Source organism: Cetorhinus maximus, chromosome 5, assembly GCF_964194155.1.
Source record: "Cetorhinus maximus chromosome 5, sCetMax3.hap1.1, whole genome shotgun sequence".
Classification (NCBI taxonomy): Eukaryota; Metazoa; Chordata; class Chondrichthyes; order Lamniformes; family Cetorhinidae; genus Cetorhinus; species Cetorhinus maximus.
Window position 1 is genome coordinate 44,034,857 of NC_135883.1, and position 576,716 is coordinate 44,611,572.

Genomic DNA, 576,716 nt, shown 5'->3' on the forward strand with positions numbered 1-576,716 from the left:
TGATATCTTAAAGGACTGAAATGAGTTTCACTTTTATAAGTATCTTTTATCCCTACATGCATTTAATCTTTGCATGTATTCAGTTAGTAACTTTATTACAGTTACTTAAGTAATTTACAGCAGTAGTTTGGTAAGAAACAAACCTTAATCTTGTTTAAGACTAAAACTTTTGCCACTGGTTATTTTTCAGTTGAATCACTTGCAAATTTAAAAGGGGGCTACGCACACATTCACACATGCACGCACAAATTCCTAGCTCACAGATCACTTTGAGGAAATGCCTCTCACATGGTTGTGGCAATATATATATATATCTACATAAAGTGTACATAAAGAGTTTAGTGCAATAAAAGCTTTGTTCTTTCACTGCTCATTCACTGTTGCAGAGACTATCTTCCCATACCCCTCTTAGCCACTATTATGACCAACAAGTTGTCTCATTGATGCACAGCGGGATGTGTGTGATCTTCAGAATAATCCCAAGCCTCCTAAATAACAGGCTCAACTGGCAGGAAGAGAGACTTTTCTTGAAGATGGAATCCGTAGATTTACACCAGTAAAGAAGATGCCTGGCTGAATGGGTTTGAGGATGACTCAGATGTGAAACAAGTTTCTATTAATGATTACATTCATCAAATGTCCTCGGGATAATGTTCAATTATTGTTGCTCTATTTTCTCATTTGTTAATTATGTCTAGGACATAAGCAATGTCCAATTCTGATGCAGAGTTTTGCTCTCTTACACTGGCATATTTTATCAAAAATGAATGAAAAATATCTATGGAAAGCAGTTCACAGAATCATAGAATGGCTACAACACAGAAGGAGGCCAGTTAACTCATCAGGTGGAATCATCCATGCCCGCTGGCGTCGGGCGTGTTCGGTAGCATGAGCAGACAATATGGCGAGAAGACCAAAAATCAGTTTCACAACATCATGAAGCCAGTTTGCAATTGCCCGCTCAGCCCGTCGTTGGCTGGCCGCGTTTCCCGCCATAGGATATTGGGACCTCATTGTACTGCATCAGCACATCATTATAAGGCCGGCCCGCAGGACTCATCACCCCCCCACCCCCACTGGATCATACACCCATGTCGGCGTGATTGCACACCGATGTGTTTCACATCAGATTATAAAAGTCGTGCACTTGGCGGGCTGCACTTTGAGGGGAATTCAGAGGTGAGTGAACAGTAATGTTGCAGAGCACTCACGAGGGATGCCTGTTGGACTTCAAGGTTGAGGCATGTTGTGGGGGTCGGTGGGGGAGGTGGGCAAAGGCTGCCCTACGGTTAGGGTGACTTTGGGGGGGGGGGTTCAAACGCATGGCAGCCTTTGAGGCAGCTTTGGGGGAAGGGCCAAAGGCTGCCCTGCAGTTGAAGGTAGCGCACAAGCACATGGGTGGTGGGGGTGGGTGGGTGGGTGGGTGAGGGAAGCGGCCACGCAATAGGGACACCTTGTATAAAAAGTGACCATTCCTCCGCCGCTGAGACAGTTCAGACACAGCCACATTGATATACATGGAGCTGGGCCTCAAGCTTTCTGCCCACTCAAGCAATGCAGAGGCATGAAAGTGCCACCAAATGCTCCAGAACTTTTCACCCCTCGGGCACAGACTGCAAATTAATGAGCATTTTAGTGGATTACAGAACAGTTAGTCGACTGGGCATATTGTACAATCTCCTTGCTAAACCTGGCCATGGAGCAGTCACTGGTGGAGGCGCTCACAGCCCCTTGCAATGTCATCATCCCGGCCTGGACCAGTCTCCCCCATGGTTCAAGCTAACAGTGCAGCCTTGCAGTGCGGGTTAGGAGAATGCCTGTGCCTGAGCTGAGAGCACAGCATGCAGTCCAGTGGGCAAAGCTGTCGCCAATTGGTCAGGTGGAGTGGGGCAGAGGTGGGTGGGGTTTCGGGCAGCCATGCAGCGGGCAAAACTCTGGCCATCCACGTGGCGGCCAGCACTCCCCGGGATGCGTTAAGGGGCCTTCAGACTTAACCAAGAGAGGTTCTTAGTACACCCATGCTAAGCCACATGTCTCTCTCTTTCACCCTGCAGGAGGAGAACATCAGGATCATGGAGCCTTGTGACCTAGCTGTATGCCTCGTGGTGTACAGAGAGTGAAGGTGACTGAGAAGAGAGTGGCGGAGGCACCTGGCTGTGCAGAGGGAGCAGCAGCAGCCTCAGGAAGAAGGGGCAGTTGAGGATCTTGCACATGCTGCCGAAGAGCCAAAGCGAGCTGTCCGAGGGTCTATAGACGCCATCTTTCATTCCTGCAGAGATCCAAGAACCAGTGTCACCAAAGACTGTGCATGTGTAGGGAACTGTTCGGTCACATCTGCAACCTGCTGCAGGATTTGGCACCTTGGGGACATGGAGGGTGTCCACCGCCAGTGGCTGTGAAAGTGACCGCGGTGCCAGTGACTCCTTTCAGGGTTCCACAGGCAACCTCTGTGGCATATCACAAGCCACCACCCACAAATACATCCATGTGGTCACGGATGCCATCTTTGTGAGGGCACACAACTTTGTGCATTTCACCCAGGACCAGGATGCCAAGATGCAAGAGCGATTGGATTTGCCAAGATCTCAGGTTTCCCACAGGCGCAGGGTGCCATTGACTGTACTCACACGGCGCTCAGATCTCCGTCACAACATGCGGTCACCCGCAAGGGATTCTATTTGCTAAATGTGCAGCTGGTGTGTGACAACCACAAACACATCCTGTAGGTGTGCGCACAGTTTCCAGGGACTGTGCACAACTCCCACATAATCAGTTGGTCACAGATCCCTAACATCTTCCAGGGTCCGCAGAAGCTGCAGGGGTGGCTCCTCGGGGACAAGGGCTACCCACAGAGGCCGTGGCTGATGACACCCGTGCGGTGGCCTCAGACTGCAGCAGAGCAACGGTAGAATGGGGCTCATGCTGCAACTCATACCTTGCTGGAGCAAACCATCAGGATGCTGAAGATGAGGTTCCGGTGCCTGGACCGGTCTGATGGAGCCCTACAATACAGTCTGCAGAGGGTGTCACACATTGTCGTCGTCTGTTGTGCCCTTTACAGTCTGGCACTGCAATGGGGAGACAAGCTAGCTGAGGAGGAGATGGTGGAGCTAGAGGTCTCCTCCGATGAGGAGAATGCTGACGGGGATGAGGGTGAGCAGATCCTAAAAGACGGGGATGATGGAGATGAGGCCATTGCACTGGCCAGACGAGGCAGGTGCTCTCGGGAGGCCCTCACAGCTGCTACATTTGTGGAGGATGGTGACGATATGAAGTGACCCCATAGATCCTCACATTGCATCTGTGAATGTTTGACTCCAGTCTGGTTTGTGGCAGCGCCAATACCCTCTGTGATAAGGCTCCTACCATGGAGATGCAGTGGAGGCTCTAATAGTCACTCGACTGCAGGGGGATGATGACGACATGCAGTGAGGATACTCCATAGATCTTCACATAGCTTCTAAGAATGTCTGTCTCCTTCTGGCCAAGGGCAGCTCCCTTGCGCTGTGTGATCAGGTCATATCATAGAGACACAGCCATGAAACTTTAAATGCATTTGATCCTTTGTGCGCCCTCAGCCCCTAACTCCTTCAGGAGCACAGCGTCACTGGTCACAGATGTTGAAGTGATGGGGCCAGGTCCACCTTAAAGATGCTGGCTTCCTGACAACTTTACCTGCACTTCCCTCATTTGCATTTATTAATAAGGCTACCACAGGTCTGGTGGGACTGCCATTCAATGTCATCACCAGTGGCATTAAGACAGTGGGAAGTGGCATAAATGGAGAAGGAAATGGAGGCACAACATTCTAACTGTTCCCCCACTTCTACGTCACTGATTGGGGAATGTGCAAATTCTTGCTAAGACTTCTTGTGTCACTATTATTTTATGACAAGCAGGAGACTACCATATCTTGCAGAGATTTTTAATCAATCTTAGCAAAAAAAAAGGTAAATCCTAAAGGAAGGTATTGCAATATGTATTTAAGGAATTGCAGCATGACATCACTAGAAAGGAAGTGTGTCATACAATCCAATGTTAGTTTTGCTTTTGCTTTCAGAAGAACACACACAGTTCTACAACTCTAATGACTTCAAGCTTTATACCTTTGTATATCTGTTCTCATGTGTCTAGTCTCAATAAATGAATCCACAAAATGTTGACCCAATCCCTTGCAAGTGATTGGTGCCTTTATATCATTATAATAACATGACAGGAGGGAGTCTGAAATAAGATTGCTCACTCACATCCGCCCCTAACAGCTTATTGCATTGCCCAGCCCTGCTTTAGAACTCATCTGTTAAACCTGTACATGAGAAAATATTAGCTTGCAAAATCACTTACTAGGGAATAACAAAGAGGGCTAGAATATTTCCCTAGCCACTATCGTTTGATATATATATATGATTTTTGCTTTAATGAACAGCATTTAAAGCAACATTAGGACATTCTTTTTGATTTCTGATATTACCTAGATCAGTGTATGCACAGAATTAAAAAGCTTTATCCAAAAAATAATGTCCAGTGAAAGACTAGTGATACGCCAGATTGCTCCAATACATTGATTTGCTAAGCAACATTTGACAAACCTCAAGAATGCCTTTAGAAATCAAATTGTAAAATGAAATAGGCTGCACATTTTGAGCCACAAAATTCTTTCCTTTGGATCATATCTAACTTGCAATTGAACACTTTACGCTGTATCTATTTTTTTAATAGGATTTAAACATCTATGATCTTAGTGGATGCTTCCTCACATCTGACAGGATAGAGTTCCATCTGACACTTAAATGGTCATAGTCCACATGGCTTACAATAATTTCACACACAGATACGTACACACATGTAAACACATGTATATGCACACATACACATGTGCATACATGCACACTTACACATATACGCACATGTACATATAAACACACACATAAACATACACATGCAGATAGACACACACTCGCATACACAGACACACATAACACACAGATAAATCTAACTAGTCTATATTGCGCTATATAAGGTATGAATATTAGCAATAAATTTTGTTGAATAGGTAAATAATCCAACCAGTTCCTCCAGGATTATTACATTTCGATGTCTCTGTGATATACATGAATAGCCTGAAAGGCAAACAACCTTCAGTGCATTAAATATAAGCAAAATTAAGCAATCATTTATGAAACAATGGTACTGTAATTGTAAAATGAGGGGTCACTTTAACTGTTTTCTGGAGAGGTATTCATGTGGCCTCCAACAATCTGTAAATGAAAATTGTCAGCTCCTGGTGATAGTGTAGGTGGAGTGTATTAATATCAAATAGAAGGCTAGGCGTGACTTAATAGAGGTCTTTAAAGTTATGAAGGAGTTTGATAGGGTAGATGTACAGATGATGTTTTCACTAGTGGAGAGTCCAAATTCAGGGGCAGGATTTTCACCGCAGGCTTCTGGGTCACGACATCAGAGTCAAATGGGGGTCAGAAGCGCGCACGGTGTGGTAAACAGCGCATTCACATTGCATAGCAGAGGATTTTTATCTTTGCTTTTAGCCTTGCTTCTATCACACTGTGCCATCCATCCATGATCAATTAACCATTCCCACTGAATTTTCGTCCTGTGGCTTCCATCTGCAGGGATTGATAACTAAACAGAACAGAGATGGACTTAGTTCCTTTTACAAAGGAATAATTCACCTTGTAGATAGGACAAGGTTATAAAAATGACCCCAGCTGAACAAGAAGTATTCTGCTTTCAAGCTCTCCATATTTGTGCTGTTAGGTAACAGATTACAGATGTGGCTGTACACTTTCATTTGATTTCTATTTTGCTGTCAATGTAATAGGATCACGATGAATGCAACATTCACACTAGAATTGTAATAACAATAGTTTGCACTCTCCTCTCAGCAGTGTCCTATTGAGAGGAAGGTGCAAGAAGAGGACCCTGGGACAGGCAGTCAGCAGCACCTAGAGGAGAGTGTGAGAGGAGGACCTGTTTCTACCTGTCAGAGCCTAAGTGTGACTTCAAAGGAGAACAGGTAGGTGATTGATGGGTAGATCGCTTCTCGGCCTCTTGGCTAAGATCAAGTGTAGTGTTGCAGGGGCGACACCATGGTCCTGCCATGGCAAGGTCGGGATGGAAGGGCGAAAACCAATCGCAATCCGAATTCATACCGTGGGTTACCTATCACCGTCCGAGTCACGGTGAACCACAGCGACGAAGGAGGATCACCTATGGATCGGGGCTTCTTCACCAGGAGGATCCTGTTGAAGGCGTGCGGCTTCCAAGCTACGGAGATCTTCACCCTGCACGACTCCCGCAAAGGTGGTTATTTTGACGTCACGTTCAAGCAAGTGGCAGACTGCGTCCGGCTCCTGAGGGTGTTCGAGGAGAAGAGAGACCTGCCGGAGATGAAGATCCTGACGGCGGAGCCGCACTTTTCTCTGCCGTTGCAACGGGAACGTGAGGTGATGGTGCATGTGTACAACCCCTTCGTCCCTGTCGCCGACGTGGTCACCTTCCTCACCAGGTACTTCGATAAGGTGGGGAGCGGCACTGAGATTCGAGACGACTTGGGGATCTGGACAGGCAAACGCCTGTTTAAGGTCACGCTAAAGACCGATGGTAAGGGAGCCATTTTCCACCCTCCTTCCAGTTTCGCAATCGGGGGAAACCGTGGCTACCTGGTCTACGCTGGGCAACCCAAGCATTGCCGCTCATGCGGCAAGGCTGGTCATGTGGCGGCCAACTGCAGCGCCTCCCTCTGCAAGATCTGCAAACAGGAAGGGCACCAGACAAAAGACTGCAAACAGGCCAAGTGCTGCAACCTGTGTGGCGAGGCAAGTCACCTCTACAGGACCTGCCCCAAACGCTGCCGTACTTACGCACAGGCAGCCAAAGCCGACCACGGGGAAGCAGAAGAAATGTTCCGTGTCACTCCAACCACCAAGGCCCCCAGGGAGCTCAACGGGACAAAGGAGGACACAGAGAGAGACAAGGTGGAGAAAGAGATTGAGGCAACAGAGAGCCAATCAACAGCACCACCCCCTGAACCTTCCAGTCCTCAGGACAGCGAATCAATGGAGGAGGAGGCAGCAGTGGAAAAGCAGCAGGGGGAGTGGCGGACGGTGAAGAACAAGAAAAGTAAGAGGGAGCGAAGAAGAAGCAAAGGCGTTTCCCAGAGAAGCGGCAAGAGGCGTCTCCCATCCGACACGGATGACAAGGGCAGCAGCTCTTCGGATGAGGAAGTGCCAGAGCGGCACCGACAGAAGAGGCGGCAAAGCTCCAGGGCGTTGGAGGACGAGACACCCGAGCTCCAGAAAATTGGAGACAACAAGGAGACCAACGCACCCCAACTTTGCCTGCAACCTGAGGAGGCCAGTGCACCACAGCCCCTGGAATCTGGGAGCAGTGAGGCAATCATCGCACCCCAGCTCCAGGAAGCCGGGAACAGCAACCCCCCAGAGGGGGTGAGTTTTGGAGAAGCTTCTCCAGCAAAGGTCATCTCAAAATCCGCTCACTACGTGAACCTCCAGATGCCACTGGAGCAGAACACGGCCAAGGAGATCTACCTCAGCCCATCCAAAGTGAAGGAATTTGAGCTCACTACGGGTATGAAGGAGCAGACTAAAGGTCTGGGACTCTCAGAGACAGTGGTTTTGGTAGGAGAATAAATGCTTTAATATGGGTTTAAAGATTGTATCCATAAATGTGCGTAGCATTAAATCTACTACGCGATGTGTTGCGACCTTGGACTACCTTGCCAAGGTCAAAGCTGACCTGTTGTTTCTGCAGGAGTGTGCGATACCGCACCTCAGCTCCTACAGGCAATGGTCACGATGGTGGTCCCACGGGCCATCGATCTGGTCGGGCGGAAACGACTCTCGTTCCTCCGGCCTGGGTATTCTGCTGCGGGGAGGCAACTTCACCGTCTCCGAGGTCAAGGAGGTGGTGGGCGGGCGACTCCTGGTAGCAGACGTAATGTACAAGAACGCTCCACTCCGGTTAATTAACGTGTACGGCCCGGCACAAGGGGCTGAGCGGCTGGAGGTTTTTCAGCAGCTCCCACTGCTGCTGGCGACCTCCAGGCCGGTCATTCTGGGCGGGGACTTCAACTGCATCATCGATGCGGCTGGACGATCCGGCAGGGCCGGAAGCAGATTGGACGCTACGTCCAGATCCCTGATGGAAACAGTTAAGGATGCCAAGCTGCACGACGTCTTCAGCAACCCTGCAGACGGAGCGCAGCGTAGATACACCTGGTCGCGGCCAGACGGGTCCATTCGTTCCAGGATAGACTTCCTGTTTGTGTCCCGTGCATTCACAGTCAGATCCACCGAGGTCAAGCCGGTGTTCTTCTCTGACCACTGCCTCCTACTGGCGGACTGCCACTTGGAGGAAGACCTGAGGGTGGGCAGGGGGGCATGGAAGCTAAATGTGCAACTGCTGACCCCAGAGAACATTGAGGAGCTCAAGAGGGATTACAAAGGTTGGAGAACCGTGAAACCCCTCTTTGAGTCCCTGACACACTGGTGGGAAGTGATCAAGGGAAGCATCAAGAGGTTTTTCATCCTCAAAGGCACCCAGAAAGCTAGAAAGGAACAGAGGGAAATGTCCCGACTCCAGGAAAAGATGCAGAATCTGCTCCGGCTGCGGTCGATGGGGGTCGATGTCAAGGAGGAGCTCCAAGAGGTGAAGGGCCAGCAAGCCTCGCACTTTGCCTCGGAGGCCTCCAAGATCATCTTCCGTTCCAGAGTCCGCTCCGTGGAGCAGGATGAGACGTGCTCACGTTTCTTCTTCCAAAAGGTACACAGAGAGCGCTCTGTGATCAGCAGCCTGAAGGAAGAAGACGGCTCAGTAAAGTCATCACGGTCCGACATTCTGAGGATCAGCAAATCCTTTTATGCCGGACTGTATGACGTGAAGCCCACGGACAGCACGGCCTCCCAGTCCTTCCTGTCCTCTATCACGGAGGTCCTAGACCACAGTACTCGGGAGAGCCTAGACAAACCGCTAACCCCTGACGAACTGACTAAGGCCCTCGAGTCCTTCGAGAAGAGTAAAACCCCCGGAAGCGACGGCCTGCCGGCGGAGTTGTATTCGGCTCTGTGGGACTTGATCGGCCCAGACCTGCTAGAAGTGTACGAGAGTATGCTCCTGGCCGGCAGCATGTCAGAATCCATGAGGAAAGGCATCATCACCCTCATCTACAAGCACAAGGGGGAAAGGGAGGAAATTAGAAATTGGCGACCCATTTCACTGTTGAATATGGACTATAAGATTCTGTCCAAGGTCATCGCCAACCGGGTCAAATCCGCTCTGGAATTGGTGATTCACCCTGACCAGACCTGCTCTGTGCCAGGCAGGAAGATCTCTGACAGCCTGGCGCTGCTCAGGGATACGATTGCCTATGTACAGGACAGGGGTGTGGATACCTGCCTCATCAGCTTGGATCAGGAGAAGGCCTTTGACAGAATATCGCACACCTACATGGGGGATGTGCTCTCCAAAATGGGCTTTGGGGAGGGAATTCGAAATTGGATCCAACTGCTCTACACTAACATCAGTAGCGCAGTCTCAATCAATGGGTGGGAAACAGATAGCTTTCCGATTAAATCTGGAGTCAGGCAGGGCTGCCCTCTCTCGACTGTCCTTTTTGTGTGCTGCATAGAACCCTTTGCCGAGTCCATCAGGAAGGATCCGGGCATAAGAGGAGTGACGATCCCAGGCAGTGGAGGCACTCAGGTAAAAGCCTCCCTGTACATGGACGACGTCGTCGTCTTCTGCTCGGATCCGCTGTCGGTGCGCAGACTGATGCACGTCTGCGACCAGTTCGAACTGGCCTCGGGAGCCAAGGTAAATCGTGGGAAGAGCGAGGCCATGTTCTTTGGGAACTGGGCTGACCGATCCTTTGTCCCCTTCACTGTCAGGGCTGACGGCCTGAAGGTGCTGGGGATATGGTTCGGAGGGACCGGGGCATGCGTTAGAAACTGGAAGGAGCGAGTGGCTATGGTGAAAAGGAAACTGGGCATGTGGGAGCGACGCTCCCTCTCCATTGCGGGTAAGAACCTGGTCATCAGGTGTGAGGTACTCTCGCTGTTGCTGTACGTGGCGCAGGTCTGGCCCATTCCACACTCCTGCGCGACGGCGATCACTCGAGCCATCTTCCGCTTTATCTGGAGGTCGAAAATGGATCGTGTCTGCAGGGACGCGATGTACAAGCCTCTAGATAAAGGGGGAAAAAACGTGCCCAACATCGCCCTCATACTGATGGCCACCTTTGTGTGCGGCTGCATCAAGCGGTGCGTAGACCCTCAGTACGCAAACACCAAGTGTCACTACGTGCTGAGGTTCTACCTGTCCCCGGTGTTGCGAAGGATGGGTCTGGCCACGCTGCCGCGGAACGCTCCAAGTAGTTGGACCGTGCCGTACCACCTGTCCCTGGTGGAAAAATTTATGCAGAAAAACACCTTTGACCACAAGTCCATCAGGCAGTGGTCAGCACGTAACGTCCTAGAGGCCCTGAGGGATAAGGAGAGGGTGGACCCTGTGGGATGGTTCCCCGAGCAGACTGTCAAAGTCATTTGGCAGAATGCCTCATCGCCAGAACTTTCCAACAAGCACCAAGACGTAGCTTGGCTGGTGGTGAGAAAGGCCCTCCCCGTCAGATCCTTCCTACACGCCAGGAGTCTCACCCCCTCTGCACGATGCCCTCGAGGTGGCTGTGGTGGGGAAGAGACCGTTGTTCACCTCCTTGTGGATTGTGCCTTTGCAAAGAAAGTCTGGAGAGAGATGCAGTGGTTGCTGTCGAGGTTCATCCCGAGCAGTTCTGTGACACAGGACTCTGTGCTCTACGGGCTGTTCCCAGGGACACACACCGAGACAAACATCAACTGCAGCTGGAGGATCATCAACTCGGTGAAAGACGCGCTTTGGTCTGCCCGAAACTTGTTGGTCTTCCAGCACAAAGAGTTGTCCCCGACCGATTGTTGCGGACTGGCACAATCCAAAGTCCAGGACTACGTGCTGAGGGACGCACTAAAGCTTGGGGCAGCTGCCGCAAAGGCGCAATGGGGAAGGGTCGCTGTCTAAGACCTTTCTACCACAGCGCACCGAGAGACTGGGAACTGTTTAGAGCCCCTCGGGCTGTACAGATCAAAATGAAAGGCTGTAAATGACTGTAATATTGTTTGTACTGATGCACCTGGTGATACATTTTGTAAAAGTTTAACCTGGATTGTACCCTTGTAATGTTGTTTTTGAAATGGTTTTGAATGTGATTGAAGATTTTTATGAATAAAGTATATTTTCACAAAAAAAAAAAAATCTCTTCTTTTCTCTGCCGTTGCAACGGGAACGTGAGGTGATGGTGCATGTGTACAACCCCTTCGTCCCTGTCGCCGACGTGGTCACCTTCCTCACCAGGTACTTCGATAAGGTGGGGAGCGGCACCGAGATTCGAGACGACTTGGGGATCTGGACAGGCAAACGCCTGTTTAAGGTCACGCTAAAGACCGATGGTAAGGGAGCCATTTTCCACCCTCCTTCCAGTTTCGCAATCGGGGGAAACCGTGGCTACCTGGTCTACGCTGGGCAACCCAAGCATTGTCGCTCATGCGGCAAGGCTGGTCATGTGGCGGCCAACTGCAGCGCCTCCCTCTGCAAGATCTGCAAACAGGAAGGGCACCAGACAAAAGACTGCAAACAGGCCAAGTGCTGCAACCTGTGTGGCGAGGCAAGTCACCTCTACAGGACCTGCCCCAAACGCTGCCGTACTTACGCACAGGCAGCCAAAGCCGACCACGGGGAAGCAGAAGAAATGTTCCGTGTCACTCCAACCACCAAGGCCCCCAGGGAGCTCAACGGGACAAAGGAGGACACAGAGAGAGACAAGGTGGAGAAAGAGATTGAGGCAACAGAGAGCCAATCAACAGCACCACCCCCTGAACCTTCCAGTCCTCAGGACAGCGAATCAATGGAGGAGGAGGCAGCAGTGGAAAAGCAGCAGGGGGAGTGGCGGACGGTGAAGAACAAGAAAAGTAAGAGGGAGCGAAGAAGAAGCAAAGGCGTTTCCCAGAGAAGCGGCAAGAGGCGTCTCCCATCCGACACGGATGACAAGGGCAGCAGCTCTTCGGATGAGGAAGTGCCAGAGCGGCACCGACAGAAGAGGCGGCAAAGCTCCAGGGCGTTGGAGGACGAGACACCCGAGCTCCAGAAAATTGGAGACAACAAGGAGACCAACGCACCCCAACTTTGCCTGCAACCTGAGGAGGCCAGTGCACCACAGCCCCTGGAATCTGGGAGCAGTGAGGCAATCATCGCACCCCAGCTCCAGGAAGCCGGGAACAGCAACCCCCCAGAGGGGGTGAGTTTTGGAGAAGCTTCTCCAGCAAAGGTCATCTCAAAATCCGCTCACTACGTGAACCCCCAGATGCCACTGGAGCAGAACACGGCCAAGGAGATCTACCTCAGCCCATCCAAAGTGAAGGAATTTGAGCTCACTACGGGTATGAAGGAGCAGACTAAAGGTCTGGGACTCTCAGAGACAGTGGGTTTGGTAGGAGAATAAATGCTTTAATATGGGTTTAAAGATTGTATCCATAAATGTGCGTAGCATTAAATCTACTACGCGATGTGTTGCGACCTTGGACTACCTAGCCAAGGTCAAAGCTGACCTGTTGTTTCTGCAGGAGTGTGCGATACCGCACCTCAGCTCCTACAGGCAATGGTCACGATGGTGGTCCCACGGGCCATCGATCTGGTCGGGCGGAAACGACTCTCGTTCCTCCGGCCTGGGTATTCTGCTGCGGGGAGGCAACTTCACCGTCTCCGAGGTCAAGGAGGTGGTGGGCGGGCGACTCCTGGTAGCAGACGTAATGTACAAGAACGCTCCACTCCGGTTAATTAACGTGTACGGCCCGGCACAAGGGGCTGAGCGGCTGGAGGTTTTTCAGCAGCTCCCACTGCTGCTGGCGACCTCCAGGCCGGTCATTCTGGGCGGGGACTTCAACTGCATCATCGATGCGGCTGGACGATCCGGCAGGGCCGGAAGCAGATTGGACGCTACGTCCAGATCCCTGATGGAAACAGTTAAGGATGCCAAGCTGCACGACGTCTTCAGCAACCCTGCAGACGGAGCGCAGCGTAGATACACCTGGTCGCGGCCAGACGGGTCCATTCGTTCCAGGATAGACTTCCTGTTTGTGTCCCGTGCATTCACAGTCAGATCCACCGAGGTCAAGCCGGTGTTCTTCTCTGACCACTGCCTCCTACTGGCGGACTGCCACTTGGAGGAAGACCTGAGGGTGGGCAGGGGGGCATGGAAGCTAAATGTGCAACTGCTGACCCCAGAGAACATTGAGGAGCTCAAGAGGGATTACAAAGGTTGGAGAACCGTGAAACCCCTCTTTGAGTCCCTGACACACTGGTGGGAAGTGATCAAGGGAAGCATCAAGAGGTTTTTCATCCTCAAAGGCACCCAGAAAGCTAGAAAGGAACAGAGGGAAATGTCCCGACTCCAGGAAAAGATGCAGAATCTGCTCCGGCTGCGGTCGATGGGGGTCGATGTCAAGGAGGAGCTCCAAGAGGTGAAGGGCCAGCAAGCCTCGCACTTTGCCTCGGAGGCCTCCAAGATCATCTTCCGTTCCAGAGTCCGCTCCGTGGAGCAGGATGAGACGTGCTCACGTTTCTTCTTCCAAAAGGTACACAGAGAGCGCTCTGTGATCAGCAGCCTGAAGGAAGAAGACGGCTCAGTAAAGTCATCACGGTCCGACATTCTGAGGATCAGCAAATCCTTTTATGCCGGACTGTATGACGTGAAGCCCACGGACAGCACGGCCTCCCAGTCCTTCCTGTCCTCTATCACGGAGGTCCTAGACCACAGTACGCGGGAGAGCCTAGACAAACCGCTAACTCCTGACGAACTGACTAAGGCCCTCGAGTCCTTCGAGAAGAGTAAAACCCCCGGAAGCGACGGCCTGCCGGCGGAGTTGTATTCGGCTCTGTGGGACTTGATCGGCCCAGACCTGCTAGAAGTGTACGAGAGTATGCTCCTGGCCGGCAGCATGTCAGAATCCATGAGGAAAGGCATCATCACCCTCATCTACAAGCACAAGGGGGAAAGGGAGGAAATTAGAAATTGGCGACCCATTTCACTGTTGAATGTGGACTATAAGATTCTGTCCAAGGTCATCGCCAACCGGGTCAAATCCGCTCTGGAATTGGTGATTCACCCTGACCAGACCTGCTCTGTGCCAGGCAGGAAGATCTCTGACAGCCTGGCGCTGCTCAGGGATACGATTGCCTATGTACAGGACAGGGGTGTGGATACCTGCCTCATCAGCTTGGATCAGGAGAAGGCCTTTGACAGAATATCGCACACCTACATGGGGGATGTGCTCTCCAAAATGGGGTTTGGGGAGGGAATTCGAAATTGGATCCAACTGCTCTACACTAACATCAGTAGCGCAGTCTCAATCAATGGGTGGGAAACAGATAGCTTTCCGATTAAATCTGGAGTCAGGCAGGGCTGCCCTCTCTCGCCTGTCCTTTTTGTGTGCTGCATAGAACCCTTTGCCGAGTCCATCAGGAAGGATCCGGGCATAAGAGGAGTGACGATCCCAGGCAGTGGAGGCACTCAGGTAAAAGCCTCCCTGTACATGGACGACGTCGCCGTCTTCTGCTCGGATCCGCTGTCGGTGCGCAGACTGATGCACGTCTGCGACCAGTTCGAACTGGCCTCGGGAGCCAAGGTAAATCGTGGGAAGAGCGAGGCCATGTTCTTTGGGAAGTGGGCTGACCGATCCTTTGTCCCCTTCACTGTCAGGGCTGACGGCCTGAAGGTGCTGGGGATATGGTTCGGAGGGACCGGGGCATGCGTTAGAAACTGGAAGGAGCGAGTGGCTATGGTGAAAAGGAAACTGGGCATGTGGGAGCGACGCTCCCTCTCCATTGCGGGTAAGAACCTGGTCATCAGGTGTGAGGTACTCTCGCTGTTGCTGTACGTGGCGCAGGTCTGGCCCATTCCACACTCCTGCGCGACGGCGATCACTCGAGCCATCTTCCGCTTTATCTGGAGGTCGAAAATGGATCGTGTCTGCAGGGACGCGATGTACAAGCCTCTAGATAAAGGGGGAAAAAACGTGCCCAACATCGCCCTCATACTGATGGCCACCTTTGTGTGCGGCTGCATCAAGCGGTGCGTAGACCCTCAGTACGCAAACACCAAGTGTCACTACGTGCTGAGGTTCTACCTGTCCCCGGTGTTGCGAAGGATGGGTCTGGCCACGCTGCCGCGGAACGCTCCAAGTAGTTGGACCGTGCCGTACCACCTGTCCCTGGTGGAAAAATTTATGCAGAAAAACACCTTTGACCACAAGTCCATCAGGCAGTGGTCAGCACGTAACGTCCTAGAGGCCCTGAGGGATAAGGAGAGGGTGGACCCTGTGGGATGGTTCCCCGAGCAGACTGTCAAAGTCATTTGGCAGAATGCCTCATCGCCAGAACTTTCCAACAAGCACCAAGACGTAGCTTGGCTGGTGGTGAGAAAGGCCCTCCCCGTCAGATCCTTCCTACACGCCAGGAGTCTCACCCCCTCTGCACGATGCCCTCGAGGTGGCTGTGGTGGGGAAGAGACCGTTGTTCACCTCCTTGTGGATTGTGCCTTTGCAAAGAAAGTCTGGAGAGAGATGCAGTGGTTGCTGTCGAGGTTCATCCCGAGCAGTTCTGTGACACAGGACTCTGTGCTCTACGGGCTGTTCCCAGGGACACACACCGAGACAAACATCAACTGCAGCTGGAGGATCATCAACTCGGTGAAAGACGCGCTTTGGTCTGCCCGAAACTTGTTGGTCTTCCAGCACAAAGATTTGTCCCCGACCGATTGTTGCGGACTGGCACAATCCAAAGTCCAGGACTACGTGCTGAGGGACGCACTAAAGCTTGGGGCAGCTGCCGCAAAGGCGCAATGGGGAAGGGTCGCTGTCTAAGACCTTTCTACCACAGCGCACCGAGAGACTGGGAACTGTTTAGAGCCCCTCGGGCTGTACAGATCAAAATGAAAGGCTGTAAATGACTGTAATATTGTTTGTACTGATGCACCTGGTGATACATTTTGTAAAAGTTTAACCTGGATTGTACCCTTGTAATGTTGTTTTTGAAATGGTTTTGAATGTGATTGAAGATTTTTATGAATAAAGTATATTTTTACAAAAAAAAAAAAAAAAAAATCTCTTCTGTCCTCAGGACAGCGAATCAATGGAGGAGGAGGCAGCAGTGGAAAAGCAGCAGGGGGAGTGGCGGACGGTGAAGAACAAGAAAAGTAAGAGGGAGCGAAGAAGAAGCAAAGGCGTTTCCCAGAGAAGCGGCAAGAGGCGTCTCCCATCCGACACGGATGACAAGGGCAGCAGCTCTTCGGATGATGAAGTGCCAGAGCGGCACCGACAGAAGAGGCGGCAAAGCTCCAGGGCGTTGGAGGACGAGACACCCGAGCTCCAGAAAATTGGAGACAACAAGGAGACCAGCGCACCCCAACTTTGCCTGCAACCTGAGGAGGCCAGTGCACCACAGCCCCTGGAATCTGGGAGCAGTGAGGCAATCATCGCACCCCAGCTCCAGGAAGCCGGGAACAGCAACACCCCAGAGGGGGTGAGTTTTGGAGAAGCTTCTCCAGCAAAGGTCATCTCAAAACCCGCTCTCTACGTGAACCTCCAGATGCCACTGGAGCAGAACACGGCCAAGGAGATCTACCTCAGCCCATCCAAAGTGAAGGAATTTGAGCTCACTACGGGTATGAAGGAGCAGACTAAAGGTCTGGGACTCTCAGAGACAGTGGGTTTGGTAGGAGAATAAATGCTTTAAAATGGGTTTAAAGATTGTATCCATAAATGTGCGTAGCATTAAATCTACTACGCGATGTGTTGCGACCTTGGACTACCTAGCCAAGGTCAAAGCTGACCTGTTGTTTCTGCAGGAGTGTGCGATACCGCACCTCAGCTCCTACAGGCAATGGTCACGATGGTGGTCCCACGGGCCATCGATCTGGTCGGGCGGAAACGACTCTCGTTCCTCCGGCCTGGGTATTCTGCTGCGGGGAGGCAACTTCACCGTCTCCGAGGTCAAGGAGGTGGTGGGCGGGCGACTCCTCGTAGCAGACGTAATGTACAAGAACGCTCCACTCCGGTTAATTAACGTGTATGGCCCGGCACAAGGGGCTGAGCGGCTGGAGGTTTTTCAGCAGCTCCCACTGCTGCTGGCGACCTCCAGGCCGGTCATTCTGGGCGGGGACTTCAACTGCATCATCGATGCGGCTGGACGATCCGGCAGGGCCGGAAGCAGATTGGACGCTACGTCCAGATCCCTGATGGAAACAGTTAAGGATGCCAAGCCGCACGACGTCTTCAGCAACCCTGCAGACGGAGCGCAGCGTAGATACACCTGGTCGCGGCCAGACGGGTCCATTCGTTCCAGGATAGACTTCCTGTTTGTGTCCCGTGCATACACAGTCAGATCCACCGACGTCAAGCCGGTGTTCTTCTCTGACCACTGCCTCCTACTGGCGGACTGCCACTTGGAGGAAGACCTGAGGGTGGGCAGGGGGGCATGGAAGCTAAATGTGCAACTGCTGACCCCAGAGGACATTGAGGAGCTCAAGAGGGATTACAAAGGTTGGAGAACCGTGAAACCCCTCTTTGAGTCCCTGACACACTGGTGGGAAGTGATCAAGGGAAGCATCAAGAGGTTTTTCATCCGCAAAGGCACCCAGAAAGCTAGAAAGGAACAGAGGGAAATGTCCCGACTCCAGGAAAAGATGCAGAATCTGCTCCGGCTGCGGTCGATGGGGGTCGATGTCAAGGAGGAGCTCCAAGAGGTGAAGGGCCAGCAAGCCTCGCACTTTGCCTCGGAGGCCTCCAAGATCATCTTCCGTTCCAGAGTCCGCTCCGTGGAGCAGGATGAGACGTGCTCACGTTTCTTCTTCCAAAAGGTACACAGAGAGCGCTCTGTGATCAGCAGCCTGAAGGAAGAAGACGGCTCAGTAAAGTCATCACGGTCCGACATTCTGAGGATCAGCAAATCCTTTTATGCCGGACTGTATGACGTGAAGCCCACGGACAGCACGGCCTCCCAGTCCTTCCTGTCCTCTATCACGGAGGTCTTAGACCACAGTACGCGGGAGAGCCTAGACAAACCGCTAACTCCTGACGAACTGACTAAGGCCCTCGAGTCCTTCGAGAAGAGTAAAACCCCCGGAAGCGACGGCCTGCCGGCGGAGTTGTATTCGGCTCTGTGGGACTTGATCGGCCCAGACCTGCTAGAAGTGTACGAGAGTATGCTCCTGGCCGGCAGCATGTCAGAATCCATGAGGAAAGGCATCATCACCCTCATCTACAAGCACAAGGGGGAAAGGGAGGAAATTAGAAATTGGCGACCCATTTCACTGTTGAATGTGGACTATAAGATTCTGTCCAAGGTCATCGCCAACCGGGTCAAATCCGCTCTGGAATTGGTGATTCACCCTGACCAGACCTGCTCTGTGCCAGGCAGGAAGATCTCTGACAGCCTGGCGCTGCTCAGGGATACGATTGCCTATGTACAGGACAGGGGTGTGGATACCTGCCTCATCAGCTTGGATCAGGAGAAGGCCTTTGACAGAATATCGCACACCTACATGGGGGATGTGCTCTCCAAAATGGGCTTTGGGGAGGGAATTCGAAATTGGATCCAACTGCTCTACACTAACATCAGTAGCGCAGTCTCAATCAATGGGTGGGAAACAGATAGCTTTCCGATTAAATCTGGAGTCAGGCAGGGCTGTCCTCTCTCGCCTGTCCTTTTCGTGTGCTGCATAGAACCCTTTGCCGAGTCCATCAGGAAGGATCCGGGCATAAGAGGAGTGACGATCCCAGGCAGTGGAGGCACTCAGGTAAAAGCCTCCCTGTACATGGACGACGTCGCCGTTTTCTGCTCGGATCCGCTGTCGGTGCGCAGACTGATGCACATCTGCGACCAGTTCGAACTGGCCTCGGGAGCCAAGGTAAATCGTGGGAAGAGCGAGGCCATGTTCTTTGGGAACTGGGCTGACCGATCCTTTGTCCCCTTCACTGTCAGGGCTGACGGCCTGAAGGTGCTGGGGATATGGTTCGGAGGGACCGGGGCATGCGTTAGAAACTGGAAGGAGCGAGTGGCTATGGTGAAAAGGAAACTGGGCATGTGGGAGCGACGCTCCCTCTCCATTGCGGGTAAGAACCTGGTCATCAGGTGTGAGGTACTCTCGCTGTTGCTGTACGTGGCGCAGGTCTGGCCCATTCCACACTCCTGCGCGATGGCGATCACTCGAGCCATCTTCCGCTTTATCTGGAGGTCGAAAATGGATCGTGTCCGCAGGGACGCGATGTACAAGCCTCTAGATAAAGGGGGAAAAAACGTGCCCAACATCGCCCTCATACTGATGGCCACCTTTGTGTGTGGCTGCATCAAGCGGTGCGTAGACCCTCAGTACGCAAACACCAAGTGTCACTACGTGCTGAGGTTCTACCTGTCCCCGGTGTTGCGAAGGATGGGTCTGGCCACGCTGCCGCGGAACGCTCCAAGTAGTTGGACCGTGCCGTACCACCTGTCCCTGGTGGAAAAATTTATGCAGAAAAACACCTTTGACCACAAGTCCATCAGGCAGTGGTCAGCACGTAACGTCCTAGAGGCCCTGAGGGAAAAGGAGAGGGTGGACCCTGTGGGATGGTTCCCCGAGCAGACTGTCAAAGTCATTTGGCAGAATGCCTCATCGCCAGAACTTTCCAACAAGCACCAAGACGTAGCTTGGCTGGTGGTGAGAAAGGCCCTCCCCGTCAGATCCTTCCTACACGCCAGGAGTCTCACCCCCTCTGCACGTTGCCCTCGAGGTGGCTGTGGTGGGGAAGAGACCGTTGTTCACCTCCTTGTGGATTGTGCCTTTGCAAAGAAAGTCTGGAGAGAGACGCAGTGGTTGCTGTCGAGGTTCATCCCGAGCAGTTCTGTGACACAGGACTCTGTGCTCTACGGGCTGTTCCCAGGGACACACACCGAGACAAACATCGACTGCAGCTGGAGGATCATCAACTCGGTGAAAGACGCGCTTTGGTCTGCCCGAAACTTGTTGGTCTTCCAGCACAAAGAGTTGTCCCCGACCGATTGTTGCGGACTGGCACAATCCAAAGTCCAGGACTACGTGCTGAGGGACGCACTAAAGCTTGGGGTAGCTGCCGCCAAGGCGCAATGGGGAAGGGTCGCTGTCTAAGACCTTTCTACCACAGCGCACCGAGAGACTGGGAACTGTTTAGAGCCCCTCGGGCTGTACAGATCAAAATGAAAGGCTGTAAATGATTGTAATATTGTTTGTACTGATGCACCTGGTGATACATTTTGTAAAAGTTTAACCTGGATTGTACCCTTGTAATGTTGTTTTTGAAATGGTTTTGAATGTGATTGAAGATTTTTTATGAATAAAGTATATTTTTACAAAAAAAAAAAAAAAAATCTCTTCTGTGTCAACAAAAGTAAGAAGGAGCGAAGAAGCAGCAAAGCCATTTCCCAGAGAAGCGGCAAGAGGCGTCTCCCATCCAACATGGATGACAAGGGCAGCAGCTCTTCGGATGATGAAGTGCCAGGGCGGCACCGACAGAAGAGGCGGCAAAGCTCCAGGGCGTTGGAGGACGAGACACCCGAGCTCCAGAACATTGGAGACAACAAGGAGACCAGCGCACCCCAACTTTGCCTGCAACCTGAGGAGGCCAGTGCACCACAGCCCCTGGAATCTGGGAGCAGTGAGGAAATCATCGCACCCCAGCTCCAGGAAGCCGGGAACAGCAACCCCCCAGAGGGGGTGAGTTTTGGAGAAGCTTCTCCAGCAAAGGTCATCTCAAAACCCGCTCTGTACGTGAACCTCCAGATGCCACCTGAGCAGAACACTGCCAAGGAGATCTACCTCAGCCCATCCAAAGTGAAGGAATTTGAGCTCACTACGGGTATGAAGGAGCAGACTAAAGGTCTGGGACTCTCAGAGACAGGGGGTTTGGTAGGAGAATAAATGCTTTAAAATGGGTTTAAAGATTGTATCCATAAATGTGCGTAGCATTAAATCTACTACGCGATGTGTTGCGACCTTGGACTACCTAGCCAAGGTCAAAGCTGACCTGTTGTTTCTGCAGGAGTGTGCGATACCGCACCTCAGCTCCTACAGGCAATGGTCACGATGGTGGTCCCATGGGCCATCGATCTGGTCGGGCGGAAACGATTCTCGTTCCTCCGGCCTGGGTATTCTGCTGCGGGGAGGCAACTTCACCGTCTCCGAGGTCAAGGAGGTGGTGGGCGGGCGACTCCTCGTAGCAGACGTAATGTACAAGAACGTTCCACTCCGGTTAATTAACGTGTATGGCCCGGCACAAGGGGCTGAGCGGCTGGAGGTTTTTCAGCAGCTCCCACTGCTGCTGGCGACCTCCAGGCCGGTCATTCTGGGCGGTGACTTCAACTGCATCATCGATGCGGCTGGACGATCCAGCAGGGCCGGAAGCAGATTGGACGCTACGTCCAGATCCCTGATGGAAACAGTTAAGGATGCCAAGCTGCGCGACGTCTTCAGCAACCCTGCAGACGGAGCGCAGCGTAGATACACCTGGCCGCGGCCAGACGGGTCCATTCGTTCCAGGATAGACTTCCTGTTTGTGTCCCGTGCATTCACAGTCAGATCCACCGACGTCAAGCCGGTGTTCTTCTCTGACCACTGCCTCCTACTGGCGGACTGCCACTTGGAGAAGGACCTGAGGGTGGGCAGGGGGGCATGGAAGCTAAATGTGCAACTGCTGACCCCAGAGAACATTGAGGAGCTCAAGAGGGATTACAAAGGTTGGAGAACCGTGAAACCCCTCTTTGAGTCCCTGACACACTGGTGGGAAGCGATCAAGGGAAGCATCAAGAGGTTTTTCATCCTCAAAGGCACCCAGAAAGCTAGAAAGGAACAGAGGGAAATGTCCCGACTCCAGAAAAAGATGCAGAATCTGCTCCGGCTGCAGTCGATGGGGGTCGATGTCAAGGAGGAGCTCCAAGAGGTGAAGAGCCAGCAAGCCTCGCACTTTGCCTCGGAGGCCTCCAAGATCATCTTCCGTTCCAGAGTCCGCTCCGTGGAGCAGGATGAGACGTGCTCACGTTTCTTCTTCCAAAAGGTACACAGAGAGAGCTCTGTGATCAGCAGCCTGAAGGAAGAAGACGGCTCAGTAAAGTCATCACGGTCCGACATTCTGAGGATCAGCAAATCCTTTTATGCCGGATTGTATGACGTGAAGCCCACGGACAGCACGGCCTCCCAGTCCTTCCTGTCCTCTATCACGGAGGTCTTAGACCACAGTACGCGGGAGAGCCTGGACAAACCGCTAACTCCTGACGAACTGACTAAGGCCCTTGAGTCCTTCAAGAAGAGTAAAACTCCCGGAAGCGACGGCTTGCCGGCGGAGTTGTATTCGGCTCTGTGGGACTTGATCGGCCCAGACCTGCTAGGAGTGTACGAGAGTATGCTCCTGGCCGGTAGTATGTCAGAATCCATGAGGAAAGGCATCATCACCCTCATCTACAAGCACAAGTGGGAAAGGGAGGAAATTAGAAATTGGCGACCCATTTCACTGTTGAATGTGGACTATAAGATTCTGTCCAAGGTCATCGCCAATCGGGTCAAATCCGCTCTGGAATTGGTGATTCACCCTGACCAGACCTGCTCTGTGCCAGGCAGGAAGATCTCTGACAGCCTCGCGCTGCTCAGGGATACGATTGCCTATGTACAGGACAGGGGTGTGGACACCTGCCTCATCAGCTTGGATCAGGAGAAGGCCTTTGACAGAATATCGCACACCTACATGGGGGATGTGCTCTCCAAAATGGGCTTTGGGGAGGGAATTCGAAATTGGATCCAACTGCTCTACACTAACATCAGTAGCGCAGTCTCAATCAATGGGTGGGAAACAGATAGCTTTCCGATTAAATCTGGAGTCAGGCAGGGCTGTCCTCTCTCGCCTGTCCTTTTCGTGTGTTGCATAGAACCCTTTGCCGAGTCCATCAGGAAGGATCCGGGCATAAGAGGAGTGACGATCCCAGGCAGTGGAGGCACTCAGGTAAAAGCCTCCCTGTACATGGACGACGTCGCCGTCTTCTGCTCGGATCCGCTGTCGGTGCGCAGACTGATGCACATCTGCGACCAGTTCGAACTGGCCTCGGGAGCCAAGGTAAATCGTGGGAAGAGCGAGGCCATGTTCTTTGGGAACTGGGCTGACCGATCCTTTGTCCCCTTCACTGTCAGGGCTGACGGCCTGAAGGTGCTGGGGATATGGTTCGGAGGGACCGGGGCATGCGTTAGAAACTGGAAGGAGCGAGTGGCTATGGTGAAAAGGAAACTGGGCATGTGGGAGCGACGCTCCCTCTCCATTGCGGGTAAGAACCTGGTCATCAGGTGTGAGGTACTCTCGCTGTTGCTGTACGTGGCGCAGGTCTGGCCCATTCCACACTCCTGCGCGATGGCGATCACTCGAGCCATCTTCCGCTTTATCTGGAGGTCGAAAATGGATCGTGTCCGCAGGGACGCGATGTACAAGCCTCTAGATAAAGGGGGAAAAAACGTGCCCAACATCGCCCTCATACTGATGGCCACCTTTGTGTGTGGCTGCATCAAGCGGTGCGTAGACCCTCAGTACGCAAACACCAAGTGTCACTACGTGCTGAGGTTCTACCTGTCCCCGGTGTTGCGAAGGATGGGTCTGGCCACGCTGCCGCGGAACGCTCCAAGTAGTTGGACCGTGCCGTACCACCTGTCCCTGGTGGAAAAATTTATGCAGAAAAACACCTTTGACCACAAGTCCATCAGGCAGTGGTCAGCACGTAACGTCCTAGAGGCCCTGAGGGAAAAGGAGAGGGTGGACCCTGTGGGATGGTTCCCCGAGCAGACTGTCAAAGTCATTTGGCAGAATGCCTCATCGCCAGAACTTTCCAACAAGCACCAAGACGTAGCTTGGCTGGTGGTGAGAAAGGCCCTCCCCGTCAGATCCTTCCTACACGCCAGGAGTCTCACCCCCTCTGCACGTTGCCCTCGAGGTGGCTGTGGTGGGGAAGAGACCGTTGTTCACCTCCTTGTGGATTGTGCCTTTGCAAAGAAAGTCTGGAGAGAGACGCAGTGGTTGCTGTCGAGGTTCATCCCGAGCAGTTCTGTGACACAGGACTCTGTGCTCTACGGGCTGTTCCCAGGGACACACACCGAGACAAACATCGACTGCAGCTGGAGGATCATCAACTCGGTGAAAGACGCGCTTTGGTCTGCCCGAAACTTGTTGGTCTTCCAGCACAAAGAGTTGTCCCCGACCGATTGTTGCGGACTGGCACAATCCAAAGTCCAGGACTACGTGCTGAGGGACGCACTAAAGCTTGGGGCAGCTGCCGCAAAGGCGCAATGGGGAAGGGTCGCTGTCTAAGACCTTTCTGCCACAGCGCACCGAGAGACTGGGAACTGTTTAGAGCCCCTCGGGCTGTACAGCTCAAAATGAAAGGCTGTAAATGATTGTAATATTGTTTGTACTGATGCACCTGGTGATACAGTTTGTAAAAGTTTAACCTGGATTGTACCCTTGTAATGGTGTTTTTGAAATGGTTTGGAATGTGATTGAAGATATTTTATGAATAAAGTATATTTTTGCAAAAAAAAAAAATCTCTTCTGTGTCTCTGCCTGAAACTTGTTGGTCTTCCAGTGCAAGGAGTTGTCCCCAACTGAGTGTTGCAGACTGGCGCACTCCCAGGTCCAGGACTATGTGCCGAGGATCGCACTAAAGCTTGGGGTAGCCGCCGCAAAGGCGCAATGGGGAAAGGTCGCTGTCTAAGACCTTCCTGCCATAGTGCACCGAGGGGCTGGGAAAGGGCTGTATGGCTCACAATGAACGTATACATTGAATACTAATGGAATTATAATTGTATTGAAGCATGATGTATGTTGATAACTCCAATACCATTGCACTGTCTGACTGTCTGTGATGACCATATTGAAATGATTGTAATATTCATTGATTGTATTAAAGCACCTCGTGATCCATGTGTAAAAGTTGAATCTAATTGCTCCTTTTGTGATGGCGATTTAGAAATGTGTTGTAATGTTCTTCCAGATATTTTATGAGTAAAGTATATTTTTCAAAAAAAAATCTTCTGTGTCTCTTTTGATTGGCAAGTGGTTTAAATCAGGAGACGTTATTACAGCTGAAGAATAGAGTTAAGAAATTCACTTTTAAAACATTTAACATCCAAATTAATTAATTAATTAATTAAATAGCATAGAGATGACGGGGAAGGCAATGTGTTGCAGCTATAGGTGGGAGCTAGTGAATGTCAGTGCGATCCACAGTGACCACATCCGCAGCAAGTGTTGGCTGCTCAGGGAATTTCGGCTCAGAGTTGATGAGCTGGAGTCTGAGCTGCAGGCACTGTGACCCATTAGGGAGGGGGAGAGTTACCTGGACACTGTTTCAGGAGACAGTCACACCCCTTAGATTAATTGCATCAAATTTGGACCGTGGTCAGGGACAGGAGGGTGTGACTGCGAGTGAGGCAGGAATGAGGATCCAGAATTTAGCTTTGGAGGAGCCTCAGCCAACCAGTGCCCTTGTCCAATAGGTACGAGGTTCTTGCTCCCAGTGTGGGCGAGTGCACAGACTGCAGGGAGGATGAGCGAACTGACCACAGCATCATGATACAGAGCACCATTCAAGTGGGGGGAGAAAGAGAAATGTAGTAGTAATAGAGGATAGCATAGTTGGGGGAATAGATGCTGTTCTCTGCAACAAAGACAGAGAGACCCAAAGGCTGTGTTGCTTACTTGGTGCCAAGGTTAAGGACATCTCTTCCAGGCTGGAGAGGAACTTGGAGTGGGAGGGGAAGGATCCAGTTGTTGTGGTCCAAGTAGGTACCAACGACATAGGTAGGACTAGGAAAGAGGTTCTGCTGAGGGACTATGAGCAGCTTGGGGCTAAATTAAAAAGCAGAAGCACAAAGGTAATAATCTCCGGCTTACTACCTGAGCCACATGCAAATTGGCGTAGGGTAAATAAAATTAGAGGGATAAATGCATGGCTCAAAGATTTGTGTGGGAGAAATGGGTTCCAATTCATGGGGCACTGGCACCAGTACTGGGGAAAGAGAGCTGTTCCAATGGGATGGGCTTCATTTGAACCATGCTAGGACCAGTGTCCTAGCGAACTGTATAAGTAGGGTTGTAGGTAGGACTTTAAACTAATTAGTGGGGGGGGAGGGTTCAATTGAAGGGAGTTTAAACAATCAAGAAGGAAGAAGTGAGCGGAGGTGCAGGGTAGTGAAGAGGCGAATGATAATCAAAGTGTGACAGGAAGAAAATATAAGAAGAATGCAGCAGAAATTAGAACCAGAATGAGTAATAATGGTAAAAGATCAAAGCTTGAGGCACTTCATCTAAATGCACACAGCATTTGTAACAAGATAGATGAGTTGACGGCACAAATAGAAATAAATGAATATGACTTGATAGCTATTACAGAGTTGTGGTTGCAGGGTGACCAAGACTGGGAACTCAATGTTCAAGGGTATTCGACCTTCTGGAAAAATAGGCAAAAAGGAAAAGGAGGTGGGGTAGCTTTGTTAAAAAGGGAAGGTATCGGTTCGGTGGTGAGTGGTGATGAAGGTGCAATAGATTGTGATGTGGAATCAGTTTGGGTGGAAATAAGGAATAGCAAGGGGAAGAAGTCACAGGTGGGAGTGGCCTATTGACCCCAAAGAGTTGCCTCACTGTAGGGCAATTCATAAATTGGGAAATAATGGAGGCATTTAAGAAGGGCGCTACAATTGTCATGGATGATTTTAATCTGCATATTGACTGGACAAATCAGATTGGCAGGGGTAGCATGGGAGACAAATTTGTAGAATGCATCAGGGGTTGTTTCTTAGGGCAATACATTGCAGAACCTACCCGGGAACAGGCTATTTCAGATCTAGTAATGTGTATTGAGGTGGATTAATAAGATGTATTGTAGTTAAGTATCCTCTAGGTGGTAGTGATCACAACATTGTAGAATTTTAAATTCAGTTTGAGGGCGAGCAACTCGGGTCCCAAGCCAGTGCCCTCAACTTAAATAAGGGCAACTACAGAGGTAAGAAGGAACAGTTGTCTAAAGTGATCTGGGAAAATAGACTAAGCGGAAGGTCAGCAGATGAGCTGTGGCAGACGTTTAAGCAGGCATTTCATAACACTCAGCAAAAATTTATCCCGGTCAAATAGAAGACTTGATGAGAAGGATGGACCACCTGTGGTTAACAAACATGGTCAAGGAGAGTATCCAATCAAAAGCTAAGGCATACAAAGTGGCGAAAACTAGTGGTAGGACAGAGGATTGGGAATGTTTTAGGAACCAGCTGCGGATAAATGAAAAGCTAATAACGAGGGAGAAAACTGATTATGAAAGTAAATTGGCAAGAAATATAAAAACAAACAGGAAGAACTTCCACGGGTATATAAAAAGAAAGAGAGAGTGGCTAAAGTGAGCATGGGACCCTTGGAGGATGTGACTGGAGAATTGATAATGGGGAACAGGGAAATGGCAGATAATTTAAATCAATATTTTGCATCAGTCTTCATGGTGGAGGACATTATAAACATCTGAAATATATCAGTAAACAAGGAGTTAATGGGAGATCTTGTAACAGTCTCTATCACGAGGGACAAAATATTTGACAAACTAATGGGACTAATGACAGACAAGTCACCAGGATCTGATGGCCTGCATCCAAGAGTTTTAAAGGAAGTAGCTGCAGAGATAGTGGAGGCATTGGTCAAAATATTCCAGAACTCACTGGATTCCAGGAGGGTCCCAGCGGATTGGAAAATGGCTAATATGATGCCCCTGTTCAAGAAGGGAGGGAGACAAAAAGCAGGAAACTATATGCCAGTCAGCCTAACATCTGACGTTGGGAAAATGCTAGAGTCCATTGTTAAGGAAGAAATAGCAGGACATTTGGAAAAGCTTAACACAATCAGAGTCAACATAGTTTTGTGAAAGGGAGATCAAGTTTGACAAGTTTGCTGGAGTTCTTTGAGGATATAACAAGCAGAGTTGATAAAGGGAAACAGTAGATGTAGTTTATTTGGATTTTCAGAAGGCATTCCATAAGATGCCACGTTAAAACTTATTGCACAAGGTAGGAGCTCACCGGATTGGAGTAATGTATTAGGATTGTTTAACACACAGAAGACAGAGAGTCGGGATTAATGGGTCTTTTTCAGGTTGGAAAGACATAACTAGTGGGGTGCCACAAAGTCCTAGGGCCTCAATTATTTACTATCTACATTAATTACTTGGAGGAGGGGGCAGAGTGTAATGTATCCAAATTTGCTGATGATACAAAAATAGGTGGGAGGGCATGTTGTGATGAGGACATAAGGAATCTGCAAGGGGATATAGACAGGTTGAGTGAGTGGGCAAAAACTTGGCAGATGGAGTTTAATGTAGGAAAGTGTGAGGTCATGCACTTTGGCCGGAAGAATCAAAAGGCAGACTATTATTTAAATGGAGAGAGACTCCAAAAAAAGTGCAGCACAGAGGGGTCTGGGTGTTCTTGTGCATGAAACACAAAAAGTTAGCATGCAAGTGCAGGAAGTAATTAAGAAGGCAAGTGGAATTTTGGCCTGTATTGCTCGGAGTTTAAAAATAGAGAAGTCTTGTTACAACTGTACAGGGTGTTGGTGAGGCCGCACCTGGAGTACGGTGTACAGTTTTGGTCCCCGTATTTAAGAAAGGATATACTGGCATTGGAGGCAGTTAAAAAAAAAAAATCACTCTGCTGATTCCTGGGATGGAGGGGTTGACTTATCAAGAACAGCTAAACAGGTTAAGTCGTCATTCATTAGAGTTTAGAAGAATGAGGGGTGTTCTTATTGAAACATACATGATTCTGAGGGGGCTTGACAGGGTAGATGTTGAGAAGATGTTTCCACTAATGGGGAATCTCGAACTAGGGGGTATAATTACAGAACAAGGGGACACTCATTTAAAACTGAGATGCGAAGGAATTTCTTCTCTCAGAGGGTCGTGAATGTCTGGAATTCTCTACCCCAGAGAGTTGTGGAGGCTAGATCACTGATTTAAAGAGGAGGTAGATAGATTTTTGAAATATCGGGGAGTTGAGGGCTATGAGGAGCTGGCACAAAATAGGAATTGAGCCTGGGGCAGATCAGCCATGATCTTACTGAATGACAGGGCAGGCTTGAGCAGCCGAATGGCCTACTCCTGCTTCTATTTCTTATTTTTCTATGTTCCTATGCATTAATATAGTGCCTCCAACACAGTAAAACATCCCAGGATGCCCCTCATTGGAGTGCTAGCAAGCAAAATCTGACACAGGTGATATCAGGACAGGTGTGGTAGGTTTTAAGGAGCGTTTTAAAGGAGGAAATACGGGTGAAAAGGTTTAGGGAGGGAATTTCAGTGTTTAGGGCCTAGGCAGCTGAAGGTATGGCCGTCAATGGTGGAGCAGTTAAAATCAATGATCCACCATGGGTCAAGATTCGAGGAATGCCGAGATCGAGGAGGATTGGAGGGCTGGTGGAGGTTACATGGATAGGGAGGGATAAAGTCAAGGAGGAGTTTGCAATCAAGCACAAGAGCTCTATAATTGAGGTGTTGCCAAACCAGATGGGGCATTGGTTTAACGTCTCATGTTAACATAAGACCCTTTCTTAAGACATGTCATAAGACATAAGGCTCTTTCGATTCCGGGATGTCATTCTTAAACTTTGAGAAGATTTAGGGTTAAGATTTGGAATTATACAGAGAAAATTATTAAACTGAGCTTCAAAACATACCTGCTAAACCAGAAAGTTCACATAAAATACAGTATCCAACTCCAAATTTTTATCTTTTATGGCAGTGGGCCGAAAGTTCTTGTTTGTATTTAATTGTACTTTAAATAGAGATGTGATGAATCAAGCAATATAAACATGAACTCAGTATCAAAACCTAATTTATTTTTGATTCTTATGCATACTTTTTTTGAAGTCACAACTTTGTATCTTTCAGAATTCATTTAGAATAATAGGTGTGAAATAATTATGGTTTCTTGCCTTATTTCCAGCAGCAATGATTTTTACATAGTCAAACATGGGTTTCTACATGAATTTTGCTGTAATCTCACAAGCGTAAATGCAGCCTCAGCCGCCTTGGCTTTCAACTCTGGAATTTCCTCCCTGGACCTCTCCTCCTTTCCAACCCCATCTCTTCCTTTAAGACCCTCCCTAATGCTTACCTCTTTAACCAAACACTCGTTTACGCCTCTTAATATTCCCATCTCTGGTTCAAAATCCATTTGGTTAACATATGTTTCTGTGAAATGCCCTGTGGCATTTTGTTACATTACACGTGCCTAATAAATGCAAGCTCTTGCTGTTGTTGTTTGAGCGGAATCTCCCGAACAACTTAAGCAGCTTACTTCCTTACTGGTCATAGACTGTCCACAAATATTCATTACAAACCCACGGACTCCCACAGCTACCTCAACTACAGCTCCTCACACCCTCAGTTCCTTCACCTCCATCACATCTGTTCCGATGATGCCACCTTCCAAAATGGTGCTCCTGACATGTCTTCCTTCTTCCTTACTGGACTTAACACTGAGTTCAACAACTTCAGACCATGGACTCTCTCCTCTATCTTCACTCCTTTTTTAATCCCCCTTTTTAAAATGTATTTTTATTTTTTATTTAGTTCTTTTTATTTTTATTTAGTCATTGTTTTATCTACTTTTTTATTAACTTTTTTGTCCCCTTTTCAACGCCTTTTCCCCAACCACCACCCTCTCCTCCCACCCCACCCCCAAAAGGGCCACCTGTTACTTATTCCATGATGTTCTTTCACACAGTGCTGACCCTTGTTCTGCTATTAACACATTCTGCTTTTTTATCTTCATGCCACTATCAACACCTTCTTTAGCCCCGACCACTACCATTAACACTCATTTTGTGATGTGTTCATGACATCTTTGTCAATCTCTCCTTAGCCCCCACCTATAGCCTACCTTCTATCCAGCTTCACCTGGTCCACCCCCCACCACCCCCCGGCCCTAAACAATATAAATTTAATCACATTTCTACCTCTCTTTAGCTCTGAAGAAGAGTCATATGTATTTGAAACGTTAACTCCGTTTCTCTCTCCACAGATGCTGCCAGGCCTGCTGAGTTTTCCAGCATTTTCTGTTTTAATTATTTAATTTGCAATACTTGTTCCAAGCCAGGTGGGGATGCAAGCTGTGAGGAGGACACAGAGAGGCTGCAAAGAGATATAGACAGGTTTCCTGACTGGGCAACAAGATGGCAGATGGCGTATAATGTGGGGAAGTGTGACATTATTCACTTTGGTCATAAGAATAGAAATTCATAATATTATTTAAAAGGTGTGAAACTTGTAGGTGTTAATGTCCAAAGAGACTTGGGTGTGCTCATACAAGGAATGCAGAAAGTTAGCATGCAGGTGCAGCAAACAATTAGGAAGACAAATGGTATGCCAGCCTTTATTGCAAGGGGATGGAGTACAAGAATAAAGAAGTCTTGCTGCAATTGCAATTGTACAGGGCTTTGGTGAGACCACATCTAGAATAATGTGTGCCGTTTTGGTCTCCACATTTAAGAAAGGATTTACTTACTTTGGTGATGGTACAGCGAAGGTTCACTAAATCGGTTCCTGGAATGAGGGGATTGTCCTATCATGAGAGGCTGGGTAAATTTTGCTTATATTTTCTGGAAATTAGAAGAATTAGAGGTGATCTCATCAAAACCTACAAGATTCTGAAGGGGCTTGGTAGGGTAGTTGCTGAGAGTTTGTTTCCCCTGGTCGGGGAATCTAAAACACGGGGGCACAGTCACAGGATAAGGGGCCGATCATTCAGGGCTGAGATGAAGGGAAATTACTTCATTCAGCATACAATATAAAGTTGTTGCTTCCCCTGACATTGATATTCTTGCAATTGTCCTGATGAGGGCAAGATGAAAAGCTTCGACAAAATGTTTTTTTTCAGCAATGCTTTACCTATCTTATCACGGTTGGATGTTAAAGGGCAATGGTGATGGTAGACAGTCTTGTCTCACCCCTTGCCATTGACACCAGGTTTACTTTCATCAAATATATGGTCCCCATTTTAGCAGTCTGTCCCATGTACAGAGCGACAATCATTCTTTTATTTCTCCAGACAACTCCAATTACCTCTAGCACTTTCAACAGCTTTTGCCAAGTCAACCTAACATCATATGAAGCTTGGACAAAGGACTCCAACACTCTCGCACTCACACCTCAGAAAGAGAAAAGACCTTGAGAAAAGGGAGGAAATTAAACTGCTATTGAAAAACCGTGAAGACATTTCCCCTTTTCAGTTGCCAGACGATTTCCTTAATTGTTTTGAACAGAGATAAGGGCAGGACTTTTGTTGAACTGATGGGAACGGGAATAGAGGCAGGTGTGCCAGTTTGCCAGCACCATCCCTGCCCCCAAGCTGTTTTCTCAGATGTCAGACTGGAGGCAGAATGGATACCCATTTGCAAGTGGCGCAAAGCCAATTGAGATAAGTTAAAGGCTAAATAAGGCCAATAGTCAAGGGCTGGCTGCAATGTCCCAGACATCTTGTGAACCCTGCAGGGCATCGGGAGCACAAAAACCTGTCTGAAGTTGGCCACCCAGCAGCAGGCATAGGAGACAGCATTCTGGGATGCCTTTGAAACCAGCCCACCCTGCTGCCCCACCTACCTGGTCACACACGCCAGCCTATGGTGGGGCTCCCACTCCACAATGGAGCCCAGAAGCTGTGGCCATTTTTTAACCTGAAAAGATTTAAAAGTGCTGAGGGGGTGCCTCATGATAGAAGTGCCCCCTCTCCCCCTTAGCTTCAACAGTAGGCTGCATCTCCTTCCATGCTGGACAGTTTCCTAATGTCCCTCCGGCTTTGAGAGCGCACCCACCGTCCTTGACTGGATGTTGTGCGCACTCTCTGACCACTAATTTGTCAATTTAAGCAAAATCACTGTTGGGTGACCCTTTAACATCATCACTACCATCCCATCCCAAAGCCCAAAATCCTGCCCAGAGGTTCAAACACAAATGGAGCACTATTTACAGCCAGTGTGCTACTGAAGCTGCTCAACCTGTTCTGCATGCAACAATTGCACATCTCATATTAGATTATAAATTGGAAAGGAATCTGAATATCCACTTTTTTAATTGGACAGGGTTCTGAGACCTTTAAAGGGGTTTAATTATTGCTGTGACCTGATAAGAACAACTTGTACACAATATTATTGTGCAAATGTCTCAATCAATGTGCAAATAACTAATTTGCTCACTTTGATTTGAACAAAAGCATATAGCACATAGATGTCAATATACATCATGACCGGATCTTTCCTCTGACCTCCTAGCCACTATGGGCTTGGCAAAAAGAATTGTCATTCTGTAGATGAATCCAGCCTCAGTATATTATATGACAAAGTTATTTGATGACAATGTGATTGAAAATGTGATTAATGCTGCCATTCATTTAAGCTTCTCCTGACTCTTGGTCAAAGGTTTTCAATTGGATTTTGCTTAATCAGGATTGTCTGCTAAATGGAAAAAATTCAGGGCATCTTATATTACAGAGTTCTACTTGATAACTTTCCCTCATCAAGTCTGTTCATTATTTTACATTGTAAGATCATGCTAGAAAAATGTGACTGCTTGCATGAGTCTCTCTCTCTCACATTCATGCTCACTTGAGTCTCACTCACTCACCCCTATCTCTCTCGTGCCTCTCTCACTCTTTCCTGTTCTTCTCCCTGACTCATGCACATAGGAACAGGAGACCATTCAATACCATGAGCCTTTCCCCCCATTCAATGGTTTATCTGTGTCTTAACTCCATTCAGTTGCTTCTGCTCCATATTCTTTGAATCCCTTACCAAACAAGAACCTATCAATATCAGTCTTAGATGTTTCAATTGACCAATATTACGATCCCCGTAGAGACTGATAACTTTTAAAAAAGAGATTTGAATTTACAGTGACCGACTTAAAGGTATCGCACGACAGCATTTCAAATTTTAAGGCTTTTACTCTAACAGTCAAACTAAACGCAACTTCGACTAAACACTACATAGTAGGCAACTAATATTTTCAATTATAGAACAGATCTACCTTATTAGTTCTTTAACATGACCAATAACCTCACGACATGTTTATATATTATGCCACAATCTCAGCAGAACTGTAGGCCAGAATTTCCCAGCTCCTCTCACTGGTGGGATTTTCCAGTCCCACCGATATGAACAGAGATTTCAATGGAGCCCATTGCAGGGGGGCTGGGAAATTCCAGCCGCAGTTTCATTTTAAAGTCTCAAATTCTTCCTGGCATTTTGACAGGCTCCCTTTTTCCTGTTACACTGGGGCAAGTATTCCAGAGTCCTTTTTAAAGTCCCTTCACTCAACCCTCCTGAGCACACCCAAATGGACTTCTAGCAGCAAGCCACTGTCTGGTGACTTCTCACTCTTTATATCTCTGTAAGGTTCATCATTTCAAATGGGAAATCTGCTCTCACAACAATAGCTTCCCTACATCTCTTGCTCTGTCTCCAGGGTTTCTGATTGAGTCTGTAGTCTGCACAAAGCAAGGCCAACTGCTTCTGCCTTTGTGTTCAGGTATTAATTTTGGCAATTGGGTTTTAATAGGACTTGGCCTGGGCCACTGTACCCTATGGTAACCTGGTCACATGGGCTTATCACAGACAGAACTAGTAGGAGATCACATTTTACCTTGAATTTTAAAAAAAAATCTTATAAAACCTTGCACATGTAACATATGGATTCCACCCTTTTCTGGGAAGAGTGTTCCAAATTTCTGCTCTCTTTTGTGGGAAGAAATGCTTCTTGATCCTGCCACTTAATGGGGCTAAAATGTATGATTTTGCCCCTATAATTTGCATGCTCCCACCACAGAAAGCTTCTTTTTGTCTACCATATGTAGCACGTAATCCATGCTGACACTTCAGTGCAGTGCCAAGGGAGTGCTGTGCTGCACTGTCAGAGGTACCATTTTTCTTAGCTATATTACAAATGCATCAATTGTATGTTTTCCTTGAACCAGTGAATTTCTCACCAGGATCATAATGGATGTCACTGAATCAACTTGCACTCTCACTCTGTACCAAACCTGCTGTTGTCCCCCATTTCCACTGCCTGAAACGTAAATGATCAGTGAGAAGCATATGCTTTAAGATGGCAAGACATTTTGCACGCATTCATCGACATTTGGTTGACACTGAAGTAAGTGCCACATAACCGTATGAAATACGTTCTTCATGTATGCTGTCCCTGGCCTTTTCATTTCTATGGTAGCCTCATGAACCATAGGGCTGAATCTTACGCCTTGTGGGCGTAAAATAGCAGGAGAAGGCATTGGGCGAGTGTCCCAACGTCATCCTGTTTGCGCGCAATCTTCAGGTGGGCGGGCACACGTGGTGTCGGAGCTGCACCCTCCATTAATTAAGAGGCCACTCAAGGCCATTGAAAACGCAACTGAAACTAATTTTATGTTGCCCGTGTGATTTTGTGCTCATCGCACGGGCAAAATGGGCAGGTGAGCAACCCACATTTTGCAAAACCTCATCCAAGGGCAGGATAAAAAAGGTCAGCGGCATTGCCAGTGTGAGTAGTGAAGGGTTTAGGAGATAGTTGGCTGCTGGTTGCTTATTTGAACTTGACAGCTTCATCTCTGTCATGAGCTTCATTCTTTATATTTCTAGACTTCATTTCAGGACCTATTGGTGGCTCTAAGGCCCCTGGAGGATTTTGACGATGTGGGCCCTTCCAGGTATCAGACAGCCTTCTTTTACCCTGGTAAGGGGGATTGTGGTCTCCACTGGTGGCAGCTTCTCGGAGGAGGAGAGGGGCAGAAGGGAGAGGAGGCCAGGTGTCTAAATGCAGCTTCCAGGGGAGCGACCTGTGGGAGGAGAGGTGCAGGCACAAGAGGTGCAGGGCCAGCATGAAGTCCAAGGCTGAAGGGGCAGCAGAAGACGCCACTATCCTGCTACCAGGTTTACTGGTGGTGATGCAGCTACCTCAATATACCCGAGGTGCAATGCCAAAGGAGGCTTTGTCTCTCCAGAGAGACTGTGACCTCCATTTGTCAGATGATTGGGCCTGAGGTCAGCTCCAATTATGTGGGTGGAAACCCCATGCCAGTGGCTCTGAAGGTCAAAGTGGCCCTCAATTTCTATGCCTCCGTCTCTTTCCAGGGCTCAGTGTGGGATCTTTGTGGAGTGTCCCAGTCAGCTGTCCACAAATGCATCAAGCTGGTGACAGAAACTCTGTTCAGGTGGGTAATGATATTTATTCGTTTCTGTATGGGTGAGGCCAGCCAGGTTGAACGAGCCAGAGGCTTTGCAGCGATTGCTGAGTTCCCCCGCATCCAGGGTGCCATTGACTGCACACATGTGACCATCAAGGCGGCAGCGGGTCAGCTGGGTGCTTTCGTCAACAGGAAGGGCTTCCACTCGATGAATGTACAGATAGTGCGTGACCACAGGACATAGATTCTGCCCTGGCAGCTCCCATGATGCTTACATCCTCAGACACTCTCAGGTGCCGAGGCTCTTCAGTGCTCCAGCTCGACTGGATGGATGGCTGCTGGGTGTCAAGGGCGATCTGTTGAAAAGCTGGCTCATGACGCCTCTCCACCACCCAAGAACAGAGGCAGAGCAGCGTTAGAATAGGAGTCGTGCCTCCACAAGGGCAGTGATAGGACCATAGATCTTCTGAAGCAGCACTTCCGATGCCTGGACCATTCAGGGGGAGCACTACAATACCCGCCAGAGAGGGCATCACTGATAGTGGTTACATGCTGTGCTCTCCACAATCTGGTACTGGCAAGGGGGGACCCACTGGAGGAAGAGGATCTTGAGGCAGCTGCGCAGGCCACAGATGATGAATCCAGTAGTGAATCAGAAGAGGAGCATAATGAGGAGAACGCTGAGGGTGTGGAGGCAGACCTCTGTAACCTCCAGGGATGCAGGGACACCAGGGTCATCTTGATCCAACACACTTTCAGGTAGGCTGCCAAAGATCAGCTTCTACATAATGCCAGGGCTGCTGCCTCCATCACGAATGTCTGAAATGACCCTTTCATTTGAACCCAAAATCCACTCAGCGCCTGCGCAACAAAGTTTAGGGCCACTCACGCCCAGCTTTACATACCAGCGTATCCTGCACCAAAAAAATAAAAAGGTGAAGCATACTCAGGCCATTGTAACAAAAACAAAATTTATCTCATTTTGACAATCCAAAAAAATTAATATCACCTTCTCTGATCTTCATTCCCAGACCAGTAAACACAAACAAAACATTACACAACAGGAGATCACTCATGACCTCTTGTGCTCTTGGTGCCTTAAACTTACGTTAGCAAGTGCTATGTCTTGGTGTGTTCCCCCCTGCCCCAACTGTCACCAGCATTGGAGAAAGCCTGCTAACTCCACTGACTTGTTGGCCTTGATGACCTTGGCATCGTCCTTTGGCCAGTGAAGCCTGTGCTGGCCCTGCCTGGGAGGGAACGGCCAGCGCCTTGGCTGGCATCTCCCCAGTCATTACAGCCTCATTGGATGCCACAGTCACTGGCAGAGGGGCAGAGGAGCTGCTGCTGTCATCCGGAGCGCCCTGAGAGGAGCCGACAGAGACGATAAGCAGCTCATGCGCCAACGTGAGGTCACTGTGGACCTCCTGCACACCATTGATGGATGGGCACCTAGCTGGGATACTGGGTGCCTCATCCATCTCCCACACTGGCACTGGCCACCTGAGGCCAATGCCTGTGTGAGGGCTTGAAGATCCGAGCGCAACCCAGGAACACCTGATTCTGTCCCTGGAGCTGCCCCTCCATGAGAGTTGGCACTCTCTCAATGGAGGAGGCAGTGTGCTCGGACATGAGGGTCAACACAGTGCTCGCGCTCTGCGTGGACTCCTCCATAACAGAGACCATGGCACGTATACCCGCATGGATCTCCTCCAGATCCTCCCGCACATCCTGCTGGACATCCAGCATCTGCTGCCTAATGGACGACTCCAGAGGCTCATCACCTGCCTTCGACTGAGCATCGTCTTGGTCTCCAGCAGTCCTCTGACTGTCGGCACCCTGGGCACTCTCTGCCTTTACCTGCTCCTCAAGCAAGTGTGAAGTGCTCTCACCACTGTGGTCTGACATTCTAGCCGAAGATCTAACACCCACCGAAGTGCTGGTATCTGCGCTGGTGTCTAGTTCAGAGAGCGGGTGTGATGCAGGTCCATGTGAAGCCAGGAGGTCCTCTGGCATCAGGGGCAGCTCTTCAGGGTCCTGAGAACAAATGCCTGCTGGTGAATCTAAGGGAGAACAACAACATGTCATTAGTTTAAGTCATTACACTGTGCATGCCAGGCATCAGTTTTGAGGCCCCCATCAATGATGAGACTACACAAGAATATCTGCACCATCTGAAACTCTCACCTCTGTGCACTGCACTCTTACCTTTGTCCGACACCCCAGCCTCTCCATAACTGGCTGAACGAGGTGCATGGTGCCTCTCCAGCTCCAAGGAACCCTGCTCAAATCTGGATAGGATTAGGAGATTTGAGGGGGGGTCTCTGCCTGTCTGCGACCTTTCAATGTTGTTATGGGCCGTCTTCTCCTAAAAGGACAGAGGAGCATGGATTAGTCCACTCTCTACCTGAGAGTGGCCAACCCGACCTGAGGGGGCACCTTGCAGGGCACATCCGAGTAGTGGCCCTCAAGCCGCATTACATTCAGTCCAAACAGCCAGGGCTCACCCCCTTGGCATTCAGACTCTAACACCGCTGAGCTCCACGGGGGGATGGCCAGACGCTTCAACATACTGATCCATGACAACACAGCACTCACCCTTTCTGAGCACAACAAGTCATTAAACCTTTTGTGGCTCTGCACCCATGTGCGCAGCACAACATCATGGCTGCTGTTAGTTGCGGTGGCCTCATTCTTCCATCTCTGGGGGTAAGGATGTCCTTCCTGGCAACCACCTCCTCCAGGAGGACCACAAGGCACACATCTGAAAACTGGGGGGCTGAGTGCCCACCCAACCTGCCCTTCTGCCTGGCGAGACCAGCTGCACTTAAGGCCATAACTTTGGTTTTCCGAACGCTGCAAATATGTTCTTCCCTGGCAGCCTTCAAGGAGCTGCCTGTGCTGTTTTTAAACCGGCCGCCGGGTCGCTTTTGGACCCGGAAGCCGACAGGCCCCTGCCCGGCCCTTCCTGACCATTAGGAAGACACGTTTCACGCTGGGTGGGCCTTAATTGGCCGGCCAACGTGAAGTCACAGTCGGGGGCCGATTGCAGGCAGCAGCCCGTTTCCGACCAGTCGAGCGCACCAGTCGCGTGCATCCGCCAAGGGTAAAATTCAGGTCATAGAATTTTGCAGGACAGAAGGAAACCATTCAAGTCCGTTGTGTCTGTGCTGGCACTTTGAAAGAGCTAACCAACTAGTCCCACTCCCTGCCTCTTGCTCAAGCCCTTCAATTTTTTCTATTTCAGGTCAATTCAATTTCTTTTTGAAAGTTACAATTCAATCTGCTTCCACTGCCCTTTCAGGCAGCGTATTCCAGATCATCACAACTCACTGTGTAAATAAATGTTCCTTGTGTTGCCGCTGGTTCTTCCGTCAATTGCCTAAAATCCGTTCCTTCTGGTTGCCAACCAGTCTGCCACTTGAAAAACAGTTTCTCCTTATTTATTCTATCAAAACATTTCAAGTATTGAGACTCCTCCATTATACGTCGCCGAGGCTCTGGAGTGCCATGATGAATTTAGGGGCCTGTTTCCTGAACAACAGTGCCCGAGATGCACTGGATCGAGGCATCAAGGCTGTGCTATTCGTAAAGACTGACAGCTCTGATGAGAAGGCAGCAGTCCACATCGTATCAAACAGCAGGGCGGAATCCATCTCTGATGATGAGGTGAATCGGAGAGTGCGTCACGCTATTGTAGTTGCTATAATACCATTTCTTCAGGGGACAAAGTGTTATGGCCCATGCAGTTGGTAAGCGGAGTTATTTAAAAATCCCAGAGGGAAACTTCAAACGACTGTCATAACCTATAATTTTAAGTGTTATGTTTGAGATGCGACTCTAAACTCAAGAATCAGACTACTAGTTCTCAAGGCTTTACATTACCTAATTGAAACATTTTATTAATTTACACAAGTTTAAATATATGTAAACCTGGCTACAAATTACTACTATCATAACTTTTAACAAATTCCCAAACTAATCTCCATTAAGGCAACAGCAACCCATAGGCTTAACCAAACACCAGGCAAAGCATTTTCACCTTACGAATTCAAAATGAGGTTCTTTCCACTGTGGAGCCAGTTGGAGGCTTATAGCTGCCTTTTGATCTTACATTGCCTCTGCCTGCACACCCGAAAACTACTGAAGTTATACCTACCAGCCCCATTGAATGTTAATTCTCATTGTATCAACAACCTCTTTGAACTTTACCTTTTAACAATGAAACCCCATTCATTGTGCCAATTTTATTAGAAATGTAAACATATTGCTTGGTAGCTGCTAGAAAAGCGTCAAGTTTTCACCTCGCTTCTTGAAGGCTTGATTCAAAAAATGCAAATGCATGCTATCTCTCGGTTTACGTCTCAAACTAGTACATCAAAGCACCCAGGCTAGCTGGCTTTAATCCAATTAAGACATACCCGCAGACTAAATCTCTATTTTAAAAGAAAAATATTTCCCAAAATATTATATACATTAATAGCTTCATAACACAGTCAATTGCTCCTTTGTATACACATAACTGAAGTCTCTCATCACAGGTACTAGACTAGTCAATCTCCTGTGCACTGTTTCTAAGACCTTGGCAGGCTGGAAGAAAACTGAGCTCCCAATATAAAGTACTACTGAAGGCTGATATGTTAAGATTGGAAAACTACGGAGAATAACTCACAGGAAAATTATCCTGCTGTTTGGCTATCAGAGACAGAGCAGAAGAAATCCTTTCAACAAAATCCAACTGAGGTAGCATCTTGTTGCTACAGTTCTGTATGCATTGAGCTTCTGTCCAAGCAAGGAAATCCTCCATCCTGTTCCTACTGACCTCCCTTCCCTTGGCCTCTTACCCAGTGCTAATGAAGCTGAACAGAAGTTTGAGGAACAGCCCCTCACCTTTTGAGTGAGCACATTAAACCTTCCAGAATCAGTATCAGGTTCAACAGTTTCAGAACATAATTACTGCTCCCATTTTTTTCAGACTGTATCTGTTGGTAATGGCTGTGCTGTCGCCTTGAGCTTTTTTGTCCCATTACTCCCTCCCCTTTTGTCTTACACCATCATCCCTTTTTGTCATTTAATCTTTTTGACCTTCCAGCTACCCCCCCCCGACTACCTCCCGAACCCCCAACTACCGTCCCACCACCCCCCCCACCGACTACCCTTCCGATCACCCAACTGCCCTCCCATCCCCGTGACTACCCTTCTGAGCACGCCTCCCCCCCTCCACCGCTGCTGGGTAGACCCCCACACCTCCGGTTACCCTCCCAACCCCCCCAAAGACCACTCCAAGAACCCCTACTGTTCACATCCATATCCCACTGGCTATCTGACCACCGTCACTGACCACTTTCCCCCTCCGTGACATATCCTATCCTCCGGATCCCCTCTGCTGACCACCTGACCTACCCTAACCCTTCACCCGCTTACCTTATATACTTACCTTCTCCCTGGTTTCTCAAAGTAGTTGGGACCTTTAAACCTACTTGTTTTATGGCAGCTAATCCCTTAACAATAGAGGCAGGTTTCCTTACCTCTGACTCTCCTGAAGGCCACAGGAACCTCCTGCACTGCACTATTCTCATCCGGCTGGAGTCGGAGAGTCGGGCAGGAAAGGTGCGGCTGCATTCCAGTATAAGTGAAAAGGAGTGGAGTGGCAATCCGACTGTGATTACCACTCCTCTGAAGTTCTGGCCCATTAATTCTGCTTCTCTCTCCACAGCTGCTGTCTGACTTGCTGCGTATTTTCAAAATTTTCTGCTATCATTAAGGGTTAAATTTTACGCTGGGGTGGGTGTCCCTACACCCCATGATGTGAAAGTCAGTGACAAGCCTGCTTACACTTTATCAGCTAATTCCCCAGCCGTATAATGGCCAACATCTCATGAAAATCTACACTTCCTTTTTTGATGAAAGTTTTCTTTATTGGTGCCTTTGTTGCAATTTTGAAAAAGAAAATAAATTCAACGAAAGAAAAAAAAGTGACTAGAAGTTGACTGGGCCTAACTGTAATTCATGAGATATTACGCGACCACGTAAAGAGGTTTCTGTATCTGGAAGAAAATGTCTCTGTAATGCTCAGTACTCATCAACGAATGCAGCAAAGATGGGAGGAACATAAGAAACATAGCAACCGGAATACGCCATTCAGTGTTTGAAGAATTAGATTTCTCACTTGTTTGTGAGAATCTCTCTCTCTCTCTCTTTCTCACTTGCACTCAGCTTCATGTGAGTCTCATTTACCTCTCGTGTTTGTCTCCCTCCCTTCCTACCTCTCTGTGTTAATCTGATGTGTAATATAACTTTAAGAAGAATGTTGTTAAGGAAGGTCACATGATCTTAGTATCCAATAGCAGTGTAGCGTGGGCTACCTCTGTAGTTAGTAGTCTGTAGTCAGTAGTTGGAGTAGTGTAGAGATAGAGTCTGAAGTGCAAGCACGTGTTTAGTTGCTGCTGAATAAATAAATTTAGAGTTTCTACCTATGAAGTGTCTGCTACTCAACTCTATTATTTGTACCAAATTGGCCACCACTTACAACAAGCGTGCGAACAGGATCCAACAAACTGGCGTCTAGGATCCAACACTTTCTCTGGTTCATGTACACAGCAACAGGAGTAGTCCATTCAGCTCCTTGAGCCTGTTCCACCATTCAGTTAGATCATGGCTGATTTGCATCTTAACTTGACTACTGGCCTCTGTTTGTAACCCTTGTCACTCCACAGATGCTGCCAAACCTGCCAAGGTTTTCCTACACTTTCTGCCTTTATTTCAGAATTCCAGCTTTTAAAAACCTATCAATTCTAGTTTTGACATTTTCAGCTGACCCCCCCAGCCTCAAAAGAGTTTCTTTGTTAGGGGGAGGAGATTTTCAGATTTCCATTAACCTATGTGTGAAGAAGTGCTTCCTGACATTGCCCCTGAATGGTCCAGCTCTAATTTTAAAATTATGCCCCCTTGTGCGAGGCTCCCACACCAGAGGAAACGGTTTCTGCCAAATATTTTAATCATCTTAAACAGCTCAATCAGCTCTTAATTTTCTGTACACAAGGGAATACAACGCAGCCTGTCCTCATAATTTCAATCTTAGACATGGTATTATTCTGCACTGCACTCTCTCCAAAGCCAACATATCCTTCCTGAGGTGCAGTAGCTATAACTATGCACAATACTCCAGGTATCATCTAACAAGCACTTTAGACAAGTGTAGTGTAATTTCCACCCCTTTGTCTGCCAGCCCCTTTGAGGTGAAGACTAAAGTCCTATTAGACTCTTTAAATTTTATTTTTGTACCTGTCCACTCATGATGCCTGGTGCTGGGCGTAGGATGTGGCCTCATTCAGGTTAGGTTAGATCTAGAAAATGATTTCGTTGATATGGGGCTGCTTGCAAAAGGTATTTGAGATTCATATTGTGCGCTGAGCTCAAATGGGACGGGCGAACCACACAGCATTCAAGTGGGATCTGAAACCCAGCCAAATCTCGATAGCTGAGGAGCTGCCAAGAAAGGGCTGAACACTGCCAATTATCTGTGTGAAAACAGCCAACTGCATTAGCACAGTTAGCTTGCTTGCCAGATGAGTTTGCAAATGCAATTCCATCACTTGAACTATGATGATGCACTGCATGTTAATCATGTCTTTGAACCACTCATTTCAAACTTCTGATTAAAATTGGGAGAGGTGAATTAGTGTTACGCCCTACAAGCAAAGGCAGATTTATACATTGTCAAATGCATGACCAAAGTACCTCATGAGGTCCAGTTAACTCCTTTATAATGCAGTTTTGGATGTGGGCAGATTTGCTGTCAAACTGGTTGCTGTGAAATCAGTGCTGCCTACCTGTGAATCCTGCATCACACCGACAAGAGAAGTGGCCAACTAAATCTGTGCAGGTAGCACCATTTTCACAAGGTGAGCTTTCACATTCATTGGTTTCCAGCTGACAATAGGGTCCTTCATATCCAATCGCACAGTGGCAGGTATAATTGTATTCCTGATCCCGACAGGTGCCATGTTCAGTGCACAAGTTTCCAATGCAATGGTCTATGTCGATGTCACAAAACTCTCCGGAAAAGCCAGGAGGGCATATGCACCTAGGGAAAAACAGAAGTATGCTTCAACACAACAGGACAAACAGATATGCGTAATAATCAATGCGTTCTTTCCCTTTAATTCAGACCCTGCCCTGAAGATGCTGACACATGTGGGGCGTAGCTCCATGGAAGTTACCTGCCACAGATGCATCTGCAACTGTGTGAACCCATCCAGTGAATGTAGATGAGCCATTAGAGAGTGAGGAAGCACAGAGTAACCCGAGAACAGAATGCTAAATTGGGAATTTAATGCAAGTGGGAACTCGGTGCAGAGGGGAAGGAAGTCCTCCTCTGCATCCTTCTTGTCTTTTACCTCCAGTGGCTGGTGAGTGTTCTTCAATTGTCTCCAAGCTTGGAGACTGTAACTTGTTATTGCTTTATCAAACTAAATTACTTTAGGGGTAAATAGGAATGTAGAAAGGAGCCTAAACCAGTAAAAGGGGCAGAGGTTTCAGGTTAATATGTCAGCTACTTAAAATGAGAATGAGAAAGGAAAAGAAGGAAAAAGGAGGTATGACCTGTAAGTTCGCGGGTGACACGAAAATTGGTGGTGTCATAAATAGTGAGGAGGAAATCCTTAGATTACAGGACAATATAGATTGGCTGGTAAGATGGGCAGAGCAGTGGCAAATGGAATTTAATCATGAGAAGTGTGAGGTGAAGCATTTTGGGAGGGCTAACATGGCAAGGAAATACACAATCAATGGTAGGACCCTAAGAAGTACAGAGGAACCTTGGTGTATATGTCCATAGATCCCTGAAGGCAGCAGCACAGGTAGATAACGTGGTAAGAAGGCATATGGAATACTTGCCTTTATTAGCCGAGGCATAGAATATAATGGCAAGGAGGTTATGTTGGAACTGTATAAAACGCTAGTTAGGCCACAGCTAGAGTATTGTGTGCAGTTCTGGTCACCACACTTTAGGAAGGATGTGTTTGCATTGGAGAGGGTGCAGAGGAGATTCTCCAAGATGTTGCCTGGGCTGGAACATTTCAGCTATGAAGAGAGACTGGATAGTCTAAGGTTGTTTTCCTTAGAGCATAGAAGGCGGAGGGGGGACCTGATAGAGTTATACAAAATTATGAGGAGCATAGGTAGAGTAGATAGGAAGAAACCTTTCCTCTTAGCAGAGGTGTCAATAACCAGGGGACATAGATTTAAGGTAAGGGGTAGGAGGTTTAGAGGGGATTTGAGGAAAAAATCTTTCACCCAGAGGGTGGGGGGTATCTGGAACTCATTGCCTGAGGGGGTGGTAGAGGCAGGAACCCTCACAACATTAAAGAAGTATTTAGATGAGCACTTGAAATGCCATAGCATACAGGTCTACAGGCCAAGTGCTGGAAAATGGGATTAGAATAGATAGGTGCTTGATGGCTGGCACAAACACGATGGGCTGAAGGACCTGTTTCTGTGCAGTATAACGCTATGACTCTATTACTCTAAAAACGAAAAGGAAAAAGAGTATACAAGGATGGCATTAATACTCCATGAGCAGAAAAGATCATAAGAAAGGGCTACTTAAAGACATGATGGAAATAAGGCAAGCGTAATGAAAAATAAAAGCATACTAAAATGTCTGAACAGCAATGCACAGAGCATCAGCCACAAAACAGGGGAATAGGAAGTAGCAAATTTGTCAGGAAATACATGCAGTGGGAAAACAGAACTATGGTTGTAGACCGAACATGATTGACAGTTAAATATTGCAGGCTATAATGTATCTGGAAATGATAGGGAAGGCAAAAAGGAGGATTGGGTAGCTGTGTCAGTCACATAATGGCTGTAAGCAAGAAAGAACTAGTAATGAGATAGTAACAGAATCTATAAAGATAGAGATAAAAAATATGAAGGGATCAGTCACACCTTGAGGCATGCTACAGACCACTAAATGGTGGAAAAGAAGTGGAGGCAGGAGCCCAATGGCAAATAAATGAAATAGTAAAAAAAAAAGCAGAATCATGAGCTACAGGGATTTTAACTACCACAAATAAACTGGCCAGAGAGAAGAGGATGGAGGTTTAACAGTGCGCTCAAGACTCCTATAAGAATTTAGAAGGATAAGGGTTGATATGGTTGAAGCTTTCAAGATATTAAGGAAGCAGATAGGGAAGATACAGAGAAACTATTTCCACTGGTTGGGGAGTCTGGGGCCAAAGTCTAAAAATTGGAGTTTTCAGGACTAAATTTAGGAAATATGAAGAGTGGCAAAAGTTTGGAACTCTCTTCCACAAATGGCAATTGATGCAAGATCAATCAGTCACTTTAAATCTGAGGTTGATATATTTTTATCAAGGAATATGGAGCAAAAGTGGGATCACATATCTGCCATGATCTCATTGAATGGGAGATCAGGCCTGAGGGGACAAACGACCTCCTCCTGCTCCTATGTTGCTTCTGAGACACTGGGCTGGATTTTCAAATGGGTCAGGGCTGAGATTGGAGGTGGGCAGTTGCCCAATTTTGTGCCGTTGGCCTTCGTGCCGGTTCCCCGCATGGTTCCCTCGATCCTGAGCTATTTTCAATGAGGACGGCTCAGGGTCGGATGGGCAGCCGCCAGGTTAGGATGGGCTTCACTCTAAGGTCTTGAAAGATGTGGCTAGTGAGATAGTTGATGCACTGGTTTTAATTTTCCAAAATTCCCTAGATTCGGGGAAGGTTCCACTAGATTGGAAAATAGCGAATGTAACTCCTTTATTCAAAAAGGGAGGGAGACAAAATGCAGGAAACTACAAGCCAGTTAGCTTAACATCTGTCATAGGGGAAATGTTAGAAGCTGTTATTAAAGATGTTACAACAGGGCACTTAGAACAATTCAAGGCAATCAGGCAGAGTCAACACAGTTTTGTAAAAGGGAATCATGTTTAACCAATTTACTGGAGTTCATGGAATAAAACTAATGAGTTAACAGCGCAAGTAGAGATAAATAGGTATTATTTGGTGGCGATTACTGAGAAATGGTTACAGGGAGAACAGGTTTGGGAGTTGAATATCCAAGGGTATTCAGTGTTTCAGAAGGGTAGGCAGGAAGGAAAAGGAGGCGGTGTAGCTTTGTTAGTAAAGGAAGAGATCAGTGCTAGAATGGGGAATAATATAGGCACTGGAGAGCAAGATGTAGAGTCAGTCTGGGTAGAAATAAGAAATAGCAAGGGAAAGTAGTCCCTGGTGGAAGTAATCTATAGGTCCCCAAACAGTAGTTCAGCAGTGGGGTACAGTATAAACCAGGAAATACTGGGAGCATGTAAGAAAGGCAAGGCAATAATCATGGGTGATTTTAATATGCATGTAGACTAGATTAATCAAATTGGCAAGGATAGTGTCGAGGGAGAGCTCATAGAGTGTATTAGAGATTGTTTCTTGGAGCAATATGTTGTGGAGCTAACCAGGGAGCAGGCTATTCTGGATTTGGTTTTGTGTAATGAGATGGGATTAATTAATGATCTCAGAGTAAAGGATCCTCTAGGGAAGAGTGATCATAGCATGCAAGAATTTCAAGTTCAGTTTGAGAGCGAGAAACTTGAGGCCCACACTATTGTTCTGGAGTTAAACAAAAGTAACTACATAGGCATGAGGGCAGATTTGGCCCTAGTGAACTGAGCAGAAAGGCTACAAGGTAGGACAGTGGATGAACAATGGCAGATATTTAAGGAGATATTCAATTCCTCCCAAGTCAAATATATTCCAAAGAGGAAGAAAGATGGTAAGAGGGGGAAAAAGCATCCATGGCTAAGCAAGGAAGTTAAAGTTAACATAAAGGCAAAAACTAAGGCACACCAAATTGCAAAGGTCGGTGATTGGGAAACCTTTAAAGATCAACAAAGGGTAACTAAAAAATAATAAAAAGAGCAAAGGTAAATTATGAAAGAAAGCTAGTGCAAAATGTAAAAACTGATAGCAAAAGCTTCTACAAGCATATAAAAGGAAAGAGATTTACTAAAGTGAATGTTGGTCCCTTGAAGGATGAGACTGGGGAGTTAATAGTGGGGAAAGCAGAAATGGCAGAGACGCTTAATCAATATTTTGCCTCAGTTTTCACGGTGGAGGACACTAGTACCACCCCAATAGTAACAGGTAGTGCAGAGGGTATAGAGAGGGAGGAAATTAGAACAATCACCATCACTAGAGAAAAAGTACTGAGCAAACTATTGGGGTTAAAGGGTGACAAGCCCTCAGGACCTAATGGCCAACATCCCAGGGTCTCAAAGGAAGTGGCAGAAGAGATAGTGGTTGCATTGGCTATAATATTCCAAAATTCCCTGGATTCTGGAAAGGTTCCAGTGGATTGGAAAAATGCTAATATAACGCCCTTATTCAAAAAAGATGGGGTGGGGGAGGCAGAAAGTAGGAAACTATAGACCAGTTAGTTTAATGTCTGTCATTGGGAAATTGTTGGAATCCATTATTAAGGAAGTAATACTGGGGCATTGGAAAGTCAAAATGCAATCCATCAGAGTCAGCATGGTTTTATGAAGAGTAAATCATGTTTGATTAATTTGTTAGAGTTCTTTGAAGATGTGACAAGCAAAGTGGATAATGGGCATCCTGTAGATGTAGTATAGCTGGACATCCAGAAGGCTTATGATAAGGTGCCGCACAAAAGATTAACACACAAGATAAGATCACATGGAGTTAGGGGTAATATATTAACTTGGAAAGAGGATTGGCTAACCAACAGAAAGCAGAGAGTCGGGATAAATGGGTCTTTTTCTGGATGGCAAGCTGTAACTAGTGGGGTGCCACAGGGTTCGGTCCTTGGGCCCCAATTATTTACAATCTACATTAATGATTTGGATTCAGGGATAGAAGGTACTATAGCTAAATTTGCAGATGACACCAAAATATGTGGGAAAGTAAGTTGCAATGAAGGAATAAGAAATTTACAAATGGATATGGGCAGGTTAGGTGAATGGGTCAAAATTTGGCAGGTGGAGTTTCACGTTGATAAGTGTGAGGTTATCCATTTTGGTCTGAAGAATAAAAAGGTGACTTATTATTTAAATGGAGAGAAGCTTTAGAATGCTTCAGTGCAGAGGGATCTGGGTGTTCTCGTCCATGAATCGCTGAAAGCTAGTATGTAGGTACAGCAGGTAATAAGGAAGGCAAATTGAATTTCGGCATTTATTGCTAAAGGAATAGAGTATAAAAATAGGGAAGTGTTGTTGCAACTGTACAAGGCATTGGTGAGACTGCACCTGGAGTACTGTGCACAGTTTTGGTCCCCTTACTTGAGGAAGGATGTAGTTGCATTGGAGGTGGTTCAGAGGAGGTTCACTAGATTGATTCCAGAGATGCGGGGCTTGTCTTATGAGGAGAGATTGAGCAGTTTAGGCCTATACTCGCTAGAGTTTAGAAGGATGAGAGGAGATCCAATTAAGGTATATAAGATGCTAGAGGGGATCAGGGTGACAAAGTAGATGTGGAGTGGATGTTACCTTGTGGGGCATTCTAGAACAAGAGGCCATAGTTTTAGGCTAAGGGGTGGTAGATTTAAATCAGAGATGAGGAGGAATTACTTTTCTCAAAGGGTCGTGAATCTGTGGAATTCACTACCTCAGAGTGCAGTGGATGCCGGAACGCTGATTAAATTTAAGGAGGAGATAGGCAGTTTTTTAATTAGTTACAGGTTGAAAGGTTATGTGGAGAGGGCAGGAAATTGGAGTTAAGGCCGAACTGAGATCAGCCATGGTCGTATTGAATGGTGGGGCAGGCTCGAGGGGCTGAATTGCCGACTCCTGCTCCTAGTTCTTATGTTCCTATGTTCTTATGTTCATTGAAGGAGTCACATATGAAGTTTTACCCGTCAGCCGTAATGGTGGCTTTTCACGCCGTATCATCCCAAACCTGCTGCATTAATTATGCATTCCCAGGAAACATGCCATTTTCCATGGCGGGCAGGCACTCATTCGCCTGCCATGCCATCACCTCGCCGTTTCATCACGCCAGGCACCATATTTAAAGTTCAGCTGTGCGCACACCTCTCAGTGCTTCCAACCCATGACTGCTGCACAGAAGACATGGCCCTGAAAGGCAAAAAGACTGCAGCCCCCAGGTTAAATAACACGTCCCTGTAACACCTTTTGGACGCACTGGAGGCTCGCTGTGATGTCCTCTAGCCCTGCGCTGGCTGCAGGATGGGCAGCAACATCACCAACCTGGCTTGGGAAGTGGTGGCAGTGGTAGTCAGCGCCAATGCCCTGCAAAAGAGGACTGCCACCAGTGACACTACAGAATGAATGGTCTCCTCCGTTCCACCAAGGTAATTCACTCTTCTCATCACTCTCAACTCACACACTCACAAGTTCATCACACATCCACAGGGATTTCACACCTCAAGGGACAACACCACTAACTCTCACACACACCCTCACATCTCCATCAGGCTCATACCTTCTGGAGCTCGCGTCCTCATCCTACCCATGGCTTAGCTCCCCACACAAACATTCCACGCAGTGCCGTGTGTCCTCTTCACGCTCTCTCCATTTGTTTTCATGCAGGAGAAACCTGCTCACATCAGCAGGGAGAGGTCCCAGACTGGGGATGGAGTGGCCCACATTAGGCCCCTCACTCACATTGGGGAGTTTGCCATCGCACTGACTGGTGAGGATGTGGACAGTGCTTTCGGTGACGGTGAGGTCGGCGGTGAACACCTTTGTGAGGATCCAGTACCACATCAACCCTCTCTCAACGCAAATATGAGTGCTCTCTCTCCTGCTTTTGACTCTGCTGCCATGCACTAATTATCTCTACTGTGGTTCACAAGGAGCTCTGCCAAGCGACCGACACCCTCAATCAGCCAGTTCCTTATCTCCATCCAGGTCTCACCTCCAGCCAAGAGGACACCTCCTCCATTGAAGAACTGGAAATAAGCAGCCTGAAAGACCTGTCGCAGCGCTTACCCACACCCTCCACCAGCGCAGAGACACACGGTGGGACCTAAATCTAGAGCAGGCTCGGGTTCACAATTTATTGGTCACCACACAGACACGTGTCTGCAGCAGGAGGAGGCAGGTTCATGCGAGCTCCCTGGCACTCGGAAGACTGCTGGGGAAGAGGCAACTGTGAGGTCTGGGTCAGATGATGAGCCTCTGGATTTGGCCTTGCAACTCATCCTGGAAAGTCAGCAGCAGGCGGGGGAACATCATCCAGAACTGTTGGAAGCCCTCAACAGAGTGGCACATGAGTTGGAGCGGTAAGTCCGCCTGCTCTCCGATGATGTGGCACCCACAGGTGCGTGTATAGAAGTCTCCATGTGGAGGATGGTGGACGCCATGGAGACCCTGGTCCAGCAGAATGCGGAGATGTGTACAGACCTGCATTCCATCGCGGGAGCCATGGGTAAGTTCCTGTAGTGGCAAAATGAGAGGGAAACAGGGCACCTCGACGTCCCTCCAGGTGCTCCTTCCCCTCAAGGAGTCAGGCTGGGGTCCCTGGACACCCAAAGGAGGAGGAGCACAGCTGGACACCCCTGGGTCATCCACTCAGGAATCTCAGAGGCTGTCCTCTCCCTCCGAGTCCCCTTGGCCTGTGACCCCCCTCAACCTCATCCTCCGTCACTGCAGAGGGAGCAGCTGGCCAGTGAGTAATTCTGGAGGGAGAAGTGTGTATGTGGCAGGGCCTTTCGGAGCCTCATGCAAGCACTCTTCCCACGCATGCAGATCCTTCCCGTGTCACACTCACCTCAATGTCCTAAGCATTTTGAATGTTGCCTGCTAGGGTTTGCTTTCAGTTGTCCATCTGAGCTGACCTGCATCTCTGCCCACCCACTGATCCCACTCCCATGCAGCACCTGATCTTGGCCAGCACGACTCTCGTTTCACTTTCGATTTGGACAGCATGTGCTAATTTGGTTTGATTTTTGCTCCCCTGTCCTTTACCCTCCCCCAGTCACCCTCTCACCCTCTCCTCCACCTCCCCCCCGCCCCCCCGACATCACCTTCCACCTCCCCTCCGTGACCTACCAGTCACAACCCTTTTCCTTCGGGGATGTCCTAGTGAATGTGCACATTCCCGTCCTTCCTGAAAATCGCACCCCTGTCCACATTCACCTCCCCAACCTCCTCCTTCCCACCCCCAGGGTCCATGTCTACCTCCGAATCCTCACCAATCACCCTAGCCGTCCCTTCTATCACTACCGTCAAACCCTCACCCTCCCACCCTACAGCCTCATTCTGCCCTTGGTCATTCTTACCCATCCTCCAAACCACACCCACCATCAGTTCACTCCCCAGGAGGGAGTCATGGACCCATCAGACTCCTCCCTTGCACATTCACCTGGACATCCCTCCTACTGACCCATTCGCCCCCTGCAACCCTTTCCCTCCTCCGGACCCCACCCCCCTCGGAACCCCTTCCCCCACTCAGTCCTCCCACTCCTCCAGTACTCCCCCCCTTCTTAGACCCTCCCCCTTCCTGACTCCCTTTGGCACCCCTACTTCTTCCACCACGCTTAGTCCTTTCCCCATCCCCCCAACTCCTTCCTCCAACCTTACCTCTTCCTCCAACCTCACTCCTTCCCCCTTCTTGACCCTCCCAGACACCCTTACTTCTTCCTCTAGCTTTACTCCTTCTGCCTTCCCCCTTCCCGAGTCCTTCCTTGACCCTTATTTCTTCCTCCACCCTTACTCCCTCCCCTTTCCGCAATCCTTCCTCCTTTGGACTCCCTCCCCTCTCCACAACCCTTCCTTCCCTGGACTCCCTCCCCTCTCCACACTCCTTCCTTCCTCTGAACTCCTTCCCTTCCACTTTTCACCTCCCTTACACCTATCTCCCAAGTTGCCATCTTCACCCCATTGCCCCCTCCTCCCCCCATACTCCCTCTCCTCCCGACACCTCCATTTGCACCTGGCCACCCTCACCCCACTGACACCATCATATTACCCCCATCTTCATCCCTCCCTCCCAACCTCGTACCCCCCCGACACCTCTTCCTCTCCCAGTCAACCCTAGACCTTCCTCTCCCATCCCCTTGACCATCATCCATTGTGAGCATCCAACTTTCCAATTTCCGTGAGCTGCTTTGCAGCAGAGCCATGTCCATGAGAATCCGCCCAACATGCCATGAACATTCCTCCAAGTGTGTTGTTGATGTCAGGCTCCAGCATCTTCTGCTCCTCGGATGTCCGCAATGTGAGCAAGGCCCTAGTGGGTAAGTCCCAACTTCTCCATGTCACAATTGTCAAGACGTATTCTGCACTGGCGTGCTTTCCTGCTGACATGGGCGGACGATCCAACAGTGGGGGATGAGTCCAGCAGGCTGGCCTTATAATGATATGCTGATGAGGTTCCTGATGTCTGATGGCGGGAAATGCGGCCCACCATCGACGGGCTGAGTAGACGATTGCAAACTGGTTTCATGATGTAATGAAACCGATTTTTGGCCTTCTCACCATATTGTCCCCTCATGTCACCAAACACACAGAAAAGGGCACAGAAAATCCCAGCCTATGTTTCATTGTAGTTTCATCAACTGGAAACCAGAAATACAATAAATGTCAGCCATTGTTTAGCGGGTTGCACTCCTGTTTCCGAGTTCAAGTCCCAACCCTAGAGCTTCAGCACAAAGTCTAGACTGATGCCTCAGTGCTGCACTGTTGGAAGTGCTGAATTTTGGATGAGTCGTTCAACTGAGGCCTTAGGTAGGTGTAAAAGATCATGTGGCACTGTTTGAAGAAGGGCAGAGGAGCTCTAGCCAATATTTATCTCTGACTCAACACCTGAAATGATTATCCGGCCACTTATTTCAATGCTGTTTGTGGGATCGTCCTGTGCACAAATTGGCTGCTTGTATTCTATGTTACAACAGTGATGACACTTCAGAAATATTTCATTTGCTCTGAAGTGTTTTGGAACAGCCCGAGGGAAACAAGAGGTGCTACGTAAATGCACACCCCTCATTCTTCAAATAGTTTGCCAGGATAACTTCAGCGGTGCTTAGCCACTGTGTACAGACAAGACATTTTGAATGCAATAAAATTAAAAATGAAGTGTTTGAAACAGGGAGCGTTGATGCTTCATGTATACCTTGAAGAGAATGAATAAAAAGATATGGGGGGCAGGGTGAGAAGCAGCAACTGGAATGTGGGGAGGTTTATGGGGAGCATAAACACTGACATGGATCAGCTGGGACTGTCTCTGTAGATGCCATCCAAATCTATTTTTTGAAAAGAGAAAATGCATTTAATGTGTCAAAGATCAGACCTTAAAGAAATGTATTTCAAACACTCCAAGCTCAAATTTCTATTGTGACATTGTCTGGATCAAAGGAGGATGGCCAATAAATGCTGTCCCAGCCAGCAAAGCCCACATCTCGTGAATGAATAAATAAAGAAATTCATTTTGGCAAGGAGAAAATTCTAACGCTCAGAAAGTGGGCAAATGGCCACAAAGGCAAAACTTTGGAAAGAACCGACAATAATCCTTTTTTCAATCTTGCTTCTTTTGGTTGGCACGGCAACTCATCAGGGGGCTGCCTGCAGAGCAATGTTGTTCTGATGAGCGTGAGCTGATCTCGCTATGAGCTATCAGGAAGCTGCATGAGATTGAAAGGAAGCACTGTTTGTAACGTGGTAAAGAAAAATCAAGAGTGGAGGGTCAGGCTCGTTACTCTAATGGCTAGAAATTATACATTGGTTGGAATTTTATCAGAATTTGGAACTACAACAAGTGAAGTAGAAAGGTGGAGAGATTTGGGGTGGGAGGGAATTCCAGATTAGGGTCTAGATAACTGAAGGCAGGACTACCATTGGTAATTAAAATGACAAAATTTTCCAGCCCAGTTGGTGTCAGGCCTCGTGGCGGGCAGACAATATGGCAAGAAGGCTAAAAATCAGTTTCACATCATCATGAAACAAGTTTGCGATCGTCCACTCCACACATCAATGGTGGACGGCGTTTCCCGCCGCTGCACGTCAGGAATCTAATTTCAATAATTTAGCATCTCATTATAAGCCCTACTCAACAGAATCATCCCCCCCACACTGGATCACAACTGTAAATAAGCAGCATGCACCTGCCAACTTGCACTTTGCTCAAGACTTCAAGGTTGGTTTGCCTGCCTTGCTTCGGGCAGCACTCGCAGTCAGCAGCGCCAGGCTTCACAGACAGCACCACGTCACTTTTAGGGGCTCTCACAGGTAGGTCTCTACCTACCAGATCAGCCATAAGGTGGGGGTGGCTTTTCAACAGCTGCAGGGCTGGGGTTTGCTTGTGGAAGAGGTACCTTCAGGTAAGGGGAGAGGCTGCGGGGCGAGGGCAGTACTCAGGAAAAGGGGTATCCCAGGGTGTGTGTGGGGACACATGTTGATCTGTGAAAGTGGCCTCACGATGGTGAGGGCTGAGGAGGCAGCCTTCAGAGGAGATGAGGCCAGATGGTGTTGTGAAGGGGTGTTTGAGAGAGTAAGTGGTGATGTCCTTTGAGTTGGCAGTGAGTGAAATGCCAGCAAATGTGTGATGGGCTTGTGAGTGTGTGAACTTGGAGTGATCAGATAGTTGCCTTATCCTGGTGGCACAGATGAGGTCATTCATCCGTTTTCTGCACTGGGTGGCCAACCTCTTGTGTGCAACATTGACATTGACCGCCTCTGCCATCACCTCCCAAGGCCGAGTGGTAAGACTGATAGGCCTCCTGTGGCCAGAACGGAGGTAGAGGACATTGTGGTGGGCCTCCACAGCATCCAGAAGGCATCCCAGTGATGCGTCACTGAATCAGGGGGCTGCCCTCTTCCTGGCTTTTGGGGCCATGTCATCACTGGGGCAGTACTGAGCTGCAAGCATTGAAAGCAGTGAGTGCGGCTGCAGCTTAAATATGGCACCCTTCGTGAGGATGGGTTGAGGTAACAGCATGGCAGGCAAATTGGAGGCTGCCCGCCAGTGAAACGCCGTGTTTCCTGTGGCTGAATAATTAATGAGGCGGGAATGGGATGATACTGCGCAAAAAGCCGCCATTGCTTCCAGTGGGTAAAACGCCCTTTTTCCCCACCCGTTACCGCACTTAGCGCAAATCTGGGATGATTCTGCCCATTCTTTCTTCCTTTTCATCTGCTTGCCTGAATGACATGCCCTTGCATACAAAGTACACCACAGGAAACAGATCATTCATCCCTATTGGTTCACACTGGTGTTTATGCTCTGCACAAGGCTCCTCCCAATTTACTTCATCTAACTCTATCAACATATTTTTCCTTTCCCCCTCACGTGTTTATCTAACTCCCTGTAAAATATATCTACGTTATTCACCTCAACTACATGTAGCAGCGAGTTTCACATTCTAACTTCCCTGGGTGAAGAAATTTCTCCTGAATTCTAGGCCATCCCTATACAACAGCAGATGAAGCAATGTTAAGTGTAAAAGTAAATAGTGAGAGGGCACAGAGAGGCTGCAGAGGGATATGGAGAGGTTGGGTGAATAGGCCAGGGCACGGCAGGTGCAGTGTGAAGAGATGCTGGCGTAATGGTCATGTCACTGAACCAGTGATCCAGAGTCTTGGGTTAATCCTCTGCGGGAAGTAAATTCAAGTCCCACCACAGCAGCTGTGGAATTTAAATTCAATGAATAAAAAGCTAGTTTCAGTAATGGTAACTATCATCGATTGTTATAAAAACCCATCCGGTTCACTAATGCCCTGTCAGGAAAGGAAATCTGCCATCCTTACCTGGTCTGGCTGACATATGGCTTCAGACCCACAGAAATGTGGTTGATTCTTAACTTCCCTCTGAAATGGCCCAGCAAGCCACTCAGTTCAAGGGCAATTAGGAATGGGCAATAAATGCGCCTTTTTACGTCGGCAGGCCAATTAAGGCCCTGCGTGACATCCGCCAGGGAGCGCTATGATGTCACATTTCCTACATTAAAACAGTGTCTACACTTTAAAAAGTAATTTGTTGGCTCTAAAGCACTTTGAAATGTCCCAAGGTCAAGAGAGGGCTTCAAAAATGCAAGTCTCTTTTTTCTTTGCATCTCATCCTACAAGATGAAAAATTAATGCAGGCCAGGTATGTTTGATTTCTGTTTTGACAAGTACAGTACTTCTTCCGATTTCGAAGCTGCAACAGCTGGACATTGTGCCCGGATTATATGCTTTGCGTAATGGAGCGCTTTTGAAGATTATGAAGGGGACTGACAAAGTTGGTACAGGCAAATTCTCATTGAAGTAAAAGGTTCAAATGGCAGGCAGACAAGGTAAATGCTAGGAAGCTACCAAAAAGTAAGATAACTTATTGGAACTTATGTAAAGGGTGATAGAGATCTGTGGAATAAGTTGCCAGGGAACACAGCTGAAGTGAATGACAGGGAGAAAAGAGAAAGAGCGAGAGAGAGAGAGCGAGAGAAAGAAACTGGAAACAGTGAATATCTGAAATACAAAGATAAAATGCTGCAAGCCTTAAATAGTGTAGCACATGGAGGACAAAAAGACAAGGTGCAAAATTTAGATTTATCTGTGCTTTAAGATTATCATCACAAGGGGATTTATTAGCTGTGAACGCTAGAATTTCATCTCTCTTTCAGTGCACGATACATCTCCAGAAATGAAGGGTTCATAAGAACAAGATGATAAGCATACTTCAGTGAAGTCCTTCATCGATGACCCAGGGTCTCTGCCTGAAATGCTGATCACGCGTTCTTTTTTGCATGCTTGTGACTATTGTGCCTCTTGTAGATTTGCAGTTTGTGCTGTGAATAGTGTAAATTGGTTCAGAAGGAATTTGATTGGTTCTGAAGAGAGAAGATCTGGGTCAGTCATGACTCAATTGCTCATACTCAGCCCCACTGCAGATGCTTGAGCATCTAGACCAGGCTTGGCGAATTTTTTTTTGGAGAGGCCACATTTCAATTTTTTTCTCATTCAAGGGGCTGATGTGCAAATTTTGGAAAGAGGCACAAAAATTAAGCAAGAATTTTTTCTAAAAAGCTGATTTGAAAAGAAATAACTTGCTGAGCAAATAAATGTCATGGCAATAAATTGATAATTTAAATAAATGAGTAATTAATAAAGATGACAATTAGAAGATGAGTGTGTGTCCAGCTTACTCCCAGTCTCAGGGTGCTCACTCATTCACTAGTGAGCCTAACAGCAGCAAATGCAGGGAGAAATCAGTCTATGATTAGTAGCTGCATTTTTCAAATCTAAGTCCATGCAATAGACTCTCTTGTATGCCAGACGTGGTTCAGTGGGTTGAGTCCTGAGGGGTTAGGGGCCACAATCCGGCCTGTGGACCACCGGTTGAACAAGCCTGATGTAAACAGACACTACAATGCAGTACTGAGGGAGTGCAGCACTGTCAGAGGGACTGCCTTTCAGATGGACCATTAAACCAAGGCTCCATGTGCCCTCTCAAGCTTATGTAAAAGACCCCAAAGCACTATTTTGTAGAAGGGCAGGAGAATTCAAGCCAGTGTCCTCACCAATATTGATTCCTCAACTAACATCATTAAAGCAGATTTATTAACTTATATTATTAAAGCAAATAAAGCAGGTCATTATCACATTCCTATTTGTGGGACCTTGTTGAGCTCAAATTGGTCACCATGTTTCCCTGCAATGATGACAATTTAAAGGTATTTTATTCACTGTAAAGTGATTTGCAATGTCTTAAAGTCATATGAGGTACTCTTGAAATGCAAGGCATTGAAGGATTGAAACATATTGCGAGAAGGACAGCTTGTGGAAGTGGGGAAGACAATAAAATAGCATCAGCTTTGGGACTGAATTTGCTTTCAGCTTTTCCTAACCATTTTTATATTCTCATTCTCACAAAGCATTCTCATCTGGATAATCTATTGTGGTGTGTACGGTTAACCAAAGGATTCATAATTACAGCCAATGATCACCAAACACAAGCACTCCAAATCTGGCACATGATGTATAAGAGTGCACATTTCTAACAACTCACCTCACCTCACCTTGATGAACATCAGCTCTCACTCTGTAAAAACACCTTTCCCCTGCTTACTAGAGCAAGGCACTATAACGCTAATGCGAATACAGTGTTTGGGCATCTGAATTATAATGAATGATACTTGAATATTTGCTCAGGGAAAAGTAATTTAGAACCATGGCAAAACATGATTTAGGTTAATATAGCCAATTTGTTATTTTGGCAGGTCGGGTTCCATTGGCTTTGATCACACTTATAAATAAATATGTGCAAAGGCAAGGAAGGCTTGGCTGGCAATTCATCAACATTCATAATGGACATCTGGTCAAATCTATCGCATGCCAGGTAAAGATATTATAATATTGCTATACTATAGTCTAGGTGGAGAAAAGAAAATTAACCTCTAATGTGCTCACATAAACCCTGCATGGTAAAATAATTTATTGCTCAAATGTGGTTGATTTATTTTCTGAGATGTCATTCGCATTTTTCATAAGAAATCATTGGTGAAAATCTGTCGATAAGCATATATCTTGCTATATCCTACCTTGCCGCATAATATTTTGGTGACATATCAAATCCAAATGCGCTCTCTGGTGTTGCAAGTTAACTCAAGTTTTTTTTAAATTCACTCTTGTGACGTGAGTGTCACTGGCAAGTCCATCACTAATTGCCCTTGAGAAGGTGGTGGTGAACTGTTGTAGTCCATGTGGTATAGGTACACCCACAGTGCTGTTAGAGAGGGAGTACCAGGATTTTTGCCCAAGAACAGTGAAGAGACAGTAATATAGTTCTAAGTCAGGATGGTGTGTGGCTTTTGAGGGAAATTTACAGTTGATGGTGTTCCCATGTATCTGCTGCCCTTGCCCTTCCAGATAATGGAGTTTACGGATTGGAAGGTGCTATAGAAGGAGCCTTGGCAACTTGCTGCAGTACATCATCTAGATGGTAAACACTGCTGCCACTGTGTGTCAGTAGTGTGGGGAGTGAATGTTTAATGTGGTAAATGGTGCACCAATTAAAGTGGGCTGCTTTATCCTGGATGGTATCAATCTTCTTGAGTGTTGTTGGAACTGCACTCATCTAGGCAAGTGGAGTGTATTCCATCACACTCCTGATTGTGCATTGTAGATGGTGGATAGGCTCTGGGGAGTCAGGAGGTGAGTTACTTGCCACAGGATTCCTAGCCTATGACCTGATCTTGTAGCCACAGTATTTATATGGCTAATCCAGATCAGTTCCTGGTTAATGGTACTCTCCAGGATGTTGATAGTGGGGTTGGGAGGGGAGGGGGGTGAGGGGGGGGGCTTCAGCAATGGTAATGTCATTGATGGGAAGGTGGTTAGATTCTCTTTTGCTGGAGATGGTCATTGCCTGGCACTAGTGTGATGTAAATGTTACTTGCCAGCTTGAGCCTGAATGTTGTCCAGGTCTTGCTGCATATGGACACGGACTGCTTCAGTATCTGGGGAGTCACAAATGGTATTGAACACTGTACAATCATCAGCGAACATTCCCACTTACGACCTGATAATGGAGGCAAGTTCTCAAAGTCATGCTGTGATACAGGTGTATCAAGCAAAACAGTTTACTTCATAATCACAGGAAGATTTTACTGATGTAGCGTTATCATAACGTGCAAACTTAATGAGAGACTTAAAGGTGCACCATCATCATTAATAATACAGGATTATGCCTAGGGACAATGGTAAAATGAACGAACTTTAATTTTTAAAACATTGCTACATTCATAAAAATGTGTTTCAGCAGTTGCTACCTTTGGTTGACATTCTGTGCAATCCTATCAGAAGTGAGCTAAATGGATTTAAACCCTTTTATTCTTTCATTGCATCTTAAACAGACTACAATATGCAATTTTACTATCCAGCTACAGGTGCAGTGCATCAGTGTTTTTAAATATACTAAGTATCTTGGATAGGAAACAAAGGTATGATTAATTAATATAAAACTTTTCTTTAAATTGTGGTGAACTATCAATAGTCTTAGTTACTTATGATTCAGAATTATCTAGAATCCACAACACAGAAACAGTATTCAACCTGACTGATATATGCCAGTGCTCATATTTCACATGAGTCTCTAATTACCCCTTCCTTTCCCGTTCCCTTTTGTATTCCTCTGTTCTCTACTTCCTCCAATATGCACTAAGATTCTCATTCAATGCATTAACGCTACTCATTCCCACTGTTCCATGCAGTGACAATTTCCACATTCTCACAACTCTCCGTAAATAAATTCCACCCAGGTACTTTATTTGCTCTGTTAGTGGCTATCTTATAGTCATGCCTCCTTGATCTGGGCTCATCCAGAAGTTTTATCACACCTACTGTAGTGGAAGGATCTGGCACATACAGGGATAATGTGGGACTGAGTACAGTACCACCCACACAGTGCAGTAAGAAAGCACATGACCTAGATCTCGGGTCAATGTGGTGTTGGCCAGGGACGTGTTAAGACCTAGGATGGAGATAGCTCCATACCTGTACCCTTTACTGTATAATTGTATATAAGTGTATAAGTAGTTAATAAAGACTTGATTAAATCAGGTTGGCAGATCGCTGACCACATACCCATTGTTGACAATTCTTCTTCCCGAAGTGCACCACCATCATTTTGTGCAGCTTGCCGGAACTGGCAAGTGAGGGAAATCCATTGTTCCGCAGTGAACGGTGACGCCATCCTAGAAACCTGTAAGCCCTTAAAGTTGTAGCCACACTTAAAATCTTCAACGGGGATCAAAAATCCAACTCACCGGATCTGTTTGGACCAACCCGAGGGCCAAATCCAACAGGGCATTTGGGATCCTTGAGAAACAATTTTTCACGTTACTTGAGTACATCAAGCCTCAGTAATAATTCAGAGGAAGGCCATATTAATGTTTTTTTTTTAAAACTAGTTTAGTGATCTTGCAAGTCACGTTTTTTGTGATGCAAGGCATTGATAAACCTCGGGGAACTGTTAACAGTCTTTGATGAATATTTAAATCTTCAAGCTGAGGAGGGTTCAGAGCTTAATAAGAGGCATAAAAAGCCCCCAACAAAAAGGCACACACTCAAGCAAAACACATGAGGGCACCAGAGAGGCACAGAACTCTCTTAAAGCCCCAGTAATATATCATGATGATAAGCCTGAGCCAGAAGTCCCAAATGATTTCCTTTGCGAAGACATGCATGGACGCGTTTCCAGAAATGTACCAGTAGCTGGCAGTGAATGACAATGGAAAAGCCCTGAGCCAGGTGGAGCAAGAAAGGCATAAATACAATCCAAAAATGTGTGCATCAATGCCGAGTTGGAAGAACTCAACCTGAACTCAGCCAGGCACGACAGAAGACAAGAAAGGCATTTACAGAGCTCATTGCCTTGAAAAACTCTTTGATGAACTGATATGTGCCCCTGGAAAAATATGAGGCGTTGGGAAAGGCGTTCAATACTACTTCAGAAAAAAACTGCATTGGAGCTATCAGCTATGACAAAGCTATACACAGATACCCAGTGTGAGAAGACAGGAGCTGAACAAGAAAACAGTTGAAAGAGCAGTTAATTGTCCTTTAGGATCAGAATCCAAAACAGTCTATTACTCTTCAGCAACATGATGGAATAAAGAATACCCTGAGCAGCAGAATGGCAGAACAAATTCAATGAGACTCTGTTAAATTACAAGAAAACTCAAGACAAAGTACTTGAACTTCATAAAAAGAAGGAAAGCCTGCACAAGAATCTCTCAAGTCCAAGTTCTCCATCACCAATACACAGTGACAGCAGTGTGTACCATCTACAAGATGCACTGCAGCAACTTACCATGGCTCCTTCAACAGCACCTTCCAAACCCATGACCTCTTATCACCTAGAAGGACAAGAGCAGCAGGTGGATGGGAACACCATCACTTGCAAGTTGCCCTCCAAGCCACACACCATCCTGACTTAGAACTATATTGCCATTCCTTCACTGTCACTGGTTCAAAATCCTGGAACTCCCTTCCTAGCAGCACTGTGGGTGTACCTACACAGTAGTTCAAGAAGGAGGCTCATCACCACCTTCTCAAGGACAATTAGGGATGAACAATAAATAATGCCTTAGCCAATGATGCCAACATCCCATGAACGAATATAAAAAAAGTTTTTAAATATGAAAAATAGTTAATTCATGCAATAAAACTATCATTGCCAATGATTAGGATTGGGTTACTGAAAGGTGGTGCATTGGTCACTTATTAAAAATGCTTCTTTCTGATAAACTGTATTCCCACCTGTATTAATAAAATACCACCTGGTTACCTCTCTTTAATGAATATCTTTTAAGGCAGAAAAAACAATTAATTGTATTATGCTGCTCAAATTGTGCTGGTTAATAGCAGAATTTACAATGTTAATTATGCAAGTGAATTGAGCGGAGGCATGAACCATAATGTCACTTCTGAAAACCAGTGCAATTTCAAGTGCAATTAGAGCCAAGATTGTTGAGTACACTCAAAACAGAAACAGCAGCCTGATGTTTCTGACTGGAAAAATCACCTGTTTCAGCTTTAGCTCTGTAATCTTCTCCAGGTCCATAAGCCTCTGAGATATTTCTGCTCCTCCAATTTTGGCATCCTGCTCATCCTTAATTTTCATCGCTCCACCATGGGCGACCAAGCCTTCTACTTCCAAAGCCCTAAGCTCTGAACTTCCCACTCAAAACTTCTCCAATTCACTCGCTCTTGCTCTTTCTTTAAGATGCTCCTTAAAACCAACCTCTTTGGTCAAATTTGCCCTATATCACCACAGGTGACTCATTGTCAATTTAGTTTTAGCATCTTGGGATGTCTTACTATGTCATAGGTGTTTAGAAAGTTATCATTATAGTTGTTGCTTGACTTGTGTCAGAAGCACTTTTATGGGAAGAATTTTTGGGTTGGCGAGTGGGGGTGGGGCCGTGTAAAATGACGCACGGTGACGTCGGGCGGGCGCCCTGACGTCACCGCGCGGCATTTAGATTTTCAATGCCCACCTATTAAGCCCATTTAAATATCACTTAAAACAATAACCTGAGCTGCCCGTCCAACCTTAAGGTTGGCGGGGGGCAGATGAAGAGCCCAGGCGGCCTTCATATTTTTCATGAAACCTCATCCACGGGCGGGATGAGGTTTCATGAAGGGTTTATTAATTAAATAAAGAATTTTAAAACATTTGAAAAACATGTCCCAGCTCATGTGATGCTGTCACATGAGGGGACATATCTAAATAATTTTTTTCTGACTTTAATAAAAACTTACATTCTGAACTTATTGCGTATGTGCAAAAGAGCGCAGGCCCCGACTCAGGGAATCCCGCCCCCCCAGCCCCCCAGCCCCCACCGCCTGCACGGGGAGCGCTCAGCGCTTCCAGGCATGCGTCACGCTAGTTGGGCCTTAATTGGCCCGCCCATGTAAAATGGCGGTGTGGCCCCGATTGGGTTCGTGCCCGCCCCCTCCCCGCCTCCCCCCACCTCCCCTCGACAGTGGGAGATTTCTGCCCTATATTCACCAGAAAATGTTCATTAGATCTTGTTTTACTTTTACATTCTGTCAGTGCTGCATTGAACTGTCAGCCTAGGTACAGGATCAATTCCTGAAGTGGGGTTTGAAGCCACAGCCTCTCAACCCACAGACAAATGTGCTGGCCCTTACGAAGCTGGACTTGGGAGATTAATGTATTCAAATGGACAAAAATGTCATCTGAGGATGATTGACCCCTGTGTACGAATTCATGCAAAACTGCACACTGTGAATGCAATGTCCTCACATTTGCCTGGATTGAAAACAATTGTTGTGAATTTATCAACAGCATTTTGTAATTTTATGCTTCCATCTATGTTGGGGGAAGAAGGTAGCATAGTGGTAATGTCACTGGGCTAATGTCCTGGGGACGTGGGTTCAAATCCCACCACAGCAGCTGGTGGAATTTAAATTCAATTAATAAAATCAGGAATTGAAAGCTAGTCTCAGTAATGGTGACCATGAAACTATCATTGATTGTCATAAAAACCCATCTGAGTCATGTTTTTTAGAGAAGGGAATCTGCCATCCTTACCTGGTTTGACCTACATGTGATTGCAGATCCACAAGAATGTGGCTGACTCTTAACTGCCCTCCGAAATGGCCTAGCAAGCCACTCAGTTCAAGGGCAATTAGGGATAGGTTACAAATGCTGACTTTGCCAGTGACACCCACATCCCATAAAAGAATAAAGTAAACATGCTTTAAATGTCACCTACATTTGTGTCATTGGCAAACTTAGACATGTGGCTTTCTGTTCCATCACTTAAGTTGTTAATGTGGGATCCTTGTGGGACACCAGTCACATGCTGCCAAATAGAGTACCTGCCCTTTAACCCTACCCTGTCTCCTTCTGCTCAGCCAATTTCCTAACCAAACCAACAATTTGCCTTTCCAAGAGTTACAACTTTAGCTAATGGTCTCTTGTAACGGGCTTTACCAAATGCCTTATGGGAGTCCAGGCGAATAACATCCATAGATTTTCCTCTGTCTACTAGTTCAATCACTTCTTCAAAGAATTCAATCAGGTTCCTCACAAAACTCTCTCCGATTAGCTGAAAATTTAAGGTGTTTAGTCACCCCATCCTTAATTGTAAACTATTACAATTTTCTAACAAATGTTAGGCTATAATTTCCAGGTTTTCCCCTCGCACCTTTCTTAAATAACAGAGTAACATGTACAATTTCCCAATCCAAGGGAGCAGTTCCCAAATTGAGAGAACTTTGCAGATGCCTTGCCTATAACCTTCAAATGTTCTCACCTACTTTTAAATCATTGGGATGAAAATCATTTGGTCCTGGGGATTTGTTGCTCTTTAGCAACATTAATTTCTGTATTACTATTATCTTGCTTGCATTAATTTTGTTGAGATTCTGCCCCTGACAGAAACACAAGCTATAGGAACAGGAACACAACATCTTCAGGCACCCTGTCTCTCACACTTTCTCTCTCTTACTTGGAAAGGTACCTTGCTGCATCTTCCTGTTGGCCCTCCAGTTTCAAGAGTCCACCTGCCCTCTTTATTCGGATGGTGAGCTAGGCCCCTGGTCACTAATTGGCCAATTTGAGGAATATTACTGCCAGCTGAATGTCTCCCCATATAGTACTGGACTCTGATCCCCAATTGAACCAGGCATCATTGTCCCAAAGCCTGTGAGGAAAATCCTGCCCTATGGTGTCTCATTTCATAAGTGAGCAGGAACAAATGCTGGCAGGTACAACAGTGGAGACAGTTGGAGAGTGCAAGTCTCTCCAAACTCTGCTCAGCTAGACGCAGATACGAAGTCTCAGGAGGACATCGATGAAGACGACAATTCTGGCGCAGTTGCAGAAAATGTGTTCAGTGCTGTCAGCCTTTACAACCAAACTGCATACAACTGGGGAGAGTTTGGAGGAGTCTGTAGCCAGCATGAGTGCCATGATATCTCCAGCCCTCCGTGGAAAGAGTGACCACCTACATGGAGGCCTCAACTTGGCCCTCAATGATCTGTATACTCAGAATTCCACATTAAACAGGACTAATGAAGACCTAGACCTCACTGAAGTGCAAATTTCTCCTCTAGGGAGGGCGGTCCATGAAAGGGAAAGACAGAGAAAGCGACCATGAAAACGAAGATTCTGCTCAAAGGACTTCTACTTCTGACTTGTTCACTCAGATTCCTCCTGCTGCCTCCTGTCCTAATGGCCACAGGTGAAGGTGGAGCAGTCTTTTTTTAAATTCCTTCATGGGCTGTCCAGCATTCATTGCCCACCCCTAACTGCCATTGTTCAGGGGGCATTTAAGAGTCCATCACATTGCTGTGGGTCTGGAGTCACATGTAGGCCAGACCAGGTATGGATAACAGATTTCCTTTAGGTTTTTACACTAACCAGCAGTGATTATCAGCATTGGTCATCGGCAGACTTTTAATTCCAGATTTTTATTGGATTAAAATGTTGCTATCTGCTGTGGTCAGATTTGAACCCTGGTCCCCAGAATATTACCCTGGGTTCTGGAATACTAGTCCAGTGACAATACCACTATGCCACACCTCATGGACTCCAAAATCCAGAAGACAATAACTAAGAGAATCCGAGCAGCCAGAACAGGGATTTGAGCTGCCTGTCTCTAGCTTTGCTGAAATCACAGGGGTTGCAGTAAGTAGCAGTTGAAAAATAAGATAAAGGATTTGTGGCTGCACAAGGGTGTATAACAGTTATACATTTCTGTTTTATGTTTATGCATCACAAGATTTATTTCACTGTTCCATTGTCCAGTCCTGCCCATTTTTGCCTGCCCCTTGCTAAGCGGCCTTTTGCCATGCAGAGAGCCAAAGGAAAGAAATGGGTCTACTGGAGGGTTTTGTGCTGGGGAATGGGTGAGCATATTGGGTTCAGATTTGTTGTGCCAGTTGGCTGCATTGCCTCAGTTTAACTGAAGCAGTGCCTGAATCAGTCCGTCTCATGTGGTTATCAGTCCCCTCAACATATCGGGCTCCTCCTCCTGCTGCTCCTTCTCCTCTGATCACATTCCTCCTCAAAACTGGTGCCAGGTGCAGCAGAGCACTATCATTCTTGGCACCCAGGCTGGCAAGTACTGAAGGGTGGCCCCAGATCTGTTGAGACACCTAGAATGCATCTTCAGCACCCACAATTGTTTGTTCTGCCACAGCTCTGGTATTTATGTGCCTTCTATTGTAACTTTCCCAGGCATCATTGCCTGGGCTCCTAATGGATGTCCTCAGGTGCGTCTTCAGAGTGTAGCCCTTGTCTCCAAGTGCTAACTTGAGATGTGAATATTTCAGGCAGGATGGAGTGGCCAGGGTGAAAGCATCGTGCCAGCCCATGAGAACCTTGCACAGACATTCATGATCGTTCTTGTAGTTACAGACATGATTGAACATTGGAGTGGAAGGTCTTTCGGTCATTCAGGGTGATTTGTGGGAGAGTCTTGGAAGTTGATGACTGCTTGGACCTGTGTGCAACCAGCCAAAGCCAAGTGCCCCCTTATTTTGACTGGCCTCATCAGTTGAGAAGTACCCATCATTCCTGGGGCTATAAACAAGAGATCAGTCACTCAGAGTTGCACTTGTGGGAAGCAGATTGCGAGATTCTACAAATATCACCTGACGATCCCTGGAAGGGACCAGTGGCGAAGCAGTTAAGTGCTGTGGTGACCTAGACCGCCATTGGCAATGAGCACTTTATCTACTTGGCAGGGACATTTTCCTCCAAGAGGCTGAAAATATCTGCAACCACCTAGCCAATACCCTGAGCCTCCTGAGGTTCTGGTGCTCAGTCCTGTCCAGGAAGCAGATTCTCCACCTGTATAGACCATGCTGGGGGCATTGCCTCTTGCAACACTAGCAGCAGCATCCCTCTCCTGTGGAGCAGCAGGTGGTCAAGGAGAAGGATGCTGCTGCTAATGTTGCTATTGCGGCTGCTGCTTTTATTCCTCACCTGAGGTCCGAAGTTAAGTTACATAAGCAGCTCACATGCTGATCTGAAGGTTGACAGCTGGGAATTGTAATCAAAGGCAATAAATTCTAAAGTAGTAGAATTGACCTAGAAAGGAGTAGAAATCACCTCTAAAGCAGTGAAAGCACATGCTCAGAACAACAAGTTCTCTGAGCAAAATAAAGCAACTTAATGGTGCATATTTGGTTTATTCTCAACACGTTTGAATCCATCCCTGAAAAGATGGGTTAAGCGCCAATGAAGACATGCATGAAAGACATGATAACTAGCTCAAATCGCATGAGGCAGGCATATTGTTGCACCCCCAGGGTTACACTTTTGTTTAATAGATAATGCCTGTGTGGGCACAAGTAATTTCGACCACTTACAGATGTGATGTGCAGAGCTGGACCTGAGAAACTATCCAAGACAAACCTAAAGCTTCTGACATACCCATACATTTTTGTTCACCTTATGGTGCACCATTATATTTGATCTCACAAATGCATTGTAGTCCAAGAAATGAGCTACTTAAAATCATATGAAAATGTTGACTTCACTGAGAACAGCTTTGAACATAAATAAAAATAAATCATTTAATAGAGCTTCAGGGCTGAGGGCATAAGATTCTCAATGTGTGCTGCTAGCAAGCATCCCTCTTAATTGACAAATGTTCCCAGAATCATAATGCTGAGAAGGCCATTGGGCCTATTGCCTCCGTGCTGACTCTTTGCTCAAATTATCCAATTGGTCCCACTCCCTTGCACTTCCCCCATAGTCCCACAAGTTTTTCCCATTTATGCATTTATCCAATTCTCTTTTGAAAGTTACTATAGAATCTGCTTCAGGCAGATCATAACTCACTTCATAAAATAAAAATTCTCCTCAGTTCCATTCTGGCTTTTTTGTCAATTATTTCAAATTTGTGTCATCTGGACTATTGTCTCTCCTCCTATTTACTCTATCAAAACACTTAGGTTAGATCGGTGTGAGGATTGATTCTAGTTTGTCCTGTGATTTTGCTTGTTATTATAAGTTGCTGATCCATCCATTTAAAACATCCAAAAGGGATAACAATTAAAATAATGTGTAAATATGCTAAGAACACTGCTTCTTTCACTGTAATGAGATTGATTCTCTATAGTTGGTCTGTCCTTGTAGAGCTATTCCATTACTTCTCTTTGAGGTGAATTGCCCAGTGGATGTGGTATCACTTTGGGATGTTGCATAGAAGATACTGAATTGCCATCAGCCCTGTGCTCAGTGATCTACTTTGGCCCCAGCCAGGTGGCAAGGCCTTGCTTTTAAAATTCTCATCCTAATTTCCAAATCCCTTCTGGGCCTCACTTCTCCCGACCTCCGTAACCTGCTCCAGCCCAAGAAATCTCCAAGCTCTCCGTGTCCTTCTAAGTCTGGTGTCTTGCACATTTTCGATTTCCTTTGCTCCAGTGCTGGTGGTTATGTCTTCAACTGCTTAGGCCCTAAACTTCTCTGCCTCACTATCTGTCTCCTTCATCCTTTAAGAGTCTCTCCAAAGTCTAGCTCTTTGGCTGAGCATTTGGTCACCCCTGCTAGTATTTCCTTACCTAGCTCAGTGTCAAATTTTTATGGATAATGCTCTTGTGAAGTGCTTTGAACATTTTATTGTCTTAAAAGCGCTATATCAATACAAGTTGTTGATATTTTTGTTTTAATTTGATGCTTGAAGCCTTTAATTATATTAGTGCAAATTTCACTCAGAATTTCACCATAGCGCAATCTTACAAAAATATGTTTTCTTGCTGGAAAAATACTACTGCAATTGATAATGCAATTTCTTACTGTGCATCACCCATTCTTTATTGAAGTACAGATTCAGTATCCTTCATCCGAACTCCTTGGGGCCAATTGCATTTCAGATTTCAGATAATTTGGTTTTCGGATACTGCATATAGGACTAGGCCTACTTACATTACAATAGCCTAAACCTAGGCTAGCTTTAGCCTAAAGCAAATAAAATGGCTAGAAAAGTAAGATGTACCACTGAATAATAAATACAGGGTACCTGTAATAAGTTTCCACCTGTGGCGCCCTTTGATATTCTGCTTGTAGGAGAGGGTTCGCAAAGAAACAATGCAGACAAGCAACTAGACTTCCCAAGCTAAAGGGCGGGTGCGGTTGGCAAGGTTGGTGTCAGTTTGCGATGTGTCGGCTCGGGTCAGAGACTTGCCGTGCTAAAGGTTGTGTGTGGTTGGCAAGGTTGGTGTCAGTTTGCGTTGTATAGGCTTGGGTCAGAGACTTCCTGTGCTAAAGGTCGGGTACTGTCGGTGAGGTTCGTGTTGGCTCTAGTTGTGTAGGCTCGGGTCAGGGACTTCCTGCACTGAAGGTCAATGAGGTTCAAAAAAGTGTGTTTTTTGCATCTGTTTGGTTTTATGGATAAAGGATACTCGACCCGTACCACATAACATAAAGTATCATGTCTTGTGATGTGGGAACTGGAAGGATCAAGGAATTTTGGACTGTCATAGTAAGTTATTTCGGAGTGTAGTAATATTCACTTCAAGCAATGTTACACTAAAGAGAGACCCTAACTTGACATATAGGCTGGAGCCATTGTGTTCAGTGTCTCCCTTTTCTCTTTCAGCATCAGTTATCCTGGAGAGGAACTGGACAGAAAGAAATGATAGGAAGCCTCCCTTAGTTGATCATCTTGAATGGCAAACCTGCTCCCAGCTTTATCTAGTCTAATGAGAATGATCTGAAAAAAGATCACTGATTGGTTAATAGAGGTTATCATAAGAACGTAAGAAATAGAGCAGGAGTAGACCCATTCAGCCCCTCAAGTTTGCTCCATCATTCATTATAACCATGGCTGATTTTCTGCCTCATTTCCACTTGCCCGCCCACTCCCCATATCCCTCGATTCCCTGAGATACCAAAAATCTGTCTATCCCAGCCTTAAATATAATCAATGATGGAGCATCTACAACCCTCTGGGTACAGGAATTCCAAATATTCATAACCCTGTGTGTGAAGAAATTTCTCCTCATCTAAGTCCTAAATGTTCAACCCCTTATACTGAAGCTGTGCCCCAGTGTTCTAGATTCCCAGCCTTCCTGTCCCATTCTTCTTGTCTCTACCCAAATCGCTATACTGCTCTATTGCATTTAGATTCTCTTTAGATTTCTACATTTCCCTTCACCTGACCCCTTCTCCCCACCCATTTTGTTTTAAATTTCTATCCAGCACTCTAGTTATAGGTTTTGCCAGGACACCAATCCCAGCCTAGTGTAAGTGGAGCCCCACAGTAGCTCTCTTTTTCCCCCCGTACTGATGTCAGTGCCCCATGAATCAAAACCCCTCCTTCACACAATGCTCTCAATCCTCTGGTTTGCTTGACCCTATGCCAATTGGCACATGGCTCAGGTAGCAATCCAGAGATTCATACATTTTGAAGTTCCTTAACTTAAACCCTAACTGCTCAAACTTCCTCAGCAGAACTCTGTCATTCTTAGTTCTACATATGTTGTTGGTTCCTAAATAGACCACAGCCATTGGACTCTCCCCACTCCACATTCTTCTCCAGCTTTGAGGAGATGTCCTTAACCCTGGCACCAGGCAGGCAACACAACCTTTGAAATTCCCAGTTGCAGCTGCAGAGAACAGTATCTACCCCCCAATTAAACATTCCCCATCATTAGCACATTCCTTTTCACTCCCTGCATTTGAATGGCATCCTGCACCATACTGTCATGGTCAGTCTGCTCATCTACCCTACAGTTGATGTCCTATCCACCAAGGTAGCAAGGACCATATACCTGTTGGTAAAAGTCAAGGGTTGAGGCTCCCCCATTACTACAAGCTAGAACTGTATACTTGGATGACTCACAGTCATACCCTCATGTCACTGACCATTGACCAACTCTAAAGTTCTACCTAATCCAAGGGGGTGTGACTGACTCCTGGAACAAAGTCCAGAGGACTCTCCCCATTCCTGATGCTCCACAATATCTGCAGCTCAGACTCCAGCTCAGCAACTCTGAGCCAAAGCTGCTGAAGCTGCAGACTTTCCCCTAAGATGTGTATTCCACAGATTCCCACATGTTGCAGTCAAGGCACACCACCATCCCTAGTCATGTTTGTCAAACCTTATTTATTTATCTGCTTAACTAGTTAATAAAGTAAATTAATAGCAATTTACAGTTCCCTAACTTAAGGACAAAAGTAAAAGACCCACCAGCTACTGGAGGTAGCTCTACATTGAATTCCCACTTGCACCAAATTCCTGACTTTAGCACTCAGTTCACAAAGCACTCTGTACTTCATACTCGGTGCAGCAGCAAACACTGTCTACTTTGCTAGAAAGCTTATGACTCACATCCAAGTTACAACTGGTCAGTCAGCTTCCTGCTACACTCACGATCACTTAATCAGTCAACCACCTTCATTGGTGGAAAGTTAACTGACAGGCAGTTTCTGTCTACTAGATATCTTAACTGGTTTGAAGTTTGTTTTGCAGTTTTATAGTTCAAAGTCAAATTCTAAATGTTAATCTAAATTACAGGTTGAGGAATACTTACAAGAAAGGTCCCACTCACAGCAAATTCCCGACTTTGTCTTAGGTTCACAGAGCCCTCTGTTCCTCGACTGCTCTGTGCTGTGCACAATCAATTCACTGACACCTAAATTTTAAATACATGGCTATGCTTGGGGGAAATTATAATCTAACTTGCTCATTGAGTAACTGACGAAATTGGTTCCAATGTTGGTTTGAAACTTTGCCTGATTTTGCTCACTGGGGCATTCAACAGTAGACAAGGTGTAAAACTGGCACTCCACCCTTTCTCAAGGGATTCCTGCCTGGAGCGTTAGGTGAAAATTACCTCCATAGTTTTCATTTCTATCAACTTGTTCTACACTTAAGAGATCAACCAGTCTTAACGCTGCTGTGATTTGAAGGAAAATTCCACGAATTTCAACCAAAATTTTGACCCTGAGTTTACAGGGCGGGGGGGGGGGGCGCGAAGTGGCTGGGAGAGGGACAATCTTTGGAGGGAAATTACAGGTTGGAAGGGGGATTGTGGAGTGATGATTGTGAGTTATGAGCAGATCACAGGTTGGGGGATATCATGGCGAAAATCACAGTGAGGGTGGGGGGAAGCAAGGATCAAGAGTCGTTGTGGAGATCACTTTGGTGGGGGAAACAGTGCATCATGGATGATATTGGATTATGGTGGGGGGAGGGGGTTTGGGATATAGAGGACTGATCGAGGCAGATAGGTTTGTATGGGGGAGGAAGGGTGCCAGGATGAAGCACTCATTCGCCTCCTGTTCTACAAGCAGTGCTGGAAAAACACTTAAATGCTAGAACTGACAGTTCAGAATTCCCTTCAGCTTCCTGTTTGCATGTAGCCAGAGGAAACCCAGCAGGCAGCCATTAAATCTAAAAGTCTGGTTATCACCTGACCCCCCCAACTCGCCCCTAGTTAAACAAAACAGTGGTGCATTCGCGATTTCAAATTAACCCCCTCCAAGAGAGAAAAATAAAATCTCAATTTTATGGTTTGAACATGTTATCTCTGAGAGAAAAAAATACTGTGTTGCATTCACCTGTTTACACCCCCTTGGAACAAGCAAGAAAAAAGAATTGATTAAAATCCAGGCTTGCTACTTTGCCAGCTGTGAGAATGAGACCTCCTAGAGACACACCGAGTCTCGAAGGCTGACAGCAGATGCAGTCTCTTCGAGCTCATCAATCACACACCTGCCCCTTGTCAACTGCCACCAGCTGATGTTCAACAAAGTCTGCTTCAAGATGCACCAAACTCCCCCACTAAAAACATGAACATCATAAAATTCAAGTGACGGTTTTAATACACGGACCCAGAGGGCAATGCTCATGAGTCTGTTCCTCCAGTGAGGAGTCTTACCTGCTGGGAGTATGTATGTGAAAAATGCACCAATCCTGCTGTATCCCATGGATTCTGAATTTAACACGCTCTCCAACGCAATGAAAAAGAGGCACTTGAAGTTAGTGGGATTCTAACTTTAAATATGCAGATTGAGCTGCGATTGGGCCCAAAAAGCAATATTAACCCAGGCCTGCACATTGAAGCTGTTGTGCTGTCCCCACGAGACAAGGGTACAGGGTCAGATGAGGGTCAAAAAGCTAAGTGGGTGGTCTTCGGTTTTTATTTTATTTCCTTGAGGGCCAAGAGCTAGCTTCTCCAACTCTCACGTTAAAAAAAAAATTGGCCTCCTATATCCTGGGGGTTCAACATTACCCAAGCTCCGGGTCCCTCACCACAGTGTAGCTGAGTTCCAGAGTCCATTCCTTCAGGCCCTTGGCAACTGCCTTTTGCCACTCAACATTGTGCACCACTGGATTTTATATTAGGTAAGAGCATCAAGGGTTGTGAAGCAATCGTGGGTAATTGGAATCCCCCAGGTACAGGTGAGCCATGATCTACTCACTAAAGTTTTCTAAATGTGATCCCATTTCAATGCCTTAGACTTTGTGAGACCCCAGAGTGCAAATTGGCTGGGGGGTGGGGGGGGGGGGGGGGGGGGGGTGGTTGGGGTGTAGTGGCGGGTGGGGGAGGGTGGTTGAGCAGGAGGGGTGTTGGCTACAGTTGTTGGAGAGAGGGGAGGTGATGGGTGGTTGAGAGGTGATCAGGTTGGGAGGTGATGGGTGGTTGACCACAGGTGGGGGGTAGTGGTGGAGAGAGTTGTTCAGCAGGTGGGGAAGATATTTGCTGATGGGGGGAGGGTGTTAAAACTGCTGGGTTTCCCCTGATAAAAATGAACACCCACCTTTGTACAAGTTGTGGCTATAGCAGCAATTGGGCATTAGAGAACAGATGATAAAACATTGCCCGCCGACAGAAAAGGACACTTAAAGGGGCCTTGCACCTGTCAAAAGTTAATCTGAGCTCCACAGCCGCAATCACTGCCTCGGAGCTCGTGACCAACCCCAAAATCTCATCCCACGACGCCGCTGGGGGTCGCAGCCCACAGTTTGGGAATCCTCAATCTACTTGAATGGTAGAGCTTGAAGGGCTGAATTACTCACTCCTGTTCCTATATTTCTACCTTCTCCCTATATTCTGCCAGTCAGTTGTTGCTTCATGCTTGCCAGGGGACAGACAGGGCCTACCCGGATGTGTGCTGGTAGTTAAAATTGACACCCTCCATGAGTCTCATCCCGAGTTGGGGGTGGGGGGCAGCAAGAGATGGGGGTTGGTGGGGTAAATGCATATGACAGTCAGGTGGTGAGTAACTGAGTGAGGGAGAGCGGGTGAGGGTGTAAGAATGAGTGAATGTGTGAAGGATGGGTGAGTGTGAAATTAAATGGGAATGAATGAGTGTGTGAGAGAGTAAGTGAAGATAAGAGTAAAGGGGTGATGACATCTGTTCTACACAGAACTTCCTTAATGTCCAGTGTCAAGAACAGAAAATGCAATTTGTAATGTCGACCATTTGATTGAAAAAGCTAAGTAGGTTGTCTTCTGTTTTTATTTTATTCCCTTGTGGGGCCAAGAGGAACAAGTTGGCACCTCCAATCCCACACACAAAAAAAATTGGCCTCCCATATCCTGGGTTTTAAACATTGCCCAGCCCCAGAGTCCCTCAGGGCCAAACAATACCTCAGAGGTTAAGATCCAATCTGATAGGCCCCCGTTCAATACATTGATGTCACTCACTGGAAAGCACCACAGACCAGACAAAGAAGTCTGACCGGCAGGAGGGTCAGTAACTAGAGTGCACAGGTTTAAAATAATTTGCAAAAAAAAAACCTCAAGGGTAGATGAGGATGCCTTTCTCATGTAGTGATTCGTTGTGATCTGGAATTCATTGCCTGAAAGGGTGGTGGAAGGCAAATGGCGTGTTGGTCTTTGTTGCAAGGGGGAAATTGTAGTAATTGTAGCTTTAAGGAGTGTAGTGACTGTAGCTTTAAGACTTTATTGTGTCGTATAGTATCATGTGACATCCGAGGATTCAACAGTAACTTTCAAAAGAGATCAATACTTGAAAAGGAGAAATTTGCAGGGTGGTAGAGAAAAGGTATGGTGGGGTACAGTGGGGGGGAGGGGGGAGGAGTGGAGGGAGTCTGGAACTAATTGGATAGTTCTTTCAAAGAGCTGGGACAGGCAGATGCTGTAAGATACCATGTTTCAATGAAATAGAAGAAGCTCAGCCAAACTCATTGGGCAGCACTCCCACTCTTGATTCAGCAAGGCCGTGGGTTCAAGTCTCACTCCAATGGCTTGAGCACAAAATCTGGAACATAAGAAATAGAAGCAGGTGGTGGCATAGTGGTAATGTCACTAGGAATTATGGTGTAATGGTAATATCACTGAAATCCAGAGGTCTAGGCTAATGCCTAGAGGACGTTGGTTCAAATCCCACCACAGTCGCTGGTGGAATTTAAATTCAATTAATAAAATCTGCAATGTAAAGCTAGTCTCACTAATGGTGACCAATAAACTATCATTGATTGGCATACAAACCTATCTGGTTCACTTGTGCCCTTTAGGGAAGGAAATCTGCCATCCTCACCTGGTCTAGCCCACATGTGACTCCAGACCCAAAGCAATGGGGTTTACTCTGAACTGCCCTCTGAAATGGCCTAGCAAACCATTCAGTTCAAGGGCAATTAGGGATGGGCAACAAGCGCTCACTTTTTCAGCAACGCCCAGATCCCATGAAAGATTTTAAAAAGAATTAGACCATTTGGCCCCTCAAGGCTGCTTCACAATGTAATAAAATCATGGCTGATCTTGAGCTTCACTGTACCATTTCCAATATGAGTATACCCTTTCTTAAATAATCAGGACCAAAACTTTGCACAGTACTGAAGCTGTGGTCTCACCAAAGCCCTGCACAATTGTATCAAGATATCTTTAGTCTTGTACTCCAATTATGTAATGAACTTGATTTTCCAGATAGGTTTCTCATTAGAAACATTGAACTTTATTTACAGGCTGCAGCAGCAGTTACATGCTTCCATCAAGCTCCACAACTAGAAGAAGAAATCCCACTCTAAGCTTCCCTGTGCTTAGAGCTGATTCATTCACACTGTCACATAGTACAATAAAACACAATAAAGTCTTAAAGCTACAGTCACTACATTCCTTAATGCTATAATTATTACAAATTCCCTTGCAATAAAGGCCAGCATGCCATTTGCCTTCCTCTTGCTTGCTGTACCTTTATGCAAAGTTTCTGTGTTCCTTGTAAGAGTATAGCCAAGTCTCTCCGAATATCAACATTAGCAAGTTCTCTGCCTTTTAAAAAAAAATCTGCTTTTCCATTCTTACTACCTATGTGAATAACCTCACATTTACCCACATTATATTTCGTCACCATGGGCAGGATTTTTAACTTGTTGGGTGGGCGCAATGGCGAAGCCGACCGCTGCTGCGATCGGGTCTCAACTTCAGTTTCACGTTGACTGGCCAACTAACGGCCAGCCAGCGTGAATCACATGCTGCAACGCTGAGCGCTGCCTGGGTGGGGAGGCGGGGGGGGAAGTAGGGCGAACGTGGAAATTTGCGCATGTGCCGGCATATGCACGTTGTAAGCTCCCTGAAGGCACAGAACTCCCTCAGGGAGCTGAAGATTTTTAAAAACTCAAATAAAGAATTTAAAAATATCAAAAACATGTCCCCTCTCTGTCACATGAGAAGGAAAATGTTATAAATGAGATTCCAACATTTTTATTGTATTTTTAATTGCTGTTGGAAACCTCATCCCACCCATGGATGAGGTTTCATAAAAAATCCAAAGGCTGGCTGGCCAATTCACCTGCCCGCCAACCGTAAGGTTGGACGGGTAGCGAAAATTTCCATTTAATTATTACTTTAATGGCCTTAATAGGCCTGTTAATTTTCGCAGGCACACTGCTGACTCACGCACGTGTCCTACTACCGAAATATCGCGTGAGTGCGCAATGACGTCAGTCACTCGCCCAACGTCATCACACATCATTTTACGCTAGAGCGCCCGCCCGCTCAGCTAAAAATTCTGCCTCATGTTTCCCACTCAACCTACTTATATCTCTTTGCAGCCTATGTGTGTCCTCTCACAGCTTACATTCGAATCTAGCTTTGTATTATCATCAGCAAACCTAGATACATTACCCTCTGTTTATTCAACTAAGTCATTATTATACATTGTAAATAGCTTAGGACTCGGTATTGATCCTTGAGGCACTCCACCGGTCACAGCCTAATGCAGTACTGAAGGGGAGCAGCACTCTTGGAGGTGGCATCTTTTGGATGAGACCTTAAGCCAAAGCCCTGTTTGACCTCTCAGATGGATATGAAAAATTTTGTGACACTGTTTCAAAGGTGACCGTGGGAGTATTCCCTTAGCCCTTGACCACATTGATCCCTTAGTTACTCCATTGTTGTCAGTGGGCTCTTGCTCTGCGCAGATTGGCTGCTGTGTTTCCTACATTATAACAGTAACTGCACTTCAAAGGCACCTCATTGGCTCTAAAGCGCTATGGGACATCCTGAGGTCACCAAAAAGAACTACATAAACGCAATCCTTGCTTTTCTTGCGAGACTGCAAAAAAACGAAAACTCATGACTAGCCAGATGAGAAGGTTGAATTGAAATCGTTGTTATTTTTGCTTCATCACGTATATGTGCTGCTCATCAGCTAGTCTGATTACATTGTCTCTGTTCTGTGCCCATCACCACTGACAACGCTGACAAGGATTGCTGTGCACTCCATGCCACAGTGGTGTTGACACAGAAGGATTGATGATGCTTCTGCAAGTTTTTCCAGCAACAACCATTCATGTTTGATGACTGAGATGCCCTATGGTGATGATATATCATCCTTTAATGTGTTATCACATCATTTTATTCAGTGGCTTTGATGAGTAACACAGACCACAGAATACCTCATTACAGCCATTTTTAGCAGGATTGCAAACTGTGTGCAGTCTTTAAATGCAGAAAACTTTTGAATTGGTGCGCTCTGCATGCAAAGTAACTCACGAAAGGGGTCCAGTTCGAATAAGAAACTGCGTATATCTGGGAAGCTATACCAATTTACTAAATGCAATCATTTAACCATTATATAGGCAGCAGGGGAGGGGAGGTGTAATTTGATTGAAGAGTAGCAATAAGTCTCAAACATTTCATACTTGACGCAGAATCATTGATGCAAAGAGAAAAACATCAGAGTTTTAATGGGAAAATGGGTATTGCTGCCACTGACAGACGTGTTGTCTTCAATTGTGATAAATATTAGCTCTTGTCTACATGAAACAACCGCGATTATGAAGTGCCTACCCTTTGATGGCTGTAAGATTTAGTGAAGTGAGCTTTGTTTGGTCTTTCTCAATTGAGATTCTACTAGGCACAATTTTACAACACAAATCTGGCCATCATTCAGTGCTACCTTTGCAGTCTTGCCTAGAAAAGCTTAAAGGAAAGATTATGTGGGGAAATGGAAATACCGGAGGAAGCATTCTTTCAAAACTGAGATTAAAGTGTACTTTAGAGGAACACTGACTCAAGTTAAGATCTGGTTTGAGAGTATACAATATTGAAGCTAAGATGCCCAAATTCCAACAAAGTGACATCCTTCAGCCTGACTTTTGATGATCAACACTGGTTTTCCTATCCAACCTCCATCATATAGTCAGAAGTGGGGATGTTCGCAGATGATTGCACAGAGTTGAGTATTGTTCACGACTCCTTGGATACTGAAGCAGTCCATGTCCATACGCAGCAAGACCTGGACAACATTCAGGCTTGGGCTGATAAGTGGCAAGTAACATTCACGCCACACAAGTGCCAGGCAATGATCATCTCCATCAAGAGGGAACCTAACCATCTTGCCTTGACATCGCTGAATCCCCCACCATCAAAATTCTGGGGATTACTATTGAACAGCAGCTTATCTGGAATAGCCACATTGGAACATAGGAAATAGGAGCAGGAGTAGGCCATTTAGTCCCACAAGACTGCCCTGCCATTCAATTAGATCATGGCTGATCTTCTATCTCAATGCCATTTTGCCACATTATCCCCATATCCGTTGATGTCTTAAATGTGTAGAATATTGATTTCTGCCTTGATCATGCTCAGTGACTGAGCCTCCACAGCCCCTGGGTGCAAAGATTCACCACACACTGAGAGAAAAAAATTCCTCCTCATCTCGGTCCTAAATGGCCTACCCCATATTCTGAGACTGTGTCCCTTGGTTCTAATCCCCCAGTCAGGGGAAACATCCTTCCTGCATCTACTCTGTCGAGAATTTTGAATGCTTCAATAAGATCACCTCTCATTCTTCTAAACCCTAGGGAATAAAGCCCCTGTCTCCTTGATCTCTCCTCATTGTACAATCCCGCCATCCCAGGAATCAGTCTGGTGAATCTTTGTTGCACTCCCTCCATGGCAAGTTTACCCTTCCTTAGGTAAGGAGATGAAAACTGTACACAATACTCAAGGTGTGGTCTCACCAAGGCTCTATACAATTGCAGCAAGAAATCTTTACTCCTGTACACAAATCGTTTTGCAATAAAGACCAACATACCATTTGCCTTCCTAATTCTTGTTGCACCTGCATGTTAGCTTTCAGTGGCTTATGAACAAGAACACCCAAGTCCCTTTGGACATCGACACTTGCCAATCTCTCATTATTCTTATTTTTCCTACCAAAATGGATAACATTACGTTTTCCAAATTCACATTTTTTGACATTATATTCCATCTGCCATGTTCTTGCCTGCTTAATTACCCCACCTCCTTTTCCTTTTTGTCTGTCCTTCCTAAATGTCAAATGCTCTTGAACATTCAGTTCCCAGCCTCAATCACCCTGCAGCCACGTCTCCTTCATTGTGAATAGATCATACCTGTTTATTTTCATTTGTGCTGTCAGTTCAGCTACCTTGCTATGAATGCTGCATGCATTCAGATGGATTGCCTTTACTTTTGCCTTTGTAACTTTTTCTGTATTTTGACACTACCTTTGTTTCCGCTGCCTTCCAATTTTGCTTGCTACTGCTCTTCCTACCATTACGAGTTCTGTTTCTCTTCTATCTGAGCTCCCTCTCAGGTTTCCATCCCCCTGCCAAGCTAGTTTACACCCTCCCCAACAGCACTGGCAAATCTCCCTGTGAGAATATTGGTCCTGGTCCTGTTGAGGTGTAACCCACCCCCCACCCTGTACAGGTGCCATCTGCCTCAGAACTGGTCCCAACATCTCAGAAATCTAAAGCACTTTCTCCTTCACCAATTCTCCAGCAAGTGTTCATTTGCTCTATCTTCCCAGTTCTGTACTCACTAGTACGTGGCACTGGGAGTAATCTGGAGACTACTGCCTTTAAAGTCCTGTTTTTTAATCTCTTTCCTGGCTCTCTGAAATCTGCTTTCAGGACCTCAACCCTCTTTCTGCCTATGTCGTTGGTACCAACTGGACCATGACCGCTGGCAGTTCACCGTCCCCCATATAGCTTGGCATTCATCCAATTCCGGTTGGACAACAAATGCTGGCCTTGCCAGCAATGCACAATCCCAAGAACGAATGAAGAAAAGAAAATAAGAATGTCCTGCGGCCGCACAGTGACATCCTTGATCCTGGCATCAAGCAGGCAACATACCATCCTGACATCACATCTATGGTGCAAAAACAGCTCTCTGTTCCCCTAACTATTGAATCCACTACCACTTTTGAAGTTGAGAGGGATGCTGGCTGTTGGCTTGGTAATAAGACTGGCAGGCATTACAGCAATAGGGTGGAGCAAGTGCACAAAACAATTTATACATGACAATGACAATTTTATATCGGAGACCAAGGGCCAAAATTTTGTTTGGGCTAAGGAAAACCCAAACTGTGCACTTTTGTGGCTTGAAAACTGTACACCCGATCCATGTGCAGCTTTGAGGGATTTTCATCTCTTCACACAGAGGTTGGGTTCACAGTGCATTTTGCGTGCCATGACGTAGTGTGTGAGAAGTGCGGGTAAGGAGGCATGCTAGTTATAAGGCCTGCCTTGGCGCTTCAACACAGCAGCACAGCTCCCAATATCATTTGAAGGTCCCTTAAACCTCATCCCTCACCCCCCCACCCCCCCCCCTCCCCGCCCCCCCCACACACACACACCAGCCCCATGACTTCCCATGTCACCTCACATTGTCCGATGCCATCCATGCCCTCTCACATTCCCCCATGCAACCACATTTCACCTCACATTCCTCCTTGCAAACCCATGCCCCCTCAGATTGTCCCAGTGGCACCCCGTGCTACCTCAGATTCCCACATTCCCCATGTACTTTCCAAAGCCACTCACCCAGTATTCACTGCATACAATCTCAGGTACAATGCAATAGCAATGGGAATTATTTTTAAATCATTGGAAAACCATTAAACCTCTAACAATCTAAGAAAACCCTGAATTCAAACTCACTGCTGTTGATACTGGACTAAAAAATCCAATGAGAAAAGAAAGTTGTAACCCTTTAAATGCCCATTAGGTTTGCAAACAAACAAGAAACATATCAAAGGCATAATCTATTATTGTAGGTTCATAGAAGTTTCAAAGGTTTTTGGTTCAATTAGACCACCTGCTTAGCCAAGCTTTTGAAATCCAGCCAAGCATTCATAATGGAATTGCTATCATAACAAAAACTTCCAGCTTCAATGACAGACAGATAATCATTTCCATTTCAAAGCAGAATGTGTGTCAATCAATGGAAGAGGAGCAGATGTAGACAATTTTTTATACCTTCAGAGGCAGGGTTTTTTTAGACAGCCAGAAATGCCAGCAATTAAATTAGAGCACAAAAACATGAGAGCAAAGGACATTTATAAACATTTTTTAATACACTATGGTAAGTACTGCATTGCATGTAAACAATTACACAATGCTGGTCAATGTAAGAGTCAAGTTACCTTTGCCAGACAAATCCCTATGATGAATCAATGCATTCAAAACACATCAACATAACTAATAGTGACATTGAAGGTGTCAATACAATTTACACTTACTTTCCAGAATGTTCCAGACTCTACAGCAGGCTTTCCATTTTCTTCATGAACTCTCAAACTTGGCCTGCTTTTAGTGTGCTTCCAAAACCCTGCATCACCAGGCAAAAATTTTCATCTCATTTAAAATAGGAAATCCGACCTCAACAGGGACAGTTGTGCGTTTTTGCACACTAGGCATTCCCGACCTGCTATAAGGCCAGAGGAAAATGCCACAGGGTTGGGAATGTGGAGGAAAGTGGGATTGCCTTCAAAAAAACTACGAGCGGAATTTGTCGTGTCCGCTGACGTCGGGCATGTTCAACAACATGAGCGGACAATATGGTGAGAAAACCAAAAAATCTGTTTCACGACATCATAAAACCAGTGTGCAATCATGCTCTCTGCCCGTCAGTGGCATGCCGCATTTCCCATCATCGGGAACCTCGTTGTAATACACCTGTGTATCATTATAAGCCCAGCCTGCTGGAATCATCCCCCATGCTGGATCATCCGCCCACGTTGGCGGGATAACACGCCGGTGCAGAACACGTCTTGACAAGTGTGAAGTGCAGAATTCAGGACTAACTGTCAGTTCCTTGCTCACATCGTGGACATCCGAGGAGCAGAAGATGTTGGAGTCCGGCATCAATGGGACCATGGAGGAATGTCCATCGGATGCTGGGAGGATTGTCATGGACATGGTTCTGCTGCAAAGCAGCTCACAGAAAGTGGAAAGTCACCGTTGAGAGTTTGCTCATAACAGATGATTGCCGTGGGGATGATGAGGAAGGTCCAGCTGTGCTTGTGAGAGGAAGATGTACCAGGGGATGGGAAGGAAGGTCAAGGATCAGCTGGGAGAGGAAGGTATGTTGGGGGCGGTGAGGTTGGGAGGGGAGGGAACAAAGGTATCGGTGGGGGTTTGAATTGGGCGGAATGAAGGTGTTGGGGGGTGAGGTTGGGAAGTGGGGAGGGACTATGGGGGGAGGAGGGGGTAACAGGGAGAAGATGGCAACTGGGCAGGTAGGTGTAAGGGTGGAGGAAGGTGTAAAGGAAGGAATTTGGAGGGGATAGAGTCCAGATAGGGAAAGGAGTCCAGGAGGAGGAAGGAGTCCGGCAGGAGGAAGGAGTCAGGAGAGGGGGAAGGAGTAAGGGTGGAGGAAGAAATAAGGGTGGAGAAAGGAGTCCAGAGAGTGGAAGGAGTATAAGGGTGGAGGAAGAAATAAGGGTGGAGAAAGGAGTCCAGAGAGTGGAAGGAGTAAGGGTGGAGGAAGAAGTAAGGGTGGAGGAAGGAGTCCAGAGGGTGGAAGGAGTAAGGGTGGAGGAAGGAGTAAGGGTGGAGGAAGAAGTAAGGCTGGAGGAAGGAGTCAGGAAGGGGGAAGGAGTAAGGGTTGGGGGGAGGGTTCCAAGATGGGAAGGAGTTCCAAGAGGGGAATGAGTTCCACAGGGGAAAGGAGTATGGAGGGGGGGATGTCCAGGTGAATGTGCAAGCGAGGGCTCTGTTGACTGCTTCCCAGGGAGTGATCTGAGGTTGGGTGTGGTAGGAGGGAATGGTGAGAATGATGAAAGGTAGAGTATGGCGGTAGGGTGAAGGTGCAACGGTGTCAGAAGAAGCGACTGCAAGGGTGGTTGGTGGGGAGTCATAGGCAAATTAGACCCTGGGGGTAGGAAGGTGGAGGTTGGGGAGGCTAATGCGGATGGGGGAGGGATTTTGGGAAGGAAGGAAACGTGCATATTCACCTGGACATCCCCGAATGAAAAGGGTTGTGGCAGGTAGATGATGGTGGGGAGCTGCAAAGTGATGCCAGGGGGGTCGACAGTGATGGGGGAAAGGACATGGGTGACTTGGGGAGGGGAAAGGATGGGGGAGCTGAAGAAGAACACTAAACGCACCAGGCTTGCAAATCCAAAAGTGAAATGAGTGTCGTGGTTGGCGAGAACAGGTGCTGCATGGGAGTGTGATCAGTGGGTGGGCGGAGATACAGGTCAGCTCAGATGGACAACTAAAAGTGAACCCCAGCAGGCAGCATTGAAAATACTCAGGACACTGAGATGAGTGTGATGCAAGAAGGATCTGCATGTGTGGGAGAGTGCTTGCGCGAGGATCTGAAAAGCTCTGCCGCATACACACACTTCTCCCTCCAGAATCAATCGTGGGCTGGCTGTGCACAGCTGAACTGTTAGTAGGGGTGGGGAATGCAGGGGGAGGACTCGCGATGCCTGTCAATGAAGTTGAAGCTGAAAGACTCCATTGTACGTTATTCAGTGAAAATGAATATATTTCCAGATTGTTAAGTGACAAAATGTGTTCATCCATGCAACCAACTGTGATCAGTATTTCTTAACTTTTGAATGCCTTAAAATTCTAGCTGCTGCCCTAACATCCGCAGCAGGGATGGAGACAGCCTGTTGTTAGGAAATAGAGACAGTTTAAGTAAGTTATATCGGTACTTATGGATGTTGGGAATGAGTTTTAGCTTTAACATTTAAGTCTGATTTGTATTTCTGTATTTGTGTGTTAAGAAAGGTCAAATTGAGTATTAGTTTCTCTTTAAAAGGTGCTTGCATTTCTAATTACGACTGACGAAAAGCAAACACAAGAGTAGAAAAAAAAAAGTGCTGTTTCCCAGTAACAGAGGTCCGGAGAGGTAGGTCCCTCACACACACACACACACACACACACACACAAACTAAAGAAACAGCAGTTTTGAGTTCAGTTTTGAAGACAACTACAAACAGAAGCCACCTAAAAGGGAGAGATAGCCATTCCCAAGCTAAAATTGGAAAAAAGTAGCTACCAGAGAGAGACTGGAGAAAAAGGGACATATAGCAAGTCCCAAGCTAAAGAAAAGTCCCCATAACCCAGGGGAGTGGAACAGGAGAAAGTCCCAAGCAGAGTTTCTAGTCAAAGGAAGGACAGGAACATGGAAAATTTACTGTTAAATTAAGTTAAGAGTGAGGGGCAGAGAAAAAGGCTCCAAGCTTCAGACTTAAAGAGACAAAAGCTGCAAAAAGCAGATTTAAAGTGATAACAGCTTGCAAGAGGCAAGAAGGTCGAAAGAGATGGCTGAAGGTCTGTAATTCTTTGCTTTGGGCATGTGAAGCAGTGGTGTACTGTTAGTGGCTGAGTCGGTGAGAGTGTGTGTGGAAGACAGCTCGAACGCATATGGTGACCCAGGGGAGAGGAACATTAGAAAAAGAGTTCGAAATCCTGGAGGTGAACTCTTACAGAAGGCGTCTGAAAGAAAACATCAATTTGGGAGAAGATTCCGGGGCGAGTTCTTGGAAAGTGGAGATTGGAAACCCTTGTGTGAGACGAGTGTAGTGATACCAGTGGCTCACAGTGTAACAAGCGTTTGGGGGAGTTGAGGAGAGATCCATAGCATCTGGCTGAGGTGGCATCTGTCACTTGGTTTCAGAGTGTGGTGTGTCTGACCACAGGGTGCCATAGGTTTACTTGGACTGTGTACTTACTGTGAACATTAAAGTATAAGATAGCTTTTTTAACTTGTGTTATCCTTACAAATCTGTATATACCAGCAAAGATACAGTTGTGGGTGAAGGAGTATTATAATATAGTTCATCTTTTCTTGTTTAATAAATGTTTTATTCTTTTGTTAAAAGTTCATTAGCTGACTCCGGTGACTCTGTTCAGTAGCTACTCTCCACATGTCTAAACAAACAAATACAAGTTAGGGTCTAATAAGCTGGGTTCCACCCTGGGATCAGGCATGTCCAGGGGTAACCTCAGCTAGGATCATAACACTGTGCAATGGTTGGCCCTGTTGCCTCTGATTCATTCAGCATGGATCCTTTGGAAGCTGAGGCCTTGGGGGTCCTGGTTTGCTTTGGCTCCTGTGGGCCAGCTGCTCCCTCTGCGATGGCAGAGGGTGAGGTTGATGGGATCACAGGCAAAGGGGACTGGAAGAAAGAGGACAGCCTCTGAGATTCCTGAGCGGATGACCGTGGTGTCCAGCTGCCGCTCCTCCTCCATTGGGGTGCCAGAGGGACCCGGCCTGACTCCTTGAGGGGAAGGAGCACCTGAGGGGACATCGAGGTGCCCCATTTCCCTCTCTCATCACCACTGCAGGAACTCACCCATGTCTACCACAATGGACTACAGGTCCGTGCACGTCTCCATGTTGTGCTGACCCAGGGTCTCCATCGTGTCTGCCATCATCCCCATGGAAAGCTCCATAAGTGCACATGTGGGCACCACTTCATCAGAAAGCATGGAGTGAATTCCCCTGACTCACATGCTGCTCTGCTGAAGGTTTCCAACAGCTCTGCGTGGTGTTCCCCCACCTTCTGTTAGCTCTTCAAGGTGAGTTGGAAGGCCAAATCCAGACGCTCATCATCTGACTCGGGCCTCAGAGATGCCTCTTCCCCAGCAGTCCTCCGAGTGCCGGGGAGCTCGGCTGAACCTGCCTCCTCCTGCTGCGGACTGGTGTCTGTGTGGTGACCACCAGATTGTGAACCGAAACCTGCTCTAGATCTAGGTCCCACTGAGGTGTGTGTCTCTGCACTGGTGGACGGTGTGGGTAAGTGCTGTGACGGGTCTACAAGGCTGTTTATTTCCAGCTCTTCAATGGAGGAGTCCTCTTGGCTGGCAGTGAGGAGGTGGATGGAGCTGAGGGACTGGCTGGTTGAGGGTGCCGGTCACTTGGCAGAGCTCCCTGTGACCAACAGTAGAGATAATTAGTGCATGACAGCAGAGTCAAAAGCAGGAGAGAGAGAGCACTCACAATTGTGTTGAGAGAGGGATGATGTGGTACTGGATCCTCATGAGGGTGTTTTCTGCTGACCTCACTGTCACCATAGGCACAATCCACATCCACACGAGCGTGATGGCACACTCCTCAAAGTGAGTGAGGGACCACTACACCCCCGGTCTGGGTCCTCTCCCTGCTGATGTGAGTCAGCTTCTCCTGCATGAAAACAGATGGACAGTGTGTGAGCAGGACACATGGCATTGCATGGAATGTTTGTGTGGTGAGCAGAGCCATGCATGGGATGAGGATGCGAGCTCCAGATGATATGAGCCAGATGGAGATGTGATGGTGTGTGTGAGAGTTAGTGGTGTTGTCCCTTGAGGTGTGAGACCCCTGTGGATGTGTGATAGGTTTGTGAGAGCGTGAGCTGAGAGTAATGAGATGAGTGACCTACCCTGGTGAAACGGATGAGACCATTCATCCTGTTGTGGAACTTTTGCAGGGCATTGGCGCTAATAACCACTGCCACCACCTCCCATGCTGGATTATCGATGTGGCTGGCCCTCCTGCAGCCAGAGAAGGGGTAGAGAACTTCATGGTGGGCCTCCGCTGTGTCCATAGTCACTCAAGGGACAAATCATTAAACTGGGGACCATACCTTCTTTGCGAGAGTCCTGAGCTGGAAGCACTGAGAGGTGTGCGCGCGACTGCACTTTAAGTATAGCGCCCTTGATGATGAAGCAGTGAGGTGATGGCATGGCAGCCGAATGAGAGCCCGCCCGCCATCGAAGTAGAATGTTTCCTGCAAATGCATAATTAATGAGGCGGGATTGGGATGGTACGGCGTGAAAACCTGCCATTGTGGCCAGCTGCTCAAAGTTCTCTTTGCTGCCCACTACCTCACTGAGCGCGAATCTGAGACGATTTCACCCAAAGTGTGACCATTCATGCATTGAAATGTGCCTATGCTCCCAGATGAAGAATCGGCCCTTGGTGTCAAATTTTGTTTGACAATGCTTCTGTGAAGCCCCATGGGGTGTTTTTACTAAGTGCTTTATGAATTCAAGTTGTTGCTGTTGTGTCCTTACATTTCTCTATAACCTACTTTAAATCAATTTTTCCATTACTTGCAGAGAGATTCCTTGTACTGACTGTTTATATGAGTAACCTGTATTCACCCCATGTACTGCACCTGCTAATGCCACGGTAATTTGCAGAACCAATAATGCTGCAAATAATTCCTCATTGCTCATGAGCTTAAAGGTTACCCAGTCTGACAAATAAAAATCTTGTGTCCATTTTCTGCTAAACTTACGATAATAATAATAATAAGCATCAGAAGGAGAAAATGGAACTAGCTGAAATTGTTTCACCGCAGGGAGGAACTGACAAAAGTGACGTCTAGAACATAATAAATGCCAAGCTATAAGTAACAATTCCAAAAGCAACAAAGAGCTCACATCTTCTTCTAGCCCATGTGTCTCCCTCTGAGGAACAGGATATCACACCTGTTTTGCAAAGCATTCATGGTATTCACTTTCCAAATCATGGCTAGCCCTCTGGTTCCAGCCAAGATCGAACAGCTGACTACAGGGATCCTTGCTGACTTCCAATCACACACTGTTGTGCAACACAGGATCCCTGGGTTTTAAATACACGCATGCCAAATAGCCCAGGGGCTGGATTTTCAGCTCGGGTGCGGGTGTGTGCCCGACATGCACGAGCATGAAATAGCGTGCGATGACATCGGGTGAGCATCCTGCCAACATCGCGCACTCGCACAATATTTTGGTCGGCAGGCATGTGCGGGAATCAGCAGCGTGCCAGCCGACAATTAAGAGGGCTGTTAAGCCCATCAACAAATTAATCAAACTGAATTTTTCCCTGCCCGTCCAACCTTACGGTTGACAGGCGGGGAAAAAGGCCAAGTGGCCTTTGGATTTTTGAGGAAACCTCAACCACGGGTGAGATGAGGTTTCCAATGTTAATTGAAAATAAAATAAAATTTTGTAAATCTAATTTTTAACATGTCCCTGCTCAGAGTCACATGAGGGGCCATGTTTACCTTAATTTTAAAATCTTATTTTGGGTGTTAGAGATCTTTAGCTCCCTGAGGCACCTCTCTCCATTAATTGGCCAGCTAGTGTGAAATCATGGTCGGTGCCCGATCGCGGGCGGCAGTCAGTTTCACGGCCATTCCCGGGCCCACCCGGCACACCCACCCGACAAGGTGAAAATCCTGCCCCAGATATTTCTTTGCTTGTTCTTTGATTTTTTTTTAAACATTCATAACCTGTGGGCAGGACTGACAAGGCATAATTTATTGCCCATTGTCAGGTGCCTTGAGGACATTAACTGTTTAAGGGTGGACTGGAGTAACATGTAACAACAGAGTAACAACGGGGAGAAGGTGGCGTAGTGGTAATGTCACTGGACTACTAATCCAGAGGCCCAGTTTAATTGTTTGGGGACATGGGTTCAAATCCCACCATGGCAGCTAGTGGAATTTCAATGAAAAAAGAAAATCTAGAATTGAAAGCTTGTCTCATGAATAATGACCATCATTGGTCATCATAAAAACCCACCTGATTCCCTAATGCCCTTTAGGGAAGGAAACCTGCCATCCTTACCCAGTTTGGCCTACATGTGACTTTAGACTCACAACAATGTGGCTGACACTTCACTGCCCTCTGAAATGGCCTGGCAAGCCACTCAGTTCAAAGCCAATTAGAGATGGACAACAAATGCTAGCCCTGCCAGTGATGCCCATATTCCATCAAAGAATAAAGAAAAAGGCCAGATCAAGTAGGGGTGAGTTATGTGCTTCACGAAAGGGTACAAAGCAACAATTGGGTTTTGTATAGTCATTTCTTCAGTGCCAGCTCACCAATGATCAGCTTCACTGAATTCAATTTGAGAATTCTGATTGTTGGGTTTTGAACTTCAACTGTTGCTATTTCAGTAACATTACAATGAGCTTACTGCACCCTCATCAAGCCAATACATCATAGCATCGTTTTATTTTTAGAATAAAGAACAGGAAAAAAATCATGTCCACTGACTATCTCTGATATATGTCCAAAAGAGAACAAAGCAGACCCAAATTCCACACTTCACCAGTACGACACCACCTGTTGTAATGCTGTTGGCTACAGAATGTGTCTGTTAAAGAAGACTTCATAGTCTTCATTACACTAACACCAAGTCTTTATTAATTACTTGTAATTATATACATATATACAATAAAGGGTGCAGGCAAGGAGCTATCTTCATGTTTAGATCTTAACATGGCTCAAAACCACACTGACCCTAGGTCTGGGTCATGTGTCTTCTTACATCACTGTATGAATGGTACTGTACTCAGTCCCACATTAATCCTGTATACCTCAGTCCTTTATACTACACTACCCACTCTAGTGACAGGCTGTTATATAGGGTAAGCTTAAAATCCAGCCGTCAGCTCACTAATGAGTACATTTTCATCTTCCGTTGACTAAAAAATCAGCAGGTTGTATAATGGGTGTCTAACCCATTTTACCAGATCAACCTTGATGCACTGATGAAAGAAATGGACTCCTAACATCTGCTAAACAATCATTTGAAAGGTGGGGTTGGTTGTTAAGGGCAATGACTGATGGCCCGGAATTTGCGGGTTTTTTGACAGAGAGCTATCTACGTTCACCATCATTGCCCTTCTGAAATGGTCTCAGCTTCAGGAGTTAACACAAGCACTGATCAATGCAGGAGTGCTAAAATTGCAGTCTATCATTCATTGCTCTGTGACAGGCTGCACTGTGCACCCATTCCCCCCAGAGCCGGCAATCAGAGAATCAACTGATCTTGCAAGAACTTCCCCTTTTCTGTTCTCTCATCAATGTTAGAAGCCCCATAATGGGGTAAGCTTTGTTCAATGAGGTACAACTGGGTTTGTTATTGTAATCTGAGTAATAGCTACTGCTAAACCACTGGCCATAAAAAAAAATATGGAGTTTAGCAAATGTCTCCAATTTGACTAAATACTAGATTTTCTAAACTGGAGTTTTAAGCTAATTTAATTTTTTAAAAACAGTTTGTTCAGCTTTACCTTCTGCCCATTTTAATGTGACAATCTTTATGTTGATCTGATTAGAACTCTTTAAAACATAATTTAATTATTAGTGGTTTTCATTTCCTGGTTGGCTGCCTATGCAAATCCTTTAATGTCATTTGCTGCTTGGTGAGTTTGTGGTGAGTTGACAGCAATGCAGCCCCCGGCTGGGAATCCCCATTAAAGAGTTATGCGATCAATTTCAAGGCAAACTAGTTGAATTTCTCTCCACAGAAATTGCTAGATCTATCAGCACAGCTTTCTTTGAGGTTCGCAGTGAGCATCCCTGCGTTGCTTTATGAGGGAGACCAAACTACAGGTAATAAATATAAGATCACCAATAATAAATCCAATAGAGAACTCAAGAGGAACTGAGAGGTCTATGGTTCAGTTGTATGGGGCACTAGTGAGACCACATTTGGAGTACTATGTACAGTATTGGTCACCTTATTTAAGAAAGGACGCAAACGCGTTGGAAGCAGTTCAGGGAAGGTTTACCAGACTAACACCTGGAATGGGTGGGTTGTCTTTTGAGGAAAGGTTAGACAGGCTAGGCTTGTATTTGCTGGAGTTTAGAAGGGTAAGAGGCGACTTGATTGAAACATATAAGATCCTGAGGGGTCTTGACAGGGTGGATGTGGGGAGGATGTTTCCTCTTGTGGGAGAATCTAGAACTAGGGGTCACTGTTTAAAAATAAAGGAGCATCCATTCAAAACAAAGATGAGGTGAAATATTTTCTCTCATTGCGTCGTGAGTCTTTAGAACTCTCTTCCTGAAAACATGGTGGAAGCAGAGTCTTTGAATATTTTTAAGGCAGAGGTGGATAGATTCTTGGTAAGCAAGGGGGCGATAGGTTATTGGGGGTAGTGGGGTGTAGATTTCAGGTTACTATCAGATTAGCCATGATCTTATTAAATGGCAGAGCAGGCTTGAGGGGCTGAATGGCCTACTCCTGCTCCTTGTTCGTATGTTAGTAAAACTGAATGCAATACTCTAAACAGGGACTGACCAAGGTTCTATTCAACTGAAGCATTACTGCTTCCCCTAGTATTGAAAGTATTCCCATTACCATTCCTGCAACAAAAAGTAAGGAACACAAATGGCAAGCTTTGGTTATGTGTTACCCACGACATTATTGAACACTTCACTATGAAGAACTTCCTTATCATTGATGCAAAGGTGTTTTAATCTTACACACGAGTAAGTGACAAAGTAATTTAGTTTTATATAGTTAGTGTGATATGTGCAACAGGTGGCAAAATAAATTGAACAGTGTTCCTTCTGCTGTTAAAATGCAAAATCAGCTCACAGCGGAATACATTTTTTCTAATCAGGATTTTTTTTTAAGCACAGGATGTGTTTGCAAAATGTTTTGCGTGCTGCTCTACCTTCTCCCCTCCATCTGTTCTCTTTGCTAGCTGTCCACCATGCTGCCTTTGCTCAATGCCATTTTGAAGTCCCATTAACACACCTGGGTTCACAGTTTAAGCACATTTTGAAATATCTGTGCCAATATGGACAGGAGCAGAGCTCTGCCTGGCTGAACTCACCTCCGTGTACAACAACATTCAACTGCGGGGAAATTTCCAAAGGGCAAAAATAGCTGGTTTCTCATAATCAGAAATAAAGGCGCTGCAGGTTTGAGTGGATTTGGAAATGCAGACTTACAAGAAGATGCTGTGCATTGGCTACACTTATATAGCCATCTATCCACTCAATCTTTATACATTGTTCCTACTCTTTGCACCTCTTGGCGGGATCCTACTATGGTCTGTCCCCTAATTTTCTCAATAGAAAATTGACTCTGTCACTGTAGGTTTCAGGGATAAGGAATTGACACACAATCAGGAACATTGCTGTGGTCTAAACAGTGGCAAAATGGCCCAGAGATGTTACTACAACAAAGCGGATCACACAGACTTTTTTCTATTTCTTCACTCATCGTCCTCTCACAAACCCTATTGATGAGAATTATAATGTAAAGTTTGGGGGATTCACCCAAGACAAAAACAACAGCAAGAACTTGCATTTATATAGTGCTTTTATTATTTATTTAAATCGTTCATGGGATGTGGGCGTCACTGGCTAGGCTAGCATTTATTGCCCATCCCTAATTGCCCTTGTTCAAAGGGTAGTTAAGAGTCAACCACATTGCTGTGGGTTTGGAGTCACATGTAGACCCGACCCTGTAAAGACAGGAGAATTCCTTCCCTGAAGGACATTAGTGAAACATGTGGGTTTTTAGGACAATGGTCTTCATTCAGGGCTCTGAAGAAGGGTCATACAGACTCAAAACGTTAACTCTGTTTCTCTCTCCACAGATGCTGTCAAACTTGCTGAGTTTTTCCAGTATTCTCTTTTTTTATTCCCAATTTTAATTGCTCCATTATTGGAGGCTGAGCCTTCAGCTGTCCAGGCCCGAAGCTCTGGAATACCCGCCATACACCTCTCCACCTCTACCTCCCTTTCCTCCATTAAGGCACTCCTTGAAACCTACCTTTTTGACCAAACTTTTAGCCATATGACCTAATATCTCCAGTGAAGCACCTTGGCATGCTTCATTACATTAAAAATGCTATATAAATATAAATTGTTGGTGTTGAAGGCATTGTCACCAATGGTGGAGTGATTAAAATTGGGGATTTCTCAAGAGGCCAGAATTACATGAGTGTAGATACTACAGAGAGTTAGTTGTAGAATGGAGTATATTACAGAGATAGGGAGGCGAAAGGCCATGGAGGAATATGAATGCAAGGATCAGAATTTTAGAATCAAGGTGTTGCTCTACTGGGAGCCATTGTAAGTCAGGGAGCACAAGGGTGACTTACCTTGAGTTGGCGTGAGTTGGGGCATGGACAGCAGAAATCTGGACAACCTCAGGTTTACAGAGGGTAGAACCCAGCCAGGAGTGGATTAGGGTGGATAGTCAACCCTGGAGGTAAGAAAGGCATGGACAAGGGTTTCAGCAGCAGTTCAGCTGAGGTAGGGGGTATCAGACAATGTTAAGGAGGTGGATAAAGGCGGTCTTAGTAATGATACTGATATGTGGTCAGAAGCTCAGCTAAGGTCAAATATGACACCAAGGTTGTGAACAGTCTGGTTCGGGCTCGGACAATTGCTAGGGAGAGTGATGGAATCAGTGGCTCAGGAATCAGAGTTTGTAGCAGGACTTTGACTTTTGGTCCTACCAATATTAGTTGGAAAAAATTTCTCCTCATCCTGTATTGAATGGCAGACAAGGAGTGTGACAATTTAGCAACAGTGGAAATGTGGAGGGAGATGGTAGTGAGGTAGACCTGGGATGAATTAAAAGAGTCATTGATATTCAAAAGGAAGAACACGCAGTGCCTTTCATGACCATTGGACATCTAATGAAATACATTTGAACCGTTGGAATGTAGGAATCACAGCAACCAATGTGCACACATCAAATTCTCACAAACATCAGTGAGATGATAACCAGATTATCTGATTTAAGTGGTGTTCGTTGAGGGATAACTAATAGCCCGGACACCAGGAGGAAACTTTTTCAAATTATGTTAGATAATCTTTTACATCCGCCTGGAAGGGAAGCCAAGGCATCAGTCCACCATCTCATCGAAAAGACACCACATGTGAGAGTGCAGCACACTTCTTCAATGCTCCAGTGTGCTGTCAGGCTAGATGATATGCTTAAGTCTCCTTTGTGGGGCTTGAACCTGGGACTTTCTGGTGCTGAGGCACTAAACCACAGCTAACACTTTAAATGCTAAATTACCACCTTGGTTCTGCAGTAGTTAAGTTAAAAAAAAGAGGAGAAACAGTGTGATGTAGGGAAGGATTTGCTGCAATGTGGTGGTAAATACAAGTCAGAAGTAATCACAAATATCCTTCGGTACCAGCATCTGGCTGGTGGCCCTGAATTTGACAACTGCACCGTGCCCCTGGACCATCCCTGATGGCAAATTTACAGTCATCAGATCATCTGCTGTGGCCCTATGACTCAGATAACAGCTGCATCAGTCATTTAAACAGGTCATCATACACTTCCTGGACACAGAACAACAGCAACAACAAAACATAGAAAGAAATTCTCGGACTGAGCCTGTATTCCTGGATGCAATAGACTGCACAAAATTGTGGAGCTTTGAGCACTTTGTATATAATCATTCAACACAATAGCAAGGGTTTAATTTTATGCCTGGACAAGGTGGTGATGAGCTACCTTCTTGCAACATCAACACTGTCATTGCACACGTGTCAACAGGAACCTGGATGAGAAACTATGGCACATTTATTTCAGGACAGTCCCCTCCCATTGTAAGAAATCCAGGACCTAAAACTGGATGGGCGGGTGAATAGGTCAAAGGTGACAGTGGATATGAACCCAAACTTGCTGATAACTTCCCTTTGAAACCACAAAAATACTTTCACGGTTACGCAAAATGAGGTGTCCTTCTCCAAACACAGGTTCTGAAAGATGTTTTTGTTTTAACTGATGTTTCTGGCATTGTTCTATGACGATATTAATAAGAAAAACTGCAGGAAGCACTGTCCAACTATCATTATTTAGCAATTCTGATCGATGGGCCATGTGTGAACCATGCTGAATTTTAACATATAAAAACCAATGGGTCAGATTCGGGGCAGAATTAACATTTTAAAAATCTGGAATTCAATTCACCTCCAACCCTCCAACTGCTAAGTTTTGTGGAGGTGGAACAAAGGGCAGCCAGGCAATCCACTACTTGATGGTTTTTCATTCATTTACAGGATGTGGGGGTCACAGGCGAGGACATTTGTTGCCCATCCCTAATTGCCCTGGAGAAGGTGGTGGTGAGCCACCTATTTGAACCGCTGAAGTCCATGTGATGTGGGTACACCCACAGTACTGTTAGGGAGGAAGTTCCAGGGTTTTGACAGTGAAGGAACAGCAATATTCTTCCAAATCAGGATGGTTTGTGGCTTGCAGGGGAACTTGCAGGTGGTGGTGCTCCCATGTTGTCCTTGTCCTTCTAGGTGTTAGACATCTCAGATTCGGAAGATGCTGTTGAAGGAGCCTTGGAGAGTTGCTGCAGTGCATCTTATAGATGATACAAACTGCTGCCACTGTGCGTCGGCAGTGGAGGGAGTGAATGTTTAAGGTGGTTGATGGGGTGCCAATCAAGCGGGCTGTTTTGTCCTGAATGGCATTGAGTTTCTTCAGTATTATTGGAACTGCACTTGTCCAGACAAGTGGGGAGTATTCCATCACACTCCTGACTTGTGACTTTTAGATGGTGGACATGCTTTGGAGAGACTGGAAGTGAGTTACTTGCTGCAGAATTCTAAGCCTTTCACCTGCTCTTGTAGCCACGGTATTTATATGGCTGGTCTACTTTAGTTTCCGATCAATGGTAACCCCCAGGATGTTGATAGTGGGAGATTCAGTGATGGTAATGCCATTGAATGTCAAGAGGTGATGGTTAGATTTTCTCTTGTCGGAGATGGTCATTGCCTGGCACTTGTGTGGCACCAATGTTACTTGGCACTTATTGGCCCAAGCCTGAATGCTGTCCAGGTCCCGCAGCATGCAGGTGCAGACTGCTTCATTATGTGAAGAGTTGTAAAATGGGCTAGGAGGGTCAGTGTCAGCTTGAGTAAAAAGATAGATCAAGGATGGAAAAGAGTGAGCCATGGTAAATGGTTGTTTTCAGACAGGAGAATGTTGGTGGTGTTCCGCAAGGTTCAGTGGACCAGTGCTTTACTGATATAGAGATAAGACTTGGATATAGAGAGTAACATTTTAAAATCTGCTGATGATATAAAACTTGGAGCTGTGGCAAACAGCGATGTAGAAACTGATCGACTGGACCAGGATACAAATAGACCAACAGAATGGTCAGAGAAGTGGCTGATGGAATTTAATACAGGAAAGTGTGAGGTGTTGCATTTTGGCAGAAGGGTATAGGGAGAGGCAAAATAGACTTCATGGCACAATTCTAAAGAGCGTGCAGGGAAAAAGGGACCTGGGGCGCATGTGCATAGATCTTTGAACGTGGCAGGACATATTGAGAGAGCAGTTAACAAAGCATAGGTGATTTTGGGCCACGTAAATTGAGGTATTGTGTACAAAATCAGGGAAGTTATACTAAACATTTACAAAGCTCTGGTTAGGCCACAACGAGAATATTGCATCCAGTTCTGGTCAGCACGCTTTCAGAAAGATGTGAGGGCCCTTGAGTGGGTGCAGTGGAATTTATTAGAATGGTTCCAGGGATGAGGTAGTTTAACTACAAGGTTAGGTTTGATAGGCTGGGGTTGTTCCCCTTGGAGCAAAGAGGATTGAGTGGAGATCTCATAGAGGCACACATGATTTGTCAGGTTTAGATTAGAAATACAGCGTGTTCTGTTTAAACTCAGAGCACTAGCCTTTTGCACTTGTTTCCCTTGGAGTATAGGCCATCTGCAATGGTCCAATTACAATTATTCATAGATAAACTAGAGGCAGGATTTTTCTGTTGGCATGTGGGGGTGGGCCCGACACGTCGACGTGTAAAATGATGCGTAATGACGTGAGTCCCGACGTCATTGCGCTGTTTTGTTCGGCGGGCTTGCGCCAGAGGCGGCTGCGCGCCTGCTGATATTTAAACGGCCTATTGAGGCCATGAAGGAAGTGATTAATGTAATTGTTTATGCTGCCTGTCCAACCTTAAGGTTGGCAGGCAGGCGAAAAGACCAAGCGGCCTTCACGGTTTTTAGGAAACCTCATCCACCAGCGGGATGAGGGTTCCTAAAGCTTTTACTAATAAAACAAAAATTCTTTCCTAACTATAAAAACATGTCCCATCTCATGTGGAACATGTTTAAATAAACTTTTAATCCATGTATTTAATAATTTCAATAGTGATTCAATCTCCCTGAGGCAGCCCCGTGCCTCAGGGAGATTGAAGCACTCTTTCGCGCTGGCTCCGACTGTCCCTCCTCGCCCCGCCCACACAGGTAGTGCTGAGCGCTACAGGTCGCGTCTTATGCTGGGTGGGCCTTAATTGGCTTGCCCACACAAAATGGAGGTGCGGAGCCAATCGTGGGCTGCGATCGGCTCCGTGACCTCCCCCGCCCGCTCCCGCCAAGCCTGCCTACTGCCTGAAAAATTCAGGCCTAGGATTTTAAGTTTGTGACAGCAAAGTTCAGACCAAAATGCTTGAAATGCGTACTGAGGATCTTAAAAACCATGATCATCCTGCAGAAGCTGCATGACCAAGACAGGAAGTAGCACTAGTGCACTGCCAAAAATTGGGGTCAAGGAAACATTTCCTGCAGAAACTGCAGAGATTCTTGGGAATTTGAGTTCTTTTATGCAAACCCTATTGTGCTTTGTCAATTGAACTGGCAGGGTTGAAAGGTGGAGGTGGGTCAAACTCTGCTGGAAAAAATTAAGGGGGACACTTTGTCAAGGGGATGCTGTTGACATGAGTGATTGGTGGGGTGGGGGGGGTTGGGGGGTGACCTTCGGAGATCCAGCCAGACCCCATGCACCCATGGGCCTGGCAGATCCCCCACACCTCTAGGCCTGGAGGAACACCCACACCTCCAGGCTTGCTGGGACCCCACACCCTTGGGCCTGGTGAAACTTGGAACCCCCCCCACACATATGGGCCTGCTGGACACCCACACTCCCACCCCCACGCCCCCACACACAACCTCCTATCCCACATGGTCTGTGACCTTCCACCCCCAGACCCCAACCCCGTCCACCTAGGCCTGTGCGATTATATCCACCCCTGCATTTGCTGCGTGAGACATGGGACAGCAATGCAAATTTAGGGACAATTGGGTAAAATACAGGATGGTTGGTTACCTGGGTGGAGGTTCAGGAAAGAGCCTGTGCAATCTGATAACAGAGAGAACTACCTGGCAAAATTTGACAACCAGCACGTGGGCAAGAGTATACCCAAGAACAGGGAACCCGAGTCTGATATTGGACATACAGACACACAGAATGCAGGGGACTAAACAGAGAAAAATACTGTCTAGATATTAGCAAATCGGTTCCCAATTAAGTTTCTAGCAAATCACAACCAGCCACAGCCAATGTTGACTGACAAAATTGGGTGCCAACTGATTTCCGGTTCGATTTCCCAGCTGTTCCGGGTGCTCCCAGTATGAACCAATTATTCCGGTTTAATGTGGTTGCAGTTTTCAATCAGTTTCACCCGATTTTTTTTCCCTTCTGGGAGATAAAAGCTGTTCCCATTAGCTGATGGTACAAGGACCAGGCGACAGACATTTAAGGTTTTGAGCAAGAGATTCAGGGGGAATATGAGGAAGAACTTTTTATTTTACTTAGTGAGTGGCAATGACCTGGAACTTGAGGACAGGGAAGCTGGGACAATCAAATATTTTGAAAGGAAATTGGATGGGCACTTGAAGGAATTAAAGTTGCAGGGTTACGGGGATAGAGTGGGGAATGGGATTGAATGGATTGCTCTACGGAGAACCGGCATAGACTCAATACACCAAATGGACCTCCTTCTGCACCTTCAACAATCTATGACTCAATGAGATTGATGATTTGGACTTGAAGGATCAGGGCAGAATTTCAAAATTTAGAGATGACACTAAACTTGAAATGTATAGTGAATACTCAGGTAGATAATCATAGGCTTCAAGAGGACATAGAAAAGCTGATACATACATACATACGAATTAGGAGCAGGAGTAGGCCACTTAGCCCCTCGAGTCTGCTCCACTATTCAATAAGATCTTGGCTGATCAGAATGTAACCTCAACCCCACATTCCTGCCTACCCCTGATAACTTTTCACCCCCTTGTTGATCAAGAATCTATCTAGCTCTGCCTTAAAAATATTCAAACGCTCTTCCTCAAAAGGCGGCGGAAGCAGAGTTCCAAAGACTCACAACCCTGTGAGTGAAAACATTTCTCCTCTTCTCTGTCTTAAATAAACGACCCCTTATTTTAAAACAGTGATGCCTAGTTCTAGATTCTCCCACAAGAGGAAACATTCTCTCCACATCCGCCCTGTCAAGACCTCTCAGGATCTTAAAGGTTTCAATTAAGTTGTCTCTTACTCTTCTAAATTTCAGTGGATACAAACCTAACCTGTTCAGCCTTTCCTCATAAGACAACCCACCCATTCCTGATATTAGTTTAGTAAACCTTCTCTGAACTGCTTCTTTAAATAAGGAGACCAGCACTGTACATAATACTCCAGATGTGGTCTCACCAATGCCCTGTACAACTGAAGCATAATCTCCCTACTTTTGCAATCAATTCCCCTCACAATAAGTGATAACATTTTAATAGCTTTCCCAATTACCTGCTGTACCTGCATACTAACCTTTTGTGAGTTATGCACTAGGACATCAAGATCCCTCTGAATCTCAGAGCTCTGCAATCTCTCACCATTTAGATAATAAGCTTCCTTTTTATTCTTCCTGCCAAAATAAATGGTTTCACAATTGCCCACATTTTACTCCATTTGCCAGAACTTTGCCCACTCACTTAATCTATCTACGTAGGCTTACTTTTTAGCCTCCATACCTCCTCTTCACAATTTACTTTCCTACCTATTTTGTGTTGTCAGCAAATTTAGCAAACATCCAAGTCATTTACATAAATTGTAAGTTGAGGCCCCAGCACTGATCCCTGTGGCACACCACTTGTCACATCCTGCTGACTAGGAAAAGACCCATTTATGCCAACTCTCTGCTTCCTGTTAGCTAGCCAATCTTCTAACCATGCCAATATGTTACCCCCTACACCATGAGCTTTTATTTTCTGCAATAACCTTTGATGTGGCACTTTATCAAATGCCTTCTGGAAATCTAAGTACAGTACATCCACTGGTTCCCTTTTATCCACAACATGTGACTCCTTCAAAGAACTCCAATAAATTGGTTAAACATGATTTCCTTTTTACAAAACCATGTTAATTCTGCCTGATTGCCTTGAATTTTTCTAAGTGCCCTGCTATAACATCTTTAGTAATAGCTTCTAACATTTTCCCTATGACAGATATTAGGCTAACTGACCTATAGTTTCCTGCTTTCTGCCTCCCTCTCTTTTTGAATAAAGGAGTTATATTTGCTATTTGCCAATCTAATGGAACCTTCCCAAATCTAGGGAATTTTGGAAATTAAAACCAGTGCAACAACTATCTCAGTAGCCACATCTTTCAAGATCTGGCTGAAGTCCAGCCAGAGCTGGAGATTTGTCAGCCCACAACCCCAACAATTTGCTCAATACCACTTCCCTGGTGATTGTAATTTTCCCAAGTTCCTCCCTCCCTTCCATTTCCTGATTTACAACTATTTCCAGGATGTTACTTGTGTCGTCTATAGTGAAGACTGAAGAAAAATACCTGTTTAATTCATCCGCTAACTCCCTACTTTCCAGAATCAATTCCCCAGACGCACTCTCTATAGGGCCGGCGCTCACTTTGTTAACTCTTTCCTTATTTAAATATCTATAGAAACTCTTACTATCCGTCTTTATATTACTCGCTAGCTTTCTCTCATACTCTAATTTTTTCCTCCTTAGTAATCTTTTTGTCATTATTTGTTGTTCTTCATATTCTTTCCAATCTTCTGGCCTGCCACCCATCTGGTGAAATGGGTAGATAGATGGAAGATAAAATTCAATGCAGAAAAGTGTGAGGTAATCAGATTTGGTACAAAGAATGATAAACTAATGCAAGTCAAATAGAATGATATTAAAGCTATCAAGAACAATACTTGGCTTGCTTGTGCAAAGATCATGGAAGGCAGCAGGACAGGTTAACATAGCAACTAATAATGCAGCAGGAATAATGGGCTTCATAAATAGAGGCGTAGGGTATAAAAGCCCAGGAAGTTATGCTAATCCTGTATAAAACATTACTTCAGCCACACCTGGAATATTGTGTCTAATTCTTGGCATCAAACTTTGGGAAAGATGTGAAAGGTTTGGACAGGGTACAGAAGATATTGACTCAGACAATTCAAGGATGAGGAATTACAGTAACACATAGATAGAATGGAGAAGCTGGGGTTGTGCTCCTTAAAGCAATGGGGGCTAAGTGGAGGTTTGATGGAGGTGTTTAAATTCGTGCTGGGGCTAGGTAGAGTGCATAGAGTGAAAGCGTTTCCAATCGATGAAAGGTTGATAACCAAAGGGCACAGATTTTCACAAAGGAGTTTGGAATAATGGGGCTGCAGGTATAGAAACAATAACAGCTTTCAAAAGGGGCCTGGATAAATACTTGAAAGAGAAAAATTGCAGGGACACGGGGAAAGAGCTGGGAGTGGGGCTAAATGGATTGCTCTTTGAAAGAGATAGCATAGGCTCAAAGGCCAAATGGCCTCCTTCTGTGCTTTCTGATTCTAATGTGCTATAATTCTGTGATATTAAAGGGTTTTTTCCATGGACTTTGGCATATGAAATGATTGACAGTGGAAATTCTCAGAATCCATTCTTGTTGTCAAATGCTACTATTAAACGACACCTGTCCATTAGCACTTCAATGTCCCTTTCATGTGCATACCCAATGATAGCAATTTTCTGTCATTTATATATTTGGAATGCCTAAGTGCTTTTCAAAATTGCACCAGCATTGTGCTTAACTTTTAATAGTCACCTTAACAGCAAGGGTACAAACACTGACACAAAAGCAAAATACAGCAAATGCTGGAAATCTGTAACAGAAACAGGAAAACAAGTACAGAAATAGGGAAAGGTGGGGGAGGAGGGGAGGGATAACACAAAAAAAAAATGGCCTGTGATAGGATGGGAGGCAGGAGTGATCAAATGCCAAAAGGGGTGATGGCAAAAAGCAAAAGGTGGTGGTAATGGGACACGTTTAGAAATAAAAGAGGTCTATCGATGCAAATGGGAAAAGCAGAATCATTGCTAACAGTTGCCATTCCGAAAAAAAATATAATGGGAGCAGGGGTTATGATCTGAAATTGTTGAATTCACTGCTGATTCAGGAAAGCTGTAAAGTGCCCAATTTGTAGATGTGGTGCTGCTCCACGAACTTAAGTGGAGCTTCACTGCAACAGTGTAGGAGGCCAAGGATTGGGATGTCAGAGTGGGATTGGGGTGGAGAATTAAAATGAAAGGCGAGCAGAAGCTTGGTCACCCTTGCGAACTGAACAAAGGTGTTCTGCAAGGTGGTCACTTAGACTCACCAATATTGTGGAGACCTATCATGAGTAGTGAGTACAGGATATTAAATTGAAGGAACATGTAAATTGCTAATATATAATAAAATCGAAAAATATTGGAAACGCTCAGCAGGCCAGGCAGCATCTGTGGAGAGGAACAGAGTTCACATTTCAGGTTGACGACCTTTCATCAGAACTGAAGAAATATAAAATGTAAGAGTTTTTAAGTCAGTGGGAGGGGGGAAGGGGCAGGAAGAACAAAGGAAAAGGTCTGTGATAGGGTTGAGGGTGCAGGAGATTAAATAACAAAATATTTCATGATGCAACAGCCAAAGAGCATGATCAGGGGTATGGTAAAGAAACAAAGGTTGTGCGCAAAGTAAATCGCTGCTTCTCATGGAAGGAATGTTTGGGGTCTTGGATGGTTAGAAAGGAAGAGGCAAAATGGCAGATGTTGCATCTCCTGCACTTGAATGGAAATGTGCTGGAATTGACTGAGGAATGAACAATGAACGAGGGAATAGTCTCTTTGGAATGCTGAAATGGGAGGGATGGGGTAGGGGGTTGGAGAAGATGTATTTGATGTTGGCATTATGCTGGATGTGGTGGAAATGGCAGAGGATGAACCACTAAAAATTGATGCTGGTGAGGTGGAAGGTGAGGAAAACCCTTTCATGGTTCTTAGAGGGACGGAAAGGGGTGAAAGCAGATGTGTAGGAAATGGGATGGACATGTTCACACAATGGGGCAGTGGGGAAGACATACCCAAAGCATTTATCTAGAGGGCAGTATTGCAGAGAGACTAAACAACTGAGGAAATGGAATAGTCCTTACAGGAAGCAGGGTGGCAGGAAGTGTAGTCAAGGTAGCTTTGGGAGTCCGTGGGCTGACAATGGACTTTGGTCAATAGCCTATCTCTAGAAATGAAGAAAGAAGGCTGGACCTTTCTTTAACCCTGCTGTCAGGCTCACATTGGGACCAGAAGGCCGCACTGTGTGGGAAACAGTCACACAATGTGATTTGCCCCCAGGTTGGCCAAGTAATGGGAAGAGGGCAGGCTTGGAGTCTGATTAAGAACAGTGGACAGGCTCGTGAGGCCGGAGGGCCAATAGAAGGTCTCCCAGCTTGAGAGTAGCACAAGATTCCATGGCAAGTAATTGAGGGAGAGCAACCACCAGCTCGCCCACACCCTCCTAACCCCCACTGCCACCAAAAATGAAAGTGGACTCTCTCCAACTTTTGAAAATTTGAAATTAAAAAAATTGCCTTTGTAGCCAGGCCACTGCTGTAGGGAGGAAACTCCACCACCAAATAGGCTGTGATGGCTGCAGAACCCAGGTAGGCAGGGATGGCTTCTAAGCCTGCTCACGGGTACCTGGAGGCTGACATTCCAGTCAGCCTCATTCAATAGGCCTCAATTGGCCCTTCCTTACTTCAACTGGTTATCCACAACTTGTACACGGGTAGCCCTGCTGTATCCCCTCTCCCATATACTGCCTCCGGGAAAATGGAACAGAAGTGAGATGGAGCCGGGGAACCATCACACTGGCCAGCAGCATGGTATTCCATGCTTGCCTGCTTCTGTTCCCTACCTCGGAATGTGGGAGGCGGGGTTGGGTGGGGGCTAATGTTCCTGCTCAGAAAAATCAGGGAGGCAAGGTAAGAGTTGGAGCTGGGCCATGAGAAGGTGAAGAGAGGGTGGAGATTGAAAGAAAAGTTTATGAAATTTTCCAGTTCAGGGGCAAGAGCTGAAAACGGCATCAATACAGTCACTGTCCTGGAGAAAGAGTTGAAGGAACTGAGTAGGACTGGAACAAAAAACGTTCCGCATAATCCCACAAAATGGCAGTCTTAGCTAGGCCCAACATGGATTTCCATGGCAACGCATTTTATTTGGAGGAACAGAGTGGAGGCTAAGGAAATCATAACTACCACCCCTCTTCTTTCTAAGGCCCCTTCACAGGCAAGTGCAGGAGATGCAACAACTGCATTTTTACCTTCTCCCTTCCCACCATCACTTCCAGGTGAAACAGTGATTTACGCGTACTTCTTTCCATTTGATATAACGGCCCGTATCTTCCGATTAGGATTGAATCCCTATTTCCAACCCTGATCTGACAAAAAAAGGCACACTTACTTTTATGTTTTTGGTTATCAGGTTCACTTTGTCTGGTGAACACGAGCTGCGCCCTTGATATTAACACATTAGTTGGTGCTTGAAACAATATAGGCAAAGAGACCAATTAACTGAACAAACACTGGAATGTTTATTGGAATTAAAAACAGGGCACTAGCACCATGTGTGCTTCTTCAATCACCTCCAGCTCTAGGCTTCCAGTTACCCAAGAAGTCCCTGCTGTGTAGCGATTGGTCAATACAGTCACATGGTCAATTAACCACATTCTCTTAAAGGTATATAGCACTCCACTTTACCACATTTTCCCTGAATATTCTGCGCGATCTTCCAATGGAGAATGATTCAAACCTGAGTGAGTGCAGCAAATCTCGCACAGTATTGGCACAGAAACCATATCCCCATTTTAGGCACCAGCGGCCATATTCTGGTAAGTAAAGAGTTTAAATGTCCCTGATCCTCTTAGAAAAGCTACAGAGAGAATGTAAGTGGGTAAGGTGAGTAGGGTGTATAAGGCAAGTGGGTAAGGTGGGTAGGGTCAGTAAGGTGGGTAGGATCAGTAAAGGGGTAGGGTGGCATGTGGGTGAGGTGGATAGACTGACAGGTGGGTGAGGTGGGTAAGGTGGCAGGGTGATAGGTAGGAGAGGTGGGTCAGGTCGGGAGGATTAAGGGCTAGTCAATTCAGGTCAGGGGGAGCCATGAGGTCAAGGGGGTAGTCAGGTGGTGGGGTTACATCAGGTCAGGTCAGAGGGTGTCAGGTTGGGGGGCTAGTCAGGTTGGATTGGCGGGGTGGAATTAGAGGTGATCTGGGAGTGGCTAAAGGGGAAGACGGGTGTTCAGTTGTATAATTACCCAGGAGCTAGACTAGGTATTTTTCCATCTAATGTTTCCTGGGTAACCATCCAGGTATGAGTTGGAACTCTCCAAAGTCTCTGACTCTAACTCAGAGTTGGAGACTTTTTTGGGGGGTTCCAGGGAGCAGGGGAATTGTCCATTGGAAGGTGACATTTCCCAGGCAATTCCCACCAATTCTTTCCATTGGGACTTCCAAGGGGTCCAGTGGTGTATCTTCTGAGGTACCTCCAGTCTCCAACCATCCAGAGACCAGAAGACCTGGGCCAATGTATGTGTTGCTCACGACGTGATCTCCTGTACTTTCAGGTGATGGGTTTGTGGGACACTTCTATTCAAGCCGCAAATGTGACCCCGAGCTTATTCTCCACCTTCCTCTCACTCTGACCTCTCTGTCCTCGGACAGTATTCTGAAGAAGCTCAATATAAACTTGAGGAACTGTGCCTCATATTTTGATTAGGCATTTTAAAGCCTTCTGGAATTAACATTGAGTTCAATTATTTCAGACCGTAACCTCTGATCCTTCTTATTTTTGGGTCAGCTGTTGTTGGTAATGATTCTGCTATTTCCCAATGACACCTCCTCTAGACCCATCTCTTGCTTGTTTCTTTGCTCCATTATCACTCTCTTCTGCCTTGCACCATCATCCCTTTTGGTCACTTATTCTTCCACCCTACCACAGACCTTTTTTTCTCCGCTCCCCCAACCCCACTCTTTTCCTGCCTCTGTGCTTGTTTAAAACCTCTTACATCTCTGACTTTTCCAAGTTCTGATGAAAGGTCATCAATCCAAAATATTGACTCTGTTTCTATCTCCACAGTTGTTGCCAGACCTGCTGAGTATTTCCAGCATTCTCTCACTTTATCACAGACTCTGGTGACTGTGCCTAATGACTATAAACTGCTAAACTGTGACCTTCTAGAGGAATTCGCACACCAGCACATAAGCAGCAACAGTGGCTTCATCAACAGATTATAACATCTGGAGTCTGATGTCTGGAATCTTAAGAGACTTGAGTCACCAACCATCAACCAGCTGCTGCTCAGCACAGTCAAAGTAAGGGCAGTGCAAGGAGAACAGTAAATCAAAAATAAATATGTGTGCAACAAGTACACACAAATTTCCCGTGTACTTTCAATCAATCATCCATATGATTTATTTAGGGCGAATTATGTTTTTGCTTGGCAAATGAAGTATTATTAAATTATGAAGGAAAAGCAAAAGGAATTATGAATGCAGCAACAATAAAAAAAACCTGCATTTCTATAGCATCTATCACAATTTCAGGATGTCCTGGAGCACTTTACAGCTAATGAATTACTCCTGAAATGAGACTCCCTCACCACAAACCCCGCCTCGTCTCATTCAACCAAAACACTGCAGACCATGTTAAAATTAGGAAACGTGGCAGCCAATTTGTGCACAGCAAGATCCCACAAATAGCAATGTATTAATGAGGATTAATATTGGCCAGGGCATCAGGCGAATTCCCCTGCCCTTCTTCGAATAGTGGCAGTGGGATCTTTTGACATCCACCTTAGATGGCAGAGTCTAGAACAGTGTAACTTCTCACCATATATACCAGAAAACCCAGATACTCTAATGGTCACATAACAGGTCCCGGACTGTGTGAAGATGCCAGTTGTTGAGCGAATCTGGGAATAACATAAAACAGAAGCACTCAGCAGGTAACACAGTATCTGTGGGGAGAGAAGAAAAGTTAACGTCTCAGGTCGATGACCTTTCATGATCTAGATGAACAGTTTTTGAGCAAGCAAACAACAAGGGAAAAGCGTGTGGGGCTGGCATGAAAAAGAAAAGGAAGAGGTCTGTGATTGTGTGAAAGGCAGGATCCATTAAGTGACACATGATGATTATGCAAGGAAAAGGGTGGTGATAGGGAGAGAAGTATATAAAGAAAACATGGATTCAAAGGCGCTGTAAATAATTACAGCAGAATAACAGTTGAAGGAAGAGTGAAAGATCTGGCAAAGAGGAGAGGACTGCAGGAATGTGAGGGAGAAAGATGGAGAGACCCCAGAGGTGCGGACAACACTAATGGCCGTGTACCAAGAGTAGATCCCCACCCTAAACACCAGCTTACATCTCTATGGCTGGTGTCTCCAGTGTAGCCATCCTCCATTATGGTATCAGCACATTAGGACACAGAGACAAGAAATAGGAGCAGGAGTAGACCAGCAGTGCTTACAGAGGATGGGGTGGTGAGAATGTGAGACATGTTGTGTCAGGAAACACATAGTCTGCAATGTTTTGGGTGAATGAGTTTTGAGATGAGGGGTCTCAGGTGAAAGAGGTATTAGAAAGATCAAGCGTTGAAGTGATGAACAGTATTACTGGTCTATGGATTACACGGGGGTAATTTTAACTCCCTTCCCCCAAAGAAAGGTGGGTTTGGGTCAGATGGGAGATTAACATGTTGAAAATCTGAAACATGGTCCCAATCCACTTTGAATCCAACGCACATCTGGTTTCAACAAAAGCAAGATAACGGATAGGCAACAAATCCACTCTCATGTTGTGCAGGTTTCCGAGGTCTCAGAAATCACGGCTGGTGAAAACAGATGAGAAGGGAAGGATTCATCAGCTAAGTGCCTTTATAGCACTGCTTGTGGGCCAAGAGAAGCAGGGGTGTTTCCTCCAGCCCCAACAAGAAAAAGCCGTAAACATTCTCATCCACTTTCAGGATCTCCCCGCAACCGATCCCCATCCCCTGTCACTCCCCCCACTACCAATCTCTGACAACTCCCATCAACAAACATAACACCAGCCCCCTCAACCCCATCATTCTGAAGCCCTGCCTCAGAATATTGGGGCCCGTGCATCTCTCAACTCATATAATTTTTTATATCAGGAGTGGAGGTATCATTTGAAGCAAGTTCTGAGTGAGCAGGGAATTTATAACAGCAATGCACAGTGCCAGATATTCAGCTGTCTTTAACAGCAGTGGGCAGCCCTCAGTAAGTGTTGGATTTAGAATGAGATTGCTCTGCATTCACTGAACAATGAAAATTGCATTCAACACTTTCACCGCACTGCCCTGCCACTAGGCTTGACTGAGGAAGATAAACAAGAGTAGGAACAGGAACAGGCGACCAGAGGCAGTGTTCAGACCAAACAATGTGCCGCTGGCTGAACGTAACATGCTGAGCACAGGGGTTTGACACTCTGACCATCTGGTCTGTGACCACCAGAATGGAACCATTCAGCTCCCTATGTTTGTTTCACAGTAACAATCTGTGACAGCCTCATTTCAGGGGAAGACCTTCTTCAGTACTGGTTGATGAGACATACCCCAGTGTTATCCATGGGCAGTAACAGAGCACTGATGCAACACCCATGCATGCCACCAATGAACTTACCACTGCCACATTAAAGCAATGCTTCAGCTCAGTAGCCTCGCTACAGTGCAGTCCTTGTGGTGTCCAGCATTCCGCCAGGAAATTGAAAGAAGTGGTGCAGAATCTAGGAATCAGAACGTAGGCAGCTGACAGGGAGGAATTAGCTCGAGCAATGCTGGTGAAGACTGATGTCCCTGGAACGACTGCAGGATGCTAAGTGCCCGAGCTGCTGCTTTAGTGAACCTACTGTTCACGTGTATCGAAGCAAGTGGCTCAAAAAACCAACAGTAACACAGTCTGCAGTACTTCCCCACCATAATCAATACCTCACCTTTCAGTGCTTTATTTTGCGCTATTAGAAATATATTCTTAGCAGAGAATATGCATCTAGAGGTAACATTTATTGAATAAATTGAATGATGCATCAGTGATATTGATGTTGGGACTTACATCAATTGTAGGATTTGCCTTTGAATCTCATTCAAATAGATGTTTAATGCAATGACCTTGAGCTCAAGGCTCTTTTTGATTTGATAGACTGGCAACATTTAATTTGAACACTGGTAGCTTGCAACTCTTAAGGAGAAAAGTCTTGTATTTGATGAACATCTGTGTGAGCTGGCTTTCCCTTTCATCATAAACACAGTTATTAAATATTTAAAAGTCATAATAATTAGCTCAATTGTGGATGTCAATTGCATTAGTAATTGACTGCTTCGCAAATGATCTATCATGTAGAATGATTTTTGAACATGCTCACAAGGCAAGGCAATGTATGGCTGTACACATAGAAATCTAAACTGGAAAACAAGCAGACTTGAAGGACTAACCTCTTGGGTACTGCATGGAATAACAGAATTTACAGTCCAACTTAACTATGTCAGTGTTTATGCTGTGCCCAGTCATCCTCCCATGCTAATTAACTCTCTCCACCCTGTTCCTAGTATTCCTCACATAGAGTCATTGAGTTATACAGCACAGAAACAGGCCCTTCGGCCCATCATGTCTGTGCCGGCCATCAGGCACCTATCTATTCTAATCCCATTTTCCAGCACTTGACCCATTGCCCTGTATGCTATGGTGTTTCAAGTGCTCATCTAAATACTTCTTAAATGTTTTTAGGGTTCCTGCCTCTACCACCCCCTCAGGCAGTGTGTTCTAGATTCCAACCACCCTCTGGGTGAAAAAAAAATCCTTAAATCCTCTCTAAACTTCCTGCCCCTTACCTTAAATCTATACTCCCTGGTTGTTAATACCTCCGCTAAGGGGAAAAGTTTCTTCTCATCTATTCTATAATGTTTATACCTTTATCAGGTCCCCCATCAGCCTTCTCTGCTCTAAGGAAAACAATCCTAGCCTATCCAGTCTCTCCTCATAGCTGAAACGCTCCAGCCCAGGCAACATCCTGGTTAATCTCCTCTGCACCCTCTCCAGTGCAATCACATCCTTCCTATCCTTCCTATGTGCCCTTCTCCTCATGGATACATCAAGCCTCCCTTTAAATGTATCAATGTTCTCTGCCCCAACTAGTCCATGTGGTAGCGCGCACCACATTCACACCACTCCCTTAGTAAAGAAATTCTTGCTCAGTTCTTTATTTCACTAGCGGTTATCTTGTATTGTCAAAGGTGAAAATGGTCCCTGAATGTTGCTGCATGATATATGAACAGAGTTTACCTTTGATTTTAACTTGCAGATGAGTTTACCGTGTATACTTGAGTAAAAGTTGAGTTTCTTAGACTAAATTTTTATACAAAAAGTAGGGGGTCGACTTTTACATGAGTAATATTTCCCAGCCTCTCCTCTCATCTTGATATGGCAGAGTTGCCAAGTCGGAGACTGTTCCTGCCAATTCTGCCCCCAAAATTAGTGCAAAAGAGTCAAAAGGTATTTTTATCATTGAATTTTTCTTTATGAATAAATAAATAATAACCTCCATGGAGATAGACATTAATTTGTGTACACTACATTAATCAAAAACAAAAGCCTTATATACCAGTTTGTATAATTTCATTCAGTTTTTTTCTTGGCCAGTTACCTTCACTAATTTTTGTTTTTGTTTTTGCCTTCACTAACACTGTTTTCTCTCCAACTTTGCTCACCATTTGACTGGCTGGCATGTTTAAATTAATGGGCATCTCACCCACGTTCCCAATATGGGGCAATCTGTATCCATTCTTTTGTCGATGTTTGATTATAAACTGCTGAAATGCGATAAATCTGTCATCGAGTTCTGCTGAGAGGTGTTGTGAAATCTTGGTCTTCTGTTGCAGTACAAAATTGTTTCTCTTCATAAACCAGGTACACCATCCAGGGCTGGTTTTGAAATCTGCAGTGTCCAATTTTCTTGCTTATTTCAGGGCGAAGATTCAGATAGACCCTCAAGAAACTGAGAGTCCATTCTGGCGGTTTTCATTGGCATAGTTTGCAACTTAATTTTCCAACTGTGGCCACATGCCAGGCTTTCCTCTGTTTGCACATTTATTCTTAGGCATCTGCCTGAGCTGTGTAGAGAGCTTCCTCCAGTTCTAACGTTCTTCTCCGATATCTTGAATTCTCTAGCTGTTGCACAATTATTGGTCTGCTCTGCAATCTCAATGACTTTAAGTTTGGACTGGGCTGTGTATCTGCCATTCCTTCTTGATATAATTGTTCCCATATGAGAGGGCAGGGTTGCAGGAATGCAGCACGCAGCAGTGAGATGGTAGCCTTGACACCGCACATTGACGTGTGTGCAGACATGAGGAGCTGAACAGCCGCCTTCGATGGTGTGCTATTCTATAATTCTATCAATGAATGGATTTGCACCAGGTCAAGTTTGACTTCAGTGGCAAGTGGATGGTAAGTACAAAGAGTTTGGATTTTTGGGGGTCAACTTTTACACAAGATCAATGGTGGCATGGCGGTAATTTCCTTGGAGTAGTAATCCAGAGGCCCAGGCTAATGCTCTGGGGACACAGGTTCAAATCCCACCACAGCAGCATACATGAATAGGATGGGAATAGAGGGATACAGACCTTGGAAGTGCAAAATGTTTTAGTTTGACAGGCAATATGATCGGCACAGGCTTGGAGGGCCGAAGGGCCTGTTCCTGTGCTGTACTTTACTTTGTTCTTGTTCTTGTTCAGATAACAAATCTGGAATTGAAAGCTAGTCCCAGTAATGGTGACTGAAACTCATCATTGATTGCCATAAGAAATCCATCTGGTTCACATTAGCAACCCTCTAGGGAAGGAAATCTGCCATTCTCACCTGGTCTGGCCTAGATGTGTCTCCAGACTCACAGCAATGTGGTTGACTCTTAACTGCCCTCTGAAATGGTCTATCAAATCACTCAGCTCAAGGGCAGTTAGGGATGGGCAACAAATGCTAGCCTTGCCTGTGATGCCCACATCCCATAAAAGAATAAAGGATTCAAATATTGTCTGGAGATTGTCAAAATACCAAACTAGCAGTGCCCCTGTGTTTTTCCACATAATCAAGCCCTTGGTTATGATTTACAAAGGCAGACAAAAATTAAATTAAAATAAAAGTGATGATGGCAGTAGTTTGCTTTTAATATTACAATAATTGAGCTATTTTGGATGTAGCCTCAATACTTCAATACTCTTATTAGTGAGATTTTCACTGTCGTAGGACTTAAGCTGCAAACTGATAAACTCAAACTGAGAGCTGGGAATATACAGCATGATAGCCAACTGTGAGGAGAAAAACAGTCTGTAGCTTTTTGTCAAATCAGAAAAGTAAAAGGCCGGCAGTACCTCAGTGAGGTTGGAAAAATGGAGAGAACTAAAAGGGGAGATAAAGGGAAAGTGGGTGCTTGACTGAAGAAGATATGGAACCCCTCAATCTCCTCAGTCTGCAGCCTTCCTTCTAATCTGTAAACCGGTACAACTCAGACTCGCTACCACTGACCACACTTTCTGATTTACTTTGTTTTCCCTCCTCCCTCTTTTCAATCTTGGTGAAGGTAGTCTAACAGTAAAACTCTCCTCCATCTTCAAACGTTACAGAGACACTGCACAATAGTTACTTATTATGCATATATTTATATGTCTCTTCCATGGAGATTTAGTGCCTTTTCCACATCCCAACCCCAGGTATTATTATTTCAAATCATTGAAAATACACAATGGGCTGAATTTTGAAGAGACAACACCCGGAGCTGAAAGTGGGAGGTGATCTCATGATGGCTGGGGTGGGTGGGGTGACCTAGGGTGGCCATTTTACCTGCCAAGTAAGAGGCTACCACCATGGCTGCCATCCTATTAGGGATGGTGACCCACCCCAAGAGCTCCTGGCACGAGCAGAGGGCCAGCAGCTCAGCAGTGCCATCAGGAGTGGTGACCATTGTTGAGACTCCAGCTGCAGGTAGAGGGCACCTCAATAGCCAGGCACCCTCCAGGCAGCCAGGCCTTGATGATCGGGGTCGGGGGCGGCAGTTGTTAAGTACTGACGGCGCAGTTTCCATGAGGGCGGCCACTGCCGCAGGGGCGTGGTCTGTTCGTGGGCCATGAAGTGCCCATAAAGGAGGAACCCCCCCCGACCACTGGAGCTCAGTGGGGGGCTGCCAGGTTTCACCGGCAGTCCCCCTATGTGTCCTCCTGGAGCAAGCAAAGTGCTAGCCCAGGGTCCACTGCCAATTGGCACAGGGGACAGCTGCTGCTTTCAGCCTCGACAGCCCAAACTCTGCTGTGGCAGAAAAATTCAGCCCATCTGTTTCAAAAATATTGCCTGCACCATACAACATGCCCAGCCACTGGTCTAGTTTGTGTTCCTTTTGGCTTCCTACACAACAGAGTTAATCGGAGATCTGTGATTAGAAAATGTCCCCTATCTTCATGAGTCTCGGCTTCTAAATTAGACTAGGCTCTGTCATTCTGCTCATCAATTCACTTGTTGGGTAGCCTCCTCTCAATAGCATTGAACCTAGATTATATGCTGAATCCCAACTGAGCCATAGTAAATGGGAACTCTGGATGAAGGAAATTCCCATTTTCAGCTCAGCCTGCTGATGACATTAGCTTACTGAGCAACTTGCTTAAGGAATTCTGCCTCACGCAAAGGAATATTAGAAGCTTCTGGAACCAGTACTCGATGGGCTGAATGGCCTCCTTCTGTGCTGTTAAAATTCTGTGATGATGTGATTCAGTAGAGACCCAGAACAACAGATCTTTTTCCAAGGGGACAGTGAAGGGTGGTGTGGGCAGGAGTGGCGGGTTGGGGGGGTTGGGGAGGGGGGGCGAGGAGGAGAAGGTGGTGGGAGGTAAGTGTCTACCCCCCACTGGAGTTAAGAAGAGGCCCAAGCAGAACCCTTGTAAATTTATGGGCTTTCAGTATCTGGGATACCCTGCAGGCAGATTAAACACGTTAACAAAATGCCTGTGTAAACCAGGCCACAGCAATTGCAAAGAATATGGAACTTGCTGCCACACGGGCTAGATGAGCAGATAGTGTTGAGGTCTTCAATGGGAAGTTTAATAACTACATGAGGGGGAAGAAATTAGAGAGATATAGGAGTAGAGGAGAAAGAGGTCATTAAATTGAGAGAAGCCTCATGTAGAGCATAACCACCTGCATAGACTAGTTGGTCCGTTTGGCTTGTTTCAGCACTGTAAATTCTATTTAATTATATTAATTCTTCATGGAACATACATACATACACGAAAAATCATTCTTCATGGAAACATATACAGCCAGGATTATGGTTTTGGAAATTATCAGATGAATGCATAACACCTGTCTCTTTAATTTATAAATTCCATTTAATTTTGAAGGGTCGAAACCTCCATTAAAATCACAGATAGAAGAATGCCAAACTTACACACTCCCATGTCAAATAGTCATTGTCATGCTGCATCTAGTTCCCCCAGTGGCCTAGTTGTTGGATTACCATACAGCGGGAATGGAACAAAATTAATAATAAAGGTCCCAGGCTGATCTTAGTTTGCACAAGCTACCTGGACTCACCAGCAATAGTAGAAGTGAATGCGATAAGTTGGTGCATCCTAAGGTAGGGGTGAAAAACCAGTCAGGGTTCCCACTTCTCATTGTTATCCAGTGATATCAGCTGGATACCACATTGGTCTGAACCTCTAGTGAGGAAAGAATGGGCTTCATTTTGCTCTTTTAGGGGTTAATAGGATATTCGGCCCCTTGAGTCTGTTCAGCTATTCAGTGAGGTTATAGTTGATCTGTTTCTTAACTCTATTTATCTTTCTTGGTTCCTCAATCCCTAGTACCCTTACCCAACAAAAATCTATCAATCTCAGTTTTGAAATTTTCAATTGACCCTCACCCTGATCAGCTTTTTGTGGGGAGAGAGTTCCAGATTTTCCACTGCACTTTGTGTGAAGAAATGCTTCCTAACATCACCCCTGGACAGCCTAGCTCTAATTTTAAGGTTATGCTCCTTGTTCTGGACTCCACCGCCATTTGTTTGTTCATTGTCACCACAGCCGTGGTGAGGCCATTGGCGTCATCTTGCTTCTTCTCTGGTTTTCTTCAGTCCACGTCTCAATGCTATCCACCCATCCAATTTTTATTCCGCTGTTTATATTCTGTTTATACCCTCAATTACTCCTTCAATTGTTGCCAGGCCAGTGCTGTCAGGTCTTTGTTTCCAATATCTGCACTTGGCTATCTTTCTCTCTCTAACTCTACTTAGCAACCCTTTTGATTGCTGAACTTCTACTCCTGATCTAACCCACTCATTTGTCTTTCTGTCCATCCAACTAATTCTGAGCATCCTCTGCCAAACTCACATTTCAAAAACTGTTATCCTCCTTTCTTTCTCTTTCTTCAGAGCTCAACTCTCGCAATCATAGAGTGTGACACTTCACACTAGTGACTTTACAAGGTATTTTTCAACTTATGCTGGTGCTTTCGGACTTCCACGTGCTACTTAAGTCACTGGTCAAGCCTCTTGTCATTGTTAATCTAGCCAGGATTGCATTCTTGGATGTAACTTCGGCGTTTATCATCATCCACCAGAGGAAATGATTTCTATATCTACCATATCAGCTCCTTTAATCATATTAAACACCTCAGTTAGATCATTGATAATCTTCTATACATAACAGAATACAGGTCTAATCTATGCAACAAAAACACAAAGCACTGGAAAATCTCTTTGGAACTAAGAAAGTTCATATTGGACCTGAAATTCTGTTTCTCTCTACATGGACGCTGCCAGACCTGTTTTTCGAGGTTTTCCAGCACTTTCTGTTTTTGTTTCAGATCTCCAGCATCCGCATATTTTGCTTCTATATTAGTGTCTAATCAATGCAACCTATCCTCATAATTTGACTGTTTTAACCCCGCTATCAGTCTGGTGAATCTGTACTGCAAACGTTCTAATCGCCCATGAGTGAATAATCTGACAATTATTGTCCGCAGTCACATGTTGTAGCATTGGCTCATTGGGCTGGGTAACGCAGGGCATCTGAAAATATGCCAACACCTCAAAGAGAGGAGGGAATGTACTTTGAGAAAGGATGACTATGCACATAAAACAAAAGGAGGAGTGGGGTGGAGGGGGGTGGTGGGTGGGGGGGTTGCTGGGGGAATATGAGCTAAGCTAAGTGTATGGCTGGTCTGAAAAAGAAATGTCGGTACCTGTAGGCATTGATTCCATCTTCACAGCTGCCTCTGTTTTGACACCAGTGGCCCATGCATTCATCTCTGTTAAGCGTGCACCTGCGTCCAGTCCAGCCAGGCGTACAGACGCACACTCTCCGCATGTCCTCGCTCAGGAAACAGCGACCACTATTCGCACACGGCTATAGGACATTACCAGGAAGGGGTGGGTGGGTTTGAGGGGAAAAGTGAAAAATACACACACAAATAAGGCTGGTTAATAAGATTAGACATTACATTTTAATTGTTCCATACCCTGACAGTGTTTTAATACAGACATGAGGAACAGTGAAACAGATGGCAGGATCTAGGATATGGGTACAGTCAACCACTTACTTATGCCACATGTAGCATGAGATCAGGAGCTGAAAAGATAAAAGTGACGGTGAGCAATGTGAATTATTAGGCAAGGAAGTGATTTCCCAGTTAGCTACAGGAGACAGTGCACAGAGTGAATCTGAAGCAGCAAATCAATACAAGTTGCCCTTCAGAAATATATTAATTTAGAGGCAGCATAATAAGATACCAGTCAAACATGGTCATATTTCATATCTCAAATGCTGCCAGGAAATGGTGCAAATATTTTCCTCATTCTTCCTTTTCAAATTGAAAGTCCTTGATGATTTGTTCTGAAAGTAGAATTACACACAACAGCTATTGTGCAGCAAGTTACTCAATAAGATTTTTTTATTTAGTACAATCCAATGGCGAGGCAGGGAGATGGGGTGTGGATCGGGTGTTACAATCGCGTCATATGCTGTTCATGGCCAGAATGTTGATATGTGGACCATGGGAAGCCAACATAATGGTCACACGACAGGGGGACAGTTTATGATGGAAAATGCTCTACTACTGACACTCTATAACTGACATTTTTTAGCCATTCTATAACTGACATTTTTTTGAATGGTCAGTAGTCAATTAATCAAAGAAAAGAAGAAGACCTCAAGGGAAGAGATCCTGGTTGAAAATAAGTGTAAAGGGGCTAATTTGCTATAGCTGCAAGATAAGATTTTGTCACTACAAAGGCTCAACCACAATTTAGGTTGAAACCAAAAACTTCCAAACTCCATTTGTCTTCAAGGAACCAGGACTGCAACACTTTCAACCACCATCTTAAGGACTGTAAAGAAGTGGCCTATTTTGGTTTTACCCTTCCAGTAACCTAAGTGCATGTTATATCCTTAGAAATCGTCTTTTCGTGTCTGTGTGTGAGTGTGCGCATGTGTGCGTGTGTGTGAGTGTGAGTATGTGGGTGTGTGTGAGTGTGTGCGTGTGTGTGAGTGTGTGCGTGTGTGTGTGTAAGTGTGTGCATGTGTGTGAGTGTGTGTGTGAGTGTGTGCGTGTGTATGAGTGTGTGCGTGTCTGTGAGTGTGTGTGTGAGTGTGTGCGTGAGTGTGTGCGTGTGTGTGTGTGTGTGTGTGAGTGTGTGCGTGTGTATGAGTGTGTGTGTGAGTATGTGTGTGTGTTTGGAGGGTAACTGTTTGTTGGGTTTACATTACGGGTGTTGTGATAAAATAAATGTTTATCCTTTCGTTTGATTATAAACTTACAAGAAAGCTTTTTCTGTGTCTGTTCTTAAAAGTCATTGCGCTAAATATATGATGTTATATCATATTATAAAATAGAATATATTCATTCATCCATTTTCACACTGCTCCTCCTGGTGAGGGTTGTGGTGGCAGGAAGCTGAGCAGGGCCAACCAGACTTCCCTTTCCTCAGCCACAGATTCCAGCTCCTCCTGGAGGCTTCCCAGGTGTTCCCAGGCCAGGCAAGAGATGTGATCCCTCCAGCGTGTCCTGGGTCGGCCTCGAGGTCTCCACCCAGTGGGCCGTGTCCGGTACAGCTCCAGCGGGAGACTATCTGGGGGCATTCTTATCAGATGCCCAAACCACCTCAATTGGCCCCTCTCGACCCAGAGGAGCAGTGACTCTGCTCCAAGGCTCTCCTGGATTGCCAAACTCCTCACCCTGTCCCGGAGAGTACGCCCAGAAACCCTGCGGAGAAACCTCATTTCCACCGCTTGTACCCGCAATCTTATCCTTTCAGTCATGACCCACAGTTCATGACCATAGGTGAGGATGAGGACATAAATTGACCAGTAAACTGAGAGCTTCATCCTAAAACTCGGCTTCCGCTTCACCATCACGGACCGAGCTCCCGGAAAACTGCAGCCGCCACACTGATCCTTACGTTCCCCACTGCCATCACTCGCAAACAAGATCCCAAGATACTTGAGCTCCTGCACTAAGGGAATCTGTTCTTCCCCCCTCACCTGGAGGGAGCAACACACTCTTTTCCAGGAGAGAACCATGATCTCAAATTTGGAGGTGCTGATCTGCATCCCAGCCGCGTCACACTCGGCAGTGAAACATTCGAGTGCGTGCTGGAGATCACAGTCGGATGAGGCAAGAAGCACGTCATCTGCAAACAGAAGAGATGCCCCCCTCAAACCCTCAAACCGGATACTCCCCGTACCTCGGCTGCGCCTTGAAATCCTGTCCATGAAAATCATGAACAGGGGAGTTATTATTATTATTATGGGGCATGTAGGTGACTCAAAGGGAGAAGGGGAGACAATTAGTTGAAGGGAGGAGGGGGTGGGTTGATTGGATGGGCTGTTCATTCTGGGGTGGATGTCAGGACCTGAGAGTTGGGAGGTCACAGGCATGAGGGATCAGTGCTTTCAGGTTGGGGATGGAGGAGGATTGGAGACCCGGTAGTGGAAATAGGATACCTCAGAGCCTCTTTGGAATGGTTGGTTACCCACCGAACATCTGGCCTCAATCACAAATGGGCGTGTTGGAAGTGGCTTGAAGTCAGGAATAGGTTTCTTAAACTTTAACCTCCACCAACCCCAGATTTAGGTTTAGAGAGGGCTTACCACCTCTAGAGATGCACAAGGCAGACACAGCACAAGCTTATGTCTGTTTCAGTAGCTTGCATTTCTTGGAACAGCTCACTAGCCTGAAGCTAGGGGCATGCCACTCGCATCGAATGTGGCTGAAACTGGAATCCCATCCTTACCACCTGCTGCAGGTGCATTGGAAGGGTTCGCAGGTTGATAATCATTCTGTTTGGCTGTGTTATGAATGTACCTTCTGTGACCATCAAGTCCTGAGGCAGAATCTTGCCCTTGTTGGGCGGTCTCGGCGGAGGTGGGGTGGGTGGGGACGGCCCGGGAAGCCGACAGCCGCCCACAATCCAGAAGGCGATTTCATGCTGGTGGGCCAAATGAGGCCAGCCCAGCATGAAACGTGAGCGGCAGCGCTCAGTGCTGCCCGTGGGGGTGGGGGAAGGGGGACGAGCCGGGCGAACACGAATTTCGCGCACGCGTGCAAGTGCACACTTGCAAACCTCCCTGCGGCAGAGAGCTGCCTCAGGGAGATGAACGGATTTTTAAAAAAAAATAAAGATCTTATAAATGTTACAAAACTTGTCCCCTCATGTGACTCTGTCACATGAGCAGGGACATGTTATTAATTAAATTTTAAAATTTTTATTTTATTTTTATTTGCTTTTGGAAATCTCATCCCACCCGTGGATGAGGTTTCCAAAAAAGTGCAAAGGCCGCTTGGCCTTTTCGCCTGCCCGCCAACTGTAAGTTTGGACAGGCAGCGGAAAATTTCTTTTGATTAGCTTTTTAGTGACCTTAATAGGCCTTCTAATTGTTGGCAGGTGTGCTGCTGACTCCGGCGTGCGCCCGCTGACCGAAACATTGTGCAGGTGCGCAATGACGTCGGGACACTCGCCTGACGTCATCACGTGTCATTTTACACTCGGTCAGGCCCAGCGTGCGATCGCCCGCCTAGATAAACATTTTGCCCCTGGAGTGGGACTTGAACCCAGATGTTCATGGCTCAGAAGCAGGGACATTACCCACTGTGCCACAGAAGCTCATTGCCCAACCAGCAGTCCATCAGGTTTAACATGGTTTAAAAACTGAAAAACTTCCTGCATTGCAGATTATTTAGCCTGGTTTGCAAGAACGATATTGAAATGAGTTGCTCATTGAATTTTAAGATGCAAAGAAGAAACATGCTGGTATCCAATTGTATAAACTGATTTATGCCCATTTTAAGTCTCCCAATGCATGTCTGAATACCATACTATACAGACTTGTTTGCCCTTACGTCTCATCTGAATTACACAGGAACATAGGAACAGGAGTAGGCCATTCAGCCCATCGAGCCTGCTCTGCCGATCAATTAAATCATGGGTGATCATCCACCTCAACACAACTTTCCTGCACTGCCTCCATATCCCTTGATGTCATTGGAGTCCTTAATCTATCAATTTCTGTTTTGAACATACTGAATGATTGAGCTTCTGGGGTATGGAATTCCAAAGATCCACCGCCTTCTGAGTGAAGAAACTCCTCCTCATTTCAGTCTTAAATGACTTACCCCTTATCTTGAGATTATATCCCCTGGTTTTAGACTCACCAGCTAGGGGAAACATCTTATCTATATCTACCCTGTCACGCCCTGTAAGAATTTTGTAAGTTTCCATGAGGTTACTCCTCATTCTTTGAAACTCTAGGGAATACAGACCCAGTCTCCCCAATCTCTCCTCATAAGACAATCCCACCATTAGAGGGATTACGTGGTGAATCTCCATTGCACTTCCTCTATGGCAAGTATATCCCTCCTTAGATAAGGAGACCAAAATTGTACACAATACCCCAGGTGAGGTCTCACCAAGGCTCTATACAACTGCAGCAAGACATCCTAAGTCCTGTGCTGAAATCCCTTTGCGAAGAAGGCCAACATATCATTTGTCTTCCTAATTGGTTGCTACACCTGCCTGCTAACTTTTAGTGACTCATGAATAAGGACATCTCATTCATTTAGCCCTTCCAAGTCCTCTTGAAGCCTCCTTGCACCCTTCTCACAACTTACATTCCCACTCTGTTTGGTGTCATCAGTAAATTTGGAAACATTATAATTAGTCCCCACATCCAAATCATTGATATAGATTGTGAACAACTGTGGACCTAGCACTAATGCTTGCAATACCCCACTCGTAACAGCCTGTCATCCTGAGAATGATCTGTTTATTCCTACTCTCTGTTTTCTGCATGTTAACCAATTCTCAATCCATACTAGCATATTTTCCCCAATCCCATGTGCTCTAATTTTATTTACTAACCTCTTGTTTGGGACTTCATCAAAAGCCTTCTGAAAATACCAGTACACTACATCCACTGGTTCTCCTTTATCAATGCTGCAAGTAATATCCTCAGAAACCTCCAACAATTTTGTCAAACATGATTTCCCTTTCATAAATCCATGTTGACTCTGTCCAATTTTACTATTCTTTTCTAAATGTCCACTTATCACATCTTTATTGTAGATTCTATCATTTTCCCTGTTACTGACATCAAATTAACAGGTCTGTAGTTCTCCATTCTCCCTCTTCCTCCCTTCTTAAATAACGTGGTTACATTTTCTAAGTTCCAGTCTGCAGGAACCTTTCCAGAATCTATTGAATTTTGAAAGAATAATTATAAGCATAAAAGAAATTTATAAATATGCCTGTCATTTAAAAATTGACCCTTCGTGCATGATTTTTTTGCATTGATTCTCCAAAAGCCTCTTTGGCAACTCCTGCATAGCATTGTGTGTGATGATAACCTATCTGAGTATTCTATAGGAAGAGTACGTTGTTGATGAGGCTGTTGGAAAGATTTCCAGTCTGAAGTTTTAAATATGTCTTCCTTCACTTGACAGATGTGTGAAAGCAGAATAAAAGTGAAATAATAGCAATATGCATTTACAGAGTGCCTTTAATTTTAAAAATGGTCCTAGGTGCTTTACAAATAGACAAGAAAATAAATAAAAGAATATATGTCAGGCTATGATAGGAGAGCGAGAAGATGATGAAAATGTTTGTCAATTTTAAAAAAACAGCTGCTGAGCAGGCTTTTAAGGAAGTGGAGATGGAAGATGGTTTCAGAGAATAGAGCTGAGGTGGGTGAATTGTGAATGGTGGATTGAAGGCAAAAAACAGCACAAGGAGGCAGGGTTGGAACATCAAAGGTTGCTGGAGGAGAAATGCTGAAAGGCTTAAAAATTTGCAATTAAAAGTGCCTCGAGAGGTATGATTTTCATTCTGGGGTGTGGGGGGATGGGGTGCGTGCTGGAGTCAGGCCCGTTGGTCCCATAAACAGTTTGGAGGTGGTCACAGGGGCTGCCAAGTGCTGAGGTGGGCTGGATAAAAGACCCACCTCGGTCCTTTGGGACTTTGTCTCAGTTGTAATGTTACATATTAGGCCCTCTATTCCTTACCCCTCATATCCCCTCAACCCCCATCCACTCCCCATTTCCCTTCCATACCAACTCATGCCAATATCCCCACCCATCCCAATGAACACTCATGCTCATCATACCAACCCATGCTCTCACCCACCCCCAAAGGTCCCTCATACCCTCCATGCCAACACATGCCCATTCACAACCACCTTTTTCCCTTACACCCTCCATGCCAACTCACCCAGTATCCACCATAGGCAGACCTCAGGAACCATACTAAGATGAAAGGCAGTTTTTTTCATAGTTTAAAGGGTAGAGGATTTAAATAACTTGACAGCCTAACAGTTCCATGTATCTTATCTGGCCATCAATAGCATTTACGTCTCCATCACGAAGTCATGGAACACACACTGATCAGTAAGGCTGCTCCAGGAAAGAAAAGCAGGTCTGCTTATCCTATGCACTGAGTTTAAATGCCCCAACTGAATTCAGGTTTCCCTCATGTGTGCCTCTGGCCCTGCCCCTCTTACCCCTACTGCCAAGACTGGGATTAGTCAGAAATGGGGGGAGACTTCCGGATCCAGGCTCCGCCTGCCATTTTTAACGGTCCCTGGAGTCTTCCCAACTCTGCGAAAATCCAGCCCCATATCCTGCCAATAAATTGTTGATGGCTGCTGTCGTATGTCATAGAAAAATCTGAACTTCTGTGATGATGATGGGTGCAGGTCAATGGGATTAGCGGAATAATATTTCGGCACAGACTAGAAGGGCCAAATGGCTAGTTTTCTGTGCTGTAGTGTTCTATGGTTCTATGGTTCTATGTGGATAAGCGTGTACTGATATTTACTCACACTTAAACAACAGTAAAATATAATACACCCATATATATACTATATGTATATATTTATAAGGTACTGCCAGGTCCAATTTGATAAAGTATTATAGGTATTTTCCCTTTGTTTCACAGACAGAGAGAGTGCATGCTTATGTGCAAGCATATAGTCTCTTTTAACAACACAACACTTTGTAAATTGTTTTTTTATGCTGGAGCTAAGAAATACTGAAATTGAATTTCCAACTGACTTTGTTAATACTCAAATGAACAACAAGAAGGTTGTTTTAATAACAATACATTAGTAGGAATTTGCACATGGGGCAGAATTTAAATAACAGGATGCTCACACAATTACTGTTACTATAGCGCTGGCTTTGAAAGCAGTCCAATTAATGGATGAAAGATACTTTGTGCAAATCGCTAGGCAGTGAAATCAGCTGAGAGCATCTCAACGCCAGCTCCACTTACCTCGGCTCATGGGATCCAACAAAAACAGGGTTGTCATTGGTCTGCATTTGAACTCAGCAACACAGTTTTTCAGTGGCCTATTCAAAAAATTCTACTGTGTAACTCAGGGATAAAAAGGTCCTTTTGTTACATGGAATTACAGAGAATGTTACAGCACAGAAACAGGCCATTAGGCCCAACGAGTCTATGTCGGTACTTATGCTCCACATGAACTTCCAACAACACTGCTTCATCTAGCCCTATCAACATATCAATGGGGAGAATTTTCAGCTCAGCGAGCGGGGGCGAGGCCCACTCGCCGAGGCAAAAAATGACGCAGGGTGACGTCAGGCGTTCATTCCGACGTCAGCATACATCATTTAGATTTTCAGTTCGGCGGGCGCACAGCCAACTCGGCTGCGCGCCCGCCGAACTGTTAAATGCCTATTAACACCATTTAAAAACTAATTAAACAAATAAACTGAGCTGCCGATCAACCTTAAGGTTGGCGGGCAGGCGAAGAGCCCAGGCGGCCTTTGCATTTTTCATGGAACTTCATCCACGGGCGGGATGAGGTTTCATGAAGGGTTTATAAATTGAATAAAATTTTTTATAAAAATTCATTGACATGTCCCAGCTCATGTGGCACTGTCACATGGGGGGACATGTCTTAAATTTTTTTCTTCTCTTAATTTAAATTTTTAAAACTTAAACTAAGTTTAAGTCTTTTGCACGCATGTGTAAAAGAGCATAGGCCCCGACTCAGGGAACACCCCTCCCCCTGCATAGGGACTGCTCAGTGCTTCCGGGCGCACGTCACGCTGAGCGGGCCTTAATTGGCCTGCCCACGTAAAATGGCGGCGCGGCCCTGATCGGGGGTGGCGATCAGGTTCGCGCCCACCCGCCCCTGCACAATCCCCCCGACAGGGGCAAAGTTCTCCCCAATGTGTGCCTTTCTCCCTCATGTAATTAAATAGGTTCCACTTTTACTTCTTATTTTGTCTTGGGATGTGGGTATTGCAGACAAGGCCAGCATTTATTCTTTATCCCTAATTGGCATTGAGAAGGTGGTGGTGAGCTGCCTTCTTGAACCACTACAGTCCATTAGGATTTTAACCCAGCAACAGTGAAGGAACAGTGCTATAGGTACAATTCAGGTTGATGTGTGACTTGGAGGGGAACTTGCAGGTGGTGGTGTTTCCTAGCGTCTGCTGTCCCTTGTCCTTCTAGATGGAAGAGGCAGTGGGGTTGGATGGTGCTGTCAAAGGTAGCCTGGTGAGTTGCTACAGTGAATCTTTGTATATGGTACACACTGCAGTCATGATGCACAGGTGGTGAAGCAAGTGAAAGTTTAATGAGGTGGATGGGGTGCCAATCAAATGGGCTGCTTTGTCCTGGATGGTGTCGAGCTTCTTGAGTGTTGTTGCAGCTACACTCATCCAGGCAAGTACAGAGTATTCCATCACACTCCTGACTTGTATCTTCTGCATGGTGGACAGAGTTTGGTGAGTCAGGTGGTGAGTCACTTGCCACAAAACTCCTAGCCTCTGACCTGCTCTTGTGGTCACTGTATTTATATGGTTGTTCCAGTTCAGTTTCTGGTCAATGGTAACCCCCAGGTTGTTGTTGGTGGGGGATTCAGTGAATGGAATGCCATTGAATGGCAAAAGGAGTTGTTAGATTCTCTCATTGGAGATGACCATTGTCTGACTCTTACGTGGCACTGATGTTACTTACCACTTCTCTGCCCAAGCCTGAATGTTGTTCAGGTTCTGCTGCACGTGGGCATGAACTACTTCAGTAATTGAGGGGTTGCGAATGGTATTTAACACTGTGCAACCATCAGCAAGTTTCCCTAATCCTGATCTTATGATGGAGGGAAAGTTATTGTTGAAGCAACTGAAGATGGTTGGGCCTAGGATGCTACCTTGAGGAACTACAGCAGTGATATCCTAGCATTGAGACAATTGACCTCCAGCGACCACAACCATTTTTCTTGCACTAGATATGACTCCAATCAATGTATAATTTTCCCCGATTCCCAATGACTTCAATTTTGCTAGGGCTGCTTGATGCCACACTCAGTCAAAAGCTGCTTTAATGTCAAGGGTAGCCACTCTCGCCTCACCTCTGAAATTCAGCTCTTCTGTCCATGTTTGGATCAAGGTTGTAATGAGGTCAGTAGCTGAGTGGTCCTAACGGAACCCAAACAGAGTGTCGGTGAGCAGGTTATTTCTGAGTAAGTGCCACTTGATAGCACTTTCGACGACACCTTCCATCACTTTTGCTCATATTGAGAGTAGGCTAACTGGGTAGTAATTAGCCGGGTTAGATTTGCCCTGATTTTGTGGACGGACATACCTGGGCAATTTTCCACATTGCCGGGTGGATGCCAGTGTTGTAGCTGTACTGGAACAGCTTGGCTAAGGCCACAGCTAGTTCCAGAGCACAAGTCTCCAGTGCTACCTATTGAATTTGTCTATGCTAATTGTACAAAATCATAAACATTTTTAAAAGGAGTAATCATTTTCTCAATCTATTTACTTCAGTGCCTTGCAACAACAATACGAAATATAACCTCAACATAATGAAACATCTCAAGGCGCTTCACGGGAGAATTATACAACAAAGTATGACACGGCCACATAAGGGAATATTAGGTCAGGTGACCAAAAACTTGATCAATGAGGTAGAAATTATGGAGTGTCTTAAAGGCAGAAAACCAGGTAGAGAGGCAGAGAGGTGTTGGCAGGGAATTCCAGAGCTTAGGGTCTAGATATCTGAACGCTCAATGGTGGAGCAATTATAATTGGGAATGCACTAGAGGCTGAATTAGAGGAATTGGGTGTCTTTAGGGGTTGTAGGTTTGGAGGAGACTACAGAGATAGGTAGGGACAAGGGCATGGGGAGATTTGAACACAAGGATGAGAATTTTGAAATCAAGATATTGCTTGACTGAGAGCCAATGTAGGTCAGTGAGCATGGAAGTGATACAGGAACAGAATTTGGTGCGAGTTAAGACATGGGCAGCACAGGTTTGGATGACCTAAAATTTATGGAGGGCAGAATGTGGGAGACCAACCAGGAGAGCTTTGGAATAGTCAAGTCTAGAGATAGCACAGGGATGGATGAGGGTTTCAGCAGCAGCAGATGAGCTGAGACATGGGTGAAGTTGAGAGATGTTATGGAAGTGGAAATATGCTGCCTTAGAAATGACTGTGAGTTTGGAAGCTCATCTCAGGATCAGATATGACACCAAGGCTGTGAACAGATTGGCTTAATCCCAGACTGTCGCCAGGGAGAGTGATGAAGTCAGTAGCTAGGGAATGGAGTTTGGAGTGGGGACCAAAAACAATGGTGTCAGTCTTTTATATGTTTAATTGCAGAAAAATTCTGCTCATCCTTTTTTCACCCCGCTTGTTGCATCTTCAAAGAGCTCGAATAAATTTAGCAAATATGATTTCTTTTTCATATTTGATGATATGCATGCACAATTTTAAAAATTCTCAACTCCCTATCATGATGAGTAACCCAATAAACGCATTATGGTCAAAATCTTAGACAATTTACACAGTTGTTACAAGTACTATGAAACAAATTTGGTTCATCATATATAGCATATATCATTTCAGCAGGCCTGATCTAAAGAAAAACTGTCATAACCTTATTGAAACATATAAGATCATGAGGAGGTTTGACAGAGTGGATGCTGAAAGGATGTTCCCCTTGTGGGAGAGACCAGAGCTAGGGAACACGGTTTAAGAGTAAGGAGTCTACCATTTAAGACGGAGATGAGGAGAAATTTTTTCTCTCAGTGTGTCATGAGTCTGGAGGACTCTCTTCCCCAGAGAGAGGTAGAGGGTCACTGGATATTTTTAAGGCAGAGATAGATAGATTCTTGAATAACCAGGGAGTCAAAGGTATCAGGGGTAGGTGGGAACATGGTGTTGAGGCCACAATCAGATTAGCCATCATTTTGTTGAATGGCAGAGCAGGTTTGAGGGGCTGAATGGCCTACTCCTGCTCCTAATTCATATGTCCATATGTAATGTAGGAAACGTGGCAGCCAATTTGCAGCCAGCAAGCTCCCACAAACAGCAATATGATAATGACCAGATCATCTACTTTGTTGATGATGTTGAAGAAAAAGAAAGAACAACATAGAAACATAGATAGAAGCATAGAAAATAGGAGCAGGAACAGGTCAATTCGGCCCTTCGAACCTGCTCCACCATTCAATATGATCATGGCTGATCCTCTATCTCAACACTGTACTCCTGCGCTCTCCCCAAACCCCTTGATGACTTTAGAGTCCAGAAATCTATCTACTTCCTTCTTAAATATATTCAGTGACTTGGCCTCCATAGCCTCTGTGGTAGAGAATTCCATAGGTTCGCCACACTTTGAGTGAAGCAGTTTCTCCTCAACTCTGTCCTAAATGGCCTACACTGTATCCTGAGACTGTGACCCCTTGTTCCAGACCCCCCAGCCAGAGGAAATATCATCCCTGCATCCAGTCTGTCCATCCCTGTCAGAATTTTATACGTTTCAATGAGACCCCCTCTCATTCTTCTAAACTCTAGTGAATACAGGCCTATTCGGCCAAATCTCTCCTCATACAATAATCCTGCCATCCCAAGAATCAGTCTGGTGAGCCTTCACTCCACTCCCTCTATGGCAAGTATATCCTTTCTTAGGAAAGGAAACCAAACTACACACAATACTCCAGGTGTGGTCTCACCAAGGCCCTGTACAGCTGCGGTTAGACATACTCAAGTCTGTACTCAAGTCCTCTCGCAATGAAGGCCAAAATACCATTTGCCTTCTTAACTTCTTGCTATATCTGCATGCTTGCTTTCAGGGATTGGTGTACAAGGACACCCAGGTCCCTATGTACATCAACATTTCCCAACCTATCACCATTTAAATAATACTGGCATTCTGATTTTTCTACTGAAGTGGATAACCTCGCACATATCCATGTTATAATGCATCTGCCATGTATTTGCCCACTCACTCAACCTGTCTAAATCACCCTGAAGCCTCTTAACACTCTCCTCATCACTCACATTCCCACCAAATTTTGTGTCGTCAGCAAACTTGGAAATATCTATTTGGTTCCCTCATCCAAATCAGTGATTTCTTTGTATAGCACCTTTCACAACCATGGGACATCCCAAAGTGTTTTCAAGGCAACCAACTGCTTTTGAAGTGCTATCACTGTTGTAATGTTGGAAGCAGGGCAGCCAATTTGCAAACAGTAAGTTCCCACTGACAGCAATGTGATAATGACCAGATATCATGTTTGTGAAGTTGATTGAGGGATGAATATTACCAGGACAACAGGATGGATACCCTGCTCTTCTTTGAAATAATGCAATGGGATCTACAATGTGCAACTGAGAAGGCAGGTTAATGTTGCATCTGAAAGATAGCACCTCTGACAGTGTAGCACTGCCTCAGTACTGCACTGGGGCATTAGCTTTTTGTTTTAATTATTTATTTGTAATCAAGTATGACAAGCTTCAGAATCAAAGGTCCAGCCACAACTGACACTCACTTTTCTGACTAAAATACTTAAGAGGAGGATAGATAAGAAGATTTCAAATCTTTTAAACCTTTTAAAACCTTCTTGGTCTCAAGGCATGTGCACATCTTTAGATTTGATAGAGATATTCAAAATCATTAGGGCTTTGGACAGAGTAGATAGGGAGAAACCATTCCAGCTCACAAAAAAATCAAAAATGAAAGGCCACAGATTTAAAGTAATTGGCAAAAGAAGCAAAGGCGATATAAGAAAAAAAACTTATTCACACAGTGAGTATTCAGGTCTGGAATGTCCTGTCTGAGCGTGTGGTGGAGGCAGGTTCAATCGAAGCATTCAAAAAGGAGTTAGACTGCTATCTGAAAACAAAGAACGCGCAGGATTCGGGGGAGAAGGCGGGAGAATGGTAGTGAATGAATTGATCATTTGTCGAGCCAATGCAGACCCGATGGGCCGCATGGCCTCCCTCTGTGATGGTACAATTCTATGATTTTGTGACTTCTTACAGCACACTTAATAAGCACAGTGGGCAGAAAAACCATTTTAGGAAGGGGTGGTATTTCAATATGGAGGTCATCTTTCCATAATAAAACTGTGGCGCAAAATGTTTATTTCTACACTAGGCTGTCTCACTCATGCTGTTTAGCCTTTGGGTCAAAAGATAATGAAACTTGCTTCATCAAATAACCAATGTCAATTTAGAAAATCAATGAGTCATTATACAAACATTATAAGATTACATTACCACAAATATGAGTAATGGCCATCATTCTGCACATCTGAGCCATATTTCACTCATGCAATAGCTTTTCTGTATAATTCTACATGACACAACTCCATTTAATAAAAGCATTAAAACCACAAGTTAACTCAAAAAGTGAAATGAATTAGACTAAATTTAATATAAAGCAAATGGAAGTGGAGATTGTTTTTGTCATTACTATGATAGCTGTTTCAAAGACCTTGTAAAACCTTATGGTCATTCATGAATAATGTGCTCTATTCTTTAGTTCAAGTCTGCATCCTTCCCAATGTTTATTATTTTGCTAATTTAACATGGCTCCTCAAGTACCTTTGTGTATTCACCCACACACTACAGTATTTTGCATGCAAGACAAAAAATAAAGAACATCCTTGCATTCCCTGTTTGCAGAGATTGGGGCAGTTCTGAAGTTTGTTGCATGTTTTGTCTCCCGTGACATTGACTGATGCTCCTGTATCGATGAGAGCATTAATGCCTGAATGGCCGATGGTCATTGTCACATGTTTGTTGCTGTGTTTGAAAGAGAGCACAAAAAAGTATTCAGGATCATGGGCTCTACCTTGGCAACACTCTCATCCTTTTGATGTGGTATTGGCCTTAGTAGTTGATTTTGCTGATGAGCAACAAACACAAGCAAAGTGCTTGAGTTTTCCATAAGCTTTACAGTTTTTACCAGTAGCAGAACATTCTGTTCTGTGTGAAAAAGCATCGCCACAATGGAAACATTGTTTGGACAAGTCACAATTCTGTTTGTGAGACTGCTGTTGTTGCTTTGCAAGCGGTTGCCTAGCACGTGAGCAATGAACAATGTTCACAGGAGTTGAACATGGAGCGTGGTAATTGCCATTGGCAGCCTCAACTTCAGTTCAGCTCTGGAGGTGATAACGATTTTGCCAACTGTAGCAGCTCTGACAGCTTTCTGTCTTTCCTGAGTGCTTTGCGGCGCTGTTGACTAGAGAGGCAACCTTTGGTTACTTGTGCTTTGATTTCCCATTCAACGTGTTCAATATCACTTAAGTCACAAATGGTTGCTAGTTGCCTCAATCATGTGCAATCATAATCAATTGTCTCATTTGCTTCTTGCTTAGTGAGTCAGAAGACCATTGTTTTGTATATTGTACTTTTCTTGGGTATGAAATAGGTTGTTGGTGCCTTTTTTGCTGAGTCATAGTCATTTTCATCTTGTGCAGGCTTGAGTGTCAAAGATATCTTCCAATTCTTCACTTCCACAGTGAATAAGTAAGGCCTTTTACCTTTTGGTATCTGTGATTGCAGAACCTACCATTGCACCTTTGAAACAGCACAGCCACATTTGCCAATGTGGGAACACAGATGATGGCTCCAAGTGCACGACTAAATGTAGTAGATAGGGCATAGGCAATGCCACTTGATTCTGCAGTGCAGTGATAGTGCGTGATCTTCAAAGAAAATCTCTCTGTAATGATTCAAGAAGGCTGTTTCTATTGGGCTTCCATAGGGCTTAGTACTAGGTCTCCTGCTTTTTGTGGTATATATTAACAATTTGGATGTAAATGTGGGGGGGCATGATCAAGAAGTCTGCAGACAACACAAACATTTGCCGCATGATTGATAGTGAGGGGGATAGCTGTAGACTGCAGGAAGATATCAATGGACTGGTCAGGTGGGCAGAAAAGTGACAAATGGAATTCAACCCAGAGAAGTGTAAGGTGATGCATTTTGGGACGTCAAACAAGTCAAAGGAATACACAATTAATGGGAAATATTGAGAGGTTTAGAAGAAGTGAAGGGCCTTGGAGTGAATGTCCACAGGTCCCTTTAGGTAGTAGTACAGTTCGATAAGGTTGTTAAGAAGGCATGTGGAGTTCTTTCCTTTATTAGCCGAGGTATAGAGTGTAAAAGCAGGGAGGTTGTGCTGGAACTGTATGTCATTAGTTAGGCCACAGCCTGAGTAGTGTGTGCAATTCTGGTCATCTCATTACAATAAGGATGTAATTGCACCAGAGAGGGTACAGGAGAGATTTACGGGGATGTTGCCAGGACTGAAAAAATGCAGATATGAGGGAAGATTGGATTGGCTGGGGTTGTTCTCTTTGAACAGTGGAGGCTGAGGGGAGAATTGATTGAGATGTACAAAATTGTGAGGGGCCTGGGTAGAGGGGATAGGAAGGGCCTATTTACCTTACCAGAGAGGTCCGTGACAGGGAGACATAGAATTAAAGTGATTGGAAGAACGATTGGTGGGGAGATGAAGATTTTTTTTTCACCCAGAAGGTAGTAGGGGTCTGGAGCTCATTGCCTGAAAGGATAGCAGAGGTAGAAACCCTCAACTCATTTAAAAGGTGTCTAGATAAGCACTTCAAGTATCATATCCTGCAGAGCTAGAGACCAAATGCTGGAGGGTGGGATTAGGCTGGAGGACTCATTTTTTGGCTGGCGCAGACACAATGGGCCAGGTGGCCTCTTTCAGTGCTGTAAACTTCCCAGGATTTCTATGATGATTAATTTGAGTATTGCTGAAAAAGAGACATGTCTAAGCTTTTCGTCTTGCACTCATCGGACCACTCGCAAGAACACCAATATAGGGGGAAGACAACAATTTATACTATACATGAAGAGAGTGCTAGTTAGTTGGCAAGTGGCATTGCCATGGAGAATGCACCATTGATGGTGACTGACAGTTAACTGCCAAACATTGTTTGAAATTTAAAACGCTGACTCATTCCTCAGGGCAACGCCTTCACCAATCAGGGTCAAGATGCCTGGTTTAACAGGAATCCCTGTATAGCAGTGACCACAACATGATTGAATTTTGCATTCCATTTGAGGGAGAGAAGAGTGGGTCTAAGACTCATGTTTTAAATGTGGGAAAAGCAACTATAAAGGTATGAAGACAGGGCTGGCTAAGGTGAGCTGGGAAATTAGGTTAAGAGATATCTCAGTAGAGATGCAGTGGCAGACACTTAAGGAAATATTTCATAATACTCAGGAAAGATACATTCAAGTGAGAAAGAAAGACTCTAGGAGAAGCATGCATCACCCGTGGCTAACTAAGGAAGTTAAAGATGTTATCAAAATGAAAGAAAAAGCATAAAATTCTGCGAAGATCAATGGCACGTCAAAAGATTGGATGGAATATAAAAAATAGGGAAAGAACAACGAGAAAATGAGAGAGAAATTAGAGTATGAGTGAAAGCTAGTTATAAATATAAAAACGGATATTAAGAGTTTCTACAGGTATTTAAAAAGGAAAAGAATAAGTAAAGTGAGTGTTGGTCCTCTAGAGAGTGAGTCTGGGGAATTAATAATGGAAGATAAGGAAATGGCAGATGAATTGAACAGATATTTTGCATTTCTCTTCACCGGAGAGGATACAAATAGCATCCCAGATATAATTATGAATCAGGTGGTGAAAGGAAGGGAGGAACCTATAACAATTACAATCACCAGAGAAAGGGTACTGAGAAAAAAATATTAGAACTAAAAGTTGACGGGTCCCTAGATCCTGATGCAGTTCATCCTAGTGTCTTGAAATAAGCGATTGCTGAGGTAGTAGATGCATTGGTTTTAATTTTCCAAAATTCCCTAGAGTCTGGAAAGGTCCCATCAGATTGGAAAATAGTGAATGTGGCTCCTCTATTCAAGAAAGGAGTGAGACAGAAAGCAGGAAACTACAGGCTATTTAGCTTAACATCTGCCATAGGGAAAATGCTAGAATCTATGATTAAGGAGGTTAAGGCATTTAAAAAATCTCAGTGTAGGGATATAGACATGGCAAAAAAGGTGTCATGAATGATTAAAGTGAGAAGAGACAACATAAAGCTATGAGATAAAGCTAACAAATTTGCAAAAATTGCACAGATCCTGGTGAATGGGAAAGATACAAAGAATAAAAAAGGGTAACAAAATGGTTAGTAAAAGCTAGAAAAAGGAAGATAAAAGAAACTTGCAAGGGCAATTAAAAATCACAACTCAAAATCTTTTACAATACACAACGGGGGATGAAAGGTGACTGGTCATACCTGCTTGTGATAAACTGGTCTCTCCACACTCTTTCTTAAGTTTTGAGCTCACAGACACTGAGTCTGGAGTGATCATTGAATTTGAGTTTCAGTACATATCAGACAATGTGGTGTAAGTTTACATGGTTTTGTAGCCAGCCTTTTCAATGGAAGGCACTTCACCCACAGTTATTTACATTCTAAGAACTTCCCAGAGATGTGAATTAATTCTTTACCTGTGCAGAAATCATTGTCCACTTTTTTAAAAAGGAAAAATCAATTGCAAATAGTCTACATTGATTAAAGCCTGTACCTTGAAAGTTAGAAATATGATATTATGTTACAATAAAGCATAACATTACAAAGAGATATTAATAGATTAAGTGAATGGCTAAAATTGTTACAAATGGGTTTCATTGTAGGAAAACATAAGGTCACCCACTTTTGAACCTAAAAAAGGATAGAATAATACTTTCTAAATGATGAAAAACTAGTAACAGTAGCGGCCTAAAGAAATCTTGGGATACAGGTATATAGATTGTTAAATGTCATGAAGAAGTACAGAAAATAATCAAAATGTAAATGGATTGCTGGCCTTTATATCTAGAGGAATAGCAGGGGGTAGAAGCCATGCTTTATCAATACAAAACACCAGTTAGTCCACATTTGGAGTACTATTCTGGTACCACAGCTTAAGAAGGATATATTAGCCTTGGAGGGGGCGCAACATAGATTTATCAGAATAGTGCCTGACACCTAGAAGTAAATTTTGAAAAATTACACAAACTATAGTTGTATTGCCTGATATTTAGAAGGTTAAGGGTGATTTGATTAAGGCCAGGATTTTTCCCTTGTCGGTGGGCTCAGCAGGGGTGGGCGGGGCAATCGCCACCTACGATTGGGGTTGGACTGCGATTTCATGCTGGCGGGCCAATTAAGGCCCACCCAGCGTGAAATGTGCGTGGCAGTGCTCAGCGCTGCCCGTGTGGGTGGGGAGGAAGGCGAGCGGGGAACTTTGCTCATGTGCGCGGGTGCACCCTGGAAAAGCTCCCTGAGGCACAGAGCTGCTTCATGGAGATGAAGAGTTTAAGAATTAAAAATAAACTATCTTAAATTGTTAAAAAAAAAACATGCCTCCTTGTGTGACTCTGTTACATGAGCAGGGACATGTTCTTAATGAAATGTTAAAATTTATATTTTATTTTTAGTTGCTGTTGGAAACCTTATCCTGCCTGTGGATGAGGTTTCCTAAGAAGTGCAAAGGCTGCTTGGCCTTTTCGCCTGTCTGCCAACCGTAAGGTTGGACGGGTAGCAAAAAATTTCATTTAATTAGGACTTTAATGGCCTTAATAGGCCTTTTAATTGTTGGTGGGCGTGCTGCCGACTCCCGCGCATGCCTGCTAGCCGTCACGTGAGTGCGCAATCACACCAGGACGCTCGCCCGATGTCATCGCGCATAATTTTACACTCGAGCAGGTTAGGCGTGCTCGCCTGCCCGCTCAGCGAAAAATCCTGCCCTAAGTTTCCAAGATATTAAGGCAAACCAATAGGAAAGTTAAGAAGAAACCTGGTTGGAGAGTCTAGGACTTGAAGGTATCATGTTAAAATTAGAGCCAGGCTTTTCAGGAATGAAATTGGGAACCATTTCTACACACAAAGGGGGATACGAGTTTGGAACTCTCTTTCACAAATGGCAACTGTATCAAGGAATAATGGGGCAATAAAAACGGAAAATGCTGGAAAAACCCAGCAGGTCTGGCAGCCCCTGTGGAGAGAGAGACAGAGTGAATGTTTTGAGTCCAATTTGACTCTTCTTTGGAGTTCGTGAGGCAATAATGGGGCAATGGCGGCCACACCGAGTTAAGTCACAAAGCAGCCATGATCTCATTGAATGGCAGAACAGGCTCAAGGGGCTAAATGGCTTAGTCTTTTTATGCTCCTGGAACACAGTTCAGTTCCCTGCAATTAAACTTGCTTCAGATCCTCACAATTGAAATGTTCCAAGTCATTTCGACTAACACCATTCAGGCCCCAGCAAACTGCCCTGTGCAACTGGCAACTGGAAAGTGCACAAGAACAGCCCAGAGTAATGCTCGCTCTCATTTACTTCCCTACTATAGAGAAGTACCTGCCATCTACTCTGAAGGTACCAACTACAAAGCTGAGACTGCGCTCTCTGGGATAAAACAGCATGATTTTTATTTAAATTCATTCACGGGATATGGGCATCACTGGCAAGGCCAGAATTCATTGCCCATCCCTAGCTGCCCTCGAGAAGGCGGGCCACCTTCTTGAATCGCTGCAATCTGTGTGGCGAAATTATTCGCACAATAAAGAAACAGGGAGATATTTCCAAATCAGGATCATGGATAGCTCAGATGGGAACTTTCAGGTGGTGGCTTTCCCATGCACCTGCTACAGTTTTTCTAGGTGGTAGAGATCATGGCTATGGGAGTCATCACTGTGCAGTGAGAAAATATGACCTTTAATTATCTTCTCATACTATTTTTTTAAAGCTCAGCAGATTTTGTCATTAATTATCCATGATATCATGATATGAGGAGGAAGGGAAACAAAAGCTGGTTCTTTGAGTATCAGGACAGATTTGGGTTGTAAAATATCATCTGTAAGTTATCACGTGTAAAGAAGTATGAAGCAGATTTTTCCTGCTAATTTCCCCTGTGTTTTACATTGCTTAATTTTCACTGTGTTACTACCTGACAGGAACTAACACTTCTATATGCCAGATCACCTGTTATGTTTCATGATTGAAGTAGAATATTGGGCCAAATTTTGCTTAAAAATAACAGAGTCTGCACAATGCACACTGTTATCAATCCACAAAACAGCCAGTGACATTTGGCCTGGAAAAGGGACTCCCAAATAGCAAATTACCACAGGTTGCTTGGAGGAGGTCTTGCACTTTTCCTCCTCCCTGTGATTTTCACAAAGTTGCAGTATTTGCACATTAATTTGCTCATTAAATGTGCCACAGGCATTTATGGCTACCAACGGACAGTGTAAGCGCCCTTTTAATGATATGTCAATTGTGAATAGCTGCCAATCACCCTCTTTTGCCCAGAAAAAAAATCAATTATAAGTATGGAGTGTCATTCCTTCAGGTTGTGAAAAGGTTCAGGAAGCCTTAATAATACCAATTTTTTAACCTTTAATAAGACATTATTTCCATCTCTTTTTTTCCTCCCTCTCTTCATCGAATCTTTGGTACTGCCTACCCAGATGAGAACCAACAGCTCCTTGATTCTATTGAACAGAGTGGCAGAGGAGAAATAGAACATACTTCAAGACACCATCTACAACACCGCACTCTTAACAGGTAGAAAGAAAGAGCAGAAAAGTGGTTTGAGGCTAACATCAATGTAATGAAACCTGTCATTGAAGCAAAGCAATCCACTCTGATTAATTACAAGTGAGATCCAAGTGAGAAGACCCTGAATGCACTAGGCCCTGCCCGAAGTTAAGTCCAAAAGATTGCTGTGCAATGCGCCAATGAATACAAGTTACAACTTTGCTCGAATATCCAGTTATCTTTTGACACAGGGAATGTGAGAAGCATTTATGAAGGGATCAAAAATGCAACAGTAAAGAAAACAGCTCCATTGAAAACAAAGGCAGGGGGGATCATCATTGACTGCAATAAACAGGTGGAGAGATTGGTGGAAGACTACCTTGAGTAGTACTCTAGGGGGAACAGGGTCACCGAGGAAGCTCTGGATGCTATAAAAAGCCTGCCTGTCATGGTAGAGCTGGATATTGAAGCCACAGCAGAGGAGCTGAGCAAAGTTATTGACCCAAAAAAAATCCAGAAAATGCTGGAAAAACTTAGCAGGTCTGAGAGCATCTGTGGAGAGAGAAACAGGGTTAACATTTCAAGTCCGTATGACTCTTCTTCAGAGTTCTGCCTATGAGATAAGTGTGGTGTGGCACTCCTTTACATTGTGAAAGAAGTTTTAACAATACCAATTTTTTTAACTTTGAAGAAGAAATTTTTTCTCTCTTTATTTTCTCTCTCAATCCAATCATTCATTCCCATTCTTTATTTCACTTTGTCAGATTCCCTTTTGACCTTACCCTTCCATTATCATTGTAAGTCTAACTAACTGGGCTAACTAACTAATGAGATGTCCTGCTCCAGTGAAATGAGTCCTTTTGTGTAGATATTAAAATGTTGACTTTAACTTAAGTGCTCTACAGTTTTATGGGAGTACAGCATGTTGGAATTTCAAAGCACTTTCCAAGATTATAATACAGGCACGACTTCCCGCAAAGTTGAGTTCCCTGACCCTTAGGGTAGAATTGTCTGGTGTCGGGTATCATGGTGGGCAGGGGGGTCAATTCAGCATGAGGGGCATAGATCAGTTTCACGCCAGCGTGAAAGCACAGCAGAAGTCCATGCTGCATGAGTCCACTTTACATCCCACTAATGGGATTCAAATAAGGCTCAACCAGAATTGCCCCCCATGCCAAATTTACCGTTACGGGAGAACACGCTGGCCAAGAACACGTCTGGGCAAGTGTGACAAGCAGAATTAGGGACTTACTGTTAAGGCCTTGCTCAGATGGCAGACATCTGAGAAGAAGATGCTGGAGCCCTACAGCAACTGGACCCTGGAGCAATGCATCCATCACAGAGGCTCATCATCTGACTCGAACCTCACAGGTGCCTCTTCTCCTATAAACCTCCAGATGCCGGGGAGCTTGGCTGAACCTTCTTCCTCCTGCTGCTGGCACGTTTCCGTGTGGTGACTACCAGATTGTGAACACAAGCCTGCACTCGATCTAGATCCCATCAAATTGTGTGTCTTTGCGCTGGTAGAGGGTATGGGTAAGCACTGTGATGGGTTTTCCAGGCTGCTCATTGCCAGCTCTTCAATGAGGAGGTGTCCTCTTGGCTGGAGGAGAGGACCTGAATGGAGCTGAGATACTGGCTGGCTGGGAGTGTTGCTCGTTTGGCAGAGCTCCCTGTGAACCAAAGTAGAGATAGCTAATGCATAGCAGCAGAGTCAAAAGCAGGGAGAGAGATCACTAAGGTGCGGTGAGAGAGGGATGAGCTGGTGCAGGATCTTCACGTGGGTGTTTGCTGCCAACCTCACTGTCGCTGTAGGCATGGTCCAGGTCCTCACCAGCCAGTACGATGGCACTCTCCTCAGAGTGAGTGAGGATCCTAATGTGGGCCACTCCACCCCTGGTCTGGGACCTCTCCTTGCTGCTGTGAGCCAGCTTCTCCTGCATGAAAACAGATGGAGAGAATGTGAACAGGACACATGCTGCTGCATGTGGTGAGCGGAGTCATGGACAAGATGAGGACACGAGCTCGAGAGGATATGAGCCTGATGGAGATGTGAGGGTGTGTGTGAGAGTTAGTGGTGTTGTCCCTTGAGGTGTGAGATCCCTGTGGATGTGTGATGCGTTTTTGTGTGTGTGTGAGTTGAGAGATGAGAAGAGTGACTTACTCTGGTGGAACGGATGAGACCATTCATCCTGTAGCGGCACTGGGTGGCTGTCCTCTTTTGCAGGGCATTGGCACTGACCACCGTCTCCCATGTTTGTTTGGTGAGCTTGCTTGCTGGATTTCACCCCGAGCTGGGGTAGAGGACATCACAGTAGGCCTCCATGACATCCAAAAGGGGTTTCAGGGACGCATCACTAAATTGGGGGGCTGCAGTCTTCTTGCCTTTCAGGGCCATGTCTTCTGTGTAGCTGTTCTGGCCTGGAAGCACTGAGGGGTGTGTGTGCGGCTGCACTTTAAATATGGCACCCGGCATGAGGAAGCGGCAAGGTGACGGTGTGGTGGGCGAATGAGAGCCCACCCACTATCAAAACAGCGTGTTTCCTGGGAATTCATGATTAATAAGGCAGGATTGGGATGACACGGTATGAAAAGCCACCATGACAGCCGACAGTAAAACGTTCTTTTTCCCACCTGCTACCGCACTTAGAGCAAATCTGGGATGATTCCACCCTCGGTCTAAAATTTTGCTGAACTATACACTGTGCTAATGTCCTCATGGAGACTCTGCTTTCCTCTTTGAATCGCGAGAACGACGCAGGGCTTCGATTGTGCTTGTTATGAGAGATGAATGACAGAGGGTCCAAACTGTCAGCCACACAGTGTGTTTGCTCAGTAAACTGACCCGTGCTGACAGCCACACGTCCCTGTCTAGTCAGTTAGCTTGTTCGTGTTGACAGCCACATCATGCCTATTCAGTCAGCCAACCGACTGAGCTATAATTATCAGCTCCCTCTGTGCATCCGGTCTATCATCCTCAGTTTTCAAGTAGCCTTGTCAGAAATTGCTTCCCATTGGCTACATAGCATGCAGCCAGTAACCATGATTATAAAACAATAGGTAAATTGGCTTTTTCTGCATTCTGGCGGTTCTCTGGTCCAATAGATGGATCTAAACACTTTATACCACAGGGCATTGGCTTTGATCATCTATTGACCCTACATAAATTTAGATCTGTTTACCCTACAGAGCATGGAATAAGACTCACAGGCCTCTCTGTGATCCTACCACAGTGAGGCACAGCCTGGTGACTGGACACTGAGAATTTTAAAGATCCTCTCTGGACCCCATAAAGCCTGATGGATCCAAATATGTTCAAGGAAATCTCATGCTGATTATTACATGCTGCCCTCTCTCAGCTGATGATCAGCTGATCAATAATTCCCACTGTTCAAGACCACTTGCAGGTAGTGCTGAGTGCTGGGAGGGGGAACTTCAAATGTCCATTACCATGAGTGGCTTGTTAACACAATTACTGAACAAGTTGGCCAAGTTCTAAAAGATATGTCTGAAAGATTGTGGTTTTCTAATTCGTTCATGGGATGTGGGCATTGTTGGCAAGGCCAGCATTTGTTGTCCATTCCTGTTTGGGAACATAGTAATATAGGAGCAGGAGTAGGCCATATGGCCCCTTGAGTCTTCTCCACCATTTAACTAGATCTTGGCAGATCTTCTACCTCAGTGTCATCTTCCCAAACTAACTCCGTATCCCTTGATGTCATTGGTACCTAGAAATCGATCAACCTCTGTTTTGAACATACTTAATGACTGAGCTTCCACACCTCTCTGCAGTAGAGAATTCCAAAGATTCACCACCCTCTGAGTGAAGAAATTCCTCCTCATCTCATAGAAACATAGAAAATAGGAGCAGGAGTAGGCCATTCGGCCCTTCGAGCCTGCTCCACCATTCATCGTGATCATGGCTGATCAGCTCGGTCCGAAAGGCCTACCACTTATTCTGAGTCTGTCCTTCAGTTCTAGACCCCCCAGCCAGGTGAAGCAGCCTTCCTGCATCTACTCTGTCGAGCCCCATAAGAAATATTGGGGAGTTGAGGGCTATGAGGCCCTCCAACCTTTTCCTTTTTACATACTTATAGAAGCTTTAACAGTCCGTTTTTATGTTCTTCACTAGTTTACTTTCATATTCTATTTTCTCTTTATCAATTTCTTGATTTGCCACTGAGAAAGTGATGGCGAGTCAGCACCTTGAGCTGCTGCAGTCCACGTGGTGCAGGTACACCCACGTTGTTTTTAGGGAGGGAGTTCCAGGATTTTGACCTAACGACAGCAAAGGAATGATGATATAGTTCCAACTCAGGGTGCTGTGTGACTTAAAGGGTAACTTGCTGGTGGTGGTGTTCCCTTGTGCCTGCTGCTCTTGTCCTTCTAGGTTGGAGAAGTCAAGGGTTTGGAAAGTGCTGTTAAAGGAAGCTTGGTGAATTGCTGCAGTGCATCTGGTAGATATTACATACTGTTGCCAATGATGGAAGAGAGTGAATGTTTAATGTGGTGGATGGGGTATCGATCAAGCAGACAGCTTTGTCCTGGATGGTATCGAGCTTCTTGTGTGTTGTTGGAGCTGCACTTATCAAGGCAAGTGAAGAGTATTCTGTTGCCTTCCTGATTTGTGTCTTGTAGATGGTGGACAGGCTTTGGGAAGTCAGGAGGTGAGTTACTCTCTGCAGAATTCCCAGCCTCTGGTCTGAACTTGCAGCCACAGTACTTATGTGGCTGGTCCAATTCAGTTTCTGGTCAATGGTTGATAGTGGGGAAATTCATAGGAACATGGAGCAGGAGTAGGCCATTCGGCCTGTCGAGCCTGCTCAGCCATTCGATAAGATCATGGTTGATTTATCTGTGGTCTCAATTCCAATTTTCTATCTGCTCCCTTCCACCTCACCCATAATCCTTGAGTCCCTTGTCTATCAATAATCTATCTGACTCAGCCTTAATAAATTCAATGACGCTGTCTCCACTGTTTTCTGGGTAAGAGAATTTCACAAACGAACGACCTTCTGAAGAGAAAAACAATTGGTCTTAAAAGGGTGAGTTCTTATTCTTAAACTGTGTCTGCCAATTCTAGTCTCCACCATCAGAAGACACATCCACCATGGTTTCTACCCAATCAAGTCCCCTCAGGATCTTACATGTTTCAATAAGATGTTGTTTTTTGAAAAAGGATGATAATGCCATTGAATGTCAAGGGGAGTTGGTTAGATGCCCTCTTGCTGGAGATGGTCATTAACTAGAACTTGTATGACACAGGGCAGAATTTTGCCCTTGGTGGGCGTATGGCACCCACTGGCTCGGCGGTGGGCGGACAGCCAACCCCCGCCACCGAAACAGGGCCCGCCGCCATTTTGAGTGGGTGGGCCAATTAAGGCCGGCCCAGCGGGCTGCCTGACAGTAAGCGCTATGCGCTTCCTGTGCAGGGGGGTGGATTCCCCATCTGTCAAAGTGTGCTCTTTCGTGCATGCGCGTGAAAGAACGCATTGCTCTCTGAGACCAAGTGCTGTCTCAGGGAAGTTACTGACAGGTAAAAAAACATCAAAATAGAAAAATATTAAAATTATTAACATGTCCCCCTCATGTGACAATGTCACATGAGATGGGGCATGTTAATAAGAAACACATTAACTTTATGAAATTTTTAAAAAACGGATATGAAACCTCATCCTGCCAGTGGATGAGGTTTCATGTATTATCAGGAGCCCACTGGGGCTCTTGACCTGCCCACCAACTTTAAGGTTGGACGGGCTGGTCTTTAACAATCTTAATTAGCCTGTCAATGGCCTTTTTTGGAGTCTCTCTCCATTTAAATAATAGTTTGCCTTTTGATTCTTCCTACCAAAGTGCATGACCTCACACTGTCCTACATTAAACTCCATCTGCCAAGTTTTTGCCCACTCACTCAATCTATCCATATACCCTTGCAGATCCTTATGTCCTCATCACAACATGCCCTCCCACCTATTTTTGTATCATTAGCAAATTTGGATACATTACACTCTGCCCCCTCCTCCAAGTCATTAATGTAGATAGTAAATAATTGAGGCCCTAGGACTCTGTGGCACCCCACTAGTTATGTCTTTCCAACCTGAAAAAGACCCATTAATCCCGACTCTCTGTCTTCTGTGTGTTAAACAATCCTTAATACATTACCCCAATACCGTGAGCTCCTATCTTGTGCAATAACCTTTTATGTGGCACCTTATGGAATGCCTTCTGGAAATCCAAATACACTACATCTACTGTTCCCCTTTATCAACTCTGCTTGTTACATCCTCAAAGAACTCTAGCACACTTGTCAAACATGATTTCCCTTTCACAAAATCATGTTGACTCTGATTGCATTAAACTTTTCTAAATGCCCTGCTATTTCTTCCTTAATAATGGATTCTAGCATTTTCCCAAAGACAGATGTTAGGCTGACAGGCCTATAGTTTTCTGTTTTTTGTCTCCCTCCCTTCTTGAACAGGGTCATCACATTAGTGGAGTAATTTCTCTAAGTTCTCTGGAAACAACCTGTGTTTTCTATGTTGCTTGTGTCAACTTTACTTTCATCTATGCTGAAGCTATTTTGAGTGTTGAAAGAGAGGGCAATCTGTGATGACACTTCTCTCCTTCAGACCATCCCTTGTTATTGTCACACCACTTAAAACATTTTAGATGTTTTTCTATAAAAGTAGTTTGTTCAATTTTCGACACTGCATCCCAAAATACATCAAGTATTTCAACATTGCACAGGCCTTCATCTCATTTTTTGGTTTCTAAGTCTGTCAAATGAATCAACTCTTCTTTGTTACTAATCATTGTAATTAACATGTGTTGACAATTGTTGTGCTTAAATGTGCGTCAACAATCTTTGTGGTCACGTGATCGATAGGTTCCACTCATTACGTCAGTACAAATGTCTCCTTGCCCTCCTCTTAGACAACAAAGCATTCATTATCTGGAGCCAAACATCATCCTCTGCGTCTTTTGGGTGACCTTAATTGGACAATTTTTCAAATCAACTTCAAATGATTTGTAAGCTTTCCACAGCAATTTACTTTGCAAGTAAAGTACTCTTCGAACTTCTCCCGGTCCAAGATGATGCCAAAGGGCTCTTTCTCCCTCTGAGCATAATTTATCTTTGTTCTCAGTTGGAGCTTTTAAGGTGTAATCTATAGCTTAGCCTTCTTACATAAAACAAGTGTTCAATCCGATTTCCAATTTGTCATATTCTTGAAGTAGATCCAAATTAATTTCAAATTGGAGTACTGTGTTTGAGAGCTTATCATCTTGACCTCATCCTTCTTCTCTTAGGCAGTCCCTCAGGATCGAGGGTGACTTGCTTCCCCTCCAATCCGGTGGGTTCTAAGATGGCTGATTTGTCCAATGTGCAATCTGCAGACTGTCGCATGCAGGGAGGATGGTGCTTGAAGGGTTGGGTAGATGGGCTGAATGGAGGTTTATGCGCTCCCTCTGATGCCTCGATTTCATCCCTGTACATTCCCAGCAAAGTCTCTCAGTGTGTTTGGTGCTTTCCCGAATGAGCCTTCTCCATTTTGGTTGGTCACAAGCCAGGGACTCCCATGAGTCAGTAGGTATGATTGACCTTTTCAGGGATGCTTTGAGCACATCCCTAAAGCCTTCCCACTGGGAGTTTCCTGCTGTGACCAAGTTCCAAATAGAATGGTTGCTTCAGGAGTCTAGTGTCAGGCAATACTGTCACAAGTTATCTTTGTCTCTGTTATCTTTGAAAATATGCTTTTGCAACTTTCCACTGACTGGAAATTTTGCAATTTGAACTGAAATATAGCAAATTGCTTAAAAATGCAAGGCCACATTCCAAGGTGAAGGTGAGAAACAAACTAATCACCCTCAGGGGAGTATGAAGGGAGGGACATTTTCCATAATCCAGACACCCATCCAAACTTGTTACTGTCCAAGGAAGAGACATTAAAAATGCAGAGTACCGGATATTGAAGTAATGGCTGCCACAGACAGACAGACCCAAAACCTCTCAGAAATACATAATGGGTGAAATATTTCAAGGTGAGGCTGCCCAGCCACTTGAGGAAGATTACAAGTGACACAGGCGGTGTGTCAAGGAAGTCTTCAGCAGGGGAAACAGGCTATGGCTGCCCTATCTCCCTCTTTCTCTTTGGAATAAGTGTGTCGCCTGGTTTGAGAAGCCTACTAGAAATCTACCAACAGACAGAGATCTCATAATAATTGCAACATCTTCTACATCTAACCACATCTAAGAAACCAGTTAACCCAAATTGGCTGCAGTGTATAAAATCTATGCTTCAAGAGCATTCAAAGGATATTTAACTGTATATTGTTTTACCTTTTTATACTGGACTCTAGCTCCTCTTACTTCTGATAGGTGTGTGTGTGTGTTTGTGAGTGTGTGAGTGTGTGTGTGCACGTTTGTGTGCGTGTGAGTGTTTGTGAATGTGTTTGTGTGTGCTTGTGTGCATGTGTTTGTGTGTGTGTTTTGTGTGCGTGTGTGTTTTGTATGCTTGGGCTGAATTTTCAGCTCGGTGGATGGGGGGCACGATCGGTGGGCCTGGGAGTGGCCAGGAAAGAGGCCCCCGATCGCGATCGGCTCACGACCTTAATTTCACACTGGCTGGCCAATTAAGGCCCGCCCAGCGTGAAACGCAGCTTCCCAATGGTCGAGGTAAGATCAGGCGGGAGCAGGAGCCTGTCGGCCGCCGGGTTCAATGACGAGCCGGTGGCCAGTTTAAAAACAGCGCAGGCAGCCCCTTGAAGGCTGCCGGTGAAGAAGCAGACAGCCTGTGTTGCAGAGTCGGTACTTATGGCCTCGGCAGCGGCTGGAGACGCCAAGTGGGAGGGCAGGTTGGGTGGGCACTCGGCCCCCTGCTTTTTGGACGAGTGCCTCATGGTCCTTCTGGAGGAGGTGGCTGCCAGGAGGGACACCCTTGTACCAAGGGATGGAAGGAGGAGGCTACCACACCTGACGAAGAAAGCTTGGGGGAGGGGGGGTGCAGCACAGCTCAGCAGCCATGACGTGGTGCGGCGCACATGGGTACAGTGCCACAAGAGATTCAGTGACCTGCTGCGCTCAGGAAGGGTGAGTACCAGGTTAGCATGAATTAGTGTAGTGAAGTGTTAAGGTGTGGCTGTCACCCCATGGAGCTCAGGGGTGTTAGAATCTGAGTGCCAACTGTCAGTGATGCCGGAGTTGGCCAAGGGGGTGAACCCTGGCAGCTTGGACTGAATGCTTGTGGCTTGAAGGCCAAGACTCGGATGTGCCCCGTGAGCTGTTGCTCAGGTGGGTTTGGCCAGGCTGCAATGGCGCTACAGGTAGAGATTGGACTAATCAATGCTCCTCTGTCCTTTCAGGAGAAGATAAGCCATAACCAATTGGAGAGGTCACGGGCAGTTGAAGCCCCACCCAACCTGTTGCTGCTCACCAAGTTCGAGCAGGACACCCTGGAGCTGGAGATCCGGCACACTCCCAGTGCAACCGGGCTTGGAGAGGCTGGGGTGTCAGAAGAAGATAAGAGCGTAGTGCACAGAGGTGAGAGTTTCGGATGGTGCAAACATTCTTGTGTAGTCTCATCATTGATGGGAGCATCAAAATTGGATTCCCCATTGATCATTGAAAGACGATGGCACCGTGATGCAGATCTCCATTGTCTCATGCACATTGCATGCACAGTGACAGTGTGATGACTTTAACTAATGACATGTCCTTGTTCTCCCTTAGATTCGCCAGCACGCACTCATTCTCAGGGCACAGAAGGGCCACCCCTGATGCCAGAGGACCGCCAGGCTTCATCTGCACCTGCGTCACACCCGCACTCTGAACCAGGCACCAGCACAGATACCAGCACCTCGGTGGGCATTAGATCATCGGCTACATTGTTGGTGCACATTGGTGAGGGCACTTCACACACGCCTGAGGTGCAGGCGGAGGCAGAGAATTTCCAGGGCACTGGCAGTCAGAGGACTGTTGGAGGCCAGGATGATGCTGGGTTGAAGGCTGATGATGAGCCTCAGGAGTCATCCATCAGGCGGTAGATGCTGGATGTCCAGGGGAATGTGCAGGAGGATCTGGCCGAGATCCATGAGGGTATGCGTGTCATGGTCTCTGTTGTGGAAGAGTCCATGTGGAGCACAAGCCCTGCATTGACCCCCTTGGGCGAGTGCACTGCTTCCTTCACTGAGAGAGTGGAGATTTTCATGGAGGGACAGTTCAGGGACACAACCAGGGTTCCTGGGGTTGCGCTCAGACCTGCAAGCCCTCACTCAGGCACTGACCTCAGGTGGTCAGTGCCAGTGTGGGAGATGGATGAGTCACCCAGTATCCCAGCTAGGCGCCCGTCCATCAATGGCAAGCAGGGAAGTCCAGAGCAACCTCACATTGGCGCACAAGCTGCCTGTCATTTCTGCAGGCTCCTTTCAGGGCACTCCAGATGAAGGCAGCAGCTCCTCCACCCCTCTGCCAGTGACCTTAGCATCTGATGAGGCTGCAGTGACTGGGGAGATGCCAGCCATGGCACTGGCTGCACCCTCCCAGGCAGGGCCAACACAGGCTCCACTCGCCAGAGGACGTTCGCCAAAGTCATCAAGGCCAACAAGATAGCAGAGTCAGCAGGCTGCCTCCAATGCTAACGAGGGGGTGGGTACCAAGACATAGCACTCATAAACTTAAGTTTAAGGCACCATAAGCACAAGAGGGACTGTTCACGGGTGATTTTCTATTCAGTTATGTTTGGTTTATAGGTCTACTGGTGTGGACGTCAACACCAGTAATGGTCATGTCAATGTGATTTGAGTGTGACATTAACATTAAATTTGCTTTTGTTGTGATGGCCTGAGTATGCTTCACCTTTTATTTTTGGTGCAGGGTACGCCAGTATGTAATGCTGGATGTGAATGACTCTAAACTTTATTGCACAGACACTGAGTGGACTTTTGGTTCACATGACAGGGGCATTTTGGACATTCTGGATGGAGGCGGCAGCCCTGGCATGAGGTGGTAGCGCTTATTTGGGAGCCTAGCTGAAAGAGCATTGGATTAAGGCATCCCTGGTGTCCCTGCCTCCCTGCAGGTTACCAAGGTCTGCCTCCACACCCTCAGCATTCTTCTCACCATGTTCCTCTTCTGACTCACTACTGAATTAATCCTCTATGGCCTGTGCAGCTGCTTCAAGATCCTCTTCCTTCAGTGGGTCCTCCCTTGCCAGTGCCAGATTGTGGAGAGCGCAGCATGCAACCACTATCAGTGACACCCGCTCTGGGGGCTATTGTAGTGCACCCCCTGAACAGTCCAGGCATCGGAAGTGCATCTTCAGAAGACCTATGATCCTCTCTATCACCGCCCTTGTGGAGGCATGACTCCTGTTATAACGCTGCTCTGCCTCTGTTCTTGAGTGGTGGAGAGGCGTCGTGAGCCACCTTTTCAATGGATAGCCCCTGTCACCCAGTAGCCATCCATCCAGTCAGGCTGAAGCACTGAGGAGCCTCGGCACCTGGGAGTGTCTGAGGATGTAAGCGTCATGGGAGCTGCCAGGGTACCTTGCACAGGCTTGCAGAATCCACATCCTGTGGTCACACACTATCTGCACGTTCATGGAGTGGAATCCCTTCCTGTTGACAAAGGCACCCGACTGACCCACTGGCGCCTTGATGGCCACATGTGTGCAGCCAATGGTACCCTAGATGCTAGGGATCCCAGTAATCGCTGCAAAGTCTCTGGTTCACTCAGCCCGACTGGCTTCATCCATACAGAAATGAATAAATGTCATGGCCCGCTGGCACAGAGCTTCTGTCATCAGCTTGATGCAACTGTGTCAGCTGATTGGGAGACTCCCACTGACCCCTGGAAAGAGCCAGAGGAATAGAAGTTGAGAGCCACTGTGACCTTCAGAGCCACTGGCATAGGGTGTCCACCCATACAGTCGGAGGTGATCTCAGGCCCAATCATATGACAAATGGAGGTCACTGTCTCCCTTGAGAGGTGGATCCTCCTTCAGCATTGCACCTCGGACATGTTGAGGTAGCTGCATCGCCACCTGTAAACCCTGGCAGCAGGATAAATGTGAACTCTGTGATGTGATGACTGTCCCAAATTCTCTTAAAAGTTTTTCAAATACTGCTCTTGTTTTTCCAGCAAATGGTACATTTTGAAACAATTCATTCCCAGAATTGTATACTAGAAATATTCCCGGGGCTTAACGTTTTTAAGTTCCCATTTCAAATAACTTTCAGCCGAAACAGTCACACAAAGGAGGATAATGCCAAACAGAAGTATATAAGTTTAAAAGACTGAAATAATTGCATTTATATAGCGCCTTACATGACCTCAGGACTTTCTAAAATGTTTTACAACCCATGTAGTACAGTTGAGGTGTGGTCACTGGTGCAATGCAGGAAACATGGCAGTCAATTTGCGCACACCAATCTCCCACAAATAGCAGTATGATAATGATCAGATCATCTGCTTCAGTGATGTTGGTTGAGGGATAAATAATGGCCAGGACATAGGGGAGAACTCCCCTCCTCTTCTTCAAAGTGGTTCCATAGGATCTCTTACATCCAGCTGAGACGGTAGACAGGGCTTGCTAGGATTGAATTGGGATCAAGAGGTGAATTCTCAGACATTACGAGAAACAGTTGTAGCTCATCATTTTTTTTCCCCACCACCATAAGCCCCCCCACCCCCTTACCCCATCCTTCCGAGCCACCATGACGGCATTTGCCTACTTGTGCAAACTACACTCAGTAGGTGTGTGGGTTGGTGAAGGATTAGTTCGAGAATGCCAGTTGGAGTTAAGTCGGATGCCTGAGACATATTGCAGTGGGTAACATTAGTCAGGCAGGTGAGGGATCCTGTATGACTCATTAGAGTTGATGTGTAGGGAGCAGGAGTGAAGGCTGAGGTTATAGCTGAAGATGATACGAAAGCTGAAGAAAATTCCTGTATTGATGGCACAAGCAAGTGGTAGACACCATCCATCCTTGAACAGACAAAGCTAGGTCCAGAGCATGTGTGAGAGTGGGGGAGTGGTGGCAATATGCTCTAGCCCATAGGTTGGTATGCTGAAGAGCCAGGGAGTTGTTAAGATTGGCCTCTAATAATGATGCTCTTCTCGACTCCCTGACTCTCATAATGATGTGGTCAATAATTCAACAGGAATGGCACCTCGAAGACTGAACAAAAAAATAACTGAACAGGCATTGAATTGGTTCCCAATAATGACACGAGAGTGACAACACATGATTATCATGGATCCATGAAGCTGCACAAAATGAATGGACATACCATGGACTGACAACATGTGTCTCCAATTTAAATAAACATGTAACAGAGTAGGGAACTCTTAAAAAAAAAGAGCAACTGGTTCACTAACTGTAGGAGGAATTAACAGCAGTGATTTTTTTCACTGGCCTGAATCTTGTGCTCATCAGGCGCATGCAATCAGTAGGCCCGGAAGCAGACACGAGATGCGCTTCCGGCCACAATTGACCCCAAATATAATTTCATGCTGGCTGGCCAAATAATGGGCAACTAGCATGAAACACGCACTGAAAAAGGCTCGGCGCTGCCGAGGGGGGCGGGAAGAGGGCGTGCGCCGACAAAAGTGAGGGTGTGGGTGGGTGCTTCGAGCGAGCTCCCTGATGGCAGACAGCTGCTGCAGAGCTGCCTCAGGGAGCTGCAGACCTGTACCGATTAAATGACAAGAAAAAAATGCACCAAACTGTGTCTATGCAGCACATTCAAGCACCTGGCAGCAAAACTCAAAAAAACTCAGTCACCAGACATCTTTTTTTATTATATTTCACCCCAGATATTTCATCCCGCCTTGGATCGAGGTTGTAGCAAAAATGTGAAGCCCGCCAGGCCAATTGGCCCATCTGCCAACCGTAAAAGTGGACGGGCCATGTAAAATCACTTTCAATTGACTCCTTTGCACTTAATTGCCCGCTTGATGTCGGCGTACATGCTTTTGACTACTGAGCACGCCTGCTGAGCGAAATATCGCATTAGTACGCAATGACGTTGGAACACGTTGGTGGTTTCTTGCGTGATTTCATGCTCTGTCGGGTTGGGCGCGCACCCGCTCAAATGATGTAAAATTCTGGCCACCTTTTCTTTATGTTAAAGGTGCTGGATGAATGCAAGTTGTTGTTGTTGTTGTAATGGATGCTAACTCTCCCTGGTGTAACATCTGCCTAAGTGACAGTATCTTGCAGACAAAGTCATGGAGGAATTTCACCCCTTTAATCTTTTGACTTGCTAACTTTGCAATTCTGCGCAATGTTTGAAGGAGGAAGGCCAGTTTCTCTTTAGTGGAAACAACAAAGTATAAGGTTGAAGTAGAGGAAAGTGGATCTGTGGGAAAGGCTGGCAGTTTGTGTGCTGGACAAGGATGTGTCAAATTCTTTGCAGCTAGAGATGAATCTGATTCTAGCTGGGGTGGAGATCACCCTGTACAAGTGATAGTTACCTGGTAACATCAATAAGGGCAGGGATAGTCTCCTGGACTAGTTCTGATCTCCTAAGAGGATTGGAGAGGAATTTTCAAGATTTTTTCTTTCCTAATTGGCCTGAGGTTTTATTTGATTTCTCATGCTGTTAATAATATATTAATTATATTATTAGGATACAGAGGTGAAGGGTGTTGTTTAATGAAGTACTTTGAGCACATATAAATAGGGGACAGCTGGGACACTGGGTGTGTGAGAGGAGAGCTATGAGAACTGAACAAAGTCAATAAACTCTCTTAGTAAAGAAAAGCTCTGTGTCTTGGTGTTGACTTCACCAACCAGCTTGGATTCAATTAACAGTGCCTTGCAGGAAATCGCAAAACTTATGATAGGGTGGGAAATGTATATACTGTGATGCACAAGGTGTTGCAGCTCTGTGTGTCAGGCATTGATTTTGTGTTCATCATTTTTCAATAGTACTGGTCCACCGAGTCTACACTTTCACACAGTATGGACCATTTACCCTATCATGAACTCAACCCAATTAAATCTGTTGCGCAAAAGTTCTACGTAAATACGTCCGAATATCCAAGATATGCATCCCTCTCCTTCCCCCTCCGCCCTCACACTATTCAATCATGTTTAATGTATTTACAATTTCACTCGAAACAGAGATTGGGGAAATCTTCTCAGGGGAGGTGGAAGGAGAGATCCTGTAGATTTCCATTCGCAGCGCAGAGCTTGACAGAGAAGTGGGCAACAGGAATTCAGGCACGTGCAGTCAAAAGAGCTTGACAAAATTCCCGTGATATCAGCTGTGCTTTGCTCCTGAATTACCAGTTTGGGGCATGCAAAGCTCTCAATTGCACATACTCTACAATTGATAACATTGGCCTGCTGCCTTGATCTCTTTTCGCTTCACTGAATTAAACTAGCTTACATTTCTGGAGCACGGTGTGAGGCAGGCATACTCCAAGGCAGCCGGACGATCCACACACTGTAATCCCCTCGGGCAGGTGACGTTTAGTATTGTGCACGCGTCCGAATCTACTTCGCAATTCTTGCCTTCAAATCCTGCAAGAAATTAAATGTCAAGGAACATGAAAGTACAGTGGAAAGGCAATTCACTGAGGAGTGTTCAACTGCAGTAACTGGGATTTAATGTGCCCAATAGAGATTAATTACATCATTTCACAAATCAATGTTAGTACTCATGCAAAATTTAACCTTTGCTGACATTTGAATAGATTTTGAGTGCACTTACATGCTGCTGCTGTGTTTTTTTTTTGTATCACTGTGAAGGCTAAGTTACAGTCCAAGTGCAAGAGGTGGAGAAGGCATGAGGAAAGCCAAGGACAATTCCAAATAATGGGACTGCCTGATTAGTGCTTCCTGTTTCCAATGCAACCCCCAAAATGTAATTGCCAGGCGCAAAAAAAAAATCAAAAAGGTGGAGGCAATGTCAGCCTTTATAACTAGGTTTTTTTATTCGTTCATGGGATATGGGCGTCGCTGGCTCAGAATTATGATTGCCCATCCCTATCTTGAGAAGGTGGTGGTGAGCTGCCTTCTTGAACTGCTGCAGTACCTGTGGTGTAGGTACACCCACAGTGCTGATAGGGAGGGAGTTCCAGGATTTTGACCCAGCGACAGTGAAGAAACGGTGATATATTTCCAAGTCAGGATGGTGAGTGTCTTGGAGGGGAACTTGCAGATGGTGATGTTCCCATGTATCTGCTGCCTTTGTCCTTCCAGTGGTAGAAGTCATGGGTTTGGAAGGTGGGGTCGAAGGAGCTTTGTTGAGTTGGTGTAGTACATTTTGTAAATGGTACACACTGCTACCACTGTGTGTTAGTGGTGGAGGGACTGGGTGTTGAAGGTGGTGGATGGGGTGCTCATCATGCAAGCTGCTTTGTCCTGGATAGTGTCAAGCATCTTGCATGTTGTTGGAGCTGCATTCACCCAGGCAATATAATGGGAACAATATTTCTCAACGCCCATACAAATCCCTGGTTTGACCATATCTAGAGTACAGAAAGTAACCCAGGCTGGACCAATTAAACCTAAATTTGATAGATTGTTGTGGGACAAGGGTAAGAAAGAATATGGAACTAAGGATGGAGTCATGATGCAGATCATTGAATGGCAGAAGGGGTTTAACAGGCTGTTGCTGAGTGGCCTACCCCTGTTCCTATGTTCCTGCTCTATGCTGCAGGGATATAAAGTGGAGTATTATATTCAGTTCAGGGAACCACACCTCAGGAAGGATATATTGGCTTTGAAGGGGGCTAAGTGCAGATTCAGCAGAATGCTACCAAGATTAATAGGTTAAATTATGCAGACAGGTGACGAGGATTGTATTCCCTTGAGTGTAGAATGTTAAGGGGCAATCTTATTGAAGTGTTTAAGATGATTAACAAAGCTGATCGGGTACATAGAGAGAAACTATTTCCTCTGATTGTGGAGTCCAGAACAAGGGAGCATTTGGTCTCCTTACCTAAGGAAAGATATACTTGTCATAGAGGGAGTGTAACAAGGTTCACTAAATTAATCACTAAGATAAAAGCAAAAAACTGCGGATGCTGGAAATCCAAAACAAAAACAAAAATACTTGGAAAAACTCAGCAGGTCTGGCAGCATCTGCGGAGAGGAACACAGTTAACGTTTCGAGTCTGAATGACCCTTCAACAGAACTAAGTAAAAATAGAAGAGAGGTGAAATATAAGCTGGTTTAAGGGGGGTGGGACAAGTAGAGCTGGATAGAGGACCAGTGATAGGTGGAGATAACCAAAAGATGTCAGAGACTAAAGGACAAAGAGGTGTTGAAGGTGATGATATTATCTAAGGAATGTGCTAATTAAGGGTAGAAAGCAGGACAAGCAAGGTACAGATAGCCCTAGTGGGGTTGGAGGGGGGGCGGGGGTGGGTGGTGAAGGAATCGAAAAAGGCTAAAAGGTAGAGATAAAACAATGGACGGAAATACATTTAAAAATAATGTAAATAGGTGGGAAAAGAAAAATCTATATAAATTATTGGAAAAAAAGGGGGGGATCGGAAAGGGAGTGGGGATGGAGGACAGAGTTCATGATCTAAAATTGTTGATCTCAATATTCAGTCCGGAAGGCTGTAAAGTGCCTAGTTGGAAGATAAGGTGCTGTTCCTCCAGTTTGCGTTGAGCTTTACTGGAACAATGTGCAGCAGGCCAAGGACGGACATGTGGGCATGAGAGCAGGGCGGAGTCTTGAAATGGCAAACGACAGGAGGACAGACCGAAGGTGTTCTGCAAAGCGGTCACCCAGTCTGCGTATATTTCACCTCTCTTCTATTTTTACTTAGTTCTGTTGAAGGGTCATTCGGACTCAAAACGTTAACTGTGTTCCTCTCCGCAGATGCTGCCAGACCTGCTGAGTTTTTTCAGGTATTTTTGTTTTTGTCCACTAAATTAATACCTGGGATGGAGGGAATGTCCTATGAGAAAAGATTAAATAGTCTGGGCCTGTATTCTCTCGAGTTTAGAAGAATGAGAAGTGACCTCATTGAAGCACACAGAATTCTTCCAGGGTTCGACAGGATAGATGCAGGAAGGATGTTTCCCCTGGCTAGGGGCTCATTAAGTATGCTCAATATTGAGATCAATAGATTTCTACTTACTAAAAACATCAAGGGATATGGGGGTAATGCAGGAAAATGGTGCTGAAGTAGAAGATTAGCCATGATATCATTGAATGGTGGAGCGGGCTCCAAGGGCTGAATAACCTACTCCTGCTCCTATTTCTTATGTTCTTGTATTCTTATCTTAAAATGAGAACTCGATCATTCATGGGTGATGTCAGGAAGAACTTCTCGATGCAAAGGGCATTTAAAATCTGGTACTTTCTCTCTCCCAAAAAGCTGTTGAGGCTGGGGATCAATCAAAAAGCTCCTAAATGAGACTGATAGATTTTTACTAGGTGAGGGTTTTAAGGGTTATGGAACCAATGCAGGCACATGGAGTTAAGATACAAATTATTCATGATCTAAACGAATGGTGGATCAGGCTCGAGAGGCTGAATGTTCTCTTCATGTTCCTATGTTACTATCATATCTAAAAGATATTCCCTGGGTGATGCTCTGTATTTCAAAGGCTTAATGATTATTGTTGGTTTATATTGAGGGAGAAACGCTTCGCACATCGCTGTGATATTCTCTTCACTTTAAATTGGTTACGACCTCAATGAAAACCATGGACAAACACGTGTGACCATATTTCATGTGGTAACATTTAGGCTACAGTTTGTAACATCAAGGCCAGAATTTTTACCTCACTGGACGGGTGTGCGCCCGACCCAAACAAGCGTAAAATGATGTATGATTACATTGGGTAAGCATCCCGAAGTCATCGCGCACTCGCGCAACATTTCGGTTGGCAGGCACATGCGGGAGTCAGCAGCACGCACGCAGACAATTAACAGGCCTATTAAGGCCATTAAAGTATCAATTAAATGTAACTTTTCACTGTCCGTCCAATCTTGCGGTTAGCTCCCCGACTGCTCCCGCTCGCCCCTTCTGAGCCCGCCCGATTATGGCAAAATTCTGCCCCAGGAAATTTTAGAAATTGGGATAAAATGCCATATAAATGGAGAGAAAATGCAACAAGGTTCCAAACTTTTGCAAGGGATTTTAATTTATATATAGGATTACGTGGGACATACAGCATAGAAACAGGCCATTTTCAGCCCAACCAGTCCATGCTTCACCCGAGCCTCCTCTAAATCCTTCCTCCTCTAAATCTATCAGCATAACTCTTTATTCCTTTCGCCCTCATGTACCCCTTAAAGGCATCCATGCCATTTGCCTCAACTGCTCACTGTGGCAGAGTAGGCACCACAGATTCCCTCTGAACATTGGATTTCTTGGTGAATATCTTATATTGATGGCCTCTAGTTTTGCTCTTCCCCATAAGTGGAAACATGCTCTCTGTAATTCTGCACCAAAAATCACTCATAATTTTAAACATAACTATTATGTCACCTCTTGGCATTCGTTTTTCAGGAGAAAAGACACTCATGTCGTTTATCAATTCCTGTTAGGTTTGACCTTGCAGCTCTGGTATCATATGTTTGGAAAGGAAACATGTACAGGGATAGTAGTGAGAAGAACTCAATTGCACTTTCAAAGAGCCAGTGCAGGCATGATGGGCTGAATGGCCTCCTTCTAGGCTGTATAAGTCATTAATCTAAGTCACCACCCAACAGAAGGTGATCAAGCTGAAACTCTTAAAACAACTACCTTAAAAATAATAGCCCATGGCATGCTGCTAATTTTATGTGCCCACTCCTCTTTCCTTCCAAAAGAGATCAGGGATTTTTTTTAATCCTTTCATGGGATGTGGGTGTCACTAGCAAGGCCAGCATCTGTTGCCCATCCCTGATTGCCCTTGAACTGAGTGGCTTGCTGGTCCATTTCGGAGGGAAGTTAAGAGTCAACCACTGTGGGTCTGGTGTCACATGTAGGCCAGACCAGGTAAGGATGGCAGGTTCCCTTCCCGAAGGACGTTAGTGAACCAGATGGGTTTTTACAACAGTCAAGGATAGTTTTATGGTCACCATTACTGAGACTAACTTTATATTCCAGGGGCAGAATTTTGCCCTCGTCAGACAGGCACGGCAGAAGTGAGGTGCAGGGGGAGGGAAGCTGACCGCCGCCCGTCATCGGGCTGCGACCATGATTTCACGCTGGTGGGCCAATTATGACCCGCCCAGCGTGAAACGCGTGCTGCAGTGCTCAGCGCTGCCTATGGGCAAAATTTTATGTCCCTGTTTCGATGGGGCTGAAAAATGAGGTGGGCCGTTATAAATGCCATTGACGACAGTGGGAATGTAAAATCCCGCTGTCGTAAAATTCTGCCCTATGTGTGGGGAAGGAAGGTGAACGGGGAACTTTGCGCATGTGCGCAGGTGTGCGTACTGGAAAAGCTCCCTGAGGCACAGAGCTGCCTCAGGGCGATGAAGATATGAAAAAAAACAAAAATTTAAAAATGTTAAAAAACATGTCCCTTCATGTGACTCTGTCACATCAGCAGGGACATGTTATGAATGAAAAGTTAAACTTTTTATTTTATTTTTAATTGCTGTTGGAAACCTCATCCCGCCCGCGGATGAGATTTTCTAAAAGATGCAAAGGCCGCTTGGCCTTTTCGCATGTCCCCCAACCGTAAGGTTGGACAGGTAGCGAAAAATTACATTTAATTGATACTTTAATGGCCTTAATAGGCCTGTTAATTGTTGACAGGCCTTAATAGGCCTGTTAATTGCTGACTCTCGCATGCGCCTGCCGCCTGAAATATCGCACGAGTGCGCGATGACATCAGGACGCTCGCCCAACGCAATCATGAATCATTTTACGCTTGTTTGGGTCGGGCTCACACCCGCCCGATGAGGTAAAAATTCTGGCCCAGGTTTATTAATTGAATTGAATTTGCATCCATTACTGCCATAGGACTTGAACCCATGCCCCCAGAAAATTAGCTTGGGCCTCTAGATTACTCGTCCAGTCACATTACCGTTGCCTTAAGGTGCATTATACAGCACTTGGGTTTACAGGGGATGGTGCTCAGGGGAAAATCAGGTGATGATTAGAAACCCTACTGCGTTTTTTTGATGTTCTGTCATTCATTAATGGAGCAAAAATGGTACAAACATTGTTTGTGCCCGATTTCCCATCTTCTCCACCGATGCTGCCAGACCTGCTGAGTTTTTCCAGGTAATTCTGTTTTTGTTTTGGATTTCCAGCATCCGCAGTAGTTTTTTGTTTTTAGCTCCATTGAAACAATCATTTGCACCCCTGAACATTAAGAGGGAAATATCCCATCTCCATCCCACAGTGCTAACAAATGGAAATAAAACTGAATCCTCCTTTTATGTGCTGACTGACTTGTCTTTGCACTGCAAGCTTAGATTGTGAAAGGGATATTTTGCAAATGGACTTCCTTTGTTTTCTTTTCTCCCTGGGTGATCCCAGTAGTGAACAGGCAAAACATTAGAGAAAAATGGGGATCACAACATTGTTGTGGCATTTTGTTAAACGGTAAACAAGTAGAATACTACTCTAAATAGAGATCTCACACCTCATTAATCTACAAATGTCACTTCCACAGTGCCTTAGAAAATTGCTCATTTGGTGAATATTGGTTACATCTCTCAAGAGAATACCCACATATCCTGCCTGTTCTCTTTCGTACAGCCTTTATTGTCCCACTTTGAAAATCACTACAATCTCTTAATGAGATGTCTGAGAACACCTTCTTGCTTTCTTAGATCCCTGCGGATTACTAGCTTTGCATACTTTCCTTCCCACCTATTCACGCAGGTCATCCTCCTACTATGTACAAGGAATTCTTGCAGTTAAGCATTTGTTTAGCTCTCTTGAAGTGGTGGTTTGGCACAGTTAGATGCACTAAGATGTGGGCAGAATTTTATGTCCCATGGGTGGGCATGTGCCCGACCTGATCAGGTGTAAAATTGTGTGAGAAGATGTCGGGCTTGCGCCCCAATGTCATCGCGCACTCGTGCCATATTTCGCCCAGCAGGCACATGCAAAAATCAGAAGGGCGAAATATGGCACGAGTGCGCGATGACATTGGGGCACAAGCCCGACATCTTCTCACACAATTTTACGCCTAATCGGGTCGGGCACATGCCCACTAACTAACTCAGCGAGATCACTGTTAACACATTCAGCAAAAAAAACCAATAATGTTCATGTTGCTCCTGAATGTGTCAGATGCTACTTGTTTCTGACTGCAGGATAGGTTAAGCCATCAGGTACAAAAAATAATTTAATTGACTAACGAAATGGCACAATTGACTCCAATTTTTTGTTGCCCATCCAACCTTCTGGTTGGCGGATGGGTGAATCAGCCAGGTGGCTTTTGCATTTTTAGTTAAACTTCATCCACGAATGGGATGAAATTTCCGTGATGAAATAAAATAAAAATAAGTTTCTGTGGACAGCATTTTTATCAGCTATATATTCAGTTCATTGACTATGATGCATGGACACTTATTTTCAGTTTTTAAAACCTTTATTTTAGTTTTTTCAGGTCTCCAGTTCCCTGAGGCAGTTGTCTGCCTTCAGGGAGCTTTCTCGCAGCGCTCACCCGCGCCCACGGAAACGTCATCACCTGCTCTCTCCCTGCCCCTACCCTGGTAGCGCCAAGCTTTTCAGCGCACGTTTCACGCTGGCTGGCCGTTAATTGGCCAGACAGTGTGAAATCGCAGTCAGGGGCCGACAGCAATCGGTGGTCCGTTTCCAGGCCTGCCGATGAGGGGCGCCTGCCAAAGGTAAAGTTCAGGCCATGGGTTGCGCTGATTTGCCACTGATGGCAGTGGCAGCCACCTGAAGTGGTGAATTTTCCTCACATAGGAACAGGAGGAGACCCTTCAGGCCCTCAAACCTGCTCCACCATTCCAATGGAACATGGATGATCTATACCTCAACTCCTTTTAACCCTTAGCTCCATATCCCTGATTCCTTCCCATAGCAACAACCTATCAATCTCAATCTTAAAAGAACCAATTGTCCTGGAATCCACAACATTTTGAGGGGAGAGAATTCCAGATTTCATCTTTATGTGGGAAAGTTATTCCCTCCTAAATAACCAAGATCCAATTTTACGATTATGTCCCTGCTTACCTGACCCTCCATGCAGAAGGGAATTGTTTCTCTGTATTGACCCAACTGAATCCTTTTAATATTTTAACTAGCTCAGCGAGATCACTGTTAACACATTCAGCAAAAAAAAAACAATAATGTTCATGTTGCTCCTGAAGGTGTCAGATGCTGCTTGTTTCTGACTGCAGGATAGGTTAAGCCATCAGGTACAAAAAATAATTTAATTGACTAATGGAATGTTGACTCTTGTCTCAAGGAGGCTTGGATATAAATTGGTGGAAACCATGCTACAATTGTTTAAAGCTCTAGTTCAACCCTATCTGGAGCAATGTATTTAATTCTGGGGACTGCACCTCAGGAAGAATGTATTGTATTACAATCTTAACTTCTAACCCCAGAACTGTGCTTCACGGTGAGAGTATTAGAGGAGGTCCTCCCCCTAGAGCAAGCCAGGTGAATCTTCCAGGTTCCTTTCAACTCCTCATGAATTTGTTCTTCTCAATCTAAGCTTGAGATTCCACCTGCATTCCTGCACAGTGAACCGCAGAGACTTATCGTCTCAGGCTGTTCTCTCTCTCCCAGGCCCTGGCAGACTAACTGTGTCTATATATTCAATGACATTTTAAGAAAATCTTAAACCCGATGTCACAATGGCTTCCTCTGTGCACTTCCCATCGCAAAGCCCATCACTGTGACAATGTGAATCACATGGGCCTTGTATCCATTTAGGGATGCTGATTAGCTATTCTTTAGATGCCATCTCTATTTTATTGTGGAATTAAATGGACAGTATAAAACACAGCTGTTTGCAACACAACATTCTCAACACTTTTCTGGGAGACTCACAGCCTCCACTGAAAGCACACAGGCTGCAACAGACTTCAAAACTGCTGACATGACCATCCCCCCCCACCTCATTTTACTTTAAATTAAAGACACAGTCCCAAAACATAAGCATTTTTTAACCTCTGCCAGCCAGAAATTAAGCTACAAATCTTGACTGCTTAAACAGCAATGGATGTACAATAGTGCAGAAGCAACTTTTTAGCTTTTCTGTTTTACTGATGATATGGAATCTGCCCTGGTGTTTAAAATGTTAAAAGGATTTGAAACATCAATATGAAAAAAACTATTTATGCTGCTGGGGGAATTAAGAACAAGTTCTTAGTTAAAGGGAGGATATTTAGGAGCCGAAGGACATTTTCACACAAAGGATAGAGAACTCTGGAACTCTCTCTACCGAAAAGCTGTGGATTCTGGGACTTGGATTTTGACCCTGCCATACAAACAGGTCAACTGCACAATTTCAAGTATCACAGGAAATAAGGGATTGTTTCCAGGGAAAGACATTATGGGCAGGATTTTTAGTTTGGCGGGTTCGTGTGATCGGCGGGCCCGGAAGCAGCTGGGGAATGGACCGCCTCCCGTGATTGGCCCCTGACGGTGATTTCACACTGGCTGGCCAGTTGACGGCCAGCCAGCGTCAAACACGCGATGAAATGCTCAGCGTTGCCAGGGTGGGGTCAGGAGGAGGGCAGGTGCTGACACAAGCTTGGGAGTACGGAATGATAGCTCCCTGAAGGCAGAGAGCTGCCTCAGGGAGCCGAAGAATTTAAAAGCAATCAATAAAGATTTTAAAAACCAGAAAAAAATGTCCACACATCAGAATCAGTCACCTGAACATATAGATGATGAAAATTCTGTCCAAACATTTTTACTTTTAAAAAATTTAATAACGGAAGTCTCATCCCGCCCTTGGTTGAGGTTTCATCAAAAATGCAAAGTCCGCCTGGCAGATTCGCCCGTCCGTCAACCATAAGGTTGATCTGACCACGAAAAATCGGGGACAATTGGAACTTTAATAGGCTTATTTGTCCTCTTAATTGTCGGTGGGTGTACATCCGACTTTTGCATGTGCCCGCTGACCGAAATATCGCGTGAGCTCCAGACGATGTCGGGACGCTCATCTGACATCATCACGTGCTATTTTACACTCGAGCGAGTCAGGCCCGCGCCCGCACACCGAGCTAAAAATTCTGCCCTATGTAATATAAATCCAACACAATAGCATCATTAAATTCTGTATATGTAGATAGTATATTTATCAGTGAACCGTTGATATATATCAGATCTTATTAGTTATATCTTCCCGTGAACCTTACAATTTTCTTTCTGATGTACGAGCATGAAACTATTTTCATGACTGTCATAATGGCATCCTTTATGACCCATATTACCAAGAGTCCGATTTTCGCAGCAGTGCTACAACTGCATGAGCTACCAATTATGGTTTAAAATTCCAAATCATACCCGTGTGTGTTATGGATAATAAATTGCTGCTTGGGGAAATACATTTTGTAATGCGATGTCTCCAATTTTCTGATGCTCAGAAAGAGCCCAAATGGTCTTCCTGTGGCTTTTTGGAGTCATTAAAAGGTAATGGTAGAATCAGAGCTGTGTGGGCCACAGCAATGGTAGTGTTCCTTTGTGTACTAATACACTGTAGATTATAAGTCTATATCCTATAATCTATCACAAAAGTGTAAGGCAAGTGGAAGCTGGAGCAAAGAAGGAATGAACATCAAAAGGGGAACCATCATCTCAGACAAACAGATGTGCTTTTCAGGAAGGTCACTGAGCAAAAGGTGTTAATTTGGAGAGGTGGGTGAATTAGGAAAGGAATTTGCAGAGTGTATGACCTAATCAGTCTAAGGTCTGGCCACCAAAGATGGGCATAGGGATTAGGTGCAAGAGACTAAAGTTAAAGGCAGAAGGGGTTTCAAGGATTTAGGGCTGGAAGAGGTTGGGGAGGCTCGGAAGGGCAAGGTCATGGCCAAGAATTTTAAATTTGAGGCATTGGGCCATATGTAGGTCAGCAACAGCAGAAGCAATGGGCAACTGGAACCTGATACGGGTTAGGATTTGAACAGGAGATTTTTGCATGTGAACTGAAGTTTGTGGAGGGTCCAGGATAGGAGGCCAACAGGAAAAGCATTGGAGTAATCGACACACACACACATACGAGGGTAGCAGCAGCACAGAAAACTTCTGACCCAGCCTATTGAGGGTAGGTTGAAGGACAGATTAGAGGTGTTGGGCCAGAAATAGATTTATCTTGCCATCTTTTTCATTTTATTGCTTATCTGTCAGATAGGTGTCAGCTGTGGCTCAGTGGTAACGATCCTTACTTTGAGTCTGAAAGTTGTGGTTTCAGCTCCCACTACAGAGCCTTGCACACAACATCCAGTCTGATACTCCCAGTGCTGTACTAATAGACTGCTCCACTATCAGGCGTGGTGTCTTTCAGCTGAGATGTTAAACTAAAGCCCTGCCTACCCTCTCAGGCGGATGTTAAAGATCCTGAGGTGCTATTGAAAGGAGATCAGCAAGATTAGTCCCCAGTGTCCTGGATGATATTTATCCCTCAACCAACACCACTAAAAACAGACTTACCAATCGTTTATGTGGAAGCTTGCTGTGTGCAAATTGGTTGATGCATCTACTATAATGACACCAGTGACTCAGTATCTCACTGGCTGTGATGTGCTTTGGGATGTCCTGAGATTGTGAAAGATGTGATAGAAATACAAGTGTTTCCTTATTTTTATTTGTTGAAGGCAGTGGCTCACATGAAAATATAGTTTATTGGGACTTAGTCACCCTCAATTCCTCCTCCTCAGGTACCCTCCCCTAAAAAGGAATTGGTGACCATTGGCTTCCATTGGATTGGTCCATGATTATGTTTGACAATGCAGTGGTTTGCTATTGCCTTCTGCAGCATGGCTGACCAGGAAACTCTCCCATTCTTACCACCTGCCATCAAACATACTGGAAGGATTCAGAGGCTGATAATCAATCTCTGTGGTCACGTTCTGACTGCACCTTCCTTGGCCATCAAGTCCTGGAGTGGGACTGGAACCTAGAGCTTCCGGCCCTACTGCTCCACTGCAGTTCACAAGACCTCCTCACCCTTTAATACCACACCCAAATGCTAAAATTCATAATAAAAGCAGAAAATGCTGGAAAAACTCAGCAGGTCTGACAGTATCTGTGGAGAGAGAAACTGAGTTAATGTTTTGAGTCCGTCTTCAGAACTTTTGCCAAAATTCATAGTTCAGCTCGGATAGTGAATGCTACCAGGTTACTCAACTGTGGGGCTGAGGTGTTGGTTGGTAACAGTTTTGCCTAAACTTGACCATGTTCTCACCAGACAAAAACACTGAATATTAACCAGGAACAGGGATCCTGACTGATTTGTATCATTCTTGAGCCCAGTCAATAAAGCCAATTGTAGTGTCCCCAATGCTTCCCATCCTAAGCAGTATACATGACAATAGTCATACTTTTAAAATTTACTTCATCATTATGTGAAGTCTTTTTTAGATAAAGCACATTTTTTTAAATAATGAATGCATCTGAATATTTCAACTATACACAAGAGCTACTTAATAGAGTATTGTGCATAGTACTGGTATCCAGAGGTAAAACCTATGACGGGTGGGCTGGACAGGTGCACTTCCGGTGCACACCCACTGAAGGCAATATCGAAATGACACGCGATGATGTCAGGACGTGCGCCATTTTACGCGTCAGCATATTGGGCCCGCCCCTGCGCGCCGATGGCAATATTCTGCCCCATATTACAAATAGGGTATAGAAGCTATGAAGAAAGTGTGAAAGAGATTTACGAGGATGATACCAGAACTGAGAGGTTATAATTATCAGGAAAGACTGAGCAGGCTGAAGTTCTTTTCTCTCGAAAAGAGAGGATATGACCTACTAGAGGTCTTGAAAATTATTAAGAGTTTTGATCCGGTAGATATAAGGAAGTTGTTTCCATTTCTAGGGTCCAAAAATATAAAATAGTCACTAATAAATCCAATACTGATTTCTGAAGAAACTTCTTTACCCTGAGAGTGGTGAGAATGTGGAACTTGCTAGCAAATAGAATGGTTGAAGCAAACACTCCAATGCATTTAAAGGGAGGCTAGATAAGAACATGATGGAGAAAGGAATAGAGGGGTGCATTGACAGGATGAGATGAAGTAAATGGGAGGCTCAGGTGGAGCATGGAACAACATAAGACAAACTTAAGGAGGAGTATTCTTGCATTGGAGGCAGTTTGGAAAAGGTTCACTCGGTTGATTCCTGGGATGAAGAGGTTGTCTTATGAGGAAAGGTTGGGCCTTTTGGAGTTATTGGACCTATTGTACCTATTGGAGTTTATAAGAATGAGGTGTGATCTTATCAAAACATATAAGATTCTGAGTGGGCTCGACTGGGTAGACATAGATGTTTCCCCTTGTGGAGGAAACTAGAACCAGAGGTCACAGTTTCAGAAGAAGGGATCGCCCATTTTAAAACAGAGATGAGGAGAAATTTCTTTTCTCAGAGGGTCATGAACATTTGGAATTCTCTATCCCAGAGAGGTGTGGAGGCTGAGTCACTGAAGATATTCAAGACTGAGAATCACAGAATGGCTACAACATAAAGGAGGCCATTTGACTCACCATGTCTGTGCTGGCCCTCAGAGGGAGGAATGCACCTACATCCCTGCACCTACTAGGGGAGTGCCACTCCCCTACATTTTCCCTGTAGCCCTGCACATTTTTCCTTTTCAGATAATGCTATAATTCCCTTCTGAATCCCTCGACTGAACCTGCCACCACCACGCTCTCAGGCAGTGCATTTGAGGCCTTAAACATTCAGTGCGTGGACAATTTTTTTCCACATGTCGCCATTACTTCTTTTGTCAATCATCTTAACGCTATGTCCCTCTGGCTCTCGATCCTTCCACCAATGGGAACAGTTTCTCCCTATCTACTCTGTCCAGCCCCTCATGATTTTGAACACCTCTGTCAAATCTCTCCTCAACCTTTTCTTCTTCAAGGAGAATAGTCCCAACTTCTCCACTCTATCTATGTAACTGAAGTTCTTCATCCCTACAACCATTCTCATGAATCCTTCCTGCAGAGTCTCTAATGCCTTCATTAGAATGCCAGCACCGAGGAACTAGCAGCATGGATCGCTGAAACCACAGGGGAGAAGGATATTTTCCTGCCTAATACACTTTCTCACATTCCACAGCCCCCTCACCCATGATCTCTTCTGATTTACAAGGTGCAGATGTTGTAACCATGATTTTCCCCCTACTTAACTCACCTCAACCCTGCTCTTATGCCTTTATCCTTTCAGACACCCAGGAACTGCCATCTGGCCAGGCAATAGCATTGAAGGCTGAGGTCCCAGAGGGAGAAGCGACTGATGATGAAGAAAGACCACCATTCTCAGATATTGGCACCCCACATACTTTAGAGGGTAGTATATCTGGTGGATAACATGGCACAAGGCAGGGCGGAGGAGAAGGCTAGTGTGGGTGCTAGCTACCCAGAGAGTCAGGTTTTAAATGGATTCTGTCACAGAGGACTCAGCTGAGGACATTGATGGGGCAGCGTGCAGAGAAAGCCTCATGAGTATGCACACTGACATGCTTGGTGTATTGGCTGGCTTACCAGAAAGTCTGCTGTCACTATCAAGGAACATGAAGGACTCTGGCATCCATCGTATACAGAGCTTTGCGCAGAGTTTGAAGTCCATCCTTCCCAGTGTGGACTTCCATCACAGTACTTGTGGATGCAGCATCTGGTGACTGATGGCCCAGCTTCCACTGCAGCATAGGCAGAAGCTTTCCAATACCTCAGTGCTGAAGTGGGAGTTGAGACTGAGGTCTTTAAATTACAGCTTGTTGCAGATCTCTGTGCTCAAAGGACATGCAGGCCAGCAGCTGTCAATAAGCTGTCCTCTGGCAGATTACTCAGATTGCTGAGCTGCCACCCTGGGGGAATGGCAGTCACTCTGTGGACCACAAGCTTGTTGTTTTCTCTCAGGATGACAGCATGCATGTTCCCACCACTGACACTCCGCCAGTGCCCTTGTTGGTGCCTCTCAGCTAGCCCAGGCCGCGGCCACCCAGACCAAGATAGCACAATGAAAAGCTGGGCCTTCAAGATCCAGAGCTGCTTGAGGGTGAGGCCAGAGGGCAAAGCCATCTGCAGTCTCCCCCAGTGAAAGTCATCAGCCTTCCATCAGCCATGCTGCAGCCTCCTTTGTGCTGCCCTATGCATGTCCAGCTGCGTGCATTTAAGAAAGGGCATAAACTTTAGCGCTGAGGTCCAAAATGGCAGTACTGGTGTCTACTCAGTGTTAGACGTGACTGACATGATAATCTGCATACTTCTGGTGCTTGTTCACACCACCCATGGTAACGCCATCACCAAGATGGGGTTTGAGTACAAAAATCAAAGTTGACACTCCAATGCAATACTGAGGGTGTGCTATGCCATTGGAGGTGCTGTCTTTCGGATTTGATGTTAAAGCGAGGCCTCATCTGCTTGCTTGGGTGGACGTAAAAGATCCCATGGCACTATTTCAAAGAAGAGCAGGGGAGTTACTGTTTTAGTGGTGTTGATTAAGGGATGAATATTGATTAGAACTCCAGGGAGAACTACTTCGCTCATTTTCAAAATATTGTCATGGGATGTCCATCTGAGAAGGCAGGTTTAACATCTCATCTGAAAGACCATTTTAGCTACAGTATCAATACTTTAGATAAAACATAAACTGGTTCAACTTACCAACTGGGCAACTACAATAATAATGTCCAACGTAATCATTGCAGAGGCCTCCGTGCTTGCATGGATTTGAAGAGCACTCATCAACTTCTGACTCACAATGAACCCCTGGTAATTTAAGAAGAGCATTTGTCATTATGCTTTCATTATTGCTACATTTATTCATTCCATTGCAAACCAAACAATTGACTACAACATGCTGCAAATGAGCATGGTGCAATGCACTAATTAGTTGTAAACACACATTGGGGAGCGGAAAATATTTTGTGCTGCTTCTTGGCTCTAAGGAAATTAGTACTTCAAAGATCGGGACAGCAACGAGTCAGGTGCATTGACTCCCAATTCTGCATGCTATACTCCACTGAGTGAGGCCTCCCACTGGGAGCTCATCCTAACAAATAACAGCGTGCATTTATATAGCACCTTTAACTTACTAAAACAGGTTTTAACGAGTATCTTAATGTACACAAGAGAGAGAGAGAGACAGAGAAGTTTTAAGGAGAGAGTTTCTGAGTTTAGGGCTGAGGCAGCTGAAGGCAATGGTGAAGCGATGAAAATTGGCGATATGCAAGAGGCCAGAATTGGAAGATGTTTTCCCAATTTCTTTCCAATTCTCACAACATTCATCCTATGAAATATGCTCCAATACAAAAAGCATCTTATTGCTCAGGAAATCTTTTATATTTGTCATAAGGTTCACAACTAATGACTGTTTAAAATAAGCTTTCGAGGATTATATTTGTATTAGCTTAACTATAGTCAGACTGTAGAGCTGATTGCTAATCTTAACATAAAATCTTTTCCAAAAGAAATAACAAGACAGATATTCATTAAAATCAATGGGGTGGTGGGGGGAAGAATTTGGCTCTTTTTTATGCACTTAACATGAATGTATTTTAAGATTGGATTTTGACATCAATCTCCTGAGCTCCATTTGTTGATGCTGCCACAGAGTTACCTTTGAAGCTTATATCACTGTGACAGACTTCATTGAACATTAACACAGTTTATTGCTACATTGCTCTCACAACACTTTGTGTGCTTTTACTTTGGTGATCAGTCAGTATATAGCCAGCAGTCATCCCTTGTTAAGGCTTAGTTTTCTAGCAGATGCAGGGAAATCTATGGACTAGCCCTTTCATATATGTCAAAAAAACAGCTCACATACTGACAAACTCAACCAAGTTCTCATATTCAAGTGATAGGTCTGCCTGTCTCCATTCTGTAGCTCTGATCCAGTAATATTAACCCTTTATTTCTAAAACGCATACGTTAAAAAAAATCAGCTATTCCCTTCTGCTGATATTTTCCTATTTCTGATGTCTCAGCCTAATCTTCAATGAACATCAAATTCCATCAAATCCATTTTCAACTTAGCTGACTGGTTTGTCTCCACTTTCCCCTTCAGATTGACATCTATTTCACCTTGGCCACAGATGACATCAAAATGTGGGATATGGAATTGATCAAATTTTTACTCTGGGATTTTTTTTGCCAGGTTATTTTTTGGGATGTTTCCTTTGAAATGATTGAAATGCTTCCTTTATCTGGCATTCCATGCTCAGCAAGTCCCACTGTTCATCTGTTGAGAAAGAAGGTTATTATATTGACAAAGGCACTTGCTATTGTAGGACACGTTGGGATGAATTTTCAACTGGATTCCAATGGGAATGAAAATTCAGTGGTTTCCTTAATGGGTGCATGTTACACAGCCGTAGTTTATGCCCTGGGTCACAAAATAAAAGCCTATTATCTCAACTCTGATGCTGCCAACCAGATTGAGGACCATGTGAGATTGTGGAGCAAATTTCCTCATGGCTGACAGCAGGATATGAATGCAATAAGTGCTGCAATGTGATTTCCATCACACTATTCCCAATGTAAGATTTTGGTCTGGGAGCCACTCATCAAGGGGGGTCAATGTCTTGGTTAATTTTAAAGCAGTTTATTATGAAGCAACAGTGTAGATAAGATTCCCAAGCTAAATAGACAGAAAACATATGACCTGTAACAGGTGAGAATGGTTTGCTGGTTCTGGATAGGGAAAATGGATGGATGGAGAGCAGGGGGACACTGATCTCCATGTCTGGTGGTAGCAGTTTCCTCAGAATGGTTTACTGGTCCTGGATCACACAAAAGGGCGGACAAAGGTGATCTCCATGGCTGGAAGAGGCAGCTTCTTCTGCTTTCTTCAGTCTTTTTGAGCTATAAATGTTAAGCCAAAGCCAGCATGGGTCAATTTGAAAAGCTCTCCTTTGTTCAAATCTTCTTAAGCTATCCAAGGTATACGGTTGGAGCTAGCATTGGTCCACCTCGAGAAGATTTCTTCTGACTGAAGTGATTTTTCACTTTGAGGGTCCATTTATGTACCTTATTCCTGGGAGCCTTACACCAATCATTTATTCAGTTGTCCATTGGCACTGGACAGATATTCAGGGTAATCCATTCTATTTTCATCCAAAGACCCGCAAGTCACCTTGTGGCTCCTGTTTAATCTTCAGACAGTTGATTTACATATAGTTCATGAGGTCACTCCCTCCTTATCAGGATTAATGACATTTTGTTTAAGTGCCTGTGCTAAGGACATGTCCTTGGCAAAGATAATGGTCCTCTCTGTCCTGAGTTTGTACACCCAGGAAGCTGCAATGAAGGATTTCTTTATAAGAGAGAGAAGTATCCCAGTAATATTCGATAACTTTCTTAGGATTTTATAAAAGTTATTTTCCAACAAATTCTTACACAACATGGTGGAATAGGCAGATGAAAATCAGCCCTATTATCTCAAACAATTGTCCAAGTGAGGACTCAGCTCCCAACTCGTGTAAGCCATTCTCTCCAATAGCCAAAACAAAGAGGAGAAACAACTTCTAATCGCAGGATGAAGCAGCTGAAGATGGTTGGGCCTAGGACACTATCCTGAGGAACTCCTGCAGTGATGTCATGGGGTCATGACAGTGGGGTCATGCCAACACAATTCATGGTGTTAATGATCATGTCAACATAGGAACATTGGAGTAGTAGTAGGCCATTCGGCCCCTTAAGCTTGCTCCGCCATTTATCTAGATCTTGGCTGACCTTCTACCTCAACGCCATCTTCCCACACTATCCCCGTATCCCTTGATATCATTGATATCTAAAAATCTATCGCCCTCTGCTTTGAACATAGTCAATGACAGAGACTCCACAGCCCTGTGGGGTAGACAATTCCAAAAGATTCAACAACAACTTGCATTTAAAAAACAACTTCACTGTAGTCAAGCATCCCGAGGCTCTTCACAAGAGTGACATTTCTTCATAGCTCGGATTGCTGATTCCACCCAAAGCGGGAACTCAATTCCTACGAGGAGATAATTCAGGAAATCAGGTTCAAACTAGCAAAATGGCCACCTTAGGACTGATAATTGTAACTCTCTCTTCACAGAACATGTGCAAGTAACTTCCAAATTGTGTAATGAATCCTGGGAATCTTTCAAAAAGAAGAAAAAAAACAAAGATTTTCAAACCCCAGAGTGTCCCAAGACACTTTACAGTCAATGAAATGCTTCTTGATGCAGGAACAATTGGGGAATATTAAGATCTCTCCAGAATTAAAATGGACTGAACTTCCTTTCTCATCTACAATCATCTTTTGAATTTTGTGTTATCTCTCAATTAAGGCATCAATGATATTGGACTTCTCACCTTGGGAAAGCCCTGCTATGTTTAAATATAAGCTCCTTCTACTGGCTCTAATTGAGTAGAGTCCTCCATTTTTAGATTGATAACTGTTATGCTGTGTTTCAGGCCAGCCTTGTTGCAGTTTTAATAAGTCTTGGTTCATTTTACCCCTCTTCACAAAAATTGAAAACATGCACATAATCATTTTGTAATGAAAATTTCAGAATAAAAACAACAATTAGAAACTGCAGAGTGAAATACAGACAGACAATTCTGGAAGCAGCTGAATGAAAAGATAGTTTAATGTTTTAATGGTGATGCATGTCTGACAATTACTGGATGGTGGAAATTAAACACAATTGTTGCATGAAGGCCCAAACTTAGGTTGGATCGACTCTGTTTCTGGCCCATAACTGGAAATTAAAGGGGAAGATTTGTGCTCCAGAACTAGCTGTACCTGCTAGCCAAGCTGTTCCAGTAGAGCTACAACACTGGCATCTACCCAACAATATGGAAAATTACCCAGGTATGTCCTGTCCACAAAAAGCAGCACAAATCCAATCCAATTGCTGCCCCATCAGTCTACACTAAGTTATCAGCAAAGCATAGAAGATGCTATCGACAGTACTACCAAGCCGCACATACCCATCAATAACCTGCTCACTATTGCTCTGTTTGTATTCTGCCAGGACCATTTGGCTCCTGACCTCATTAGAGCCTTGGTCCAAAGAGGAACAAAAGAGCTGAATTCCAGAGGTGAGGTGAGAGTGACTGCCCTTGATATCAAGGCAGCATTTGACCGAGTGTGGCATCAAGTAGTCCAAGCAAAACTGAAAGCACTGGGAATCAGGGGAAAAATCGCTACTGGTTGGAGTCATACCTAATACCAAAGGAAGATGGTTGTGGTTGTTGGAGATCAGCCATCTCAACTCCAGGACATCACTGCAGGAGTTCCTCAGGATAGTGTCCTAGGCCCAACCATCTTCAGCTGCTTCATCAATGACCTTCCTTCCATCATAAGGTCAGATGTGGGGATGTTCGCTGATGATTGAACACGTTCAGTACAATTTGTGACTCCTCAGATACTGAAGCAGTCCATGTCCATATGCAGGAAGACCTGGGCAACATTCAGTCAACACTTCAAAGAAGCGTCATGGAGCAGGACAACCATCCGTTCCTTAGGCCTCACCAGGACATTGTCCCAAATCACTGTACCGTTCCGCTAGAATCTCAAAGCACTGCCTGGCACTTTGGTGGCTAGGGCTAGGCCTTTACTGTGCCCAAGATTGAGGCAAATTATTTTTCTTGCATTTCACAAGCAACAATTTAACCAGACTTTTGCTGGACCACAACAGAACCCACCTCTGCTGGTAAAAGCAGTGGAATCCGCTGGACATAAGATGGGCACAAGTGGGCAAAAATACTAGGCAATTTTGGGAATCCACTCTCAGAAGCCCCAAAATGCTTTGGTTTTATACACAGCATTACACTGAACTTAGAAACAGGCCATTCAACCAAATTGGTTCACCTAGTTCACAAACGTCCTTAAGGAAAGAAAATCTGCCGTCCTTACCTGGTCTGGTCTACATGTGACTCCAGACCCACAGCAATGCCGTTGACTCTTAAGTGCCCTTGAAATGGCCTAGCAATGGGCAATAAATGCTGGCCTAGCCAGCAACACCCCCATCCCATGAACGAATTTTTAAAAAAATTGCTGGTGTTCTTGCTCCATATGAGCCTCCTCCCACCATAATTCTGCTAATGCTATTAACATATTCTTCTATACCTTTCTCCATTATGTGTTTATCAAGCTTCCCCTTAAATACATCTGTGTTTCATGCCTCAGCTTTATTTTATTCATTCATGGGATGTGGACATTAGTAGCAAGGCCAGCGTTTATAGCCCTGGAAAAGGTAGTGGTGACGAATATTCATGAACCGCTGCAATCCATGAGGTGTAGGTACACCCACAGTGCTGTTAGGAAGGGAGTTCCAGGATTTTGACCCAGCGACAGTGAAGGAATGGCAATATATTTCCAAGTCAGGATGGTGTGTGACTTGGAGGGGAACTTCCAGGTGGTGGTGTTCCCATCTGTCTGCTGCCTTTGTCTTTCCAGATGGTAATGGTTGCGGGTTTGGAAGGTGTTGTCGGAGGAGCCATGGTTAGTTGCTGTAGTGCATCTTGTAGATGGCATACACTGCTGCTAATGTGTGCTGGTGGTGGTGGGAGTAAATGTTTAAAGTGGTGGAAGGGGTGCCAATTAAGTGGGCTGCTTTGTCCTGGATGGTGTCAAGCTTCTTGAGTGTAGTTGGAGCTGCACTCATCCAGGCAAGTGGAGAGTATTCCATCACACACCTGACTTGTGCCTTGCAGATGGTGGACAGGCTTTGGAGAGTCAGGAAGTGTGAGTTACTCATCTCAGAATTCCCAACCTCTGATCTGCTCTTGTAGTCACAGTATTTATATGGTTTGTTCAGTTCAGTTTCTGATCAATGGTATCCCCCAGGATCTTGATAATGGGAGATTCCGCGATGGTAATGCAATTGAATGTGAAGAGGCGATGGTTAGATTCTCTCTTGTTGAAGTTGATCATTGCCTGGCAATTATGTGGCACGAATGTTACCTGACACTTATCAGCCCAAGTGGAAACTTCCAATTGACATGGGATAGGGGCCATATAGCTACCTTAAGTGGCTTTATTGGTCACCCACCACTTGCAGGCGATTAGCCATTTTACACCGGACCTAGCCTCCTGGAAAATGGCTGGGGGTCAGAGTCATGCTGGGAAACTAACACGCGGCCAGCACAGCAAATTCTGGGCCCACCTGCCTCCTTTCTCACCCCCATCTCACGATTAAAACCCAGCCCCTTATATGAGGATCTCCACCTACAATATTAACCTCCTTTTTTCCTTCCCGTCCTTTCACGTCTTGCTCAGTCTAATGCATCTTTTTCATTTCCTTTCGGATTGAGCATTCAAAGATTTTTTTTTTAATTCAATCACCCCACAGGTGTCTTTTATTTTGAAACTGCATGTTCAACTGGGAGACATTTCGGTTTGACTAATCCCTTTCCAACCTGAGGTATTGCCTTCTGAAAAGGCAGTTTTTTGTGTGCATAGAAGAAGCTTTTTCATGGAAATTGCACAGAAATGATCTAACAATGTGATTAGGATTTGGCTGCTCGATATAAACACATTTTTGTGTCATTTTCTGCTGGATTGTGCAGCTTTGAGTTAATTAACGCAGCAACCTCTGGCTTTCAATAGTTCTCAGTGCTTTTCAGTAGCAAGAAGGCTGCAAGTTTCATTGTAACCATATCTAATCTTTCGACTCTTCAGTTAAGCCAACCAACATTCTTTATGTTCATTAATCCCTGAGGCAAATCAGCATTTTGCCATTGGAACTGGTAAAGGTCGCTTGAATTCAAATGTGAAGTCTTAAAATATCAACAGCTCGAGTAGGCTCCAGTAGACTAGTCAACATAAGGAGAAACTTTTTCACACAGCGAGTGGTTAGGATCTGGTATGTACTACCTGAGAGAGTGGTGGAGGCAGGTGCAATCAAGGCATTCAAAATGGAATTAGATTCCTGTCTGAAAAGGAAGAATGTGCAGGGTCATTGAGAGAAAACAGGGAAGTGGCACTAGGCGGGTTGATTAGTCGGAAAGCCGGTGCAGACACGAAGGGCTGAATGGCCTCCTTTTGCACTGTAAACATTCTGTGACCCTCTCTGCCTTTCTCACTCGCTAACTGAAAGGGTGTGTTTCATCCACAAGATACCTTGGGGAAATTAACAATGGTAATTGACCTGAATGTGGCAATCCTGTTGGCCATTTGGTGCTGGGAGTGGAACAATTATCCAGACGTCAGCATTATGTTTGGAATTATTCCTGCCAATGTGAAGGCTTCCCTGTTCATTCTGGAGAGAGAAGGACAACAGTGGTTGTCCACAGAAGTCATGATCTGAAAAAAAGTCATCCAGGATGTTTGAGGCCAAGCCTGGTGCTTTCCACCTGACAGGGCACCAGTGCTGGTGTGCCATGCGTGTGCTGGAAGTATGCAGAATGGGCCGATGGTGATCGTAAACAGCCTGATTTGATACACGATCTGCCACATTGGAAACCACTCGTCCACTTAATGTCCAATCATAGTCAAAATGACTCCCCACCACTGGTGTTATTTAAAGGGCTAACCATTCACTTACAGGTGAGGTTCTTTTGGCCTGCTTTTGCTGAAGCAGAGTTAGTGGAAGTACTGCACCGTGCTATCGGAGGAGTTTTGCCAACTCTTTGGATTTTCAGGGGAATGGTGCTGAATCCTGAAAAGGATGCTGAAAAGCCTCTGTCACATGAGCAAGGACATGTTATAAATGAGAATTAAACATTTTTATTTTATTTTAAATTCCTGTTGGAAACCTCATCCCACCCTGGCTGATTCGCCTGCCCGCCAACAGTCAGCTTGGACGGGCAGCGAAAAATTGCATTTACTTATTACTTTAATGGCCTTAACAGGCCTGTTAATTGTCAGCAAGCGCGCTGCCAACTCCTGCGCGCGCCCACCCACTGAAACATCACGCGTGTGCGTGATGAAGTTGGGGCGCTCACCCAACGTCATTGTACGTCATTTTATGCTCAAGCGTGTCAGGCGCACGCCCGCACACCAAGTGGAAAATTTTGGCCTGTGAGGGGAAAGCCTGCATCATTTTAATGAGGCTGTAGTTGCGGCTCCTCTTGGGCTCCAGCATGACTTGAAAATGGAGCACAGGCAGCAGAGGGGGGAAGCTCTGCAGAGAGAGGAGGAAGAGGAGTCTCAATAGAACATGGGAGATGGTGGTGCAGTGGTAATGTCACAGGCTGAGGATACAGAGCCCCATGTGAATCCTCCAGGGAACATGGCTTCAAATCGCACCAGGCATTAAAGTAAAACTGGAATTGAAAGCTGGTCTCATTAATGGTGACCATGGAACTATCATTGGTTGTCATAAAAACCCATCTGTTTCACTAATGCCCTTTTGGGAAATAAATCTTCTGTCCTTACCTGGTCTGGCCTACATGTGACTCCAGACCCACAGTAATGTGATTGACTCGTAACTACCTTCTGAAATGGCCTAGCACCTCACTCAGTTGTACCAAACTGCTACAGAATGGACTGCAGCGGTTCAAGAAGGCAGCTCGATCATCACTGTCTCAAGGGCAATTAGGAATGGGCAAAAATTGCTGACCTTGCCAGCAACACCCACATCCTGTGGAAGAATAAAAAGAAAAGGCCGTGCCCACCCAGAGTATTCAGAGAGCATGTCTTCTATCTCCACCTCAGCCAGAAGCAATGTCTGAGGTGGCTGCAATTCATCAAGGAGGTAGTGACTGAACTGTACTACTGTAAAACCCAACCTGCAACCAGGCAAGGGCGAGGCTGAGGCTGCCAATGGCCTTCAAGATCACCCTGGCCCTGAATTCCTATGTCAGTGGATCTTTCCAGGTGGGAGCAGACAACATAAGCAACATCTCCCAGTTTACCAGCCATCGCTGCTTCAAAGGGCTCATAGCGAACTTAAACAAAAAGGGAGGGGACTTCATCATCCTCTCCCTGATCAGAGAGAAGGAGGAGAGAAACTCAGGGATTTGCCAGGCTGCAGGATTCCAATGGTGCTCCAAATTGAAGGTATGTCGCTCTGTGAGCCCAAATTGGTAATGGGGGGATGCTTTGTAACTGCAAGGTTATTTATTTATCAACGTCTAGTCTGTGTGCGACCAGGGCCAGAGAATGCTCTCGGTCAATGCCCACTATCCTGGCAGCAGGAATGCCACCTTCAGCTTGTGGCAGTCAGCCTCATTCACATCGTTGGGCCACCACAATGAACCGAAAGCTGGCTGCTGTGTAACAAAAGATACTCCCTCTGCAATTGCCTTGCGATTCCCCTCCAGTACCTGACCAAGCAAGGATAGCGGGCCCTCAATGAGAGCCATGCAGCTACAAGGAACATCATGGAGCAAACCATCAGCATACTGAAGCAATGGTTCCACTGCCTGGATTGCTCTGGGGGGAGCTCCACAACACTCGCTAGTGCAGGCGTTCATGGTACTTTAATGTGTCCTCCACAATCTCGCTATCATGAGGTTGCATCCCTTGCCACCAAGTCTTCAGGTCCTTGGCAGGATGTGGAGGAGGGGCTGGAGGAAGAGGATGGGGAGAAATAGTGGAGAGAGGGAGAGTGGAGGAAGCAGAGGAGGCAGGGAGGAGGTATCCAGACGCCATCATTGCAGACGAGCTGCTCATGAGAAAATACACGAACTCCGGTTCCCAACGTCACCATTGCCCCATAGTTCCTCAGCTTTCAATCCATTTAACACAGACCACCAAGGCCACATAAGGTCCTCGCAATTAAAGCCACACACAAAAAAGACACATTCCCTGAAAACCTGACCTAGTCAACACCTCCAGTAATACATAGCGCAGAATTTTTCATCTCACGGGTGCGCGTTCGATCCGAACGGCGGAGAAATAATGTGTGATGACGTCGGGCAAGCATCTCCATGTCATCGTGCACTCTCGCAATCCTTTGGTCGGTGGGTGCGCGAGAGAGGCGGCAGTGCACCCGTCAACAATTAAGAGGCCTACTAAGGGCATTAAGTAATTAATAAAGTTGCATTTTTCGCTGCCCACTCAACCGTTCGGTTGGCGGGCAGGCGATTAGGCCAGGCGGCCTTTGCATTTTTAGCGAAACCTCATCCACAGGCGGGATGAGGTTTCCAACGGTTACTAAAAAGACAGTAAAACATTTTTAACATCCTTTTTCACATGAACCTCTTCATGTGACTGAGTCACAAGTGGGGACATGTTTATCTCATATGTAAAAAGTTTATTTTTCATTTTAAAATCCGTCAGCTCCCTGAGGCAGCTCTGTGCCTTCAGGGAGCTTTCAGTGCATGCTCCCCTGCGCATGCGCACACTTCAGCGCTCGCCCTCTTCCCACCCCCACCCCGGCAGTGCTGAGGCTCTTAGTGCGCCTTTCACGCTGGCTGGCCATTAATTGACCAGCCAGCATGAAATCGTGGCCGGAGCCCGATCGCAGGCAGCAGTCGGTCTCGTGGCCATCCCCCGGTCCGCCCACCTGACGAGGGGGAAATCCGCCCCATAGAAACTGACCTAATGCGCTCCCTTAGTGCCTGTCTTGTGTGCGCCTTGGCCTGACCTAGTGCTGCCCTAGTGGCTGCGGCAGAGCTGGTGGAAGGCTGCTGACTTTTACAGGGGCAGTCTTTCAGTAATGCCACTGTATCAAGCGTCCTGGCGTGAATCCTCATCAGCGTTCTCCAATACGCAGCCCCAACTAAGTCCTCATCTGCAGCAGGACCTGTCTGTGACCTTTCCTCTAGTCAGCTGGCACACAAGCAACCCACTCCCCCTAGTCTGGCTTGCAGCCCGCCTGTGCTCGGTGACTCACCAGGTGTTGTTCATGACTCTAACCCAACCTTTATGGTAAGCGCAGCTGGTGGCTGAGAGAGTCAGATCAAACAATGGTGCTTCTCCCTCAGGGCTCTGGAGTTGCTCTCGCCCTTCAAGACGAGGCTGCAGCGATAGACAGGCATCGGATCTTGGGTGTATGCAGAAGGGGACTGTCAGCGGGAGGGGGTGGAAAGCAGGAGGTCTATGGTCACACCATCTGCAGCTTGCTCATCCTGCCAGATAGCAGGATGAGCACGAAGTGGGATTTGAGAAGGTGCATAAGACAGGAACAGACCCTTAATGTTCTCTGTGATGTCTGGTGCAACCTCGGTCACAGCAACTGCATTAGGCAGAGAAGCATCTCCTCCAAAGGGCTCATGAGATACAGATGTGCCTGTCCCACACCAGTCAGCTCTATTTCCTCCGACAATGGGCCAACTAGTCCTGCTGGTGTCACAGAATCACACAATGCAGAAGAGGCCCTTCGGCCCATCAAGTCTGCACCAACATGTGAGAAACACCTGACCTACCTACCCAATCCCATTTACCAGCACTTGGCTCATAGCCTTGAATGGTATATCATGCCAAGTGCTCATCCAGGTACTTTTTAAAGGATGTGAGGCAACTTGCCTCCACCACCCTCCCAGGCAGTGCATTCCAGACCGTCACCACCCTCTGGGTAAAAAAGTTTTTCCTCACATCCCCCCTAAACCTCCTGCCCCTCACCTTGAACTTATGTCCCCTTGTGACTGACCCTTCAGCTAAGGGGAACAGCTGCTCCCTATCCACCCTGTCCATGCCTCTCATAATCTTGTACACCTCGATCAGATCGCCCCTCAGTCTTCTCTGCTCCAACGAAAACAACTCAAGTCTATTCAACCTCTCTTCATAACTTAAATGTTTCATCCCAGGCAACATCCTGGTGAATCTCCTCTGCACCCCCTCCAGTGCAATCACATCCTTCCTATAATGTGGCGACCAGAACTGCACACAGTACTCCAGCTGTGGCTTCACCAAGGTTCTATACAACTCCAACATGACCTCCCTACTTTTGTAATCTATGCCTTGAGAGAGGGAAGAACATCAGTGAGTGTGTTGCGATGTCTTTGGGTGATGAGCCTGCCACGGCTAAATAACTGGAGGTTTGTAGAAGCAGTGCGCGGTGGGTGAGAAGCTGACAGTGTTGGTAGGCGTGTGAAAGTCAGGTAGAATATCTGGATGTTAGGTGTGAGGCCTAAATGTTAGGGATTGTGACTGGGTGAGTGATTAGGGTTTGATCAGTGCAAGAGGTTGGTGGTTCAATGGGTAGGAGATGTTGCGTGAAGATATATTCACTGTCCTTGGCTACCTGTGTGAGGCCATTGAACTTCTTCTGGCACTGCAGCCAGGTCCTCAGGGTCAGACTCCAGGAAATGCCCACCAACTCCCACCCCAACTCAGCTCCTGGCTCCTATTCCCTTCTTAGGCCTTGGGGGCCTTCTGCGTGCCCACCACCACCCCTGGAAACATGGCATCTCTCCTCCTTTCTGCCTTCGATATGACTGCCTCCAGTACCTCATCAGAAAAGCTGAGAATCCTCTGTCCTGCCTGTTGCTCCAATTTCTTGCCATGTCTTCCACAAGCAGTCTGCTGCACTTCTGTGCAATGAGTGTAGCTCTTCTTTAAGAGGGGCAGGTTGCCTTTAAGAGGAACTGGATAGCTGAAACATGCATTAGCTACATAAGTGGCTGGGCGTGTTCCATGCTGGGCTGCACACTAAAATCATTTCGATAGGGGGCAGCATGACGTTAGTGTGCTGCATGCCTCAACAGGACTGCTTGCATATCGTAATCCTACATCCAAAAACAGTCCTTGACAATTTCTTTCTCTCAAGCTGTCTTGTTGCTTGAGGAGTACATCTGCCATTAGAAAGATGGAGACTGATGGTACCCATCTTGTGAGAATCATGATGAGTGCATATCCAGTCTATAGTTCACCTGCTGTAGTTAGAAGACAAGGATGTAGGCCTGGGGTTGTTGCTAATTCAGTTTTTGGGCACCAAGGTTGTATTCCTACTTTCGAAAGCCTTCCTTTTCAGGTGGTATAAAAGGGGCAGTGTGGTTTACTGCCACAATCTTGACAACCAACCACCACACCGCCCCCGCCCGCCCTCTGCTCCCCCGCTCCCCCGTACACACACTCACATTGGCTCCTAACAACCTGCCACTTGCCATTACTGTCCAGGTGAGCAATGAATAGCTTTGGGTGCATGTCCTTCCTGTCTTAGCTGTGGTTCAGTGAGCAGCACTTGTGCTTCTAGGTCAGAAGGTTGTGGTTTCAAATCTCACTTCAAAGAATTAATCACAAACTCCAGACTGTGCAGTAATGAAGGTGTACTGTATTGTTAGTGTTGGCATGTTTTGGATTAAACCAAGGACTCATCAACACTCATGATAGGATCTAATCTCAATGCTGCCAATTAGGGTTTGTAAGGATTCTGTCCATGATATTATTTATGGTTTTGAAATGGAACTCAGCTTTGGAGACCCAGAAAGAGAACAATTGAATCTGCGGAGTCTCACTCCAGTAGGTGTTGAATTGTTTCTAGAGGTTTATTTTAACTTTTTAATCTCACCTTTTGCCATTTTCACTGCTCTTAAAAATTAGAATTAGTAATCATTTTCACTGTACAAAGATGTTTCAACACTCAGAAATGGAAATTTAATAGATTTCTTTCGGAAAAATAATTTCAGAGTATTACGTGAATTAAAATGTTTGTACACTTCACATACCAACCATGTCGTCTCCCCATTACTAACATTTCAAGAAGCAATCCAACAATTTCCCAAAAGTATTTAGTTACAATGTTCTCTTCCTCTGCTTGTTCCTTTTATTTTTTTCTTAACTTTCATCTGTCTCTTTTTCTCTCTCTCCATTAGTCCACTCTCTGTTTTCCCCCTCTTTATTGCTCTTTTGGTATGTAACTTGACTCTAATTGTCCATCATTTTCTCAGATTCTTTCTTGATCCTTCTCTTCTATTAGTTAAGGTGTTGGTCCATTGGTCACAATGTTCATAAGATCCCAGATGCATTGTTGATATTGCGGCACCATTATCAACTTACATTTCTAACAATTTGCAGCATGAATTTAATGCAATCTAAGGTCTTGATGGGTAAAGCCCAGTTTACAGTGTTCACACCAAGCTGCATCACTCTAGCAATTTCTGAGCCATTATTTGTTGAAGAGCAAAATTTTCCTGGTTTCCAATATGAGCAGTTGGCAGAATAGGCTAATCCCCAAATTGAATTCCCACAAGGAACAGAAAAAAGAATTGTAAATTCACTCTGGAATCCTCCAGGAATGTTTCAGAGAAGCATTAATCACTACGCTAATATCACAAATCTTAAAACAATGACATGTTGATGAAACAAACTGGCTGGTTTGCAGCTGAATATTACCAAGGGAGTGTGCAAACAAGAGAGAATAAGCAGCAAAAATTATACATTCTTAGTTCATCAACCAAACCCACTGAAAACGGGCAAGACTAAACAAGTTTACTCATTGGCAGAAATGCCTTCAACTGCCGAGGCCAAAGCTGTGGAATTCTCTCCTCAAACTTCTTCAGCTCTCTAATTCTCTCTGCCTCTCTAATGCTCTCCTTAAGCCTCTCTGCCTCTCTAGCTCTTTCTCTTCCTTCAAAACCTACTTCTTTGACCAAGCTTTTGGTCATCTGTCCTAATATCTCATTCTTTGGCTCAGTGTCAATTTTTGTCTGCTAGCCCAGATGTAAAGCATCTTGCGATGCAAGCTGTTTCTGAGCATGATCCTGGGGTAGGTTTTTGCCTTAACTGTCTCCCTTTAAGCACTAACTGGCTCGAGGGCAGAAGGGAAAATCTAATGGGGGGAATGGAACATAACCCAACTGGTTTTCCTTTCAACTAAATTAGCAGAAGGAAAAGTTGGTGGAGGGAATCATCCCAGGTTTGCACTGAGTGCGGTAGCGGGTGGGAAAAACAATGTTTTACCCACCGGCCGCAATGGCGACTTCTCACGCCGTATCGTCCCAATCCCATCGCATTAATCATGCATTCCCGGGAAGCACGCCGTTCGATGGTGGGTGGGCTCCAATTCGCCCGCCACGCCATCACCTCCCCGTTTCATCACACTGGGCGCCACAATTAAAGTGCAGTCCTGCGCACAACTCTCAGTGCTTCCAACCCAGGACTGTTGCAAATAAGACATGGCACCAAAAGGCAAGAAGACAGCAGTCCTCAGGTTTAGTTATGCATACCTCAAGCACATTTTGGACGCCCTGGAGGCCCGCCATGATGTCCTCTACCCTGGCTCTGGCTGCAGAAAGGTTAGCAACATTACCACTCCGGCTTGGTAGGCGATGGCAGTGATGATCAGTGCCAGTGCTGCACAGAAGAGGTTGGCCATTCAATGCAGAAGGAGTCTCATCTGTGCTGCCAGAGTAAGGCATCCATCTCATCACTCTAAATCCACACACTCAAGCCCATCACACATTCACTGGCATCTCACTCACTGCCAGCTCAAGGGACATCACCACTCACTCTTTCACACACACCCTCACATCTCCATCTGGCCTCACCTGCTCTGGAGGCTGCTTCCTCAGCCCTCACCATCTTCAGGCCACTTGCACAGGTCAACTTGTGCCCCCACACAAACCCGGGGATATCCCACTTCCCCAGGTACAACCCTCACTCTGCAACCTGAGGCCAGTCCTCCCCCTTCCCCAAGCAAGCCCTAGCTCTGCAGCCATACAAAACCACCCCCACCTTATGGCTGGCCTGGTAGGTAGAGACCTGCCCGTGAGCCTCCCTAAAAGTGCTGTGGTGCTGCCTGTGAAGCCTAGCACTATTGACTGAGAGTGCTGACCGAAGCATGGTAGGCAAACAAGACTCAAAGTCCCAAGCGAAGGGCAGCCCACCAGGTGCACATCACTGACGTGCAGTTGTGAAACACGCGATGTGATGGGCAGATGATCCATCGGGGGGTGAATAAAGTGGGCTTGCTTTATAATGATATGCAGATGTGTTATAATTAGGTTCCCAATATCTGGTAGCGGGAAACGTGGCCCGCCATCAATGGGCTGAGCGGACGATTACAAACTGGTTTCACGACGTTGTGAGACCAATGTTTGGCCTTCTCGCCATACTGACCGCTCACGCTGCTAAACACGCCCAACGCCAGCAGGCATGGAAAATTCCGGCCAGTGTGTCCTGAAATGGGTGTGTGGTTCACCCTGAGATTAGTACCTTGGGACTAGTAAAAATTAAAATCAATCCTGCTCCCTTTCTACCGCACACCTCCTAAACGGTAGCATGTTGAAAGTGTGTTAATTAGGTCACTGTACTGAGACGACAGTGCCATTTCATGAACCGATAAATCAACTGATTCTTGTGAATTGGGGGGCCTTGTATTTGGCTACTGCTTTGCCAAATGTTGAGACCTTCCCATTGGAACAGGACATCGAACATTGAACATAAAAAACAGTTGAGAGATACCGATTACTGAATGCCTGCATTTTGATCCAGTTTGTTTTTATCCTGTAAGAAACTCAGAATGACAACTGTCTCAAAACTAAGTGACTCACCGGTTTTTATGAGCCATTAAATGGCTATACCAGCCTAGATTCAATACAAATGATTGCCTGTTGTAATCAGGTTATTATTCTGCATCAAGATGGTGCCTGTCATGGCTCTAAACTCAATAATATTTAGAAGTGCAAAACAAAAACAGAATTACCTGGAAAAACTCAGCAAGTCTGGCAGCATCGGTGGAGAAGAAATCAGTTAACGTTTCGAGCCTTCATGACCCTTCGGCAGAACTGAAGCATAGTTAGGAGAAAGGAGAAATATAAGCTGGTTTAAGGTGGGGAGGCAGGGGGAGAGAGAAGTTGAGGGTGCGGTGATTGTGGAGATAAGCAAGCAGTGATAGGAGCAGATAATCAAAAGATGTCACAGACAAAAGGATCAAAGAGGTGTTGAAGGTGGTGATATTTGCCTAAGAAAAGTGCTAATTAAGAATGGAAGACAGGACACTCAAAGTACAGCTCTAGTGGGGGTGGGGTGGAAAGACTAACAAGGTTTTAGTTTTAGATTTAAAAATAATGGAAATAGGTGGGGAAAGAAGAATCTATATAAATTATTGAAAAAAAAGGGGAGGGGGGAGAAACGGGGTGGGGATGGGGGGAGGGGGAGTTTAAGATCTAAAGTTGTTGAATTCAATATTCAGCCCGGAAGGCTGTAAAGTGCCTAGTCGGAAGATGAGGTGCTGTTCCTCCAGTTTGTATTGGGCTTCACTGGAACAATGCAGCAAGCCAAGGACAGACATGTGGGCAAGAGAACAGGGTGGAGTGTTAAAATGGCAAGCGACAGGGAGGTTTGGGTCTTTCTTGCGGACAGACCGCAGATGTTCTGCAAAACGGTCGCCCAGTTTGCGTTTGGTCTCTCCAATGTAGAGGAGACCGCATTGGGAGCAACGAATGCAGTAGACTAAGTTAGGGGAAATGCAAGTGAAATGCTGCTTCACTTGAAAGGAGTGTTTGGGCCCTTGGACGGTGAGGAGAGAGGAAGTGAAGGGGCAGGTGTTGCATCTTCTGCGTGGGCATGGGGAGGTGCCATAGGTGGGGGTTGAGGAGTAGGGGGTGATGGAGGAGTGGACCAGGGTGTCCCGGAGGGAACGATCCCTACGGAATGCCGTCAGGGGGGGTGAAGGGAAGATGTGTTTGGTGGTGGCATCATGCTGGAGTTGGCGGAAATGGCGGAGGATGATGCTTTGAATGCGGAGGCTGGTGGGATGATAAGTGAGGACAAGGGGGACCACATCATGTTTCTGGGAAGGAGGAGAAGGCGTGAGGGAGGATGCGTGGGATATGGGCCGGACACGGTTGAGGGCCCTGTCAAGGACCGTGGATGGAAAACCTCGGTTAAGGAAGAAGGAGGACATGTCAGAGGAGCTGTTTTTGAAGGTAGCGTCATCAGAACAGATGCGACGGAGGCGAAGGAACTGAGAGAATGGGATGGAGTCTTTGCAGGAAGCGGGGTGTGAGGAGCTGTAGTCGAGGTAGCTGTGGGAGTCAGTAGGCTTGTAATGGATATTGGTGGACAGTCTATCATCAGAAATTGAGACAGAGAGGTCAAGGAAGGGAAGAGAAGTGTCAGAGATGGACCATGTGAAAATGATGGAGGGGTGGAGATTGGAAGCAAAATTAATACATTTTTCCAGGTCCCGACGAGAGCATGAAGCAGCACCTGTCTTCAATATTTAGAAGTGACCTGACTTTATTTGTCCAATTGCAAAGATTGAGCTAGAAGTTCACAGTAACCATATTTACTGCACATTTATTAATTGAGTTAGTCAGAGCAGCAGTGGCAAGATTTTTGTCAGACTTTTCTGTTTCAGTTCAGAACTGTGTTCACTAACACTATGGGCAGAAACACCTGTACCGGCTGATGCCCGGCATGTTCGGCCACGTTTCCCGCCATCGGATATCGAGAACCTCATTGTAATACATCTGCATATCATTACAAGCCCAGCGGCCCAGGATCGTGCCCCACCCCTCCCCTGCTGGATCGTCTGCCCATGTCAGAGGGGCTGCATTTTGAGGGGAACTCAGAGGTGACTACAAATTAACGTTGCAGAGCGCTCGCCTGGGTCGCATGTTGGACCTCAAGGTTGAGGTGCGTTGGGGTGGTTGCCCTGCGGTTGAGGCACATTGCGGAGGGAGGTGCAAGGGTTGCGCTACGGTTGAGGCGTGTTTGGGAGGTGGGCGGGGTGAAGGGCAAGGGCTGCCTTGCATTTGAATGTAGTGCACAAGCACATGTGTGGTGGCAGTGGGGCTGAGTGAGGGAAGTGGCAAACCTTGTATAAAATGACCATTCCTCTGCAGCTGAGACAGTTCAGGCGCAGCCACATTGATATGATTGGAGTCGAGCCTCTAGCTTCTCTGCCCACTCAAGCAACACAGAGGCATGAAACTGCCACCAAATGCTCCAGATATTTTCAGCCTCAGGCACAGACTGCAAACTAATGAGCATTTTAGTGGACTGCAGAACAGTTGGACGACTGGGCACGTTGTACAATCTCCTTGCTAAAGCTGGCCATGGAGCAGTTACTGGTGGAGGCGCTCACAGCCCCTTGCAATGTCATCATTCCAGTTTGGACTAGTCTCCCCCATGGTCCAAGCTAACAGTGCAGCCTTGCAGTGTGGGTTAGGAGAATGCCTGTGCCTGAGCTGAGAGCACAGCATGCAGTCCAACGGGCAAAGCTGCCATCAATCGGACGGGTGGAGTGGGGCGGAGGAAGGTGGGGATTCGGGCAGCCATGCACTAAACTCTGGCCATCCAAGTGGTGGTCACACTCTCCGGGATGCGTTAAGGGGCCATCAGACTTGACCACGAGAGGTTTTTAATACACCCATGCTAACCCACGTGTCTCTTTCTCTTTCATCCTGCAGGAGGGGTACATCAGAATCATGGAGCCTGGTGAACTAGCTGCAGGCCTCATGGCGTACAGAGAGCGAAGACAACTGAGAAGAGCGTGACTGAGGCGCCTGGCTGGGCAGAGGGAGGAGCAGCACTCTCAGGAAGAAGGGGCAATTAGGGCTCCTGCACACACCACTGAAGAGCCACAGCGAGCCGTGGCTGGTCAGCACCTAGCTAGACCCAGGTTCTATAGACGCCACTTTTCATTGCTGCAGAGGACCGAGAGCCAGTGTTGCTGAAGACAGCGCATGTCTAGGGAACTGGTCGGTCACATCTGCCACCTGCTGCAGGATTTGGCACCACAGGGACATGGAGGGCATCCACTGCCAGTGGCTATGCAAGTGACAGCAGCACCCAAGTGGCTCCTTTCAGGGCTCCACAGGTTGCCTTTTTGGGATATCACAAGCCTCCACCCACAAATGCATCCATGAGGTCACAAATGCCACCTTAGTGAGGGCACACAACTTTGTGCATGTGGCCCGGAACCAGGACAGCCAGGATGCAAGAGCGATTGGATTTGCCCAGATCTTGGGATTCCTACAGGTGCAGGGTGCCATCGACTGCACTCATGTGGCACTCAGATCCCCATCACAACAAGGGGTCAACTATGGCAACTGCAAGGGATTCCATTTGCTGAATGCGCAGCTGTATGCGACCATCACCAGTGCATCCTGCAGGTCTGCACACAGTTTCCAGGGATTGTGCACAACTCCTGCATTCTCAGTTAGTCACAGATCCCAGAAATCTTCCAGGTTCCACAGAAGTTGCAGGGATGGCTCCTCAGGGACAAGGGCATGGCAGTGGCCTGTGAAACAGGACACATCACTCACAGCATGGTTGTCTGATGGGTGTTGCACTGCTGGATCGTCACTTGGTAGAGCTGCACCGACCTCACCGTCAGCACCGGAATGGTCCAAATCCTCGCCGGCCAGCTGGATGGCTCTGTTTTCAAAGTCTGTGAGGACCTTGATTTCAGGCATTCCGCCACCGGTCTGTGATGTTTCCTTCTTATTGTGTGCCAGCTTGTCCTGCATGAATAGAGTTGGAGAGAGTGTAAGCAGGATGCCTGCCGGGCCAGATGATGAGTATGCCTGGCATGTGTGGGAGGTGAGTGGTCCCATGGACGGGATGAGGACAATGAAGGTGTGTGTGAGGGAGTGAATGGTGATTTCCCTTGAACTGGCAGTGAGTGAGATCCCTGAGGATGTGCGATGGGTTTGTGAGTGTGAGAGTTGAGTGTGATGAGAAGAGTGACTTACCCTGGCAGAATGGAGGCATTCATTCATCCTCTTGTGGCACTTGGTGGTTGTCATTTTTTGCAGGGCATTGGCGCTGGCCACCACCTCCCAAGCCTGGTTGGTCACGCCACTGCCCATCCTGCAGCCAGAGTGGGGTAGAACATCATGGTGAGCCTCCATTGTGTCCAAAAGCCGTTTGAGGGATGCGTCATTGAACCTTGGGGCTGTAGGCTTCTTGCTTTTCAGGGCCATGTCTTCTCTGCAGCAGTTGTAGGCTGGAAGCACTGAGAGGTGTGGGCTTTAAATATAGTGCCTGGCGTGCTGAAGTGGCAAGGCTGAATGAGAGCCCACCATGGAAACGGCGTATTTCCCGAGAATGCATAATTAATGCGACGTGTTTGGAACGATATTGTGTGAAAAGACGCCATTGTGGCCGTTTTACCCACTCGCTACTGCACTTAGTGCAAATCTGGGATGATTCCGCCCTATGTTTGGTTACATAGAACTTACCGCATAGAAACAGGCCATTTTGCCCATCTAACACTTTCAATAAATCCTTCTATTCCTTTCTCTATCATTTATCCAGTTTCTCCTTAAATACATCTATGCTATTTACCTCAACCACCCAATGTGGTAGAGAGTCCCACATCCTCTCCACTTTTTTGACTTTCCTTTTCCCCCTTGTGCTCACTCACTAACTGGCCTTAATGGTTCTGCACAAATACCACCTCCATTTGATTGCCTCCTTTATTGTCAAAGTCAGAAGGAAACTCAGATGTTTTAAACTTACACACCTTACAGTTAACATGTAGAATTCTTTTCTCCAGAGAAACACAAAAGGATGCACACTCTGAAGGAAGATGCTTTTCAGCTTCCCCACTGGACAAACTCCCAGATGAGCCTTTGAGAGTAAATACACTAGAAGCCCAGGATGGAGGCTTTGATTTAATCACTCTGTTAGATGCTTCTGAATTGTATCCTCATGGGTAACATGGAAAGAGTTTTCTTCTGAACACCCAGCTTTACAGATAAAGTTCATTCAGAATTAGAGTGGTTGAAGTATATTCTGTATATAAAGTATATAAAGTATATTCTGGCTTCCTCAGTACTGTTGCAGGAGCATAGAACAATTAATGATCTGCCATTGTGTTTGATTGAGGCATGAATACTGAGCAGGAGAGAAGTCCCTTGCTCTTCTTTAAAATATGGTCGTTGGATCTTTTACTACCCCCACCTCTCCCCGGTAATCCGACCAGGCCTCGGATTAACATCTCATCTGAAAGCCAGCACCTCCGACAATGCAGCACTCCCTCAGTTGAACTGGTTATGATAGCAGTCATAGGTATGCTATCCTGGTGGCTACAAGTGCTGGAGTAACGACCTTGTGTTAGTGGAGGCGAAACTGGAGCTGGTTGCAAGCAGATGAAAAACAGTCACAAAGAGTTCCAATTTAAGGCTAAATTCCTGCATCCGATTAGCATCGGAAACATCTTGAAGCCACCATCCCTGCTGGCTGCCCAAAACCAATGTTTGGCATCTTCAGGACCTTGGTGTCTAATAAACTGGCTGCTGCATTTGTCCATATAACCGCGACTGCACTGCAAAAGTAATTTATAGATTATAAATTGCTTTGGAGTTTCATAAGAACATATAGCAACATGAGTAGGCCATTCAGCCCCTCATTTAATTAGAGTAATTTCATTTCCCTGCCTTTGCTCCATATCCCTTGATATCAAAAATCTATCAATCTCAATCTTGAAGGCTCAAATTTTTCCCCAATATCTTTCTGAGGAGAGGGGTCCAGTTTTCCCTTGCCCATTATGTGAAAAAGTATTTCTTGATTTCCTTCCTAAATGAGCTGGTTCTCAATTTTAAAATGATATACCCTCAATCTTCATTCCACCCACCAGAGGTAATGGTTTCACTGTATTGACCCTATCAAATCCTTTAATCATTTTCAACACCTCAATCAGATCACCCCTCAATCTTCTCCACTCAAATGAACACAAGCCAAATTTATGTAACATGTCCTCATTTTAGCCCCAGTCTCAGTGGGGTGAAGCTGCACTTTACCCCATCCATGGTCAATATTTCCTGTCTGAGGACTGGTTCCCAAGACTGAACACAGTTCTCCAGATGGAGTCTGACCAAGGCTGTACGACAACTGGAGCGTAACTTTGTTCTCTCTTTATTCTAGCTCCCAAGAAATAAAGCTCAGCAACCTCTTAGCCTTTTTGTACCTGCGCACTAAATTTCAATGTCAAATATGCCATATAAATGCAAGGTATTTCATATATGTCCATTTATTGTTTTAGCATGAAGCTCCCATCAGCAGCAAGAGAGACCCGACTGCAGCAAAGATTGGCCTGACTCCAGCCTGGAAAGGAAAGTTTTGAATATGATGATGGGCCCCATGAATAAAACAAAGACATTCAAGAGACTAAAATCATGTATTATGTACAATGTGTGAAGAGATGCGAGTTGGAAGATCATTGATTACTCTGGTGAATATCAAGCTGTTCAGCACAATCTGTAAAAATATCGTTAATGAATCCTCTGGGTCTGTTTAAATGTAAGAAAATTAAATTTTGAGCTTTTCACAAATTGGTTTAAAATAAATCTTGGCAAACGAGAGCGCTTATTCATTAACTGGGCAAGTTTTTTTTAGAAAGTAGAATGTAACTGACATTATCAAAAATCAGTAAAGTTTCATCCATTTCAGGAGGAGCTAGATAAACCCATAACGATGAAAGTACCAGAAGGGTTTGCTGATAGAGTTATATGAAGCGGAGTGCGAGGAGGTTCATTTGGAACATAAATGCCAGCATTTGGGCTGAATGGCCTGTTTCTGTGCTGTGTGCTCTCTGCAAATCTATGTGAATATGAAATAGAAAACATTTATATGATCTACTTTATTAGAAAAAAAAAATTGCCTAGGAAAAGCTATTGGTAACTATGGGCAAACAAATATTTGGCATATTTGTGCTTGATTCCCCCGTCCTCCATTTTAATACAGCAATGTGTTAAAATAAAAGGATTAATAGCTGCATTAAAATAGAGGACAGAGCAATGTCAAACAACTATATGAAGTTCCATCAGTTGTTTGCAATTTTTCATTAATATCATTCCTTTCAGCATTGGTTGCTAATTCTCCACATGTTTTAAATCATTATATGTAATTTATTTAAGAAAAAAAAAGATTTCTCAAGATGTTGAATTTATTGAGTATCATTAAAATTATGAGTTAAGAAAAACAATTTAACTCTTGACAGTGTTTATTACCTAATAACTTGTACACATAATTCATTTCATTTTATTACATAGGTGATGGAACGTCAGTGGGAACATAAAATATTTCCACTGGAATGAAGCCAGAAAAGCCAAACACCGCTTCTTTTTCTATTACCCCAGCACCGATGACAACAATGTATAATACGAGATTCAAAATTATAGATGCCTGTAAATGTCAGGAGCCATATAACAGCATGGTTATGATTTTACCCAGCAAATATTCTTTGAGCATGTGCATGATGTTAAACATGTCACAGCTTCATTATACCCTCTCAAACACATGTGTGTGAACGAAGAAGAAAGAAAAGACTTGTATTTATATAGTGCCTTTCACAAACCCAGGATACCCCACCGCGCTTTACAACCAATGACTCATTGTTTTTCTTTTCTGTGAAGTCAGCTTTGTAATGTCAGAAAAGCGGCTGCCAAATTGCACACAGCAAAATTTTCCCAAACAGCAATGTTGAGGTAGAAGATCAGCCATGGTCTGGTTGAAAGGCAGAGCAGACTCGAAGGGTCAAATGGCCTGCTCCTGCTTCCTAATTTCTTATGATGGCCAGATAATGGGATAAAAATTGGATAAGGCCCATTAAACGGGCACAAGGATTGCGATGTGCGATGGAAGTGATGCAGACAGCAATGCGTTGGCTGTATATCTCCATGATTGTGGCGAGTAGCCATACACTTATATATGATGCTGACTGGCTGCACGCTCAGCAGTGGTCCAGGCTCACGCAAGGTTAGAACCAATCAAAGCAAGTCTGCACTACCTTAGTCTGCGCTCTGAAAGGGGAATTGTATTCTGGCTGCAGCAGGTACTGAAACTATTTGTGAAAATGTTCCTCAGAGGGAAGAGTGAGGAGCAATGGAGGAGTATGCCTGAGAGAGAGGGCTTGCAGGCTCTCCAGTGCAGTGTTAGAGGTTTTTATAATGGAGATGGAAAGCAGGAAAAATTTCATCTTTTTTGTAGGGTGCCAGGAGGACCTCCATACATACTCTTGGAAGGGAATGGGAACAGATAGAAACAGAGGTCAATGAAAGGAGTCTGGTCCTGAAGATCTGGCTACAGTGCCACAAAAAGCTCAATGATCTCACAAGAGAGGTCAAGGTATGTGAATGCATTTTCCAATGATATTGCCTGCTCACCACAACACCAACCTCTCACACTGCTCAGCACACTACAGTCACATCACTCTGACAATTAACAATCTCTAACAATTAAAACTCATGCCAAACATTCATATGCTCCACCGCACCTTCCACTGCTGCAAATCTCACACCCACATCTCACAGCTTCCATATACTTTCAGCACCCAAACAGAGTGCAATACTATCATTGGCACTCTTTCCTCTCTCTCTTGTACTACAAGATGGCACAGGCAAGATAGCTGCAGGCAAGAATCACACGGGTTAGGCACATTGACTCTTTTGTGAACCATGGCCTCAGCTCTTTTGTGGAAACCAGGCTCCAAATTATTACTCTGACCACTGTCCAATTAGGAACAGTGGGCAGGCTCTTGAAGCTGGGGGTCAATCTGAGGTCTTCCAACTTGAAAGAGCAGCAGAATCGCACATGGCAGTTTAAGTGAGGCCTCAAAACCAAAGTGGCCCCTCTCCAATTTTATTAAACTTAAATAAAAGATGGCCTTTGCAGCCAGGCCACCACTTTTGGGTATTGGGGATTGGGGAATGGGGTGCTCCTCAAAAAGGGTGCCTGTGGTTGCTGGAGCAGAGAGTGCCTCTTGACTTGCCTGCAGCGCTGCCCGACCCCATCCGCAAACCCCACCCCCACCCAGTCTGCCACTGCGAGACCGCTTCCAGGCAGCTAAACTGTCCCGGAGGCCAACTGGAAAACCACTCAAGCAGCCTTAAGTTGCCGTTAACTAGTTTAATCAGCTCCACCATTTGTGAGTAGGTAGCCCTGCCACACTCCATCCCACTCCTGGGACAATGGCCTGGGGGGTGGGATGGAACCAGAAAACTGGCACACAACAGTGCCGTGGGTTTCTGGCACAGAAGAGAAATGCGGTCCACTGAGGCAAGGGTGGCACAACAAAAGTTCACTTGGCACTTGAAAGGGGTAATGCAGATTTTACCCAGTCCCCTCATACCAGTGGGACTGGATCATCTGGGCATGACAAATATCAGAAACAGGGCCAGTCAGAGTGCATGGTCGTAAAATAATCTTCCTGATATATGTCGCCTCCCAATTCAAGAGTGGAGCTTGAACCTTCAATGTTGTGATTCAGAGAAAGTGTTAGCCAATGGGTTAAGGATGACTTTGTTGGTGGTTGCGTGCTGAGGTGATATTACAGAGCGTAAGCATCTTACAAAAGTCAAAAGAAAATCTGACAGCCACTGGGCTCACATGAAAAAACAAAACGGTATGTGAAATGTGTGCAGCATTTATACTAACCTTTTTTTTAAGATAAAAGGTACATTTGACAAAGCATTTTATCAAAAATAAACCTTGGCAGTGCAGCTAGAAAGCCTGTTATAATGGGCACACTCCGGTAACTTAATCCTAACTGAGCCATGCACAATAGCTACTGGCTCAAGACAATGCCCCTTAATTACTGAGCTGAGGTTTTGCTGTCAGTCAGGTAAATAGAATTTCAATCAATCCTGAAGGTTTTTTTTTCATATTACGCAAACCTGAGAACTTGCAGTTTGGCTAGCATTGCAACATCACCTATTGTTAACAAATCTGCTCGCAGTGGTCTTTCTATCTAATTGGTTATCATTGGCTGTTTTCACCTTCAAGACTTTTTTTTTCCTTTGTCCGCCTAATCTACAGTAAAGACGAGCGTCACATCGAATTAGATGAGAAAACACAACGAATACTCTGGTGCCTGTTTTGGACACCAGCTGACAGCAATATTATTCACGCTTTATCTCTCACTTGAGAAAAAAAGAGGAAGAAAGGCTCTGCTCTTATACAAGGCAAACATCAAAAGCAAAATGTAGCTTAAACCCTACAGGCAGACTCCGGGTGGGAGAAATTCATTACCAGAGTATATGATTGAAAACAGGTTATTCTTGCCAATCAAACTGAATGTCATAGACATGGTTTAGCAGAAGATGTCAAAAAACACTTTAGCAGTACTCAATTAATAGGGAAATATATGAAATAAGTAAAAGGTACTGTATGGTTTTAATGCTGATTGATATTTCCCTATCGCTCTTGAACAATTAAATCCCTAGTGTGCTCTGGGGGCCAGCCACAGTAATAAAGGACGAATTAGCATTGCACATGCTGAATTCACTTTTAGCCAAAGTGTAGGAACATGAAAATGACGGTGGCTAAATTTTGCTTACCCAGCGAATTTGTCAGTTACCAGTGTGTAGATTATTTTCCAGTAAAGCTGCAGTGATGCCTTAACTAATGGACTCTCGACAGAGCTTTGCTGAGCACCTCCATTCAGTCCACAAGCACTGACCCTGAACTTCTGGTCACTTGCCACTTTAATTCTCCCTCACGCTCTCACACTGACCTCTCTGCCCTCAGCCACCTACACTACTCCAATGAAGCTCAACACAAGCTTGAGGAACTTTATGTTGGGCACTTAAAAGCCTTCCAGACTTGACATCAAGTTCAACTATTTCAGATCATAACCAACTGGTATGATTTTCTTGAACAGCAAGTGTAGTTCACAGGGTCATTGAATCCTGAAATTAAACAGCACAGGAGGAGTACATTCGGCCCATCATGCCTGTTCCAGCTCATTGAAAGAACTATGCCTAATAGCTCCACGTGCCAGCTATTTCTCCCCTAAACCTGCATTTTTTTTTCCATTTCAAATATTTATCCAATTAACTTTGAAAGTTTTTCCAAAATTTGCTTCCACCACTCTTTCAGGCAGGAATTCCAGATTATAACAATTCTCTGTGTAAAAAATGTTTCCTTGTCTCTCCCTTGGTTCTTTTGCCAATTATCTTGGTAATAATTCTTCTGTAACTATTTATAGCTCCTCTGAAAACATCTTTTAAATGTTTACCAGTCCCATCACCATCTGGTTTTCCCTTGTGTTTTCCTTTTGTTATTATGGTCAAAAGTGAAGTGAGAATGGTTGCCCTTGACATCAAGGCCGCATTTGACCGAGTGTGGCATCAAGGAGCCCTAGCAAAACTGGAGTCAATGGGAATCAGGGGGGAAACTCTCCACTGGTTGAAGTTACATCCAGCACAAAGAAAGATGATTGTGGTTGTTGGAGGTCAATCATCTCAGTTCCAGGACATCACTGCAGGAGTTCCTCAGGGTAGTGTGCTCGGCCTAACCATCTTCAGCTGCTTCATCAATTACTTTCCTCTCATCATAAAGTCAGAAGTGGGGATGTTCGCTGATGATCACACAAAGTTCAGTACCATTGACAACTCCTCAGATATTGAAGCATCCCATGCCCAAATGCAGCAAGACTTGGACAACATTCAACTTGGGCTGATAAGTGGCAAATAATATTTGTGCCACACAAGTGCCAGGCAATGAACATCTTCAACAAGAGAGAATCCAACCATCTCCTCCTGACATTCAATGGCATTACCATCACTGAATCCCCCACTATCAACTTCCTGGGGGTTACCATTGACCAGAAACTGAACTGGACTAGCCATATAAATACTGTGGCTACAAGAGCAGGTCAGAGGCTGGGAATTCTGCAGTGAGTAACTCAGCTCCTGACTCCCCAAAGCCTATCCACCATCTACAAGGCACAGGTCAGGAGTATGATGGAATACTCTCCATTTGCCTGGATGAGTGCAGCTCCAATAACACTCAAGAAGCTTGACACCATACAGGACAAAGCAGCCTGCTTGATTGGCATCCCATCCACCACCTTCAACATTCAATCCCCCCATCACCGACACACAGTGACAGCAGTGTGCACCATCTCCAAGATGCACTGCAGCAACACACCAAGGTTCCTAAGGCATCACCTTCCAAACCAGCAACCTTTACCCTCTAGAAGGACAAGGGCAGCAGGTACATGGGAATACCACCGCCTGGAAGTTCCCCTCCAAGCCACTCACCATCCTGACTTGGAAATATATCACCATTCTTTCACTGTCCCTGGGTCAAAGTCCTGGAACTTCATGTGGGTGTACTTACACCACATGGGCTGCAGCAGTTCAAGAAGGCAGCTCACCGCCACCTTCTCAAGGGCAATTAAGGGATGGGCAATAAATGCTGGCCTAGCTAGTGATGCCCAAATCCCATGGAATGATATCAAAAAAAGGGGATGGCTAGGAGGGGATGGCAGAATGACATGGAAAAGCATTGGGTGGTCTGCCTGACACCTACCCGCCTCCATGCTATTTTACCAGCTGCGAGAAAGGTGGCAGATGGCTGACCCATTTGGAATCCAATTGAGCCACTTTAGTGTCCAATTCAGTGGCATTTTACCTGTAGCAGGGAGGCTCACTGCCACCTAGGGAGTCTGCCAGGTAAACTCCAGCATTACCTTAAAATTACAGCAAGGCTGTTCAGGGGCGATGTCAGAAGTACTTTCACCCATAGGGTAGTTGTAGTAATTATAGTTTTGGGAAGTGTTGGACTGTAGCTTTAAGAATAATCCTGTGTTGTAAGATCACATGATCTGTGTAAACCAATGTGTTAGCTGTGCGGGGAAACTCTACAGTAAAGAGTTCTTCTTTAATTTTGAAGTTGAATGCACATGTGTAGCTGCCGCTGCCGTCATGTAAATTAAGTTAAATGTTTCCACTAAGAAAAGTTGTCTGAAGATCAACTCTATAACAAACAGGCGATGAGGATAAATCAGAGCCGGTGCTGTACCTCGCCCAGTGATTGTGAGCATCTAAGTTCGGTAAAATAAAAGAACGTATACTCATCCGAATTGCCACAGTTTGGCAGAATTGATCCTTTAAGCCAACCACAGATGATTGGTCTCAGTATATGGAATGCCTTGCATTCTTCTTTCAAGAAAATGAAATCACAGGGGAGGGAAAGAGGAGAGCAATTCTCCTGAGCATTTGTCGGAGCAAGACCTAAAGTTTAATTTAAAGTTTGACGGCCTCCAGGGCCCAGATTCGAAGACTTTCAGTGAATTAGTAGACCTCGTTGAGAGACATTTTCAACCCAAGCCCTCAGTAACAATGCAGAGGTTCAGGTTCAATTCACGGAATAGAGCCCCGGGGAGGCCATTGCTACCTACATGGTGAAATTAAAACAACTAACAGAATATCGTGATATCGGTGAAACCCTGAATGACATGCTCAGAGATTGTTTGGTATATGGCATGCAGGAAGACACTATTCAGCAAAGATTGCTGATTGAAGTGAATCTTGATTTTAAGAAAGCGTTAGAAATAGCGATAGTGATGGAAAGTGCTGTAAGCGATTCACAAACAATTCAAGAGGTGAAAAATTGCATTGTTCTCCTAGTCGGGTGGGAACAGTCAGCCGAAAGTGGTGTGAAAAGCTGGGACTCCACAGCAAAGCGGGAAACAGCCCCCACTAACAGAAAAATGAGAGGAAACAGCTTAGCAACTAAATCGAAAAATAACTTTCATCGATGTGGAAACAATCAGTCGTCTAGCAATTGGCAATTTAAAAAAGTAGAAGGTTATTTTGGTCACAGAAGTGGACATACAATGAGACAGTGTAAAGCGAGATTTAAACAGGACTCCAAACAACAAACAAAGTTCAATGAAGTCTATAGTGTAGAAGGGCCCAAAATAACCAATTCTGACATTTATTCATTATTCAACATGAAAGTTGGGAAGACAGAGCCAATTATTGTTGCAGTGCAAGTGAATGGTAAACCCTTAAAAATGGAAGTAGACACAGGTGCTTCTACCACTGTAATAGGAGAACACACTTTCAGATATTTAAATAAAGGTGATCAACAATTAAATTTGGAACAAACATCTGCCAAGTTGAAAATGTGCACAGAAGAAGAAATCCAAGTAAAAGGTATCACCAGGGCAACTGTTCATTATAGACACCAGTTGGCCTCAGCTACCAGTGATGGTTTAAGAAGGTAGAGGACCAAGCCTTCTAAGTCGAAATAGGTTAAGGGAAATTAACCATGATTGGCCAGTGCAAAGTGTTCTGTCTTGAAAAAGGAACAAGGTAAGGTGCTTCAGAAAGAGCCTGGAGAGTCCAACGGCCGCAACGGGATGAAAAACGAGTGTGTAAACATTCAGCAACCTGAAGAAATGAAGGCTGTCTTAAACAACGACATGGAAGAACAGTAGAAAAAACCCAAAGAGACTCTGCTGAATGACAGAGTTCAAGGTGAAGTGAGCGAACTTCGCAAAGAAAAGGAAAACCTGTTGAAAGACCTTCACACACTACAAGAATCCCTCAGGTCAAAGTTTATGCCTCTAAAAAATTATGAAGAGTAAAAGAAAGAATTTAAACAAAAGCAGAAAATGCTGGAAAAACTCAGCAGGTCTAACAGCATCTGTGGAGAAAAAAACAGAGTTACAAGTCCTTATGACTCTTCTTCAGAGGAAGAATTTAACACCTCTCTGAACAAACTGAAGAACCAGTTGGCAGAGAAGATGCATCAATGTTCAAGTTTCCAGGAGGAAGCCAACAAATACAAGAAGGAGACAGAAGGGCTGAAGAATCAGCTAAATGAAGCTAAAGAGGCTTTGAAAGCAAAAGTCGAAGTACTTTCCAAGATGTGAGTAGATAATGAAGTCATGGATAACTCAACTACTGGACTGAGACAAGTTGAGATTGCACCTGAGAGAAGTCTGGCTGACAGTGAAGTCAAAAAGAAGGCTGAGACTAACTTCTAGGGTAAAAAGAAGAAGACACGTAGAAAGAGGATGCAGAATTACTGATGAGGCGCCGTCTTCCTACAAGACTAAGCCTAATACTTCCCAATTTGGAGGGAAAGGTGGAGAAAAGTCAAGGGAAGCAAAAAGTGACTCATGATTTGCATAATCATGAGCGACAATTTACTGTTGGAGAAGCAGTATACGTAAAGAATTTCGATGGAGGGCCAAAGTGGTTACCTGGTAAAGTGAGTTCTGTGACCAGACCATTGTCATTCCACATGGAAGTGGAGGGCCAGATCACTCGTAAGCATGTGGATCATTTAAGAAAAAGAGAGATACCCCGACAAAATGATGTTCCACCTGTGGTTCTTGTTGAAGTTGCTTAACCAAGGACAGACATGCCCGGTGTCTCTGTCAGAGTGGAAGACACTGAACTGCAAGTGCCTAATGAGGTACTTGATGTTAATACAGTTCCAGAGGATGTGTTTCCTGCAAAAGAATCTGAAGTTGTGGAGCTGTGACATTCCGCAAGGATCAGGAAGCCACCTGAAAGATTGAACTTGTAATTTCATGACCTGTGTAAATATTGTAATGTCATGAGATGAATATCCTTGTAAACACAAAATGTACAGAAAAGGGGAGGAATGTAGCAATTATAGTTTTGGGAAATGTTGGACTATAGCTTTAATAATAATCCGGTGTTGTAAGATCACATGATCCATGTAAACCAATGTGTTAGCAGTGTGGGAAATCTCTACAGTAGAGAGTTCTTCTTTAGTTATGGAGTTTGATGTACACGTGTAGTTGCTGCTGCTGTCTTGTAAATAAAGTTCAATGTTTCCACTAAGCAAAGTTATCTAAAGATCAACTCTATAACAGTAGTGGAAATTTGGGACTCTCTCATCTCACAGAAAAGCTGTTGAGGTTGAGGGTTAACTGAAAATTTCCAAATTGAGATTGATAGATTTTTGTTAGGTAAGGGATAGAAACCGGGCTCCTTGGTGTCCGGTTTTTCATTATCAAGGCTATCGCTTTGTGTCCAAGGTGAACTTTCCTTTTCTCATTTTAAAAAATAATTTAAATTTGTTCACGGGATGTGGGCCTTGCTGACTAGGTCGGGTTTTATTGCTGGATGGTGTGCGGCTTGAGGGGCACTTGCAGGTGATGCTGTTCCCATGCATCTGCTGCCCTTGTCCTTTTTGGTGGTAAAGGGTTTGGAAGGTGCTGTTGAAGGAGCCTTGGTGAGTTGCTGCAGTGCATCTTGCAGATGGTTTTATCCTGGGGAGGTGAGCAGAGCTTTGGGTCCTTTTGGCATATTAAAGGCACTACACCGATGCAAGTTGTTGTTGTTGTTGAATGATAGTGCCTGTACCAGAATTGCTGCACATGTGCAGAACAATCTGCCTGTCTATTTGGAGATCTGAACCGGCTTCTTCCAATGTAAAGGCCAATAGCCAGATCTGATGGGATAGTTTCATATTGTTGTTGAGATGTAAAGAATGGTTTTTGATCTGATCTTAAGCAGAAACGCAATAAACCCAGTCACCAATGCTAGGATAAAAACTGAGTTTTAAGACGACATCTTAAAGGAAATCACACAGATAATAAACAAACAAGGAGCTGAAAGCTGTAATCTCTTTGTTTATTTGCTTGTTGTAAACAGTTCAGGCACTACTCCTATGATTCGTCATGCTTGTCAAACACTCCAACTAGATATGTTCCTTCTCGGCATTACCAGCCACCCATTGTTTTGTACTGAAAGTTGGATTTTATCTTCCAGGTTAGGCTGTGTTTAACTGCTTTGGTCTGCAAAGTGGCTGGGAGATTCGGCTCCACAACACTGTAGGTGCTGCTGACATGGTGCCTGAAGCCGTCGAAGGCTGTGTTTGCTTCCAACGCCATGCATGCACAATTATATTGCTTTACTCTGTTATGTCATTGCGAGCAACAGAGTAGGCAGTGGACAGGAGCAAAGGTGACACTGCACAAATCATCACAGCCATGTTTTAGGCAACTTGGTATATCGTATTGGCCTTGATTTTGCTTTATTTTTGGATTCTTTATATTGGGTTACTTGATATTTGTAAGATGCTGCAATGTGCTTTTAGTCTATCAGTTTTCATCCCGTTTGTCAAGATTCTCCTTTTATGATTCGTTGTCTAGTAAATGCGAGTATTCTAATAAAGTCCAGAATAGGACAAGACACCAAAGCAGGTGTGGTTTTTTTGGGGATTTTTTTTCCAGTTCGTTGCTTTAATAAAAGTTATTGATGGGCAGAGTTATACGAGAAAAAGAAGAGAAAAGTTTGTGCAAATGCCCAAAATACGGTTATGTAACAGTGAAGAAGTATCAACCAATTGTCTGAATCCTGTCTTTATAAAATCCAAGAACTGCATCAATACTCCACTGAGGACTGCATTAGAAAATCAATTGGAAAATTTCTGCCCAAGTTGTGGAATGCAGGGAGCTGAGGTGAGTTCAGAAAAGGAGATGAGTCCGGCACTTCCCAAGACGGTGTTGTGATCGGACTGAGAGTGGAGAATCGGACTGTTGGAACGAGAATGAACATAACAGGAGCAATGAATGTGGTGGCCAACATTTTTTTCCCTCTCATTCCAAGCAGTTACAAACAGGCAGATGGTGTATGTGCATCGTATATCGACTTGTACAACGGTACTGGCAGGCGGGGCACAACGCAGTGGTGTCAGTGGATTTCTGTGCATGCGCGAACCAGAGCACATGTGCAGAAGGGTATTGGTGGCCATCTTGTGCAGCCATCATGCATTAGCAGGAGACACAGTGGCTTTCAAAATGTCAGCTGGAATGCTTCCAGCCATGCCTGCCGCTGGACTAATGTTATTTCAAGAGCTAACCGTGCAGCCTTCAGGTTTTACACTTGCTTGTGCTGCTGCAGATAGTGGAAATGAATAGTTGTTTGGTATTACAGAACTTGAGTATTGGTGAAAAAGGAGACATTTTCTATTGAAGCTTTTCATCTTGCTCTCAGCAGGACCATTCGCAAGAAAACACTGCCAGGGAAAACAATGCCTTTACTAATCAAAGTCCACTTGCCAGCCAGTTGGTGCCTTCTTCTCATGGAGTATAAATGTGTTGTTTCCCCTGACATCGGTGTTTTCTTGTAAATTGTCCTGATGAGTGCAAGATGAAAAGCTTTGACAAAAACGTCTCCTATTTTCAGCAATACTCATAGAGGAAATGCTGTGCTGCGTGTTATTGGAGGAGTTTTGCTAACATTTTGGGTTTACAAGGGAGCGATGTTGGATTTTGGCAAGGATGTCCAAGGACTTACATATGAACATACAAAATAGAGCAGCAGTAGTTCATTCGGCCCTCGAACCTGCCATCTGATAAGATCATGGCTGATCTGATTGGGGTCTCTACTTTCCTGTCTACCTCCTATAAACTTTGACTCCCTTGTCAATCAAGAATCTAATTAACTCAGCCTTACAATTATTCAATGACCCTGCCTCCACTGCTCTCTGGGAATGAGAATTCCATAGACTCACAAACCTTCTGAGAATTTTTTTTACCTTACTCAGAGGGCGTTTTGTGTCTTTTGTCAAAGGAATTTTGAAAATCAAGATACACTATACATACAAATTAGGAGCAAGAATAAGCCATTCAGCCCCTCAAACCTGTTCCACCATTCAATAAGATCATGGTTGATCCAATTGCGGCTTCAACTCCACTTTCCTGCCTGTGCCTGATACCCTTTGACTCCCTTGTTAATCAAGAATCTATCTACCTCTTGTTGGTCAGTGGCTGCAGCTGAACTCCTGACACAGGCAAAAGCAACTTTTGACCTGAAGTAACCCGAGTCCAGTCACTGGCCTGAGCAACTTTTGAAACCTGAATCCAGTCATTGGGCTGAACTGGCTAGAACCGGTTTTGAAGTAGCTGAGTGTCTTGAAGACAAAGGAAATGTGATGAGTCCTTATTTAGAAAAGGAAGAACGAGGTGATACTGCAAGTCTTGGAACAGAGCCAATGAGAATATGCCACAGATCAGGCAAGCAGGCCTAATCCAACGGGAGAGAGACAGCACAGCTTGAAGAGATAAGATTCAGTATAATACTGGAAGGATTTCGGGCGTGGAGCAGCGAGACTCCAGAGACCAACCATCGCAGAAGCAGAAGAACCTACGTCAGTAACGTAGAGATGCAAGAGAGAGAGAACGGAACGCCTGGCCAGCGTCAGCTCTCCTTTTCGGGTATTAGCTTTTATATTCTGTGACCACTCAGGGAATGTCAGAGAGACCTACTGGGTGTGCATTTAGATCCTAGTTTTGGGTATAAAACTATATAACCTGCTGTAAACTGCATTTTTATACTTAACCAGACGTATAAGCTATATGTAGATGATCTAACGACGTGAATAAAGTGAATTTAGAGTTAAGAGAGAATTGACTCTTCTCCTCTTTGTAATAAGCCAATAACCGATACCGGTGACCTCCGGCAACACTCTGCCTTAAAAATATTCATTGACCCTGCCTCCACCTCTCTCTGGGGAAGAGAGTTCCAAAGATTCACGACCCTCTGAGAGAAAATATTTCTCCTCATCTCTGTCTTAAATGGGAGAGCCCTTATTTTTAAACTGTATCCTCTTGTTCTAGTCTCTCCCTCAAGGGAAAACATCCTTTCAACATCCACCATATCAAGTCCCCTCAGGATCTTATATGTTTCAATAACGTCAACTCTCATTCTTCTGAACTCCAATGGGTACAGACCCAACCTGTCCAACCTCTCCTCATAAGATAACTCCTTCATTCCAGGGATCAGGAGTTGGAAGGCCTGTCAGGAGAAAGCCTGTTTCAGTTATGGGGGCTGTAGCTGCAGTTCCTCTTGGGCTGCAGAACGATGGAAGCTGGAGCAGAGGCAGTGGGAGGGTTCTCAATTAAAGGCCACCCCTACTAAAGGTCTTTAAGTTTCTCTTCCCCTACCTGCACCTGAGCCAGGAGCAGTGTCTGAGATGCCTACATTCACCAAGGATGTGGTGATTGAACTGTGCCACTTTCCACAACCTGGCCTGCAGCTACACGGCAGGACAAGGACAGCACTGCCAGTGTCATCAAGGTCACCGTGACCCTCAATTTCTATGCCAGCAGATCCTCCCAGCTGAAAGCAGGTGACAGTAGCAACATTTTGTGTTTTCCCATCTATCACTGCATCAGGGAGGTGACAGCTGTCCCATGTACCAGGAGAGGGAACTTCATCATCTTCTCTCTTATCAGAATGAAGTAGGATGAATGGGTGCGTGGCTCTGACAGGCTGGTGGGATTCCCAATGGTGCGGGGGCCATTGATTATATGTATTTTTCTCCCTGGTGCCCATGTATTAATGGGGAAATGTATCACAACCACAAAGTTACCATACCATGACTGTGCAGTTGGTGTGCAACCAATGTCCAGAAGATCATGTTCGTGAATGCCCGCTATCCTGGCAGCAGCCATAATGCCTCCATCCTGCATCAGGCAGCTGTGCCCTCTTTGAAGTCAAAAGCGGAGGTCAGGAACTCCAAGTCCTGACAGAACCTGGAGTCTCCGCGCATGCACAGACTGGGAGCAGGTTGCATGTGCACAGTTCAGCATTTTGAGTTCTTTGGGCTGAGGAGGGCCCAGAGCAACTGCGCAGAAGGGGAAAATGTGCAAAAAACCTGGGTCATGTGACTAGGAGCGAAGTGCCATTGAAGAGAAAAGTCCCAGGGAGGGGACAGGGAGAAGGGGCACAGATAGGTCCCAAAGGGAGAGGGGATTATGGAGAGGTCCCAATGGGAGAGGGAAAAGGGAGGGGTACCAAAGGAAGAGTCACAGACAGGGGACATGGTCAGCAAGATGTCCCAGTTCAGTTAAAAAAAAGAGAGGAGCAGAGAAAGAGGCCCTAGGGAAAAAAAAGGGCTGCAGTTAGCAGATTGTAAGTGGAGAGGGCTAGGAGAAGCCCTGGGAATCAAAGAGGGCTCAGGAAAAGAGCTGAAAATCTATGAAGGCAGGAGAAGGTTGTGGATTGCTGGGGCAAAGATACCCCTTTGGAGCAGTCGCATTCTGCTTGGTGCGGCTGAAGAGCTGAGGTTGTGTTTGTGAGTTGGTTCTTGAGTGCAGATTTGGGAATTCAGGGGAACAAAATCTCAGGAGACGAGATTGAAACCCTGTGAGGTGGGACGTCATTGATGCTGTCCAAGTTGGACCATCTTGTGGAGAGAATTCCAAGGCGAGATCTTTGAAAGTGAGGACTGGAATCCTGCGTGAGAGAGACAGAGTTTCAGTTAGATTGGCTGACTCTCAGTTTTACTGACATCTGGGTCACTTTCACTCCAGATGGACCGTGTGTGAGCAGGTACACAAAAGTCCCATTCCCTTTAGATGTCAACCTACAAGTTCCCATTTTTCAATCCATCTTGGATTGGAGGTTCCTTTGCCTATTCTAGTTCCCTCTACAAATGCTACCCCAGTGACTGCTGCATGGCTGGTGGAAGGCTACTGACTTTCAGTTGGGAAGATTTCAGGTGACCTTGCAGAATGACCTCGAGCAGCTCTGGGTCTTGAAGGCCCGGTTTCTCACTGCATCACCTCGGCATGGGCGACCGCAGTCTGGGCTGCCTGACTCAGAGGGAACAGCAAAGTGGAGTGGCAGTGGTGGGAGCATGAACACTGTCATCCTGAGAGAGGACAGCAGTTTCATGCTCCAGAGAGCCACTGAGACCCCCTGGGATGACACCTCAGTTATTCAGCTAGTCTGTTGTAGCACAGATTCCTGGACTGTGAGAGATTGCAAGCCCCTTTAACCACTGAGATCCATAGCCATGATAGCAGCAGTCTGAGCCTGCATGTAATTTGGCCATGATTGTATCATTAGGTTGGATCAGTCTGTGTGCGAGGCCTGGGCACGCAACAAGCTCAGGAGTCAAGCCCAGAAAGATATTGGGCTGAATCGTAATGCCCCCAAAATGGTGGTTTGGAGGTCAGGTGAGATGTTAGGATATTAAAAATCTCAAACCTGACCCCAATCCACCCACTTTAGTGACAAGAGGCAGCAGCCAACTCACTCCGAGTAAACAGGTTAGTCAGTTAAATATTTTAATGAGGCTGTGTACCTCTGATTTAACTGGCTTTGAAAGTTTAATGCTGGCCAGCTAGCTTTCCCAGATCTCAGGAAATCAAGTACAGGTATACTCTGTCAAAACTGCCTGCCTAAAAACCAGAGCAATCTGGGGAGGTACTGGCGTAGTGGTAATGTCACTAGGCTAGTAATCCAGAGACCCAGGCTAATGCTCTAGATACATGGGTTCAAATCCTGCCATAACAGCTGGTGGAATTTAAATGCAATTAATAAATCTGGAATATAAAGCTAATAATGGCAACCATGAAACTATCACCAATTGTTGTAAAAAATCCATATGGTTTACTAATGCCCCTGAGGGAAGGAAATACACCATCCTTCCTGGCCTACATGTGATTCCAGACCCACAGCAAAGTGGCTGACTCTTAACTGCCCTCTGAAATGACCTAGCAAGGGCAATTAGAAATGCTGGCCTTGCCAGTGATGCCCACATCCCATGAAAGCATGAAGAAAAAATCTAAAAATTTTACCTTTTTAAATGGTGCGTCTTTTTTTATAATTTGGTCAATTACAATGATCCTACCTGGACAATTTGGCTAGGCATTGCATGGCGCCGAAATTGCTATTGGCTTCACTACTAGCGTGCCAGTCTATGCCCGCACTCCCAGCGACCCTTGACCCCACACAACCCAATTGGTCCATTCTGCCCACTGCCCAAAGTGGTCGACCTGAAATCCGGCAAAATCCAAACTCCGGCATGGCCTTGGTCCCAAGGGTACCAGATTTGAGAGAGTGCATCTGTAGCTGAAAGGAAACTTTCCCACACCCCAGCATTGCCAAGTTTCTCTTCTTCACCAGACCAACCCAGCACCCCACCCCACCCCCTGCACCCCCACATATCCCCCTGAGTCAGGGATTGGCCCCCTGCTCCCCTCCCCCTCAACGGTCCCACTACAAGCAGCATTAGATTTATCTAATCCAACTACTCCCCACTCGCCTGGAAGCCAAGCTGACTCCGGCCTGAGAAAGCTGTCAAAGCAAAACTATGCCTCTGTGGTCTCAAAGCTCCAGAGCTTAGGACTCAGGCAACTAAAGACACAGCAGCCAATGGTAGAGTGATCAAAATCAGGAATGTTCAAAGGGCCAGAATTGGAAGAATGCAGGTATTCAGAGGTCAGAATTTTCCCCTGACATGCCGGGGGGGCGGGGTGGGGGGGGGGCGTGGGTCTCAACGTCACCACGCGACATCGCAATATTTCGTTGGGCAGGCGTGCATTGATCTCCAAAGCGCGCCCGCCATTAATTAATGGGCCACTTAAGGCCTTTGACTCACCAATCAACGGCGCTTTTTCGGTGCCCGTGCAATCTTCATGTCAGTGCACGGGCACAACAGGCAGGCAGGTAGGACACATTTGTATAAACCTCATCCACGGGCAGGATAAGAGGGCTCAGTGGGATCGAGAGTGTGCTCTGTCAAATATTGATTTTTCAAAGTTATTGATACTTGCCTGTGTGATCTGCAATACTTCAAAATGCATTCCAGCTGCTTGGTCTGGGCTCTTAACCTTCAGGTTAGCACTCTGCAGTGAGGATTCTCTTTTGGGCCTGCATGTTTCAGGAAGCTTTCCCTTAGCCTGGGAATGGGAGTTGAACTCTCCACTGCAGGCACCTCCTCTGAGGTGGAAGGAAGGGCTAGAAGGGGGAGGAGGCCAGGAGTGCACATTCAGCCTCCAGGGGAACCACCTTTGGGAGGTCAGGCACAAGGGGCGCAGAGCCAACAGGCAGTCCAAGGCGGAATGGGCTGCAGAAGATGTCACTATCCTCCTGCCAGGGCATACAGGTGGCGAAGCAGCTACCTCAATATGTCTGAGGTGCAGTGCCGAAGGAACCGTCTCTCAAGGGAGACAGTCAACTTTATCTGTCAGATGATTGGGCCTGAGATCTCCGCGAACTGTGTGGGTGGACACCCCATGCCAGTGGCTCTAAAGGTCACAGCTGCCCTCAACTTCTATGCCTCTGGCTCCTTCCAGGGGTTGGTGGGTGATCTTTGCGGTGTCTCCCAATCAGCTGTCCACACTTGTGTCAAGCAGGTTACAGACGCTCTGTTCAGGTGTGCATTGACCTTCATCCACTTCGGTTGGGACCAGGTAGGCCAGACACAGCGAGCCAGAGGCTTCGCGGTCATTGCTGGCTTCCCCGTGTCCAGGGTGCAATAGTCTGCACACATGTGACCATTAAGGCGCCAGCAGGTGAGCCCAGTGCCTTTGTCAACAGGAAGGGGTTCCACTCCATGAACATGCAGATAGTGTGTGATCACAGGATGTTGATTCTACAAGTCTGTGCAAGGTACCCAGGCAGCTCCCACAACGCCTACATCCTCAGACACCCCCAGGTGCCGGGGCTCTTCAGTGCTCCAGCCTGCCTTGATGGGTGGCTGTTGGGTGACAGGAGGCTATCCCCTCAGAAGGTAGCACATGTCCCCTCTCCACCACCCAAGAACAGAAGCTGAGCAGCGGTACAATAGGAGCCACGTCTCCACAAGGGCTGTGGTGGAGAGAGCCATTGGTCTTCTCAAGATGTGCTTCCGATGCCTGGACCACTCAGGGGGCGCACTCCAGTACCCCCAGATCGTGTCTCGCTGATAGTGGTTGCATGCTGCGCTCTCCACAATCTTGCGCTGGAAAGTGGGGACGCTGTGGATGATGAAGACGTTGACGCATTGGCTGTGGCTGCACATGATGAGTTCAGCAGTGAGTCCGAGGATGAGCACGCACAGGGAAATGCTAAGGGGGTAGATGCTGACCCGGGCATACTCCAGGGAGGCAGGGACACCCAGGAGGCTTTAATCCAACGAACGTTCAGCTAGCACACCACATACGGACCTCCAGGAGAAGCCTGGGCTGTAGGCTCCATACTCGATACCTAAGTGTAAAATCTGCCTGGTTAAGAACAGTAACTAAGGGCCTTGTTAATAAAGCTGAATGTCCAACAAAACACTCATAACATTTTTGGAAACCATCCACATGCAGAAGGAAAGTGGCACCCTCAGCCATTGTGACATGTCTGAATTCAATATTACAACCAAAGAAACTTAATGAAACAAAATGACAAAGGTGTTAGAAATCACACCAACCTCATTGCGGGCCAACACAAAAGCACGAGTGATAAGCCCGTGGTGTACCTAAGGTGCTTTATGTTTACGTTTTCGGATGCTACGTCTTGGTGCTGCCCTCTCGCTGGGACTGGCATCTGAGACAGCCTGATGACTTTGCTGTCCTGTTGGCCTCGATGGCCTTGGCGGTCGTCCTCTGGCCCGTGGAGCCTGTGCTGGCCCCACCTGGGAGGGAGCTGTCAGTTCCACAGCTGGCATCTCCCCAGTCATCACAGCCTCACCGGATGCAACAGTCACTGGCAGAGGGACGGAGGAGCTGCCACTCTCATCCGGAGCTCCCTGAGAGGAGCCCGCAGGGACGACAGACAGCTGCTGCGCCAAAGTGAGGTCACTTCGGACCTCCCTGCTCACTGTGGATGGATGGGCACCGAGCTGGGAAAATTGGTGCCCAGACCATCTCCCACACTGGCACTGACCAGCTGAGGTCAATGCCGATGTGAGGGCTTGCTGATCCGAGCGCATCCCCAGGAAGCCCTGATTGGTCTCCTGGAGGAGCCTGTCCACGAGAGCTGCCACTCTTTCCGTGGAGGACGCATGGGGCTTGGTCATGAGGCTCATTGCTTCAGCGATAGTCTGCGTAGACTCCTCCACCACGGAGACCAAGCCAAGTATAGCCTCACGTATCTCCACCAGATGCTCCCACACACCCGGCTGCATTTCCTGTGCTCGCTGCATCGCGGACGACTCCAGAGGCACATCATCAGGCACCGACTGAGCATGTACCTGGTCCCTGCAGGCCTCCGGCTACTGGCACCATGGGCACTCTCTGACTCTGTCAGCTCCTCCAGCGACTGTGAAGTGCCCTCACTGCTGTGCCCCGGGCACTGTGGGTTCAAGGACGCAGCTCACCACCACCTTCTCAAGGGCATTTAGGGATGGGACACTAGCCGATGTTCTAATTTCCATCGAAGTGCTAGTATCTGCGCTGGGGCCTGCCTGGCAGAGATGGTGTGATGCTGGTGAGACTTCAGGGTCCTCAAGTGTGAGAGGGGGGTCTCTGCTGCTCCTCCCAGCCCTGCTCCGCTGATGCTGAAAGGAAGAACAAGGACATTGGATCAGTTAATGTGGAGACAATGTCAATGTGCACCCCTGTCCCCCAGCTCATTATGTACTCATCCTTCCATAAGCAATGGTCAAGCCATGTTGCAAACTTCAATCACTGAGCATTCAGCACTGCCATGGCTGCTGGGAGAACAATGGTGACGTCACTAATGGGCAAACATACCTGCCCGTGGCACCCCAGCCTCACCGACACCGGTGGACCTGGGCGCATGTCGCTTCTCCAAATCTATGGCCTCCTGCTCGAAGCGGCTGAGAATCGCCAACAGTGCTGGGCCACCACCAGTCCTCACCAGCTCCATGACATTATGTGCATTCTTCTCTTGAAAAGGAGAGAAGAGCATTGATTAGTGCTACTTGTACCTGGACTCTCTTCGCGGACGGTCCACCCCAACCAGGGTGGGACATTGCAGGGCTCCAGTGCCTCCTCACCCTGCTGCGGCCAAACACTCACACAAAGATGCTACCTCCTTGGCCAAATGCTGCCTACATGACATTTTGGCACCACACGGTCTAACCTTCCATAGCAAGGAGGCGCAAGCACGTGGAACGCAGAGGGCAGCAGGTCGATCGGTGCCAACGCCACTTAAAGGTCCCCTCCTAGCATGTCATCACCCTGACTTTGACATGTCCTGGAGTTCCAGCACTGCGCCTAGGTGCAGCTCCTCCAGGTTGCCCCCAAAACAGAAATGTGGGTCTCAGTGTACCACATGCTGCGGTGGCAGAACCCATCTGTTCACCACCCTCTCAGGGTGACCTTGGCATGGGCAATATCTGCTGGCCCACCCAGCGAAGGACACATGCCATCAATGATTCAATGTTTCACTCAGACTTGAGGGTGTGGGGGTGCACCAACAGGGAAAGCCTACCTGCTGGGTTAAGTGACCAATGCCAATGTGGTACTCACCCTTCCTGAGCACAACAGGTCATTGAAGTGCTTGCAACACTGGATCCAGGTGCACCGCACCACGTCGCGGGAGCTCACCACCTCCTCCCAGGTCATTTGGTCATGTTGTAGGGGCCTCCTCCTCCCGTCCTGGGGTACGAGGACTTCCCGCCATGCTGCCACCTCCTTGAGGAAGGCAACAAGGCAATTATGCAAAAAACAAGGGGCACAGTGCCCCCTGCTCTACCCACCTGCCTGGCCTGCTCACCAGCAGCGCTCTGGGGAGCCCTTCCACTGGCCATGTTTCTCAGCCTTTGAAAGGCTGCAGCAACTTTTTAAAACAGGCCACCGGGTCACCATTGGTCCCGGCAGGCATTGCAGTCCTGCCGCTGCCCACCCACTCCTACTGTCCTCAGGAGCCGCGATTCACGCTGGGCGCGCCTTAAATGGCCCGCCCGTATAAAATGGCGGTGCAAACCCGATCGGGGTGGCAATCGGGTACGCGCCTGCCCGCGCCACTCCCAATCCCGCTCCGTCCGTCTGACAGGCAGAAAATTATGCCCAGAGGGTTGTAGGGCTGGAGGAGGTTGCAGACATAGGAAGGGGACGAGCTGTTGTTGGACCCGGAGCCAATGTACATCAGTGAGAACAGGCTGATGGGTGAGTGAGCCTTGGAGCGAGTTACAGTATGGGCAGCAGAGCTTCGGAAAAGCAGAATCTGCAGGATAACCGGGAAAGGATGTCGCTGAACTGACCGGAACATAAATGTAAAAATTGTCAACAGTCCACAGCAACACCCATTCACTTTTTCAAATTAGTTGAGAATTGACGGGTTACTCAGTTCTTCATTAGCTTTGAAGCTCTACCCTAAGCAGATTTCTGCACATGTCCAATTACCAAACACAGAGCAGTACAGGTTGACAGCACAACACAGCTCACCGCACAGTATAAGTGGCTCCAGGTTCTTTGACACTTTAAGGGTCTCCTTTGTTCCAGAATGTAATTGCAAACATGAATTAATTGCAACAGGGACTATCCTTGATTGAGGGGGTGGTCTGGGGCAGGGGAGGGTTCAAGCATTTTTGGGAAAGGAGAACTGGAAAATGACAGCAGAGGGGAGAGGAGGGGACAGTTGGCTCAGTGGGATGGGTGGTCAGCTTGGATCAGATCAGTGTCAACAGCACAGGGTTCAATCCCTGTTCTGGCTGGAGTGGATTTGGGGTTTGCTTCCTTGCCCTCCCATGGTGGACATTGCAGTGCTGTGGGTCAGACCTGGCTTTTGGCAGAGAACTGAAGATCTCATTGTAATAAAAGCAAAATGCTGGAAATCTTGAGTTCAAAACGTCAGACCATGAACTCTCTCCTCTATCTTCACCCCTTTTTTAATCCCTTTTTTAAATTCAATTTTAGTTTTTATTTACTTATTTTCATTTTCATTCATTTATTCATTGTTTTATCCCTTTTTTATCCACCCTTTTTTACCCTGTTTTTATCCTTTTACCCCAAACACTGCCCCTTCCCTCCCACCCACTAAAAGGGCCATCTGTTACTTGTTCCATGTTGTTCTTTCACAGAGTGCTGACCCTTGTTCTGCTATTAACACATTCTGCTTTCTTACCTTCCTGCCACTATCAGCACCTTCTTTAGTCTTCACCACTATCATTAATACTTCCTTTGTCTTGTCCATGACATCTTTGTCAATCTCTCCTTCGCAGCCCCCCCTACCTATTGCTGACCTTCCATCATGCTTTACCCACTCCACCCACCTTAAACAGCGTAAATTCCATCACACTTCTACTTCTCTTTAGCTCTGAAGAAGAGTCACAAAACATTAACTCTGTTTCTCTCTCTGTCAGACCTGCTGAGTTTTTGAAGCATTTTCAGATTTTATTTCGGATCTCATTGTGGTTTGTCTGTATCGGCCTACATCTGAACAGGCAGCTTTTTGAGGAGACCACGCCGAGCATCAGCGGGCACACAAATTTCCGGGCCTTGAATTTATATTGCACCTTTCATGATTTCAGGACATTCCAAAGTGCTTTTGAAGTGTGGTCACTGCCGTACTTAGGAAGTGCGGACAACAAACTCCCAGAAACAGAAATGTGACAATGATCAGATAATCTTATTTTGTGAAGCTGGTTGAGGGATAAAAATTAATGAGGACATCAAAGAGAATTCTTGGAATTAGTGCCGCGGAATCATTTACGTTCAGCTGAAAGGTCAGACAGGATCACTGAACTGAGCACATCCCGCAAGCCAGAGATTTGAAAACATTTTCATGATAGGTTTTGGCTCAGTCAGCGCTTGTGATTACAATAGCTGTATCAAAAACTGACAGCTCAAGGTTTCCAAGCAGCAGCAGGCAGTATCTGTCAAATGCCAATTTACAATAGTCACTTGCATTATGCAGGTCATATAGGCCTTGAAAACATAGGCCTGAATTTTCGCAAAAACAGAGAGCCCCTCCACTGTTGCAAAAATGGCAGAAGAGTCTGAAATACGAAGGTTCTGCCCCCAAACATGGCACCTACCATTTTAGCGGAGGTGGGAAATGGTCTGGTTTGGGATTTATGCATGCAAATTTCGTGGAGGCAGCTGCCCACATAAAACTGCAGTTGCCTCCAGTCATGTCTGATTTTCATTAGCCAGGAGTCAGAAATACGACGTGTGCAGATTAGAGCTGTTGAGAACAGGCTTAAACTTTGCCGAGTCCTTTGGTGAAGTGGGATATCCTTTTCGAGAGGTAGGGTACCCCTTTGGATATGGTCCAAGACACTTTTTGGAGAGGTAAGATGCCCTTTGGGGTTGTTAAAATTGGACATGAATGTGCGGAAAAAGTGCAAATGCTCATTGGAACTGTTAAGACAGCTGTCAAGAAGAACTGTCAAAACTGTCAAACGTTTCAAAAGCAACTGTCAAGCTGTCAAGGCATTTAATATTTCTGCTGTTTAAATCTTTGAAAACAGTGTGTGAAGTGTTAAAAAATGCTTGCTGTTTCACTCTGCCTCTTGAGGGTTATCAGTACTAGATTTGTGCTGCATGGCTGATTTCACAACTTTCCATTATCACTGTGGGGTGCCTTCCATTTCAGAGTTTGATTGGCAGCTCCAAGTGGTTATAGAGTCTTTGAAGTGGGACTATGAATTCCAATGCTTGTTTTTACAAGGGATTAAGCATTTGAATAAAATGTTTGTTCTCATAAGGAATTACGTATTTGAAAGAATGTAAATGTAGTGAATTTTTTTAATGAGTGAGGGTGTTTTTTTTTAAAGTCTGAAATAGACATTTAGAATTTTTTTTAATTTATTGCTGAGAAAAGAGACATATTTTGTCAAGGCTTTTTATCTTGCATTCATCAGGCCAATCGCAAAATGCCAAATATAAAGGGAACAACAATTTATACTGTATGAGAAGAGAGTACTGACTGGTTGGCAAGTGGATTCTGATTGGTAGAGGTATTGCCATGGAGAACGCATCAGTTGATGGTGTTTGACAATTAACTGCCAAGCATTGTTTGAAATTTAAACCAGCAGCTTGACTCTGATTGGTCAAGACATTGCCCTGAGGGAGGAACCAGGGAATAACTACCACTTATTTTGTTTAACTGAAACAAGCGTAATGTATATAGAAGCTATTTCTGTCTGCAAAGAACAGGGCATTTGTATTAATATATGTAATTGCGGAATCACATCTAACATTGGACACTATGTTTTGCGTTTTGCAAGCATGGGCTAGTTGGTTACAGTCTGTACCTTGACCGTTGCGAACTGCGGAAGGGACATGCTGTTTGAAAGTGTGAAGCAAGAGTGAAACAGCAAGCATTTGTTTGATACGATCAGCCAGTCTTTGGGACAAATAGCCTGCATACCTGGCATCACACTGGCACTGAAATTCATAAAACACATTACTCATTTGTGTGATAGGCAGAAGGTCATTTTGGTTTGACAGCAACATCCTGTTAGAGACGAAGACCGCTCATGTTGCTACTGCATAGTAGCAGCATGAAACAGCTACCTTCACCTGTTGCTCAACTTTTTGAGATACCTTGTCCTTCTAGGGTAATCTGAGATAGAATGGGCACTTTTCAGGGCCGAAAGTGACGGCCTTAGGCCCGTTCATGAGTTTGTGTGATATACAGCGCGAAATGATCTGATCAGGGTAGCCATCATCCTGGAGGATGCATTTGATGCGCCCTATTTCAGCACCAAGCTTGCATGGGTGAGCAAATAGGTCAGGCCTTATTTATGAGATTCCCCGATAAGGCCAATCTTATAGCACGTGGAATTGTAAGAATCAACATTTGTTCTCATACAGTAGACATTGTTGTTCCCTTTACATTTGGTATTTTTACAAATTAATGTCCTGATGAGTGCAAGATGAAAAGTTTTGACAAAAAAGGTCTCTTTTTTCAGAAATACTCAAGTTCTGTACTACCAAATTACTATTTATTTTATTTAATCACAGCATAGCTCCTGAAGTCTTCCCATGTTGGAATACTGGGTGAGTTGGCAAGGTAGGCATAAGGGCAAAGGTTGAATGGGGGGGGGGGACATAGATTGGCACTAGGTTGTCATTAAGTTGGCATAGGGACTATAGAGGGCTTTTTGAGTGGATGGAAAGACAGAGGTTGGCATGGAGGGTATGAGGTGTTATGGGGGGTGGGTAGAGGTTGGAATGGATGAAGCATGGAGAGTGTGTGGGGGTTTGAGGTGGGTGAATGGGTGTGAAGGGAGAGAGCTGGAGGATTGTTTTGTTTTAATGCTTTTGCAAAGTGCTGATGCACCGAGGCAAGCCTTCCACCCAGCTCCCATCCACATCCGGCAGCCTTCTCACTTGTTCCGGTTCCCCCGGCCCAACTCCCAGAGAACCCCACCACCTTAGCATGAAAATTCCAACTTCTGGGGCATTTTCTCCTGAGTCAGGTTTGTTTAGAGCGGAAATAACTCAACTCTCCGCTCCTCACTTGAGAGCAAAAATTCAGGCCATAATCCCTGTTTCCACACATACACTGACAATAGCCAGCTCTCCCTCACCATCACCTCTCTCGAAACCTTCATTGTCTCTGATTTGTCGGACTGCTCCTCAGACATCAGTCCTGCATAAGCAGAAATTTTCTCCAACTTTCCCAATATTTAGTTGAAGTCATTGTCAACCATTCATAACTGGGTGTCATATTTGACACAGAGATGAGCATCGAACCATATATTCACTTGGTCACCAAAGCTGTCTACCTCTACCTCTGCCCAACTCATCCCCTTGCCTCAGCTCATCCGCTGCTGAAAAACTCATCCATGCCTCTCAATATGACTATTCCGTTGTTCTCCTGGCCAACTCCAATCTTCCACCCAATGTAAACTGGAGCTCATACAAAACTTAGCAACCCAAAACTTGCAACAAGTCCATCTCCTCTGTGCTCACTGTCTTACACTGTCTCCTGGTCTGGTGACTCCTCAAATTTAAATTTCTCATGCTTGTTTAAAAATCTCTTCATGGCCTCGCTCCTTCCTATCTCTGTAACCTCCTCCAGCCCTACAACCCTTTGAAATATCTGCTCTTATCTAATTCTGGCCTCTTGAGCATCCTCGATTTCTAATTGCCCCACCAATGGCAGCAGCACCTACAGTTGCCTCAACCCTAAGCTTTGGAATTCCCTCCCTAAACCTTTCTGCCTCTCTATCTCATTTAAGATGTTCTACCATCATTTACGATGTTCTTTAAAACCTATCTCTTTAACCAAGTTCATGGTTGTCTGTCCTAATGTCTGTTGTATATTTTATATCTTGGATCCATGCAGAGATGACAGTTGTTTCTAAGTGTGCAAGAACTTTATTTACAAGAGTTTTATACAATGCTTTAATACATCTATTCCATGATTCTACCTCTAGCTTTCTACAGCTTTGTTTACTTTTCCCTAAGTCCACAACTAGCATCAACCAATCAAGCACATTGAATGTCAATAGTAAACAGACACACATAATCAAACAGAATGATTGAACATGTCAATGACTCCTTATGTAGCTTGGTATCAAACATTGTTTGATAACACTTTGTATAAATGCAAGTTGGTGTTGCAGTTGTTTGCCCAGTTAATTAATTCATCTATTTTCTCATAGAAAGCAAACAGAGCAAAAGAAGCAAGTAATGCAACTGAGCCTTGACTAAATGGGTAGCACTTTCACCTCAGAGTATGAAAGTTATGGGTTCAAATCCCACTCCAGACACTTGTGCACATAACTCAGACTGACACTCCAGTACAGTATTGAGGTACAGTCATTCAGCTGAGAAATTAAACTGAGGCCCCTTCTGCCACCTGAGGAGGAGTGGGGTGGGGGTGCATCAGATGTCCCAAGGCAGTATCTTGAAGAATAGCAATTCAGTAGCCTGGCCAATTTTTCTTCCTAAATAAACATCACCAAAACAGATTATCTGATAACTTATCACATTGTTGTTTGTGGGAGCTTGTTGTGCATAAATTGGCTGCTGTGTTTCCTACTTTACAGAGTGGCTACACTTCAAAAGTTCTTCATGGGCTGTAGAATGGTTAATGACATCCTGAGGTTGTGAAAAGCTCTAAGGAAAGCAATTCCTTCTATACTATCTGTCTGTGTTCCTGAAAGTGCAGACATTGCCAAGGGCATGTATGAGCCCTGTTGCCTTGATAAACAGATTGGTTCCATTTCATGAATGCAGAGCTAGCCTCTGACCACAGTTACAAAACAGGCACCTGCCAAAATTCATCCATTGCTTAAAGGGTGAAGAAGACTGTGCAGTGCAACTATGGGTCTTCATCCCATTGAAGCACCCAAGAATTGGGCTTAAACAGACATATAATGAGGTGGGCGATGCTACTTGAGGCTTTGGTTCAGCCAATTATTGACATGCTTATGCAAAGGATCAGATGCCTTAACTGAAAACTTAAGCACAAAAGTAAAAGCTGGCACTCCAATGCAGTACTGAGGGAGTGCTGCACTGTCAGAGGTGCAGTATCTTGGTTGAGATGTTAAACTAAGACCCATCTACCATCTCAGATGGATGTGAAAGATCCCATAGCCCTATCTTGAAGAATAGCAGGGGAATTCATCCCAGTAACCTGACCAATATTTATCCTTCAATCAATGTCACAAAAACAAGTTATCTGGTTATTATCACATTATATGGTTTTGCAACATTGCTGGCTACAAACTGGTTGCTGTGTTTCCTGCATTACAACTGTGTCTACGCTTCAAATGTACTGCATTATCTGTGAAGAGCATTAGAACATTCTGTGATTGTGAAAGGTGCTATTTAAATGCAACTCTTTCTTTGTATCTTTCCACTGATAGAGTGATTCCTATGGCCAAGTTGTTCAACGCTATTGTTCCTGCTATGCATTATGCAAATTTGCTTCACAAATAACCTTTGCGATACAGTAGGCAGCAGCAAAGACAGACCATGTCCTCAGGAGACAGGGACTTGCCTGCACCAGGAACATGAACCTCAAAAAATGCGTGTACAAGGAACAGAGCACATAAGACTTCCCCGTACAATGAACAGGAGATGGGGGCTTGGCCTATTCCTGCCACTATTTCTTCAGTTTTTACGTTATTAAATTCTTTATACAATGGACAGGCGACCGAAGTATTATTTTGCATATGTAAGATTTGGATGAAGAATCTAAAAGAGGACATATTTATTTAATCATCTGCACCACGAGGGTGGTGAACATTCTGGCTACATAAAACTTTCCCTCCATTGCTCCCATCAGTATACACCTCTCCACAACTACCTTATCTTGCTTCATCTGAAATGAATACTCAAGACACATTGAAGTATCAGTTAAAGCAAATTTTAATTATTCTGACACTGTCTAGTGCATGTATATTGATTGTATTTAGTCCCAGCAGTTCCCTTCACTAATAATTTATAATGTGCATCTTCCAATTCCTAAAACACCATCTTGCAAGTGGTTCCCCTAGCAAATCGGGGCAAGGCAGACTTTGGTAGATTGGAGCTCAAGGCTGAAAAAGACCTTTCATGATGGATATGATGCTTCAGGTTATAAACTTGTTCTATTGTGGAGGGTCCTACAGTGGCCATGTTCCTTGTGTATCTCAGTCAGTTGATCATGCACAATTGTGGGCACCTTGGAATGGCATGGGTTACTGATGCTGATTCATAAAAGCACATTATTGGATGTCCTGCGAGGACCTAACCTCTAACATTCATGTAAAACTTTAGAACGCAGGAGAATATTCAGCCCATCATGTCTTACTCACTCTTTGAAAGTCATACTCCTCCTACTCTTTCCCCATAGCTCTGCAAATTTTTCCTTTTCAAGTATTTATCCAACCCCCTTTTGAATGTTATTATTCTTTCAGGCAGTGTATTGCAGATCATCACAACTTACCATGTGAAAAAAAGTTCATTTCCTCCCTGGTTGTTGTGCCAATTATCTAAATATTAAATCCACAGGATACGAGACTGTAGCTCCTTAGGAACATAGGAACAGGAGAAGGCCATTCAGCCTGTTGAGCCTGCTCCGCCATTCAATACGATTATGGCTGATCGGACACTAAAATGCCTTTTACCCACACTATCCCTAAAATCCTTTACATTATTGTTGATCAGGAATCTATCAATCTCTGCCTTAAACATACTCAATGACTGAGCTTCCAGGGCCCTCTGGGATAGAGAATTCCAAAGACTCACAACCCTCTGATTAAAGAAATTTCTCCTCATCTCGGTCCTAAGTGGCTTCCCCCTTATTTTGAAATTGTGTCCCCTGGTTCTAGACTCCCCAACCAGGGGAAACATCTTACCTGCACCTACCCTGTCTATTCCTTTAAGTATTTTGTAAGTTTCAATGAGATCACCTCTCATTTTTCAAAGCTCTAGAGAATACAGGTCCAGTTTCTCCAATCTCTCCACATAAGACAGTCCTGCCATCCCCAAAACATTTCCACCTGCATCCTCATGTCCTGTTTTCCATCCTAGTACAGCTGCTACTTTCTTCCTCAATGTACAAATACCTGTGCTGTTACTTGTCACTGTCAAAATGGGCACTCGGAAGTGCTTGATTGAGGTCTCCTGGGCTTTTCTATATTCCTTGTTGAGCACTTTCAGTGACATCAGAACATATTTGACAATGCAAGGATTAAGGGATTCTTAAAAGAGGGCTTCAAAAGCCACAATAGGGTAACACGTTCTGCGGCAGTGTATGTCTGGGTGTCAGGTGTGAGGTAGGAAAGAAAGAATTCGAGACAAAGTGCCAGACACAAGTTCTCAGGGAGGCCTCTGACATCATCCTCCACCCTTTCTATTACCTCTGTAACCAGGGTCCTCTGTTCATAAGGCACGTTAGGTAATGTCCCTCGTAACAACATATGCTGCACTGCTTGTGTGTGGCTTACTTGTGCAAGGATGCGAAAAAGACCAAACGCTGGCTTAAGAAATACAAGATGGGATGTTTGTGACCCAAGTCTCCAGACCAATGACCGCCTGTGTTTGTGTGTGAACATACAGCATGCAGTTCCTTGATTGGACAGTGTACCACTAGACAAAAAAAGAGAGAGAGAAAACAGGGAATTACATTAGCCTGACATCAATCATTGGGAAAGTGCTGGAATTTATGATGAAGGAAGGTTTAACAATGCACTTAGAGAAGCATATGATCAGACATGGTTTTACAAAAGGGAAAGCCTGTTTGACAACTTTTTTAGAGTCTTTTGAGGATGCAACTAGTAAGGTAGATAAAAGGGTACACTGGAAGTAGTACACTTGGATTTCCAAAACACATTTGATAAGGTGCCACACAAAAGGCACAAAATAAGGGCTCATGGTGTTGGAGGCAATATTTTAGCATTAGAGGATTGGTTAATGGACAGGAAATAGAGGGTAGGGATAAATGGAGCATTTTCAAGTTAGCAGGCTGTGACTAGTGGAGTGCTGCAAGGATCATTTCTGGGACCTTAGCTATTTACAATCTATATTAATGACTTAGGCAAAGAGAAGAGAGTCTTATATCTGAACTTGCTGATGGTACAAAGCTAGTGTGACTGCAAGATGTGAGGAAGACACAATGTGGCTGCAATGAGATATAGAAAGGTTAAATGAATGAGCAACAAGGTATAATGTGTAATAACCACGGAGTATAAAGTAGGGAAGTGTGAGGTTATTCACTTTGATCATAAGAGTAGAAAAGCAGAATATTTTTTAAATGGAGAGAAACTTGAAAATGCTGAGCTTCAGAGAGAAGTGGGTGTACTCGTACATAAAAAGTTAGCATGCAGGTGCAGCAAGCAATTAGGGAAACAAATGGCAATGTTGGCCTTTATTGCAAGGGGGTTGGAGTACAAGAATAAAGAAGTCTTGTTACAATTGTATGGGGCTTTGTCGAGAACATACTTAGAAATCTGTGTGCAATTTTTGTTCTCCATATCTAAGGAAGGATATATTTGCAATGAAGGCAGTACAGCAAAGGTTTATTAGATTTGCCCTTGGGGTGAGAAGGTTGTCCAATGATGAGAGGCTGAGTAAACTGGTTCTATATTCTACGGAGTTTGGAAGAATAAGAGCTGATAAAGCATAGAAGGAGGTTATTTGGCCCTTTGTGCCTACGCCAGGCTCTTTGAAAGAACTAACCAACTGGCCCCACATATGGCGTATTGTTATTAAAATATATTATGCCCAAAGAAGAATGTGCTGCCTAAACCTGAAAAGCATGACATACAAGTTTGGAGTCAACAGTAAAATATTTACTTTTCACATCAAATAATTATTTTCTTGCAAAGGGCAACTGACTGAAGACCCCCTCAGGCAATGGTCTTTAATAAGGAGCAGAGAGCTTGGTTTGACCCCTTCCTTTCTTGTTCCCACCCACAGACATAGGGAATAGTAGCTCAGGAAACAATTCAGCTGTTGATGCTTGTGGCAGACACTCATTGCAAATAGAAGATAAAGGAACTGAAAATGCTTGCTGCTGGCAACCGGGACCTACTTTAACAAGCTAATTATCATTTACTGAACAGCCCTAATATCTTGGTTTGGATCCCAATTAGAAAAAAAAACTTTGTGTTCCACATTGTGTGGTGCGCTGGAGTGTGCATAGTTTAAGTAATATAAAAGCTTGTTGTGCCTTTAGGAAAATCCTCAGTCTTCTTAAAAACAGTCTGTTGACCTGAGACTTTGAATATCATGTTTAACTATTGGAGGAGGTGCACTTATCATTTTCCTGTTACTAACTAGGCATTCCTAAGGGATACCAACAGTATCCAAAGCACAACATCGGAAAAAAAAAGTGCGACTTGACATTTACTATAAGAGAAACTTGGCAATTTACGAAAATAAAAGCAAAATACTGCGGAAGATGATGAAGAAGAAAAAGAGTCATATTCAACTTGGAATCTTAACTCTGTTTCTCTCCCCACAGATGCTGCCAGACCTGCTAAATAACTCCAGCATTTTCTGTTCTTATAACAATTTTCTAAATGTCGTGGTGGAATTGTACTTTTAAATTTACAGCCGTAAATTAAATTGTGTCCCTTCTAGTTCTTTTGCCAATTAATTCATGTCAGAGGATTTGGTTGCCAACTCTGTTTGGGCATATTCCTGGAAGTTTCATCGCATGATCTCTCCACCCCCAAACTCCTGCAGCAGCTGCCCAACTTGATCATCAAACAGAGCACTGCTTTCCCAAGCCAATTGGAAAGTGATTAGAGTCTTCACTGGATGATTCTTGACCGTCAGTCAAACAGTCATTTGTCCACATCTCCAATATTTTCATAACTGTTAAATAAAAGTGAACAAAAAATTGTAAAATAAAACACATTATTTTTAATAAAAACAGGAAATGTTGGAAAAACTCAGCAGGTCTGGCAGCATCTGTGTAGAGAGGAACAGAGAAACAGAGTTAACGTTTCAAGTCCGTATGATTCTTATTTCCAGCACTTGCGGTATTTTGCTTTTACATTCTTTTTAATGCCCATTTTGGATTGCTCACAGCAGTGTCCTGGAGATTAATCTTCAATTCATGGAGACTCCAGGTGAATCTGGAGGGTTGGCAACCTTATTAAGAACATAAAGATATAAGAAATAGGAGCAGATGTAGGGCATTCAGCCCCTTGAGCCTGCTCTGCCATTCAATAAGATCATGGCTAACCTGATATTGGCCTTAATTCCACTTTCCTGCTGTTTCCCATCATCTTTCCCCACATTGTTCAAGAATCTGTCTAGCTCAGCCTTAAATATATTCAATGGCCCAGTCTCCACTGCTCTCTGTGGAAGAGAATTCCAAATACTAATTGGCTCTCTGAAGGAAGAAATTCCTCTTCATCTGTATCTTAAGTGGGCAACTGCTTTTTCTGAAACTTTGCCCCCATTTCTCAATCCTCCCACAATGCAAAACAACCTCTTACCACCTAGGAACCCCTCAGAATTTTAAATCTTGCCGTAAGATCACCTCTCATTCTTTTTAACCCCTATGAATATAGGCTGAACCCACTGAACATTTCTTCATAACAAAACTCCATCATCCCAGGAATCAACCTTCTCTGAACTGCTTCCAATGCAAGTATGTCCCTCCTTAAAGACAGAGACCAAAACTGGACACAGTATTCTTGGTTTATTGTAGGATCTGAGATTGGATAACCAGCAAGCTCCTCTTACCATCAACAGGGGCCATTAGAAGGATCATTGCACTTGGACCAATTCTAGTTCCTGTTTCTGACAAGCAACTAGGAATGCCCAAAGCCTGTGCCACTATCTCTGCTGCAGCCTTGTAGTGCCTGTTCCACCATGAACTCCTCCCCTGCTTTTGTGTCCAACATCTCTACCAAAGGATTATTCCTCAGGCCACAGCAATGACTTCCACCTACAAGCACAGATGGGGATTTAGCACCTTAGTGAGTAGTAGGAACCAAAACAAACCCTGAACCAGTGAAGGCTGGGGTCAAACCAGGCTGTGCCATAGCACCAACACACTTCTCCATTTTCCTCACCGCAATACTGCACCTCACCTCCAGTCAATTACCCACAGGCATGGAGATAATCTGCAGAACAGGTGGGAAACTGTTCAATTTACTTCAATCCAAAACCAACACAACTCCAATCTCAGTCATTGAGCTTCAGCGTGTAGATGATGGTTGTGTGTGCACTGTCTCAAACTGTTGATTTCTATTCCAAACTAAATCTGAAAAATGGGCCTTTTACTAAACATCCGGAAAACTAAGATCCTCTTTCAACCAGCTCCCACAGGAAAACACCTCCCCCATGTCAATTAAGATCAACGGTGAGATCCTGAAAAATGTCAACCACATTTTCCACAAAATAATGGGGAGGCAGTGGCAGAGTGGTATTGTCACTGACTAGTATTCCAGAGACCTGGGATAATGCTCTGGGGACATGGGTTCAAATCCCACCATTGCAGATGGTGGAGGGAGTGAATGTTTGTGGGTGGGGTGCCAATCAAGCAGGCTGCTTTATCCTGGATGGTGTCAAGGTTTTTGAGCTTTGTTGGAGCTGCACTCATCCAGGCAAGTGGAGAGTATTCCATCACACTCCTGACTTGTGCCTTGTAGATGGTGGACAGGCTGTGGGGAGTCAGTAGGTGAGTTATTTGCCTCAGGATTCCCAGCCTCTGACCTGCTCTTGCGGCTACAGTATTTATATGGCTAGTCCAGTTTAGTTTCTGGTCAATGGTAACTCCCAGGATGTTGATAGTGGGCAATTCAGCGGTAGTAAGGCCATTGGATGTCAAGGGCCAATGGTTAGGTTTTCTCTTATTGGAGATGTTCATTGTCTGACACTTCTGTGGCGTGAATGTTACTTGCCACTTGTCAGCCCAAGCCTGGATATTATTCAGCTCTTGCTGCATTTAAACATGGACTGCTTCATTATCTGAGGAGTCACAAATGGTGTTGAATATTGTGCAATCATCAGCAAACATCTCCACTTCTGACCTTATGATGGAAGGAAGGTCACTGGTGAAGCAGCTGAAAATGGTTGGGCCTAGGACACTACCCTGAGGAACTCCTGCAGTGATGTCCTGGAACTGAGATGATTGATCTCCAACAGCCACAACCATCTTCCTTTGTGCTATGCATGACTCTAACCAGTGGAGAGTTTTTCCAGGTTCCCATTGACTCCAGTTTTGCTAGGGGTCCTTGGTGCCACACTTGGTCAAATGCTGCGTTGATGTCAAGGGCAGTCACTCTCACCTCATCTCTAGAGTTCAGCTTTTTTGTCCATGTTTGAACCAAGGCTGTAATGAGGTCAGGAGCTGAGTGACCCTGGCGGAACAAAATCTGAGCATCAGTGAGCAGGTTATTGCTAAGCAAGTGCTGTTTGATAGCACTGTTGATGACCCTTTCCATCACTTTACTGATGATGGAGAGTAGACTGATGGGGCGGTAATTGGCCAGGTTGGATTTGTTCTGCTTTTTGTGTACAGGCCCTACCTGGGCAATTTTCCACATAGCCGGGTAGATGCCAGTATTGTAGCTGTACTGGAGCGGCTTGGCTAGGGGTGCAGCAAGTTCTGGAGCACAAGTCTTCAGTACTATTGCCGGAATATTGTCAGGGCACATAGTTTTTGCAGTATCCAGTGCCTTCAGCCGTTTCTTGATATCATGTGGAGTGAATCAAATTGGTTGAAGATTGACATCTGTGATGCTGGGGACCTCCAGAGGAGGCCGAGATGGATCATCCACTCAGCACTTATGGCGAAGATTATAGCAAATGCTTCAGCCTTATCTTTTGCATTGATGTGCTGGGCTCCCCCGATCATTTGAGGATGGGAATATTTGTGGAGCCTCCTCCTCCAGTGATTTGTTTAATTGCCCATCACCATTCACACCTAGATATGACAGGGCTGCAGAGCTTAGGTCTGTTCTGTTCATTGTAGAATTACTTAGCTCTGTCTGACGCTTTCTGCTTATGCTGTTTGGCATGCAAGTAGTCTTGTGTTGTAGCTTCACCAGGTTGATACCTCATCTTTAGGTATGCCTGGTGCTGCTCCTGGCATTCTCTCCTGCACTCTTCATTGAACCAGGATTAGTCCCTTGGCTTGGTGGTAATGGTGGAGCGGGGGATATGCTGGGCCATGAGTTACAGGGTGTGTAAAGGAGAGCAAGAAGGGGGAGGAGAACAGAGGTCCACATTCAGCCTCCAGGGGAGCCACCATTGGGAGGTCAGGCGCAGGCACAAGGGGTGCAGGGCCAAGAGGTAGTCCAAGGCAGAAGGAACCGCAGAAGACGCCATAATCCTCCTGCCAGAGTACACAAGTGGCGAAGCAGCTACCTCAATATGTCTGAGGTGCAGTGCCGAAGGAACCGTCTCTCAAGGGAGACAGTCAACTTTACCTGTCAGATGATTGGGCCTGAGATCTCCGCGAACTGTGTGGGTGGACACCCCATGCCAGTGGATCTAAAGGTCACAGCTGCCCTCAACTTCTATGCCTCTGGCTCCTTCCAGGGGTTGGTGGGTGATCTTTGCGGTGTCTCCCAATCAGCTGTCCACACTTGTGTCAAGCAGGTGACAGACGCTCTGACCTCACTGCTGGGCAAACATACCTGCCCATGGCACCTCAGCCTCACCGACACCGGTGGACCTGGATGCATGGCGCCTCTCCAAGTCTAGGACCTCCTGCTCGAAGCGGCTGAGAATCGCCAACTATGCCGGGCTGCCGCTAGTCCTCACCCGTTTGGCGGCATTATGTGCATTCTTCTCCTGAAAAAAAGAGAAGAGCATTGATTAGTGTTACTTGTACCTGGACTCTCTTAACGCACGGCCCACCCCAACCAGAGTGAGACATTGCAGGGCTCCAGTGTCTCCTCACCCCGCTGCTGCCAAACACTCACACAAAGATGCTAGGCCTGTTCCCTCCCCACCCCCTTGGCCAAATGCTGCCTACATCACATTAGGCACCACACGGTCTAACCTTCCATAGCAAGGAGGCGCAAGCATGTGGAGTGCAAAGGGCAGCAGATGGTTCGTTGCCATGCCACACTGAAGCTCCCCTCCCAGCATGTCATCACCCTGACTTTGACATGTCAGAGCACCTAGGTGCAGCTCTTCCAGGTTGCCCCCAAAACAGTAATGTGGGTCTCAGTGTACCACATGCTGCGGGGGCAGAATCCATCTCTTCACCCCCCTCTCAGGGTGACCTCGGCATGGGCAATATCTGTGCCCACCCAGCGAAGGACTCATGCCGTCAATGATTCAATACAGTCACTAAACTCAGACTTGATGTAGAGGGCACTGAGGGTAAAGCCTACCTGCTGGGTTAAGTGACCAATGCCAACATGGTGCTCACCCTTCCTGAGCGCAACAGGTCGTTGAAGCGCTTGCAACACTGGATCCAGGTCCACTGCCCCACATCGCGGGAGCTCACCACCTCCACCCAGTCAGGTTTCGTCATGTGGGGGGGGCCTCCTCCTCCTGTCCTGGGGTACCAGGACCTCCCGCCGTGCTGCTGCCTCCTTGAGGAGAGCAGCAAGGCAATCATCCGAAAAAAGAGGGGCACAGTGCCCCCTGCCCTACCCTCCTGCCTGGCCTGCTCACCAGCTGCGCTCTGGGAAGCCCTTCCACTGGCCAAGATTCACAGCCTTGGAAAGGCTGCAGCAGCTTTTTTAAAACAGGCCGCCAGGTCACCATTGGACCCGGCAGTCATTGCAGACCCGCCGCCACCCGCCCACTCCCGCTGTCCTCGGGAGCCGTGATTCACGCTGGGCGGGCCTTAATTGGCCCACTCGCGTAAAATGGCAGTGCAGACCCGCTCCCGCTCCTCCCCCCCGCGAGCCAGAAAATTCTGCCTATAGAGCCCGGATCCAGAAATTTACCTGTCAATGGTGTCCCAAATTCAAAACAAACCCAGCCCTTTGTATGATTTGTACGCCATTACTATAAATGTAAAGGCTCCTTTGGCAATTTCTATTTGACACACTTGTTAGTGAATTTAGAGCGATTTCAGTTAAGTTGCAGGTACATCTCCAGACTTGCATTTCCTCATGAGCTGTATTATCGCCTCCGGCAACTTATCCCTGATGCTCTCTCTTGTTGCTTTTGTTTATCTCTTTCAGGAGCCCACAGTAGTAAGTTGATGCATTAATACCCGAGAATTTATTTCCCCACAGGTAAGCATCTGGGAACCCATTACATGGGCCATAGCCTTATTTATATCTGTTATTCCCTTATCCTATCCCTCAGGGGAAGGGCTTTTGTTCTGAATCCTCCCTGTTGGACTCCATTATGCTCCAGGTATGCTCATATTCCACAAGTTTCTTCTAAATTTTAGAACAATGCTTTTCATTTGAGCTGCACCAATCAAAGTGCAATCCTCTATGCTTGGAGTTTTGTAAAGAACATAAGAACATAAGAAATAGGAACAGGAGTAGACCATTCGGCCCCTCGAGCCTGCTCCGCTATTCAATAAGACCACGGCTGATCTTTTTGTGTTTCGAATTCCACATTCCCATCTAACCCCACTAACCTATGATTCCCTTGCCTAACAAGAATCTATCTACCTCTGCCTTAAAAATATTCAATGTCCCCGCCTCCACCACCTTCTGAGGCAGAGAGTTCCAAAGTCGCACAACCCTCTGAGAGAAATAAATTCTCCTCATCTCTGTCCTTAAAGGGCAACCCCTAATCTTAAAACAGTGCCCTTAGTTCTGGACTCACCCACGAGAGGAAACATCCTTTCGACATCCACCTTGTCAAGGCCATTCAGGATTTTGTATACTTCAATCAAATCACAAAGTTTTTGATTTTTTTTTAGCTCATAGAATCCTGTTCACTCAATGCCCCTGTACTGGTTGACCTACACTGGCTCCAATCTGGCAACGCCTTGATTTTACAATTTACATCTTTGTTTTTCAAATCCCTCCCTGACCATACTTCCCTATCTCCAGCCCTATAACCCTCTGAGTTCTCTGCACTCCTCCTAAATAATTCTCTTGTATATCCCTGATTTTAATTTTTTCACTGTTGGTCGATGAGTCTTCTGCTGCCTACGCCCTAAGCCATGGAATACCCTCCCCACACCTCCCTGACTCTCTACCTCTCTCCCTTCCTTTAAAACACTCCCTGCTTCCTTCACTAAGTTTATGGTCATCTGACCTAATATCTCCTCCTGTGATTTGGTATTAAATTTTGTTCGAAAGCACGCTTGTGAAGCACCCTGGTTCTGTTGTTGTTTTGACAGTTTCAATTCTGTGGTAGCTTTCGTCTTCCAGCATGAGTACAAAGAGCGAACCTGTCCTAAACACATGTCAGGCAAATTCCCAGGGGAGGGAAAGACAGGAGTTTTCTAACACTCGTTCACCATAACTTTGGTGGTAGAACTGCAGAAAGGTCGAAAAAACTCCTTTGGTGCCAGATAAGTGGGAGATCCCCTGCGTCAGTTTATCCCAGTAATGATCAACTCAAGCACGTTTAGCTCACCTAGGGTTGCCATTTCTCGTTGGGTGTATTCCTGGAGGTTTCATCACACGACCTCGAGTAGCCCCATCACCACACTCCTGTCATTGCTCACCCAGCATGTTCATCCTCACAGTGCACTGCCTTCCCACCCAATTGGAAAGGAAACACACTCTTCTTGGCTCCAACAGATGCTTTTCTGACACTGGTATGACATTTTTTCCCAACCCCTGTATCTTTATAATGAATATTCCAAAATGTTCAGAGAAAATAGATAGAAATACAGAACATTTTCGAGCCCTGATGATTTTCCTCCTGCATTTGTTTGCAGTAGTGTCCACAAGAATAGTTTTAGTTCCTGGAGCCTCCAACGCATTCCTGGAGGGTTGGCCACTGTAAAGCCATTTCATCCACAGGCAATATTCAATCTTCCCTATCATGGGCTGCACACCACTCATTTAGTCACCTTAAAGGCAAGAAATGCATAAATGCTCATTGATCCACAAAAGTTTCATGTATTTGTTATCATCTTCCTTACCCTTTCCAATATTCAATATCCCTGGGACTGTTGTTGTTTTTGTTTGTGTGGATGAGTGTGGTAACAATTCCAAGAAGTAGGTAGCAAAACAAAAGCAGAAGCATCTCCAGTGAGAACAGACAAGTTAGCATTTCGGGTCTGAACAAATTATTAGAATCAAACCTGAGAGCCAGGATAAACTGTCACTTAGAAAGGCACAGGTTAAATCAGGGATAGTCAGCATGGTTTCGTTTAGTGAAAGTCACTAAAGAGAAAGAAAATCACTGCAGAGTGCTGACCTGAAGGCTATGAGTCCAGACCAAGCAGCTGGTATACGTTTTGAAGTATTGCAGATCACACAGGCAAGTATCAGTAACTTTGAAAAGCAATATTGGACAGAGCACACTCGCAACCCCACTGAGTCTTTTATCACGTCCGTAGGTGAGGTTAATACAAATCTCTCCTACCCGCTTGCCCGTTGCGCCCGTGCATCGACCTGAAGATTGCACGGGCGCCAAAAAATCACTGCCGATTGGCGCCTCAAGGGCCTTAAATGGCCAGTTAATTAAAGGCAGGCATGCATTGGAGATCAACATGCACCTGCCCAATGAAATATTGCGATGGTGCGCAGTGCCGTTGGGACGCTTGCCTGATGTCACCGCGTGTCATTTTACGCGCGTGCATGCGGGGCCTGCCCCAGAACACCAATGGGAAAATTCTGCCTTATGACAAGTTGGAGTCTGTCACCCAACACGATTTTTGAAGGGATGGCCAATTAGGGACCAAGGTGCATGCTCGTTCTCCATTTAAAAAGGGCAGGTGGGTTCTCCAGGCTGAATGGCCAATAGGAGGTCCTCCGGTAATGACACATTGACAGCCCCACTATCTATGCTGGGAGATGCTAATGCATGTAAGAGAGGTGAGGGGAGGGGAGGGGTGGGGTGGGGTGTTGGGGTTCTAATGATAAAGGTGCCTTCTGAAGCTAAGTTAAAACATTTGCACTTAAAAAGGTAACAACTTCTAGGGCTTTATCTTGGAGGGGCAAACCTTTCACTGGATGGCCATCGTCCATGGGAGGCGAGGGAAGAGGGGTCCCAAGTGGGGTAGATTGTTGTCCAACCATGCACCCCTGCCCCCAGATCTGCCGCAGGAGGCCACCTCCATTCCTTGGTCCAGTTTCCGCCTCAGTGGGGAGGGGGTGGCACAAACCTACTGGAAAATTCAATTGGCTTCTAATAAGTGACTTTATGAGGTCATTTAATTGGCCTCATAGGTTACCCACGACTTAAAGTTGGGGTATCCATCACCCACCCCAGCCCATCCTGGAACAAAATGGCCCGGAGGCAGGAGCTGAAACGCCCTTCTCAGATGCCAATTTTCAGGCCTTCCCAACTCCAGACCCACCTCCAAAGGAAATCAAAAAAATTCTGCCTTTTTTTTTGACTGCATTAGATGTTGTGGTGCAGCTTAGTCAGTTTGTCAACTTCCATGAAGAGAGGGGAGTGAATTATCACAAGACTCAGAACTAATTTTATATTTGATTCTACACGTCCCTGTAATTCATCATATGAAAGAACAGCACAGGAGGTTGATGTTTGTGAACCCTGCACTCACAAAATGGAACAGGAGAATGAATTTGCTGAGGTTTATCACAAACGGGCCATATCATAGAGCGGGGTTGTGTTTTAGAAATGGTGATGACAGGGCGGGAAGCAATGTGACAGGAAATATTAAACGGAGGGTTTACAACAATGTACACAAGAGGAAATTCGTAAAATAAAGACAGAGACAATATGCACAAAAATAATAATGGAACTAAAACTTTGTGCTCATGTTAAAAAGTGTGATAGTGGGGATAACTGTGCATTTGTCCCAAAGTGAACCCTTCAGTGTAGAAGTAAAAAAATGCCCATGCACCTCCAATGGAACTGTCATCTGGGATAGAGGCATCATCATTAACCCAAAGATTGACAGGATCTACTCATCAGAACTGTGACTACAAGAGCACGGGAGAGGCTGAGTGCTCTGCAATGAGTGACTCATCTCTTAACCACTTGATGCCTCAACACATTCTATAGGGCTCAGGTGAAAAATATGATGGAACACATTGTACTCACATGGTTGATGATAAAACCATTCAAGAATCTTGACACCAAACTGGACAAACTGTCTGTTTAATTAACACTCCTGAGACTGAACTAAATCCCACTTCCTCCTTTCTACCACCTGTACATTGTGGAATGTGGTATACAGCTGGGAGGGAGTTGCCCTGGGAGTCCTCAACGTTGACTCAGGACCCCATGAAGTCTCATGGCATCAGGGCAAACATGGGCAAGGAAACCTCTTGCTGATTATCACATACCACCCTCCTTCAGCTAATGAATCAGTGCTCCTCCATGTTAAACACCACTTGGAGGAAGCACTGAGGATGGAAAGGGTGCAGAATGTGCTCTGGGTGGGGATTTCAATGTCCACCACCAAGAGGGGCTCTGTAGCACCACCACTGATCAAGCTGGTCGAATCCTAAATGACATAGCTGCTAGACTGGGTCTGCGGCAGGTGGTGAGGGAACCAACAAGAGGGAAAAACATACTTGACCTCATCCTCACCAACCTACCTGCTGCAGATGCATCTGTCCATGACACTATCGGTAAGAGTGACCCCCCACAGTCCTTGTGGAGACAAAGTCCCATCTTAACATTGAGGATGCCCTCCATCGTGTTGTGTGGCACTATCACTGTGCTGAATGGGACAGATTTTGAACAGGTCTAGCAACTCAAGACTGGGCAACCATGAGGTGGTGTGAGCCATCAGCAGCAGCAGGATTGTAATCAACACACCCTGTAACCTCATGGCCCAGCATATCCCCCATTTTACCATTACCACCAAGCCAAGGGACCAATCCTGGTTCAATGAAGAGTGCAGAAGAGAATGCCAGGAGCAGCACCAGGCATACCTAAAGATGAGGTGTCAACCTGGTGAAGCTACAACACAAGACTACTTGCATGCCAAACAGCATAAGCAGAAAGCGTCAGACAGAGCTAAGTAATTCTACAATGAACAGAACAGACCTAAGCTCTGCAGTCCTGTCACATCTAGGTGTGAATGGTGATGGACAGTTAAACAAATCACTGGAGGAGGAGGCTCCACAAATATCCCCATCCTCAAATGATGGGGGAGCCCAGCACATCAATGCAAAAGATAAGGCTGAAGGATTTGCTACAATCTTCGGCATAAGTGCTGAGTGGATGATCCATCTCGGCCTCCTCCGGAGGTCCCCAGCATCACAGATGCCAATCTTCAACCAATTTGATTCACTCCACATGAAATCAAGAAACGGCTGAAGGCACTGGATACTGCAAAAACTATGTGCCCTGACAATATTCCACTAATAGTACTGAAGACTTGTGCTCCAGAACTTGCTGCTCCCCTAGCCAAGCCGCTCCAGTACAGCTACAATATGGCATCTACCCAACTATGTGGAAAATTGCCCAGGTAGGACCTGTATACAAAAAGCAGAACAAATCCAACCTGGCCAATTACCGTCCCATCAGTCTACTCCATCATCAGTAAAGTGATGGAAAGGGTCATCAAGAGTGCTATCAAACGGCACTTGCTTAGCAATAACCTGCTCACTGATGCTCAGATTTTGTTCCGCCAGGGTCACTCAGCTCCTGACCTCATTACAGCCTTGGTTCAAACATGGACAAAAAAGCTGAACTCTAGAGATGAGGTGAGAGTGACTGCCCTTGACATCAACGCAGCATTTGACCAAGTGTGGCACCAAGGACCCCTAGCAAAACTGGAGTCAATGGGAACCTGGAAAAACTCTCCACTGGTTAGAGTCATGCATAGCACAAAGGAAGATGGTTGTGGCTGTTGGAGATCAATCATCTCAGTTCCAGGACATCAATGCAGGAGTTCCTCAGGGTAGTGTCCTAGGCCCAACCATTTTCAGCTGCTTCACCAATGACCATCCTTCATAAGGTCAGAAGTGGGGATGTTTGCTGATGATTGCACAATGTTCAACACCATTTGTGACTCCTCAGATAATGAAGCAGTCCATGTTTAAATGCAGCAAGAGCTGGATAATATCCAGGCTTGGGCTGACAAGTGGCAAGTAATATTCGCGCCACATAAGTGCCAGGCAATGAGCATCTCCAATAAGAGAAAACCTAACCATTGGCCCTTGACATCCAATGGCCTTACTACTGCTGAATTGCCCACTATCAACAACCTGGGAGTTACCATTGACCAGAAACTGAACTGGACTAGCCATATAAATACTGTGACTGCAAGAGCAGGTCAGAGGCTGGGAATTCCGAGGCAAATAACTCACCTACTCACTCCCCACAGCCTGTCCACCATCTACAAGGCACAAGTCGGGAGTGTGATGGAATACTCTCCACTTGCCTGGATGAGTGCAGCTTCAACAACACTCAAAAACCTTGACACCATCCAGGACAAAGCAGCCTGCTTGATTGGCACCCCACCCACAAACATTCACTCCCTCCACCATCAATAAACAGTGGCAGCAGTGTGGACCATATACAAGATGCACTGCAAAAACTCACCAAGGCTCCTTAGACAGCATCTTCCAAAACTGCGACTACTACCATCTAGAAGGACAAAGGCAGCAGACACATGGGCCAGAATTTTACGTTTGGTGTGCGAGCACGCACCCAACATGCCCGAGCGCAATATGATGTGCGATGACGTCGGGCGTGCGTACCGAAGTCATCGCGCATTTGCGCGATATTTCGTTCGGCGGTGAGCGCCGGAGTCAGCTACGCGCCCACCAATAATGGAAAGACCTATTAAGGCCATTAACAAAGTAAATAACTTGAAATTTACGCTGCCCGTCCAATCTTCTGGTTGGTGGGCAGGCAAAAAGGCCAAGCGGCCTTTACATTTTTTAGGAAACCTCATCCACGGGCAGGATAAGGTTTCATAAAGCTAATACACATTACATATAAACTTTATTTTGAAATTTAATACATGTGCCATCGCATGTGACGCAAGGGGAGATGTTTTATTAAATTTTTATTGTGTTTGTTATTTTTTTAAAAAAGCACTTCAATCTCCGAGGCAGTTCTATGCCTCAGGGAGATTGAAGCGCTATTTCGTGCGCATGCACGAACTGTGCGCCAGGCCCACTCTCCCTCCTCCCTCTGCCTGCACAGATAGTGCTGAGCGCCGTCGCTCACGATCCACGCAGGGTGGGCCTTAATTGACCCGCCCGCATGAAATTGCGGAGCGGAGCCGATCATGGGCAGCGGTCGGCTTCCCAACTGCCCCCGCCTGCTCCCGCCGAGCCCACCCAATGAGGGAAAAATTCTGACTATGGGAACACCACCACCTGGAAGTTCTTCTCCAAGCCACTCACCATCCTGACTTGGAAATATATCGTCATTTCCTCATTGTCGCTGGGTCAAAATCCTGGAACTCCCTTCCTAACAGCACTGTGACTGTACCTATACCACATGGACTGCAGCGGTTCAGGAAGGCAGCTCACCACCACCTTCTCAAGGGCCATTTGGGATGGGCAGTAAATGCTGGCCTAGCCAGCAATGCCCATATCCCATGAATGAATTTTTTAAAAAACTAGTGAATGCACTGAAGCAATTTGACATCACCTCCAATCCCACAAGCCACTACCACTAAAAACAGAACGGTCATAGAAACATTATGAACCCAAGTTCCTCTCAAAATTGTTCTGAACTGCCACCATGTTCTGAGATTGGGCCCTTCAGTCTTGGTCTCTAGGCGTGGAACTTAGTTCTTACGCAGATTGTAGACATACTCTGGTATCAGCTTAACAGTTGTTCATTAATACTACATCTAAACAGTTTCACTGGTGTCAGTGGCACATCAGCGTCTACATCATGCATTAGCATACCCCATCTGTTAACCCTTTACACTACAAAAATCATGCACCATCTTGCACTCGGAAATACATTGTTGCTATTTCACTTCAATTACGCACAGAAAAATATTTGCGCTTTTAGGCCATCCAAAACAAGGAAGCCATAAGTATCAGGTAGGCAGTAATTAATTCAGTAGGGAATTGTCCAGCAGGAGTAACGTCTTCCAGAGAGTATGTTACCAAGGACTAGTTGAGGCAAATAAGCATAGAGGAATTGATAATCACAAGGATACGCTGCTAGAGTTGGGCCAGGAGGAGGTTCGTGTGGCACATAAACAGCAGCATAGAGCAGATGGGCCGAATGGCCTCTTTCTGTGTTGCACACTTAGTGTAATGCGACGTAATTCACTGTGTCAAAATCTGGTTGGCAACTGGGTATCGGCAATAAATGTGGTCTTGTTAGTTTCAATCACATCCCAAGAAAATAACTTTTAAGAAGTGCAAAGAATGATGCCATTCTTCACAAGCCATTAAGTGTAGGGTATAAGTCCAATGAATAATTCATATTTGCCTTAACAACAGCCTATGAATGTAAAAATAATTGCACAGAATGAAGGCTAATTACTGTCTGGTGGGAAAGTAAAGAAATGATGAGCTCTATAACATGGTCCAAGCAGCTGGAGCCTCCCTCTTTTTGCACTTTAAATTAAATTAAATTTAAATTACACGTATTTCACTCTTTTTTATCTTACTACTTCCCAATTATTTTTGTATCACTGCTCGCTATAGTTTTCCTCATTATTTCTTCTCCTATGTAGCAAGTTCCAGTTCAAACACCCTCTTCTGTCAAATGAATTTTCCCCTCCACTGTTGACCGCACTCTGAAGCTCCACGCACTCCTTATGCACTCATAATCCTCCACCTCTCCTCCTCCTCCACGCCCACCCACTGAACATTGCTGCAGAACATAGGCTTCTAAGCATTTTTTAAAATCCTGTTCTCCCTTGTTGAGTAATCACTTCATAGGATGGCATAGAATTTACAGCTTAGAAACAGCTCATTTCACACAACTGGTCTATAACATTGTTTATGCTCCACATGAGCTTCCTCCCAGCCCTCTCCATCAGTCCCTTTCAGCATACCCTCCTGTTCTCTTCACCCTAACCTAGCTTGTCCTTAAATGCACCTAAGCAGTTTGCCTCAACTACTCCATATATGGTAGTGAGTTCCACATTCAAATCACTCTCTGGATAAAGAAGGGTCTTGTGAATTCCCCACTGGGTTTATTCATGACTATCTTATACTGATGATCTCTAGTTTTGGATGACCCCACAAGTCGAAATCTCTGTTTGAATAGTGTAGGTTATTTCCTGAGAAAATCTAATTTCAAATAGACACAAGCTCGTGTAGCTGAACACAGATTACTGCTATTTAACTGAAAAAAGTAACCAACACGTGCATATTTCTATGAGAAGTTTCTGACTGCATTGGTTCCTGATCTGGCAACACCTCGATTTTAAAATATTTAATTCTCATTTTCAAATTCCACTGTGGCCTTGTCCCTCCCTATCTCTGTAACATTCTCCAGCCCGACAGCCTTTCAAGAATTCTGTGTTCCTCCAATTTTGGTCTCCGCACATCCCTGACTAACATTGTTGCATCAATGGCCATTGTGCCACCAGTTGCCTTGGTCCTAGGCTCTGCAATTGCTTCCCTTGGTTTCCTTGTCTCTTTATCACACACACTTAAATTGAAAATGCTCCTTAGAAGTTACCTTTTTAAACTTAGACAGCAATTTTCCAACCCCACCTGCCACCGGGATCTTTCAGTCCTGCCAAAAGTCAATAGACTTTTGGCTGGCCCTCCACATCCCCTGTAGCGGGTCCCGCCATGGCAGGGCCGGAAAATCCCAGCCTATGGTTTTGGTTACCTGCCTTAATCTGTGCCTCGGTGTCGATTTTTTCTGATTATGTTCCTGTGAAGCTACAACATCGCTACATTAAAGGCACTTTACAAGTGTGAGTTCTTCTTATCATAAAGCCATTACTAGATATTCCCAATGGTGTACACGGATAGAGTAGCTTACTTCCTCATTGTCCATGAGAAGGTACGGGTGAGCTGCCTTCTTGAACCACTGCAGTCCATTCAAATTTTCTCGAGCAGTTTGGTACAAGTTGCTAGGCCATTTCAGAGGGCAGTTAAGGGCCAACCATATTGCTGTGGGTCTGGAGTCACATGTAGGCCAGACCAGGTAAAGATGGCAGGTTTCCTTCCCTAATGGCCTCTGGATTACTAGTCCAGTGACATTCCCACTGCATCACCATCTCCCCTGTGATGCCATGTCCAAGAATGCACATTTCCACCACAAGTTCAGCTTTGATGCATAGCAGTTTGGTTTTGCACTATGCTTTTGGTAATGCTTGAAAGTCTGATTTAAAAAAAACATGATTGACAAAGGTCTGTGTGCCAGAACATGGGTTAACGTTACCTCTAGTTTTTATCAAATGAGTCACCAGGAAATAATGTTTCAACATGTACATTTGAATGAGAAAGTCTCACTTATGTTACCTGATGACATCCGGTATCATTCAGCTTTCTAATTCCATCTGTTGTGGATTTCCAGTAACATCTTAAGGAAGAACAGTGGATGGACTTTTAAAAACTGCTATTGGAGCTTACCTGAGTAGCCCAGATGACATATGCACTTGTACTGTGGAACCTGATTGGACTTGCTGATGTCTACACAAGTGGCTCCATTCTGGCAGCGACTGGGATAGATTAGGCAGGTGTTTTCCACAAGCTGGCAAAATCTGCCTGTCCACCCAGGGACACAGAGACACTGCAAGAGAGGCAATAAATATACACATTACATATATCTGTTATTGTTGTCTTTGTTCTGGTATATGGTAGTCATGGTTCTGGATTTACTGATAAGGCTGCAAACTCCAACTTTTATTTAACATCATGCTAACTATTTACAATGTAATCTCTACATGATGATGTGCATGGAACTATCTCTCTCCGTGCTAGTTATCATGTGATCTTACATCACTGATGATATATACTATGTATTTACACATTCAGTGTTAACCTTTATATTACAATATACATGAACAACTTCAAATTTAATTCTTACCAATCAATGCTTTCCAAAATATTTACAAGGAGCAGTCACGAATCAGTCAGAATGATAGAATTTAAACATTTTTTTCAATTCGAGGGCACAGAAGTTGTTCATTATTGTTCTTACATTTCTATAGCACTTTCAGGCCTCAGGGCATCCTAAAGTACTTTACAGCCAATTGGGAACTCTTGAAGTCCCATCATCATTATCATGTTAGGAGTAGCAAGCTCCCAGAAACAGGGATGTGATAATGACTAGATGAGCTGTTTTAGGTGGCAAATGAGGGAAAATATTGGCCAGGAAGTCAGAGTAATGCCCCTGCTTTTCTTCAAAATAGCTTCACAGGAATTTTTACATCCACCTGCAATTTCTCATCTGAAATGCAGCACCTTCAATAGAACAGCACACCCTGACAATGTCAGTTTGGATTTTGCGCTCAAGACCGGAGCGTGGGATTTGAACCCATGACTTTCTGACTCTGAGGCAAGACTGTTACCAAGTGTGGCTCTTAAAAACCGGTGATACTTAGAAACAGTGATTGGCTCTGTCTTCCCTACTTTTACATTAAATAGGGAGTAAATATCAAAATTGGTGGTTTCTTGTTCTTCCACATTATGTACTTTGATTAACTTAGTTTGCTGCCTAGGAGTTTGTCTCAATCTTGCTTTACAATGCTTCAGTATGTTCCCTCTTTTATAGCAAAAATTTAACTCCACCTCTTTAAAACAGTAAGTTTCAGGAGTATGATTGCTTCCACATCGGCAACAATTCATTTTCAGATTTGCTGCTGTGCTGTTTCCTGTATTTTAAATTTTTGGATAGCGGGGGCTGTCTCCCACAGCGGAGTCCCGGCATTTTGCGCCCCACCCGGCTGTCCATTCCCACCCAAACAGGAATACGGCGCCATTTTGTGCATCTCGTAAAGCCTGTGCATTCCATTCAGCGCTTTCCGTCGTGGGTGCTATTTCCAATGCATTCTTAAAATCGAAGTTTACTTCAGCTAATAATCGTCGTTGAATGGCATCATCTGGCACGGTGCAGACCAAACGATCCATGAGCATATCACTTTGGGTCTCCCCGAAATCAGAGTTCAGTCAGTTGTTTCAATTTCGCCACATATATAACAATGGTCTCCCCTGGGGCTCTAAACCTAGAATTAAACCTGAACCTCTGCATGGTGACTGATAGTTTGTGTTGAAAGTGTCCCTTAACAAGGTCTACCAATTCACCGAAGGTCTTTGAATCGGGGACATTCGGGGTCGTCAAGCTTCAGATTAAATTATAGGCTTTATGTCCGCAAATGCTTAGGAGAATTGCTGTCCTTATTTCCTCCCCCGTTATTTCGTTTGCCTGGAAATTAAACCCGGGATGTTCTACAGATTGACACCAATCCTCTGTGGATAGTTGGAAGGGGTCAATCCTGCCAAAATGTGGGATATCTGGTAAGTATATCTTCCTTTTCTTCTGTTTAAACAAGATACTCACAGTTGCTGGGGGGAGGGACAATGCCAGACCCGATTTACCCTATTTGCCAGTTTGTTGTGGACTTGATTTTCCAGACAAGTTTCTCATTAGAAACATCAAACTTTATTTACAGGCTGCAGCAGCAGTTACATACTTCCAACAAGCTCCACAACGAGAAGAAGAATTCCCAGTCTAAGGTTCCCCATGCTTAGAGCTGATTCATTCACATTGTCATATGATATTATACAACACAATGAGTCTTAAAGCTACGGTCACTACATTCCTTAAAGCTACAATTGCTACAGCCACCTCTTGCAGGATTTGGCACCATGAGGACTTGGAGGGCATCCACAGTGTTGGCAGTTGAAGTTGCTACTGTGCTCAATGTCTACAGCAGTGGCTCGTTCCAGGGCTCCACTGGGGACCTTTGCGGGGTCTCAAAGGCCTCCACCCAAAAATGTATCCAGGAGGTCACGGATGCCTTTTTTGGCAAGGCACACACCATTGTCAATTTTAAAATTTTAATTTTAAAAGAGATCAGGCAAGCCAGGAAGAAAGAATGCTGGAATTTGCTGAGATTTCCGGATTCCCACAGCTGCAGAGTGCCATCGACTACATTCACGTGGCCCTTAAATCTCCATGGTAACAAGCAGTCCAGTGTGTGAACCGCAATGGCTTCCACTCTCTCAATGTTCAGCCGGTATGCGACCATGACAAATGGATCATGAAGGTTTGTGCAAATACCCCAGAGGCGTCCACGGCTCGCATACCTTCAGCAGGTTTCAGATCCCTGACATCTTCCAGGGACCATACAGGATGAAGGGTTGGCATCTCAGGGACAAGGGTTGACCACAAAGAACGTGGCTGATGATGCCCGTGTGGTGGACACAGACTCTGTGAGAGAAGCTACAACGAAGCTCATGCGAGAACCCGGAGTTTGGTGGAGCACACCACTGGCATCCTGACAATGAGGTTCCAGTGCCTGGAAAGATCTGCTGGAGCATTGCAATACACTCCCCAGAAGGTGTCGCGCATCATAGTGGCTTGCTGCATGCTACACAACCTGGCGATGCAATGGGGGGAGGACCTGGATGATGAGGAGATGCGAGAGCTGCACATCTCCTCCTCTGAGGAGGAAGTCAGAGGGGTGATGTGGTCCTGGAAGGCGACGGTGCAGGTGATGAGGCCATTGCACTGGCCAGACGAGGCAGGCATACTCGCGATGCCCTCATTGCCACAAGATTCCAGGAGGATGATGACGAGATGCAGTGAGGTCTTGAGATCTTCACATTGCATCCTGGAACGTCGGACATCTGTCTGGCTGAGGGCAGCACACATACGCTCTGTGAAGAGGCTTATATCATCGAGATGCTGCTGAGACACAGCGAGCACATGGACTTTAACAGCACTTTATCCTTTGGCAGGCTTCAACACCTGTTCCCTTCAGCACCACACCTTCACCTGTCAGGAATGGTGTTGAGATGGGGGGGCTGGCGGGGGGGCAGCCCCATCTCTAAGGTGCTGAGAACATCATGGAACCCAGTGACGCTTGGGTATGAGATTCTTGGAGCAAACACAAGCCACATGGAGGTGCAAACATCACTAATCTGGAAAGTGACTATGAAGTTGGACAATCAGCATAACAAGGACACATTCTTGGGAGTGTATTCATAATTGCCAACATTAAGTATAAGTGATTAACACCCATGCCCTTGTTAAGCAATTATATCTTCTTAACCTTCCAAACCCTGATGCCACGCCTTGGTGCTTCCCCGACATCCACCATGGAGGTGGAGGCGGCCTGCTGACTGCTACATCCTGTCTATGATGACATTGAGGGCTGAGACCTGAACAGCCCCGACCTGCGTTTGGGGTCCTGCTGTGTGGCACTGGCTCCCACCTCAGCCTGCGGAGCTGGAGCTGCTGAGGTCACAGGTAATGGGGATTCGGATGGGCTGGGCACTCCCGGGGTCACCTGGGTGGATGGCTCCGGGGTGTGCACCTGCTGATCCTCCTTCCTATGGGTGCCCGAGGGCCCCTGGCTGACTCCTTGGGGAGAAGGGGAAGCTGGAATGAGCTCAAGATGCCCTGCTCCCATCTCGCATTGATGGATGCCTGCAAGTGCCTCAGCGATGGAGTGCAGCTCCTGCAGCAGTGCAGGAGCGATGTCCTGGACCAAGCCGGCTGCCATCCTACCAGTGTTGAATTCAGTGCATTGGCAAACTGGCGCTATCATCTCAGACTGAAGGCGGGTGGACTCCTCCATCGTGCCTTGCAATCTGATGAATGCAGAGGACATCCCCTCCTGATGTTCCCGAGCTTGCCTTTGTAGCTGCAGCAACTGTGACATGACCGAGTCCAGAGTTACATCATCTGACTCGGACTCAGCAGATTTCTGGTCTTCAGCAGTCCTCCACATGCTGGGGACCTGGAAAGTCCCTGTCATCGCCGCCTGCTGTGGTCAGACAGTATGATGTGCTCACCAGATTGTGACCATGAGGCTATTCTAGAACTAGGTCCCTGCGAAGTGTGTGTCTCTGCGCTGGTGGAGGGTGTGGGTGAGCGCTGTGACGGGTCCTCAGTTTTGGTATCTGCGGATTCCTCTTCCATGGTGTCCGCTGGGCTGAAGTCAAAGACCTGGCTCGTGGACTCCCTTGGCTGTTTTCCAAATGTGCCCATGTATACAAGGAGAGATAATTAGTGCAGGGGACTGAGGAACAGGGGAGCTGACTCACGGCATGGTTGTCTGATGGATGTTGCACTGCTGGATCCTCACTTGGTTGAGCACCGCCAACCTCACTGTCAGCACAGGGACGGTCCAGGTCCTCGCCGGCCAGCTGGATGGCTCTGTTTTCAAAGCCTGTGAGGGCCTTGATATTGAGCATTCCTCCATCAATCTGCAACCTCTCCCTTTTGCTGGGTGCCAGCTTGTCCTGCATGAACACAGATGGAGAGAGTGTAAGCAGGATGATTCCAGGCCAGATGAGAAGGATGCTGGCATGTGTGGGTGCTGAGTGGTGCCATAGACAGGATGAGGACATGATCCGCTGGGCAGACGAAGCAGCTTTCAATCCCTTAGAGAGTTCAGGGGCGATCTTTAAACATGGTGCCTGGTTAACTGAAGGCCTGAGGTCATGGCGGTGTGTACGAATCAGAGGCTGGCCCGCCAGCAATCCGACCTAAAACCCGCGCCTTTCAACTTTTTAAACAAAGCGCCACACGATACGGCGGAGAAAGCTGCCACTGCCGCCGGAGGGTCACACACCGATTTCCCCACCCGATATCGGACTTTGCCGATTTCTGGGACGATTCCGCCCTCCATTTCTCTGCCTCACTTTCCTCCTTTAAGACGCCCCTTAAAACTGAAGTCTTTGCCCGAGCTTTTGGTCATTGGAACTAACATCCCCTCAAGTAGCTCGGTGTCATGTTTTGTTTTATAATGCCACTGTGAAGCATCTTGGGATGTTTTATTATGTAAGAGAAGGTGCTACATAAATATAAGTTGTTGTTCGTATTAAAACCTGATCTAAATCCAAAGAGGCATGGGAGTCCTCTCTCTGGGAAACCTCACACCACTTTGTTAAATGAATGCTTTACGAGCGTCAAATGTAAATGATGTATTAATAATTATTAAAATAAAGCAAGACAGGACTGAGGCTTCAGCCTGGGGCTTGGTGAGAGGCAGGATATTTACTTAGATGTAAGATTTTGAAACAGGTAAATTGCCTGCAGAGTTATAATGTGCAAGAAAGTGAACAAGCTTCTTTGATTCACTACAACTGCCTCCTGCATCCCATTTGGACTGTGTGGAGCAAAGGGGAGGTTTTCTGATATAGCCTCTGAAGATAGGAGCATAAAATCCACAACTTCTAGTCAAGCTGCCTCCTCTTATTGTAATTGAACTGAACAAGTTACCTTTGAATGTGAAAACAGGGAGTGCTGGAAAAACTCAGCCGGTCCTCCTCTCTCCACAGATACTGTCAGACCTGCTGAGTTTTCCCACTACTTTCTGTTTTTATTTCAGATCTCCAACATCCACAGTATTTTTGCTTTTATCTTTGAATAGCATTGGGCTCTTACTCTGAGACAAAGAAAGGTCAATTTTCAACCCTTGTTGGGTAATGCTCCCTGGCAGCTCACCCGGTGGGCAGTATTTTCCATTCCGGGACTAAGTCCCACCACGGGGACAGGGACAGGGACAGGGAGTGTTTCCTGTCACAGAGGCTGCTAGGAATTTGTGCCGTATCGCGCGGTGCTGGCCTCATTAAATGTGCAGTGGGGCGGTGGGACGGTGGTGTTAAGCTTCTTGAGCATTGTTGGAGCTGCACTCACCCAGGCAACTGGGGAGTGTTCTATCACACTCTCGACTTGTGCCTTGTAGGTGGTGGACAGGCTTTGGGGAGTCAGGAGGTGAGTTACTCACCACAGAATTCCCAGCCTCTGACCTGCTCTTGTAGCCACAGTATTTATATGGCTAGTCCAATTCAATAGTAAGCCCCAGGATGTTAATAGTGGAGGATTTGGTGCTGGTAATTCCATTGAATGTCAAGGGGAGATGGTTAGATTAACTCTTGTTGGGGATGGTTTTTGCCTGCCACTTGTGTGGCATGAGTGCTACTTTCTATTTATCAGCCCAAGCCTGAATGTTGTCCAGGTCTTGTTCCATGCAGGCGCAGACTGCTTTAGTATCTGTGGAGTCATGGATGATACTGAAAATTATGCAATCATAAATTAACATCCCCACTTCTAACCTCATGATGGACGGAAGATCATTAATGAAGCAACTGAAGATGGTTGGGCCTAGGATATGACCCTGAGGAACTCCTGCAGTGATGTCCTGGAGCTGAGATGATTGACCTCCGACAACCACAACCAACTTCCTTTGTGCTAGATATGACTCCAACCAGTGGAGGGTTTTCCCCGGTTCCCATTGACTCCAGTTTTGCTAGGGTTCTTTGATGCTACACTCGGTCAAATGCTGCCTTGATATCTAGGGCAGTCACTCCCTCTGGGAGCTCACCACCACCTTCTCAATGGCAATCAGGGATGGGCAATAAATGCTGGCCTAGCCAGCGATGCACACATCCTACAAATGAATAGAAAAAAAGACTTCTGCTCTTGGGTTCAGCTCTTTGTCCATGTTTGGGACAAGGCTATAATGAGGTCAGGAGCTGAGTGGCCCTGGCAGAACCCAAACTGAGCATCAATGAGGAGGTTATTGCGGTGTAAATGCCATTTGGGTAGCACTGTCGACAACAACTTCCATCACTTTGCTGATGTCCAAAAGTAGACTGCTGGGGCAGTAATTGGTCGGGTTGGATTTGTCCTGCTTTTTGTGGACAGGACATACTTGGACAATTTTCCACATTGCTGGGCAGATACCCATGTTGTAGCTGTACTTGTGCAATTGGCCTAGTGGCGCAGCAAGTTCAGGAGCACAAGTCTCCAGTACTATTGCCAGAATGTTATCAGGGCCTGTGCAGTATCCAGTATCTTCAGCCGTTTCTTGATATCATGTGGAGTGAATCGACTTGGCTGAAGGCTGGCACTTGTGATTCTGGGGACCTCCAGAGGAGGCTGAGAAGGATCAATGACCCCTCACTTCTGGCTGAAGATGGCCGACGGCACAGGCAGCCAGCAAGTCAGTAAAGGGGCATAGGTGGGGCCTAAACAAGCATCTCTGGCTTCTGCATGAAATGAACATGCTTTAACAACAACAAGGCTAATTTACATTTATATAGCACCAGTAATGGAGTAAAACAATCCAAGCTGCATCACAGCACCGTTATCAATCAAAATGTGACAGCAGGACACATGCGGAGATGGGCAGATGACTAAAGGCTGTGTTTGCTGCCAATGCCATGTGTGCGCAGTTGTAAGCATAGCCTCCATCTTTATAGGGGGCATGGTCATCATAACATGGAATTGCAAATATTACAGCACTGGCAGCATCAAGTTAACACCTTTGACTAAAGGGAAGCTGTCTGTTTATGCTGTTTGCAACAGCAGCCTCCCCGCAGTTTCTGAATATCCTGCTCCAAAGCCTCTTCAACTTAATCTGGACGTGTCACAGGGAACAAGCCACAGAGCTGCAAATGGAACTGCTGCTGTCACCAGGTGTAAGAGAAGCCTCCCCTCCTTCCATGACTCTGGAAACTGCGGGGAGGCCATGCCCCAACTGCCCATCCGCTAAAGAGCTCAGAAACTGGGTGAACACATTTAAGATGTGAATAAGATCCAACCAGCACTGTGTCTCCTGCAAATGATGTCATTGGCTTCTGTGCATGTGCAGAGGTATCAGCGGCCATCTTGCTTTGGCAGGAGGCACAATGATGACTAAAAGCTTGGTTAAAGAGATATATTTTAAGGAGTGTCTTAAAAGAGGTGAGAGAGGTGGAGGGGATTCTAGAACTTTGGGCCTAGACAACTGAAGGCATGGCCACCAATAGAGGAGCAATAAAATCAGCATTGTGCAAGATGCCAGAGTTGGAACAGTCGAAAGATCTCAGAGGGTTAGGGGGCTGGAGGAGATTACTAAGATAGGGAAGGTGGGACCACAGTGAGATTTTAAAACAAGGATAAGAATTTTAAAATCACAATGCATCTAACCAGGATGTAGGTGTAGGTGAATGCGCTTGGTGCCAGTTAGGATGTGGGCAGCAGAGTTTTAGACGATTTTAAGCTTACAGGGGGTAGAATGTTGGAGACGAGCCAACAGTGTATTAGAAGAGTCAGGGTCTGAACTTCCTTGGAATGGCAATCAGCACTCCCAGTCCTGTCTCGCCTGACCTTCCGACTCAGTCTGGGTGAGATCCAGGCAGTGCAGCGTGTCAACGAGACCTAGTGTCGAAGTGCAGCTGAATCGGAGGGAAAGAGGCCACATTCCCTTTTTTACGAGATTAGCTGCCATAAACCAGGCAATTTTAAAGGTCCATTTAAATTTAAAGTCCTTTGACAGGCCAGGGAGAAGGTAAATGTAACTGTATAGGATTTGGCGGCGGCAGTGGGGTGGGGTGGGGTGGAAATCAGAGGTTTGGGGGTGGGGATTGGTGGTCAAAGGGTTTGGAGGTTGAGGCAGCTGAGGTCGGAGAGGCCGGGGGTGAGGGTGGGGGGGGGGGGGGGGTAGGTTGGGGTGGTTGGGGGGAGGTCGGGGGTCGGAGGTTGGAGGAGTTGGACGGAGGGGGCGGGAAGTCAAGGGGGGGTCAGGCTTCGGGTCAGATCAAGCCTGGCGGGTGGTGAGGGAGAGGGTGTCGGACCTTGGGGGGAGTGTCAGGCCTAGGGTTGGGTCAGGTCAGGCTTAGGGGCGTTGTGGGGTGTTTCCAGGCCTCAGGGAGGGAGGTTGGGCCTTGGGTTGGGGTTGGGTTCCGTCGAGTCAGGCCTGGGTGTGGGATGGAGGGGAGTGGCCAGGCCTTGGCCCAGGTCGGTTTCGGCCTTAGGAGGGAGTAGAAGGGGTTGGGGTGAAGGGTGTATGACCCCTTCCGGTTGGGCATGGGGGTGGTGTGGGGGCGGGAGGGCCTGGGGGGGCAGAGGAGGAAGAGTCCCCGTCGGGGTGGGGGAATCCTATGGGGGGAATAGTCAGGGGTTTTGGGGGGGTTCCTCTGGGTGAGGGAGTCAAGGGTGGTGGGAGAATCATGCTGGGGGATTCCCGTGGGGTGTTGATCAGGGTCTATACATAGTTACCCAGAAGTTAGAAGAGGTTTTAATCCTTCAAACTTTTTCCAGGTAACTATTGGTATAACCCAGTCAGAACCATCTGAAGTTTGCAATTTAAATCACAAATTCGGATGGTTCCCAGTACAGGGCAATTGCCCAGAGGAAGTTTGCTTTTCTGGGTAGTTGTCATCTAACCTTACCTGGGAACTTCCAAAGGGTATTCCCCATCGCATCTGGGGAGCTCAGAAGTTACGTCCATCAAAGTCTAGAGTTAAAGGTATGAGTGAGGGTTTGAGCAGCAGATGAGCCGAGGCAGGGGAGGAGTTGGGTGATGCTATGCATTTGGAAATAGGCAATCTTATAAATTGACCGGATATATGGATCAAATGCAGAACCAAGGCTGCAAATGGTCTTGTTCAACCTCAAACGGTTGCCAAGGAAAGCAACGGAGTTCCTGCCTGGAATTTTCCAGCCTCTCCCGCCGGTGGGATCTTGCGGCCCTGCCGAAGTCAATGGACGTTTAAATGGCTCCCTGCATTGGCTGCGGGGGACTCCCGTCTCTGTACCTGCTTAAAGCCTGTTACATCTCTAATATTTTCCATTTCTGATGAAAGCACGAATTTGGGCTGCGTAGCACTCTTGCGTTTACTTAACATTACTTTCTGGCTGTATGCTGTGCCTGCCGCTGCCCTCTCCTTGTGTGGCCAGTGCCAGAAGGAGACTGCCACACACAGGGGCAGGAGAATTCTGATTCATATCCAAATCCAGAAGTCTGATGCAATGCCAGGATCCCTAATTTGGGCAATGGTAGTGTAGGAATCAAAGTCATACATCACTCAACAAAAATCAAGCACTCTGCTACAAGAAGGGCCTTTGAGCAGTACTAATTAAATAGTTCACATGTTGCAGGAGGGGTGGTTTTGAGTGATGGTTGATCAGGCAGAATTGACGGAAACACTGTGCAGTGTTTGTGGGGGTGCTTTTTGCCAATTTCTGACTGCAGTCAAGGAAGAGAGAAGACTAATTGACCTAGTTATAAAGAAAAAGATTTGCATTTCAATAGTTCCTTTGAGAACCACAGGACATCCCAGAAGTGCAATAAAGCCAATGAAGTACTTAAAGGGCAGTCACTACTGCAATGTAGGAAATGCAGCAGCCAAACAGTGCACAGCAAGATCCCAATGTGATATTTTTGTGGTACAGAAAAGAGACAGTGTGCCACAGGTGAAGCCAAATACCAACTGAAACTAGTTTATTCTGATTTAAACATGAACATACACACACGTGCACAAATGCACGCACAAATGGCCACAAAAAGTGCTATTACATGAGTACACTCCTCTATCCTTAATGAGAAAGTACACAATGTTCAAATCCATACAACTTATATACATTTCTTGTTTTTTCTTTTTATTTAGAAATCCAACTTAACCACTGGTTTCCAATTCCTAAGAGGATATCTCCTTTCTTGACCCAACATTTCAGAACTTGGAGAAAGACCTGGACCCATAACGGCCTGAGGCTGAGGAGAAGGGTTCTCCAACAAAGGCTGATTTTGACCTTGATCATCTGTTGGGTTTTCCACTTCATCAGACATGTCCATCTGACTCCTATTTGAATCTGAACTGGTTTCAGGCACAACTGATGTTGGAGTCACGATTACGATTATCCAATTCATCAGGCATATTTGATTCTTCCCAACTTTCTTCTTCCTCATGAATCTTTGAAGGTAAAGCATGATCTCCATGTACAAACCTAACCTTTCCACTACCAAACATCTTGACCAAATATGTGTGAGGCCCATATATTTTCACAACTTTTCCTGGTAATTATTCAACCACTTATGATAAAGGCAAAATACTGCGGATGCTGGAAATCTGAAACAAAAACAAAAACTGCTGGAAAAACTCAGCAGGTCTGACAGCATCTGTGGAGAGAAAGACAGAGTTAATGTTTTGAGTCCGTATAACTGAAGAAGGGTCATACGGACTCGAAACGTTAACTTTGTCTTTCCAACCACTTATGATGATGTTCTGTCACCTTAACCCTTCTGGTTCAACTTCAGACTTCTTTCTCTCATTCTACCCTTGTCATGATTCTCTTTTTGCCTGCATTGTTACTCTTCTACTGACTGTGCTAAATGTAGCTTCGGCAATGAAAACCTTATTCTAGGCTGTCTTCTAAGAAACAATTCAGGTGGTGTTCTGCCAGTAGTTGGGTGAAGTTTGTTACGATAATTAAACAAAAAAAATTGCCAGTTTGTGCTTCAATGACAGCTCATATTTCTCCAGCTGACTCAACTTTTCACAGTATAGTGATTCAGGAGTCACGCTGCAAATGGTCTTGTTCAACCTCAAACAGTTGTCACGCCCCACGTCAACCTCCATGTTTACCAGAGCTCCATCCAATGCTACTTGGACTACAATGCCCCGCAAATTTCCACTGGGCATCCCTGTGCTTCGGATCATATAGGTTTCAACCAACCTCTCATCGACCTGGTTCTGTTTGACAACCGTATGCAGTGACTGCTGTGTTTCTCCAGCCAGTGTTTCCTCCATTTACATTCTTTTGACATGCGTTAGCAAGATGACCCTTCTTGCAGCTGTAGCACTCTGTCTTAACAAATGGACAATTCTGTGCCCATTGTAGGTCTAAGCACCAGCAAAAGGGCTTTTTAGTGCTTCTGCTACCGCTAGCTGCTGTCATTGGGGCCTTCTACTTACTTAGCTGCAGCTTATTTACTGCAGCAGATGACCGGGGGTTGCTAACTCTGACTTCTCTTGAGTCATGTACTGCCATGTTCATGGACAACGCTGTTTGGCAACCTTTGTCGAAAGTTAACTTTGGCAATGGCAGGAACATGGCAGGAATGTGACCGTATTCATTTTTTAGACCGCACACTAATCAGTCCCTCTCTCTTGAAATTCTGCAAAATGACAATGAATGCGCAGCTTTATCAAAGCCCAGTGACTCTCCAATGTCATCACTGGGCAACTGATTCCTGGGCCTGAATTTTTCCTGCATTGGGCGGGATTGGTGGGAGCAGTCGTGGAGCCGACTGTAGCCTGCGATCAGCTCTGCGCCGCCATTTTACGTGGGTGGACCAGCGTAAGGCGCTCGCTACCTGTGGGGGCGGGGGGTGCAGAGAGAGTCGGGGCCTGTGCTCTTTCATGTATGCGCACAAAAGAGCGCTTCAGTCTCCCTGAGGCACAGAGCTGAGGCACAGAGCTGCCTCAGGGAGACTGAAGCGCTTTTGAAATAAATAAATGGAAAAAAAAATAAATTAAACATATCCCCTTCATGTGACTGTGTCACATGAGATGGAACGTGCTTTTACATTTCAGAATTTTAAAAAAATTTAATTCATAAAAGCTTTAGGAAACCTCATCCCACTTGCGGATGAGGTTTCCTAAAAAATGTAAAGGCCGCTTGGCCTTTTCGCCGGTCCACCAACCGTTAGGCTGGACGAGCAACATAAAGTTGACCTTAGTTACTTCCTTAATGGCCTTACTAAGCCTTTTAAATATCGGCGGTCACATAGCTGACTCTGGCACATGCCAGGCCCACTCCCGCACACCGACTGGAAAATCCTGGCCCTGGTTCCAAAACAACAGCTTTCTGCAATCTCCAATGGAGTGGGACTGTAGTGCTGCTCAAGCTTACACAAAATGTCCGACAGTGGCGCGTCTTTTGGCTTTACTGGGATGAGCAAATTCTTGAGTTTTTCATACACTTCCGGACTGGCATCAGTCAGAAATATTGTCCTTTCCTTTCCCCCACTGCCTGAATAACAGCTGGATTATCAGGCTCTTTGATGATAATATTAGCAGTGAAATATATCTCTAGCTGCTCCACACATGCACCAAAAGACTCTCAGCCATGACTGCATTCTCTCAGTCGCCCAATTATACCTGTTGATGCAGCCATCTCTGAAGGTCAGTCCACCAACATGCACAAACAACCTTTTCACCAAAACTGAATTTTTAAAACTATTTCTCACCGAAGAAACCTTACTGTTCCTCTAGTGGTTTGCAGGAAGCTTCTCTAAACCATATTTGTTCAGTTAGGGACATCCATTATACTATTACACCCACAAACAGCAATGTGATAATGGCTGAGTAATCAGTTCTTTATTGTGCTAATTGAAGGATAAATATAGGCCAAGTATTGTGACCAGTTTTTGCAATGCCTTTCAGTCTGCAACATGATCAAGAAGTGGAAAAGAGGGAGCAGAGGAAAGAGCTCTGCTTGGAGGGAGGGAGGAGGGAGGAGGAAAAGGAAGAAGAGGAAAAGGAGAAGGACACCCACTGCAGCTCCAGATGCCATTGGGTCTGCTGTTGTTGGTCCTGATAATTCAGAGAACCATCGCCTTGAAAGGGTTGAGGGGATGAAGATCTGCTAGCTCTGTGGCGCTCCCTTCTATAACTGGGCAACTTACTCCTCCAAGACAGAGGGCAGAATGTCAGAGATTGTATTGGGAAGTTTTGAGCAATATGCCTGTGACAGCTTTTAGTCTATTTATCTAATCAACCTTAGCCAGTTCTCCCCTCATACCTATGTAATTGGCTTTGTTCAAGTTTAAGATCCTTGCTTGCGTTTAGAGTATGTCACTTCAAACTTAATCTGGAATTTAATTGCATTATGATCACTATATCCCAGCGGGTCTTTTACAATGACTACTTTTACGAAGTAACCCTGCCTCAAAGTAAAATAGTGAATCTAAAGTAGAAAATGATACCGAGAAAGAGACAATAAATAACAAGCAACGAAGTGTGACTGTTTGTCATCAACCAGGCTGACCCATGGGAACTTCAAATTCTTGGCAGTACTCTTTCTGATCATGCAACTGTGAAAGTAAAACTTAAATGGAAGTCTAACAATCATATCACTTCATTTTTGGTATTTCACAAGAATCCCCAGTGCACCCAATTAGGTCTAAGAAGCACTGATCTTCAGGTATACAACACAGATCCCAATCTAGCACTGCTATCTCCTAGCTATCTTCCATTAGGCAGGAGAGGCATGGATGTCATGGAGTTTGTCAATTCTACTGGGGAGCTGCGGGGCATTGATGGTATAAGAAGTGGTCCTTTGCTTTGACACTCCTGGGGTGAGGTTTACGGACATACAAACAAGCGAAATAGGAGCAGAAGTAGGCCTTTACTGGAGGATGGTAGACAGTGGTGTTCCCCAAGGGTCAGTGCAAAGGACACTGCTTTTTTTTGCAAGATATAAATGACTTGGGTCTAGGAGTACAGTGTAGAATTTCAACATTTGCCGATGATATCAAACTTGGAGGCGTGACAAACCATGCAGATGATACGAATTACCTGCAACTATAAGCTAGCAGAATGGGCAGGTAAGTGGCAGATGGAATTTAATATGGAGAAGTGTGAGGCTATGCATTCAATAAAAGGGATAGGGAGAGGCAATACAGACATAATGATGCAGTTCTAAAGAGTGTGCAGACACAGGAGGACCTGAAGTTATTGTGTATTGATCTGTGAAGATGGCAGGACATATTGAGAGAGTGGTTAACAAAGCATCTTGGGCTTCATAAACAGAGGCTTTGGGTACAAAAGCCAGGAAGTTATGTTAAACATTTATAAAGCTCTGGTTAAGCCTCCAAACATACGAAATAGGAGAAGTAGGACTTTCTGACCCTCGAGCAAGCTCCGCCATTCAATAAGATCATGGCTGATCTGTTTGTGTTTTGAGTTCTACATTCCCAACTAGTCCTGATAATCTTTGATTCCCTTGCCTAACAAGAATCTATCTACCTCTGCCTTAAAAATATTCAATGACTCCTCTTCCACAACTTTCTGAGGCAGAGAATTCCAAAGTCGCACAACCGTCTGAGAAAAAAAAAATTCTCTTCATCTCTTTCCTAAAAGGGTGACCCCTAATTTTAAAACATTGCCCCCTAGTTCTGGACTCACCCACAAGAGGAAACATCCTTTCCGTATCCACCTTGTCGAGACCATTCAGGATCTTGTGTACTCAATCAAGACACCCTCTAAACTCCAGCGGAAACAAGCCCAGTCAGTCTAACTTTTCCTCAGAAGACAACCCATTCATTCCCAGTATCAATCTAGTGAACCTCCTCCGAACCGCCTCCAACGCATTTACATCCTTCCTTAAATAATGAGACCAAAACTGCACACAGTATTTGAGGTGTGGTCTCACCAATGCCCTGTATAACTGAAGCATAACATCCTTACTTTTATGTTCAATTCCTCTCATTTGCCTTCTTGATTACTTGCTGTACCTGCATACTAACTTTTTGTGACTCATACCGTCCTTACCTGGTCTTTCCTACATGTGACTCCAGACCCACAGCAATGTGGTTGACACTTAGATGCCCCCTGAACTAGGGCAACTAGGGATGGGTAATAAATGCTGGCCTGGCCAGCGACACCCTCCTCCCATGAATGAGTTTTGAAAAAATGTACCAGAACACCTAGGTCCCTCTGCACATTGGAATTCTGCAATCGTTCTCCATTTAAGTAATACTTTGTTTTTTTATTCTTCCTGCCAAAAGAAGCAACTTCACATTTTCCCCACATTATACTCCATCTGCCAAATTTTTGCCCACTCACTCAACTTATCTATATCCGTCTGCCAACTCTTTATGTCTTCTTCGCAACATACTTTCCTGCCTATCTTTGTGTCATCTGCAAATTTAGCTACCATGTCTTCACTCCCCTCATCTAAGTCTATGATATAAATTGTAACATGTTGAGGCCCCAGCACAAACCCCTGGGGGACTCCACTATTCACATCCTGCCAATCAGACAAAGACCCATTTATGCATACTCTCTGTTTTCTGCCAGCCAGCTAATCCTCTATCCATGCTAATATGTTACCTCCTACATCATGAGCTTTTATTTTCTGCAATAACTTTTGATGTGGTACCTTATCAAATGCCTTCTGGAAATCTAATTACAGTACCTCTACAGGCTCCCCTTTAATCACAGCACATGTTACTTCATCAAATAATTCTAATGAATTGGTTAAACATGATTTCCCTTTCACAAAACCATGCTGATTCTTCCCGATTACTTTGTGTTTTTCTCACCACCCAGCTATAACCTCTTTAATGATCCAACATCTTCCCCACAACAGACATCAAACTAACTGGACTATTGTTTCTTGTTTTCTGTCTCTCTCCCTTCTTGAATAGAGGGGTTATATTTGCTACTTTCCAATCTAATGGAACCTTTCCAGAATCTAAGGAATTTTGGAAAGTTAACACCAGCTCATCTACTACCTGATTCGCCACCTTTTTTAAGACCCAAGAACGAAGTCCATCAGGACCCAACGATTTGCCAGCCCGCAGCTCCATCAGTTTGCTCAGTGCTGCTTCCCTAGTGGTTGTAATTTCACCAAGTTCCTCTCTCCACTCTACATCCTGATTTACAGCTATTACTGGAATTTTTTTTATATCCTCAAGAGGCACTGAGGAATGAAATGTGGGGTTGGTCCACTGACAGCTCTCTGGACCTAGATTTCCCACCATCCCATTCCCTCAGCAAGAGGTATAGCTCCACCTTACCTGTGATCAAACTGCTCAACACCACCACTCTAACATGGCGAAACAATTAACAAATGTTTCAGTGGCTTCCTGATCGGCTGAATTCACCTGCCAGGCCATGCAGTGGCATGATTTAAAGGGCCACGGTGACTTAAACAAGCTCGCAGTTTACAACACGGGGGACGAATTGAAAACTGAAGCCGGTGGAAGACCTGCAGGACCCATCCCACTGCAGGTTTCACTCTCAGGGGTTGGGACTACAAGTTTGATGGACACACACACACACACACACATATGTCATAAAGTTTTCAGTGTGCATGCAGCCACTTTAGCCCCCTTCTAAATTCCCCAACACTGGGAGAAGGAGGTGGAATGTGGAATCACGTGAGGAAAAAGCTGTGCTCAAAGTCACTGAGGAAACAATGCCAAAGCAAAGAAGGTGTAAAGGGCAATGTGGATCACAGAGAAAACGCTAAACATCAATTGAACAGAATAAAAGCATACAGGATAATTTAGCAATCAGTAAGGAGAGACAACAAACTGAAGGAAAAGGTAATGAGGTGGAAATCAGTGGCAAGAGAGTGAAAAACACAGGAGCATTTATGCCTTAATGCAACATCATATAGGATAAACATAGGATTTGACTGACAATAAGGCCATTAAAAGAACAAACTTGCATTGATATGGCACCTATCACAACAGCAGGACTTCCAAAGCACTTCACAGCGGTTTAAATGCTTTTGAAGCATAGTCACTGTTTGTATACAGTAAGGTTCCACAGTCATGTGATAAATGACCAACTAACCTGATTTAGCAATGTTGGTTGAGAGAGGAAAGAAAGCACTAAGCAAGATGGCTGTGCCTCCAGAAATTAAAAGGTAATGTTACAATTATGAAGTTTATAAGATTGTGGCTGGGATTTTCTAGTTCCGCTCATGCGGGAATGATGGAAAATTTGATGGACCAGGCAAAGTTGCGTTGAGTTCAGGTGGGAATTTTCAGTCCCATGGTGGGTAGGACTGGAAAATTCCAGCCAATGCTTTGAGACTGTGATTTTAAATTTAAACGAAGGGGGTCCTGTGACATGTTCTGAAGTCTGCCTTACAGTAAGCCTGGGTGGTTTGATTGTTAGAGATTAAAGGAATCTAGATTGTTTTACTAGGAAGAAGGTACAAGGTGTTTATACTTTCAGACAATGGTAGCAGCCTGTGCACCAACAGTGGGTAACCTGAGAGTCTCCAAAGGCCCAGAAAAATGTTGAAATGTTAGTTGCAAACAGCTATACATTAAAGTGTTGATTTACTTCCAAGTTAATAGAGAGTTGGAGTCTCAGGGATAGCTAATCAGCATTTCTACTTGGATACAAAACCCATGTGATTCACAGTGCCATGGAAATAGGCTTTGAGTGAGGAAGCATCAAAGGTATCCCTGAAAACTCAGGACAAAGTAAATCTGCCAGGACATAAGAGACGGAGAACAGGTATCAACATCCTTGGGGTTGCCATTGACCAGAAACTGAACTGGACTAGCCACATAAAAACTGTGACTATGGGAGCAGGTTAGAGGCTAGGAATCCTGCGGTGAATAACTCACCACCTGACTCCCTAAAACCTGTCCACCATCTACAAGGCACAAGTCAGGAGTGTGATGGAAAGTTCACCACTTGGCTAGATGAGTGCAGCTCCAACAACACTCAAGCAACTTTATAACATCCAGGACAATGCAACCCGCTTGACTGGCACCCCATCCACAAACATTCACTCCCTCCACCACCGACAAACAGTGGCATTAGTGTGGACCATCTACAAGATGCACTGCAGAAACTCACCAAGGCTTCTTAGACAGGACTTCCCAAATCCATGACTGCTACCGTCGAGAAAGACAAGGGCAGCAAATAGATGGGAACACTGCCACCTGAAAATTCCCCTTCAAGCCACTCACCATCCTGACTTGGAAATATATCGCTGTTCCTTCACTGTCGCTGGGTCAAAATTCTGGAACTCCCTCCCTAACAGCACATGGACTGCAGCAGTTCAAGAAGGCAGCTCACCACCACCTTCTCAAGGACAATTAGGGATGGGCAATAATTGCCGGCCTAGTCAGCCCGTAAATGAATTAAAAAAAGATGCTGTGGTACACCATGCAGGAATGCAGGTGGGAGCTCATGCTCGGACTAAAAAGATTGAATTCATGAGGAACTAAAACAAGGCTGGAAGATTTGCATATCTTGCACTAAAGGAAGTATCCTCGGGGGAAAAAAAACTTCACTGTGAAAGACACTTCTGAGATTAAAAGTCCCCAGCTGAGAACGGAAAAGAATAGAAGCGATCCCTTGGGACCCAAGAATCACCTTGGACTGGGTTCGGGAGAATTGAATATCTACTGAGAGGACAGTGTAGAGTATACCTGTAAAGAATGTATTTGGTTGTGCCAAAAGACAAAAGGGATTTTTTTGTTTTGTGGTTAAAAGGATAAGTTACCAACAAAGATGGTATTTAGTCAATAGTGCGTTTAATCTTTTGTAACAGTAAAAATATTCAAACATGAAAACTTGTCATGTCATCCCATCAAACTGGAAGGTTGAATTAAAGTTAACAGTCTCTACAGGGATCATAACTGTAAGGAGTAGGAAGAAGACCAAGGAAAAGCTGGATGAGAAATGTGAATCACAAAATCAAGTAGAAGCAGCGCTAGCAAGGTGCAAAGAAAGCAAGATTGGTGCAGCATCATGCATGTGGCTATTCAATCTCAGCCATGAGAATGTCCCATCATGAAAATCCTGCATCAAATCATAATGAATTCAAATAGTTACTTGCATCATGTTTGTGATGCCAAACAGCAGATAAATCACAGGGAATAAATGCAAAGAGTTGCTACACTTTCTAGCTGATACTTACCAGAACAAACTTTGCAAATTTAACAACTCTATGGGCAGGATTTTTAGCTCAGTGGGTGGATGCATGCCTGACCCGACTGAGCATGAAATGACGCGCGGTGATGTTGGCCGAGCGTGCTGATGTCAGCGTGCAGTTGAACGATAATTCAGTCGGCAGGCGCATGCTGGAGCCAACAACACACCTGCCGACAATTAAAAGGCCTGTTAAGGCCATTAAGTTATCAATTGTGCTGAATTTTTCACTGCCCAGGCGTAAAGGCCAAGCAGCCTTTACATTTTTTGGAAACCTCAGCCATGAGCGGGATGAGGTTTCCAAAATCAAATACAAATGAAATAATAACTTTAATTTTTAATTAAAAACCTGACCCCGCTCATGTGACAGAATTACACGAGGGGGCATGTTTCATTAATTTTTTCTGCTCTTTAACACTTTTTTCAATACATTTCTCATCTTCCTGAAGCAATTTCGTGCCTCAGGGAAACTATTCAGAGCTCTTTTGCACGCGTGCACAAAGCCTGCCCTCCTCCCCCTGCCCGCACAGGCAGCTCTCAGCGCTGCCGCTCGCGCATCACGCTGGATGGGCCTTAATTGGCCCGCCCGTGTAAAATCGCGGGGTGCTGCCGATCGCGGGCGGTGGTTGGCTTCCCAACCGCCCCCGCCAATCCTGCACGCCAAGGGAAAAATTCTGCCCTATAGGTGCAAACTCACATTTAAGTAAATCTTCTAAGTCAGAGCTTCTGTCTACATGGATATTGATCGGTCCCATGTGTAGATCAGAAATGGGACCAAGGGTATATTTTCAACCTTGTTAAGCTGAGTCATATCAATGAGGCATAGGATAAAATCCTGCTGATCTATTTCAAGAGTTAGGGAATTAGCACGCCCACTACCAGCCTCCTTACACTCAACCTTCTACTTGAACCTCAATAGTTTTTCCACAAGATACCTCAAATGTGGCTCCTCTTTGAAAAGGAGTGAAAAGATATGTCTGAGGCTGCACCAGAGCAGTCAGCAATACAATGGAGCAACCGAACGCCCAGGGCTATATTCAAATATTGCTCTGTGTACATTCAAGATGTGAGTTAGAGTTAATCCTTGATTATCAATGCTTGATGTGTCTCATTCGGACTGATGCTGTACTTCAAGAGAATTCTGAAAATGAAATAGATTTTAAAAGCATGAGGCAATAATGTAAAGAAACTGTTGGGGATTTTCTTTATTCACTAAGCATTCCTTACAATTTCACTTTTATTCAATGAGATTCTCTTCAGAACATTGCTGATGTCTTCATGGGTCTCACTCCCCTGCATCCATTGTAACAACATTTAAATTGGCTAGTAGAAACATGCAGTTTGTCAGCATTTATCACCAAATAAGAATCTCCTGTTACTGTACTCCATTGTTTCTCCTCTTTCTTCTAACGGAATGTAACTACATGCTTAAAATTTTAAAAGTAATGCCACTACAGGACTGGGTAGTATGCTGGGTAAAGAACAGCTGACCTTTCAGCACATAACTTCTCACAATTCAGCAGTAATTGGCAATCTCAGGCAGTGAGACAGCAAGGATAGATGACTTGGAGATGAATGTGGCCGAAACATTCAGAGGGAAACTGTGATCTTATAAAGTATAGAAGTCATTTGGTTGAGTCAGAATTCCATGGGATTTATACTCTGCTTAACTTGAGAATGCTTTAGTTTGACATCTACAAGAAACAGACTCAATCAGATTGCCCTGCCAGTGATTTTACTTTCCACTTTTAACCTCAGTAGTGGGGAAGCTATTGGAAGCAATTCTGAGGGACAGAATTAATCCACACTTGGAGAGGCAGGGATTAATCAAGGACAGTCAGCATGGTTTTGTTAAGGGGAGGTCATGTCTGACCAATTTGATTGAATTTTTTGAAGAGATGACCAGGTGTGTAGATGAGGATGCTGCATTTGATGTGGTCTACTTGGACTTCAGCAAGGCTTTTGATAAGGTCCCGCATGGGAGACTGATAACGAAGGTAAGAGCCCATGGGATCCAAGGCAATTTGGCAAATTGGATCCAGAATTGGCTGAGCATCAGGAAGCAGAGGGTGATGGTCCAGGGGTGTTTTCGTGACTGGATGCCTGTGTTCAGTGGGGTTCCACAGGGATCGGTGTTGGGTCCTTTGCTGTTTGTGGTAATATATAAACGATTTAGACTTGAATGTAGGAGGGTTGATCAGTAAGTTCGTGAATGACACAAAAATTGGTGGGGTGGTAAATAGTGAGGAGGATAACCCTAGATTACAGGAGGATATAGATGGGCTAGTCAGATGGGCTGATCAGTGGCAAATGGAATTTAACCTGGTTAAGTGTGAGGTGATGCACTTGGGCAGGGCAAACAAGGCACGGGAATACACGATGAATGGTAGGACCCTGGGAAGTACCGAGGATCAGAAGGACGGTGTGCATGTCCACCGGTCCCTTAAGGTAGTGGGACGGGTAGATAAGGTGGTTAAGAAGGCATATGGGATACTTGCCTTTATTAGCCGAGGCATAGAATATAAGAGCAGGGAGGTTATGCTGGAACTGTATAAAACGCTGGTTAGGCCACAGCTGGAGTATTGCATGCAGTTCTGGAATCCGTATTATAAGAAGGATGTGATTGCACTAGAGAGAGTGCAGAGGAGATTTACCAGGATGTTGCCTGGGCTGGAGAGTTTTAGTTATGAGGAGAGATTGGATAGAGTGGGGTTATTTTCCCTGGAGCAAAGGAGATTGAGGTGGGACATGATTGAGGTGTATAAAATTATGAGGGGCATAGATAGGGTAGACAGGAAGGAAATTTACTCCTTGGTGGAAGGATCAATAACCATGGGGCATAGATTTAAGGTAAGGGGCAGGAGGTTTAGAGGGGATGTGAGGAAGAATCTTTTCACCCACAGGGTGGTGGGAATCTGGAACTCACTGCCTGAAAGGGTAGTAGAGGCAGAAACCCTCATAACATTTAAGGAGTATTTGGATGTGCACTTGCGATGCCATGGCATACAAGGCCTAGTGCTGGAAAATGGGATTAGAATAGTTAGGTACTTGTTTGACCGGCGCAGACTCGATGGGCCGAAGGGCCTTTTTATGTGCTGTAGACCTCTATGACTCTATGATTTTATGACACGGGTGGCAAGTTTAATGAGTGGTCTATCTGATGGAGTCAAATTTCCAGAGGTGGGTTGAGTTAAAATTACCCACTAGACACAAGGAAACCCAGAAACAGTTCCTATTTTAGAGCACTTACTCTCCTCACCTTGTCAAGCCACAAGTAACGTCTTTCATTTTCTTTTTTGCCTTCCTTATCTCAGATGTCACATTCAACATCCAATTCCGATGTCAATTTTCTATGCTTTTTTTATACCTGCCTGCAACCACAATGCATGTGTTTGAGATCAGTGGGCCCTGCTGCCAATTCCTAAATAAATAATAATGAAATATCGCACTGGCGAATACAAAGGCTGCCAAAATTATTGAGTGAGAATCGACTGTTATAACCATGAGGTACAACTGAATCATGTGTCATCACACCCAATGAGAAAGTAAGTGTAACATTCAGCACAATACGGCAAGTTGAATATCCTTCTTTAGGACTACGTTAAGATGACAAATATTCTTTTTTCAAGCTTTTCTTTTTGAGACATGTTCTATTTTTATGCTTGTAAAGGAGTAGGCTGTCAATGCTGGGGACGAAAACAATTTGGCCACTTCGAATACCAGGCAACATCATCAGGCACCCTGGTGTCAGGTACTGAAAAGACTCCTTTCCCCAGAAAGGAGAAGATTGAGAAGTGACCTGATTCAATTTGTTGAGGAACCAACTAAGGAACGGGTTATTTTAGATCCAGTATTTTGCAATGAGGAAGGGCTAATTAATAATTGAGTTATAAAGGAGCCTTTAGGGAAGAGTTATTATAATGTGATAATTTTACATGAAGTTTGAAAGTGATGCAGTTCAATCTGAAACTAGGGTTTTAAATCCAAACATAGGAAACTAGTAAGGTATGAGGGGCAAATTTACTGAGGTAGATTGGGAAACTACATTAAAAGGTATGATGATAGACAGGTAATGGCTAGCATTTAAAGAATTGATACATGGTTTACAAAAGATTTACATTCCTTTGAGGCACAAAAACCAAGCAGGATATGTGATCCAAGCATGGTCGGGATTTTTCGGCCATGACACTGGCAGGCATCATCACGGGCAAGATGGGAAAATTTAGAGAGCCATTGTGGCTCTCCAAATTTTACCATCCACCTGCAAAAATGCCCGCCAGTGTCAGGGCCATAAAATCCCGCTCCATGACTAACAAGAGAAGTTCAAGATTGTATTAGATCAAAGGAAGAGGCCTACAAAGTTGCCAAAAAAGTAGTAAACCTGAGGGTTGGGAGCATTTTAGTATTCAGAAAAGGAGGTCCAAGAAACTGATAAAAGAAAGGTAAAATATAATATGAAAACAAACTATCGAGAAACAAAAAAATGGACTTTAAAAACTTCTATAGGTAGTAAAAAGGAAAAGATTAGCAAAGACAAATGTGGACCCACTACAGGCAGAGACAGGAGAATTTATAATGGGGAATAAGGAAATGGCAGAGAAACTGAACAAATACTTTGTGTCTGTCTACATGGAGAAAGATACAAAAACCTTCCCAGGAATACTAGAGAACGAAGGGACTAGTGAGAATGAGGAAGTAAAAGGAATTAGTATTAGTAAAAAGTAGTATTGGATAAATGAATGGGATTGAAAGTTATCAATCCCATGGACCAAATGATTTATATCCTATAGTGTTGAAAGAGGTGACTGTAGAGATAGTGGATGCATTGGTAGTTGTCTTTCAAAATTCTATATATACTGGCATGGTGCCTGCAGATTAGAATGTAACCCCACTATTTAAGGAAGGAGAGAGAAAATGGGGAACTACAGAACTGTTAGCCTGACATCAGCAGTAGAGAAAATGCTAGAATCCATTTTAAAGGATGTGGTGACTGGTCATTTAGAAAAGAATGGTAGGATTGGGCAGGGTCGAGATGGATTTATGAAAAGGAAATCATTCTTGACAAACCTGTTGGAATTTTTTGAGGGTGGCACGAGCAGAATAGATAAGGGGGAACCAGTGGATGTGGTGTATTTGAATTTTCAGAAGAGTCTCACACAATGGATTGTAAATAAAATTAGAGCACATGGGATTGGGGGTAATATACTGGCATGGATTGAGAATTGAGTTAACGGGCAGAAAACAGAGTAGGAATAAATGGATACTTTTTAGGTTGGCAGACTGTGACTAGTGGGGTACCATAAGGATCAGTGCTTGGGTCCCAGCTATTCACAATCTATAGCAATGATTTGGATGTGTGGCCAAATGTAATTTTTCCAAGTTGGCTGATGATACAAAACTAGGTGGGAATGTGAGTTGTGAGGAGGTTGCAAAGAGTTTTCAAGGGGATTTAGACCAGCTAGCTAAGTGGGAAAGACTGTTGCAGGTGGAACATAATGTGAAAAAATATGAAGTTAACTACTTTGGTAGGAAAAACAGAAATGCAGAGTATTATTTAAATTGTGAGAGATTGGAAAGTGTTGATGTCCAAATGGGCCTGAGTGTTCTTGTTCACATGTCACTGTAATCTTCCATGCAGGTGGGACTAGCGGAATAATATTTCGGCACAGACTAGAAGGGCCGAATGGCCTGTTTTCTGTGCTGTAGTGTTCTATGGTTCTAGGTCTTGCTGCAATTATACAAAGCCTTGGTGAGACTGCACCTGGAGTACTGTGTACGGTTTTGGTTTCCTTACTTAAGGGAGTATACTTACGATAGAGGTAGTGCAATGAAGGTTCACCAGACTGATTCCCTGGATGGTGGGATTGTACTATGAGGAGAGATTGAGGATACTATATTTTCTCGAACTTACAAGAATGAGAGGTGATCTCATTGAAGTGTACAAAATTCTTACAGGGCTCGATTGGGAGATGCACAAAGGATGTTTTCCCTGGTTGCGAGGTTGGTGGGGGGATGTCTAGAACCAAGGGACACAGTCTCAGAATAAGAGGTAGGCCATTTAGGATTGAGATGAGGAGAAATTTATTCACTCAGAGGGTCGAGAATCTTTGGAATTCTCTACCCAGAGGGCTGTAGAGACTCAGTCATTGAGTATGTTCAAGACAGAGATCAAATGATTTCTAGATATTAAAGATGTCAAGGGACATTCAGATGGTGCAGGAAAATGTCATGGAGGTAGAAGATCAGCCATGATCGAGGTGAATGGTGGGGCAGGTTCGAGGAGCCAAATGGCCTACTTCTGCTCCTATTTCCTATGTTCCGATGATAGAGGTCTTTAAAATTATGAAGCTGTTTGATACCCTGGGAAGAGAGAAGATGGGCTGGATTTTCATTATGGGGTTGGGACCTCACACTGGGATCCAAGCCAGGTTCCATGCCCACACTGTATTGGGAATAGTCACTTGACAAGATTTTGAAAGGATTTGCCAATTAGTGGACAGAGGGCACGGCTGACAACCAATAAAGGTCAGTGAGTGGGCACCCAAAGTTGGAAGGCCAACTGGAGGCACCCCCAGCACTGAAGACCCTGCAGCCTGCCGATACTGGTAAGGAAGAGAGGGGGAACCACAGCAACTTTTACAAACTTGCAGAAAAGAAATGACCACAGCCGACCCTTGAGCGCTGTCTTCCCATGCTGCTGCCTCCAGGAGTCCTCCAGGCTTCGGACACAACGGGGGCAGAGGTGGGTTCTGACTGGAAAATTCCAGTTGGCTACTGATCATTGGCCTTAATAGGCCTTTTAGTTGGTTAACAAGCTACCCACCGCATGTGGATGAGTAGCCATCACGCCAAACTGATCTTCTTCCTTAAAAATGACCTGGTGGGGGGGAAGATACTGGCAACTGGCATAGTGGCCATTGCTGGGAAATCCTAGGCCTGGCTGCGTCTTTGGCCTCCTCGGGCAGGCTTTGAGAACCCAGCCCGATGTTTCCATTTGTGGAGAAGTCCAAATCTAGGGGCCAGCAATAGATTGTGAATAATAAATCCAAAAGGGGACTCAGGAGGAACATCTTTACTGCCACAAGGAGTGGCTAAGGTGAATGGTGTAGATACTTCTAAGAAGTTAGATACATAGGAGGGGGAAAGGATGAGGAGGATATGCTGATGGGGGTGAGATGCAGAGGGGTGGGAGGTGGTTCAGCATAAACAGCAGCATAGACCAGTTGAGCAGAGCGGCCTGTTCCTGTTCCAAAGGATTGCAGATAGTTCTATGTGGGGCGAGTAATTGAACTGAGCACCACAGCCGCACCCATCTCCAATCACCTCCCCAATCGAATCTGATTATCGCAGCCTGACCCGACTGCTGCCCACCCATTCATGCACTCAGCCAATCATCCATTCACCTACCCACCTATTCGTCTCTTCACCAACTCACCCACTCATCCATTCACTGTCTCACTCACACATCTATTCACCTACTTAGCCACTCAACCATTCACCTGCCCACCCACTCAACCATTCGCCTACTCACCCACTTATCCATACACGCACTCATTCATTCACTAACCCATTAATTTATTGAAAGACTTGAGACATATAAAAACTTACCTGAACATGGTAGCTACTGTTGTGAAAAGGGGTCATGTCCTGTCTTTGTCCATCTTTTCTTGCACTCGATGGTCTTCCCATTGATATCTGCGCTGGCCCATAGATGCTTCAGCTGGGATCGGAAGCTCCAGCTGAAAAGTTGCAATATGGTAGAGTTGCAGAAACCTTCACGGGCAGCTGCAATGTGCACAGCATTAATGCTGACCCAAACATCTGGGCCATTGTCAGTCCTGGCTTCAGGTAGAAACCATTTTAATTGAAACAACACAGCATTTTCCAGCCAGTATATGGAAAGGAGGCTTTTCTTTCCCCCACAGTGCCAGGTGACCTTATCTACGGTAGTGGTTTGCTTCTTTGCTGGCACAAGTTGACAGCCGCCATCAATTCCATTACTTTAGAAAAGTCATAAATCTTATTGGAATTGGTTGTTAAAATCCATACAGGCAGTTGTATCATTTTTAGAAATGGATTTCAGCACAGTATAAAAAGCGGCCTGGATTCCCCTATGCACTTGATTCCCCAGCATTGAGTGGACTAACAGAGGACCGGTTGAGCCTAATAGTGTTAAAGCCAATAAATTTTGTGAACTGTCTTTGTGAATATGGGTTAATATTAATAATGCACACAAACAGATGGGAAACCAATACGACATTTAGCTGGAAATGTCAACATTTTGCTAAGGCAGATGAAGTAAAGGCAGAAATGGCAACAAGTTGAACGCTGATATATAGGGTGTAGAATTGGCTGGAGTGAGGCATCTTCCGACGTGACCCGTTCTTCTGCAAGTGGTCTCCTTGATTATTCAAGGGTCGCCAACCCATGACCTATGCTGTGGTTTTAGAATGGGGTGGGCAAGGAGGCAGGCCCCTTGTCTACCTCAGCCGGCACAGGGAATTGAATCCTACGCTGTTGGCATTATACCAAACCACAGGCTAGCCATCCAACAAACTGGACTACTTGAACCCCCGTGCCACATTAAATTTTCCTTCAGCTTCAGCTCAAAATGGTTTTGTGCCACAAATTGTTGGAAATGTAAATGGATAATGGTGTGGTGAGGGCAATGGAATAACTGGGTCCTTGGTGAACAAAGGAACCAACAGTCTATTTCCTTAACCCCTGGAATTTGAGGATAGTGAAAGAGCCCAAGGAATGATGGAGAAGGAAATAGGGTAAATTAGAATCAGATTAGACAGGCAATGCATTCCAGATCACATAGAAACATTGAAAATAGGAGCAGGAGTAGGCCATTCGACCCTTCGAGCCTGCTCCGCCATTCATCATGATCATGGCTGATCATCCATCTTAATAGCCTGCTCCCGCTTTCTCCCCATATCCTTTGATCCCTCTTACCCCAAAAACAATATCTAACTCCTTCTTGAAAACATACAGTGTTTTGGCCTCAACTATTTTCTGTGGTAGCGAATTCCACAGGCTCACCACTCTCTGGGTGAAGAAATTTCTCCTCATCACAGTCCTAAATGGTCTACCCTGTATCCTCAGACTGTGACCCCTGGCTCTGGACTCCCCCACCATCTGGAACATCCTTCCTGCATCTACTCTGTCTAGATCTGTTAGAATTTTATAGGTTTCTATGAGATCCCCCCTCATTCTTATGAACTCCAGCAAATATAATCCTAACTGACTCAATCTCTCATCATATGTCAGTCCCGCCATCCAGGAATCAGTCTGGTAAACCTTCGCTGTACTCCCTTTACAGCAAGAACATCCTTCCTCAGATAAGGAGGCCAAAACTGCACACCATATTCCACGTGTGGTCTCACCAAGGCCCTGTACAATTGCAGCAAGACATCCCTGCTCCTGTACTCGAGTCCTCTTGCTATGAAGGCCAACATACCATTTGCCTTCTTTACCGTCTGCTGCACCTGCAAGCTTACCTTCAGCGACTGGTGTACAAGGACACCCAGGTCTCGTTGCACATTCCCTTCTCTCAATTTGTAGCCATTCAGATAATAATCTGCCTTCCTGTTTTTGCTACCAAAGTGGATAACCTCACATTTATCCACATTATACTGATAGAAGTTGCTGTGTAAAGCAAAATGGGTTCCTCATGTTGCCTCTGGTTCTTTTAACAATCACCTTAAATCTGGGTTCCCTGGTTACCAACGCTTCTGCCACTGGAAACAGTTTCCCTTTTATTTATTCTATCAAAAGCATTCATGATTTTGAACTACTCTACCATATCTCCCATTAATCTTCTCTGCTGTAAAAGAACGATCTCTTGGATCATTCCAGTAAATCTCTTCTGCACCCTCTCTAATAGGATCTTTAAAGAACAGGGAGATTATGGAGGAAGGAGGACCAGCAACATTAAAAAAAAGTACAATTACAGGTATAGAAAGAAGGGGGTTCAGTAAGGATAATAAGGTAATGGGTAAATTAAGGAATTGCAAATAATGTGGGAGTTATCTACAAACCTCCTGACACTTATGAATGTAAGGGCCCAGATTTTCACTTCCAAGGCAGGTGTGCAGAGTCTGGAAAATTCCTGGCTCGACCTACCTGCCTCGGAAGGAACAGCCCCGAATGGCCCGATTTTTGTTCCGGGTGGAGGGGTAGGTGGGTGGGAGGGTTGCGGTGTTGTAATGTGGAGTCAGGTTCAGAAATAGTTCGGAGGCAGCCAAAGGAACCGTATAGTACCAAGGCACACTGTTTATAAGGCTAGCCTCCGTGCTCTGGGACTTCATTCATCCCTCCAGCCCTCACACCACCCCCACCTCACCCCACATCCCCTCCCCATGTCCGCCCCATATCAAGTCATGTCCCTACTCACCCTCCATGGCCCCTCATACCCTCCATGCCAACCTATGCCCCTCTAGCCACCCCATGGTCCTTATAGTCCCCAAGCCAACTTCATGCCAACTTATGCCAACCACACGCCACCCTTTGCCCTTACAACCTACTTGCCAACTCACCCAGCACCCATCATGGGCAGACCTCCAGAGCTGCGCTGAGATAAAATAAAATAAAGTTCTAAGTACCTACTACAGAGTTCACAATATAAAAAAAACTCTCAATATTAAAAGCCCATTCAATACATTTAAATTGGTTTCCCAAATATGTGCATCACATCCTGCCCACTCCCCCAGCACCAAGGCAAAAATAGGATCTGTTGAAAATGCAGGTGGAGCTTCCAGATCTGGGGACCCAATGCCATTTTGGCTAAGGTGAGAAGTCTCTACGACTCTGCAAAAATTAAGACCTAGGTCTGAAATGGGTTGGAAGGCAGGCGTAGCTAAATGACAAAAGGGATGATGGTGAAAGGCAAAAGGGGATGGTAATGAAACGAGTAATGATTTAAGAGATGGGTCTTGAGGGCATGTAAATGTTTGTAGGTCATCTGAATAATGTGTTTAGAACTTGGCTTCAAATTCCCAAATTGAGTTGGGTTTCCTAGTATGAAATCTATGTAGACTGGGGAGAGGAATTTGGGGCAAACTTGGTCATGACCTTTCTGACCACAGTGCAGAATTCTGATGCAAAGGTGGAAACGTTCTTTGCCCATTTGCCACCACCCCCTGACAGCCCACACCCACCAAGCCACCGTCAAAAGTAAAAGCAAAAGCCTAAAGATGCTGCAAACCAGAAAAATAAACAGAAAATTACTGAAAAGAGAGACGTCTTGCTAAAGCTTCTCGTCTTGCACTCATCAGGACAAATGCAAGGATACCAAATTTCAAATGATCACAAGAATTTGTACAGCAGGGGAAAGAGGTGTTGTTTGGTTTGCAGGTTGACACAGATTGGCCGAGGTGTTGCCATGGATAAAGTAATGGGGAGCTATAGACTCCCCAAGCTCCCGGGTAATTCAAAAAAGGTGAAAGTCTTGAACATATTCCTTTTGTTTGCAGAGAACCGTTCCCTGTGTATGAATGTATGTCGCTTCTTGAAAGCATAAATAAGCCATGTTACAAGCTCAATTGATTATCTCAAATTGGTTGTTAGTTTAGCACACTCAAGATTGTTCAGCAAGTGCTACCCAATGGTGGAATCATGTCATTGGTTTTGGGTTTTGCAAACGGGAGCTGGCTGAGTATAGTCTGTACTCTGCCCAATACGAACAACTGAAGGAACATGCTGCTTGATTCATTTAGCCAAATGCTAGGACGCACAGTCTACATTCAGTACCATCGCACTGGTACTGAAATTCATACACAACGTTTCTCTATTGTTTGGGAGGCAGAACGGCAGCATCCTGTTAGTGAAAAATACCACTCAGCCTCTCCATAGAATATTAGCAGCATGAAGCAGCTTCCTTAACCTGTTGTTCAAATCTTTTAGGTATTCAACCTCTCCAGGGTAATGACCAGTTCTGTGCAGCATGAATTGGCCAGTTCTTAATAAGTTTTCCACATCCAGGAAGACTTTGCAAAGACAATATGCAACCTAAATATTGATAGCAATATTTAGTTTATTAGCTAATTTAGTTGGTTTCACAAGAAATGCATTTTTGATGCAATGAGCTCTAACCTCCTACCCCGTGCATATTTCTGATAGAGTAGATGATCTTTGAATCTGCAGCGGCATGTGGGGGTTTCCTTTCACATCTTAATGTGCTCAAATTCACTTTTGAGGTGGAGCAGTCTAATGCACTCCCTTTCCTCAATGTGCTAGTTGAGAAATCTGCAATTGGTTTCTTGACTACTGCCTAGGACATCCTTACATTTACGGCTCAATCATGTTGTGATTCGTATAGCTCCATGCACTATAAGATTGGCCTCATCAACAATAATCTAAATTGGGCCCTAGCAATTTGTTTGCTTTGCAAGCTTGACACAGAAATAGAGAATATCAAAGCTTTCCTGCAGGACGAAGGCTTTCACGATCAGATCATTGCTCACTGTATATCACATGAACTCACAAATGGGCCTAAGGCTGCCACGCTTGGACCTGAAAAGTGCTTAGTCTATCTTAAATTACCCTGGAAGGGTAAGGGAGCTCAAAAGATTTGAACAACAGATGAAGCTAGCCATTTCACACTGCTACCATGCAGTAGCAACATGAGTGGTATTTTCCAATAATAGGATGTTGCCACCAAGCCAAAATTACATTCTACTTACTCATCAAACGAGTAATGTGATATTTGAATTTCAGTGCCGGTGTGATGCCAGGTACGTAGGCCGTAGGTCCCAATGATTGGCAGATCCATCATGTTGTGTGGCACTACCACCATGCTAAATGGGGTAGATTTCGAACAGGTCTAGCAACTAAAGACTGGGTATCGGTGAGGCGCTGTGGGCCATCAGCAGCAGCATAGTTGTACTCAAACACAATCTGTAACCTCATGGCCCGGCATATCCCCCACTCTGCCATTACCATCAAGCCAAGGGATCAACCATGGTTCAATGAAGAGTGCAGGAGGGCATGCCAGGAGCAGCACCAAGCATACTTAAAAATGAGGTGTCAACCTGGTGAAGCTATAACACAGGACTACTTGTGTGCCAAACAGCACAAGCAGCAAGTTATAGACAGAGCAAACCAACCCCAAAACCAGCAGATCAGATCTAAGCTCTGCAATCCTGCCACATCCAGTCGTGAATGGTGGTGGACATCTAAAACAACTCTCTGGAGGAGGAGGCTTGACAAATATCTCCATTCTTAATAATGGGGGAGCCCAGCATATTAGTGCAAAAGATAAGGTTGAAACATCTGCTACAATCTTCAGCCAGTGGATGATCCATCACGGCCACCTCCAGAGGTCCCCATCATCACAGATGCTTATCTACAGCCAATTCTAATCACTCCACGTGATATCAAGAAACGGTTGAAGGCACTGGATACTGCAAAGGCTTTGGGCCCTGACAATATTCCGGCAATAGTACTAAATACTTGTGCTCCAGAACTTACCGTGCCCATAGCCAAGCTGTTCTAGTACAGTTACAACACTGGCATCTACCCAGCTATGTGGAAAATTGCCCAGGTATATCCTGTACACAAACAGTAGGATAAATCCAAACCGGCCAATTACTGCCCCATCAGTCTGCTCTCAATCGTTAGTAAAGTAGTGGAAGGGGTCATCAACAGTGCAATCAAGCAGCACTTACTTAGCAATAACCTGCTCAATGACGCCCAGTTTGGGTTCCGCCAGGGCCACTCAGCTCCTCACCTCATTATAGCTTTGGTTCAAACATGGACAAAAGAGCTGAACTCCTGAGGTGAGGTGAGAGTGACTGCCTTGACATTGAGGCTGCATTTGGCTGAGTATGGCATCAAGGAGCCTTGGCAAAACTGGAGTCAATGGCAATCAGGGGGAAAACTTCCACTGGTTGGAGTCATACCTAGCACAAAGGAAGATGGTTGTGGTTGTTGGAGGTCAGTCATCTTAGCTCCAGGACATCACTGCAGGAGTTCCTCAGGGTAGTGTCCTTGGCCCAACCATCTTCAGCTGCTTCATCAATGACCTTCCCTCCACCATAAGATCAGAAGTGGGGATGTTCGCTGATGATTGCACAATGTTCAGCACCATTCGCAACTCCTCAGATACTGAAGCAGTCCATGTCCAATTGCAGTAAGACCTGGATAATATCCAGGCTTGGGCTGACAAGTGGCAAGCAACATTCGCGCCACACAAGTGCCAGGCAATGACCATCTCCAACAAGACAGAATCTAACCATCGCCGCTTGATGTTCAATGGCATTACCATCACTGAATCCCCCACTATCAACATCCTCGGGTTACCATTGACCAGAAACTGAACTGGACTGGCCATATAAATGCTGTGGCTTCAAGAGCAGGTCCGAGGCTAGGAATCCTGCGACGAATAACTCACCTCCTGACTCCCCAAAGCCTGTCCACCATCTACAAGGTACAAGTCAGGAGTGTGGTGGGATACTCTCCACTTGCCTAGATGAGTGCAGCTCCCACAACACTCAAGAAGCTTGACACTGTCCAGGACAAAGCAGCCTGCTTGATTGGCACCCCATCCACAAACATTCACTCCCTCCACCACTGAGTAGTAGCAGTGTGTACCATCTACAAGATACACTGCAGGAATTCACCAAGGCTCGTTAGACAACACTTTCCAATCCCACTACCATCTAGAAAGACAAGGGCAGTAGATATTAGCACCTGGAAGTTCCCCACCAAGTCACTCACCATCCTGACTTGGAAATATATCGCCGTTCCTTCCCTGTCGCTGGGTCAAAATCCTGGAACTCCCTCCCTACCAGCACTATGGGTGTACTTACACCACATGGACTGCAGTTGTTCAAGAAGGCAGCTCACCACTACCTTCTTAAGGGCAGCTAGGGATGGGCAATAAATACTGGCCCAGCCAGCAAAGCCACATCCCGTGAATGAATAATATAAAAAGATCATATCAACATCCCTTTGGCTGTTTGGAATTGACAGAGTACTGACCATTATCAACCAGCCCATGTTTGCAAATCTCAGAACATAATGTCTAATATTAGATGTGATTCTGCTTTTGGACAGCACTTGCTGAACAGTCCTAGGTGTGATAATTGCACTAACAACTAATTTAAGATTATCAGTTGGTCTTGCAATGTGACTCATTTGCATTTGCTAGAAGATACATATATTTGATAGGCAGGGACCTGTCCTCTGTCATCACAAGGAACATGTCCAGGCACTGCATCATTTTCAGAATTAAACAAAAGCATGGAAAAAAATAGCTCCTGGTGCATTTTCCATGGTAATGCCTCAACCAGAATTGACTTGCCAACCAATCAGCACACTTTCTTGCATGCATTATAAATTGTTGCTCCCTTTGAAGTTTGGTATTCTTGCATTTGTCCTGATGAGTGCAAGATGAAAAGCTTTGATAGTATGTCCCTTTTATCAACAATAATCCTGGGCGTGATAATAGCTAGATGAACAAATGATTAAAGATAATCAACCAACATTGTGAATGAGCCACATTACACTTGCTTGAAGTGACAAACATTCATACACAGGGACTGGTTCTCTGCAAACAAAAGGAATATGGTTAAACCTTGCACCTTTTTTTTATTACCCAGGAGTTTGGGGAGACAATGGTTTCCTGTTGCTTTCTCCATGGCATCGCCTCGGTCAATCAGTGTTGACTTGCCAACGATTAGCACCCTTTTCCCCCGTAGTATGAATTACTGTGATTGTTCAAAATTTGGCATTCTTGTGTTTGTCCTGATGTGCGCAAGGTGAAAAAGTTCAGCAACATGTCTCTCTTTTCAGCAATATAAACACAAAATGCTGGAAAGGTCAGGCAGCATCTGTTTCTGTCTCCATAGATGCTGCCTGAGCCACTGAAATATTTACTGTTTTTAGTTCTTATGTCACTTTTAAATATTGCATGTTTCCAGCTTCTGCAGCCTAATCTTGTAGTTAAAATCCCTCATCCCTAACCCATTCTGGTAAAACTCCACTTGCCACCATTAAACTGCATCTGCCACAGTTTTTTCCACTTACTTTATCCATCCATTTCCCTTTGCAACTTTCTGCTCCCATCTATATATTAACTGTGCCACCCAACTTACTGCCATCTCCAAACTTAGATATATTACTCTATTCCTCCAGCTATATTATTGATGCCATAGTGAGGAGTGGAGGTCCCAATATAGATTCTGGAGGAGCACCACAAATCACATCCTGCCACATGGAGGATGCACCCAGGAATGGAGGAAATCGAAAAAGGTTTAGGTGTTCATGAATGCAATGCATTTCATCCAGATGAGGTGTTGTTAGAACTCCAAATTTTCATCAGGGGGCGCGAACAACCACCCTCCAATTCCCTCCTCATTCCCGATCAAGCGGCATTTTTCCCTGACATTTTTTGCAGGTTGAGGATGTCAAGTGTGCAAAACACACACCCACCCTCGCTTAAGGCAAGTACCCCATTTTAAATGGAGGACAAAAATCAGATCTCCTCCCACCACCATTTTCATCTGGTGGTGTGGAGTTTTGGAAGCCCATTAAAAGCATACCAAGTTTGAGGGGTCTTGAAGAAAATGGAAAGCCTGTTGATAAGTCTGACTCTGAAAGATAAGTGTAGAGTGTTTTCACTGCTTCACATGTCACTATTAGGTGCTGTAATGTAATATAAATGTGTTTTTAATGAAGTGATTCATCATAGGGATCTGTCCAGCAAAGGTAAGGTGAGCTGCACATGGACCAGCACTGTGTAATTGTTCACATGCATTATGGTACTTTTTCTGTGAGAAAGTAACATAAAGCAATGAAAAAATGAAACAAAATGTCATGTCAGCCTGTCCTGTCATCTTCTGAGCTGTGATTTACATAGAGTGACAGCTCCGGCTTATTGAAAAAATACCTTAATTTTGTCCCTTGGGAGAAAATCTAGTCACCTGCTGCCATCTATTGATTCCCAGGCACTCTGTTTTGCAACTGAAATGAGCACCTTCTGTTCTTTCCACCTCAGAGGATAGCTGTGACCATTATGAATGCTTAGCTATGTTTCAAGTGCTCCTAGTTTTCAGCATAGTAGGTGTTCCATCCGTCTGAGAATGATTGACAGTTTTAAGAGCTTGTTATAACAGATTGTGCATTTGTTTAAGTTTTTGGTTTGTTGACACAGAGTAATCGGATTACAAGATCTTTTCACATGGTAAAATGCATGTTTTTATTACTATCTTAGTATTAAAGATAATGTGGTTGATGGAGGCTTTTATTAGATAGTGAGAGGCTTTCTCCCCCCAAAGATTCAATATTTTCTATTGATATTGCCTGGGACCTAAGGAATATATAGTGAATCCTGGGTGAGTGACAATGGAGGAAACATGGAGGGGACATGGAGTAGCGAGTGTGGATGGATGTGTAGGGGTTGAGTGATGAGGTGTTGGGGGCTTTTAAACAATGTTAGGAGCCATGCTGCTGTCTCAACAGCCTACCTCTGCACCCATACTAGATTGTAGCTTGCAAACTCTAAACTCTGCGAGAGAATACAAAAATCATGGTCAAAGCTGTACATCAGTCAGGATTGCAGTCTGCAAGCCATGAAATAACCAAAGTAACAAAACATGTTCCTGAAAGGAAAATGCATCCTCTGCAGTCTGCTTAAAATATTAACCATCCTCCATAAAAAGCCTCAATAGCATCTCCACACTGAATGAGAGAGACAGAGAGGTCACAGTTCTGATCCCTCTTCCCTCAAGCCAACATTTCTGTTCTAACTTTTTGCTTTCAGACACTCAAAAATTGATACCTACCCTGTCATGTGGCCCCAGAATGAAGGGTGAGACCAGCACTGCAGCATTGATGAAGAAGCACCATCACTTGATCTGACACTTGCAGCCAGCAGCTTAGCTACTGGTACAACGCAAACCTTTGAGGCTAGTATAGAATATGAACATGCACATGGTGGGTAACTGGTTACAAGTGGGCTGCAGCTAGGCCAGGAGGAAAGGACAGCTCATGCGCCTGCTCACCAGAGCGCATGGTTGTAGCAAGTTCTGCTGCAGGGGACTCGGAAGAGGACTTCACAGGGGTGGTATACAGGGGAATGATGCTGAATATGCACATCAAAATACTTAGTGTACAGGTGGCTTGACAGTCAGCCTCTTGTCACAGTCAAGGAGCTTAGAGGACTCCAACACCAATGTGACACTGGGCATCGCACAGAGATTGGAGCCCATCCTTACCAGCATGGAAGTAGTGGCCAACTCCAACTGTGACGCAGCGTCTGATGGTCCATGTCTCAGCTTCCATTACAGCACAGGGGGGTGCCATCGATTGCCTCACAACTGCCATCATGGCTGTGGATCTGAGTATTCAGATGGACATGCAGGTTACATACTAGCCCAGCAATCTGTCCTGCGGCTTACCAGGATTGCTTAAGTTTTGCCCTGGGGGTGGGGCCGTAGCTCGTGGACCTCTCTCAGGACGAGAGTATTTTTGCTCCCACCACTGCCCCTGCCAGACAGGCGAGCCCAGGCTGCTACAGCCCAGGCTGCGGTGGTGTAGTCCAAAACCAGGTCTTCAAGACACAGAGCTGCTCGAGGTCATCCTGCAAGGCTGCCTGCAGTCTCTCCCAGTGAAAGTCAGCAGCCTTCAACCAGCCATGCTGCTGCCACTGGAGGAGCACTGGGTATAAGCACTAGGATAGGCAAAGACACCCACAAGGCAGGCACTAAGGGAATGCACATGGGTGAATAGTTCATTCTTGTTTGTACAATTTGATTTATTGCTTGATGAAGATGTTATGACAAATGGTTTCTTTGTGGTTTCTATTGCAGAATGTTGACAAAGTGAACGCTGTGATGGGGTGTCCCTGATGAATGGAAAGGTGGACATTGTGGTGCAATGGTGGTGAAGTGATGTTGTTCTAGGGAAATCGGAGACTGAACATGTGCTCACAGACTGGCCTTGCGAAGTGAAGGCCTCTCAAATGCTCATCTCTCCCTCCCTTCCCATAGAGCTTGCTGCCTCTGAGGCTCCTGCTCCATCTCCCTGCCGTGTTGCAGACCCAGAAGCACTGTCCCCTCCCCCACCTTGTTGCAGGATTTGTGTGGACAGGTCACCAAATCCTGTGCGGATGCAGCAAGACTCCCTGCCAAATGCAGGAACTCACCACAACACCTTCAAATAAAACACTGCACAGTGCTTTCAGTGAATTTTCAATAGCAGATGTTCATCTAAACCGCCTTGCCTGCAAGTTGGATGGCTGGCCCTAGTGGAGGTGGTGGGGGGGAGGAATGGAGGGGGATCCCTCTTGCAGCTGAAGCCATGTTATTTTGTGAGTGGGTAACGCTCAGTGGGCCTGCATGGTCGGGAGTTTCAAAAACGTGCATCGCATCAGCCAGTAAGGCTGCTTGACCTCACAATCTGATGGGTTGGGACGTTTCTGCCGCATGCAAAAACACATGTGCACAGGAGCACGCATGCATTACCATCAGGAGCACACATGTTACCACCAGAAGCACACATGTGTTACCACCCTTCCTGGCTTAGGGCACTGTGAGGGCTGCACGAGAACCCAGAAGCATTGCATGCGCCATTCCGAGGGGCCCCCAGTTTCCATAGCATTGGCTCTATCGGCATGACAGCCAATAAACTCAACAGCCTCAGCTTCCTGCAACAAAATGGTAAAGTCTGTGCTGGATGAGTCATGGTTATTGACCACTGAAAATCAAACCCCTGCTGTAAAGCAATCACTAACATCATAAAATGTTATGAACAAGAGAGATTTCTTTTAACAAGATCTCTGTGGAATTCAATTGCCCCGAAGATGAATATTAAGCTTGGGGTTACCCCTTAGCGGCCAATCTATGTTAAAAGATATCATGAGTGACCCAAGGAAAAAATAGTGTAGATTCCCATATTCTCCCTGGCATGCAGTCAAAATCTGTGCAAGGTCTGATGTGCTGGTTTGTAGGCATGTCTAGAGATTAACCGTGTGCTCATATGCTAAAGGACTGACCTTCCCCTTATGCCTTAAATATCTCAAACGATGAATATATATATGTTAGGGGGAAATAAAGGAATACAGTAGTAGTCAAGGGACTTAACTTAAAATATCCCAGCATGCAAAACCACAATTGCTAAGTAGTTAACATTTGAAGTTCAGGCTGGGACAGAGAGAATGCTGAACCTTGCACTTTCTCAGGGCTTGTGGGAATCAGCAAGGCCATACTGGACGAAGAAGAATGTAAATATGATAGATTGGGAGTTTTGGGAGTTAGGCTGGAGTCAGAGGATGGCAATAACATAGATTAAGTGTGCTCTTCAGTAAATAGGGGAAAGACAGATGGTCCCAGCTTAGATAGGAAGGCAGGTCTCTGCCTGGGTGAAGATGGGGTCAGATGATGCATGTACCTTTGTACCAGAGACTTGTCTGTTTAATGTAAACCTGTATGTTGACGAGATCGAAATCTGGAAACTGTTCTTGTACGTGATCAATAATGTATAAATATGATGAACACTTGTAGTTTAGCAGAGTACTGTCTCAAGCTGCATTGAGATGGTGCCCTCCTTGCAATTGCTCGAATAAACGATTGTAACCTGTACCTGAGTCTCCTGTGGCCCATTCATCAAAGACACCACAACAATATGTAAAATAATTATTAGTATGGTCAGCAAACTTCCAAAAGATAGAGTCTGCAGAGTTAACGTTATGAATAGATGTTTCAGACTCACTGGCTGGAATTTTCCAGCCCCTCATGCTGGCGGGATCTTCCAGTCCCGCCGATCTGAACGGAGATTTTAATGGTTCACCGGCCCCACCACGGGGAAGCCCACCACAGAGGGCGGGGGTTGGAAAATTCCAGCCATAGTCTTGCCTTGGATGGATGACATAGTGAGAAATTGCAGATGTGAATATTAGTGAGTAGAAAATTGTTGGAATGGATTTGCTATATTCTGATACGTACACCCTGGTGAGGCTCTGAGCCATGTGCTTGCCTTACTAATATTTACTGTTGTGTGTTAAGTGGTGCATGCTGTGGATCAATAAATATGGTGTGTGGGACAGGGATGTTGTGGGGAAGATTATATGAGTAAATCTATAAAACTGTTTATGGGGATTTCCTGGGTGGGATTCCCCAACTGGCTGCTGTAATTTCAGCAGAAAGCCGGTGGAAACCCCACATGTGACACATATAGGAGGCTTCAGCTAATCCTTCTCCCTTGGAAGTTACAATGGGAAACCCCTCAAGGAAATTCCCAGAACATCCGTTTGACACTTAGCCATCATAAAAGAAGCAAATCAGGTGCTGGGTTGTACCAGGAGGGTTACAACATGAGGCATAAGACGTTGTATTCAGGTGGTATAAGGCATTGATCAGACTGCTCCATGTGTGGCATTATGGTTACTTAAGCGTACTAATACTGTTCAGAGGGCGCTTTGTAACAGGGAGAATTATGGGAGTTCTGCAATAAGTCGGGAAGTGTTTTTACACAAAGGGTGGCAGAATGTAGTGTAGTTACTAGAGAGTGCAACCAAAGCAGATAATATAAATGTGTTCACCTGACAATTAGATACATTTTCAAAGAGAGAAAGAGCTACAAAATCTCTTGTGAAGATGAATAAGTGAGGTCAATATGTCCAAGAAGAGACAGTAAAGTTTAGCCTTTCTCTATTCCTAATGTAACGTGAAATTCAAGCCCACGGACCTCTCAAAGGTTATAAAATTGGGATCCTTTATTCCACTGACATCAAATCTTTATAAACATTATTGGAAAAGCTTGGCTTAGAGGAACGGACTATTCACAATGGACATTCACCACCGACACTCCAGATCCACTAGGAAACCATTGAGCCTGAAGCTGGGTAACAGAGTTGAGTTGGTGGATCTCCTATTGTTAATTTCCTGTCACCACGTGAACCAGCTTACCTTATCTCCCAGACATGGGGGGAATCTTCCACTTCTTGGGGCTTCTCGGACTCAGGATTTCTGCCCAGTTGATCTATACAGGTCTTCATCAGCTGTCTGCCCACTTCACTTCCACTTCCTCGCTCTTCAGTCACTATCAGAAGCTTCAAGCTGCCCTATTAATGGCCTTGGCTCTTACCAGGTTGCAACTCACCAATCTTGAACTTCTGCTCCTGCTTTCCTCTCTCTCTCTCAGGGACTTCACCTCTTCTCCTGATAGGACCCACTGGGTCAACGAAGCTCCCTGCCCGGCGTCCACCCTGGCCAACAACCTCTGCTGGTGGGGTCCTAGAGCCCGCAGGGAATGCCCTGTGGTGGATGCGGCTCAGAATCCAGAAGCCGATGTCGGAAGCTGGGCCACCAAGGTCCAGCTTATCTCTCCCACTACACTAAAATATATTATAAAGCTATCAAAAGCGGTGTCCATGATTAACCAGTCAGGTTTTCTTAAATAACAAATTGGGCCATACCCAGATCAAAGAACAAACTGATTAGCCTCTGCAAAAAACAGTGCCTCTCTACTCCTCATCCTCTCACCAGGATATGTTGGCATTAGGGTTGCAAATGTCATAGTTTGTTAATTATCACAGTTCTTTCAATTTAACACTCATTTCTTCCCTCTCTAGGATCTTGGATTTCTCAGTCCCCTGCTGGGCCAAAAAAGAGCATTCATATTGTATCTTTCAAGTTCTCAGACACTCTGATGTACATCATAGTCAAAAGTTATTTTGAAGTGTGTTGTTCGGCAGGCAAAGCACAGTGACTAATTTCTGCACAGCCAAATTCCCCAATCAGCAATGAGATAAATTATCAGTTGAACTTTTTGATGTTGTTAATTGAGGGATATGTATTAGATCAGATGACGTGCTCACCTCCTTTTCTTTACAGAGTGTCATGGGATTTTTTGTGTCCACTTGAACAGGCAGATGAGGCCTTGGTTTATTGACTCATCTGGGATTTCTGACAATGAAGGATTCCCTCAGTACTGAACTGTAACGTTAGGCTAAATTAGATGGTCAGGCTGGTGGGTCGAGTTTTAACCCCATGACCTTCTGGCCATTGCTGAATATTCCCAGATACTTTTATGAAACATCCTGGCAATGTGGCCAAAGGCTTCTTTTGCTTAATTGCCTGAGACACTGGTGATCACTAAATTCTGTCACTGACAACATTCTTCATGATTCTCTGCTGTCATTTAATATCAAGTATCCTTCAGAGGCCTCATTAATCATATACTTCAAACCTTTTCCCTCTGCTTGTGCGCAGAGCCAGGTCTCAGCTGCACTGAGCTTTAAATATATGCCAGGAATCAAAATTGGTCAGGTGAAGTATCCAAGTGCATGAGGAAAATGCCTTCAAACTATCTTCTCAAAGATGTTATTTTTCCCAATTGGACTGATCCTAATTTCCGAGGTCAGCAAAGTGCCAGGTGCATTTCCAAACCAATAAAAATATTTTAATGTTTTAATAACTAAATTGTGTTGAAAACACGAACCAGTCACATACAGCAAAGCAAATGAAGACAATTTTATGATTTACTACAGGTCTTTAAATAAATATAATGGTGCCAGAAAGAAACATAAAGAAAACCAGATATTTGAATTTAAAAACTTTTTGCGCACATGTATAACTTGTAACTTATTTATAGGTCCCTGTTAAAAGCAGAAAAATAATGCACTATGAAAAGTTCACAATGTTTCGGTACTAATTTTCTCGCTTTCATATATTTAATTTGCTAACTTCTCCACATCATCTCATCTGAAGATCCTTAATTGACCTTAATTCAAGCCAGGAGCTAAGAAAGAAAGGAACATTTGTATTTTTAATGCACCTTTCGCAACCTCAGGACATCCCAAGGTGATTTTCAGCCAATGAAGTACTTTTGAAGTGTGGTCACTATTGTGATGTAGGAAACACAGTTGATTTGTGCACAGTAAGACCCCACAAATAATGTGATAATGACACATAATCTGTTTGTTTTGTGCTTGATTGAGGGGTAAATATTGACTAAGACAACAGGGGTAACTCCCCTTCTCTTCTTTGAAATACTGCTTTCGCATCCACCTAAGAATGCAGAAGTGGTCGTAATTTAACATCACATCTGAGAGACAGCACCTCTGACAAAGCAGCACTCCCACTGAAGCATCAGCCTAGGTTTCTATGACCAAATTGCTGGAACTTTCTGATTCAGAGGCGAGAGTTCTATCAACTGAACCACAGTCAGTGGATGTAATCCCAGACATCTGTCATGCTGCACTGTATGCTTATATTCAAATACCCCTATGGCTTCACCTGTCCACATCTCAGTATTCTCCTCCAGCACTACAACGCACTGAGACCTCTACACATCTCCAATTCTGGCTGCCTGCGCATCCCCAATTTTCATTTCTCCACCATTGGTGGTTATGCCTTCAGCTGCATAGACTCTAAGCTTAGGATTCCCTCTCTGAACCTCTCTGCTCTCCACCTCTCCTCTTCTTTAAAACCTACCTCTTTGACCAAGTTTTGGGTGATCTTCTCTAATGCCACTCTGTGCATCAAGCTTTGTTTGACAACCACTCCTGTCAAACACTTTAGGACATATTCTTCTATTACAGGTTCAAAATAAATGCAAGCTGTTGTTATGAAAGGAACGTGCAAAAGTGGTACAGAATGATTTTCCTTGCTCTTGTGTTACCCTTTGTGACACGTGGCCAAAGTTGAAAATTCACTGTGCAGGAAATTACAGGGGTGAATCCAAATTTTACCACTTTTTGATGCAAGCTGTTTGATGTCCCAACCATCCTACTATATCCACCACCCTCCAATTTGCACCTCTATTTCTCCCCCTGCACTTCTAGAGGTGAATGCTCAAGCTGTGTCACAGGCCCCACCGATCCCTTCAACTCTACATCCAAAGGACCACTCGACAGGTTGAGCCATGGCAATGAATTCTGGTGCGCCAGTTAACCAAGAGGGATTGTAACCTGTTCTACCGCAGGCAGGCTCCCGATGCTGAACACTGTATATTTCCCAGGAATGAGAACTTTGGCTAAATTTTCCAAGCCTGGGAAAAGTGGGATCTGTTGTAAGGCTCCAACGAGCACCAGGAGATACAACATAAGCCTGTTTTCAAATCTGGAATCTCCTTAGTTCAATGAAGTGAGTCAACATAAATCACATATCCAGACTTTGATATCTCCCCTCAGAAAAATATTAAATATTATCCAAAGCAGCTGTCAGACAGAACGTACTAATATAGAGTGAAGTCATTATGGCACAGGGGTATTCAGTCCATCAAGTCCATGCCTACTCTCCATACACCAATCCAATCTGTCCCATTCCCCGTTCTAGCCCATAGCCCTGCAAGTTTATTTCCCTCAAATGTCCATCCAGTTCCCTTTTGAAATCATTTATCGTCTTCGCTTTCACTATCCATGTCGGCAGTGAGGTTCGGGTCATTACCACTCACTGCACAATAAAGTTCTTCCTCATATCTGCCCTGTATCTCTTGCCCAAAACCTTAAATCTGTCCTATTTTCTTTCTTTATTTTTTGATGTGACATGGGTGTCGCTGGCAAGACCAATTTTGTTGCCCATTCCTAATTGCCCTTGAACTGAGTGGCTTGCTAGGCCATTTCAGAGGGAAGCTAAGAATCAACCACATTGTTATGGGTCTGGAATCACATGTGGGTCAGACCAGGTAAGGACGGCAGATTTCCTTCCCTAAAGGACATCGGTGAACCAGATGGTTTTTTTTTTACAGCAATCGATGATAGTTGTCACGGTCACCATTACTGAGGCTAGCTTTATATTCCAGATTTATTAATCGAATTCAAATTCCTTAACCCTTGTACCATCAGCAAACAGATAGTCTTTCTTTGTCCATCTTATGTAAACTGTCATAATCTTGTACACCTCTATCAAATATATTTGGACAAACATTTGGAATTTTCTATGCCAGTTGTGTCACTGATGCTTTAGCAAATTACTTAAAATTACTTACAGTGAATCCATCCTTTAAATTAAGACACAGTCCAGAATGAAAGCAGTTGATGCTGAGGAGATTGCAGTAGTCAATTGCTGCCTCACAGTTTCTTCCAGTAAATCCTGGCAAGCACCTGTGAAGATATCAGGGCATTAGACAATCACAGATGGAGGAGGCAGGAGCCTATACCAGCTACTCAGATAACACAAGTGTACTTCATGCAACACAGTTGCTGGGTTTCTCTCCACCATTTGTCATCTCCATAGCACAAGAATCAGTGCAATACCATTAATTTAGCACTAAAGCGTTTTTTAAAAAATCATCATGGGTTGCAGGCATCCCTGGCTAGGCCAGCATTTATTGCCTATCCCTAGTTGCTCTTGAGAAGGTGGTGGTGAGCTGTCTTCTTGAGCTGCTGCAGTCCATGTGGTGTGGGAACACCCACAATGCTGTTAGGAAGGGAGTTCCAGGATTTTGACCCAGAGATAGTGAAGGAACGGCGATATATTTCCAACTCAGAATAGTGAGTGTCTTGGAGGGGAATTTCCAGGTGGTGGTGTTCCCATGTATCTGCTGCCCTTGTCCTTCTAGATGGTGGTAGTTGTGGGTTTTGAAAGATCCTGTCTAAGGAGCCTTGATGAGTTTCTGCAGTGCATCTTGTAGATGGTACACACTACTGCTACTCGGTGGTGGAGGGAGTGAATGTTTGTGGATGGGGTGCCAATCAAGCGGGCTGCTTTGTCCTGGATGGTGTCAAGCTCCTTGAGTGTCTTTATATAGGGCCTTTCACAACCCTAAGACACCCCAAAGCATTTTATATCCAATGAAGTATTTATTGAAATGTAGTCCCTGTTGTAATGTAGGAAGCATGGCAACTAATTTGCACACAGCAACAGATCCCACAAACAGCAATGAAGCAAGTCAGCGGATACTTTGCTTTTAGGTGCATGTTGAGGGATGCCACAGAGAAATCCCCTTCTCTTTTTAAAATAGTGCCGTGGGATTGTTTACATTTATCTAAAAAGGCAGACAGGGCCTCAGTTACAATTTCATCTGAAAGACAGCACTTCTGGCAGTGTAGCACTCCTTCAGTACTGCACTGGAGTGTCGGGCTAGTTTTTTGTCTACCAGGAAGCCGGAGAGGCTTGAAGCCACAACCTTCTGGCTCAAAGACGATCGTGCTGCCTCTGACTGACAGTTATCAAGCACTCTGACACTTCTTACCATATACTGGTCCCATGTGTGTAACAAGCTAGCTCTTTATTTTCAACACTGCGAGCAGTGTAGTTAAAACACAGATGAACTCACACTCAAAGTGATAGAACTATAATTGTTTAATCCACAAAACCCCAAGGTGACAGCCCTTCCAATCTCTATTTGAATTGCTGAGTCCTTGACTTTTCAACAGTAAAATTTATACTGGGATAAACCTCCCCCAAGTATTCCTAATCAATGGATGCACATCTATTGACAGAACACACACAAAGTGATTGTTGGCACTTTCAGCGTTGATCAGCATGAATCCAGCCAACAAAATAAAACAGATTGGTTTCTGACTCAGTAATAGGGAACTGGGATCTTGTCAATTATTTTCATATTGACAATGCTTTCGTTGGCAAATATATCTAGAAAGATCTAATTTTGAACATCTGTACTAATGAAGCCAGCTTAACCTTGAGACTGATGTCGGTCACAAGCAAATTTGGCTCATACTTTTACAGGCTATATTACTGTGTTGCTGGGTTGGAGTAGTTTCAATAAATTCTCAAAGTCTGTTAGCTACTAAACACTCTAACTTTATTATAACACACTTACAGTTATGAGAACACCCCTTATACTAGCTTCTGATCAGGCTTGCTCTTCCAGGATCTCAGATCACATAAGTGTATATTACTTCCTTCCATGACAATGCAGACTGTTACAGTTAACCCTTAATGGAATTTAGTGTCATATACTCCAAGGCCAGAATATTGCCATCGGCGTGCGGGGGTGGGCCCAACATACTGACGCGCAAAATGACGCGAGATGATTTCGGGCGTGTGTCCCGACGTCATTGCGCGTCATTTAGATCTTTCGTTTGGCGGGTGCGCACCCAATGACCTGTCAAAGGCCTATTAAGGCCATTAGGGGAGTAATTTAAATAATTAACAGCACAGCCCGTCCAACCTTAAGGTTGGCGGGCAGATGAAGAGTCCAAGTGGCCTTCACATTTTTCAGGAAACCTCATCCACAGGCGGGATGAGGTTTTCTGAAGGTTTAATAAAATCAATCAATAAGTTTTGTTAAATTGACAAACATGTCCCTGCTCATGTGACACTATCACATGAGGGGGTGTGTAAATAATTTTTCTCTTTCTTTATTAAAAAATTTCAACATGTACTTAATCTCCCTGAGGCAGCTCCGTGCCTCAGGAAGATTTCTGCGCTCTTTGCGCATATGCGCGAACAACACAAGCCCTAACTCTCTCTCCTCCCCCCACCTGCATAGGTAGCGCTGAGCACTAATTGGCCCGCCCACATAAAATGGCAGCATGCAGCCGATTGCGGGCGGCGATCAGCTCCGCGCCTGCCCCCACCTGCTCCCACCCATTTCTGGCCCAATATACTATATCTCACAACCACACCTGCCAAGTCACTGTTCAGACTTTAAGGTTCTCCAACATTCCGGGATATAGAATCTTCAGGCGAGACAGGGGAGGGGGTAAAAGAGGAGGAGGCGTTGCATTATTAGTTAAGGAGTCAGTTACTGCAGTAAGGAGAGATGATATCTTGGAGGGGGCATTGAATGAAGCTTTGTGGGTAGAGCTTAGGAATAAAAAATGGGCAGCCACATTGTTAGGTGTTTATTATAGACCCCCAGATAGTCAGCGGGAAATTGAGGAGCAAATATGTGCACAATTTGCAGAGGTGTGTAAAAACAATAACAATAGGGTAATTATATTAGGTGATTTCAACTTTCCCAACATTAATTGGGATAGACATAGTGTTAAGGGCTTGGATGGAATAGATTTCTTGAAATATGTTCAGGAGAACTTTTTAGATCAATATGTAGAGGGTCCAAAAAGGGACGGCGCAGTGCTGGACCTAATTATGGGGAATGAGGCCAGACAGGTGGCTGAGGTGGTGGTGGGCGAGCATTTTAGTGATAGCGACCACAACATGATTCAGTTTAAGTTTGTTATGGACAAAGAAATAGACAAGTTGCAAAAAATGTTTTGGATTGGGGGAGAGTGGATTTCAGTAAAATAAGGCAGGATCTGGCCAAGGTAGACTGGGAACAGCTACTTGTGGGGAAATCTACAGAGGAGCAGTGGGGGGCATTCAAAAAGGAAATGGGGAGGGTACAGGCTCAACATGTTCCCTCTAGGGTGATAGGAAAGAGTAACAAGCCCAGAGAATCATGGATGACCAGAGATATTCAGATTACAATGAGAAGGAAAAGAGAGACTTTTAGCAGGTACAAGGGAAGCAAATCAGCGGAGGCATTAGTGGAGTACAGAAAGTGCAGGGCGGAGCTTAAGAAAGCAATTAGGAGAACAAAGAGGGGGATATGAGAAAGCTCTGGCTGGGAAAAGTAAGGAAAATCCCAAGATATTCTATAAGTATATCAATGGGAAGAGGATAACCAGGGAAAGAGTAGGGCCCATAAGGCACCAAGGGAGCAATCTATGGGTGAAGCCAGATGATATCGCTAGAGTGTTGAATGAATACTTCACATCCATCTTCACCCAAGAGAATGAGGATGAAGGTATCGAACTCAGGGAGAGAGACTGCGAGGTTCTTAAGCAAATTGATATAGGGTATTGGAGGTGCTGGCAGACTTAAAAGTGGATAAATCTCCAGGTCTGGATGATTTGTGTCCCAGACTGCTGAGGGAGGCAAGGGAGGAGATCGCAGGGGTTCAGTCCCAAATTTTTAATTCCACTCTGGCCACAGAGGAGGTGCCAGAGGACTGGAGAACAGCTAATGTGGTTCCGCTATTTAAGAAGGGTTGTAGAGATAAGCCAGGGAACTACAGGTCAGTGAGTCTCACGTCAGTGGTAGGAAACTATTGGAGAAAACTCTGAAGGAGAGAATCTATCTCCACTTGGAGAGGCAAGGTCTGATCAGAGATAGTCAGCGTGGCTTTGTCAGAGGGAGGTCATGCCTAACAAATTTGATTGAATTTTTTGAGGAGGTGACCAGGTGTGTAAATGAGGGTAGTGCAGTTGATGTAGTTTATATGGATTTCAGCAAAGCCTTTGACAAGGTCCCACATGGGAGACTTATAAAGAAGGCAAATGCACATAGGATACAGGGTAAATTGATAAGGTGGATTCAAAATTGGCTTAGTTGTAGGAGACACAGTGTGATGACAGAAGGCTGCTTTACTGACTGGAAGCCAGTGTCCAGTGGCGTACCACAGGAATCTGTGCTGGCTCCCCTATTATTCGCCATTTATATAAACAACATAGATGACTATGTGGGGGTTAGGAGTAGTAAGTTTGTGGATGACACAAAGATTGGCTGAGTGGTTAACAATGAGGTTGAGTGTCTTGGGCTACAGGAAAATATAGACAGGATGGCCAAATGGGCAGATAAGTTGCAGATGGAATTTAACCCTGAAAAGTGTGAGGTGATACACTTTGGAAGGAGTAATTTGACAAGGAAGTATTCAATGAACGGCATAACACTAAGAAGTTCTGAGGAACAAAGGGACCTTGGCATGTGAGTCCATAGATCTCTGAAGGCGGAGGGGCATGTTAGTGGGGTGGTGAAAAAGGCATATGGGGCATTTGCCTTTATCAATCGAGGCATAGATTACAAAAGAAGGGAGGTCATGTTGGAGTTTTATAGAACCTTGGTGAGGCCACAGCTGGAGTAGTGTGTGCAGTTCTGGTCGCCACATTATCGGAAGGATGTGATTGCACTGGAGGGGGTGCAGAGGAGATTCATCAGGATGTTGCCTGGGATAAAACATTTAAGTTATGAAGAGAGGTTGGATTGACTTGGGTTGTTTTTGTTGGAGCAGAGAAGACTGAGGAGCGACCTGATCGAGGTGTACAAGATTATGAGGGGCATGGACAGAGTGGATAGGGAGCAGCTGTTCCCCTTATTTTAAGGGTCAGTCAGAAAGGGACATAAGTTCAAGGTGAGGGGCAGGAGGTTTAGGGGGGGGGATGTGAGGAAAAACTTCTTTACCCAGAGGGTGGTGATGGTCTGGAATGCGCTGCCTGGAAGGGTGGTGGAGCTGGGTTGCCTCACATCCTTTAAAAAGTACCTGGATGAGCACTTGGCATGTTATAACGTTCAAGGCTATGGGCCAATTGCTGGTAAATGGGATTAGGTAGGTAGGTCAGATGTTTCTCACATATCGGTGAAGACTTGATGGGCTGAAGGGCCTCTTCTGCACTGTGTGATTCTGTGACTCTGTGATTCTGTGATTCCTGGAAACCAATGCTTCAGTCTCCTAGTCATTCTGAACATTTCAGTGTTTTGTAGACCCATAGGAAATGTTGCCTCATTTTGGTCTCTTAGGTAAACGTTGTTTCTCTTTCTCTCTCCATGTTCTCTTCTTGTTGTCTCTTCTTTCTCTTTCATGTTCTCTTACATTGATAAGTGTTGTGTTGCCTTCACGAGTCTACTATATTGAGTTCTCCTCTTTCTTGTAGGGAATAAGGCACTCTCATCCTGATGCCTCTCTTCAGGATGCTGTTGGACAGCATTCGAACTAGTAGATGGTTCAGAGTCACCTGCTTTCATTTTCTTTTATTTGTGATGATTGCGACCTCTCTGGTCTCTGTTTTTCACACTGTTGCGCAGTTGCAATCAAAGCTCTTCTGTTCCTTCTCACTGGCCTTGTAGGAAAAGATGACATTAGTGGCTCTTTGTTTCCTGTTAGTGTATTGTACATGTGATACACCTGGACATCTTTTCTTCCAGTGATTTCTAGAGACCCAGCCACCAAACCGAGCACCGTGCTCTGGCTTTGCATCTGGTAAGAACTAAACGATCTTGATGTCGGCGTTGTAAGATTGCAAGTCTCAATTCTATTGGGATTACTATTCTATCATTGTATACCAGTAAATCATCGATCACTGTCAGATGTGCCTTCTGCTCAAAATGCGACCACAAGATGGTCTGCATGTTCACCATTCTCTATTGCAAAAACTCTAATCTGCTTACATTTCACATCTAATTTCTGTGCCTCTCTGATTTCACTCAATCTCCATGTAATTTCTGGTAAAGTATGGACTGTCATTAGCAAACCCCTCAGCCTGAATGTTTCGGTTGTAGGGCGAACACGGTCGGCGGGCCCGGGAGCGGCCGGGAAACGGGACCCCGACCGCAATCGGCCCCCAACCACAATTTCACGCTGGCTGGCCAATTAACAGCCAGCCAGTGGGAAACCCATGCTGAAAAGTTCAGCGGTGCAGGGGTGGGGGTGGGAAGAGGGCGAGCGATGATGTCACTGCGGGCCTGGGTGAGCGCTTCGAGAGCGCTCCTCGAAGGCAGACAGCTGCCTCAGGGAGCTGCAGACCTGCAAATAATGAAATGAAGCAGTAAAAAGCTGCAAAAAAAAAAGTCCATGCATCACAATGAAGCACCTGAAAGCATACCTCATAAAAATGCTGTCCCCAGATTTTTAAAATATTTTCTTTCCTAATGGAGATTTCATCCTGCCCTTGGACAAGGTTTCATGAAAAATGTAAAGGCCGCCTGGCCAATTCACCCATCTGCCAACTGTAAAGTTGGATGTGCCACGAAAAATCACAGGCAATTGGGCCGTTAATGGGCTTAACTGCCCGCTTAATTGTTGGCGGGCGCACTTCTGACTTTTGCGCGTGCCCACCAAGCGAAACATTGCATAAGTGACATCGGGAATGTTGCCCGTGATTTTACGCCCAATCATGTCAGGCGGGCGCCCGCCCACGGGATGTAAAATTCTGCCCCTCATCTTCTTCCACAAATTCAATATTGCATCTTTCTGGATTCTCTATTTCAATGCGTGAAAATGTGTCTGCTGTGACATGCACTATTTATCTCTACTTTGGTTCACAGAGAACTCTGCCAAAAGACTGACATCCTCAGCCAGTCAGTCCCTCAGCTCCATCTATGTCCTCACCTTCAGCCGAGAGGACTCCTCCTCCATTGAAGAGCTGAAAATAAGCAGCCTGGAAGATCCGTTAAAGCGTTTACCCACACCCTCCACCAGCGCAGAGACACACACCTTGGTGGGACCTCGATCTAGAGCAGGCTCAGGTTCACAATTTGGTGATGATCACATGGACACGTGTCCGCAGCAGGAGGAGGCAGGTTTAGCCGAGCTCCCTGGCAGTCAGAGGGCTGCTGGGGAAGAGGCATCTGTGAGGTCTGAGTCAGATGGCGAGCCTCTGGCTTCGGCCTTCCGACCCATCCTGGAGAGTCAGCAGAAGGCAGGGGAACATCATGCAGAGCTATTGGAAGCCCTCAACAGAGTGGCACGTGAGTCAGAGGAATGCGTCCACCTGTTCTCTGATGAATTAGTGCCCATATGTGCGTGTATGGAGGTCTCCATGAGGAAGATGGCAGATGCCATGGACACTCTGGTCCAGCAGAACGTGGTGATGTGCACAGACCTGCACTCCATCGTGGTGGCCATGGGTGAGTTCCTGCAGTGGCAACATGAGGGGGGAACAGGGCACCTTGACATCCCCCAGATGCTCTTTCCCCTCAAGGAGTCAAGCCGGGGCCCTTGGGCACCCGAAGGGAGGAGGAGCAGCAGCTGGACACCCCTGATTCATCCACTCAGGAATCTCAGAGGCTGTCCTCTCCCTCCAAGTCTACTATGCCTGTGATCCCCTCAACCTCATCCTCTGTCACTGCAGAGGGAGCAGCTGGCCCACAGGAGGACAGCCAAAGCAAGCCAGGGCCCTCAAGGCCTCAGATCTCCAGAGGACTCACACCGACGTCATCAGAGGCAACAGGGCCAACCATTGCACAGGCTGTCTCCACCCCTGCTGCAGATGCCAGGGCAGCACCTAGAAGTCTGAGACGTTCAAAAGTTAAGGACTTCTGATCAGAGTTGTTTGCACAGGTGAACACATTTTGTCACTTTATAATCTGAAAATATATTCACTTTCACTGAATAATGTGTAATGGCATCTTTCAGCTTCATTGACAGGCTACACGATTGCTCCCACTGCATCCCCCCCACCACCAGCTGGCTGCAAGCAGTCGGCCCATGAGTGTTTCTGGAGGGAGAAGTGTGTGTGCGCCAGTGCCTTTCAGAGCCACGTGCAGTATTCTCCCATACATGCAGTTCCTTCCTCCATCACATTCATCTCAATGTCCTGAGCATTTTGAATGCTGCCTGCTGGGTTTCACTTTCAGTTGTCCATCTGAGCTGACCTGTATCTCCGCCCACCCATTGATCACACTCCCATGCAGCAACTGTTCTCGCTCACTGTGACTCTCATTTCACTTTCAATTTAGCAATCATGGTGCATCTAACATTTTTCTTCAGGGCCCCTTCTTTCTCCTCCCCCATTCACCCATTTCCTTTCGCCCATCACTGTCGACATCCCCCCAGCATCACCTTCCACCTCCCCTACATGACTTACCAGCTACAACCCTTTTCTTTTGGGGATGTCCTGGTGAATGAGCTCCTTCCCGAAAATCCCACCCCCATCTACGTTAACCTCCCCAACCTCCTCCATCCCACCTCCAGCATCCATGTCTGCCGAGTCCCCATCACCCACCCTCGCCGTCCCTTCTACCCATACCCATCACCCTGCCACCCTACCACCTCACTCTAACCTCGGTCATTCTCACCATTCCCTCCTACCACGCCCACCTTCAGTTCTCTCCCCAGGAGGCAGTCATGGACTCAACAGAACCCTCCCTTTCACGTTCACCTAGACATCCACCCTCTCTGGACTCCTTCCCCTCTTGGAACTTCTCCCGCGCCTTGGAACTCCTTCCCCCCCCAACCCTGGACTCTCTCCCTCCTCCCTTGGAACTCCTTCCCACCCCCAAGACACTCAGCTGCCTCCCCCCACCCCATTAAGTCCTTCCCCTTTTCATACTCCTTCCCCCACCCTTACTCCTTCCTCCACCCGGACCCCTTCCCCCTCTAAACTTCCCTTACACCTTCCATCCCCCTTTACACCAACCTCCCCAGTTGCTGTCTTCTCCCCCTTTACCCCCTCCTCCCCCCATACTCCCTCCCCCCATAACCTCACCCCCGTGACACCTTTGTTCTCCCTCTCCCAACCTTATCTCTCTCCCAGTTGATCCTAGACCTTCCTCTCCCACCCCCTGGGTACATCTTCCTCTCCCAAACAGAGCTGGACCTTCCTCTCCACCCCGTCAACCATCATCCATTGTGAGCAGACCCTCAATGTGACTTTTCACCTTCTGTGAGCTGCTTCGCGGTAGAGCCATGTCTGTGAGAATCCACCCAGCATGCAATGGGCGTTCCTCCAGGGTCCCATTGCTGTTGGGCTCCAGCATCTTCTGCTCCTTGGATGTCCGCGATGTGGGCAAGGCCCTGACGCTAAGTCCTGAGTTCCGCATGTTGCACTTGTCAAGACATGTTCTACACTGGCATGGTTTCCCGCTGACGTGCTCGTATGATCCAGCGTGGGGTGATGATTCCGGCAAGCTGGGTTTATGATAATATGCAGATGTATTACAATGAGGTTCCCAACGTCCGATGGCGGAAAACGTGGCCTGCCATCGACGGGCAGAGCAGACGATCGCAAACTGGTTTCATGACGCCGTGAAACTGATTTCTGGCCTTCTCATCATATTGTCCGCTCACACCGGCAAACACGTCCAACACTAGCGGGCACAGAAAATTCCGGCCCTTGTTCCAATTGCAGCTTTTAAAGTAGTTATTTTAAGAAACTTCTATTTCTTCTCTTTTGTTTTGACTTGCTAGGATATTCAATAGTCTTCTAGAATTCTGGTGGAACAGCTCTTAATGGGAGGTACCCAAGGCATCACAATTGCATTAGGTGTTAATTTGTACTGGCCCAACATTTCCTGACATTGTATAGTGTGGCCCTTTAAGAGGAAACATTTGATGTTGCACTGCTGCTACTTTTTCGCCTTATTCTACAATCTCACAGTGCCTATCTAAACATGGGACTCACTAGATCTCATCTCTCCCTATAGCTGTATGGTGTTGCTCCTTTAAGGGGAAGCACCCAGGTGAGTTTGATGCATGATTCTTATCAACCTGCTTAAAGGAAATCCCATTGAGACAAGTGTACCTACAGAACATGGCTGTTTTATTGTGACCGATGGGCAAAAAATTGAATTATTGTTTTGATAGTCCACATTTTACTATTTGGATTTCATTTGTTTTAATGTTTTTGCAACTTTCTCAAAACATCAGTTGTGTGTGCAGTATTTCACGCTGAAATTTTAGCATGTTGCACCTTTAGGTGAAGAACTAATGGCCTCCCAGTGGGATTGAGTTAGCCCAAACTGGCTAAAATCTCACTAACCTGTTTAAAACCGACACTGCCATCTGTGCCCATTTGTCCTTCGAAAACCAGTCTGTTCCATAGATCCCTGTCATGGTCAACAGACCTCACATAAAATTCCTAATTTATCCGATTTATCCATTTGATTTCGTCATGTCAGCCTCAGCTTGGTAGCACTCGCTCCTCTGAGTCAGAAGGTTTTGGGCTCAATTCCTGCATTAGAGACTTGAGCACATTGTCCAGGCAGTAACTCCAGTGCAGTATTGAAGGAGTGCTGCACTTTCAAAGATGTCATCTTTTAGCTAAGATGCCAAACAGAAGCCCTGTTTGTCTTCCAAATTGGATGTGAAAGCTCCCATGACACTATTTTGAAGGTGAACAGGAAAATTCTGATCAATATTCATTCCTCAACCAACATCACTAAAACAGATGAACTGGGCACAACATTATTTGTGGGAACTGGCTGTTGTGTTTTCTAAATTACAGCAGTGAATACACTTTACAAGTATTTCTTGAAGTGGGCTATTTAAATGGAAATTCTTTCTTTCTTGCTACATCTCATTTGTTTAAATGGATCATCGTTCCTTGTTTCTTCAGTAGTGTGCTCCTTTTCATGGATTACTTCCCCAGACAGTTTATCTTCAGATTGAGCAACTCTAATTGGACTACCTTTGTTGAGGTGTTTATTTTGTTGAGGAAAGCTGGTGTCTGAGATGCAATCACCTCAACACTCCAGTTGTGTGAAGAGAACTCTCCTATGTCTTATTATTTACAATGGTGTCTTCGCTATCATTGACTTTCATCTTATCCCCAGCTGGTAGTGCGGGTCTGTCGTGTTTCAGAAACTTTTGACCATTTTTCCACAAAAAGGTGTTGGGCAAAAAATTGCTTTTAATAATGGGCTTTGAACAGAAAACTATTCACAGGAGTTTTTTTTTAAATGACAATAGGAATGGCTGGTTGAATAAAGACCTAGCCTGTCTTCCACCATTCTGGTAGTCACAAAATACAATAATAATATAGTCATTGACTAACCATAATAATCAGCAAGACCTCTTGCGCAACAACACAGCAACAACATTCAGTCTTAGGTTGATAGCTAGTAAGTAACATATGGACACCACAAGTGCCAGGCAATGACCCTCAGCAACAGAGAGATTCTAAGCATCTTCCCTTCACATTCAATGGGAGTACTGTTGTTGAATCCCATCAACATCCTGAGGGTCACCATTGATCAGAGACAACTGGGCCAGCCATATAAATACTATGGTTACAAGACAAGGCCAGAGGCTGGGAACTCTGAGACAAGTAACTAACCTCCTGACTCCCCAAAGCCTGGCCAAGATCTATAAGGCACAAGTAGGGAGTGTGATGGAATACTCTCCATTTACCTGGATGAGAGCAGCTCCAACAACACTCAAGAAGCTGGACATCATCCAGGGCAAAGCAGCCCACTTGATTGGCATCCCATCCACCACCTGAAACATTCACTTCTCTAGCAAAAAAAGGCTGCAGTGTGGACCATCTAAAAGGTGCACTGCAGCGACTCGCCAAGGCTTCTTCGAAAGCGCCTTCCAAATCCATGACCTCTACTGCCAGGAATAACAAGGCCAGTACACACATGCAAACACCATCTCCTGCAAGCTCCCCTTAAAATTACATTGCAGCCTGACTCGAACTATATTGCCATTCATTCAATGTCTCTAGTTAAAATTCTGGAAATCCCTACCAAACAGCATGGGAGTACCTACACCACAGGAACTGCACTAGTTCAAAAGGCAGTTCACCACCACCTTCTCAAGGGCAATCGGGGTTGGAAATAAATGTTGGCCTTGCCAACAATGACCACATTTCATCAATGAATGAAAAAAAAAATCTGTCAATGAGTCTACAACAGACCAAGACATGAGACGTGGAAAGCTCCCTGTAGCAGACAGCTTTGGAAACCAGGGGTTCAAAGTCACCTATTCCTCGCAAGAACTTCAGATGAAGAGCGGTTAATGTACCCAACAGAAATTGTTTATCCCAGAAATTAAACAAACAATTCAATTGCTGGTTAATTGGAAAACACTGGTTCTCCACAGTGTTATTCTGCCATTAACACTTACTCTGGACCAATGCTTTGTTTCTTTACTACAACCATTAAGACTTATTTTGCCTTGTGTTCCATCATATATTTGTTATTTAATCTCCCCCGCCCTTTAACCTATCCATGACCTTCCCTCTTGTTTCACCTGACCCTCTCCCCTTTCTCAACAGCATAAAACTGATCACATCCCTACGTCTCTTCAGTTCCAAAGAAGAGTCATATTGGGCTCAGAAAATTGACTGTTTCTCTCCATGGATGCTGCCAGACTTGCTGAGATTTTCCAGCACTTGCTGTTTTTATTGCAGAGGAGTTAGTCAGGCAAAATGATTGAAATGGGGTAATATATGTGGTCATTATTTTTATGCCATAACATGGATATCAGTTACATCGATCAAACTAAATGAATTAACTATTCCTCTATTGGTTCACCTCAATTTACTGAGTAAAACTAAACTTCAACTCATTCATTGTAAACTCAGTGTGCCTTCAGGGATATTGAAGAAATACATACAAGTTCATCCTACTCAGAAGTCAGAAGATCAAGTCCCAGTCTTTAGTGCAAAATCCAATGGACACAACCAGTGCATTAGTGAGGGAGTGTTGCACCTTCGAAGGTGCTCTCTATTGGACTCGACATTAAACTCAGGCCCTGTCTGCCCTCTGCACAAGATTACATGGCAATATTTGAAGAAAAGCAGAGTTCTCCCCAGAGTCCTGGCCAAAATATATCCATCGAACAACACTTAAAAAAGAGTTTACATGTTACTCTTTGTGGATCATGCTAAGTGAAAATTGGCTGCTGTGTTTCCTACGATGTCTGTAAAGTACTTCGGGATATACTAACCAATATTGTGAAATTTCCTTATTCACTTCCTTTCTTAATCAAGACAATTGATACGTATCATCTTACTCTGCTTAAATTCATCTGTACCAGCAAATCTGAGGACACAATTGTTTGTCCTTTGGATGTTTTATTTGCATGTGATAGAATGAAACTTCCCTTCTGAAAATAAAAATAAGCAATAAAAAAGGCTTGCATTTATAGAGCACCTTCCATGGCCATTGTACACCTCTAAGCGCTTAACAGTCATAAGAACATAAGAACTAGGAGCAGGAGTAGGCAATTCAGCCCCTCGAGCCTACCCCGCCATTCATTACGATCATGGCTGATCTCATTTTAGCCTCAACTCCAATTTCCCGCCCTCTCCCCGTAACTTTTCAACCCGTTACTAATTAAAAAATCTATCTTCTCCTTAAATTTATTCAGCGTCTCGGCATCTACTGCACTCTGAGGTAGTGAATTCCACAGATTCATGACCCTTCGAGAAAAGCAATTCCTCTCATCTCTGATTTAAATCTACCACCCCTTAGCCTAAAGCTATGGCCTCTCATTCTAGAATGCCCCACAAGGGGAAACATCTGCTTCACGTCTATTTTGTCTACCCTTCAGCATCTTATATACCCCAATTAGATCTCCTCTCATTTTTCTAAACTCTAGCCAGTATAGGCCTAAACTACTCAATCTCTCCTCATAAGACAAGCCCCGCATCTCTGGAATCAATCTAGTGAACCTCCTCTGAACTGCCTCCAATGCAACTACATCCTTCCTCAAGTAAGGGGACCAAAACTGTGCACAGTACTCCAGGTGCGGTCTCACCAATGCCTTGTACATTTGCAACAACACTTCCCTATTTTTATACTCTATTCCTTTGGCAATAAATCTCAAAATTCCATTTGCCTCCCTTATTACCTGCTATACCTGCATACTAGCTTTCAGCGATTCATGCACGAGGACACCCAGATCCCTCTGCACAGAAGCATTCTGAAATTTCTCTCCATTTAAATAATAAGTCATCTTTTTATTCTTCTGACCAAAATGGATAACCTCACACTTATCCACGTTAAACTCCATCTGCCAAATTTTGGCCCATTCACCTAACCTGTCTATATCCATTTGTAAATTTCTTATTTCTTCATTGCAACTTATTTTCCCACCTATTTTGGTGCCATCTGCAAATTTAGCTATAGTACCTTCTATCCCTGAATCCAAGTCATTAATATAGATTATAAATAGTTGGGGCTCAAGGACCGAACCCTGTGGCACTCCTCTAGTTACAGCTTGCCATCCAGAAAAAGACCCATTTATCCCGACTCTCTGCTTTCTGTTGGTTAGCCAATCCTCTATCCAAACTAACATATTACCTCTAACTCCGTGTGAATCTTGTGTATTAATCTTTTGTGCGGCACCTTATCAAAGGCCTTCTGGAAATCCAGATATACTACATCTACAGGATCCCCATTATCCACTTTGCTTGTCACATCTTCAAAGAACTCCAGCAAATTAGTCAAACACGATTTACTCTTCATAAAACCATGCTGACTCCGATGGATTGCATTTTGACTTTCCAAAAGCCCTATTACTACTTCCTTAATAATGGATTCCAACAATTTCCCAATGACAGACATTAAACTAATTGGTCTATAGTTTCCTACTTTCTACCTCCCCGCCCCCCTTTTTGAATGAGGGCGTTATATTAGCATTTTTACAATCCACTGGAACCTTTCCAGAATCCAGGGAATTTTGGAATATTATAGCCAATCCATCCAATATCTCTTCTGCCACTTCCTTTAAGACCTTGGGATGTAGGCCATCAGGTCCTGGGGACTTGTCACCCTTTAATCCCAATAGTTTGCGCAGTACTTTTTCTCTAGTAATGGTGATTGTTCTAAGTTCCTCCTTCTCTATACCCTCTGCACTACCTGTTACTAACGGGGTGGTATTAGTGTCCTCCACCGTGAAAACTGAGGCAAAATATTGATTAAGCGTCTCTGCCATTTCTGCGTTCCCTACTATTAACTCCCCAGTCTCATCCTCCAAGGGACCAACATTCACTTTAGCTACTCGCTTTCCTTTTATATACTTGTAGAAGCTTTTGCTATCAGTTTTTACATTTTGCACTAGTTCATACAGTCTATGAAGTACTTTTGAAATCTTGTGACTGCAGCCAGTTTGCACACAGCAAGCTTGACAAACAGCAATGTGATCGTCAGCAGATAATCTGTCTTTGTGACGTTGATTGAGGAATAAATTTTGGTCAGGACACTGGGGGAGAACTCCCCTGCTCTTCCTCGAATTAGTGCCGTGGGATCTTTTATGTCCACCTCAGAGGCAAGATGGGGGCCTCAATTTAACTTCTCATCCGAAAGGCAGCACCTCCAGCAGTGCAACACTTCCTCAGCACTGCACTGGAACGTCAGACTAGATTTTTGCTCTGGTATCCTGAAGTGGGACTTGAACACACAATCTTCTGACTGAGGCAAGAGTGCAACCCACTGAGCCATGGCTGACAATGTCAGTATTAATAAAAAATCTGCCTTCACCTGCAAAGTACAGCAATTAGGTATAGAATGGTTGTAAAGACAGAGTTAACAATGGCCCAGACTTTTGCCATGACAGAGAGCCTCTCTGAAAATGGCGGAAGTGGCTGAAAATTCTACATCTTGCTCCCTGAACACAGTAACTCCCATTTTCACAGAGATGGGATTGGGGGCAGGGCAAGTTGCACATGCGCAGTTTACAGAGGCAGCTGGCCATATAAATAATCAGCTGCCTCCACTGAAGTGGGATACTGGTAGGCCAGGAGTGTGAAACCCAGAATGGTCATTGGAGACATGGACAGGTATGTCAAAATGAACTCTCAAAACTGTCAGAAGCACCTGTCAAAGGGACAATGAAAGGGAGTTATCAAGCTGTTAAGGCATTTAAAAGTCCTGCCCTTTGAATATTTGAAAAAAGATGTCAGGAGTGTGAAAAAAAAAATAATTGCTTGCTATTTCATTCTGCCTGTTGACATAAGCCTGAATGCTTCCATTACTGGATTACTGCTGCATGACTGATTTCACAACCATCCATTATCACGGTAGGGTGCCTACTATTTCACAGCTTGACTGACAGCTACAAGTGGTCAGAGATTCTTTAAGTGGGACTATGTATTCCTGTATTTGTTGGTTTGCACTTGAATGAAATGTTTGTTGTTATAAGGCTTTATTAGCTGAAGGAATGTAAATATAGTAGATAGGTTTTATGAATGAGGGGTTTTTTCAATACAGTAGTCTGCAATAGACATTTAGAACTTTATTTTATCTCATCTCTGCATGGGTCCAGAGGTCTACCCATGGCAGATACTGGGGTGAATTGACATGGTAGGTATAAGGACAAAGTGTGGTGGATAGAGGGCATGGGTTGGCATAGAGACTATAAAGGGCATGAATGCATGGGTGGAGGGACGTAGGTTGGCATAGAGGGTGTGAGGGGCCATTGGTGGTGGGTGGAGGGGCCTAGCTGATATAGGAGCTATAGAGCGCCATGGGGATGGGTGGGGTAAATATGCTGACATGGGTGGTATGAAGTGCCATGGGTGTTGGATGGAGGACATATGTTGGCACAGAGGATATGAAGAGTTTTGGGGGTGGATGGGGGGCATGTAGAGTTAAAAACAATTTAATTTAATAGAAATGACCCTGAATATTAATGGCACAACGGCCCCAGAATATTAATGTTCATCTGGCCAAGTGTCTGAGGGAGAAGTCAAGGCATTGGGCCAGATTTTTGATTCTGGGTTGGGTACGCAGAGAAGGGAGAATTCCCAACTCCCCAAACCCGTCCTTTAAAAATGGCAATTGTTTTCAAATAAACTTTTTCAGTCTGCTTGGTAGAATAAAGCTTTCACAGAGCGAGAGAGATGCAAGGCCAGAGGCGCACAGTAAACATTCAGCAACAAGACACAAAATAATATTTGGCAAAATCAAAGCCTATGCTGCAGTCACTGAGACAAAGAGGAATTTATATGTTAATAAGCCTGATATTGAAGACACATCCATTCTAACTCGGGTCTCTAAGAAATGTGTCCTTGCAGGCACAATTTCACCAGGCAACAGGGATGAACTGGGAAATGGGGGAGCTGGGGAAATAGTGGGGAGCAGCATCAGAACGGCTCCCTGACTTGGTCCCAGCACATGGGAGGTTTCGCAGTAGCGAGACCAGCTGTGGCCTGATTACCTGCCAAACAGAGGTGGGCAGCCACATTGAATAATTAAAGGCCCAATTAGGCCCCACGGGAAGGCTGCCAGCTGCATGAAGGCAGTCTCGTGCGGCTTCTCAGGGTGGCATTGGACCCAGGGGCTCCATGGCTCAGGGAGGAGGCCACTCACAGTAAATACTTCCCCAGTGGCCCCAACGTTGCTGCTGCAAGGGCTTCCCCTCCATTCACTGGGGGCGCCCATGCTTGGCCCATCAAATAGATAAAGGAATGCTCATCCCTTCAAGGGTTCCTCCATTTTGAGGTGCCATTGCCTTATCCTAGTTCCCTCAGCAGAGGTCACTTGTCTCTATGACGCTGTCCAAGATACAGAACTTTGGCCCTCAGATTGGAGGGCCCATCCACCGTCCATAATTGACCGCCTCCCCTGCCTGCCTGCTCTTAATTGCCTTCTCCAGCCAATATCCTGAGCAAAGTCCCTCCTCCTGCCCAAGTGGACCTCTGACCCGGAAACCATCCCAATGTTGGGACCCCCTTTTTTTGAAAATCCATTTTTGAAAATCTCACCCCACATTTCAGGCTCCTCGCAAACACACATCCCACCTCATCAGGATTTGTGTACAGCAAGAGCTCCACCCTTGGGTCGGGCCAGTTTTATTAACAGGCCCTCTCGTGAATCCCTGACTTGGAAAGAATTTGAATGCACAGCTCCTTTCCCTCAACTTCCTTTTGGGCAGAGGTACTAAAAAAGTAGAAGAAGAAATCATGCTGAGTTTAGTTTGTTACAAGGCCTGGTAAAGGTAACAATAGGTGGGAACATTTCAATGTCAGAGCTCTGATTTGTCCCAGCAACATGTAGTTGGATTCAGCAATAATACTGACCAGGGTAAAATAAATGAGTCTAGTAATAGGGATAAAGTGGCAGCAGTTCATTATTTTATGTATTGCAAGAATTGACACAGAATAAATTTCTAGATGGTATTGTTTCATTTTGAGTTCAGGGTGTAAATGGGATATTTTTAGGCTTTGCCTGTTTCCCTAAGAAAGCTGTTTTAGTTTGTAATTTGTAAAAACCATTCTTGTTTATTTTACAGATCTGTATACATCTCTGTAACTTTGCAAGTGGTTGTACTTCTGCTTCCCTCCAGAACTCAGTTCCTTAATCATGTGGCATTGCATCATATTTACATCCTGGTGCTCCTGATACTAACCCTTTACTCTACAGTTGGGATTTTCCGGCCCCGCCATGGAGGGACCCGCCATGGAAGATTCGGCGGCCCAGCCAAAAGTCTATTGACTTTTGGTGGGACCGGACGATCCCGACAGCAGGCGGGTCTGAAAAATTTGGCCCTACAGTTATGAGCTCAGTGTAAATGTTTCTCTGTTAACATTTGCAGAGTGAGCTAGTTTGTTTTCAGACTTGTGTGAGGACACAGGCGATGGTAATTGCTGAGCTGCACAAATCCCAAAGGGAAACTTGAAACAACTGTTTTGAAATTTGTATATTTATTTCGAGATTGTGCCTTGAATTCAGCAGTAATAAGTCCACCGAGTCTTAGGGAGTTTTTACAAAACTAAATTAAACAGTTATTAATAAAATAAATAATTTTAAGTAAATACATACATCTACAAATTACTACTATGATAACTCCTAGATCCCCTAATTAATCTGACTTTCAGCTACGCCTCCATTAAGGCAACAGCAAAACAAAATAGATTTTAACAGACACAGGCAAAGTAACACAATACCCTGAATGGTCAAATTCAAAGTGAGCTTTCTTAACTTCAGTTCTAGCATACAGCAATTTGGGCACAAAGGCTGGAGGCTTTGGACTTTACCTCTCTAATAATAAAAAATCTAGTATAGTACCAGTAATCTTTGGGAAAAATAAACACATTGTTTCTTAATATCTTTTGGCTAGGTGTAACATTTCACCCCCTCTTTTGAATTCAAGCTACTCTGGTTTATTTAAAAATGCAAATGTTCCTTTACACCTCACAATGTAAAACTTAATCATGTTTACCTATTTAGCATTGTAAACCTAGCTTCTCTTCTTACATCAAAGCCTTCAGACCAGCTGTCTTTAATTCAATTAAGTCACACACAGACCCCACCATTATTCTACAATAAATTCCAATAACATAATGAAAATTATTATATCTTCCTGACACTTGACACTTTTAACTATCAATCAGTTGATGCATGGAGAACCACATTAAAGCAATAAACAAGCCAGGTCACATTGTTTCTGACACTGGTCCAAACATGCTTAAACACTTGGCACTGGGAGCATATTCTACTCCAATGCAAGTTGCATGACTACTTACAGTAAGGGCAAACCAGCATCACTGAACCCGAAAGAATATCTAAATTTTGACTCAAAACAGTCTGATTAGGTAATTTCTCACAATATAATTTCTGCATTACATTACAACAGTGACTACACTTCAAAAAGAAGATCATTGGCTAAGAATTGCTTTGTTTTATTTTGAAATTGTGTTTTTTTTCTTTCTTTGTATAAATGTGGGTTTGTGAAGAAAGCTGATATATGTCTACTTTACAAATTTTCCTCTGATGCCCTATGTCATATCAACCGCTTTTACCTCCTTCCCAAAATCCACAAACAGGACTGTTCAGGGGGACTCGTCGTGTCAGCCTGTTCCTGCCCCATGGAACTCATTTTTCCTATCTTGACTCTATTCTCTCTCCTCTTGTCAGTTTCTTCCCACCTACATTCGCGATTCCTCTGATGACCTATGTCATTTCACAGGACTGTCACCTACATATCTGTACACTCACTTCATCACTAAGGGAGATTTCTCCAGCTACTACAAGTAGTTTTTTAAGCACATTCACTAATTTTCTACCGGCGCCGAGAGTAACTCACCCCTCCACTTCCTAAGCCCCTCAAAGGTCAATTCCGGATTACAGCAGACGGATGTGGTTAGTTTTATTATCTCTAAGTTATTAAACTGACCTCTGAAGCTGCTGTGGTCAAATTGAGGATTCAAGGATCCTGACTTCAAGGATATTGAGCTCACAAATTAATCAGATGTTAACGAACAAACTAGATTGTGCCAATAGAAAATTTGCAAACTGAGATGAATAGATTTTTGGTAGGCAAGGGCATTAAGGACTAATTAAGAACCAAGGCAGGGGAAGTGCAGTGGAGTGGGACCAATTGGATAATTCTTTCAAAGAGCTGGCACAGTCAATCATAGAATAGTCTCCTCCTGTGCTGTACCATTCCAGGGTGGTAAATGGAGTTAAAATACAGATCAAGAATGAACAGCCCCAAGGAGATGAATGGCCTACTCCTGTTCCTATGTCCACTGAAGGCTTTCTGCTGCACCATGAACTAGAGGCTGGATTCTGACTTGTCAGTATTTAGTCAATGAGGGTAATAAAAGGAAAACATTTCTGTGAAGGATGCCAGCTGTCACTTTAAACTCTGTTGTGGGACGGAGTGAGATGAAGATGCACCTCCTTGGGGGTATAGTCTACTTTTATCAGTGCAACATGTATGTTAACGAGTGAAGGTCATCTAGTTCACACTCTACCACCCTAGTGGTCCCATGATACAATGATAATAGAGCTGTTCACTAATTATAGCTATTAATCTCTATCAATGAGTCTACAACAGACCCAGGCATGAGGCAAGGAAAACCCCCAATGGTGGAGAGCTTTGGGAGCCATAGGCCCAAAGTCACCTATTCCTGCCAAGCATGGTATCAGGTCATGTCTTAGTTGTTCATACATGATATCACAAAATCTTATTTCCTGAACAAAATCTGCCTAATTTGCATTTGGAGGATTCGGTTCAAATTGCTTCCACCTTCTCCCAGGCAGCTAATTCTATAGATCAATCAATCACTTACCGAAACATTATCTTGTAGACAAAGGAAAAGAAAGCGAAGTGAAGTGTAAAATGGGTGCAGATTCACTGTCACACATGTTTCGCATGAGGGTAAGAATTAAAAGCTCCTCTCCTCGAACACGTAATGTGATATGTTGTGTACTTCCACCACATATTGCAGCACAAGTACCTTAGAATGAAAAACAGCAATTTATTGATCACACAAATTAGGGAAGTTGCTGATTAAGTGCTTCTCTGAAGAGAAGGAAGTGCAGACAAAATGCATGTCTGGTGTAGAGAGAAAAATGTCTATTCTTCCAGCAGAATGCAGCTGTTAAGGGGCCACATTCCTTGCCAGAACAATTACATCCTGGGTTTTTTCAACAACTGACAGGAGCTTGATGCCCCTGTAGTTGTCATTAAGCAGATATTTGCTTTATTTTTGCAGCCGTGCAGTGCCCTTTGCCCTCTGGGGCTCGGGTATATATATACTATATCAGGGGTAGTTTGTTCACTGAGATCCTAATTGTTTTCCAGAACTGCTGCTGCACAGCCATATCCTGCTGTGTTGCCACATTTTAACTGCTCGAAGGCTTTCTTTCACCAACTGGTGCTATGGTCTGACTTTGAGGGACACGTAATCAGTGGTGGGTTTAAAGTGGAAGACTGTTGTTTGGGATTCAGCTGCACACAGAAGTGTACAGACCATTATTAATTCAATGCTAGTTTTGATCTATCAAGTCAACCATGGGTTTTGATTTGCCAGTAGGTATTTTAAAAACACACAACAAACTTGCAGCATCAGTTGCAGCGAAAAAAAAACAAAATTTAGCTTCCGAGAACTTTAAGAATTGAGCTTGAATTATCACCACAGAGTCAATTAAAAATGAGTTTGATTTCAAGGATATTGTAGTAATTGTGGCTTTAAGGTATGTAGTGAATGTAGCTTTAAGGCTTTTTGTGTTGTATAGTGTCATGACATTGTGAACGAATCAGCTCTAAGTGCGGGGAATCTTAGAGTGTGAGTTCTTCTAGTTGTGGAGCTTGATGAAAGCATGTAACTGCTGCTGCAGCCTTAAATAAAGTTCGATGTTTCTAATGAGAAACCTGTCTGGAAAATCAATAACAAACTGGCGACAAGGATAAATTGGGTTGGGCATTGTCCAGGAGAAAAAGAAGATATACTTACTAGATATGCCACATTTTGGCAGGATTGACCCCTTCGAACCATCCACAGAGGATTGGTGTCAATATGTAGAATGCTTCGGGTTCCATTTCCAGGCAAACAAAATAGTGGGGGAGGGAAAGAAGACAGCAATTCCCCTAAACTTTCGGGGGAGTAAAACCTATAATTTAATCCAAAGTTTAATGGCCCCGAATGCCCCCGAGTTGAAGAGCTTCAGTGAATTGGTAGACCTCATTAAGGAACATTTTCAACCCCAAAGCCTCAGTCACCATGCAGAGGTTTAGGTTAAATTCGAGGGTTAGAGCCCTGGGGAAGATCATTGCTACATACGTGGTGAAATTGAAAAAACTGACTGAACACTGTGATTTCGGGAGACCCTAAGTGATATGCTCAGGGATTGTTGGGTCTGCGGTGTGCAAGCTGATATCATTCAATGACAATTATTAGCTGTAGTGAACCTCAATTTTTAAAAAAGCATTGGAAATAGCGCTCGCGACAGAAAGTACCAAATGGGATGCGAAGGCTATTCAAGGTGCACAAAATGGTGTTGTTTTCCAGTTTGGGTGAGAACGGGCAGTCGGTTGGGGTGCAAAAAGCCGCAAAGCGGGAGACAATACCCGCTACGTGAAAATTTTAAATACAGGAAACAGCACAGCAGCAAATCTGAAAATGAATTGTTACTGATGTGGAAGCAATCATACACCTTAAACTTGCTGTTTTAAAGAAGAGAAGTGCTATTTTTGCTGTAAAAGAGGGAACATACTGAAGCATTGTAAAGCAAGATAGAGACAGACTCCTAGGCAGCAAACTAATTTAATCAAAGTACATAATGTGGAAGAACCAGAAACCACCAATTCTGATATTTACTCCCTATTTAATGTAAAAGTAGGGAAGACAGAGCCAATCGCTGTTGCTCTGCAGGTAAATGGAAAACCTTTAATGATGGAAGTGGACACTGGTACTTCAGCCACTGTAGTGGGGGAGCACATCTTCAAATATTTAAACAAGGGTACTCAACAATTGAATTTGGATCAGACTTCAGCCAAATTGAAAACTTATACTGACGAAGCTATCCAAGTGAAGGGTATGACCATTGTACCTGTTTACTATAAGCGCCAATCAGCGCAACTCCCAGTGATGGTAGTAGAAGGCGAAGGACCTTCTAGGTCGTGATAGGTTGAAAGAAATTAAAAGAAATTAAACTAAATTGGTCTGAAAATCTCCAGCTACGTGTAAGAGGACTGCCACAGCTGCTAAAGAAATATGACGAGGCTTTTCGAGACAAACTGGGGAGAATCAAAGGCCTACAGGCTAAGATCTACATGGACTCGGAAGCAACTCTTCATTTCTTTAAAGCAAGGCCAGTACCATATGCTCTGAGGGAGGAGGTTGACACTGAATTGAACCATTTAGAGAGGCTGGAGATCATACAGCTGGTTCAATTCTCAGAGTGGGCAGCGCCTGTAGTCCCTGTCTTAAAACCAAATCAGACTATCCAGATCTGTGGGGGCTATAAGCTAACAGTAAACAAAGCTGCCAAGTTGGACAAGTACCCTATCCCCAAGGTTGAGGATCTCTATGTTAAACTAGCAGGAAGGACAACTTATACTAAACTAGATATGAGACACGCATATCAGCAGCTGGAACTGGATGATACCTTGGGAGAGTTTGTGACCATAATATTAATGCACATACCTGCCCTTCGGTTTTTCTTCAGCCTGTGCGATTTTCCAGAGGACGATGGGGAGTTTGCTACAAGGACTAACTCAAGTCGCGGTCTACCTGGACAACATCCTAATAACGGGGTTCACGGAAGCTAAACACTTGACGAATTTGGAGGAAGTCTTGAAATTATTTTTGGAAGCAGGGGTGCACTTAAAAAAAAGAAAGGCGTACCTTTCCGGCAACCGGAATCATTTATTTGGGCCACCAGTTGGATGCCCAAGGGTTACACCCGGTATAAGAAAAAGTTAAAGCTATTAAGGAGGCACCTTCACCTAACAATGTCTCTGAACTCAAGTGGTTCTTAGGTATGGTTAATTATTATGGTCGATTCCTACCCAGCTTATCAAGGGTGCTCGCCCCTCTGCACTCATTATTAAAGAAAAACCAGCGTTGGGTTTGGAAGTCACCCCAAGAAGAAGCTTTCATGAAATTTAAACAACTCTTGCGCCCTTCAAACTTGTTAGTGCACAACGACCCAACAATGGAACTGGTACGAACCTGCAACATGTCCCCCTATGGCATGGGAGTGGTACTATCGCACAGGATGGACGACAGTTCAGAAAGGCCGATAGGCTACATGTCCAGGACCCGCTTCATGGCCGACAAAGGATATTTACAAATCGAGAAAGGAGGACTATCAATTTTCAGTTTTAAAAAATTCCATCAATACGTACATGGCCAACACTTTATGATAATGTCTGACCACAAACCACTCTTGGGTCTGTTCAGTGAAGAAAAAGCTACCCCTCCCATGGCTCCTGAATGTATTCAAAGATGGGCTCTAATTTTAACTGCATATGAATACACTTTTGTGCACAGGCCAGGGATGCATATAGACAATGCTAATGCCCAAAGTCGCCTTCTTTTGGAGGAGAGCAATGAACATGCCCCAGTTCACCAAGAGATCATATTAGTGATGAATTTCCTGGATTCCTCGCCAATCTGTGCAAGGCAGATAAGAAACTGGAAGAATTGTGATCCAGTCATGTCTAGAGTGAGAGACCAAATGTTGAAAGGTTGGTCCCAGGACCCAGTCCCTGACAAATTGAAGCCATTCTTCTCTTGAATGAATGAATTGAGCAGTCAAGATGGTATCCTGTTATGGGGTGCATGAGCAGTTGTTCCTTCACAAGGAAGGGAACCACTCTTAGCAGAGTTGCACAGCGCACATCCGGGAATCTCAAGCATGAAGATGATCGTGCGAAGTTACATTTGGTGGCCGGGCATAGATGGCGACATCAAGAAGTTGGTTAAACACTGTATACAATGCCAACAACTACAGAAGTTACCTGTTATGGCCCCACTATACCTGTGGGAATGACCTGGAGACCCTGGGTAAGACTGCACATAGATTACATCGGTCCTTTTCTAGGCAACATGTTCCTACTAATAATTGACGCATATTACAAACGCCAAGACGTGTACAAGGTTAGGTTGCCAATGTCAGGTGTGACTATAGAAAAGTTTCACCAAAGCTTTTCTATACATGAATTGCCAGAAGTAATCATTTCAGATAATGGTATTGCGTTTACTAGCGCTGAATTTCTAAGATTTGTGAACCTAAATGGTATCAAACATGTAAAAACAGCGCCATATCATCCGGCGTCTAATGGATTAGCTGAGAGAGCAGTACTGACTTTTAAAGCTGGGATGAAAAAGTTATCAGGAGGGTCATTGGCGACTAAACTTCACGTTTCCTGTTTCACTATAGACAATCCCCCACACTACTACAGGTTCAACACCTTCAGAGTCACTTATGAAGTGACGCCTTTGTATGAGATTAAGCCTGGTGCTTTCCAATTTGGAAGGGAAGGTAGAGAAAAGTCAAGGGAATCAATAAGTGACTCATGATTTGCATAGTCATGAGCGAGAATTTACTAATGGTGAAGCAGTATACATACAAAACTTCGGTGGTGGATCGAGTTGGTTACCTGGCGTAATAGTTTCTTTGACTGGACCCTTGTCGTACCACATAGAAGTGGAGGGCTGGATCACCCACAAACATGTGTGTCATTTGAGAAGAAGGGAGATAGCCCAACAAAATGATCTTCCGCCTATAACCATTGTAGAACCTGTTGAAATTGTTCAACCAAGGGTAGGCATACCAGATGCCTCTGTCAGAGTAGATAACACTGAACTGCCTGTGCCTAAGGAGGTACCTGATGTTGCTGCGGTTCTAGATAATGTGGATGCTGTAAGAGATTCGAAAGCTACGACATTCCACTCGGACCAGGAAGCTACCTGGAAGACTCCATGACCCTTGTATATATTTGTAATGTCATGAAGGTAGATGTTCTTGTAATTACAAACCGTACAAAAAATTTAAAGGGGGAGGAATGCAGTAATTGTAGCTTTAAGGAATGTAGTGACTGTAGCTTTAAGACTTATTATGTTGTAAAGTATCATGTGGCAGTTGAATGAATCAACTGTAAGCATGGAAAACCTTAGAGTGGAGCTTGATGGAAGCATGTAACTGCTGCTGCAGCCTATAATTAAAGTTTGATATTTCTAATGAGAAACCTGTCTGGAATATCAAGTCCCTATTAGATATATTCCACCAAATTGCTTGAATGTGATGCAACCATATTTCACTATTCCTCCTCATCCTTCGTGATCTGTTTGCAGTCTGATAACCACACCTTTCTCCGCCTCTTTCCACTCCTACCTATCCAGACATGCCCAGAGAATCTTCCCACTCCAGAGACTCCAAGAGTCTCCCAATGATCTATCCTTCCCCCCATCTTATGTCTATTCCACATCCTGCCATTTGGTGATAACATCTGAGGCACATGTGTATGTGTGTACAGATGAGATGCTGTACCTCAGCACCAGTTCTCTCCACTCTCCCCACAGACTCTGTGCTTTCAGTTTGCTTGTCCAACATCCAGTCCAAGAGGGGTCAACATTTTCTCCAGTTAGACCTTGGGAAGGGAGAAGATAGTGGGCCGGATTTTCATCCTCGAGGTGGCTAGCAGGAGTTGGGATATTTCCTCTCTTTGCACACCCGCCTCAGAAGAATGTGCTCGCAAATGCAGGATTTTCATTCCGGGGCAAGTTACTTACTAGAGTTTGACCTGCTGACTCCTGAAAGAGTTTGAAGGCAGCCATAGGGGCTGCCCTGGGGAGAAGGCGGGCTGTTTAAAAGGCGCACCTCAGTGCTTTGGGATTTCATCCCAGCTACAATAAAGACAGTAAGGCTTTCCAACCCTCAACACACAAACCCCCTCACCTTCCTCCCACATACTGCCCATGCCCCAATCATGCCCTCCGCCCACCCCCCATGGCATTTCATACATTCCATGCCAAGCTATGGCATCTCCATGCCAATTCACCCACTTTACACTGTGTATAAAATGAGCTTAGAGAGTGGGGAGACTTCATTTAAAAAGAGCGCAGAGAGTCATGGAGACTCCATTTTGAAAAGAGCAAGACGTCATAAAGAGCGCGAGAGGTTGAGAACAGTGAGACTTCATAAAAAGCTCGAGAGGGAGAGAGCAGCAACACTTCATAAAGAGGCGCGAGAGGGAGACAGCAGTGAAACTTCGTAAAGAGGTGCGAAAGGGAGAGAGCAGCAAGACTTCATAAAGAGCACGAGAGGGAGAGAGCAGCGAAACTTCATAAAGAGGCTCGGGAGGGAGAGAGCAGCAAAACTTCATAAAGAGTGTGAGAGGGAGAGAGCAGCAAGACTTCCTAAAGAGGCGTGAGAGGGAGAGGGGGAGACAATTAAAGAGTGACAGGTACGTAAACACTTTATATGAAGGTTTAGGTACGTCAGTGCAGCTCAGCCATGTGAAATGTACATCTTGTGTGACGTAAGAAGTCGTGCAGGGACAAAGAGCCCTTGATGACTACATCGGCAGGAAGTGTCACCAGCTGCAGAAACTTGAGCTCCAGGTTGTGGAACTTGAGTGGCGGCTGGAGTCACTGTGGTGTATCCACAAGGCCGAGGAATACAGGGAAAGCACATTTAGAGAGGTGGTCACACCACAGCTAAGAGGTACATAGGCAGAGAGGGAATGGGTGACCACCGGATTATCTAAGAGAAATCGTCAGGAATCTCCTGAGGCTATCTTGCTCTCTAACCGCTTTTCCATTTTAGATACTGGTGAGCGAGATGGTTCCTCAGAGGACTGTGGCAAGAGCCAAGTTTGTGGCACCACAGGTGGCTCAGCTGCACAGGAGCAGAGGAGGAAGACTGGAAGCGCTATAGTGGTAGGGGATTCCATAGTTAGAGGAGTAGGCAGGCGTTTCTGCGGCCGTAGTCGTGATTCCAGGATTGCATGTTGTCTCCCTGGTGCAGGGAGAGTCAAGGATGTCACAGAGCGGCTGCAGAACATTCCTTTGGGGGAGGGTGAACAGCCAGAGGTCGTGGTCCACATTGGGACCAATGACATAAGGAGGAAAAGGGACGAGGTCCTGAAAGCAGATTTTAAGGAGTTAGGAAGGAAATTAAAAAGCAGGGTCTCAAGCAGTAATCTCCCAGTGCCACGTGCGAGTGAACATAAGAATAGGAAGGTTCAGCAGTTCAATATGTGGCTGGAGAAATGGAGTAGGAGGGAGGGCTTTGGATTTCTGAGGCATTGGGACTGGTTCTGGGGCAGGTAGGACATGTACAAGAAAGACAGATTACACCTTAACAGGGCTGGGACGAATGTTCTCGCAGGGAAGTTTGCTCGTGCTGTTGGGGAGGGTTTAAACTAAATTGGCAGGGGGATGGGAAACTGAAGGGAAATTCAGAGAGGAGAGGAGAAAAACTGGCAGTGGGAAGTAGAGAACTATCAACTGATAAGGAGGATATATCAGACAGTAGTATAAAAGATAAATAGAATACCTGGAGAGTTTGATAGAACTAGAGTAGGTTATAGTAAGTCATTTGATGGGGTCAGAAAAAGGGGAAAAGTTGAAAAGCCTAAATCAGGATTAATGTGCATGTATGTGAATGCACGGAGTGTAGTTAATAAGACTGGTGAACTACAGACACAGGTTGACAAATGGAACTATGGTATTATTGCGATAAGAGAGACCTGGCTCAAAGAAGGGCAGGACTGGGCATTAAATATACCTGGGTACAAGACATTTAGGAGAGACAGGAAAGGAAGAAAAGTGGGGTGTAGGGGTAGTGGCAGTATTGATTAAGGACAGTATTACAGTTCTGGAGAGAGAGGGTGTTCCAGAAGGGGCAAGGACGGAATCTCTCTGGCAAGAAGTAAGGAATGAAAAAGGTGCAATATCATTGATCAGTGTGGTAGACAGACAACCAACTAGTGGAAGGGATATAGAGAAACAAATTTGAAAAGAAATTGCAGAGAGGTGCAAGAATTACAGAACAATTTTAATGGGGGCTTCAATTATCCAAACATAGACTGGGATAGGAATAGTGCAAAGGGACATGAAGGGTAAGAGTTCCTGGAGTGTGTTCAAGATCATTTTCGGCAGCAGTATGTTTCCGGTCCAACAAGAGAGCAGGCACTGTTGGACCTGGTTCCTGGGAATGAGTTGACCCAAGTGGATCAAATAACAGTGGGAAAGCATTTAGGGGACAGTGACCATTGAATCAAAAGGTTTAGGTTGGCCATGGAGAAGGACAAAGAGCAATCTAGAGCAAGGATAATTAATTGGGGGAAAGCCAACTTAGATGGGATAAGAATGCATCTGAGTCGAGTGAGTTGGAATAAAATGTTGGCAGAGAAGACAGTAGCTGAACAATGGGCTACCTTCAAAGAGATAGTATTGCAAGCAATGCCAAGGTATGTTCCCTTGAAGGGGAAAGGTAGGACAAATAAATCTAGAACACCCTGGATGACGAGAAAGATAGAAGTGAAGATGAAAAGGAAGAAGCATGCACATGACTGATGTCAGGTAGAAAATACAGTGGAGAATCAGGCTGAATATAGAAGGACCAGAGGGGAAGGGAAAAATCTAATCTGAAAAGCAAGGAGGGAGGATGAAAAGAAATTGGCAGCGAATATAAAAGGGAATCCCAAGGTCTTCTATAAGCATGTGAATAATAAAACAGTGGTTAAAGAAAGGCCAACAAGGAATAAAAAAGGACACTTGCATGTGGAGGCAGGAGAAATAGTGGAGGTGTTAAACAAGCACTTTGTATCTGTCTTTACAAAGAAAGAGGATGCTACCGAGGCCGAGATGAGGCAACTGGTACAATCGAGGAATTTATAATTGAGAAGGAGGAGCTATTAGAAAAGCTATCTTTACTTAAAATTGATAAGGTACCAGGACCAGAAGAGGTGCATCCGAGAATACTGAGGGAGGTAAGAGTGGAAATTTCAGAGGCACTAGTGACAATCTTTCAATATTCCTTAGACACAGGGGTGGTGCTGGAGGACTGTACAATTGCGAATGTTACACCCTTGTTCAAAAAGGGGTGCAAGGATAAAGCTGGCAACTACAGACCAGTCAGTTTGACCTCAGTGGTAGGGAAACTTCTGGAAACTATTGTTCGGGACAAAATCAATAGTCACTTAGACAGGTGTGGGATAATTAAGGAAAGCCAACATGGATTCATTAAGGGAAAATCATGTTTAACTAATTTGCTGGAGTTTTTTGAGGAGGTAACAGAGAAGGTTGATAAGAATAATGCAGTTGATGTTGTGTATATAGATTGTCAAAAGGCATTTGATACAGTGCCACATAACAGACTTGCGAGCAAAATTCTAGCTCATGGAATAAAAGGGAAAGTAGGCACCCAGATAAGAAATTGGCTGAGTGACAGAAAGCAGAGAGCAGTAATAAATGGGGATGTTTTTCAGATTGGAGGAAGGTTTGTAGTGGAGTTCCCCAGGGGTCAGTGTTGGAGCCCTTGCTCTTCTTGATATATTTAATGACCTAGACTGTTGTGTGCAGGGCATGATTTCAAAATTTGTGGATGATATGAAGATTGGAAGCATTGTCAACTGTGATGAGGATAATTTGTGATGAGGATAATTTTGAACTTCAAAAGGACATAGATGTATTGGTGGATTGGGCAGACAAATAGCAGATGAAGCTCAATGCAGAAAAGTGTGAGGTGATTCATTTTGGCAGGAAGAATATGGAGAGACAGTATAAAATAAAGCGATAAACTCTAAAGGAGGTGCAGGAACAAAGGAACCTCAGTGTATTTGTACATAAGACATTGAAGTTGACAGGGCATGTTGAGAAAGCAGTTAATAAAGTATATGGTATCCTAGACTTCATTAACAGGGGCATTGAGTACAAGAGTAAGGAGGTCATGTTAAACTTGTATAAACATGTTAAACTTATAGATAAGGCCTCATCTGGAGTACTGCATCCAGTTCTGGATGCCATACTTGAGGAAGGGTGTGATGACATTGGAGAGAGTACAGAGGAGATTCACAAGAATGATTCCAGCAATAAGCAACAGTAGCTATGAGGATAGATTGGAGAGGTTGGGTCGGTTTTCCTTGGAGAAAAGAAGGCTGAGAGGAGACTTGATAGAGCTATTTAGGATCTTGAGGGGTATGGACAGGGTAAATAGTAAGAAACTGTTCCCACTTAACAGAACATCAAGAACTAGAGGGCACAAATTCAAATCAATGGGCAAAAGGAATAGAAGTGATGTGAGGAAAAAATTTTTACCCAGAGGGAGATTGGAGTCTGGAACAAACTTCCTGAAAGGGTGGTGGAGGCAAGTTTGACCGAGGTATTCAAAAGGGAATTGGATTGTTATCTGAAAAGAAAGAATTGCAAGGTTATGGGGATAAGGCAGGGGAGAGTGATTAGGTATAATGCTTGTTTTGCAAGCCACTGCAAACTTGATGGGCAAATGGCCTCCTTCTGCAGTGTAAAGATCCTGTGATATAGGACCAATGAACCCTATAGTGACAATAGTATGTGTTAAAAAAGCTTTAAAAAATTCAGTCATTCATTCAGGAAAATTGATTTCACTGCAGCTGAATAACATTTATTAATGTTAATCATTACTCAATAAATTAATCATTAATCAATAATTAGCGTTAATCATCCAGACCCTTTAAGGTATCAATAGCAGAAACTGCAAGCGCTTGAAGCCTCTTTATCTTGTGCAAATAAATATTGTGAAATTGCCAGGAGAAATCAAAGAGCCAGAGCTATCAATTATACAAATGTTTTCCCTAAGGCACAGCTGTATCAGCACTCTAATGGATGTCTGGGCTATCAGCCAAGCCTTATTGTGCATTCCAGTGAAAATGGCGGGGGTTGGGTTCGGGGTGGGACTTCCAGATCCAGGCTTCCGCTGCCATTTTCACAAAGACAGAGAGCCTCTCTGCCTGGGCGAAAATTCAGTCTATGGTTCACGACACCCCTGAGGTGCCATGAACATGACTCTTTGAAAAGCTGGCACAACTGCATGAAAATTGCAGAGGACCAGGACAATTGAGTCTGCCAGGTCAGGAGTGCAGGGTGCAGGCTTATTTCCCAAAACCAGCCTGCACCCTTAAATGTCACTGCTGAATATTAAAAACCCCAGGGATAGGGTCGGGAAACCCACAATCGGGCCCTGGCTGCGATTTTCACCCGTCCATGGACTCTTCCTGACTCCATGAAAATCCAACCCAATGTCTTTGGATTGTGCCACAAACTCCATCCCAACTCTGGCTTCTGCTCCACCATTGCTTGCTGTGTCTTCAGCTGTCTAGGTCCTAATTTCTTGAATTATCTTACAATAAAAACCTGGATGATCTATATTCTGATTGCATCTGCCCACTGATGTTCCAAATCTCTTAATGCCACTGACTAGCAAAAATGTATCGACTTCAGGCTCAGGTTCATTAATGGAGCTAGCATCTACTGTTGTGAGAGAAGGTTCCTCATTTCTGCCACACTATTAATTCCTTTCAAAATGCAAAAAACCTGAATCAAATCATCGCTTAAACCTTCTTTATTGCAAGTTTATGTCATCTCTCTTCACTATCTAACCCTTGGGGCCCTGATAACATTCTAGTAAATCTGCTCTGCACTCCCTCCAGGACCAATATATCCTTTCTAATATGCAATACCCAGAACAGTACACAGTCCTCCAGATGTGGTCTAACCAGGGCTTTGTTTAGCTGAAGCAAAAGCTCCTCCCCCTTATACCCTTGCCCTCCAGATGTAATATAATGTAGTGCTTACCATTACATAAGTCTTATTTTTATATACTTTAGCACTACATTTTAATGATCTCAATATATGGGTCCCTTTGGGTCCCCATTGTTCCCAGCTTTTCACCATTTAAAAAAAAATTCAGAACTATCCTTTTCTTGTCCCTTTACCTATATTGAAATCCATTTGTCACAGTTATGTCCACACACTTAATGTCTCTTTATAATTTTTTGCTACCAGTGCTACTTAGTATACCACCAATCTCTTGGATATATGGCTCTCTATTGCATTATTTAAGTCATTAATAAATATAGAGAATAGCTGAGGCCCCAGCACAGATCCTCATGGGACACCATTAGTCACTACCTTCCAATTCGAGTGCATGTCCATTATTCCTACTCACTGTCTTCTAACCAATCTCCTAACCGAGTCAATAACTGGCCTTCAGTTCCATGAGCTTTAATTTCAGTTAACAATCTCTTATGTGAAACCTGACTGAATTCCTATTAGAAATCCATATAAACTACATCCATAGATACTCCCCTGTCCACTGCTTTAGTTAGTTCCTTACAATTTGATTAAGTTTGTTAGAAAATGAAATACACTTTACAAATCGATTTTGGATGGCTCTAACCAGCTCAAATTTCTCCAACTGCTTACGATCTCCGAACTTGATTATATATTCCAATGGCTTCCCTCCATTAGATGTTAGACTGAGATTTATAATTTGCTGGCTTCACTCTCTCTCTTGCCTTCCCTAAATAATGGAGTTACATTTTAAATGTTACAATCTAAAGGCCCAATTCCTGAATACCTGCAGTAATAGTTCATTTCCGTCTGCACGCACTTCCTGTTATTAATGCATGGTGAAGAATCACATGGTCCAACACGATTCTCACATAGTTCTCCAGTAAATTCAGGGGTGCAGGTACATTCAAAATTCTATAAAGAGAAAAAGAAATATACAGCACAAAACAAAGTATTTCAGTAAATGGAATACACAGCTGTCGCAATGCACGTAGAAACAATGAAACTGAAGGAGGTCATTTCACTCCTCAAGCCCGTTCAATGAGATAATGGCTGATATTCGAACTAATTCTACACGCCTGCATTTGCCCCATATCCCTCAATACCTTTGGTTAACATTAATGTATCAATCACAGATTGAAAATGAATAATTAATTTAACATCAATTGCCATTTAGTTCCAAACTTCTATCACCCACTGTATATAGAAGTGTTCCCTAATTTCACTCCTAAAAGGTTTGGCTTTAGGCTAAGATCCATAGTCCTAGATTGCCCAACCAGCAGAAATAATTTCTCTCTTATCTACCCTATGTGTTCCCCTTAATATCTCAAAAACTTCAATCCAATCACTCTTTACCCTTCAAAATTCCTGGGAATGCAAGCCTAGTTTGTGTAAACTTGCTCATAATTTAACCCTTGGAGTTCAGGTCATCGGCGGCGGTCCCTCAGAATTGAAGATGATGTCCAACAGGCTTGGTGAGACTTCAGATGACTGAGGATCCCAATTCTGCATCCACATGTTCTTCCGCAACGGGGTCACATTGTTGTGCAGGGGAGTGGAAATAGGCACCTTTTCTAACCCCCTCCCGGTTCGGGCTGAGCAGAAGGTATCCTGAAGAAGACTGTTTAGTCGCAGATGCAGCTGCTGAAAGGCACCCCTATCCCGACACAGGGGCCCAACGACCATCACACATCCGCTGCCTGTATGCAGAGTCTTAGCTGGGGGCCTCCAGGTACCACAGGCCTGCCCCTGTCACAAATCCTCCATCACCACACAGCTTTTTGCCTGTTAGAGGCCTGTGCGTGACATAGTTTAGCATGGGGACTCCAGTGCGCAGCCAGGTTCCACATAGTCTTGGTGGTTGGTGGCCAATTTCAGTGGCATGGCGGGCCATGACAACTGGGGCCACATGCCTGTTGCGGCCTTCTCCCGCCATCGCAGCTGTTGCAGCTGCAGCCCTCCTCCACTTGCTCTGCCGTTGAGGACTTTTTGGATTGTTCTTCGTCTGGAACCTCCCCCTTGGCCTTACCGCCATGGGAGACCCCACCAGGAGCATAAGCTCCAGGCGGCATCACTCTTGGGGTCATTTGGAACATGCAATCCTCTCCAACACGGCAAGGTGATGATCCTCAGAAAAGAGGAGTTCAGGTGTCATTCTAGATCTCTGTTGCACTCACTTTAAGGGCAATATACCCTTCATAAGGTGTGGTGCCCAGAAGTAACACAGTATTCCAGGTGTCTTCCAACCAGGGCTTTGTATAGCTGAAGCATGATATCTATCTCCTTCACTTTAATCCTCTAGATAGAAAGGACAACCTTCCATTAGCCTTTTTGATTTTTTAAATAACTGTGCATGGCATCTTATTGATCTATCTACCTGAATCATTAAATTTCTTTGGACGTCCGTTGTTTCTAGTTTCAACATTTAGAAAATGCCCTCTTCTACCATTTTTAGCTCCAATGTGTACGATCTCACATTTGTCAATACTCAAACCCATTTGCCACAGTTTTGCCTATTCACTCAATCTATTAGTATTGCTTTGGAATTTATCCTTCCATTTTTCATGTTACACAATAAACGGGAGGATAACGACAGGTGTCGACGAAGTGAGGGACCTGGGGTGAATGTCCACAGATCCCTGAAGGTGGCAGGGTAGGCTGATAAGATGGTTAAGAAAGCATAAGGAATCCTTTCATTTATTAGCTGAGGTATAGAGCAGGGAGGTTATGCTCAAACTACATAAAATATTAATTAAGCCAAAACTTGAGTACTGTGTGCAGTTCTGGTCCCTCATTACAGAAAGGATATAATTGCATTAGAGAGAGTACAGAGGAGATTTACGAGGATGTTGCCAGGACTTGAAAATTTCAGCTCTGTGGAAAGATTGGATAGGCTGGGGCTGTTCTCCTTGGAACAGAGAAGGATGAGGGGAGATTTAATTGGGATGTGCAAAATTGTGAGGGTCCTGGATAGAATGGATGAGAAGGGCCTATTTACTTTAGCAGAGAAGTCAGTAACTCGGGGGCAGAGATTTAAAGTGATTGGTGGTAAGATCAGGGGTGAGATGAGGAAAACCTTTTTCACCCTGAGAGTTGTGGGGGTCTGGAACTCAGCCTGAAAGGGGCAGAAACCCTCAACTCATTTAAAAGGTATCTGGATATGCACCTGAAGTGTAGTGGCCTGCAGGGCTACCAACCAAATGCTAGAAAGTGGGATTAGGTGAGGCGGCTCGACTTTTGGCCAGCACAACCATACTGGGCCAAGTTGCCTCTTTCTGTGCCGTAAACTTTGTATGATTCTATAATCTACATGGGTTACAATGCCACCTATCTTTGGATCATCAGCAAAGTGGGATATGTGGCTTTCTATCCCAAAATCTAAGTCATTAGTAAAAAATATAATTGCAAATGTTTTTTGTGTTAATTTTGACATTGCTTACAAATATTTTCATACTCCCTTCTTGCAGCGTTTTCTATCTGTTTTGTTGCTCTTGGTTCTTCTTTGTATCTCATTTGCCAGGGACTGTGCAGTCCTGTATGCTTTTCGTTTTAATTTTATGGTGTCTTTTGCCTCTTTGGTTGTTCACCGCTGTTTTTTGCTGAGTAGAGTCCTTTTACCTTAGGAGTATGAACTGGTTCTGTATCACATTAAATTATTTTTAAACACCTCCCATTGATCTTCTGTCATTTTATTCAATAACGCATTGCCCAGTTTACTGTGGACATTGAAATACAGAGTTACCGAGAAGCAGAGTTAACAGCTCTGCAGAAGAGTTGTGCAGACTTAAAACGTTAACTCTGTTTCTCTCTTCACAGATGCTGTCAGGCCTGCTGAAATTTTCCAGCAATTTTCTGCTTTTATTTAATACTTCCAGCATCCACAGTATTTTGCTTTTATATTACTGCGGACATTCTCTGTCTCGTGGATTGAAGGCCGCCTTACCTAAATCTAGAATCTTAGTAGTGTTCCTAATTCTACCTGAATATAACATGAGATTAATTGCAGGACACGTCAGTGACCCTCGGGCATGTTTTCACGGCGAAAGGCTGATGGAAGGAACAAAACACTAAATGAAATGGCCCCTGGGGAATGTATTCAGCAAACATGTTTTCTCCCAATGTGTAGCATGTCACATCCAGCACTGAGGATGCCAGATTGGCAAACCAGTCGCAACATTTTATTTTTTGTGACTAACTAATTGCTTAGCATGTCTGGTTGTTACATTAATGGTGATATTTACATGTACCTGTAAGACAGTGCAAGGTACAACAAAAGCAATTATTCAGGAACCTTTGCAGGCTTTTTGAAAACCTTTTGAATTATTCTGCAAAATGTTTTTAAATATATGAACAAGTGTTACGATTTGGGGTAAGAGAGCCTTATGTTGAGTCGAATGATAGCAGGGACTCCTATCTCACGTTCTTTTAATTCCTAGCCTGCCACAATGTAATTTTCTGGAAGGGAGGTGAACTAGGGCTGGGAGGATGCATAAGGAAATGGGCGCCCAGTGTGGTGGAGGGTGTACCCGGGGGAGGGCTTAGAGGAAGGTGTGCAGGGACTGAGTGCCTGGGTACACAGGGAACAGGACACATGAAGATGGGCAGGTCCAGGGGCACTCTGGGGGAGGGGCACATGTGATTAATGTCGTACAAGGGGAGTGTTGAACAGGACAAAGTGTGTGCAGAGGTGGATGCACAGGGGAAATGGGGCACAGAAAAGGTTCTCAGGGGGAGGGGGTCATGCAGGAGGGAGGCATGCAGGGGTTGGGTACACAAAGAGGCTTATGTCCAGTTGATTGGCAAAGGGAGGAGAGAATATGAAACGGGCTTGGAACCAAAGGAGAAGTGGCAGTAGCAGGGGTGCGATGGGGCAGGTAGCTTAATGGGGGCATAGGAGGAGGGACATGGTGGTGCAGGGGGAGGGCACGCAATGAAGGAGTGCACAGAGAGAGAGAGGCGTGCAGGGGGAGGTGGAGGGGCACGTAATGGGGAGCCATATGCCTCATGTGCCTGTTGGTTGCAGGGTCATGTGAAATTGGCACTGTCAGCTCATTCTCATCATTCATGCCACCAACATCATTCAAGGATTTAGGAGATGTTTTTCACTTGGTAAGTTGCTGCAGTGCAACTGGTAGATGGTATACGCTGCTGTCACTCTGCATCGATGGCGGAGGAAGTGAATGTGGTTGGTGGGGTGGCAAAGGGTCTGCTTTGTCCTGGATGACGTCGAGCTTCTTGAGTGCTATTGGAGCGGCACTCATCCAGGCAATTGGAGAGTATTCTTGAGCCTTGTAGATGGTGGACAGGCACTGGGAATGATCACAGCTCCTATGATTTACAAGGGTTTAGTGTTTTTATTTAAAGAGTTAGCCATCCTGATTATTGTCCAGTGATCTCTGCGGAAGATGTGCCAGTGTAACAGCAGCATCAGTTTTAATAGTATTGCCTGCCTGATGCAATAACCTACCAGCAGTATAGCTCACACTTAGCTGAAGTAATTGCATTTCACTGGATAACATAGAATTTACAGCATGAGAAAAGGCCATTTGGCCCAACTGATTGATGCTGATGTTTATGCTCCACCCACTCTTCTTCATCTAACCCTATCACCTGGTGTGAAAAGCTTGCCCTTTCTCCCTGTTGTGATCACTGTGAAGTTCTTGAATAATTTATGCTTGGGTAAACTAAATTCCTGAAAGACACAAGTCTAACGTGTTTCATTCTTCTGCACTAGTGCTCCTGACACTAATGAGTATTAGAATTCAGCCAGAGCAAAACAGTTAACGGTGTTGCATTTCCTGCATTGCTTGTTTATTAATCGGAAATTACTTGTTCTGCTCCATCACTGGCTAGACATCATTTTATAGACGCTTCAAAGGAACCAGTTCTCAGCCAACATCACATTTATACAGAGCTCTTAATATCCCAAGTTGCTTCACAGAAACTTAGGAAGATAAAATCAGATGGCAGGTCAAAGCAGAAGATATTAAGAGGGGTCAAGGAGGCAGGTTTTAAGGAGGTTCACAGGGGAAGAGAGTGAGTTACGAGGTAGGAAGGGTTTGAGATGGACAAAAAGAGCGAAGATCAAAAAAGACTTACATCCAGTTGCTTGGCAAAGAGAGGAGAAGATGTGGAAGAGGCCAAGGTTCAAGAAATGTTGAGCATTTGGGGGTTTGTAGGAGCGGAGGTGGTGATAAGGATAGAGCAGCGTCAGGACATAGAGGGGTTTAGAATGAGAACTTCAAAATGGTCGTGTTGGAAGGTCAACAGCTAATCTAGGTCAGCAAGAACAAAAAAAATATTTGCAGGGTAAATGGGAAAGAGCAGGGGAACGTGACTAACTGAGGGGAGATGGTGGTGTAGTGGTAATATCACTGGCCTAGTAATCCAGGGACATGGGTTCAAATCCCACATGGTGGCTGGTGGAATTTAATTTCAATTAATAAATCTGGAATATAATAAAAACCTACCGAGTTCACTAATGTCCCTTAGAGAAGGAATTCTGCCATCCTTACTCACTCTGGCCTATACGTGACTCCAGGCCCACAGTAATGTGACTGATTCTTAGCTGCCCTCTGAAATGGCCTAGCAGGCCACTCTGTTCAAGAGCAAGAAGGGATGGGCAACAAACACTGGCCTACATCTCATGAAAGAGTAAAGAAAGGAAACACCTGAAACAAGGGCAGGAGTGATGGGTAAGTGGGAATTGATACATTGCAAAGTATGTGTAGCAGAGTTGTTGGTGAGGTTAGAGGATGGAGACCCTGGAAGTGATACTGACACTTAATTGAATAATTTAAATTCTGATCTTTCTCCCCCACCTCACAACCCTGAATTACACTTACGTTTATTCCATCGAAGCATGTACCGCCATTCAAACAAGGCTTTAAAGAGCACTTATTCACATTGATCTCACAGTTGTGCCCAGTGAACCCAGCTGGGCAATCACATGCATATCCTGGCCTTGTATTCCAACACACTCCCCCATTGAGACATGGCAGCAAATCACAGCTCCTCACCATCTCTTCACAAAGGGATCCTTTAAAAGACGGTATCACAGTTAGATTCAGAGCATACATTGAAAGCTTAGTATCACAGTTAGACACGTACTACTTTTGTCAATACTATATCAGCTATTATTCCTTTCATAACAATTTGCAGAAAGAAGTCTGTGTGGTATGTTTGACATTTTCAACAAATCAGATTCTCCAGACATTATCCAAGGACAGGAGGAGTGTTCAGTTTGAAATTCAGGTGCCATGAATAGGATGAATATAAAAAGCACATTCATGCACGAATGAATGTCTCTATTAACTGAGTGCATGCTGCGATACCCAACTCTCAGCACATGAGCAAACCATGCCTGCCCTGCTTTATAATAACTGTGCAGGAATGTTTTAATAATGACAATTTTTATAATCCTGAAGAATTGAAGCGCTAGTTTCGATTGCACATTAGTGACACTTTAGGATTCAAACAGTAGCATGCACAATTAAGAAAAAAGTCCTTACTATATATCCACATTATCAAGACCCCTATCTAATGAAACAGGTGATTTATATGCTAATGCAAATTGTTGTGAGTTGTCATGTCCTGGATCATGCCTGAAAGGGTGCTGGGAGCTGCATAAATTAGATAAATACTTTAAGGGGAGGAAGTGGCGGGGCAATGCAGGGAGCAAGACTCATTGGATAGCTTCTTTGAAGAACCAGCACAGGCACAATGGCCTGATTAGCCTCCTCCTATGCTGTAAGATTCTATGTTTGTAAGAGTTAGAGACAAAGATTGATGATAAAATAGGGTTAGAAACCATTTTAGATAAAAAACAGAGCAAAGTTAGAGCCTGGGGAGGAGAGGGTGAGTGGAAGGGAGCATTTGCACATTTTTTTGGTAATATTGGTTGAGGGCTAACTACTGGCCAGGGCACCAGAGAGAATTCCACTGCTGTTCATCAAAATAATGCCATAGGATCTTTTACATCCAGCTAAAAGGGCAGACGTGCCTTCATTTTAACATGTCATCTGAAAAATAGCATCTCTGAAAATGTAGCACTCCCTCAGTGCTGCACTGAAAAGCAATTTGATCTTCAGATTCAGGGATGAGAGTGCGACCAGCTCAAGCTACAGCTGATTCCTGACTAAAATAAGGACAAAAAAGCATGGAAGAAGAAACAAGTCATTTTTTCCCAGTCAAGCCCACATCTACCACAGACCATGTACTTCCACATATCAAGTTAAGCATCTGGGATGAAGTTCTGCACAAATATTCCGCGATGCCCAGTGGTCATGTGTGATAAAGTGAGGTACCCTGTCCCTTTAAGAGAATGTACATGTACTGATTATTTAACAGCACTGACAAATCACTGTACAGCACGGGCAACTGGGAATTGGAAGCCTAGTTCTGGAGGTTTCTGAGTGAGCATGTATGATCTCGGCCCTATGTCTCAATAAACCATCACTGTTTATTCTTACATCAGTCTCTTCCCATTATTGATTGCAAGCAGCAATTGAGGAGAACACAGGAAAGTGTACATTTGGAGTTTGGTTGGCCAATGAACTCATTTACCCAAGACATAAAAGTGGCAACCAGGATAAAGAACAGAAGAAAATAAATTTCAAGCCGGGTGAGCAAAGCATGGGAAAAAGCATCTACACTTACTTATAAAATAGGCGACAGATGGCAATCGGAGCAGAAAGCAGTGCTGCAGTTTAAAATGAAAAAAACCCTACAGAATTGCGACCATGGAGATCCCGCCAAAACTCAAAAAGAGTGCAAAACACAGCACAGAAAAGCTGATAACTGGAGGTACAGAGATAAAAAAAAATAATGACTGCTCTTAAAATGGCAATACATTTAAAAGGGTAAATATATGAAAAATGGCTATGGACAGAAAATTATAAGAGACTCTAGAGTGAGGGCAACTCCGCGGTAAGCCAAACACCTAAACTTGTCATTACCTGGAAAGCCTATCAGAAGCACAGTCCCCTTGCAGTCGGTCATGATGCCGCAGTTCGGGCGTGTCGATCCATTCGACCCCATTGCAGGTGACTGGTCTCAGTATGTCGAATGCCTAGCGTTCTTTTTTACCGCTAATGACATTGCGGGGGAAGAGAAGGAGAGGGTGACTCTTTTGTCCTCATGCTGCAGCAAAATGTATGGGCTGATCCACAGCCTTATGCCACCTAGCGCCCCAGACTCAAAGACTTTTGATAAGTTAATAAAAATTGCACAATTTGCACCTGAGCCACCTGAGACCAAAGCCCTCAGTTACTATGCAGTGCTTCAAGTTCAATTCAAGGAACAAGTTTCCAGAGGAGACAATAGCTGACTATGTGGCAGTTTTAAAGGCATTAACTGAACATTGCAAATTCGGAACGTCCATTAGTGAAATGTTGAGAGATCGGCTGATGTGCGGGATTGGAGATGATACTATCCAAATGCGTTTGCCAGCTGAACCAAGTCTAGACTTCAATAAGGCATTAGAATTACCTACCATGATGGAGAGTGCTGTTAGAAATTCCAAAGTTTTAAAAGATACACAAAATGGCACCGTCCATCTGGTCGAGCGGGACAATCCGGCAACAAAAGGCCGGAAAACTTTGGACTCCACGAAAGGCGGGAAATGCTCTCTAGCTGCAGACCATTGAAAAACAACAGTGCTGCAGTGAAAACCCACAAAATGAATGAGAGAAATACATCCAGGCCTCCAGTGAGCAAACGATAACTCAAACAAGTCGATGCTTTTTCTGCCACCGCTATGGTCACATAAGGCAGCGCTGCAGAGAAAGGCTAAAACAACACTATAAAGGCAGAAGGAAAAATCATGAAATATGCCTCATGGATGAGCCAGAAGAAATAGAATCAGACATTCTTTATATAACCTGAAAGTGGGTAGAACTGGGCCAATCCAAGTAGCCATAGTGATCAATTGGCAACCCATTAAGATGGAAGTTGATACGAGAGCATCAATGTCCGTCACTGGAGAGCATACATTTAGATATCTGAGTAAAGGAACCATTTCTCTGAAGTTAGAAGTTTTGGACACAAAGCTGAGGACATACGCGGGTAAAGAAATAAACGTGAAAGGGGTATGTCAAGTCAAGGTGTAGTATGAGGAACAGTCTGCAAAATTACCCCTATTTGTAATGTCAGGCAGGCGACTGAGTCTCCTTAGAAGGAACTGGTGGGGAGAGATAATTCTTGGGGGCCTGCTAAGTTCCCAATTTAAACCAGAAGTGTTGCTGCAAGAAAAAAATGAGTACACAAAGACCCAATGGGAGAAGCCCATAGAAGTGTTACACCGAGACAGATTTCAAACTGAAGTCAGCATCCTTCAAAAGGAAATGGAAAACCTATTAAAGGACTTTCATGCACTACAAAATTCAATCGGCTCCCAATTTGTGCCATGAAAAAGATATGAAGAAGAAAAGGAAGAGTTAAGCCTGTTTCTGGCTGAGTTAAGGAATGAATCAGCCAAAAAGGGGCAACGATATGTGATTGTCCAGGAAACTATTAATGAGAATAGGAAAGAATTGGAAGAGCTGAAGCAGCAGCTGCGTAAAAGCCCTGAAGTTTTAAAGCTAAAAGGTCTTGAATTCTCAGAAGAGCTGTCGGAAAGCCCAACTATTGAGCTCATTCACGTTTGGCTCACGCCTGAGTCTAGTCCAGCCAACAACGAAATTAAAGAGAAGACAGAGATATGGGTCAGTGCTACCAAGAAAAGGACAGGCAGGAAGGAAAAGAGAAATTATTGACAGTCCTCAGAAAGAAAACCAAAAATACTTTTTTTTTTCCTTTTCCTCTTTCTCCTCACACATCATCTAGCTCATCGCTGTATTGTTCTCTGCTTGTTGCCCTTTATCTGTTTTAGCTTGGAGGGGAGGAGCAGCAGGAGTGAACAAGACTGCACCCAGAAAATGGTGAAATCATCCACTGAGGGACATAGGGACATAGTGGGCAACTGCCCCTGAAAGGGAGGTCCCGGAAACACCAGCTGAGGTCGCTGGGCTAAGGCGCTCAACCCGTTGAAGAAGGCCTCCTGAGAGACTTGACCTGTAAATAGTTATTGTGCAAATACTTAATGTGCTTTAAGCTTGTTAGTTGTACTTTTAAGTAAAGGGGGAGGGATGTGGTAAAGTGAGGTACCCTGTCCCTTTAAAAGAATGCAAGTGTATTGATCATGTGACAGCACTGACAAATCACTGTACAGTGTGGGCAACTGGGAACTGGAAGTCTAGTTCTGGAGGTTTCTAAGTAAACATCCATGATCTGGTGCTCTGCCCTATGTCTTAATAAACCATCACTGTTTATTCTTACATCAGCCTCTCCCCTTTACTGAGTGCAAGCAGCAATTGAGGAGAACATAGGAAGGCATGCAGTTAGAGTTTGGTTGGCCAACAAACTCATTTACCCAAGACATAAAATCATGAATCCAATATTTCTACTTATCGATCTTGGCCAACTGCTCTTCATAAACAACACCTTCCTTGCACCACCACCATACAACTAGGCTTAAAAGCATGGCAAAGTTGTAAAACTCCTCTGGCCAGTCATCTCCTCCTGCCATGTTGCTGTTACTGGGCAGATTAAAAAATAAGTTGTGGCACTGATGGTGTTATCTGACCATTGCTTTCACAGCTTAAGTAAGCCCTCAGGATCGTCATATAGGGCCTGCATCGTCACCATAAAATACTACAACAGCCAGAAATGGGGTTGGGTGGCTCGCTTTCCTTATATAAGGCGTTCTGATATTTTGTGTATTCCTGTGATGCTGTAAGGCCTCCCTTTGTTTCTTTTCACAGAATCACAGGACTTTAATGGCACAGAAGGAGGCCAGTCGGCCCATCATGTATGCACTGGCACTCCAAATAAGCATTATGATCTAGTGCCATTGCCCTTCCTTTTCCCTGAACCCTTGCAGGTTGTTTCTATACAAATAATCATCTAATGTCCTCTTGAACGCCTCAATTGAACCTGCCTCCACTACACTTCCAGGCAGTGCATTCCAGACCCGAACAACTCGCTATGTGAAAAAGATTTTTCTCACGCCACATTTGCTTCTTTTGCAAATCACTTCAAATCTGCGCCCGCTCGTTCTTGAACCTTTTATACTTGTGTGAAAATGTAACCTGTTATGAGGTGGCCAATGTCCTGAGCTCAAACGGGTGGTAGGAACATGGAGTGCAGAGGACATCGGACGAAGGGAGAAGATTTTTGACCAAAGACATCAACTATGAGGCTTATATGGAACTTTTTTAAAAACAAAGACTGGACAAGGGTACACCGACGTATCAGGACAGGACACTGGGCTGGTGGCTGACCACCAGACACCCTGATTACAGAAACTGACCTAGACAATTGTCTCTCATTATGTGTGAATGGCTTTCTTCCTGTCACACAAAGAAACAAAAATCACATCCATTGCTGACAGGTACCTGGAGACAGCCCCTGCTGAGACCACGTGCAGGTTGCCTTTGCACGGCCAGCGTTGGATTGATAATCCAGTCAGACAACTGGATTTAAGGCGTTACATTACATGCTGCAAGACCAGGGTCAGAAAGGGGTATAAAGCCACAGCTCCCAAGACTTTGGAGCTGCAAGCGGGAAGTGTGATTTGCTCAATCACAGAAAGTCGTGTGGAGGAATTCATTCAGTGCACCGACCACCTGGGAACGAGCTCCTGCACCCAGGCCTTTCTAAGCAACTGATGTTGTAAGTATATACTATTGCTAGGTGGGTTAATAAAGGTTTTCCACATAAAGTGGAAATTGTATCAATAGTTTGTTTTGTCTCATTGATACCAGGTACGGGGTGCGGACCTTAGAGGGTAGCGAGAAACCCCAAATTAAGAGTCGTACACATTATGAAGAAAGTGAGCAATACACCATCAACTACTTGTGGGCCGAACTCACAAGAGATCCATTTTAGTGTGTTGGACTCTAATGGGGCGGCGTTTCCTGTGGGGACATATTAGGAAGTTTCACTGATTCTGCTGGTATCAATTCACTCTGAAATTTGGAAGTAAAATTTGAAATAACTCACGCAGAAGTCAGTGCTACAATCAGGGCCTGCGGAATGTATGGAACTCACGCTCCTTTGTGTGTGATAACTGAAGCTTCAACTGGTCCAACCATCAAGACATCTAACCATCATTCATGCAAGACAGTTTAAGAAGCTGCAAATTAGAATGTGATGACTCATGATGCCATTAGAGTGAATCCACAGTTACAGAAAATGCAGAACAGATCTCAGCATGGATAGATTTTAAAAAAAGTTTAAAGAAAAAACTCACAGTAAAACACCAGAAAACTTCCTGTTCCCTGCTGCGTCTAAAATCCTGGACTTAATTAAACACCTGTTTTGAATCAGTGTAACTGCAGGAAATTTTCTCCCTAGCATGGGGATGGAGCCATTATACTGAGCCAAGATACATTCAGGCATAAGGATTGATAGTCAGTGTAAAAGATTGAGGAATTTTCAGCCTAGTGTAATTAAATGAGACACACATTAGCTTGGTCTTTTCTGCCGGATATTTCCATGTATACTAGGTGCAAATGCATAAGAAATTCCACCACTATCGTTTAAGGGTCATCAGCAAAACAACAGCAAAATTGCTCAACTAATGTAAAACATAAGTGGGGTTGTTGCAGAATCAAGGGATCATAGTGACACAGTTGTTTTAATTTGAACTAATAGGTCAAGCTGAGTCCAACCCTGGGTGGACTCAGCAGTGAGCACTTCCTCCATGGAAACTAAGACAGGTGTATTCATCAGCAATTTGACCAGAGTGAGGTCTCTTACACTCCAAACACAAAATGAAGGATTTCAACGATGGTTATTGAGCCATTCAGGCCATGAAGGCCCATGCTTCGCCATTTGATTGCAGGTGGAGCAAAGAGGGGGGCATGATAGCTCACGGTCTGTACTCCCAGAATACGGGCAGAAAAGGTTAGGGACCATTTCTGCTCTTGATTGGTATCAGATACGTCATGCTGAAAATACAAATCTTATGGGTGTTGGATGAAGACAGGATTAGGCCGAGATGGTCCTGATGTTAAATAGCCTGTTGACAATCACTGGATAAGGCTGATGATGCCAAATCTATGGTAAATGCCATCAAGTAAAATGACCATATATATTTCCATTGCATTCATTGTGGCTCAGTGTGGTACTCCTGTTTCTGAGTCAGAAGGTTGTTCAAGTTCCACGCCAGAGACTTGAGCACAAAAGCTAGGCTGACACTCCCAACATAGTACCGGCAGAATGCTGCACTGCTGGAGAAGCTGTCTTTTGGATCAGATGTTAAACTGAGGCCCCATCTGCCCCCTCAGGTGGATGTAAATGATTCTATCGCACTATTTGAAGAAGAGCAGGAGATTTCTGCCTGGTTTAGTGACCAATGATTAGCTAATCGTTAAAAAAAAAAACTAGCTGGCCATTATCACATTACTGTTTGTGGGATCTTGCCATGCAGAGTTTGGCTACAGTGTTTCCTCTATTACAACTGTGGCTCCATAGCAAAAGTACTTAATTGGCTGTAAAGCAGTTTGGGCCACCCTAACATTGTGAAATGTTGTTATATAAATACAATCCTTTTTTCCTAAGAGAGGGAATAGTGGACTCTGAGCGCAAAGAATAGAGAATTTAATGTTGAATAAAGTCACGAGTAAATCGTTTATTTTGAGCAGGCTTTTCAAGAAGGGGATAGAAATGTTGAGGCAAAAAGGTTTTATTAAGAGAATTCCCGAGCAGAGGACATGGTGCCATTGATAATGGAACTGAAAGATGGAGCTTGCATTGTGAATCAAAGTCAGAAAAGTAACAGCTCTAACTGAAGTCCATGGCTCATGGGGGTAAATGATGAAGGGATTTAAAGACAAAGATAGTCTTGTTTTCTTGTGGAGAAACATTTTGCCTCCACTCAGTTTGTTTAGGTTGTTGGGGCACCGAAACAACTGAGTGCTTAAGGCGATGGCCTGCTATTCCAGTGTTCAAGCTTGGTTTCCAATCCCATCCTCATCTTTGGTCGGTGAAATGTTTGAGGAAGATGGTGGCATAGTGATGATTTCACTGGACTAGTAATCTAGAGGCCCAAGTTAATGCTCTGGGGACTTAGTTTCAAATCCCACCAAGGCAGCTGCTGGAACTAAATTCAACTAATAAATAATCACTAATATCCTTTAGGGAAGGGAATCTGCCATCCTTACCTGGTCTGGCCTACATGTGACTCCAGACCCACATCAATGTGGTTGACTCTTAATCACCCTCTGAAATGGCCTAGCAAGCCACTCAGTTCAAGGGCATTTAGGGATGGACAAAAAATGCTGGTTTTGCCAGCAATGCCCACATCTCATGAAAGAATAAATTACAAAAAAAGTCAGGTTGAGATTGTAAACTTTCCAAATGTGAACCAATATTCCAATCCTTCTGCTCATTTCACAGTTTTAACCCGCTGTTGGTATGATATTGATAGCAATCTTAAATCTAATTCCAAATTTTGATCTTTACTCAAAATCATTAGCGCAAAACTTTACCTCCTGAGCATTAGGCTGTGATAAGTAGTATGGGATAAGCATTTAATGTTTTAGAAACACCAGTTTATGAGGGACTCACAAAAACTTATATTTGAGAGATTTTCCAGTCAACAGCAGTAGGAGAAACAACAATCTGGTGGTTTTAAAGAATTTTTTTTCTGGGGATAGCACCTGCTTGCTGCTACAGCAGTTATTAAAAAATAGAAGTTCAAAGAAAATCTTTTTTTATTTACTGAGGTAATTCATTTTATATTGACTAGAAAAATTAAGGTGATTTGAATAAGGTTTGGATTTTTAAGAAAGTAAACAGAATAAAGCTGCCTTTAAACAAATGTTTTCAGATGAAAATCGAGTCAAAGACATTAGAAAGGGTGATTTACGTCAATTGCACAGTACACGTATGAAGTACAATTTCATACAGCACCCAATTTTTTCTGGAAATGCACACTATCAAACTAATAACTGAAGCATCACTTCTATCTATGTTTACTACACCTTCCTATTGGTGCACTGGAAAAGGAAATGGCCAATCCTAGCACTAGAAATGCCAAATTTCCTTTTCTTTGTTGATAGGTCAGTGAGGCAGAAAACGTATCAACGTCTTTGGAATTCTTGATGTGAATCAGGAAGTGCAAATAATTAATTTATTTCATCCTTTATTTGATGCCTACTGTTAAAAGTGACATGTCAAAACCTTTCGTCTTGCACTCTTCAGGACACTTCACAAGAATAAGAGGAAAACAACAATAAATTATTGTTTACCCCTTATATTGGTATTCTTGCCAAGTGTTCTGATGAGTCCAAGACAAAAAAGCTTTGCCATGTCTCTTTTTTCAGCAATACTCCACTTCTGTACTACCAAATGACTATTTGCCTACTGTTAGGTTTTTGGGTCTCTTTGGCTTATTGCCTGTATCTTCAGCTCCTCTGATGTATTTCACAGTGTTTACATCTGTTCTGTTCCATAACTATCTTGCAACAGGTTTGCAATCCCGTGGGCCAATCTAAGGTTATCTCCCTTAGGCAAGGCCAAAGGTTGCGGAAGGCACACATCCAGATTCCCAATGTGTACTCTTGGCCGGTGGCACTGTACACCCACAAGCATGTTTGATCACTCTACTTCATAAAGGGCACTGTTGAATATGGAGAGGATAGTAACAAGAACATGGACTGCAGCGGTTCAAGAAGGCAGCTCACCACCACCTTCTCAAGGGCAACTAGGGATGGGCAATATATGCTGGCCCAACTAGCGAAGCCCACATCCTGTGAATGAATAAAAAATAAACAAGTATGATACTAAGAATAAGAACTCAAAGCAGTTAGGAGAAATTGACAGAACAAAACTATTTTTCATTGAAGAATGGCCGATGGGGAATAGTCCATATTTTCAAAACAGATACAGATGACCTAGATCTAAGCAAGTTATATGACTTGGATTGTGAATGGAAAATGAAAGGAAAGAGCTTTAAAATTAACAAGACTTTGGTTAGAAATTAAAACAAGTTATTTTTCCCCTTATGAGAACAAGTAGAGTTAATGCCATTGTTACGGGCAGGAGGGATACAGTTCAAACAGCACTGAGTTTTCCTCTCACCACCCGTCTGTAAACAGAAAGGGGTTTTGATTTTTTAAAAAATAATTGGCGGCATATTTCCCAAACCCCTCTGCTTTTGTGGATCCGATTTCTACTAATAACCCCACAGCAAACTCAAGGTAGGATTAACTCAGAAAGGTTAGTTCATTGCACACATTCAAAAACCACAAAAAGGAGGGTCTGCAAATTACCCCATCCATACTTATACAGTAAAGGGAGCAATAAAAAAAAGTACGTTTTCCAGTACAGGGAAATCAAATATTGGTTCATTTGAGTTCCAGAATCCAGAATCAAAATCTAATGAGGAATTGCTTCATGGAGGTCAGAGGGCTGAAAACTGGTGGTGTAAGATTCACTTTTCTGGTGGTGTGACTTCACAAGATGAAATAGGCACTGAATCAGTTTTGTAGGTGATGGTACACAACCTTCAGCAGAGGCAGGGTAGCTGGGGTCAGTTGTCCAATCTGGCCAGAGCTCCTTCTGTGTGGCCTGCTAGTCAGATGTTAAAGCAGCAGACTGGCTTGCAGCTCAGGAAGGCAATATTAACTTGTTCAACGAGCCTGAGTCTTAGATCATGTGACTTTGACACTCCACAAGGCCTTCAACAAAGAATGTTTATCCAGTGTCTAGAAATTGTGCTCCAGGCTGATAACGTCTCAGCCATTATGGGTTGAAAGAGGTACTGTTTGTTGTGGGTCTGGTGTTTGGGAAGTCATTGTCTCCATAGACTCTGTTTCTGCTGCCAGGCCTGGTTTATCAAATACAAATGTAGCTCCCTTTGAAGTTGGGCTGTGCAGTCCTCAGGCAGTCTGTTAGTTGTTCATCAGTCCTCACAAGGTGTGACATTTCCAAAACTGCAAAGTAGCTTATTTTGTTCCAGTGACTCACAGACATAGGGTCAGCCATCTTAATGGTCTTTTTGTCAGCCACAAGGTCCAGTTTAAATTTAAGAAATAGCAATGAGGATATAATTTTATAAAAATGTACAACGCTAGGTTCTGTTCAATTACACTTTGATGGGTAATTCCTCGGAAAAAGAAAAACAAATCTTTTACTGATCAGGTTTGGAGATTATAGAATACAGCCTGACAAGAAAGAACTTATATTCATATGTCTTACAGTGTGTCACTTTTGCTATGTCCAAATTGAAATGCTTAATGAGGCATTTTGGTTCATGTCCTCTTGGGGACAAGGTGTCGTATATAGGGAGCAACTGTCCTGGACTCAATTGTTGAAACTTATGGATGTCTAGACATCCTTGGGCTTTAGTTGATTGTCTTTGTGGATTTAAAAGTTCTTCAAAGAAGTATGTTAAAATTATCAAGGAGTTCGATACAGTAGGTGAAGTGTTTCTCATTGTGGGATAGTCCAAAATATAGCATAGGTAGGTAATTAGCTGAAGTCCATGAGGGACCATAGGCATTTAATAGAGAGAAGGAGACAATTGGCTATATAGTTTGAGGCACACCCCTCCCCATAAAGCATGGGACAGTTGAGGAGGCAGGTCCCAAGAATACTTCAGCCAGAACAGGAATTGAACCGACACTTGGTGTTTTCCTGAAGCGCATGCTATACCATCCATATGAGGGAGAAAGGAGTAAAATGGTATGTTAGATGAAGTAAGGAGGAGTGTGGAGCACAATCACTGGTATGGAGCAATTGGGCTGAATAGCCTGTTTCTATGCTGTAAATTCTATGTAATTTGCCTACACAAGGTTAAATAGTTTTTTTTCAGAAGCCAAGTGGGAAAGGATCAACTGAGACTGTAAAGAACAGGATAGTAGCTGAAGTAAAACAGTACTGATTGGATGATGAATTTTAATTGTCAGTAAATTGTAGAAGGAAGGTTACACCAGGGGAGATGCAGTCTATAATAGGACAGACTAGAGCCAGTGGCTCAAAAACATATGGACCATAATTCTGGCAGTGATGCTGGAAATAAGGCTGCTGACTCTCCCAGAATTTTGTTGGGTAGGTGGGAAAGAACCACATCTACATGGGTTCAGAAGGTGCCTGCAATTCTGTAGATGCCCACCTAAACTCCAGCACCTCATTGCCATCTGGGGATTGGGACAGTGCTCAGGACCTCAATCCCCAGAAACCCCATGCAGCTCCCAGTATCATCCCCACATGTAAGGACGAGACCCATGTTTAAATGCTCCTTTGGAAAAAGAATCTCTCCACCTTAAGGGTTCCAGATCTCTTTTTCAGCCTTGTTTCCACCCGCCCCCACCTATTCCCTGCATCTGGGTGGTACGCCTCACCTCACCATACGTATTGTCCGCTAGTCTTATACCAGCTCCAATACATGATAGGGAAGTACGGTACCCCCAAACCATAGAGTTCCCAAGTCTAACCCCTCTGATCTGACTGACATTGCAAGGAAGGGTCATGACCTGAAACATTAACTCTTTTTCTCTCCTCACAAATGCTGCCTGACCTGCTGAGTGTTTACAGCATTTGTTGTTTTTTATTTCAATTTACAGCATCCACAGTAATTTGCTTTTCTTTACTTGATCCATGTTTTCCATGTGCTCAAGGCCATTTAGATTTGGAAAATAAACCCTGGCCTTGCCAGGCCCAGAGATGTCCACATCACATGAATTACAAGTTGGGTGAAGAAACGTAGAACTTCTCATAGATAACCTTCCCATAGATGAGTGCATGATGCCATATCAGGATTGCAGTCCTAACCCTCTGTGGCAGAGGTTCACATCTTATTCTAGGACAATCTAAGCTGGAAATCCAATGCAGCACTAAAGGAGCATTGCATTGTTAGAAGTGCTTTCAAATGAGACATTTAAATGAGTCCCCATTTGCCCTCTCAAGTTAAAAGATCTCAGGACACCATTCAAGGAAGAGGAGGGGAGTTATCCCTGGTGTCCTGGCCAATATTTATCCCTTGACTGCTTTGTTTCTTCCATTACAACATTGACAACACTTCAAAAGGTGCTTCATTGGCTGTAAAGCACTTTGGGACGTCCAATGGTCCTCAAAATGCTATATAAATGCAAGTATTTCTTTCATTTCTAACAGGTTTCTCATTTAGATGAAATGCTTGACTCTGCTGAGTTTTCAAGTTTCTTCAGGTGTTTGTCAGGCACGACCAGATAACCATCAATTAATTATCAACAGAAATGCTCAAGGTAGCCTCGGCTGCCAAGGTATTTGTTACTGCTCGATTTCATGTTGAAAGCTGTTTGGATACAAATAAGTAACTCATTTCCATAACAACAAAGGTAACAGAAATGATGATATAATGCAATTACTGAAGCAACTCTGCCATTTCTATCATTTGCCTGTGGGTTATTGGTTGCACAGACGAGCGGGGCTACTCAACCTTACACAATTTTCTTTTCATTATTTTGCAGTAAGTAATGCAGATTAAAAATGTTGGGATCAATTTGTAATTCTTAATGTGGCAGATTATGAAATCATGATATAGCCACCGATTATTAACAAGACAATGCATGAGGTCTGGCTGTGTAGTGAGTTCATAGCTCACTGAAGGTGCAGAAATGATTCCAAGAACGGTATCAGAAGTGAAAGCTTTCAAGTATTAGTGAGGACTGAACTGTTTTTGTGCCTCATTTCTCTAGAAAAGGAAAGGCTGAAGGTTGACCAAAGTGAGGTCTTAAAATTATGAAGGGGTTTGATAAGTATAGAGAAGACATTTCCTCTTTTGGGGGTATCCAAGCCTACAGGGCATAAATATAAGGTAGTCACTAATAAATCCAACAAGGAATTCAAGAGAAAAGTTGTTATTCAGAGAGCGATCAGAATGTGAAACCTGTTGCCACACAGAGTGGTTGAAATGAATTACTTGGATGTCTTAAGGAGGAGCTAGCTAAGTAATGTAAATCGTGGTGTATAAATTAGCCTGGTTTATAAGACAATCCCGTTTTTCTGGTCCCAAAAATAATGCCTTTGCACATACTATATGTATAAGTCAATTCCCCTTTCCAGCCATAACATGCTACATTCACATTAGTAGTCAGCTTCAATTTTTCCCCCTACAAATGTATATTTTACTTTCTGGTACCTTATAACCAGGCGCAAGGGATCATGAAGGCAATATGGGCTGTGTTGCGACCACGCGTGGGAGTTTAAGACACGCTCACTCTTTGTGTAAGATGTCGATGATATTTCAAAAAGGCCGCCACCCACACAGGCGGTTCACTTTTACACTGGGTATATAAGTTGATCCTCGTTTTGGGATGGATTTTTCGAAGCTTCAAACGTTGACTTATATGCTGATGTCTGCGGTGCATGAGGGAGAAAGGAATAGAAGGGTATGTTGACAGGGTTGGAAGAGGAAAAGTGGGTGAAAACTCATGTGGAACATTAGCATCAGTTTGGACCAGTTGGACTGAAGGACTTGCGTCTGTGCTGTACATTCTATAAACTTCCAGGTGGTGGACTCCTTATCTGGCACCCCAGAAGGGCCCAAAAGCCAAGATCTATGCTGGAAACTACAGACCCCATCAGGCAATGCTGTCCAACATATCCGGGTTAAGGCACGCTGATCCCTTGCTCTTGGGTCCAGGATTAACGACGGAAGTCGTCTGGTCCATCCCTCATCCCTTCTTCTCCCCGTCCTATGGGTCCAGCACTGCAGAGAAGTCAGCCCTGCTTTAAAGTTATCCTGTACCCAGCCACCCACCACCCACTCCTCTACCGCAGGAATCAAAATCTGGAAAATCCCCATATCCGGTACATGACCAGTCCCAAGCTTCCCTGATATGGAGTCCAGTAACTATGATTCTTAGATGCCAAAAGGTCTGCAGCTAAAGTCTGCAAACCAGCTTAATCCTGCAATCCTATCCTATTTGGTTCAGAGCTAACTGATATTTTATATAGTAGAGGGTAGTGGTAAATCCAGCATAAAATATGTTTCAACACCACTGCAAAGAATTAAATTATTAGTAAAATACCAATGCTGCCACTCTCACATCCACGACTCACTGCCTCCATGTACCTCCAGCTATTCAGTTATGGTAGGCACATCACTCAAACACAGCACTGGGCAATCACTGACATTCTACCATTTCTCTTGCAGAACAATGTGACATGCAATAGAAAGAAGCAGAGCAGAACCAGCAGGGGACAAATCACCCGCATCTTCTGAGTCCCACAGAAGAGATTGCTCTCAGCATTATGAGGATGGCTGCAACAGAGCCCATGGCAATAACACACTGAAACCATTCCCCAGACAGCAGTGGAGGCTGGATCATTTAATAATTTCAAGGCTGTGGTAGACAGATGTTTGATCGACAAGGGAATTAGGGGTTATGATGGGGGGGGGCGTTGGGGACAGGCAGGAAAATGGAGTTAAGGCCACATTCAGATCAGCCATGATCTTATTGAATGGTAAAACAGACTTGAGGGGCAGAATGGCCTAGTCCTGCTCCTATTTCTTATAATCTTATGATTGAGGATTACAGTATCTGCCTTATATCCCTTCTCCACTCCTGGCTCACCCTCATCCTGCTCTTTGGCATTACCTGCCAATGGTGTGACCATAAACGTCTTGCTCTCTACTCCATCCATCTCCATTCCATCCACCAACCTTCCCCTTCTGATTTTTGGTTCTCACATAGGAACGCTGCCACCTGCCAGCCACAGCAACCCCAGGGGAAGAGAGAGAGCATCTGTGCAGCATAGAAAAAGCGACTCCATCACTTGATCTGACACTCGCCGACACCAACTAGACAACTGGCACTGTGCGAACCTTGGAGGCTAGGAGAGAGTTAGGGTCAGCATGTGGTGAGTCAGTGCGCATGAGAGGGCTGCAGCCAGGCCAGGGGGAAGGATGGCTTATTTGCCAGTTTACTGGAGACTGAGGTCACAGGAGACTTCTGCTACAGTGAACTCAGGTGAAGGCCTTGATGGGGGCGGCATAAAAGAAAACATTGATGGGCATACACTCCAAGATTCTTGGCGCACTGACTGGCCTGACTGACAGCCTCCTGTGACTATCAAGAAGCCTAGAGGTGTATGGCTCCACATTGGCAGAGAGCATGGCCTCTTTCTGTCATGCCAGAGTAACTGTTGTTCCCATACCTGCTGTAGCCTGTGTGGGGACAAGTCACCTAATCCTCCCCGTAAGGATGCAATAACATATCTGCCAAAGCTAACAACTCATCAAAAACATCTCTAAAAAGACTCATGAGTACTTCCAGGAAGGAAAAGTTATTCAAACTCAAGTGAACTGCAAGTTGTGTGCCTGTACCTTTAAATGGCGCTGGTTTGGATCCCATCCTGCAGCTCAGTGCTTGTGCTTTGTAGAGTGAGGTATGGGTTCTTTCAGTTCACCCGCATGGTCCAAACTAGGAAGTTCAGAGTTGCAGCAGCCGTTAGGACTGTGTGACGTGAGGATTGCACGCCTTCAGTTGTTTCCGGTGCTCGCAAGACACCATCCTCAAGAGGGCAAGCTGCGCTGGTTGTGCCAGAAGCAGCTGGTGGCATGGCACACACTCCCCACCACCCACCCCCAAGAGGGCACAAGGCTCATGTAGTGCCACCTCCAGGGGAGTTGCGGAGATGAATGTCACACCCAGACGCTCTCCACCTTTCATCATAACTAAGCCCCCTGACATTAGGGTTAAGCCTCCTGATTCTTATTGGCACTTCCTCCAAGCACATTTATGCTTACCTTATATCTGATAACTGGGGACAGTACTCAAGGTGTTGACAGACCAGAGCAGTGTACTGTTCAATCATGACTTCAACTCAGTGTTGCCTCAGTTCAAGCATCTTAAGTCTGAAGGGCTCTCTCTGCAGTGTGCAATACGTGGATAAGTGTGAGGTTATCCATTTTGGTCGGAAGAATGAAAAGGCGACTTATTATTTAAATGGAGAGAAACTTCAGAATGCTTCAGTGCAGAGGGATCTGGGTGTCCTCGTGCATGAATTGCTGAAAGCTAGTATGCAGGTACAGCAGGTAATAAGGAAGGAAAATGGAATTTTGGCATTTCTTGCTAAAGGAATAGAGTATAAAAATAGGGAAGTGCTGTTCTACTGTACAAGGCATTAGTGAGACCACACCTGGAGTACTGTGCACAGTTTTGGTCCCCTTACTTGAGGAAGGATGTAGTTGCACTGGAGGCGGTTCAGAGGAGGTTCACTAGATTGATTTCAGAGATGCAGGGCTTGTCTTATGAGGAGAGATTGAGCAGTTTAGGCCTATACTCACTAGAGTTTAGAAGAATGTGAGAGGAGATCTAATTGAGGTATATAAGATGCTAAAGGGGATAGACAGAGTAGACGTGGAGCGGATGTTTCCCGTTCTGGGGCACTCTAGAATGAGAGGCCATAGTTTTAGGCTAAGGGGTGGTAGATTTAAATCAGAGATGAGGAGGAATTACTTTTCTCAAAGGGTCGTGAATGTGTGGAATTCACTACCTCAGAGTGCAGTGGATGCCAGGACGCTGAATAAGTTTAAGGAGGAGATAGACATATTTTTAATTAGTAATGGGTTGAAAGGTTATGGGGAGAGGGCGGGAAATTGGAGTTGAGGCCAAAATGAGACCAGCCATGATCGTAATAAATGGTGGGGCAGGCTCGAGGGGCTGAACTGCCTACTCCTGCTCCTAGTTCTTATGTTCCTAGTTCTTATGTAATATGAACCAAACCAAATGATGAAGAGTCATACGGACTCGAAATGTTCACTGTCTTCCTCTCCGCAGATGCTGTCAGACCTGAGTTTTTCCAGCTATTTTTGTTTTTGTTTCACACTCTATACAGTTTGCAATGTGCTACATGATGCACTATTTCCCCATTTATACAGGCACCTGTCTTGTCATCACTAAAAAATACACCTGTGACATGGTTACCGATGAAAAGCAATTCCCAATGTTCTGCATCACAATCTTGGCATTATCAAAAGGGATTCTCACAATTCAGTAGAACAACTTGAAATCCCTGTAGCCTTAGTTAACTTATTAATTCCAAGCCCTCATCGCATAATATACACTTGTGCCAACTAAAGCTGGGCAACCAGTTCCCTATCCAGTACCTTGAGCAAATGCTCAGCAGGTCAGGTAGCATCTGTGGAGAGAGAATCAGAGTTAACGTTTCAGGCCACTGACCTTTCAGAGTTGTTGTGTTACGACTGGGGTGGGAGAAGTGCACGTATGATCCAGACCCACTACTCCGAAGGTCATGCCATTAACTTAAAAGTTCAATTTTCTCACCAAAATAACCAATTGTTTATTTCCCCTACTGGTGCCCAGAATAAAAGAGTCTTCAACCAGGCTTCTTTCAATAAACTAAGAATGATTGTTCATTATAAAATGAAACCTCTTTTTAGCAAGCTGCAAGTACTGGTTAACACACAACTATAATCGGGGAGTATAACTATCTATCTTTTCCTAAAGAATTCCCCTAGCACACACAGGCGCACACACACAAACAAAGGACAAACAGATAGAGTCTCTCTGCAGAGATGGGCTTTTGGGAATGGGCGTCATAAAATAAAGGATAAGGTTCGCAGGGCCTTGACACTGTCAACCTGGAGTTCCCTCGTGTGAAGACAGGCCGCTGATCCCGGTGGACATCTGGAATTTCTCACAGACTGGTCTCAGCTTTGTAGATCCAAATGTAGACCAGTTACATGCTGATGAGAGTTCTCTGGCTACAGATTGATAGCCATGCACAACTTTAGGCAAGGTAGAGAGTGAGAGCCTTCCTTCCTCAGCTTGTTCCCCAACAAGACCGCCTTCAAAACCGGAAGATTCAAAGTTAGTATTTTTTCTCTCTGCCTTCTGGTTTCCAGCAAGTTACTAGCCTTTGGTCTTCTTCAGTTTTTTCCTCCATCAATTGAAGTGATTGCAAGTCAAAACAAACAACCAGATCTTCCTCAAGTACCATAAAGGTCAGGTGATTTCTTGGAAAAACCTGCTTGTTGACAGTTCCAAGGTGAACTTATGACCTTTTAAAAAACATCCCAGGTCAGCATCCAAATGTACCGATAATGCCAAGTCCTTCCATTTTGTAAAATAAAAATTCAGAGCAGAATTTTGCCCTTGGCATGCGGACTCGGCGGGGCGGGCAGGGGCTGTCGGGAAGCTGACCGCCATGCGTGATCAGGCCCGGAAGGCAATTTCACGCTGACAGGCCAATTAAGACCCACCCAGCATGAAACGTGAGGGCTCAGCGCTGCCTGTGCCGGCGGGGGGAGGAGTGTGAGCCGGGCGAGTGTGAACTCTGTCACCTGAGCAGGGACATGTTATTAATGAAAAAATAAACATTTTATTAGATTTTTATTTGTTTTTGGAAACCTCATCCCGCCCGTGAATGAGATTTCCAAAAAAAATTCGCCTTTTCGCCTGCCTGCCAACCGTAAGGTTGGACGGGCAGCAAAAAAAATTATTTTAATAAACTTGTTAATGGCCTTAATAAGCCTTTTATTTGTTGGCGGTGTGGTGGCCAAGACAACTATAGGGAGCCCGCTCAGTATTGAAAGGCTTAATGGAGAAATTGAATTAAATGCTTGAGCCTAAGACAAAAACACTGCAACCTTGAAGAACAATAGCATCTTGTCTGACCACTATAGCAGGATGGGCCTTGAGACATTCCATGTGTCTCTCTCTCGGGCCGAATGTAATCAAAGTTGTGATAGTCAAATTATAAACAACTGCACCTGTTGTGGTGGGAATGGAAATTAACTAAAACATGGATTAGTCAGTTAACGTATGCAAATAAGCGGATTGAGATGTGCAAAATTTACTGATTGGTTGTAAAATGCTTTTAAGCTAGTGTTTGTATAATCTGCTTGGAGATGGTACAATAACTCTCAGTGTATTGTTTTCCCTTGTGCACAAGTAATAAATCGGGTTTCTACGTACGAAATGATGCCTTGGTGTGATTAATCTCCCACAGTTTCTGGAGGTCCCACCGAGATGACTAACTCCTAGGGTTGAGTCACGGAGTGCCAGCGTTAGAACCTCGCGGTTCAAAGACTCCTCAGTCCGCGGCAGCCCTATTTGGGCTTCTGGGTTCCGTTGACCTGCGATCTGCCTTTGCCTGCCTGTGGCTGACTCTCAGGGTAAGTCATCTATTTAAATATTTGGGAGATTAATTTGGCCAGTAATTTAGTGAAAAAGTAGTAGTAGTATTCCCAGGGGTTCGAGTCCCCTGGAGGAAAAAAGTAGTAGTAGTATTCCCAGGGGTTTGAGTCCCCTGGAGGTGAAAAGTAATAGTAGTATTCCCAGAGGTTAGAGTCCCCTGGAGGTGAAAAGTAGTAGTAGTATTCCCACGGGTTTGAGTCCCCTAGAGGTAAAAAGTAGTAGTATTCCCAGGGGTTCGAGTCCCCTGGAGGTAAAAAAGTAGTAGTAGTATACCCAGGGGTTGAGTCCCCTGGAGGTGAAAAGTAAGTAATTTCTGTCTTTTTATTTGTGTATATTATTATGTAAAAATGGGAAATATGGCATCAAAGAAACCCCAGGTTCCCCCTTTGAAGGGAACCCCAAATGCTTATATGTATGTCCATTATGGTCCTGAAATTGTCCAATATGTTTCTGATTGGGTTAAATGGACTCAAGGTAAAGGAGCGAGCTTCCCACCAGCTGGAACTTTTAATCGGGTCAGAATTGAGTGCTTATAATACGTTTTAAGGGAGGTAGATAGTCCGCTACTGAATTTTCTGTAACTTAAAAAAAAATGAATTGATCTAAGTTACAAGAGCTGTTTGTGCTGAAGAGAGAGAAAGGGTACCCCTAGGGGGTTAACGAGCAATTGACAAGCAGCAGCAGAGAAAATATGAGCTTTCGTCAGTTTGAAGCTCCCTATAGAAGGAACCTTCAAGATCCCTTTATTCCCCCACTGCTACTCGAAGCTTCGTTTAGAGTTAAGTTCAATATTATAGGAGTATCGATACATACCTTTATCTATGTGTTTGTTTGTGTGCAATGAAGCATTTGTATGTGAGCTTTAATGTGTTTTCTTCCCTGAATTGTCTTTTGTGTGTGTAGTTGTTTTCCCCTGAATTGTCTTTTGTGTGTGTAGTTGGGCACTTTAGAGTCGAAAGCCCCATATTAGATTAAAGGAAAAGTTTACTCAAATATTCCAAAGTTTTGAGTATAAGGTTTGAGTTGAGATTTCTGGCAAAAATCGTAATTTGAAGGTAGTGTAAAAATAAAACAGGTCTTGCCTTTGTTTGAGATGAACCAACCCTTGTACCACCCCCCTTGCAGACTAGTAGGGAATAACCCTCGTCATCAGCTTCCAAGCTGATTGGGATTAATACATATGAGTTCATATTCTAAAATTCTGAGGAAAAAAAAAATTACTTGAAATTCAGAAAGATTCTAGGAAAACCAAAAGACATAAGCACAAGGTCTAGGTGGTTCCATTGGGTAGAAAGGGGTTTCGTATGAAGAGATGAATTAAATATAAAAGGAAATCTGCTTTCCAAAAGCACTGGAATTTGAATTTGGGACAATCTTGAGATGTAAAGTGCAGTGTAATTTAACAGGTTACTTTTGAATAACGAGGATGCTATCTAAGATAAAGAATATGTTGATAAACATACGGAAATTATAACTTGGATACAAATCGTTACACATGAAAAAGAAGTTGTTTTAATTTTGATTAAAAAATTGAGGTTTGGTTCTTGATAAAGTTCTCAAAAGGAAATTTTCATTTTAAAAGGTTTGACAACAATTGGCACTAATTAAAATACTGCAAGCTTTTGTATTTGTAAATCTGTTCCAGAAATGTGAAGTTAAGCTCAAGACCTTGACAAAGTTTGGCAGAAATCCATTTTTTGGCCGAGTTAATGAATCTGGGATAATGCAAAAAAAAGTCAGACATAATTTAGTGGGACAATAAGATGTTGTTTGAGAAGAAGATAGGGAAGCAAAACATGTCAATGCTTGATTTCTGTTTTAAATTGTTGTGAGAATATTTTCTTTATTTTAAAGTCTCTCCAGGCAACCTGAACAAGATAAGATGGTATCTGTTGCATGTGTAAAATGGTATGAGGCAAGTAGGAGAATGAGTTAGGGAAAGAGGACATAATGTACAAACTGTTTTAAGGGAAATGAATTTGATAATCTGGCCATCAACTGAGGCACTGGAACTGCACAGGGGGAGATAAGCAAAGATCTAGAGACAGAGATCCCTGTTGAAATGGAATAGTTAATATGGCCTAAAGAGTAAGGAAACATTTTAAACAATCAAGACAATAGAGAAACTGAAATTAAGAGAATCTTAGGATGATCATGGTCAGGGAAAAAACTTGGAGGTAAAACTATGTGGAATCTGTAGTTCAGGAATTGAAATGTAAGGAGAAATAATACTTAACAACAATTTACCACAAGATAGATACAGGTAAAGGGAAAGCTGGAAAAAGGCTAAATAGATGTATTACTGATTATATTAATGTGCCTGTGAGCTACAAAAAGTAAAACCACAGGATTAACACCTTGATGACAGGCAGAGTTAAGCAGTTCCAAAAGAGAACCATCACTGGAAGTGAAGATAGTCAGCCATTGAAAGATAGGATAAGAAGGTGCATTGTAGAGTTGTTTAAGGAATTGAGGTCTGACATGAGACAGCAGCAGGAGAGAGTAAACTGGAAGGAGTGGGGGTGCCAACCCAGATGGGCTCAGATCAGGGAATTCATTTCCCAGGGAGAGTCATTAAAGAAGTGTGTAATCTTATGGAGATTAAACAGAAATTCCATATTCCTTACCACCCCCAGAGTCCAGGGATGGTGGAAGGATGAACTGAACTTTAAAAAAAATACATAAATCAAGAGACAGAGAACAGCCCAATATTCTAATGCGCTGTGGGCTACCCCAAGCAGGACCGCCGGGTTCACCGCATTGAAATGATAACAGGAAGGGCCATGCAATTCCCTGAAGGCATTATAGTAGGAGGTGTAGGGCCACTGAAAGGAAAAATACAGGACAATGTAAGGGAATTAAGTAGGCAATTACATGAGTTGAGAGAAATTAGAGACTGACAGATGATTAAGGATATGGAAACAGGCAGATCCAAACAGCAACAATGGATCCCCAAGTGGGGAATAAGGTGATGGTCAGGGTGAGCTCGGAGCAAACAGGCATGGACCATACGAGGTAATTATGATAGGTGATACATGCGTGCTTGTAGATATGAGAACTGTCGTGGAAAACGGAGTGAACACTCAGACCCAGGAGGTTTGTCTTGGAAGTCTTTATTGAATCATGATATCACGGAGAGCCCAGCAGCATACAACGGAGCTAGCCGGCACTCTGAGGAAGCATCGGAGTACACACATAGTTATAGTAAAAGCGTGCGTAATTAATAACATTGAAATTTTATCTTTGGCATGCATACAATTGTTCTGTCTTAGTTTATAATTACGCAAAAACCTTGAGTAGTTACACAAAACCTTGAGTAGCCCATCTGGCGACTAGTCATCTGGACAGACAACAGATAGCATGACTAGGCCCTGTCTCATGTGCTGATAACAGACATCCTAACTTTGTTTCAAGGACTCTTGGTAGTTTGTTTATGATACTTGTTTTTCCTCCTTCACAATAGCTGACAGCACAGGTTTGTCTGCTACTGGTGCAAGGAGACTTTGTTGTAGTATTCCACTATGGTTTAACCACTTAACCCTTTGTTATCCTGTAGATGTATTTTATTCTCCCACAAGAATGAGAGCCGGTGTTAATGTCTCCACAGATCTACGATCCTGGTCATGGGCGTATCAGTACTGGCAACAAGGTCGGGGTCATCACTGCTCATCCCGCACCGCAGGAGGAACTTTGGTACAGCACGGACAGCGCTGAATGCGACACGCAACGGGGAATGATAAATGTAACAGTAGGAGAACAAGTGCTTTCAAACTGTAGTAAGGGTTTGCTTCAGATCGGGCACACTTAATTACCACACCGTCTGACCCATCTTGTCCGACCATGTATCCAGGACCGACGAATGGTTTGGTACTGGTTAATCAGAAGCTTTGTATGATAATGTACACCATGAGCTGGTACCCGTAGTCTTGAACATACCTGGAATCGTCCTACCCCAGTGGTGCTCAACCCATACCCAAGCACTCTATATGGCTCTGACGCGCCAATTGATGACTGAAGCAGTTCAGTTCAATGGTGAGATGCGATCAGGCTTGGGAGGGAACCGCGTTAAGCGCAGCCTGATAAATGATGCTGCTATGATATTCAATATAGGGACAACATTGGTTAATCCAAAGCCTGGCTACCGTGCTCGAAAGTCATGCGGGGATTATCAATAAATTAACTGAAATAGGGAAAGATATTTCAGACGAAGTGAGCAGAAATGATGTATGCAGCACCTATGGACAAGAATCATGACTTGACCGGTTGCCAGCTCAGAGGTCTAACACGTGTATATAGAATTAATGTTGAAAGTATAGTGAATAGTAATATGCTAATAGACATTGTATTAATAATACCTGTCATACTTATGTCAATGACATAACCCAGGCAAGACGCCCACAGTGACTGCTGGTACGGGACCCCACCTACAAATGGACTTTATACAAATGCCTAAATGTATGGGATATAATTATGTTTTAGTTATAGTATGTTTGTTCTCACTATGGGTGGAGGCGTATCCCACACGACGAAATGAGGCTGTTATTGTTGCAAATTGTTGTTACGTGAATACATACCCAGATTTGGGATACCAGAGATTTTATCGAGTGATAATGGGCCTCATTTTACTGCTAAAGTGATAAAGGAACTGTTGAGGGCCTTACAATGAAACCATCACCTTTCCTGCCCATACCACCCCCAGTCTACTGGGGCGGTGGAAAGACAAAACAGTATTTTGAAAAACAAACTAGCTAAATTATGTGAAGAAACCGGTTTGAAATGGCCTGAAGCTCTACCCTTGGCGCTCATGACTATATGCTCTCACCCTAACCGTACCATCTCCCTCTCTCCTTATGAAGTTGTAATGGGACATCCCATGCGCCTCCCAGTGGCCCCACCTTTGTCTGCTAGGGAAATGGACATCCATGCTATGGATGAGGGAATGATTACATACTGTATAGCGCTCACTAATTCTCTCAAGAGCTTGCATATACAGGTAGTAGAAGCTCAGAAAAAGCCCACCATTGAAGATTGTCATCAATACCAGCTGGGGACCTAGTCCTGGTAAAGACCTTCAGAAGAAAGAACTGTTTGGAACCTTGATGGGAGGGGCCTTTCCAAGTCCTGCTCACCACCCATATGGCCGTGAAGGTTGAAGGACGTCCCTTGTGGATCCACACATCGCACGTCAAGCGGACACTGACCTCGGACGGAAGTGCTTATGCAAGAACTTTAACTGAGCCGTCAGAATGCTGAATCTGATTTGGATCCTGTCCTGCGTGGTCCTTGCGGGGGCATGAACTACCAATTCTGCGGTTCAACAAATGCAGGCCGTAGCCTTGCAAGTTAATCAGACTAAATGTTGGATTTGTACTCATTTTCCTGTTAATCCCTTCTCCTCTGAGATGCATTTTCTGGCTTTCCCCTCAGATTCCACATGGTCCCTAGGTAATACAGGGGCCCTCATTCAGCAAACGCCCATTTGGAGATAGGAGCCCACCTTTGTGGTTGTTAAGAGGAAGGCCTGGCTATGCGTCAGGAGAAATTATTCCAAGGGTAGCACTCGGGTGGGCGAGCTGCCATTGGGTTCCTGTGCCTACCTTGCTGATTCAAGCCAGCTATCTATTCCCTCCCTATCCTCTGGAATCAGGATTCCACTGAGGAAGAAGCTCGGCGACTAGGATACATAGAACTTGGCTAAGGGTGGTGGATTGTCCTTTTAGGACAAAACGGGGGAAGTGTGGTGGCCTAGACAACTATAGGGAGCCCACTCAGTATTGAAAGGGTTAATGGAGAAATTGAATTAAATACTTGAGCCTAAGACAAAAACACTGCAACCTTGAAGAACAATAGCATCTTGTCTGACCACTATAGCAGGATGGGCCTTGAGACATTCCATGTGTCTCTTTCTCGGGCCAATTGTAATCAAAGTTGTGATAGTCAAATTATAAACAACTGCACCTGTTGTGGTGAGAATGGAAATTAACTAAAACATGGATTGGTCAGTTAACGTATGCAAATAAGCGAATTGAGATGTGCAAAATTTACTGATTGGTTGTAAAATGCTTTTAAGCTAGTGTTTGCATATTCGGCTTGGAGACCGTACAATAGCTCTCGTTGTATTGCTGTCCCTTGTGCACAAGTAATAAATGAGGTTTCTACGACAAAATGATGCTTCGGTGTGATTAATCTCCGACAGCGGGTGCGCTGCCAACTCCAGCGCATGCCTGCCGACCAAAATATCATACGTGTGCGCAATGATATTGGGGCGCACACCGACGTCATCGCGTGTCATCTTATGCTTGGCCGGGTCAGGCACGCACCCGCTTGCCGTGCTAAAAATTTTACACTCAGTCTTGAGAGATATGATTCCAACAATTGCAATGAAAGGTCATCAATAATGAAGCAATAACACATACTCACATATTGTTCACTGGATACTAAGAATATCTCTTTAAATCTAGTTCATTTTTTTCAAGAAAAATTAAGACCAGGACTTTACACTGGGCTAAGATTTCCCCACACGCCCTCCCCCTGCCCAACCCAGCACCTCCATCCCACAATCCCAACCCGCTACAAACTTGCCCCCGCTCTGGCAGCCGTGCAGAAATTTAACGCTCAGCAGGCCATCAATTACTTCCACCCGCACCTGGGGAGCAATAAACCCTCTGGCCAACCAAATGACTGGCAGATATCTGGTCTCAGCAGGTGTGGTGGCCACCACTGGGACTGCAGAGAATCTTCAACCGTGATGGTCGCTGGAGCCAGTCACCGAGTTAAGTGGTGGGGGGGGATGGGAAGCGGTATCACCGATCACCTGGGCCAGGTTGGCAAGACGGGTGGTTGGGGGGTGTTGGGGAGGTGGGTACAGGGCAAGGCAGGGGTGGACATCCCGGTGGGGATAAGCTTGTAGAGATTACTAAATTAAAATTTAATTCAAATTAAAACATCAGAAAAAAATAAAAATCAAAGCAGAACAAGCGCTATGGCATAAAGTGGAACAAAATTAATTAAAGACCAAACTGCGCTCCCAAAAAAACGCATCTCTGCCAGTGCTTATATAAATAAAATCTCATAATTAAATGGGGCCAATGTGGCTCAGTGGTATAAGATGGGTACTAGAAACAGATAAGGCAGACAGCTGACAGACGCAATAATTGCCATGAAGTTTGATGCAACGCTCTTTTTCAAGGTTAAACCAAGAATACTCAATACAAATTCAAATAAAGGCGCTGAAAAGAACAAAGGATACTTGTTGGTTCAAAAACATTGCTCCCACAACAGTGACTACATTTCAAAAAGTACTTCATTGACTGTAAAGCACTCCTGAGACGTCCTTTGGTCATGAAAGCTTCCACACAAATCTAATTCCTTCTTTCTTTCTTTCTTTCCTTGGAAGTGAGTGCAGGAAGATAAAGCTATAAAATAGGCCAAAGGCATTTCTGGTTTAATAAATCATGACAAAAAGTGCAAGATCAAAGAAGATATGATATGTACCAAGCAATGGACAGTTGGAATCCTGTGTGCAGTTTTGTGTGCCTCGGTATGGAAGGGACATTAAAGGGAAAGACGTAGTACACTGAAGGATCATCAGGGTTGAGAAATGTTGTTTATGAAGACAGACTTGAGATGCAGACACTCTTTCTTCCTGGAACAGAACTCAAATTAGTTCCAATAGAAGATTAAAAAAAAACTCTGAGGGGTTTTGATAAGGTAAATATGGAAAGACTTATTTGTTCAGGTAGTGGTGTCATTAACAAGGGGTTTTCAATTCAAAAATGGTCAGCAAGACAGAGAGAAGAAAGCTTGAGACAGATATAGGGAGTTGTCAGAGTTTGGAATGATTTGGCACAGTGAATAGTTAAGGCACACACCTTTGCATCTTTCAGTGAAAGCACAGCTAAACATCTGATGCAGAAGGAAGATATAAAGAATGATAATAGCGTTCAGTTTAAATTACTGCAACAGAGTTGGCATAGACAAAATGGGCCAAGAACATGTAGGTTGAGTCAGGAAATTACTCAGCTCGCCACACAGGCCTCGGTAGAAAGTGCCCCAAATGGTGCAATCTTCGCTCTGGGGTGAGGGTTGGGGGGTAAGGAATGGCATGGGGCCTGCCACTTCTGGAAGCAGGTCGGAGGTGGCCACAGTGGCAGTCGAGTGCCGAGGTGATCTGGTTAAAAGGTCCACCTCAGTTCTCTCGGATTTCATCCAAGTTGTTTGGTTACATTTTAGACCCTCTTGCCTTCAGTACAAACATCTCTGCCCCCACCCACTCCATATGCTACCTCCATGCCCTCATGCCAACAATGCCAATTCATGCCCCTCACCCACCCCAATGACCCCTGATAGCTCCCATGCCAAGTCAATGTCCAGACTCTTAAGAAAGGATTATGTGAGTGAGTTTGCTCACACAGGTGCAGAGAACTGTGACTTTGCTTGACTGACATCTCTATGAGGTTACAATAATTATTTTCAGTGATCTCTTTTTTCAATGTTTCATTAAAGTTTCTGCTTTTGATACTTTAATGGTCTGTTTGATTGACACATTTATAGGGCTTGTAAGAACATTAGTTTTTTTCAAAAATTTATGAATGGGTGTTTTCTAAGCAGTTTCACACATGCCATTGTTACATTAGGCTCCATTGCTTCTGCACAAAGTGTAGGGTGGGTGAATAGGCATGGGCGGGCCATGAGTTGTAATGGACGCTATGAGGGGCCATGGGAGATGGGTGGGGGGAATGAGTTGGCATGAAGGAGGCATGGGGACATAGATAGGACCTTCTTAAGTTGCCTGTCGAAGGTTCCTGAATCCAGGCTATGGTTCAGACTCTTCTAAGGGGCCATGATCCACAAATCATGGAGAAGCTGGCCCGACTCCATGCAAATTGTCGGGGAGGAGGGTTGCTAGGTGATGTCTAATCCTGCAATGAAGCTGGCCAGGTCTAGAAGCGCAGGGTATGGGCTCATCACCCACAACCTAAGATCACACCACCAAAAATTGGGGTCACCCAGGGATAGGAATGGGAATCCTGGAACCAGCTCCCACCTGCCATTTTAAAAATTTTTCCGGAGTCCTTCCGACTCCATGAAATTCCAGCCGATTAGGTCAAGTTGCCACCTTCTGTCTTGTAAACCTCTTTGGTCCTGTAGCCTTCTATAGTCATCCCATAACAGGCTTTTTCGAGAGGTACTGACCAATGCCTAGGATAAGAACACAGCACACTCAAGGGCCAGGATTTTCCATGCCCATCGGTGGCGGCTGTGTTCAGTGGCGTGTGCAGGCATAAGGTGCAATCGGTTTCAAGACAGCGTAAAATCAGTTTGCAATCGTTCCCTCAGCCCACCAATGGCAGACCACATTTCCCACCATCAGACTTCGGGAACCTCATTGTAATACATCTGCATATCATTATTAGGCCAGAATTGTCCCCCACTCTGTGCCCACTCTCCCACGCTCCCCCCCACCCCCGCAACCCCGGTGGATCATCCGTCTATGTCGGCAGCAAAACAACCAACGTGTTTCACAACAGCACATAAGCGACATGCACTTGGCATGCTGCACTTCACTCAGGATTTCAAGGTTTGTTTGCCTATCTTGCTTCGGTCAGCCTTCACAGACAGCACCACATCACTTTTAGGGGGGCTCACTGCTGGTCTCTGCCCACCAGATCAGCCATATGTGGATGGCTTTTCAATGGGCTAAGGCTTGATTGGAGAAGGAGAAGCAGTGGCCTCAGGCAAGGGAAGAGGCTACAGGATGAGAGTTGTACTGGGGAAGGAGGGTGTGTGTGGGGGCACAAGTTGATCTATGCAAATTACCTCAAGATGGTGAGGGCTGAGGAGGCAGTCTCCAGAGGAGATGAGGCCAGGTGGAGATGAGTGGGTGTGTGTGTGAGAATGGATGGTGATGTCCCTTGAGCTAGCAATGAGTGAGATGCCAGTGAATGTGTGGCGGGCTTGTGAATGTGAGAGTTTAGAGTGATGAGATGGTTGCTATACTCTGGCTGCATGGATGAGATCATTTATCCTCTATCTGCATTGGATAGCCAACCTCTCCTTTGCAGCATTGGCACTGATCACCACTGCCATCGTCTACCAAGCCTGGTTGGTCATGCCGCTGCCCATCCTGTGGCCAGAGCGGAGAGTAGGGGACATCGCAGTCAATGCATCCAAAAGGCGTTCAAGTGATGCGTCACTAAACCTGGGGGCTGCAGTCTTCTTGCCTTTTGTGTAATAGTCGTGGGCTGGAAGCACTGAGATATGTGCGCGCGGTTGGACTTTAAATATTGCGCCCGGCGTGATGAAGTGGCGAGGTGATGGTGGGTGGGCGAATGAGAGCCTGCCCGCCATCGAAGCAGCATGTTTCCCGAGAATGCATAAATAATGTGATGGGTTTGCAACAATACCGCGTGAAAACCCATCGTGGCCGACAGGTAAAACATTATTTTACCCACCCGCTACCGCACTTAGTGCAAATCTGGGGCAATTCCACCCATGGAGTGGTGCACCACTCCCCTTGTGAAGATTTGCAGTGTATAGCGCACCTGAATACAAAATTGAACTCTCAAAATTCTGAGGGTGACCTGCAGGCCTTATTTCATGTGAGATTGCCATTGACCCTCCTACCTAGCTGCACTTGTTAACTTCAACACTTCTATGAGTATTTGTTATCTCATATCTTTGTTAAGGTTCCTTCAAGCATTGCTATACAGGTACACACATATCAGAGAGGCAACTTTGCCACATAAAAGCATTCTCTACCTTTCAGTCCCATGGAGGTTATGAATGAATATTAATATACTGATGAGAGACAGAGATAATGTAGCTGTCAGCAGACAGTTTAATTTGGACTCTGATCATAGAACTAAAGGGCACAACTATAACACGAACAAGCTTCAAACACAGACTAAAGATGTGCAGAGGCTTACTTATTCTTTTTTGTGCATACATGGAACAGCTCCCGTTGAAAGCAATGGAGGATCAATTGGTTTCTTAAATAGAAAAATGGATGGTTGTCTAGTTCAGAATGGGATTGAAGGTTAGAGGGTTGTTATCTGGACAAAGACGATCAAAAGACATGGCTGTTCTTGTGTGTTTCTGTAGCCAAACAAAAGCTCTCTGTGGAAAAAAAAAACAACTTAGTTGTCTGCTCCTTCTTCAGCTTTTTCAGTAGATAGCAATGTCATCTGTAGAATCAGAAGGCTGGAGTTCTACTCCATAGACTTAAACGCAAAATTGAGGCTGATACTCTGGTGCAGTATCGAGGGAGGACTGCACTGTCAGAGGTACTGTCTTTTGGTGAAGACATCAAATCCTCTCAGGTGGATGCACAAGATTCCATGGCATCTTTCAAAGAAAAGCAGGGGGCATTATCCCTGGTGTCCTGACCAATATTTATTCCTCAACTAACTTCAATCGAATGGATCATCTGGTCATTGTCATATCCCTGTTTACGGGTGCATAAATCGGTTGCCACGTTTCCTGCAACACAACAAGTTGTCTTCAAAACATTCTTTGGGGCATCCTGAGGCAGTAAGATGCAGTGCAGAAATGCAAAGCTTTCTTTTATTAACACTAGGGTACAAAGCACTCTCAGTCTCCTGGTTTGCACTTTGCACTGAGTGGGGTAACTAGCTTGTTTCCAGGTCATCTGAGGGCAATCAAACAGTATGGCAAACTGAAAAACCAAGGCTAACACATGAATGTTGGCCACTTGGGAGAGGTGGGAGGAGGGGGGACCAGGAGGTGAAGGTAGTTCGGCAGACAATGCTGTGCTTTAACTTGTTGTGACGTGCTGCTATCCTGGTGATGGTGCTCCCTTTGACCGACAGGCCTAACAAATTGAGTTGCCTGTGTTGCAGGAATGTAAAAAGAAAGTAGCATCATTTTGTAATCGTATTCCCATTTCACCATTAAGTCGTGCAGCATTTCCTTTTGTCAAATTTATTCTCATCCTTTCCTGCCTATGTGCTGAAACAAAGTTCTACAAGCAATGCCGCCCCACCCCGCTCCCCCCCACCCCCCACAACCACCCCTCTAGGGCACAGCCCCATATGGCGAAGATTCATGTGCGACCCTTAACATTTCAACCGCTGGAGAGAAACAAAGCCAAGCCCAATTTTGTCTTCCCCTTTGGCAGCCATACACGTGAACTCCCAAGTGTAGTCACTGGAGCGACCGGGAGCAGGGAGCCTGGCAGATTTTCAACTAACTAATAATGCACAGGTGCTGAGGTTAAAATCAGCTCACTCACCCCTAGCTGAGATAAAGCAACTTTGCACAGACTGGGAGTCAAACCTAGGAGCGTCAGGATGATTTTTAGAGCTCATATGATTGCAGAAGTTACTCAGGCACAGCAGCCAATTCTGATTTGCTTTCGTGAATTTGTACCTTTGTTGTTCCGGTGAAGATTCAAAAACTTGGATCAGTGATTAATCTCTTGGTCAAAAGATGCCTGCATTCCAATAACTCTTTGCAATAGTTCAAGAATATTATTGGAAAAGATTCATAATCTCTGCAATGATTTTGTTTCACTGCTGACATTGAGCTCTGTCTAAATTTTGCATCAAATTGTGTCCCTAATTGATTCTACTGTGGCAGATTATATCCATAGGTAATAATTTATTTAGTTTGATATTCATTTTCTCTCTCATATTATAGTGTGCATAAATTCTACCCCATTCTTTCTGAATATCAAAACACAAAATCCCTTATCTCCTTCTCCTAACCTTTTTTCAATCTTGGTCTTCAAAAAACAAATTTTATTTAAACAGTGGCTTACCACATTTCTCAGTAACATCTCAAAGTACTTCACAAAACAATAAATTGCCCTGAATTGCAGTTTCTAGAGTTATGGGGGGAACAGTAAAATGAGGCAACTCAATGAATAAAAGTTCCATCTATATATATCCCAGCATTTCCCTCATTTACGTTGGTCTCTCATTACCAACATAGCCTCAGTCCTAATCCAATTATGCTATCAGTATCACCACAGTCAAAGTCCTCATCACAGTCCCACATCATCACTGCAACCGTAGTCAAATCACAGGTCAATGTTGGACTCAATAACAGTCTCGTCATCACAGTACAGTCCTCATCCCCAAATGCAGTCTCTCCAATGTCAGCACAGTTTGCCACAATCCTGATACCAGTGACGGTGTCAGTGTCTCCCATATAGCCTTGATCTCAATGAAGGCACAGTAAGCGGAACAGATAAAGGAAGAGGGTCTTCACAAAGGCACTTCTGCGATATCAACTGTACTGACTGCACAATGCAAGAAGATTATAGCTTGCTTCTTTTTACCCTGTTTATTTGCGCTGAATGCATTAATAAAGTTAAATCCTTTGTTTACACATATAGGTGCTTTCAAATGGAGAGGCAGTTAAAGTATGTGGGAAATAATTATTTAAAAAATGCACTGATTTAACAAGGAGCCAAAATACTGTTCCAGATAATAACCTTTGCCAAACTATTGTGGTGTCTCCGTTTAGTTCAATTATTATGATCAAGTGAAGCTGAATAGCATCACGTGTGTTAATTTGAATTCAGCTAATAAATCTGGAATATAAAGCTAGTCTCAGTAATGGTGACCATGGCAACTATCATCGATTGTACCTGTCTGGTTCACGAATGTCCTTTAGGGAAGGAAATCTGCCATCCTTACCTGTTCTGGCCTACTTGTGACTCCAGACCCACAGCAATGTGGTTGACTCTTAACTGCCCCCTGAAATGACCTAACAAGATCGGTTCAAGGGCAATTAGGGATGAGAAACAAATTCTGGCCTTGCCAGTGGCACCCACATTCCATGAAAGAATGAAGAAGAAAAAAAAATGTCACCTATACTCTGATGGTCATTGTGCCTTGTCCTACTAATCGTGTCACAAGTTGAAGTCAAATTATGATTAGCAGCATTTTGAATAGTTCAGGTTTTTATGAGCAAGGGGTAAAAAGTAAAATGGCATTCGCTTCAAAATGATGAGACGGAAATGTCAACACTGGTCTGAATACATTAACAAGACATTAAGTCAACTTTGAGACAAGCGCTGTTAGAAATCTGTTTACATGCTCCGACGCTTCCTTTGAAGTACCGTTTTAAAATCCCAACTGTAAGCTGTCCAATTTCAATGCCTACTAAACAACAAATCAAGCTGCAAATTATTTCAAATAACTTCAAGAAGGAGAGAAAGCAAATTAAAAAGTGAGAAGGCAACTAATCGACATTGAGGTTAAGAGCTAATAAGAGGGAGGATTCTCGTGAGCATAGAAAAGGGACGATGCTGAAAAACAGGAAGGCCTCAATTAAGTTACAACCAGGCCTATTATTTGGTGCTAATGTATAAGATTAAAGGACGAGGGTCATGAGTTGTACAACATGGATGAAGTGCAAGAGAGATTTTCTCCAACAAATGAAAAATGATAAAACAATTTGGTGTTTCATACAGTATCCTTGAATACACTGTTTTTGTAGACACCAATGTAAGTAGTTTTAGACATGTTCTTAACCAGGAAAGAAAAAGACTAATGTACTAACCTGCAGAAAAGAACAGGGCTCAGGAGTACAGTAAATAGTATTCCTGCAGAGCTAAGGAAATATATCAGTTCGACAGCAGAGTTTGGACTGGGAGTAGCACGAGGCATGGAGAAATCAGTAGCCACTCACTCTGTGCCAAGTGCAATGAAGCCTGACTTTATATCCAGTAATTTCCTGTTTAATCATTTGTCATGTCTTTAATAAAAAGTAATTGATATGCAGTGATCCAGAGCAAGTGAATTGGTAGAAGTGCCAACTTTTGATGATTGGAAGTATCACATTGAAAAGTTGAAGGTCAAACAGTGCAGTCCGCTCTTCTAGCCCACGTTTCTAGCTATTGGAACAGGCAACCACTGCACTGATTAATCAAGGGAATGGTCTCAAGAGCTTGGGCCAAAATTGAAAATTTTGAACGTTTGATTTTTAGGTGGATCCAGTGATATCTCAATTTATTTGACAGTCACAAATCCATCCACTTCCTGAAAAGGTGTTTAATAAAAACAAAATAAGGGAAACATTGAAGTGATAGAAGGGAAATTCAAAAGATTACAGCAATGCATACATTTCACTTGAAGGGCAGTGGTAGAGCAACAGAATGTTGTACATCCTAACCCCGTCAGATTGCCCTTCAGTAAGGTGTTCATTTCTGATTGCCAAGAGGGAAGAAATCCAAGTATCAGAGGCACTACAGAGAGGACCCAGTTGACCCCTCATGTATGGAGACTGAGTTCTGAGGAAAGGCTGGAGAAACTCAAGCTTTTTAACCTGGGAAAAAGGCGACTGAAAGGTGACCTTACAATGTAACATCAGATAGTTAAGGGAAATGGGATAGTTTAATCCAGAATGCAACATCGGGTGGAATTTTCCCAGAATTGCACGAAGTTGGCAGCGGGCAGGTAAAATGGAGTCCTACCCGCTGATGAAAATGGCGGTTTTCACACCATATCTTCCCAAGCCCGCCTCATTATATATTCACTACCACGAAACACGCTGTTTCCATGGCAATCGGGCTCTCATTTGCCCGCCCACCACCACCCCGCTGTTGCATCATGCTGTCCGCCATCTTTAAAAGGCAGCTGCCAGTGAAGTGCGCATCGCCACCAGCTCACCACCGCTGCTTGGGAGACATGACCAGCAAAGGCAAAAAGACTACAGCCCTCGCTTCAACGACGGGTCCCTCGAACGACTGCTGGATGCCGTGGAGGCCTGCTGGGATGTGCTCTACCCCCTCTCTGGCCGCAGGATGGGTAGCAATGTCCCTGGCTTGGGAGGCGGTGGCAGCGGTGGTCAGCGCGAACACCGTGCAGAGGAGGACAGCTACCCAGTGTCTCAAAAGATGAATGATCTCCTCCATTCTGCCAGGGTAAGTCACTCTTTTCATCACTCCCAAGCCCATCACACATCCACAGGGCCCTCACTCACTGCCAGTGCAAGGGACATCACCGTTTGCTCTTTCACACACATCATCATTGTCCTCATTCCGTCCATGGGACCACTCGCCACCCACACAGGCCAGACATACTTACCGTCCGGCAGGTGTCCTGATACACTCTCCCCATCTCTATCCATGCAGGACAAACTGGCACACAGCAGGAAGGAAAGATCACAGACAGGTGGAGGGATGCTGGAGATCAAAGTTCTGACAGAATTCAAAAACAGAGCCATCCAGCTGGCCGGAATGACCGGGACCGGTCCTGTGCTGACAGTGAGGTAGGCGCTGGTCTACCAAGTGATGATCTAGCAATGCAACATCGATCAGACAACCATGCTGTGAGTGATGTGTCCTCTTTCACAAGCCACTGCCATGCACTAATTATCTCTCTTTGCTTTCGCAGGCACATCTGGGAAGCAGCCAACTGAGCCCATGACCCAAAGCCTCCAAGCAAGCTTCGAAGAAACCTCTGAAGAGGAATCTGAAGGCACCCTCCCTGAAGTCCTGTCACAGCGCTCACTCACACCCTCCACCGGCAGAGAGATGCACACCTCGGTGGAACCTAGCTTTGTTGACGGGCAGCATGATCGGCGCAGGCTTGGAGGGCCGAAGGGCCTGTTCCTGTGCTGTGCTTTTCTTTGTTCTTTGTTCTTTAGAGTAACCTCAGGGTCACAATCTGGTGAGCACATGGCACTGTCTGAGCCATAGCAGATGGAGGCAGGGACTTCCCAGGTCCCTGGCACTTGGAGGGCTGCTGGAGTCCAGGACATTACTGAGTCTGAGTCAGATGACGAGCCTCTGGACTCGGTCATGTCACAGTTGCTGGAGCTGCAAAGGCAGGCTTGGGAACATCTGGAAGCGATGTCCGCTGCACTCCTCAGATTGCAAGGCACGATGGAGGAGTCCGTCCGTCTTCAGGCTGAGGCGAGTGCGTCGGCATGCCAATGCACCGAGGTCAACACTGGCGGGATGGCAGCCGCCATGGAGACCTTGGTCCAGGGCGTCACTCCTGCACTGCCGCACGGGCTTAACTCCATCACTGATGCCATAGTTGGCCTCCAACAGTGTCAATGTGAGAGGGGTGCAGGGCAGCTTGATCTCACTCCAGCTAACCCTTCCGCTCACTGAGTCAGCCAGGGGCCCTCGGGCACCCATAGGGAGGATGATCAGTAGGTGTAAGCTCCGGGGCTATCGACCCAGGTGACTCTGGGATTGACCGGCCCATCTGACTCCCCTCTTCCTGTGATCTCTTCAGATCCAGCTTCACAGGCCAAGGAGGGTGTCACTGCCACACAGCAGGACCCCGAAAGCAGGCCGGGGCCTTACAAATTTCAGTGCTCCAGAGGGCGCCCGCCAAAGTCATCACAGACAGGGCATCACAGTCAGCAGGCTGCCTCCACCTCCACTGTGGATGTCTGGGGAGCACCAAGATGTAACGGCAGGGTTAGGACATTTAAGGAAAATTAGTTGCACATCCTGGGCACGGGTGTTAATCACGTATATAATGTTCACTATTGTCAATAAGCTCCCAAGAATGTCTCACTGCCTATGGCTCCTTGTTCTGGTGAGCAGTGTTCTTGTCACTCAGATGTGAAACCTTTTTGCACAAAAGGCAGGTGTCTCAGTCCAGGGCCTTCAGACCACAGTGATGGTCCAACCTCACACTCCCTGGAAACATTAATGATGCCTGCGCCTCGGCAGTGCTGGTCATTGCTGCCAGAATGTAGTGGGCAGGCACCCTAGAGTTCTCTCACACTCTCTGTGTGCTCTCAGCACCCTTAAGGTGGGGCTGGCCCCCATCACACCAGCATCTGTGACCAGTGATGCTGTGCTCCAGCTCCAAGAACACTGCTCATCAGAACAAGGAGCCATAGGCAGGGAGACATTCTTGGGAGTTTATTGACAGTAGTGAACACTATGTATAAGTGATTAACATCTGTGCCCAGAGTGTGCAACTAATTCTCCTTAATTGTCCTAACCCTCAGCTCCTGAAGGGCTGAGGTGCTGAAGACGGACATAGCATCTGATGCGTCTAAAGTTTCATGGCTGCGTCTCTGAGATGGCCCTGATCATGGTGCGCAAGTGAGCTGCCCTTGGCCAGACAGGAGTCAGACATTCTCAGAGGCAGTGTAAAGATCTATGGAGTGTCCTCACCGCATGTTTTCATCTTCCTCCTGTGACTGAGCGACTATTACAGCCTCCACTGCATCTCCATGATAGGAGCATTCCCACAGAGGGTATTTGCACTGAGATAAGCTACAGTGGAGTCAAATCCTGCAATGTGAGGATCTATGGGGACACGTCACTGCATGTCGTCATCATCCTCCACAAATCTGGCAGCTATGAGGGCCTCCCGAGTGCGCCTGCCTAGTCTGGCCAGTGCAAGAGTCTCATCCCCATCATCGTCACCACTGAGGAACTCCTCACCCTCATCCCCGTCAGCGTCCTCCTCATCTGAGGAAATGTGCAGCTCCTCCATCTCCTTCTCAACCAGCTCCTCAACCCATTGGAGCACCAGGTTGTAAAGGGCGAAGCAGATGACAATGATGTGTGACACCCTCTGTGGACTATATTGCAGGGCACCACCTGACCGGTCCAGGCACCAGAACTTCATCTTCAGCATCCCGATGGTCTGCTACACCAAGTTGTGAGCTGCTGCACCAGCCTCATTATACCGTCGCTCTGCTGCAGTCTGAGGCCTTCGCACGGGTGTCATCAGCCACGGCCTCTGCAGGTAGCCCTTGTCCCCAAGGAGCCACCCCTGCAGCCTCTGTGGACCCTGGAAGACTGAGGGATATGGGAGTGACTCAGAATGTAGGCATCGTGCACACTCCCTGGAAACCATACACATACCTGCAGGATGTGTTTCTGGTGGTCGCACACCAGATGCACGTTCAGTGAGTGGAAGCCCATGCGATTGATGAAGTCCACTGAGTGTAGTGATGGAGACCTGAGTGCCAAGAGTGCAGTCAATCGCACCCTGCACCTGTGGGAATCCCGAGATCAGGGCGAATCCAATGGCCCTTGCATCCTGGCTGTCCCGGTCCTGGGCAAAATGCACAAAGTTGTGTGTCACAGAGAAGATGGCATCCGTGACCTCATGGATGCATTTGTGGGAGGTGGATTGTGAAATCCCACAGAGGTCACCTGTGGAGCCCTGAAAGGAGCCAGTAGTGTAGAAATTGAGCACCGCAGTCAGTTTCACAGCCACTGGCAGTGGATGCCCACCATGTCCCTTGGCGCTAAGTCCTGCAGTAAGTGGCAGATGTGAGCCACCAGGTCCCTAGACATGCGCAGCCATCGGCGACACTGGTTCTCGGTCATCTGCAGGAATGGCAGGCAGTGTCTATAGACCCTGGGTGTCGCTAGGTACTGACCAGCCACGGCTCACTGTCACTCCTGGGCACTGTGTGCGGGAGCCTGTAAACGACAGGTGAGCTGTGGTGAACGCTGCTGCTCACTCACCTCAGTTCCCCAAAGTGAAGGCCGCCAAGTGCATGTTGCCTGTGTGCTGTTGTGAAACACGTCAGCGTACTTTCCCGCCGACGTGGACGGACGATACAGCGGGGTTCCAAGAGCCTGGCGGGATGGCCTTTTAATTATATACTAATGTATTACAATTAGCTCCCTGCCGACCGATGGTGGGAAATGCGGCCTGACGGCGGGCTGAGCGGAAGATCGCGACCTGCCTTCACGCCATCGTGAAGTGGGCCCCACCATATTTTCCGTGCACGCCACCTATCTCACCCACTGCCAGCGGGCTCAGAAAATTCCGCCCATTAAATTAAAAGGTGAGTTTGATAAAGGAACATGGGTTCTAAATGATAAGAAATACATTTACGACTGACATTATGAACTTTAACCTCAGCATAGAGAGTGTCAACATTTTGAATGGGCTCCTGATGGAGTAAGGGAGTTTGAAAAACCTAATTATATCAGAGCACTGCATTTATTGTCCTATAAGATATAATGAAAAACAGTTCTATCATAACAGACATTAGAATTATAGAACCTTCCAGCACAAAAGGAAGCCATGTAAGGAAAGATTTAACAGACTGGCTATAAGTTCAGGGCAGTATTTGTTACGTGGAAACTGGATGGATGTGACACTTGCTAATTACATTGATGCTTGTTAATCACAGTGATACTGCTGAATTGAATAGAACAATTTAAATTGAAATAGAAGTTAATTGCAGCTAATTGATCATAATCACAGTGGGGCAAGAAGTCCTTATATGATGAAGCCAATGGAAGACAACTTATCATTCACTCAACTAACCAATCTACATCCAGAAGAGGATTGTGCATGAGCACTTTCAAAAACTGTATCCTGTATGTAAACCCAAGAAAAAGTCCCACACAGGAGCACTCAAGAAGGAAGACAGAAGATATGTGTAGACAGGAAGAGTCCCAGTGAACCAAGAAGGAAGATCTCAGTCAATGATCCGTCCTAAGCAACCTACAGTCATCTCAGATTGATCAGCTGAGCGATAGCTGTATGATTTACTTGAAACAGTTTTGTTTAAGATACTCAGTGAAGGTGTTGGATTAGTGTGAGATTGTCTCAACCATAAATCTCAGTTTCTGAATTTAAGAAAGAGGTAGAATCACCTAGAGCCATTTGGTCCATTGTTCCTGCGCCAGCTCTTTGAAAGTGCTCTCTCTCTCCAGCTCTTTTCCTACAGCTTTGTAAATCATAACAATTCTCTGCTAAAAAAAAAGTTCTCATCTCTCTAACCCCACCCCCAGTTTTTTTTGCCAATTATCTTAAATCTCTGATTAATGATCCGCCTGCGTGTGGAAAGGTTTTCTTCATTTACTCTTGTCAAAACCTCTCACAATTTTGAACACTTCTATCCAATCTCTCCTTAACCTTCTCTGCTCGAATGAGAACAATCCCAGATTTTTAAAGTCTAAAATTCATGCTTGGTGTGCGCACCAAGTTGGCGGGAGCAGAAGCGGATGTGGAATCCGCTCCCAGCTGCAGTCATGTTGCAAACGCAATTTCACACTGGATGACCAATTAAGGTCTGCCCAGCGTGAAACGCACCCTCTCAATGGCCGGGAAGAGCTGGCCGGGGGCAGGGGCGGGAGCCTGTTGGGCGCCAGGTCCAATGGCAACTTGGCGGGTACTTTAAAACCGGCAGAGGCAGCTCCCTGAAGGCTGCCAGGGGAGAATTTTCGGAGTCTGTCCAGGAGCCTGGAATAATGGCCTTACCGGTGGCTGGAAACGTCAGCTGATCTTCTCCGGATAACTACTCCAGTAACATACCAAAATACTACCGTACCCATGGTGAATTCCAAAGATCAAGAATTTTCTCAGTGCGGCTCTTGCTCTGCTGTCATGCCTCTTGCTGGAAGTGTGCCAGCAAATTTTATTTCTTCTCTGAATAATTCCTCCTTCATGTCTTTTCTTTAGTTGCCATATTCTCCATTTTACCACCAAAACATTACAAATCACTTATGTACAGGCTTGCTTTTATTTGTCAGAACGGAAAATTGGAATAATTTCTCAGTTAACTTATTGTAGTAAGTTAAACTCTGGTGAAATTAAATCTTTGGTTTAATCATTCAGCCATTGGTTAATGAAGCAAAGTTAACTAAAATACCTTTACTCTCAAGATATTTTCCCCATGAAGTTCAAGGATGAATAAAACGTTGAGTTGCTGATTTTATGTTGGGCATGGAGGCCTTCTGTTCTGCTGTGTTTTCTTAATCTGATTACTGGTGTGACCCAAAACACCATATAACATTATGTTCATTTGATGTGGGTGCCAACATGATATAAATTTTGTTTTTGTCTTAATGGGCTGAGTATGCTCCATTTGTTTTATAGGTGCAGGATACGCCAGTATCTAATGCTGGATGTGAGTGGCTCTAAACTTTATTGCACAGGCACGGAGTGCATTTTAGGTTCAAATGAAAAGGTCATTTCAAACACCCGGGATGGAGGGGACAGCCCTGGCATGAGGTGAAGCAGATCTTTGGCCGCCTAGCTGAAGAAGCATTGGATCAAGGCTTCCCCGGTGCCCCTGCCTCACTGAAGGATACGGAAGTCTGCCTCCACATCCTCACTGTGCTCCTCTTCTGACTCACTACTGGATTCATCATTTGTGGCCTATGAAGCTGCTTCAAAATCCTCTTCCTCTAGTGGTTCCTTCCATGCCAGTACCAGATTTTGGAGAGCGCAGCATGCAACCACTATCAGTGACACCTACTCTGGGGGGTATTGTAGTGCTCCCGCTGAACGGTCCAGGTATCGGAAGCGCATCTTGAGAAGACCTATGGTCCTCTCTATCACTGCCCTTGTGGAGATATGACTCCTATTCTAACGCTGCTCTGCCTCTGTCCTTGGATAGCAGAAAGGCGTCAAAAGCCACCTTTTCAACAGATAGCCCTTGTCACCCAGCAGCCATCTATCCAGTCGGGCTGGAGCACTGAAGAGCCTCGGCACCTGTGAGTGCCTGAGGATGTAGGCGTCATGGGAGCTGCCAGAGCACCTTGCAAAGACTTGCAGAATCTGTGTCTTGTGGTCACAAACTATCTGGACATTCATGGAGTGGAATCCCTGGTGACAAAGGCACCCGGCTGACCTGCTGGCGCCTTGATGGCCACATGTGTGCAGTCGATTGCACCCAGGTTGGGGGGAAGCCAGAAATTGCTGCAAACCCTCTGGCTCTCTCAGCCTGGCTGGCCTTGTCCATACGGAAATGAATAAATGTCATTACCCGCCTGAACAGAGCATCAGTCACCAGCTTGACGCAACTGTGGACAGCTGATTGGGACACTCCACAAAGATCTCCCACTAACCCCAGGAAAGAACCAGAGGCATAGAAGTTGAGGGTCACTGTGACCTTCAGAGCCATTGGCATGGAGTGTCCACCCACACAGTTAGAGGGGATCTCAGGCCCAATCATCTAACAAATGGAGGTCACAGTCTCCCTGGAGAGGAGGAGCTTCCTTCGGTATTGCACCTCAGACATGTTGAGGTAGCTGCATTGCTGGCTGTAAACCCTGGCAGCAGGATAGTGATGTCTTCTGCTGCCCCTTCCGCCTTGGACTTCCTGCTGGCCCTGCTCCTCCCACAGGTCACTCCCTTGGAATCTGCATTGGGACACCTGGCATCCTCTCCCTTCTGCCCCTCTCTTCCTCCTCAGAGGAGGTGCCTCCAGCAGAGAGCACAATCCCCTTTACCAGGGTAACAGAAGGGTCTGATACCTGAAAGGCCCACATGGTCAAAATCCTCTGGGGGCCTTGGAGACACCAATGGGTCCTGAAATGAAGCCTAAAAATGCTAAGACTGAAGCTCAGAACTGAGATGAAGCTGTCAAGTTCAAATAAGCAGCCAGCAGCAAGCTATCTCCTAAACTTCTCACTACTCATAATGGCAATGCTGCAGACGCGTTTTATTCCTCCTTTGGATGAGGTTTCGCTAAAAGTAGGCTGCCTACCTGCCCGTTTTGCCTGTGCGACGAGTGTGAAATCATGCGGGCAATGTAAAATCGAGTAGCATTGGCTTTTTAATAGCTGTAAGTGGCACTTTAATTGTTGGCTGGAGCGGCTCCGACAGCGGCGCACGTCCGCTGGCCTGAAGATTGCTCGCATGCAGGACGATGTTGGGACGCTTGCCCGATTTCACCTTGCACTATTTCACATCCGTTCAGGTCGGGCGCGCACCCGCCCGTGAAATGTAAAATTCTGGCCCAAGTCTTCCCACATAATTGAAGTTCCACATCCCTGGTATCATTCTGGTAAAGTTCCTCGGCACTTTTGCCAAGTCCTTGACATACTGGCTGAAGTGCTGTCGCCAGAATTGGACATAATACTCTAGCTGAGGCCATACAAGTGTTCCATAGAGGTTTACAACATTTTTATCCTTGTTTTTGTACTCTATGCCCCTATTTATAAAGTCAAGGGGTCCATACGCTTTTTCAAACAAGTTATCCACTTGTCCTGACACATTCAAAGATTTGTTTACAAGCACCCCTACTTTTCTCTGTTCCTATGACACTTTTTAAAATTACACCATTTTGTTCATGCTGCCTCTCCTGATTCTTCCTGCCAGAATGTGCCACTTCATATTTAAAATAAAGGTGTTGGCGCTGAATAGGAAACTGAGCAGTCAGCTATACCAGTGCGTGAAGGAAGGCCACAGTGCTCACGCAGGGGTTGATATGTGGGAACTGGTAGAGAGAAAGATTCCAGTGTTCTGTCCATGGATATATGCTCGGCAATAATGTTTGTCATGAAAATTAAACGGCTGTAAGCATTCAAAAACTTTTTAAACTGCACATCCAAGTGGAAAAGTTAAATGGCTCCAGGTAGAATCAGAAAATTATAACAGAAAGGTTTGTTCAATGCAAAATTGAAGAAGAACAGCTGCTGAGGACTGCCATTTCATTATCTAATCTACTGGAAAAGCCATTAGCCACTTCAAGCTGATGTTTTATTTGAATCCAGCATCACAAATTTTCTTTATAGCAATATTTATAAGTCAGTGAGAAAATCTGATGCAAATTGTTTGCAGAATAAAATCAATGGCAAGGACAGATCAATGACAACTGAAGGGGACTTTAGAAAGATGGGAACAAAGATGATAAGGGGTAATCGTCATCAGAAAAGACTGGACAGACCAGGGTTGTCTCTCCAAAAGAGAAGGCTGAGAATAAATGTCTCTAAAATGATAAAAGTTTGACAGGTTTAGGCTTAGAGAAGACACTTCCACTGGTGGGACAGTCCAAGGTTAGGGGTCATTAATATAAGATAGTAACTAATAAATCTAAAGTGGAAGTTCAGTAATTTCTTTCCTCAGAGAGTGGTTAGAATGTGGAACTTGCTAACAAATGGTTGCGGAGAATAGTATTAATACATTTAAGGGGAAGCTAGATAAGTATGTAAGGGAGAATGGAATAAAAGGTTATATTAATAGGATTAGATAGAGAGGGATGGGAGAAGCAAAGATTAATTTGGCTGAATGGTCTGTTTCTGTACTATTAAATTCCACATAATGTATGTAATGTAATGAACTTCGGGTTTCAGATGAAAGGTGCTGTGTATGCAGGTACTTAAACAATCATAAAAAGATGTGTAGCTGCAATTCAGCTAAACGTGCCACAGTGCAGGAAACACCATAGCTACTCAGGAAACATGACTAAAACTTCATGACGAATTTGACTGCGACTGAGGGTTAGCCCCAGAAACAAGGGCAGGCATCACGATGTGTGATTAAACAATACCTGTTTGGTGTACTGCAGACCGCACACCAACTTTGCGCTGAGTTCTGCATGAAGCCTGCACTAACCACACTGTTCACTGGCTACACGCACAGCAGGCAGCCTAAAACGATTACTTCCTAGCACTTCTTAAAGACAACCTGTATCCCTTAAAGGGAAGGTGCATCATGGCTGCTGAAGGTGCTGAGATTATTGGGAACAGTATGCAGCAATCAACATTTGCTGACCATGGGAGAGGGTGTGCACCAAGATTTCCCAGCACTGTACTGGAGTTCGTCGTGCAAGAGATAGAAAGAAAGCCAGAGGCCTTCCAGACATACACTCAGAAGGCAGTGGAAATAATGGAGGAGGTCAATACCAGGAGTAAAGCTCGCGGAACACTAATGCAGTGCTGCAGGAAGTTTAATGATCTCACAAAAGTGGTCAAGCTCCATAAGTGCATCTTCAAATGCCGTATCTTAGCACCACTCACCCCACACTCCTATCACTCACGTACTAGCAATCTCTACCAATCAAAATCCCTAGCTAAAATTCATATGCTTCACTGCACCCTCACAGCCCCAGGGCAGTTGCAAGCCTCACACCCACATCACACAGCTTGTACACACTGTCAGCTATTTAACCATGACAGCCACAATACCCACACAGATTGTACAACACTCAATGACACACTTCCCTCTCTTGCAGGAGCAGTGGTGCCCATCTGGAGGCAGCAGGAACTAACCAGAGGGGCAGAAGTGTGCCTGCATATTCCAACTCTTTGAGAGATGGTGCTGGCTTTTATTGGAACAGCCATTGCTGAGGCTATGGCCAGGGATGGGGTTGAAGACGTTGAAGATGAGGGTTTCTGTATACTGAAAACTTCTCTCATCCCACTTCCCTCACATCACACAATCTCTCCTGACCGCGAAGCTGCTGATGGTGCAAGCATACACTTCTTACTTTCTCTTCTCCGTCACCACAACCCAACATTGTTCCTTTGTCCTTTCACATGCTCAAGAACTGCAACCTGACCAGGCATTGGAGGAGAAGCGGAAGACATTAAAAATGAAGACACACTGCCATTTGATATCACAGTCACAGCCACCAGCTCACATAATGACACTGAATCTAAGTTAGAGGATAGGAAACGGGCAGGATCTGCGTGTGAGCTGCGACCAGTGCGGGGAGAAAGAACCGCACAGGTATCAACTTGCTGTCACACACGGGTTCTGCTGCAGAGAACTTAGAGGGAGACTGTGATGGGCTAAGCTATAGTTAAAGCTAATATGAGCACATACAAACGCTTGGTGCATTTGAAACTCTGTCAGAAAGCCTACCTTTGATGTCAAGGACTATGCAGCATTCTAGCACCAGCTTGGGCACAAGCCTTTGCAGGGAGCTTGGAGTCCATCCTTTCCAAGGATGGATTCCTTCAGCAGTGCACCTGTGAAGTCAACCATGATAGTGTCTGGTGGCTGATAACACAGCTTTCATTGTAGCACAAACAGCAGCCATCCATTGTCTGAGTGCTACTGAGGAAGTTCACAATTATGCATTATTTTGGATACCAGTGTTCAAAGGGGCTTCCGGGGTACAACAGCACTCCAGCAAGCTATTCTCCAACAGATTTGCTTCCTAAAGACCCTCTGCATATATGGAATCCTGCTGAAAGCTCTTCTCCTCCTCCTTCTTCAGCATCTTGTCCTGCTCTCTGTGACAGCATCTATTGCCTCTCCTTAGTTTCTCTTGAGAATGTGGTGCTTAGCAGCCATCTTGAACCACTGCAGTCCGCCTGGTGAAGATACTCTGACGGTGCTGTTAGGGAGGGAGTTCCAGGATTTTGACCCACTGACAATGAAGGAATGGGAATACATTTCCAAGTTTGCAGGTGCCCGACTTGGAGGTGAACTTGCAGGTGGTGGTGTTCCCATGCATCTGATGCCCTTGTCTTTCTGGATGATAGTGGTCATGGGTTTGGAAGGTACTGTCAAAGAAGCTTTGGTGAGTTGCTACAGTGCATCTTGTAGATGGTGCACACTGCTGCTACTGTTCATCAGTGGTAAAGAGATTGAATGTTTAAGGTGGTAGATAGGACTAAACCATTGTGACCTGAAAGGAAGGGTGAACACTATAATATAGATTGGGAGATCATTAATGGATTCTACATCGGTTTATTATAATTTTATTCTTAAACTTCTAAACCACCCAGTTAAATGAGAGAGAGGTTGATTGGCAACAGTGAATGAGAAACTGGTACAAATAATTGTGAATTTATAATTACTGAATTGACAAAGGAAGATTTATAGATTTTTATTTACATAAAAATTAAAATACTGAAGAGTTGATTTCTTTTGTTGGAGAAAGTTCAATTTGATTACTTGCTTGGAAAACTTCAACTGATGACCAGCCTGTTGGGCTGATCACTGACTTCACTGATCGGGGCACTCACCATTTGTCCTGAAGCAATCAATCGCTGATAATGCAGGTCCCTCAACTGATATCACTGACTGAGCATTATGTTATCTATAGTGGCTGTAACTTGGGACTAGACTGAGCGCCAACCTGGGTCAAGGGACTGAGGGAAATTGCACCAATGACTTGGGATGCAAACACATACTGAGAGCTTGGCCCACACAAAACGGTGTCCATCCAGTATGTTCTAGCCCAAATTGTCCAATTCCGTGACTGGTTGGTAATAGTAAAGATTGAAAAATAGACTTACTCAACTTTAATTTGACTGCATGCATAAATAAAACAGTAGCTACTCAAGGATTTGAAAATGGTTCTGCTTTATGTGTGTGCATGCATTGGTGGATCAACTTGCACAACTCACGTTTTTTTTTTAAATACCCTATTTTTGCACTGAGCAAGAGGATCACCAGATAAGGTTAATTGGATAGCTCCTACAAAGAGCCAGCACAGCCCAATGGGCCAAATGAACTCCTCCTGTGCAGTAAGTTTACACCCAACTTCTTCTTCTTGAGTTCTCTGCCCGAAGGCATGTCTGACCCACAACCTCCACCATGGGCAGGGCAAGGAGGCAGGTCCTGAATTCATGCCAGCCAGAGTGAGAATTGAACCCCGTGCTGTTGGCATTGCATCGATCTGATCCACATCAGCTGTCCAGCCAACTGCCCCACTCCCCCAACCTAAGAAGTCCGAGTTGCTGGGGCAACAGATACTTGTAAAAGCATGTTGTAGTCTGGAGCTATGGGTAGTGATGGTAGAGGCTCCAATTTCTTTCCATCACATGGCTGGCCAGGAATCTCTCCCACTCTTACCACCTGCCATTGGCATGTGTTAGAAGAATTTACAAGTTAATATTCAATCTGTTTGACCATGTTATGAATGCACTTTCCTCGGCCATCAAGTCCTGGAGTGGGATTAGAACCTGTCTCAGAGGCTGTCGTGAAACCAGTTTGCGATCGTCCGCTCCACCCATCAATGGTGCACCATGTTTCTTCCCGCCGCATGTTGGGAACTTCATTTTAATACATTTGCATCTAATTGTAAGCCCTGATCACTGGAGTCATCCAGGCACATAAAATTTACCACCCGTGTTGGCGTGGCTTCAGAACGGCATGCTTCACGACTGCCTTAATAAGGTATACACCTGACGACTTGAATATCGAGGGAACTCGGAGGTGAGTGCACACAACCTTGCGCAGCACTCGCGAGCATCACCCATAGGACATCAAGGAAGAGGAGCCGCGCATTCACGGGGGGCACAGGCAAGTCTCTTTGTCGTGGTGGGCCTTCAGCGTGGTGCCGGGGCAAGGGCTGCAGTGCAGGTCAGACCGAGGGTGGTGGGGAGTGGGGAACAAGGCAGCACAGGCAGACTCACGGAAATGCTCAAACACATGCCAGGGGTGAGGGGGGGGCAGGGGTGAGAGAGGCAGCCACGCACTTGAAAAAAACTTGTCAAAAGTGAGCATTCTTCCACAGCTGAGACCGTTCAGCTGCAGCTCCATAGATATGCTTGGAGTCGGGCCTCATGCCACCAAATGCTCTAGAACTTTTCATCCCTCGGGCACAGATTGCAAATTAATGTGCGTTTTAGGAAACAGCAGAGTAATTGGCTGACTGGGCAAGTTGTACAATCCTCTTGTGAAAGCCAGCTATGGTGAAGTCACTGATGGAGGTGCTCACAGCTCCTTGCAATGTCTTTATTAAGGTTTGGACCAGTATTCCTCATGGTTCAAGCTAACAGTGCAGCCTTGCAGTGCAGGATGGGAGAATGCCTGTGCCTGAGCTGAGAGCACAGCATGCAGTCCTGTGGCCGAAGCTGTAGCCGATTGGTCAAGTGGAGTGTGGCGGAAGCAGGTGGGGTTTCGGACATGAAGTCATGAAGCGCATTAACCTCTGGCCATCTAAATGGTGGCCAGCGCTCTCCTGCATGAGTCAAGGGGCCTTCAACTTAACCAAGAGAGGTTCTTAGTAGACCCATGCTAACCCACGCATCTCTCTCTTTGATCCTGCAGGAGGAGAACATCAGGATTATAAATTCTGGTGATTTAGTGGTAAGCCTACAGAGACCAGAGAAGAAGAGGAGAACGGCAGAGGTGCCTGGCTCAGCAAAGGGAGGAGCACCTCCCTCAAGAGGAAGGGACCGCAGGGCCTGCTGCGCACACAGCTGAATATCCACAGTGAGCTGTCACTCGTAAGCACCTCAGTAGACCTGTCATTCCTGCAGATGACCGAGAACCAGTGTCACCGAAGACTGCGCATGTCTAGGGAACTGGTTGGTCACATATGCCACCTGCTGCAGGATTTGGCGCAAAAAGGACATGGAGGGCATCCACTGCCAGTGGATGGGAAAGTGACCACAGCGCTCAATTTTTACACCAGTGGCTCCATCCAAGGCTTGACAGGTGACCCGTGCTGGATCTCACAAGCCTCCACGCCCTAGTGTATCCAGGAGGTCACGCATGCCATCTTTGCGAAGGCACAGAACTTTGTGCATTTTGCCTAGGATCGGGAAAGCCAGGAAGCAGGAGCACTGGGATTTGCCCAGATTTCAGGTTTCCCACAGGTGCAGGGTGCCATCCACTGCACTCACGTGGCGTTTAGATCTCCGTGGCAATAAGCAGTCAACTACATCAACCGCAAGGGCTTCCACTTGCTGAACGTTCAGCTGGTGTGCGACCACCACAAGCACAAGCTACAGATCTGTGCATAATTCCCGGGGAGCATCCACAACTCCTACATCCTTAGCAGGTCTGAGATCCGTAATAGCTTCCAGGGTCCAGAGAGGCTGCAGGGTTGGCTCCTTGGGGGACAGGGGATGTAGCTGATGATGCCTGTGCAGACTGCAGCAGGATGACGGTACAGTGAGGCTGCGACACAGATTTTGGCGGAGCAAATGATAGGCATTTTGAAAATGAGGTCCGGTGGAGCACTGCAATACAGCCCTCAGAGGGCATCACGCATCATCGTCACTTGCTGCGTACTCCACAATGGAGGAGCTGCAAGTATTCTCTGATGAGGAGGAAGTCGAAGGGGATGACAATGATGATGTCCTCGAAGGTGAGGATGCTGGCAACGAGGCCATCGCACTGGCCAGACGAGGTAGGCGCACTCAGCAGGCCCTCATAACCGCAAGATTCAAGGAGGATGATGACGATGTGCAGTGAGGACACTCCATAGATCTTCACATCGCTTCTGTGAATGTCTGACTTATGTCTGGCTGAAGGCAGCTCGCTTGCGCTCTTTGACCAGGGTCATATCATAGTCATGCAGCGTTAAATGCACCTGATCACTTGTCAGCCTTCAGCACCTGACCCCTTCAGGAGCACAGTGTCACTAGTCAGAGATGCTGAAGAGGTGGTGGGCCAGCCACATCTCAAAGGTGCTGAGAGCACACAGAGAGAATGACGGAACTCTGTGATGCCTGCCCACGACATTCTGGCAGCAATGACAAGCACTCTCGAGGTGCAGGCATCAGTAATGCGTCTAGTCAGTGTGAAGCTGGACCATCACTTTGCTCTAAAGGTTACACACTGCACAGGGAAGAGGGCCTGGACTGAGACACCTGCCTTTATCTTGTGCAGGAACCAAAATTTCACACCTGAGTGACACGAACGCTGCTCATCAGAACAGAGCAAGAAGACATTCTTGGGATTTTACTTGCAATGGTGAATATTATGTACAAGTGCTTCACACCCATGTCCAGGCTGTGCAACTATATCTTCTTAACCTTCTTAACCCTGCCGCTATGTCTTGGCGACAATCCAGAGCGGAGGTGGAGGCAGCCTGCTGGCTGTGACACCCTGTCTGTGATGACCTTGGCGGGCATCCTCTGGAGGGCCAAGACTTGGAGGGCCTCGGCTCGCTATGTGGCAGTGCCACCCTCCTCAACCTGTGGAGCTGGAGCTTCTGGGGCCACAGCAAGAAGGGGTTTGGATGGGCCGGATACTCGCTGAGTCACCTGGATGGATGGGCCCAGAGTGTGCACCTGCTGATCCTCCTCACTATGGGTGCCCAAGTGTCCCAAGCTAACTTCTTGAGGAGAAGGGGAAGCTGGAGTGAGATTGAGCTGGCCTATAGCCCTCTTGTATTGACACTTTTGGAAGCCAACCATGGCATCAGTGATGGAGTTCAGCCCGTGCAGCAGTACAGGAGCGATGTCCTGGACTAAAGTCTCCATGGCAGTCTCCATCCTACCAGTGTTGACCTCAGTGCATTGGTATACCGACGCTATCACATCAGATTGAAGGCAGGCAGACTCCTCCATCGTGCCTTGCAACCTGAGTGCAGTGAACATCCCTTCCTGATGTTCCCAAGCTTGATTTGCAGCTCCAGTAACTGAGGTATGACCGAGTCCAGAGGCTCCTCATCTGACTCTGACTCAACAAATTTCTGGTCTCCAGCAGTTCTCATAGGCCCAGAAACATGGTAAGTCCCTGCGCCATCTGCTGTGGATCAGACAATGTGATGTGCTCACCAGATTGTGATCCCGAGGCTGCTCTAGAACTAAGACCCACAGAGGTGTGCACCTGGTGGAGGGTGTGGGTGAACGCTGTGACAGACTTCATTTAGGGTGCCATCAGATTCAGGTGGGTTTGTGAATGTGAGAGTTGAGACTGATGAGAAGAGTGACTTGCCCTGGCAGAATGCAGGAGATCATTCATCCTCTTTTGGCATTGTGTGGCTGTCCTCTTTTGCAGCAAATTGGCCCTGACCACTGCTGCCACCGCCTCCCATTCTGGATTGGTGACCTTGCTTGCTGGCCATCACCCAGAGCGGGGGTAAACAACTTCACGGTGGGCTTCCACTGCGTCCAATAGGCGCCCGAGGGAGGCGTCACTCAATTTGGGGGCAGCATGTTTCCCTTGGGCAGCCATGACTTTACAGCAGCTTCCGATGCCTTAGAGAGCCGGCTCCGTGTAGGGGCGCCCTTAAATATGGCGCCCGGATTACTGAAGGTCTGAGGTGATGGTGGGGCGGGCAAATCAGAGGCCTCCCCGCCAGTGATCCGGCATGTTTCCCAGGAATGCGATAATAATGAGGAGGGATGCATTGGAAACGGGACGAAATGACGCAAAAACCTGCCATTGCAGCCAGCAGGTAAAGCATCCTTTTTCCCGCCTGCTACTGCACTTTGGGCAAACCTGGAACTATTCCGCCCATCAGCAGCTGAGTTAACAGAGGAAAAATATATTTTCTCCTTTGGTTTATCTCATATCAAATTTTGAACAATGAATCTATTGTGCAGATACTTAATATTCAAATTTTGTGATTCAGCTCTTCTGCATTCTAAAGACGTACGCATCATTGGTTTTAACCTTCGGTATCCACAGCGGTCGATCGATAATTTAAATCCTCCTCGCACAGTTTTCCAGAAATTCTGACATGTTACAAATAAACGGTTGAATTCAGATTAGCAATTCCACATTCATCAAGTTCCAATGGCTCTGTGATGTCATTAAGTAGTTTCAAACATTTCCCAATGCTCAGATCGCAAAATATCAATCATTGTTTGAGGCACTTTCTGTGTCCTAAGGAAACAAATTTGTTTTGAGAAACATCTGGATCAAGAGCCTGGGTCCACAAGTCAGGAAATGCCACTGTTCAAACGAATGGGGGCGGTGAGGGAGAACAAGATCTCGTAATGTCAACTCTTGGTTTTAAAAGCCTGTGGACGGAGGTACATTTTTCAAACAGGAGCCCTTTTGTTTTTCTAAAAGGTCCTTTGCTGTTTGGGCTTCCTTATCTCAATGACTGGTACAACATTACAAAATAAGTAATTAATTGCTGAGCCGGAATGCAGTTAGTGCTATGCTATGAATCTATATTAAGGATGTTAAGGATATTGGCAAGGGTACAGAGGAAAGAGAAAAAAATACCCCATTCTCACACTCTTAGTTGCTGCCCATTGACCCCCTGGTGAAAGTGTGTGCTTGATAGAAGCTAAGGACACAATCAGAGCTGGACAGGGTGGTCACGAGGGCCAAGTGTTCAAGTGAAGGCTTTTCATGACCATCGGATGTCTCAAAGCGCTTTACAGGCAATGAAGTACTTTTGAAGTGTGGTCACTGTTGTCATGCAGAAAACACGACAGCCAGTCTACGCACAGCAAGCTCCCACAAACAGCAATGTGATAATGATCAGATAATCTGTTTGTGAGATGTTGTGTGAGGGATAAATATCGCCCATGAGCTGGGCCAGGAAAAGGTATTCATGTTCCCCGGTTGTGCTTCATGCCTTCCTTGGCCACTTATGATTGAACAGCAGCTGGATATAAAGCCATACTCACCCTTGCAAATGGGCTCTAGCCTGACTTTGCATGAGAAAAATTATGGACATTCAAGTCCTCTGTCCCACCTGGGCAGTTTGATTCAGGAGAGGGAGTGGTGTGAAGATGTAACATTCCTTCTCCTTGTTATCACAACTTGCATTCATCACATGCATTCATTTTTTAAAAAATTCATTCGTGGGATGTGGGCATCGCCGGCTAGGCCAGCATTTATTGCCCATTCCTAATTGCCCTTGAGAAGGTGGTGGTGAGCTGCCTTCTTGAACCGCTGCATTCCATGTGGTGTAGGTAAATCCACAGTGCTGTTAGGGAGGGAGTTCCAGGATTTTGTGATTCAGCTCTTCTGCATTCTAAAGACGTACACATCATTGGTTGATGCTGGCAATGAAGAAACAGCGACATATTTCCAAGCCAGGATGATGAGTGGTTTGGAGGAGAACTTCCAGGTGGTGGTGTTCCCATCTACCTGCTGCCCTTGTCCTTCTAGATGGTAGTGGCTGTGGGTTTGGAAGGTGCTATCTAAGGAGCCTTGGTGAACTCCTGCAGTGCATTTGGTAGATGGTACACAGTGCTGCTACTGTCCATCGGTGATGGAGGGAGTGAATATTTGTGGATGGGGTGCCAAACAAGCAGACTGTGTTGTCCCCTATGTTGTCAAGATTCTTTAGTATTGTTGGAGCTAAACTCATCCAGGCAAGTGGGGAGTATTCCATTACACTCCTGACTTGTTCCTTGTAGCTGATGGACAGGCTTTGGGAGTAGGTGAGTTAGTCACTGCAGGATTCCTAGGCTCTGACCTGCTCTTGTAGCCACAGTATTTATATGGTTAGTCCAGTTCAGTTTCTGGTCAATGGTAACCACCAGGATGTTGATAATGGGGAATTCATTGATGGTAATGCAATTGAATATCAAGGGGCGATGGTTAGATTCTCTCTTGTTGGGGATGGCCATTGCCCGGCACTTGTGTGGCGCATATGTTACTTGCCACTTGTCAGCCCAAACCTGGATATTGTCCAGCTCTTCCTGCATTTGGACATGGACTGCTTCAATATCTGAGGAATTGTGAATTGAGCTAAACATTGATCTCTGATGATTGACATCCCAATTTCTGATCTTATGATGGAAGGAAGGTCATTGATGAAGCAGCTGAAGATGATTGGGTGAGGACACTACCCTGAGGAACTCCTGCAGTGATGTCCTGGATCTGAGATGACTGACCTCGAGCAGCCACAACCATCTTCCTTTGTGCTAGGTATGACTCCAACCAGTGGAGGGTTTTCCCCCTGATCCCCATTGACTCCAGATTTACGAGGGCTCCTTGATGTCACACTCGGTCAAATGCTGCCTTGATGTCAAGGGCAGTCACTCTCACCTCACCTCAGGAGTTCAGCTCTTTTGTCCATGTTTGAACCAAGCTGTAATGAGGTCAGGAGCTGAGTTGTCTTAGTGTAACCCAAACTGACTGTCAGTAAGCTGGGTATTGTTAAGCAAGTGCCACTTGATAGCACTGTCGATGACCCCTTCCATCACTTTACTGATGATAGAAAAAAGACTGAAAGGGCGGTAATTGGCTGGGTTGGATTTGTTCTGCTTTTTGTGTACAGGACATACCTGGGTAATTTTCCACATAGCCAGGTAGATGCCAGTGTTGTAGCTGTACTGGAACAGCTTGGCTAAGGCGTGCAGCAAGTTCTGAAGCACAAGTCTTCAGTACTATTGCTGGAATATTGTCAGGTCCCATAGCCTTTGCACTATCCAGTGCCTTCAGCCATTTCTTGATACCACATGGAGTGAATCAAATTGGCTGAAGACTGGCATCTGTGATGCTGAGACCTCCTACGGAGGAGAAGATTGATCATCCACTCGGCACTTGTGGCTGAAGATTGTTGCAAATGCTTCAGCCTTATCCATTGCACTGATGTTCTGGGCTCCCCCATCATTGAGGATGGGGATATTTGTGTATCCTACTCCTCCAGTGAGTTGTTTAATTGTCTACCACCATTCATGACTGGATGTGGCAGGACTGCAGAGTTTAGATCTGACCCATTGGTTGACAAATCCCTTAGCTTTGTCTATCACTTGCTGCGTATGCTGTTTGGCATGCAAGTAATCCTGTGTTGTAGCTTCACCAGGTTGACACTTCATTTTTAGGTATGCCTGGTGCTGCTCCTGGCATACCCTCCTGCACTCTTTAGTGAAACAGGGTTGATCCCCTGGCTTGGTGGTAATGGTAGAGTGGGGGATATGCTGGGCCATGAGGTTACAGACTGCGGTCGAGTACAATTCTGCTGCTGCTGATGGCCCACAGCGCCTCATGGTCGCCTAGTCTTGAGTTGCTCGACCTGTTTGAAATCTATCCCATTTAGCCCATTATGTGGTAGTGCCATACAACACGATGGAGGGTATCCTCAATGTGAAGATGTGACTTCCTCGCCACAAGGACTGTCTGGTGGTCACTCCTACCAATACTGTCATGGACATGCAGGCAGCAAGATGATGAGAATGAGGTCAAGTATGTTTTTCCCTCTTGTTGGTTCCCTCACCACCTGCCGCAGACCCAGTCTAGCAGCTATGTCCTTTAGGACTCAGCCAACTCAGTCTGTAGTGGTGCTACCGAGCCACTCTTGGTGATGGACATTGAAGCCCCCCACCAAGAGTACATTCTGCGTCCTTGCCACCCTCAGTGCTCCCCCCAAGTGGTGTTCAACATGGAGGAGCACTGATTCATCAGCTGAGGTGAGGCGGTAGGTAGGTGGTAATCAGCAGGAGGTTTCCTAGACCATGTTTGACCTGATGCCATGAGATTTCAAGGGGTCCAGTGTCGATGTTGAGGACTAACGGGGCAACTTCCTCCCAACTGTATGCCACTCTGCTGCCACCTCTGATGGGTCTGTTCTGGGGATGGGACAGGACATACTCATGGATGTTGATGGTAGATTCTGGGACATTATCTGTAAGGTATGTTTCTGTGAGTATGACTATGTCAGGCTTGACTAGTCTATGAGACAGCTCTCCCAATTTTGGCACGAGCCCCCAGATGTTAGTAAGGAGGATTTTCCATGGTTGACAGGGCTGAGTTTGCTGTTGTTGTTTCCGGTAGAGGTCGGTGCCAAATGGTCCATCCAGGTCCATTCCTTTTAGGATTTTTAGTTTTAGTTTCTATGTTTCTATAAGAACGAAATTGATAATTTTTTGGATATTAGGGGCATCAAGGGGTATGGAGAGAAAGTGGGAATATGGTGTTGAGATAGAGGATCAGTCATGTTCATGTTCAATGCTGCAGCAGGCTCAAAGGGCTGCACGATCTACTCCACTCCTAGTTTCTATGTTCTATGTTTAGCAGATCGATACAACTGAGTGGCTTGCTAGGCCATTTCAGAGGGCAGTTAAGAGTCAACCACATTGCTGTGGTCTGGAGTCACATGTAGGCCAGACCAGGTAAGGACAGCAGATTTCCTTCCCTAAAGGGCATTAGTGAACGAGATGAGTTTTTACAACAATTGACAATGGTTTCATGGTCATCTTTAATTCCAGGTTTTTATTTAATTAAAATTTCATCATTTGACGTGGTGGGATTCAAACCTGGGTCCCCAGAGCATTACCCTAGCCTCTGGATTATACCCAGCGACAATATCACTACGTCACCGTAAATGGAATTACATAGGCCAGGATTTTTCCCTCATCGGGTGGGCTCGGTGGGGGCGGGCAAGAGCGGTCGGGAAGCCAACCGCCGCCCGTGATCCAGGTTGGACCGCGCTTTCACGCCAATTAAGGCCTGCCTAGCGTGAAACGTGTGCTTCAGCGTTCAGAGCTGCCTGTGTGGGGGGGAGGGTGGCAAGACCACAAGTTCGTGCATGCACCTGGGTCCGCACGCGCACTGGAAAAGCTCCCTGAGGCACAGAGCTGCCTCAGGGAGTTGAAGAGTTTTGAAAAGTAAAAATAAAGATTTTTAAAATGACTCTGTCACATGAGTAAGGGCATGTTAGAGATTAAGATGACATTTTAAAATCTTTTTTGAATGACAGATTGAAACCACATTCCGTCCTGTGGATGAGGTTTCGCAAAAATGCAAAGGCCCCTTGGCCTTTGCACCAGCCCGCCAACCGTAAGGTTGGACAGGTCGCAAAATATTTAATTCAATTACATTTTTAGTGGCCTTAATAGGCCTTTTAATTGTCAGCGGGCGCACTGTCGACTCCCGCGTGTGCCTGCCAACCAAAACATCGTGCGAGTGTGCGATGACATTGGGACGCTCACCTGATGTCATCGCATGTCATTTTACGCTTGGGCGGGTCGGGTATGCACCCGCCCGCTCAGTGAAAAATCCTGCCCATAAAATTTACAGCATACAAACTGACCATTGAGACAAACCAATTCATATCAGTTTTTATGCTGCACATAAGCTTCCTCCAACTCTAAATGATTATTATCTAAATGGGTCCCCCTGGTCCTCACTTATCACCCCACCAGCCTCCGCGTTCAAAGGATCATCCTCCGCCATTTCCACCTACTCCAGCATGATACCACCACCAAACATATCGGCCCTTCATCCCCCCTGGTGGCTTTCCGCAGGGATCGTTCCCTCCGGGACACCCTGGTCCACTCCTCCATCACCCCCTACACCTCAACCCCCTCCCACTGCACCTTCCCATGCAACCGCAGAAGCTGCAACACCTGCCCCTTTACTTTCCCCCTCCTCACCGTCCAAGGGCCCAAACACTCCTTTCAAGTGAAGCAGCATTTCACTTGCACTTCCCTCAATTTAGTCTACTGCGTTCGCTGCTCCCAATGTGGTCTCCTCTACATTGGAGAGACCAAACGTAGACTGGGTGACCACTTTGCGGAACACCTTCGGTCTGTCCACAAGCATGACCCAGACCTCCCTGTCGCTTGCCAATTCAACACACCACCCCTGCTCTCATGCCCACATGTCCGTCCTTGGCCTGCTGCATTGTTCCAGTGAAGCTCAACGCAAACTGGAGGAATAGCACCTCATCTTCCGACTAGGCACTTTACAGTCTTCCGGACTTAATATTGAGTTCAACAATTTCAGATCATGAACTCTCTCCTCCATCCCCACCCCCTTTCTGATCACCCTTTTTCCAATAATTTATAATTTTTCTACAACTATATTTTTTTCTTTTCCCTCCTATTTTTAAATTTATTTCGATTTATTGTTCCATCTCCACCTTTTAGCCCATTTGATCCCTTCCTCCCACACCACCTGCACTAGGGTCATCTGCCGTTAGCTTGCTTCCCTTAATGTCCCCATTGGCACATCCTTTAGATAATATCACCACCGTCAACACCCCTTTGTCCTTTTGTCTATGACATCTTTGGCAGTCTCTTCTTGGCCTCCACCTATCACTGGCCACCTATCGAGCTCTCCTGTCCCAGCCCCCTCTACCAGGTTATATTTCAACTCATTTCTATATGTCTTAGTTCTGAAGAAGGGTCATCCGGACTCAAAACGTCAGCTGTATCCCTCTCCACAGATGCTGTCAGACCTGCTGAGTTTTTCCATGTATTTTTGTTTTTGTTCTAAATGATTTCATCTCACCCTAGCAGCACATGCTTCCATTTCTTTCTCTCTCATGTACTTAACAAGCTTCACCTTCAATGCATCTCAACTCATCCATTGTGGCGAGGTTCACATTTTTACCACTCTTCCATTTCTCCCAAATCCTTTATTGGATTTATTAACGATTACCTTATTTCTATGGCCCCTCATTTGGAATGCCCACAGCAATTGTTCCATAACGAGACAAATTTATTTTTCTCTGAGACTATGTCAATCAGTCAATCTTTTGTGTTAATCCGGGTGAGAGCTGCCACTGCTTTGCAAGAGAACAATTTCCATTTTTGCATCAGGTATCAGCAATAAATACACTCAGTCAAGTTCAGAGCAGTTAGAGGCAGAGTAAATCCCCTCCTATTCAGCCCAGCAAAGGCTTGTACTTTTCTGTCATTCTGTGTGATTCAGCAACCAAATCATAGGATTGCATGATTTTGAAATATATAGCTTCATTAAATGTGGTTTTCTTAGTGGGAATGAGAAAAAAATCAGCTAGTGATCAGAATTACCAGCTCTCAAGCAGCGACATTCTGTAGAAGTGAAGAAGGGTTCATGAAACTTGCTGCAATATGTGCAATATTTCTGCAAAATGGCTCAGCAAAAAAAACTGCGAAGCCTCTTTTTATTCCCTACAATGTCCTTGTCAACTGTGCTAGGCAAAAAGGTAGGAAGTTGGCCTCTTGTTATGCGATGGAGACAAAGAGCGCAGCATATGCCACAGATAATGTCAGAACAACTCAGGACATATATGCAAATAAAGGAACAGAGCAATTCTTCAAAATATATGAAGAAATTCTGTCCTCCCACAAAGAAATGTTAACAGCGCAAAAGGTATTAGGAATGACATTAATATGCTTATGGAAATTAATGTAGACACAACCTGACAGCAAACATAAGGGACAGGCAATAAGTGATTTCCATGAAATAAATCTCTCAGCTCAATCAGAGATGTTCTTCATCGATCGCGGCTCAGTACTGAGCCCTCACACTTATTTGTCAGCAGATTGTGGGTTCAAGTCACTCACCAGAAATATGAGCACATACTCCAGACAGATACTCCAGTGCAGTACTGAGAGAGTGCTGCACTGTCAAAGGTGCCATCTTTTGATTGAGACATTAATCCGTCTGCCCTGTCAGTTGGACATAAAAGATCCCATGGAACTATTCAAAGAAGAACAGGAAAGCTCTCCCTGGTGTCTTTCAATCAACATCACTAAACCAGATTGCCCGGTTGTTAGCACATTGCCGTTTGTGGGAGCTTGGTGTGCACAAATTGGGTGCTACAATTCCTACATTCCAACAGTGACTACATTCAAAGGACAGAACTTTCAGGTCCGCATGCGGGGGTAGGCCCGACATGCTGACGCGTAAAATGATGCACGATGATATCGGGCATGCGGCCCGACATCATCACACTCAATAGCAATGTTTCGTTCGGCGGGTGCGCGCCGGAGTCAGCTGTGCACCCGCTGATATGTAAATGGCTTATTAAGGCCATTAAGAATCTAATTAAAGTTACTCTAAACGCTGCCCATCCAACCTTAAGGTTGGTGGCAGGCGAAAAGTCCAAGCGGCCTTCGTGTTTTTTAGGAAAGCTCATCCATGAGCGGGATGAGATTTCCCAAAGTGCTTATTAAATAAATTTTTAAATTTTCATAAATTTAAAAACATGTCCCAACTCATGTGATACAGTCACTTGAGGGGACATGTAAAATAAAACCTTTGAATCGATAATAAAACTATTAAATAAATCTCCCTGAGGCAGCTCTGTGCCTCAGGGAGATTGAAGCGTTCTTTCGCACGCATGCGCAAAAGAGCGCTGGCCCCAGCTCTCCCTCCTCCCCCCGCCTGAGTGCTGAGCGCTACCGGCTGCATATTACGCTGGGCGGGCTCTGCGCCCGCCCCCGCCCGCTCCCGCTGAGCTCGTCCACCATTTGAAATACCCTGCCCAAAATTAACCAATTTCCTATAAAACACATTGGAACATCCTGAGGTCATGAAAGGCACCATATAAATGCAATTCATTCTTTAAAAGGTCAAATCTGAACACAAGAGATTGCAGGTGCAGGGATGATATGTGAAACAGCTTACTAAATATGAGGAGAATATTGGGAATCTTTGAAGGAGAGATTTTCATGTGAGAGTTGAGTCTGTGGGTGCTGGAGAACTGAATATAGGTCTGACATGTTGAAAATTTTCCTAACCTTTGTCCCTCAGGTATGCCCATTTCCCTGATACAAAGGCCAAGGGAAAGGAGGGGGGACTGGCAGTGAAGATTCTTTATACTGGGTCTCTGTAACCTTCATGCTACCCTGGAATTTTCACCAATTACTCGGGGTGGTGAGAACTGCTCTTGCACTTTTTGTAGGTGCGGCTCTATGATTCCCAAATAAAGAAGCAGAAAGTGGTGTTCCTCATCTCCAGCCTCTACTTCTTGATGTAACATGGATGGGATGCCCAGATACCGTGGTGTCTGCAGAAACTGCTGATTTACGCCCAAGTGTCTGAGTGTGGCTCTGCAGCCATCTAAAATCTATTTCAAATTCTGCAGTACTTTGATTGGATAAATGTAATGAAGATATGCCCACTTTTGAGGGTAGGGGGAAGAGTCCAAAACCAGGGGCTATAATTGTAAGATAACAAGGGAATTCAGGAGCAACTTCTTTACACAGAGAGTGGATAAGGAACTCAGTACCACAGCGGTTCCCAAACTGTGGGCCGTAACCCCATTTGGGGTCATGGAAAGAGCGATTGGGGTCACGCTGAGATAAGCAGACAGTAACAGCTCTGAAGCCCTGAAACTAGTGATTGTCCCTTTGCCGTGATCCATTGCCTCCATTGGTGTGCAACGCGCTCAGGGGTTTTGATAAATGTTAGAGTCAGGAGTGGGGATGTGTTGGCAAGCGACCTGACTGGGGTCACATGAGCAGCGCACAACAATCAAACTGAACAGCGGGAGAGAGAGGAACTGGTGATTGGAGGACTGGTGAGCGGGGGGGTTGGTGGGAGGAGGAGGTGAAGCTGTGATTGGAGAGTTGGGGTAAGGGCGCAGGTCGGGCAAAGAGCCACTGTGGAACGTTCTAGAGCTTCTGACTCTCCTTGTGCTTCCTTGCTCTGTAGCTCAACAGCCTGAGAGCTATTTGGATAAGTAACAGCAACTTGCTTCTAGACCATGGACAATTTTAATGTAGAGCTTCTACCTCCAGCAGTGAGCCTTCTGACTCAACTTCAAATGAAAAACAAGAGGGTAAGAAAATGTTCATAAATATGAGACTTTCCTTGAGTATGGCTTTATGAGCGTTTTTGCCAAATTCTAAATAAAATCCAGAATGCCTCATTTCTCTCCAAGCACTGTCTAGCAAAAGCATGAAGCCAAATAAGCTTAAGAGACACTTGGAGACCGTTCACAAGGGACAAGTCGGGAACTAACGATATTTTTTTCCAACATTAAAAAGAGGAACTTTTGCAGCAATAAGTTAAGTTTGAGAGGACCTTAACTTTTTTTTCATTCACTCATGGGATGTGGCTAGGCCAGCATTTATTGCCCATCCCTAATTGCCCTTGAGAAGGTGGTGATGAGATACCTTCTTGAATCGCTGCAGTCCATGTGGTGTAGGTACACCCACAGTGCTGTTAGGAAGGGAGTTCCAGGATTTTGACCCAGCGACAGTGAAAGAACGGTGATATATTTCCAAGTGAAGATGGTGTGTGGCTTGGAGGGGAACTTCCAGGTGGTGGCGTTCCCATCTATCTGCTGCCCTTGTCCTTCTAGATGGTAGTGGTCATGGGTTTGGAAGGTGCTTCCTAAGGAGGCTTGGTGAGTTTTTGCAGTGCATCTTATAGATGGTACACACTGCTGCCACTGTGTATCGGTGGTGGAGGGAGTGAACGTTTGTAGATGGGCTGTTTTGTCCTAGATGGTGTCGAGCTTCTTGAGTGTTGTTAGAGCTGCATCATCCAGGCAAGTGGGGGGTATTCTATTACACTCATGACTTGTGCCTTGTAGATGGTGGACAGGCTTTGGGGAGTCAGGAGGCGAGTTAGTCACTGCAGGATTCCTAGCCTCTGACCTGCTCTTGTAGCCACAGTATTTATATGGCTGGTCCAGTTCAGTTTCTGGTCAATGGTAACCCCCAGGATGTTAATAGTGGGGGATTCAGTGATGGTAATGCCATTGAATGTCATGGGGCAATCATTAGATTCTCTCTTGTTGGAGATGGTCATTGCTTGGCACTTGTTTGGCATGAATGTTACTTGCCACTTGTCAGCCCAAACCTGGATATTGTCCAGGTCTTGCTGCATTTGGACATGGACTGCTTCAATATCTGAGGAGTCATGAATGGTGCTCAACATTGTGCAATCACCAGCAAACATTCCCACTTCTGACCTTATGATGGAAGGGAGGTCATTGATGAAGCAGCTGAAGATGGCTGGGTCTGGGACACTACTCTGAAGAACTACTGCAGTGATGTCCTGGAGCTGAGATGAGTGACCTCCAACAACCACAACCATCTTCCTGTGCGCTAGGCATTACTCCAACTGTCTCTGAACAAACTCAAAGAGCATCTTTTGAGATGAGCTATCAGATTGCATCAGCAAAGAAGCCTCATACAATTGAAGAAACTTTGACTTTACCTGCTGCAATCAATATAGTTAAAATAACATGTGGGGAGGTGGAGACAAATAAACTTGCAGCTTTCCCCTTCTCAAACAACATCATGAGGCAAAGAATTGAGGCAATCACAGCTGATCAGGAAACCACACTAGTGGAATGCCTAAAACACACAACTGCGTTTACTCTTCAAATTGATGTGAGCACTGAGGGGTGTGACGCAGACATATTGGCCTTTATACACTACATGTGGAAGAATAGTATTGTCTGTCAGAATTCTGGTTCAGTGTGAAGACTGACTACCCTGATAATGCACTATGTGCATTGAGAGTGATGGCTCCTTTTGCCAGTACCTATTTGTGCGAAGCTGAATTTAACACAATTGTCTGCATCAAATCTCTATACCAATTAACCCTGGATGTCACATTGGAGGTTAGATGAGCAGCCACACTGTCAATTTTGAGGGACTGTATCATAACATGGATGTCCACGTGTCTCATTAGGCCCAGTGAATACATAAAATAATAAAACTTTTACAAAATATTTTAACAGCTTTGATTTTCATATGCATATGAGGTATTATATGTTTATCATATTGGCATGTTTCCTACATGACAATAGGGATGACACTTCAAAACGTACTTCATTGGCTATAAAGCACTTTGTGATGTCCGGTGGTCACGATACACCTATATAAATGCAAGTCTTTCTTTCTTAGTTTATTTTTTATCTTTAATACGGTAACTTTAATAATTAAATACTGCATGTTACTATGCTGCTGCTTGTTTTTGTTGGCATCTGGGGTCACACCAATTTTCAAGTGTTAAAATGGGTTCACATTAGAAAATAGTTTGGGAAACATGGCACTACCACAAGGAGTAGTTGAGGAAAATAACCAGAGTTGCATTTAAGGGGAAGCTGGAAAAGCACTCGTGGGGGAAAGGAATAGAAAGATGGTGTTAGATGAAGTAATTAGAGTGAGAGGAGGCTCATGTGGATCATGAACACCCACAGGGAGCTGTTGGGCTAAATGGCCTCTTTCTGTGCTATAAATTCTGTGTTAAAATTGTCAGTTATGACCTGATCTTCAGGCCTTGTGTCATCTCTTGTTGAAGAAGCCAGAAAAATTTGAGGCCAAAATGCAGGACTACAACAGATAGTAAGAGTTTCTACAATTATGTGCGAGGAAGAGAGTAGCACACAGGTGTTTGACCCTTAGAGGCTGTGATGGGAGAAATTGCAATGTGGAATAAGGAAGTGTCAGAGGCATTGAACAAATATTTTGTACCTGTCTTCATGGTAAAAGACAAAAGACACACACCAGAAATAGTGGGGAACCAAGCATCTACTGAGCGTGAGGAATTTAAAGTGACTAACATTAGCAAAGGAAAAGTACTCGAGAAGCTAATGGAATTAAAAACCAACAGTTCCCCTGGACTTCCTGACCTACATCCTCAAGTTCTAATAGAGGTGGCTACAAAGATGGTGGATGCATTAGTTGCGCTCTTCCAGAATTCCCTACAATTTTCTAGAACAGTCCCAGTGGATTGGAAGTTAGCAAATGTAACATCACTATTCAAGAAAAGGAGAGAGAACACAGTGGACTACAAGCCAATAAGCTTGACAGCAGCAACCAGGAAAATGCGGAGGCCGCAAGGTGGAGGGGTTGGTGGAGAACTAAAAGAGCGAAGATAAAGAGACCCCAATAACAAAGTCACGCTGGCTGGAGGGATTGTTTCCTTGAGAGAAGGGATGGGATGGATGGGGATGGCAAGAGTAGGGTGTAGATGACATGGGAGGGGCGGAAGGAATGGGATGATGGGATGATCATGACATGGGAGGGATGGCAAGAGACGGATGGAATGAAAGGGTTGGGGATTGCATGGAAGGGAGGTGGTGGCTTGAGAGGGAGGGGGTGGCATGGGAGTGGTTATTGGGATGATGGAATTGGTTAAGTGTGGCAAAATGGCAGGGGTAGTCATTTGATACAACACATTATCCAAAACTTGTTCCCTGTGCAAAAAGATTTAGGTTCACTACATTTTGAATGAAAAGTGTTTTAGAAAAGATGTCAAGTAAATTAAAGAATTACATGAACATTGATTCTATAGACAAAGAAGATGATAACGCTTTGTATAGCCTCCACAGTTTCCATACAGTCAATCTGCAATGCACATGCCACCATACAAATTAAATTCAAGGAAGGAGCAGTTATAGTGTTGCAACAAAATATAAATCCTGAACAAGGATACTGTCGTGGAACATGATTGTTAGTTAGAAAGCTGCTTTCTTCGATGATAGATGCTGAAGTTATAACAGACAGAATTCAAGAAAATAGAATGTTTATTCCTTGAATAATACTGAGCCCATCAGCTGTAAACCTGCCTTTTCAACTCAGGGGAAAACAGTTCTCAATTAGACTTTCATTTCCTATGAAGTCACAAGGCCAGACTCTTGAGAAAATTTGTATTTATATTCCTAGGCCTGTTATTACACATGGACAACTGTATGTAGTTTTTATTTCCCTGAGTGATAGGTTTTGATTCTGTTAAAATCATTGGTGAAAGAATAACTAGAAATCCTGTATTTAAAGAAGTACTGTTGCAATAAAAATACCAATTTGGCTGCAAATGTTTTGTGGCTTTCTGCTAACATACTGAAGTTGATGGAATAGAATGGGAAAAAGCACCTTCAAGTTGCGTTGGACACAGACCCCACATGTATTGATTGCTGTATTAAATTGAGGGCATTCACTTATAATATAACCTGTTGTCTGTTGTTTGTTCACTGTGAAAAAAAATGAAGCATAGTTCAACAGTTAACTTAATGAAACAGTTGCAATTCTTTGCAACAAATACACAGATGAAGCAAGTAGCTGCTCTGTCATTGCAAATATGTCCAATAGAAAGTGACAGAGTCCAATGGCAGCATTCATGTGTAGAAGCAGGAATGAACTGGTCTCTCAGCCTGAAGTGGCTTGTATGTTGCTGTCTACAGTCATCCTATTCATCTTTCAATGCTTGCAACAGACCATAAGAACTAGTCCACTGTAAGATCTCTGTCCATGGCCACTATTCTTCAGGTTTACACTTAGCCAGATACATGACAGGTGAAATTTAATGCAGAGAAATGTAAAGAGATTCATTTTTGGTAGGAAGAACGTGGAGAGGCAATATTAATTAAATAACACAATGTTAAAGGGGGTACAGGATAAAGGGGGTAAACCTCAGGGTTTACATATACAAATCTATAAAGGTGACAGGAAAAGGTGAGAAAATAGTTTAAAAGCTTACGGGATCCTTGGCTTTATCGACTGCAAAAGCAAAGAGGTTATGCTAAATGTTTACAAAACACTGGTTAGCCCCCAGCTGGAATATTGGGTTCAATTCTGGGCACCAAATGTTAAGAAGGATGGCAAGACATTGGAGAGAGCACAGGGTGATTGAGCAGAACTGGAGTATTGAAGAAGGACTTCAGTTATGTAGAGAGACTGGCAAAGCTGAGATTGTTTTCCCTTCAGCAGGGAAAATTAAGGAAAGGTTTGATATGTGTCATGTCCAGCAGGCATGTCATATTTTGAACTTTCAGTCAATGCTTTTAAAAATTGGTCACAAACATGCTGTTAAGGTGGTTGCCGCAAATTATGTGACTTTGGCAATTGGACTACAGACAGTATCAAATCCCTGCCGAATATCTAATTAAATATGGACATAGTGAGGGTACCTCATAGCCATTGGTGGAAGTCACACATCTCTTTGGGCGGAATTGTCCCAGATTTGCACTAAGTGCGGTAGTGGGCCGGTAAACCGATGTTTTACCTGTCGGCCGCAATGGTGGCTTTTCACGCTGTATCGTCCCAAACCTGCTAAATTAATTAGGCATTCCCAAGAAACACAACGTTTCCATGGTAAACAGGCTCTCATTCGCCCTCCACACCATCATCTTGTTGCTGCATCACGCCAGGTGCCATATTTAAAGTGCAGCCGCGCGCTCTCAGTGCTTCCAGCTCACGACTGCTGCAAAGAAGACATAGCCCTGAAAGGCGGAAAAAAGACTGAAGCCCCCAGGTTCGATGACACATTCTTTGACTGGCTTTTGGGCGCGGTTGAGGCTCGTTGTGATGTCCTCTACCTGCACTCGGGCCACAGAATGGGCAGCAACTTCTCTAATCCGGCTTGGGAGGCGCTGGCAGCGGTGACACCCTGCAAAAGAGGACAGCCACCCCGTGCTGAAAGAGGGTGAATGATCTGCTCCATTCCACCAGGATGAGTCACTCTTCTCATCGCTCTCAACTCTCACACTGACAAACCCATCACACTTCCACAGGGCCCTCACTCACTGCCAGTTCAAGGGACATCACCATTCAATCATCCCGTCCTTGGGACCACTCACCACACACACACACACGCCAGACATACTTATCATCTGCACAACAAAAACATAAATAAAAATACCTGGAAAAACTCAGCAGGTCTGACAGCATCTGCGGAGGGGAATACAATTAACATTTCGAGTCTGTATGACTCTTCAACAGAACTAAGGAAAAATAGAAAAGAGGTGAAATATAAACTGGTTTAAGGGGGGGTGGTGGGACAGGTAGAGATGGATAGAGGGCCAGTGATAGGTGGAGATTGCCAAAATATGTCATAGACAAAAGGACAGAGAGGTGTTGACGGTGGTGATATTAGCTAAGAGTAGAAAGCAGGAAAGCAAGCTGGCCCGAGTGGGGGTGGGATGGGGGGAAGGGATCAAAATAGGCTAAAAGGTAGAGATAAAACAATGGATGGAAATACATTTAGAAATAATGGAAATAGGTGGGAAAAGAAAAATATATATAAATTATTGGGAAAAAAGGGGGATCGGAAAGGGGGTGGGGATGGAGGAGAGAGTTCATGAATGTATCATCTGACCTGGCAGATGTCCTGCTTACACTCTCTCCATCGCTATTTATGCAGGACAAGCTGGCACACAACAAAAGGGAGAGATCACAGGCTGGTTGAGGAATGCCTAAGATCAAGGTCCTCACTGACTTTGAAAACAGCTATCCAGCTGGCCGGCGAGGATCTGGACTGTTCCTGTGCTGACGGTGAGGTCGGTGCTGCTCTACCAAGTGAGGATCCAGCAGTGCAACATCCATCAGACAATCATGCTGTGAGTGATATGTCCCGTTTCACAGGCCACTGCCATGCACTAATGATCTCTCCTTGCCTTTGCAGGCACATCTGGGAAGCAGCCGATGGAATCCAAGACCCAGGGCCTCCAATCAATCTCTGAAGAAATTTCTTGAGAGGAATCTGAAGGCACCTTCTCTGAAGTCTTGTCACAGCGCTCACCCACACCCTCCACCAGCGCAGAGACACACACACCTCAGTGGGACCTAGTTTTAGAGTAGCCTCAGGATCACAGTCTGGTGAGCATATCACACTGTCTGATCCACAGCAGGCGGCAACAGGGGCTTCCCAGGTGTCTAGCACTCAGAGGACTGCTGGAGACCAGAAATTTGCTGAGTCCGAGTAGGATATGAGCCTCTGGACTCTGTCAAATCTCAGATGCTGGATCTGCAAAGGCAAGCTCAGGAACATCAGGAAGGGATGTCCGCTGCAGTCATCAGATTGCAAGGCACGATGGAGGAGTCCATCCGTCTTTACCCTCTGGTGATAGCGCCAGCATGCCAATAGAACGAGGCAGGATGGCAGCCGCCATGGAGACCTTGGTCCAGGATGCCACTCCTGCACTGCTGCATGGGCTTAACTCCATTGCTGATGCCATAGTTGGCCTTCAACGGTGTATATGCCAGAGGGGTGCGGGGCGTCTTGATCTCACTCCAGCTACCCCTTCTCCTCAAGGAGTCAGCCCGGTGCCCTCAGGCACTCATAAGGAGGAGGATCAGCAGGTGCACACCCAGGGCCATCCATCCAGGTGACTCCAGGAGTGCCCAGCCCATCCGAATCCCCTCTTCCTGTGACCCCAGCAGCTCCAGGTCCACAGGCCGAGGAGGGAGGCACTGCCACACCACAGGACCCTGAGAGCAGGCCGGGGCCCTTCAGGTCTCGGCCCTCCAGAGGACGCCCATCAAGATCATCACACCTCTGCGTATGGATGTCTGGGGAGCACCAAGATGTAGTGGCAGGGTTAGGAAGGTTAAGAAGATGTAGTTGCACAACCTGGGCATGGGTGTTAATCACTTGTACATAATGTTCACCATTATCAATAAATGCCCAAGAATGTCTCCTTGCCTATGGCTCCTTGTTCTGATAAGCAGTGCTCCTGTCGCTCAGTTGTGAAACCTTTCTGCACAAAATAAAAGCAGGTGTCTCAGCCCAGGGTCTCTTCCCTGTGCTTTGTGCAGCTTTCAGACCAAAGTGATGGTCGGGCCTCTCACTCCCTGGACACATTACTGATGCCTGCACCTCGGCGGTGCTGGTCATTGCTGCCAGAATGTCATGGGCAGGTGTCACAGAGTTCCGTCATTCTCTCTGTGTGCTCTCAGGTGGGGCTGGCCCCCATCTCTTCAGCATCTGTGACCAGTGATGCTGTGCTCCTGAAGGGATCAGGTGCTGAAGGCTGACAAAGGATCAGGTGCATTTAAAGTTTCATGGCTGCATCTCTATGATTTGACCCTGATCACGGAGCACAGGTGAGCTTCCCTTGGCCAGACAGGAGTCATACATTGTCAGAGGCTATGTGAAGATCTATGGGGTGTCCTCACTGCATATCATCATCATCCTCCTGCAATCGAATGACTATTATGGCCTCCGCTGCATCTCCATGACAGGAGCATTCTCACCAGAGGGTGAGCGCTGCCATGAGCCAGACTGCACTCAAACATTCATAGACTCACTGCATGTTGTCATCATCCATCACAAATCTAGCAGCTATGAGAGCCTCCCGTGTGCGCATATCTCGCCTGGTCAGTGTGAGGGCCTCATTGCCGTCTACGTCCTCCTCATCGGAGGAGGCCTCCAGCTCTTGCATCTCCTCCTCAACTAGCTCCTCTCCTCATTGCAGCGTCAGGTTGTAGAGGGCACAGCAGGCGATGACGATGCATGACACCCTCTGTGGACTGTATTGCAGGGCTCCACCAGACCAGTCCAGGCACCTGAACCTCATCTTCAGCATCCCGATGGTTTGCTCCACCAAGTTGCGAGTTGCAGCATGAACCTTGTTTTACCTTTGCTCTGCTGCAGTCTGAGGCCGCCGCACGGGTGTCATCAACTACGTCCCCTGCGGGTAGCCATTGTCCCCAAGGAGCCAAACCTGAAGCCTCTGTGAAGATGTCAGGGACCTATGACTGACTGAGAATGTAGGAGTTGTGGACACTCCCTGGAAACCAAGCACAAACCTGCAGGATGCGTTGTGGTGGTCGTATAGCAGCTGCACATTCAGCGAATGGAATCCCTTATGGTTGACATAGTTGACTGTGTGTAGCGACGGAGGTCTGAGTACCACATGAGTCCAGTCAATAGCACCCTGCACCTGTGGGAAACCCGAGATCTGGGCAAATCCAATCGGTCTTGCATCCTGGCTGTCCTGGTTCCGGGCAAAATGCACAAAGTTGTGTGCCCTCGCCAAGACGGCATCCGTGGATGATCTCATTGACGCATTTGTGGGCGGAAACTTGTGAGATTCCACTGAGGTCACCTGTGGAGGTCTGAAAGCAGCCACTGGTGTAAAAACTGAGCACCGCAGGTCACTTTCACGGTCATTGGAAGTGGATGCCCTCCATGTCCCAATGGCACCAAATCCTGCAGTAACTGGCAGATTTAACCAACCAGTTCCCTATACATGCGCAGTCTTCAGCGACACTGGTTCTCAGTCATCTGCAGGAATGAAAGGCTGTGTCTATAGACAATGGGTCTAGCTAGGCGCCGACGAGCAATTGCTCACTGTAGCTTTTCGACAGTATGTGCGGGAGTCCCAGCCACCCCTTCATCCAGAAAGTGCTGCTCCTCCCTCTGTGCAGCTAGGCGTCTCAGTCACTCTCTTCTCTGTCATCTTCACCCTCTGTAAGCCATGAGACATAGAGCTTGTTCGCCAGGCTCCATGCTCCTGATGTACTCCTCCTGCAGGATGAAAGAGAGAGACGCGTAGGTTAGCATGGGTATACTAAGAACCTTTCTTGGTTATGTCTGAAGGCCCCTTAACACATCCCAGAGAGTGCTGGACACCACTTGGATGGTCAGAGTTTAGTGCACTGCATGGCTGCCTGAAACCCTGCCCACCTTCGCCCCACTCCACCTGACCAATTGGCGGAAGCTTTGCCCGTTGGACTGCATGCTGTGCTCTCAGCTCAGGCACAGGCATTCTCCTAACCGCCTTTGTTAGCTTGAACCATGGGGGATACTGGTCCAGGCCGGGATGATGACATTGCAAGGGGGTGTGAGCGCCTCCACCAATGACAGCTCCATGGCCAGCTTTAGCAAGGAGATTGTACAACGTGCCCAGTCATCCAACTGTGCTGCAGTCCACTAAAACGCTCATTAGTTTGCAGTCTGTGCCCAAGGGGTGAAAAATTCTGGAGCACTTGGTGGCACTTACATGCCTCTGCATTTCTCACGTGGGCAGAGAAGCTAGAGGCCCAACTCCAATCATACCAATGTGACAGCACCTGAACTATCTCAGCTGCAGAGGAATGGTCACTTGATACAAAGTGTCCTTAATGCGTGGCCACTTCTCTCACCCACCCCAATCATGCATATGCTTGTGCACTACCTTCAACTACAGGACAGCCTTTCCCCACCCAACCTCCCAAACTTGCCTCAACCGCAGGGCAGCCTTTTCTGCCTTCCCCTCCAAACGCGCCTCAACCTTGAAGTCCAACAGGTGTCCCTCATGAGTGTTCCACGTTACTGTGCACTCACTTCCAAGTACCCCTCAAAATGCAGCCTGCCAAGTGCATGCCTCTTATATGCTGTTGTGAAACACGTCCGCGTACAATCACGCCGACGTGGGCGGGTGATCCAGTGGGCAGACGGATGAGTCCAGCAGGCAAGCCCTATAATGATATGCTGATGTACTACAATGAGGTTTTCACTGTCCAATGGTGGGAAATGCGGCCCGCCATTAGCAGGCTAAGCGGACGATGGCAAACTGGTGTCACAACGTCGTAAAACCCATTTTTGGCCTTCTTACCATGGTGTCTGCTCACACCATTGAACATGCCCAACGCCAGCAGGCATGGGCAATTCCGCCCTTTGTTTAAGCATGGACCAACACCTAAACACTATACAGCTTCCAGACTGCCCGAGTCTATGTTTCCGACTGGACAAAAGGGAAGATCAAAACTCAATGGCCACTGTCAACTTCCCATTGGATCATGATGGCCTCCCCCACCCAAACCAGACTGGGTGGGCCTCAGGACTGTTAATCTGGTGGTCATATGATCAAAACCAACTTGCGATAAAAAGTTTTATATAAAGTCTTAGGGAGACCAAGGCGGACTGCAGCAGCTGCAGAGAAGGTTTGTGCCATCTTTGCCTTTTCAGAGCCATCAGTGGTCAGCTGGTCTGAGAGCCAGGCTCTGAAACTGCCTGCAAGTCATCAAGCAGCCAAATTATTAATTGGTTCCAGTATCAAAGTTCACTTGAGAACCAACCTGATAGATATTCAACTACAAGAAACTTCACAACCTTCTGTGAACCCTTTGCTTCAGAAGACCCCCACTTTAACTTTAAATCATCAAACCTATTCAAGCAACCACAGGCCTGCTACATGGGAGACCAGAAACCATTAATCAGAGACTGAATTAACTGTAATCTTCAGAAGTGCACGATCTTTGCCTGTATTCAATCTTTGTGTGTGGGTTTGCGCGCATGAGACCGAGTGTGTGACATTGCATTAATGTGGGGTAAATGTGTAAGATACCCCCCGTCACTCACTCCCCTTCCTCCCCACTTTAAACAGGGATATATGAGCACTGTTAGGACACAACAGATGGTAAATGCTGAGCTGTTCCAATCCCAGAATGAAATTTGAAACAACTGTCACAACTAATTTTCAATTTGTATGTTTCAAGATGCGAGCTTTGAATTCAATAGTAAGACCACATGTTTTAAGAGGTTTTTTGAAACTAAATTAAACATATTAATTAAAAGAAAAGACTGTAAGCACTTATGTATGTCTGAAAATTACTACTATGATAACTTCTAAATCCCCTAATTAATTTAACTCCCAGTTACACTTTTGTTAAGGCAACAGGAAAACACATAGGCCTGATTGTGTCCAGCGTCTCTGATGCTGCGGTTTGCAGAAATCAAGAGATGCCATTTTAGATATAAAGATGGGTGACAGGGATGAAGAGGCAGTGGAGAGAGAGAGAGGGATAGGGAAATAGGATTGAGAGAAAAAGACAGAGACAGACAGAAAAAGCAACAGACACAGGCAGATAATAGTGGGCCACAAAAAGAGGTAGAGATTCATAGGGGTAATCTTGACATTGAGTGATCATATAACCCTGTGGGCCCTTTTGATTGAGCTGCCCAATGTACATTGTTCCCAATTTTTATCTCACACCCAAGTCAATGGAAGTTGGCTTATTTGATATCTCTTCTGCTACATGATAATCCAAAGTCAAAAATAGCCTCAGATAGTAAAACAGGAAGAAGGAGTCGCAGTTACGCTGAGGGAAAAGAGAGAGAGGGAGAGAAAATCCAACATGCTAGTTTTCTCTCCAGGCTGACAGCTGCCTCTTCCTGGGACTGAGGATGCTTCAAATAGTTACCGAGTCTGGTACATGTGCTCCCTGCTGCCTCATGGAGAATAGAATGTGGCAGGTCATCGAGAGTTCCCCAAACACCTGGGGCAGGATTTTCCCTGTATGCCTTGCAATCCCAGCAATCCCCGCTGTCATGCTTAAATAGAGATCAGTATTCTGTACTGTGTGGGCTGTGATTATCCAAAATGGCTCCTACAGCTATAGAGGGTCACCAGTGTGGAGTGGCAGCCCCTCCACTGTGCGTGCTGAAGCCAGGCATGCAGGGCAGGCCACTAAACTGGCCTAGGAATGCTCTCCCCAGCATCTGCTGCCAGGTGCTGCCTCCAGGCAGTTACACTGCTCCCCGATACCCCTGGGGATCTTAAGGCTGGCTAGAAAATTCCAATTAGCCTCCAACAGTAGGCCTTCATCGGCCTTTAATGAGGCCAATTAGCAACCTGCCCGCCCGTCCTCATTGGAGCTGTAGAATTTAGACCCCGGTTTTAGATGTGGTACGGCAATTCCCTTAGCACAGCTAACACACATAGTCATCTTCCGTAGTTCGAAACTTGGAGGACATTTTACTCCATTAAAGGCACCATATAAATGCAAATCATTGTTGTTGGCACGTTATTGCCTATCTGGAAAATGTGAGGCAGTAGAACATTGGAAAAAGTGAGGCAAGTATACAATTATATCTTGTTCTTTTAAAAATTCATATCTAGTTATTTATCCTAGTTTTTTTTCACTTATGAAACTTATAAGACAAGCAATATAGTTCTAATTTTCATAATATCATTGAATTATCAGGGTATAATATATACCACTATGCCACCAGGGGATCTGGGCTCAAATCCCATCACAGCAGATGGTGAAATTTGAATTCAATTAAAAAAAATATGGAATTAAAAGCCTAATGATGACCATGAAACCATTGTCGATTGTTGTACAAACCCATCTGGTTCACTAATGTCCTTTTGGGAAGGAAATCTGCCGTCCTTACCTGGTCTGGCCTCCAGACCCACAGCAATGTGGTTGACTCTTAACTGCCCTCTGAACAAGGGCAATTAGGGATGGATAATAAATACTGGGCTAGCTAGCGACGCCCACATCCCATGAACGAATAAAATAAAATATTTCCCCTCTCAGGAAGCTAACAGTAATGGTTACTCACAACATTGCAGAAACTGCTTGTTTAGCATCTCACTTGTAAATACATCTGTGTGAGGATACAGTTAATCTTAAGAGGTCAGAGCATCCAAAGAGATGACCAAACACAATCAATCTCTCAGCCCTCCTCATCTACAAACTGAAAAAGATTAAACAACAAAGTCATTGACTAAAAAAAAACCCTCACTTGGTACAAAACTGAGTTTTCTTCACTCCAAGAACAACCTGTATAAGAGCATTACAGTGACAAGAGCAGACAGCAAAATATACTGGAAATGTACTTGGCTGAGAAAATGAAAAATGTTATCCTAAAATGGTTTGGCTAATAATCTATTAAAGGTTCATCCTCAACTCTTCTCTACTGAAGATGGTCTTGCATGCTGAGGATGGTTACAGCAACATAGGAATCGAAGTAGACCATTCATTGCGTCAATCCTATTCATCGCCTCAATCCTATTCCACAATTCAATTAGATTTCTGCTGATCTGTATCTGAACTCTACCTGCCTTGGTTCCCATGGCTAACAGAAAAAACTATCTATCCCAGTTTTGAAAGGTTCAACTGACTTAACTGCAAGAGTTCTTTTAGTCAAGAAATGTTTCAGAACGTCACCCCAGAGCAATCTAGCTCTAATTTTAAGGTTATGCTCCCTTGTTCTGGACTCCCCCTGACCAGAGGGAATAGTTTCTCTCTATCTACCCTATCAACTACTTTAAGCATCTTAAACACTTCAGCTAGATCACCTCTTACTCTCCATATGCAAAAGAATACAAGGATAGGGCGGAATCATCCCAGATTTGCACAAAGTGCAGTAGCAGGCGGGAAAAAGGATGTTTTACACACCGTATCATTCCATTCCCCGGCGAGCTCCGCCTCAATAGTAATGCATTCACAGGGAACACGCTGGATCACTGGTGGGGCGACCGCTGATTCTCCCACTCCACCATAACCTCACGCCTTCAGTAATCTGGTCGTCATATTTTAAGGGCGCCCCTACACGGAGCTGGCTCTCTAAGGCATCGGAAGCTGCTGCAAAGTCACGGCTGCCCAAGGGAAACATGCTGCCCCCAAATTAAGTGACGGCTCCCTTGGGCGCCTATTGGATGCAGTGGAGGCCCGCTGTGAAGTCCTCTACCTCCCCACTCTGGGTGAAGACCAACAAGCAAGGTCACCAATTCACCATGGCAACAGTGGTCAGTGCCAACGCCCTGCAAAAGAGGACGGCTACCCTGTGCCAAAAGAGGATGAATGATCTCCTCCATTCTGCCAGGGCAGGTCACTCTTCTCATCACTGTCAACTCACACACATACAAACATACCACACATCTCACTGCCAGTTCAAGGGACATCACCAATCACTCTCTCACACACAGCTTCATCTGCCCTGCGGATCGTGTCCTCATCCCATCCATGACATCTCTCACCACCCACACATGCTAGGCATCCTTCTCACTCTAGACTGGTGGAAGAATGCCTGACATCAAGGTCCTCGCAGACTTGAGTCATCTAGCTGGCTGACAATGATCTGGACTGTTCCTGTGCTGACGATGAGGTTGGTGGTGCTCAACGAAGTGAGGATCCAGCAGTGCAATATCTACCAGGCAACCATGATGAGAGTCAGTTCCCCTGTTCCGCAGCCCGCTGCCATGCACTAATTATCTCTCCTTGCTTTTCAGGCACATCCGGGGAGCAGCCAAAGGGGTCCACAACCCAGGTCCTCGACTCAAGCCCCCAAGACAGCTTGGAAGAAGAATCTGATGACATCCTAATTGAAGACCCATCACAACACTCACCCACACCCTCCACCGGCGCAGAGACACACACCACGGTGGTATCGGGGTCGCAATCTGGTGAGCACATTGCACTGTCTGATCCACAACGGCAGGCGGCAGGAACTTCCAAGGTACCAGGCAGTCGGAGGGCTGCTGGAGGCCAGAAATTTGCTGAGTTGGAGTCAGCTACCGAGCCTCTGGACTCGGTCATACCTCAGTTATTGGAGCTGCAAAGGCAGGTTCGAGAACATCAGGAAGGGATGTCCGCTCCTTAGATTGCAAGGCACGATGGAGGAATCTGTCCACCTTCAATCTGAGGTGATAGCGCCAGCATGCCAACACACCAAGGTCAACACTGGTAGGGTGTTGGCCGCCATGGAGACCTAGGTCCAGGACATCGGTCCTGCACTGCTGTGTGGGCTGAACTCCATTACTGATGCCATAGTTGGCCTACAACAGGGTTAACATGAGTGGGGTGCAGGGCAGCTCAATCTCCAGCTTCCCCTTCCCCTCAAGGAGTCAGCTAAGGGCCCTCGAGCACCCATAGGGAAGAGGATCAGCAGGTGCATACCCAAGGACCATCCACCCAGGTGTCTCTGGGAGTGTCCAGCCCATCCGAATCCCCTCTTCCTGTGGCCCAGCAGCTCCAGGTTCACAGGCCGAGAAGGGAGCCACTGCCATACTGCAGGAAGCCAAAGGCAGGCCACGGCTTTCCAGCTCTCGGCCTTCCAGAGGACGCCCACCAAGGTCATCACAGACAGGGCATAGCAGTCAGCAGGCTGCCTCCACCTCCAGAGTGGATGTCCAGGGAGCACCAAGATGTCGTGGCAAATTTAAGTTAAACATTTTCACGAATGAAATTATAGGTTTGATGCTGATGGAATAAAGGATTACTGTGCTGGAAGTTTTGTGCGTTTTGTGTGCATCAACTGTGCATTACATAATGTCCTGCTGAGGAGAAGAATGGGATGGAGACAGCATCTTCTCCAATGGTACCATCAGATTACACATCCGCTCCCTCCATCACCAGCGCACTGTGGCTGCAGTGTGTCCTGTCAACAGGATTCGCAGCTGAAACTTGCAGAGGATTTCTCGGCAGCTCCTCCCAAACTCATGACCTCCATCGCCTAGGAGGACAAAGGCACCTTGGAAACAGAATCACCTTCAAGTTCCCCTCCAAGTCACATACCCTCCCAATTTGGACATGTATCACCGTTCCTCCTTCGTCACTGGGGGCAAATCCTGAAAAATCCTGAACTAACATCATCATTATAGGAGCACTTTTGGTACGTGGATTGCAGCTGATCAAGGAAATGGCCTACAACCACCTTCTGAAGGCCAACAGGAGAGAGGCAGCAGATGCCCAGCTTAGTAGCAGCATTCACAACACAAGAATGAATAACAATTAAAAAAATATTCCTCAGCAGTTCTCTTGACTGGTTGCTCTAATGTGAGCGAAGGATAACGAGAAACTATGGATATGCCTGGAAACATGTCCCAAAGGTATGGCAGCCAGTCAGCCAAGAACTCATAGATTCATAGACGTTTACAGCACAGGAAGAGGCCATTTGGCCCATTGTGTCCACGCCAGTCAACAAAGATCTGACTACACTAATCCCATTTTCCAGCGCTTGACCCATAGCCCTGGAGGCTATGGCAACTCAAGTGAATATCTAAATACCTCTTAAATGTTACAAGAGTTTCTGACTCAACCACCCTTTCAAGAAATGAGTTCCAGACTCACACCACCCTCTGGGTGAAAAAATTTCTCAACTCCTCTCTTAGCCATTTACTTCTTACCTTAAATCAATGCCTCCTGGTTATTGACCCCTCTACTTAATGGAAAAAGTGCCTTCCTATCCACCCTATCTATGCCCTTCATAATCTTATACACCTCAATCAGGTCCTCTCTCAACCTTTGCTATTCCAGGAAAACAACCCCAGCCTATCTAATCTTTCCTCATAGCTCAGACCCTCCAGCCCAGGCAGCATCCTGGTAAATCTCTGCACCCTCTTCAGTGCAATCACATCCTTCCTATAATGTGGTGACCAGAACTGCACGCAGTACTCCAGTTGTGGCCTAACCAGCGTTTTATACAATTCCAGCATAACGTCCCTGCTCTTGTATTCTATGCCTCGGTTAAAATGTATCCCATATGCCTTCTTAACCACCTTATTTACCTACTCTGCCACCCTCAGGGAACCTGTGGATTTGCACACCAAGGTCCATCTTGAGGCAATTCTTAATGTTGGGGGTGGCATATGCTCAGAGAAGATTTCAATGATGCACTAATGGCATACAGTATTATAATTGGAGCAAGAGTGAAAAAAGATCTTTGTCCTGATAAAACAAAGGGATTGTGTGGCGCTGAAGTCCTGTGACATCTGTTACCAGCCTACTTTCATTACCTGAATGGAGAGCTCTTCTGATCCTTCCAGCTTTTAGAGCCTCTCCTTCTGTAGCATGATTGATTTGAAGCTTGCGCTCTTTCACTTCAATAATGTTAGATTGGTGGCTGAACTCACTCATCGGCTGCTCTTTCTCTGGTCACCATAGAACTACTACCAGCTTCCAAAAGCAATGAGGACATGAGGCTATGCAAGCACGATACACTTTGCCATTTGGCTTGGAATGTTGACTGCATGTATCTGGCACTTGATTTGCTGAGCAGCAGCCCCCACAAAGGGTAGTGGAAAACAGGAACACCCTCTCTCAGAAAACTGTTGAAAATTCCAAAGCTGGGATTGACGAAAGATCATTAACCTGAAAAGTTAACTTTGCTTCTCTCTCCATGGATGTTGCCAGATCTGTTGAGAATTTCCAACATTTTCTATTTTTCTTTCAGATTTCCAAAGTCCATTGTGCAGTATAAGGGTCTGGTGCATAAAGGATTAACTTGGGACTGAGTACAGTACTGCCCACACAGTGATGTAAGAGAACACAGGACCCGCACCTTGGGGTCAGTGTAGTGTTGGACTGAGCTGTGTGTAGAAGCAAGTATGGAGACAGCTCCTAGCTTGGACCTTTACTGTACCTCTGTATACAGCTTCTAGTAGTTAATAAATACTTACTATTGGACTACAAGTACCTCAGTAAGAACAACCAAACTACACCCAACACCTTTCAACACCTAGTATTTTGCTTCTGGTAGATTTCTGTTAGACAAGGTTATTAAGGGTTATGAAACCAAGGCAAGTGAATGAAGTCAAGAAACTGATCAGCCCGATCTCAATGAAAGGAGGAACAGACTCGAGTGGTTGAATGATCTATTCCTGTTCCAAAATTCCTGTGTTCCAAAGGACCCTAAGCAGATGAACCATTGAAATTGCTGTTCATCTGTAAAATTAATTTTCCCTCAAGGGAAATCAAAATCTTTAAGTTCAGCTGTTTAAGTAAATCAGAAGTGAAAAGAAAGTCACCAATATAATGACAAAATCAATTTAAATATCATTTTCAATGCAAACTGCACAAGAAAAAGATCTACACAATTTCAAAATTTGAATTGCAGTTAAATTTCTATTTCTCATTTAAAAACTCAAAGATCGAGAACCCAAATAAGAGCCAATACTTCCTGTTGCCATTTGTCTGTAGTATATTAACATTCTTTTGAGGTGCTCCCACTTCTTCTTCTGCCTCATTTGCCTCCCTCTTCTTGTGTTTTTGGCACACTTTGTGTGTGTGTCACCATTTGCCATTACAAAATCCTCTGTCCACATTTATCATGGATTTTGCTCTCATTTTCCCTTGAGGGAAAATGTTGATTGTGCAAGGAAAACCCCAGAGTTTTGGGCATGGTAATGTCCAAAGTCATCTGTCTTCCCAAGCATGCTACGCTTACCACATGCTATATCTCAAATTACTCATTTAGTGTATTTCAAAATGTTATTCTCTGATCGAAATCTGTCCAATCTGCATTTAACTTTATCAATACAAATTGCTGTCAATGTCTTGCCAATTACATTGTTAACATTTGTTAAGGTTAAGAAAAACAGGTTATGGCTATTAATTGACTTTGAGCACATATGAATAGAGGATAGCTGGGACATTGGGTTGAGTGGGAGAAGAACTGCAAGACTGAACAAGTCAATAAACTTTCTCAATAAAGCAAAGCTCTGTGTCTTCTTGCTCCTGTCGGCAGAATCTTACAGTCTGAGGATATGAGTGTGAGTCGGGACCATTTCCAGGTCCTAACCCCATACTGCCTGTTGGTGGGTCTGCCCGGTAGATCTTGACAGTGGTGACCAATTAAGAAGCCACCTCCATACCTGGTCTCCAATTAGGGAAGGTTACTGGGTTCCTCTGACGGCAGGCCCAATCAGAGGGACTGCAGCCTTGAAAGGATGGCAGCCCCACATCCAGGGATGGGCATTGCCACAGTAGGAAGGGAGTGCAAGGGGGCTTCCATCTTGAGATGCCCTCTGAAGAGGTATCTACTTTATTTCAGTAAACAGTGGCTACAGCTGCCAGGTCACCCTGTGGATAGGGTGGCCTACCAATCAAAGCTGCTCCAGTTCGGGGTTGGGAGGTGGTGACGAGGGCTGTTAGTAAAGGAGGTCTCATGTACCAGCTGCCAGCAAGCCACCTCCAGGCACTTGCTTGGCTTGACCCTCAGTGCAGGGCCCGTCCGCCTCAGGAAGATCCCAGTTGTGGGTCTCATCAGCCCACAAACAAGCAGTTAATTATATGGATTGGTTACCTGCTGCTGCCAGGCACGTAACTTCTGCAGGTGAAGGACCCCTTTCGGGAAGATTGTCGGGGTGGGGGGCGGTGGCAGAAACATGCCAGCCTGTTGGCCCAACACTTCTATCTCTAGAATTCCTCTCGATACCACCTTCAAACCCACCCCCATGGGATCGGGAAAATTCTGCCTGCCAACAAGCGATTAGGAAGGTAAATGGAATGCTGTCGTTTATTGCAAGGGGAATGGAATATAAAAGTAGGGATATTTTGCCACAATTGTATAGGGTATCGGTGACACCACATCTAGAATACTGTGTGTGGTTTTGGTCTCCTTACTTAAGAAAGGATATAAATGAGTTAGAAGTAGTTCAGAGAAGGTTCACTTGACTGATTCCTGGGATACGGAGGTTAGCTTGTGTGGAAAGGTTGGACAGGCTGGGCCTGTATCCATTGGAGTTTAGAAGAATGAGAGGTGAACTTTATTGAAACATATGACATCCTGAGGGGACTTGACAGGGTGAATAATGAAAATAGTGTTTCCCCCTTGTGGAAGAGACTAGAATTAGGAGGCAGAGTCTAAAAATAAGGCATCTTCCATTTAAGACAGAGATGACAAGAAATGAGAAGAAGGTTCCTTCAGATTGGAAGGTAGCAAATTTAAGAAGGGAGGGAGAGAGAAAACGGGGAACTACAGACTTGTTAGCCTTAAATCAGCAGTAGGGAAAATGTTGGAACCTGTTATAAAGGATGTGATAAACGGACACTTAGATAATAATGATCTGATTGGGTATAGTCAACATGGATTTATGAATGGGAAATCATGTTTGACAAATCTGTTGGAGTTGTTTGAGGATGTTACTAACAGAATTAATAAAGGGGTCAGTGGACATAGCGTACTTGCATTTTCAGAAGGCTTTTGATAAGGTCCCCCACAGAAGCTTGGTTACCAAAATTAAACCACATGGGATAGGAGGTAATATATTGGCACAGATTATGAATTGGTTAACAAGCAGTAAACAGAGAGTAGAAATAAATGGGTCCTTCTCGCATTGGCAGGCTGTGACTAGTGGGATATTGCATGGATCAGTACTTGGGTCCCAGCTGTTCACAATATATATTCATGATTTGAATGTAGGGACCAAATGTAATATTTCCAAGTTCGTGGATCACACAAAGCTAGGCAGGAATGTGTGTTGTGAGGAAGATGCAAAGCAGTTTCAAGGGGATTTGGATAGACTTAGTAAGTGGGCAAGAACATGGCAGATGGAATACAATGTGGAAAAATGTGAGGTTATCCACTTTGGTAGGAGGAACAAGATGCACTGCAGGAATTCACCAAGACTTCTTAGAAAGCACTTTCCAGACCCACGACCACCACCATCTAGAAGGACAAGGGCAGCAGATACATGGGAACGCCACCACCTGGAAGCTCCCATCCAAACCACTCACCATCCTGATGTGGAAATATATCACCGTTCCTTCACTGTCTCTGGGTCAAAATCCTGGAACTCCCTTCCTAACAGCACTGTGGTTGTACCTACACCACATGGATTGCAGTGGTTCAAGAAGGCAGCTCACCACCACCTTCTTAAGAGCAACCAGGGCTGGGCAATAAATGCTGGCCCAGCCAGTGAAGCCCACATCTCATGAAAGAATAATAAAAACAGATGTGCAGAGTATTTCTTAAATGGTAAGAGATTAGAAAGTGTAGATGTACAAAAGGACCTAGGTGTCTTCGTCAATATGTCACTGAAAGCTAACATGCAGGTGCAGCAAGCAATTAGGAAGACTAATGGTATGTTAGTCTTTATACAAGAGGATTTGACTTTAGGAATAGCGGTCTTACTTCAACTGGATACAACCTTGGTTAGGCCTGTTAGGAAATAGAGATAGTTTAAATAAGCTATGTTGGTATTTGCAGGTGTTAGGAATGAGTTTTAGTTTTAAAGTTTAAGTTTGATTTGTATTTCTGTATCTGTGTGTTAGGAAAGGTCAGGCTGAGTTTTAGTTTCACTTTAAAAAGGTGCCTGCATTTCTAATAAGGTTTTTATGACTGTTGCAGCTAAGGTAAACAAACAAGAGTAGAAAAATTGGGCTGTTGCCTAGCAACAAGGGTCCAGAGAAGCAGGTCCCTCCCACAGACACACACACAGCTAGAAACAGTAGTTTGTTTTGGAAGCTGTTGGAGTTCAGTTGATTTTGAAGATAGCTCCCAGAGAAGCAGCCCAGAAGGGACAGATAGCCAGCTCCAAGCTAAAGTTGGTCGAAAGTAACTGCCAGAGAGAGACTGGAAAAGGGGACACGAAGCCAGTCCCAAGCTAAAGAAAAGACTCCAAAATCCAAGGGAGAAACAGGGGAAAGTCCCAAGCAGACCTTCTAGTCAAAGGAAGGACAGGAACTTGGAAAAGGTCCTGTTAAGTGAAGTTAAGAATGAGGGGCAGAGAAAGGCTCCAAGCTTCAAGTTTAAAACTTCAAGCTTAAAGAGGTAAAAGCTTGAGAAGAGGCAAGAAGGTCCAAAGAGACAACTGAAGGTCTGTAACTCTTTGCTATTGGCATGTGAAACAGTAGCGTACTGTTGACAAATGAGTCAGTGAGGGAGAATGCATGGAAGACAGCTTGAATGCATGTGGTGACCCAGGGAAGAGGAACATTGGAAGGAGAATATGAAATCTTGGAGGTGAGCCCTTGCGGAAGGCATCTGAGAGAAATCATCAGCTTAGGAGAAGATTCCAAAGTGAGTTCTTGGCGAGTGGAGATTGGAAACCCTCATATGAAGGATGGAGTGCAGTGAAACTGGTTGGCTCACGGTGTGACAAGCGTCTGGGGGGAGTTGAGGAGAGATCCATAGCATCTGGTTGAGATGACATCTGTCACTTGGTTTCAGAGTGTGGTGCGTCTGACCACAGGTTCCAATTCATTTACATGGACTGTGTATTTACTGTGAACTTTAGAGTATAAGATAGCTTTTCTAGCTTTCTGTTATTCTTACAAATCTATATATATCTGTAAAGGTATAATTGTGGGTGAAGCAATATTGTAATATAGTTCATCTTTTCTTGTTTAATAAATGCTTTATGCTTTTGTTAAAGTTCATCGGCTGTCTCCTGTGACTCTGTTCAGTAGCTGCTCTCCACATATCTAAACAAATAAAAGTTAGGATCTATCAAGCTGGGTTCCACTCTGGAGGACTGTGTGCGGTTTTGGTCCCCTTACCTTAGAAAGGATATTATTGCCATAGAGGGAGTGCAGCGAGGGTTCACCAGACTTGTTCCTGTATTCTCTAGAGTTTTGAAGAATGAGAGGTGATCTCATTGAAACCTACAAAATACTTAAAGGGATAAACAGGGTAGATGCAGGTAAGATGTTACCCCTGGCTGGGGAGTCTAGAACCAGGGGACACAATTTCAAAATGAGGGGGATGCCACTTAGGACCGAGATGAGGATAATTTATTTTACTCAGAGGATTGCGACTCTTTGGAATTCTCTACCCCAGAGGGCTGTGGAAGCTCAGTCATTGTGTGTGTTTAAAGCAAAGATTGACAGATTTCTAAATACCAATGACATAAAGGGATATGGAGATAGTGTGGGAGAAATGCATTGACGTGGATAATCAGCCATTATCGTATTGAATGGCAGAACAGGCTCGATGAGCTGAATGGCCTACTCCTGCTCCTATGTTCTCAGAGACCAGTGGAGGCAGGGTCAATGAGTACTTTTAAGGCAGAGGTAGATAGATTCTTGACTAACAAAGGTTATTGGGGGTAGGCGGGAATGTGGAGTTGAGGTCACAATCAGATCAGCCTTGATCTTGTTGAATGGCGAGGCAGGCTCGAGGGGCCTAATGGCCTACTCCTGCTCCAAATCCAGATGTTCATATGCCTCTTTAGGAAGCTTGTTCCACTGCTTATAGAAATAATAGTGGGGGGAATTTCAACTGCCAAAGGTGAACAGGTTTGTCAGTAGGTGGGTTGTTCACAGACTCCGCCTTTTACCTGTGTGTGATCTATGTGTAGGAAACTCCCATGGGACAAGCAGGTTTCAATTAAAATATGTAAAGCGTGAGCTGTTATATCTCAGGGGTTGAGCTTTAACCGTGAATGCACAATTATTCCAAGCTTTGTGGAACTCACCAGAGAAATCAAGACAAGAGGACAATGAGGCTTGAGGGCTTTGAACAAGTGACAGGCAAGAAATGCTTGAAGTACTGAGATCTCACACCTGCTTCCTTGCCTAAGTGAAAGGCTTTTGCCCACAGGATTTGTTCTGAGAGTGGGCTTTCAATGCTTTAGAGGTAATTTCTACTACTTCTCCTGTTCATCACTCAATTTATCTCCAGCACCACTTCCTCTCCCGCTGTCAGTCTGGAGATGACGGGAGGGTCACCATTCCTATCCCTTATGTTCTGTGCTCTCTTTTCCTGCAAGGGGGGGGAGAGAAGAGATGTGAGTTGAGAAATGGGATGTGTTGAGAGGATGAATGGACAGCATTTGTGGAGGGTCACTATGTGGGATAGGTGTGACATTGCATTAGGCTGAAGCTAAGTGTCAGCAGTGGATGGTCACATCATTTCATTCAAATGCCAAGGCTTCTGTGACCCTGGTCTGCTTCTCTACCTAGGGTTTGCTGCTCAACTTCCTCACTCTCCATAGGTCTGTTCCTCCCCACTGTTGCTTCCCAGCCTCACTCATCAGTCCCATATTAGGCACCGCCCTTACTGCTGAGCATCTTGCAAAGCAGCCCATAATACTCTCAGATTCAGACCTAGGAATTGCATGCAGAGTAACAATTCACACCAATGCACAGGCCTATTTTGCACTATTTATTTCCAGTCTATCAGACTCCCAGACTAAAGCATAAGCTTTAAAAAGCACCTACACGATTGATCAATCTTTCAGAGTTCTGAAGCATTTACCTGAGAGATTCTTTTTCAGTAAACTGCAGCTCCCAATTGATCATATGTAGAGATTAACATTGCTATGGAGGATGATGGTGTTGTGGTAATGTTACTGGACTCATAACCCAGAGAACCAAGTTCAAAATTAATTCAGCTGAAATAAGATTCAGGAAATATTGCTAAAAATCTGGTATCAGTTATAACTATCCAACAGTTTCACGGTCATTATAAGAACTATTCTGGTTCAGTCCTTTCAGGAGGGCAATCTGCTGTCCGGACTTGGTCTTGCTTATACATAAAATCATAACATCCTCCTCCTCTTGCAGGTACCATGCCCTAAGAGGGCATTGGCGGCCATGGACTGCTTTTGGATTGTCCATAATTATGGATCATATCCATCCATATGCTTGGCAAAGTAGTGTAGTAGTTTGCTGTTGCTTTCTGCAGCTTGGCTGATCAGGAAACTCTCCCGCTCTTATTGTCAGCCATCAGGTGTACTGGAAACATTTACAGGCTGATAATCAACCTATTTGGCCCTGTTATGAACCCATCTTCCATGATCATCAAGTCCTGAAGTGGGACTTGAGCCCAAAGCTTCTAGCCCAGGGGTAGGGACACTACCACTGCACCACAGCACCTCTTCAATCATAGAATAGTACAGCAACAAAAAGAGGCCATTCGGCCCATTGGAAGAGTGGGTGCACACTCAAAGAGCAATCCAGTGAGTCTACTGCTATTGCCCCAAAGACCTGCAATCTTTTTCCTCCTTCAAGGCTTTATCCAATTCCCTTTTGAAAGCTATTACTGAATCTGTGTCCACTGCGCTATCAGACAGAACATTCCAAACCCAAGCCATTCATTGCTTAAAAAAATTACTCCTCTGGTTCTCCACCTTAAGTCTGGCCCCTCTTGTGTATTGACCCTTCAGCCACTGGAAGCAGGTTCTCTTCACTTATTCTATTATATGACTTCAGTCCCAAACCAAAGTGGCTGACACTTAACTGCCCTGTAAAACTCACCTCTCAGTTGCACCAAACTGCTGCAAAGAGATTATACAGATTGCAACGTCACAAAGAGAAGGCCCACCAACACTTTCTCAGTACAAGTAGGGAGGGGCAACAGAAACTTACTATGCACACACTTCCTGAGAATAACTTTTAAAAAAATATTTACAGAAGCTCACATCTTTTAAGTCTTTCTCTCTGAGAGGTTTTTGAATTAGCATTACTAGTCACTGACTGTAACCCCATTTGGGAGTCAGTGTACAGCCACTAGTCAGAAAATGCCTGAGCACAGCAGGCATTGAGGGGTATTTGAAATCTTGTTGAGCAAAAGTCTTGACTTTTCACTGCAATAGACAAGATTTAAAGGATGATTTTTGGCTTGAGCTGACAGTGAGACAAGAAAAAAAGCTTTAAAATAAAACTTAAGTCAGCCCCTTTATATATATCAAAAACACCAGTTGAAATCATCCAGAGATGTAAAGATTCCAGCTATTCACTATTAAAAGAAAATACCTTTAAGGTAGTTTAGGTAAAATTTCTGAATGGTCAGTTAATATTTGGAAAAGGTGTCAAGAAAGATTATCGACCTTAGGGAGGAGGTTATGAAATTTACAGGTTAGGGAAAGTATTTGCCTGTGGCTTATGAAATAAAATCGTCACATTTGGCATAACTATTCAGCATTTTACAACTTGCATCACCCACGAATAAAAAGAGAAAACAAAAACTACTATTTCACAATCTCAAAGAGCGTGACGGCCAATAAAGTGTTTTGTTTAAGTGTAGTCACAATTGTAATAAAGAAAATAATACAAGACATAGGTTACAAGGAATGGGGTGTGATGGCTGGATTGGGTTATGGGTGGCTGGTAAGAAAATGGAGTTGAGGCCAGAATCAGATCAGCCGTGATCTTATTGAATGGTGGAGCAGGCTTGAGGGGCCAAATGGCCTACTCCTGCTCCTAATTCTTGTGTTCTCTGCTCTAGGACAACAATCTCAATTTCTCTGAACTCTGCATAAAATTGGAGTCCCACATCCCTGGTACCTTTCTAGTAAATCTACTCTGCACTCCTTCAAAGGCCTTAATATCCTTCCTAAATTGGCCACAAATTCTGTTTTATCTTCTCTTCCTCTTGCCCTCTAGCCACACAATGCCTTTCCATGCCTCCCGAATCGGAGATCGTGGAGGGTTACAGGGCTGGAGGAGGCTGCAGAGATAAGGAAGAGTGCAGTCATGGAGGGAGATGAAAACATGAATGAGAACTTTAAAATCAAAGCACTGGTGGGCCAGGAACTAAAGTAGGGTGATGGGCGATTGGGACTCAGTGCAAGTTTGGATGAGCAGTAGAGTTTTGACTGAGCAGCCATGACACTGCTGAAGTGCAGATCAGTGACGGGCATCAGATAGGTTGTCTTAATCTTCAGCTTATAGGGGACTCCATGAGAAGAGGTATTAACACCCACCCCATTGTACAGCAACTTTTAACATTCTCTGCTTTGCAATGAATTCCCCTTTTTGGATCTTCACGTTTAGTTTCCTTTGGATAGAAGATATCTCCCAACAGATTGGCCAAACTATAAATACCTCATAAGAGGTTTTTGCATTCCATTGCTAATTTCTCTCCTTGTTTAAAAATCACTGTTAAGATTGATGTTTTTGGCCCAAACCTTCCAATCAGCTTTGGAATTGCTGCTCACTTACCTGGTTATGTTTAAAAAGGCCAAACTTCTGACACAGCATCCAGAAGAATTCCCTTGATGTAGAAATCCATGCAGAGACTTCAAAGAGAATCAGTGCAGAGGACAACCCTCTTTTTACAGCACTTTGTCCTATTCTGGTAAGTATTCAAAGGTCCAGTCTTTTAATGAATGAGCGCGAGTTAGTGAATGGATGAATGGGTGAGGTGATAAGTGGATGAGTTGGATGAGTGGGTGAAGGTGGGTGAATGGGCAGGTGGTGAGATGGGTAAGGTGGGCGGGTAGTCGAGTCAGTGTAGCCGGGTGGTCAGGGGGGTAGTCAGGCGGCCGGGGGTGGGATAGCCAGGTGGGGTATTCGGGTGGTCGGTTTTGCCAGGTCGTCATGGGGTGTAATTGGGGGATATCAATTGTGAAGTTAGCCAGGTGTTAGACTAGGTTTTAAACTGCCCACCATTTCCTGGGTAACAATCAAGGTTTAATCATGCAGGTCTGTCTTAAGTTTCCGTCTCTAGCTTGGAGTTGACATTTGTGGAGGGTCCTGGGCAGCAGGGGAATTTCCCATTGGAAGTTTAAACTTCCTGGGCAATGCCCATGATCTGGAGACCGAAGATTTGGGCCATTATGTTTTTGCATTCAATAGTGTGCTGTCACATCTGTTGATGAAGCATGTGCAAGGTAGAGTGACCAGGCCCTGCACACCCTTCCCCCCACCTCATCTTCACCCCTGCCCCCACCCACCTCACCTTCACCCCTGCCCCCACCCACCTCACCTTCACCCCTGCCCCCACCCACCTCACCTTCCCCCACCTGCCCTCCTCTCCACCTCAACCAGCAAAGAAATTGCTGCATGAAAGACAGCCTAAGCGGACAACACTATGAAGCAGAAAGGACTATTCAAATAAAAAAATTGTCAGTCCATTTGTTACAGTCGAGTAGACTTGCTCAGTGGAGTCCACCAAAATGCAACCCGAGCTTATGATAAGCTCTGCATCAACAGCAGGCCGTCAGCATAGATAGAGCTATTGAAAAGGACAATTCTTTAATGTGCTCCAGTTATTTTTTCAAAAGAGCCTGTGCCATCAAACGCACATCCACAAAACTACTGCACAGTACCAGACTTATAAACCTGCCACTTAGGTTGATTTGTGCATTGAAGTTTTTAAGAACACATCGCTTCCATTACTAGTATCTGATTAAAATGATTCCAGTGCTTAGTGAAGGCTGAATTGAAGTGAATCCACTCTATAAAATATGAAAAGCAGAGCAGTACATCTGCTCGCTGCCACCAGATGGTGTTCCAGTATTGTGGCCATTGGTTATGTTGTTTGCAATTGCTTTTTTTCCTCTCTCTTTGATCTTTCTGCTGCGAGAAACATGAGTAGTCTAAAGATTATCTTGTTACAAAACTCCCCTGTGGTACTAATACAGCAATAGCATTGGTGCAATGTGGACAGTCACATCTCACCCCCCACCACAAACACGGCACTTGGGAGTTCTATAATCTTTTCCCATGGAATGTGCTCCAGTCATGTTTTCTGCAGGTTATTAGTTTTCAAAAGGAGTTTATAACAAACACAAGTAGATCTCCATTTCCAAATGTGTTCAGATAACAAAGTACTGTACCTACAGCATCATTAACAAATGGTGGCAATCAATGTGCAAATTATAGGTATTTTAAAAATAAATGCTGTCCTTTTTATAAAGCTCTTGATGCTGGAGAAGTTGTTAAAGATGTGAAAATGAAACTAGCCACAGGGTTAAGACTACCTTTAAACTATACAATCTCCTGGGCATAAAAAGCAGACCACATCATTGAGAGTGATAGTTTGGAAAGGCACTTCCCTTGTGGAAGCAGCTGGTTTTAACACATTAAACCAAAATTAAATGGCAGTTGCTAGATCAAATACACAGTTTCAAAGACAGAAACTGTTGGAAAAACTCAGCAGGTCTGACAGCATCTGTGGAGAGAGAAACAGAGTTGACGTTTCGAGTTCGTATGATTCTTCTTCAGAGCTCAGAGTCATATGGGTTCGAAACATTAGCTTTGTTTCTCTCTCCTCAGATGCTGTCAGACTGGCTGAGATTTTCCAGCATTTTCTTTTTTTGTTTCAGATTTCCAGCATCCACAGTATTTTGCCTTTAAATACACAGTCTCATTTATTTTTTAATTTGGAAACCTAGGTGAGGGGTCAATGTTAATGCAACGTGTCATCAAGAATGAAAAAAAAAGAGACTATATGGGGTGAATGAAGAAGCAGTGATGAGGTGACTAAGTTTGGATTTTAGAAGCCTGAACACTGTACGATGAAAGGAAAACTGCTGGGGGTATGAAATTGCATGGCTTGGAAGTCCCATTAAAGGATGAGTTAAATGTGACAAAGGAAGGAGGAGCCAAAGAGGGGAGAAAGGCAAGAAATATGAAAAGCTAAAATGCAATATCTGATCATACAAATAGGATAGTTGAAGGGTGATGAGTGGGGAAGCAGGTGAAGGTGAAGAGACTGGGGAACAGTCCAGCTATATCTGCGGAGAGATGGCAATGACTGCACATACCCAAACATATGCATTGCCTTTGGCAGGTAGGAATTGAATCCACTTTCTTTGGTTTTTCTCTCTTTGTTTCTTCAGAGCTGAAGTCAGGTATTTTCTTGCATCTTATAGTCAAGAAAAGCAGCCAGCATATTAAGTAGCACCAGTGTGTTTTATAATAAAGAATCATCAAGCAGAAAATGATGCAGCAACATCTCATTACATCTACATAATACACTTTTCGTATTTCTAGAAACAGTGACATCAATTACTATTACGCAAATAGGTTTGAAACAGCTGCAATCAATGGCAAGGGTCAGGGAAAGCTGTGAGTATAAAAGGGAGGAGAAAGTACAAAGATACAAGGTTCAAATACAATAGTCTAGATTGAGATATCGGATACATACAACTGCCTGGTACTTGTGAAAGAACACGGCACAGAAGAGCATTTGTTATTCATCTTTATTCATCGCAGGCATTGTACATTCTGCAATAATAAACATGAACAGTGATGGCAAAGCTGGGAGAAAGTCATGATTATAAATATTTACATATATTCTATATATAGTTTTTTAAAACATGACAGGTAACATTAATCATTTGTTTCATATAGAAATGGGGGGGGGGGAGGGGTACATTCTATGCTGAGATCTATTTATTTATATGTATCTCTATGTTATATAATCTATCATCAATATAAGCTTCTCTACATACCTACTTATATACCACTATATTTATATACATACATATTGTATAAATATCTGTTCCCTCCTGTGTCTATGCAAAAAATGGGATCAAAAATATTTCACAGGATTACATAGGATATATGCCACAGAAACAGATCATTCAGCAGCACCAGACCATGTTGGTGTTTATGTTCCACTTGAGTCTCCTCCCATCTTTCCTTAGCTAAATCGATCATCAAAACCTTCTATTTCCCTCTCCCTCAAATCCTTGACTAGCTTGAGTGCATCCAAACTATTTGCTTCAACCAGTTCCTGTGGTGCCAAGTTTAACAATAGCTATTGTATTTTTTCTAAAAAGGCACCAATTTCAAATTCTATGGGCAGAATATTACGCCTCGCAGGCGGGCGCCCGCCCAACCCGATCGGGCGTAAAATAGCGCAAGAAGATGTAGGGTGAGCACCCCGACGTCATCCCGCACGCTTGCAATCTTCAGGTCGGCCGCCATCAATTAAAAGGCCACTTAAGGCTATTAAAAAGCCAATTGATCCAGATTTTATGTTGCCCGTGTGATTTCGCGCTTGTCGCACAGGCAAAATGGGCAGGCAGGCAGCCGACAACTTGCTAAATCTCATCCACAGGCGGGATAAAATGGGTCAGCAGCATTGCTAGTGTGAGTAGTGAGGAGTTTAGGAGATAGTTTGCTGCTGGTTGGTTATTTGAACTTGACAGCTTCATATCTGTTCTGAGCTTTATCCTTTGCATTTCTGGGCTTCATTTCAGGACTCTTTGGTGTCTACAAGGCCCCTGGAGGATTATCACTGTATGGACCCTTCCAGGTATCAGACAGCCTTCCTTTACCTGGTAATGGGGATAGTGGTCTCTGCTGGAGGTACCTCCTCTGAGGAGGAAGAGAGGGGCAGAAGGGGGAGGAGGCCAGGTGTCCCAATGCAGCTTCCAGGGGAGGGACCTGTGGGAGGAGAGGCGCAGGAACAAGGGGTGCAGGGCCAACAGGAAGGCCAAGGCGGAAGGGGGCACAGAAGATGCCACTATCCTGCTGCCAGGCTTTACAGGCAGCGATGCAGCTACCTCAACATGCCTGAGGTGCAATGCTGAAGGAGGCTCCACCTCTCCAAAGAGACCGTAACCTCCATTTGTTAGATGATTGGGCCTGAGATCAGCTCCAACTCTGTGGGTGGACACCCCATGCCAGTAGCTCTGAAGGTCACAGGGGCCCTCAACTCCTATGCCTCCGGCTCTTTCCAGGGCTCAGTGGGGGATCTGTGTGGAGTGTCCCAATCAGCTGTCCACAGTTACGTCAAGCTGGTGACTAATGCTCTGTTCGGGCAGGTAATGACAATTATTCATTTCCATATGGATGACACCAGCCAGGCTGAGTGAGCCAGAGGGTTTTCAGCGATTGCTGGGTTCCCCCGCATCCTGGGTGCCATCGACTGCACACATGTGGCCATCAAGGTGCAAGCGGGTCAGCCGGCTGCCTTTGTCAATTGGAAGGGATTCCACTCCATGAACGTGCAGATAGTGTGTTACCACGGGATGCAGATTCTGCAAGTCTATGCAAGGCACCCTGGCAGTTCCCATGACGCTTACATCATCAGACACTCCCAGGTGCCGAGGCTGTTCAGTGCTCCAGCCCGACTGGATGGATGGCTGCTGGGTGACAAGGGCTGTCTGTTGAAAAGGTGCCTTATGACGCCTCTCTGCCACCCAAGAACAGAGGAAGACCAGTGTTATAATAGGAGTCATGCCCCCACAAGGGCAGTGGTAGAGAGGACCATAGACCTTCTGAAGATGTGCTTCTGATGCCCGGACCATTCAGGGGGAGCTCTACAATAGCCCCCAGGGTGGGTGTCACAAATAGTGGTTACATGCTGGACTCTCCACAATCTGGTACTGGCAAAGGGGGAACCACTGGAGGAAGAGGATCTTGACGCAGCTGCACAGGCCACAGAGGATGAGCCCAGTAGTGTGTCAGAAGAGGAGCATGGTGAGGAGAACGCTGAGGGCGTGGAGCCAGACTTCTGTATCCTCCAGGGAGGCAGGGACACCAGGGGCACCTTGGTCCAATGCTACTTCAACCAGGCTACCAAAGATCTGCTTTCACCTCATGCCACAGATGCCGCCTCCATCCTCATGTTTGAAATGACCCTTTCATTTGAACCTAAAATCCGGTCAGTGCCTGTGCAATAAAGTTTAGAGCCACTCACGCCCAGCATAACATACTGGCATACCCTGCACCAGAAAAACGGTGAGGCATACTCAGATCATTGTGACAAAACCAAAATTTATGTAATGTTCACAATTAAATCAAATTAACATTACCATCTCTGGTGTTCATTTCTACACCAGTAAACACAAACAAAACATTACAGAACAGAAACAAAACAAAAACAGAATTACCTGGAAAAACTCAGCAAGTCTGGCAGCATCGGCGGAGAAGAAATCAGTTAACGTTTCGAGCCTTCATGGCCCTTCGGCAGAACTGCAGCATAGTTTCAGCAAGGGAGAAATATAAATTGGTTTAAGGTGGGTGGGGGGGGTGGGGGGGGAAGAGACACATTGAGGGTGTGGTGTGAGCAGATAATCAAAATATGTCACAGACAAAAGGGTCAAAGAGGTGTTGAAGGTGGTGGTCTTTGTCTGAGAAAAGTGCTAATTAAGAATGGAAAACAGGATATTCAAAGTACAGCTCTAGTGGGGGTGGGGTGGAAAGACTAAAGGTTTTAGTTTTAGATTTAAAAATAATGGAAATAGGTGGGGAAAGAAGAATCTATATAAATTATTGAAAAAAAAGCGGGTGGGGGGGGAAAAGAAACGGGGTGGGGATGGGGGGAGGGGGAGTTTAAGATCTAAAGTTGTTGAATTCAATATTCAGTTCTGCCGAAGGGCCATGAAGGCTCGAAACGTTAACTGATTTCTTCTCCGCCGATGCTGCCAGACTTGCTGAGTTTTTCCAGGTAATTCTGTTTTTGTTTTGTTTTGGATTTCCAGCATCCGCAGCAGCTTTTAGCTTTTTGTTTTTATTACAGAACAGAAGATCACCCGTGACCAGTCCCTCTTGTGCTCATGGTGCCCTAAACTTACATTTACGAGTGCCTCCCTCGCTGGCAGTGGCATTGGAGACAGCCTGCTGACTCTGCTGTCTTGTTGGCCTTGATGACCTTGGCGGTCGTCCTCTAGCCAGTGGAGCCTGTGCTGGCCCCGCCTGGGAGGGAGCGGCCAGTGCCACGGCTGGCATCTCCCCAGTCATCGCAGCCTCATCAGGTGCCACGGTCACTGGCAGAGGGGTGGAAGAGCTGCTGCCATCATCCAGAGCGCCCTGGGATGGGCCCACAGAGACGACAGGCAGCTCGTGCACCAACGTGAGGTTACTGTGGGCCTCCCTGCTTGCCATTGATGGACGGGCACCTAGCTGGGATTCTGGGTGCCTCATCCATCTCCCACACTGGCACTGACCACCTGAGGTCAGTGCCTGTGTGAGGGCTTGCAGGTCCGAGCGCAACGCCAGGAACCCCTGATTCTGTCCCTGGAGCTGCCTCTCCATGAGAGTCGCCACTCTCTCAATGGAGGAGGCAGTGTGCTCAGCCATGAGGGTCAACACAGTGCTCATGCTCCACATGGACTCCTCCATAACAGAGACCATGGCACGCATACCCTCATGGATTTCCTCCAGATCCTCCCACACATCCCACTAGACATCCAGCATCTGCTGCCTAATGGACAACTCCAGAGGCTCACCATTTGACTTCAACTCAGCATCATCCTGGTCTCCGCAGTCCTTCGACTGCGGGTGCCATGGGCACTCTCTGCCTCTGCCTGCACCTCAAGCGAGTGTAAAGTGCCCTCACCGCTGTGCACCGACATTCTGGTCGAAGATATAATGCCCACCGAAGTGCTGGTATCTGTGCTGGTGCCTGGTTCAGAGAGCAGGTGTGATATAGGTGCAGCTGAAGCCCGGCGGTCCTCTGGCATCAGGGGTGGCTCTTTGGGGTCCTGAGAACAAATGCCTGCTGGTGAATCTAAGGGAGAACAACAACATGTCATTAGTTTAAGTCATCACACTGTCACTGTGCATGCCAGGCACCCTGGTGAGACCATGGAGATCTGCATCATGGTGCAATCATCTCTCAGTGATCGATGGGGTCTCCAGTTTTGAGGCTCTCTCAATGATGAGACTAAACAAGAACATTTGCACCATCCAAAACTCTCACCTCTGTGCACTGCACTCTTACCTTCGTCTGACACTCCAGCCTCTCCACAACTGGCTGCACGAGGTGCATGGTGCCTCTCCAGCTCCCAGGCTTCCTGCTCAAATCTGTTTAGGATTAGGAGGCTTGGGGGGCCCCTGCCTGTCCGTGACCTCTCAATGTAGTTATGGCTCTTCTTCTCCTGAAAGGACAGAGGAGCATGGATTAGTCCACTCTCTACCTGCAGTACCATTGCAGCCTGGCCTACCCCACCTGAGGAACACCTTGCAGAGCACATCCAAGTCATGGCCCTCGAGCCGCAAGGCACTCAGTCCGAGCTGACCCAATTGGCCAACTCCGGCGTCATTAACAGTTGGCACTCAGACTCTAGAACGCCTGAACTCCACAGGGGGACAGCCCTTAACACATCACCACACTGATCCATGCCAACACCGTACTCACCCTTCCCGAGTGCAGCAGGTCGTTGAACCTTTTGCGACACTACACCCATGTGCACCGCACAATATCGTGGCTGCTGACCTTGGCTGTCACCTCCTCCTAAGCTCTTTTTTGTCAGGTGTGGTGGCCGCCTCCTTCCATCCCTGGGGACAAGGATGTCCCTCCTGGCAGCCACCTCCTCCAAGAGCACCACAAGGCACTCTTCCGAAAACCACAGTTGGGGTGGGGTGGGGGGCTGGGGTGGGGGGGTGGGGGGGTTGAGTGCCCAGGCACCTGGCGTCTCCAGGCGCTGTTGAGGCCATAGCTTCACTCTCCAGAACGCGGAATATATGTTCTTCCCTGGCAGCCTTCAAGGGGCTGCCTGTGCCGTTTTTAAACCGCCTGCCAGGTCTCCATTAAACCTGGCGCCCGACAGGCCCCTGCCCCCGCCCGTCCCTTCCCAACCATTGGGAAGACACATTTCACATTGGACAGGCCTCAATTGGCTGGCCAGCGAGAAATAGCAGTCGTGGGCCTTTTGGGGGTGGGGGCCTCGTTTCCAACCGGTCCCAGCCCCGCTGATCACGCACACCCGCCAAGAGTAAAAATTCAGGCCCATGTCCAGACTGGACGTACCATTCTGTGTTTCCTTCCTGGGGGGCTCATCAGGAGACCGCTGACCCTACAAAATATATCACAAACTGGGTGTGTAGGACTCCCAGCCAGGAAGATATTTTCCTGAAACCAGGAACTAGAATTTTGTGCCATCAAAGTTTTCTCATTGAGATATGGGATAAAAATGACTCTTGTAACATGTCCTTCCGCTTTGACCATGCTAACAAGCCTGCAGTAGGCTACATGATTTCCTAAAAGAGTAAATGTTTCAAGCATCGTCTGTGCTGTATTACATAATTAATTTGAGAACTGTCTTATATTTATTCACAAGTCGTTCAGCAGGCCAGACCTTCCTGGCAACACGATAACCTATGAACTCATCAAATTTATCATCAGCATCTGGATTGTAAATCTGGATTGTCACATTGAGAAGACAGACCAGATGCAGAGTTCTCATCAGGTTGAAGCTGAATCCTCCACTATTAACATCCTGGGGGTTACCATTGACCAGAAACTGAACTGGACTAGCCAAATAAATACTGTGGCTACAAGAGCAGGTCAGAGGCCAGGAATTCTCTGATGCCCAAAGCCTGTCCACCATCTACAAGGTACAAGACAGAAGTGAGATGGAATACTCCCAACTTGCCTGGGTGATTGCAGCTCCAACAGCACTCAAAAAGCTCAACACTGTCCAGGACAAAGAAGTCCATTTGATCTGCACCCCTTCCACCAACTTAAACATTCACCCCCTCTACCTCCAATACACAGTTGCAGCAATGTACTATATACAAGGTGGACTGCAGGAACACACCAGCGCTCCTTCAACAGCACCTTCCAAACCCGTGACTAAAGTATCATAAATGGCCCCATAGCATGTTTAACAAAGACTACTGGGAAAAAGGCCTCCAGGAACTTCCAAACATTTATTGACTATAAACAATGATTTACAGAGGTAGATATGCACAAGGTTCCTTCCAGAAATATCGCTCAGTGTTCCAGTGACATGTGATCAGACTGATGATGTATATTAGCGTAATAGCTATTAACCCTTTATACAACATCTCTCTCCAAGTCTTTCATTCGACATTAAATATTTACGCTATCCTCCTTCCTCAACTACCCCCACAGTCTCCGTGCAAGTAGCATCAATCTCCAACTGTGTACTTGGCTCTCTTAGCCTCTCTTACATGTAGGATGTTATGTTTTCCATATTCTTCCTGGAATGCGCTGAATTCAGAAGACAGTGTTTCTGGTGTACAGTATAAACTCTCTTTTTCTTTAGGTTGAGTTGCTGGCTGCTCTTTCCTGAAGGAATGAGACTTGGTCAGTTGCTGTTAAGGTTTGTATAGCTGTAGTGGATCTGCAGTCTTCTAATCCAGCAATTCCATTGTCTGGCAAAAGTATCCATTGCTTAAGTACATTCAATGATTTCTGTGCCTTAAATCAAGTCCTGTGCAATCCCAATGTCACATTGAAGAATGAAGCCGATGGACAAACAGGAGAATGAAGATTATTCTCAAGTGGAGTTGATGGTGCTTTTGTTAATACTGTAGGGTTTTGTCTTTCTGCTTGTGGTGTTCGACATTGTGCGCATTCTGCTTTCATGTCAGTATGAATTTCTTGTTCACTAGGCCTTGGCATTTTGAGAGCTTCATCAGTCAAGGCAACATCTGGAATACAGCTGACTATCACTTCAGGCTCTGTTACTATACAGCGTTTTACTGGATTACGTTGTTGTTCTTCTGCCTCTACTAGATTCAGAGAAGTATATCAGCAGCTTCAGTCACTTCCTCTTCAGCCTAGACATCAGGGTTTGGGGAGTCAGCTTATATTCTGCAACTGTCTCACTGGCCATTGTCGGAGCTTCTGTTCCTGGTTTCACTTCGTGAAAGCCAGTGTCTACACCAGGTTGTTCTATGTCATTGGTGTCCTTACCAGAACAGTCAGGTGATTTGGCATCCTGGCCAGATTCATCAGTAATGTTCTGGTCACCCTCATTAGTGGTATCTTGGTTATCGTCTTTCTCCACTTTTTCAAAACGTAGTGTGAGGTCCAGAATTTCCCCTGGTTGGTCACCATGGTCAATGGTGCTCAGGTCTTATTCTTTATCCACCCTCTCCTCAAAGAGTAATACAACTTCCAAAATGTCTTCCTCTGGCTGGTCAATGTCGTCAGTAGTGGTCCAGTCTCCATTTTCATCTATGCACTCCACAAAAAGTTCCAGAATGCCCCTCTGTGGCTGCAGGTGTGAAGCTTTCTCTATGGAGACTAGTTCAAACCATTCTGGGTCACCTTGTGTTTCAACTGCAACTGGTGAATAAAGATACAAGCCTCTCTGCTTAATAAAGAACAGTCTAGATTATGAATAATGTACAGTGTGTCAATAAGTTCTCTTCCATTACATCGAAGTGCAGCAGTAACCTGTCCTTGCACCTTCAGAGGGATGCCCCCTGGATCGAGGAGTCGAATAGTAGATGGATGGAGAAACTCAGGGTTCAGTCACTGTGCTATATCAGAGAGATCTGACACTCCTATGCCTGTGTTTAATTTAAAATAGTTTTTTGGCCATTGTCACTGGATCAAAATCCTGAAACTCCCTAAAGGCGCTCTGGGTGTACCCGCACCAGATGGACTGCAGCAGTTCAAGAAAGTGGCTCACCACCATCTCCTTGAGGACAGTTAGGGATGGGCAATAAATGTTACCCTTGCCAGCGACATCCACATCCTAACAAACAATTTTTTAAAAAGCTGACAGCTAATGTAAATATGATATTAGACAGCATGTGAGTGTTTCTCAGTTTTGTACCTGGTATATGTGCGAGCTGTAAATTGGCTGAATGGCAGCCTAACCATAGCAGAATAACCAAGAGCAGGCCAAACTATGTTATCGATAAGTAAGGTGCAGCAGTCTCAACAGCTTTACCTGTCCGCTATAAGATAGCCAGTGCAAAATGGGAACTCACCCTCTGACCAAGGCGACTTGCAAATTAAAAGCATGTGAATGATATGAGAACAGAATTTTTTGTGCATCGTGTATCGTACAGTGAGACATCTCACCTAACAAATTCCTACAGGCTGTAGGTCTGATGAAACACATGTACGTAAGGAGCTTGTAAAATCACATCTGGAGAATTTTTATTGTGAATCTGACTGTTCTGAATGCAACTGGCTGTTCTTCATGTCAGTATTCCAGCTGGTGTAATAGCTACATAAATATATAGTATAGTATAGATAAAACAAATACAACATATTATGTGAAGAAGAGTCATATGGACTTGAAATGTTAGCTCTGTCTTTCTCTCCACAGATGCTGTCAGACCTGCTGAGTTTTTCCAGCACTTTTTGCTTTTGTTTCCGATTTCCAGAATCCGCAGTATTTTGCCTATAACATAATATGATATAGATATGCATGCTGTCAGAGGTATTTTTCACCAATCAACTGCTGGATTTTATTGCAGTGCACTATTCATCAGTCACAATCGTTAATCTTTCAGTGTAGAGTCTGAAAGAGGCCCACCAGCTTCAGCAGCGGAAAGGAAATGAGAGGGGTGAACCCTGATTTAAAGGAATTTAGCGAGAAGGATTCCTCTGTGAACTGTAAGCAACGAATCATAAACCAGTTTTTCTGTCTTGGTTTCTGATTCGATGCACCGAGAAATTCTCCCATTTGGGTCATACAACCGATCGCATGGACATCATAAAGAGACTACCCAAAGTCAGGTGTCTTGGGTTCAGAAGTTAGAATTTGGTTTTGGAAAGAGAAAAGTAGATTACGCGGAAGCACTAACAGTAAGCTGTTTTACTGCAATTATACTCGTGGAAGACGACAGTGAGCATGATGTTAGATAAGGGAGCAATGAGCATAATTGCATTTGAAGGAGCTGTATTTTGTTAGAGATGTCCAAATGTGTAATATACTGTGAAAGTGAACACGGAGACTGTAAAGTCTTTCAAAAGGAAGGACAATTTTCTGCCAAGCGATCAAAGCAAAGCCTTAAAATAAAAACATGGGGTGTGAAAGTCATTGCCGAGTTCCTGCCTTCCTTAAAGGACCAGGCACCCAAATTGCAGGAAAGGGAATTTTCAAGAATTTCTGCTATTGCAAAGCGTCTAGAAGTACTCTGGATTGTTTTTGGAGGTGTTGTGGTGAGCTTCCCACATTGGTCTGCCAGTGTTACTATATCCTCACAGGGAAGGGGTTTGGGGGGCAAAAGAGTTGGTGACCTATCCACACAAATGCTGCAACAGGGCTGGGGGCAGCAGTGGCAGTGCCTCTGGGCCTGCAGCATGACAGGAAGATGGAGCAGACACTCTGGAGAGGGCAAGCTCTGCGCAATGGCCTCTGCCAAGTCGGAGCCAGATTTCTTAATGCTCCCAACTCTATATGACTCTCCAAGGTATGTGCAGTGCCAGTAACTGAGCTGATGAAAAGTGTTCGGTCAAGTGACAGGAGCTCTTCAATAATGTTGTGTTATTGATCTTACTGTTCCTCGTTGAGCTGCTGCGACTGAGCAGGCAGCCATTTCTAGCTGTTTGAAAGCAGCATCTTCGAAGGGGAAGGTTGGGGTGAGGGGAGCAAGAGCCCTATGGTCACACCATCTGCAAAATAGTTTCCACATATCTGTTTCCTATCGATCTCTATCTCTCTATAGTGGCCATACCTCAAAAAGTCCATTATTGGCTTAAAAATGCTTTAAAACTGCCTGAGATCATGAAAGGTGCTATATAAATGCAAGTTTGCTTGTTTGTTTCTCAGTTACTAAATATCGATGTTGGATGCTCAAATAGCTTTAAAACAAAATAAAAATTAAGAAATCAGAGTGTGCAATGACACAATTATATTCACCCACAGGATCTTGCCCAGAAAGTGAAAAATTAAAAACATAAAGTCTCATTCCTTCAGGTTCTCAATTGTTTTATATGGTTTTAAAAATATCAAATTTGATTCTTTTTTAACTTTTCTTTTCTGTCCTTTCTCTCTCTGTCTGTCTGTCTCTCACTCTCTCTCAATCCAATCTTCCTTTCCCTCATTTTATTTCTCTTTCTGTACATGATATAACATTCAACTCATTCACCTCCTTCGTTGCCATTCCTCCATCCCTTTCTCAGCCCTTAAATCATACAGGCTACCATTGTCCCATTTTTCACCCAGAAACTGTTTATCCTAATCGTAAAACCATCCTCAGATCACATTTCTGGCAAGTCTGTGAAAATGTTCAAACCAAAACTTGCACGAAAAGTCTAACAAACAGGGCATGCCACGAGATGCTCCAATCCAGAAAAAAATGGCTTTGGTCTTTTGTGTCCTTTCTTCACTCATTTACACATTAAAACTTGTATTTCAAGGCTTCGGCCTTTCCAAAGGCCTGAACAAAAAAGTTAATATTTTGACTGAGCGCTGTCGTTAAATTAGCTTCGGGGAGGTACGCATTCAAAGCAGGTACATTGTCAACAAGTTCCCACCACACATCAGTACAATTTTCTCACTGCTGTTTGCCTGGTCAGAGGATTTTTTTTTGTGCCCCTCTCAGATCTTCCTCAGATTCATGCAATTCCAAAACCCACGAAGGGATAAACTCTCATTTTTTTTCCCCTTCAGGTAATGCTTACATTTTAACTATTATTTATTGTTGATTTAAATTGTTTGCACTTTACCGTAGAGACAGACAAGCAGCAGCTGTCCCTTCTGTTATTTATTCTTAAAGCTTACCAATGAACCTTTTTTTCTCTGTGGAATGCTGCCTTCATTTTGACTTCACACATTGCTCAGGGTTTCTCTCTTCATGAATGAACATTCACGGTGGAAAAATAAGCACAGGAGCTTGAGAGGTAACAAATTTTCTTTTTTGGGGGGTGTGGTTAAAATCTGAAAAGTGTCTAAACTATGAAAAATGGCATTTTTATTGCAAAATCCCTGTCCCCATTGAAATAAGACTATATTTGTGCATGTGTGAGAAAGAGAAGCAGATAAGAAAAAGGAGAATGTGCAAGAGGAAGAGTCAATTGGTGGAAGGCAGACACGGAGGATAGGGAGAATGGTAAGGTTGAGTCAGATTGATGAAGAAATAAGATAGAGAAGAGAAAATGGGGAATGGAGAAAGAGAGGCAGAGTTGCAAAGGTTGCAAGGAGGAAAGAGAGAGGAACGGAGAAAGATAGGCAGAGAGAAAGACAAATTAAGTGAGGCAGAACCAGGGTATGAGAGAAAAACAGATGAAGAATGGAAGCGAGAACACATGTGAGATACAGGCACATACAGTGATCTTATGAGTGTGAGAGAAAGATAGAATGTGCCTGGGTGTGAGTGAGTGTAAAAGTGAGACACAGGGCTGGATTTAATGGAGGCGACAGGGATCTCACCCGCTAGCTGCAGTGCTGTCAAGAGCCCCGTGACAGTGGCTGTTGCTGGTACTACACCTACCTAAGGCCTAAGGTCGTGCCACACAGGTGAATGATGGCGGGAGGGTGGGGTGGGAGTGGGGGCGAGGTGGGGGGAGGTGTAGGTGGGGTCAGCAGCAAGGGCACGCGGGGTGGGGGGGCAACTCTCAACGCCCCCACCCCTTCCTGATGTCGTTCCCTCGATCAGGCACCAAGTGCCTGACAGCATTCCAGGAGCTCGCTACCAGCCCTGTCCTAGTTTGCTTGTCATGCTCCCTACATGGTGAGCAACCCCACCTGCTATAATATTAATACATTGTGTAACGCTCTCTCTAAATACTGCCAAATCTGCATATCCACTCTACCACCAGACACTGGGATCCGCTCCTCAATACGAAAGTGGCAGTGGGATGAGGCCCTTAAGTGGCCATTAATTGTTCACTTATGGGCCTCGATAACAGGAGGGTTGAAAGACCATCCACTGGCCTTCCCGCCATGGGCTTACTTGGACTGGAGGCAGGAAGGTGACGGGTGCCACCATGCCACATGCCACCTGCCACCAAACTCGCTATAAGGGAGGCTTTTAAACTTCACCCACAATATGAAAGAGACAGAAAGGAATGAGTGGTTGGGAGAAAGCTGTTGTGACCCATACCCAACACACATCCGTGGCTCCTAATTTCTCTCTGCTTCCTGACTTCATTCCAGCCATGATGGTATGCCCAAGTCTTATCCTTGACAGTATCTGTCAATCTGATGATCCTCCATTGCCCACAAGAACCAAGATTATCCATCCTAGTACTAATGCTAAGCGCAATTATGAACAAATAATGATTCTGGGCTTTAAAAGTAGGATCTGAGGCACTGATTGAGGATAGGTCACACCAGATGTGGCCCCAGTTTCCTGGGTTTACCTCTTTCCAATATTACACATTCAAGACTCTCACTGAATACTGCCAAATCTGCATATCCACTCAATACCACCAAATCCTGGGGCCCACTCCTCAATACTCCAGACCCTGGAACCTCCTCCTCAGGGAGATGAAGCGCTGTTCTAAAAAAAAATAAAGGAAATAAAGTTGTCATAAAACATGTTCCCTCGTGTGACTCTGTCACATGAGCTGGGACATGTTTTTAATTGAAAAATAAAATTTTTATTTGATGTTTATTTGCTTTAGGAAACCTCACCTCACCCGTGGATGAGGTTTCCTAAAAACTGTAAAGGCCTCTTGGCCTTTTGGCAGTATAAATTTGAATTTAATTAGCTTCCTAACGGCCTTAATAGGCCTTTTAATTGTCGGCAGGCGCGCAGATGACTGCGGTGTGTGCCCGCCGAACGAAATATCATGAGACCGCGCGATGACGTTGGGATGTTTGCCCAATGTCATCACGTGTCATTTTATGCTTGGGCATAATATTCTGCCCTAGGTGTGGGACTTAATCAGTAGACAGACTGTAGATACACTCTGGTATCTGCTTAATGCTTGTTTATTAATACGACATCTAAACAGGTTACAGAGTAGGCACGTTGCTCGTGGGCATGATTCCAACCTCTCTCTTTCTCTCTCTCTCTCTCTCGAGAGTCTAATACATGACTGACTGATGTCAGTGGTACATCATCATCTACGTCATACATTAGTATATCCCATCTGTTAAACCTTTATACTACAAGATCTGCTCAGAGCAGAATGCTATTAAATGTAATAACAAAAAAGTACAGAACACAGAATCGCCACCCTGACTGATTTAGAAGACCTGCTGGAAATAGTGGTTAAGACCATCGGTATTGCTTCAGACATGCTGAAGGCTAACTAGGACAATGTGCTTCTTATGGACTTAAGGGGAGAGGTTCAAGATAAGATAATAGCCAAGTTCAGCTCTGAAAGTCTGTGGATGTGTGAGCATCAGCTTGCTTTCACCAGAAAGATGGTACAAGAGCAGCCATTTGTTGTAAGGTGTTGGGTGTAGTTCAGTAGATCTTGTTAAGGTATTTGTACTCTTAGGCTGTTCAACAGTAAGTATTTATTAATTTTTAGAAACTATTGCCGGGACTTTCCATGCCCACTCGGTGGGGTGAGCGGACAAAATGGCATGATCAGTTTCATGAAGGCATGAAACCAGTTTGCGATCGCCCGCTCAGCTCACCAATGGCAGGCCGCAGTCTCCGCCATCAGACATTGGCAACCTCATTGTAATACGTCTGCATATCATTATTAGGCTTGCCCACCAGAATCATCCTCCACCTTGCTGGGTCGTCTGCCCATGTCGAGGGGAGGAAAACATGCCAATGTGTTTCACAACATCACATAAGCAACGTGCACCAAGCTGTACTTCACTTGGGACTTCAAAGTTTGTTTGCCTGCCTTGCTTCGGGCAGCACTCGCAGTCACCAGCGCCAGGATTCGCAGGCAGCAACACATCACTTTTAGGGGGCTCATGGAAGGTCTTTACCTATCAGGTCAGCCATATGTGGCTGCAGGGCTTGAGCTTGCTTGGGGAAGGGGGAGAAGTGGCGTCAGGCAAGGGAAGAGGTTGCAGGACGAGGGGTGTATGGAGGAAGGAGGGTAACCCAGGATGTGTGTGAGGGCACAAGTTGATCTGTAGAAGTGGCCTCAAAATGGTGAGGGCTGAGGAGGCAGTCTCAAGAGGAAATGAGGCCAGATGAACATGTGTGTGAGAATGGGTGATGATGTCTCTTGGGCTGGCAGTGAGTGAGATGCCAGTGAATGTGTGATGGGCTTGAGTGTGAGAGTTTAGAATGATGAGATGGTTGCTTTACCCTGGCTGCATGGATGAGATCATTCATCCTCTATCTGCATTGGATGGCCAACCTCTCCTGTGCGGCATTGACACTGACCACAACTGCCACCACCTCCCAAGCCTCATTGGTCACGTTGCTGCCCATCCTGTGGCCTGAGCAGGTCTCCATGGAATCCAAAAGGCATTCCACTGACACGTCACGAAACCTGGGGGCTGCAGTCTTTTTGTCTTTCGTGGACATCTTCCCTGCAGTAGCCGTGGGCTGGAAGCACTGAGGTGTGTGCATGTGGCCGGACTTTAAATATGGCGCCCAGTGTGATGAAGCGGCGAAGCGATGGCGTGGCGGGGGAATGAGAGCCCATCCGTCATGGAAATGGCGTGTTTCCCAGGAATGCATAAATAATGTTGTGGGTCTTGGGTGATATGGTGTGAAAACCCATCATTGGGGGAGGCAGGTAAAACGTCATTTTACCCGCCCACTACTGCACTTATTGCGGAATTGTCCCAGGTTTGCACTATATACATAGATACAGTAAAGGTCCAAGCTAGGAGCTGTCTCCATGCTTGCTTCTACACACAGCTCTGTCCAACACTACACTGACCCCAAGGTTTGGGTCATGTGCCCTTTTACATCACTGTGTGGGTTATACTGTACACAGTCCCACATTAATCCTTTATGTGCCAGGCTCTTATACTACACCATTCTGAAGTGAAAGAGGGACAAGCTCCATGAGACAGACCAGAGGAACACCATGCAGATGCCAACTAAGAACTAACCCTTCAGTCTCCTGAAGCAGAAGACTTTGACCACTGTGAGTTTGAGTTGTACTTCGAACTAAGGACATTCTATATCCATCCGTAAAACTGTTGCGTTTTAATGTCAATAAAACCAATTGTTAGAAACCTTTGATTGCTTTGCCTCTGATAACCTTGAAGGGATTTTTTTAAAAAGCCCTGGAGAGAGATTTTATTCACTCAACTCTTGGATAGTGTTTGACCCAAGACCGTCTGCTTGCTGACACAGAAGGGACACTGGCCAACTGCATGGCAACTTCTGGGAATGGCATAACATGGTGGGGGTGCTGTATGTGGCTATCCTGGCTGGGGTTGTGCTTCCAGATGGGATCACAGTTGCGTGGTTATGGGACGGTCTCAATAACAAGTCGAGCGAAGAAGACTTCGAGTCTTCTTATGTCTTCCAATATAACAGGTCTCCTCTCCACAAAACTGATGGCTTTCCCTATTAAAAGTCCAAAATGTGCTCCAGACACAATTACCTCCAGGGTTAGAAGTGTCACAATCTGTATCTTTGCTGCAGGGCTAAATTCATCAGCCATTGTAGGGAGGCCAACTGCTGTGGCTATAAGTAAGGACTGCTGCATCGATGATGAGCTGGACACCAAAGATAGAGGTGGCAGAATTTGAAGATAGTGAATGCTCTTTGTTTCCAACAAACAACCATGTTTGATGCACTCAAAATGAAAGAATTGTCCCTGGTAGCTTGTACATGCAAACAAACGAACATACGAATTAGGAGCAGAAGTAGGCCACTTGGCCCCTCGAGCCTGCCTACCCCCATTCAATAAGATCATGGCTGATCTGAATGTAACCTCAACCCCACATTTCTGCCTGCCCCCGATAACCTTTCACCCCCTTGTTAAACAAGAATCTATCTAGCTCTGCCTTAAAAATATTCAAAGACTCTGCTTCCACTGCCTTTTGAGGAAGAGAGTTCCAAATTACTCACAAGCCTCTGAGTGAAAAAAATTCTCATCTCTGTCTTAAATGAGCTTCTTTTTAAACAGTGACCCCTAGATTTTCCCACAAGAGGAAACATCGTCTCCACATCCGCCCTGTCAAGACCCCTCAGGGACTTAAAGGTTTCAATCAAGTCGCCTCTTACTCTTCTAAATTCCAGTGATTACAAGCCTAACCTGTCCAGCTTTTCCTCATAAGACAACCCACCCATTCCTGGTATTAGTCTATTAAACCTTCTCTGAACTGCTTCTAACACATTTACATATTTCTTTAAATAAGGAGACCAGTACTGTACACAATACTCCTGATGTGGTCTCACCAATGCCCTATATAGCTGAAGCATAACCCCCACCCCCCTAATTTTGTACTCAATTCCCCTCACAATAAATGATAACATTCATTTGCTTTCCGAATTACGTGCAGTACCTGCATACTAACCTTCTGTGATTCATGCACTATAGTACCCAGATCCCTCTGAATCTCAGAGCTTTGCAATCTCTCACCATTTGCCCACATTATACTCCATTTGCCAGGTCTTTGCCCACTCACTTAACCTATTTATGTCACTTTGTAGCCTCCTTACATCTCTTCACTATTTACTTCCCTAGCTATTTTTGTGTTGTCAACAAATTTAGCAACCAAATCTTCCCTTCAACCAAGTCATTTGTATAAATTGTAAAAAGTTGAGGCCCCAGCACTGATCCCTGTGGCACACCACTCATCACATCCTGCCAACCAGAAAGACACATTTGTGCCAACTCTCCGCTTCCTGTTAGCTAGCCAATCTTCTATCCATGCCAGCATGTTACCCCCCTACACCATGAGCTTTTATTTTCCTCAATAACCTTTGATGTGGCACTTTATCAGATGCCTTCTGGAAATCTAAGTACAGTACATCCACCGATTCCCCTTTATCCACAGCACATGTGACTCCTTCAAAGAACTCCAATAAATTGGTTAAACATTATTTCCCTTTCACAAAATCATGTTGGCTCCACCTGATTACCTTGAATTTTTCTAAGTGCTCTGCTATAACATCTATAATAATAGCTTCTAAAATTTTCCCCATGACAGGTGTTAGGCTAACTGGCCTATAGCTTCCTGCCTTCTGTCTCCCTCCCTTTTTGAATAAAGAAGTTACATTTGCCAATTTCCAATCTAATGGAACCTTCCCCGAATCTAGGGAATTTTGGAAAATTAAAACCAATGCATCAACTATCTCACTAGCCACTTCTTTCAAGACCTTAGGGTGAAGTCCATCCGGACCTGGGGATACGTCAGCCTGCAGCCCCAACAATTTGCTTAATACCACTTCCCTGGTGATTGTAATTTTCCCAAGTTTCTCCCTCCCTTCCATTTCCTGATTTGCAGCTATCTCCGGGATGTTACTTGTGTCCTCTATTGTGAAGACTGAAGCAAAATGCCTGCTTAATTCATCCGCCATCTCCCTACTTTCCAGTATCAATTCCCCAGAAGCACTTTCTATAGGACCAACGCTCACTTTGTTAACTCTTTTCTTATTTAAATATCTATAGTAACTCTCACTATCCATCTTATATTACTAGCTAGCTTTCTCTCATACTCTAATTTTTCGCTCCTTATTAATTTTTTTGTCACTCTTTGCTGTTCTTTATATGATTTCCAATCTTTTGACCTGCCGTCCATCTTTGAGATGTCCTGAAGACAACCAATGGCTCAAGGAGTTGAAGTAAGATTTAGTGAGGACGCAAGCACCAAACGTATCTGAAAATATACAAGAAAGGCCACACAAAATAACAGGTCTATATTGTGGAAATTGGGTAGAGACTGAGAAAAATAAATCAGTTATAAAGAGGAGCGAGCATTATTGAAAAGCCAGGAAATTAAGCAGAAACAACGGAGAAACCAAACAAAAAGGACTTGGGCAATCTAAAAATGAAAGGCCAGGAAAATAATTGATAACCCAGAACTGCCCTGTTCCCTACATTACAACAGTGCCTACACTTCAAAAGTATTTCATTGGTTACAAAGCACCTTGAGATGCCCAAAAGTCATGAAAAAGCTCTTGGCACAGTTAGATTGAATGGGAACTGCTGACAACTCCCGTCCCTTTTTAAAACTGCCTATGATCAGTGAATTTAATGAACGGGAATGGCGTGTGTGTTTGTTTTAAATCTGGCTATGTAGTCAGCAAATTGTGCAGCAGCAAACTTTCGGGAGTTCATTTTAAGAAAGGTGATTGTTTATCTTTTAAAACATTAAATAGCCCAAAAATGAACACGACTTCACTCACTCACACAAACACATGAGAAAAGTTACAAAGGTAAAAGATGGTGCATCATTACAACTAATAAGGAAAAAATAGAAATGTTCATAAATCACTTGTCTGATGTAATCTGAAAATCAAGGTTGCAGGTCTGATGAGAGGTCTTCATTAGTCGAAGAGTCAGTTAAGAACTTCAACAGCAAGGATGAAAGAATTTTGCAGGAATCCTCTTGAAGGGATGAGGCTGGTTTCTGGTTGTTTTTTCAACCAATGAACAGTCAGTCCTTGCGTGGGCTGATGTCCAGGTAGACAATCATCCATTGTGCAATCTGGAAAAAGCATAGGCCTGGGGTTTGGGGGTGAAGAGGTGGATTCGATGTTACTCCTCAGGTGTTACTGCCTTTTCTGTGTCTCTCCCTCTTTCTGCAGACAGCCTCAAAAAGACGACAATGGATGTTCCACCCCCGTGTGACTCCTCACAACTGTAGTTTCTTCACCAAATATGGTGATGTGCTTAGATTGATGAGCCACATCCTGCTTTATTGTTTCTGGATTACTGTCCTGTGGATTAAGACAGCTACCTTGATGGGTTAAAACAATTACATATTTTTCCAAAGGCCCATTCAATTCAGGAATGCCCTTTGGATGGTTTTTCAGGATATGTGTAATCAGCACTTTTTTAGGCTGGGATGCACCTTTTGTCCGAGTGAGACAGTGAGTCATTCCCTGACTGGGTTATGGAATTCACACAGCCATGTCATCTGGTGTTCAGCGGCCACTCTGTGGACACAGTGACTTTTTTAAACCATTTTTTGAACAGCCTCTCTGTTCAATGTCCACATTGATAAGGTCCATACTTTAAATTCTGAATATACCATGCCTTGCATAACATACAAATACAAGTTCTTTCATTCATATCGCTAGAAAATATCGAGGAACGATATCACTTTGCGTTACAGTTTTGACTTATATAGTGACACCACCAGTGTGATGCATTTAAATTCATGACAGTTCTTTAATCAGCTGCTTAGCAATGTATAAATGCTTCTTCCAAAAACATTCCATTCCTTGTTCCCCAAACCTGTTGAATTCAATGGCCAAAATTTCATTTTTGAGGCAGAAATCGTGAGTCACACCATTTCCGACATCACGATCCCACCATCTTCCTGGCAGCATCCGGTCACATTATCTTCATGGTGGGGTGGTGGAGGCAGGCTGGAGTTGGGGTCGGGAACTCTGGAAGCAGGCCTGAGGCAAAAACTGAGGCAGATGGATGAAGAGGTGGGCAGGTTAGAAGATCCGCCTCAATTCACTGGGACATTGGCCCAGCTCTGTACATGATTATGAGGCTCCCCAGCCCTAACCATCTTTGCCCTCGGGCCCCACAAATGCTGCTTCATGCCCCCTCACCCAGAATTCACAATGAAAAGAACTCTTGAACTTATAATATCAGGAAGTCTTGAGATGCTCATAAAACAGTCAAAATAAACAGACAGGCATTGAAAAATCACTTCCAAAAAGTCATAATCAAATAAATGGTCATAAAACTGTCAAGCTAAAGAAACTCACAACCCCTTTTGGCATCTGTAAAACAATCCCTGCTGAGTTGAACCCATCAGTGGAGTTTGAAACTCAGCCAAGCTTATCTGTCAAAAGTTTCTCGACTCCATGCCAGGGTTCTTCCATGGTTCACAGCACCTCTGAAGTGCTGTGACCCACGTTGCCTTCAGAAGTCGGCCTGGCTCCATCAAAATTGCAGGGGTCTGATATGCCCGACTCCACAATAGAGTGGGCAATGTTGGGACAACTCTGCACAGGCTCACTACCTGCCCCCTTACCCGATGCCACTATAAACTGCCAGTGACAGGAATGGGGGCGGGAATCCTCGAATCGAGCGCCACCTGCCATATCTTCTGTTGGCTCGGCTGCATTCTAACATGGATGGAGGCATGAAATTCCAGGCCCAATTATCAGTTTGTAGAGAACTTAAAAAGGATAAATATGGAAGGTGGGATCAGCCAATTCACTGGCAGTCCAAACTGCAGTAGATTGGGACGGTCGTGTGCAGTTTTCCTCAACAGCTCACCTGCAAGACTAAGTCAAACCACCAGCTTGGAGCTTAGAGTGGGGGACACAAGGACAATCAGCAGCTGAGTTTCCCAACACTCTCTTTCATACTCCCAACAAGGGGATGAAGAGAGACATCGGGAGAGGTGTGTGACAAGTCTTTACTATATTGACTTGGAACTATAAACCAACTATAGTGAAAACAGAAGGGCAGGAAGTGAAGCATGGAACAGGGGATATAAAGTCAAATCCCAGGCTTTGAAGGCTGTAATTAACCATGTGTGACAGAAAAATATGTATGGCACAAGAGGAGACCATTCAGTCCATTGTATCTGTGCCAGCCAAAAAAAAGCTATCCATACTCATCATTCTTTTCCATCTTTGATCCGTGACCCTGTAGGTCACATCACCTCAAATGCACAGCTAGGTCAAAGTGTACACATTCCTTCTCATCAACCTTACAGAAGTAGGTTTCCATTATCATGGGAGGTAGGATCTTGGCTCGATTCACCAAATCATCGAATCACAGAGTAGTCTACCACAGGCAGAGGCCATTCAGGCCATCAAGTCTGCTCCAGCTCTCTCAAGGAGCAATCCAATTACTTCCACCATGCTCCTCTTTTGCCATGGCCATGCAATTATATTCCTTTTCAAGTATTTGTCCAATTTCCTTTGAAAGTCAATGTTGAATCTGTTTCCACCCCCTTTTCAGGTGGCGCATTCCAGGTTATAATGGCCCAATGCATAAAAATGTTTTTCTTGTTGCCTCTGGCTATTTTGCCAATTTCCTTAAATTTCTGCCCTCTGGTTAGCAACCCTTACATTGGAAAGAGCTTCTCTTTACTTACTTTAGCTAATCACGTCATGATTTTAAACACCACTATCAAATTTCTCCTATGCCTTTTCTGCTCTACAGAGGACAACCCCAGCTTCTCCAGTCTTTCCACGTAACTATCATCCCTCATCCCTGGAACCATTCTAGCAAATCTCTTCTGTACACTCTCCAAAACCTTCACATCCTTCCTAAAATGTGCAGCCAAGAATGAGATGCAATACTCCAGCTGGGGCTGAACTCATGTTTTATCTAAGTTTAGCATGACTTTTGTACTCTATGCCTTGATTTATAAATCCCACTATTTCAGGAGCTTTATTAACTGCTTTGTTAACCTAACCTGCCAGCTTCAAAGGTTTTTGCTCAAGCACCCAGAGGGATGGCTTTTCTTAGCAACTTTCAAAATTGTGTCACTTAGCATTTATTGTCTCTTTTCATTCTTCAAAACAGCATGTATCATCTCATACCTTCCTGCATTGAATTTTACCTGTCATAAGAAATAAGAACATAGGAACATAAGAAATAGGAACATAAGAAATAGGAACAGGAGTAGACCATTCTGCCCCTCGAGCCTGTTCCACCATTCAATAAGATCATGGCTGATCTTCTTGTGTTTTGAATTCCACATTCCCATCTAGCCCCGATAACCTTTGATTCCCTTGCCTAGCAAGAATCTATCTACTTCTGCCTTAAAAATATTCAATGACCCCGCCTCCACCACCTTCTGAGGCAGTGTTCCAAATTCGCACAACCCTCAGAGAAAAAAATTCTCCTCACCTCTGTCCTAAAAGGGTGACCCCTAATTTTAAAGCATTGCCCCCTAGTTCTGGACTCACCCACAAGAGGAAACATCCTTTTGATGTCCACCTTGTCAAGGGATTCGGGATCTTGCATTCTTCAATCAAATCACCCCTCACTTTTCTAAACAAGTCCAGTCTGTCCAACCTTTCCTCATAAGACAACCCACTCATTCCAGGTATCAACTTAGTAAACCTCCTCTGAACCTACGCCTCCAACGTATTTACATCCTTCCTTAAATAAGGAGACCAAAGCTGCACACAATATTCGAGACGCGGTCTCACTAATGCCCTGTATAACTGAAGCATAACATCCTTACTTTTATGTTCAATCCCTCTCATAATAAAGGATAGCATTCTATTAGCTTTCTTAATTACTTGCTGTAGCTGCATACTAACTTTTTGTGACTCATGCACTAGAACACCGAGATCCCTCTACACCTCAGAATTATGCAGCCATTCTCCATTTAAGTTATACTCTGCATTTTTGTTGTCCTGCCAAAGCGAACAACTTCACATTTTCCCACACTAAACTCCATTTGCCAGATCTTTGCCCACTCACTGAACCTATCTATATCCGTCTGCAATCTCATGTCCTCTTCACAACATACTTTCCTACCAATCTTTGTATCATCTGAAAATTTAGCTACCATGCCTTCACTCCCCTCATCTAAAGCATCGATATAAATCATAAAAAGTTGAGGCCCATTTACAGGCCCCTGTGGGATTCCACTCGTCACATTCTGCCAATCCGAAAAATACCCATTTATTCATACTGTCTGCTTTCTGCCAGCCAGCCAATCTTCTGTCCATGCTAGTACGTTACCCATATGTCCGCCCATTCCACCAGCATGTGTCCTCTTGAAGCCTATTTATGACTAGCCTCCTCTCTTTTTATTATCTTTTTACTACTGTTTTGCGTTATATGCAAATTTCACAATTGTGCCCTGAACAACTAAGTTAGGAGCATGGGAGCAGGAGTAGGCCATTCAGCCCACTGAGCCTGCTCTGCTCATGGCTGATCATCCACTTCAATGCCTTTGCTCCACACTATCCTCATATCACTACATGTCATTGGTATTTAGAAATCTAGCAATCTCTGCATTAAACATCCTCAATGACTGAGCTTCCACAGCCCTCTGGGGTAGAGTTAGGGTTGCTAGCCCTCCAGAATTGGCCTGGAATCTCCAGGAATTGAAGATCAGTTTCCAGGGCACTGCTGTGTGCAATCCTGGAGAAAAATCATTGGGACATTAAAAAAAAAATGTGGTTTTCTTTGAACACTTCTTTTTACCAGATATAAAAATATTGAAAATGGGGACAAAAAGAGGCTGTTTGGCTGACAGTCAAGCATCACCCAATTAGGTAATGAGTCTTTTTGCTTTCCAATTGGTGGAGGAAGGCAGTGCGTCACAAGGTTGCCCAACTAATGGGCTGCAGCATCGGGAAAAGTCATGTGATGAAACCTCCAGGAATACATTTAATCACAGATGGCAATATCTAACTGAAGTGCAAATCCAATTTTATAACACAGGCTTTCTGCTGAAACCCCCTTTCGAAATTACCGATTGAAAGTAGAGATTTTAAAAATGAATTGTAACCTCTGTGCAGTTTTCGTTTAAATGCAGCAGAGTAATAAGAAATCTGATAGAGATTTGAAGACTTCACTTACCAGATTTCGATACTGAGGAAAGAATTTCAGATCAGAGTCTATCAGAAGTTCAAAGTTGCACTTGGGCCCAGTGAATGCAGGTTCACAAAAGTATTAGCATCTTTCATATTATTCATGAAGTAAGGCTTGGGAGGCTGTCAGCAGGGATTGCAGCAGTGATTGTCATATTTACTATTTGATGGTCACTATGTGCAGGCTGGCTTTACTATCATTAATCACTCTTCCAGCTTGCTAAAGGCATCAGAGTATACAGCCGCTTTGTGGAGAGACGTGCCAATAAAAACAAAACTGAGAGCTAGGGTACCTTGTAGGAGGCCACGGGGCCCATTAATGGGGCCGCGGCCCAGGCAATTCCTCCGGAGGGGGTTCTCCTCCGCTCCCAGGCGCCTTTCATTTTGACCCTCATCAGTTTGATTTTTATGCAAGCTTCTGAAGGTGCCTCCATTGCGTCTTTTGCTGCCTGAGCAGCCCCCCACCCCTCCTAGTGGGGCTACCAGCATTCCAAATCTGCAGGCCCACCATGTTTTCTCGGACGGGTTCAGAGTCTGCCTCTGGGAAGAATGCGCAGGTAGACGGGATTCACAAACCAACAGGGACAGGATCTGTATTTGTTCCTGTAGTGTTCAATGGTTCTGTGTTTGATTATGTGAGTTTGTTTGCTATGGTTGCTCACTGTACTTGATTGGTTAAGCCTGGGTGTGGATTCAGAGAAAAGTAAACATATCTGGAAGCTAGCTGCTAGAAGCATGGGAGAGCAGGCATTTTAAAGGACTGTGAATAAATTCCTGTTACAAACATATAAACTGGTGTATCATCTTGGCATAGCTCCAAGATATAAAATATATGTTAGCTCCAGATGGAAGAATATTTTCAAAGGCGAGATGATTCCACCCTGAGAGACCATATAAAAATTAGATTGAGTAATAAGGGGAAAGGATAGAGAAGATGGACGAATGGGATGAAAATAGTAAAAGGGGGAAAAGAGGACCAAGCAACAGGGAGAAGTTAAATTATAGAGTGAGATGTGAGGACAATTAGAGAAAGACATCAAGGATCTGAGAAAGTACATCCTGTTGGATGTGCAGAGATCAGATGAGTGATCTCAATGTAGATCACAATTTGTTATTTGTGTACCCACACCCCAGATGATAATGCAGCAGTAAGCCAAGCACTTTTCTCAAGACACAACAGGAGTGTTCAATTGCATGTTGATCAGAAGCCAACAATGATTCATTACTTTGATTCTCTATTCTACAGAACCCCAAATGTAAATTATAATTGAACATCCTAAGTGTCACAAGAGAAATAGACAGAAGGCATTAAACTCAATAATTAATGGAATGAAAACTACAGTTTGTGTCTCTTGAAGCAAATAATAAACAAACACAAATAAGGCAGTAATTCAGCACAAAACAACTGTGTCATCATATTGACATTGAATTGGCTCAAATTTCAGATCACAGTATTATTAACAATTATTCCACCATTTCAGAAGACGAGAACAAACTTTAAATATCATATCCATCATATCACAGCAAAACATATATTTATTCACACCAATTATAGACACACCTCCAGCACAGCATCAAGCACAGCCAGAGACACGCCACAACCCCTGTACAATCAATTTTGCAAAGAAAGTGCCACAGTTCATGCCTAGCTTGTTGTCCATCTTTTTAGGGGTGCCTGGGTTCTTTTGCTGCAGGACACTGACTCACAAAGTAATATCTGAATGACTTGTCATATCAAAGAAAGAAAGCATTGGTTTGAACTTTAGTACAAAATCATTACAATAAAACATTAGCGGGTGGTAATTTCTTTCAGCCCATTTCATGGTGCTGCACGGGCGGCATGAACCCGATACATAACTGGGCCTCAAACCTCAGTAATCTGCTATTCTGAGTTGACAGTGACTGCCCAGGCAGCTCATGCATTTGCAGAATACCAGAGGTATGAATCGGAGCCCGTTGCACCCGTTCTTGCTGGCCAAAACCAGGTGTTACGGGGGGCCAATTTTGGGAGCCAGTGCCTTATTTCCAAACAGTCCCTGTGAGATGGAAGGTGCCAAGAGAGGGAACCAGGAAAGTCAGAGAGAAGGGGCAAGGGGACACACACAGCTGAGGGTGGGGGGGAGGTGGGGGTAGGTGTGTGCAATGGTGGGTACAGCAAGAAAGGAAGAATAGTGATGTAATGGGCAGGAGCTGGAGGGGCACATGAGGATAGCAAGAAATGGAGAGGGATGTACAGGGACATGAGAAAAAGAAGGAGACAGTGTAGGGGATTAGTGAGCATTTCCAGTGAGCAATGCCACAGATAAATCAAATATATACCCTAGCATCTCCTACAGTTTAATAAAGGGCAAACATAGAATAAACTAATGCATCTCATTTACATTAAATACTTTATAAACCATACATTAAATTGAATATGCTTTATTTAATACTGCCCAAAATTATAACTATATATATAAATTATAACTTTAACTATCATTTACCATTCAATTAGTACCACTTGCTTTTTGACACTAATTATACTTCTACAACATTCTATTCTGAATGCAAACATCATATCAAACTCATTTCATATACAATTTAGACTTATTTCTCAATTAGTTAATTTAATCCAATGTCCATTTCTATTTCCAAGTACAATTTCATTTGTTTTATATTTTATCTATTTTTACTCAATATTAACTTTATTCCAGACAACACCAGAAACTACCAGAATCAAGCATTCTCTGTTGCACCATTTCATCCTCCTCCTTACAAAACATTCTGGGACAAATATTGGATTATGTCATTATTTGGGTGTGGGGCTTGTAATTCGCAACCTGCCAACACTGGTATCGATGGAGCATATAGATTTCCTGCTGCCTTCTCATTTCAATAATTGTGGCCTGCAGTCCAGTGCAAGCCATGCTGACCATACTCAAAACAGTAGGCCCAATTGTGTGCGAGGCTAGCACATTTACCAGCTGACCTGCAGCTCTTAAAGGCAGTCTGTCCCTCTTAAAAGGGGCACTGCACTGGATAACTGAAGGTTGCAAAATTGTTGAATAATTTAAAAAATATATAATCTTGAGATGTGAGCATCACTGGCTAGGCCAGCATTTACATCGCATCCCTAATTGCCCTTGAGAAACTGGTGGTGAGCTGCCTTCTTGAACTGCTGCAGTCCATGTTATTTCAAGTCAGGATTGTGTGTGGCTTGGAGGGTAATTTGCAAGTGGTGTTCCCATGCAGCTGTTGCCTTTATTCTTCTAGGTGGAAGAGGACCTGGGTTCAGAAGGTACTGTCGAAGGAGGCTTCGTGAGTTGCTGCAGCGCATCTTGCAAATAATACACACTGCTGCCACTGTGTGCCAGTGGTGGAGAGAGTAACTGTTTAAGGTGGTGGATGGGCTGCTGATCAAGTGGGCCGTTTTGTCCTGGATGGTGTTGAGCTTCTGTGTTGTTGGAAGCTGCACTCATCTAGGGGAGTATTCCATCACACTCCTGACTTGTGTCGTGTAGATGGTGGACAGGCTTTGGGGAGTCAGGAGTCGAGTTAGTTGCTGCAGGATTCCTAGCCTCTGGGCTGCTCTTGTAGACACAGTATTTATATGGCTAGTCCAATTCAGTTTCCAGTCAATGGTAACCCCCAGGATGTTGATAGTGGGGGATTCATTCAAGGCGCAATCATTAGATTCTCTCTTGTTGGACATAGTCGTTGCCTGGCACTTGTGCGGTGTGAATCTTACTTTCCGCTTATCAGCCCAAGCCTGAATGTCGTCTAGGCCTTGCTGCATGTGGACACAGAATCAGTATCTGAGGAGTTGCGAATGGTGCTGAACATCGTGCAATCATCACTGAACATCCCCAATTCTGACCTTATGATGGAGGGAAGGTGATTGATGCATCAGCTGAAGATGGTTGGGTCCAGGACACTACCTTGAGGAATTCCTGCAGTGATGTCCTGGAGCTGAGATGATTGACCTCCAACAATCACAACCATCTTCCTTTGTTTTCCCCCTGATTTTCTTTAACATTAATTTTGCTAGGGCTCCTTGATAGCACAGTCAAATGTTGCCTTGATGTCAAGGGCAATAACTCTCACCTTACCCCATTAGACCATTAAAGGATAGGTCATTTTACACATGGTTCCACATTAGCCACAGCAAAGTACACAGAGTGATGTACAAGATTATGCTCATGGTATACCCTTTAATTTACCATCACTGGGAATCCACTTGCATTTCACAAATATCATTATTGTCGAAATGGGGATCTGTAGCTACAATTGTAAAGAAGGAGGGCAAAGTTCTACAGTCTTGTTAATAATTAGCAGCAGCTCAGTTGGTAGCACACTTGTTTGAGTTAGAAGGTTGACGCCCTGCTCCTTAGCTGCACTCAAGGCTAACATTTCAGGGCAGTATTGAGAGAGCTCGGAACTCACTTATCCAAGGTGTAGTCTTTTTGGCAAGACATTACAACAGGATAAAAGATTCCACAACTCTGCGATGAAAAACAGGTGAGTTCTCTGCCCCATGTCCTGTCCACAACTAACAAGAGTAAAACAGATCATAAAGACATGAGAAATAGCAGCAGCGTCAGTCCCTTTAATCAGTCCCTTGGAACCTGCTCCACCTGGTTATTAGCTGCTGCTCATTATTGCTTTACTGTTTTGGGGGTCTTGCTTGTGCAACTTGGCTGCTGTCTTTCCCTTCATTACAGCAGTGAATCCACTTTAAAACTAATTCACTTACTGTAAAGTGGGGCAACCAGAGGTCATGAAAGGAGAAATATAAATGCAAATTCTTCCTTATGTAATATTCTAACAATGAACACTTAAGTTGAAACCTCATATTCTGGAACAGATTTTTTTTATTCACTTGAGTGAATTATACTTCTCTTTCCTGTGTAGACATTAATGTAATCCTTTAAAACACTGACTAAATCTGCAGTAAGGCTTCAAGGAGGGAAAATTACAGTGTTACTCATGGTTACAAAGCTTAGCTATAGGATTTGTCTTTGTAGGGGGAATTTATTTTTTTGACTACAAAACACTTTGGAATATTGTGAGGTTGTGAAAGAGGCCTGGCTAATGTGTTTAGATCTTTTATCACTGAATACACCAAATAAATATTGGGAAGACCAAAGGCATTGTCTTCAGTCCCTGCCACAAACCCTGTTCCCTAGCTATTGATTTCATCCCTTTTCTTGGCATCTGTCAAAGCTTCTGACTTTGTAATGCACAATCACTAAAGACTGCATATTTCCAACTTTGTACTATCAGCCAAACCCATCCCGGTCTCAGTTCATCTGCTGCCTAGACCCTCATCCATGCCTTTGCTCCCTCTATACCTGACTATTCCAGTGCACTCCTGGCTGCCCTCACACAATGTACCCTCTGCAAATTTGAGGCCACTCAAAATTCCTGTCCACATCCTTCTCACACCAAATCCCACACCACTATCACCCGTGTTCACTGGCCTACATTGGCTCCTGCTCTAGCAACGTCTCGATCTTAAAATTCTCATCCTTGTTTTCAAATCTTTCCAATGCTTCGCTCGTCCCCAAGTTTGTAATTTCCTGCAACCCTACCACACTCCAAGATATCTGTGCTCATCTAATTCTGGCCTCTTGCACAGCCCCAATTTCAATTACTCCACTATTTTCAAGGCCATAACTGCTGGAATTCCCTCTCTAAACCTCTCTGCCTCTTTTATCCTTTAAGAAACTCCTTAAAACCTACCTCTTTGACCATCAACTTTGGGCCATCAGCCCTAATTATGTGACTCAGTGTCAAAATTTGCTTTATAACAATCCTGTGAAGTGCCTGGGGGCTTTTTAATTGCATGAAGGGTGCTATATAAATACAAACTGTTGCTGTGCAGTTCACAGTACTCTTCCTGCTTGACAAGATATACTGACAAATGCATTCTACAAGTGCGTCTGTTGCTAAGGTGGATTTACGTCAGTTCCTGACTATGAAAACATCCCTGTCGACAATTAAATATATTACCATCAAATGGGAATTAATTTATTCCACAGCTTCACAGGCTGCATGCTGGTCCTCGCCCAGCGAGTTACTGTTGGTTTTGAGTGCAAGGATTTAATCACTGCAGCAATTATTAGTAAGCAGCAGTCAAATTGATGGCAAAAATAAAATGGGAACTTAAAAACCTAAAGCTGATTTGAGCGTCACCTTTGTACTCACGGTCACACACACAAGCAAAAGTATTCAGCGTCATGTTGCTGCAGTTTCCATGGATACAGACGTGTGGCTCGCACTGTCCAATCATCTCAGAACAATTATCACCTGTGCAAAACATTAAAATTGAGAGTTAATTATAATTCACCATCAGCTTTAGCCCACTGGCAGCAACATTAACCTGTAGGCCTTTAACAGTAAAAGGAGCTAATTACAATAAATGTCATGAAGCATAGTTAAATGCCAACTCTCATTTCTGAGACATTTATTTAATAATCAGTGACAGACTAAACCTAAATGATAAAATAAGAGCTAATTATTACTGCTGCTAGTTTTGTCACAGTTAACCTATCAACCATGTGGTGTTCCTCTTTGATGGATCAATTCATAAACAGATGATAGATGTTAGTGTGACACTGACAAAGGGGGGTTGGCACTTCAATTGTAAAGTCAGTGGACTCTCTGAAATTCCAAGGAAAACTACTTCCCTCCCATATTTATGGAGAGATGGTATCGTGGTCGTAATGTAATCCAGAGGTTTGGGCTAATGCTCTGGGGAGATGGATTCAAATTCCACCATGGCAGCTGGTGAAGTTTGGATTCAGTGAATAAATTCTTGGAATTGTCATAATGGTGTTGGTTACAGAATGTGTCTGTTAAGGAAGCCTTCGTAGTCTTCTGTACGTTAACAGCAAATCTTTATTAATCACTTGTAACTATATACATGCAAACAGTAAAGGGTACAGGCAGGGGCCTATCTCCATATCTAAATTGTAACACATCTCTGGCCAACACCACACTGACCCTTGCTCTGAGTCATGTACCTTCTTACATCACTGTGTGGGTGGCACTCTACTCAGTCCCACATTAACCCTGTATATACCAGAGCATTATATATCAGTAATGAAACTATCATTGGTTGTTGTAAAACCCCATCTGGTTCACTCATGCCCTTCAGAGAAAGAAATCTGCCATCCTTACCTGGTCTGGCCTACATGTGACTCCAGACCCACAGCAATGTAGTTGACCCTTAACTGCCCTCTGAAATGGTCTAGCAAACCACTCAGTTCAAGGACAATTAGGGATGGGCAACAAATGCTGGCCTTGCCAGTGATGCCCAAGTCTCTTGAAAGAATAAATTTTTTAAAAATATAGCTATGGTTTGTTTTAAACAGATGCATAATACAAGTATAAATTGCAATATGTGATGGTCTCTAAAATAGGTAGGAGTACATTTAACTTCTGGAAAGATGCTCTGTTTATTTGCCACAAGGCTGGATTTTTGTATACCTGATTGCAACCTATTTTATTTTACAGTTACATTTTACGGCATATTATTCAGATATTCACTGGATAAACTCACTTAGCCAGTAAGCAACAGATAAATGTTCCCATCTAAAGGTCAGTGACGACAGGCACTCTACAGGGGTCTGCTCAAGATCCCTGCTGTTCACACTAGTCACAAACCAATTGAAGGAAAGTTCTAGAAATATTAAAAATCGAACAGATGGCACTAAACTATATGGCAGGTGGTTGATGACATTCAAGAATCTGAATCAATTAAGTATTTAAGTTAAGAAACTGAAGATGAATTTTGACATGATTGAATTCAATAGTAAATATGGAACATGTAGATATATGAACAGGTGTCCAATAACAAAGATGGGAATGAATAAAAAGATTTTAAGTCTGGTTACAGATTATTCCCCTAAGATTGCAAGACAATGCCATGGTCTTATCAACACAGCTACTGTGATCCAGACTGAGCTCATTTAATTTTAAGTTTGAAATCACAAAGAACATTGTTGAGAACAGACTTATAACATTGTCACAATTCTGGACAATCATTCCTTCCAAGGTACATGAGGGTTTTTTTGGTGAGTGTTCAGGAAATTCTGGGATGGATGATTCTGGGAACGGGAGCTCAGAGTGCAGCATACACTCTGACAGAGTTGAATTTGTTCAATAAGAATAAAGGATAACAAGCTTAAAGATTTGAAAATGCTGACTGGCATGAATAAGCTGTTTTAGTTCATTACATAACTCATTAGGTATGAAGGGGGTCTCCTGTAGCTTGGTAGACATTGTTGAATTAGAATGGAATCCCTCTGTCCAGGAAGCCGACATTTATTAGCCAGTCAGTAGCAGTTAATACAAACTCATTCATCTCACCCTTGATATCACATCACATTGTGTTTAATGAGGTACACTCTAATGAAGATTTCACCACTCTAAATTGGTCCCCTCTTGTAAGTCTGTGGTGTGTATGCAGACCTCAGTTTTCCTTGCTCATAGTTTTCCTTCAGTACTATTTCCTTTCTTGCTCTCCAATTTGAACATGACTTTTCATGATCAGTGCAGTCCCTTCAGCTCCCTTTTCTGCTGGAGCTGCTCATTCTGCTGTCATTCGATTCTGGTTCCTCCATTGAACATGGCAAGTGTTTCACCTGCTCTCAGAAATGGGATGATACAGTGCTTGCTGACAAACATTCACAGTGCCTGTTTGCATCAATGTCCTTCAATTTGAGCGATGCGGGTGTCTTTTGAAGATTCCTCGTGATCGTCCCTCTTCCTGGCTCTTGGATATCATCTCATTATCTTTGCAACACCCATGATATACATCGAATTACATCGAACTTACAGCACAGAAACAAGCCATTCAGCCCAAGTGGTGTATGCTGGTGTTTATGCTCCACAAGAATCTTTCCCCAGTCCACTTCATTGCACCCTCTCTGCATAATCTTCTATCTCCTCATATACTTGGCTAACTTCCCCTTGATGTCATTCGTCTCAACCACTTCAAACCACTCTCTGGGAGAAATAATTTCTTCCTGAATATTCCCAATTGGATACAGAATAGAATTCAGATAATGTGATTAACCAAGCTTGCAAACAAAAGCTGAGGGCTACAGCAGAAGACAAGTACCCCATGTTGCTCCAGATCCCCCCCCGCCCCCACCCAGCCCGGCCTCCAACAATCTCAACTGTTCTTTTAATTTGTTCGTAAAATTCTGTTTAAATGTTCACAAGCAGAGAAGAAATATAGATTTAAACAAAAGCTCAACATGTCTCACCTGCACTGAGGGACTCTGAACCAGCAGCCACAATCCTACAGGTTATGCTGGGGTCATGCTTGCAGGTTGGTTTCTGTGCTGGAGTTCACAGGTTTGGTAGGTGGACACTTCACTTAAATAGAGCTGGAAAGCTCTCACTCCAACATGGGAACCTTCCCAGTCCCTGCCTGTCCCTAGCTGAAAGATTCTCTCCTTGCTTGCCATCAATGGGTAGGAGGATACCACTAGTGTGGCACTCCTTCAGTACTGCAGCAGAGTAATGCCAGCCTAGATTATGTGCTCACTTCTCTGGAGTGGGATTTGAATCCATATCCTTTTCAAAGACAGAGGGGCTTAATGGCCTACTCCTGCTTCTATTTCCTGTGTTCCTCATTCCCCACTGAGCCATGGCCAACAGTTTGAAAAGAGCCTGACATCTTGATAGAAGGCAGATAATACTGTGTTGCACCTTTAAGCGATTGGCCTTATCAGTTTTGACACCTTCTCAAATGTTATGAACAGCCGGTTCCTTCTCCAGATTTGGGTTTGTTGTTGAAACAGATGGTCATTTTAGTATTTCAACTTCTGCAAATCTTAACTAATCATCATTGATCACAGGCAGGTACTTACCATGTGTTCTGTAGCAGATAACGTACAATTAGCATCTCTGACAGTTTTTCACAATCTAGCTTTATCAATTACATTCAGTGCTGCTCCAAGATAAACAGAATTCCCAGGCACTCGTGCTTGATAGTTTTCGAGGTACGTAATCACAACACATAGATTATGGGGAAGTAGGAGGTCGATTTCACTCATCCATCCTGGCAGAATCCCCATGAATGTGGCAGGAAACTGGCAGAATAGCACACAACTAAGCTGTGAATGTGGAACTGGTGAGTGCCTGAGATATCCCTGTGGGCTGTGTTGATGTGGGCTCCAGCTGACTTCAGACAAGTGTGGTGCACTCCCATTGACCACGTACACTCTGGACAATCAGCACTGGAGCACAACAACCCCAGGATTTTCAGGGCCTTAGTCTTTGAACGACTGAAAGGCTTCATCATATTAGGCTTCCCACTGCGATTAAGCATTGGTGGCTTCTAGAAGTCATAGTGATTCTGTGATTGCCATGAGGTTAGTGGTAGAACTCTCTACTTGATGGATTGTGAGGGATTACATTCCATGATTCAGATAGTAAATTGAGGCCTGTTGTGCTATAACTGTTAGGAGAGAAAGAACAGCTTGGGTCTCTTTGGTCATGAAAAGAGGTGGCGGAGGAGTCACCTAATAGGGGCGTTTAAAATTATGAAATGTTTTGTGGATACAGAGAGAATGTTCCCTCTTGTGGGGAAGAGCATAACCAAAGGCTGTCAATATGAGATAATCACCAAAATATCCAATAGGGAGTTCAGAAAAAAAAAATCTCTACCCAGAGAGTGCTGAGAATGTGGAACTCGCTACCACAGGGCGCAGTGGGGTAAATAGTGTAGATGCATTTAAGGAGAAGCTAGAGAAACATGAGAGAGATAGGAATGGAGGGTTATGCTGATAGAGTTAGATGGGAAAAGATGGGAGGAAGCTTGAGCGGAGCATAAACATTGATTTGGACTAGTTAAGTGGAGTGGTCTGTACCTGTGCTGCATCATCTATATAATTCTATATAGCACTGTGCGCTGATTCGAAAGCATGTTGAAGATCATCTGGAACTATGCAAAGTAGATTAGGTTTTCCTCTCAGTTTCCAGGCTAATTTCTACCTTAGCTAAAGCCCCCGTTGTGGCCTCAGTAGTTAATTCATTTCATTGATGTTTACAGAAACTCGTCATGTGAAAACTGAGTGTTGTGCTCACCAACAAATAAAAGGTCTGTCACTGTGCTTAAATAACTAATTTTCAGTGAAGTGCTTTGACTTGTTTTGGAGAGGCGAGTGCTTTGAATCAGCTCTGTTTCGTTAAAGCACTGTTCATGTATAATGATCCTTGGGCGCTGTGAAACAAACACTACTTTCACAGGTACATCTTCAATCTGTTGCACAGTAGGCACATCTTCTCCTCTGCAGAGGTCGCCTATTCACCAGTTTCCTCTTTTTACAGGAGTCAGACGGTACACCTCCTCTAAACTGCTATTGACTGTCTAGTGTTAAATTTGATTTGGCAAGTTTTGCTCTTTTCTTCATTGTAGTTTAGTCTTGTTTCTGCTTGTGGGTGGAAATCCAAAACTAGAAGGGTCATAATTATATGATAAACACTAATAAATGCAACCTCTTCATCCAGGGAGTGGTTAGAACTTGGAACTCCTTGCCACATGGAGTAGTTCAGGAGGACCATGTTAAGATGTTAAGATGAAGCTAGATAAACACATTGGAAAAAGAAGTAGAAATTTAAAACAAAAAAAAAAATACCTGGAAAAACTCAGCAGGTCTGGCAGCATCTGTGGAGAGGAGCACAGTTAACGTTTCAAGTCCGAATGACCCTTCAACAGAACTAATTAAAAATAGAAAAGAGGTGAAATATAAGTTGGTTTGGTGGGGGGGGTGGGGGGAGGTGGGACAAGAAGAGCTGGATAGAGGGCCAGTGATAGGTGGAGATAACCAAAAGGTGTCACAGACAAAAGGACAAAGAGGTGTTGAAGGTGGTGATATTATCTAAAGGAATGTGCTAATTAAGGGTAGAAAGCAGGACAAGCAAGGTACAGATAGCCCTAGTAGGGGTGGGGTGGGGGGAAGGGATCGAAATAAGCTAAAAGGTAGAGATAAAACAATGGATGGAAATACACTTAAAAATAATGGAAGTAGGTGGGAAAAGAAAAATCTATATAAATTATTGGAAAAAACAAAAAGGAGGGGGAAGAAACAGAAAGGGGTTGGGGATGGAGGAGCGAGTTCATGATCTAAAATTGGTGAACTCAATATTCAGTCCGGAAGGTTGTAAAGTGCCTAGTCGGAAGATGAGGTGCTGTTCCTCCAGTTTGCGTTGAGCTTCACTGGAACAATGCAGCAAGCCAAGGACAGACATGTGGGCATGAGAACAGGGTGGAGTGTTGAAATGGCAAGCGACAGGGAGCTCTGGGTAATGCTTGCGGACAGACCGAAGGTGTTCTGCAAAGCGGTCACCCAGTCTGCGTTTGGTCTCTCCAATGTAGAGGAAACCGCATTGGGAGCAACGAATGCAGTAGACTAAGTTGAGAGAAGTGCAAGTGAAATGCTGCTTCACTTGAAAGGAGTGTTTGGGCCCTTGGATGGTGAGGAGAGGGGAAGTAAAGTAGAAATTTATGCTGACAGGGTGAGGTGAAGTAGAATGGGAGGTAGCTCCCAATATAGAGCTAAGCATTAACATGGACCAGTTGGGCCAAATGGCCTGTGTCTGTTGTGCAAATTCTATGTAATCTCTAATATCTGGTTTCTTGTCTAAAAATAGCTTGTTGTCCAACAGGACCCTTTTGCTTTGGACATCCTTGCCCATATAGATATGCACTGTGGGTGTACCCCTAGTGGTATTGTCACTGGATTGGTAATCCAGAGACCCAGGGTAATGCTCTGGGGATCTGGGTTCAAATCCCACCACAGTAGATGGTGGAATTGAATTCATTTAAAAATCTGGAATTAAAAGTCTAATGATGACCTTGAAACCATTGCCAATTGTTGGAAAACCCATCTGGTTTACTAATGTCCTTTAGAGAAGGAAATCTGCTGTCCTTACCTGGTCTGGCCTGCATGTGACTCCAGACCCACAGCAATGTGGTTGGCTCTTAAATTAGGGGTAGGCAATAAATGCTGGCCTAGCCAGCAAAGCCCACATCCCATATATGAATTTTAAAAGAAGAAAGAACACTGCCTTAAGCCTTCACGTCCTTTTCCTTCCAGTGCTCAACATTTAACTTCTTGGCATGGCCTTTGGCTTAGTTTCCACTTCACCTGCTTTGCAGTCTGATAGTTCATTCAACCACATAGCACCAACACTTCACTCAAACTAGGTCTGTTATGGCAAATTAGGGAACTGAATTCAATAATTCAGGTATTATTTGTGGGCTAGCACCAAATAAAATGACTATGAAAGCTGCGAATTTGTTGTAAAAAACCACCTGTCTCAGGAAAATCTGACAAGGAAGAGCACTTGCCACCAAATCCATTCTGCCTACACGTAACTCTGGTCCCACACCATGTACTTCAAATGTCAGAACAAAAGGTCACCAACCTAAAGCATTAACTCTGTTTCTACCTCTACAGGTGCTGCCAGATCTGCTGAGTATATCCTACATTTTGCGTTTTTATTTCAGATTTCCAGCATCTGAAGTATTTTGCACGCGTGTGTTACTCAGGGAGACCAGATAGACACTGCCTGGCCAGAATTGCTTACATTTCAAGAACAGATTTTTGTTTTAAAATGTTTGAAGATATGACTTATTGACTTGACTTTACAGCAAAAATTGACTGTAGAATTCAAATGTTTCTTTCTTACTATTTGTTCGAAGGTTTTCCTGCAGCCAGTGCAACTATTCTCAGAAAAATTCAAACAAAATTTCATTAAACTGTGAAAGTACCAGTCTAGCAGAGACCACTTCAAGCTATTAAGATCCCAATGGGAAATTACAGTGACGGGCTGATTAATAGACTATAAGAGAGAGGTTCAAACCAACCAAAGAGTTCATACTGTGGATAACAAATAAAGGTGAGAATGAAATGAGTTTCAGCAGTCGGCCTGAAGATGTGGAATGATCTTCTGGCACATAACTGCCATGTCTGGAGAAACTAATAATCATAATCTGTCAAAATCAAGACTGTCTACTTCCACCTCTGTAATAACATCCATCTCCATCCCTGCCTCAACTCAACTACTGTTGAAACCCACATTCAAGCCCTTTTTACCTCTGGACTCAACTATTCCAATGCTCTCTTTGCTGGCCTCCCATCTTGCGCCCTCTATCAACTTGAGCTCATCCAAATCTCAGCTACCCATAACCAAACTCTCATGGTGTCCCATTTACCCCTCTCCCCTGTTCTGTGACTTGATGTCAAATTGTGTTTGATTAAGCTTCTGCAAAGCCCTTTGGGGCATTTTACTATGTTAGAGGCACTTTATAAAAGCAAATTGTTGTTGTACTTTGAGAACCACAGGACTAAGAAGGGCCAAGCAGCTATCTGTAAAAGTCAAAAATCTTTCTTTAAGGTTATCATCTTTTGAAATGGCACAAAGAGCAGGTAGGAAATAGCAAGTAAGTAATTAATTTTGTTGATAGCTATCACAACTTGTTATTTGTCACTACTGTAAAAAATACAGATGAGTGATTACACAAAGATGAGGGCCTGTTATGGACAGGGGAGAGAGACACACTGAACTCCTTTATTTTTCTCGCTGCCTGTCCATAAGTATAAATATTTTAATTTTTGAAATAGACTATGGCGTGTTTCCCCAAAACCTCTGTTTGTGAAGCCAACGTTCAAAGTGACTTGCAGCAAACTCTCTTTAGGGTTAAATCAGAAGTATTGTTTACTCATACATTCAAACCCGGGGAATGGTCATCGCAACTACATACAAACACACAAGCACATACGGAGGAGAAAGAGAACGAATGATATCCTCCATTCCACCAGGGTTACTCACTCTTCTCATTACTCTCAACTCACACACCCACAAACCCATGACACATTCACAGGGATCTCACTCACTGCCAGTTCAAGGGACATTGCCATTCACTCTCTCATACACACCTTCATTGTCCTCATCCGATCCATGGGACCACACTGCGCCCACACATGCCAGGCATTCTTATCATCTGGCCTGGCAGACGTCCTGCTTATACTGTCTCCATCTCTATTCATGCAGGACAAGCTGGCACACAACAAAAGGGAGAGGTCGCAGACTGGTGCAGGAATGCCTGAAATCAAGGCCCTCACGGTTTTTGAAAACAGAGCCATCCAGAATGCTGGTGAGGATCTTGACCATTCCTGTGCTGACGGTGGGGTCAGTTGTGCTGAACCAAGTGAGGATCCACTAGTGTAATATCCATCAGACAACCATGCTGTGGCTGATGTGCCTTGTTCTGCAGTCACCTGCCATGCACTAATTATCTCTCCTTGCTTTCGCAGGCACATCTGGAGAACAGCCGATGGAGTCTACGATCCAGGGCCTCCAATCAAGCCCCGAAGAAACCTCTGAAGAGGAATCTGAAGGCACTTTCATTGAAGGCCTGTCACAGCGCTCACCCATACCCTCCACCAGTGTAGAGACACACAACTCAATGAGATCTAGCTTTACAGTAGCCTTGGGATCAGGATCTGGTGAAAACATCGCACTGTCTTATCCACAGCAGGCGGCAGCAGGGATGTGCCAAGTGTCCAGCACTCAGATGACTGCTGGAGACCAGAAAACTGCTGAGTCTGAGTCAGATGATGAGCCTCTGGACACAGTCAGGTCTCAGTTGCTGGAGCTGCAAAGACAAGCTCGGGAACATCAGGAAGGGATGTCCACTGTACTCCTCAAATTGCAAGGCACGATGGAGGAGCCTGACCGCCTTCAGGCTGAGGCGATAGTGTCGGCATGCCAATGCATCAAGGTCAACATTGGTAGGACCCAGGGCATCGGTCCTGCACTGCTGCGCGGGCTTAACTCCATTGCTGATGCCATAGTTGGCCTCCAACTGTATATATGTGAGAGGGATGCGGGCAATATATATGCAAGAGAGGTGTGGGGCAGCTCAATCTCACTCCAACTACCCCTTCTCCTCAAGGAATCAGACAGGGGGCCCTTGGTCACCCATAGGGAGGAGGATCAACAGGTGCACACTCCGGGCCTATCCATCCAGCTGACTCCGGGAGTGTCCGGCCCATCCAAATCCCCTCTTCCTGTGACCTCAGCAGCTCCAGCTGCACTGGCTGAGGAGAGTGCCAGTGCCACACAGCAGGACCCTGAAAGCAGGCCAGGGCCCTCCAAGTCTCAGCCCTCCAGAGGACGCCCACCAAGGTCATCATAGACAGGGCTTACTGCCTCCACCTCTGCTGTGGATGTTCGGGGAGCACCAAGACGTAGCGGCAGGGTTAGGAAGGTTAAGAAGATGTAGTTGCACAGCCTAGGCACGGGTGTTAATCACTTGTACATAATGTTCACTATTGTCAATAAACTCCCAAGAATGTCTCCCTGCCTATGGCTCCTTGTTCTGATGAGGAGTATTCATGTCACTCAGATGTGATGCATTGGTTTTTGCACAGGTTAAAGGCAGGTGTCTCAATCCAGGGCCTCTTCCCTGTGCTTTGTGCAGCCTTCAGACCAATGTGATGGTCCGGCTTCACACTCACTGGACACATTACTGATGCCTGCACCTCGGTGCTGGTCATTGTGGTCAGAATGTTGTGGGCAGGCATCACAGAGTTCTGTCATTCTCTCTGTTTGCTCTCAGCACCTTTGAGGTGGGTCTAGCTCCCCATCTCTTCAGCATTTGTGACTGGTGATGCTGTGCTCCTGAAGGGATCAGGTGCTGAAGACAGACAAAGCATCAGGTGCATTTAAAGTTTCATGTCTGTGTCTCTATGATATGACCCTGATCACAGAGATCAAGCAAGCTGCCCTCAGCCAGACAGGAGTCAGACATTCACAGAGGCTATGTGAAGATCTATGGAGTGTCCTCACTGCATGTCGTCATCATCCTCCTGGAATCAAGTGATTATTAGGGCCTTCACTGCATCTCCATGACAGGTGCATTATCACAGAGGGCATATGCGCTGCCATAAGCCAGACTGGAGTCAAACATTCATAGATGCAATATGAGGATCTATGGTGTCTCCTCACTGCATGTCATCATTATCCTCCATGAATCTAGCAGGTATGAGGGACTCCTGAATGCGCCTGCCTCGTCTGGCCAGTGTGAGGGCTTCATCGCCGTCATTGTTGCCTTCGAGGGCCTCCTCACCCTCATCCCCGTCAACATCCTCCTCATCGGAGAAGATATCCAGCTCCTCCATCTCCTCTTGAGCCAGCTCCTCTCCCCGTTGCAGCGCCAGGTTGTAAAGGGCACAGCAGGCGACGACGACATGTGACCACTGTGGAATATATTGCAGGACCAGACTGGTCCAGGCACCAGAATCTCATCCCGATGTTTTGCTCCACCAAGGTGTGAGTTGCAACATGAGCCTCATTTTACCTTCTCTCTGCTGCAGTCTGAGGCCGCCGCACAGGTGTCATCAGCCACAGCCTCTGCAGGTAGCCCTTGTCCCTGAATCGCCATCCCTGTAGCCTCTGTGGACCCTGGAAGACATCAAGGATCTGAGACCGACTGAGAACGTAGGAGTCATGGACACTCCCTGGGAACTGTGCGCAGACCTGCAGGATGCATTTGCGGTGGTTGCACACCAGCTGCACATTCAGCGGTTGACATAGTTGACCACTTGTTGCCACGGAGATCTGAGTGTAGTTCATCGCACCCTGCACCTGTGGGAAATCTGAGATCTGGGCAAATCCCAGCTCCCTCGCAACATGGGCTTCCTGGTCCTGGGCAAAATGCAAAGTTGTGCGCCTTTTCAAAGATGGCATCTGTGACCTCATGGATGCATTTGTGGATGGAGGCTTGAGATATCCCACAGAGGTCACCTGTGGAGCCTGAAAGGAGCCACTGGCATAAAAATTGAGCACCGTGGTCACTTTCACGGCCACTGGCAGTGGATGCCCTCCATGTCTCCGTGGTGCCAAATTCTGCAGCAGCTGTCAGATGTGACTGACCAATTCCCTGGGCATGCGTGGTTTTGGGCACTGGTTCTCGATGATCCACAGGAATGAAAGGCAGTATCTATAGACCCTGGGTCTAGCTAGGTGCCGAACAGCAATGGCTTACTGTGGCTCTTCAGCAGCGTGTGCAAGAGCCCTAGCCGCCCCTTCTTCCTGAGGGTGCTGCTCCTCCCTCTGTCCAGCCAGGCGCCTCAGTCGCTCCCACTTCCTTCATCTCTGCCCACTGTATGCCATGAAGTGTACAGCTAGGTCACCAGGCTCCATGGTCCTGATGTACTCCTCCTGCAGGATTAAAGAGAAAGAGAGAGTGAGAGAGAAGCATGGGTTAGCTTGGGTGTTCTAAGAACTTCTCTTGGTTAGGTCTGAAGGCACCTTAACACATCCCAGAAAGTGCTGGCCACCACTTGAATGGCCAGAGTTTAGTGCGCTGCATGGCTGCCCGAAATCTCATCCACCTCCGCCCACCTGACCGATTGGCAGCAGCTTTGCCCATTGGACTGAATGCTGTGCTCTCAACTCAGGCACAGGCATTCTCCTAACCTGCACTGCAAGACTGCACTGTTAGCTTGAACCATGGGGGAGACTGGTCCAAACGGGATGATGACATTGCAAGGGGCTGTGAGCACCTCCAGCAGTGACTCCATGGCCAGCTTTCGCAAGGAGATTGTACAACGTGCCCAGTCGTCCAAATGTTCTGCAGTCCACTAAAATGCTCATTAGTTTGCAGTCTGTGCCCGAGGGGTGAAAAGCTTTGGAGCACTTGGTGGCACTTTCATGCCTCTGCATTGTTGAGTGGGCAGAAAGCTAGAGGCCCAAATCCAAGCATGTCAATGCGGCTGTGCCTGAACTGTCTCAGCTGTGGAAGAATGTTCACTTTATACCAGGCTTCCCTAATGCATGGCTGCTTCTCTCCACCTGCCCACCTCCTCGCATATGCTTGTGTACTTACATCAATGCAGTGCAGCCCTTGCTCCCTCAAGTCACCTCAGCCACAGTGTAGCCCTTGCTCCCCAACCCCCGCAACTTGCCTCAACCACAGGGCAGCCCTTACCCCAGCACCACACTGTCAGCTAGCCGGGACAAAGCAACTTGCCTGTGCCCTCGCCTGAATGTGCGGCACCTCAACCTTTAAGTCCAACAGGCGACCCTGGTGAGCACTGCACAACATTACTGTGCACTCACCCCTGAGTTCCCCTCGAAGTGCAGGCAGCCAAGTGCACGCCTTATACATGCTGCTGTGAAACAGATTGGCGTGCAATCATGCCAACATGCTCGGATGATCCAGTGTGGGAGGAATGATTCCCTCGGCTGGGCTTATTCTTATATATTTATGTATTACAATGCGGTTCCCGATGTCTGAGAATGGGTAATGCACCCTCTATTGACGGGCAGAGTGGATGATTGCAAATGATGCTGTGAAACCAATATTTGGCCTTCTCACCATATTGTCCACTCACGTCGCTAAACACACCCGACGCCAGCAGGCACGGAAAATTCTGCCCTTGGTCAGGTCTACAGGCAATGACAAGAATCTTCCAGAGCACCAGGCTTTGAGGAGGTTTAGACTTATTGTCAGCCTGGAATCTAGCTTTGGTGTTGAAAGAGTGGATGTTAACAGCAGACTACCCTGGGAGTCCAGCAATGTAACATTAAAACTTTCCCAAGGCCAAAGGAGCTTAGGTCATGTGGTGTTACCCACTGATGAGTCATTTTCAGGTGAACAAACAGTTTCTGTGTCTCTGGTCAAAATACATTGTTCACTTTAGGAAACAGATGATGGCTATTAGCGCCTCTGCAGGTACAATGAGTTTTGATGGCTCTCTCTTTGTTATAAGCCCAGGCTGGGCAGACAGACTGTCTATTGGTCCCTTGTTTCATTGATTGTCATGGGTCCACAGAATGATAGGTGTGAGATTTCACAAGGATGAGGGTTGAGCTTTGTTCTGGAATTACTGTTGGAAGTTTCCAGAATTGTAGCCAACTTTCAAATTATGTGACCTTTCACAGCCATGTTTTGGCCCAACAAACTATATTTTTAAATAAGCAGAAAGTAAGCTTTGATTTAAACAGTTAATGATCTCTTTCCTGTCTTATGGACATGACAGGCCCCTTAACAAGTTATGAGAGGAGAATTTCCTCATGTGTCCTCCTGCTGAGCCACTGTAGCCCCAGCAGGAAAGCCATGGACATGGCAGAGAAATGGGTTCAGGGGTTTCCGCAGATGCTCTGCTCAAGTTACAGCAGGCATCGTCTAAGGCTCCAGTTGAAATTAAACCTTAGGTTTCTGAAAACTCTAACAAATGAGCTAATGATTGCAACTGTTGTGCAGGTCATATGGAGGTAGACTCTATCCCTCAGGATTGCTTCAATAACCATTCACCTCTGTGTAAAGCCACTCCAGATTGAAACATACATCCAAATAACTAGCTACATAGAATTACATAGGAAAAAAGAGCACAGAAACAGGCCATTTGACCCAACCAACTATTGCCTCCTATTTCTGACAAATTACTTCCTTCCCTTCAATTCATGATGCTGAAATGTTGTCACCTAACTTTTTTAAACATCTATTCACAGGATGTGAGGTATTGCTGGCAAGGCCAGCATTTATTATCCTTCAGGAAGGTGGTGGTCAGCTGCCTTCTTGAACTGCTGCCATCCATGTGGTGTAGGTACACCCACAGTGCTGTTAGGGAAGGAGTTCCAGGATTTTGACCCAGCGACAGTGAAGGAACGACGATATATTTCCAAGTCAGGATGGTGAGTGGCTTGGAGGGGAACTTGCAGGCAGTGGTGTTCCGATGTATCTGATGCCCTTGTCCTTCTTGGTGGTAGAGGTCATGGGACTGGAAGGTGCTGTTGAAGAAGCCTTGGTGTGTTGCTGCAGTCCATCTCGTACACACTGTTGCCACTGTGCATCTGTGGCTCCAAGCATTGTGAGCATATGTTAGACAATGGAACATGGAGGTCAGCATGACTACTTAGAGGCAGTTGAATTTTCTGGTAGTATGCTACAAGTTGGAGACACTGAAATCTACGTCTGACCCTCCAGTCGGCACTCCTGGTCTACGTCAAGAATGGGGTTGCATAAAAAATGTATCCTATAATACCACAGGAAGTGACAGACTAACAATGAATGTAATAACAGATATTAATATAATAGCCAGCAAAATATCAGTTATCTGAATAATTCATTCACAAACCAGTGGGAGACATGAAGAGTTTTGAAATATGGCCACAATATGGTTGGGTTACAACTTTCAATCGAGTGAGTATTAACACCACCGAGCGAGCCAGTGAGTCAGAGGCAGGGTCGTGACTTGTGGTTTTAATTTACTAAGTCTCCAAACACAAATCCAAAACTACAGCAAACAGTGGTCCACATTTTCACCACGATGGAGAGCCCCTCCGTTTTGGCGAAAATAGCTGAATTTTCTAAGTCCCGCCCCCAAACCCGGCATTTCCCATCTTTGCTGGGGTTGAACTGGAGTCAAGCCAGGGCTTGTTGTGGAGCTATCTGGCCATTTAAATCACCAGCTGCCTCCACTGACTTCTGATTTTTGAATCCTAGCTGTGTGAACCCCGGAGTCCGCAGAGCAGACCAGGTAAGAGGGGGTCTGAACTTGGTGGATTCTTTGGATAGCCACGGTACCCCTTTGGAGTAATAAGGTACCCCTTTGGGAGAGCTCACCAGGGTCGCCTGTTGGAGGTAAGTAGTCCACAGACAGAGATAGGTGGCTGCGTCTGTAACTTATGTTGGTGTGAGGAGTTAGGTGCTGGAGTAAGTTAAAGAAGATAGAGTTAGGGGTTAGGGTCATACACACATCAGGATGAAGGGTAATGTTCCATGCGGTGTGCAAAATGGTTACTGCCCAAAACCTTTACTTCCATAAAATTACAGAGGCCACATGAGTATGACAAGTCACAGTAGTGGAATTTATTCAAATATCCCCTTTTATCATTCAAAAAAGAAACAAATTGCATGCACCATCATTTTCAAATGACTCGACCTATAAAGTTCATAGGGAAAATTATCATGCTTGAGCAAAAAACTGTTCTTTCTAGACTGTTCCTTACAAGCTGGCTGATGTGATCCTCAATCTCATTGCTCATATTTGCCAGTCGAGCATTTCTCTTGCCTTCCTCAGCCTAGACTCAATTCCTCGATGTCTTGTATGGATGCACTTCAGCATCTCTTTTCCTATCTCTTCTACTTTATACTTGTACAAGATGCCATTTTGGGTGATCACTTCATCCCCGTATACCCAATACTCTCTTACAGCAACAGGTGTGCCCTTGATGGTTTCAAACTATACTTCATCACTACTTTGTAACACTTGAAGAGTTACATCTCGTATGACTTGCTTGATCTTGTCTGTCAGGATCTGTTCAGCAGTCAATGGCTTGGTGTCATGTGAAACACTGCAAATTTCTTCTGGTATGTGAAAGGTTAGCAATCCAAGCTTTTGACTTGTTTCAGCTGAAATGAGGGGATTTTACTTAGCATCCACCACCTGGAACTGCAGATATTCTTTCTTCCTGTTGTATTGGACTCTCAGCTTAGCTTGTCTTATTAGGGTGAGAATCCTACCATCATAAAGCCTCATCTTTTATCTTTGACAGCTTCATTTTAAGTCACCATCTTGAGCAACTTCAGACAGGTCTACAAAGCTCATGATGTTGGGCATAGCACCTGTCAGGCACTTCACATTCGCTTGATGTTTTCCTTCTGTAGCCACCATTCTAATGGTCATAAATCATTCTTTACCTTGAAACTTGATGACAACAACTTCAAGGGTGTTGTGTAATTCTTCAAAATTATCATCTGATATCTCTCCAGCAACCATCTTTAGTGGCTCGCTTTTCTTCTCTTCAGCAAAACACTTGCGTGCAAAGTGATTTAGCTCCTTGCAGTTAAGAGGATTGCTTTCCCCATGCTGGATGTGCCTCCTTTTCTTTTGTGTGGTTTCTTCCACAGGATTTACATCCCATACTCAGGCCTTGGTCTTTCTGCTGGCCTTCCTGCAATTTGTCCTTCCTTTTCTCCATTAGCTTGTGTTTTGAAGCCTTGGACAGCCTCTTAGGATAATGCAAAACCTTGTCTATTCTCCCATTAATACTCTTCAGCTGATGATTAGCAACTTCAGAGCTTTTGCACACATCAGAGGTTTTCTTGGGAGTGTGTTTCTCTTCTCTTAGCAGGCTTGCTCTCACAGCAGGATCTCGTGTTCCATAGACAATCCTATCCCTGATGAGATCACCCTTCAGTTACCCAAACTCACAAGGTTAGGCTAGGTGTTTCAATGCAGTCATATACTGATCACTATTCTCCCTCTCTTCCTGAGCTCCAGTGTTAAACACATAGTGTTCATAAATGACATTAGTAGAGCATTCAAAGTGGGTCTTCAAGCTCTCCAAAATTTTACAAATCTGGTTTTTCTGCTTCTCAGCGAGGTCTTGGTTGCAATTCAGCTTGTAACACTCTTTCCCCAGCAGTGAAAGCACAGTTATCATATTTGTGCTAGTGAGATCTTGCTATGCTCAAAATCCCTGCCATGCTTTCTATATTGCAATAGTGACTACTGTTCAAAAATGCTTTATTGGTTGCAAAGCACTTTGGGAAATCTTGAGGTCATGAAAGACGCTACAGGAACGCAGCTCTTTCTTTTTCTCTTTCTTCCTGGATTGTACCTAGGAGAGTGGCACCACACTCCTGCTGCCGACCACCTTGACAACCTCCAGCCATGCCTTCTTTATGCCTGCAGCAAGCATCCTCCTCCCATCATTGGAGAACAATATCTTGTCCGGGCTCTTCCAAGCCCCCAGGGGAGGGTTGCTGAAGCCTGGGTACAGTATTAACCTATCTCAACTCCCTACAACAGGTCTGTGGCTCTGCATCACATCTCTAAACTCCTATATTTTCCATGTCTGGAGTGTCCCTTTAAATATTAGAGTTGAAATTGCATCATATGGGTTACCATGACAACTGCTGATGCTAATTGGACAGGAAACCCGAAGTAAAATGATATGAGGTGGCCAGGTTTAAAAAAGCCAAGAGCAGACATGCTGTTCTTATTTTTGGGATTCCCTTGTGCTAACGGCGCCTCCAGTTCCCAACACATCTGCTGATTGGAGTGAAGCCCATGGTCCCTGGCAGTCGCTAATGTTATCACTTAGGAGATGCAGTGGTTTGGTGAAATTCGGCAGTGGTGCCTTGAGATGAACTGCTGGGTGCGCAGGCTGGCTTATCGGTTAACTGTTTGGTACATGTGTAAGCATTTTAGTTCCAACCAAGAATGAAAAACAGGCATAACAGCTGAAGGAAAGAAGAAATAAAATATGCATTTATCTGGCACCTCTCAGGACCTCAGGATGTTCCAAAGCTCCTTACAGCCAATGAAGTGTTGTCACTGCTATAACACAGGAAACGCCATAGCCAATTTTCATAAACAACCGTGAAATAATGACCACATCACCTGTATTAGTGACGTTGATTGAGGGATAAATATTGACCAAGACATCAGGCAGAAAGGATACAACTGGGTACTTCTGAATGGTGAAAAGCTAGAAACAGTGGAAGTCCAAAGAGACTTTGGGGTCCAGCTACCCAAATTATTAAAATACCATCATCAGGTACAGAAAATAATCAGAAAGGCTTACATGCAATGCTGCCCTTTCTGTCTGGAAGACTGGAATACAAAAGGGGGTAGTATTCATGCTTCAGCTGTATGAAGCTCTGGTTAGACCACACCTGGGGTCACTGTGGTCAGTTCTGGGTTCCACACCTTAGAAAGGATATATTGACCTTGGAAAGAGCGCACTATAGATTCACCAGAATGTTATCTGGGCTCCAAGGGTTAAGCTACGAGGAAAGACTAAACAAACTATGGTTGTATTCCCTGGGATTAAGAAGGTTATGGAGTGATTTGATGAAACTTCCAAGATATTAAGTGTAGCAGATCGGGTAGATAGAGATTTCCACTGGCTGGGGAGTCTAGGGCTAGGGGCATATCCTAGAAATCAGAGCCAGACCTTTCAGGAGTGAAATTAGGACATAATCCTTCATGCTAAGAGTAGTGCAAAATTAATTGTTAATTTTAACACTGAGATGGTAGATTTTTTGTTAACTCAAGGTATTAAGGGATATGGGGCAAAGGTGGCATATAGGATATGGAGTTAAGTCGCAAATCAGCCTTGAGCTCACTGAATGATCAAGCAGATTCAAGGGGCTACGTGGTCCACTTCTGTTATGATGTTCCTATGAAAACATCATAAAGGTGAGGTTGCAGCGAGGGAAGTGTGAAGGTTGGTGGGGTGGGGGTGTGTGGAAATGGACAGCCATGCCGCTCCCCTGCTGCCGATTAGCTGCTTCTCTCTTCCATTGTTCTGCACCCTGTCCTATAAGAGAGGCAAGTGTGTTAATGAGTGTACTGCAATGTGTTTAGGTGATGTGTTTAGGCTGTCATGGAAGAATAGCTGCAGAATGTGCCAGCTGTGAGATGTGGGCATGAGGCATGTGTGTGAAAGTGAGGTGAAGCTATAAATGTTACACAAGAATCCTGGTTGATAGAGATTGTTGGCAGGAGTGCGATGGCGGTGTTGCGCAGTGAGCAGTGCTTGATGCTAGTAGTGTAGTTGGCATTTGGAGATGCATTCGCTGACCTTGACCACTCTGCAACCCAGCCGCAGCCAGGAGTAGTGGCCACTGCTGGTGCAGCAGGAGGCCTGGAGCAACAACATGGTGCAGGTAAATTGTTTGGGCTCAGTGGGTCAGTCACACAGGCCCCAGCAAGGTTGGGGGGGGTGTGGTTATGGAGGGCAGGGGTCTCTTTCAGTTGGCCACAGATCAGTTGATCAGAAGCACCCCCTCTGAGCCCCTCCTGGTGGGGGAATTAAATTGTACCCACCACGTGCAATACCAGGGGAGATCAAATAGTAATAATATTAAAGAAAAATGAACAGCATTAACATCAAAATTCAAATTAATTAAAAAACCAGAGCTGTATCTCCAGCTTCTACTCCTTCTCAATGCTAATCCCAGACTCTAACCTACCAGGGTCTTCTAAGCCACCACTGTTATCCAGCCCAGTTCCCTTGCACAAATGCAATAATACAAGATACACCCCACTCTAAAATACACAATTAAAACAATCATTTCCATGCCCAACAAAAGTATGGAGTTCATAAAAACAAAAAATGCTGGAAATACTCAGCAGCTCTGGCAGCACCTCTGGGGAGAAAAACAGAGTTAATGGCTGGAATCTTCCTTTCTGGAGTCTAGGTTCGGTGGCGGGTGTGGAAGTGGGACTGATTTCCACTCACTACACGCGACCTTGCGCTGTTCAACTCGTTAAATATGCAGCCTTGCGGAACACAGTGAATCCCATGGTGGGGGCAGGCAGGAAGCCGCCGCCCCGCTGTTACCGGGGTTGAAGGTCAGGGCGCCATATTTAAAGGGCACTTGGACAGCCGGCACTATCTCTTCCACCTTTGCCCGGCCACTGTTCCACCTTTCCTCGCTAATCCTTCCTCCCTTCCTTAGTCACCCTCCGTGCAACTTGCACTGCCACCACCTGATCTCAAGCATAGGCTGGCATTAAGGGACATTAAGGAGAACATTGCAACGCCAACTCACCGCTAATCATGGAAGGAGTCTGCCTCGCCAGGGGCAAGGCACTTATGTGCAATCATGAACATGAACATTCTAATTTCTCACTGGCGGGGAACTTAATTTGGAGGCGAACTTAATTCTGGTGAGGAGGCCTTTTAATGAGCATGCATCACATTGATCGTCGGGAAGCTTGCCCCGCCTTTAACCCGCCTTTCAAGTCCCGAGAACATAATTCCTAAAGTTCATCCGACCTTCGGGAAATGGATTTTGGCCTCACACCAAATTAAGATCCCCCACCGGCCAAGCTTCTCACTGCTGACGGGACCGGAAGATTCCACCCAACGTTTCAAGTCAAATATGACTCTTCTTCAGTCATATTCAACTGGAAACATTAACTCAGTTTCTCTCTCCACAGCTGTTGCCAGACCTGCTGAGTGTTTCCAACATTTTCTGTTTTTATTTCAGCTTTCCAGCATCTGCAGTATTCTGCTTTTCTCAATGCTTTGGAGTTCTTCATCTGCCTTTAGATCACAATGATAGGTAAGATGAAGAGATCAGAATAGTTGACCTACAGAAGGGGTGAAAAGGACAAAGAGAAAGGGAGGGATATTGTGTGAGAGGGTGTGTGATTATATTTATGGACACACATACACAAATCAAGAGAGAGAGGAAGATAGAGAAGCATGGAAGAGAAATAGAAAATAGAGAGGGGAAGACAAAGGAGAGTGTATAAAAAGGCAGGGTGGGAGAGAAAGACACATGAAGAGATAAAGAGAATTCCCACTGCTTCTTAATGGAAAGCACTGTAGGAATTAAGTGTCAAATGCATGCTATATATGCTAGAAAGGTCACATACCTGTAAATCGTGGTGGACAAGCACAGTCATACCCTTGTCCATGAAGTCCTTCCTTCTTGTCCGCACAAGTACCTCCATTCAGGCAAGGTCTCATAGAACAGGCATCATATTCCTCACAGAGAAGGCCAGTGTAGGGGTGCTGACAATGGCAATAATAAGCTGCCTGCCAAGGTTCTGTTTGACATTTTCCACGACCTGAACAAAACGTTGCATCGTTGGAAGCTCTGCAATGTTCTGGCTTAACAGTGACATTCAGCCGGAGGCCAAGTCTACATAAGCGAGGCCCGTCATCCTGCACTTCCACAAGATAATGTGTTCCAACAGTCAACCACTTGGGGTCAATATGCTGTGTGCCCTTTGCTCTCCCACCAAACAATAGCTGGGTGCTTGGAAAGCCTCTATTAGTACAGTCAGTAAATTCTGCCTCTGAAACATTTGCCACATTCATTCCACGTTTTTCAAAAGACGGATCCAGGGAAAGATAAACATCGACTCCTAACTGCAGGTCTAAAGGGCAGTTTTGGGCTAAGTTAAAGGCCGGATTGCTGGAAGAAATATTCTGCTGGCTAAAACTCCAGCATTCTGCGTAAAAATCTGAGCATACGTTCTGGGCTAGTGTCCAGTTAACATGGACTTTTTCAAGGTCTGGATGCCATTCAGTAACACTTTCTCGTTGACAAATTGTTTGTCCAGCCACCTTCCAGTTTGGGGATGAATGCCAGATAGAAACTGCAGTTATAACTTGGATTAATATCGTAGCTGTTTGAATCATGTGGGCTCCAGTTCTGGCTGTCATGGTTTCTAATCAATAAAATCAGGAACAATAGGAACTGTTTTCCCACGCACTCAGTGCTTTCCAATAAACATATTCAAACTGTGACAGGCAACAATGAGAATCTGTAAGTGATTTGCAACCGGAGGTCCTTTGCATCTGTCTCTAAGTCCAATAGATTGGAATATGATGCACTTCCCTCCAAGGTACTGACTCTAATATTCCATTTGTTCAAATGCAGCAGAAGGATTGAAATGAGCCTGAAGGGAAAAAAAGAAATAAAGCAATTAAAGTCAATGAACAGTCATTCTAAAGAAGCACAGGGTCTTAATGAACCCTCCTTGAAATATAACTCTGGCATTTGCACTGGATTCACTTTCCCTTCAACTGTGCACAACAGAGAACAATGCCTTCACATTTATCCTGCTCTGCTCTATAATCTTTTCATCTGTTTTCATTACTCGACACATCCCTGCATATGAAGCTAAGCAATTTCTGGGGAGGGGGGGGAATGCACAAATTAGTCATCAAATATCTCCAATCAAAACTGCAAAATAAAACATTGATTAACCAGAAAACAATGCAGGTGCGTGATTAGATGTGAGATCCAGTCTCTCATAAATCGTGCAAATTATTTCCCAAAAGGCTCCCTATCACCCTCAGCATTCCCTGAACAATTGTCGACCACTGGATTCATTCAGCAAGGAGCAATTATACATTTGTCAATACTAACACAAGCTGATATATTGTCACACATCTGATGTAGGTTAGACTTTAGTCTTTAGTCTTCTCAACCAAAAAGATGAAGAATCAATATTGCATAAGGTTTTTTTTTTAAGGCTAGCTCTACAGGGATATGTTTCCTTTTTTTTAAAAAAAAAGCAAGTTTTGAATTTCCATTCCTACTGATTTATAGCTAGAATCCAAAGGATAATTTGAGAGATTTGTTTTTAGTTGAACTAAAATCAAAGCAATATCATAAGCTGCTTGCGGTGTCATTTAATTCAGAGAGCTGTCTGAGAAAATCCAGATAAATGGCTGCTTTGTTATAATGTCCTTTTAATGAGAAATAATGATGTCAATTGGGTACTAAAAGTGCATTTTTCTATAAAAGTAGCACAGTATGGTTTGCAACAGAGTATTTGTCTTCCTTTGAGAAGACCCAGTTTTTATTGATACTGAAACTTGACTGTCCTCCGAGGGTAGTTTTTGTTGTCGCTTGGCAGGCTCATCAGATCAAATGGCCCATAAAGGCAGGTGATTCCATCTTAGCAGAAGCAACGTCCTTTGGGGGAGTGTGTTGTTGTGCAATGTTCCAAACACAGAACTCTGTGGCAAAAAAAAACTGGCTCCCCTTTCAGTTGGGTTGATGGCGCAGTGAAGGAAATGAATTCAACTAGGATCAATAAAAATGATATCTCCCTCCCTCCTTCAAAAAATGGTTCATGAATTAAATATGACTGATGTACTATATTACGAGTTCTATATTGTAAAATTTGGTACTACCAAGTGACTGTGTGTATACCTGAGACTTGGGGTACAAGAAGGACCAAATTTGAGGTGTCAACAATATATAGTTCTCTCCTGTAGTATAAATTGTTGTGATCATTTGAAATTTGGCATTCTCGCATTTGTCCTGAATAGCGCAAGATGAAAAGCTTCAGCAACATGTTTTTCATATTAGCAATATGGCAAAAGTAAATAAAGTCTACTTGCTAAAAATGGTCAACTTTTAAAAAAATGCATGCATTAATGATTGAAAGTCAGACTTGTATCCCATTTCAGACCTTAACCTCTGCACTCCTAATTTCTTCATTAAAGAGGATCGGAGAGCCGGGGTTCAGCTCCAGTGCCCGTTCCTCAAGCCAAAGCATAGCTTGAATGCATGAAGCCAATTTGCTTTCCTAAGAAAATAATGTGGTGCTTGACATGACCAAGTGAAGTCTTTAAAATCTTTTGGGGACAGTATTGTGTACATTGAAGCAGAATAATTGGCATAACATGAGCACAGGACTAGAGCATATGAGTTTAAAATGAACAAAGCAGAAGTAAGACAATAACTTTGTGGATAGGAATGCAAATGGTGGTATCTGCTGGAGGGGCAACCACTTAATCTTAGGGAATTCATCTTAGACAGAAAAACACCTGGAACTTATTGGGAGGATGTTGGTTACAGAACAGTGCCTCTTAAAGAAGTCTTCAGAAGGTTAACAGCAAGCCTTTATTAACTGCTTGTAACTGTACATATATATATATATATATATATATATATATACACACACAGTAAAGGGTATAGGCAAGGAGCTATCTCCATGTCTAGGTTTTTATATGTCTGCTGAACATCACACTGACTCTAGGTCTGGGTCATGTGCCTTCTTACATCACTTTGTGGGCAGTACTATATTCAGTCTCACATTAACCCTGTGTGCCAGACCCTTATACTCTAGAACTCCATTGGCATTCTCCCAGAGAAATGGCAAAATGGTTTGGGAGGACCCTCGCACTAGTTTTATTTCTGAGAAACCTTTAAAATCAGAGAAGTTAGTTAAGAGTTTGTTACAGAGAAAAAAAATGCAACTATTTTTGCATTATCCACCTATCCACCCAGTAGTCTCCAAATCCCATTTTTCGTTCTTGTGGGCATCCTTCCCCTCCTCCGTGTTCTATTATCATCCACCCTCTACTCCTGTTTGACTACATGTGCAACACCACAGGGTATGAACTAACTGATGCATATTCCTGGCTAAGCTTGTCTAAGGGAGAAACAAAGCAGCAATGAAAGAGGAAAACAAATATGTCTGTCATCGTCATCTGAAAAGAAGAACTGCAGCCAAAGCATAAAGAGAAAGAAGAGTTAGGCATTGCTCTCATCCTTCCCTATCTTTGTAACCTCCTCCAGGTCAGCAATCTTTCAGAGCTCCTCATAAACATGTCCAATATCTCTTAAGCATCCCCAATTTTCAGCATCCCACCACTAGTGACTAGGCCTTCAGCTGCCTAAGCCTTAAACTCTTGAATTGCCTTCTTACTAAGCTTTCAGATACTCTTTCTCTCTCCTCTTTTAAGACACTCTTTAAAACCTATCTTTTTAACCAATCTTTTGTTCACCCGTCCTAATATCTCCTTATGCGGCTTTGTCAAATTTAGTTTGGTAACCCTCCTGGAAAGCAGTTTGCACCATTTTACTACATTATAGATGTAACAGGGATTCAAGCACATGGACTGCTTGAAAATGATAAATCAGGGGTCCTTTATTCCACAGGCATCAAATCTTTACAAACAGTAACAGAAAAGAGTAACCAACAGATTACTTACAAAGGACATTCATGACCGACACTCCAGATCCACCAGGAAACTGTTGAGAGATTAACTCCTAATCTAATTACCCAAGTAGCAGAGTTCACTTGGTGATCTGCTATTGCTAACTTCTGTGACCATGTGAACCAGATTACCTTGTCTGCCAGACACGAGGGGAATCTTCCTTTCCTTGGGACTTCTCGGACTCAGGGGTGCTGTCCAGTCAGTCCGACTAGGTCTCCAGCAGCTGTGTGCCCACTCCACTTCCATTTCTCTAGCCACGTTCAGAACCTTTACATTTCCCTATTTGTGGCCTTGGCTTGCACCACACTGCAACTCACAAATCCTGGGCTTCTGCTCTCACCCTCATGGCCTCTGGTTCCATGCCTCAGCCTGCCAAAGTCACTGCTCCCTGCATGAAGGAGTTCACAGTGGCTGACCAGTACCCCTGCTTGGCACTTTCCTCCAGCATTGCCACCTACTGGTGGAGGCACCCCTGCATAGGCATGATAAGAATGCGAGTTGTTGTTGTTGACACTACTAAAGAAAGCGCTGACCCCTTCATTTCCTTTTACACTTCTGTTGAGGGTGATGTCTTTGAACAACTCTCAACTCAAGAAACCTGCGCTTCAGTCTTGAACTTTTCCAAATCATGTTAAAAAAATACATCCATGTTTCCAGGCAGATTTGTTTGGAAGTAGAAATGCATGCAGATGCTGAGAATTAGACCCTGTCAATTAGACTTTCCAACCATTGGATCAGTTTGACTAAGAGGAGTCCCACAGTAGCTCATATACAGAAATTCTTTCAGAGAAAGAATGATTGTCTCTGTCTTTGTGATGTTTGAAGCTGGTTCCTATTGTGAAATGGTGAGACCAAGTATGGTTCTAATCTATACCTGGCACACTTTGATCACAACATCGAGAAATCAAAAGGCTGTTATAATGACTGAGTCTATGAGGGGGAAAGAAAAAAACGGAGGAATCCTTTGCAGACAGAAACCACCGGGTACCTCCCATTTGTGAAGTATCAGATTTCCTGGAAATGAAGTATTGGAAAATAAGGAAATAATGAAAGACTCCAGGATCCACACACATTCTGCACCACAGTTAATAGTTCCATACACTCTGGCGGGGTTGGGAATGAGCCATTATCAAGCTGCTACCCTTTCAATTTTCACTCCATTGGCATTTGTTCTTCACTGTTGGTTTACACTTTCTTCAGGAACAAGGTTTAAATTTTAAGCAACTTATCGCTCACCTATTCCTTTCGACTGATTCCACTTGCACAAATAGTCCCCTATCTCTCCAATCAGCAGGCTGAATGTGGAACAGTGGCCGTTTCAAAGGGAGTTGGATGAAGTCCTGAATGGTGATGAACATCATGGCAAACCAAAGTAGATGGGCTATTGCTCAATCTGGCTGCGGGTCAGCGTGGCCTTTTGGAATTCTTTGATCACCTGATGCCAAGATTGTGGGGGGGTGGGGGTTGTGAGGAGATCAAAAAGAAATTTCTCAGGCTATCCTGCCCGGCCCCAATTAATTATCTGTTTTTTTTCCCCCACCTCTCCCAAGAGACTGCAGGGCTGGTTGATGATGTTGGTGAGTGTTGTGTTCAGGGGAAAGGAGATCGTGATGTGCTTAAATTTCATCCCAACAGTATGGGACAGCTCCGTACAGTCATCGCCTGTACACTGTTTCCATGGGAAGGAGTTTCACCCTCAGATGGAGGCGAGTATAGGGGCAGGTGGATGTGAAAATTTGTACCACTGGTTGCAGCACCAATTTGCCGGATCCATCCCACCCTGGGCCATTTTCCCTGAGGCGGGATAGAGGTCAACAGGCCTGCCCCCATGACAATTACGTAGGGGAAATGGCCTATTAAGGAGGGAGGAGATCTGGAAAGGCTGGCTATGCTTAGTGTCTAGGCTTGCATCCCAGGTTGCTAAAGGAAGTTGGGGTGGAGATAATGGAAGGGCTTTCCAAAATCATTCAATCTTTCCTAGATACAGCAAAGGTGCCAGAGGATTGGAGAGTGGCAAATGTGACACCCTTATTCAAGAAAGTATGTAAGGACAGTCCTAGCGACTACAGGCCAGTTAGTTTAACATCAGTGGTGGATAAGGTTTTAGAAACAATAGGCAGGGAAAAAAATCAAGAGGTACTTGCAGAGGTTTGAGTTAATTAAGGATAGCCAGTATGGATTTGTAAAAAGGTCATGCTTGACTAATCTGACTAAATTATTTTGAAGTAACAGAGGAGGTTGATAAAGGGAATGCCTTGGCTGTTTCAATATGGATTTTAAAAAAGCACTTGACAAAGTACCACTTTAAAGACTGGTTAACAAAATTGAGGCTCATGGAATAGGAATGTCAGTGTCTAACTGGATTTTTAAAAATGGCTTAAGGAGACAAAACAGGGAGTCATGGTAAATGGTTGTTTTTCAGACTGGAGGATGGTAGACAGTGGTGTTCCCCAAGGGTCAGTGCAAAGACCACTGCTTTTTTTGCAAGATATAAATGACTTGGGTCTAGGAGTGCAGAGTAGAATTTCAACATTTGCCGATTATACCAAACTTGGAGGAGTGGCAAACCATGAGGATTATACGAATTACCTGCAACTATAAACTAGCAGAATGGGCAGGTAAGTGGCAGATGGAATTTAATATGGAGAAGTGTGAGGTGATGCATTTAGCAGAAGGGATAGGGAGAGACAATGCAAATGTAATGATGCAGCTCTAAAGAGTGTGCAGGCACAGGAGGACCTGGGGTTCTTGTGCATTGATCTGTGAAGATGGCAGCACATACTAAGAGAGTGGTTAACAAAGCATATGGGATCTTGGGCTTCATAAACAGAGGCTTTGGGTACAAAAGTCAGGAAGTTATGCTGAACATTTATAAAGCTCTGGTTAAGCCCCAGCTGGAGTACAAACATGCGAAATAGGAGAAGTAGGATATTCTGACCCTCGAGTAAGCTCCATCATTCAATAAGATCATGGCTGATCTGTTCATGTTTCGAGTTCTACATTCCCATCTATCTCTGATAACCTTTGATTCTCTTGCCTAACAAGAATCTATCTACTTCTTCCTTAAAAATATTCAGTGGCCCCACCTCCACTGCCTTCTGAGGCAGAGAGTTCCAAAGTTGCATAACCCTCAAAGAAAAAAATTCTCCCCAACACTGTACTAAAAGGGCAACCCCTAATTTTAAAACAGTGCCCACTAGTTCTGGACTCACCCACAAGAGGAAACATCCTTTTCCATGTCCACCTTGTCAAGACCTTTCAGGATCTTCGAAACTTCAATCAAGTCACCCCACACTCTTCTAAACTCCAGTGGAAACAAGCCCAGTCTGTCCAACCTTTCCTCATACGATAACCCGCTCAATCCACGTATCATAATTTCCTTCCTTAAATAAGGAGACCAGAACTGCACACAGTATTCAAGACACGGTCTCACCAAGCCCTGTATCACTGAAGCATAACATCTTTACTTTTATGTTCAATTCCTCTCATAATAAAGGATAACATTCCATTAGTCATCTTGATTACATGCTGTACCTGCATACTAATGTTTTGTGACTCAATCACAAGACACCCAGATTCCTCTGCATCCGCTGTCCATTCAAGTATTACTATGCTTTTTTTATTCTTCCTGCCAAAGTGAACAGCTTCACATTTTCCCACTTTATACCCCATCTGCCAGATTTTTGCCCACTCCCTCAACTTATCTATATCTGTCTGCAAGCTCCTTATAATAAAAGCAAAATACTGCAGATGCTGGAAATCTAGAACAAAAACAAAAATACCAGGAAAAAACTCAGCAAGTCTGACAGCATCTGCAGAGAGGGATACAGTTGACGTATCGAGTCCGTAAGACCCTTCATCAGAACTAAGACATATAGAAATGAGATGAAATATAAGCTGGTAGAGGGGGGTGGACAGGTAGAGCTCGATAAGGGGCCAGTGATAGGTGGAGGCCAAGAAGAGACTGCCAAAAATGTCATAGACAAAAGGACAAAGGGGTGTTGACGGTGGTGATATTATCTAAAGGATGTGCTAATGGGGACATTAAGGCTAGCAAGCAGGACAAGCTAGTGGCAGATGGCACTAGTGGGGATGGGGTGGGGCAAAGGGATCAAAATGGGCTAAAAGGTGGAGATGAAACAATAGATCGAAATAAATTTAAAAATAGGAGGGAAAAGAAAAAATTATTTGTAAAAAAATTATAAATTATTGGAAAAAGGGGGATCAGAAAGGGGGTGGGGATGGAGGAGAGAGTTCATGATCTGAAATTGTTGAACTCAATATTAAGTCCGGAAGGCTGTAAAGTGCCTAGTCGGAAGGTGAGGTGCTGTTCTTCCAGTTTGCGTTGAGCTTCACTGGAGCATTGCAGCAGGCCAAGGATGGACATGTGGGCATGAGAGCAGGGTGGTGTGTTGAAATGGCAAGCAACAGAGAAGCCTGGGTCATGCTTGCAGACAGACCGAAGGTGTTCCGCAAAGCGGTCACCCAGTCTGCGTTTGGTCTCTCCAATGTAGAGGAGACCACATTGGGAGCAGCGAATGCAGTAGACTAAATTGAGGGAAGTGCAAGTGAAGCGCTGCTTCACTTGAAAGGAGTGTTTGGGGCCTTGGACGGTGAAGAGGGGGGAAGTAAAGGGGCAGGTGTTGCACCTTCTGTGGTTGCATGGGAAGGTGCCGTGGGAGGGGGTTGAGGTGTAGGGGGTGATGGAGGAGTGGACCAGGGTGTCCCGGAGGGAACGATCCCTGCGGAAAGCCACCAGGGGGGATGAAGGGCCGATGTGTTTGGTGGTGGTATCATGCTGGAGTTGGCGGAAATGGCAGAGGATGATCCTTTGAACGCGGAGGCTGGTGGGGTGATAAGTAAGGACAAGGGGGACCCTATCATGGTTCTGGGAGGGAGAGGAAGGTGTGAGGGCGGATGCACGGGAGATGGGCCGGACATGGTTGAGGGCCCTGTCAACCACCGTGGGTGGAAAACCTTGGTTAAGGAAGAAGGAAGACATGTCAGAGGAACTGTTTTGGAAAGTGGCATCATCAGAACCGATGCGACGGAGGCGAAGGAACTGAGAGAATGGGATGGAGTCCTTACTGGAAGCGGGGTGTGAGGTGCTGTAGTCGAGGTAGCTGTGGGAGTCGGTAGGCTTCTAATGAATATTGGTGGACAATCTATCACTAGAAATTGAGATTGAGAGGCCAAGGAAAGGAAAGGAAGTGTCAGTGATGGACCACTTAAAAATGATGGAGGGGTGGAAATTGAAAGCAAAATTAATAAATTTTTCCAGATCCAGGCGAGAGCTTGAAGCCGCACCGAAGTAATCATCGATGTACCGGAGAAAGAGTTGTGGGAGGGGGCTGGAGTAGGACTGGAACAAGGAATGTTCCACATACCCCATAAAGAGACAGGCATAACTGGGGCCCATGCGGGTATCCATAGCTACACCTTTTATTTGGAGGAAGTGAGACGAGTTTAAGGAGAAATTGTTCAGTGAGAGAACAAGTTCAGCCAGACGGAGGAGAGTAGTGGTGGATGGGGATTGTTCGGGCCTCTGTTCGAGGAAGAAGCAGAGAGCCTTCAGACCATCCTGGTGAGAGATGGAAGTGTAGAGGGATTGCATGTCCATGGTGAAGAGGACGAGATTGGGGCCAGGAAACTGGAAATTGTTGATATGATGTAGGGCGTGAGAGGAATCGCGGATGTAGGTGGGAAGAGACTGGACAAGGGGAGAGATTATGGAGTCAAGATAGCACGAAATGAGTTCCGTGGGACAGGAACAGGCTGACATGATCGGTTTGCCGGGACAGTACTGTTTGTGGATTTTGGGTAGGAGGCAGAAGCGGGCCATGCGAGGTTGGGAGACCATGAGGATGGAAACTGTGGAGGGAAGATCTCCAGAGGAGATGAGGTCAGTGGCAGTCCTGGAAACATTGGCTTGATGTTCAGTGGTGGGGTCATGGTCCAGGGTGAGGTAGGAGGAAGTGTCTGCGAGTTGATGCTCAGCATCTGCGAGGTAGAGGTCAGTGCACCAGACAACAACAGCACCATCCTTGTCAGCGGGTTTGATGGCAAAGTCAGGGTTGGACCTGAGAGAACGGAGTGCAGCAAGTTCAGAAAGAGACAGGTTAGAGTGGGTGAGCAGAGCAGAGAAATTGAGACGACTGATGTCACGCTGACAGTTCTCAATGAAAAGATCAAGAGCAGGTAAAAATCCAGAGGGAGGGGTCCAGGTGGAGGGAGAATATTGGAGGCGGGTAAAAGGATCTGTTGAACAAGGAGAGGACTCCTGCCCAAAGAAGTGAGCACAGAGACTAAGGCGGCCGAAGAAGAGTTCAGCATCGTGCCGAGTCCGAAATTCATTGAGGTGAGGTCGTAAGGGTATGAAACTGAGTCCTTTGCTGAGCACTGAACGTTCAGCATCAGAGAGGGGAAGGTCAGGGGGTATAGTGAATACCCGGCCGGGGCTGGGATTGGAAGACGGTATAGGGATAGAGGGACAAGCAGGGGTGGAGGGTCATGGATGGGCATTGGTGTCAATAAGTTGTTGGAGCTTGTGTTCCTTTGCATCCCGAAAGAAAGAGACAAAGTTTCTTGTTGAGGCGTCGGATGAGACGAAGAATAAAGTGAAACTGGGGGCAAGGACAGCTTAGAAATAGGGTGTGTCGGTGCTGCTGGAGGGAGAGGTCGAGTGTGTTCATATGGCAGTGCATGGCACCGAGTGTGGATCTCAGGATGCGACGAGAACATCAGTCCGAGGAGCGTTGTATGTCCCGGAGATACCTGCAATCCTGGGTGGGTTTGAAACATGAGGTGTAGAACTTCAGTTGGAATCCACGTGGGGTAAGTCGGAGATGGAGACAGTCACTGAGGAATGAAATATGGCTGTGAAAGTGAGTTTTAGTAAACACCTTTGCAAACACCAAGAGAGAAATGGAAAGCAATGAAGGTGAACAGGGCAAAAGAGAGAGGCGGAAATCCTGTCGGAGAGAAGAGCAATACTTCTTCAAGGTAAACATTCCTTGAAGTGAGATAGCAATCAATTAAACACTAAGATAAAAGCAAAATACTGCAGATGCTGGAAATCTAGAACAAAAACAAAAATACCTGGAAAAACTTAGCAGGTCTGACAGCATCTGCGGAGAGGGATACAGTTGACGTTTCGAGTCCGTATGACCTTCATCAGAACTAAGGCATATTGAAATGAGATGAAATATAAGCTGGTAGGGGGTGGTGAAGCGCCCTCCCTTATCTGACTTGTCTGCCCACATCTCCATTAGTTTGCTTTGTATCGCTTCACTAGTGATTGTAATTTCACCAAGTTCCTCTCTCCCCTCCACCTCCTGATTTACAGCTATTACTGGAATGTTTTTTGTATCCTCTATAGTGAAGAGAGGCAAAATATTTGTTAATTTCATCTGCCATTTCCTTATTATCTACTATTAACTCCCCATTCTCACTCTCTAGAGGGCCAACACTAACTTTATTTACTCTTTTCCTTTTTAAATACCTGTAGAAACTCTTGCTATCCATTTTTACATTTCTAGCTAGCTTCCTCTCATATTCTAATTTATCTCTCCTGATTAACTTTTTAGTCATCCTCTGCTGCTCTTTATAGTCTGACCAATCACCTGACCTGCCACTCATCTTTGCACAATTATATGCTTTTTCCTTAAGTTCGATGCCTTCTCTAATTTCTTTAGTTAACCACGTATAGTAGGTCCTCCCTTTAGAATTTTTCTTTATTGTGGGAATATACTTATTCTGAGTGTTCTAAAAGATCCCCTTAAATGTCTGCCACTACTTCTCTAATGATCTACTCCTTAGCCTCATATCCCAGTTAACTTCAGCTAGCTCAGCTCTCATGCCCACATAGTTGCCCTTAGTTAAGTTTAAAATACTAGTCTTAGGTCCCTTCTTCTCCTTTTCATACTGGATGTAAAATTCAATCATATTGTGGTCACTGCTATCCAGGGGTGCCTTTACCCTGAGGTCATTAAATAATCCTGTCACATTACACAACACCAAGTTTAATATAACCTGCTCTCTGGTTGATTCCAGAACGTGCTGCTCTAAGAAACTCTCTCGAAAACATTCTATGAACTTCTCATCCAGGCTACTACTGCCAATCTGATTTTTCCAGTTTCACATTTAGACTAAAGTCACCAATGGTTATTGCCATCCTTTTATCACAAGCACCCAATATTTCTTCTTGTATACTTTGTCCTCCATTTTGTTACTGTTAGGGGGCCTGTACAGCACTCCCACTAGTGACTTCGTTCCCCTACTATTCCTCATCTCCAGCCAAACCGATTCTACATCCTGATCTCCTGAACTAAGGTCATCTCTAACTATTGCACAAATGCCATCCTTGATTAACAGTGCTACCCCTCCACCTTTTGCAGCCACGTCTCCATAATGGCTATTGCATCCAGTACTGGTCACCACACTTTAGGGTGGTTGTGAGGGTCCTAGACCAGGTGCAGAAGAGATTTACCAAAAAGCTTTCAGGGATGGGGGCTTTTGCTCACAAGGTTAGGCTGGAAAAGCTGATGTTGTTCTCCTTGGAGCAAAGAAGATTGAGGGGAGATTTGATAAGAAGTATACAAGATTATGACAGGTTTGAATAAGGTAGAAAAGGGAAAAACTCTTCCCATTAGCTGATGGTACAGGAACTAGGAGACACAGATTTAAGGCTTTGGGCAAGATATGGAGGGGGGATGTGAAGAAGAGCTTTTTTACACAGCGAGTAGTGATGAACTGGAACCCGCTGCCCACGAGGGTGGTGGAAGCAGAAATAATCAATGATTTCAAAAGGAAAAAAGGAAAAAGGCTTGAATAAAATAAACCTGCAGGGCTATGAGGATCAAACAAGGGAGTGGAACTGACTGGATTGCTCTACAGAAAGCCAATATGGACTCAATGGGCCAAATAGCCTCCTTCAGCACCATAAATGAAGCTATGACTTTCCATGATTATTGAAGGTTGAAACAGGAACTCACCAAAATTATAAGCAAGACAAGGTTATTGAGAGTAGGCAGAATGTGGATTTGAGGCCATTACCAGATCAGTCATGAATGGCAGAGCAGGCTCGAGTGACCGAATGCCCTACTCATGCTCCTCACTCGTATATGTTTGTATATTCATATAACAGAAAAAGAGAAATAAGTGGCAATAAAGAGCATGAAATCTCAAGGACCAGATGGTTTGCATCCCAAGGTTTTTTTAAAAATGTTATGTGAGAACGTAATATATAAACACCTATAATTCTAAAGTTCTCTCAATTTGGGAACCATTCCTTTATGTTGGAAAATTGTGCATGTCGCATCACTACCTAAGAAAAGTGAAAGAGGAAGCCATGGAAATTATAGAACTTATAATTAAGTTAGCCTAACACCTGTTCTTGGGAAAGGCCAGAATTAAGGATAGACTGGAATTTTCCAGTTGGCCTGTATGCTCTCCAAGCTGTCAACTCAGCCAGCTGTGTGGAAGCAGCCTCTAGTGGTAGACTGGGACCAGTGCTCCAGGTAGAGGCCCTCCCTGTCATCCCTGCCTCAGCTGAGGCCACAGGCCACCCTGTGGGAGCAGTTCCCCTTCCAAAATGGTGGCCGGGTTTCTGAGGGCATTCATGAGGTTAAAAGTTTGAAAATTTGTGCTGAGCTGAGAGGGCACCTCCATTTTGTCGTGCGCTCTCTCCCTCTCCCTCTCTCTTCCTTAACTTCAGGCTTCGCCTCTTTCTCAGCTGGAGGGCCTCCAGCTTTGCGAGCTGACCTGAAGTCTGAATCACCGCTGGGGGACTGATCTCCACAGGGAGCTGTGACCCTCATTTGACCTTGACATTGGACTCCCAACCCAACATCCTGCCCCATATGTTTGTAACATGATTTCAAGGCACGAGAATTAGATCGTATCAAAAAGCTTCTAAATGCACTTTTACTGTCAACTGAACGACAAAAAAAAAATTGGGTGGAAGTTTCAGTGCCCACTGGCATCAGGCGTGTTTGGTGGTGTGAGCGGACAATATGCCAGATGCCAAAAATCAGTTTCACAATGTCATGAAACCAGTTTTCAATCGTCTGCTCTGCCTGCCATGTTTCCCGGTGTCAGGAACCTCATTGTAATACATCTGCATATCATTATAAGCCTAGCTCACCGGAATAATCCCTCCATGCTGGATCATCTGAGCACGTCCAAGTGATTGCCGACGTGTTTCACAACTGAACATAAGCGACGTGCACCTGGCAAGTTGCATTTCAGTCGGGACTTTGAGGTTTTTTTTGCCTACCTTGCTTCGGGCAGCACTCGTGATCATCAGCACCAGGCTTCGCAGGCAACACCACGTCAGTTTTAGGAGGGCTCACAGACAGGTCTCTACTTATGAGACCAGCCCAAAGGCGGGGGTGGTTTTTCAATGGCTTGCTTGGGGAAGGGGGAGAAGTGGCCTGAGGCAAGAGAAGAGGCTGCAGGGCTAGGACATTACTGTGAAAGGGTGGTATTGCAGTGTGTGTGTGACGACACATATTGATCTGTGTAAGTGACCTCAAGGTGGTGAGGGCTGAGGAGGGAGCCTCCAGAGGTGGTGAGGGCTGAGGAGGGAGCCTCCAGAGGAGATGAGGCCAGATGGAGATGTGAGGGTGTGTGTGAGAGAGTAAGTGGTGATGTCCCTTGTGCTGGCAGTGAGTGAGATGCCAGTAGATGTGTGCTGGGCTTGTGAATGTGAGAGTTTAGAGTGATGAGATGGTTGCCTTACCTTGCTGCATGGATGAGATCATTCATCCTCTTTCTGCACTAGATGGCGAACCTCTTGTGTGCAGCATTGGCACTGACCACCTCTGCCACCGCCTCCCAAGCCTGAGCGGTGACATTGATTGACCTCCTGCAGCCAAAGTGGGGATAGAGGACATCGCGGCAGACTCCAATGGTGTCCGAAAGGTGTCCCAGGAATGTGTCACTCAATCTGGAGACTGCACTCTTCTCGGCTTTTGGGGCCATGTCTTCACCAGTGCCCTCCTGGGCTGGAAGCATTGAGGGACGTGCACGTGGCTGCCTTTTAAATATGGCACCCATCGTGAGGAAACAATGAGGTGATGGCATGGTGGGTGAATCCAGACCACTCGCCAGCGTAACAGTGTGCTTCCCGGGAATACATGATTAATCAGATGGGATTGGGATGATACAACGTGAAAAGCTGCCATTGCGGCTGGCGGGTAAAATGTGCTTTTTTCCGCCTGCTACCTACAGCACTTAGTACAAATCTGGGACGATTCCACCCATTGTGTTCTATATTATCAGTAGCTGTGCGCAACATAAACTTAAATCTGATTTTCTGCAAAGCTCTAATTGACACACACGGCCGATTAGAGGTAAGTCTAAAGACTCTCATTTCCCTGGATTTAATCATGAATCCTGATATCAATTAGTCACCAAGTTGAACATAAAAACAAAACGTTTTATAGCATTAACCCTTCAATAATCATAGCAAACGTATCATATATCATTCACTAATTCTTATGATTTTATTTCATTTTGGTACTAATTCTGCCATAGAAAAGTCACCTATCTCCACAGCTGAAGGTTCGCATAATGAATCAATTTGATTTCCCTCAATCTTTGCTAGCATTTCCTGCTGCACATATTCAAAACTGATAATCATTTGCCTGCTCAGTGGGCTGGGACGATGAGGGACTGGAGCATTCCATGCATTAACTCTATTGATGATGACATGCATGTTTAATTGCATGTCTTAGCAACTTTGCATGTCTTCACAACTTAAATAGTTGTTGCTTCCACATCATGAAACACAGAAATAAATAGAAAATGGAATTCTATTTAAAACAAATGCAGGTTTCTTGTTTACAACTTAGGAATCTCCAGACAGTTAATTTAACCATTACTGGGGCTACATCTTTCAATTCCACGTTTATTAATTGATTGAATTTAAATTCCAGCAGCTGCCGTGGTGAGATTTGAACCCATGTCCTGGAGGTGTCAGCCTGGGCCTCTGGATTACCAGCCCAGTGACATGACCACTATGCCACTACTGCCCCACAAATGCTTGAAAAGGAAAAAAAATGACAGGCTATTGGAAAGAGTGGGGGTGAATGGGAATAATTGGTAGCTCTTTCAGAGTGCAGAGGAGATTTACCAGGAGGGTGGAACAGGTGGAGCCGGATAGATAGGTGATAGGTGGAGGCAAAGGAGAGATTGTCAAAGATGTCTTTGGCAACATCTTTGGCAATCTCTCCTTTGCCTCCACTGGCCCTCTATCCAGCTCCACCTGTCCCACCCCTCTTAAACAGCTTATATTTCACCTCATTTCTATTTCTCTTCAGTTCTGATGAAGAGTCATTCGGACTCGAAATGTTAACTGTCTTCCTCTGCACAGATGCTGTCAGTCCTGCTGAGTTTTTCCAGCTATTTTTGTTTTTGTTTCAGATTTCCAGCATCCACAGTGTTTTGCTTTTATCTTAGATTTACCAGGATGTTGCCTGGGCTGGAGAGTTTTAGTTATGAGGAGAGATTGGATAGACTGGGACAAAAACAAAAGTACCTGGAAAAACTCAGCAGGTCTGACAGTATCTGTGTAGAGGAATACAGTTGTTTCAAGTCCGAATGACTCTTCATCAGAACTAAGGAAAAATAGAAAAGAGGTGAAATATAAGCTGGTTTAATTTATTAATTTTTTTTATTAAATTTATTTTTGTTATTGTTCTAGATTTCCAGCATCCGCAGTATTTTGCTTTTATCTTGGATAGACTGGGGTTATTTTCCCTGGAGCAGAGGAGATTGAGGGGGGACATGATTGAGGTGTATAAAATTATGAAGGGCAAAGATAGGCTAGATAGGAAGGAACATTTCCTCTTGGTAGAGGGATCAATAACCGGGGGCATAGATTTAATGTAAGGGGCAGGAGGTTTGGAGGGGATGTAAGGAAGAATTTTTTCACCCAGACGGTGATGGGAATCTGGAACTCACTGCCTGAAACGGTGGTAGAGGCAGAAACCCTCATAACATTCAAGAAGTATTTGGATGTGTGATGTATTTGTGATGCCATGGCACACAAGTGCTGGAAAATGGGATTAGAATAGTTAGGTACTTGTTTAACCGTCACAGACTCGATGGGCCGAAGGTAGACCTCTGTGACTCTATGAGAGCTGGTATTGGCACGATAGGCCAAATAGCCTCCTTCTCTGCTATATAAGTCTATGCAGATTTAGGATAGCACAGATTCATCATGTAAATTAAAACCTGCAGTGCTGCATCAGGAATGCGGATGAGATTGATCATCTGTTGATAATACAATTGCAGTATTAAGCAAACTCAAATAATGGTATATAGTTAAACAATCAAAATTCTATAATTGCAAATTCTCTTTCCAGAAAACATTGAATTTACTGATCAGTGCCATTTTGTAACAATGCCTAGAGGTCTGCTTTGGCTATTCCAATGCTCTCCTTGGCCTCTCCCCTACAAACCTCTGTCAATTTGAGCTTATCCAAAACTCTCAACTCACTGCAAGTCCTGCTCAGCTGTCCCTTCTGTGCTCCCGGACTTACACTGCCTCCCGATTCAGCAATGCCTCAATTTTAAAATCCTCATGCTTGTTTTGGAACCCCTTCATGGCCTAGTCCCTCCCTATCTCTGTAACTTCCTCCATCCCCACAACCCTCCATGTTCCTCCAATACAAGCCTCTTGCGCATCACCAATTTCCTTCACTCCACCAGTGGCAACTGTGCTGTCAGCCCTCCAAACCCTAACCTCTGCAGTTCGCTCCCTAAACCTCTTGGACATACTACCTCTCTCTCTCTCCTCCTTTAGGTCAGTCATTAAAGCTTTTGGTCATCTGTTCGAACTTCAGCTGATCGAATCTGTTGTTTTGGAAGAGTGAGCAGAGGTGTCCTCGGATGGAGTCCTTGATAGGAGTTGGGTGAACATAGCTTGTGTTTTTCTTATGTTCTGAACAATCAACTAATGTCCTGGAGTGTGATTTAACTTTTTTTATTCTTCCCATTTTCTACTCTTTTCTCCTAAAGGCAACAGCTCATTGTGAGGTACAATTCAGTAGAAACCAGTCCCTCATTCGTGTGGTCATCCCTCACTGTTCTCCACCCATGTCATTGTCTTTTTCAATGGTGTTATCAAGGGACCCAAGTGCTTGATTTTTACAATGCTTCTAAAACTCATTCCCAAAACTACGTCCTGCCCCTTTAATGCTCCGTGGATTAATGATCACGTTGAGTGTCATGGAGCCATAAAAGATTTACAAAGTCTAAGTATGAGCATTGGCCAATGCTGCATTAGCAAAGGTCAGTGGGCAATGACAAAAATAGCCTCAGCAACCTCAGAGAGGGAAAGTAACACCGTCAGCTACTCGAGATCTCATGATGCCTTTAGTGTCATTATTTTTAAGTCAAGGGGCAGAGCTAAAGAGGCAAACCACACAAGGAAAGTTGAAAATTTTCCAAGTGCTTGGGATGTTGTTACAATTACCTCTCTTAATTACATCATGGGAGAGGGAGCATCAATAATGCGAATGCTGCAGGAACTTGGATTTTTGTCATCAGTACTTGACCCATTGCTGAAAATATGATTCCGCAAAAAAAGAAAATAAACCTTTTAGCTGGAATGTGAGAACTATGTGCCCTGGCATGAACAACAATCCACATTCCACAGTGTACACAGCCCGCCCTGATTGACCGTGAGCTACTCAAGCCTGCGTCGACTTTGCCGCTCTACAAGAAGACAGATTAGCCAACACAGGCTCAATTTGAGAGATCTTACCCTTTTCTGCAGATATGGAAGGAGTCCATTTGCACCCTAGACCAGACAGCAAGCTGTACAATCTAACAAGACTGAAAGCAAAGAGAAAAAAAATTGCATCTTTATCAGAGAACTCCTCTACACTGATGATGCTGTGCTAGTGGCCCACACGGAAATTCAGCTATAAAGACACGTGGGACTGAATATTACTGGGGCCACAGATGTGGGGGCTGACCCTCTCGACCCCAGCCCATCCTGCAGCCATAATGTGCTGTGGGCGGGCTAAATAGGGGCTGAGTGGGACCTCCGCCCCTCCCGTCTGTCCCACCAACACCAACAGTGGGTTAGTGGGCACTGCTGGGACTGCAACAGGGAACAAGAAGAAGCAGCAATGGATCCCTGGAAAAGGGTAAGTTCGAGGTTTTGAGCAGGGAGGGTTTGGGCAGGTAAGGAAGAGGGTGGAGGGTTGTGGGAGGTGGGTTTAAGGCTGCAGTAGGATAGGAAAAATGGGAATGTTCTATCTTAGGAGGGCACCCCCTTACGTGCAAAGGTCAGCCTCCCAAAGATAGAATCCCCACTTTCTTTCCGACCTTTGAAGAATTTATTTTTTTAAAAATCAGGCTGCCCACACCAAACGTTTTATGGTGTGCGCTGTGTATTATCAAGGTCAACTGGCTTGGTAACAAGCTTCAGTTACCCTTGATTACCTATTTAAATATGGTTGACAGGCTGCTGATTTCAGTGCCCTACCACCGCCTGTATTGCGAGGGTCAGCTTGGGGGTGGGTGGGAAGGTGGCGGGGAGGGCACCCATCTGATTTTATGTGACCCCTCCACCAAAAAACAGCCCAGTGGGGGCACGTAACTGCAGCCCATGGACTGTCTCTCCCATGCCAGTAACTTGTTCTACCTGATGATAAGCATCAAGAAAACCATCGTCATGGTATAATGTGTCACATCTCCACCCGCCTTGATCACACTAAATAACACCCCTCTGGAAGTGGTTAGCAAACTCTGCTACCTCAGGTCCGTGGTGACAGACAATCTATCCCTTGATGCAGAACTTGATAAACGCACAGAGAAAGCATCTACTGCCTTTGGTTGATTCACAAAACACGCATAGAGTGATACCAAGCTGACCCTTAGGACCGAGTTGATGGATTATGAGGCCTGTGTTCTCAGCACATTGCTGTATGGCTGTGAAACATGGAGCATTTACAGCTACCAGGAAAAGAAGCTCAGAATTTCCATCTTTGCTGTCTGTGGTGCATTATGGGTATATCCTGCCAGGACAAAATCACGGATGTGGCAATCTTCTCAAAGGCAGAGCTCCCAGGTTTGTTAACACTCATCAAACAGAGGCGGTTTCATTGGTTCAGGCACCTCCGTAATATGGAAGACAGTTGCCTACCCAAGGACTTTCTGGGCAGTGAGGTAACCAGAGCCAAATGACCACTATGACACCCAAAGCTTCACTTCAAGGATGTTTGTAAGCATGACATGAAGGCCCTAGGCATTGATTATCGCAGCCGAGAGTCACTAGCTGACGACAGAGGAAAATAGCGACACCTCATGTGGGCTGGTGTGCATCACCATGATGACCAGCGGCTACAGTGGCTTGACAACAGACGCCAATGCCAAAAACAACAACCCACAATGGCACTCAGTAGCTCCATGAACGGCACAAGTGGCAGAGCCTGCCTCTCAAAGATTGGCCTCTTTAGCTATCAGCAAAGATGCATCAAATGAAGACAGCCCATCTGAAATGGATTGTTTACTGTGTGTATTCATCATCTTTCATAGATGGAAGGATACCAGAACCTCAAGTGTATCTGTGCTATTCATACTCCCTGTGGTAGTGAGTTCCACAACCGAACCTGATTTCTCCTGAATTCCTGTTGAACTTATTAGTGACTATCTTCTGTTTATGACCGCTAGTTTTCTTTTTTTGATCAGGACTGAAATGAGAAACGGATCATGTGAACTGGCCAAGGGTAAAAGTCTGAATCCAGCCATTCCTTGGAGCCATCTGTTGTGCGCACATCACCAATTTTTCCACAGTGGCTAGAGGTTTACCTCCTCAAGTGACTTGCACCGAGATTGCAAACATCTTGGGCAGGATTTTCCCATGGGCTTTGGGATATCGACATCGGGACCAAATGGAGGTCTCGAGCCCACACTTGCTGGGAGCGGGATCAGCTTGGCTATTTTCCCAGAGGCTGGCTTCTAACTAGCTGTCATCGGAGCTTGTCATCCAATTAAGAACAGCGGACAGGATTTAGATGCTGTTGCTGCAATCAAAGGACTGGTAGCTCTGTAGACTTGACAGCTCCACCAAGAGTGGTGTGAGCTGCTCAGGCAGCTCTGAGAACATAAAGGCGGAGAGGTAGGGTTGATCGTTCAAAACCAGAGCGGCCAAAGAGCTGGGCCTTTCCGGATGGCGCAATGGGGCTGCGGGGGCTGCCTACCATGCACATGCACCCCCCACACCCCTCTGCCTCACCCAACCCGAGGTCCCTCCCCCATGCCTGTGCCCCCCTCTTTGGGCCATGAACGCTACAGTTCCAATGGTTCATAGGCTGCCACAGGGAGGCCACCTCCATGTAGCTAGTGGCCTCCCCATGCGGCAACCAGCATGTGGGCCTGCCTCCTGCCCCGCCCCACTGGGAAACTGCCCCAGCAATGGGACAGCATCCTGATGTGGCTCCCCAGTATTTCACCGCCTCCCCACCCCTATCCCCCCACCCAAATTTCCATTCCAGTCACATGGGGGCTGGTAAAATTGAGCTCTTTCTGAAGAAAACATTGAATTATATATAATCCACGGCACGTTGGATCACAAAAGAACAAACTGGTGTGGAACAAAAGCTGCCAACTTTTCATGATTATTAACTGTATTAGAAATAGTTCAAGGCTATTCACAGGAGATCTATTTGCCCCTATCATCACCGCCCACCTCCTCTCTTTCTCTTTCCTTTCTGCTAATTGAGCCTCTTACCTGACTATAGGCAACATTTGCTCCCTGGGAAAAATTGGACATAAAATTTAGTTGAAATTCATGTCCTCTGTCACTGCGGCTACCAGGTTTAATTGGATATATTAACATCAAATTCAATTTAGAACAAAGAATTATTCTTTGAAGGTATGGAGTGAATATATTGCTGAATGTGGTGTTACATCAGTGGAAGGAGGTAAGACTGTAGTGCAATAGGAGAAAAACAATTAGGAATGTATACCTAGAGTTAATTATTTATGGGAATTTATAATTCAATGTAGAGTTGCTGCATAAAAATGACTCCATGAGACATAACGCACTCCTAATTAGAAACACCAATTAACTTTGGATGCAGGAACAACCTGATGTGACACATTACAGCTAATGTATCTGATGTTAGCATATTATAATACATACGGTTATAGATTAGCTGTGGTTCAGTATTAACATTATTACTTCTCAGTCAGAAGGTCAATGTTTAAGTTCACTCCATAAAATCAAACACATGATCCAAGGCTGACACACCCAGTGCTGGGGGAGTGCTGCTCTCTTACAGGTGCCATCTTTCAGATGAGATGTTACTTGAGGCCCTCTCTGCCCTATCAGCTAGATGTAAAACATCCTTCAGCACCTTCAAAAACAGGGTAGGAGAGTCCTTTCTGCTGCTTTTTTTATTTACGTTTGTTCGTGGGATGTGGGCGTTGTTGGCTAGGCCAGCATTTATTGTCCATCCCTAATTGTCCTTGAGAAGGCGATGGTGAGCTGTCTTCTTGAACGGCTGCGGTCCATGTGGTGTAGGTACACCCACAGTGTTGCTAGGAAGGAGTTCCAGGATTTTGACCCAGTGATAGTGAAGGAACGGTGATATATTTTCAAGTCAGGATAGTGAGTGGCTTGGAGGGGAACTTCCAGCTGGTGTGTTCCTGTGGGCAGGATTTTCCCCCCATCGGGGGCGAAGTTGAAGGATGGGCACGCACAAGCGCACTTCCGATTGGCGCCCCGGTTGGAGGCACGGCGCCATTTTATGTGGGTGGGCCAATTAAGGCCTGCCCAGCATGACGTCCGCACAGAAGCACTATGTGCTCCCTGTGCGGGTGGGGGGATATCCTAAAATCGAGAGTGTGCTCTTTCGCGCATGCACACAAAAGAGCGCACTCATCTCCCTGAGGCTTAGTGCAGCCTCAGGGAGATAGGCTCTAAATGCAAAAAAGCTAAAAATGGCAAAATAAAATTTTCCTAACATGTCCCCTCATGTGACACTGTCACATGAGCTGGGACATGTCCATAATTTTTACAAAAACTTTATTAAAATTTTTTAAAACCTACATGAAACCTCATCCCACCCATGGATGAGGTTTCATGTTTTTTCTAGTTCCCTCTGGAGCTCCTGGCCTGCCCGCCAACCTTAAGATTGGACGGGCAGGTCCTTTAATTACTTAATTGATTCCATCAATGGCCTCAATTGGCCATTGACAGGTTGGCAGGCGCGCAGCTAATTTCGCTGTGCGTCCGCCTACCTGAAAATTTAAATGGGGCGCGGTGACGTCGGGAGTTCCGCCGCACCCCAGCTCGCCGACACGTAAAATCCTGCCCTATATGTCTGCTGCCTTCGTCCATCCAGATGGTAGTAGTCCTGAGTTTGGAAGGTGCTGCTTAAGGAGCCTTGGTGAATTTCTGCATTGCATCTTGTGGATGGTACATACTGCTGCCACTGTGCGTCGGTGGTGGAGGCAATGAATGTTTGTGAATGAAGTGCCAATTAAGGCTGATTGTCGTGGATGGTGTCAAGCTTCTTGAGCGTTGTTGGAACTGCAGTCATCCAGACAAGTGGAGAGTATTCCATCACATTCCTGACTTGTGCCTTGTAGATGGTGGATAGGCTTTGGGGAATCAGGAGGTGAGTTACTTGTCAGAGGATTCCTAGCCTCTGACCTGCTCTTGTAGCCACAGTATTTATATGGCTAGTCCAGTTCAGTTTCTGGTCAATGATAACCCCTAGAATGTTGATAGTGGAGGATTCAACACTAGTAATGCCATTGAAGGTAAAGAGACGATGGTTAGATTCTCTCTTATTGGAGATGGTCATTGCCTGGAACTTGTGTGGCATGAATGTTACTTGCCACTTGTCAGCCCAAGCCTGGATATTGTCCAAGTCTTGTATTCAGACATGGATTGCTTCGGTATCTGAGGAGTTGCAAATGGTGAACATTGTGCAATCATCAGCAAATATCCCTACTTCTGACATGATGATGGAGGGAAGGTCACTGATGAAGTAGCTGAAGATGGTTGGGCCTAGGACACTACCCTGAGGAACCCCTGCAGTGATGTCCTGGAACTGAGATGATTGATCTCTAACAACCACAACCATCTTCCTTTGTGCTAGGTATGACTCCAACAAGCAGAGAGTTTTCCCCCTGATTCCCATTGACTCCAGTTTTGCTAGGGCTCCTTGATGCCACACTCAGTCAAATGCTGCCTTGATGTCAAGGTCAGTCACTCCCACCTCACCTGGGGAGTTCAGTTCTTTTGTCCATGTTTGAACCAAGGCTGCAATGAGGTCAGGAGCCAAATGGCCTTGGTGGAACTCAAACTGAGTGCCAGCGAGCAGGTTATTATTAAGCAAGTGCCACTTGATAGCACTGTTGCTGACCCCTTCCATTACTTTACTGATGAAGGAAAGTAGACTGCTGGGGTGGTAATAGGCCAGGTTGGATTTGTCCAGCTTTTTGTGTACAGGACATATCTGGGCAATTTTCCACATTGCCAGTCTTGTAGCTGTACTGGATCAGCTTGGCTAGGGGCGTGGTAAGTATGAAGTACAAGTCTTCAGCACTATTGCCAGAATATTGTAAGGCCCCTTAGCCTCTACAGTATCCAGTGTCTTCAGCCATTTATTGATATCACATGGAGTAAATCAAATTGGCTGAAGACTGGCATCTGAGATGCTGGGGACCTCCGGAGGAGGCTGAGATGGATCATCCACTTGGCACTTCTGGCTGAAGATTGTTGCAAATATTTCAGCCTTATCTTTTGCACTGATGTGTTGGACTCCCCCATCATTGAGGATGGGGATATTTGTGGAGCCTCCTCCTGCAGTGAGTTGTTTAATTGTCCACCACCATTCATGACTGGTTTTGGCAGGCCTGCAAAGCTTAGATCTGATCTATTGGTTGTGGGATTGCTTAGCTCCGTCTATCACTTGCTACTTATGCTGTTTGGCGCACAAGTAGTCCTGTGTTATAGCTTCACCAGGTTGACATCTCATTTTTAGGTATGCCTGGTGCTGCTCCTGGCATGCCCTCCTGCACTCTTCATTGAACCAGGGTTGATCCCCTGGCTTGATGGTAATGGTATAGTGGGGTATATGCCGGGCCATGAGGTTACAGATTGTGTTTGAGTACAATTCTGCTGCTGCTAATGGTCCTCAGCGCCTCATGGATGCCCAGTCTTGAGTTGCTAGATATGTTCAAAATCTATCCCATTTAGCGTGGTGGTAGCGCCACACAGCACGATCCCCTCAATGTGAAGAGGGGATTTCATCTCCACAACGACTATGTGGTGGTCACTCCTACCAATACTGTCATGGACAGATGCATCTGCGGCAGGCAGGTTGGTGAGGATGAGGTCACATGTGTTTTTCCCTCTTGTTGGTTCCCTCACTACCTGCCGCAGACCCAGTCTAGCAGCTACGTCATTTAGGACTCAGCCAGTTTGGTCAACTGTGATGCTACCAAGCAACTCTTGGTGATGGACATTGAAGCCCTCCCATCCAGAGTACATTCTGCATCCTTGCCAATCTCAGTGCTTCCTCCAAGTGGTGTTCAACATGGAGGAGCACTGATTCATCAGCTGGGGGAGGGCGGTATGTGGTCATCAGCAGGAAGTTTCCTTTCCCGTGTTTGACCTAGCATCATGAGACTTCATGGTGCCCGGAGTCAATGATGAGGACTCCCGGGGTAACTCCCTCCCGACTGTTTATCACTGTGCTGCCATCTCTGCTGGGTCTGTCCTGCCAGTGGGACAGGACATACCCAGGGATGGTGAAGGTGGTGTCTGTAAGGCATAACTCTGTGAGTATGACTATGTCAGGCAGTTGCTTGACTAGCCTGTGAGACAGCTCTCCCAAGGAGGACTTTGCAGGGTTGAGTTTCCGGTGCCTAGATCGATGCCGGGTGGTCTGTCCAGTTTTGTTCCTTTTTTGTGACTTTGTCATGGTTTGATACAACTGAATGGCTTTCTAGGTCATTTCAGGGGGCATTTCAGAGTCAACCACACTGTAGGTCGGACCAGGTAAGGATGGCAGGTTTCCTTCCCTGAGCAACATCACTTACCTTCCATTCGTGAGCCAGATGGGTTTTTAAGGCAACCAACAATGGTTTCATTATTAGGCTTTTAATTCCAGATTTTTATTGGCTTCAAATTCCACCATCTGCCATGATAGGATTTGAAGCAGGGTCCTGCACAGCATTCACCTGGGTCTCTGGATTACCAGTCCAGTGGCAAAACCACTATGTCACCACCAGGTGTATTGCTTAGCTAACTTCACATAAGAAAGATTATCTATCTCATTGCTGTCTGTGGTAGCTTGCTGTGTGCAAATTGGCTGCCACATTTCCTGCATTACCACAGTGACTACACTTCAAAATTACTCCATTGGATGTGGAAGATCTTGAAAAAAAATGCACCTTTTTAATAAAGTTTAAGATTCCATATGAGGCACTGTTATAAATGTTAGTTTAAACAGCAAAGACAAACTTCTGTAATTAAATTAATGAATATTCCTGATTGATTAATCATTACACAGCAAAACAGTATTTAAGGCTTGAGGTCTCATTGGCATCATACCAATACCATAGCACAGTTTAAACCTGATGACGGAGAAAGGTGCTGAAATCACGGGGTTGGGGGTGCGGGGTGGTGGTGGGGGGAGGCAGTGTGGGGGGTTGTATGTTGCACTAGACATAGGTTATGAAGAGAAACATAAAACTAGCTTATCGAAACATAAGTTAAAGCAGAAGCTGTTTTTTCTGAAGTTAGCTCAGTTTTAGGATGTTTGAAGCTATTGAAATTCAGAAGTATGGAGAGTAAACTCTATGATCGCATTTGGTGTCTGAAAAGTAATCATTTAGCTATCATTTAACATTGAAAAAAGTGTAACCGACCTCACTGTCATCAACTGCCCCAAATTGCAGCGCTGCGTGACATTGAGCAAGGATGCCATTGGACCAGCCAGTTTTATTCTGTTTATATATCTCTTGGTGGTCAAATAGACATTAAACTCACAGCAATAAACCTATCTAAACATCAAGAATAGCTCCTCAGCTTGAGTAAGTACCTATGCACAACCCGTTTCCTAATGCAACATACCCCAGTCACTCATCCTTCAGCAATCCCTGGCACTCCAGACTCTCACCTAACATTTGGATACTCCAGCACACACTCACTCACCTTCTAATGATTCCTTCCTCAGTCCCACCTCTCACTGCCTCCACATACTTCTAGCTATGGCAAGCACATCACACAAACACAGTGCTGCACAATCACTGACATTCTGTCCTCTCCCTAGTACAGCACGGTAGCCCACACTTGCGGGGTGTTCTGGGATTTGGTCCTCCTATCTTAGACTCTAGACGTGGGACTTGGTTAGTTGACAGACTGTAGATACATTCTGGTATCTGCTTAACACTTGTTTATTAGTACTACATCTAAACAGGTTACAGAGCAGGCATGTTGCTCCTAGGCATGATCTCAACCTCTTTCTTGAGAGTCTAACACATGACTGACTAGTGTCAGTAATACACCATAACCTACTTTTTAATGACATAATACTATGTCTTTAACTATTGACATTGCATTTCCATAACTCCTTTTTTGCAACTATAGATTCTAGCCAATTCCAACTTCTACTCTTCCCCTCCCCAAGACACAGTGCTGGTGGATTCATTCTCCCTCAGTATTCTTGGCCCTTAGGGAATATGTCTTGGAGATGCGAGGGCTTTTTTCTGCATCTGGGAGGACATCATCATTTGCAGAATAGGGCAACACTTCAGCAGCATTGCTGGGAAGCTGAATGTAGGTTTCAAGATGGCTAAACTGCAAGGACAGCAAAGAATTTTCAACAAAAGTCTGATCCAAAAGAGAAGACTGAAAGGAATCGAACTTTGGACCCTCTGGCACTGGAAGAGAAGAACCCAGGCCACTCTGAGGAATTTGTTGCTCCCTCGAAGGACACAGGAAAGAAGCTTTGGAAGAAGAATGATCTTCAGCTCTTGGGAAGACTGTCACAGCTGTCTTATTCACTGCTATATTGGGAAAGGAGGACGAGATGATTTCCAAATGATGTTCAGGAAAGGCTATTTACTTTCTCTAGGCAGTTATCGCTTTATGAGGTTGCTCCACTATGGGCAATGGGAAGAATTGCTGAGGATATGGAGACAAGACAACACCATCTTATGTAAAGAGATGAATTTCCTGTAGACAATTAACTCAAAGACAAGAATCTGTGCAGGATTCTGCAACTTCAGAAGTGCTAAAGATTCTGCTGCAGCTTCTGCACTGATCTCCAGCTCTGGACAGAAGAAAAAGTTCAGCTGGGACTGAAGCTCCCCCTTGGAAGGTACCAGCTCTCTTAACAGTGTGACCCTCTGTGGACTCTAACTTGGACTCAGAGCACCCTCTGTGGAAGATTCTTCATGACCTACAGGAGATAAAGTATTAATACATTGGTCAATTAAGTGGAATGCTCCTCAGTCACTAAAAGCGCAGCTAATTCTTCTAAAAAGGCAACAGAGACTTCATAAGGTGCATCCAACAATGGGAAAGATGGGTCATTCACTAGGACCCCAACCTCTAAGTGATCACTCAGTCCTGCAAGGGTATCTTCCTCATCACCCTTTAGGAAGAGCCAGTTCAGGTCCAGAGGATGGTCTCCGTCTGCTGCAATGCCTTCTGCATCCTCCGCTTCTGGACTTACTTCATGAAGAACTGAGAGATTCATAACTTCCATGTCTGCCCAGGCTCGAGTGGATGGTGTCTCTGTGAAAGGAAGGAACACATTGCTGAGTGTATAAACTTCCTCAGCTATTGGCAGCTGCATTGCAACAGCTCCTAAATAAAAGGTTGAAGATTGTTGCATGAAAGAGTGAGTCGTTCAAATAATGAGCATCATCTGGTTTTCTAGGATTCCTAGAAGTAGATTAACATAGCCACTCAATAAGGGTGTACGTTGATTGTGAAGAACATAGAGAGAATCAACAATCTGTCACCCCTTATAGCTAAGAGGAGCAACAATCCTGCCTCTGATTGGAAGGTCAATGCCGCCTGGACCTTGTATCTTGATGCCTGATGGAGAAAGGGTCATTGGCTGAAGGCAGTCGAGGCCATCTGCAAATATGTTAACAGCTGCTCCAGTATTGATTTTAAAAGTAGTATCTAAGCCTTGAACTTGTACTGTAACTGACCAGTATCACCTTCCCCTAGGAACTCTGTAGAGTCGTGATTTTCTGGACTTCCCATTTCTTGGAAGGAATGTATTTCATAAACACTTGCTGGTCGGTGACTTCAGTTAAAATTACTGGATTTGTAGAAATAGTTGAAATGTCCAATTTTTCCACACTGGAAGCATCCTGCTGGGCAGTTTTGGTATCAATGCTGGGTTTTTGAGCCACGACGTAAGCATCTCAAAATGGCTGCCGGCGTGGAGTTTCCGGCCCTTTTGGTTTGTTTAGCAGGCTTTGGTATGGGTGGGGCTGCTGCCTTGGGCCTAGCCAACTTACAGAGGCATGTGAAGCTGCAGTGTCACCACGAGTTATATCTTGATGCGCCGCTTACAGCTAGGGCCACTTTGCGCACTGAACTACCTGCTCGATAACGGGGTTACATGGTGGATTAAAAATGCTATCAAAGGCTTTAATAATGGATTCAAAATCTGTGGTGGACTCCTGCATAACCTGCCTTAGGGGAATGTCGTCTGCTACTCGACCTACTGCATAAAGAAAGGGACAAATTGAAGCTTTGGCTCTTATTCGTGAAGATCTGATGCTGCTCAGTACCAGAGAAAATGGCATTTCCATAACTCCCACTGCTGGCCTCTCCGCCGGCCCTCGAGGCAGTCAAACAGGTGGGGGAAGGGCAGGAACTGCTTACTAGGAAGGGTCATTGTTACCTCTCCATAGTGTGCCTCCTCCTACCGCCAAAATTTCTCAAGCTGCTTTCAAAAGCGTCTTCACTCTGTTGTTCCTTCAATAACACTGATGCGTCTTACATCAATGTCTCTATCGCTGCCACCATGTTCTGGGATTGGGTCCTTCTCTCGGACTTTAGGCATGGGACTCGGTTCTTAGACAGACTGTAGACATATTCTGATATCTCTTTAACACGTGCTTTCTCGTACCACATCTAAACAGGTTACAAAGTAGGCACATAACTCCTAGGCATGATTCCAACCTCTCTCTCTCTCTCGAGTCTAACGCAGGACTGACTAGTGTCTGTGGTACATCATCATCTACGTCATATATCAGCATATCCCATCCGTTAACCCTTTATACAATAGTGGAGAGCAGAGCCAGTGGAGGACAAGGATACCTGCATCTTGTGAGCATTACAGAGGAGATGGCAACCTAGGACTGGCTACGACAGAGTCCGTGGCATCTGGCATTGTCAAGGCTATTCATGATGGCAGCATGCTACTGCCTTATACCCCTTCAGAACACCCATCTCACTTTCATCCTATTATATGGCATGAAGTGCAAACTGCGGATGGTGTTAACATGGACCTCTTTCTTTACAACCCTCTTCCCCTCCACCTTACCCTGGCCTTCTGATTCTATGCTTTTGGCTACCCATACCATGCTGCCTTTACCTGGTCATACCAGCTCCAGGGAAAAGAGACAGAGCAGCAGCACAGCACTAATGAAGTGAACGCATAATTTGATCTGATACACACAGCCACCAGCTCAGATATTGCATTGCACATAATGCAGAATCAAGTAGAGAGTTAGATTCAGCACATGGTGAATCGCCAGGCATGAATTGGCTAAAGCCAGGCCAGGGATAAAGGATCGTTCATGTGCCAGTGCACTGGAGGACAAGATCCCAGACAAGTCTTGCTGTAGAGGACTCAGATAAGGCCTACAGGAAATTGCTGATGAACGTGCACATTGGGATGCTGAGTGCATTGGCAGGTCTACCAGACAGTCTCCAGTCACTGTCACGTAGCATGGAGGAGTCTGGCTCTAATGTGGTGCAGGACATTGCTCAGAGCTTGGGAGTTCACCCTTTCCAATATGAAAGTGGTGGTCAACTCCATGACAGCACTTACGGACCAGCCATAGTGCAAGGTTTGGTGGCCCAAGATCTGATGCCTCAGCTTCCAAAGTAGCACAAGGAGAGACCACCCAATGCCTCAGTGCTGCAGTGAAGCCCAGGTCAAAGTCATTAGATCCATGCCTGCTGCCATGCAAATCCAGCTTGCTGCCATCATGGCTGCAGGTCTCAATGTTCAGAGGGGCATGCAGTCTCTCACGGCTGTTACATTCTGCCCCCCAGCAGGTCACCAGGATTGCTGAGGCACCATGCCAGGGAGAGGGCAGTGACTCCATGGGGCTTGAGCCTGCTCTCAGGATAGCAGCAGCCCTGCTCCCACCACGTTAGCGGCTTGGACCCTGTTGTTAACTAATCTAGCTGATTGAGAAACATGAAAAAGTTAAGCACATTTTAGATCAATATTTTGCACTTGGATTTTGTTTTAATTAACTGGATTAACACCTAACTGTATTTTGATTTTGAACTTTAAACCACATACTGTCAAAATAAGATGAGAACTGTTGTCAAAAAAAAAATGAACAGATCAAACACCCTATCAACCAATACCTATGCTTCAGATCTTGAAGGCTGTGTCAGCACTTGGCATTTTGTACAATTTGGGGATGGCTCTTTGAAGCTGGAACAGGGCTGAAATGATGCACTTAAATTTGGGAACTCTGACTAAATTAGAGCAAGTTGCAAGGGTGGTCATTCCATATATGTAACCTCCCACTAGAAAAAGCAATATAAACATGACCAATGGTAATTGCGAAAAGCTCCACCATTGTCCAATTTCCATTGTTCAACTCGGGCTCACTGATCATTCACCCAACCCCAGAGTCTATTGCGTCCCAAGAGCATTGGATCGTCAGTCTGTATCTGTTCCTAAAACTTCCAAATGCATGCCCTACCAAAACTTATCCAAGTATTGTCATTTACGGAATAAAATAGCTATTTTAAGCTTTCTGACGCTGGCAGTCTCAGTAACACATTTAAGGCATCATCAGTACTCATTACATATTACACAGAATGTGCAGCATAGAAATTGGCAATTTGGCCCAACTAGTTCATGCCAGTGTTTAAGCTCCAGGTGGGCCTACTGATTGTTGAATCAAGAAGATCTCAACATCGGCTGAACTAAAAGGTGTTAATATTATTCGGAGCTCTTTGCGTGTTTTTTAAAACTTCTGAAGGTATGAAATTGCCATATTTTCACCATACCATGGGTGGATTTTTATGGCCCTGTCACGGTTGGGGTGGGGCCATAAAATGTGGCGAGCCGTTCAAAAGTCCATTGGTGGGACCAGAAAATTGTGCCAGTAGGAGAGGCCGTAAATTTCAGCCTGTAACTTTCTTGTTGTGGACGGGCTATCGCACAACCTGCCAACTAATTACGAAGTATAGTATGGCATTGCGCAAAGTAAAGCAGAAGAATTTAGGATTAACTTGTTGAAGGAGCCAGTATAGGCTTTGACAGTAGCACAGTCGATAAGGCAGATCGCATTATCCCATGGAGGGACAAATTACTCCAACACTGTGGTGCACCATGTAGCAACCACAGCTGATTAGATATGCTTGAGATTAGATATGCTGCGTCAGTTGGCACTCGTGGTTAAAGCCCGTGCACGAAGAGTTACCCGTTAAAAGCAGATGACCACACCATTTCAGGAACCAAACCCCAGCACAAGTTATTGCTTACCGCAGAGAATGAAAAAAGGAGTAGCACCAGAACAAAATAACTTGCCACTGTTGCTCAATGCAGTACAGCAAGGTTCTGTATTTGTTTTGGAACATTCCACTAAAATCCTTTCAACGTGAAATCTGACATAAATGATCTTAATTTCTACCATCTACAAAAATAACGTCCAATTATACGAATCAGCTTTATGAACCCATTAAAGCTATTAAACATCAGGAGTTGTTTTCTCGCTGTATCCTTTCAAGTTCTCTTCATCTTTGAGCTTTGGAGTTTTAAAATTATAATTCCATGACGTTGATATTTTTTCCTTCAGATATCACAGACAACCTTTCACCAATATTCATAATTAAAAATAATTTGTTACGCAAATACATATATGAACTATTCAGTTCAGACACAGATAAAAATTGCTTGCTCCCATCTGCCTTCTTGTGAGATGCAAGCCTTGCTTCAAAAATTTTTCTCAATAATAAACTCCATCCCCTGTTCACAGGGTAATGATGGCAAAGGCTAGCTGTATAATTGAAAGTACTATTTGCATTTCTCTTCATGTTACTTTCCTTTTTGACAAACACATTTCAAAAGGTTTATAATCTTAGGAACATGCATCTACAACAAATACAGAGAGAATTCAAAATTCAATTAGTTACTATTCTATCTCAGAGTCCCAGTGAACAAATCAATTTTTTTAATGACAGAAAACTAATATATTTTCCTACTTTTTTGAACAATGTATTTTTTTAAAATATAAATTTAGGTTCAGGCCCCTGAATGTTTTTAAAAAGCAACCAAACATGTTTTTTTCTGAAGTGTCATTGAACAATGATTAGCAACCTCTTGATATAGTAGAATAGTAAAATGGCACTTTACAGGAGCATTACCAAACAAGATCTAACGCCAAGCCACATAGGAGGTATTAGGACACATTATTGCCAACGCAATATGGCTGCACAAGATGGCCACTGATAGCCCTCTGCACATGTGCAGAAATCCAATGACGTCACAATCTGGAGCCTGCAGCCTGGAACTCAGAGTGGTAGAAGGGGGAAGAATGAAGAGAGGGAATGTAGTCTAACATTCAAAGCAACCTACAATCCACTTACATTACTGGGATAGTGAGACAGGGGGCCTGAACTTCCGCAGACTGGCAATCAGAGTTGAATTGCTACTCTGCTCCTATGTTTTTTGCCTTAAAATGTTGTTGTTCCCATCTCGCCTGACCATCCGAATCAGACCGGGTGAGAACTATGCAGGGCAGCATGGTCACGGGGCCTTCTGTCGAACGCTGGAGAGTCAGAGTGAAGAAGGCCCAGTCCCCTGTTTTGTGGTACTAGCTGCCATAAATCAGGTAGGCTTAAATGTCCAGCCAGGGAGAAGGTAGCTTTGTCAGGTAAGTGATTAGAATTTGGCAGGGGATGGGGGGATCAGGCAGTGGGGGTTGGGTGGGTGGTTGGACAGACATGATGGGGTGGGTTACACAACCAGGGGGATTGTGGTTTTGGTCCGACAGCTGGGTGGGGGGCGATGGGAGGGGGGTTTAGACAGTTGAGGTGGGGGGGTGGGGGGAAATGGTTGACTGCCAGGCAGGAGTCAGGCAGCTGGGGAGGGGGTTGATCAGACAGTTAGGTGGTGGTGGGGGGGGAGGTGGTGGGTAAGTTGGACAGTGCAGGCAGTCAGGTGGGGCTGGCAGTTGTTTGGGGGGACGGGTGGGGTATCAGAAACAGCTGGGGGTGTGGGTTAGCAAATGTAACTGCAAATGCAAATGTAGATGTAAATATAAATGTAGCAGTGCACTTAGAATATAATGAGACAGATTCAACATACTTCTATGAAAGAGATATTCTTTTGACAAATCTATCAACATTTTTTTGAGGATGTAACTAGCAAGGTAGATAAAGGGGGTCCAGTATATTTGGATTTTTAAAAAGTATTTGAAAAGATGTCACATGAAGGTTGTTGCATAAGACAAGGGATCATGGGTTTGGGGTTAATGCATTAACATGGATAATTGATTGGCTAACAAAAAAAAGGGAGTTGGGATAAATGGGTCATTTTCAGGTTGACAAACTATAAATAGTGAAGTGCCACAGGATTCAGCGTCGGAGCCTCAACTATAGGTAGGTTAAATGAGTGGGCAAGAAGCGGACAGATGGAGTATCATGTGAGGAAATACGGAATTATTTACTTTGGGCCCCGAGCCAAGCTTTTCCAGTACAGCTACAACACTGGCATCTACCCGTCAATGTGGAAATTACCCAGGTATGACCTGTCCATAAAAAGCAGGATGAATCTAATCCAGCCAATTACCATCCCATCAGTCTATTCTCAATCAAGTGATGGAAGGTGTTATCAACAGTTATCAAGCAGCACTTACTCAGCAATAACCTGCTCATTGATACTCAGTTTGGCTTTTGCCAGGGCCACGTGGCTCCAAACATGATTGCAACCTTGGTCCAAGCATGGATAAAAGAGCTGAATTCCAAAGGTGAGGTGAGATTGACTGCATGTGACATCAAAGCAACTTTTGATTGAGTGTGACACCAGCAAAACTGAAGTCAATGAGAGTAAGGGAAAACTTTCCACTGGTGAAGTCATACCTAGCATAAAGGAAGATGGCTTTGGCTGTTGCAGGCCAATCATCTCAGTCCCAGGACATCAACTGCAGGATTTCCTGAGGGTAATGCCCTAGGTACAACCATCTTCAGCTGCTTCATCAATGATCTTCCCTCCACCATAAGATCAGAAGTGAGTATGTCACTGATGATTGTACAATGTTCAGACTCCTCAGATAATGAAGAGCTTGGTGCCCACATGTAGCAAGATCTGGACAATACCCAGGCTTGGGCTGATAACTGGCAAGTAACATTCACGCTACACAAGTGCCAGGCAATGCCATTGAGAATCGAACTCTCTTGAGCTTCAATGACATTATCATAACTGAATCCTCCACCATCAACATCCTGAAGATTACCATTGACCAGAAACTTAATTTGGACCAGCTATATAAATACCTTGGCTACAAGAGCAGGTCAAAGGCAAGGAATTCTGTAGCGAGTAACTCGCCTCCTAACTCTGCAATGCCTGTCCACAAGGCACAAGCCAAGAATACTGCCCTCCACATTGGAGAGACCAAACGCAGACTGAGTGACTGCTTTGCTGAACACCTCCGCAAGCCTGACCCAGGCCTTCCTGACGCTTGCCATTTCAACATCCCACCCTGCTCTCATGCCCACATGTCCGTCCTTGGCCTGCTGCAGTGTTACAGTGAAGCCCAACGCAAACTGGAGGAACAGCACCTCATCTTCCAATTAGACAGCCTTCTGGACTTAACATCCTATTTTCAATCTTTATTTCCCACCATCGTCCCCTCCCCCCACCCCACCCCCACAAGGACCATCTGTCACTTGTTCATGTTGTTCTTTCCAGAGCTTACCCTTGTCCTACCATTATCATATTATGCTTTCTGATCTTAATACCACCCTCAGCACCTCCTTTAGCCAGTATCACTATCATTAACACCCCTTTGTCCTTTTGTCCATGACATCTCTGGCAATCTCTCCTTTGCCTCCACCTATCACTGGCCTTCTATCCAGCTTCACCTGCTCCACCCCCTTTAACAGTATAAATTTCATTACATTTTTACTTCTCTTTGGCTCTGAAGAAGAGTCATGAGGACTCAAAACGTTAACTCTGTTTTTTTCTCCACACAGGTGCTGTTAGACCTGCTGAGTTTTTCCAGCATTTTCTGCTTTTGTTTCAATACTCCACAGTTGCCTGGATGAGTGCAGCTCCAACAACATTCAAGAAGCTCAACACCATCCAGAACAAAGCCACCCACTTGATCGCCACCCCTTCCAACACTTTAAACATTCACCCCCTCATCAACCAACACACATCAGCAGTAGTGTGTACTATTGACAAGATTCACTGCAGCAACTTGCCAAGGTTCCTTCAATAGCACCTTCAAAACACATAACCTCTACCACCTAGAAGGACAACCACAGTAGTTACAAAGACACCACTTCAAGTCCCCTTCAAGTTACACACTGCCCGATTTGGAAATATATGTAGTTGCTTCACTGTTGCTGGGTCAAAATTCCTTCCCACCAGCACTGTGTGTGTCCCCAGGCACAAGGACCAGAAAGGTTCAATAAGACAGCTCACCATCCCTTTCTCATGGCAACTAAGGATGGGAAATAAATGCTAGTCTTGTCAGTGATGCTTGCATCCCATGAATGATTAAAAAAAAGTAAAACATTTTTTTAAGTGATGGGAAACTATTAATTGTTGGTGTTTGGAGGGACTTGGGCGTAGTTGCACACAAAACATGGAAAATTAACAGGCAGGTACAACAAGCGATTAGGAAAGTAAATGATATTTGACCTTTACTGCAGGGGGTTTAGAGTGAGCAAGTCATGCTATAAATGGGGAGACTCATGTCTGGAGTATAGTTTTGGTCTCTATACCTAAGGAAGGATATACTTGCCTTGGAGGGGTTGCAATGAATGTTCACTAGATTGCTTTCCTGGGGTGAGAGGCTTGTCCTATGATGAGAGGCTTTGTAAATTGGGCTTTTATCCTCTGAAGTTTAGACAAGTGAGAGTTGATCTCATTGACACATGAATGATTCTGAGGGGGCTTGACAGAGTAGATGAAAGATTGCTTCCCTTGACTGGAACGTCTAGAACCAGGAGTATTGTCTCAGTAGAAGTGGTCGATCATTTAGGACTGAGACGATGAGAACATTCTTCACTCAAAGGATTATGAATCTTTGGAATTCATTACACTCAGATGGTTGTGGATGCTCAGCCAGTGAGTAAATTCAAGAATTAGATCAATAGATTCTTGGGTCTAAGGGCATCAAGGGATGTGGAATTTACTCTTCAAGACAGGACAATCAAAAATAAAACAGGGATAATTACAGTGAGGGATTAAGGAAACAGAAAAGCAGTGAGGGGTGCATGGGATTGAGAGCTGGGATGGAGTGAAACCATAGCATTGTGGAGAGAGGGAGGAGGGACCACGTGCAAGTCTCAGTGAGCAATTCTGCAAAAGAAATAGGTGGAAAGCATGGCCGTGAAGCCAGAAATCAGCAAGAAAAGCTCTCAAATACCTTGTTTCCAACTGATTTAGTGACTGAGGAGCTGCTGCACCTGTTTTACATGGCTCCAGGTTTACCTGTGTGAGGTAGTGATGTAAAAGTATGAAACTGCTGGGCACCACACCACCAGAGGAATTATGCCGAGGGCTGATTAGAGCAGAGCATGTTAGATAAAACAGAGCACTATTACAGATTAGGAAGGGAGGTGCATCTTTAAAAAAAAGCTAGCAGTAAAACAAGCAACCACAAAAAGACAATAGTCCCAAAAGCTAAGATCTAAAGAAATAATGTATGTCCAGTGGAGGCTATGTAGATAAGAGATATGTGAACATAATTGGTGCAATTGAAACCAGAATAAGATGCAAGAATGGATTAGAGAACCGACTGCAAGTAATTGTTGTTCAACAAAGAAGCATCCATTGGCAGGTGTCTATATGATGCCAATTTTTGCTTATTTCAAATGAGTGTTTTCAACTCCCGCAACCAATGAGTGGTTTCTAAGTTGTATGGTTCAGGCTGACATACCCGTAATTCCCTAAACTTTAGCCCTTATTAAAAACTTCCGATATGGAATTGCATTAGATATTATCACTTTTTTTTTAAATGCTATGAAACACTTCTTTGCATATTGCCTGGAAGCAGAACTGTAGAAAATGGTGATTGTGATGGGGATGGGCAGAAGATGGTGGACACCCCCCACCTCTTCTATTTTCCAGAAGATGGTGGAGTGAAGGAAACAAGATGGTGCAATTACTCAACTTTTTCACATACTAAGCAATGACTATTGGTAATTAAATCATTTCAGAACTTTAAGAAATGTGGACTAGGTTGTGTCAGGGCATGCTCTTGATGGTGATCACTAGGACATTTGGAAAAGAATTTAAGACACACATGGTTATATGATGAATCTGACCTGTGAGTCATGAAATTGCTTGTATTCGCGACACAACACTATGTTGTTCAAATTTGCATTCCCTGGCTCTGTATTTCCTAGCTACCATCAGCATTATTAGATTGTTATTGTGCTGAAGGAAATAAGCAAGGGTGTGGCATTAATGAGTGAGATACAAGTTTGCTCAATCTTACTGGCAGCTTTGACAAAACCCAACACCCGTGGGCTTCATTTCCGAAGCAACATCATTCCTCCGGCGGTGTGGTGCTCAGCAGTTTCTTTTACATCACTACCCCACGCTGGTAAACCTAGAGCCATGCAAAACAGGCGCAGCAGCTCCTCAGTCACTAATTCAATCAGAAACGAGGTGTTTGAAAGCTTTTCTTGCTGATTTTTGGCTTCACGGCCATGCTATCCACCTATTTCTTTTGCAGAATTGCTCACTGAGACTTGCACATGGTCCCTCCTCTCCCTCTTCACAATGCTATGGTTTCACTCCATCCCAACTCTCAATCCTATGCACCCTCACTGTCATGAAGCTATTAATGTTTATAATATTATTGGAAAATATTTTTCTTTTAAAAGAGGGTTAGTCTGTGGGTGTGTCTTCATTGGATTAAGCTAGTCTGGCTGCTTTGATGTGTTTTGGCTTTGAGATTTAAACAGACAGGGTAGAGTGCATTTGCATTTTTTGAATAGAACGTTCCAGAAGTGGGGTGAAAACTGACACCTATCTAGCAGATGCCAAGCAATATGTTTATATTACTAATAAAGTTGGTACTATGAAAGGGGTTTTATTGCTAGAGAGGTTGAGTTTAGAGGTTGGTGATACAATGAGAATTTACATTCAATGAGCTGTGCTAGGTATAACTTCAGCAGTGTGGTGAATGTAGAGGAGAGGCAATGTGAGATCAAAAGCAGCTGTAAGCCTCCAACTGTCTCCATAGGAAACAAAGTGAAAAGAACCTCATTTTGAATTTGTAAGGTGAAAATGCTTTGCCTGGTGTCTGGTTAAGTCTATGGGTTGCTGTTGCCTTAATGGAGATTAGTTTGGGAATTTGTTAAAAGTTATGATTGTAGTAACTTGTATGTGTATCTATTTAACTTGTGTAAATTAATAAAATGTTTAATTTTGCTTAATATAAAACCTCTCGAGAACTGGTGGTATGGTTCCTGAATTTAGAGTTGCATTTCAAATGTAATACTTTAAATTGTAGGTTATGGCAGTTGTTTAAAGCTCCCCTCTGGGATTTTTAAATAATTCTGCTTTACCAACTGCATAGGTCATAACACCCCCCACCCCCTCATGCCCCCACCCCAGCCTCGCCGTTCCCATACACATATGAAGAAGCTGGTTTGGCCACAGGAATAACTGTTTACTCCATTACAGAGGAGGGGGAGGAACAGTAGTTCATGAGGAGACTAAATCGCTATGGCAGACGACACCAGCCTATCAGGTGCTGCACGGCATGGTGTGTCGCGAGGATCTCCATGTTCAAAAGTTGCGATTATCCAAGGTGTCACAGCGACCTTCTCTAAAGATCATTAGCCTTAGAAAAGCTTTGTCCCTCACCATGAAAATTACCACTTCCGAGGATACTTTTGCGACTGGAGCCTGTTAATGGCATCTGCCAGGGTATCTGTGCAGCATCACATATGAGTCAGTCCCTCCTACGTTCCAACTATTTGTAATTTAAATAGCAAATGAGTAGGGTCACTAATGGATGCACAAGCTTAGATCATAGGTAATGACAGCAAACTGACAGAAATAATGAATTGTAACATTGCCTCAATATTTACCCGGGAGACTAACAAGCTGGACATGACGTTAGGAGATGAAATCGAAAACTATATAAAAGAGGAGATAATTGATAAAGCAATCAACCTTAGAGAGGATAAATCCCCCTGACCTGGAAAGATTCCATCGGCACAAACTAAAAGAAGTTAGGGAAGAGATAGCAGAGGCACTATTACATATATATAAAAATTCATTGGAAACGTGACTAGTGACAGCTAATGTTACTCTTATATTTGAAAAGGGAGATACAATAAATCCAGGGAGCCATAAACCAGCTGGCTTAATGTCAGTTGATTGGAAAACAATGGAATCTGTACTCAAATACATAATAGAAAAAACAGCTGAAACAAAAAGTATAATTCCCGTGAATTCAAAAAGGGAAGATCATGCTTCACTAATCTTATTGAATTCTTTGAAGAATTAGGAGGAAGAGTAGATGCATAGGATGTAACATATCTGGATTTCAAAAGACTTTCAATCAGTAAAGTACCACACAATATACTCACAACTAAGGTTGGAGCATAGAGGTCAGATGACAGGTAGAAGAATGAATAAGCAAGCTAGCTACAAAACAGAAAAGAGAGGCTACTTACTGCTTGAATAATAAAATTCTGAATAGCATCGAGGAGCAAAGGGATCTACAAGTACAGATATACAAATCACTAAAAGTAGAGATGCAAATTAAGATGGTCATTAAAAAAAGTCAAGCCTATGCACTAAGGTTCATTTCTACAGGAATAGAATTGAAAAGCAGAGAAGTTACACTAACATTGTGTTACGGACAGGAGGGGGTTTAATTTAGAATAGCCATGATTTCTCCATTCACTATCCATCTGTAATCAGAAAGGTGTTTTTGATTTTTGATTTCCCCCTTTTATAAATGGTGGCATATGTTCCCAAATCCTTCAGTTTGGAGTGATCCAATCCTCTAATAATAACCCCACAGCAAACTCAAGATGAAGTAAAATAAGAGGCTTGGTTTATTTTACACACTCACACAAAACACGGAAAAAGGGTTTCGCAACGTTCGCCCCTTGTTGCACTCATACAATAAAAGAGGAATAAGGGAAAGGAAGGGGTTCAGGGCAGAGACCATGATTAAAAATAAAAATTATGGTTTCACGTGAGTCCACAATCCTGAATCAATGTCCAAGTATGTTTCTTTCAGGTGGCTTTGTCTGGCAGAATTCATGGTCTTGGTTCTAGGAGCTCGGTGCAGGTTGAGTCCGTTGAAGATGCAGCAAAGTATTCTTGTGTCTTGGGTATTAGTTCACGCTGTAAGTGAAATACAGGATTCTTTCTGGAAATGAGACTTGGAGAGAGATGGAGGTCAAAGGCAGGCTGCTAGCCTGGAGTCCGGTTCTCTTCGGTGGTTAAACTGCAACTGAAGATAACATTCAAAAGCTGTATAATTAAAGGAATTCAAATAGCCCAAGTCTCGGTCGTGTGGCAGGGTGGTTTCAGGTCAAGTTATTCAGCTAATGAGGCCCCCTTGTTAAAACTTATTGTATCTTAAGCAAGTAAGTGGTAGAACCATTATCACAACGTTGAAGATGAGGAGTCACAAATAGCTCTGCCTTTGTTCATAGCTGGCTGATGCAGACATCTCATCTCCTGATCCATTGTATTGGCTTGGCTGGAATTTTTATACAATACAAGGCGTGTTACATTCCAGGGGTTTGATGTTAGCCTTTGTCCATGTTTAAACTGCTCAAAAATGTCCAGAACTACCATCCTGTTGTCAGCAGTGGCCATTTTATCAGTCCAGCTATTTGTCCAATTTAAAAGAAAAACAATTTTTTCATAAAGTAGCCTGGGTGATGTTGATACAAATATTACATATATATTTTCCTTCCTGTTTTCTGGACAGGACAGTTGTATCGAACCTCGGTAAGACCGCATTTGATGTACTGTGCACAGTTTGGTGTCCATATTATGGAAAGGATATAGAGGAAGGCACAAAAAATGTTTACAAGGATGATACCAGAAGTTAGATGTCAGAACTATCAAGAAAGATTGAATGGGCTGGGGCTCTACCTCTATAAAAGAGAAGACTGAAAGGTGACTTGATAGATGCCTTTAAAATGATGAAGGGGTTTGATAGGGTAGATGTAGAGAAAATGTGGGGAAGTCTAAAAACTAGAAGCTGCGAAGATATTTGCTAATAAACACAAGAAGAGAGAAATTTCATTACACAGAGGCCTGAATTTTTCAGGCAGCGAGCAGGCTCATTAGGAGTGGCCGGGGGTGGTTGTGGAGCCACCCACCGCCTGCGATTGGCTCCGCGCTGCCATTTTACATGGGCATTTTTCGCATGCGTGCAAAAGAACACTTCAATCTCCCTGAGATACGGAGCTGCCTCAGGGAGATTGAATCACTATTGTAATTAATGAATAAATGTTTTAAAAATTTATTTAAACATGTCCCCTCATCTGACCGTGTCACGTGAGATGGGAATGTTTTTATATTTAGGAATTTTAAAAAATTTAATTAATAAAAGCATTAGGAAACCTCATCCCACTCCTGGATGAGGTTTCCTAAAAAACGCGAAGGCCGCTTGGCCTTTTCGCCTGCCACCAACCTTAAGATCGGATGGGCAGCATTAAAAAAATACCTTAATCACTTCCTTAATGTCCTTAATAGACCATTTAAATAACGGCGGGGCGCAGCCAACTCCAGCGTGCGCCTGCCAAATGAAACGTCGCGTCAGTGTGTCGGGCCCGTCCCCGCACAACGAGTGAAAAACCCTGCTGAGAGAGTGGCTACAATGTGGAAACTCACTATGTTAGGCATTAAGGTTAAGAGTAGAGCTGCATTTGAGGGAAATATAGATAAGCATAAGGGAGAAAGGAGTAGAAGGATATACTGATAACTTTAGATGAAGTTGAGTGGGAGGAGGATAATGTGGAGCATAAGCACTGACATGAACCAGCTGGGCCGGCATGGCCTTATCTGTGATGTGGACTCAACATAACTCGATATATTCTACTTGGGCTCAATAGCACCAATCACACCCATAAGCTGACTGTGCATCCTCCATGACCTGGAAGGCACCTTTACATGCTCAATGTTGAGTTAAAATCTAGTGTGATCCAGTAATCAGAGAAGTCTTATGACAACATATTTGTTCACTGGAATGTTCCATGTACCACCACATAATTCTCGTCATGTTCAGTACATAGATTGATTATACATCCTACCAAATTCTGGTTCCAAGCCAACTTAAACCTGTTATTTCTTTCCACAGCCTCAGATCTCAGACATTACTAGTGTGTTTCTGCCACCTTTACATTGCTTCATTTGCCATGGCTTTCACAGAGGTACAAACGTGGCCCTGCACCTACAGGATGCACTGGACAACAGCTGCCCAGGAGATGAGGCAGCGGGGACCTTCTTGACTGTCCCTCATCAGATTTCTTTTTGTACAACAGAATGGAGAATGGCATCTAATGTGAGTGTGCCTGAACAACCAAGCACAAGGTTTGGGATTTTAGCTTTGAAGATTAAAAAGTAAATGAGGGTATCAGGTAACACATGAGAGGCTTCAGAAGCAATGTCCCAACTTCCTTTTCAGTCATTTGCAACTGGAAGCCATCTCACACTGTTCCCTTAACAACATCCAGAAACACCAATCACTGACTGCCTATCCATCAACCATCAATTTTTATTGGACCATTTTGCTCTTGAAACTGCATCACAGCTTGCAAGTTGTGAATGACATTGGGCATTTCAAGGATTATCTCATCCATCTTTTGGTCACATTTCGTCCATTAGCTGTTCAAAACTCCATCAACTTTGGCAGGAATGGAAGATCCCGCCAGTGGGAGGGGATGTAAAATTGCGCCCTGAACACTTTCTGGAGGTGCTGCTTTACTTCACCAGCACCTGACATCGGGTCTTGGGGGCAAAAAGAGATAAGCCTGATTTCTTGCTTCCATTTGCTGTCCAGCAATACCTAATGGAAACGGCTGCTGGAAGGCTTATTGTCAAACTTAACCTCGGCAAGAATAGGCACTTCCAAAAGTCAAGATTTAAATGATTAGTAATAAGCTCAAATCCTAATCATTACACCTTTTCTACTTTTGGAAAAAATGAGCTGTAATCTATTCCATTGAATAAACAGAAATGAAAGTCACTTACAAAATGAAATGGAACATTATTTGCACTGTCCCATCCTAATCATTACATTATAGCATCAGATATGAACATGCATCGATATTTTTGGCGGTATTCTCCAAAGGAAGGAGCAATATATAATTCACATTATGGATACATTTTAGGTGCAAGGGGCACAAATCCAAGAATTATGAGAGCACAGTGAGTGGTATTCTCTCTATCCATTTTAAGAGAAGGGAAATCACAGACTGGTTTGTAATTTCCCACCTCCATATCCATAAAACATCAAATCCTCAACTTGTATTGTTTTAAACTGGCCATCAAAAGTTTTGTTAATGAATTCTAAATATTGCTTGGTGGTACAGAACTTGAATATTGCTGAAAAGAGAAACATGCAGCCAAAGATTTTCATCTTGAACTCATCAGGACAAACTCAAGAATGCCAAATTTCAAACCATCGCAGCAATTTATACTACAGGAGAAAAGGGGTATTTTCTACTAACAGGATGCTTCTGTTCGGGCCAGGGAGAGAAATCATAGGCCCTGGTGCTTCACCTGTTTCTTTTGGTTTTTTTCATTCCTTCAAGGGATGTGGGTGTCGCTGGCAAGGCCATTTCAGAGGTTAAAAGGTGAACCACATTGCTCTGGGTCTGTAGTCACATGCAGGTCAGACTGGGGAAGGATGGCAGATTTCCTTCCCTAAAGGGGCATTAGTGAACCAGATGTTTTTTTTTAAAACAACAATCGATGATAGTTTCATGGTAACCATTACTGAGACTAGCTTTATACTCCAGATTTATTAATTAAAATCAAATTCCACCAGCTGCCACAGTGGGATTCGAACCCGTGTACACAGAACATTAGCCCTGGGCCCTGGATTACTTGTCCAGTGATATTCAGGCCCCTTATCCCCTCCCCCCACTTAACTCTCCCCCTCACATCCTTCAAGCGTCCAAAAGTGGGGACTATTGTCACAGTGGGTTTGAACTGTGGGTTTTATGTAGGTTTAGCAAAACCTCTTGGGTTCTGCACTTCCTGCCTCTATTTATAAATGCCAGCAAAAGGTCAGGTTTCAGAGTTATACGCTTTACACTCATGGCTTTGTCAGACAATTACACACAATTCAGTCGTTCCTATTATGCAACCAGTTCCATTTTTTGAACCTGGCCCTGCGCAATATCCACACAGCGACAAAGGAGAATATCTTGAACTAACAGTGACATATTCTATTGGCGCATGACTCCTAGTTTCACTTCCAAGCTTATAAGTGGCAAAGCCTTCCAGTAAATTAGCACTAACTAATTCACCTGCAACAATGTGCTATTTCTATCGACACAAATGGGCTTTATTAACTGGAAATTTACACTTTGCATTGAGAGGTAAATATTTTCTCATTTTAAGTTGAAACTAACCACACTTAAAAACGCCCAACATGGAGCATACAATAGGAGAACAAAGTGCTGTAGGTGCTGGAAGTCTGGAATGTAATCAGAAAATGCTGGAAATACTCACCAGGCCAGGCAGCATCTGTGGAGAGATGAAATACAGTCAATACTTCAGGTCCACCATCTACACTAGTTCTGATGGATGTCACCAGACATGCTGAGCATTTCCAACACTTCCCATTTCAATTGGAGCAAAAATAACTTTTACCAGCCCTCCAAAAAGCAATCAGGCTTCCTGTGAGCCTCTCATTCCCCTTCAGCAAGAAGCCCAGCAGCAGCTGCCTGAGGTCTGGTTTGGCACAACTTTAAAAAAGGAATTTTTTAAAAAAATGTTAAAATGTGAAGAAAACATAAAGAACTTGCTGAGCAAACAAAAATCAATGTCAAAGCAATAAACTGACAATTAAAAAAAGAATAATTAACAAGTGCCAAGCAGCAGAGCTAACTAATAAAACTGTTCTTTGTCTTTTCGCTTAAGAAGCAGAGCTGCAGGGAGACAGACTAGGCCCCAAGTCCTGGTTGCCAGGGAAGGGAGTGAGGTTAGTGTGATTGTGTGATAGTGTGTGTGTGTGACAGTGGGCAGAATTTTACAGCAGTGGGATTTTACGTTCCCGCTGTCATCAATGGGATTTATAATGGCTCGCCGCATTTTACGGCCCTGTCCCCGCCGAAACGGGGCTGTAAAATTCTGCCCAGTGTGTGCGTGTGTGCGCGCGTTTGGCTCACTCCCAATCTCAGGGTTCTCTCTCTCTCACACATTAATTCAGTCACAATCACTCTCATTCACTCTCACACACCTCATGCTCACTCTCTCACTCACGCTCGCTCTCTTTCACACACAATCAGTCTCACACATAGTAACTCACTTTCTCACACACACATACACACACACACACACACACGCTCTCAATCACTCTCACACATAGTCACTCACTTTCACACACACACACACACTCCCCCTGGGCCTGGGAGGTTTGGAGATTAATATCGCTGAGGAGTTTGGGATGGCTGAGAAGGTGGGAAGGCATGTTTCCTCCCCGCCCCATCTAATACTCCAGCTGCCAAGGGCCTCACTGGTGCTGCAACCGCCGTTCCTCCAACCTTGATGTGGGAGTGACTCCTGTAGGCCTTTAGTGGACTGGTGCCTGCATGGGAGGGTGAAAGTGTGGCCAAGCATAGATTACATCACCTAGAATGCACTCTGCCTGTCAAAACAAATGGCCACATGGACTTGGGCTCTTGCTTCAGGACAATGGGATCTCGAGCACTGAAGCTTGGTCCCGGTGCAGAGCGCCAACCGCACGCTTGTAAACAAGCAGACTGAGGCCTGAGGTGGCAAGTGAGAGAGGGGCATTGTTGTTGGTAAAGGTAAAAGCTGCGAGTTAAGCCTGGGCCCAAGGGCACTGGGCCCAGTGTTTTGCACCGTGTGCACTCCCTCTACTGGGCCTTGGCTGCTGTCAGTGCAGAAAGACATTCTGCCTACCATATTATTGAGTAACATTATGTATCAACTTCAGCATTGGTGCAATCGGATGTACATAGGCCGTACATCCCAATAGTTGGCTGATCAAACGAGACAGCATGTTCCTTCGGTTGTTTGTAATAGGCAGAATACATGCCATACTCAGCCAACCGTCGCTTGCAAGACTCAGTACAAAATGTCGACTGTTAGATTTGATTCCGTGATTGGGCAGCATTTGCTGAACAACCCTGAGTTTGCTAATAGCTACACTAACAGCCAATTTAAGATAATCAGTCAAGCTCGTAACATGGCTCATTTACACTTTCTAAAAGCAACATACATGCATATGCAAGAAACCACACTCTGCAAATAAAAGGAATACATTCAAGCCTCGTGCTGCTTTCTTCACTGCAATGCCTTGGCCAATCAGAATCAACCTGTCAACCAATCAGCATCCTTTTGCCCCCGTAGTATAAATTGTTGTGATTATTTGAAATTTGGTATTCTTGCCTTGGTCCTGATGAGTGCAAGATGAAAAGCTTCGGCAACATGTCTTTCTTTTCAGCTGTAATTCTAAATGTACTAAAATTGCTCTGTGTCACTAATACCAATATTACCAAATGAATGATCATGGGTGAAGAAGGGATTTTTGGTGGAAACAACTGAAGGATCTGTCTCCCAACAGTTCTTTTATTCACAAGCTTCATTTTGTATGGAATATGTTTTCTGACCTCCATTCCCAATCAACTTCTCTTCCTAGCCATATTATTGCCAAAGGTTCCCTCTCCACAAGTGCTGACATCCTTAATTTCTCTAACACCTTCATCTTCGCTGCTCAGAAAATTCACTCTCATCCCCACCATTCTTGTAAACTCCTGCTCTATCTCCAAGCTCCCTTTCCCTTTTCAAAATCCTTTTACACATAATCATCTCCCTAGGCTGTGCCCCTCTCTCTCCCTCAACTTATTGTTTTGAATTTCCTCAGCAAGACTTCTTTTCCCTTCCCAGCCAAACAAATTGCCCCTAGCAAGAGATACAAATTAAATGCTAAATGATTTTTAATCTTCCATGGGATGTGGGTGTCAATGGCAAGGCCAGCATTTGTTGCCCATCACTAATTAGTCTGAACTGACTAGGCCATTTCAGACTGCAGTTAAGATTCAACCACATTGCTGTGGTTCTGGAGTCACATGTAGGCCAGGTAAAGATGGCAGATTTCCTACCCTAAATGGATATTAGTGAACCAAATGAGTTTTAACAACAATTGATGAAAGCTTCATGGTCACCATTACTGACACTACCTTTACATCCCAGATTTTATTAGTGGAATTTATATTCCATGAGCTGCCTTGGTGGAATTTGAACTTGTGTCCCGAGAACCAGCCTGGACCATTGGATTACTAGTCTAGTGACGTTACCACCACATCACCATCTCCCCCAATTGTGATGTATCATACTTTCTCAATGTCTCTGCAATCTCTCACATGGTCAACTTGTGTCTGACTACAGTTGCTTGCTTCCACTCTTACCAATCTGACCTTGCCCAAAGATATTTAACATTGACTTCTCTTGCACCATCATTCCAAAAGTGTCTCAAAGATCCAGTTTTGCTTCTCTGCTCTCCCTTATCTTCTTACAGCCTCCATTTTAACGTCATACACAGATACCTAATCAGCCTAATGATATCCAGTTCTAATTCTCCCACACCTCTCTTGACCTTTTCACTACCTCAGTGCTGTCAGGTTGTCTGGACATCCGGTTATCTTGGATAAGTCATTATTAAACTCCAGTGGATCTAGTTTCAAAACTAGGGGAGGATGCTGTGAGACATTAACAGGAAATTCTCCTTTGCACCAAAGATATCAACATGTGGAATAAACTGCCAGGTTGAGTAGTGGAATCTTTCGGGTTTCAGAGTCCCTCACCTTCCTTCTATTGCTGGGAACCTCAATTTTAGGGTGTAAGAGGCCTCACCCCAAAGAAAGTCTCATGGAAACTGCTGACAAAGGTCAGGGCTTAGACTAAATCATAGTCCTTCCACTGCACCCACCAGAATCATAGCTGAAGTGAGCTGGATGAGGCTGCCTGCCCTCTGTCGATATATTACTGCCATGGGATGGGAGATTCCTGCTCCTTTCTTGGAGACTCCCAGACAATCTGTATGGGTTGCCAATCCTATTCTTAACTGCCCTGTGAAGTGGCGTGGTGAGCCACTTCGAGTATCAAATTGCTCCTAGCTGTTCAAGTAGAAAGTCCACCTTCACCTTCTCAGAACAACTTCGGATGGGGGATAAATGCTGGCCTCGCCAACGGCATCCAATCCCGAGAAAGAATGAAGTAAAAGTTCGACAATTATGTTTATTGGAGATTGGAGAAATTGTAATCTTTAAACAATCTTACTTGGTTGCTCATATTTAATCTTCACATTGCCAATGACAATCATCTTAACTCTAACCGATTTCCCAAGCCCCATTCCTTTCTGCTTTTTAAAAATTCTTTTAAAAGATGTAAGCATGATTGGCATGGCCAACATTTACTGCACATCATTAAATTGCCCTTGAGAAGGTGGTTGTTATGGACAGGAGAAGGGGGGCAAAACTGAACTCCTTTATTCTCTCATTGTCTGTCCATAAGCAGAGGTGCTTTTTGTTTTAAAAATAGGCTATGACACTTATTCCAAAAAACCCTTTCTGTAGTCAATTTTTAAAGTGACTCACAGCAAACACTGTTAAGATTAAACCGGACGTTTAGTTTATTCACAAATTCAACCTGGGGCAGTGGGGATGATCGCAATTTACACACACGCACACATGCGCGCACACACGTCAAGGGAAGAGGGGTGTAAAGCTATGGATAACTTAACAGTAAAAAGAACCACAGAAATGGATACCAGCTCATGTGATTGACAGAGCCCAGAAAGTCCAAATCCAGAATGGGTTTCCGCACGGAGAAGTTGCAGCCCAGTGGAAGGTGCTGTTGAAGGAGCCTTGGCAAGTTGCTGCAGTGTATCTTGTATATAGTGCACACTGCTGCTGCTTTGTACAGTGATGGAGAGAGTGAATGATTAAGGTGGTGATTGGGGTGCCAATCAAGTGTTTTGTCCTGGATGGTGGTTTAGGAGTCTTGAAACTGTTGCACCTGTTTAAGTTGCTGTTCCTCACGTAAAATATTTGACGTTGGTGGTATCAGAATTTATCCTCATCCCATATTCATGTTTCCCCAGTATCATTGGATTGTGATGATAAACAATTATCCTGACTGATTTTCCCTCTCACTTGGCTGAGGCACTGAGTCGAATTGTAACACCCTGTATTGCCTGAGTAAAACTACTCAGCTGAGACCAGCTGTTGAACTATGGTCTATGGACTTAACATGTGGTACATTCACCCATTCACACATCTTCCAATGTAACATCATCACAACTGATTTGAGTGGTTTGCTTAGCCACATTAGAGGGCAGTTAAAAGTAGGATTGACAACCCTCCCAGGTTTTCTGGAATGAGACATGAATCTCCTGGTCCATTCACACTATGTGGGCCTGTCTCAGTGCTGGCACTCCAATCTGAGAGTCAAAAATTTGCGGGTTTAAACCTCACTCCAGAGACTAGAAAGCAAAAGCCAGGCTGACACTTTAGTGTAGTACCGAGAGAATGCTACACTGTAGGTGGTGCCGTTTTTAGGATGAGATGTTAACTCAAGATCCCAGGTGAATGTAAAAGATCCTATGGCCAGAATTTTCTGTTTGGCGGAGGAGCAGGAGTGGACGCGGGCAGGCGCGGACCCGATTGGCGCGGCCAATTAAGGCCCGCCCAGCACATTTCCAACTCCCGTGGATAGCGGGAGTGTGCGGGCTGTGGCGGGCGTGCACAGGCCGCTGGGTCCAATGACGACCCGGCAGTCTGTTTAAAAGAAGGCCTGGCAGCCTCCTGTAGGCTGCTCGCAATGGCCACCTGGAGATCCAACTGCAGGGGGTCTGCTCAGCAGGGCACTCTGGAGGGAAGGGCAGAGGAGCAGGGCAGGCTGCAGGGTAGACCAGCGGGGGGCCAATGTACCCCTCACTTTTCTGATGATTGCCTTGCTGCCCTCCTCAAGGCAGCACAGCGAGAGGTGTTGGTCCCCCAGGATGGGAGGAAGAGGCCCCCCTACATGACCAAACGTGCCTGGGAGGAGGTGGCGGAAGTGGTGAGCTCTCGCGACGTGGTGCAGCGCACCTGGATCCAGTGCTGTAAGCGCTTCAACGATTTGTTGCGCTCTGGAAGGGTGAGTACTATGTTGGCATTGGGCATTTAACCCAGCAGGTAGCCTTAGCCTTTGAGGGCCCCCCACCCCAAGTCTTGCTGTTGTGACTGCATTGAATCATGTTGGGCATTTCTCATACGCTGGGTGGGCAAGCAGATAGTGTCCAAGCTTACATCAGCCTGAGTGGTTCATGAGGAGATGGGTTCTTCCCCGCACCATGTGTTGCTCTTAGTCACATATGACTAGTCTGGGGGCAACCTGCAGGAGATGCAGCTAGGCGCATACTCAGAACTCCAACACATGTCCTATTCACGGTGATGAGATTGTGGAAGGGGAGCCTCAAGGTCTCATGGCCAAGAGCCATCTGGTGCTCTCAACGCCAAACCTAGTTGTGTCTCCTTGCTATGGGAGCTAAGATTATGTGTTTCTTAAAGTGATGGGTGTAGAATGTGTCCAAGGTGGCCATTGGGAGGGGTTGGGAGCAGGCATACTATCTTTGTGTGACTGACCAGCAGTAGCGGGGAGAGGAGGCACTAGAGGCCTGATATGGGCCACTGTGGTTGGGGTGCAGCATATGTGTGCAGAGTCCATGAGTGATTAGCCGCAATGAATGGTCTTCTCTGTTTTTCAGGAGAAAAATGCTCACAATGCATGTAAGTGTTCACAGACTGGAGGCGGCCAGGCCCAGCTGATGATTTTAAGCCGATTCAAGCAGGAGGCCCTGGAGCTTGAGAGGCACCATGCACCCAGGTCCACAGGTGTCGGTGAGGCTGGGGTAAAACGGCCAGGTATTTGAGGTCCACAGTGACATTCGCTCTGTCCTCCAACCATCCAAAGCACTGATGATTGTTTGAATCATTATTGTTGCAACACTGCTCATTCACAGACTGATAGAGTCAGAGGCGTGGGTCATAGACAAAGGTCCCTCAGCCCTTTGAAGATGCACGTGTCATCCACCTTCCAAAGTCGCCTTATCCCATTTCCAACTACTATCCCCATGGCCTTGTATGCCTTGGCATCGCAACAGCATATCCAGATACTTATTACATGTCAGGAGGGTTTCTGCGTCCACCACCCTTTCAGCCAGTGTGTCCCACATTACTGTGTGCAAAAGATCCTCATCACATCACCTGTCAACCTCATGCCCCTTACCTTAAATCAATGCCACCAGGTTACTCATCCCTCTGCCAAGGGGAAAAGTTCCTTTCTGTCGACCCTATCTAAGACCCTCGTAATGTTATAAAGCTCAATAATGTCATCCCTCAATCTCCTCTGCTCCAGGGGAAATAACTCCAGTCTATGCTATGTCTCCTCATTAGTCAAGCTCTCCAGCCCAGCATGCATCCTGGTCAGCGACCTCTGCGATCTCTCCACTCCAATCACATCCCTCCTGTGAAGCACATATCACAACTGCACAGAGAACTATAGCTCTGGCCTAGACAGCATTTTCTGCACTTGCAACATGACTTCCCTGTTCCTATATTCTATTCCTCTGCTAATAAAGGCAAATATGGCATTTACCTTCTTAAACTCCTTATGTACCTGTCCCACTACCTTAACCGGCCTGTCGACATGCCCAGCAAGGTCCCTCTGATCCTCCTTACTTTCCACGGTCCTACCATTCCTCATGTATTCCCGTGCCTTGTTTCTCCTGCCCAAGTGCATCATCTCACATTTATTCACATAATATTCAATTTGGCATTCCTTAGGCCATCTGACCAGCCCATCTGTATCCACCTAATGTTTGGGTCTCCTCCTGTCTATTTGCCACCCCACCAATATTCGTTTCCATAGGTTCTGGAAGGTTGAGTGCATAATGAGCCAGGGGAAAAGGGATGAAGTTTGGCACTGTGTGCACACTAACTGATCCACTGTCCTTGTTGTTAACTTCAGCATCATCAGAGCCTGTCCGCAGGAGGAATTGCAGACGCCCCCACTCATACCTGAGGGCTCTCAACTGTCACCTGCGTCACCATTTCTGTGAGGCAGGCACCAGCGCAGATGCTAGCACATCAGTGGGAATTGCAACATCGGCTAGTGACCTGGGGCACAGTGGAGAACGGAAGTGGATGAAGGTCAATGCATGCCTGAACTGAGCATCTGTTACCTGCTTGACACAAGTGTGGACAGCTGATTGGGAGACACCACAAAATTCACCCACTGAGCCATGGAAGGAGCCAGAGGCATAGAAGTGGAGGGCAACTGTGACCTTCAGAACCGCTGGCATGGGGTGTCCACCCACACAGTTAGGAGAGATTTCAGGGTCAATCATCTGACTGTCTCCCTTGACAGTCGGAGCCTCCTTTGGTACTGCACCTCAGTCATGCTTCACTGCCTGTATACCCTGGCAGCAGGATAGTGGCGTCTTCTGCGGCCCCTTCCACCTTGGACTACTTCTTGGCCCTGCGCTCCTTGTGCCTGTGCCTGTACTCCCAAAGGTGGCTCCCCTGGAGGCTGATTGTCCAATCCTGGCCTCCTCTTGCTCTAGCCCTTCCTTCCTCCTCAGAGGAGCTGCCTCCAGTGGACATGTCAGAACCCACATCCAGGCTAAAGGGAGGTCTCTGGAAAGCTGCAGGCCCGATAAAGATTACTGACTGCAGAGTGCTGGCCTAAAGGTTCAAAGTACACAGAAAGCTGCTGGAATTCGTTCTGAACTGCTACAGATCACACAGGCAAGTTTTAAAAACTTTCTGTAATAAATACTTCACAGACCAGATTGACAACCCCACTGAGTCCTCTTATGCCGCCCGTGGATAAGTTTGATTAAAAAGTCTCTTACCCGCCGACCCGTTGCACCAGTGCGCCGAACCGAAGATCACATGGGTGCCTGAAAATCGCCGTTGATTGCCGATTTAAGGACCTTAACTAGCCTGTCAATTAATGGGGGGCGCGCGTCAAACTTCATCATGCGCCTGTCCAGCGAAATATTGCGATGGTGCGCGGTGACGTCAGGACGCTCACCCAACGTCACCGCGCGTCATTTTACAAGCTGATGCGCCAGGCCCGTCTCCGACACGTCAAGCAGAAAATTCTGCCTTATGTCACTATTGCAAAGAAAAGATGGTGAATTTTCACTGTTGTCCTGGTCAATTTTACCCCTCAACCAATGTCGCCAATACAAATTATTTGGTGATAATGCCATTGCTTTTTGAGGGATTTTGCCATTGAAAATTTGCTATCATCTTTTTTATGTTACATCAGTAACAATAAGAAGCATTTCATTGTCACAAAATGCTTTACAGCCAGTGTGTGAGATAATTTTCTTCCTCTCATGTTTTTGATAATTGCACAATATACTGCAATAACCTATAGAAATAGTAGAAGTAATCCAGGACTGTGTCAAATGAGTGTGTGTATGTGTGTGAGAGAGAGAGAGAGAGTGTGTGTCAAATGAGTGTGAGAGTCTGTGTGTGAGAGTCTGTGTGTGTGTGTGAGTGTGTGTCAAATGAGTGTGTGTGTGTGTGAGTCTGTGTGTGAGTCTGTGTGTGTGTGTAAGAGTGTGTGTGTGAGAGTCTGTGTGTGTGTGTGTATGTGTAAGAGTGTGTGTGTGAGATTGTGTGGGTGCGCACGCGCACATGTGTAAAAGAGTGTGTGTGTATGTGAGAGAGTGTGTCAAATGAGTGAGTGTCAAATGAATGTGTGTGTGTGTATGTCAAATGAGTGTATGAGTGTGTGTGTCAAATGAGTGTGTGTGCAAGAGTGTGTGTAAGAGAGTGAGACAGTGTGAGAGTGAGTGTGAGAGTGAGAGAGAGTGTGTGTGTGTGAGAGTGCGATGAGAGTGTGACAGAGTGAGAGAGAGCGAGAGAGAGTGTGTGAGAGTGAGTGAGAGTGTGTGAGAGTGAGTGAGAGTGCGTGAGAGTGAGTGTTAGAGTGAGAGTGTGTGAGAGAGTGTGAGATTGTGAGAGTGCGTGTGTGTGAGAGTGAGTGTGTGAGAGCGCAAGAGCACGTGAGAGAGCACGACAGTGAGAGTGAGTGAGAGGGAGAGCGAGACTGTCAAATTACTGAATTATATAAAAGTACTATAATCTTTGCTGTGTAGCATCCATAAAATTAATGCTCAATTAACTTTCAGAAAGAGAAATACTGTAAACTAAAATTAAGGGATTATTTGGAGCCTATGGTTATTTTGAGGTTTGTGGTATTCTCTGAATTAAAATCAATTTCAATATTTTTTTTTAACAGTCCCACTAATAGTCTACAAAATATATCTAAGACAGTTAGGCCAACCAGATCCATAAGTATCAAGATATTGAAGAAAGCTTACGTTGAGCATCTTCCAGCAGATGGATACAAACGTATGAACAAGGAGTAGGGATAGACCATTCGCCCCTCGAGCCTGCATCGCCATTTAATAAGATCATGGCTGATCTAGTAGTAACCTCAAATCTGCATCCCGCTTACTCCCAATAATCTATCACCCCCTTGCTTACCAAAAATCTATCCACCTCTGCCTTAAAAATATTCAAAGGCTCTGCTTCCACCACCTTTTCAGGAAGGGAGTTCCAAAGACTCACGATGCACTGAGAGAAAATATTTTGCCTCATCTCTGATTTAAACAATCAACGCCTTATTTTTAAACAGTGATGCCTAGTTCACGATTCTCCACAAGAGGAAACATCCTCTCCACATCCACCCTGTCAAGACATCACAGGATCTTATATGTTTCAAACAAATCACCTCTTGCTCTTCTAAACTCCAGTGGATACAAGCCCCCCAACACAAGCCCATCAAAGAGACTGAGAAACAGAAAGGCAATGGAGCCAACCCGAGCACATTACAAAAGAATTGATATCATGTAAAAATTCAGTGAACAATACAGGGTTTTCCCACAGGGGGAATAGGGCAGGTGTTCCACAGCTTCTGATTGTGTCTTCTGTTTCTACAGGTCGGTTTTAATGATGTGGATTTTCTGAGGAGCAGCAATCATCGTCGGATTGCCGCTCTGCTTGTAAATTCTCCCGATTCCACACTGTTCCGCTTTTCTACTGGGATCTTCCAATCCTGACTTTCTCAGAAATGCACAGCACAGCATTCATCAGGGAATCCAATGGAGCAGAATAGAGTTGAGACAAGACAGGATATGATCCCTTTTTATGGCACTATTTGTTGTACAGTACATCTAAAGGGTAAGTCTTTGGATGTTAGTGAATGCGTGAGTGAATTGGCAGAATTTTGCTCCTGGGGGATTTTACAGTCCCGCCAAAGTCAATGAACTTTTGAACAGATTGCTGCATTGTATAGCCCCGCCCCTGCCATGACAGTGCCATAAAATTCCACCCACCGGATGGTTGGAAGCGGGTAGGTGGGTAGCAGGATAGGTGGGTAGGGGCTTAGGTAGGTGGGGGAATAGTTGGGTAGGGGGTTAGGTGGGTAGGGAGTTAGGTGGATAGGGGGATAAGTGGGTAGGGGGTGGGCAGGCAGGGAGATAGGTGGGTGGGGGATAGGTGGGTAGTGGTTAGGTGGGTGGGTAGGGGGTTAGGTGAGTGGGTAGGGAGATATGTGTGTAGGGGGGTAGTTGGGTGGGGGATAGGGGAATTGGTGGGTAGTGGGATAGGGGATTGGTGGGTAAGGGGGTAGGGGGTAGGTGGGTAGGGAGGATAGGGGGATAGGCGGATAGGGGATAGGGGGTAGGGGGATAGGGGGGGATAGGTGTAAGGGTGGTAGGTGGGCAAGTGGGTAAGCGATATGTGGTTGGGGGATAGATGGGTAGAAGTAGTGGGTAGGGGAGATAGTTGGGTAGGGGGATAATCAGGTGAGATGGATCAGGAGGGGTAATCAGGTCAGGGGCTAGCCAGGTCTGGTCAGGAACGGCTGTAGTCAGGTGGTCTGACGGTATTTGGGTCGTGTATGTAAGTCAGGTCTGGTTGGGAATAGTCAGGAGTAGTCAGGTGGTTGGGGGGTATTTGGGTTGGGTAGTCTGGTGGTTGGGTGGTAGTTGGGTCAGGTTGGGCGTAGTGGGGTCGTCAGTCAGGTGGTTGGGAGGTAATTGGGTAGGGTTGGGGGTAATTGGGAGTTTGGGGGTGGTTGGGCTGGGTAGGGTCGGGGGTAGTGGGAGGATCCGGGGGGTATGCTGGGAGCATAGTCGGGGTGTGAGTGAGAGTGATTATGGGGTCAATTGTCTCGTTACCCTGGAGTTAGGCTAGGATTTTTCTGCCTAAAATTTCCTAGGAACTATCCAGATAAGAAATTCAGAACCATCCAACATCTCCAAATCTACTCAGAGTTGGAGATATTTTCAGAGGATCCTGGGAGCAGCAGAATTGCCCGTCAGAAGTTCAATCTTCCCAGGCAATTCCCACATAGGTCAAGACATCAGGACTTCTACAGGGTCCTGACACACACCACCAGTCGCACATCCAGTCCCCGATTCATCGAGATTTAGCCCATTATGTTTTTATTCATTTTGACTTTGTTCAATAGCAGTAATTTGAAGCACAAAATAAATGACACAACACTAAATGCAGGGCAGGACATAAAATGTGCCAGCAGAAGTTGTGCCACATATTAAAGGCCACAAATTTGGCACTGGCCAATATTAAGCACATCCTTGACATTCCGCAGTTAACACCAATGGTTCAATTCAACTCAGATTCACTGAATTGTCACATGAATGACAGGTTTTATTTTGTGCAAATTGGATGTAATTTGCTGTGAACATCTTAATATTTTGTTATTTTAGTCAGGTGTTTGCCAACAATTGTAGACATTAGAGTGCCTAGATTGACAGTGCCTCAATTTTGAAATTCTCATTCTTGTTTCAAATCCTAAGCTCTGCAGCATGAAAGGTGTTTTATAAGCTCAAGTTGTTGTTGAGAAGTGGGAATTGTTCTCCTTACAACTGGGAAGGTTAAAGGGAGATTTAATGGGGCAGTTCAAAGTTATGTAAGGGTTTAGAGTATATAAGGAGAAACTGTTTCCACTGTTGGGAGAGTTAGTAACTAGAGGACACAGATTAACATAATTGGCAAAAGAAGTAGAGGAGATATGAGAAGAATTTTTTTTCGGACTGTCAGGGAATTGGTTATATACTTGAGAAAGAAAAATTTACACAGCTATAGTGAAAGAGTTGAGGAGTGACATAATTGGATTATTGTTTTATACACAATGGGTCAAATAGCCTTCAGTGTTGTATGATTCTATTAATTAGAAATTAGAATTTCCACATCCTTTTAGGTTCTTGATTCATTAATTACATTCTTTGCTTTTTGAGAGGAATCTGTGTAGCTACGGTTCTCTTAAAATGTTTCTATTATTTTAAAACAAGTGATAAAAGGTACAAAAACAGTAGCAAATATTGGACATTTTGGGCTGATTTTAATGACAGCGATGAGGTCTTGCTGACCGGCTGGAGGCTGGAGAACTGGGGGGAGCTCCACATCACTTCTCTCCTGAAGGTCCAATGCAATTACCAGGTAATCAGGCACTACCTGGACAGCATCGGGCCACTCACTCAACTAGGTACCCATTGGGACGGAAGTCCCGCACCTGTGGCCACTGCCAGTACTACACTTGAGCCTGCAGGAGGGATGGGCTATGGATCCCCACAGAGAGGGGAGTGTGCTGTTCCAATGAAGCTCAATGGAAGCTCATGAAACAGCAACTCAACTTTCCATTAGGTACTTTATAGCCTTCCAGCCTCATCAATTTCATATTATAACCTTTCTCTCCATTTTTTTTGTGTCTTTTTGCTCAGGTAGCTGTTGGTAATGATTCTATGTCCCTCCTCAGGTCCATCTTTTGTTTCTTTACTGTCCCATACCACCCTCCCTTTTGCCTTGTATCATTTGCACTTTTGTCATTTAATCTCTCCTGTCTCCCACCCTATCACAAACCTACATTTTTGTTCTTTCCCTCCACCCACTCTTTCCCTGCCTCTGTGCTTGCTTACATCTCCAACTTCTTTCAGCTCTGATGAAGGGTCATCAGCCTGAAACGTTAGCTTTGTTTCTCTCTCCAGATGTGCTGCCAAACCTGCTGATATTTTGTGTCTTTATTGGGCACTAGATCTCTCTGTTGGCCAGCACAATGAACAGGGATATCCTGTAGGAACTATATTGGATATTAGGTAGTCCGCTATGATCAGTGCGGTCAACAGGGTTCTCCTATGGGAACTACAACCGATGTTCGCTCATTCTCTGTGATCAACCTGTTTCAAGCAAATGGCCAGTTGTTTAAGAGTCTTTTAAACCTTAGGCCATCAAAGCAAGAGATGACCCAAACCAAGTGTAGGCTAAGTAAGCAAATACCTCTTAAAGGCTTACCCAGAAGTTCTATTGTCTATTCATCTGTTTTTATTTGATACTTGTTATAAATACTTAGTTCATGGATCATAGTAATATTTTAGAGGTAATTTTTAGTCCTGGGAAGATTAAAGTTAACTGTCGAAAATGGGATAAATGCAACTAAAGCAGTTATTACACTTAAAAGGTTGAGGCCATGTTGACTTAAGAGGTTAACAGCTAAAAAGGTAAGATCATAAAACAGCAGGTGAGTTTACTTTGCTGGAGGATTGAAGATGAGGTGTCTTCACTGCTTGCAAAGAAATGCAGCCCAGAGAGTTGTTTCATTTTGGGAGTTAAAGCTACAATTAATTTAAAAGTGTTCAGTGAGCCCTGGAAGGCTACATCATCATGGAGATGGGTGGAACTTAAGACATTTCTAGGGTTTCAATGTATCTGTGTGTTTGCTGAGGGAGTGAGTGTTCTGCAGTAAGGGAAAAGGTCATGTTGAAAAGCTCCAGGCAGCAAAAATGTTGCTGTTAGCTGGCTCTGGAGAAGTCCCAGAAGCCGTTTAATAGCTGTATGCAGTTGGGGCTCAGGCAAAGTCCTGGGAGCTGAGAAGGTGGTAGAAGGTCACCGGCTCCATGCTGGAAAGGTTTAGGGCTCAAAGCAAGCCCTGGGAGCCATTTATAGCTTCTTGTAGCTGGAGAGATTGGAGCTTGGTGAAATTCAGGGGCAGTGTCAGCCCAGTGATGCTAGCCAGCTATTAAAGAACCAAAATTGTGCCAGTAAAGAGAGGTTGGGGTGCAGGCTCAGAAATCCAGGGGAATGGAGTCTCAGAAGTTAAGATTGAAACCCTGGGAAGTGTACAGTCATTAAGGCAGTCTGAGTTGGATCGACTATGAGGGAAATGAGAGGCTTGATATTCGAAAGTGAAAAGTTTGGAGTCCCTCATGAGGGAGACAGCATTTCAATGAGATTAGTTGACTCAGTGTTTAATGGCACGTGGGTGGGTTGCTGAGAAATGCATGGGACCTGTCATGGTCACATTTGCTAGTTTTTGTACAGTATGTTGTGTTCGACCACAGTTTGCCTGTTAATTTACATGTACCTCATATTAACCCTGAATGTTCACTTATAAGATAGATATTGTAAATTGTTTTACCTTTTAGACCTTAGAGAATAAAGGTTTTTTTTGTTTAAAACCCGTGGAATCTTATAGCTTTATTCTCTCAGCAAGTGACTTGAATTCCAAACTTTGTCTACTTTAAGCAAAACGTTGTTGGTCCTTAGCCGGATCTTACAAAAGCCTTAGGGTCTGGTCTAGGGTCACAATATACTTTGTGCTGTCACCATCCATTGCTTATGGCAAGCAAATCTCATTAACACCAACAATAATCAGTTCGAGCTGTAGAAAATGGCTAGCAAACATTGTTGGGAGGTATGGTGGGTGCAGGCTCTTTGCACACCTTCAAAGGAGAGTCGAGCAGGATCTTGACTGGGACAGAAGCATATCATAGGAAAGGTAAATGTCTTTATAGATAACACGTGGTCCATATGACCTCCTGGACTGCTTTTGCTGGCTTGAGGTAGTCAGAGAGGAATTTTCCAGAATATTTCTCCCTTAGTGGCCCTGGATTCCCTCCACCACCAGCCCCCACCCCTCCCCCCAGGAGATTACTGCTATGGGGAGGAGATGAGGGACTGGGCTAGATATGGGGTGGTGTAGGTGGCTCCCAAACGTGATCCTCCAGGTGTAATGTGTGTGGAGCAGGTTAATGGACCAGCTCTTTTCCTCCCTGTCATTTTTGTTTTCTGTACGTTTAGAAATATGGAATAAATATCAATGATGCTGACAAGTGGGCTTCAGGCCAAGTATAATCTGCAATATGGGTTAATATTTCAGGCAGATTCACTCTCCCATCCAGATTCAATTTTGCTCTGGCGAGGGAGATCCCAGCCAAAATGTTTGACTATCTTCTAAGCTGCCACCTATTTCCAGAAGCATCTATTTTGACTTTTCTCAAATCGAGTCCATGTCCTGAGCATATCGCAATTCTACATCTGTGCTTCCCACATAAGCAACTGACTGGCATTTTGCAACTCAACTTATTGCAGAAAAGTAAATGATTAAAATAAGATGACCATCACCATTAATATCACATAATAGTTCTTTTCAAATCTGTGTCCAACACATTCTTCATATTCTCTGTGAGATTTCATACAATTCAGTTCGCTTACCAAACTTAATTTACCAATATTGATTTTCTTTGACTCAATTATTAGTGCACTCATACTTGTGTGTTACTAAATCCACAACACAAATCCAGTCCTTTAACCCCAGGGGATGTTTCTAATTGTGCTACAAATGGTACAAACTGAAGATGGGTCTTTTTCATTATATGTATCTAGTACCTGGCTCAGCAACATTAAAGTGTGAAGCTTTTGTGAGTATTACTGCATTAAATTAGAGGTCAAATTAGAATAAATATGCACAGTCATTGCTGCATACACCAAAAAAATTAGGTGACATGCTTCCCTCAAAGGCTCAGCCAACTTATCTAGTGCAGTGTTGAGTCATACCAACCATAAAGCTCCTTTTGTCTCAGAAGATTGTTGGTTCAACTCTCACACCAGGGGCACAAAATCTAGGCCAACACTTGACAGCAGTACTGAATGCAGCACTGTCTGACATGCTGCGTTTTGAATGAGACATTAAACTGGGGACCTGTCTATCCTCTCAGGTAGTTAAAGGTCCCATGGCACTATTTCAAAGAAGAACAGAGGGGATCTCTCCCTGTGTCCTGGGGCCCAACATTAATCCCTCAAACAATATTGTTAAAAACAGATAATCTGGTCCTTTTTCACATTTCTGTTGCGAGAGCTTGCTGTGTGCAAATTGGTTGCTGTGTTTCCTCCATTACAACAGTGGCTACAGTTCAGGAAAGTACTCCATTGGCTGTAAAGCATTTTTCAACATCCTGAGATTGTGAAAGATGTTACACAGATACAAGTATTTCTTGAGGTTGGATTTTTGGGTTCATGCTGGATTAGCTCTCAGCTGCATTGGTGTTTGGGGCTGCTATATTTCAATTATAGTACATGTGGGTTAGAGAAACAGGAAGTTAACTTAGGGTTCCCACTTTAGAAGACAACATAGGAGCTATCTGATGGAAGTAGCCATTGAGTGAAGAGCAGATTGACTTGGCTTCAGAGACTTTAGAATGTGATAGGCACTTGGTCCCAAAGATTCCAAATGAATGGTTCTTACTGTATCAAGCTACCAGGGTGTAGAACTGGATTCCAGCATGGCACCAATTCCTTTATTGGAACAGGGAGGAATGAAAACTGAGGAAGAAAATTGCGAAGGAAAATAAAATTGAGCAATGCTGTTGCAATAGCGCTGTAATACCCTGGTTACTGAAGGAAGAGTTCACCATCATTTCAGTTCATCTGCACTTTACTATACGGCCACCTGTTGTCAGCTGTTATAGATATGCTGTCGTTGATCAACCCAGCTTCAAATTATAACAAGTCAGCACAGAAGTGGCAAATCTGTGCAGAAATAACATGCACTTTAATGAAGCATGAGCTGTAATTGCTTAACAAAGATAAAGCTTGCTTTCTGCATCAATTTTCCATGTATAACCAGATGCTCAAATGATCAAGGGTTTCTGAGTAAACACAATTATATACCGGTTTCATTCTGAACAAGATTAGTTTGAAAGCATTAATTCATTAATAGAACAACCTCTGCAATAGAACAGAGACACAAAGTTATTTTCCAAGTTGTCAATGTTTAGGAATAAGAGCTTTTACGTCAGATGTAACAAATATGTTCCCTCATTAAGTGACCCAATCAAACTTACTTCATCTCTGTTCTTGTGGGATCTCAGTCAGGCTATTGTACTGCCAACATCATTATTAAGTAATAAGTGAATGTCATTAAGATGAAGTAACCTATCTTCATAGACAAAACCATTAACATTCGCTGCAAGTTAAACATCAATAGAGATCAATAGAGATCGACTGAATTGGATCAAACCCACATTGTAATGTCAGTGTTTCCAAAGAGTCCCCCTTTTCCTTAATATAAAAACAAAAAGCTAAAAGCTTTTAACCCCTTTTCCTTAGTCTTGTGATGACCTTTGACCTGGAACAGTTCAGTAAGGAAGACTGTAATTTCTTTAAAACATCTGTGGAAACTGTAATTGTTTTGAACAATGATTGAAAAGGACTTTTAATAGTTTGCATCTATTCTAAATCAATTGTAATTTTCTTGGATATTTGGAAATACTGGTCCATGTGACCTGGTGATCCTTGGCCTGGCAGCAGTACCAACAGGAAGAAAGTTAAGATACCTATATACAATGTGGCCAGGGACAAAGAAGCTGTAGCAGGGGATAAACAGAGAAGGCACATTTATAAGGGGTTGTGGATGCAACGCAGTTAAAAAGGAAAGAAAGCCGAAGACAGGGTCAGAGCTGAGATTGAGAATTGGAAAAGTCCATGGCTATGCCTCAGTTTTGTCAGAGTTATCGAGAACATTTAACAAGGTCTTTAAAGGGTTTGGATAAATGAGTGTCTGGGGAATCTGTCCCACCAAATCAGTCATGAACATAGACAATGAGGTTCTGCAGGAGTCTGCAGACTGTTTTGGATGACAATTGTCTTTGGTGTCTCGAATGGAGTGGAGCTATTGTTACAGGTGACCCGAGCACCAAATCTATTAAGTGAGAAAAGTAGGAGATCCTATGATCCAGAGGCTGATTTGGAAAGACCATGAGACCACATGTGGTGCCACATGTGTGCGAGGAGTGATACGAATGCTTGTAATCTCATGAGATAGTCCTTGTTGCATCTGCTATTTCATTTATGATTTATGGCTCGTACCAACCATAATTTACTTGTTAATTCATGTTTAATTTACTGGATTCTGATTCACATTCTGGTAAAAGCTGCAGAAAGTGGAATTCTGGTTGGAAATTTCTTCATTTGGGGACCATTCAGTAAATTTGGTTATTTTGTTTTATGGGTTTTCCCACAGGGATCATAAAAAAAAATGCCAAGTTTAGATGATCTTAGCTGCAGAGGGAGTTGTGTCATTGCAGGATGTCTCAAACCCTGGGCTTAATCATCCAATGAGTTCTTAGTTGCTGCATCATAACTCCTGCTGAAATTTAAGGTCTATGAGTCTGGTGATATGAGGACTCAAGTCTAAATCCCCTGATGCTGGAATTGCAGGTATTCCCGCTAATAAGACAAATCATGAGGGGCTACCAACACAATCCAATTTTTAACCACCCATGAAGTGCATCAACAACTGTAATAACTCTGGTCAAAGGATCTATGGTCATTGAAGCACATGCACAGAGTTTTGTTTTAGATAGGATGGACTATGAGTATTACTCACACACAGAAAGTTGTGTTTACTGACTCATGAATGTCAACAGCAAATAAATTAAGATCAGGAGGTTAAACAACAACCTGTTTTCTCTGGCAGGTGAAGGCTGTGTGGATAAAGAGTAAACCATGTCTTCTGCTGTGATTGCCAAGCCTGTGATGAGAGGCCTGTTGGCCAAACATCTATGGTTTCACCTGGCTGCCTTTTACTTTAGCTTTTGCCGTAGCTGGTTCCTTCATGTTCGTAGTAGGTGATTCCAGGAAGAGAGCATATGCTGACTTTTATAAGAAATGTGATGCCATGAAGTCATGAGGGATGCTGGTGTGTTTGAAAGCAAGAAACCAAAGAAGTAAATTCTTGCAAAGGAAACTTGGAACGAGTGACAGGATTGCTCCTCCAATACACACTGGGAAGTGGAGATGAAAGGTTATACTTTGTGCATTCTGCACCTGATGTATAAATAAAACAACCAGGGGATCCAAGTCTGAGCACAGGAGGACCTAGGACAGCTGCATTGGAATCGATAAGGGCCATCTGGTGCCTCGGGCGACATCAACAAGGCAGCCAAGCTAAAGATTTACATTTGAGACTTGTCTACAGCATATATTGTCCAGTCAATTGCTTCGAAGATTCCTGCTGCACAGCTGGCTGCTTTTGGAGAAAATGGGAGTGAAACTGTCATCTCAAAGTAATTCTAACTTAAGCAGATGAATATGGAACTGATGGGACATGTAGCATTAAATACGTGAGAATTGATGCATATGTAGGAAGACAATATAATGATAAAATCAATGAAGTTCAGTGAGCCTTTCCATTCCCGTGTGGCATGAAAATCATGTGCTCACTTGCAGGATAATTAGGCCAAGATTTAATCCCTGTACAACATTAAGTACTGTAGTTATCCTGCCATTATTCCATTTGTAGAAGGTTCAGGTTTCACACAAGCAGAATAGCAAAAGCTGAAACCAATGGTGAATGTTTGATGCAAAATTACTGGATGAGGTGTACGCTTAACTCTATTGTGGCTGCAATATTGACCAGATGTAGCTTCTAAATCTACAAGGCAGAATGACTCGATTTTATACGGCCATAGACTCTGATAAGACAACACCCAGTGTGAAAAAATAGCTTCTATTTATAAAGCACTTTTACTGTAGTAGAACATCTCAAGGCTCTTCACAGGTCAATATCAAATATAGTTTGACACTGAGCTATAAAATGAGATATTGGTACAAAAGGCCAAAAGCCTGTCAATGAGGTAGATTTTAAGGAGTATCTTGTAAGAAAAGGGAGAGGTAGAGAGGAGTGGGGGGGGGGGGGGGGGGTGGGTAAGGGAGGGAATTCCAGAGCTTCAGGTCCAGTCAGTTGGAAGTAAGGCCACCAATGATGGATTGATGAAAATCAGAGATATGCAAGAGTTCAGAATTGATGGAGTGCAGAGATCTTGGAGGATTGTAGGACTGGTGGAGGTTGCAGAGAGAGAAATGGATTTGAAAACAAACAATTACTCCTATGACCACAATTGCTTAGCATCAAGGATGCTACGACTTATTGCTTCCCCTTGTTGGTCTCAACCATCGAGTGTCTTGCAGCATAAGGAGACCAGGGTGGCCAGGCAAATCCATCCAAGGATCCACAGTCACAGAGCATTTCCCAGAAGCAGAGGAGGCCAAGCAGTAAGCACCTTACTTTCTCAGCGATTGTTGCACGTCAAAAGAGTGAATCCTGGCAGGTTTACGGAGAGGGACGGCTCACAACATGTGGAGTTTCAATTGCCTGCAGCTCGTCCTGCATTGTTTAGAGATGGAGACTTCTTGTGTGCAGATTCTTTGGAACGGAGGATGTTTAAATACTACAGGTGTGGAAAGGTCACTCGGCTCCATGGAGCAGAGTTTGATTCCAAGTTTAATTGCACAATATGAATGCACAATCCAGATGTCCACGAAACAGGCCAACTCGTTTGAACCATGGAACAGGAGCTCTCCCAGATATGCATTACAAGAGCAATCCCCTGGGCAAAATACAGCTTGTGCAAGCTTAATGCCTGTACACACACTCTGCTTTAAATCAATTGGATGTCAGACTGCAAGAGACAGTTCAGCTAGCTTTGATTCTTTGAGAGCAGGGGAATTCGGCGACAGAAATCTTGCACAACCACGGAGTTCGATATAAGTGTCCAGTTGGCACAAATCTGAACCTTTGCAAGAAGGAGCAATGGCATCCATCCAGTCCTTGATGTGGTACGTGGTGTTCTGGATTGTTTGTATCCAGGAGCAGGTTTTCTTCATCCTGCAACCCCTCCTGCCACCCAGGCTGCAGCAATATGGCAATGACTGCAGATATATATTTTGGGCTGGGACATACTTAGATTTAGATTAAAATGCAACAAGTGCAAACCCCAGAAGGTGAACATAAAATAGCTCATCACATAAAGAACATTGTATCTAAACATGCAGTGTCTTCCCTTAACACAATTAAGCTACTGCACTCCCTCTATTGCTGCCTGCAATGAATACTGAGCGCACACGCTGATGCATATGAACAGCAGGACAGCCAAGCTGTTACATGCAAGCATGAGATGATGAGATCAATGAAATTCTACATAACTATTGGCTTCCCAAACTGAAAAACCAGCAAAACTTGGAAATGAAGGGTACCAGTAAAACTTGTCCAAACTGGCCTTGCATACCTTAAAATGGAACTCCAGTATGGATGACTTTTACTGGGGTTTGACAATTGTGAACTGGTTTTTCCTCCTGGGTTTTATTATTGGGAAGCGGTAGGCAGTCACCAGTTCCAACATGGGGCCAGATTTCTCTTGCATGCAGCTGCAGGACAGCCTCAGCATTACAGAGAATGAATAGAAAAGATAAGCGGAAAAGATTGGGCCAAATATTGCAGGAACAGTAATAGGACACATACCCCTACTAAAGCACAAATCAGCCAACAAGTTCAGGGGATTAAGAAATAAGCAGAGTCCTGAATCTCCAGTACTTGCAGTGATCTACGCCACTCTAATGCTTGCTTCACATAAACAAAATGTCATCCTTATTCCTCTGTTATTAAAAGAACGATCTATAGCACATCAATCAATCATTAAGCTCACTGCAGAAAGCTATATCTAGTAATTAATGGCATAAATCCCTTTTTAATAATGTGAAGATTCTTAATCATTGTCAATCAACCTCTCTGGCCCCAGAAAATGAACAATTCAAGCTGTAGACTATCATTCATTCAGTTAGTAAATTATTGTTGAATTTCTTTTTAAAATTGCTTCCTTACTTATCATTTAACTCTCATTTTTCTCTTTCTTAATCCATCATTCTTTCTCTCAGTTTATTTCTCTTTCTATGCCTGATTTTTCTCACAGCTCCAGCAAATTAGGGGCACAAAATACTTATGAGCTGAAGGGTGCAGAAAAGAAGTCTGAAAACAGAGATTCCTGCTCCAACATTTCCAACCCAATGAGTGTGAGACTTCATAAAACCATGCAGCATTGAAGGAGGCAATTCAACACATTGTGCCTGTGCCGGCTGTTTGAAAAAGAACTATCCAATTAGTCTGAGACCACCTGGTCTTATCTCATAGCTCTGTATTCTTATTCCCTTCAGATATTTATCCAATTCCTCTTAGAAAGTTAAGATGTAATTTGCTTCCACCACCTCTTCAGGAAATGCATTCAACAACTTGCTGTGTAAAGAAAAATCATTCCTCATGTTGTCTCTGGTTCTTTTGCTAACCACCGTAAACCTGTATGCTTCTGCCACTAGAAACAGTTTCTCCTTATTTAGCCTTCCAAAACTGTGCAGAATTTGAATCCTCAATCAAATCTTCCCTTAACTCTCTCTGCTCTGACAAGAACCCCAGCTTCTCCTAACGCTCCACATAACTGAAGTTCCTCATCTCTGGCAGAATTCTAGCGAATCTCATCTGCACCCTCTCCAAAGCTTTGACATCCTTCTGAAGGTGTGGTGGACACACTACTCCAGTCGAGGTCTAATCAGTGTTTCATGAAGGTTTAGCATAAATTTCTTGCTTTTGTACCCTATGCCTGTATTAATAAAGCCCAGGATCCAATATGCTTTTTTAAAAAAAAAAATAGCTTTATCAGCTTGCCATGCCATCTTCAAAGATTTGTCTACATGCACTCCATTTGTCTCTTTCCCTGTATTGCTTATAAGATTGTAGTGTTATGTTTCTATTGCCTCTCCTCATTCTTTCTCCCAACATATATCACTTCACACTTCTCTGCATTAAATTTCATCTGCCACATGCCAATAATTCCACCAGTTTGTGTTCTTCTGAAGTCTATTCTTCTCATTGTTTGATACATTTCAGAGTTTGTCATCTGTAAACTTTTAAATTATGCCCTGCGTACTCAAGTTTAGGACATCACTATATATCAAAAAGCACACCGGTCTAAATGCCAAGTCACGGGGAACATTTCCCACTGGTCTGAAAAACAAATGTTGTCACTATTCTTTGCTTTCTGTCCCTTAACCAATTTTGTATCCACACTGCTAGTGCCCCTTTAATCCCCTGGGCTTTATTTTTACAAAAAGGTCTATCAAATGACACTTTTTTTTCCTCTATTCTTTCATAGGATGTGGGTGTCACTGGCAAAGCCAGAATTTATTGCTTGAGTGGCTTGCTAGGCCATTTCAGAGGGTAATTAAGAGTCAACCACATTTCTGTGGATCTGGCGTCACATGTAGGCCAGGTTTTCTTCCCTGAAGGACATGAACCAGATGTGTTGTTATAACAATCAATGACAGTTGTCATGGTCACCATTACTGAGGCTAACTTTATATTCCAGATTTATTAATTTGATATAAATTCCACCAGCTGCCATGGTGGGATTTGAAATCATGTCCCCAGAGCATTAGCCAAGACATCTGGATTACTAGTCCAGTGACATTACCACTACACCACCATCTCCTCCCTGAACTCTTTGAGTGTCCATTTTTAAAGTTGTTCATGGGATCTGGGTATCGCTGGAAAGGCCAGCATTTATTGTCCATCCTTAATTGCCTTTTAGAACATAATGGTGAACCTTCTTGAACCGCTGCAGTCCATGTGGTGTTGATACACCCACTATGCTGTTAGGGAGGGAGTTCCAGGGTTTTGACCCATTGACAGTGGTTACTTGCTGCAAAATTCCCAGCCTCTGACCTGCTCTTGCAGCCACAGTATTTATATAACTAGTCCAGTCAATTTTCTAGTCAACGGTACCCCTCAGGGCATTGATGGGGAACTTGGCAATGGTTACATCATTGAATGTCAAGGGGCAGTGGTTAAACTTTCTCTTGTTAGAGAGTGCCATTGCCTGGCATTGTGTGGTACAAATGTTATTTGCCATTTATAAACCCAAGCCTGAATGTTATCCAGGTCGTGCTGCATGTAGGCATGCATGGTTTCAAAATCTGAGGAATTGTGAATGGTGCTGAATACTGCACAGTCATCAGCAAACATCCTCACTTCTGACCTTATGTTGGCAGGAAGGTCATTGATGAAGCAGCCGAGGATAATTGGGTCTAGGATACTACCCTGAGGAACTCCTGCAGTGATGTCCTGGGGCTGAGATGATTGAGCTTCAACAACCACAACCATTTTCCTTTGTGTTAAGTATGACTCCAACCAGTGGAGAGATTTCCCCCAATTACCATTGACGTCAATGTTGATGCTGCATTTGGATAAATGCTACCCTGATTTCAAATGGAATCACTCTCATCTCATCACTTAAATTCAGCTCTTTTGTCCATGCTTGGACCAAGGTTGTTATGAGGTCTGGCGCCAAATACTCCTGGTGGAGCCCAAACTGAACATTGGTGAACAGATTATTGCTGAGTAACAGCTGTTTGTTTACACTGTCAACAACTCCTTCCGCCACTTTCTTGATGATTGAGAGAAGGGTGATGGGATGATAATTAGCCAGTTTGGATTTCTCTTGCTTTTTACAGTTAGGGCATACCTGAGCAATTTTCCATTTTGTCAGGTAGATATCAGTGGTGTAGCTGTACTGAAACACTTGGTTAGGGGATCGGCTTGTTCTGGAACATGTCTTTATGTTGGTAGGGCCCATAGCCTTTGCTATAGTCAGTGTCTTCAGCCATTTCTTGATATCATGTGGAGTGACTTAAATTGCCTGATGACTGATATCAGTGATGCTGGGGGCCTCAGGAAGAGGCCAAGATGGATCATCCACCCAGCACTTCTGGCTGAAGATGGTGGGAAATGCTTCTGCTATGTCTTTTGCACTCACAAATTGGGCTTCCCCCATCATTGAAGATAGGGATGTTCATGAAGTCTCCTCCTCCTGTTAGGTGTTTAATTGTCCACTGTCATTCACAACTGGATGTTACAGGATTGCAGAGCTTATAGCATGCTGTTTCTACTCCTTAGCATGAATGTAGCCCCGTGTTGTAGCTTCACCAGGTTGGCACCTCATTTTCAGGTGCACCTGGTGCTGCTCCTAGCACACTCTCCTACACTCCTTACTGGACCGGGGTAGCTTCCTAGAGTGAGGGATATTCTGGGCCATGAGGTTACAGAATATGGTAGAATACAATTCTGCTGCTGCTGATGGCCCACAATACCTAATGGATGCCAGATTTAAGGTGCTTGATCTCTGAATGCCAGACCTCAAACCTAATCCTTCCTAGGTCATTGGTTCCCAATCTGTCTCCAATGCCCCCGAAATTTCTCTGTACACTCTCAGTTCTGATTCTATCCCACAAAGCACAACACAATGAAGGGTGTCCTTGATGTGAAGATGGATGTTATTTTATTAAATATTTTTGGGGATATGGTGGTATTCTGTAAAGAAAGCTATGAGTAAGCATGTGTGTAATTAAACTGAGGGAAGTTTAGTAGAGACAGCTTGTCTGTGGGAGCAGAGGGATGAAAGGTAAAAGAGTTAGATGCATACGTTTGTATTGAGAGGCTATGGTGAAGTTGAATGTAAGAGTAAATAGGTTGGGTTTGAAATTTGCATTGTAAGATAACTAAGAATTTGACTTTTCAGCTGTTAAATTTCAAAGGGAGTTTAGAAGTGGCAAGGAACTTTTACAACTTACAAAGGTTTCAGAAGTAAACAGGGGAAGGTTATTAAATTTTATTTTACCTGAAAGTGGTAAAAATAGGAAAACATGAAATATTTTTATAGTTTGGGAAAATTGAGCTCAAAAATGTGCTTAGAACAATGGAGTCAGCAGGAATGTGCAGACACTTCGGATGGTAAGGGCCAAGCCTCCACCATCCTAAAAATTCAGGCCTCTTTATTTTTAAAAAGGGTATGCTTCCCAATTCATTGAGTGTTTAATGTTTAAGTGCTGTGACTGTAAAATACACACAGACAGGTTTCCTTGTAAGTTTTAAACAGAAAAGAAAATAGTATTTATTGTACTCAACCTAGCCAATGTTCACACATAGAAACAAGGAAGTTGCAGAGTACGAGGACAGATTTAGCAGCCTTTTTAAGAGTCCAATAGAAGTCAAAGGTATTCAGGTCTTGCAGACTGATGACTGGGAGGTTTCAGGCTGAGCTTGGTGGTCCATCTGGATTTGGTGTCAAGACAATTTAAATATGGTGTCCAACAATTTATCTCTGTTTCTATGGAGTCACGGGGTGTTGGGTTAATTCTCAAATCACTGTCTGTGGCGGATGGATGGTCAATAGCAGACAGGGCTCAAACTTGCAGGTGGGATAGAAGGAGAGAGTGGCCCACTCAGGGCTTCTGCTTCTTTAGCATCTGTCTGGCTTTTGACCTGTGACCTGGAGCAAAACAGTTTCTTAAACACAAAAGACAGTTTGTGACTTGTCATATGATCCTTTCCCTTCAACTGGCCAGTTACCAAAATATGGTCGTGGCCAGTAGCTTCCAGCTCCATAGTTTACATGATTAGATTATGGTTGAGTGAATTCCTTTCTCAGCCAGAGCTCATTAAGGTGATTAGATCTAGGTTGACTCCATTTTAATGGCTTTGGAATGTGTAAGGTATAGTCATAAAAATGCTCATCCATCTTAGGAACTGCCTTTTCAAGTCACTGGAATGCGGTTTCAGTCTTTTAAAACTCAATCCATGGTTTACAGCCAGTAAATAAATAAAGTCATTTTTTATATAAGCCTGCCTTTATAACAATAGCTGAAGCTAGATTAATCAGGCAAAAATGTATTTGTCCAATTTCTTTTTCCTTTAAGAATGTCAAGCAATATTAGCCTGAATTGTATAAATTGTGTCACTTCTAAATATGAGAAACACATAATACTCTAGTCCCTTTCCAGCACCATATAATGTCAACATTGCATAATATGAGCAGCATTCCTATCTAACTTTTCCCAGTGCTTTCCTATCTCAGAGGTTGTACCCTTAATAGATGCTAAAACCCATACTTGCAATGCTGTATAAGTGTTTGTACTGCGTCCCGTGGAGAGATCCTGACCTTTTTAGTTCCATACTGGAAACTATTCCAATAATGAAACTTGATGCAAATGACCATTTATATATTCAAGGTCGAGGAGAAGGTGAACGTGATGCCATTGGCAATGCCACCATGCTAGAGAAGGAAAAGCTAGATGGGATAATGCAATACTTGGCTGTGTCTGTGGTTTAAAATAATCAACCTCAACAAACATTAATCAATAAGTTCAGTATATGGCTTGGCGAAGAATTTGTTTTCACTATATTCAACATTTAAAACACCATTTTTTACACTGTGCCTTTAGTTTCCACTCAGCACCACATGAGGAAGGAAGACTGTTGTGATTAAGGCTCGTTGCAATAGTGGTTTAATCATTTTGTTTGGGTGGGGCATTTGCTCTCAGAATGGACTTGCAGCGGAAATAATTGGTTGAACCCTAGGATTGTCTTCCTTTTTGGAAGATCATTACATGGTATTAACAGTACGCGGTTGAATTATGTGCAGAATAATCACATACCTTGGGCTACAACAGTGATTTCTGAACTGTAAAGATCCAGCTTTTACTGTGCATCTTGGCAATAGTTTCCTCACCTTTTCCAGGTCTGAGCTGGAGCTAATAACTCACCAAATCCAATCCTTCATTCCTAGAATGAATCCCAACATCCGAGTCCTAATCACCCTTTAAGAAGGCTTTAGTGAAGTTAATGCTACTTTTCCTTTTAGCACATGTGTTAATATATTCAGAGCAGTTTGAGAGTATTAGAGGATAACTCAGCATGATCATAAAAATAAGATGGCTCCGTTTAGCGACTTTATGTTTTGTGATTCCCCAGCGCTATAACAATTGCTGTCTGCTCACTACAATTAGTACTGACTGGAAATGATTTCTGATGGCTATTAAAGAATGACATTTGCATAGGAAACTGTTACATGATTTTATGTTAAACATGATAAACAAATACTTCCAGTGGAAAGCCCAGTCTCAATATTATAGCATATCTGGCTACTGGGAAGCTATTTAAATAGTGGCAGCAAGGGATATAAAGGCTACTTAAAAGCTGCTTTTACACAGTTCAATGTATATGTCCATTACTTAGTGTAAGAAAACATGATGAAAAAAAGAAATCCATGAAGGATCTTCACATTGTTGGTGCTGAATGAAAATGCCAACTGAGAAATCCAGATCCTTAATCTGGTGTATCCAGGGACACTCATTCCAAGCAAAAACAGGTCCAATCAGTCTCCAAAAAAAAGTCACTGTCAAAAGAATATTCTGGGTGTGCGTTCTTTGTTATTTAAGGACAAACAATAATGAATTGTAAATGTAATTGTTGAAAGGAACTTGGAATGTGCATCAATGCGATACTTAACATCTTCTCAGGCTAAAAATTAGAGCAATAGCTCATTAGTAAAATCCTGCAAATTTACTGGAACAATCTATCCCTTGACTACATCTATCAAATGGTGTACCACTGACATGAGTCTTCAAATTGCTACCGGCAATATCATTGATTAAATTTGCGGGACATTTCACTGTTTATTCTGCTGGAGGCCTTAGAAAACTTGTTGCAGATGCAAGTATCTTGCCACAGAGGCTCTCATTTTCTTATTTTCCGCAGTTCACACGATTTTCTCAAAATCCCACAGCAGAATTGTACGTATTGCTTAAAATGCAAACACTTTTATTTCTATATGTTATTCCACCCCTACTGTTTTTTTCATAATCTTTTGCCTCAGTTACTTATCAAAGACACATTCCTCTGCCTTACTTGCCAAAAGTGGATCTATACTGTTTTCTACAGCTGTTGTTGCTGTGGTCCTTTATCACGGTGGACTCTGCTCACCTAAAGCCTACAGTCATCTGTACAATTAACATGGTTTGTGTTGAGCTGGACACATCCAGGGTTAGCATCCAAATTTGAAAATTGGGTTAAGTTTTTGAAATCCCCCTCAGTGTGGGCTACATTACTATTTCAGCTTTACCATGCCCTATTATCATAGGATCCTACAACACAGAAGGAGGTCAATCGACCCATTGGCCCTGATTTTCACTCCCGAGTTGGGTAGCGTGAGTCAGGAAATCTCCAGGCTCACCAAACCCAGCTGGGAGAAAGTGCCCCGAATGGCAGGGTCTTTGTTCTGCTTGGGTGGGATGGAGTCAGGCCTGCCACCTCTGGATACAGATCGCAGGCAGCCACAGGGACTGTTTAGTGCTGAGGCAGGCTGTTTAAAAGGCCTGCCTCAGTTCTCTGGGACTTCATCTCAGCTGTTTTCTTAAACATTATGCCCTCTAGCCCTCAACCTTCACAACCCCACTCCCCATGTCCATATATGCAAACTCACACAAATCCATACCTCCCACCCACACCCTCTCATATCCTCCAAGCCAATTTATCCCCTTGCCCCTTACAGCCCCATGCTAACTCACACCAACCCAAGGCACCTACCCATGGTTCACTTTAAACCATAAGACATAGGAGCAGAAATTAGGCCATTTGGCCCATCGAGTCTGCTCTGCCATTCAATCATGGCTGATAAGTTTCTCAACCCCATTCTCCTGCCTTCTCCCTGTAACCTTTGATCCCCTTACCAATCAAGAACCTATCTATCTCGGTCTTAAATACACTCAATGACCTGGCCTCCACAGCCTTCTGTGGCAATAAATCCATAGATTCACCACTCTCTGGCTAAATAAGTTTCTCCTCATTTCTGTTCTAAAAGGTCTTCCCTTTACTCTGAGGCTGTGCCCTTGGGTCCTAGTCTCGCCTACTAATGGAAACATCTTCCCTACATCCACTCTATCCAGGTCTTTCAGTATTCTGTAAGTTTCAATCAGATCCCCCCTCATCCTTCTAAACTCCATCGAGTATGAACCCAGAGTCCTCAAACATTCCTCATATGTTAAGCCTTTCATTCCTGGGATCATTCTCGTGAACCTTTAGCCTCTATACCAACTGAGTGCCAACTCATGCCCCCTCCCACCATCCTTTGACTTACACACTCCATGCCAACTCAGCCAGTATCCACCATGAGCCGAAGCCATGCTGAGATGGCATGAAATGAAGTTCTAAATATCTATTACAGGCTTCACTATATTAAACAAAACTCTCATTCAAGAAAGTCCATTCAATATACTTAAATCCTCTCAAGTAAATACTTAATCCCTTATAAAACAAACAGTTGTGTTCATAATCCTACATCCTCTTTGAGCTATCAATCAAATTGTGAACTTACAACCCCCCATTGCGATAATAATAGGTTGTGGAAAGCAGCCAAGCATTAAAAATGCTAAAATGATAGCACCTATTGTCATGTCAATGAACAGCCATTGAAGCTGCTGGAACAGATTTCTTTTTCAATTCTCACAGTCACAGGGCAACCTTTATTTTATTTTTCAAAGGGATTGGAAATTTAAATAACTTGACAGCTTCAGTTTTTTTTCAAATTTCACAGACACGGGCAGGTGATTCTTTTTGATTTTTAACATCACAGCTTGACAGTTCGGCGGAACTTTCTGCCCTTCAAGAGCACTTATGATTACTCTAAAGGTTTGTAACTCCCACATTGCAGGATAAGAACTTGCTGCAGCGAAAATAGGGTCTGTTTGACCTCAGCACTGAGTTCAAATTGCCCTGCTGAGTTTGGCATTCCCACATGTGGTAGTCACGTCCCACCGCCTTTCCCCTCCCGGGGAAAATAGGATCTGTCAGAAATGGGGCTGGGGCTTCCAGGTCCTGGGTCCTGTCAGCCGTTTTGGAAAGTCCATTGTGTCTGGCCTTGCACTCTGAAAGAGCTCTACCAATTAGTTCCACCCCCTGCCCTTTGGTTATAGTCCTGCAAGTGTCGCCGTGTCAGGTATCAATCCAATTCCTTTTTAAAAATTACTATTGAAACGACGTTCACCATCCTTTCAGCTATGCTATGTAAAAACCATTCATCTCATTTCTTAATTATCTTAAATCTGCCAGTGCCAATAGTTTCTCCTTATCTACTCTATCAAAACCCCTCATTAATTTTGAACACATTTACTAAAATGTTCCCTCAACTTCCTCTCCTCTGAGGGAAAGATTTCTATCTTTTCTAGCTTCTCAACGTACTATAATCCCTCATCCGTGGTAATCCGGGGGCGGGGTGGGGGGGGGGGGGGGGGGGGGGGGCGGGGGGCTTCCTGACGAGAGTCCCGATCGAGGATGTAGCATCTAAAAAGCTCTCAGTAATAAAGTTTATCTGTTTCAAGTAGAAACCTGTCTGGCAAGTCAAATCATTACATTTGGTGACGAGGGTAAAATAGTTCCGACGCTGCACCTCGCCTTGTGAATGTGAGCACATCGAATCTCGAGAAAAAAGAAAAGACTAATCACCAGTCATACCACTCTTCGGCAGAATCTATCCTTCGACGCCACTATGGAAGATTGGAGCCAGCATGTAGACCGCCTTGGTTTTTATTTTGTGGCGAACAAAATTACCGCGGAGGAGAAGCAGAAAGCAATCCTTTTGAGTGTATGTGGTAGCAAGACATACAATCTCATCTGCAGCTTGACGGCCCCGAACACGCCCAATTCTAAGTCCTTTAACGAATTAGTGGCCCTTGTAAAAAAGCATTTCCAGCTGGAGTCATCCATAATAATGCAGCGGTTTAAGTTTAATTCCAGAGTTAGGGCCCCGGGAGAGTCCATCGCAACCTAAGTAGCAAAGCTGAAGCAGTTGACAGGACACTGCAACTTTGGGGTCACACTCAATGATTTGCTGCGAGACCGATTAGTTTGTGGGGTTAAGGACGATGCCATTCAGCGTCGTTTACTTGCCGAGGCCGACATCGACTTGAAGTGCGCCATGGAAACGTCCCTCACGATGGAAAGTGCTGTGAGAGACTCAAAGGCTTTGCAACACATACAATATGGCGCTGTTCCTAATGTGGGGCAGGAACCTATCGCCAGGCATGGCACAAAAACCAGAGACACAGCATCAAAGCGAGATCAATATCTGCTGTTCGAAACATGAAAAGGTCTAGTAGAAATACTTCAGCAGCGACTCTGAGGTTAATTTATTATAGATGTGGGGGTGACCACAGACACCTGCAGATTCAAGGAGGCAGAATGCCATTACTGCCATAAGAAAGGTTACGTAGTAAGGCAATGCAGGGCAAAGTCAAAACAGCCCATAAAGCAGCAAACCAACATGGTTTAAAGAATTAAAGAATACAGCAGAACCTGAACCTGCCGATACCGACATCTATTCCCTGTATAACATCACCACTGTAAAAACCGAACCTATCATTGTCACAATCCAAGTGAATGAGAAGCCACTAAATTATGGAGATAGATAATATGGGAGCCTCAACAACAATGGTGCTAGAGCACACATTTAAATACCTAAATGAAGGAGATGACTGAGTGCACTAAATCTGGAACGGACAACTGTTCGATTGAAGGCATACACTGGAGAACCTATTTAGGTAAAGGGCATTGCCACAGTACCTGTGTTCTATGGGCAACAGGCAGCCCAGCTTCCAGTGATCATAGGTGACCGGAGGAGGATCTAGTCTTCTGGGCCGAGGCTGGTTGCAGAAAATCAAGCTCAGCTGGTCTGAAATATTTCACCTGAAAATGGGAGGAATTCCTGGACTGCTGAGGAAACACGACTATATTTCGGGATGAATTAGGGAAGTTAAAAATATATGTGGATCCTCAGGTGACACCATATTTCTTTAAGGCAAGCCTGTTCCTTATGTATTGAAAAAGGTGGATGCAGAACTGTGCTGGTTAGAAAGCTGGGCATCATCCAACCTGTCCAATTCTCGGAATGGGCACCACCCATAGTTCCAGTGGTTAAGCCTGGCCAAACCATACCCATTTATGGGGACTATAAATTGACCATAAACAAGGCAGCCAAACTAGATAAGTACCCCATTCCAAGGATAGTTGACTTATGTGCAAAGCTAGCTGGAGGAAAACCCCATACAAAATTAGATATGAGCCATGCTTACTAACAGTTAGAGCCGGATAGCACATCCAGAGGATATGTGACTATCAACACACACAAGGGTCTTTATCAGTATACTTGCCTACCCTTTGGAGTATCATCTGCATGTGCAACCTTCCAAAGGACAATGAAGAAGAGTCTTTTGCAAGGACTACTTTGAGACGTAGTTTACCTAGGTGATGTTCTGATCACAGAGTCAACCGAGGCCGAACACTTGGCCAACCTGGAGGAGGTGCTAAGAAGATTTATGGAAGCCGACGTACGGTTAAAGAAAGAAAAATGTACATTTCAAGTGTCAGAAGTTACTAACCTGGGGCACATGGGTTTGCATCCAGTAGAAGAGAAAGCTCGGGCAATCAAAGATGCACCCTCACCATCCAACGTAACCAAACTCAAGTCCTTCCTGGGTATGACCAACTACTACAGCCACTTCTTGCCAAATTTATCAACTGTGTTGGCACCATTATACTTGTTGTTAAAAAAAGGGTCACCATTGGTCATGGAATTCACAACAGGAAGAAGCCTTTGTGAAAGTAAGGAAACTGTTGCATTTGTCATGTCTATTGGTACACTAAGACCCATTGAAAGAATTGGTATTAACATGTGATGCTTCTCCTTATGCTGTAGGAGCCATGCTATCACATAGAATGAAAGATGGATCAGAAAGGTCCATTGACTATGTCTTGAGGACCCTCTCCACAGCCAAGAAGGGTTACTCCCAACTAGAAAAGGAAGGTTTATTGGTGATATTCGGAGTGAAGGAATTCCGCCAGTACCTGAATGGATGACATTTCACCATCGTGTCGGACCATAAACCATTAACGGGTTTATTCAGTGAGGATAAAGCCATTCCGCCAATAGCTTCAGCAAGAATTCAAAGATAAAAGCAAAAAACTGCGGATGCTGGAAATCCAAAACAAAAACAAAAATACCTGGAAAAACTCAACAGGTCTGACAGCACCTGCGGAGAGGAACACAGTTAACGTTTCGAGTCCGTATGACTCTTCATCAGAACTAAGGAAAAATAGAAAAGAGGTGAAATATAAGCTGGTTGAAGGGGGGGGGGGACAGGTAGAGCTGGATAGAGGGCCAGTGATAGGTGGAGATAACCAAAAGATGTCATAGACAAAAGGACAAAGAGGTGCTGAAGCTGATAGTATTATCGAAGGAGTGTGATAATAAAGGTACAGATAGCCCTAGTGGGGGTGGGGTGGGGGGAAGGGATCGAAATAGGCTAAAATATAGCAAGTATTCAACGTTGGGCTTTGATATTATTTGCGTATGAGTATGCCTTTATGTACCGTCCTAGCTTACATATTGCAAATGTGGATGTACTCAGTCATCTCCCATTACCAAGAAGTTATACTCGTGTTGAAATTCTTGGATCCTTTGCCCCTGTGTGCGAAGTAAATTAGAAATTGGACAAACAGAGATCCAATTTTATCGAAAGTCAGAGACCTTGCTTTGCAAGGGTTGTCAAATTCGCCTGTATCTGAAGAGATGAGGCCATTCCATGCCCAAAAAACAGAATTAAGTTGTCAAGATGGAATCTTGTTGTGGGGATCAAGAGTTGTCAGCCCTTCGCAAGGAAGAGAACCACTCTTGACAGACCTTCACAGTGCGCATCCAGGCATATCAAAGATGAAAATGTTTGTGTGAAGCTATGTCTGGTGGCCAGGCATAGACAGAGACATTGAAAGTATGATCAAGCACTGTCTTTACCGTCAGCAACGACAGAAGTTGCCTGTTTCAGCTCCATTGCATCCATGGGAGTGGCCTGGTTGACCCTGGGTTAAACTACATATTGACTGTAGTCTGGCTTTAATGCATAGATAAGAATGAAAACAGGCAAGTGCAGTCACACCCAGCTGGAAGGCAATGGACATTGGAGGAGGCTGGTGTGATCAATGGTGTTAATTGCAGCAGGCAGGTTGAGCACGACAAGAAAGAATAGGTTATCATGGTCACAGTCACATGGGATGACATTTGAGACTTAGATAAGAGCCATTTTACTACTGTGGCAGGGGTGGAAAACTGATTGGAGGGAATCAAACAAAATTGTGGGGAAGATGGTGCATGGATTTCAGAGGTGACAACATGTTCAAGGATTTAAGAAACGCCAAGAGTCAGTAGTTCACAAGGGTTGAGGGGTCAAAAGTGAATTTTTGAGGGGAAGAATAACAACAAATTTGAAGAGGAGAGGGACAGCACCTGAGGCGAGGGAGTCTGTTACTAATGCCAACTAAATGGGAACCAGGGCATGTTATTGATTAGTCAGAAGGTAAAAACTCTATTGGTAAGCTGGTTAGAAACGTAAAGTCAGAGCATCATGGAACAGTTACAGCACAGGAGGAGGCCATTCAGCCTGTGGTGTCCGTGTCAGCTCTGTCAGAGCTACTCAGCTAATGCTACTCCCATGGTTTTTCCCTGTAGTTCTGCAATTTTTCTCTTTAGGAGTTTTCCAAACATCCTTCTGAAAGCCACAATTGAATCTGCCTCCATCACATTTGCAGACAAGGCATTCCAAATCCAAACCACTCACTGCATAAAACGCTTTTCCTCACGTCGCCAGTGCTTCTTTTACTGATCATCTTAAATTGGTGTCCTCTGGTTCAAGGTCCTTCTGCCAAAGGGAACCGTTTCTCTATATCTGCTTTGTCCAGACACCTTAAGATTTTGAACAACGTCTATCAAATCTCCTCTCAATCTTCTCTTCCTTAGAGAGAACAGTCCCAACTTCACCTAACTGTCCCCGCATAGAAATTCCTCATCCCTGGAACCGCCCTTGTAAATCTTCTCTGCAACCACTGTAATGCCTTCACATTCTTCCTAAAGTGTGGTGCCCAGAATTGAATCCAATACTCCAGTTCAGGTCGAACCAGAGTTTTATGAAGGTTCACCAGAACTTCCTTGCTTTTATGCTCTGTGCCTCTACTTATAAAGCGCAGGATGCCATATGCTTTGTTAACTGTTTTCTCAACCTGATATGCCAATGTCGACGATTTGTGCACTTATACACCCAGGTCTCTCTGTTCCTCCACCCCCTTTTGTACCCTTTATCTTATATTGTGTTTTCTCATTCTTCCTATCAAAATGTATCACTTCACATTTCTCTGTATTAAGTTTTATCTGCCACGTGTCCATCCATTCCACCAGCCTGTCCATGTCCTCTTGATCACTATCCTCCTCACAGTTCATAAATATTCCCAGGTTTTGCATCACCTGCAAGCTTTGAAATTAGACAGTCAGCCCATGAAATATGCAAACAACAAATGCTCAGGTGACACACTCGCAGAAACTGAATGAACAATTGAGTCTGTTACTGTTTGCAGAATAAGACTGAAGATAACCATTGGCAGAGGGTGCAGGCAAGATAGAGGTCACTTAAGCCGTGACCCAGGATTCCTTATGAGGAAGGGTCCCTGAAGGCCCTGCCTGTGATGGCAAAAGAGCGAGTGTATTTTTTTTTATTCGTTCATGGGATGTGGCCAAGACAGCATTTATTGCCCATCCCTAGTTGCCCTTGTTCAGAGGGCATTTAAGAATCAATCACATTACTGTGGGTCTGGAGTCACATGTAGGCCAGACCAGGTAAGGATGGCAGATTTCCTTCCCTAAAGGACATTAGTGAACCAGATGGGTTTTCACAACAATCAACAATGGTTTTGTAGTCATCATCAGACTTTGAATTCCAGTTTAATTGAGTTCAAATTTCACCATCTGCCAGGATGCGATTTGAACCCGGTTCCCCAGAGCATGACCCTGACTCTCTAGAACACTAGTCCAGTGACAATACCATTATTCCTCCACATCCAAAGGCAAGATTAGAAGATTCGCTCAAGCATATGAGTAGGATTACCCTTTTGCTTAATATCCTGTCATTTATTCACACATTTGCTCCCTCACACACAGCTGTGAGGTATAAAGTGTGACTTCAAACACAATCATGCCTTGAATTATACTCTGATGAGGCTCTTACTGCAAGCATTCTAAAATATGTTGATTCACTCCAGAAGTGAGGGGAACTCCAGAGGTGAGATGAGAGTGACTGCGCTTGACATCAAGGCGGTATTTGACCGAGTGTGGCATCAATCAACCCTAGCAAAACTGGAGTCAATTCGAATCAGGGGGAAAACTCTCCGGTGGTTGGAGTCATAAAGGAAGATGGTTGTGGTTGTTGGAGGTCAGTCATCTCAGCTCCAGGACATCACTGCAGGAGTTCCTCAGGATAGCGTCATAGGCCCAACCACCTTCAGCTGCTTCATCAATGAACTTCCTTCCATCATAAGGTCAGAAATGGGGATGTTCGCTGATGATTGCACAATGTTCAGCACCATTCGCAACTCCTCAGATACTGAAGCAGTCCATGTCCAAATGCAGCAAGACCTGGACAATATCCAGGCTAGGGCTGGCAAGTGGCAAGTAACCTTCATGCCACACAAGTAGCAAGCAATGACCATCTCCAACAAGAGGGAATCTAGCCATTGTCCCTTGACATTCAGTGGTATTATCATCCCTGAATGCACCACAATCAACATCCTGGGGGTTACCATTGACCAGAAACTGAACTGGACTAGCCATATAAATACTGCGGCTACAGAACAGATCAGAGGCTAGGAATCCTGTGGCAAGTAACTCACCTCCTGACTCCCCAAAGCCTGTACACAATCTACAAGGCACAGGTCAGGGGTGTGATGGAATCCTCTCCACTCGCCTGGATAAGTACAGCTCTGCAACACTCAAGAAGCTTGACACCATGCAGGACAAAGCAGCCCACTTGATTGGCACCACATCCACAAACATTCACTCCCTCCGCCACTGAAGCACAGCAGCAGCAGTGTGTACCATCTACAAGACGCACTGCAGGAACTCACCAAGGCTCCTTAGACAGCACCTTTCAAACCCACGAACGCTACCATCTAGAAGGACAAGGGCAGCAGGCACATGGAAACACCACTACCTGGAAGTTCACTCCAAGCCACTCATCACCCTGACTTGGAAATATATCACCGTTCCTTCACTGTCGCTGGGTCAAAATCCTGGAACTCCCTCCCTAACAGCACTGTGGGTGTACCTACACCACATCGACTGCAGCAGTTCAAGAAGGCAGCTCACCACTACCCTCTCAAGGGCAATTAGGGATGGGCAATAAATGCTGGCCTAGCCAGCGACACCCACATCCTATGAATGAATAAAAAAGAAACTTCTTTAGCAAGTCAAATGGCCAGCCTCAGCCAATTATTGGTTAGCTCTCAGGAGCGCTCAGGCAGAGTCTGAGATCGAAAATAAACTATTTGTTCCTGCGGTGAGAAGGCTAAGGTAGAAATTCGCAGAGATCCTATCACTGCTCAGAATTCTGCTTCCATGCAGATGGCAAGGGAGTGCCTAGCAGCATGGGGTGTACAAACAAGGCAATGCCACATCTAATGAATCCGACATCACTGTATGAGTGCCAGGAGATGTGCTGGAATTCAGACCATGCCTCAGGACATATGGATGATTCAGCTGCCTGGTCACTGCAACCAATAGCACAAGGACGGATGGAGCTACCAAACCCAATGAACTATCATTGAAACCCTACAGCCGTACAGCATACCTACTCCTCCACTAGGAAATCACTCAAGAGGTTATAGTTGGCTGAGGGTTACACATCGGCCACAAAGCACCAGAGATAAGAACAAAGGCTTTGATAAAACACATCAATACCATTCGCACATCATAGGAAATAGGGGAAATAAATTGATTGCTCTTGATTTGCACCAAACACCAAGGATTGCTTGATGGATTGTTTGGAATACATTTCCAACACAATGGATCGGCAGCAACAATTGCCGAAGAAGTACAGAGGACAGTGTCTCTGAATTTGTTTTGAGCCTACACATTATAGTATATATGTTGACAGGACAAGTCCAGAACGGCCACTCAGGCACTTTACTCAGGCTAATTTGTATTAGTGGCCAGTGCAGCAGCCTTCATGGCCTTTCAGAAACTACACCCTCATCATCATTGGCTGCCTCCTGTTCTGGCATTGTTTCATGTTTGGCTTCCTTGTGCAGTGAAGTTATGGAGGAAGCAGCAGAGGACAAAGACCAAAAGACATGGACTGTAGATTAATACATTGCCTCTGTCACACACACCTACGATATGTCCAAACATTTGCTACACTTCAAGATGCTAATTCATGCTCAATAATCATCCTAATGGTGGCATGGCCTTGAATTAGCATCTATGTTCTTTCCAAGGCTGTTACAATTGTGTCATTAGTCAGAGATAAAAGAATATAGCTTTTTTCTCCTGGTTGCTCCCTTCCTTCCAGTCTGTTTCCCTTTAAGTAAGTTGGGTACTGATGACTGCCCGGAAATCAAAGCGTTGTGACTGCTAGCTGGGTAGCAGGCATTGATTGGCATAGTATAGTGTTGGTGGATGGAGGCAATCCACTCATTGATGGAGCAAACACCTTTTCAGTTCATAGTCACTCAGTTATAGACAGGGGTCTGGATGACGATCATGAATGACCTGCTGCGCTTGGAGAAAAGCAGGGGGCTCAGTAGAATTGGAACAACCCATCAAGCAGTTGTGAATCATTGCAAAAGAAGATGCAGTGATGATTGACCCTCCAGGATAATGCATCCATCACCTCTTTAATAGACAACGGGTTGGCTGATACTAAACTGGCAAATTTCAATGTCAAATACAAAGGTCGAATTCCTCAATCTGAAATGCTGGAATGGAGCTACTGTTGCCGGCAACGTTTATTTGGAAAATCCAGGCTGTACTGCCTGGATTTCTTGTCCTTTAGAAATATCGACAGTTCACCTATGATTTCCCAATATGGGTTACTAATGAACAAGATTCCCTCTGGTATCACAAACATAGAGGAGTCCGTCCATTGGTCCATAGTTTCCACTAAGAAGCACCGATTTTTCCAGTACCATTCACCTCAAATTTCCCAAATCAGCACCATAGATCGAGAAATATCAGGAGCAAATTAGGTTCGGTCCAATTTCAGTTTCAGCATTTTATGTTGGTTTAAAGAACATTGCCAGATATTACCTCGACCCACAAAACTAGCCACACCCCAAATGGAGTTACTTACCTTTATGAGCTTCCATTAATTCTCCCCAGTGCCTTCAACCTGGCTTTTGAAATTATTTTTGGCACAATGATACTAACAGGCACAAATGAAATTCTTTTATATTAAAATTACGTATGGCGAAATTTTCCAGATACGCCTCCACCCGCCCCCCACACCCGCCCCGCCCCCACCACCCCTATCCCCTGTGGCGGGTGTAATGGCAGGTGGGAGGGCGGGGAGTGGTCAATGCAGTGGGAGCGGAAAAGTCGGTTTCCCGGTGGAGTGAAATGAAGGTGGGAATGTGCGCTCCCTCCTGTCATGGCAGATAGCCATTCCTGCGAGAGGACAGCGTGAAAACGTTTTGCATCCCGTTATGGGTTGCAGATGAAGGCCCGGCCAGAATCATCCCACCCCCCGCACCCAATCATCCATGTCACCAGCAAGTTTTCATGCCACTCCAGAACACCTCTGGACAAACGTGGTCTGAAAACGCAAGAAGACCTGGGGTAACTTGCAGAGATCGGAAAGGAAGATGGAGGCCTCTAGCAACCGGACACTGGAACACCACGTACAGCAGTGGGTCAGTCGAATATCTCTGCTGTGGATCTTCTACCTTCAGGACCCTCCAGGAGAAGGATCTTCAAACTTCAGGACTTTTCAGGAGAAGGGTCTTCTCTTTCAACAGTGGGTAAGTTGATGTCCGGGTGTCTTTTAAATATATGGTGGTGGGGTGCGAGTCATCCGGCCCGTCCTGCCACGCAAAACGCTGGGAAACTCCCAACTGGGTAATTAATTAGGCCAGTGTCACGTGTTACAGCGCAAATTCCCACTGGCCTCTGTGGCGGGAAACTCTCTCTGTTCCTGCCCCCACCACAGGACTTAGTTTCGGAATGGAAAATTCCACCCCAGGGGACAGACTACTGGTCAGCCATGAAATTAGTAAATGGTTCTTTATGGTTTGTATAAAATTATTTTCAATTACTTTAAAATCGGATAACTCACAGAGTGGACTCAGCACTGCTATTAAAAATGTTTATATTTTTGTGATGAACCCATTTTCAATTGTATTAAGAAAGCTGTAGCATGTTACCACTCTTAAACGTATCAAGCAAAATACCTGAATGTAAGAAATGAAATAATTATGGTCTGGAGTGTTGCTTCATGGAAGATTATACATTTGGCAATATGCACATGTGTTTGAGCAGAAACTTGGGGAAAAAAAAACTTCAGTATGCTTGGTGCCTGATTTTGTCTTTTGAAATCAGTGATCTTTTAGAGTCCCATAGTCCCGACGAGTAATTTTGTGCAAGCTACAGTTGGTGTGAATTTCCACCCACAATACACATCGCTGGTTTAACAATCTGAGGCCAGACTGCTTGAAATTGGCAAGAAGGCCTGTTAAAGCTGGCTCTGCTTACCTTTTCAGCCAATGGCTGGTTTTGGCACAACTTTCCAAAGGCATTAAATCAAGCCAGTGCTTAAGCTTTCAAAGGCCTTCCACCTTGTCATCTGACAAATGTAAATAGTTATCAACCTTTAACCAAGGCAGAGGAGTGTTAGCTTCAACAAAAGGAGAAAATTAACAAGGTACAGCCATTGAATCTGGACCACACAGAAATGTACACTGGACTGAGAATAATAATGAAGAGACAATCTCCACCCTGTTTCTTCTCTGCATACTGAGACTTTATCTTGCAACATTACTTCAGAAAGGAGTGAACTTTTCTGATCAACAGGGCCTGATCAATATGGATATCGATAAAAATTCGGGGAGGGGAGTGCAGGCAGCAGGGAGGGCGAGTGTGGGTTCTGCTGTGACAAGAGGAAAGCGGTGATTCAAACAGCGTTTTTCCCTAAGATTCATTGCTAATCATATTTTACAAGTGACCCTGCCTCAAACTGATTTCCTTCATGGAGGCTCCATATTGCAGAGTCATCAGGTAGTTTTTTGTTTATTCATTCCTGGGATGTGGGTGTCGCTGGCAAGACAAGCATTATTTGCCCATCCCTAATTGCTCTTGAGAAGGTGGTGTGCTACAGTCTTGATCCACTATAGTGCAGAGGTTAACCCACGGTGCTGTTAGGAAGGCAGTTCCAGGATTTTGACCCAGTGGCAGTGAAGGAACGGTGATATAGTTCCAAATCAGGATGGTGTGACATGGAGGGGAGCTTGCAGGTGGTGGTGTTCCCATGCATCTGCTGCTCTTGTCTTTCTAGCTGGTAGGTGTCAAAGCTTTAGAAAGTGCTTCTGAAGGAGCCTTGGTGAGTTCCTGCAGTGCATCTTGTAGATAATACACACTGCTGCCACTGTGCGACAGTGGTGGAGGAAGTGAATGTTTAAGGTGGTGGATAGGGTGTCAATCAAGCGGGTTTGCTTTGTCTTGGATGGCGTAAAGCTTCTTGAGTGTTGTGGGAGCTGCACTCATCCAGGCAAGTGGAGATTATCTCATCACAATCTTGACTTGTGCCTTGTAGATGGTGGACAGGCTTTGGGGAGTCAGGAGTTGAGTTGATCACTGCAGAATTCCTAGTCTCTGACCTGCTTTTGTAGCTACAGTATTTATATGGCTAGTCCAGTTCTGTTCTTAGTCAATGTTAACCCCTAGGATGTTGACTGTGAGGAATTTTGCAATGGGAATGCCATTCAACATCAAACAGAGATGGTTAGATTCTGTGTTGTTGGAGATGGTGGTTGTCTGGCATTTGTGTGATGCAAATGTTAACTTGCAACTTGTCAGCACCATGCTGAATGTTGTCCAGCCTTGCAACATGCAGGCACAAACTGCTTCAGTGTTTGGGGAATTGCAAATGATACTGAATACTATGCAATCTGTGAACATTCACACTTCTGACCTTATGCTGGAGGATAAGTCATTGATGGAACAATTGAAGATGGTTGGGCCTTGGACAGTACACTGAGGAACTCCTTGATTCCACCCTCAGTCAAATGCTACCTTGATGGCAAGAGCAGTCAATCACATCTCACCTCATCTCTGGACTTTAGCGCTTCTCCATGTTTGGACCAAGGCACCAATGAGATCTGGACTTGTACTCTTGGTGGAACCCAAACTGTGCAATGATGAGCAGGTTGTTGCTGCGTGCATGCTCCTTGAGCACATTGTCAATGACTCTTTCTGTCACTTTACTGATGATTGAGAGGAGGCTAAAGGTGTAGTAATTGGTTGGATTGGATTTGAGGACGAGGCAAAGTACTTTTTTCCCTCACCACCTGCCACAGGCCCAGTCAGGCAGATTTGCCCTTCAAGTCTCAGCAGGCTTGGTCAGTACTAGTGCTATGGAGCCACTCTTGGTGATGGGCAGCGAAGTCCCACACCCAGAGTATATTTTCTGCCCTTGCCACCATCAGTGCTTCTTCCAAATGATGTTCAGCATGGAGGAGCATTGATTCATCAGCTAAGGGAGAGGGAGGGAGGGTGGGGGCATAGTTAGTAGGTGGTAATCAGCAGGTTGTTTCCTTGCTCATATTTGGCCTGTTACTATGAGACGTCATGGGGTCCAGAGTTAATGTCGTGAATTCCCAGGGCACTCCCACCCAACTGTATACCATTGTGCCACCACCCCTGCTAGGTCTGCCTGCCAGTGGGACAGAACATTGCTTCAGGATTTCCTCAGCACAGTGTCCTAGGCAGTAGCTTCATCAATGACCTTCCCTCCATCATGAGATCAGAAGTGGGGATGTTCGCTGATGATTGCACAATGTTCAGCACCATTCGCGACTCCTCAGGTGCTGAAGCAGTTCATGTCCATATGTAACAAGACCTGGACAATATCTGGGCTTGGGCTGACAAATAGCAAGTAGCATTGGTGCCACACAAGTGCCAGGCAATGACCATCTCCAACAAGAGAATCAAACCATCTGCCCCTGACATTCAATGGCATTACCATTGCCGTATCCCCCACTATCAACATCCTGGGGGATACCATTAACCAGAAACTTAACTGGACTAGCCATATAAAGATTATAACTACAAGTTCAGGTTAGAGGCTGGGAATTCTGTGACGAGTAACTCACTTCCTGATTCCTCAAAGCCTGTTCATCATCTGTAAAACACAAGTCGGAAATGTGATGGAATACTCTCCACTTACCTGGATGAGTGTGTCAACACTCAATTCGTGCCAACTCATAGCCCCCACCCACCACTCTTTGCTCTTACACCCTCCATGCCAACTCACCCAGTGTCCACCATGGACAGACCTCAGGACCCATGCTGAGATGAAATAAAATAAAGTGCTAAGTATCTATTAGAGTGTTCACAATATTAAAAAAATACACTTTCATTGAGTAAAAGCTCACTCAATACACTTACATCCCTTCAAGTACTTGATCCTTTATAAAACAGACATTTGTATTCATAGACCCATATCAAAGACCGCTAATCCCTTAATTATCTCATGGAGCTGTCAATAAAGCTGTGAACATACAGGCCTCCCACTGTGATAATGATAGGTTATGGAGTAAACAGTAAGAATACTACGATGATAGTCCTCAGGCCTAAATCAACAAACAGCTATTGAAATTGCAATTGCATTTCAACTCTCAAAACAGGCCATTTTGTCCCCAAAGTTTAAAGAGCAGGGGATTTAAATAACTTGACAGCCTAACAATTCCACAGACCTTATCCACCTTTTACACACATTCACGGCTACTCCTCAAAATCATAAGTCATACATTGCTGGAAATCGAAGAGGTTCAAGGAAAAGATGGGGCCTGTTTAAACTCAGCACTGAGTTCGAAGGGCCCAGTAGAGTTTGTGTTTCTCATATGTGTGAATCACATCCCACCTCCTTCCCCCTGGCAAAAATAGGATCTGTCAGAAATGGGGGCAGAACTTCCGAATCCATAGATCTGGTGTCATTTTGGCTAAGGCGCAGAGTCTCCATGACTCTGCAAAATCCGAGCCCATTCATAAGGTATGATTTGTTGAGTATAACTATGCCAGGTGTAGCTAAACTAGATGGTACCCCACCTAATTTTGGCAAAGTCTCCTGCTGTTTGTAAAGAGAACTTTGCAGGGTTGACTGCGCAGGGTGTACCGTGGTTGTTTCCAGTGCCTCAGTCCATATTGGGTGGTCAGTCTGGGTTTATTCTTTTTTGACTTTTCCATCGCAGTTTGGTACAAATGAATAGCTTGCTAGACCATTTCAGAGGGCATTTAAGAGTCACCCATATTGCTGTGGGTCTGGAGTCACATGTAGGCCAAACCAGATAAGGACAGCAGATTTCCTTCCCTAAAGCACATTAGTGAGATTTTATTTTAAACAACAATACAATAATTCCATGATCATCGTTACTGAGAGTGGCTTTTTAATTCCAGATTTATTAAGTAATTGAATTTAAATTCTACCAGCTGCAGTGATAGGATTTGAACTCATGTCCCCAGTGCCTTTGTACAGGCATCTGGATTATTCTTCCACTAATATTATTATGTTGTCATTCCCATTATTCAGTAATGTTCTTTCTGAGACATAATTGCCCCTTTCTCTGCCTTGTTCTCTTTCTTTGACACTGTCAGTTAATTTGTGCAAGAACTTTTTAGTGTTAGCCTTGCTCACACTTGGCTCAGAGTCCGAAGGTTGTGTGTTTAAGCCCCACGTGAGACTTGAACACAAAATCTGAACTGACACTTCCGGTGCAGAACTGAAGGAGTGTTGTGCTGCCAGAGTTGCTATCTTTCAAAAGAGACATTAAACCAAGGCCCCTTCTGCCCTCTCAAGTGGATGCAAAAGGTTCCATAGCAATATTTGAACAATGCTAGAGGAGTAGGCCCAGGCCATAGGGTATAGGAACATATAAGAGCAGGAGTAGGCCAACACAACCTTCACCATATATGACCAAAACATATGACTTCATTGCTGTTTGTGGGACCTTGCTGCAGGAAGACTTCCTGCTGTTTTTCCTATGTTATAATAGTGACTGCACTTCAAAAGTACTCCCTTGGCTGTGAGGTGCTGTGGGGCACCTGGATTCGGTTAAAGGCGCTAAATGAACACAAGTTCATTTGTTCGTTCTTGAAAACAGGATAAAAATTGTCATATAAGTACATCCTTTCTTGAGTTCACAGAGCTACCTGAGCAGAGAGTGCAATGCCACCTAAGTGGAATGGACAATTGACTCCGAGGGCAGAATATGTGGATTGGAACCTCTTTGGAGTGGATTAATAGCTGCTGGCAGATACAGGTTTGTACATTGGCAAGTTTATTTTTACTTCGCAAGGTTTCTCATAGAAGGACAGGAATATTTATTGGCCTTTTATGTCTGGTACAATCTCACAGGAACAAGGCCATTTTGCACCCATCTCTGAAGGGGAAAGCATGCTAACCTTAACAAAATGTTGTCTAAAGTCAGATATTCTTTCAATCTTTAATAGGTTTCTCAGTGTCCTTAGTTGTTTAAGGGAACCGGTATCATGATTTGCCAACAGGATGTGGGCTGTTATTAGGTGACAAGGGCTGTATTGATTATCACTGATGTGATGGGATGAGACCGCTATGGCCTTTGTTGGATAGGGGATCCCGCGATAATGACCCAATGATGGCAAAGCAACGGTGATTTGTATCCAAAGTCAGGACAGTGTATGATGACAATAGATAACAATAAATCATATATTATGCGACCGAACAAGATGGGTCAGAAGTATCCAGACAGTGAGAAATCTTGGGAAGATAAAACAAACAACAGCTTGTATAATGTTTCCTGGTTAGGACAAGAATATTTTGTCCAACTTGATCCTTGTAGCATGCTCCCTAATCCTATAAAACCTTTAATTTCACATGTCCATCTGTGGTTATCAACTAGAGCAGGGAGTCCAATGCTGTTAACACACGTCAGATATCAGTTGGATTCAGCTGTCAGGGAGATGCCTGTCGCCTTCCCTGGGCACAGATCCAATTTGCAAATTAATCCACTTTTCTTCATGGGAGTCTCTCACACTTGCTTTGTGATAGCTGCAGCGAGTGTTTTGTGAAGTTAACTTGTTGTTTATTCAATTGTTTGTCGATGATTCTGGACCAAAATAGTTGATTGAGGGATATGAAGAGAGAGCCAATGCATGGGATGGCATTTCATAATGGAGGCCAAATGACCCTACCCAATCAAGGTCAAGCTTAAAAACTATTAAAGACAGCTTCTAAAAAGCCAACACAGTGTCAAAAGAAAACACGAAAGAGTTAAACAGCATGAAGATACGTCTTTGACACATGGTTACACTGAAATTAGAGTGTGCCATGGGGGTCTCATAAATTAAGCCACTTAATTTCTTGGGGAGAAATTGTGGTTCATTATATATCTATCTTGATAGTGGCAGTTGACAGGAGGTCTTGTGGTACACTGGTAGTGCCCTGCCTCTAAGCTAGAAGCTCGAGGTTCAAGTGTCACTGCAGGACTTGATGGCCAAAAAAGGTGCGTTCATAACATGGCCAAACAAGTTGAGTGTCAATGTGTAGATCCTTCCAACATACGCCAATATGGCGGTAAGAGCAGGAGAGATTCCTGGTCAGCCACGGGATGGAAAGAAATTGGAGCCGCTACCATCACTACAGCAACTTAGACTCCTTGGGGGCCTGTTGGCTCAGTTGGCTAGAAAACCGTTGTGGTTCAGATTGGTGCCAACAGTACAAAGTTCAATCCCCTTTCCAGCTGGGGTGGATTCGGGACCACCCTCTTTGCCCTACCCAGGTGGAGATCACAGCACTGTGGGTCAGACCTGCCTTTGAACTAAAGAAGAAGTTGGTGAGTCTGATTGCTAGATAGGCCTTAGAAACCTGTGACTATTCAGGCACACTCCTGCTGTATGTTTACTGAGTGCCGAGCAGAAAAACAAAATTAAGCCACTATTTATTAGGATGGCGTTGAGAGAGCAAAGCCTCAGTCCACACCTACAAGGTCACCAATGTAAAAGAGAACATGAACAGGGTTTCCCACTTCACAGCCACCAAACAAGACCTGAAACAACATCAGCAGTTACGCCTGGTGTCACCTCAAGTATCTCCTTGAAAACAGTGTAAGTGGGCTACATGTGGTGGTCCAGGCTGAGGTCAGGCCTGGAGAACCTTAAGCTCACAGGGATGGTGATTTTTTTAAAAACAAAATAAGCCAACTCCCTGAAAGAATGGGGCCCACAAATTCTGCAGCTTTGTTGGGGGTGGTTTGGAAGAGAATCTATCAAGACCCTTCTCTATGCTGGTCAACGTCCATCAGCATCTTCAGCGGAGGTTGGCAGTGGGGTGGGGTGATGGGGGAATGGTGTTTTTGCAGTTTTGATGCCACATCAGTCAGAGCTCTAGAAATCCCCTCCCCTGTGAAGATTAGCAGCAGAGTTTGGTGGCAGACACTTTTCTGGCACGACTTCAACCTCCACCCCTACTCTGTGGATTTTTTGATTAATTGTTCCGTCAGTTGTCAGTGATAGATGCAGTTTTCTCCTCCCTGACCCAACGCTCACACCCCATGATTGGAGGAACTCTTTATCCTCACCCCTCCAAACTGTACCAGTGCTCGATGCCTTCTTCCACCCACTGTGGTGTCTCTTCCGGGAACATCCTGAGGTTGTGAAAGGTGCTATATAAATACAAATTTTTCCTTTAAAAACAGAAATGAGCATTGTCCTCAAAACTTGTATAAACAAAGTGTTTTTTTAAATTCTTTCACAGGTTGTGGACATTGTTGACAAGGCAAGCATTTGTTGCCCACGCCTAATTGTCCTTGAGAAGGTGGTGGTGAACCACTTTCTTGAACCTCTGTGCTAGCAGGAAGGGAGTTCTAGGATTTTGACCCAGCAACAGTGAAAAATGGTGATAGATTTCCGAGTTAGGATGGTGTGTGGCTTGGAGGAGAACTAGCAGGTGGTGATGTTCCCCTCCAACTGCTGCCCTTGTTCTTCGAGATTTTAGAGGTCGCAGGTTTTAAAGGTGCTGCCAAAGGAAACTTGGTGGGTTGCTGCAGCGGGTCTTCTGGAGGGTACATACTGCTGCCACTGTGCATTGGTTTGTGGAGGGAGTGAACATTTATAGGATGGATGGGATCAAGCGGGATGCTTTGTCCTGGATGGTGTCAAGCTCCTCGAGTGTTGTTGGAGCTGGAATTATTTGGGCAAGTGGAGAATATTCCAGGTGTCTTTCAAATGATCAGGATGACCCAAAGTATTTCATGACTAATAAATTACTTGCAGAGGAAGTAATTTTCCCTCCCCAAAAATGTTATGGGTCAGGATTTTACAGCCCTGCCTGCGGCATGCCTGCCCCCCACACCCCCCCACCACACGCCCACCCCATCCCCAAAAGCTTTGTTCCTCCAAAAGCTTTCAGAAAACAGCACCTGGTTCCCCATTCAAATATATTGAATAGCGTGAAGTTGCTGGACATGCCCCATAGATCCAGAAAAAGTTAGAGCCTGTCCACTGAAGGCGAAGTTGAGTTTCAACAGTGTGACCAGCAATCATTCTGCTAGGCTGCACAAAAGCCTGGAATATTCTGCACATTTGTTGTTCCGTACTAAATGACACACAATGCAAAAAAATCTTTAAGATGTTATGTGTTGAAAAGACTGGTCAAGCACAACAACAAAACTCTGCTGGGAATATTAGTGGTAAGTCTTAATTATTGCCAGGCAACCACTCTGACACTGAAAATTAACTTTTACAAGTTTGTAATATCATTCCTTCAGAATTTTAATGCTGTTGGAGATTTAAAAAAAGCTAAAAAAAAGTATTTTTTTTCTTTTTCTATCTCTCTTATTTGTGGTTTATTTTATTTTCTTTATTTTGCTTTCAGTGTCTAATTCAACAATAAAGTAACTATTCAAAAGTACACTTCCTGGTTCAGACTCTTCACTGCTAATTAACAATTCTTCAATCTGATGGGCTAAGGAGGTATGCAGCAGCAGTTCCTGTTCACAGAATTCCCAAATCCCCTTTAGAGGGTGTTGTGCTTTTTGGCTCTCTAACTGACGGTATGTTCCAGTAACAAAACCCCAAAGAACGTCTGTGGGCAGGTGTAAGTGTAACAAATGTCAAGAAATGCAGCCCAAGATATTCATCTTTTTTTCAAACTCTAATAGCTCCCTGTAATACCATTATATCTTCCCCAGAAAATACTGCAAACATTCTTCCAAAGCCACTAGCTGCAGCATCAAGTCCACTTTCAAGACTATAGATCATATGTTGCTTCTCTAGGGTGCAATTGCACTGCGTTTGATGAAATATGTTGTTTTATTTCCATAATCCAAAAAACTGTAAGCTGCACTACCACAAGGGTGGAAGCTGCTTTTGCAGAATGTATGCAAATACAGTGAAGAATTTTCTTCTTCGCACATTAGTTATTTAGCCACACAGAACCTTGCATAGGGTAGAGATACTCTGTGATTTTCAGTGTCCCTCAAGGGAATCTCAAGGGAACAAAAGCACAAAAAGGTGAATCACTTTGCATACAAAATAAGGATGCTTCTGGATGGGAACGCTCATGACAAGAGGAGAAATGAATGCACAGATACAGCTGTGTAAATAAAATGAAAATTATGTACCCAATTTATAAGTAGGACAATAATGATTGCCTTGATATAAATTTAAGGTTTTTTTAACAATGATAATTATGTTGATGACAGATTGTTCAGCTGATTACTGCCATTTTGCTGACAAGCGTATTGAGTAACTATCTTGATTACAGTCCATTAATAATTGAAGAATGTAGCCTGTATAATATTGCTCAAAAAAGTAGCTTTATTATCATTTTTTTTTAAAGTAGTTCTCCAACAACAGGTCTCCCAATTGTTGGCTCAAATGCCATAATGTCCATTTAGACATCTAGGCTGGCATATTGCTGCTGGACTGGACTGAACTATAACAGGTGCTGTTTTTTGACTGAGATGTTAACTGTGGACCCATTTGCCCTCTCAGGTGGATATAGAAGATCCCACAGCCAGTATTTTGAAGAAGAGCAAGGGAGATCTTGCTGGTGTCTGGGCCATTATTTATCTCTCAACCAACATGATTAAACAACAGATCATCAGGCTGCTTTGGGGATTTTGCTGTGTACAAATTGGCTGCTGCATTTTCCCACATTACAACATGGCTACACTTCAAAAAAGACCTGAACTGGCTGTAAAATTTTCTGGAATGGCCTGGGGTTGCGAAATTCAACGTATTCCTTCAAATCACAATGAGACTTGACTACCTTCAATTAGAAATGGACAACTGGAAAATTTAGCCCTATGATCACAGAACACAGTGAACACGCTGAACATGGGGGTGAACACCATGAGTTGGGAAATATTCTCTCTCATTTGACATCTAGATTTGATTCTGCCCTGATAGGTGGTATGGCATCTCTCTTGCTCTCTGTGTCATATACACACATTGATACAGATAAACACACAAATACAAGTGCCTTAAATTCAATGGACACAAAATTCAAGCCAGTTCAAGGGTGCAGTATAACCGGATTTTGGACCAGGACCAGTTCCCAGCCCATTTCCTTCAGAGAGCCACTTTTTCATTGATGAAGAGAGAACACAAGCCCATATTTTGCTGGCCCTCCTCCACTTCAAGGATTGTGGCTGCAAACTCCTGGGCTACCTTTAGCCAGCTAAGAGATGGCACAAGTCCCAATGAGACCTTTCGAAAAGTCACAAAGTTTTCACAGAATGGCTTAATTTGTAGGGTGATTGGATTCGTTCACTGAATCACTAGGTGTTCCTTGGGTATAACAGTTCCTTAAAAACTGAATATGACAGTCTCAACTCAGTTTTCTAAATCAATGATGGTGCATGGCACAAAATTATACAAAAGACAACAAACGCAGGAGAAAGCAACAGTAAAACTTGGGAAATGACTGGTACTGGTCCAGTTTGGACCAGGATCAGTCATTTCCGAGTTTGACTGATTTTTCCTTCTGGGAAATGAAATTCCAGAATATCTATCCATGTTTAACTACCTGCGGCCAGTGGCAGTTCCCCTCCCTCCACACCCCAACCCCAAATAGGTCCAGCAACACATCATATCCCACTGAGTATTTGACCATCTATAATACATGGCTTGCTTTTTACCTTCAATCACATTGCTAGGCAACTTTTTATTTGGAACAAGTTTATCAATCTAAAACTAATTGCTTTGGCTGGGAGTTTGTTCCAGAAATGCACTGTTCCGTTAAGGATTTTTTTGTGTTTTAGGCAATTCCGAAGCTCGCTTGAGACTCATTAATGTTTTAATTGACAGCCCTCCGGCATGAATAAAATATTATTTGCTGCAGCTATTTATCCCGGAGCTCCTCAGTATAAACAAAACATATCAACTGTTGACCACAGAGTTAAGCCAGATTGTAAAATGGTGCCCATAAAAATGTCAAAATCAAGGAAACAAAAACCTGGTATGACTGCCATTTCACCAAGCACCAACAATTCCAAACACCAATACCAGGAATGGTTGTTGTCGATAGGAACTGCATCATTCATCACTGCACATTACAGCAGGAGACTCCAATATCCGAATTTTTATCTGGGCTCAAGAAAGCCTGGCCTGCGCAACTCCAGGACTCTCAAAATGCACATCCGACCCACACGAGACTTATGGAGCAGGAATAGACCCTTCGGCCCCTTGAGCCTGCTACGCCATTTAATAAGATCATGGCTGATCTGATAGTAACCTCAAATCTACATCCCGCCTACCCCTTACGACCTCTCACCCCCTTACTTACCAACAATCTATCTGCCTCTGCCTTAAAAATATACAAAGACTCTGCTTCCACTGCCTTTTCAGGAAGAGTATTCCAAAGGTTCATGACCCTCAGAGAAAAAATCACACCTCATCTCCGTTTTAAATGGGTGACCCCTTATTTTTAACCAGTGACCCCCAGTTCTAGATTCTCCCACAAGAGGAAACATCCTCCCCACATCCACCCTGTCAAGACCCATCAGGATCGTATATGTTTCAATCAAGGCGACTCTTACTTTTCTAAACTCCAGCGGATACAAGCCTAGTCTGTCCAACCTTTCCTCATAAGACAACCGCCCATTCCAGGTATTAATCTGGTACACCTTCTCTGAATTACTTCCAATGCATTTATTTCCTTTCTTAAATAAGGTGACCAATACTGTACATAGTACTCCAAATGTGGTCTCACTCGTGATCTGTATAACTGAAGCATAACCTCACGGCTTTTGTAATCAATTCCCCTCACAATAAATGATAACATTCTACAAGTTTTCCTAATTACTTGCTGTACCTGCATATTGGTCTTTTGCAATTCATGCACGAAGACACCCAGATCCGTCTGCATCTCAGAGCTCTGCAATCTTTCACCACTTAGATAATATGATTCTTTTTTATTCTTGCTGCCAAAATGGACAATTTCACAATTTCCCACATGTTACTCCATTTGCCAGATATTTGCCCACTCATTTAACCTATATCTTTTTTGTAGCCTCCTTATGTCCTTTTCACAACTTACTTTCCTACCTATCTTTGTGTCATCAGCAAATTTGGTAACCATCCCATGTATCCCTTCATCCAAGTCATTTCTATAAATTGTAAGCAATTGAGGTCCCAGCACTGATCCCTGTGGCACGCCACTCATTACATCTTGCCAACCTGAAAAAGACCCATTTATGCCTACTCTCTGCTTCCTGTTAGCCAGCCAATCTTCTATCCATGACAATATGTTACCCCCTATATCTTGAGCTTTCATTTTATGCATTAGCCTCTGATGTGGTACTTTATCAAATGCCTTCTGGAAATCTAAGTACAGTACATCCACCGGTTCCCCTTTATCCACAGCACTTTTACTTCCTCAAAGAACTCCAATAAGTTGGTTAAACATGATCCCTTTCACAAAACCATGTTGACTCTGCCTGATTACCTTGAACTTAGTCAAGTGTCCTGATATAACTTCCTTAATAATAGCTTCTAACATTTCTCTATGACAGATGTTAATCTAACTGGCCTGTAGTTTCTCGCTTTCCGTCTCCCTCCCTTTTTGATTTGCTATTTTTCAATTTAATGGGACCTTCCCCGAATCTAGGGAGTTTTGGAAAATTAAAACCAATGGGTCAACTATCTCACTAGCCACTTCTTTCAAGGCCCTAGGGTGAAGTCCATCAGAACCCGGGCTCTTGTCAGGCCGCAGCTCCAACAATTTACTCAGTACCACTTCACTGGTGATTGTAATTTTCCTAAGTTCTTCCCGCCCTTCTACTTCCTGATTTATAGCTGCTTCTGGGATGTTGCTTGTATCCTCCATACTGAAAACTGATGCAAAATACCTGTTCAATTCATCTGCCATCTCCTTGCTTCCATTATCAATTCTTCAGCCTCACTTTCTATAGGACCAACACCCACTTTGTTAACTTGTTTCTTTTTAAAATATTTATAGAAACTCTAACTATCTTTTTAAATTTCTGTCTAGCTTTCTCTCGTACTCTAATTTTTCCCTCCTTAGTAATCTTTTAGTCATCCTTTGCTGTTCCTTATATTCTGTCTAATCTTCTGACCTTCCACCTGTCTTTGCACAATTATATACTTTTTCTTTCAGGTTGATACTATCTTTAGTCTTCTTAGTTAACCACGGATGGCATGTCCATCCCTTGGACTTATCCTTACTTGTTGGAATATACCTATTCTGTGTATTCTGAAATATCCCCTTAAATGTTTGCCACTGCATCTCTATTGACCTATCCCTTAACCTAATTTGCCAATTCACTTTAGCCACCTCTGCTTTTATGCCCTCATAATTGCCCTTATTTAAGTTTAAAAACATGGTCTTGGACCCACTCCTCTCTCCCTCAAACTGAACATAAAATTCAATCATATTATGGTTCCTGCTACCTAGGAACGTCTTCACTATGAGATCATTAATTCATCTGATTTCATTGCACAATACCAGTTCTAGTGTAGCCTGTTCTCTGGTTGGCTCCAGAACATGCTGTCCTAAGAAACTATCCCGGAAACATTCTATGAACTCTTCATCTAGGCTATCTTTGCCCATCTGACTTTACCAGTCTATATGTAGATTAAAATCTCCCATGATTATTGCTGTGCTTTTCTGACAAGCTCCAATTATTTCTTCCTTTATTCTCCACCCTACCATGTGGTTAATGTTAGGGGGCCTGTACACGACTCCCACAAGTGGCTCTTGCCTTTACCATTTCTCATCTTTACCCAAACTGTTTCCACATCTTGGTTTCCTGAACTTAGGTCATCCCTCTCTATTGCGCTGATACCATCATTAACTACCAGAGCTCCCCCACTCCACCTTTTCTTCACTTCCTGTCCTTTCTAAATGTCCTGTACCCTTCAATATCCAGGTCTCAATCCCTCTTGCAGCCATGTCTCTTTAATGGCTATCAAATCGTATTTATTTATTTCTATGTGCGCTGTCTGTTCATCTGTTTTGTTTGGAATGCTTTGTGTATTCAGGTATAGAGGCTATAGTTTTATCTTTTTATTTTTATAACCTCTAATCTCATCTGTTGATTTACTTTTAGATTTGTACTCTCTATCTATCCCTCCCTATCATGGTCTGTTTCTCATTTCCTGTAATAATACTTTTTTATTTTGCCTTGTCACTACTCTTTGATTTACCACATCTTCCTAAATTTGTACTCTTGCCCCCACTACTTAGTTTAAAACCTTCTCTGCTTCCCTAGTTATGTTGCTCACTAGAACACCGGTCTCAGCACGGTTCAGGTGTAGACTGTCCCAACAGTACAGATCCCACTTTTCCCAGTACTGGTGCTCGTGCCTCACAAACCAGAACCCACTTCTCCCATGCCAGTCTTTGAGACACGCATTCATCTCTCTAATCTGATTTGATCTACTCCAATTTTCACGTGGCTTAGGTAATAATAGAGATTATGACCTTTGAGGTTCTGCATCTTAATTTGGTGCCAAGCTCCTCATACTGACTATGCAGAACCTCCTTCTTTGTCCTGCCTATGTCGCTGAGAGATTTGAGAGATTTTCATTTTTTCGCACAGAGGTCAGGTCATAGAATCATAGAGGTCTACAGCACAGAAAAAGGCCCTTCGGCCCATCAAGTCTGCGCCAGTCAAACAAGTACCTAACTATTCTAATCCCATTTTCCAGCACTAGGCCCATAGCCTTATATGCCATGGCACTGCAAGTGCACATCCAAATACTTCTTAAATGTAATGAAGGTTTCTGCCTCTACCGCAGTGAGTTCCAGATTCCCATCACCCTCTGGGTGAAAAATTTCTTCCTCACATCCCCTCTAAACCTTCTGCCCTTTACCTTAAATCTATGCCCTCTGGTTATTGATCCCTCCATCAAGGGAAAAAGTTCCTTCCTTTCTACCCTATCTATGCCCCTCACAATTTCATACACCTCAATAATGTCCCTCGTCAATCTCCTCTGCTCCAAGGAAAATAACCCCAGTCTATCCAATCTCTCCTCGTAACTAAAACTCTCCAGCCCAAGCAACATCCTGGTAAATCTCCTTTGCACTCTCTCTAGTGCAATCACATCCTTCCTATAATGATGATTCTAGAACTGCACGCAATACTCTAGCTGTGGCCTAACCAGCATTTTATACAGCTCCAGCATAACCTCCCTGCTCTTATATTCTATGCCTCCGCTAATAAAGGCAAATATCCCATATGTCTTCTTAACCACCTTATCTACCTGTCCCA

At 44.9% G+C, this 576,716-nt stretch overlaps 2 protein-coding genes across 2 annotated transcripts; one reads left to right on the top strand and one right to left on the bottom strand.

Annotated features, from left to right (window-relative positions):
- The first annotated feature begins 6,467 nt into the window (after nt 1-6,467).
- Nucleotides 6,468-35,872, top strand: LOC144681103 (uncharacterized). The gene is made up of 3 exons (XM_078542835.1): nt 6,468-7,658; nt 12,005-12,035; nt 35,823-35,872. The coding sequence occupies exons 1-3, from the start codon at nt 6,468-6,470 to the stop codon at nt 35,870-35,872; spliced, it is 1,272 nt and encodes a 423-aa protein (XP_078398961.1).
- A 1,392-nt stretch (nt 35,873-37,264) lies between these two features.
- On the bottom strand, nt 37,265-477,474 carry LOC144681104 (protein eyes shut homolog). Its single transcript, XM_078542836.1, has 12 exons — nt 477,291-477,474; nt 473,067-474,098; nt 451,828-451,941; nt 328,278-328,471; nt 322,220-322,347; nt 287,994-288,108; nt 242,055-242,214; nt 170,549-170,653; nt 155,203-155,336; nt 118,653-118,816; nt 44,200-44,453; nt 37,265-37,281 (listed from the first exon to the last, which is right to left on the bottom strand). The coding sequence occupies exons 2-12, from the start codon at nt 473,860-473,862 to the stop codon at nt 37,265-37,267; spliced, it is 2,181 nt and encodes a 726-aa protein (XP_078398962.1). The 5' UTR covers nt 473,863-474,098; nt 477,291-477,474.
- Between the last annotated feature and the right edge of the window lie 99,242 nt (nt 477,475-576,716).

What these genes read in the sequence shown, in the direction of transcription:
- LOC144681103 (XM_078542835.1), top strand. Translation starts at nt 6,468, where the DNA reads ATGGTGCATGTGTACAACCCCTTCGTCCCTGTCGCCGACGTGGTCACC. An exon ending in TCTCAGAGACAGTGGTTTTG is followed by an intron (nt 7,659 to 12,004) that starts GTAGGAGAATAA and finishes GAAAAGCAGCAG; the next exon opens with GGGGAGTGGCGGACGGTGAA. An exon ending in GACGGTGAAGAACAAGAAAA is followed by an intron (nt 12,036 to 35,822) that starts GTAAGAGGGAGC and finishes TTATATTTCTAG; the next exon opens with ACTTCATTTCAGGACCTATT.
- LOC144681104 (XM_078542836.1), bottom strand. Translation starts at nt 473,862, where the DNA reads ATGACAGCCAGAACTGGAGCCCACATGATTCAAACAGCTACGATATTA. An exon ending in TTGTCCACCACGATTTACAG is followed by an intron (nt 451,942 to 473,066) that starts GTATGTGACCTT and finishes TGTTTTGCACAG; the next exon opens with GTGATAATTGTTCTGAGATG. An exon ending in ATGTCATCTGGGCTACTCAG is followed by an intron (nt 170,654 to 242,054) that starts GTAAGCTCCAAT and finishes TTAAATTACCAG; the next exon opens with GGGTTCATTGTGAGTCAGAA.